General features: G+C 45.3%; 2 protein-coding genes and 3 long non-coding RNA genes across 12 annotated transcripts; 1 reads left to right on the top strand and 4 right to left on the bottom strand.

The window, feature by feature from the left end:
- Positions 1–18,637: 18,637 nt before the first annotated feature.
- On the bottom strand, positions 18,638–318,028 carry ASTN1 (astrotactin 1). Of its 5 annotated transcripts, none has more exons than XM_053909243.1 (23): positions 317,365–318,028; positions 202,930–203,117; positions 172,785–173,178; positions 171,156–171,302; positions 170,043–170,150; positions 165,591–165,740; positions 164,372–164,563; positions 156,242–156,326; positions 114,611–114,685; positions 107,827–107,964; positions 107,167–107,317; positions 98,602–98,768; positions 95,458–95,652; positions 93,954–94,081; positions 86,725–86,829; positions 84,298–84,486; positions 48,476–48,744; positions 41,575–41,708; positions 37,641–37,792; positions 36,452–36,587; positions 32,535–32,635; positions 22,849–23,032; positions 18,638–18,991 (listed from the first exon to the last, which is right to left on the bottom strand). In XM_053909243.1, exons 1-23 carry the CDS (start codon positions 317,645–317,647, stop codon positions 18,754–18,756), a joined length of 3,909 nt encoding a protein of 1,302 aa, XP_053765218.1. In that variant the 5' UTR covers positions 317,648–318,028; the 3' UTR covers positions 18,638–18,753. The 5 variants fall into 5 exon arrangements, with proteins under 5 accessions (XP_053765218.1, XP_019281231.2, XP_053765219.1 ...); XM_019425686.2 differs by having other exon boundaries at positions 164,396–164,563; positions 317,365–318,027; XM_053909244.1 differs by lacking the exon at positions 114,611–114,685.
- On the bottom strand, positions 82,471–84,270 carry LOC128778852 (uncharacterized). The gene is made up of 2 exons (XR_008424659.1): positions 83,814–84,270; positions 82,471–82,668 (listed from the first exon to the last, which is right to left on the bottom strand). It is a non-coding gene; the product is annotated as an uncharacterized LOC128778852 (long non-coding RNA).
- Positions 316,995–445,012, top strand: BRINP2 (BMP/retinoic acid inducible neural specific 2). Of its 3 annotated transcripts, XM_053909248.1 has the most exons (9): positions 323,215–324,014; positions 380,701–381,050; positions 422,408–422,598; positions 423,672–423,880; positions 435,588–435,693; positions 438,416–438,652; positions 441,111–441,333; positions 442,983–444,012; positions 444,575–445,012. In XM_053909248.1, exons 2-9 carry the CDS (start codon positions 380,779–380,781, stop codon positions 444,581–444,583), a joined length of 2,277 nt encoding a protein of 758 aa, XP_053765223.1. In that variant the 5' UTR covers positions 323,215–324,014; positions 380,701–380,778; the 3' UTR covers positions 444,584–445,012. The 3 variants fall into 3 exon arrangements, with proteins under 3 accessions (XP_019281247.2, XP_053765223.1, XP_053765222.1); XM_019425702.2 differs by lacking the exon at positions 323,215–324,014 and adding an exon at positions 316,995–317,209 and having other exon boundaries at positions 442,983–445,012; XM_053909247.1 differs by having other exon boundaries at positions 323,216–324,014; positions 442,983–445,012.
- Positions 421,529–429,907, bottom strand: LOC109253104 (uncharacterized). Its single transcript, XR_002074236.2, has 2 exons — positions 429,795–429,907; positions 421,529–426,544 (listed from the first exon to the last, which is right to left on the bottom strand). It is a non-coding gene; the product is annotated as an uncharacterized LOC109253104 (long non-coding RNA).
- LOC109253094 (uncharacterized) lies at positions 433,347–443,410 on the bottom strand. Of its 2 annotated transcripts, none has more exons than XR_002074230.2 (6): positions 443,296–443,410; positions 442,228–442,317; positions 442,002–442,122; positions 441,260–441,487; positions 439,256–439,513; positions 433,347–434,404 (listed from the first exon to the last, which is right to left on the bottom strand). It is a non-coding gene; the product is annotated as an uncharacterized LOC109253094 (long non-coding RNA). The 2 variants fall into 2 exon arrangements; XR_008424658.1 differs by lacking the exon at positions 433,347–434,404 and adding an exon at positions 434,661–434,722 and having other exon boundaries at positions 440,974–441,487.
- Positions 445,013–493,921: the final 48,909 nt, after the last annotated feature.

Raw genomic sequence — 493,921 nt, 5'->3', positions numbered from 1 at the left:
AGGAGGCATACAAGCTTGGTAGACATAAATGGGAAAGAGGAAGAGGATAGTACAAGCAAAGTGAAGAACAGGGCTGAAGAGAGGAGGTAGGTTTGGGGAGAGGCTGGGTGATATTGGACATCACTGAGGCAGCCAGGTTAGCTAGAAGGCAGAACTTGGCCAACATGTGCCATGCATTTGGCAAACTTAATCGCAGCAAGTCTGCAACCTCCACATTCTCATTACATCGATAAGGATAGCAAGTGTCAGCCTGGTGAGGGAAGTTCCTTAAGTTCGTATGACTGGTCTCTGTTTTACGCCTGGTTCTGTGAGACATGGAGATGTGAGAAGGAAAAGAAAAATGGTGTTGAAGAGGACATGAAAGGGAAGGGGGAGAAGTGGAGAGAAATGTCAAAGGTGAGGGCTTTGCGTTAAGCCTTGAACATTAAGCATGGACCCTTGAACATTACCGTCACTGACAGAAGGGGGAAGCCAGGAGGAGCGGTCTTTGGAAGAAAGCACATATATTTGCGATTTGATAAAATCAGTTGGAGGGCCAGGTAGATAATTACTTGGAAATTTCCTGTGAAGTCGTGTTTAGCACCCAGGAAGAGGCCTCTGCAGCTGGGGGCAGCCTGCCAGGGTTTCTGGTCATGCCAGGCATCATTCCAGTGGCCTGAAGGGCTGAGTGGTTGTCTTCACATGCCTGTTAGCCATTTGGTAAGACCCATGGAATAGATAGGTGGGAATGTGTGCTTGGAACTTGGGGGAAAGGTTTGTGACTAGAAATAAACACTTGAGAGCAAAAAGAAATAGTTACCTGACATTTTCTTTATCTCACAAATTGCTTTCTTCTGCTTTATTGCTACCCGTGGGTAAGTCAGAGCAAAATCAGCTTTGTCTGTTTCCATTTTACAGATGAAGAAACTGTCAAATTATTGAAAACTTCAAGTTCATATAACTAAGTTCAGCTTGGGATGGGAATCCAAGTTTTCTGTCTCCAAATGCCATATGCATTCTACTCTAGGATGTGGCCCACTAGGTCCAGAGCAAACCCATACCTGTTTTAGGTGGGAAAGTTAAGGGTCTTTTTACCTGTTTATGTTTCCAGATGCTCATTGGTTTCCTTGTGGCTTTGTTAGTAGCTGATGGTGGGAAAACTGAGAGTTTTCTAGAGTGCTCTTCCAGGGCCCTCTCCTCATGCCAGGCCCTGAGTATAAGCAGATGCCCCTGCACATGCCAGTTAGGCCACAGCTGGCCTGAGACTTCTGGCAAGGCTGCCTTCTCCCTAATAGCTTCCCCAGGGATAGTCCTGGAGAGAGACTTTGGAGCTCTGGTTTCCATTGACTGACAAACTTAAATGACATGATGAGTCACCCGTTAGCTGGGAGACTCACTACTCTTAGATTCAGGCCAACCAGATGATGAGGAGCTTAGCATGGGGAGGATGGGAACGAGAAGGTTTTCCACTTACAAATAGCCCCATGGCATCTCCAGAGCTGGCTTTGGGTCTCTTTTGAAGTCACCCCAGAAAGTCCACTGATTCTGGATCCATAACATTTCAGGTGGCCCGATGATTAGCTCAGACACAAAAGAGTGTGGTGGTGAACATCCGGTATCTCATAATAGTCCACGCCCATAAAATCTACCTACGTCTTGTGCATTGGGGTCTGGAATGAGGTAAGACTAGTTTAGAGAACAGATGGCTATTTTCAAGTCTGCCATGGTCTGAGTCTACATGGGTCGAATGCACATTTTTCTGGTCAGAATCCAGTCTGGTGGTCAACTCATTGGGAAGTATATGTGATTGGCTACATTCAGCAACCTAATGATCCCTTGGGTACATTCTTTTTTTTTTTTTTTTTTTTTTCAATTTTTATGTTAGAAAGAGAGCATGAGTCTGGGAGAGGGGCAGAGGGGGAGAGAGTGAGAGAATCTTAAGCAGGTTCCATGCTCAGCACAGAGCCCAATGTGGGGCTCGATCCCACAACCCTGGGAGCATGACCTGAGCTGAAATTATGAGTTGGACACTTAACCAACTGAGCCACCAAGGCGCCCCTGGCAGGGTATATTCTTAAAAGAATCTACAAGTCTGGTTAAAATCCCAAGTCAGTATAATAAAAACATTTCTAAACCCTGAAAGTTAGTCCAGAGTAACTGCAATTTACTAATATTCTTTGAATCAAATTTCCTTCTGAAGATAATTTAATATAGACAGCTTCCTTTTCTTTGTCTTTGTCCACATGAAAGTCATTTATTCAAATGTAAAAAAAGTTATAATAAATAAAGGGAGAGTGTTGACTTTTTAATGACCACCAATCATGTATCAATTTGCCTTTCCTCCCCATAACTGCTATCAGAAGGCAGTTGCCTTTTCAAAAATGTTTACACACGTACAAGTCATATATTTAAATCTCACAAAAGGCTATAAAAGTTACAGAATTTCCCCGTACCACAACTCCATATGCACAGGTCAGAGGGCTTTCTGAATAGTAAGTCACATTGTGTTAGGACACAAATGACTTCGAGGAATGATTTTGTTGGTGGTGAATCAATCACCTTAAGAATGACCTGTGAGAGGGGCGCCTGGGTGGCTCAGTTGGTTAAGCATCCAACTTCAGCTCAGGTCATGAACTCATGGTTCATGAGTTTGAGGCCCGCGTCGGGCTTTGTGTTGACAGCTCAGAGCCTGGAGCCTGCTTCGGATTCTGTGTCTCCCTCTCTTTCTGCCCCTCCCCCACTCATGCTCTGTCTCTGTCTCAAAAATAAACATAAAAAAAAATTAAAAAAAAAAATGACCTGTGAGAGGGATCCCAGAGCTTCTTAAAGTGTCCAAGTAGCCTCCACTCTGGGAAACATTGCGTATTAACTCAACGCTGCTAATGCCTTTTCCACTTTGGTGGATGATCTGCTGGAGGGAGGCTAGGGGCAGGGATGACTGAGTCTGGACCTTGAAGGTTAGTACCTATGGTGCATTAATGGCTCATAATCTGTGGGCAGCAGCATGGTGATCTGCAAGAGGCTCAAGCTTTTGTGCCCAACAAATCTGAATTTGAATTCAGACTATACCACTAACTAGATCTGTCATCTAGTTACTTAACCTCTCTGAGCCTCAGTTCCCTAAATATCTACCTTTGCAGCCCTATGCCTAGCACATTGCCTGAGCAGTGCAGACAGGAAGAAAGGAAGGAGGGAATGCCAGAAGCAATGTGTATAGACTAAGCTGTCAAGAAGTTTGCCAGTGGAGAAGATGAGGGAAGTGCCTCTAAAAAACTAGTTTTTAATGTTTATTTTTGATATAGGCAGAGCATGCGTGCGGGAGGGTGCAGAGAGGGAGACGCAGAATCCAACGGAAGCTCCAGGCTCTGAGTTGTTTGCCCAGAGCCCGACGCGGGGCCCAAACCCACGAACCATGAGATCGTGACCTGAGCCGAAGTCAGGCGCTCAACCTACTGAGCCACCCAGACACCCCGAGGGAAGTGTCTTTGAATGGCTTTTAAAGACGCTTCAAATCCTCAAACACTCTGATACTTGGACATCAGAGGGTCTCCGAGATGTGTGCCATGATTATATTCTCAGGACAGGGCAGCTAAGAGAATCCCGTGTGGTTTGGCTGTCAGATATCCTAACCTACTGATTCAGAGAGAAGCAACGTGGATTGTAGGGAGATGGTGGTAAAAGTGGCACTGAGCAAAATGAAGTGGGCTAAGGGGAAATCTTCGGAGTTGGCAAAACTACTGGGAAGCTCCAGATACTTGGACTATGTCTGGAAAGTTGCACTAGCTATGTGGGATGCTGGTTATTGTCTTAAAAAAACAAAAAAAACACAAAAAAACATTAAATTGCTGAATGCATCAAGTTTGTAAAAGAGTACTTTTAAATGCAACTTTCTACAAGGATGGAAATGTTCTCTATCTGCATTGTCCAGTGTAATGATAGCTATTAGTCCTGTGTTGCCATTGAACCCCTGAAGGGTGACCAGGACGACTGAAGAATTAAATTTTAGATTTTACTCCGTTCCAATAATTTAAATGTAAATAGTCGCATGTGGCTAAGTGAACACCATATTGGACAGCACAGTTCTAGATTGTCACACAGATGAATCATTCACATTTGCTTTTAAAATATGCTTTGGACATCATTTTTTTTTTTAATCATGACACTTATGTCCCATGGTTAAAGTAAGGGTACATCACGCCTAGCGAAGTATTTGATTATATTATTCTACTTTAGGAGAATTTCAATTTAATAAATCGTATACAAATTTATACATCCAGAAATCTCAAACCAGCAATAAGAAAAAGCAAATAAAAGGTCTCTTACTGGCATATAATTTCCATAAAGCCTATGCAGTTTTTTTAACAGATCAGGTAACAGAGTCACCACTGGGACCCACACTTCGGGAATTCAGACAGTAACTGAGGAGTGGAATACTTAACAAAAATGGGACATGAGAAGTTTTCAGAGAGATACACAGAGGCCCAGAGCAGCCCGGCTAACAAATGGCAGGGTCGGGATTTGCACCCTGAGAGTCTGACCCTAAGGTCTGTGCGTTAACCCACTAAGCTCTGATGGAACACCACCGTCTGGGGAAACCACACACATAAAACCCATAAACATAAGTACCACAGTACTTAGTTTTGTAGGTTCTTGGGCATGAAGGGGTCTCCAAAAGACTGCTAATGCACTCTAGCATTTTCCTCCATGAGTTATCCTGCTTTGTCACGAATCAATCTAATTATGAAACAGCTCACCATCGCCTAGGGCCATATATTTTACATCCGGACTGCTGTGACCTTCGTGAAACAAAAAAATAAAGAGCTGGTGATCCTGTTTTATTCAGTAAATATTTACTGAGCACCTGTTCTGTGCCAGGCACTAGGGATACAGTGGTGAACAAAACAATGTCTCTGTCCTCATGGAGCTTGGAAAGATGTGGGAGACAGACGAGCCAGCTGGAAACATATATGCCCTTGGTGAGGAGTTCCACAAAGGAAACTCAGGTGCCATAAGGTGGCAAGTAGTGGCTGGGGGCAGGGAGGTGCCAGTTCATGTGGGGAAGGTGAGAGCATGCTTCTTGGAGACACGTGGAGGTGAGAGAGGGAGCCCGGGTGAATACCTGGAGAAGACCAGTCTGCACAGGGAACGGCAGATGTGAGCTGGGACAGAACTCAGCATGTCTGCAGAAGAGCACTGAGGTCAATGTGGCCGGGGCAGAATGAGGGAAGGGATGGGGGGATCGGGAGGGGTCCTGGAGGGTCTCCTTGGCCACGACGATGGCCCTGGCTAGTCCTCAGAGGGAAAGTGTTTCCCACAGCGGCTCGTCTGTGCTTGCACCTAAGCCATCCCCTTTCCTGTGGAACTCTCACTTGTCCTCCTCCTTCCCACTGGCCTTGCTCTCCCCCTGGCTGCCATCGCCTCCTCAACAGACCACAGTGATGTTCCCAGGCAAGTTCCCCTCTCCTGCCTCTTACCCCCAACCCACTGGCACGTGGGGTCCACGTCATTCCTCAGCTCCCATCAGGTCACCGATGCCTCAGTGCAGTTATGTCATAGACGCCGCATGTCCTTCCTGGTCAAACTGGTGTCAAGATGGCCGGCACACTGCACTGACTTCTCACTGTTTCTGATCCAGGGCTCCCTCCCTCCCATTGAAGAGTAATGTCTCTGTGGCCCCAGAACCTCATGCTTGTGCTTGTCCTGTTCCCTACCCTGGACTGCCTTCCCTCTGCCTCCTCGTGCCTCAAACTTCATTTCCTCAGTCCTTTCTGCCATTCTCCAACTTCACGAAGCTTTTCTTCATTCCCCTCTTTGATGAGATGTATTGAATCCATGAACCCTTCCTGTCCTCTCTTACAAGAGTCAATCTAGTTGACTGGTGTCCTGTTAGCTGTGTTCTTGTCCTTTCCCCCCAGATCAAACTCTTTGAAGGCAAGTGAACTCAGCGGCACTAGGTCATTTGATGACTCCTGTAAGAAGGAGAAAACAGCACGCTTTCATCTGAGTGAAAGCCAACCAGCATCAGAGACCATGGCTTGAAAAAGGTAGGCCAGGCCTGATTTCTGGCCCTGGGATCAAGCAACCATGAGCAGGACACAAGGTCACATCTCTCCACGGTGGTCCTGGAAGCACTATCTTACTCAGGTTGGAATCTCTGGCACTGCCTTGCACAGTGCCCCGCCTGAATAAAGCCTTGGAATTTGCTAGACTAAGTTCAACCCTGATTTTTATGGATGTGAGGCTCGAAAGAAGGATGCTGTGTTTGGGGTTGGTGGTGGGTGGGTGGGTGGGCCCGTGGCCCCTTGAAATTTATGCTTTGATTGGTTCTTTAACAATAGCCCAAAAAGTGATGGTGAGAGCAGGGCAACACAGAAGATTGTGGATTGTGAGAGCAGAGTACCAAAACGACTCATTTTCAAGTTGACTGTTGAACTCAGGGTTCGTCAGTCAGTTTTCTGTTGAGGCCTGCTTTAGCCCAGCTAACAGATATGCACATTTCAGTCTTAGATGTGTAGTCCACAAGGATTGGGAAGAAGCAGTAACTGCTGATCAAGCAAGAGAGAGAATCTAAGAGGCTACCAGGCAGATGAAATTTAATGATCTTGATCAAGTTACTTAATGGATGGAGACTCAATTTTCCCATCTTTAAAATGGAATGATAATTTTCAACTTAAAGAATTTTCATGCAGAATTTACTATAATGAACATAAAGTACATGCCATGGAATTAGCATTTTATATCATATATGTTTGTTGTAAGTATTGTTACTCAAGGTAAACAGAAGTGTCCCTGATACAGAAGAGACCAGAAGAAGCAGAATATTGAGGATGATGATTGGTGATTGGCTGGCTTTTGAGTTTCCACGCACTTTCTGGCCCAGGATGTGAGTTATTCTAAAGGGCTGCTTGATATTGTGCGCCCTCTCTCTCTCTCTCTCTCACACACACACACACACACACACACACGTGTGTGCATGCGTGCAATTAAGTGTTCTATGAACCTTTGGCTAGGTTTTAAATTTAATTTCATTTAAAGCTATGCTGTGCACCAGTTTGAGGCCTCAGATTAAATAGTTAGAATGTGACCCCAATTCCAAGTATTAAAGGAAGGAAAATTTTTTTTTTAAAAAACGATGTCAGCAAGACAATGTAATTTATCCATGATTTCAGAGGGTAATGCTAATGCCAGAGCATGTCCCAGAGCTCTGCTTGGGAAGCATGCTCATTAAATGAGCAATCTGTCTCCACCCATAATAATTTTAGAGTTAGACAATTTACCTTCATGCAATAAAGAGGGCCCCAGGCAATGCTCATGGCTTGGGGAGAGTAGCAAGTTTCCCTCTAGATATAAATGAAGCTCCCAGAGGTACGAAGGCATCGTGTATTTCAACCCCTTGACTCTCTCAAAGTACATTCCAGGTACTTACATATTCATGCTAGCTCTTTCAAAGAGTATAGACTTCCGAATCAAGGCTTAGAATGGGCTCTCAGCTCATGGAGAACTTAGATAGAAGACTGAACCGTTCAAGGCTCATTTGCAAAGTGGGGGATGAGTTTATATTGCAGAGTTGTTGTGCACATTCAATTGGGTAACATTTGTAACCCTTGAGAGCGCTTGGCACGCAAAGTGTGCTCCATGTGAATTCCTTTCTCAAAGCATAAAATCTTGACCTGAGATGAAGTGGAGTGATGTTGAGCAAGTTAGTGGCTTGAGACTCAGTTTTCCCATCTGTAAAATGGAACCATAGTTCCCAACTTAAAGAAGTTTTATGCAGACTAACTATAGTGAACGTAAAGTATGTACCACAGAGCCAGTTTACCTGGAGTGCAGTAAATAATTATTAATAATCAACATTTGCTAATGAATGAATTTCCTTCTTTACCAATGAAGTGTCAAATATCACCCTATTAACATTTCAGATACACTTAAAATATCACCATTTATTTCCAGTCTCCACTCCTGCTATATTTTGCGTGGGAAAAGACTTGAATTTGGAGAAGGGAAGAGTTGAGTCTTGCAAGACCTGGGGGTGAAAGCAAGGGCACAATTACCAACTGCCAATTCTGGCAATATTCATTTTCCAGGCTTTAGCGGGCCTTCCAGGCCTTCTTTCCCATAGACAACTTGGCCGGCCAGCCATTGAGCCCACGGTCACATTCTTACCAGGTTTGTTTGTTTCTTTGTTTTCACGAATCTCTTTGCTAGCAAAAGCCTCATCTAACCCCTGGGCCTTGGACACAAGACCCTGCCTTGACCTCAAGCTTTCACATATTCTGAATCCACTCCTCGTGTCCTGCTGGCCTCACCCCGTCACTGTCTTTGTGGTCTCGTCTCTTCTGCTTCCGCATCTCTCCAGACTTGCCCCTTCATCCCACTGTCACCCACATTCCCGTTGCCCACCCATGCCAAGACCCCGTCTTCTGTTTGATCAGACCGAGGGTTTCGAGATCCCAGGTCCATGTCCCCGGTGAGAACACCACTTTGGAAGAGGAGGGCAGGCGGCAACAGGAGTGAACGTTTGCAGGGAAGAACTCTCAGAGTGCCTGCTCATACCCTGAAGAATGTCAGCCTCAGAGTTTTGGGGGAAAGAAAACAATTTGTCGATCAAGTCGCTTTTGGCTCTCTGTGGAGTTTTCCAAATTTCTTCTGGAAGGTCCCCATTCTGTGGCTGGGGGTAGGAAAACCCACACCTGGGAGGCCTGCTTGTCTTTTCCATGCCTGTCTTCATCCTGAGCATTCCTGAGAGGTACCGGCCGTCCGTGCTGGTGGCCTGGCCCCGGGCTCTGTGGGGAGGAACGCGGCCACACTCAGACATTCCAGCGGCTGCTCCAGGTCGGTGGCACTTCATGAAGTCCTGGACCACACCCTCTCTTTGGAGTGTTTGCTGGTGTTGCCATGGCAACCAAACACCCTTCCTTTATGTCACCCCCCTCCCATTCCAGTCAGCTCCGTCACCAACACCTCCGTCACGGGCCTCCTCACATCCCTCCCCAGTTGCCCAGGGACACAGAGCCTAGAGGGTGAGGATCAAGACCTCTTCCCCTGGCTGATACCCTGGAGTGAGACGGCTTGGAGGGTCCAGGGGGCTGACTGGCCTTTTCAGTCAGACCTTGGTGTAGACACAGCAGATGACATGGTGGAGCCAGAGTGCCGTGGAACGCTTCCATTCTGTAACTGTATAGACACCGAGTAGCTGAATGGTCTGAGAACACCACCAGGCTAGAGAGTGGGGATGAGACCTACGCCTTATACCAGTTAGATCAAAACCCCGTGGGCTCAGAGGGGAGTTCAGGGAGGAGTCCCACTTCCATGAATGCCAACAAACTTGTGTCACAAGGAGCCTTGAAAGCGCACAGGTCCTGTGCCACCGTCATGCCTTCTCCGCGGCAGGCACTGACTCCGTGCCAGTGACCCCGGGGGAAGAGGCACGATCGGACGTGTAAAGGTTGCCGTGTCTGCTGTGCTGGACGCAAGAAACACCGCAACCCCCTCATCGGCAAACCAAAACAAGACAATAGATCAAAGAATGGTCAAATTTTGCTGCTAGTTCAGTTCGCTCACCGTGGTGACCTAAGACAGATTCCAGGTTCCAGGGGAGACGGAAAGTGGCTCAAGCAAGCCACACGGCAGCATGTGGTTAAAAAAAAAAAAAGACACACTGTGAGGGGCGCGTGGGCGGCAGCCTGCTTGGGATTCTTTCTCCCTTTCTGTGTCTCTCTCTCTCAAAATAAATAAATAGACATTAAAAAAAAACAAAAACAAAAAAACAACAACCCAAAGATGCATTATGGCTCGCATACTTAGCTGCTGTGTGGCCTTGGGCAAATTACTTACGACCTCTGAGTTTCCTCTGAGTTCAATGTAGACAGTCACAGCATCTGTGCATAGGGTTCTCATTGGGGTGATTACACAAGAGAAGCCATGCCAAGGTGCTCAGACAGTGCTTGGGACATAATAAGCAATAAACACACGTTACTTACTGTTAAAAACAAGAGCCTCTTGGGGCACCTGGGTGGCTCAGTTAAGCATCCAACTCCTGGTTTTGGCTCAGGTCATGATCTCACGGTTTGTGGGCTTGAACCCCGCACTGGGCTCTGCATTGACAGAATGGAGCCTGCTTGGGATTCTCCCTCTCTTCCTCTCTCTCTGCCCCTTCCCCGCTCACTGTCTCTGTCTCTCAAAATTAAGTAAACCTAAAAAAACAACAACAGCCTCTTTAGCAACAAAAGAAATCTCACTAAACAGGATAAACCCTCTTAGAGGATTTCGAAGATACGAAAGGATCTTTTGTCACATAAAAAAGAATGCATAAATATGAACTTAGAACATGTTTTCTTGCTACCCTATGTTGTCGATGTTATCAAGAGAAAGCTACTGATAACATCAGGAACAAATCTGGCTCTATTTTAGTGTCCAAGGGGCACAGAAGAGGGCCAGGGAGTACCCCTGTTGATGCTTACGAGGTGTGTTCCAGGCATTGTGCTAAGTGCTTTCAAAAGCATCCTCTCCTGCAAGCCTCAGGCTGCCTGTGTGGTTATTTAGCTACTGTGTCTCAGCTCAAACCCACCCTTTTGTATCCTGCTTTGCAATGCTGCTTTTGGAAAACTGCAAACATGGCTTCCTTTTTGTCTGTCAGTTCCATGTTAGGTTTTGTCCACAGGGGGCAGGAGAGGAGACTGGAAGGAAGGTGGAGGGAGACGGGATTGGTTCCTTCCTGTCTGCTTGCTGTTTGTGTCTATGCCATCCTACCAGTGGCTTTTCACCGTGGTAACAGCCCCGCGTTATGGTCTCCATTATCTACATGTGCTCGAGGAACCTGCCTCATTATGTTCTCACAAGAACCTTCCAGCACTGGGCAAAGAACCTCTCCTCCTCGGGGGCATCCAGCTTCTGTTAAACCAACTTCCCCTCTTTTTCTTCTAGCCCAAGGGTAGGGGCTGCTTCCTACAGTCATTATTAGTACCTCTGTGCTATTTTGGGGTTTCAAATATTTTCGCTTTTCTGATCCTCCAGTATCTTTTAAACAAATCCCTATATTAAATTCTCCCTGTTGAAATCTTAACTGAATCCTAACTGATACACTGCTCAAGTGGCAGAAACAGATGAAGACTTTGAAATCCTTCGTTTTATGCCACCTAACATACCAAATTAACACCATTAAGACTATCTTAAAATACAGATTTAGAAATGAAAATGGCCGTTCAGAAAACATAAGTAAAATGCTGTGAAATTGATTATGTAGTAATGGGGCCAGAAGGCCTCAGAAATGTGGTTTTTGTTCTCACTCTATTTCCATTATCAGTGCACAATGAACCTGTATTCACTTTTGGACGTATCATAATTTATATACGATATATGATGCATACATCATAGATTTTCCTAAATAGTCCCGATTTCAGATAGTCTGTGCCAATTCTGCTTCGGCTAATTAGGGTGAACAAAAGAATGGCACACATCTTACTATTCACCATTTCCATACCTACGTGAGGCACTGATCATGGATCTCATCACTCTCTCTGGCTAGATACAGATGCATCCTCAGAATTCTTTTCAAATCACAGGCAGCCACTACCACTTGGCCAAATTTAGCACTCAAGTAGAAACCTATTCTCCAGCCCTGTAATCAATCTTAGGGTTCATAGAAATTTTACTTTTAGCATCAAAATTTCATCTTCCAGATCATCACCCTGAAGAGCTACAACATTCCTGTGCCAAATGATATATATGTAATAATTTTTAGTTTGAAGTATATATCAAGACCCAGTCAGGAAACGGCACACATTTTAGGTAATGCAACAGAGGAAGTTCCAATTAGAAAGGTTTTGGAATAAAAGAAAGGGCATATAGAGAATTGTGGGGAAACCCAAAGATGAGCAGCAGGAAGCAGCTCGTACTTTGAGAAGATGAGATAGTGCTGCCGAAGCCCAGGAGGTGGCGCCACCAGAAGGGAGTTGTAATCATGGCAGAGCCGGAGGAGTTCCGAGACCAGATAGGCAGCTGGAATCATGAGGGAGATGCTAGAGACACTATCCAAGTCAGAGAGGGAGAGGTACCCTGGCTTGCTCCCTCCTCCTGTCCTTCAGTCTTCCCCCAAGCGCCTCCATTGTCCTGGACCCCCTCCAAGTGCCTCTATTATCCCACTGGACTGGAAGCCTATTGACATGAGAGTCTGGGAAATGTAGTTTATAATAGAGTCATCTCTATGTGACACGGAGCAGAGCAGCAGAAGGTTGGAAAAGGGATCTGAGGACAGACAGTTGGCTTTTGAGGACTGTAGGCATTACCATGTTATACTCAATAGTCACCAGGACAAATGCAGTGAGGGCATGTCCAATCTAGCCTTACTCTTGGGCACATCCTGCGCACATCCTGCGACATCACCAGGGCATTGTGTGAGGTGGTTTCGTCTCTAAGCCGGTAGGTCTCAGAGCACTGTCTGACCCATGGGGCAGCAATAGCCTCAGGGTCACTTGACATCTGAATCCTTCTAAACAAAGGAAGTTGTTCCCAACTGTTAAGCACAGAACATAGCTGAGGTTCTCCTACCCGGAAAGGTTGTAAGGGATCAGTTACACCCGATTCACAGCGCTGTGTCAACAGGCATATTCATAAACTCTAACAAAGGGCACTTTTGGTGAAACATGATGTCAAAACCTGCCCATTCTTACAGGAATCAATCCGATTATAGCCTACACTGCAAAGTCCCAGAACAAGGAGGAATTTTTTTTTTTTCCCTCACTTTGGAAAAGTGCAGACATGAGCCAAATCCTGGAGTCCCACATATATCCAGAGAAATTGTCAGCCATCCTACAGAACGCTGAGGTTTCATTTGACGCTAAACTGCTCGTTAATTGGCACAATAAATTAGGCACTGTTGACGGGAGGAGGGTTGGAGGCTGCGAGTTATCAAAATCAGAGCTGGGCCTGAATCAACAAGCCAAAGGATGCTGCCCTGAAGGGCAGAAGGTTTTTGTTCCCCAAGTTCTCTCTCAGATATCGGGTGTCACCATGCACGTATGTGCAACACAGAGACCAGGCCAAAGAACCACTAAAGCCCAATACAGGGCTATGCCGAACAGACAGAGCAGGAGTCACAATTTTTTAGCTCTGCATTACAGTCATATGACAGACAACACACCAAGCCGAGACCAAATAAACAAAAAGAGACAATGTGCTTCGTTTGCACTCTGAGCTGTTTTCTTAACGGTAGTGCTTAAGTTTGCACTGATCCAGCCACTTTCTCTCCTACTGCCTGAGATAGGGTAACAGGCCAGTGACCTGGAAAAATCTCAACGGGAGGAGTTTTTCCCTTTCTAGGAAACACAGTGAGAAACAAACTCCTAGGAGGCAGTGGCAGTATGGTTTCACGGTGAGAGTCAGACACCTGTGGTTGAAATGCCTGTACTTGCCCTTGGCTGTGACCTTGGGCATGTCGTATCAAGTCTCTGACACTCTGCTTTCCGCTTAAGAGTAGTCATTTCACAAGACTCCCGTGAAGACTGAAGACTATTTTGCAGTGAAGCGTTTAGCACAAGTGCCTCGCACGCATTAGGTGTGGGATATGCACATCACATCCGGGAAGTTCCAAATGCAAAGGGACAGAGAAATACTGTCGTTGGAAGAAACCCTTCCCTTCCAATAGTTCTTTTAGATTCCAAATTGCCTTCTCCTTTCTCTTTCTTTCTTTTGCTGGCCCTGGAGCACTCATCCCCGCCCCTCAACCCAGGGTTTCCATGTAAGTTTCTGAGGTTCACCTGCTCAGATGTATTGGGATGAAGTGGCCATCTTTCTTTTTGCTCTCCTCTGTCGGAGCAAAGACTCAGCATGTTATGCATACATAGCCCAACCCGCACTTTCTACACTTTCTACTACACTTTCCTCTCCTTTTTGTGGTGAGTTCATGCCTAGGGGAGGGCGACCTCGATGCTCCGTCACTGGCTGGCTGGAATAGGTTGTTTTTGGCCACTGATCCGATCCCCTTTATTTAACAGACCCCCTTCGTGGCTTAAAACAATAACTGTTTTATTATGTTGCATAATTCTGGGGTCAGGAATTCAGGCAAGGCTTGGCAGGGTGATTCTTCTCTTCCTTGTGACATTGATAGAAGTTGCTGGGTGGTATGCAGCTGGCAGAGAGACTCATCTTGAGGGTCTAAGACAGCTTCAGTCACATGTCTGTGCCTCAGCAGGAATGTCTAGAAGGCTGGCTCAGCTGGAGCCCTGGATCACAGTGCTTACACGTGACTCTCCAGCATGGTGGCCTCAAATTTCTTATGCGGTGGCTCAGAGCTCCAAAGGCAAGAGTTCCAGAGAAGGAGGCAGAAGCCCCAGGGCCTTTTATGACTCAGGCTAGGAAGTTACAGCATTATTTCCATTGTAATCTATTGGTTAAAACAGTCAACCTGCCCAGCTTCAACGGGAGAGTCCGTAGAACACACGTCTAGGGGGAGGGTTTCGAACAATTTGTGGCCATGTGTGAAAACTGCCACAGTCTTCACCTCCAGGTAGTTCCTGCTTGTATGGGGGAAACTGCTCTCATCACTACTTTGTGAGAGGGCCTACTAAGTGTGCAGACACTTAACGTCTGTTTTTTGGGGATAATGGGTGGCAGGAGAGAGAACATCTATTTAAAGTTACGTGGTAGAGAGGGAAAAAAAGTGGTTGAGTGCTTGGGCTGAGCACCACGAAGCATTTCATCCCGCTACCCTACCCCAAATGCCTCTATAGAGTCACAAGACAGGCAAGTATCAGGGAGGGCCTTTTGCAACATTGGCCTTAAACACCCAAAGGTAAGTTTAGTGACTCCCACCATCCTGCACTTCTCTCTCATGGTTCTCTTCACCCCGGTAACGATGGACTCAATGTCTGGCTTTCCCCATAAGCTGCCAGGTTCTGCGATGAAGAAGCAGCTTGTCTAACTCAGCAGCACACGCTGGGCACCGGGCATCATGTGTGAGATAGGGTAGATACTCAGTAAATACGTTTCATTGGCTAATTATCTGGATGATGCTAGAAAAGATGAGAATCACTACTGCCTAACGACACGTTTATAATTGGCTGTGAGGTGTTTAACTTTTTGTTTTGGTTAGGATGGCGGGCTGTAAGGCACCTGAGGTGTAACGTCCGAAACTGGAGCGGTTCCCCGGTGGGTCCCCCCAGATCACTCTGACTGTTGACGGACACAAGGTAACATCCACACACCTGACACTTACTAACAGCTTTGTTTATTATTTAGTTGATTATTCCATTTTTTATAACCGTACAATAATTCTCTTTGAAACAATACTGTTATACCTGAAGTTGGTCACATGATATCCATTCTTCCTTCTATCGTAGTCAAGTGGGTTTTTTCCACACTCAGTGTTTTAATAGAACATCTGAATCTCAAGAAGTGTGCTTAACCAAAAATAATGAATGGACTGAACTCCATGGAAGATGACTGCATACTCAGTTAAAGGTCTAATGCTATTATGGTGGGTCATGTATGTTTAAGGGGAAACGCCAGGGTCTCAGGGGGAGCCCAGAGCCGGGGGAGGGTTGGCGGGTATAAGTGACTCCTTAAGACCTGTTTGTCAGCTTGGAAATTTGAGGTTTAATACTGGTCTGGTACCATCACCCTTTTTAGTCAGGATGGGTTCCTCCAGGCACGCTTTGGGAAAGGTCACCAGGGCATGATCAACAGTGTTTTCCCAGGAGCCAAGATCCTGCAGTTAAATCCTCAGAGGAAGTTAGAATCCTGCCCCACTCATGTTGGCCTTCCTTGTAACTTGAAAGTGGGTGATGGGACCCAGCCATAGCATCTGTGTGTCTAGTGTGTGTTTAATGTATGTGGATAGTGCATGTGTGTGCGTGTGTGTGTAATGTAGGTGTGTATAGTGTATGTGCATATAGTATGTGTGTGTAGTATACATAGTGTGTGTATATATGATGTGTGTGTTATGTATGTGTAGCCTATTGTGTGTGCATAATGCACGTGTGTGCAACATATATGTGTTGAGTGTGTGTGCATATATATGTGTGTGTTATGTATATGTGTGTGTATTGTGTGTGCATAATGCATGTGTGTGATGTATATGTGTTGAGTGCATGTGTATAGTGTATGTGTATATGCGTGTATGATGTATGGGTATGTATAACTTTTGCACGTAGTGCATGTGTATAGTGTGTTGTGTGTGTAACGCGTGTGTGTGTGCTCTATGTACGTCTCGTGTGTGTGTGTAAATGTATGTGTGATGAGTGTGGTACGTGTGTGTGATGTACGGGTGTGCAGGGCGTGTGGTGTGTGTGTGTGGAGGTGTGTGTGCGAGCACACGTACCGCGAGGAGGGCAAAAGGGGACACGGAAGGAGGAAGAGAGTCATGGAGAAGGAAGGGATGAAGGAGGCAGGGTGGGGCCCGAGAGGAAGACGAGAAATCAGATCCAAAGCTGGAGGGACCTGGGGGAGGAGGAGGGGAGACTGGGAGAGAATGAGCCTCCTTATTTTAATACACAGAAGAGGGGGGTCAAAGAAGTGTGACCCTGACGCCACTCGCCGTCCTCCCTCCTCAGCCCGTTGGCTCACGGGGCCAGGAAGTCAGCGCAGCCCTGGCGGCCCCCACCACGCTGCACAGACCCCGTGTTCCGGGCGGACTTGAACAGAGGGGGTAAGATGGCCTGTCTCTCAGCCTCGCCCACCGGTTGGGGACCAGCTGCCTGTGGCACTGTCCTCCCTGGCGGAGGTCAGTGATGTCCCTTTAGGCATCCCACCTGCAGCCCTGCACTGCCCATGAGTGGGAGGGCCGACTTTTCTGCTGGCCTCGGCTCCGGAAGTGGAGGAATTTCTGAGGCAGGTACCTTCCAGAATTCGAGACAAATCTTTCAGTCTTTTTTCGGGAAGACGCAGGGCGGGCTGTGAGCCCTCCCGAACCCGCAGCCTCACCCCAGGCCCCACCGCCAGACCCCGGGGGAAGCTCGCTCCGCAGACCCCTCGGTCCCCAGGGGTGCTCCGGTGGCTGAGTTCAGGGTGCACCGTGGGCACATCTGTCCCAGGCAGGTGTGGCAAAGGGAAAGCTCTCTGGGCGGGTCCCTGTGGAGCTTAGAGAAGGGACAGCTGCATGCCACAGGCAAACTGGCCTGTTCCTGTCGGGGCCCAGGCAGCGGTAAAGGAGGCATCTGGGGCAAACCGCCTAATGGGGTTCCTCTCTTTGCCTGGGGTTCCTCATCACTGAAACAGAGGCGAGAACAGCACCTCCTTGGTGGTGGGGGCGGGAGGCTGTCCTGAGGATTCAGGGATGTACGAAGTGCTCAGAGCAGCTCTGACACACGGTAAGCACGAACGGGATCTGTCATCACTATTTGGAAAAAATCCAGGAGAGTTCCATATCGTCCTGCATCTCTTTCCTGACCTTTCTCTTGTGTTTCCAAATGAGGAGCCCCGGTCAAAGGCAGGGTGACTGGAAGTGTGTGTCGAGGCCTCTGAGGTGTGTGGGCCACATGGCCCTCAAAGCTCTTACGGAAAGGCTGGCTCTCCTTTTAACTGGGCCACCACTTATATCTGTGGCTATCACACTAGGGTCATGGGACGGAGCCAAGGGCCCGGCCTCTACTTGCCTACACAGAACCTCGGCTACTCCTGGCAGCTGGATGGGAGGTGAAAACAGTGGTATTCTCCTGTGGATGGCCATCCAGAGAAAGGATGTGCAAAACTAGCGACATAATTAGGCAAATTTAGCAAGGGAGAAATGGACATTAGTTGCGTGTGTGTGTGTGTGTGTGTGTGTGTGTGATCAGTAAGAGCTTTAGTTCACCGAAACACTGACATGGAGGTATCAGCCCTTCCTGGACCAGAGTGGGTGTCGGTCAGGCCTTCTCTGCCCAGGGTTAAGTGACTCTGACACTAAAGAGAATCCAGGCGTGCGACGTACATATGTGGTCTGGAGAAGTTCATCCTGGAGACACAGTTTTTTAGAATAATCAACTCTACTTCTTTTCTAGAATATGACTGCTAACTAGTCTCCCAGGCAGAATGTTTCGAAGGTGCATTTGACAGGTAGCATTTTGTCGCCTCTTAAAGATCGTATTGTCTTAAGGAGAGGCAGAGATCCACCAGAAGGAGATTTCATTCTAATCCTGTCTTAGAACGGGTGAGGATCTAAAAAATCCCGAAGGCCTGCTGGGACCCATGTTGGAGGCTCAGTTCACCTGAGAGGTGTGAAACAAGCAATAGGAAGGCGTGGGGGAAACCATGAGACCCGCACAGAGGCCACCCTCCCAATTTCCTGTGGTCTTTGTGAGCAGAGCTTAGGCTCCCAGAGTGAGATGCTTCCTGAGGAACGCTTGAGGCCAGGGCCCGAGGCCAGTCTAGCAACTCTCTGACCTCATCTCTGTCCCCAGCTAACGGACTCAGGGACTCAGTGAGCACAGGGTGCCTCGACCTGATAGACCTTTCATGGGAAGCATGGCAGAACTCTTGAGCATTTTGATGAACCTCACGGGAAAAAAAAAATTAAATGAAACAAATCAACTGTAAAACAAGCCCCAAAGTAATCCCCTGCAGAGAAATACTGCACGAAGCTGCCGGATGGCAGCTGTACCGACCATGCAGATGGAGAATGTCATACCAAAGAAGTTCCACCGGGAGCAAGGATCAGTTTCTCCCTGGTTTAGCTATTGCCTCTCCCTGGTTTAGAGGTTTTAATGTTCCATTAAAAAATATTAAAAATCCACAAACCAACCCAGATGTTCCTCTCCTCTCTCCTGCTTCGTTTCGGCAGCCACACCATCTGGCTTCATGGCGCTAGATGTCTTTGCTGTCCCCATAGTCGTTGTAAGGGACGCTCAGGGTCTGCTCCTCGCACGTCTTCCTGAGGTCCCGGCTGAGCTCTGACCAGTCAAGTCCGTAGGGCTTGATCTCACTGTAGCGGCAGCCCAGGTACTTCAGGGAGCCACGTCGCAAGCTTATCTTGGGTTCCTGAAGGAGGCCATTGCACCAACTGCTGAGATCGCCTAGCTGGGAAAGGATGAGGCCAGCTTTCCTATGGATCAAGCGTGGAGGATACTACTATTAGTGTGAGACTTCGTTATTTCTTTTAAAGCCTTATTTGCTTTTGAGAGAGTGTGAGCAGGGGAGGGACAGAGAAAGAGGGGGGCAGAGGATCTGAAGTGGGATCCACGCCGACAGCAGCGAGAAAGACACGGGGCTCGAACTCACGAACCTCGAGATCTTGACCTGAGCTGAAGTCGGACGCTCAATCGGCTGAGCCACCCAGGCAGCCCTAGAGTGAGACTTTTCAACTCCAAGAGGGCACAGCCTAGTATGTTCTACCTGCTGGTCTAGCATGGGCACTTAGAACAGGGGTCTTCCATAAATATCTGTCAAGCAACTGGTTGGATGGACGGATGGGCGGATCGAAGAACAGTCTGGCCGTGCCAAGTGGGACAGGCACCAAAACAAAAGAGAGAAACAAAATGCCATGAGGGAAAATAAAGAAGAGAAAATAACTGATATTTTAGTGGGAATTTATGCCCTTTGAAAATCATAGAGTTGGCAGTTTTGAAAGACAAATCAAATCCGTTTTCTTTACAGCCAGCAATTTACCGTCATCAAATGACAAATAATGCATGTGAGTGAGTATTTGCCTTTTCCAGGCTATTTCAGAACTAAGCAGAAACAGCTGATATACTGAACTTTGGAGGATATCAGTGTAATGAATTATGCCCGTATGGAGGTAGTGGCAGTGAACTAAGGGCCAAGACAGCAATGCCCTCAGGGCACACTGATGCAGGGCCATTCTTGGGGGAAATGCAGACTCACGGTGGCACACGTGACCTAATTAGCCTTCAGGTGAGCTCATGCTCCATTCCGCCTTCTATCTGGGAAGGCCAGGAGGCCATGGCCATTGCGCCCCAATCAAGAGAGAGAGGAACAGGAGGGGACGAGAGGGCACCTGAGCTGCTGCAGATCGCCAGTAGAGAGAGAAAGGAACAGAGGAGAGTGAGGCTGCCCCAAGTTCACGCACACTGGAGTGCAGTGATCCCTCTGGGCCAACACCAGAGCCTGGGGGCCTCCATGAGCAGCCTCGGGGAAGCAGCCCCACAGTCCATCTCACTGGAGTACAGCCTTCTTCCCTGGGCCCATTTACAGTGTCAGAGAGAGGGGCTGCCTGACAGCCAGCTGTCAGACTCACCGCCTCTCTGGGCCCTTAGAAGCAGCGACAGAGCAACGTTTCCCTCACTCAGCTGTGTTCCTCTCATTCTACAAAGGCCTGAGTGCTCAGAGACCCACGGCATTTCTCATTTGAAAGAGCTCGTGGGAGGCTGTAAAATGCCGTCGTGAAAAGCTCAGTGAACAGCACCCCTTGCAGGATTTATCAGCGGCTAAGCTAACTTCTCATGTGAAGAACCACTCTTTTCTAATCCAATCAACAATTCTTTCCAGAAGATGGAAGTTTCTGCATTCCGTTCAGGATGACCTTTCAGAGAACAATAGCCACATTCATTTCATTTCTCCCCTCCTGTCTGGCTATGACTACCACCGGGGGCGATCTCATTGCGTTCCCGGGAGGCCATGCTGAGAGGCACAGAGATGATGCTGGAAGAAAGGTGTGGAGATTCAGCAGCACGGTCAAGGGGCTGAGAGAGGGTGAGGTCATCGGAGGGCAGTGGTATTTTCTCCGATGTCAGTGGTGGGTCAGAGGAAGTCAGACACTCCTCCTGCCGCAGAAATAGCATCTGATGCAGACCGTCTCTCCTCTGCCTCTCAGCCTCTGCAGTTTAGCCACACAGGCTTCCAGAAGTCGTCATCAACAGGGACTTTGGTGGCCCTTCCTCTTAATCTACCCCACTACATGTCATTAGTTGTTGACAAATTCTTGGAAGGTGAGAACAACCAATGTCGTTCTCAAAGTATTTCAACCCGCAAGTCAATCTGGAGGCCTCCGTGAAAGTTAAGGGAACAGACTTATCTGCTCACAGGAAGTATGTAGCCCACAGACCCTCTTCTGTTCACTCTCAAGACGAGCTCCAAAGTGGGCCGATGCATCTCAAGGCACAGCGCTCTTCCCTTCCTGTGGTTCTCCCTGAGATCCGTGACACTGGAAAGTAAAACTTGATTTCCACAAGCTAATGAAATTACACAGTGTTTTCTAATATATAGCCTTGAGAAACCAGCATCACACATGGAAGGGTCTCCAGGGAGGAGAGTCTGCGAAGAGAGTGTCAGGTCAGCAGCACGCCCTGCTTTACAGGGGGATCCACGATTCTTCCCCTGCTCCCTTTCTTTATTAACCAATTTTCCTCCCGACTCTTGAGGTACAAGAGAGAAATTTTAAGAGAAATCCTAATGCCCTTGGAAATCAAGATGATATATGCAATGTTAGTGCTATTCAAATTGTGACATTTATGTTCCCTAACCAAGAACTGTATATATACACTCAATAAATGTCAGGAGGGAGGAAAGGGAGAAGGAAGGAGGGGGGAGCAGAAAGAAGGGAGGGAGCAGAGCGAGAGGGGGAAGGGAGGTGGGGGGAGAGAGGTGAAGAGAGGGGATAATATTAGGTATACGTAATAATAAGGGCAGGAGTAATAATGTATAGACCGGAGGGGACATATCTTAATGTGTATCTTCTCTCTAACCCAGGGTTTGCTTTTTACCGAAACTGAGACAAAACAAATGAAAAGCCCCTTATGTATTTCCCTCTGTGACATAGCTCTGGCATCTGTTTGCCCAAGAACCACCAGTCTCTATAAACTGCAGGAAATAATTTATGAAATGCAGAAAAGACTCTTCCTAAACTTACACTTCAAATCACTGTATTTTGGAAGATACTCCTAAACTTCCTCCTTCTTTCAAAAGTAAGAATGCAGGAGGGAATGTCCTGAACAATGGTCTTCTACGAGAGTTTATAATTTCAGGTCACAAGAAGCACTCTGACACTGGGCCTCCCTCCAGTTCGCTCAGAGGTCAGATGGGTGGGACAACTTCTGGGTGATACTTTCGTGCAGCCTATTGGCAGGAGTGCAAGGATTCTTCAAGTGCTAGAGGATTCCATTGTGTTGATTGTCTTCATTTTCTTTCCTTCTTTTTTTTTTTTCTTAGTCCTTGGCTCTCCCCTTTTTTCTTTATGAACTCCTAACTAATTCAAGGACATACAGGTGCCAACATTCCATGTGAAAAGCCTCTTACACCGTCTATCTGAACATTCCAGTGCTTCTGCTGAAATCTGTTTTTCTTGGAATATATAGCCATGATGTAGAAACAAAATGAAGTTAGTATCTGCACACATCGTCCCCATTTGTCTCTTTCTAAGAATGTTATCTGAGTTGTATAACCTATAAGCAGTAGGGACTGAGTATTGAAAAGTTGCAGCTTCAGGGCCAGGGAAACACTATATTGTCCTAACTTTGGCCAAGATAGCTGTCAAGGTGGGTACTGACCACCACGCTGTCTTTCAAAAGAATGTGCAGTTGAGCTGAAAATACGCCTATGCAATGCATATTGCATAAGCAAAGTTCATATGCAATAAATATGTTTGGATAACCCCTTCAATAAAATTCCTAATTTTCTTTCACAAGACTAGGCTTCTGGCTCCTACTGTGTTTTAGCATTTGGAATGCCATGTCAGCGTGAAAAAGAGGTGGGTAAAACAGGTCAAGGGCAAAGATTTTTTTTAGAGTTCAAGAAATGTATTCATGACTCGGCTGCTTAAATACAGCTTATCCAAAACTAATCTATATGAACTGGGCTGTGTAAAAGCACAGAACTTCCTTCTACAAGCAACTAAGCTCACCCAGGAAATCTCTGTGAATTCGTGGATTCAGTATTATGGTGTAGGAGGTACCAAATTTCAAAGAGCTGAGGTCTTTATGAGAGGCAATGAAGTTTATTAGTTACCTGGGGCCCAGTTCATCCTCACACCGCCAGGTGAATTCTCCAAAACTCTCATAGTGCTGGTTGTAGTGGTAGAGGACTCGGTGTAGGGTTGGAGAACCCAGATCCAGGAGGGTGTTATAGGCCGTCTGTTGCTCCTTCCCACTGGTGTAGCCATTGAAGAGATTGTAGATCTTATCTGCTATCTCTGAGGAGGACAACAAAGGTAAATAAATAAGATTTTTAACGTTTGTGTATACACGTGCAACATATGAGTGTGCACGTGTATGTAGATGTGTGTAATACATATCCGTGTGTGTGTGTGTGTGAGAGAGAGAGAGAGAAAGAGAGAGAGAGAGATGTTGCTTAAATACCAAACCTGGAGGCTGGAGACAGGGGTTTGAGTAACTCACTTTATCTCTGCCCCATTGTTTGTAGCTCTCTTTTCTATAAAATGAAAACCTTCAAATGGAATATTGCTGAGGTCAATTTCAGTTAGAACAGTCTCTGTCTTTGCCCATGTTTCCTGAAAATACAGTGCCTGAGGCAAAAGACTTCAGATTAATACTTTATTGGCAAGTGCAATCCCAGGGAAGCTGGAAGGAGGGAGGAAGGAAATGAAGCGAGAAAGGGGGCTGAGTGACTCTAAGGGAAGTGTGCTAAGGGAGCAGGTGGTAGGTTTTGCAGGACAGGATATATGAAGCTACCAGAGCCCCACCAGTCTGTCCCAGGAGAATGGAAGCCTTTACCCCCAGCTCCCATCTGTGAATGGTCTGCAGGGACTTCTCACATTTGCCTTCATGAGCCATTAGCTCTCCCGCGCTTCTGGCTTGCATATGCTTGGGTACCAAGTGGGTCCTGCAAAAGCTACTGGGAATCCCTGGGTGGCAGGGGGTACAGATTTGGCTCAGGGATGAAGTGAGGTAGTCAGGCGATGCCAGGGCAGCGTGAAGAACCCGGAGCGGTGAATGGTCGCAATTTCTAAGGCAACCTTGGCCCCACGATTAGGATTTCAGGAACACCAAGCCTTTGCAAGCCCACCCCCCCGACCAGATATGAAAACACGTTTGCAGATCTGTGATGACACAGAAATTGAATCCAATACATCCTGCAGCTCCAAATGAGTAATCCTTCGGTTTAATTTAGAACTCTTATATTTCTCCTCCAAGGCATACATTGCTAAGACTGAACTTGGTGATGTGGCAAAGTGGCAATGAATTTGTATAGCCTTGGCATTTTTCCTATGGAGCTCCAAGCACTTTATCATTAAATGTTTTCGTATTAAACCTGTCAGAAGGGAGATTTGTTCACATTTCCTTCCTAAACAGCTGGGAACTGAGATCTGGAGAGCAGGACTGTGTCTCAGATCCAATGTTAAATCTGAGGATGAAGAAACTAAGTCTACAGGTTTCTGAGACAGAACTTTGCCCACTCGACCTCCTGTTAGCCAAAAGGCATAGCAACCTGATTCGCTGTCACAACTCCAAGTGAACTCAGGGACTGTTGGTAATGACAGTCATTGTTGTAGGAGTTTTATGGGTTGGAAGGAAGAAAATTTCTACTCCTACTCTGTCCAGACATTGCAATGATTTCCTTACTTTTCTATCTTGCCCATCGCCTATGAGGACGGGGGCCAGAGCTTCTTCCATGTCCTGAGTGCCCAGCACAGGGCCAAACAACATAGTAGTTAAAGAACATCTTAGCTAAAAGAATAGAACTCATGATCTATCCAGTGATATTTCTCTATCCCACGCTCTACCAATCCTTTAGCAATCAAACTCTGATGGCCAGCACCTTAACTGCATTAAAAATAACTTCAGTCCAGAAATCCACTGAGATATTCAGGATTTTTAAATTCTCAGGTTGTTAAAATAGGATCAAGAGGTAAAGTGGACAGTGACTTAGAATATAACGAGTACCTCTAGTTACTTATTAACGGTCTCTCGATTGTCAAGAAATTTACGTATATAAAGTCTCATCCTCACACCATCACTGCAAGATGGACACGAATGTCTGTATCCTACACACGAGGACATTCGGAGAGAGGCCAGGTCACCCACCCAAGGTCACATAGCCAGTGTGGGCTGGAGTCAAGATTTAAAACCATGTCTGTCCTCCGTTACTCTTCGGCACTAATGCTCAGGGGATTGGAGTGTTTCACCAATTTGAGACACAGGAGGCAGAATCCTGGTGGATGCACATCTGAGGTGACTGTTTCTAGTAGACCCATAGGTGGCCCCTAGGTGTCAAGAAAGAGGGACTCCCAGTAAGCATGCAGGGAGCCTGTCATTTCTGGAGCCGAGAGAGACAGGAGCAGAGAGACCAGTCTAAGAGCCGTATTGTTTGCAGTGAGAGGAGGGGAATGTGTACTGAGAGAAGAAAGACCAGGGGAGGAAGAATGTGGGCAATCAGACCAGAGCCCAGATAGGGAGGGCTGGGGTTCTGTTTATTGATGCCTCTCTGTTCTTATTTCTGGTGATGGGAAATAGCATCCCTGGCCCCAGGCCCTGGTTATGACTGTCTCCGCAGAGGAACGGAGATGGCTGAGAAGGTGTTTTCGGGTGTATTTACTATTCTCATAACACAACAGTAATATCCAACTAGAGAAGGCTGATGCTTTCCATTAGCAGCAGCACATATGCCCGAGGCCAGGTGGGAGACGCCCGGATGCCACCATAAATCTCCTAAAACCAAGATAATCTAACTCCAGGGTGTGCTTACAAGCCTACATCAGTAAGCGCGATGCTATATTCAGAGGGATCTATATGCTAGGTTCCTGGCGCGTGAGTATTTCTGGTTCCTCCTATTTCCACGGACGAAATTTAGAGATGTTATTTCATTAACTTTCATAGCATCTCAAGAAGTCATTAACTCAAAGAATGGAAAAGAATACAAGGTATTTTTAGTTATCATTTTACCCAGCTTTCAGCTTCACAGAAGTCTTGGGCTATCCAAAACAGGGATATGTCCTTCCTCTCTTTAAAATGCATGGTGTTCAGGAATACTTAAAATGCAGGTGGAGGGATGGCAGGGAGTCTACAGACATAACTCATCACAAAAAATCAGGCTGAGTTACTAGTTCTTAAAAGGGAAACGATACCTCTTAGGGAGCAGAATAAACCAACAGGGCTGGGACTTAAGCCCTCAGACACAGAGGATGGTTAAGAACAGGCACCGTGGCATATAGCATCATATGAAGGTGAGTTCCACCACACTAGCTGTGTGTTCTTGGACAAATTACTTAACCTCTCTGGGTCCTAGTTGACTTTTCTGTTCTGTGACGGTGAATAATATACACCTTCCGAGATTATTGCGGGACTAAGTGGTGTTAAACATAAAGCCTTTCTTCAGCACAATGTCTGGACACAGTAAGCATACATGTATTCATCCATTCAATACAATCACCATGTACTTGGTATTTTTCTAGGCACTCAGGCTACATCAGGGAGAAACTGACAGAAGTCCTCACCCTTGAGGCGCTACGGTCCAGTGGTAGGAGGCATTTAGGGGAGCAACAACCATAGCAAGTACAATAGAGTCTGTAAAAAAGTGGGAGAGAGTCAAGAGGAAGAAGGAAGAATGGGGGAGCTGTGTGGGGCCCTGAGATTTTTCAACACGTGGCCATGATAGGTCTTATTTTTTTAAATTTTTTTTAACGTTTATTTATTTTTGAGAAACACAGAGAGACAGAGAACGAGCAGGGGAGGAACAGAAAGAGAGGGAGACACAGAATCTGAAGCAGGCTCCAGGCTCTGAGCTGTCAGCACAGAGCCTGACACAGGGCTCAAACCCACGAACCACGAGATCATGACCTGAGCCAAAGTCAGTTGCTCAACTGACTGAGCCACCCAGGCGCCTCCCCCACCATGATAGGTCTTATTGAAAAGATGACCCTGGAGCCAGGACCTGGAGGTCTTGGGAGGGGATGAGCTGCAGGGAGACGTGGGGAAGAGCATGCCAGGGAGAGGCAAGCCAGCACAGAGCTCCTAGGCTATGGCGGGCAGCATATCTGAAAACAGCAAATAAGCCACCATGTTTGGAGTAAGATGAGTGAGAGTCGAATGATGGTGGATGTTATTTTATTATTATTATTTACTATTATGATTATTACTGGTTCATCACTAGATCAAGCTTTTCCCAATGCCATGAGAGAGATACTGAAACACAGGAGTCCAAGAGACTGTGGGAAATAGTCTTATTTGAATGAGGGGGGGATTCCTGGGGCAGAAGTGAACTTTCTTTTACCCCAGCAGTGGCTGCTCTTTTTTTTTTTGTTTATTTACTTTTGAGAAAGAGAGAGAGAGAGAGAGAGACAGAGAGAGACAGAGAGAGACAGAGATTGAGCACTAGGGCGTGAGAGCAGGGGAGGGGCAGAGTGGGACAGAGGATCCAAAGCAGGCTCCACGCTGACAGCAGAGAACCTGATGTGGGGCTCGAACTCACCAACTGCAAGATCATGACCTGGGCTAAAGTCGGACGTTTGACCCACTGAGCCACTCAGGCATCCCAGTGGCTGCTCTTTTTACTATGAAATAAATAAGAATCTTGGAAGCATCTATACCTCCTAATGGCTTCCTTGCTGCTATAACGAAAGTTCCTTGAATGGAGGTCCTAAGGCACCATTGTCATGAGTCCCTGGGTCTGTCTGGCCCCACAATGAAGTAACTGATCACAGAATTCTATATGAAAACATGAGGGCAAGGAACCCCACCTGGCTTCTATCTTTGTCCTTCTTGGCACTGTCCACACCGCCCGCCCCCACCCTCCAGCCTCTGTACCCTTCCCCTGCAGCCTCTCACCTCCCCCGGCTGCTCTGTGCTGCCTTCACACCCGTGATTCTCAGCCCTGGGAATAAAATTTGATTCTCCACCTGGAAGTCCTGTGAAAAACACAGATTAATGGTTTCTTTGGAGTTCCTGATTCGGTAGGTCTCAGATGGAACCTGAGAATTTGCCTTTCTAGCAGGTTCCAAGGTGAGGCTGCTGCTATTGGTCTGATCACACTTTGAGAACCACTACTATAGACAAATTAATTCTCTCAAGGGTTTCCTTGCTTCCTCTGGGACCGTCAATATGGCAAATAGCTCTCCCTTTCCCCTTGACCTTGGCAAACGCTCCTAATGTCCCTGTGTTGGCAGAAACCTGCCTGAAGCATTCTCCCACACAGAGGAATACTCCCATACCCCCAGAGAAGGGCAGCCTCTCAGCCTCTCATGAGTACTTGCAAACAATTTACTGCTCTCTCTGTACATACATAAATGTCCCTCCACCTTAAAAACTCACCTGCCTCTTCCTATTTCCCCCTGCTTATTTCCTGACCATTCTTCCACGAAAGAATCTGGCATCTAATTCATCTTTTCCACCTCATTTCTCATCACCATTTAGGGCAACTTCACTGTCGACATGAAAGTCCTCTTTAAGACTAGATCCCCCAGCCATCAGGAGTCAATTATCCTGTCTGAGACCTTCTCCAGCGTTGTCCCAGTAAATCCCAGGATCACATACTGTCAACACAACCTCCTTTCAAACTTCCTGTACTTCTTCCTGCCGTCAAATCTGTCCTTCAGTGATGGAAACCACCGCTCACTTCAGGCATCGGCTCTGACTGCCTCCTTCTCTACCTGGCACCATCCACATGGCCCATGGCCTGTGCCCTCAGCCGGCTTGCTCCATCCTTTGTCTCTTCTCTGTCTTCACACAGGCTCCTGGGATCTGCTGGGGGGACAGTCACAAGCCACTGAGCTAGGTGGTTCTGCTCGTGCTCCGTTGGCATTCTCAACACACCCCTGCCCAGCCCTTCTCACAACATATGACGCCTAGCATGACCTCTTTCTCTCCTGTCCCACATCCAAGCCATCGGCAGATCCTCTTGGTCCTACCATCAAAATAACTTAGGACCGGCCCACTCGGCACCACGGCCCTCGCAAGCGTCCCCTCTCCTCTGTCACTGCCACAGCCTTGGCTCCCCACTTCTATCTCGGACCTGCTCTCTGGAGTCCACTCTCAGCACAGCAGATGAATGCTCCCGGACAATGTGAAGTCCAATCACGTCCCTCTTCCGCTTGAAGGGCTCCATTGCTTCCCTTCCGAATCCCAGGTTGAATGCTCAGCCTTGCACTGGGGCCCCACGGGATCCGCCCCACCGTCCCTCTGAACTCCTCTTTGCCCTCTCTCCTCCCCATCCCTCTCCACCATGGGGGCCTCCTTCCACATCTTTAAACACACCAAGCATCTCTCTCGTGCTGCTCCTCCTTCTGCAATGATTTTCCCCCAGTATCAGCGTGTATTCTTCTCCACCCTCTTCCCAAACCATGCCAGTTAAGATTCTGCCCTCAGCTTGGAGACCAGGCTGGTCTTATCATGGACACTAGCTCGTTCCTCCCGGGAAGGGTGCTTTCAGGAGAACATGACGAGAAACTCACTGGCTCAGTGGCTTTAGTGTCATGATGTGATAAAATTCTTCATAGGAAAAGTGTGCGTACAAGGAATAGAGAGAGTCTAGCTTCCTGCTGGGTAATTAGGAGCCGAGGTCATGCTCCGGGTCACTTAAAAGGTAATTCCCATTTGTTACTAGATTTAAACTCAGACCCAAGTGAGTTATATTTATGACCACCATCTGGGTTTGAAGGAGGCAAAGCATATGGTTTTTCGGTACAGCTGCTAGAACTGTATTAATTTGTGAGGATCCCCTCAATTAGTCCAGGCCATTAATCTGCACGTTTGCCCCCTACAGGACCCCCTTTTGGCTGAAGAGTAAAAGCACCTGGTGACGCTGTGTCATTCTCTCAGCAATAAATTGACTCTCCTGCTCCCAGCTGGTCTGCTGGGCTTCCAGACACTCTGCTCTGTCAGGGAGCCCAAGGGGGCAGCCGCACGTCTTGATTCACTTTGGGGGCTGAATTAACCCAAAGGAGCCCCACAGAGAAGCGGAAGAGTGGTCTCTCCCAGGCCAGCTCTCTACGTTGGCCATTCTTTGGTCCAGTGTCCGTGGTCTGTCCATCTGTTCCCGCAGGTAGCACTGTGCTACAAATCTCCTACCTGCTGATCCCGCCCCTGATGCCCCACCAGCCTGCGGCCTCTTCCGCAGGCAAGTCCGAGGGGCCTACTTCTGCCGGCAGAGACATCAGCAAATTTTCCAAAACAGAAATAACTGGGGCACCTTCCCACAACCTGCTCCCCTCTGGCTTGGAGTAAGAAATCAACAGATGATGACATAAGGGGGCCACCGGTCCTGTCCAGATAGCCTCTCATTGCAACCCCAGACTCTGGTTTCATCATTTAGGGATTTCGAGACCTTCCAAAGTCATTTGGTCCATACCCTATCAGCCAGGCAGCGCTCACTCTGGAGAGAAGCGTCCCAGTGGATTCTCATAGTTCTAAAAAGGGGGATCCCCCCCCCCCCCCGCCACCTAACTTGAACACTCTGCTTAAAATGTAGGTCTTTTATTCATTCAAAGACAGGTTTTCACTCTTTTACACAATGACCTTCTAAATATCTAATTTAACATTATAGGCAAAGTGGGAACTGATGTCAAATAATGGGTCTGAGTGCCGAGGCTGTTAGCTGCTCACTTTGTGACCCTGGTCAGCTGTTCACTCGGCTCCGAATCTCAATTTCTGCACCCATAAAATGGGGGCAATCCATTCAGTAAATGCTTACCGGGGTCCCTATCGGAAAGCAGACTCCGCATGGTTAGCGGCGGCATTTCTGTAGTCACGGAGACTTTGAGGCTGGAATTCTAAGCTGAGCCAGTTTCATCCAGAGAAATGTTGTGGCCAAGCAATTTGCTCATACCCTTTACATCACCTCATTTGGGCTCCTGACTCCAGTTGTATCAGGTTGGCCATGAGGGGCGCCATCTTAGAATGTATGTTCCCTAACATTTACTGCACCGTTCCTACGGGATGGGCACGAGAAAAAGACTTAAAGTAAATTCACTCATTTGATTCTTATTAGACTCTTATCAGGTAGGGTAGTCTTATCCCTTCCCCCATTTTATAGATCAGTAAACGGAGACATGAGGTGAGGTCAGCTGCTCAAGGTCAAGTAGCCAGCAGATCAGGAATCTGAACCTGGATGGTCTGACTCCAGAGCCTAAATTTTCCTGTCACCAGTCGGTCACCATGCTGCCTTCCTTCGAAGCGTTAGGGACGTGACAGCGAGCCAACAAACCAGATTCCACTCTAGCAGAACTCACTGTCCAGTGAGAGATACTGGGCCCATGAGGATACTAACAAACGGAGATGAATGTTCCGAAGGAAAGTAACGCGGTGCTGCAGAACCTCCAGCAGTGCCTGTCCTGAGGAAGGGACACCGGATCCCAAATCTGCAGGTGGAAGGGAATTAATCAGTTCGCTCAGGGCTGGGGGTGGAGAGCACTGGAGGCAACGAGACTGGCGGCGGGAGCGGAAATGGCGTGGGGGACCTGAGAAAGGTGGTGAGGCAGAGACGCAGAGATTGATGGGGAGAGGGGACAGGAAGAGGCTGGCAAAGTGGGCCAGGGTCGCCTCAATCAGGTCCCGTGTGTCTGGTGAGTATTTTGATCTCTGTCACGAGAGGCATGGCAATCCTTGAAGAGTTTTAAGAAGGGGCCCGAGCAGGGGCAGATCGCTGTGTGGAAAATAACCGCGCTCTTCACAGGCCACACGTGTTCAGTGAGGTGGTAACTGCGAGGATCCTTCCAGGAGCTGTGAGGGCTACCGCGCCAGTGGTTCCAGTTAACGTAGGTCTGGGGCGCTCCTCCCCGTGTGTTTTCACATCACTGTGCGCGCCCCTGGAACGCTGCGGGGCCGTGTCCCTCACGGGCAACCCGATACACCTGGAGCCAGGAGCCACCCAGAAGGCCACCGGCGGGGGCCAGCAATCAGCCTGGCCACCCCACTTCCCTTCCTGAAACTTGCACGGCCGGAGCTCCCACAGTCGGCCCGTGTCTCCGCTCACGTGCAAATCAAATCGGCCCTAGGCCACCGGAGAGACGGCGGTGGCTGGACAGGGCACTGTGCTTGGCGTCAGAGCTCTGCAGAAGGGGTGCCCGGGACGGCCAAATCCTGGCTCTGGGGGCCACGTGATAAGCCTCAGAGCAGGGGATGCTCTCGAGACACGCCAGGGGGCAACATGAGGAAGGGGATCTCTAGCAAGTGGGCTGTTTGTGCCACGGATGTTGACAGAGGCAAACCCCTTAAGTGACAAGGGCCTATTCCGGTGCACTGAAGAGGGACAATTCTCTACCAAGGGACTGGCCCACGGATACTCTGAAATACAGAATTAAGGATTTGGAAACATCTTTGGCGGGGGGGGGGGGGGGAGAGATACGGTAATTAATTCCCCACCTGCAGACTCTCTTATGCTTTAATTCAAAATAACCCTTCAGATGTGCACAAACACATGAAGCCAGCAAGTGCCCAGATCAGGGTCCTGAGGGCCGAGGTCACGGGCACTTCGGTGCACACCCAAGCGTTTGGTGTTGTCGCCTGTGCGTGCCCAGGGCTTTCGTCAGCGTGTCGTGCCAGCTGCCTGACTCTCAGACCGTGTGAAATAGCAGCAGACCGTGAGGCTTTCCACCAGAGGCAGAGGCGGAGGCGATCAGACAGGTGCCGCCCCTGGGCTGGGCCTCGAATCCTCCCCCTTCTCCGCGGAACCCACGTTCTGTCTGACTCCCTTGCTCCCGCTTTCGGCCCCCCGCAGGCTCTGCCGGCCCCAGCATCACTCACCTTGGGCTTTGACATCATCCACCACGGGGCAAGGGGTCTTTACGATCACGTCGCTGGGCCTGGAACGCCGTCCGGTGTTGTCCACGCCCCACAGGGTGAACCTGGCAGAAGGGGGAGGAAACTGTCAACAGACAGAAGCTGAGGGCCTGGCTGACAGTCAAGCTGTGCTTGGGCGGGTTTGGCCCCGACCGTTCTCGCAGCCTTGTGTCAACGTGCTGCTACCACTCACGTCATGAGGTGCGTAGCCCAGAGCCTCTCATGGCTTCCCGGCGGGTCCTGGGTTGTAACGGGGTGCCTCGGGTATACTACTTGGCAGAAGGCATCAGGGCACCGAGCAGTGGTTCTCAAAGGGGGGCCCTCAGCCCAGCGGCATCGGCCTCACCTGGGTACTCGGCAGCCATAAAAGTTCTCCCGTCCGGCCCAGACCTACTGAATCGGAAACTCCAGAGGGGTGCTCTAACAAGCCTTCCACTTCTACTCTGACAGCCACTGAGCCGAGCGAAGACGTATGTGTCCAAGGAACCTGGGGTCAGAACTCGGGTCCGAGGCCCCACTCCCCACCGTGGGGAGTTACAGCTAAATCCTCTGAGCTCTACTTTCTCTCACCTGTGAAACGGGATGATGATGAACCCGCCTGCAGGTCCCTGTGAGGCCGAAATGAGATCATTACGTCCCGAAAGACCGAGGACAATACCCGGAAACCGGCGACACTGAGTAAATCACGTTCATTCTGTTCTGTCCTGTCTTGTGCTCAGATGGCACGGTGACGCAGAGGGCCGAGGACAGTTTCTCCCTTTTGAAGTCAGAAGCGGAACAGCCAGCGTTGAGGGGTCCTGACTTGCCTGTGGCTGGGGGCCTGCTTCCCATGTACGGCTAGTTCCACCCCACCACGGACCAGAAGCCCCAAGTGGAAACGCGGGCTGCTGGGACTGAGAATGTGACGAGCTGCCTGGGGGCAGGGCCCAGACCACACCTGTGGGCCCCGCAGGACTGCCTGGGCTCCTGGCTGTCAGTCAGGCTGGGGCCGGTGCTAGGCTTTCCCTCCTATGTCCACAAGGCAGCTCAGTCTGTTCCACTGGCCTCTGCTCCTTGGTTCAGATCCACCATCTTGCCTGGTCCTAAACCTCATCTGACCCTGGTCCAAATTCCGGCACCCTGCTACCCTTCTCTCCCTGCCAGCCCTCTCCTCCTAGGTCTGAGTGGTCCCTCTGTGCCACACCGGCCCCACACAGCTTCCCAGTGGCTGCTTGGATCCTCAGCAATGGCGGTCACTGGAGTTTCTCATCCTCTGGGCCTCCCAAGCAGGCTCCACAATGTCAGTGCAGAGCCCGACGCGTGGCTCGATCTCACAAACTGTGGGATCTCAACCGGGGATTCTTAAACATTTTTGTACTGTGGACCGAGAATCCTCAGAAGAATGTTTTTTTAATGCATTAAATAAAATGCACAGATAGGATGGCAAAATAAGCCAGCTGGGTTGAAATGCACATCTCCTTCCGTGGAGCCCAGGAGAAGAACCAGCCCTAAGCCTTCGTGTGAGGTAATGAGGTCATGGCAGCAGCCTGGAGTGGCTGGGGAGCGAGAAGCTGTGAGTGAAGAAAATGCAAACCCCGATTCAATTCTGAACCACCGCCACACCCCAGACAACCAGCCTGCAATTCTGCGGAAGTTACTCCGTGTTGCTGAACCTCTGTTTTCCTCAACTATAAAATGGGAGCAAAACCCCGACCTCACAGGGTCCCCGAGGCTCCCACGCATAGTAAGCACTCCATAAACGAAGGCTGACCTCTCCATTTTAATGATCAGAAAACTTAGTTGCAATCTTGCTTAGAATTACTTAGTGCTTAAAAACAAAACCAGGCTAGGGGCCAAGTGTTTCCAACAACTAATCCAGGGCTCCCTCCTTGCACAGGGACTGAAGGTCTGGCTCCTCCTGATCCTCTGCGGAACGACTCTCCCGGGCCCTCCACGGCCCTCTTCGCGTGATCTGCAGCGCCACCTAGTGGAGTGCCACAGAGCTGGCTGCTCCTTCTCTCGCCACCCCCCCACCCCCCCCCCCCCCACCGCCCCCGGGGCGGGGTCTCTGACTTCCCCGGTAATGGACACTGACAGAAAGTTCGTGTTTTACGAGACAGCAATACTGGAAGCTCCCCAAAGATAGCAGAGTGGGAGAAGGTATCGGTCTCCGGTCTTTGATCAGGAAATATGGCCCAGTCAGGCCAACATGAGGAGGGTCCCAAGATGGGTAAGGGCTGGCTCATAGGAATTTCAAAATTCCTAATTAACAGTTGTGACTTAGTGGCAGGAATTATTGAGCCTTTGTTAGAAATGAGAATTCCAGTTTCACCGAATTGGAGGCATTTGACAGCAGGAGAGGTGGTCCACCCTCCCTAATCTTTGCTCCTAAAGCTAAGAAGCTTTGCTCATACAGGGTTCGTGCTGCCCAACAGCGCGAGAGCCGCTAAGAATCACAAGTAGGCTCTCTGTATTTCCCAGCTCCTCTAGAATATCCCTTGTCTTTATGTACTTTACTCGTATGGCCCCCTGGTTACTCTTTTTCCTAGATTGAAGATATGCAGGCTGAGCATCTAAGTTCATTTTGCAATCAATGCCACTCACACTTCTAGGGCTTTTCACCTCTGAATTCTTTAACTGTGGAAATGGAGATGATTTATTCTGGCTACTCTGACTCTATTCTTGTGACCTCATCTGTAAACTGTTACATGTTTTTCATACCGATGGGGTCAAAAGGTCCCAGAATGACGTCACTAGGAATTCTGCCTCTCCCCCTCCCCGCCAATTTTCCCATCATGACTTACACTCCTTCCATGTCTCCCTCTTTTGGAGTCTTTTACGTCTCTGCTTCACCAAATATTTTACAATTGTTCCAGGAGCTCAGGGCAAAATGAGGAAGAGCTCCCTGAGAGCACAGGGCTGTTCCAAGTGCCATGATACAGAAGTCCACTGTATTTCCATTGAAGAAAAGTGCTGACCATCTCTAACCTCTAGAAACTCTCTCAAAGTCACTAGAGCTAGCTTTCTAAAAAAGCAGAGTTCTTGGGGCGCCTGGGTGGCTCAGTCGGTTGAGCCTCCGACTTCAGCTCAGGTCAGTTGAGCATCTGACTTCGGCTCAGGCCATGATCTCGCTGTCCATGGGTTCAAGCCCCATGTCAGGCTCTGTGCTGACAGCTCGGAGCCTGGAGCCTGTTTCGGATTCTGTGTCTGCCTCGCTCTCTGCCCCTCGCCCACTTGGGTCTTTCTCTCTCTCTCTCTCTCTCTCAAAAATAAACAAACATTAAAAAAAAAAATTTAAAGAAAAAAAGCAGAGTTCTTGGCATTCTACACCTTTCATCTAACAAAATGAATAATCTCCCCTGACTTACAGCATTCACTCTATTTTTCCGGACTCACTTTCTTCCATTCCCTTTTACTCACCATCTGCTTCTGCTCTACGGGACTACTCGCTACTCACCTTCATGCCTCTTTGCTTTTGCCCTTGCTGGCTCCCTAGGCTGCTGTGCCTTTTCCAACATCACTCTACCTATGGAAATCATACACAACCCAAGTCAGACGATGTCCACTCTAGTCAGAATTCACCATTCCTTCCTTTTGCCTTCTACCACACGTTCCTTGTTCTCCCATCTAGCATTTCTTTCTTCCTACCCGATATGAAAGTGACTTGTTTGTATCTGTCCTCTCTGCGTGGCAGAGTCTCTGAAGGATGGGGCTATCCGGTCTTTCTTCATCCTCCCTTTCCAGGCCCTAGAAAGCTCTTCATAACGCCGATGGGGAGAGGACTTGAGAAACTCAAAATATTTCCCCAAGTTTCTCAAGGAACTCAAGCAACAAAACAGAAGGAGCTTAGAGCCTCAGGACGTTCAGGGTAAAGAATCGCTAGGCGGATGTGTGTCACTCACATGTAGATGGTGTCCGGTTCCAGGCACCGAATGATCAGAGAGATGGTGGTAAGCTGCTTGTCTGGCACCTGAGAGGGCATGGCACAAGGAGACTTGGCTCCAGAGATGATGTCGTCCACAAAGCTCAGCACCGTTTCTGCCCAGGGGGAAGGAACGGAAAAGGCCATGAGAAACAACAACGGCCAAGCGGTGAGGGCATGGCGTCAGTTCAATGAGAACTTAACATTAACACTGCTTGGTCCCCAGTCTTCTCGAATTGCTGCAGAGAAAAAAGACCTAGAAGGAATTGGCTCTTCTGTTTCGTGTTTCGTCAATTTAGAGCCGTTTGTCCAGAGTGAATGCAGATACAACTCCGGATGCAAGACATGCATACCCCATCTGTGAGCTCTTTTATGAAATGTTCTTGGCGAGGGCAGAGAACAGCTGCTGTGGTCAGTGGTCACTGCCAGACCTTTGCAGTACCTGTACACATCAGGAAAAGAGCCTTCGGGGAAGCAAGAGACATTCTCCACACCCGAAGGCACGGCATAGGTCTCTCAGCCCGAGTGATGGTTTCAAAAGAAGCCATGTACCCTGAGTCGGACTGTGGATGCCACTCTCCCATTGGCAACCACACTCACGCGTAAGTCTTAGGCACGATTTATGTTGACCTTTCCCTACGTGTAGGCAGCAAAATCCTAAGGCATGGAACATTTCTCATGGGGCGTTTCCCATTCTTTAAGACTTCCCTCTTCTAGCTGGACCTGGGAAAGCAGAGTTTGCTTTAGGACAAGACACGGGGTAAGCACATCTGTTTGCACATGCTTGTGCCTGGAGGGGGGTTATTAGCAAAGGAATTTTTTTTTTCTGTAATCATGGCAGTGGTTAGCACAGAATTGTTTCCTAATTGTGGGCTAGGATAACCAGTGTACTGTATTGTTGTTTCTTTGTGAGTGTGCCTAGAGGCAGTGAAATGGACACCTCTGTAATAAACAAAAAGAAAAACAAAATCAAAACAAGACTTTGTCAGATAGCTCGCCATGCAAAAACTCTTATGTGGGCAAGATGGCTGTTCTAGCTTGTCCCCGCTCCTCCTGCACTGCCCTGGGACACAGGGGACCGGGAGCAAAGGCCAGGAGGCAGGGCGTTTTTCTTCTCTCTTCTTTTCACCAATGGATCAAGATGAGCCCACGAAGTCAGAGATGCTCACCTGTCTCCACTTTGGAGTGGTCCATCCTGTCAGTGACCTTTTCTTGACGGATGAGGTAATCTACAATCTGCACCCCGATCGGAGGCTCTGAGTGTTCCCACTCCAGGACCACAAGGGTGCTGCTGGGCTCGTGAACCGTGGAGAGTCTCAGCCTGAGTGCATACAGAAAGAAACAACACATGGGGTCCCTGTTGATACCTTCAATTTTTTTCTGATACTGGCCATCTTCTCAACTGTTACACCCTGAAGTCTTCCTTCTAACCTTTCTTAACCAACTGCTACAATGATCTCTCTGAGCGCCTGTCTCCTTCACTAGAGACCAATGGTTCTTGAAGATCCCGGAAATCTACATTTTATTACTCTAAGTGCCTGTTACAGGTTAGGAACTCAACCTATATTTGTAAGTAAGTGACTCAAAAATGAATGAACCCCTGCATCTTACAGGGTCAATGGATAGGGCTTATAGGGTCAATGGATAGGGCTTTCAGGGTGGCCCTTTATATGGCTTGGAAATACAGTTTCTGGATTTGCTCTTGAAAATAGGAAAATGTGCTTAAAAAAGCTCATACGAAGGCTCAGTGAAGGTGGTGTCTTGGAGAGCCCTGCATTAACAAGGCCATGATCAGCTCAGTTTCCATAGTGTTACCAGGATCTGCCCTGTTGGGGGGAACGCTGGCTTCCATCCTTGCTATGGATCTGCTGGCCAGGCTTTGCAACAGGCTCGGTGTGGAGGCAACACACATGGGGGCTTTACTGGACAAGAGAGATGTGACAACATGTTAATAAGTTCTCTTCGGGGTGATGTCCTGTGTCTGCAAACTCTGATTTCAGTTTCTTTCTTTGCTCTCGGGTTTCTTTGAATATCCTGATTCCCAACTCCAGTATTTCTTTGCTTTTTCCAGTTCATAGTCTCCTCCTTCCATGCAAATTGTCTATTTTGGCCACTCTTTTGCCTTCCCATCTCATACCTCTTTGTACTCAAGACACATTATTGACATTTGGTGGTATGGATCTCCTAATGGTCCCCGTGGTTTCAATTTGCTGCCTTGTTCTGACTTTGTATGTGTGTCTCACGTTTCTCACTAGCTTCCAATTCCCTGTTTCTTCCTAGACCACGGGTTTCTGGGGATGTTCCCAGTTCCTGTTCACTCCAGTCTCCCTCCTTCACATGCATCCCTGCCATTCACCCTTGGCCTCGGGTCCCATATCTCACAACCTCCCACAATCATCGTCCTCTGGTCTCTACTCAGGTCACAGATGCCTGTCACTGGTCTCAGGGATCACTGCGCAAGGTGCTGTGGATGGAGCACACTAAAGCAAAAGTCAATTTCAATTCAGCAAATATTTGTTAAACACCTATTGTAAGAATGACTTTGGGGCTAAAGATGCAGGGGAGTGGTCAATAGACAACTATACATGTGCTTATAATAATGTGTGATAAGAACTTTAAGAAGAAATCATGGGAAGCTATGGGAGCAATAGCAAGGAATTTAACCAGTGGGAAAATAATGCAAAACACATGCTCTTTAGTGGCTTACTATGAAGGAGCTCATAGTTTGCATATGACATTAAAGATGGAATAGACCCAAAACAGTGCAGATATTGACAAATTCATTAATTAGAGTCATATGCAGAGTGCTATTTTGAAGAAAAAGCATTAGGAAGCTTAAGTGAGTAACTAAGCCTTTCTGAGAACTCAGATTCTTTGAAAATATGGACTGAAGCCCCCCTCTCCTGAAAAATAGCGTGCGTGATTACAGAGACTCGTGTAAAACCAGAGTGCATTTCTATTTCCAATGACCAGTCAACATCAAAGAAACTAACGTCTGCCACTAAAGAAGTGATTAAAGTTGACACAAGAAGTGAAGTCCTTAATAGAGGTTCCTGCTTATGGAACCTCTGCTTATGGAAAGTTAGCCCAATTTGATCTTTAGCGATGACATATAGTAAACACAGGTTTGGAGAAAAAAATCAGCCCTAAGACACCAATGGTTGGCTCTTGTGTCCACCTAGTGATAGCTATTTGGCGGCTTCAGTGTTGTGTCAAAGGTAATTTTCTTAGTTGGTGAATCCATCCAGAAGCATCATCTGCTTCCAGTGGCCCCCTTTATACCAAAAGAAAGGACTTCTACTGACAATGAGCTTGATTCTCTTTTGACTCAAGAGGTCCAAGTCACGGCCGTAAAGAGCAAGAAACGAAGGGCCGGTGTATCTAAAACTACCCTTAGAGAGAGGTCGTGTAGACAACATTGGTCTGTACTGACCGTCTACTGTTGTGTCCTCCTCCTTCTCGGTTCTCTTCTTGCTCATCCTGGCCCGTTGGTAATGCCCACCTGTGCTCCCATGCAACAGGCCAGAGGGCAGCGTCCAACAGAACCAGCCCCCCACTTGCTGGTTTCCTCCTGCCGGCTCGCTCTTGCTGACTCGGCCCTCCTGTTCCCGCTGGTCCTGATCCTCCCTTTGGGCTTTCTCTGCCTCACCAACCCACGGGGCCACGCAGGTCCGGCTGTTCCTGCCAGCACTCTTTATTAGACACCATATGTCTGTGCTTCACTTCCAGGGCAGATGCCACAGTAGAGGCTAAGGCGGTTCCTGCCTCAGGCCCTTTACTGGAATTTCACCAGTTCTGTTCAGCCTTCCCCTGAGGGCAAGGAAATTGGACATGTTCACCGTGAACCACCCTAGCAGCCCTCTGTACTCTGTTCACTCCTCAAAGGCACATACCCCCTGATGCTCATCCCCAACTCTCCTCTTCCCAGTTTATACTTACTCTGGAGCAGCCCTTCTCATAGCTGTGGTTGCATCTCTCATTTCTTTGGGGTTGATTTAAATCTTATCTTTAGTGCCTATCTTTTTTTAAAAGTGTTTATTTATTTTGAGAGAGAGAGAGAGAGCACACTAGTCGGGGAGGGGCAGAGAGAGAATGGGAGGCGCAGAATCCGAAGCAGGCTCCAGGCTCTGAACTGTCACCGCAGAGCCCGACGTGCGGCTTGAACCCACACACCGTGGGATCATGACCTGAGCCGAAGAAGTCGGGTGCTTAAACGACTGAGCCACCCAGGCGCCTCCTAGTGTCTATATTTTCTACAGAGCTCCAGACTGTCTTTCCCTCTGACCACTGAACATCTATCTCCATTAGGACTGCCCTGACAGAACCCCAAGACGGGTCCACACGAACACAGCCTCCTCCTCAAGCCTGCTTCTTTTTTCAGCTGTGGCCTATTCATCTTCCCAGCCACAGGGCCAGGAGTCTTAACATCCATTCTCAACTCATCCCTCTTTCCCCCTCCCACCAACAAGTCACCCACTGCCCCCTGCTGGTTCTACCTAAAGTCATCTTTCTATCCTATCCTCCCCACACTATCGCAGCTGAGATCCCAGCTTCTTAGGTGGTGGTTCTGCTTCCTGCTCAGTGACCTTGGAAAAATTCAGTCCATCTGAATGCATTTCCTTATCTCTTAAATGAAAGTGATAACAGTACCTAATGGCTCCACACGGTGCCGCCACCCAGGGCATCCTTGGCCTCGTTAGCGGCTCGCTACAGGCCTCTCACTTCCTCCTTTTCGATACCACTTTATCCTCTGATCTGCACGTGCTGTCCTACCCCCTCCACCTTCAGGGAGAGATTCAAGGGCCACCTCCTTCATGAAGGCTTCACCATTCCCCAAATTCAGACTTGACCGTTCCCTTTCACACTTGGCTGAAACGTCTCATAGAACTCATAGAACTCTTATTGTCTGTCTTCTACCTACAGCTTCTCTGTGTGCCTGCCTCCCCCGGAAGACGGAAAGCTCGCCGAGGGCAGGTACTGCCTCGCGGTTTTCTTACCCAGCACCCAGCCTACTGCTTTGCACACAGTGGACCCTCTGTAATCTACGTGTGCAGAAGCGTGCGGAGGCGTGCATGCAACAGAGGCAGAGAAGGGGAATCGTACACAGGCTGTGGGAGAGGCGCACAGGTGGGGAGTCCATCAGCTCCAAAAGCGGTGGAGTCACATCGACACCAGTCCTCGATGACGTCTCCAGTCCCTGAGCACCACAGGGAGCTCATGGTGGCCTCCTGCAAGAGCTGCAAGAGAGGGCAGGGGAGAGAGTGAGCGTCCAGGAGTCGGGGCTGGGCCACCACAGTCGAGAGACAGAATCGAGGCTCCGTCTGCTTCTTTGGTTTTTGCATTTTTAAAAACGTTCATTTATTTATATTTGAGAGTGAGGGAGAGAGAGAGAGAGCACACGAGTAGGGGAGGGGCAGAGAGAGAGACAGACAGACAGACAGAGAGCCAAAAGCAGGCTCCGAGCTGTCAGCATAGAGCCCAACGCCGAGAGATCATGACCCGAGCCAGAGTCGGACACTTAACCAACTGAGCCACCCAGGCGCGCCAGGGCTCTGCTTGGTTCTAAATAATATCCAGGCAGTAGGCTGTGGCACCGCCTCACCATTTTTTGAGCTAAAATTCCTAATCCCTGGACACCGTTTCTGGGAAGCCAGACCTCGCAGGACCTGTAGGGTGCCTCTCTCTCATTAATGTGACAGGTGAAGGGCTGTCACTTTGGAAGCAAGTCTTACTTCTCCCTCCTACTCCAGCCGTCATTCCACATCCGGGGCCCTAGCGACAGTAACCTCTGTCCCATACACTGCCCTTACCTCCCTTTCCTCTGCCCTGAGGTCCTTGGCCCTTTCTCAAATGCCTCTCTGTGCCTCCTTGTGTGGCCTCTGCACCCTGCCCAGCATGGCTTCCTCATTCCTTCAGCACACCTTGTACCCCACGTACAATAATTACACAGTTCTGCCTTGGGTTGTGATTGTGTGTGAGGCCTCTCTCTCCTGGTAGAGGGCAGAAAGTGTGGCCGACACGCTAAGAACCGGGCTCCAGAGCTATCTGCTCTGGGTGCGGACTTCGGCTCTGCCAATCACTGCCGTGGGACCTTGGGCCAACTGCATAAATGTTTCCTCACTGGAAAGACGGGAGACAAACAGCACTTTCCTTACAGGGTTGTGATGATCACATGAAATAATATACGCCAAAGGGCATAGCATAGTACTTGTGCTATGCACGCACTAGTCACATATAAATAGTACACAGCAGTCATCAATAAATGTCAGCAATTATTATTGTGTTTGAATGACAGAGTGGGGTCTTATGGGGAAGCTTATAAATGCCGCAGAGCCTAGAACAATTCTTTATATACAGTGTTTTCATAGCAGATATTCACTATTAAATGAAAGCACAAAAGGATAAAATTAGACCAGTCAAGGAGCAGAACTTGAGATGGGGCAATTCTCTGGCGAGGAAGCAGATCCTGACGGGCACTGACCCCTCAGCGGGGTGCTGCTGCCTCAACCCCAGGCCAGGGATGGGCAGAGGGGGAGGCTGGCCGCATGGCACATGGCTGGCCAAGCTGGCCAAGGTCAGCTTTCTCTCTGGGTCAGCCCATCTATTGCAGCCGCCGCTTTTCCTGTGAGTCTCTTCTCTCTGACCCAAACCCACATGGGTTTGGCTCTTACCAAACCCACATGGAAAATTTGGGGCCAAGAAACTGAAAGAAAGAGACGGGGGGGGGGGCGGTGGGAGGGAGAAAGGAAAGAAAGAAGGAAGGAAAAGGAGAAAAAAAAAGAGGAGAAGAAGAAGAAAAAAAAGAGAGAGAGAGAAAGCCCTACAAAAATCAAAACGCCCACGCTGAAAGCCAGTATCCCAAGTTACGTTGCTTCAGAACTTGACATAGTTGAAAATAAGGGTCAATATTGATCTTCCTCATCCCAATCCCTCAGGTTGGGAGCGTCTAGGGAGGAGGGGCCGATTCCTGAGTATCACTATAATATGTGTGCAGTTTTAGAATCTCAAGGCCCTTGTAGGGCTAACACTTTAGTTTGAGCTCCTTGGAAAATGGTTATGATTGACAGTGGAGGACACTTAGAGTCAAAGAGGTGAGGTGAGCTGCTCAGGGTCACGGGCTAGTGAATGGGGGCAGTGACAGAACCTGAGCTCAAGGTGACCCATGCTACATCTCAGGCTCTTTCTAGCAAAGCTCTCTTCATAAACGCTGGATCTGCCAGTTCCCAGCATGAAGCCGGGCGCACGGTAGGTGCTCACTTTCTGCTCTGCCTGCCTGAACCAAATTCAAATCAAAAGTATACTTTTCTAAACTAAGAAAACAGACTTTCATTGAGATTGGTAGAATAGAGAGGAAATTGTGGCTGCCCGTTTACAGTCTTCCATCAACAATTACTAGCTAAGCACCTGTGGGGGTGTTTCCTGTGCTTGGCGTTAAGGATACAGTGATGCGTAAGACCTATACAGTCTCTGCCCACATAAATCTTGCAGCAAAAGAATAAACAAGCACAAGTTACATAAGTAGCCAAATAACTACAACTGGGTGGTGGGGACTCCAACGGAAAAGGGTGAAATGTGGCAGGAGGGACAAGGAGGGAGGCCGGTCTCACAGAGGAGTTTGGGAAAGCCTCCCTGAGGATGTGTTTTTATTGAACTTGGAGGGACAGATCAGGAGTCTGGTTACAAAAGATGGGGAAGTGTTCCAGGTGGAAAAACCAATATTAAGAAGACTTCAGCCTGGATGAAACTTGACCTCTAAAATCAACGGAGAAAATGTTGCTCTGGCTCTAAGAGACAGAGTGAAGGGGGAAGAGGTTCTCAGCAAATAGGAAGGGGTGGGGCATGTTACAGAGGTCGTGTGGGCCATGGTGAGGGGCAGTGTCACAGTCTGAGGGCAGCCGCAAGCCATTAAAGTGGTTATTTTTTATGGTTATTTATTTTTGAGAGAGAAAGAGTGGGTGAGGGGCAGAGAGAGAGGGAGAGACAGACAGTCCCAAGAACGCTCCATACTGTAAGCACAAAGCCAGACTTGGGGCTCGATCTCATGAACTGTGAGATCATGACCTGAGCCGAGATCAAGAGTCAGACAATTAACTGACTGAGCCACCAAGGCACCACCCCCCGCTTTTTTTTAAGTTTACTTTATTAATTTTTGAGAGTGAGAGAGGGAGGGGAGAGAGAGAGAGACAGACAGAGACAGAGAGAGAGAGAGAATCCTAAGCAGGCTCCACACTGACAGTGCAGAGCTTGATGCGGGGCTCATGAACCATGAGATCATGATCTGAGCTGAAATCAAGAGTCACACACTCACTGGCTGAGCCACTGAGGTGCCCCATTAAAGTGTTTTAAATAGGGGAACAACATTATCAGATTTCCAACCCAAAGGAGTAAGGACCAACACTTATGACAACAAACATTTCTTCAAAAGCTTTAACTTTCCACTTTTGACTTGCACAATTCCACGAGTTCTGACTCCCTCCATCCTGGGCCATAGCTAGCTGAGAAGGCAGGACAGGGTAGAAGAGAGGAATCAAGAAGAAGGCCTTTTGGAAAGGAAGGGGAAAAAAATTAACGTTTTTCTTAGTATCTGCAGTGTGTCAGGCATCGCCTGGGGAGTCCTCATTTGTTATGAGATTTAATCCTGATTCCAGAAAAGAAATGGGATTTTCCCATTTTTGTTATTATTTTGTTCTAAGGAAAGCAGCTGAACTTTCGAGCCAAGTTCACCGGTCCCTTCATTCCTCCATTTATTCATTTCATTCATTGATTCAGCAAAGTGCTTACTATGTGTCCACTACAACTCGCCACAGAAGAACGAGTGCTTCTCAGGGTCTCCAGGAGAGTGAACCATGTGAACACTTGTGATAGGAGGTGATACGCGTTCCAGAAGATGTATGGATACAGACAATGTGCCGTGAAGGCACATGGGTTGGCCTCGGAGAACAAGGGAAGGCTTGTCACAGCAGGTGATGCTTGAGCTGAAACCTGGAAACACTTCACAGCAGGAGTTTGCCAGTGACAGAAATGTATGACAAGCCATTCCTGGGAGGGAGAGTGACAAGTGTGAAGGGCTAGATGCACAACAGAAAATGTGTTTAAGGAGGTACAAAGAGTTAAAATTTGGAAGATAGAACATAAAGTATAGAGTGGGTACACCCTAGCCATGTAAGTGAAGACACCGTTGGGACAATGAAGGGCCCTTATAATGACATGCTAAGGATTTTAGATTGTATGTAACAGATTCTGCAAAACCACTGAATTATCTTGCTGCAGTAGGACCAGATATCCACATCAGAGAGAAAACTCTGACTGGTCTCACAGGAAAACCAGCAAGAGGTTACTGTAACAAGATGGCGGCCTGATGTTACAGTGCATGACTGAAATAGTTAGGCTGTGATGGGGGTACAGTAACAAGAGAATGGATTCAAGGTATTTGTCTCTTTTTTTAAACTTTTAAAAATGTTTTTATTTATTTATTTATTTAAAAAAATTTTTTTAACATTTATTTATTTTTGAGACAGAGAGAGACAGAGCATGAACGGGGGAGGGGCAGAGAGAGAGGGAGACACATAATTGGAAGCAGGCTCCAGGCTCTGAGCCATCAGCCCAGAGCCTGACACGGGGCTCGAACTCACAGACCGTGAGATCGTGACCTGAGCTAAAGTCGGACACTCAACCGACCGAGCCACCCAGGCACCCCGAAAAAAAATGTTTTTATTTATTTTTGAGACAGAGGTTGACAGAGCATGAGCAGGGGAGGGGCAGAGAGAAAGAGGGAGAGACAGAATCGGAAGCAGGCTCCAGGCTCTGAGCTGTCAGCACAGAGCCGGACGCGGGGCTCGAACTCACAGACTGCGAGGTCATGACCCCAGCCGAAGTCTGGACGCTCAAGCGACTGAGCCACCCAGACACCCCTGGATTCAAGATATCTGTGATCCCTGGTGATACACAGATGTCAGGGAGTGACAAGAAAAGGAAGCAAACTTGGTCTCCATTTGGGGCAACTTGGTAGAAGAGAATCCCATTCACTGAGATTGAAGCACAATGTTTGTGCTGTTCAAGTTCGTTGGGTCTGGGACACCTGGTGGGTTATACGGCTCCACCTCCTGGTTTCTGGGCTGTTTCTAATCACAGACTGAAATATGGCATCATAGATTGGTCCCAGAGAAGGAGGCCAAGGAGACCAAGAGAGGTTAGAAAATTGGTTCCAGACATGCCAGAGAGGTAGGGATAAGAACACACGCTAACTTACAGGTTTTGTGACTTAGCACCCCCACCCCCTCCTTTGCTTCTACACCCCACATCCTCATTCTTTGGGAGAAAGAGAAAATTGGAAGGAAAAGCAGAGGAGTAGAGAGAATGAGCAGAAAAGAAAGAGTGCGTCTGAGGAATGAGAAAGAACAAATACGTGATGGTGACTGAACTTATTCGGCCACCTTGTCTGTGCGTTTAGAAATTAAAATATTCAAAATACGGCCAGATGCCTGGTATCTCCCAACCACTCTCGTGAAACCAGTGCAGGGAGACAGGGAGGGGCCAAGATGTGGCAAGTAGGAGATCCAGAGAGGGGGATGATGAAGACAGATTCCTCTAGCTTCCCCATCATGCTCATGACGCCCCTGCAGGAAGCCATGAATCTCTGTCCTCCTCTCCCACCAGGCTCTTCCTTATTCTGCAGCTTTGCACGCCTTGCCCCACAGCACAGGGCTGGGAGTGTGCTCTCTGCCTCTGCTGTTCCCAGGCAAGTGCACAGGTGATCCTGGGGCACCAGCAGCCTTGGGTGCTCACAAAAGACAGGTAAGGGCGCTGGGTTAAAGCCACCGCAGCTTTGGGTCTCCACAGTGACACCAACCCCTCCTCTTCATCATGTAAACCCCCCTCTCGTGGGCCTTTCTCTCCAACTCCTCCTCCCCAGTCACTTCTACCAGACTGAAGAGGAATTCATAGGCCAAAGGAACCATTTATTCTTTTGAGAAACCTTGTCTTCAAACACTCAGTGAAATGTCTGTGGCAGAGGCGGAAAGGTGAGGGAAGCCCACGTGTGCAAAATCTGTCCTTGTTGGTCTGAGCATCACCTATGAAACAACACGATACACCAGGTGTCCCTTAAAGGAGGACAGAGGAAGCAATTATGGCCCCACCTCGATGGACACACCTCTCAGGCAGGCAAGCAGCTCTCTGCTCTGACTCTACTAAGTCTTGTCCCCAAGGCCACCTTTGCCTGTAGTCTCAAAAGTCCCACACCCTGAGCTTTCGTGTTTTTATTCTTGTCATTGTCATCACCGTTGCTGTTGTGTGTTTGACCCACTCTGTTCTGTCTGTCCTTGAGGAGATCAGAGAGCTAGGAGATGAGCTAAGCCACATGTCTCCAGCTTATCCCTTTGGGTCCATTCGTTTTCTCGCAGCACCTTTGGAAAGGGAGCCGCAGAGGGAAAGGGGGTGCTGCTGGGAAATGTCATGATCTAGTAGCATTATTTGAGGTGGAAGATTTGCATGGATGTGGTGTTTTATAGTCTTTGTTCTGAGAGTCAAAGTGACGGGCAGAAAACCATCCCCTCCAGGCTAAGACCAGACCCTTCCCTTCGGGACCTGGGCCTGATGCACTCCTCCTAACCTCGCAGCTGGTCCAGGCTCAGGATCTGTTAGGGGAGCTGAGCCTCCTCTCATGACTGTCCCCTGAGGCTTTCTGAACAAGGCCTTTAGTGACTACGAATGCCGTGCCTCCCTCTCCACCTTTTTCTTTCCAGCCCTTGTTGCTCAAGGACCTACCCTAATGCTGAGTTGTGACTCCTGACTCATTACCATGGGTGTTGTGGATGCACTGATTTGATTTCATATGCAAACATGCAAATCTAAACAAATAATGTGCCTGGATTAGCTCAACAAAAAGTCTCACTATCCATATTCTAGCAGGGAGCTCAACTACACCCTGTCACCCCCCAGGCCATCTGGAAAGCCCTCTGTTGTTGCTCAGGCCTCCCAGAGTCAAGGGTCCCAGGCCTCTTACCCTCTGGGTCTGGTTGTTGGTCACCAGTTCATAGATGGGGGCTGCTCTGGTCACCTCCAGCAGAACTGGCTCAGCAGGAGTGTCAGGGCTGGATGTCACATGACACAGGGGGCAGGATGAGGGGCATCGTCCCTTGCTCTGGCACTCCATGCGGACCCCAGCTGCCATGCGCTTGGTGCCAGACTCTGACAGGCTGGCGATGTATTCTGGGAACGTCAGCACCTTGGGGTCTCTTTCCCGCTCCTCCGACTCATCGGATGGAGAGTTGCCTGCCGGACACAAAACGAAAAGGAACAGTGAGCAAGGATCATGAAAGAGCAAGGTCTTGCATGTTCTTGTGGCCCGAGTGCCGGAGTCAAGTCGTAGGGAGGTCATGAAATGTCACTGGCAGGTTACGGATGTGATTCTGACCTCCCATTGAATATGGGGAACCCATCCTCCCAGTAACCAACAGAGTTGGAAACAGCCTTCTAAATGTGAGATCAGGTTGTTTCCTTTCGGAGAATCATCAGCTCCACTGATCCCCTCAGAGGGAGGCATCTTCAATGCATGTGCAGGATCTAGGACTGTCATCAGGAATACAAACAGTAGCAACAGTGATTATTCCGGGACTCAGCTCCCTCATCCATTAAATGAAGATATTCCTAGTACTACCTCTAGCATTGTGTGATGAATAAGTGACAACATGTTTTTAAAGCACACACCCCAGTGGCTAGTGCATGGCCAACCACCATCATAACAGTCTTCATTATAACCACAGGTAAGATTTACCTAAACTATGAAGTGAGATCCAGTCCAGGCCTCCTTCAACCCTTACAAGAACTCTCTGCATGGACTTCCATCATTGCATCCATTTTATGGGTGAGGAAAGTGTGGTCAAGAGTCTTAAGATCACACAAGGGTAGTAGGTGGTCAGAGCTGGGATTTGAATCCAGTTTTGCCAGATTCCAAAGCCTTTGAGTCATTGGGGGAAGAAGAGGTCTTCTCTGCTTCATTACCCATCAATGTATTGAATATGGGGAGGGAGTTCTGGCTTTTTCAAAAAGATCTGCGCTCCAAAGCACTCCAAAGAGACAGATTCACATTGCCCTTGATTGATGAGTAAAAAAGGTAGTTAGAGAAACTCTTGGTTTATTTTTGGTGTCAAAGATGAGAAATGCTTACCCGAACATAATACTTTGTTCCCTATGGAAGAAAGCATGGCTTGATATTTGTCCTCCAAGCCTTCATGATTTCCCATTTAACCTCTTCATTCCAGAGGAAGATGGAAGTAGGGTCCGTTGACCCAAGTCTACCTTTGCCTTGGGTTCCTTTCTACACCCCTGGCCTTTTGTGACACCACTGCAGTCTCGAACATGAGACAATTTCATGCAGGCCACAGAGCTTTTAGAAACAAGGGGCAGATCTAGAACATTCATCCTGGTAGTCTTGGCCTGATCTGGGGGAAATGCAGTACTTGATGGGCCAGATCTCTGGGGGAAATGGTTGGAAAGTTCCAGAAGGTGACCGGGATACAACTCATTGACTTGATAACAAGGTTCTCTCTTGTGGGGTCCAGGGAGTGCTCTGCTCACCTGTCTCGTTTGTTATGTAATATGAGCCCGTTTGGAAATGTCATGAGACATTTCAGCACTGTTGTCTCCCAGATGAACACCCTCATTATGTGGATGAGGCATCTTTATCCAGAGACTCCACTGACATGGCTTTCCTCCTGCTCACTAACACAAAGGATTCTCTCAGTGACTGCAAACACGGGATACAATTCATTTCACATTTGCTTTTTGTTTAATAACAAACCCAGAGTGGAACTGAAGCCTTTCCTAGTTTATAAAAACTGCATAACTACATGTACCAAAACCAAGAATGATGTTATCAAATAGGGAGGCCCAGGAGCCCACACCAGCGAGCCCCAAGGTCCCTTGAGCCACATGTAAATCCTGATTGACATTCAGGCTTATGCAACTCAGTCCCATGGCTGAGAGTATTTGTAAAATGACCACAATCTGGAAGGACTCTCCTCACCCAGCCCCTGGCCAGGCCTCAGTCTTCTTCAACAGGCTATATGGACTGGGCAGGGATAAGAAGTGAATGAGGTCTTGGATTCTTGATACGATTTCTAGAAAAAAAGGCCTTCATTCATTGGGGAAATGAATGAAACTCCAAAAAAAAAAAAAAAAGAAAAAAATCAGTGAAAACACAGTGCGTCTTTTCAAGACAAAATTTAAAAATTTTTGCTGCACAAACCTTGCCACAGAGCTTGAGTGTCTCCTGGAGGGCCCTCGTGACCCTTCCGATCAGATTCATCTCATCAACCCACAGCCCTCCTTGTGGAGTGTATTCAACAGAGGTGGGGAAAAGAGGTCCCATGAAATGACCACTAGATGGCGATATCAAGTGTAAAATGACTTCTGTGAGAGGGAAAATCTTGCAATGAATTCTGTGTGGCCACTCTGGTACTACAGAAAATAAACTTGGAAAAGTAACACCTGGCAACTTAAAAAAGTGTGTGACAGTACCATTTTTTTTACAGTGGAATAAGAAAAAAATTTAATGAGTAGCCTAATTCCAGAAAATGTATCCTAAGGAGAAACAATAGAGAGCAAGACAGGTAATTCTGAGAGACTGAGAATGAAAATCCTCCCTCAATATCCTTCACATGGAGTGACACTTCTAAGTGGAGATAATATGCCACCAAATTCCTTTCCTCTCGCCTTGAATCCCCAAATATCCAGGAACTCTGCCCCCCACTTGCCCACCACACACTCCACACGCATTCAGGTGTAGGACGCCTGCCCATTTATCACTTAGGGTGCACCGCTGTGACAGCCAGATGTGGCCACTAGAGGGCACCGAATCCCCAAACACAGTGGAGCTGAGTGACCACCTCCCAGCCCTCCAGCACTCCATCCTTAAGACTTGTAATTGCTGTAAACAGCTGAGAGGCTATTCCCTGGTGGCTGTCTGCTGACTGTCCCAAGCAAAATCAAGATACCACGAATCCCCTTCGATATCCGGGCAGGAGCACGGTTAGGGAGAAGAGAGGCGTGGGAAGGAGGATGCAAAAGAAGATGGTGGCAGACCACCAAACTCTTGTTTTGATCCAGAATCCTATTTTCTTTCTCCTGAAAATATTCAGGTTCATAGAAAGCAGGCCTTGTGAAGGACCCTCTAGCCCCCTGGTCATGCAGTACGGAGCTGTCTAGAGAGGAGCTGGATTTATACAGAAGTGATGAGCAGCGAACTCCCAAAGCCATCCATTCAGGCTCCAGCAAAGAATAGAGATGTGTGTGTGAGAGAGATTTTTCAAAGAGGAAATGCATTTTCCATGCGCAGTTAAAGGCACAATTGGGAAATACTCCTTAAAATGATGGAGTCCGGTGGTGAAAGCCCAGATAAATCTCCCTTTGCCCAAAGAGAGCACCTATAACATCATGTCTGTGGCAAGCGAGAGAGTAGTTCAAATCCTAAAAGCTTTAGGGGAGTCTGATCTTTGACATTTGCTTTTAACTCCCCCTCAGTGTTGGAGCGGGAGGCAGAGAGAGTGCATGGAGAGTCACAGAGAGGAGACCCCCCTATTTCCTTATTGTTCAATGGCTCCCCCCTCCACCTCCTACTCTGGTTACATTCCTTAGGTACTTCTTGCCTCTTCTGCCCTCTAGATCCCTGGTGGAAATTCTCTAGTACTTTAAGTCACTACGTTGTCTCTTAATAAAATGAATATGCGATTTCAACAAGTTACAGAGACTCTGGACATAAGAAAGGAGCTACAATTAAGGGCATAAAAGATTATAATTGGCAAAAGTGCCTTCTGATCAAGGGCATCCAGGTGCCCAGAAGGGGCGTGGCCCCCTCTTATCCCTGTTTGCAGAATTCATCGAATTGCTCTCAGGGAGGCTTTGGAGTCCAGCCATGACACTTAGCTTTCATATAAGTAGAAGAACAGCCAACCTGGAATGTAGTTAACAACCCCAAAACTGCAAAGCATTTTGCAAATACAGTTTGCTATAAATAAATGCCATTTGCTTTAGGCTAAATCTGTATCCTACAGCACCCAGTGGATGAATTTCCTCAATAGAATATTGTGGAATGAGAATGTTGGCATCCTCAATGTTCCGAATCTCATTGTGGATGTGCCCATGGCCTTAGGCGTGTACATACTGACCCACCTAGACTCAGGAGCCTACGAGGATGATAAAAGCGAGGGACCCATCCTCATACAGGGTCTGCTCTGCTGGTAGGAACTGACAGGTCATGGAGGTGGATTAGTTGTTATGAAGTAAATTGGTACAATTCCTGTAGGATTCGGGGACTGCTTAAGACTCTCTCTCCTGAGTTGGTGCCCAAGGCAATGAGATGCTAATGACATCACAGCCAGAACTACAGAGGTAGTTCATTAGGCAGCAAAGAAATCAAATGCAAACTAATTAGATCCTAGCCCTTGGAGACGGCACAGGATCTACAGGAAAGAAAGCTTGACGTGGGGCAGATGAAGCACAGCCGTGGCAAACCGCACCCTGGAGCCCCCCAACACCCTGCATTCCACCACCCTCCCCGCCGCCAGCCTGCTCCTGGTCACAAAGGGTGTCCTGGAGGTATCTGAATTCACATTTCCATCCACGCCCTCCGGCTCAGATCAGTCTCTCGGGATGTTTGGTCACGTCTTTGGACAGAGAGGTTTAGGTCACTTGGGATGACTTAAAATGAACTCCTAGACTTGCCGTAAGACAGTCTCTGAGACTTGAATAAAGTACAATGTGATGGGTTAATAATCAAGGAGAAGGGGACAGGGCATAAACTGGCCACTTCTCTCTACTTCTCTGTAGGAGACAGCGAGTGTTTGGGGTCAGTAATTGTGTTTCAATTGGGTTTCATCTTTGAAACTCCTCTACCCATTTCAAGCGTATCCATATCCCTCCTCTCTCTCTCTCTCTCTCTCTCTCTCTGTCTCTCTCTCTCTCCATGGATATATGTTTTGGGGGGCAGGGTAAAGGGGGTGAATATAACAACCACGACCATAGACTTAAAAGTTAAAAACAAGTCAAACATAAAGAATAAAACCGAAGCATTTGTAAACAGTTGCTAGCCTCGTACTAAAGCTTCGAAGGATCCAGTGGCAAGAACAAAGCGTTATCCTAACCACAGCCAACTCCCCGTCTCTAGCCGGGACCTCTCCCACCGGTGTTAACAGAGCCTTGTCAATAGCTTGCTTGGAAATCCATCTGAATGTCCGACGGGCACCTCAAAGCCAACATGTCCCAAACTGCTGTGGTCATTCATCCACACTCTCTCCATCAGCCTGCCTCTTCTCTCCAAGGTGCTCGTCCAGCGAATGGCACCAGCTTCCTCACTGCTCAGCATGCGAGGCTGGGCTTCGTTGTTGGTTCTTCCCTGCCCTCCCAACCAATCACCCAGTCTCCACATTCTCTACCTCCCCAAACCATCCACTCCTCTGCTCGCCCACGGCTGCCCCAGCGGTACAGCAGTTTAAAGTGTGAGGTCAGAGTCAGACTGCCCAGGATTGACTTCTGACCTTAGCACTTGCTAGCTGTACAATTTGGGGTGAGTTTCTGAACCTTTCTGGGCCTGGGCTTTCTCGTCCATAAAAAAGAGACAGCAACTGAACTGCTTTCATAAAGCTGTGGTGGAGGTGAACTGATATAATCCATGAAGAGAGCTTTGCCGTACCTGGGACACAGTGAGGCCTCTCCGAAGTTAATTACTCTCATGATGCCTGTCTACTTGCCTGCTCTGCCTGCCACCAAACGGGCTCCTTGAGGGGCAAAACTGTGTCTAGTTCTTCCACGGTAATGTCCCACAGTGTTGTTATTGCCTAACAAGTAGTTAATGCATTCGACAATTCATTAAGCAAATATGTATTGAATGTCTACCGACGTCTGTCGAATTAATAAATCATTTATAATGACTTGTATAGGACGTGACTAGGTACTAACCAGACAGGCAGGGTTTCAATTCGTTTCTCGCCTTGCCGTCCTGGGTTCTTTTGAGATTTTCTGGTTTTCTCCTATAAAAAAGACGGACGTCCATCCAGAGCAAGTTCCACCCCTCTCAGGGACAAATGTGAACTGGCCCGAGATAATCTGATTGCAAAAATTTGAGGAAATACCGCAAAAGTACACCTTGCAAAACTGTACTTTTGCAAAATCTCAAAGGCTATGGCTGTACATGGAGTGTTTACCTTGGGATAGAAGGAGTTAAGCTTAAAAAAAGGAGCAGCCAATTGTGGCACCGACGAGCAGGCAGTGGTTTTCCCGTGACTAGTAAATGTGGGAGCGTTACAGCCACTAATGTCACAAAGTGGCAAACGGATATGATTGGTGTCCTGGGCCATGAGGCCGCGGGTATCCGACAGCGGCTGAGGTGGAAGGCACATCGCTGTGGGGGGCGTGAGTGACAGCATTTGTACTGGGATTCAGCATCGTGCATTCTACTTCACCAATAAAAAAAGACAGTGGTTGTAACAGCAAGAGCGGGGGGGATACTCTAGCCCCCAAGAATGGCCCTAAGGAGGAAACATGGAAACCTGTATCTTCTGCAGTTTTCCTACCTTGCCCCATCTCAGCCTGTACACAGGAGCCCACCCACGTTTCCAGGCACACATTCATCATTACCCATGAGCTTAGAGGAAGCACATCTTTGGGGATGTGCTTTTGGGATTAAATACTAGAAAACCATTGGTTCACAACTGTCCAACATGTTGGACATAGAGTTTATATTCCTGCCCTTCCCTACACATGAATTCACAATTAAAAAATATCCTATGTCAGGATGTATTCTTTTGGCCCTCAAATTAAAGTTTCTGAAACTTCAGATCTAGTTCTTTGGTACTTCTTCAGGAAGCTTCTGGAAATAGCAAATGGTCTTTGTTATAGGCATGAGCAGCATCTCTGGGTGTGGTGAGGTCCAGTTAAATAATTAGCAGTCGTCAAACATCCACTGGGCACCTTGGCAAAGCACAATTAACTGTGGGGTTGAAGAAAAGGTGTCTTCTAGAAAATTGAATTTTTTGTTTAATTGATACTTAGCCAGAAAATGCTTACTTTTCCTCCAATTCCTGTTGACATTTTTCTTCTCTAAAAATGCAGTTTTCCAATTTTCTGCCTGCCTCGTGAAGCATTGCCTACCAAACAGAATTAAGCCTTTCCTCAAGGCACCTCAGGTGATCGTTTTGTTTATCAATTATGACTGTGCAGATTTAGAAGCTGTAGGAGACAGAAATAAAACGGTACATATACCCCAAAGGGCTTTTGAAAAGTTGATCGATAACCTAAGGTTACAGTTTCTTACGATTCCCTCTCCCCTTGATGGGCACGTTGTCAAACAAACGATTGCCTGGTTGAGGTTCCTGGCTAGTTGGGTTCACGTTAGACTGAAGTTTTGGTGCAGGTGCAGTGCTCTGTCTTTGCCAAAAGTTGTTAGTCCTCTTTGGCATGGGAACAGTTAATCGAGTAACGAACTGACCAAACCTCTGACCAAAACTCACCAAAGCTTCTGTCAGCCTCTTTATTGGTCAGTAATAGTGATGGTCCACTTAGGAGGAGAGGTTGAGTCCAAAAAATGGAATAGCAGCACCTGCTGAGGGATTAATAAAAACACAAAGATGGTCTTTGCCTGGCTGTGACTCCATCTGCACCCCCTTTAATCTTGAACTTAGTGAAAAGGGGAAAAATGAAGAAAGCTCCATGAACCGCCGCTTTGAGGATGCCTAGAGACCCATCTTTACGCAGCCCCATGTGTCTCAAGAGGATCGATAATAAAATCCAAGAATTCCTAGGAAGCCCCAAAGCTTTGTCAAACATGAACCCTTCTCGTCAGCTAGACTGCCAGTCCCCAGTGGGCCAGAAACTGTCTGGTTCTCACCCAATGCCTGGCACTTGGTGAGCATTCAACAAATACAAAGGGGTGGCAAGAAGCAAAGGGATTGTAGCTCTTTCTGGTCTCTCACCGCCTGTAACTCCTCGAGTCCGTAACACAAAGCCTCATTAGGATTCACCATAAAGTTGAGGCCAGGAAACCTGATGTGGCTCAGGGGGTTATCTGGAAACAGTTACTAAGTGCATATGGGAGATGGGGCTGGTATCACTGTCCTCACACACCAAAAATTCTCTCTTCCCTCCACCTTTCTCTATACATTTATTCATTTATCTATTTTAAAGTTTATGTATTTTGAGAGAGAGAGAAAGAGAGAGAGAGAGAGAGAGAGAGAGAGAGAGAGAATGAGTGGGGGAGGGGCAGAGAGAAAGGAGGACAGAGAATCCCAAGCAGGCTCCGCACTGTCAGCACAGAGCCTGACGTGGGGTTCAACCTCACGAACGTGAGATTGTTACCTGAGCCAAGGTTACCTGAGCTTAATGGACTGCACCACCCAGGTGCCCCCTTCCTTCCCTATATATTTATTAAGATCCTCTCTGCTCCCATCGTCCCTAATAGAAGTAATTCCACTGGTACCTGGAGCCCGTGTCCAGAAGAGCACCCACCACTGCATCAGACTGAGTTTGGTTCCATGTCTTGTCTGTCCCACTCTTCTCCAGGATGGGGCCTTACTCACCCATATGTCCCCAGAGCCCAGCACTGGGTCCTCCGCAGGTACTTGCTCAGCCTTGGCTGAAGTGTAATGAATATACGTGCACACTGTCGAACACCCTTTTGTAATGTTGACTTGATTCCATTTTTTCATTTGCCTCTTACAGCCCGACACGTTATTCACCAGATGCCTTTCATGCGACTCTGAGCGGTTCTCCAAGGTTTTTGTTCTTATCAAGTCTCTCCCCCTTCATTTCCTAGGGCTGCCAAAACAAATCAGCACCAACAGAGTGGCTTCAAACAATTTATTCCTCCAGTTCTGGAGGCACAAAGTCCAAAATCAAAGTGTCCACAGGGCCACGTTTCCTCTGCAAGCTCTCGGGAAGAATCCTTCCTCGCCTCTGCCAGCTTCTAGTGGCTCACCTCATGGCATTTCTTGGAGTTTCTCGGCTTGAAGCTGCACCGCTCCGATCCTGGTCTCAGCTGTTATGCGGTCGCCTTCTCTGTGCCCAAATTTTCCAAGTTTCCCTCTTCCTTCTAAGGACACCAGTCATTGGATTTGGGACCCACTCTGTGAATTATATAGGCAGAGAACCCGTTTCCAAGTAAGGTCACATGAGGTGGGCATGAGTTTTAGGGAGACACCACTCAGGATGTAAGAGCTGCAGTCCCTCCACTGCAGTGTCCATAGCCTGTAGCATTGTGACATCAACCACTGAGCTCTCCCCTGATCGACGGCCAGTGATGCCTGGGGGCTGGCCGTGCACCTGCTGGACTTCCTCCCAGGGCCCCAGGCAATGGGAAGAGAGAAGAAGTTTTCGGCTCCCTCAGCATCCCAAGGCCCCACTGCAGCTCTGTGCAGCTTCTCGTCAACATCAAAATAAACCTGACATCGAGATTCAGAGTCACAGCCTTGTGGATGTACAGAGCTGCACGGGATTATCCCTGCTGACAGAGCGGCATGGGGAGGGAGGCGGAGGACGGGGCTCAGAGAGAGGGGAAAATGAGGAGCACCCGTGGGATGGCTCTTTGCGACCCTCCACTAGTGGAGAGACCACGCGAGTGAGTGGGCACGCTCAGCGGGCTCCCAGCAGAGCCTCCCGTGCTCTTGTCCGCAGGTTAGCTCTTTTCCCCAGTCTTGTGTGTCCTGTCTGGGAAGCTGTGCTGGGAAGCCAAGCGCACCCTCAGACCACTCGGGGGCAGAAGGAGCCAGGATCACTCTGGGGAGTAGCCCAGGCACAAGTGGAGGGAGAAGCCTGGACCAGAGAGACACGGCTCCCAGGACCAGCGTGGGCCTCTCTGAGCTTCCGGTCCTTTCCGGAGTGGAATTAACGATGCTTCCTCCTATTTCCCAGGCAGTATCATTTCCCAGTCAGGGGTGCCCAGGAGTCCCCTTCGCTTTGCCAGAGCCATCCCCTCAGGGACATTCTGTGTGTGACTCCTTCCACCTCCTCCTCCATGTATTCAGTCTCCTGCCCTTTATGTGCTCCACCTGGGGCTTGTCCTCTCTTTTCCTTCAGACTTCAAATCTGGACAAGACAAGCATAATGGAGAGAAACTCCTTGACATTCTGAAATGGGTGGAACTGGCATGTGACCAGTACTTGCCTTCGCTCCACGTGACAAGAGCCTGGCTTACACAGTGTGTGTGTGTGTGTGTGTGTGTGTGTGTGAGAGAGAGAGAGAGAGAGAGAGAGAGAGAGACAGAGAGAGACAGAGAGAGACAAAAAGAGACAGAGAGAGTGGCTGGGATGCTGACATGACTTACACTCAGGTGGGAGCCTCTGGGGGTTATGTGGCTCCGCAGAGGGAGATTCAATGCCTTGCTGAGACACTGTGAAGGCTGGTGTATAAATATCTTTAACTACCAAATGGTCTAGAAATTTTTAATAAAAATATTATTTAATAATAATACTATTCCAACCAGCAAGGGAATGTCGTAACGGTCTCCATTTTCCTCTTGATACTCATCTAGCTTCTGTTTTTCAAATGAATGTGGATGTTAAGTCCTTTTGCTGCCCTGACCAATTTATTCTGCAAATTAACTATATATGACAGAAGTTAAAGTCCGTTACCACTTAGCTTTGCCTCACTGAAATTTATGCTGCTGTCCTGCCCGTTGGAGCCACGGGCTCCAATAGATTGTGGCTCCTGGTGGTGATTTGGATTCTGCTTAAGTCCTTTACCTCTTGGTCCTCCTCTCTTGAGTTTCAAATGTGCTGAGTGGACCAGGATCTTTTCACCTCTCGGTGACCTGTGCTCTGTTCTCAGACATATGGTCCCTGCAGCCACCCATCCAACCTTAATCAAACTCTCCTTATGAGACATAGATTCACCCAGAGCTGTAACCCACACTGGTCTGTGAGGGAGGGCTCACTGGCTCAGCCTGGCTGCAAGTGGTGGAAACAACCAGATGCACGGGAAAGCAAGGGTTGCAAGATGAACAGGCCAGCAACGAGCGGCAGGCGGATGTAATCTCAGGCTGTATTTAAGAGAGTGCACTGCCCATGCAGTGATGGGCAGAAGTGGTGTCACGTCAAGCCACCCTCCAAGAGCTGGTTCACTTCTGGGTGAGTCAGGGAGAGACATACTCTGACAACAGGGAGGGCAGTCAGGGTTCTGGGGCACATGGACCCGGTATCCTATCAACAATGGTTGAAGCAGATGGTGGGCGGAGTCTGGAATGGATACCAGGAGACCTGGAAGCGGACTTGGGAGCTCTCTCTCTCCAAGGATCTGAAGGGCTATCACATGGACGTGGGATCACATGAATTCTGTATGTTTCAGAGGTAGAATAAAGATCCAAGGAAGGAAATGGGAGAGAATGAGTTTACTGAGCCACAGGTTTTCACTGAGTGCCTACTCTCTGTCAGTACAGTACTCAGTGCTCATGTGCACAGACACATTTTTGCCAAAAGCTCATTTTTCCAGTGTGTGAGGTGGGAGAGTAGATAGAAAAGCAGACACTGATATGATGGGGAGTGATATCAGAGGCTTCAGAGACAGGCTTAGGGCATGCCCATGAGGAAATTTGGAAATCCACTTTGCTGGGTATGGGGGAGACTGAAGGAGGACTCTAGATTCCTTCAGGGACACATCTTGTAATAACTTACAACTGATACGAAGTAAGATGGGCCGCCTAGGAGATGGTGGGCAGAAGCATTCGTATGGAAGCCAGACAGCCACTGCTAGGGATGTCATGGCAGGGCAGGCAGGCGGGGGGGAGGGCTCTTCAGAAGAAGAGCTTTGTGTCCCTTTTAACAGCCAGATGTTAAACTGCTACTTTCTGTGACTTCATCTTCTTGGTCTTTCTCTAAATCAGTGCAGCAGGGCCAGGGATGTGCATCTTATCAGACATACCAAAGGATTCTGACTTCGGATAACGCGGCCATCCTCACATGACATGTTGGGATTCGACACCTTACACAAGAGTGATTTATTTTATAAATATTGCCAGAACACTTCTTAAAAATTCTCCACGTTATCCCAATATGTAAAAGAAATTAAAGTGGGGAATAGATTCCTAGGCGTTTGGCATCTTGACTGTTTGGTAAAAAATAAACAACTCTATTGTTTATGGAGCCATTCAAGCATCTACTCAGAGCCCCAGGCACAAGCAGCCTAATTTGAAAACTACTGATTCAGACTCTGATGACATTGGCCTGAACTATTCCAGAAGTAACCAAGCGTGCTCCCCAGCCAAGAGGACCGCATGCTGACCCTGAGAAGGATATTGCCACCAGCAGCAGATTCTATTGTTGGCTATCCAATTCTATTGTTGGTGCTTCCTGGATTTTGCCAGACAAAAACCACACTGTGTGGTCAGTCCTACTTAGGTGATAATAATCAATGTCAGAAAACTTTATACTCTTGACCAAGCATAGATCTAGTCAATCATGCACATTCATCTCATAAAGAACTTCATGGAGACGTGAGAAGGCCACATCCATGCAGACAGTTCTGTTCAGGGGGACAATAAAATGAGGGGCAGATGCAGAAGCCAGATCTAATGCTCTCCTGCAGACAGTGAGTATAAAGGTGTGTATTTATTAATACATTTCATTATTAACTCATCTCGTTCAAATGCCTTCAAGAGAAATTTATCATTATGTCCGACCAAGGTGACACTGTGATGTTACTCTACTTCCCTGCATGCTTATAGCAAGAGTAGAGATCAAGATGATTACAAATGTTAGAATGACCTGTGAGGTTTCTTCCAGCCAAGGAAGAAAGAGGCTGTTACTCATGTAGCAGGGCCCAGCTGTCATCACCCATAAAGAAGGCCATCTTGTCACTTTGGCCATTAAAAGCCCTGACACCACAGTCTCCATTAAAGTCTACCTCACTCTTGTGCATACATACAATTTTTCTTATTTCAATAAGGAAATTAATGGTTGATGGGGAGAACAGCCAGCCAGCCAGCCAGCCAGCCAACAGCCAGGCAGAAATGGCCCTGCCTAGCCCCTGAGCCAGCAGAAGCTCCCAGACCCAATGATGTGTGAGGACATGGTCAGTGAGGAGGGCCGTCTCTGAGACCTTTGATACTGGACCACCAATGAAAGCAGATGTCTGGTGTTGAAAATGAAGGGAAGGCCAGAAAGGGGTGAAGCCCCATCTGTCTCAGCATAAACCGTTGAGACAGACACTGTAAGCATATCATATCCCAGGCCACCACCTCAGCTGGCAAAGACCTTCTTCACCCAGAATTCCTCATCTCCTGAGAGGAGGCAGTTAGGCCTGGGTTCAAATTCAGAGGTCTGGGATATATTATAAGACGCTTAAACTCTTTGGGCTACAGTTCCCTTATGAGTTAAATTGATGAATAACACAACTTGTCTCACTGGGTTGTTCTGAGAGTTAAATGGGATAAGACATGTCAAACCCTTAGCCTGGCCTCCAATAACTTAGCTCTCAATGGTAGCCATTGTTCACCATTACATCTCCAAAACCTAGCCCAGTCTTGTAGCACAGTCTGAGAACCCAGTAGGTACTCAATACATACAAAATGAGTGAAAAGTGAACAAACATTGACGATCAAAAACAGAACAAGGATCTTCATGAGCTAGAGACAGAACAAGAATACTCAGTAGTAAGTGAGGACTAAACTTGCAGGCTTTGGATCTGTAGGAACCTAACACACCAAGGTTGCCAGGAAGTCCGTTCCTACATAGTTAAGGGATCAGAAATCCCCCACATTGTGGGGAAACAGACTATGATTGGGGAAGGGCTCCACTACTTGCCCCCCAAAAGTGAGGCCAAGGAAGCCATGCCTAAGTCCAGGCTTCTGTGAGTACTGAGCTGCCTGCCTGAGATGGCAGGAGGGAGGAGAGCCAGAATGTGGCTGACCCACTGGCTTTAGTACTGGAGTCATGACAGCCCCATGGGATGGGAGAGGGGAAGGAAAAGATGATGCTAAATTCATAATTCGTTTGTGACCACGTGCTTCCATGTACACCTTTGATGCATGACAATCAATCAAAAGATGTGGCTGGTTTGCCTAATGGTGGCCTCTCAAGCATCACTGTTAGTAGTATGCTTGTTCAAAGTGACATGGTCCCTATGGTCCCAAGGTGACCCTCAAGGCTGGCAACCCATCCCTTCAGCAGTTGGGTGATCTTTTCATTAATCCTGGGGGGAAAGAGGGGACACCTGGGTGACTCACTTGGTTAAGTGTCCGATTTCGGCTCAGGTCATGATCTCACAGTTCGTGAGTTCGAGCCCCACCTTGGGCTCTGTGTCTCCCTCTCTCTCTCTGCCCTTCCCCTGCTCATGCCCTCTCTCTCTCTCTCTCTCTCTTTCTCTTTCTCTCTCAAAAATAAATAAACATTAAAAAAAATTTTTTTAAATGGGGGCAAATGGATAGAAAAGATGCTGGTGACCATGTTGAGCTTTACCTATTTCAAATAAAAATGCTACGTAAGATTAAATTTTGATCCCCCAAGCCAACCTTTCTAGTTACAAAATATTTCTCCCTGAAATTCAATACTACTTGGATGGTTCCTGCACAGGTGGGTAGTATATAAATGGCAGTATTTAAGGACCTTGAGTAATGATCTATAATACTTAGGGGTTAGTACTAAGAGAGTGCTAGGACTTCTAGATTCTTTTTTATTTTCACAGAAGAGAGAAAAAGCAAATCCCTCCTAGGTTTCAGGAAGACCTCAGGGGTATCTTTCCCTTATATCAATCTGGAATCAAAAACCCACAGAGAAATACAGAAGATAAGCCACTTCAGATATATCGAGTCATGAATCCTATCTTTTTCTAAACCTTGTAGCTATAGGATCTTGGATTTAATTTTCATTCCTATGGTAACAAGTCTACTGGAGGACAATTCGGATATTGTCTTCATTCTAGTCTAATGTCAAACAAATAAAGCCACACAATGTAATAGATGTCTGCCCCTGTGTGCATGTGTATGTGTAAGTGCACATACTCCTAACAAAATACAGTCTCACCCCAGTGCCAGGAACTTAAGTGATATCAAGGAAGCTGGGACAAAAGGACTCCTTTAAGATGGTTGATAAGAAAATTAATCATTGATATTTCCAAATCCCTGAGGCACATCTAACTGTACTTTCAGAAACAGAAGAAAGTGAATGTTGTCAACAAGCAACCAAGGCTGAAATTTTGTGTGTATAGTGGGAAGTACTCATCTCAAGGTTGTTACCAGTATTTATTTTTTTTTTTTGAGAGCAAATCTTTTTAGATCCTTCTTGTGCTTCTGTTTTCAGCCCTCCTAGGACTTTCTTTCCATCAAAAAGTTGGTTGACATCAAGCAAAAGTCAAAAGACCCAAACTGGAACTCAATTCAATTTAATAGAGCAAATACCAAGTTATTGAATGTCTATTTACAAGGTACTGTGCAAGTCTTTTGAATATACCAAAATGAATTATGTGTAATCCCTACATTCAAAGGCTGTATTACCTTGTAGAAGAGATAAGACAGATATATGGAATTTCAGTGCCTTTTTTTTTAAACCAAATCATCAGATAAGGACCAGACAGTATCAGGATGATTAGACCATTCTAATCATTGAGGAAAGCTTCATTGAGGAGAGGGAGCTGTTGGGCTAGGCCTTGAGGGATGAAAGCATCCTTAATAACAAGAGCTACCATTCATGGTAGGAGTTGGCAACTCTTTCTCTGTAAAGAGCCAGAGAGTATATATTTTAGGCCTTGTGGCTCACCAGTCTCTGAAGCAACTATTCAATTATGCCTTTGTAGTGCACAAGCAGCCACAGACTATATGTAAGCGAATGGCATTGCCCTGTTCCAATAAAGTGTTATTTATGGATACTGAAATTTAAATTTTATATAATTTACACATCGCAACATGTTATTTCCTCTTTTATCTTTATTTTTCAAATATTTAAGGAGGCAGAAATCATCCCTAGCTTGTGGACCATACAAACACAGATTTGCCTGTGGGTCATATAGTTTGCGGACTCCTCATCTCCTGAGTTCTCACTATACACGCGATGCTTTACAACACATGCTCTCATAGAACCCTAACCTGTTCTGTGAGGTAGATGCTATATCATTTCCATTTTCTAGATATCCAAAGTAAAGCTTAGAGGACTTAGGTCATATAGATTTCAAAAACCCTGCTCTGAACCACTAGGCCACCCTACCTCCTGGTAATGGTAAGCAGCTCAGGGGAATGGTGGAATTAATAGGTTTTCTTTAGCCAGAGGCATTCAAAGACCTAAAAAAACTCTTTACAAGGAGTATGAGGTTTGCCATCATGGCTTGCTCACAGTGAACTCATCTTAGATCTCTGTTACCATCATGTTCTCTCTTTTCACAGGTCATGCAGGGGGTGGATATAGTGTTTGATAGCTTCTACTTTCCAGAATGTAATATTCTCCCATATCTGAAGGAAAAAGGACAGCCTTCAAGCATTCGTTCCAACCTCTAGAGCCCGCTGCCCCCATGACCGCCCAGAGCCCACGCGTGGACCTTGCTAGCCCGTGCAGGAAGCGGGCATGCTCACATTCATCATTCTCTTCACATTGCTAACTTCTCTGCTCACCACTCTGAGCGGCAGTTCTCTCTTGCGCGACCTCCTGTCTCTTGTTTAAAAGCAATTTAATGTGCTAGAGAAGACGGAAGGAAAACAGGAGTTTCCATGTCCTTCCATCACCTCTTAGGATATCAGGTGGTGGTCTCCATCCTTCCTTGATCACCTTCCTTCTCTGAAAGAGCCGAATGCCCTTCACACCGTCTGTAGGTCACAGCGGATCACTGGCTTCCAGATATGATCCCGACAGCTTCATCAGTCAGTAAATATGCAACTGTTAAAGATCTGTGATGTGCCCAGCATCATGGTATGTACTGCGGAGAGTGCTCAAGTATAAGATACTGACCTCCAGGAATGTGCAACCTATTTGAGATAGCAAGACTAACAAACATGTGGTAACAGTAGTAATAACAACAGCTGATCTTTAGACATCTTGCCACTCTACCGAACACTTTGTATATACTCTGCCCACGAAACAGCAAATCCGGACTTAGTAAGGAGGGTATTATCCAAAAGGATTATTGCGTGGTACACGGGTGGAGTGGGGATACCATTGCAATAGGAAGAAGGGATTATTACAATAGGGAGAACGCTCTGGTAAGGTCTGCAAGCATCTCAAGAGTTAGGCAAAAAGAGGTTTTTTTTTTTCTTTTACAGAAGGCAATTAACAAAGCTAGAAAGAAACAGGTGTGGTGAAGAGGTGTGAGGCCAGCCTATTCTCCGAAGAGGCAGTATGTTCCGTCAGGTTGACTGTGGGCCAAAGGCCAGGGGTATAATAAAGTTTGATAAGCAAGCATTTTGTTTTGATAGATCCGTGGGGACAAGCAGTTTGGGTAATCCTTTATAAAGAAAAGAACGGGGATTTGAGGGTCTGTATCTGGCCTTCTCATAAATAAAGGGGACAACCATGACTCTTATCACAGTCTCATAGGGAAGCGTAGTTCTTTGTGGTAAGCCATTTTCCAGAACACAAATGACTGGATTTCTTACCGTCCAGGCCAGATTCAACACTGTCAGTTCTTCATACGGACCGTAGTGATTGATGCTGAAACTGTCCCTACCTTCTGGATGACAGGACTGAGCAACAGAGAGGTAAGTCACTTTACTCAAGGTCACAGAGGTCTAAATGGAAGTGCAACGTGCACCTGGGCCTGATCCTAGGGTGCACAATCAATCCCGCATAGTATGGTTAAGATTGTCAGCGTTACTGGAGTCTGGAGGGACAGAGAAGTCTCAGAAGGCTTCCTGGAAGGCCACATTCTAAGAATGGACAGGGGCTGATGAGGTTGTCAGGGACAATGTGGATGATCAGGTCAAAAAACAGAGGCGAAGGTGGCCAAGGAGGTCTTTAAAGAGTGTTAAGTCTATGCCACAGACGTTTTACATAGATAAGGTGACACAAGATGGGGTAGGGCCGCACTGAATGGGCCCCTGAAAAACCACACTGGGACTTTTAGGCTTGGGGCAACAGCTAGGGACAAGCCTCTGCCAGAGCTTGACGGTAAGTGGCATGGGGCACAGAAGTGGGTGAGGAAGATGGAGTGGGTAGTGAAACGTAGACCGACTTTGAATGACTGAATGTTTGAACAAATGGGAGACTGGAAGCCAAAGCGATCAGCCACGAGGCTGTAGTAACAAGGCGGGCCTGTCAGTCTGGGGCGACTCTCACGTGTAAGAACAAGGGGCAAACCGAGGTGGGGGGAACTACAGAAGAAATACGAGGATTTGGCGCCCTATCTGGATAGAGGAGGTTAAAGCTTTCACCTTATCAGAAGGTCTGTAACAAAAGCTTTTTTTCTAAGTAGACTTCATAGAACTTTTGTTTTTCAGATCTGCTAATAACATTATTACAAGTAACAAATAGAGTGACAAATAAAAAGATGTTCGAGCTTTAATGGGAATGAACAACCGAAGTGAAAGTTAAGCAGGGTTTTGGGCTTTTTTTTATATCTTCAGAAAGCCTTTAGAATCCTAATATGTTTTACAAATCTCCAAAAAAGAAATACCGCATCCAACGTTGTTAGAAAATAATGCGAACGTGGAATTCATTTCTTGCAGAATCTCTTGTTGGACGGGTGTGCTACTGGAAAACAGCTTAACAGTGAACATTCTTGAGGACCTACTATGGGCTAGATGCTCTAACAGCCTCAAGACTCTTAGTCCTCACAATGTTCTGCCATATTCTCCTTATCCCATTTTGCAGATGAGGACACCGAGGTCAGAGGCTGTGAGTCACCTGTTCTAAAACTGCTCAGCCAAATCCTTTTCCTCTCCACTCTGCACCATGTTTCCTTCCACATCATAGATACACGAGATCTTCGAAGTCAGACTTCCCTGGCTTTCTCCAGAACACCCCCAATGACTGCATTTTGCTGGGTGGTTGTCAACGACTTCTGAAGGCCTTTCCTGGGATGCAGGATTTCCCACATCATGGGCCTGCGGATATCACCTTCCGATCTATTGGCTTTCACCTGCCGTTACCCAGGGCTTCTGGCAGTATCATTCCGATTTTAGATGACTCTTCTTTTGTTCCCCCCAACCTGACATCTATAAACGTGACAACACGGGCAGGAAAGGGCACGATGAGCAATCTGCAGCTCCTTCATGCAGGCTGGTGTGACGTGGGGAGGAGAGGGAGGGCACAGATAAGGCCTGACGTATCACATGTCCTTGGAATTAACATGCACCACACCAGTTCTCACAGCCGCTACCATCACAAACTGTTTAGTGTTAAATTTAGAATAAAAACCAATTAAAAGATAACAAGGAGACATATGCTCAGAATGGCAAGAATCAGAGTATTTACAGAAATATGACCTCTAGCTACTGCAGGGAGGCAGCAGTAGGTTTCACGAGCCTGAATCTCCCCGCCTTGCCCTGTCCGTTCTCTGTCTTCACCAACACCCGAGGTTCATCTCCACCCAGATTGCTTTCGCAGGAAAAACTACGGTCATGTTTAATATGGTGGATGGACTCGCTTGTACCTGAACACCTGAGACCACACACGTCACCGCTAACCTCGTTCCCCCTGCGCTAGGCCAAACGACTGATCTGGGTTCAAGGTACCTCTCCTTGGCGTCCTGCCATAGCACAGGCTGCTTGTGAGATAAGAATACAGGTGAAAATGCAGGTTCCCCATTCCTCCCGTATATCTCCATAAGGTGTGACTGCAGTTCAGGAGCCCCCCACAAGTGAGATCTTGCTAGGATGAACATTCCAGAAAGGTGAGTTTGCGCTCTCTGGATCCCCAGCCTTGTCAGCATCAAGAAGCAAATTGTACTATCACAAAAAGCAAAAATTCTGCTACTCAAAAATCCGTATCAGCCTGGTATAATGTCTGAGCCGAAGAGCTTTATTTATTTATTATTTTTTTAGTTTAATTTTTTAAGTTTATTTATTTTGAGAGAGAGAGAGAGTGAGCAGGGCAGGGGCAGAGAAAGAGGGAGTGGGAGAGAACTGCCAAGCAGGCTCTGCACTGTCGGTGTGCAGCCTGAGGTGGGGCTTGAACCCACAAACTGTGAGATTATGACCTGAGCTGAAACCAAGAGTCGAATGCTTAACTGACTGAGCCACCCAGGCGCCCTGAGCCAAAGAGCTTTAAATTCTTGCTGTTGCACGATGAGGGAAATCACTGCAGGGCCCCAGGGCTTTCTACTTCCATCCATTTACCCCCTCCTTACCCTCTTCATCCCTAGAGTCACTTCTGGGGGACATTTCCCAAATTACTGTCACATCCACCATATGCTTGTTCTTCCCCTTAGTCCAGACCCTCCACACTTCGGACTGGTCTACTCCAAAATTTTCCTGATGGCCATCCTATCTATAGGCTTTATATCTCTCACTTATCCTCCAAGATGTTAACGGGTGTGTGCTTCTAAAGCATCCTGGGAACATACCTTTTCTCTGCTGAAATCCTTCAATAACTCTCAAATGCCTTTAAGGTAAAACTAAGGCAACTGGGATGGCCAGCAGGCCCTTTACACCAGTCCCTTGGCCTCTCTCTAGCCTCATTTCCCCTGAATTCCATCCCCCCGACCCCCGCCCCGGCCCCGGGTCTCCTGTGCCTTGCTTTGTTCCTACTGAGAATGTCCTTGACCCAGAGCCTGCCTGCTAACATCCACTCACCCTCAGTTCTTCATCCAGGCAACATCTCCTTCAGCAGGGTTTTCTCAGTCCTGCCCCAGTCTGGAGCGGGAGGCCCTCTTCGGTGCTTTCTGTTCTCAGGTCTCTTACAGCTCTTATCACAGTATTACAACTTCAGGTTTGCTGGACACCTTCCCACGTATTTTATGAATGACTTGAGGGCAGGGCCTGGCTCTTATTCACCAGCATACTTTCAACCCTTGGCTTAGGGCCTGGCACTCAGTACACTTTTAGCAGCAGGTGCTGAGTGTTTGCTAACTTGTAGACTGGAACCCTCTCTCCAGGGGTGGGACGGCCAGCTAAGAGCTGGGCTGAGCAAGGATTTTATCTTGTTTGCTAGTATGCGAATAACACCCAGCCATAAGGAAACTGTTAGGAGTAGATCATGTCATGGCAGATCTGACATCCTTACGGGATGGGGCGCTCATCTTGGGTCAGCATTATGGCGGATCGAAAATTCAAAGAGAAACACCGGGACAGTGGAACCGGCGTCCAGAGCCCTCCTGGGCTTCAGCACATGGAGAAGCAGATGCCATAGCTCTGTTGAGACTGGGACAATGAGTGACCAAGCCTGGGTTCTGCCACTCTCTGTGTGACCACAGCCTAGTGTCTTCACATCATGGGCCTCAGGTCCTCCCCTCTGGAATTAGGGGTGCTAGACGGCCAGTGGGGGGCGGCAGAGTCCTACTGCAAGGGTACATGTCAGCAGGCAGATGTCCCTGGGGGAGGAAGGCTTCCAGTGTTCAGCACCCAGGGCGGGGCGATCTGGGACAACACATTCACCTTGCAGATACCCCAAGGGATGCAACTCTGGTCTGCAAGGGGCCTTTCGTGGTTTCACAATTCAGAGGGACTGAAAACAACTCACAAGAGACCCTTCACCAAAAAGGGTCATAATATATAACCTACCCCTTCCCTTCATAAAATGATGAGAAATATGGTATATGTGAAGTACTAACAATTGTAAGTTACCATTATAATGATTTCTCAGGGCCTTGGTGGTTTTAATATTTTACGATTTTCTAGATGAACCAGGCAATGTTCCCAGGGAGACACAGAATCTGAAGCGGACTCCAGGCTCTGAGTGTCAGCACAGAGCCCGATGCAGGGCTTGAACCCATGAACCGCGAGATCATGGTCTGAGCTGAAGTTGGATGCTCAAACGACTGAGCCATCCAGGCACCCCCCCCCCCCCAGTTTGCTTTTATCTCTAGATTATTAATGCCCTTTGGCTGCCTGAAGAATGCAGGATACGTGATGTACCCAGCTTCCAACATATTAATGACCCTTGACGAGACAGACTGTGCAAAGTTTGAAGGGATAACATCTTTTCTTTATATTCAGCCCTGTAAAAGAAGGCAGGGACCAGTAAAGCTTGGAGGCTGGCGTCTCCGGATATCCTCGTCCACATTACTGTGATCAATACTGAAGATGAACCCACGGTGAGCAGAAGCTAAGGCAACATCTACGGGGAGTCACAAAGAAGCGGGCCGAGTCCCTGCTCTCTAAGGGAGGAGTCAAAGCAGACCAAATAAAAATGCATAAAGCCATAAATGCCCCCAACACATCAATATATATAGAACCAATTACCACAGTAATCGACTGGATTTGTAACAAATTGACGGGAGGGGCCCTGGCAGTCAGCACGGGCAGCCAAGGCACGCACAAAGAGAGACTTTATAAGCTGCCCCTGTGGAATCAACCTGACTAAAGAAAAACCCCAAGGAAACAGAAAAGTGTCAAGGGAGTCCAGGCTGTTGGTCTACCCGATTAGGTTGTTTTTCCCTGTCACGGGCACTCACATTTCACCTACAAAGCACGTATTTTACCTGGCAGATTTACTAAGAAACTGAGCGAAAGAAATGCTTCTTTCTACTTGCCTTTTTCTTTCTTACTTTGTTACCATTTTTTTTTTTAATCATCAAAGCCAAAAATGTTTTTGAACCTGCTTGGTTTTGCAATTGCCTTAAACTGAGGGCTCTTTGCTGACATCACGTTCCAACTAAGTGGACTGGCCACTGTCCCTTGCCGGACGTCATCAAGTCTATGGGCCTCGTGTGGTTATGATTTAGCCGCGCTGTCTAATTACACTGGTTTTTAGGGGAAGACCGGTGTGACGCAGGCACGAACCCTGTGTAGGCAGGCGCCACCCCTTCTCCGCCTCAGCGAACAGACAGCCTTCCCAAAGCTGCAAGGTCTGGGCATCCCACATGTCCCAGGCACAGCCCAGTCCAGCCCAGCAGCATCTCTCCCCAGAAACGCTTGATGTTGTGAAGGGTCTTGCACGTAAAGCTCTGCACACGGGTCCCTTTGCTTCCCTCCTTCCGTGTGTCCCAGATTCCTCCTGTGGGCAGCCACCATGAGCCCAGACTCTTTGGAAGTTGACAGAATGTGCATAAGCCTGCCCCCGAGAAACCTTCCAAGGAACAGGATAAACTCCCAAGGTGGAAAGTGTGTTTTGGACCTTGCGATGGCTTCCTTTGCCTCGTCTGTGGGTCCCCCTGAGGGCTCAAGCATGCTGTCCCACAGATACTGACTAGCCAGTTGCAGGAAGAGAAAGAGGTAAGGTAAGGCTGGCAGAGAAAATAGGCCTTCCTTCAGCATCTAGAATTCCACAGTGGGTCAGGAGCCCTCTCTTATTAACCACTGATGCCTACCACTGTGCCTGATCTACAGTAAACACTCAATGCACATTTCTGCATGAATGGGTAAACATCCGTACCTTGCAAAGGAACTCAGCCTTCCCTCAACGTGCGGCTAACCGGGGTCTACACGTCACGGACTCTGCTGACGGCAACATATCGGCAGGAAAGTCAAAGTGCATGTGGGAATTTTTAAAAGAGGGACGTTGATCTGATCAGAGAACTATCTTCCTCTCATCAGTAATGGAGATAGAGATGATATATTCTGGAGCCTTTGACTGATGCAGCATTAATCATCTAGGTTTTGTAGTGTAGCTAGCTGGCAGCCGGGGCCAGGTTTCAACGTGATGTCGACTACTCCCACTTTTTTTGCAATTACTTACTTACCTGATCCCTTTCTTGATGATTTCTTTGACATCAGTTTTTCTTATGTACTTTTTAATTTTCTCTTTAATTTATACCTTCTACTAATTGACCCAACTTCCCAAGAGTTCCGTGAGATTCAGAAAGAATCCTCTAACAACAGAGGAATGGCGATTAGGAACGAACCAGAAATGGCTAGTGGCCACACAGAGAAGCTCCGATGGACACGGCTTGTTGATTTGTTGGTTTAGGTCGAAATGGTTTTACGTCTTGTGTTTCATTTTAAATACAAGCTGTGTGCTGCACCTAATACCTATCCCGCCCTTTTCCCAAGAAAACTTTCCTACTTGCTTTATAAAAGAAATGTCAGGAAACGTGGTAAAAGAAAGGCTGCTATTGGCTCCTAGAACATTAACTGGTAGACAGAAATTGGGGATAATAAATCACAAACTGAAGGTCCACACACGGATTGACTCCACTTTCTAGTATTTAATCCTAGTCCTACCTTGTGCTGATCACCTGATTTTAATGTCCAGCCTATTCTTCTAATGCCAAACCCCAGGACATGACATTATCCCCACCCCACCCCACACTCAAAACAATCAAACCTGGAGATAGGGGGAAGGGACAATGAAAGGGTGGACTAGTGCCGGGGGCTTCGGGGCAAGGTGTTCAAGGAGATGTTATCTTAGCCATTCTGCTGTCATTTCCCTTGGAAAGGGAAGAGGAAGAGAAAAAGTATGGCATTCACTCCTATATTCATTCCACCAATACTGACCGACTGGATGCTAGGTGCTGTGCGTGGCGTTACACATTGCTGGAGATGGGGTAGTCATGCGGGGTGAACCCAGAGATCCGTAGATGTTCCTCTAAAGCGTCCGTTAATGGAAACCAGGCCAAGATAGGGGTCTAACAAAACACCGAACTGCTAACAAGTTCTCTCTCAGCCCCAACATCACTTACGTTGGAACTCTGGCTGTAAATAAGGCCAGGGACCCATCTCTGGGGCACGAGAGGAATCAGTGTCTGCATCTGTATGCAGGCAGTGGAACTAGACGGCAGAGGCTTTGAATCACAGGTAAAAGGAAAGGCTGGTACAGCTGGACACATTCATGAATTTTTCTCCCTTTGTGGAATGCACCTGGCAGCTCCTTTGCACTTAAAAGGCAGAAACACCCAGGCTGCTTATCAAAAAGGGCTCCCCAGGGATCCTTTTCCACAGAGAGCACATTCTCACAGCCCCCACCCCTTACTCCCACCAAAAAAAGAGTTGTGCTTATTTCCTGATCTTTTCCCAGCAGGGGAGTGCTACAACTGGAACTGAAAATAGTTGCCAAAGGATGTGATGCTGATCCTGATGTTTGGAAGGAAGGTTTGGGCCCCCTGTTCCATGAGCCTGATGAGTAGGTGACTTGTAAAATATACATCAGCGTTTCTGTGAAGCACAGAATTTACCCAGGGCAAGTTTTACTGATATCCCTTTGAAATTCTTATCAGTTACTATTTTGTTCAAAAAGAAAAAAAAAAGCTGAGCTGCAAATTTATTAAAATAATTCTAATAATAGTAATAATAAAAAGCCTTATACTGAATTGAACACTTACAGAATACTAGACATTGTGCTGCATATATAACTATTATGTTCAATCTTTACACAATCCTCACTTGTAACGTAAGTATTAATAGCCCTATTTTATAGACATGGAAACTGAGGCTCACAGCCATTAAAGAAACTTCTCAAGAGTCACAGCTAATAAAAATTAAAAAAAAAAATTTTAATGTTTATTCATTTTTGAGAGAGAGAGAGCAAGAGAGAGCAGGGGAGGGGCAGACAGAGAGGGAGACACAGAATGTAAAGCAGGCTCCATTCTCCAGGCCCTGAACTGTCAGCACAGAGCCCGACACAGGGCTCGAATCCATGAGCTTTGAGACCATGACCTGAGCCAAAGTCAGATGCTTACCTGACTGAGCCACCCAGGCGCCCCAGCTAATAAAAATTTTGATTGAAATCAGTCTGACTTTAGAACTTACTACAAAAGCAACTACACTAAAACTCCTTTTATTGTAACAGCAGTTGCATTAACCTATTTAGCCATGAGCCAGGCATTATTAAATGTTCCATTCTGTTATCAGAAGTAGAAAACACTGGCTGAGTATACAGAGTCACAGAACCTTAGAAGTAGGAGAAATTCTAAGAAGTATCACCTGATTCAAGGTAGTTATTATACAGGTGAGATTATTTTGAGGAGGGTTAAGTAATTTACCCAAGGCCAAGGCTGGCTAATGGTTCAGCTGAGACCAAGAATGTAGGTCTTCACTCCCTACCCAGTGCTTTTTCCCTCAACACACTGCCTTAGAGTCGGATGGGCGATAGAGACCTATTACTACTTAAGAAACAGGCACTCATCCCCAAAAACATGAAAACCCCAAGTGAGGTCAAGCATAGATTTTCACATTTGATGTGGAATATCCCTTTGCATCATCATCTATCTTGTACATTTATTTCTGACATTTTTTTCAGAGATTAAACTATTAGTTGTGGAATGGAGCACATAACTTAAGATCGAAATCAAAATACTGGTAGATATATGTATTGTGCTTTATGCTTATTTCTCTTGGTCTATACTACCACAGCCAGCCCACATGAGCACTGATCTACATGCTGGATAACACGGGATGGGCTAATATAACACTGTATGTTAACTATACTGGAATTAAAATTTCAAAATAAGGAGGATGGGCTAAACATACCGGTCCCATCTCAGCTTGCTGAATCTAGGAAACAGAACAAGTTGGGCTCGAAGTGGAGCTTCTTCTCTTCATATTCCATCAGAGAATCCAGGCTCCTCTGTTTTCCACAGTCATATTGATCATCAGTCTGATATTTACCAAGTAACTTCATATGCCCTCCTAGAAGCATTATGCTAGAAGCTATGAGAATTTAAAAACAAATTATGAAGCCTTTGCATTTGCTATTTCTTCTGCCTGGATGGTTCTGTCCCAGGTCTTTGCATGGCCAGCTCCTTCTTGTCTTTTCCAGGTCTCAGCTCAACTTCACGCCCTTATCATCATCACTGAGGCCTTTCTGTGGCCGCCATCTTCATCAGCCCCCAGTCCTCCAGCCAATCTCTATCACATCACCTGGTTTCAGTTTCCTTATAATATCTCTCTCTCACTATCTAGAATTATTGCTCTCATTTATTTGTCACCTGCCACTCTCTGTCTCTCTTCAGTAGGATATAAGCTCCACAAAAGCAGGAAAGTTTTCTGTGTCATTCATCATTATATGCCCAGTGCCTAGACCAATGTTTAGATAAATCAGGTGTTGACTAAGTGAATGAATAAGCCCTCTTCCAAGAAGCAATCAATCAAGTTGTGAGGGCAAAGCTTACATGCTTGGAGTAGAAAATAATCCAGAATACTATATAATTAACTACTAAATTGTAGGTATGCACAATATGTCACTATTGTCAGGCCCATAATTATATGAAAGGAATTTGATATCACTACCAGAATTGTCCCATTAACGAAAATGTTAAATGTTAAACTATGAAATGTTAAACTATGAAATTCTGTAACCATTTGTGGATTCTAGAAGAAAAAAACCGGGGCCTCATAAATACTAAATTTAAAAATACCTAGAAAACGCTTGAGATATTAAGATGAGAACAGTGTTGCCTATAGTACAAAATTTAGAAAAATCAGCTTATCACCTTTAGTCCTGATTACTGGCATGTTTCCAATTCCTTTTAGCACCTGAGGGCTTAGGACTGTTCAGTTCGGCACACAAGCCTATCGATCAATGGCTTAATCAGAGAAAAGTCCTGGACCAAAGTGAAAACCATTCAGTCGAGTCCTCTTATCTGTGACACTCCTCTGTGGGGATGACACCAGGATAGGCCCCTGGAGGCCACTGTGCCATGGCTCCATCATTAAAGCCCCTGCACCGGACAGGCCGAACAAGGACAGTGGGGGAGCCCATTCCTTGTTGGGTCTTTGAGACAAGTCTATCACCTTGCTCTTCAAAACGGGTCCTTGGCCAGGCAGCATTGGCATCAAGTGAGAGTTGTCAGGACATGCAGAATATCAGGCTCCACCCCGACCTACCGGATCAGAATTCCCATTTTAACAAGATCCCAGGTGATACATATTGCGCAATAAATTTTGAGAAACGCCGCCATATAGGAAAACAAAAAACTGCTGCGGCCACTGTGCCATTGCTCATGGCCCCCCGAACCCACAACAATCAAAAACTCCAGAAAACTCAAGGTGAAAGGCAGCGGATCCACTATGCAGTCTAACGAGGGTTGACATCTGGCCTTGTCGAGCTCATCTTAGACCAGTGACCTGGCTTCAATGACGTCCTGGCCCCACCTCCATCTTGTCCACTACACTTCCCACCTTAATCTCTTCTTGTACCATTGGCAGGCAACATGGCATGCAGCTGCCCACAGTCTGTGTCAGGAGGTGAAGGTGTCCTGACTCTGCCACTTACTAGCTATGTGACTGCATGCAAGTTATTTATTTAAGCTTTCGGAGACTTGGTTTCCTTATCTATAAAATGGGGAGGGTAAGACCTAGGGATTAAATGAGAAAAGTTATATAACATGTTATTTGGTAATATTATTCACAGTGGTGTCTTTCTGCAGCCTAAAGATCCAGTTTACTCTGGACTCTGCATCAGAGCCTAGGGGACTTGAAGATTCAAATTAAACCTCACCCATATGTTTAGGAAAGCTTAGCTCCTTTTCAAAGCCTCTGTTTATGACACCACCAGGCTCAGCTTCAGCAGCACCTTCACCAGGCCGTCTGCCTGGGAAAGCCATAGAACAGCTGTCTCCTCTAAACCTAAATCCCCTCTCTGCTCACTACAGGGCTTTGCGTGGAGCAGGCCCTCAGCAAATGTTTGAGGAACGAATTAATTAATCATTTAAAGAAAATAGCTATATGCCATAATTGCCTTGCCACTTGAGCGCTAACTTCATCGTTGTAAACGTGCAGAAAAAGAGCCTTTGGAACTGGCTTGCAACCTAGGGTTGTAAAGCATAAAGCATTATAGAAACGTGTTTTATTGCTCTTTGTTGGATTTCTATGTCGCGTCCTGAACTTAATCAGGTTTTCATGCCATTTACCACGATTATGTACGTTAGCCTGCAAAGTGCACCAGCGTCACGTGTCCCACCCTGGGTCTCTGCTGACCAGCACTCACAGACCAGGATCAGAAGGCTGGCGGCCGATCCAGCTATTGTTTCTGCTTCAGCCATGGCAGACATCTGTTCATTATTCTGGGGAAAGGGACCAGCTGAGTCTGTCTCGGGCTCTATCCACCCAAAAACAAATCGATGGGAAGTGGAAAACGTGGCATCCTGTGTGGTAAAAACACAATGCCATGTAGGTGGTTTACTTTTCTTCCTTTGACTCTAATCTGACTTAAGACTTGGAGCTAGAGAGTCACCTTACTCTCCACCACACCCCCACCCCCAATACAACCCTCAGCTCCGTATCATGGAAGAAGAAGAAGCTATTCTTCTTAGCTTTCCCCACGGAGAGGAGGCAACTGGCTAGAAACAAATAAACAACAAAAATTCAGTGGATTATGGACTAGAAAGTGCAGCAGACAGGAAGAGTTTCCTAACTCCCACCTGTCAACCCAGATAACCCCACTGATGTGCATGCACCAAAGGCAATGGCAAGAAAAGATAATGACAAAGGTCAGATCTTAAGTAACAATGGAAGTGGTATTGGAAAAGGAAAGGAAGAAAGCCCTGAGGAAATCCGCTCCTGAATGGAGTATTAAAAAGAAAAAAAAGAAAAGAGAAAGAAAGAAAGAAAGAAAGAAAGAAAGAAAGAAAGAAAGAAAATGTACTGGGTGTGTCAGTTTGAGGATGAAAATTAAGCCCTTGGAAGTTCTTATTTGAAGAAGATTCTATGTTTTCTTTTTCCTCTCTTTTCTTTCTTTCCTTTTTTTTTTCCTTTGGTCATTTCTCCGGAATCTACATATCTGTAACTCTTTACTGGTTTCTTTTGAAGTATGAACAAAGTAAAGGATTCATTCCTTCAAAAACAGTGAATGCTAATTATATGCCAGGCACTGCGTCAGGGATGCAGAGTCAAATACCAAAAGGAAATGATGACATTGTTTTGCACTTCCTCCCAGATTTCTATCCCAAGTTCAGCTCTCTGTAGATACAATTGTACGTTTTGTTTTGTTTTGTTTTTTAAGTTACCTTTGTAAGTCTCCGCTCCACGGTAACACAAACTTTTCAGAATGTATTTTTTCCCATGTGTTAAAAGAGTTTTATTGTAAAAGTGGCACATGCTTGTGGCACCTGGGTGGCTCAGTCAGTTAAGCGTCTGACTTCGGCTCATGGGTTCAAGCACTGTATCGAGCTCTGTGCTGACAGCTCAGAGTCTGGAGCCTGCTTCGGATTCTGGGTCTCCCTCTCTCTCTCTGCCCCTTCCCTGTCCATGCTCTGTCTCTCTCAAAAATAAATAAACATTAAAAAAAAGTGGCACGTGCTTATTGTGGGAAAAGCAATACAGAATTTTTTAGTACAAAAAATAAAAGTCTCTACCCCATAGCCCTAATCTTGGAGCAAACAGATAATGTGTGTATACACACACACACACACACACACACACACACACACAAAGCTATTTTGAGATTATAATATACATATGTTTCTCTCTATGTAGGTATATATATACATAGACATACTGTATACACATATACATATTTAGTGACAGATTAGAAGATTATACATATATATTTATATAGTGCGTATTGGCATATATTTATATGTATAATTTTTAAAACGGATGAGACCCTAATATATCTACTCTTCTGCAATTTGCTTTGTTCACTTGCAAATGGCTACGGTTGGAACCTCTCTGGATGGATAGACAGTAAACTAGCAACAGTTGCCTGGCTGCCTCTGGGGTGTGGAACTGGAACACTGGGAACTAAGAGTGGGAGGGAGATTTATTTTTCACTTTATTCTGTTTTATACGTTCTGGATTTTTTAAATAAATAATCTTTTTAAACCAAAAAAAAAAAAAGAGAAAGAGAGAGAGAGAAACAGGGTAAGTGCTGTGCCATCCATTATCGCGGGAGACAGTCCTACAGGGAAATGGCCACACAGAGAAATGAGAAGAGTGCTGCCGGGGGATAGGATAGGATACAAGAGGCTTTAAGAGGCAGCAAAGAACTCCACCCAGAGGATCTGGGAAGAGGTGGTGGGAGGGGTGGCACGTGAGCTTCCGTCAGCTGGGAGAGCAGGAAGGAGGGGACTGTGGAATGGAGGTGGAACAGAGGACAAGGTGAGACAGGCAGCACACGCCCACAGGCTCAGACGTGTGGAAAAGGCTCCAAGCCCTCTTCCAAACCCTGACCCTGGACCCAGAGTTGGGGCCTGAGCCTGGGACTGGGTATCGTTTAATTGCAAATGGCAATTTATAGAGCTGGAGAGGGCAATTAAAAAACAAAAGCAAGAAACAGAATTCAGAGCCGGAAAGACTCATTTGCTGATCCTAAGGGGCTAAGGAGAGAGGGAGATCCTTCCAGAAATTAGACAACTGAACGGACACCTGGGAAAGGAGAAAAACAGGGAGCCCCAAGAGGAGACAAGACAGGGACCCAAGAAAAAATTTCTGAGTGAGACAGAAACATATCTAGGGCCTTGGACTGGGGCAGGGAGGGAGCCTCTAAAGCCTTTCACTGTCTGGAAGCAAATGCAAGGGTTTGGGATTGAGAGCGAGCAGCCTTGTTATCATCAGAGTGGAGGATACTTGGGGCATGGAATGGTCAGTGATGCAGCAGCTGCAGAGGGCAGAGATGTAGCAGGTTGGAAAGGGCTCCCAAAGATGCCCAGGGCCTGATCCCCGGAACTTGTGACTGTCACCTGTGAATGGCAAGAGGGACTTTGCTGATATGCTTAAATTAAGACTCTTGAGATAGGGAGATTATCCTGGATTATCTGCATGGGCCCAATGTAATCCAAAGGGTCCTTACAAGAAAGAAGAAGCAGGGGGCGCCTGGGTGGCTCAGTCGGTTGAGCGCCAATGATCTCACGGTTTGTGGGTTCGAGCCCCGCGTTGGGCTCTGTGCTGACAGCTCAGAGCCTGGAGCCTGCTTCATATTCTATGTCTCCCTCTCTCTCTGCCCCTCTCCTGCTTGTGCTCTGTCTCTCTCTTTCTCAAAAATAAAAAATAAACATAAAAAATTAAAAAAAAAAAAAAAAAGAAAGAAGAAGCAGGTAGGAGTCCTGGCAGACAGCCAGGTGACTCAGAGATTGGAGTGACACATCTTAAAGATGGAGACGGCCAGAAACCAGGGAATACAGTGGTCTTGAGGAGCTGGAAGGGGCAAGGAAGGAATTCTCCCCTGGAGCCTCCGGAAGGAGCCACCTTACTGATACCTTTAGTTTGGCCTATTGACACTGTGTTTGAACCTCTGGCCCCCAGAATAGTCAGGGAATAAATTTATGTTGTTTTAAGCCACTTAGTTTGTGATTTGTTATCGCAGCCCAAGGGAACTAATACCAGGAGTGAGGTCATGCTCATGTTGAGAAGGCAGCAAGGGGTGAGTGAACAGCTTCAAGCTGAAGAGTCTCATGATTAAGTGGCATTTTAAGAAGATAACAGTATGATGTTGAGTGGACTAGAGTGGAAGGAAACTGAAGAAAAGGAGACACGTGAGGACGCAATTTCAGTTTTTCTTATGAGAGCTGATACCATAAGCTCATACGGCTTCGAGACATGGACAGGAGAACCTACACCTGTTGAAGAAGTATTTGGGTGGTAAGAAGAACAGAACTTTGTAAATGAGTGAGTGTGGAGGACGGAGGAGAGCATCTAGACGTACTCCCCACTTTGAATTTTGACCCATCGTTGCAGTGCACAAATCTACTAGTGGGTACAGAGAAAAGAGATGGTGACCGCTGAGGTCCCTAGAGCATATCCAGGTAGAAATGCTCAACACTCAAGGGCAAGGTTTCAAAATCTCAGAGATGTAGGCTAAGGTAGACACAGAAGAGAATCACCCAGCAACGGGGAAGAAGAGATGAACATTAAAGATGAAATTCTGGAAAACAAGCAAGGTGTAAATAATTTCTTCAGAGGAGGAAGGGGAAAAAGGCTGAGAAACAAAGGCCAAAGATTTATGAAGAGAATCTAGAGGGAATAGAATCAGGGACTTGAACGGAAGAGAGAATTTTCAAGATGACAGACCTGGTCAAGAGGGACAAATTCTTCAGTTGACATAGATACAATGGTCACCGAATGGAAAAGTAAACCTCTGACTGAGAAGCCCTTGATTTCCTTCTCCACTATTTCTGTAGGGTGACAGGGATTGAAAGCAAATAATAATAATCTGAAGAGTCAAAAAAGAATCTGAGGAAGAAGAGAAGAGATATACAAACTACTCACTCAACATCTGGTAGTCCTTATTTGCTCTGTAAAAAAAAAAAATTAGGATACGCTAATCCTGAACAATAAGTGGGAGTTTATTTTTCACAGGTTTCAGTCAGACTTATTGAAAGACAGATACTCCTCAATATTGGTGTGGCCACACCATGTAGCGGTAGTGTGACAAATAGGTGTGTGATGAATGAAAGGCTGGCTTCTGAGGATCTGGCCAAAAATATCCATCTGTGAGTTTCCGTCAGCCAGGCAGAACTAGAGCACTTTGCATGTCTATAATAAAACCCACTTGGAAAGCTGCCGCATGAGAAGGGCTTTTCCTACCATTCTCACAGCCGCAGCCACCGCCATCACCACCCGCTGTCACCATAACTGCCTCCATCACCACTAACAACAACCACAGTAAACAACTGTTGGAGACTTACCATGTGCCCGGCTCTGTGTCAGACCCTGGGGATTTAAAGTTGAATAAGGCATGACACCTACCTTTGAGAAACTGTGCAGTGATTTGTACAGAGAAGAGGGCAGTCTTTATTCTAATGTCTGACCTGAGAAAGCTGTTCACATAAAGAGGAACGTGTAAGGATCCATACACTCTCGGAGCTGGGAGGAACCACAGAGGGCATTACAGGGGAGGTCCGGGCCGTTAACTGACGAAGCAAAAGTCACCTGACGAATTCTAGAGACCCAACCCTTAAGTCCTATGCATTTTCCATTTCGTTTCACTCCTAATAAATCTCCTTTCCTATTCAATCTGTGAGCAATTTTAGGCATCTGATCACAGGCGCAAAAGTGAGCAATAGAGAATCCCTTTCCACTAGAAGGTTTTGAAAGTTAGAGTGGACAAGAACATATAATCAAGGGACTCGAGTCCAAGAAGATGGCACTTTTATGTCATGGTAGGTCCAGCCCTCTCAGAACACTCGTCACCCCTAGCGTATAAATCCCATCCTGGAGCAACCCTCTCAGAGTGCAGAAAAGTGGAAGAAAATCTTCCTTCGTTTTACGTATTTATAAGTCTTCATCAGGAGCATCCTTCTTTTGGAAGAAAAGGAAATTAGTCCCTACAGAGGAGAAAAATATTTAAGAGTAGTAAGCAGACCAAACAATAAAAGAGATAAACTCTATGATGCAGAGGTAAGACTTGGGAGGGGGGTGGTACCCATGGATAACTGAGAGATATCAAAGTAGACATACAAAAATGTTTGAATATCTTCTGAGATCAATAACAGGCAAGGTATTGTATACATAATACTTATGAGAACTAGAGTCACCAGTTGGACTGTGACAAAATGAACTTGAGAATGGCTTGAGATCAAGATGGGAAGGTGTAGTGCCAAGGTCATGGATACACCTCCCTCCTGGGCTCAGGGTTTAACTTCAAGGACATTGCAGTGCTCGGTATAGAAGCAAAGAACAGAACCAGGAATACAGGGGAAGGTCAGGATCATTTCCCTGTAGTCATAGAACCTGGCCATCCCTGAACCACTGGCAAACAGAAGCAGGGAAGGAATTAGCCTTTTGGTTCAATCATTAGGCTCTGGCATAGAAATGTAAGAAAGCTTTGCCAGCTGGAACTGGTCTTATCTACATTTGCTTACATGACACTCCTTTCTTGGCAAATTGGAATAGAACAGTATTAGGAGACTGAAGTTTGAAAGGATACTAGAAGCCTGTGATTATGTCCTTGGGTTTAGAGGAATCAGGGCTTGGAGGGAAATGGCTGCAACAACTGGGAGCCCAGACACAAGCCTCTTACTGCTTCTGGAAGAAAAGGATAAGCCGGAAGAGAGGCCCTCATGCCTCTGCTACCCATCAAGTGAGACAAAATAGAAGTTTCTATGGAGCTCAGAGAGTGAAGAGCATCTCAGCCATGGGGGCACATTTTCCCAGTCCAGCACTGCTGACATAGGGGTCCCCTCATTTCAGAGAGACTCTTGATCATTAAATCTTAGGATGACTTACTTCTTGAGTTTCCATTGCACTAATTTCATGGCTTGCCCTTTAGCAACTCACACATCTATAACTCGGCCTCATCAGAATGCCATGAGACTAAGCTCGGAAGAAATTCCACGAATGGCGATTCTACATCAGTCTTGGTTGATCAGAATACATTATTTGCCAGCCAGTACTCCTCCCATACCAGAAGGTGAATTCAAAAGGTTTGAATAACTCCAATTTCTTATACTTACTTGGACAGAATACTAACCGGCTATCCAAGAGTAGACAAGGATTTATTTGTAAGGCTGTTATTCAGAGATTTATAAACACTTGAGCCAATGGAGATTTCCTCTTAGCACAAATCAGTGGGGAAAAAATGGGCCTAAAGATAGGGCAGGATGGGGTGAGAAGCAGAAAGTGGTGGAGACTGCGACACTCTCTTGCTCCTCCCACATTCCATGAGAACAGTCGAATACTTTGCCCTTGCCATGAATGCACAGGGCCTGGTAAATACCCTTAGTGGACTCTTTTCATGGTAACTCACAAAGTGACCATACAGTTTTGACCCCATCCTGTATCTAAAGTTTCCCCAAACATCCCAACCCTGGCAATTTTAAGGATGGGCGCAAAGCATCAAGACAGTATCTGAATTAGTCCTTTGCCAACAGACTCCTTTATTTTGGTCCCATGATTTGCACCTAGACAGCCGTACCTGCAAGGGTGTAGAATATGCTGGTGAGCACATCACTCACCTTTGCTGATGTCTTCATATTCCAGCCAGAGTCGCCGCTGCACCTGCTTGTTTGGGTACCATATGGAACAGGACTCCTCAAAGCCGTAGATAGCTTCCTGGATGTAGTGGTTGCCAAACTGGTCCAACAGGGCCACAAAATCCCCACGAGACGTAGCTCCATCCAGGGAGTGGAGCGCATTGCTGAGGGCTACAGAGAAACATCACCCAAAAGTAAGAGTGAGGTCTCACAGGGTGGGGAGCATCTGGATTCCCAGGCCATTCAGCCTCAAAAGCAGAAGTACCTCTGTGGCCCAAAGTGATGCTGGAGAGCTGGCTGAAGTATCAGGTGAACTTCTCCAGTTAGCTACATCAGACACTTTAGTCCCTAAATGAGTATCTTTTCAAGGCAGTTGGTTATGCTGTTAGCTTCATGCAGGCATTACATTGCCAAATCTAACGCCCTGCTTCAGTCAATCTTGGGTTTTCTTTTTCAAATCACAAGTCATGACATCAAATTAATTTAGTGAGCTCAAATAATAGCATTTAAAAAAAAAGAATAGCATAGTCTAAAATAGAAACACAAACACCAGCGAAGAACATTTCACATCGTAAGATGATGTACTGTTTCATGAAACTTCTTTTGTGCGTATGTGGGGGTGTGCATATGTACAAGGTCGCAGTGTAAAAAAATGTATTCTAACTGTGGGTAATGACCAAAAGAGTTTTTGGAGACAGAATATTGCCTTCAGACACAGACATTGGTAATGGGAAGATAATGGAAGAAGAGGAGTAAGGAAAGTCCCTAATACACTATTCATATTTATTTCAGAAAATCCAAAGTGTACAAACAGGGAAATACCAAATGGAGGAAAGGATCTGTCCCCCCCCCCCCCACCCTCCTCCCCAGCACATCTCCACAGATTCATTTTCCCTGTTTAGGAGAATTGCACCTGTCAGAAAGAGAGCCCACAACAAATTTTCCAAACCCAATGCCTTCTGAACTTGGACAGCTTTAGTCTGACTTCCTCTGTACACACCTGTGTCCTAACAGGACAAGGCCGAGCCCGGCCCAGGCTCAAGACCCTTAGTGCAGAAGTCCACATCACCTGTGATGCCACCTGTGGCTTTGAAAGGCATGTGGCAACAGAGATGTCCCCCTGTTAACCCTTGATGTGCATAGCACCTGTGCTGGGTGCAAACTCAGCACGTGAACAGCCCAAATTCTCTACTGCTACATTTCCCGAGAAGGAAAAGTAGCTTAGTTCTTTCAAGGATTTTCTGTACCAGTAGAGTTTACTTCAGGAAGATTCCCCAACCCAATCCCTTCCTGCCAAGAACTCTTTCACGTTAAAATAAAGTTCTGGGCCCCCTTGCGTCCTATGGACATGTTCTGCATCCTTAATGCAGTTTCTTTCCCTAGACGTAAAGCTTTACTTCCGTGAGGATATGGCTCATTTCCTCTTTATGCTTCTCTACCTGTCTCCTACCTTTTACGTCTCTCCTGTTGGCGCTAAGACTCTGCCTTTCTGTTGTTGACCCAAAGGTCTCTCCTTGTCTTGTCCTCCTGTGCCAACAATGTCATCTGGCTCTAGTTACCTTTCCACCCAACACAGAGAAACAAGACCCTATGGCATAAAGTTCACATCTGGCACGTTCTTTAGGTAGCTTCGGAGAAAGAATGCGAGTAACGTTCTCCTGGTCCCAGGGGATGACGTGGAATGGAGGTGCGCACCTGTATTAAGGCCTTGTCTGTAGCAGTTTTCCCATCTGCAAATCACACATTCAAATAGCTTAAGTGCTAGGAAAAACTTGATTCAAGGCATTGACCACTAAAGTGTAAAGACACTTGTACGAGCACCTCACTGTTGTGTTTTGGCTCAATTTGTCCTGAGTTTTGGAATTCACTACTCCTTAACTTATTAGCTAGCTCTCTCTGTTATCTATCATCTGTCTGTCTTTTGCTCACCTGCTAGTATTTCGTGACCATAAAAGCTGTTTTCTATCCCCTCTCCCACATCCTCCTCTTTCTTGCTCCTTTGCCCTTATTTCTTTCATTGTCTGAAAACTCTAAGTCATGCTCTTTGCATGTGGACGGTTTTATTCTGTCAATTTCTACAAAGTCTGCTTTTGCACATCCTCTCTCTACACTGTGTGACCCCAGGAAGAATGATAAAGTAGGTGTTTATCTTCAGCGGTTCCCGCCTTGCCCTTCCCATCTCTTCTTCGGTCCATGATAAAATGTGCAATAATTTAATCTATACTTAGACAAGGATCTGATTCCAGGGGCTTGTCCTTAAGGGTGAATCTGAGTGAATAGGTTATGTATCTCGCTGAAGTGGCTACATTTTAGACTGCTTCTTCAACAATGGGATAAAAGGCTTGTGCCCTTGGAAAGAATTCTAAGCCCCAGGAGCCAGTGGGACGGACGGCTTGCTGCGGTGCTCACCCTGAGAGACGGCCACTTGGTTGAGTTTGATGTGGTACATCACAGACCGGACCTTCCAGTGCTGCAGCACAGGGTATCCAGACACCTCACTGAAGTTCACCATCCCTAGGGGTAGAGGAGACGCGGGCTCAGTGTGTGCAATTGATTCACAGGTCCCAAGTCTACTAGGTTAGCAGGTGTCATTGTGAGAGAATGAGAAAGCATTCTTTGATGGAGAGAATTTCTGGAATCACAGTGACAACAGCTATCATTTTCTGAACCCTTACTCTGTGGCAGACATTTTGCTAAGCACTCTGCATGTATAAAGTCACTTGATTGTCACCAGACAGGTGTTATTATCTGCGTTTTATAAATGCAGAAACTGAAGCTCAGAGAGGGTGTCTGCATAAGGGCCCTAAGCCACCAGCTAGAGCCAGGGTGGAGATCCAGATGTCTCTGAGGCAGGGTGGTGCTCTTAACCGTTCTTTTTTTTTTTTTTTAATGTTTATTTTTGAGAGAGAATGAGAAACGCAGAGTATGAGTGGGGGAGGGTCAGAGAGAGAAGGGGAGACACAGGATCCGAAGCAGGCTCCAGGGTCCAAGGTGTCAGCACAGAGCCCGACGCAGGGCTCGAACTCATGAACTGTGAGATCATGACCTGAGCCGACGTCCGATGCCCAACCGACTGAGCCACCCAGGTGCCCCTGTTCTTAACCATTCTACTACAATATTCCCTGAGTAAATTTATATGAAATGCTAGGCTTACTGTAACACACCAGATTTTCACTCTCTTTAATAGCTGCAGTAATTGACTCAGCTCACGTACCTGATAACATTGATTTTTCTGTCCCATTTAACTGATTTGTGTTCAGTATTTAAGTTTTAATTACTCTGAAGCTGATAATGCTTATTTCTTCTTCACCAGGAGGGACAGGGTCAGCGTGACTAAGTCATTAAGGGGCAGGGTGGCCCTGTATTGAGTGCCATCTATGTGCCAGACAGTATGACAGACACTTTATTTGTGGTCTCCCTTTTTACCAATGGGAGAACTGAGGCTCTGAGAAGCCAAGGCACTTGTCCAAAGTCATTCTCAATAAGCACATCCTTGTAGGTGCTTAGAGAAGATAAAACAGGCTATTCTTGCTTGAGCACCTTGGAGAAGGAGGGGCACCCTATTTGAATTCCAGTCATTATGATAAATATAAAACTCTACAGAAACAAAATAATTATGCTGTAAGAAATTAAAAAAAAAACACCTTGCTAAGTTTAGAAAACCAATTTTAGCTTCATTTCTATGCCTAATATTTGCTGTGTGTGTAAGTTATAGGAATAAATATATATGTATATGCGTATGTGATATGTGCATATACATATATGTACATATACATTTATGTACATATATGTACATATTTACATATATGTACATATATGTATATGCATATACATATGTACATAATGTACATATACATTTATGTACATATATGTATATGCGTATACGCATATTACATGATGTACACATACATATGTGTACATATACATATGGTATATGCGTACCACATATGCGTATACATATATGTACATAAATATAATGGCAATATGTATAGAAAATTTAGATAGTGTGTTTTAATATAATGTGTATAAATGTAATGGCGATAACACATACGCAGTGATTCCGTGAGGCGAAATCAACTAATTTAATACATAAACTGGATGAAGAGGGGGTGGGATTAATTAGCTGCTTGTCAACTCTGGTCAAATTAGCTGAGTGACTACCAAATTTCCATTTCTGTGTGACTCATACAAGAATAATTATTGGTGAGACAAAAAGAAAAAAAGGTCAGAAGGGGCACTTAATGAATCAATCGCTTAAATTTCATGTCAGGCCATCAAAGATAAGTTACTTGAAACTAAAAGAAGGTCTTCCGTACTTTTTTTTTCTTTCAAATGTTCTTCTTTCAGGGCATTAAGCTTGGTGACAACAGTCATACTTTGGCTTTTAACCTTTATGTTAATTTTATTTTTAGTTTTTAAAGTTTATTTATTTATTTTGAGAGAGTTAGAGACAGCATGAGCAGGGGAGGGGCAGAGAACGAAGGAGAGAGAGAATCTCAAGCAGGCCCCATTGCTGTCTCGAGCAGGCTCCATTGCGGGGCTCGAACCCACGAAGCCGTGAGATCATGACCTGAACTGAAACCAAGAGCTGGACGCTTAACCGACAGAGTCACTCGAGCACCACCCCCTTATGTTAATTTTAAAGGCATATAAATGAAATTGTAACTTTACAGGATTAACATCCCGGTCACATACCTCAAAGGCACATTTCGGTAGAGCACAAAACGTGCCCTCTTTGTAGAACTATTGTACGTAACGCACGTTCTCTAGTCACGTCAGCTCACTAGCTTGTGGTTATTTCAAAAAGACTATTAATAAAAAAGTGAGCAAGTCCAATCAATGAGGCCTTTTCAGTATATTGGAAAACATTCTCTTTAATGGAGCTGCTTCCTGATGGGAAAAGGAACAGGCAGGAAAAGCAGTTCTAACACTGGCCATGTTGCTAGAGGGGCCCCTGGCTGAGTTCCTCTCTGGCGACCTAGCTGGGGGATCTTTTGGTTGCTGGAGGTTTCATCTGTAAAGGCAGAGGCTTAGCAGAGGCGATCTATTGCTTCCTTTTCAATCCTGAGATTCCAACCAGCTGTGTGACTTTGGGCTGGGCAAATCCTAGGTTTCCACTCTCCTATCTGAAAAGTGGCGATAATGGTATTCACCTCACCTGCTTTACAGGTGAGCTGCCAGAACCCAGTAAAGTTACGGGTATAAAGGTATGTTGGGATAAGATAAAGTATTATACCACACACGGCTTCTATAATGTTGTCTTCTGCCTCATCACCCCTAATTGTATAAGCTTGACATTTCTTTATAGATGCTTTTATTATAAATTCCTAGGCTTTAGTTCAGAACAACAGAGGAAAGAAAATTACAGCAGGGATGTCAGGGGTTAGGAAGGGGTAACAGTGTCCCGTATTCACTCAGGATGAGCCAAGTTCACTGTCACTTAGCTGTCACTTAGCTGCTGAACAACAATCCTACTGAGTGCATTTCGGCTCCACCATGATCAGGAGACAGTTACGGAACTGTCAGTGCTTGGGAGGTGTTATTTTGTGCCTGCATGTGGATAATATGTCCATTAGTTAGGAAGAAAGGGGTATTTTAAAGTATATGCTTTCTAGCCGGGTCATAGGATTCTTTCTCAGTGTGCCCTTGACATGCAGTCAGTTCTAGTTTTTTATTTTATTTTATTTTATTTTATTTTATTTTATTTTATTTTATTTTATGTTATGTTATGTTATGTTATGTTATGTTATTTTATTTTATTTTTATTTTTATTATTTGGGACACATCTCTCAATGACTCTTTTTTTCAAACAAAATATCTGACTATGTTTTCTTTAGAAAGAACATACTTTCCCCTATCTATGCTTGAAAAAAGGAATGACTGAATTGATTTATGCACAATCAAGAAAGAAATAAAGAAATGAAGAAAAGATGGAAGGAAGAAACAAGGAAGGAAGGAAGGGAGGGAGGGAGGAAGGAAGGAAGGGAGGGAGGAAGGAAGGAAGGGAGGGAGGAAAGAAGGAAGGAAGGAAGGGAAGGAGGAAGGGAGGGAGGGAGGGAAGAAACAAGGAAGGAAGGAAGATTGGTTTCTCCTGTTATTTTATTTGAAATGTCAGGGAAATGTATTCTGCCCAGAAGTTTTAAAAGTCTGTTTCCTTCAGATGAACCCGAAGAAGTTCCAAAAAGATCAGAGCTCTAAATCTTTACGCAGGTTTAATAATTATGGCACCCACTGGCCCATAAATGTAACCAGCAGCCTCCTCTCCCTCCTTGGTCTGCCTCTGGTTTCTTCTTTTTCTCAACTGAGAGACTCAAAATACAGACAGGCATTGGCCAGACCATATATAAAAATAGAACTCCGACCCCTAATCTGCAGCAAAAAGCTCAGGAAACCAAACTATTATCTACAGTAAGCACCCCAAGAAGCTAGTCTACTGTCTATAAATCAGACTTCTAGAAGTCAGACCACTATCTCTGTCAACCAGTCCAGGAAGCCAAACAATAAGCCCTGTAAAAAGTGGCCCAACATGACCAGGACTTGACTGATACCTGACAGCATTCCTATCTTTGCTGTTGCTCCCAATTTAGGTCTGACCTACGTGCCCCTAAACATCTACCTGGAATGCCTCACTCCCAGGTAGTTGGCCCACCCTCATGCCAAAAGCGTCTAACCTGGGCACATCCGAGGCCCTCCCTTCTTTCCTCTGCAGCTTTCCTACTCCTCTGTCAGCCCTTTAGTCTTGGCCAAAATGCAAGTGACAGTGGCTAAGTCTCTTGCTATAGCAAGCTCTGAATAAACAGCCTTCACCTGTTTTAATTTGGCTGCTCTTCATTTATTTCCACACAACTTACAACACAAAAAAGGCTGGCAAAGCTCAGGGTTCTCAACTCTTATTTTTTTTACTTTTTTAAATGTTTGCTTTATTTATTTTTGAAAGAGAGAGAGAGAGAGAAACAGAGCATGAGCAGGGGAGGGGCAGAGAGAGAGAAGGAGACACAGAACCTGAAGCAGGTTCCAGGCTCTGAGCTATCAGCACAGAGCCCGATGCAGAGCTCAAACTCATGAGCCGTCAGATCATGACCTGAGCTGAAGCTGGATGCTGAACTGACTGAGCCACCCATGTGTTCCGTGATGAAGAGGGAAGCATTCAGCAAGATAAAGCACAAAAATCAATTATTTTCCAGTATGTTCTTCCAACCAATATTCTGAAAGATGGAAATGGCTATTAGGTGTAAAACGTTCTCTAGTTAAACAGGTTTGGGAATTGCTGGGTTAAGTGAGGCAGAAGGGATTTCATTGCTACAGGGCTTCTTGGGACTTGCTCTCTCTATGCTAAGGAGTTGCAAATTGCTGAGAGGTAGATACTATATAGTCTTTCTAAACAATATTTCAAGGAAGAACCTATTTATAGTAGAGCACTGGTTTTTCATGAAAAAACACCACCATGCTTGTAAATGCTGATATTGAAGCTTCTGAAGATCACTTTAGCTCTAAAATCTTCTAAGCTTGTAGGTTTATGGGCATTATAACCTATAATAGCACCTAGGGCAACATGATATGATATTCTCTATGTGACTCTCAGGAAAGATACGATTAAAATGTTACCAGAACTAGAAAGTTAATATAGGAGACATTTGGTCAAACGTCTCTTGAATTCTTCTAGTCATTCTGGGCTTTTAAAAAAGCAAGATTGAACCTTTGTGCAACAAATGTTAGACTTCACTCTCTCAAGGCCATGACAAGTGTAAATGATCTATATAGACATCCTTCTACTCCTTTTATGTCCACTATGCCAGACTAGGAGAGGCCCAAGGGTACAGAAGGGAAAGAAGTTTCTGTTGTGGATGAGGACTGGGCTTGGATTTGTTCCTCATTTCCACAGACGTAGAGTCGAACGTGCTCTTCTGATATTTTTCAGATCTCTCCTCACTCCTCCAAAAATGCCTCAGGTGGTATCCAGGACTCCTCTCTGTCCTCCCAGCCTAGCGACTGAAGCAAAGTCCCCTCACCTCCACAATAAACTACTACGCATGAAGTCTCGGTGGACCTTTAAACAGGAGACAGGTTTCTTTGGTGTGGAACCTGTCCTGTTTCTGTGTGTCATTGTACCCCTCTCTTTCCGGGCATTTTACACACACACATGGGAAGTATTGCTCAGCAAGTGACACGGAAATGAGAAAACCGGACTGCCTACCACTAGACACGGAGCACCAGGAATATTCTACCCACTTTACAAATATGAATTTATTTACTCCTTGTATCCATTCCATAGGGAAGACATTTTTCTATTCATTTTCACAGGTAAAAATATCGAGGCACAGAGAAGGTAGGTAACTTGTCCGAGATCACACAGCCAGGGAAGGGTTGAGCCCAGCTGTCAGGCTCCAGAGCCTACGTTATTAATTGCTACGCAATGCTCCCTCAGACAGACCTACTTCTAATCTGGTTCAGGTCTAAAATAAAGTTTGGACCATAAGGTCATGAACTTGATATCTTGAAAAGGTTTGCCCTCAGCACAATCCATTCTTCAGAAGAGGGAAGAAAAAGGAGAGAAAGGTATTGGATGGGGGAGACACAGAACGAGGAAGCGAGAAGAATAATGGAGACTTGAGCACAGCAGCAGTGTAACTGAGCTCACATCCAGCTTTATAGCAAGTGATGCTGAGTTCCTGGTCGGCCATCCCTTAGGGGTCCACTGGACTTTTGAAGTGTCTTCTTCAGTCCAGGATGTGTTAACAGGGTAGGTCTCCAGAGGCCCAAAATGGAGGAGCATTCCCTGAGGTTCCTGCCTCTTCCAATCAACCCATACTTTAGTTCCATAACGAGCCCAGGGGAAGAATGCCAGCGGGCTCAAAACAGCATTGAGGGCCATCATCCCCAACTTAGGATGAGGCCCGTGAGCCCCCCAGAGACTGCACTGCCTCAAATCACACAGCTAGAAAGAAAGAGCTGTGACTCAAAGCCAGGGTCATTCGACAACAAAACTCTACCATTTTCTCCTCCCTCGTGCTGGTCCATAAGTACCTGCCAGGGAACCCAGAGGCCCCAGTGACAGATATCCTAGGCTATGGTAGCCAGCCACCTTCTCTCTGACTTCACTTTCTCGAATCCACCGAGACCTCTAAACCATTACATATGTGCTATGCCATTTGTTTTCAAAGCAACCCAATGAGACTCGCAGGGAAAAGTACTAACACTACCATTTTGCAGATGATTATGTAAAAACATTGGCAATTTTACTGACAAATAATCCTACCAGTGTTTCAGGATTAAGTTCTTATTGTTTATTATGGAAATTACTCACTAGTTTCTCTTTTTTTAATTTTTTTTAAACATTTTTTTTTTTATTTCTGAGAGACAGAGACAGAGTGCAAGCAGGGGAGGGGCAGAGAGAGGGAGACAAAGAATCCGAAGCAGGGTCCAGGCTTTGAGCCACCAGCACAGAGCCCGATGCGGGGCTCGAGCTCACAGGACACGAGATCATGACCTGAGCTGAAGTCAGACGCTCAACCAACTGGGCCACCCAGGTGCCCTGGCTGGTTTCAAAACCAAAATAAGTGAGGTCAAGAGTCTTGATTTTATGAAACCATCAGGAGCTGCCTGCTTTTTGCCAGTTGAGTGGGGCAGGACATACTCACCAGTCAGGAAGTCGGGGTCAGGGGTGGGCTCCGAGATTTCCTCCAGGCACTGATTCTCTAGGGGAACAGTGGCCACCACAAGACCATCTGGCAGTTGCTGGTCTAAACCCCGAGCAAAGTTGTTTTGCCTGGAAATAGAATAGATGGTCATTTCTGAGTGTTAAGGTGAATCCCACTTCTTGGTGGGCAATCTAGATCTCAACCTACAAAAAAAAATTCTTCCTAGACCAAAAGGCTTCCCTCCTCCTGAACCCCACTTGCTGGACATGCCTGGAATAAGACAGGGTGTGAGAGGTAGGGTGAGGGCCAGAACAGATGAGACATAAATCAGCTGAAAAGGTTATTCAGAAGATAGAGAACATTCTTCCCTTCCTCCCATCCCAGACCCTACCTCCTGATCCACACTCCCCACGATCTGGGCATACACAGTCTTATTTCCAGACTACAGAGAAGATTCCAGCCACCGCAAGATTAGTTATGACATCTCACTGCTTGCCATTGGCAAATGAAGTCCCAGCCTAAAAGGGGAAAAGTCTACTGTCTGTAACAGAAAAAGCAACTGATTCCAAGAACTGGCTTGGGTATTTACTCTTGGTTTGCTCATAAGGGTCCAGGCCTAGGATGTTACCGATTACTGGTCCATATTATAACATTCTCCTCCTCCACCTCCCCTTCATCATCATCATTGTCTCCTGGGAAGCATGGGCTCTGAGGAAGATGTATTCTAACAGCCTAAGACAGACTAGGAACAGGGGTCAAATGGAGAATCTCCAAGAAGTATTCTAAATCAATGTCTTCAAATATTTTGCTCTCAGGACCCCTTTGTAGTTTTAAAAGTAAATGAAGGCCCCACATAGCTTTTGTTTATTTGGATTTTATCTGTCAATATTTACCATATTAGAAATTGAAAGAGAAATTTTTGTAATATGTATTAATCCATCTAAAAATGAACATATTGTGAAAAATGATGAGGGGAGTGGCATTAGTTTATATTTTTTGCAAATTTCTTTTGCAGCTGGCTTCTCTCCTCCGCATGCAACTTACTGTAATGTACTGTTAGGGTTGAAGTGAATGAGGAAAATCCATTCTCTCTCTCTCTGTAGTTCGGAGAGGCAGGACCTTGTATAGCTCCTGAAAGGATCTCAGGGACCCTCAGGATCCTTGGGCCATACTTGAGGACTACTATTCTAGACTGACTCACACACTGATTCTTCCACTCAGAGCCAATCAGAACATGAGGATTCCCTGGTGGCTCCCATGGGAAATCTGCAGTCCCTGCCTGGGCAAGACAGAAATTTATTTAACACTTTTTTTTCACCCTGAGGAAGCACGGTTCCCAGATTCTGGAAAGAGGAGAAGACCATGGGAGAGAACACAACCTGTCCTTTTAGGATGCCGTTCCCCTTGCTCTAAGATACAAAGCTTTATGCTGACTTTAAAGCTCTTCAAGGAAGAAGACCCACCAATGGCGCCGAATAATCAGTTCTATAGACATGAGAATCACCTGAATGTTCCTTTCAGCACTTGCCCAGCAGCAACTTCCTTGGAATGGTTGTTGTAACCAAAGAACATTTCCCCAAAGAGGGTCTGGTTCATGGGAAGCTCCCTGCTTTCCCCACAGTCACCGCCCTCTGGGCAGGTCTCCGTGATGAGCTGGCAAGAGCGTCCATCCACACCAAGCTTGTAATCCTCGATGCACCTACCGTGGTGGAAAACTCAAGATAAAAACTGTTCCATCAATGAGATACGCAGTCAACTCAACCCAACAGATTGGGAAGAAACACCTCTGGGAGAGTGCTGGGTGGTAAAGATTATGAGTCTCCCAGGTTCATTTTGGCCCCGTTAGAACTCAGGTTCTTAAGCCTACAAACCGAGTCTCCTTCCATTATGTGATCATACAGAAACTCTCACCTTTCCTCTGCAGACAAGTGCTTTCAGAGCTTCGGAATGCTTCCTTCTCTAAGTATATCCTCTCCCAAACAGATCAGGGGAAGAGTCACTGGCCATAAGCTTGTAAGCGGGTTACCACATTGAAATCTGAGATATTCTAGAACCTTTCTCCAGAACCATCAGTGTGGCCAGACCCTGCATTTGTTTGGAGGGTAATTAGGCAGCAAAAGGAATGACACTAGGCTTAAGAAATTAATAACCTTCTCATCTGGTCCTGTGACAAGTCAACTAGGAAATTAGAAAGATCGATCATCTTCCGACTGTGTTCTGGGTGAATGTATCCAAACACAAGATCGTCCCATGTTAAACCCCCCCTCCATTCCGAGTAGCCTTCCTGAACTAAATAGACGCTAGGGCACGCTGTGTGAACACCTCCTTGGCGTCCCTCCCCATTAAGCATGTACAGTTACTCTAACGGAAGAGCAGTACTGATGTTGGTAAATATGGCTCAGTGACCCAGCAGTCATTAATGGGACCTTATTTGTAGTTATACTGAGAAAAATGTAATTTGTTAGTTCAAGGACTACTTTGATAAACCCGTCATTTAAAAAGCAGATTAATTTAATGTGGGTTTCTCCTTAAAATATACCAGATTTAGAATTTATAGATGTTCGTGACATGAAAACACATCATTTATCACTATCTATGGTAATTTTCGTAACAAGATAAAGACCTCTCTTCTATATGGAGGAACAAATAATCACAGTGTTAAGTGGTGAGAAGCGATGACGGTGCCCTTTACTGGGTGACCTTGGGTGAGTCGATTAAACTCTCTGAGCTTCAGTTTCTACATCTGTAAAAGGAGGGGGAAAGGCTGCTTTGCAGAGCTGTTGAGAAGATCAAGTGAGACAACGAACTTAAAGAACTTACAGTGTCCCAGCAAACAGCAAATACTCATCAAATCCTGCTATCGCTATCATCAGCAGAGGGACGAATGAGGTCCGTGTTACCGCAACTTTAATGGTTCATATTCCGCATTTGTCATTTACAGATTTGTGTTAACCGGTATGAACTATAGCTCTTTAAGTGCCTGTGATTTAGTCTTTACACAAAAGTGTGAAGCCTTGGAACTCTTTTGGCAGGCCATATACAGGGGCTTGGAGAGTGCTAAATTCACACACGTACCAAATTCTGACTGAGATCAGAAAGAGATTCTACGGCTCCAGCCTACGTCTGGGACAAGACACTGAAGTGGCTCCTTCCTGGAACCATAACTCACTGTTTCTGGAAAGAACCGTGAAGCCAGCCGATCCCCTCTCAGTCCCTCCTAAGTGTCCTGACAGCTCCCCCTTCCGCACTGCCCCACTCGCCCCTCCTTCTTGGTGTTCATACATGTGTCCCACTGTAAACTCCTTTGAGGGCAGAGGCCAGTCACCTATCCTGCGGTCTCTCCTGTATCTAACACTTAACTAGGTTCTCTGCACAGACCAGATGCCCATATGTATGTTTACTAAATAATTTATGAAAGTATCTCTATTAATTGAAGCGGGCCAGCCGTACCCCACGACATTATAGAGACGTTGCAATTTAGAACAAGTTGCCACTTACAGAAGGGAATTTTACAAGAAACTGAAGGTAAAAACTATCAATTCAAAAGAAACAAAATACAATGAAATACAATAAAATAACATTAGCACTCCACCCAATAATCCTGTCATGATTATTCAGCAGGCACTGGCTTTTAGCGACAAGCTAGCATAGCTTTATTATTATAAACATTGATTTTCATTGCAAGACTCTTAGATTATGAGATCCTTGAGGGCAAGAACCATATGTCATTCATCTGTGCTGCCTGGGAGCTGGCATGGTGTGTGGCATAAAGCATGCACCCTCCCTGACAGCGGGGGAGACAGGGGTGGGGAGGGGGAGAGGAGGGAGGGAAGGGAAGGAGTGGGGAGAGAGAGAAGGGAAGGAGGAAGGAAAGCGGAGGAAAGGACAGACAAGCAAACCATGAGTGTACAAGAATGGGCCAAATGGTTATTTACTTTATAAATATAACATGCAATGGTCTTTAAATATAATTCTAGTCAGTGGTATAAATGTAAATTTTGAGGGAACCACAGAATTAGAGAGAGAGAGAGAGAGAGCCTGGATTCTAATCCTGATCTTCCCGCTTACCAACTCCCAGTCTTGAGGAGCATCTTAACCTCACGGTGCATTGGTTTTCTCCTCTGTAAAATGGGGTGGCGCTGCCTGCCCTGTTCCCTCACACATTTATCCTGGGAACAAATGAAATGAGGGCTCTTTGACTGCACCGAGGAACGACCAGGTCAGGGGGAGGGTGGCTGCATAAAACGCTGGGGCTTTGGGGGCAGTTTAATCATGTTTCCACTCCTCCAACGACTTCCCCCTCCCCTTCTCTGAGAATTAATTCGTTTTACACAATCTTTCCCAAGCTTTTGGGCCATGAAACCCTTGTGTCACAAAACACAGTTAACATAGTTGCGCAGAACAGTTTGGAAAATTCTGGGGTATGCTGGCAATGACTGCGGTCAGCTTCCTCTCCCACGGGGATGGGACTAGACTTTCCCTGAGGGTCCTTTCAACTCTTGACTTTTAAAGTGTTGCTCTTCCGGTCCTGCAGGCTCTTTCTTCAGAGCCTAAGGGCTGGCCTAGGGTGACCGGTTCATTTAGATTTACTTTCCTGGCTTTAACACTGACCATCCCGCATCCCAGCCTCACGGGCGGCTCGACTCACCCACAGAACATGAGGATGTTGTACAAGGTGGGGTCATCTGGGAAGGGCGCCATCTGCTGGAGACACAGCTGCTCACAGCCACCATTGAAGCCATCTGAGCAGTCCACCCCAATGTGGCGGTCGTAGCAGCCAGAGCTGTCCTTCATGGGGCTCAGTCCGGACGGGCACTGGAACAGTCAAAAAAACATCCACGCAGGGAGGTGAATCAGGGGACTGAGTTCTCGGGGAACCAGAGTGTAACCACTCATGCCTATTCTTAGCACTCAGCCTTGAAACCATTAACATTGGCAAGTAATGCACAAATTTCCCACCGTGCTGGACTCCCATTAAAAGCAAGCGACCTTTTTGACATCTTGCTTCTTTTCTCTGGGCACAGATCACACACATTTGCATTAAAGCCAGTTCCTCTACACGGGCTAGAAGGGGACGTCACAGCAAGACAAGAGTGAGGTGTGCTGGCCTCCCAACTGGGTGGCAGCGGTGGGGCAGAACTGAACAGCAACAGCAGAGACTTCTTTGGACTAGTTGGACTAAGGGGAGGGAGTGCTACTGTCTGCACTTAGTATTAATAGGACTTTTTTTTTTTTAACATGCAAACATGTTGCCAACCAGATAGACGACGGTGTTGGAGAGAACGGGCAAAGCCAGGACTTCCAGCTGGAAGGAGGAAGTGGACTTTCTCCGTGACCCTGGAGGGAGATTTGACTGCTCTCCTGGAGGGAGTGGCCGGACCCACAACCCTCCTGCCTCAAGGACGCCTGCGGAGGATGCGACACAAGGGCTTCTGCTACATGAACACCCACAGGTGCTGCGCTTGGGTCTGGGCTTTGTCCCAGTGTCCTGGATGCTCTTATTGTGCAACGATTAGGTTCTCTGCACGGCTACGTCCTCAGTAAATTCCCCAGGAGTGCCAGCAAAGATAATCCAGGCAGAGATGTCAGCCAGAATCTGGGCAAGACAAAGGGGCTTGGTGAGCAGGGGGAGCCCTCTCACACACCAGGCCGGGTCTAACTCATCGGTCTTACTCATTCAGCTCTCGACACATCCCCTTGAAGTACGGAGCATGATCGGTCCCATGGGACAGGCGAAGAAGCCGCAGCACAGAAAACTTAACTTTCCTAAAGTCCCGCTGCCGATCAGGCAGGACCACACCTAAAACCTGGCAGGCTGAGTATGGGGGTCCGCGACTCGGCCGCCCCATCATTAGCTTCCACAGCGATCCGTCTCTCGCACCGTAGTCACTGTTTACTGAGCACTTACTAGGAGCTGGGCATTACGGTGGTGCTCTGGGTATTTCGTCTCACAGCACCCTATAGGAGGGTCCTCATTTAATCCATGCGGAAACCATTAACATTGCCAATTAACGGCACTGGGGCCCATCAAAAAAAGTCAATGAATGTGTTTCACCTTCCTGCTTCTTCTGTCTGTTCAATAGATTCGGCACATTTGCGCTATGGCCGGAAGAGGGGTTAGTAACCTGCTCAGGGCCAAGCCACTAGTGTGGGGCCGAGCTGGGGGTCTGTCTAGAGATGATCTGCTTTTAATGACCGTGCTACACACACTATCAACTAACGAACACGCTCCTCCAAGACCAAACTGGGAAACGTTCAAAACCTGGTGGAACAGCGTCAACCCTCCTACCCTCCTCCTGCCCTGCTTGCCTGGCTGCTTCTTTCTCTCGACTGCCAAGCACTCTGGCCTAGGAGCCTGGGGCTGCCGCAGGTGGGCCTGGGAAAACCCGCCTCCCCTCCCTGCAAGATCACAGCAGGATGCACACTGTTTGCTGACATTAATTCTGCAATTTCCCAAACAAATGGCCCCTCGGCCGGCCCACCGGGCTACCAGGCTGGCCCATCCCCTTCCTCCCCACGAAGCCAGCTGGAGTGCTGGAAGGTGAGGGCATTCAAAGCCACTTCCAAGGGCTGCCCCATGCGGTGCAGACCCAGATGTTCCAGATGATGGTAAACAAGCAAATGAGGCAGCTGAGGATGGCACCCCATGTTTTGTTAGCACCCCCACCCATCCACCTCCTTGGCCATCCAGCTGTTAGGGCAGATGTGCCACCAGAAGGGAGCTGGCTTCACCACTGTGAGGCTGCCCCGCATGGATGTGGAAGTTCGACTGGAATTAAATGGGCTGCCCTGGTTGCTAGGAGTCCTTTTTCTTTTCTCCCTTCTGTGAAGCTTAAGAAAAGCCATCAAAGTAGAGACAAAGCCAGTCGTTCCCACGTGTGGTTTCCACCCTTGTATCGGCGAGCTCACCAGCTAGGACTCCCACCTTCCCAACCACCCGCTTTTTTTTCCACCTGCTTTTTTCCATTAAGCGTGATTTCTGACGAAGACTTCACCAAAGGAAACCCAAGCAGGCTTTGTTCCAGAATTCCAAAGCCTGGCATATCCACAACTTGCCTGGCCCTGATGTCTGGATGCCCACTGCTGTGCCAAGTTGGACCACCTGATATTTACAGTCTCTCGGGAGATCTGGAGAGAAGATGGTTAGCTGCCTTGTCCCAGTTGCATTGCGTTTGTTGTTCTTATAAGCAAAGCGAAAATAACAATAACAGCCATTGGGAGTTAAGCAATTCCGTGTGCAGGACAATCAATATATATTATCTTCAATCACAACAACACAGACTTTTTCTCACCTCACTTTACAGATGAGCAAACTTAAGACTCAGAAAGATTAAGTAGTACCTTGTTTCAGGTCACAGAGGTGGAAAATGGCAGAATCAGATTTTGGAACTAGATCTATTTGACCTCAAAGCTCAAGTCTGTCTCTTCTACTCTGCTGTGCTGCTTCTCAGGTGTGAGAAAACGTGGACTCATTGGAATCCCTAATGAAATAAAGTCAATTCAATACATCAACAGGTAAAGCAATCTGGTAGACTTGTTGTTTGTTTGATTGTTTTGAGCAACTCCCAGAGTACATTCTGGGATCAATTATGGATTTGTAGGTTTAGCCTAATATTCTTTTTATTTCTATTTCTCTCTGTGTCTCTCACTCACCCTTCTCCTTTACACACACACACACACACACACACACACACACACACACATTATGGGTACAAATATTTATAAGGCAAAAACACTCAAAACGTCCAGAGGGATGACCCTGAAGGCAAGACAAGCTCCTCAATCACTGAAAAAGATGCAATTATCTTCACTGCACTGTAACTCACTTGGTCTGCAGTTCAGGGAAAAATATTCTTGAAAGATTTCCAGGAAAAAGAAGGCCGAAACCGAAAATACAGTTTTCTTCTCAACCCTGGTGGAACCAGAACACCCATTCTCCAACAGGCCCGATCAATCAAGTTTCCCACGGTTGACGTTTGTTTTTGTTTTTGCCCACATGTTCCTTGTACTGTTGTGGTCACATTCTAGACTCCTCAAAATCTGAATCTCAATACAAAAAAAAAACTACTGGCTCCAAACCATGCCTTCTTCTTAGAAGTATTTGCAGCCACAGCCCAGTTGTCAGGAGAGAAATCTTGCCTCCAGGAGGAGCTGGTATTTTCTCTTGGCAAGTGTTGGCCATTCTCACCTCCTGGCTTGTGCACAAACTCTCCACTTACTCCTTAAAAGAGCACTGTTTGCTCAGGATGGAGCCCCAAAGTCATGTATTAACTCCTCTCATATTAGTTTACATTTAGCAGTCCCAGAGCCTTTAGAAACGAGGGGCTTAAAAAGAAAACTCCGTTTATTATGGCAACAACCCTCCCCCATCAAGAAGGTCTAATAAATGAGCTCATATTTTAGCGACCCCTAAACTACACAAGGTTAATCATCTTTCATGAGATGCTCATGGCTTCTTGACTTATTACTGGTCTAAGGCATCATTTGCTAATGAGATTAAAATGATCCCCCCCCCCCATTCAACTTCTTTTCTTCACTGTCTCTTCCCTCTTTTTCTCCCAATGATTTTTGGTTGATTAATTACTTATGAGTCTAGTCAAATCTCACTAGGCCCAAGACATACACCCTTCTGTTCCAGATTATGAGGCAGATGCTGTTAGCCGATGAATAGGAGTCATGGACACGTGAGCATGTTCGGGGCCCCTGGGAGAAGAGGAACACTTTCCCGCAGGTGAACCTGCCTTGCCTTACCTGGATGATTCATAAGATATCCAACCATAATGTCTACTCCAAACAAGCTCCCCTTTACTACATGCTGATCTTCCTTTTACAAATAATGATTTCCCTGACTTTTCGATGGGCTCTGACATGCCAACCCAAGCCATGCAGGACTTCTCCCAAGGGGAAAGTTTGGTGGAATTAAATTTATGTTTCAGCTTCCTGCCCCCATTTCTCTGAAAGCCTCTGAGGCATAGGCTTCTGCTTACTGTCCTACGGAGAGAAAGAGATATGGTCATCTGTAATGGTCTCTGCACATCTGTGCTCCAGCAGAGGTGAAATGACACATTTGGTGGGAAACCACTGTGGGCAGCATGTGGACAGAAGGGCGGCAGGGTCACTGGGTAATTCAAAGCTCATTAGAGCATAATGCTCTGGCAGGCAAGGTCATGTGTTCATTACACGGGAATGCGGGACAGCTGACCCCTTGCCTTCCAAGGCCACGGTCTGCTTACCTAAGTGCACACGGATAGTGTACAAAGCAGAGGCATTTTTTGGCCACTTTCAGGAAGAGTGTGGAGATGAGGAAGGGGCAGTAGAGCATGGGCTTTCTGTTATTTTAGAGCACTGGAAATAATTTTCAAACCTTCTAAGTGTTTTAACTTAAAACTCAACAGGTAGGCTGGATGAGAAGAAGGATGGCCTGGCTCAAGCTGGGAATGGGGACCAGCATCCTGCCCACCACGTCTGCCCCAATCCCACTGCCATCTCCCTCCTGTGGCCCCCAAGAGTGTCAGCAATATAACCTCCGGAGCCTGTGAACGCGTCCCCTTACATGACAGAAGGCGCTTTGCAGGTCAAGTTGAGAGGGGGAGATTATCCTGGATTATCCAGGTAGACCCAACGTCATCACAGGAGCCCTTAAAAGCGGATGAGAGAAGCCGAAGATCAGAGAGCAGGTGCTACAGAAGAATGGCCAGAAAAAATGCAACGTAGCTGGCTTTAAAGATACAAGAAGGGGACCAGGAACCAAAACCGGAGGGCAGACTCTAGAAGCTAGAAAAGCCAAGGCAATGGATTCTCCCCTGGAGCCTCCAGAAAAGAATGCAGCCCTGCAGATAACTGATTTTAGCCCCATGAGACTCCTGTTGGATTCTCACCTAGAGAGCTGTAAGATAATAGATGAGGACTGTTTTAAGCCACTAAACCTGTGGTCCTTTGTTACAGCAACAATAGGACACCAATAGAGTCACTTCGCAGGACCTTAGGGAACTTCACAGGACACAGAGCCCCCGCTCTGGTGCTTTCCAGGGAGGCACTACAGCTCCCACCTCGGCACAGTAAGGACAACGGGTAGAAGTAAGACCCAAGTTATCAGCAGCGGGTGGCTGACCTCTGCTCCGGGAACCTTCCCAAAGGTTCAACAATCCCCGCTTTGGGAGAGTGTTCTGGTTGGGGACTGAGAGACCGTGGCTTCCACAGGTCTGTGCCTTTCACGGGCATTTGTTTCCTGTCCTCAGAGACAACATAAACAATAGGGCAATTAACTGGGTAGCAATTAACCCTGTGGGAGTCCATGCGTAACCGAGAAACGTGTCCTGCCTTCCTAGAAAGAATGAAGATTGAGCAGCCCATGTGCACCAGCCCCACCTGTCTGGCTTGCATCCAATCGGGAAAATACACAGGTGCCTCCTCTTGTCCCACATCCCTGCCCCTTTCCCAGGTTCCTTCAGGGCCAGTGTGTTCGGAGTTCCTCACCTCTTTCTCCTTCCACAAAAACATGCCTCTCCTGAGAAGGCTTTCGGTTGGGCACCCAGAGTACTGAATGTCAGGGTTGACGTGGAGAGGAGAACGGCACCCCAGTTCACCCAAACGGCACTCTGGTGCCGCCCAAAGGCCCCTGGCCCTGGCCCACACCTCCAGACGACTCTGGAAGGCTCTGCTATCAACATCAGAGCTCTCGCACAGTGCTGACGTCTGGCTCAGCTCACTGTAAGTCTCAGCCGGATCACAAGGGTCGAGACGCGGCACATCGGCCCTCACCCTCCAGTCCTCCTGTCTCAGGGATCACGCGCGTGATGGCCAAGGAAAAACAGTCCGTTGGATGGCCTGCCAGTCACCCAGCCCCAACAGCCACGTGGACCAGTGACTTCAAAGTATTATGCTAATCCCAAGCACTGGTATAATTGCGTGACTTTCTGCCGCGGCTCCAACTCTAAAACGCAGCGCGGCCTTATTGCAAATGCATATTCATCAGAACTATTCCTGCTAGCTTCGTCTCACAGATTACAGTGTTAAAAGTACAAAAATACACCAGCAAGGCTACGTGCCAAGTAAAAGGGGCTAGGATCACCAACAGAAGGCACTTGACAGGCAACCGTTCGGGGCTCAGGAAAGGGGCAGAGAGGTGGAGAGCATATCATGTGTAAGTGTACGAAGGTGTGAGCGCGCTCCGATTCAGCTGGGACTGCCAGGGGTCGGGGGGAAGGTATTCGTGCACGTGCACACAGTGTTTGAGGACTCAGAGGGACCTGAGAGAGTGGCAAGGAACGAAAGGTTGAAATCTGAATGAAGAAATGCAGGTTGAACGGTAGGGAAAAATGTGGCTCGGCTGGGAGCTCCATCAGACAGTGAAATTGTCTCCCAAGGGACCCAGTTGGGAAGCTCATTGCTTAAGACGTCTGAAAGCGGACCAGCCAAAGGGAGGGGAGCCCTGTGGGACACCAACTTACCCCCCCCCCTCCCCACAGCTGCCTCTGGAAGACAGAACCCGCAGAGCGCTTCTCTTTGTCCTTGCCCGGTGGTCCTGTTTTGCTTTCCCTTCCTTTGATGGACCGGCCAGGTCTCCGCCTATCTGCCCCTCAGCTCTCTCCCTTTTCTTTTCTTCCCTTTCTTTCCCTCCTCAGATGAATTGGGCTCCTGTCAGCTGCTGCCTGATCTGTGAAAGTCCTGGGAGGCCTTAGGGCTGAGAGAGTCCCACCCTGGATCCCAGGCACATATCCGTCTTTGATGGAGCACAGTTCCCGGGACCAAGCAGGTGCTCAGAGACAGGGAAGGGGTGTGTGAAAGAGGGATTCGGCCCAGCTTCCTCACAGCTTGCCCCTGCTCTGGGTCCCTTTCCTGAAACACAGCTGTCAGATTGGGAAGCAAGACGAGGCACCGTATTCTCCCTCAGCTGAAGGCTCCTGGCCCTGCCCCAGAAACACAACAGAACTATGTGTCTCAACAAACCATCTCTCCCTCTCCTTTATGCCCACTTTACATCTGGCTTTCCTGTCTGTCTTCCTTCTTTGTCCTCTCCTCTCTGTGAGGATTGCATCATTCTGCCCTTAAAAGAAAGGAGGGCTGGTAACAGAAAACAGTGCTGCTGAGCATGAAAATGCCAATATAAAGGCTCGGGCAGCTGATGGCTTCATCCGCTCCTGCCTCCATTTACCTGCATGGTTCAGTCACTCTTTATCCACAGTGCAAGAGCTATCTTAGTCCGCTCTCGACCAAATGGCCTATTTAGGTCCTGGCATCGCATATTTACATGTAGCCAAAGTCTCCATAGCCGATAACAAAGCAGAAAACCACCTTCGGTGAAGTAGAGTTCATTGCTATGGTGGCAAAGGGGACATATTTTTACTTTTCCTACCGTACCTGGCGCAACTTACTTCTTTCATCATTCTGGTCCTAGGTAGGTTTCTCCTAAAATCTCCTATTACAGCCAATGTGATCTGACCCTAGACAAAGGTAGAATTTCCTATTATGGTCAATACAGTCTATTTGCTATTAGAGTCAATGTCATAGTGTTAAGCAGCTAATTAATTCTCAAATTGTTTGGGGGTAGCCCTCACCAGTTAGATTGTAAGAATAGAAACAAAGAATCCTGCTATGTGATCCATGAAATTTCACTAGGATAGTTATAGTGCACACAGTAGGTGCTCTATAAATTCTTGATTGACTAGTGATTAGCTTCTCATCTCTGTCAAGAGAAAATTCGCAATTTAGACTAGACAGTGGTTGACAACTAGGGAGGGATCATTTTGACCTTCTCTCTTTTTTAAAAGTACTTTTAAAAGTTTATTTATGTATTTTGAGATAGAGAGACAGAGAGCGAGTGAGCAGGGGAGGGGCAGAGGGAGATGGAGAGAGAATCCCCGACAGGCTCCGCGCTGTCAGCCTGGAGCCCGACGCACGTCTCGAACTCACGAACCGTGAGATCATGCCCCGAGCTGAAATTAAGAGTCAAATGCTTAAACGACTGAGTCGCCCGGGTCCCCCAACCTTCTCTTTCTTCTTTTTTAAAGATTTTATTTTTAAGTAATCTCTACACCCAACGTGGAACTCAAACTCAAGAGCCCGAGATTAAGAGTCACACATTCCACCTACTGGGCCAGCCAGGCACCTGGTCTTTCATTCACAGTGTATTTGCGTCCGCATATCTGCATTATGTGTTATCCTGGGCGCCCCCCAACCCACTGGAATCACAAGCCTGATGGGGCAGACGTACCACACAACCAGTGGAGTCCAGCTTGCGGTCTGAGATGCAGCGGAAGTTCTTGCTGCAGCCCCCGTTATCCTTGCTGCAGTCGCGCACTGGCCCAAAGGAATCTAAGAGAACCTCCAGGCTGTCAAAGGAGGACGAGGTCATCAGCTCCTCTCTGTGGGGAGACACAGGGGGAGGGCGAGGAGTCAAGGCAACTCCAGGTACATCAAGTAGCATCACCTTCCAAGTTCCTCTCTAGTCACCCGCAGCACGTCTCACTCTCACGAAAATTAAAGATCAGCCACATTCTGAGCCTTGAACTAACAAATTATGGACATTCTCCATATCTGGGAAATGAGCCAAGGCTGTAATGCCTGGTCAAAGAAGGAGGTCTAAACTTGGGCAAGGAAATTAACATTTTATTGCCTGTCAGTCCTTAGGGGATGTGGGAAGTGCTTACAAACTCTAATTTTATGTCCTCTCCCAGAGCATGAGCCTTGGGGTGTGCAATATTGACCCAGATAGAGTAGATCCTGGCACTGCGTACAGGGAATCTGAAGGCAGCCTGCCAACTTCTCCTTTCGGCTCGTTGTGACTCCTTTCCTAGCTCCTGGCACTGGCAGGTAGTTCCTCACTCAGCGCCCCAAGCCAAATGTGGCCCCAGCACCCTGGGCCCGGACTCACCTGACCTCCACAGCGTCCTCCATCACTGTCATGTCCGTCTTACACTTTGCCGAAGGGTTGATGGCCAGTTCAGCCGGTGGGATCACAAAACTCTTGCTGAGGGGCAACCACATGCCCTCCCCAAGGGTGTAGGTGAATCTGCAGGGACACCCAACACCAGGGGGTTACAGCTGGGGAGTAACCACCCCGCCAGGGGACCTGGCCTTTTGCTGTCAGGGGCTTCCTTCTCGGCCCTCGCCGCCTCTTCAGGAAAGGGAGCTGGCCGCCATGCCATGGATAAGATGACGGAGTCCCAGAGAGGCAGAGAGGCCTACGCCTGTGCACATGTCCAGCCAGTTGGGGGAACGGATTATGGCGTCCACTCACCAGCTGTTTGAAGTGGTTTTTATCAAGCCCTAAGAAATCGAATTCCAGTTTCCTTCAGATGTAAAGCTGGGCTTCCTCAACCCTATGTCAGATATAATTGGAAGCATTTTAATTGAAGAGACAGGCTGGCCTCCCACCGTCCCCAGCCCTCAGATTGCACACCCACAGTGGTAGCGACGGCTTCTCTTCTTGTGCCTCAAGGAAGCCTCCAAGGGAAAGGAAGACGGAAGCTCCCTCTTTTCAGGTTGTGTGGTGCACACAGAAATGAGGGAAGGCAGCAGCCCAAGGGAGAAGAGAAGAAGGAGAACGGGGCAAGCCTGGATGTGTTCGCCACACTCCTACCCACATCCTCAGCTAATGGCAGTAACCCTCAGGAGACAGAGGAGTTTTTTGTTTTTTGTTTTTTGTTTTTTTAATTCTTATAACAAGGGCTGAAAGGAATAGAAGAATCAATCAGCATTTCAAGGGAGAGCTTAAGAAAACCGTGAAAGATTATTTGTTTATTTATTCATTCATTTTATTTCAAAGGCATTCAAATACCCTGTGTTCACAGTCAAAAATAGTCTATGGGATAAAAGCCAGTGTGGGTGGGATATCACAAGGCTGTGGCAGTCTGGCGGCCCCTTCCAACTTAATGTGGAGGAAGGAGCAATTGAAGAATGCATACAATTAAACAGAACCCAGCCCTGGCTTGATCAGCACACTGGTCACAGAGCACCGCTTCAGAATCCTGCTCATCCGTCTCCCTTAACCCACATGCTCCCTTCTCCACTCCCTGGGGTTGCTTGAGATGATGCTAGGAAACGAGACGGATGGCTTGCGATCTTTTATGAGAAATGCAGTCCTCTGGAATGCTGGCCGCGGAGAATGCCCACTGACCCAGGCTCGCGTGATTTTCACCCACTCCCTAACGGACAGGCAGCCCTGGGTGTTGGAACAGCTGACAGAAGAGAAGGCGGGTGCCCAGGGGAAAGGCAAAACCACTGAGCAAGTGGGATGGGCCTGGGTCTGTGCAGGGATGCAGGGAGGGGTCTGCACCAGATGAGGGAGGCCAGTTAGTAGGGGACAGAAGAAGACACTTGCCACTTCATTCTTCTGTGAAGCAGCTGGCAAAATGGAAGGCATGCCAGCCCCTTCTCTCTCTCTCTCTCTCTCTCTCTCTCTCTCTCTCTGTCTCTCTCTCTCTCTCTCTCTCTCTCTCTCTCATCTGGCAAGATTAAGGAGCCGATTAGGGCAAATGATTGCCCCTAAGTGCCCGGAATTTGAGATTCAGAGGTGGAGTGGGTTCGAAGGCAACAACATGCAAGGTGTTGCACTGACATGGCATTTCAGAATGGACATTCTTGAGGGTAATATTACAACAGGCAGGCGGGGGTGAGGACACCACTAATATTATAAGTAAGCTATTGTTTCAGTGAGAACATACACCAGTGTGAATGGTACCAGGGAGGAAGCAGTTTATTTGTTGATTTGGACACAGAGGTGAATTTTTGTTTTCTATTTTGGTTATAAAATTACAAGTTTGCACTGATGCAGAGCAACAAATCTGGGACCTGTAGCTTATAATTTATGAAACAGATTTTCGGAAACAGTTGGCAGTTCTAGCATATTTCTGACGGTTAATTTTTCTTTTGGAAGAGAGAGTTCCACGTCCCTCTGTCTCAGTGTTCCCCTCCTCCTCTGCATTCAGCAACAATTCAGAGGGAAAAGCAAGCCACCTCTTTCCCCAACTGAAACTGTTCAACAGCACCCTGGACCCACAGAGCAAAGTTTACATCTGCAACAGTGTCATCCTCACCCCCTTCTTCAGCCGCTTCTTTCCCCAACCCCCGCCTCACATTTTGTGCTTCTACCCTGCAATCGGACTGTCGTCTCTAAAGTCGCCTTAATTTCCTCACCCTTTGCTTTGCTCTTAAGAATCCTTTCGGAATTTGCTTCCCTCTCTTTGCTGCATTCCAGCCATGTTAAGACTAAGTTAAAATCCCCACCCCTTCCAGAAGGCCCTCCAGGATCTTCATGCTCAACCTCAGGCTGAAACAAAGGACACTCCTCTGTGCACACACACATGGTCCCTGGCTGCCCCCAGAGATGGTGACTCATGGCCACCTTCTCATGTCTATCACCACTCAGAAGAACGTGCTCTCTTGCGTGGCAGGGGAGGTTTCTTTGCCATCTTTGTATCTGCACTGTCCACCACCAAGTTTTGGCCCAAGGAGGTCACTCCATAAATATTTACTGACTGTTCAATAATGAGATTCAGTTATGTTCCCTAGTTTGCATAGGCTCCGGGATAGATATAATCTCCATTGTCAAACTTAAGGGAGAAGTGATGGCGAAGATCATCCTTTACTTAGAGCAGGATGTGGGTCAACCTCTGGGTCTGAATGGATTTAGTGGTCAAGATGGATCTGGGTTTCATATTGTGAGGAACCTCCAAAGGGCACAGTAGTTTCTGAGACATAACACTGTACCACATTAACAAGAAAAACAGTGTAATCTTCGATGTCTGGTAGGGCCGAGGTGAAACCCTGTAAGAGGAAGCAAAGTCAGATGTGGCTGAGACTAACCTCAGTTGAGAACTCTCAACACAGCAGGTGCTCTGTATGCTGCTCCATTTACCCTCAATACAGTCTTCTCAGATTGGCCATTTGGCTACACTTTACTAATTTGTCAACTAACATTTTAAGGAGTTTAGCAACCTCCCCAAGGTCACCTCTCCATAAGTGGGAAAGACAGGGGTTGGTCTGATACTCAAGTATGGCTCACAGCAGCTTTCCAGCCCATACTGGCTCATGCCTATGAAATTCTAAAGTTTTCTTTTCTCTGCAAAATTTACTGAGTAACTCCAAAAACCAAATATAGAACAAACTGTCAGAGAAAAAGCTGTGTCCTGAAATCTCATCTGTCCCTCATTCATGTAGATTTGGCAGGAATGACTTCAGAAAGCCACCAAAGAGAAATTGGGAGAGCATCTGGAATGCTTTCCCAAGTTGGGCCTTCTCTTGCGACAGCTGGTGGTGACCACCACAGTTGATGGCTCAGCTGTAGGCTGAGTCCTGCACACGACACTGTTGAACTAGCACTTGAAACTTCTGTTCAGAAGCGAACCCTTGCCAGAGAGCACTGGGCATAATAAGCCTGTACTTTCACTGTGGCTTGGCATGAAACAGAATGTGGGGAAACTGACGGTTAGCTCTTGGCATCTTCACTCTTCCCCAGGTCCGGCCATTCCGGGATGAGATGTTGTTCCCAGGGACACAGGTACACATTTGGAAGGAGGGTGTCTGAGAGAGAAATCTGGTCTGCGCCAATCCCTGCCACCAGAGGGTCTAGTGAAATGGCATGATCCTCACCATAATGGAAAGAATGTCTCTGGGTTTGCAGAGGAGACTCGGTTCAGCTTCCTTGGACCCTTTGAGTCTAGCTTGGGCCCTTCCCAGATTCTTTGGGATGGCAGATTACCAAGGTTAGGTTGGGTAACAAGGTCTTTATTGGAGATTTACTGTGTTCAAAATCATATATTAGATAGTAAATATTTAAAGCCATGTAGGGTATTACCCCTTCCCTCAAGAAGACAATCATTTCATTGGAATAAACAGGCAACTAAAAAGAAACATGAGATGAAATAATTGACAAATAAATATTACAGTCAGTATGTTATAGATGTTTGGAGGTGGGGAAAGTCTTTGTGGATTTGGAGAAGCTTGAGAGCAATGTTTCTCAATCCTGGGTAGAGATCAGAAGAACCATGGTGATTTTAAAAAACTCGTGGCCTGATCCCATGCCTCTGAACTTTTCAATTAATGGGTTTGTGCCGGGGAAGATCACTGGCCATTTTTGAAGCATGCTGGGATTCTCCTGGAAGATCGGGGTTGGAGAACAATTCTTGGATGACATTGTAAATTTCTTGAAGCCATGGGCTATGTCAATCATATTTGTTTGGTCATATCTACAGCATCTAAACTGGTGCCTTGCAGTGGTAGGTGCTCAGTAGATAGTGGGCTTAACTAAGATTTGACCCAGACCATGAAAACGGATAATGTTTATATTAGAAGAAGAATATATATTCTTGCTAGAGGAAAGAGGATGAGCAGAAGTGTAGAGCGGGAAGTGTTCAAGTTGCCGGGGACGGTGGATCAGGTAGGGAATAGATTTGACTAAGAACAGAAGGTTCCGGGGAGCCTGGGGGGCTCAGTCGCTTAAGTGTCTGACTCTTGGTTTCGGCTCTGGTCATGATCTCACGGTTCGTGAGCTCGGGCCCCACAATGAGCTCTGCTCTGACAGTGCAGAGCCTGCTTGGAATTCTCTCTCTCTCCTTCTCTCTGTGCCCCTCCTGCTCTCTCTCTACTAAAAAAAAAAGAAAAAAGAATGGAAGTTTTCATAGGAGAAGGGCAACTTATAAAACAGCCTTGTACATTGGCATTCAAATGTGGAACGATTCAAATGTCAGAAATGTGCAGTGGCTTGGAATTCATTGGGATACTAAATCATGGGTGAACAGAATGGCAAGCAAACAGTCCTTAGCTTCTTGAAGAGATTACAGTCACTGACCAGGTCATAGAATTTTCCACAGTAGCCATTGGCGGGTGGTTTACTCCGATCCCAGGGTGGTTTTGATGAAAGTTCTTAATACCTAAAATAGGTAAATCATGACCCATTGCTTTTACCAGACAGGCAAGTTATTGTCATGTTAGGGCCAACATGAACAATTACCCCACTGGCTCCTGAAATAACTGCAAGGGTCAAACCATTCAGCTGACCCCTCTGCAGTGCGTGGGTATCACACGCAGTTGGCAGCTAACATATCTGAAAAGAATAAATACTTGTGGGGATGGAAGCACAGTTTTTGTACAGGTTCTGCTCTAATAGCAATTTCATTAAGGCCCCGGTTTTTCAAAGTGTTGGTTTCTGACTTTTAGGGGAGAGGAAACTTATGCACATCAATCCGCTGAACTCCACCAGGCTCTCCATCTGCCTTAGCTTTATCACCCTTGGAAGGTCTTAGCAGACCAGTGGTAGAAAAAGAGAGAGAAAAAAAAGTCAGCCAAACGATAAATCCTTGTTGGAAAGTTTAAATGCCCAAGTCATAGTCTAAGGAATATAGCTGACATCTTGTGCAGCACGAATCCTCAAAAGCAGCCTGCGGCCAATGCCATTAATGTGACCCAGCCTCCCCTGAGAGAGACATTCAGGAGGGAAAAAGGCAAGGGGAGGCCCTGTGAAGAAGCAGCTCTATAAATATGCGCTCTTGCTAAGAGCATGCCTTAAGAGAACACTGCAGGGGCCAAACCCAGGCCATCTGGGGCCAACACAGAGGAGGAACCAGAGAAGCTGGGGTAGAGGAGTCGGCTCTAGGGGGCAAATGCAGGAGCAAAATTAACACCTAGGCCAGGCCAGGCTGACAGGAAGGGTCCAGGGAAGGGACCGGAAAGGAAGCGGAGAATATGGAGACTCAGCACTCTGTACAAGTGCAAGAAAAAGGAAACAAGCTTTCCATTTGCCCCACACGGCTCGCCTTTTCTCCAGTAGAGCCCTGCACTAACTTAATGCATCCTTGGCAGGACTATTTACTTCCTCCATCAGAGGGCATGCACGTAGAGGGACATGTATTCACATCCATACTGCCTGGCCACAAGCAATCTCAGGTACTCTGCCGGTAGTCAGCAAATACTCATTAAATGAAGGACACGCTGACAAAATAAACGCATGCTAAGATCTTAGTTTGGAAATAAAGTTGTGTTCCAGCTAAAGCCTCGCGTGAATTAAACTTCATGAACATCCAATGGTTCACGGCGGCACCCAAATTCTTCCTCTGCTGGTTGACTTTTCTAGCATGTGCTATTCCCAGGTATGTAGGTAGAAATTTGGGAGGGACTAGAAATATCCAATTTGATTAGGAGGGTGGTAGATAAAAGAAAAATAATAATGAAGTAGAGCTGAGAAAAGGAGGAGGCAGGGGCAGGACAGATTCTGAATAAGACTTGATGAAAAAGGTGCAAATTAGATGCAAAAGGGAGAGGCAGAAACTGACATTAATTGCCTGCTCTGTGCCAGTTTCTGTGCCAAGGGCTTTCCCTGCATTATCTCATACATTCCTCACCACAATACAACCAGGCAAATAACGCGGCCCCATTTAGCAAACACAGAAACTGGAGGCTCCAAGAGTTTAAGTAAATTACTGGGGCTCACAGAGCAGGCGAGCAAGGAAGCCAGGACCCAAACAAGGGCTGTCTGCCCTCAAGAGTGCTCCATGCTGTCACTGGGCGTGAGTCCGGGGCCAGCACTTTTGTAATGAGAGGGGCAGAACAGCTAGATGTGCTTCCCATTTTCTACTTTATCTCTAGGGAAGAAAGTTCAGTGCCAAGTGAGACATGGGGCTTGTAGACATACATAAGCGAGTCCCTAGACAGCCACTTACCTGAATATTTTATCAGAAGGCTGTTCTCCCAAAACCAGGTCAAAGCCCCGCTGAAATATTGTGTAAGGCCAAGGCCTAAAAGGAGAAACATCATTCAATTAAAGTCAACTCCACAAACACTCTCTGAACATCTACTTCGTGCCAGGCACCATGCTGGGTACTGGAGACCCAAAGACACGGAGGCCTCATCCCTGCCCTCAAGGATCCCACTGACGGGAGCTCACGTAAGACCCTGAATGCTGGAGCCAGACCAAGAACAGGATCAACATAAAAATCACCGAACCACTAGGAAAGTGGAATGTAACAGACATGACAACCACAACTACAGAAACAATAAACTTATATTAAGGTGGACCTCACGTAGCTGTAATTCACGGTCCTTCTGATGTAGATTTAACTGACACTTAGCTTTGCCTCACTTAAAAAAAGAGGGTCAGCATGACTTCTTGGGAAAGACGAAGCCTCTGGAGTCAGACAGTTCTGAGTTCAAACTCTGTTCTGCTGTTGGCTTACTGTGGGCAAGTTAGTTGCCTTGTTGAGTCTAATTTCCTCTTTGGTAAAAATAGAGTCTGTAATAGCTGCCTCCAGACCACTATGAAGATTAAGCAGACCTCGTAGGCCAAAGGCACAGCTCATACAGGGTCCTCGACATGTTCCCCTTCCCTCCTCAAAATGACAAGAAGGTTAACAGGTTCCAGATGTTTTCAAACATTTTAATGCCATTCCTCCAAACAGAAACAATTGAAATGGTATTTTTTAAATGATTCTTAACTACAAGTCTCCCTTATGAGCTTCTAGGTTCTGTCACTTATAATTGAAAGTAACAAAACTATTTTATTTAAATAGTACATATATCTTTTGACTAACCCAAATGTCTAATCCAAAAAGTATTTACTCATTTGAGGCAGACTTAGGAAAGCCCGCGATTGTGCTGGGTACTAAATATTGTACACTCTGGATGAACTGAGCCCTTGTTCCCACGGAACCCAATGATTGAGGATTTTACTGGAGACTAGAAAAAGTCAGCAGAATAAATTGACATAATTATGATTTGGGGCTAAATCTAATGCTAGGAACCAACCCAGTGGTTGTCAGTGTGGGTGCCATCACCCAAGAGAGTGCATTTGGGGACATTTATGGTTGCTCTCCCACATAACCATTGGACACAACGATTGGAGGACACTGCTGGCATTTAGAGGGCAGGGCTAGAAAGGCTAGAATCGGACAGCGCTCAAGATAGCTCTGTGCAACAAAGCATTTCCGTATGTCCTACAAACTACAGAATGTCTCACTACACATTTACATAGGTTAAAACTTGCCTGTCGTGACCTGAGCCAAGATGCTAACTCCATTTACACATAAGCACAGAGCAGCTTGTACTGCTTTAACCTATGACAAATTTTCTGGGTGCATAACTATCATGTAAATCGAGGGAAGATTATACGTTGTTACTTAGAAATTTTACCAAGAGGTGTTCATAAGTTTGGAAAATCATATCATTGTCTGCAATGCTGCTCACGATCTTTGAATCACCAATACAGCACATCTGGATCAGTGGGTACTGCTCTTGGACATATCGTACATCATATGTTACTTTACTTATTACATTATGGTGAATCTACATTCGGGGCAAGTGTCTGTCAACTTTATTAAATTCTCCTGTTGCAATAGTACCACAGCATTTACACATTAGAAGCTACTCTATCATTATAAATTATTGCCTTTTTATTTCTCTTTTAAACACTGTTAAGGCATTACATTTATTTTTGAAATCTTGCGTATATAGATTTTACTACTTGTGAATTTCATGTAAGGGGTTAAAATATTTGTTCTATTTCATGTAAAGGGGTTAAAAATATTTGTCATAAAACAGAGTGTTGGGTCTGACAGGGTTGAACACCACCAACGTAACTCAACTAGTTAGCCAATTAACTAGCCAAAGGAGTCAGTATTTGCAAGGGGAGCTCCTGGGACTATAAACCGAAGTGGCTGGGATGAATGCATTCTTTTTTATGCTTACTATTTATAAACACTTTGTTCTTGGAATTCAATTTAGAAATACCCTGAAGCAACTAGAGTTGGCTCCAAAAAGGACCCCACATTGTATTATGAATAACCCCTGCATCAAATCAACAGCTCTCCCCCATGTGTCTTTCATGTTTGTTCTGTTCATTGGAGGTGAACCCACAGAGAGGGGTTTGAATATGATTCTTTTTTGCTGAACAGCGAGTGGTGGCTTATGAGTTGCTAAAAATTATGCATTAATTGAAGAAACAGTCTAGAATTCATGAGGGGAAAAAGTCCCATGTGATCCTTGACACCTAGAAAGGGGAAATACAAAGAGAGAGAGAGAGAGAGAGAGAGAGAGAGAGAGAGACGTAACTTTATCTCTCTGTTGGGCAAAATAGCATTTTATTTACTATCAGTTTAATAATTTTAAATAACACACATTTTGCCTTCTAGTCATCTCTAGTGCTCGAAACTGGTACGATGTGTAATTAGAGTTAATTCTTGGCATGGGTCCTAGGTTGTTTGAAAATATATGTTGAGGAGCCAAATTTTAGGACTGGCATTGATTACAATGTGAACAATTAACTGCGTAGAAGAACATAAATAAACCTGTATTCAAGCCATAGGTAATAAATCAATGAGCCCACTGATTAAGCACACATCAGCATGTTGCTAGGTAGGTCAGGTCAAAGAGCCTTCCTGCTCTCGAGGGGCCTGGAGATCGAGAAAGACAACTCAGAATCCAAGGGCGCAGATGTGCAGGGTAGAGCTTGCCCAGATCACAATGAGAGGCAGCAGGGTACATCAATTAGGATGTGGGTTCTGGAGCCAGTCTGCCTACTTCACATTCCAGCTTAGCCACGAATCACTGTGCGATCTTGAGCAAGTCCTTTAATCATTCTGTGTCCCCATTTCCTCACCTATAAAGTAAGGCGGATGGTAACAATTATATCCACTTGGCGAGGTTGTTACGAGGCAGAACTATTTAATATAGCTAAAGGGTTCAGAACAGTGTTCTGGCATTTAGTGAGTGTCCTACAAGCATTGGCTAAATTAGTTAAATTTAGCAGTTACCCGAATCAAATACAAATATTCTAATAAGAAGGTTCTCAAATTTCTATACAGGAACGAGTGTCTTGCCCTAGGGTGCGAATGCCGTGGCAATACCAGGCTTGAACTCGGGTTGTACATGTATGCGTGCAGCCTGGAGAGGAGGCAATGATGAATATGGGAACACCAAGGCCCCACCCCCACCTCCCACCCAGCGGTCACTTCACAGGACCGTGACTATACCGTGTTGACATTAAGTATAGGGAGAGGGGGAAGAGCATGTGTGAAACAGCGAGAGAAATCAGAGAGGTGGGATTGCCTATTTGATTTATTTAGCAGATATTTATGGAGGGCCTATTGGGTGTGAACTGTGATACTAGGCAACAGGAGTTGGGAGAGATTCTTGCCCTCAAAGGAATCTACGGTCTTTCTGAAGAAACACGTCTGGCCAGACAGAAGAGAGTGGAGTAAACGGGAGGAGGGACGGAGTTACAGGAGACCAGCTAAGTGGTACTGCAGTGGTCCAGCAGTCCTCCCGGCCGCTGGGAAGGCTGGGGGTTGGCAGGGCATGGGATGACAGCAGCGGGGAGCTTGGTGCCCATGAGCAGAGAGGCTATGGCGGGGGTGGGGGCGGCATACAGGAAAAGGCAGGGGGTAACACCAGCTTTCAGAGCTGGACCTGAAAGCCCCAAAACCGCTTTGGGGCCGAGTCATCCCTGACCAACTGAAAGAGGGAAGGCCTCTGTGTCAGGGCTGTCTGGGTACAAGTCCAAGTAAGACAATGGAACTGGCCTCACCAGAAAGAGGCCCATCACGGAGACTCTCCTATCCAGGTTTAAATGGAAGTTGCCGTTGGAGGGGGGTGCCTGGAAACCGGGCCCCAAGGCCCTCAAATTGTCCCTCTCCTCTCTTTGTTTGGTTTTTCACCTTTCAGGCTTTATTCTCTCAAAAGGCCAACACCCATGCTGGAGACTTGGTCTCCAGCAGCTGCCACTCCTGTCTTTCCAGGGTCAGGCCATAGAGGAGATGTCTCCCCTCCTCATTAGGAAAATATAATCCATGGAGGAACTGCTTGACAGGTCCCGAATCACGTGAGCAAAGCAGACCAATCTCTGGGGCCAGGGAAGGAGAGGCATCTAAGCAGAGGCAACCCCTGTTGGGTTTTCAGGGCTGGAGCTGGGAGGAGGGTGAATGTCAAACACATTTCCACCCCAGCTTCTACCTGCTTGTGGGGCAAGAGTGCTGCCTCCCTCAGAAGTGGGTGGTATTACTGAGCAGACTGAGCCAATACGAGTTTTGTGGAAAGAGCACAGGGCTGGGGAGTTGCCCATGGACAGCATCAGGATGGATGTGGGGCAGAAGGTGGAAACCTGCAGTTGGAAAGAAGCTTTACTCTCTTGACTTCAACTCAGAGGTGTGGGCTCCAACATTCTCTGTCCTGCATTGGATAACCCAGTCCCCTCTTGTTAGTTTGGGAAAATTAGCAGAATCAGAAGTCAGGAAATTTGATTTGTTAATTTCTTCATTCTGACAAATCAAGACCCTGAAGACTGTCCTCCTGTGTGGCAGCCATAGACGGCCTAGATTCAGGGTCACAGGCCAGCAGGGGAACCATCCGGAACCATTGCCTCAAGCAGAAACACAGTCTGTGCCGCAGACAAGTCCCACAGTAATGCAAACTGGTATGCTAGAACTATTCGCAATCTTTTATTTGCCTCTTCCTCTCTCCCTGGCTCACACAATACCCAGTTTATGCAGAACCTTTCCTAAACCCGGGCAACTCCCAAACTTTCAGCTACTCTCCTCACCCCTTCCTCTTCTTCTCCAAGACACATCAGTACTCATGGGGTTCTCCCTTTGGTCCTGGTGTTGGGTTGGGCCAGAAGTTGGCTGTGGCCTTGTCTTAACTTGACTGGGTGGGCATTTCTTCCATGACACCACCTAGACCTAAGTGAGTCAGTGAACACTCTGCATGGTCTGCTCCACTGGATGAGCCCTCACACTAGCACTCCCAGTGCAGAAAGAGACCATTTCTGTTGCAAACGATTTCAAATTCTGCTTTTCGATCATGTGCAGCCTTCCACTTAACAGTGGCACCTAGAAATGGAGCTTGAAAGCTTTTGGTCGGCATGTCTGGTAATGGGCTTCCTTGTGGAGAGCTCAAAACTCATTGCCTGGGAGGGAGAGGGGGAATAGAGATAGATAGATAGATAGATAGATAGATAGATAGATAGGAGGGAGGGAGGGAGGGAGGAAGGAAGGAAGGAAGGAAGGAAGGAAGGAAGGAAGGAAGGAAATAAGCAGAGGGGATAGAGAAAGCAGAGAGAATACATACATGTATGTATGTACATATGCGTGTATGTGGGGTGTGTGTGTGTGTGTGTGTGTGTGTGTACACAGTTCAGTGTGGAGAGAGGATGCTTCAGCTGTAGGCATTGATAAATAAGGCATATCATGGAGCTTCTTTTGAACTTATATTTTCCTCCACCTGTCACTAAAGAGAGTATTTTACAAATGAAAATTATGTGTCCATAGTTACATAAAAGCACATCCTTTTAAGCTTGCCTCTGGCCCACATTCAGCTAAGTTTAGGGTGGAAGCATAGTCTCTGAAATTCCAGCCCAGCTAGAGCTACACTACGGGGCTCTGGTTTAGAAGATCATACCCATATGTAATATGACAGGCTTTTGAGCAAACGTTCCTTTCCCTGGCTAGGTAAATGCATTTGCAAGCAGGGAACGGTGAAACAAAGAAAGAACAGAGGTTCATTAAAAAATGCTTCTGGAAAGAAGGTAGTTTGCAAGATATACAGGAGAAAAGGTGAAGAGAAAAATGGTAAAAATGACTTTTCCAGCTATGCCGTTGGCTGAAACATTCCATGCCTCAATTTATCCTAATGATAAGAAGGGGAGATTATTATGTGCCACTGTCTTCACAATCAGTACCAGTTCTGGAAGAAGTAAGTACTGGAACGACTGATGTCTCAATTATTTGCTAAACCCATGGCTTTGTCACAAGTTAAATAATAAGGATAATGATGCTTGATGTATCCATAGGATGCTTTAGGGCCTGGGGGCCCTTGCAGATTTCTTTCTTTACCTGGAATTTCTCCCCCTCTCATTTCTGTGGGTAACTTATACTATTCTTTTAAGTCTGGCTTAAAAATTACTTCCCAGGGGGCGCCTGAGTGGCTCAGTCAGTCGAGCGTCCTACTCTTGATTTAGGATCAGGTCAAGAACTCACAGGTTCATGGGATCGAGCCCCAAGTCGGGCTCTGAGCTGACAGCGCAGAGCCTGCTTGGGATTCTCTCTCTCTCTCTCTCTCTCTCTCTCTCTGCACCCCTAGAAATAAATTAATTAATTAAAAAATAATTACTTCCCCAAATAGATCTTCCCTGGTGCTCCAAGACTAGGTCATGCCCCTTATTATATAAAACACCCTGCACTTTTCTTCAGAAAACCTATAAATCTAATTAATGTATTATGTATTCGGTTACTCTTTGCCCTCATCAGATACAAAGAGCCCTGCCATCATTTTTGCTCTCCCTTCACTGTCTAACATCACGCCATCACAGAACAGGCACTCGGTGAAGAGCCAGATGACATGACAAATGAGGCCAGACCCGGTCTGAGTCTGGGAGGACGCAGTCCCACTGTGCCACACGGCCTCGGGCAAGGCACTTAATTTCTCTCAGCCTCAGTATCTTCATCTATAAAATGTGGAGAAAACAGTAGCTGGAGTCATATATAAATGAGGGTGTATATATTAGCACAGCACCTGCCACACGGAACAAATTCAATGGCTAGTAGCTACGGTCATTATAACCAACACCACCATGTGATGAATAAAATGCATTTCTAACATTACGCTCTACTTAATTTTTTTCTAACGTTACATTTCCAAAAACACAAAACAAAACAAAACAAAAACCACCGTGATAACCGTGGTATATTTTACAAACTCATGTTACCTTTAAGCATGTAAATCTCATGTAAAAACAAATTAAATATTGATACGACTTTATTCATTATTTAATGTCTGTTATTTAGAAGTTTTTATGTAGCAGAATACCATATTTGTAGGTTTACAAATACCAAATTCGTAGGTTTAAAACCCGGCTCTACCACTGACTAGCCCTCTGCCCTTGGTTAAGGTCATGAAATCCTGCCACCAGAACATTCCATGCACTTGCTCCCGTCATGCCCAATCCCATCCTGCCCCCATCTTTCCCCGACATTTCAGTGTCTGGCTCACTGTCCTCTCTGACACTTCGCCATAATTTTTGGTGACTTCAGTAGCCACTAAGATGATGCTTCCAATTCTTAAGCCACTCAGCACCTTGACTTTTCTTCCTAAAGGAGCCTGTCCTCCACCCCTACTCCCATGGTAACGCCTAGACTACCAATGTCTGCAACCCTTCCTTGGTCATAATTTCAGGAGTCCCAATATTTGATCATCACCTCCCACCTTCCTAGATCATTCCTCCTAACACCAGAATTATCTACGCTCCCGAGACTTAAAATCCATTCATCCAACCACCATTTTATTGACCCTCACCAACCTCACGTATTCTCCCCCTCTTCACTTAGATTAAATTCTGTGGCCCGTTATTGGAATCACATGTAACCCCTACTCTCGCCCCTCCACCGCTTTATCATACTTGTCTAAAACACTCCAACTCTGGTTCAGCTCAACGACCCTGTGGCTCCAGTCCCGTCTGCGCAAATGAATGCAGTTGGCAACCGGTATGATCGGTCTCATTTTAAATCCCACACCAGTGACCTCAAGTGGGTTCTGAATACTGCCTACATCACACTACATTTTCCTTGTCTGTTCACTCTCCCACTCTCTAGATCATATTTCAAACCTTCTTCTTTCTCCTCAAAACCTCCAACCCCTCCTCCCCCATCCTTACCCTCGGCTAATGATCTGCTTCCTACGTAACTGAGAAAGCAGAGGCAATCAGATTAAAAGCTTGTACCTCCACATCCACCCACCTACCTGCCTCTTGCCTCTTGCTTGGCCCCTCTTCCAGTAATTAGGCACGAACACTTTGTGTTCCATCCAGAATGCTACTATTGCAACTAACCCTCTGACATCTTATAGGCAGTGCGACAGAAGGGAAGGAGTCCTAGGTGGAGGTTACAAATCCCAACTCCCTTCTGCTACTATGACTTCAAGTGAACACGTGTGCCCCACGGTCTCAATTTCTTTACGTGAAAAATGAAAACCATGAGGTATATAGCATATTCCATAAAACAAAGTATGTAAAATGATCATTGATAATCTTTGATCATTCGCGTGAATCGGGTTTCTGCAGTTTTATTCTATACTTTGTGTGTATGTGCATGTGTGTGCTTTACAGAAATTAAATTAATTTCCACAGGTAAAACAGTGGAAGCCGGCAGAATTCCTGCCTCCCCGTGGCTCAGTTTTCTTGTCTATAAAATGGGACATTAACAGTACCCACCTGACCAACTGCACAGGATTAAATGATCTAAAATATGTGCCAATTACTCATAATGACCTTGGATATATGGAAGTTCCAAATAAATGCTGGATTTTATATTTCACACATTATCGGGAATGCTGGTTCTAAATGTCGAAAAGGGTTTTTCTTGAAGAAATTTTAGATATAAAATGATTTTGAAAATGGCAATAATGAACAAAATGTTGAGACTTCCTGCCCCCCCACCCCCCGCAATTTTAGAAGATAAGAATACAGCCTTGAAAAAAAGGGGCAATAGGCAAAGACAAAGGCACAGTATGATGGTGAATTTTATGTGTCACCTTGATTGGGCCGCAGGGTGCTCAGATATTTGGTTAATCCTTATTCTGGATGTTTCTGTGAAGGTGTTTCAGATGAGATCAACATTACAATCAGTAGACAGAGTAAAGCAAGTTGCCCTCCCTAGTGTGGGTGGGCCTCATCTGATCAGTTGAAGGCCTGAATAAAACAAAAAAGCTAAACCTTCCTTTGAGTTAGTGAGATCGCCTCTTGCCTGATCAACTTTGAACTGAGACATTAGTTTTCTCCTGCCTTTTGACTCGAACTGAAACATTGCCTTTTCTTGGGTTTTAAGCCTGCTGGCCTTCAAACTGGAACTACATCATCAATTATCCTGGATCTCAGGACTTCGGATTCGGACAAAAATTATACCATCGGCTCTCGTGGGTCTCCAGCTTGCTGACTACAGATCTTGGGACTTGTCAGCCTCCATAATCACATGAGCCAGTTCCTCACAATAAATCTTTTTTTCTATATTTGTGTCTGCAGCTTCTAGGTTCTGTTTCTCTGTAGAATACTGACCGATGCATACATATAAACACACACACACACATACACAACTCTAGAATCCACGCTTAACCTTTTTGTCAACACAAAGCATTTCAGGGGGACACAAGCATGGACCCCAAGTAAGGCAGGAGACATCATTGCCTTGACCCTGAACACCTGCCTTATGGAGAGAGAGATACATGCCTGCCTCTATAACTCAGGGGCCATCACAGAAGGCAGACGCAGAGTCTATCTGCCCTCAGATGGAGAAAGTTGGCACAGAGACTTGGAGTTCCCCTGTATGTTCTGGGATCGAGGCTGGTATAAAGTAGAGGAAGAAATCTTGAATAGGTCAGAAAAAAGCTCGTAATAATAGCTGCCATTTGTTGAACATTTGTCACATGCCAGGCAGGCACAGCCACCCGGAGAGCTATCCAGCCTACGGTTACTATCCCCATGTTGTAAAGGTAAACAAAGGTTCAGCAGGGTTAAGTAAGTTGTTCAAGGCCACACAGCTAGTAAGGGGCACAGGTGAGTGTTATCACGGACAGCACCGCCCACACTTTCTCCCACACCTTGCTCCCCCTCCTCTCCATCAGAGGCACAAGGATGCTGGAGAGAACGTACAAAGACAGCATTGCGTCTGCAGGCAGGGATGCTACTGGGTGCTGGTCTGGCCTGCCCACCACTGGCTTCCAGGTGCAGTGACAGGTGGTGCAGGTGCTATCTATAGCTCACAGGAGGGATCCCCTGCTTTCTTTCCCGTGTTTGTGTGGGGCAATTCTGACATACACCAAGTGGTAAAGTCACTTGTTTATCTGTCTTCCTCTTTTTTTTTTATTTACTTTTGAGAGAGAGACAGAGAGAGCAAGAAGGGGAGGGGCAGAGAGAGAGGGACACAGAGAATCCGAAGCAGGCTCCAGGCTGCGAGCTGTCAGCACAGAGCCTGACGTGGGGCTCGAACCCACGAACCACGGGATCATGACCTGAGCCGAAGTCAGATGCTTAACCAACTGATCCACCCAGGCGCCCCAATCTGTCTTCCTCTTAAATGTTCTCTCATTGACCCAACTACTGACTTTCCTTTCTCCTTGCATCTTTTAGAAATGACACTTAGTAGAACGGCTCTCACACTTTGGGGTACATCAGATTCATCCCACATATGGGATAATAGTTGTCAAACTTTAGTTGCTCTCATTTCACATATCTAAGGTGAAGCCAAGCGTCAGTATTTTTAAAAAGTTAGGTGGGTGATTGGAAAGCACACAATAGGTTGAGAATCTCTGACCTGATATGTGCCCGCTCACACCCCAGCCAACCTTTACGAATCAGTCCGGCATTCTGTAAAATACAACTGCCATAAAAACAGAAATTGCAACCTAGCCCAAGAATTCCCTGGAACCTGCTTTTAAATTTCTGAATAATAATGAGAGATGAAGCATATTGAGTTCTTTCCTGTCCCTTTTCCTGATGAATTAAGATATCCCAAATCTCATTACAAGTACACGAGATGTACATTTGTTTTGTTTTGTTTTTTAACTGTCAAGTCATTTTGACTTCAGTGAATCAACATTTCCATTAAAAGAGTATGCAGCATTGAGATTTTCATGCATTCATAAATGCATTCACAGGGACAGATGTCCCCCCCCCCCATAATACACACACACACACACACACGCACACACACACACACACACACACACGAGCCCATGCTCCACATGCACACACATTCACAAACCCTCACGCTTGGCCACAGCCAGCTGCAAAAATTGCTTTGGGGGAAGGGGAGTCAGATGCCTGGCAGGGCTCACAATGGCTCTCCTCCTCCTCCTCCTTCTCTCTTTACCTCCTGGCAGCTGCTCTGGACACTGAAAGCCGACGTGCAGGACGGGGCCGTGGAAAGCAGGGTCCCTTGGAGAGGAAATCAGCACTGGGTCTCCCATCACTCACACAAGTCACCCCACGGTCCAGTTTCTGAGGGTGGCTCGAGTCAGGCAGACCACGGTGTGAGTCCAAGGCCTAGATTTGAGGTCCCTGCCAGCCCTGTGAAACTGACCAGATATTTAACCTTTCCACATCCCTCTTTCTTTTACTGTGAAATCGTGGTAATAATAGCTGCCTGTTACTTACAGGGCTATAAGCAGATTAAATGAATGAATAAATACCGTTTCAGTACAATGACTGAAGTACAGTTGTCCTTTCCAAATGGAAGCTCTCTCCCTCCATTTCTCCCTGGCCTCTGAATCCGAAGGCTTGGTTGATTTTTACCCTGGGCTAATGCAGCCGTGGTTTCAAGTTCAATCCTCCTGAAAGCTTGTTAGTCTCGCTTACCACTGTCCATGGGCACAGCCTGGGCCGCGTGTCCCCGGACACCCATCTTGGCTCACAGATGAATTGGACCCGAGCTTGGTAATGGATCCGTCCAAATCCATCTCTGTGTGAGAGAAGCAGTGCGGCACCTATTCACCGTGGAGGGTGACCTCCCTGTAAAAGAGGAGGGTGCAAACCTGGGGTTCCCTCCTCCTCCAGAGATACCTGCATTCAATTCCCGTGAGAAGGTAGGGGGGAGCCAACAGCATTAACACAAAAGAGAAGAGAAGAGGCAGAGGAGGCCTAGGTGAAAAGGTAGCTTCCTATCTGCCTATGATTTTGCGTCAAGAGAAACTGACAGTGTAAATGAACCAGAGAAGAATCACAACAATATCCATCGAGGACCTGTATTTAGTATGGAGCTTTTACCCCTTCCCCAACGTCCTTTCCTATCTCCTAGTTTCTTTCAGTTCTACTAATTTGTTTCACGATAAATTCAATTTCTCCTTCACATATTCATTTATTTATTTACTTGAAACATATTAATTATCCAAGTGTCATGTAAAAAACAGTTTGCTAAACACCGTCAAGGGACACAGAAATGATTAATACACGTTCCCTGCCATCAAGGACTTCATTAATGTAGTGAGTCATTCCTTGAGCAGTTATTACACACCTCTGAGGAGCCAGGCATAATGGGGTGTGCTGGGACACACAGATCAAAGGCTGGGTCCCTGTTCCAAATCATGGTCTGAGAAGAATGACAAGTAGACAATCCATAGTGTTTGGTTTGTCAATTTTTATGGCAGAGCAAATAAAAGCCGTTGTTTATTGTGCATTTACTAGTAGTCAATGAACCAAGTGCTTGCTGCTTACTACTTCGTGTAATTCTCATACAAATGCATAGGCATTCTATTAAACCCATTTCACAGATGGGGAAAGCAAGGCTTAGGAGGGTTCAATAACGTTAGCCAAACTCTCACAGCTAACACATGGCAGAGCCAGGGCTCAGGTGTGGCGTTCTCAGATGTCCCGGCTCTTGCTAGGACCTCAGTGGATCACCTCCACCCTGCTGCTTCCAGAGAAGGCGGGGGGCACTGAGCGGCACTGGCTGCAAGGGCGAACCCACACAAGTGTCCACATCCCCAGGCAGACGTGAGAAGGCAAGACTGAAAAGGCTGAGCTTCAACCATGAGCTTGGGCAAGATGTGCAGCAGGCAGCTAGACAAGCAGGGCTGACCTTGCCCAGAGAGGGGAGCACAGAGATAGAGAGTGGGAGCGAAAATAGAGACCGCAGGAGCAGAATAGAGGTAACACCGGCCCCTGATCAATCATTCACTAGACCCATTCATCCCTGCTTCAGTGATAAGATCACCGAGGCTCAGAGAGGTTACATGGCCAAAAAACCATACGGAAGACAAGCGAGGTAAGATCATTCATTCATTCGTCCACCTACTTATTCAGCAAATATGTATTCATTGGCTGGCATGGGCCAAGCTCTGTGTTCCGGGGATACAGATGTGAACAAAAGCAAAGATGGTGAGGTTCTGCTTCATGGAGTTTATACTCATGAATAAATATAATCACAGTTGAGGAGAAAGCTCTGAAGGAAGGAATGCGGTCTTGAGTGTGTGTGGTCAAGGACAGCCTGTCTGAGAAGGGGAAGGTTAAGCCCTGCACTAAGAGGAATTTTACATACAAATTGCATCATGCCACTCCCCTCTGTTAAATTCCTGTCCTGGCCCTCAAGGCCTTCCTGCACGACCTGGCCCCCTGCTTAGCTCTGGCTGGCCAACTTCATCAGTAGCCTCCACCTCCCTGCTTGTTACTCTACAGTCAGGTTTCTGGAATGGGCCAGGATCATCCAGGGCGAGTGAGGCCTGGAGCCTCTGCCCCTCCCCACTGCTCTGGCCGGTACCTTCTCATCTCTCAGCCTCCAAGGCTCCAGATTTCAAGTGACCCTGCCCTTCCCTCCCGTTAGCCATCCTTGATGAGCCGTCTGTTTCCCTCACTCTACTTCTCACGGCCTGTAAGTATTCTGGGACATGTTTGTTTTATTGTTTGTCCTAGTGCCTTCCCCACCAGAGTACACATGCCTTGAGGGCAGGAGTCCCCAAGGTTTCTGCGGCCAGTGGCAGAGCCTAACATACGGCACGAATGTCATTCCATGGGGAAAGAATGAGTGAATGAATTGGGTGATTACAGATCAGCAGAAATGTGTGACATTAGAAACAGCAAGGTCTATGTGTGTGGTGTCTGTGTGTGTAAGAGGGAGGGGGGGAGAGAGTGATTGCCAGACTGAGTTTGACGTTTCAAGGTAATAATTATAATAGCATCATCAACTGACAATAAGAGCAGAGACAAAATACATAGATACTTCCCTTAAGGCAGAAAAGGAAATGAGAAAAATGATATGGAAAGATAACAGGGTCAAGGGACCACCTAACATTTGAATAAGGGATAGAAGGTGGCCAGGCGTAATAGTAGATGCAAGAGAGAGTCGGCGGAGGGGCAAGACTCTACGGAAAGCGAGCTGAGTCGAAAGGACAAATCGAGGCAGAGTTCAGCTGTGGCACTGAGGACACAGCCACTTTCCAAAAGGGCAAAGATGAGGAGAAACCGCACGCAGACACAAGGAGGGCAAGGACCCTGAGCCACAGAGCTCTGACTTTGCTAAGTGAGATCTGAAGTTATGGGCTGAGCATCAGAGCCAGGATAGGACTGGATGATTGAGGACGGGGAAGAGGGTTCTGGCCCATGACGAGAGATGAGTAAGAAGACTATGACGTGGCTCTGAGTCCCTGGCTAGAATTCCAGAAGGACTACCCATCAGCAAGTTTCTTCAGGATTCTCCCCAGCTCGAGGAAGCCCCAGAACAGCACAGAAACAAACAGAAACAGCCATTATAAAGCTTGGAGCAAGCTAGGCAGGTGGGGCAGTGGGAAAAAAGGGTAGGGATTTGGGGGTGATTGTGAATGTACTTTCATAAATGGCTCATGTGAGGTCTAGGCTAGCTCAGGATGCATATAGAGCCAGGAGAGAGACAGGGGAGGATACTGAAAAAACGAAGTCCAAGAGTAGACCATTTGGGAGGATGGAATGGGACAAGGAGAGGCTAGGGAGGCTGTGAAGAACTTGAGTTCGACAGCCTAATCGTGAGATGCTTTTAAAATATACTGCCATCAAGCAGTGGCTCTGCCGGCCATCACCTAAAATCGAGAAGAACCAGAAGATACTGGTGACCTGAGACATCAGTTAGAAGGACAATTAACATGTATGGTTCTTCATTTGTGCATTCATTCAGCAAAGAGCTACTGAGGGCTTACTATGTGTCAAACACCATACTCATCATTGGGGAAGTGGAGTCAAGTAAGACATAGCCCCCTCCTCAAGGACCTATATAGTCTAATGAAGGAACCAGGTAAATCAGTGGGTTAATTGGCTTCTATGGGGAAGCAGCAGGAGGAAGGCAGAGAGCAAGGTTCCAAAACCAAGGCTTTATCAACTGCATGTATTCCAGGAAGTAATCACAGCCGTGCGAACTGAGGGCAGATGAATCACGGTGACTACTTCTCCAATCCCATTCAGTGACTGCTGAATGCATCTAGTACAACAGCTGTTCTCGGCCACGGCGGCATCAGAATCCCCTGGAGAGCTTGCTGAAATTCGAATGGCTGGGCCCCACCTCAGAGTTTCTGATTCAGGAGGTCTGGGATGAACTGGAGAATGTGCATTTTAGCAAGTTCTTAGGAGAAGCTGATGCTGCTGGACTGGGAATCACACTCCGAGAACCTGTACTAAGGGCGTTAAGCTTCACTGGGCATCAGAATCACCTTGGGAGCTTTCAACCCCACGACTGCCCCAGAGATGTCTGATTTAATAGGTCTGATATGGGGTGTGGCCATGGACATGTTTCAGTACACCCAAGGAGATTCTAATTTGCAGCCCGGCTAGAGAACAATAGCATTGCTTTGTGACCGGCACTGCGAAAGATGCCCAGAACACAGAACACAAAGACCTGGCCTAGGTCATAAGGAGTTCAAGGTCTAGAGGGAGAATTACACATATGCATATATTTACATAACGAAAGGGAGGTGAGCAGTGGACGTTTGGAAAAGTGCAGGGCGAGGCTGAGGGCAAGCGGGAAAAGCTAGAGTTGAGGAGGAGGAGGTGGGATTTGGAAAGGAGACTGGAAGAGAGGAAAGGTTGGACTCTTCCGGGGTGGTAAAGCGGAAAAGGAGCAGTGGTGATGTCAGGACAGGTGAAGTTTGATGATGTCCGGGTGGGGGTGGCTGCAGTCCAGGAACAGGAGAGAGACTGAGAAGGCGCTTTGCTGGATAAATGCAGGTGGCCCGATGTGGCTGATGTGCCAAGGACATGGAAGGTGAAGCCTTCGCAAGGCGAGGCAGGTCAGGAGGCAGGACGTGGGCCAGGCCGAGGCTCTGGGCCCCCCAGTGGGTCTCGGGAAGCCCCTGAAGAGCTCCCCACGGTGGCCCTGGTACCCTCCCTGGGCTCTCTCCCTCACCTCACAGTCACAGCCTCCCCCTGAAAATCATCACAGCCCCCTGCTTTTTCTTGCTATTTTTCATGTAAAAGACAGATAGGAAAAAAGCAATTCGGTGCCTCAGTCTTGTTAGACTCGCAGTAGATTTCAATCCCCTTTACTTATTTATGGACCTATTTTTCCCAAGTGCTTCTTTTCCCTGGTATATTTGTAAACACCATTTTTATTCCTCTTAATCCGTTTGGCAGCATTAACTCATTCTGCACTTACGGCCCTTATCTTTCCCATGAAAAATGTTCACAGACGTGGTTAAAATTCACAGATTTTTCGTCTTTCCCAAAACTTTTTCTGATTTGGGGCTTGGGAATGTTTCCTTGCCTAGGCCAGGTTTTGCTGAAGGCAACTCACTCATCAACGCAAGATACGTTTCCTACATTTTGCATCTCAGTGCCCCCGCGCTGCGCACACGAGCTTTTCTCACACGCGCACTTAAAGCCTGGAAAGTATTCGCTCTGACCTTGGACTTGGGCACAGTGGTTGGGCAGCCTCGGGCCTCTGGACTAAACAAAAGGTTTCAGATCCCCGTGGCTATCCCTCCTGCATCTCCTACCAGCCTGAGATCCACTCACACAAATGACAGCTGCTGGGCCTGCCCCTGTCGGATTGTGCCACTGTAGAATGTTCCAGCCAGAGCGTAATCCATTCTGACTGCCAGTGGAGACTTGAGGAAGTCCAGTGATTGTAACGGCCCAGCCAGAGGCAAGATAGAGAAAGACACAACAGCGGACGGGGGCTGTCCTCCGTGCCTCATTGATACCGTGAAAGCTCTGTGATTTCTGGGGTCTTTTAGCATTCTCCAAGATGGGGCCTTTATTCTCCCTCCACACTGCTGGTGCAGCGGCCAGGAACAAAGGCCGAGGCTCGGTAATTGTTCAGCACAGACAGCAAGGAGAACGGAGTGTTTGAAAGTGCCATTCTGCAGCATTTGGCTTTTGATTTCCTCTCTCTCCAATTTAAGTGATGGGGGATGGTAAGCATCGCTCTGGGGAAAAGGAAATGGAAGGCCTTTACCTCCATTAGAACCATCCAGAAATGAGACTCATTGCCCGGCAGTGAGGTTGCCATCATTGCTGAAAGCTGACAGGCTGGAGCCTTACTGGGGATGTGGAGATGATCACAGACTTCTGGGAAAAAAACTGGATTTTAGGAGACCATAAAACCCAGTACTGAGAGGCCACATCCCTTACCCACCTCCACCACCACGTGTCCACTGAACCACTGCGAGCCTCAGCTCCCAAACTGCAGAGATTTCAGAAGACAGGACGCTTGCTGCCTCCTCGAGCAGAACGTTCTATTTTGAAACGGTGTTAAGCATTCAACGCTTTTCTTATCTGAATTAAAATCTGCTTCCTTCTCATTTGTACCTATTAGTCCTGGGCCTGGCTCTCTGGGGCAAAACCGAGCAAGGCTCACTTTCTTGCTACAGTTATTACCATGTGCTCCCTTCACTTCTCCTCCTTCTGCACTGAGCACCTCCAGGAACTTTACCTGACCGATCTCCAGTCACTCTCATCTGGGCGCTGTCCAGCTTGTCACTGAATGGCCCTGTTCTAAACCTTGAAGGCTGTGACTGACCAGACCAACACACCACAGAGCAAAACTCACAAAGCCTCCTGACGACCCTCTCGCCCCACTCGGCCCTTTTCTGCACACTCTGATCCCACCAACCTGGTGCAAGGCCACCTTAGGCACAGCGTAGATAAGAGCTGTCACACTCCCCACGAGTTTGGCACCTGTGTCAGAGGCGGACGGGAACGTCCACGTTCTTCCCACTCTGCCCGCTGTTGTGCACGTTCTGGGCCACCAGCCGGATACCCACGTCAGGACCCAGGCACTGGGAGTGTGGCTGCTGATGGAGCACACCTGGGCCCCCCCCCCCACCCCGGGCCCTGTCCTCAGCTGAGGGAGCTGCTTTGCCTTACGTAGGCCCCTGTCTCAGGGCAGCTCACATCTAGGGACGGGCCCGTGTGGGGACCAAAAGTCCAGGCCCCTGGCCTCTCCATTTGGGACATCTCTAAAGGGCTGTCTCAGCTCCTGGAGGGCTGGCAGGGCCTCTGTTGTCACTGCCTGACAGGGGAGCATCTCCCCCTGCCTAATCTGCTTCTCTCAGTCCGTCACGGTTGTTGCCCCTGAGGAGAATCTCCCCAGAATCCGGCCTGCACGCAAACCCTGCCTTGGCCAGTTTCCTGGGGAGCCCTCCTCTCCCACACAGGCTTCGAGTCCAGCTTTCATGCAGTGGTGGGAAAGTAACAGTGTGCCCGCAACTTCCCTAAGTTCTCACCTTCTGCTTCGCACCTGGGGACTTCTGCCCTCAGGACACCTGTCTGGCCTGGAGAAATCGTTCTGTGCACACCAAAGGCCCTCTCTCACTTTCCCCTCCTAGGGGCAAAACAAAGCCTGGATAACATGAAATGCCTTTTCCTGGGGCAAGTAAATCTCAGTGAGGAGAACCCAGAGCCCCCCCTCCCCGCTCCCCCCACCCGGCTCCCGACTCCCACCTCCATTAACCTGCAGAGAGTCCTGTCCCTGTTCTGCACTGTTCTGTCCTGGGCTGCCCCGCCCACCCTGCTTTGTCATGCTTCTCTTCCCACCCCCGATCCTTGGTCCCACTCTTCCTGGGTCTCAAGACCACCGCAGGTCTTGCTTCTGCCGTATGATCCCTGCCCTCGGCAGCCACCACACCCTCACACGCTCTGGCAGTTACAAAAGAGTAAGGAGTCTGCGCTGGGCTGAGTGGCCCAGAAGACCCGAAGCATGAGCTCCTGCAGTCGCCATTCCCCTCTGCCGCTCCCTGGGGCCTGCCCCAAGCTGGGTCCTCCCGTGTACCTCGGTCCTCTGCCCAACGCTCTGGGTGCCAAAAGTCCCCCTACTTGGATGGGTATCAGCTGCTCCATCCTGTCCCTTGGGGTACAGCTACCTGGCCCCTGTTCTCCATCAGCTGGGCTCGTTTACTTCCAAATTGTAATCTTGAGCTCTTTCGTTGCTTCCCTCTCTCCAACACGTTCTCTTTTTTCTTTCTATCCATTCCATCTGAATAAAGAGGGCCTAACACGCCTGACGAAGACAGGGCATTTTCTCCTCTCGCTGCAGACATGGCCAACCCCAACCTTCACCTTGAAGCAAGCCCGGATAAGCTCAGCAGGCCTGTGAGCCGGGGGGACTGGTTGACAGGGATGGCAGCCGAGATCCGGCTCCCAGCACCGCCTCTGAAGCTGATGCTCAAACCTGCTCTTTTGTCCCTTAGAAGGACTGTCTCCCTGTATGAACACCTTCCAGCTTCTTTCATGTTCCCGGGCTTATCTCCCGCCCATTTGTCCTCACAACATCTGCACTCTCTACGGACGGCACAGTCAGGAAGATGACAGAACCGTTGCCAGGTCCAGGCAGGAAACAAAGCTGAAGACGGTGCCAAACCACAGGAAAGGGGTTGTTATCTCTTCATAAGAACCGATACGAAATCACTAGTTAGAAAGCAAGGTAGAGCGACGGAGAACACGAATACCGAGAAAGGGGACCATGACGATGCGGACAGTCCCAGTGAGTGTGTATTATGCCTGACGTATACAGCTCTGTGGGGGGGTGGGGAGGGGGGTGCATGGGGGTGAGGAATAGGAGGGGGCGGTACCTTCACCGTGCAGAGACACCTGAAGACCTTCTCTAGCTCTTTGGGGTCAGAGCGAAGTAAATGCTTTGGAAGTGGACAGAAAGGGATAGCTCAAAATAATTTATTTACTTATTTTCTGACCATGCCTGTATTCTCGAGGCTACCAGGACGCATCAGGTCTTTTGGTTCATGTCACTCAGGGCAATCTCATGGTTAAGGAGTTCAGAAGCCAGATGACGTGAGTTCAAAAGTTCAAAACATGGCTCTGCCCCTTATCACCTGGATGCCCTTAGGGAAGTCGCTTTACCTTTGGGTCTCCTTCCCTTCCCTGTAAAACAATGATAATAACCATAGTCACCTTATGGGATACTAATGGTAAAACAGTACCCACCTCACAGGACTGCTGAGAGATTAAAGAATTGATAAATGTAAAGGCCTTCTAGTGGCAGACACGTGCGAGGCACGCTGAAAATGTTTACTGGCATCACCCTTACCTGCTGGACTGGCCTAAATTGCCTCCTACATTGCTGGCTGTACCACCATCTAGCGGGGGGCCGTGCGCACCTTCTCTCTTGCCTGGGCAATGTCTGCAGGTCAGGGACATCATTAAACATCCTACAACACACAGGACAGCTCCCAGCCCCACAAGGAATTGCCAACCTAAAATGTCAGGAAGTGCTAAGTTTGAGAAGCCCCGATCGTCTGCAGGAGTCATCAAACTTTTTCTGTGAAGGGCCAGATAATAAATATTTTCGGCTTTGCAGCCATATGGTCCCTGTTGCATTTGTACTCAACTCTGCCTTCGTAGCAGGAAAGCAGCCATGGACAATATACAACCAAATGAGCACAGCTGGGTTCCAATAAAACTTTATTTACAAAAACAGGTGGCAGGCCAGCTTTGGCTTGAGGATGACAGTTCGCAGATCCCTGCATTAATGCCTCTTACGCCTTCCCGAAATACCATTTCCATCATCCCATGCCCTGCTCAAAATATATTCTGTGGCTTCCCATTTTCTACTGTGGGAAATCCAGACTCCTTGTTTGAAATTCAAAGCCTTCTGGTCACTGCCCGCCCACCTTTCACACTTTTCCTCTATGCCTGTCCTATCAGATCCACTGCCTATCACTCTATTTCCCGAACAGGCCATGGGCATTTCTGCCCCCTGTCCTCACAATCTGCCCATATGAACTTGCCTATCATGAAATTCCTCTTATTTGCAGGTTCTTTCCTTCTCATCCGCCCTCCTTCTCAACAGGTGCCTAATGGCAATGGCAGTGGTTGGAAAGATGTTGGCAATTGTCAAAGGTAATGGATTGTCCTAGAGGAAGGCTGTAGCTTTGGGAGTAGAGAGGAACCGCTGGGTTTGAGAGAGATTTCTGAGAAGAACAAAGAGGATCTGGGGGCTAACAGGGTGTGTGTGAAAGAGAGAAAGCAGAAGGTAATTGTGGGAGGTGGGTCATGGAGAATGACCCCCAAGTTTCTCATATGGGAGACCAAGTGATTGTTGATGCTATTTCTACAATTCTTCACACGAGAATTGTAGGAGTTAGAGCAGGGATCAGGGCAGGTGTGGGCTTCATGTTCCATTCTGGACAAGTTAATTTGAGATACTTGTAGGAAATCCATGAGCAAATATCCAGAAGGCAGTTGGAAATGGAGTCTGAAACCAAGGAAAGAGATTCGTGCTAGAGATACAGATTTAGAAAACACAAGTGTACAGATCACGTTTGATTCTCTGGGAGAGGGGCAGATCACCCCGGGAAAACAGGCAGTCTAGTAACAGAAGGGAATCAAGGACCCTGCCAAAACCTCCACGAAGGGGTAGGGATTGCCGAGGGTGCTATTGGGAAAAAAACACAACTTTCTTTTCAGATGCTTAAAGGTTTGACCTTTGTCCAGGACACTTTTAATGTGGGGAAAGCTAAAGACCAAGGTCTCACTTGAGGTTATTTGCAAAGTAAGAGACATTAAAAAAAAAACAACCCTCTTTTCCCTAGGTATAATAACAAAGCAATTTCCAAATTAATTCCTGACTCCTTCAAGAAAACTTGGCTCTGGGTATAAACCTACATTCTATCCAAATCTAAATGTTTTTGAGAGTCTCCAACTGATATTAATTCTACCCTTGGATCTGAAGATCGGAAGCAGCATTTATTCCTTGAAGGGATCTAAGAAATATAATTTTATTCGCCTCTCTGCACTCTTCAAAGATATTCTGGTATGAAGATCTTGGAAAGTTTTCAGAGTTGCAGTTAATAATTACATGTACCTTCATATGTCTGGTACGAATACACCGTCATGGCTAAACATAGGGGGCGAGAGGAGTAACTCACTGATGAAGGAAAACAAGCTGCAGCATCATGAGGCAGGGCCCAGATGCGACTTGCTGTTTACACAAACACACACATTCTTTTGTCTGTTCAGAGGAGGCTACAGTGATTGATTTTATGTATAAGGAACATTGGCTGTGATAGTCACTCTTTTGTTAAAACCGCAAGGCTTCGAACAATGGGATGTATGCAATGTCTACAATTATCAAGGTTGACATTTCACCAACCGAGAAGTCTTAAGCACTTTCTAGGCTGAAACCCAGGAGTACAAAGAGGTACTCCCCAATTTTGGCTTTGTCCTGGCCTTCTACGGAATCGGATTTGGGAAAATACATGGGCCGCTGCTGTCCTCACATAGGGTTGTAAGCGTGACAGGGAAGAACACTGGAGTAAGACCATTCATTTTTGGTGTTTGGGATTTGTATTACCTTCTGATTGACTCCAGGTTTATGCATTCAATCTACTCTTACTTAGCAACTTTTTATCCAGCTGTCAAAAGCATTAGATCTAATCACTGGCACTTTCTTTACAGAACAGTAAACTCTGCAAGGAGAAATTTTTTCTCCTTTTCAGTGGTGGCAAAAGAGCCAATTAAGCTTCATCCTGCAGAGGTACAATGGCCTCACAGACAAAACATAAACCTAGCAACTCCATTAAACTTTTGCATTCGTATCCCTGGAAAAATGAAATAGGCAAAGATGATGTCAGCCACTCCGGGTCTCCAAGGTTCACTCGCTGTTTCTAAAGCAAGAATAGGTGTGGCCCCTTCCCTCCTGTTTATTTCTTCTCCCTTCCTACAGAGCACAGGGGGAGGAGGAAGAAGAGAAAAGAAGAGAAGGGGTTAGCCAGGACCATGATTTTCACCAGTAATGGACGAATAATGGCTCATTCCAGGAAGACAGGGAAAATGAGCTAAATTAGAAAACATTTCACAATGCCAGGCCTCAGCATCAAGTTGAGCCAAACTCAGTCCGGCACAGCGATTTCCCACCTCCCAACTGTGACTGCTCGTGCTCAAAGCTCCAATTATATCAGCCTGAATGCTTCTCCTAAGACGGCCCCTTCTCTTGTCCGCCTCCCCCTGCCCCCATCCACAGCGCCCTGGCTCCAAAAGGCAGTTTTGACTGTCAGTGCCTTTGGGCTTCGTCCCCTCCCTCAGCTTCCTTGAGCCGCCTCTCTCTTCTTCCAGCTTCCTTTATTAAAAATGCTAATGCTACCATTCTCTGCCTGGATTTCCGAAAAATGCAGCATAAAGGAGCTGAGGCTGGAAGGAAACACGAGAGCAGAGATGATCAGAACCAAGGAGTAGCTTTTTATCGGGCTGTCCCTCAGCTGACGCTCCCAGCCCAGAAGGCAGTGAACGCACAGCAGGAGGAGGGAGAAGAAGCTGCAATTTTTTTTTTCCTTTTAAAATTAAAAACTCTAAAAAGAGAAAATGCTGTCCTTGTAACTTGGGCAGGGACTCGCAGCTTTTGTTCTCTTTGTCGGAGTGGCAAATTTCGTCTTCTACTTTGGAAGAAGAGAGAGGAAGAGCAAAGGCCCAGAAACCTGGACTACGCCAGGTATCAGAGAAAGACGAGGAGGGGGATGGGCGGGCGAGAATAACCAGAGAGGAAAGCAGGCAAATCAAAAGTGACTGTGAGGATGAGGGGACAAAAAGCAGCAAAAGGGAAAAAGCAAAAAAAAAAAAAAAAAGGGAAGAAGAGCCTCGAATGGATATAAATGAACAGGAAGGAACCCAAGGAAGGGCAGAGGACACAGTCGAGGACCAATGCAGAACTGCAGTCGTTAAGGAACCGTGAAAATCCCAAATAGAGAAAACTATCTAGATAATTCCTCGGGGGTCAGTGTCATGAGGTACCTCTCCAGAAAGCTCCACCCGATCCAAATTTACAGAAAGCTGACCCTCCCTGCACCGGCCAATACATAAATATCAACATTGCATTTTCAGCCTCGCTTCTTTCTCCTTATCACGTTTCCTACCTATGTCCCCTAAATAACTTCCCTGCCCTTTCCTCTGACATTTATACCACTTAGATATTAACAGATGACGCCACATCCCATTTGCACTTGCTTTAGCCAAATTACACACTGCATGATTGTTCTTTTCATCTCTCCCTGTAAACTACACCCTTCACTGCCATAATTAGTTGTGGTGCTGTTCCCCAGAGCACCTCACTTCTCTGTGCTTCAGGTAATAAAACACCTTCATCATTTCAATCACGGAAAGTGGAGTGCAATAATGGGTGGCTGCCCAAGGCTGGGAAGAGACAGAAGTGTATGTAGTGGAGAGGAAATAATACAGAACTGAGACTCAGGAGACAAGATCTCTAAGCTAACTCCTCCCGCTCATCAGGGGTGTGGCTTGGGCAGGTTGTAAGTTGGGCTGAATTCCTGCCAAAGCCCATATTAACTCGGACAGTCTAAGATCGGGTCTTCATTAACTCTGCAGTAGAGAGACCGTGGAGGCACCTGGACTTCGGGGGCTGGTGGACTTGGGTTCAAACCTCGGCTGTACCACTGACACGCCTTTCAGATTCCTCTGATTGTTAGTCTCCTCAGAGATAAACTTGAGAAAATAATGCCCACCTTACTGGGGTCACCGCATGAAGTAAGGAGAGGTTCCTGGACTTGCCGCACTCCCCGTGCCCCAAATGACAAAATAATTTTCACAGCTCTTCCAGGTCCAAAGAAGTATCTACTAGTTTCATTTATTAAGTAGTTAGGTCCAAACAATTTAAGTATTAGTATTATTGACCTCCTAACAATTCAGCGGTTACTTGAAAAAAAATGAATACTAAATTCTAAATTCTAAATTTCTAAATTGAAGGTAGAAAGTAGGGTATCTGACAGCTATCCCTGTTTCTGCTCACGGAGCCCCTGTAAGATTGCTGTGGCATACCACATCCCTCCGTGTGTCCTCAGGGAACCAAGGAAGTAAAGTGTAGGTAAAGCCCTCGACAGGCAGAGAGAAGTGACAATCAGATCACTACCTCAGCGTCTAAGCTGCACCCACAGGAGTGAACTGAAACAGATCCCCACCAGAATCGTTTGCTTCTCCACACTGTTAAATACCGGTTCTGGGGAGCTGAAAGATAACCGGAGAAGTAACCTCCTGGGTTGAACCCCGCATTCAAGGAAAAACATACACTCTGAACACCGTGAATGAGAGCCACAAAGACAAGCTTAGAGAATGAGAATTCTGCATCCAAACTCATTAAGGACCTGTGGCTGGACCCCTGAGGCCCCTGCCAAGAAAAGGCAGACTAGATGAGGATCAGAAAGGATCCTTCTCAACTGTCTAGAATGAAATGGCAAAAGAAAACCTTGTCTCTCTTCCTCTTTCCAATAAGATTTAGTATCTCTCCTAAGATGACCTTTCTTGCAATCTCTATCATCAGGTATTACTTTGGGCGGCGGATACAGAAAAAGAGAGAGGCGAGAAAAAATTGCTACTTTTGCTTTTTGAAAAAGGCCTTACGGTAGATCTCTCAGCCACCTGGTACTATTTGTTCATTAATTCAGCCATTGATTTAATGTTTACTGAACACCTACTGTATGACTGAGAGGCCTAGGCGTCGCAAACACAACAAGGCAGAAACAGCCAATAAACAGTCTGTGTCTTCAAGGAGTTTTCCACCACTGTCCAGTCCAGCGGGGAAAGAGACAAGAATGCCAGTATAGCACCGAATTATTCTCCCATTTGCCTACACCCAGGTGCGAGGAAACCCCAGGGAAGAGCCTTTTAAATCTGCTGTGGCAGGAACTAGGAGCAGAGCAAAAGCAGGAGCGTTCTGAGATGGGTTTTCAGACCAGTTCTTAGGGGTACGTGGGAACAGCGTATTTATCCTTGGACACTACCCATCCCCACTGCCAAAAGCGTCTCGGAGCTCTCCCAGAAAGACTCTCCTTCCGGAGAACCAACTGCTGTAAAGTCTGGTTGCATCTGTCTCACAAGTACACTCTAGGTGGCCTAGCCTAGGTCAGTGGGGACTCTGTCAGCTTGTCACCTTGCTGTGGAGACTCACATTAGCACTCGGGTTATCAGTGGAGCCACTGCCGCACCTATGTACCTCAGTCTGTGCTTCCTTCTCATTCTTCGATTCATCTCAACTTGCTCATTCATTCATTCGTTTATTCATTCATTCATTCATTCATTCATTCATTCATTCATTCATTCCTCTGACTACTTACAGCCTCCAACTTTCCTATATTTCAATCTCTTAATCCTGTACTTCCTGCACTTTGTATATTACCTTAGGCCAAGTGTGAAGTTTTGTAATTCTAACGAGATCCCTCACTTCCTCACTTGAGGCTGACCCTCTTCCAAGCCTCAGCTGGGCGGTAACGTGTGTGTGGCGGGGGTGGGCGTGAGAAGGAAGTGAACAGAATGGGCTCCATTCACTCCAACGCTGTGTTATGTCCACAGAAGTTAGCATCCCCCAGAAGAACTAGGAGACTGGAAAGAATCAGCAGATAAATTGCACCCTCTTCCTGTCTACCCTCCACCCTCACAGACTGATCAGAGGTACACATTTCCACAAGGCCTGCCTATACTACTGTCCTATGTGTCCAAAAACTGACCTCTTGTAAAGCTGACGCCAGCTTACCAATGTAGCCCCATCCTGTCTCAGTCATCTCTTCCCCTCACTCGGCTCCCATGGGATTGTTCCTTCCTAGAAAGCCTTAACATTTAGGTTTTGTTTCTAGACTACTCGGGCTAGGACAGTCTACGTTCTTCAATGTCATCGATTGCAAAATGAGGGGAGATGGTGACAGTACCTTCTTCATAAAGTTGTTGTGAAGACGGAGTTAATGCGAAGTGCTTTGGACAGTGCCCAGCATATAATAAACCCTACATGACTGTTGGCTAATATCATTCATCTTTTCTTTTCAGGAACACCTAACACAATCCCTGAGACATGGAAGGTCATCGCTAAATGTTTTTCAAGTGAATGAATCATGAAAGTGCACTGCTTTAGTGGCCCTTGGAAGACAAACGAGTTGACTCGGAAAGGAACACCATGCCAAATACTAAATAAAAATAAGCTGAGTTCTCTTTTGTGGCTAAGGAGACCTAAGCACCAGGAAATGCAGTGGGAAAACCATGGAAAGGTTTACACAGAACTTGCACGCGTACCCTTACAGGCAACCAATCACTTATTCATTCAACAAACGTGCACTCAGTGCTTAATACCGAATGCGACAGGAAATGCCATAGAGTTGCAAAGGTGAGTAAGACACGGTCCTGAACTTGAGGAACTTGCAAGGTGGAATAGCAGAGGCAGATTAGTGAACAGATGATGAGAATTATCAGATCGTTATTTTATGGTGTGAAAAAAGTGGCCGAGATAGGTATGGGGAGTCACAGGACCAGAGAAGAACACTGGGTAGCATCAGTTAGGTGTCTCGGAGGGGGTTATCCGGATGCAGACTTCTACGCTAAGTTGGGAATAGCAAGAAAAGTTTGGCAGTGGGCTAGGGAAGGGTTTAGGAAAAGCCACTGCGGGCACAGAACACCCCACAACCAGGTGCCCACATGGTAAGCACAGACACACAGGCTGGACAACAGATTCAGTGTCACTGGAACATAACAGTGCAGGCAAGGAGTGACTGCAGTGATAGGGCTGACCTGGCAGCAACCAGGTCGCAAAGAGGCTGGAGGCTACCGCGGGAAACCGCACATTTATTCTGTAGGGCCGTGGGCTCCCCTGGTGAATTTGGGGGCAGGGCATAAAATGAACAGCTCCTCTGGGTAGATCTTTCGGTGGCCGAAGAGGATGGATTTGAGGACAAGTCATGAGGCAGGGAGCCAGGTGAGAAGCCTAGCGTGGCGACCCAGGTGAGGGATAAAGTGCTGGCCTGGGACACGGGTGGGACAGGTGAGACCGTGTGTGTGTGAGGAGATGCTCGCTGCTGGAGGCCACTGGGGCGTCCCTCGGCCTCAGCACATCCCCCAGAGAGCTGGACTCAGACGTCCCCCCACCACTTAAGAACCCATGATGGAGCTCCACCAGCCGATCTTCCGAAGACAGGGCAGGTTAGCCTCGGCAGAGGCCTCAGACATCAGGGCTGAAATAAGGCCCAGGTTCCTGCTGAAAGCGAAGACCTAGGCCTAAGTAAATGTTTCCGTTAAACATCTCATTCACAGTAGCCACTGAACTCTGAAGGGATCAAGAAACTGAAAGTCAGAAATGAAGAGGCAAGTAAGAGGTAAGGCCAGGATAAAAATCCAGGTCTGGGCGGGTAGGGCGCTCAGTCGGTTGAACGTCCAACTTCGGCTCAGGTCACGATCTCATGGCTCGTGGGTTCGAGGCCCGTGTCGAGCTCCGCGCTGACAGCTCAGTGCCTGGAGCCTGCTTCGGATTCTGTGTCTCCCTCTCTCTCTGTCCCTCCCCTGCTTGCATTCTGTTTCTCTCTATCTCAAATAAACATTAAAATTTTTTTTTAAAAAATCCAGGTTTGTCTGGTTGAAGTGTAGGGACCCCCCCCTCCCCACCCCCGCCACACACACACACACAGAATTTTAACTTCACTGCAGATTCCTCATAGTCATTACCAACTACATTTTCAGTATCTGGAGCCTCAGAACCACTGCCTCCCTTCCCAGCTCCCAACTCTTCAGCGTCTTAGATTACCAACTGGAACCTTAACCATGCCCCACATCCCCCATCCCTGGCCCTAGCAAGTTTAATCGCTAAATTGGCTGAAACTGAAAGAATGGGGAGAGGTTTTGCGATAGCATCACTGGCCCTGTCCCTGGGCTTCAGTTCAAAGGAATCGCAGTTCAGGGCCAGAGGAGAGAAGAACAGACTTAATGCACTTGTAGGCTGTGCTCTCTCCCTCTGCAATCCTCTGGTGCACAAGGGCACAGCAGGGGTTGCTGGGAAACGGGAGTCTTCCTCTGGTGCACAAGGGCACAGCAGGGGTTGCTGGGAAACGGAGCCTTTGATGATGTGTTCTCCCTGCTGTGGAGACTAATGACTTCAAAGAGGGCATCCTGCCACGCTAGGGGCTTGCGTGGAAAATCTGACTGCGGTGTAATTAGGAAGAAGGCTTGAGTTTAGGCTTGTACGTCCAACAGCACCCTCCTCTGCCTGTTAGGAAACAATTTGGCAAAGGGAGAGACGAAGCTTTGACGAGCAGGGGTGTTTCTTCAGGATGACTGCTTTGATGCTGACAGAGAGGAAAGAAAGTTAAAACCAAACCAACCAACCAAACAACAACAACAACAACCCCAGCCTGGGCAGGAACTGCTGGTCAATGGTCAAAATTGAGAGATTTTAAATAACGGAAGCAAGTCCTCCCTCCTGAAAACCATCTGCCTGGCAGGTATTATGATGCCTGATGCTAACTCCCATGCATTAGATACTCTCACTTTCCATGATTCTCATTTACCTACCTTATGAGGTGGGTATTATTATTATTATCCTCATTCACAGGAGAGGAAGTTACGGCACGGAGAGCTTAAGTAATCTGCTCAAGGGAAGTGGGTAGAGCCAGTAAGTGGTAGAACCAGGATTTGGACTCAAGGGGTATGCTTGTACAGTCCTAACCAATATGCTGTATGAACTCAGTTCTTCACTTAAGTTCCTAGTGGACTGGACCTTACAGGACTACCGTGAAGATTGAATAGGGTGTTTGGCACAGAAGAAGTCCTCCGTGGAAGTGATGTGCTGTGAGTGGTATCACGACCTTCCATCCTTCCTGCCCCTGACATAAATGTCCTCCCTGATAGTCTATTTCTCATAATGCTTGAAATCTCACCAATTATTCGATTTTTATTGAGCACATATTCTATGTCTGACAGTATGTGCTTGAGAATGAGACTCAAAATTACACTCTTGCTCCAAAGGTCTTATGGTCTACAAGGAGTCAAGACCAGTAGAGGAATAGAAATACCAAGGCATAATGTAGCAACTGCCACAAGGTCTGAGGCAGTCCAAAGGAGGAAGAGATGAATTCCAACTGGTGAAGGAGGGAAGACTTTATGGAGGAGCAGGTATTTGGGCAGGACCTTGGCAAATGGATAGAATTAACTGAGAGGATAAGGGGGGAGTACTTGGAAGGGAAGACATGTCCTGAGGAAAAGTGGGGAGGGGGTGAAGTAAAAAGTAAGTATGGTCAGGAAGCAAGCAGTTCAATCAGGCTGGAAACAAGTGCTGAGGCCTTGGGTGCTGGGAGGGCCTTACCCTGAGAGGCCACATGGTGGCCATACTTGTCCTCATCCATCACACTGAGAGCCTAGACACAGGGTCAGACTGCTGGGGACATTCCATCTCCTGCCATTGGTACAGTGTGCCCTTGAGCACATTATTGGACCCTCTATGTCATGGCTTCCTCATCTGCACAATGTGAAGAGGGAACGATATGAACATTCTCAGAGCATTTACAAATAATGCCTTCATGTAGAAAGCACCCTGTGAGTATTACCCATTATTATTTACAGGAGGTAAGAGATAATACTGTGTTAGGATGTGACAATGCAGTGAAATTCGAGGCATTGTTCATGCCCTGGTGAAGTTTAAATTCCAGCGGTAGGTTATTCTAAACCCAACTTGCCGAACTGATGTTAAGATCACATCATTTGGTGGTAGGTCAAAGAACATAAATGAGGCCATGCCAGTGCAAAACTCAATGCCATCACTTATTGAGAGCTTCCATATTTTATTTAGCATTATTGAGTACAACATATTTATTTATGTTTTCCTCATAAACCTTATAACAACTCTATGAAGTCGATACTTACTATCCTTATTTTTACTGATGAAGTTGAGACTCAAAACTGTTACGAATTCAGCCCCAAATGCAGTGCTTTTAAATAAAAGAAATGAGATTTGAGCCCAAATGTGTCTGAGTCCAACTCTATGCTCTTCCCATTATGCTCTGCTGCCTCCCTTACAGTTGAAAATGTAAGCGGGTGAACACTAATCCTCTTGGAAGTGAGGAACCCACAGCCTCCCTGCACGGATGAAATGGTTTTATCAAGGCTATTAAGTGAAGTTTAGTTAACGATACCCAATCCTATCCCTGGAAGGAAAAACCTCTGAGCATATTCCAGACAACCTTTCTGCTAGGCCAAGTAGCTTGGGGAAGATGGATGGATGGCTCAAACATGAAGATACCACTCCTGACCTATTGGGCAAGAGCTCTGAAATCTTTGTGAAAAACAAGGACCTGAGTAGGTGTTTTATTTTCCCTCGATTGTGCTGGTAAATGAGTAAATGTGATCCATACAGGCTCTGCCATGTCCCCTGCTATAGTAATGGGCCATCTTGACTTGAACACATGGCCGTGGTTCCACACTGGCCACAGCACAGAGCTAGTCAGTAGCAGATGCCTGCCCCTGACAGACAGTTACCAGCCTGGGGCCCCCAGGATGTGTCTGAGTGCTTTTTCAAACCTGGATTGGGCAAGAAGCCAATGACATTTACTGTGTTTATTAGGTCTCCAGTAAGGTCCCTCTAGTGACTTGTGGCTTTCCCTGGGACTCTACATCATTTTGAAAGAGATGCTTAACTACAGACCACACACTTGCCGTTGTTTTAATCCAGACGTCAACTCATGGATCCCCTGCCCCTAGAGCCCCAAGGCTGAACTGTGGCTTCTCTCTGGCTTTCATTTCATTTCGAGACTCTAGCTCTTGAGGGATTAGACGCAAGAAAATTCTCTCTAGGGACCAAGATTCTTTTTCTTTTCTTTTTATTTTTTTGGCTTATGAGACTCTCAATATTGCTGCAATATTCAAGAGGTTCACCTATAGAATGGTGACAATAGTAGTTACTTCATAGCATTGAGATGAGAATCACATGTGTTGGTACAAGAAAAATATGGAGAAGAGTGGCTGGTGCATCGCAAGGACTATGGAAGTGTCAGCTATTATTATTACTAATATTAATATCAATTCTATTACTATAGCACTTGAAGGGCAGAGTGTGGGGAGTACTATAACACCAGGCATGCAAAGTATTATGGCTCCCTGGCACTGATGTTAATTCTACTCCACATGGGCTGCTTTCAGTGTAGACTGTGTTCCCATTTATGACCATCCCACAATGGCAAGACCTCACTCCATTTAAAGTCACCCTTCTCCTGTGGCTACAAATGAAGGAGTCCCTGTTGTACGTCAGGATGGGAGGAAGTCCATGCTGAGAACTGTGATCTGGGCAGCTGATGGGATCATCCACCTCCCAGGCTAACTAGGCTAGTGCGGCACTGGGGCTCTGAGCAGCTGTCCAAGGTCCTGCACAACTGAAATTTGGGGCCCTCTACATCTGAGGGTCTTGGATCCAAAGGGCAACCTTGACTGGAAAGCTTGATTTTGGCTGTATCTCCTCAAGCAAATAATGCTACTCTTGGTGTGGAAAACCTTGTGGAATGGTTAATAAGCTTGATGGAAAGGAGCCTCTAAGGTTGGAAAAAGATTATCCCAATTGTTAAGCTACATCATGGTTTAATAAGAGCCTAGATGTTGGCATCAGACAGTTCTGTTTACCACTCTGTGATTCTGGTCATCATACTATTGAGTCTCAAATAATACTAGGCACCGTTTTCATTATACATACGTGTGTGTGTATGTGTGTGTGTGTGTGTGTGTGTGTGTGTGTAAAACAAAGCAAGACCTATAACAATATGATGCAATTTTTGTTAAAAAAAATATACCTAAACAAACAAAAGGTCACAATGAGTTCCCTCCAGGGAATGGTACTTCATGTGGTTTGGATTTTCTTCTTTTTACTGGTGTGTGTGTGTGTGTGTGTGTGTGTGTGTGTGTGTGTGTGTTTTCCCTAATTTTTCTACCAGTTACATGCATCCCTTTTATAAAAAGAAAAGGCAAAAAACAAATATGTAGAGACAAAATGTTTGCTCTCCAGTTTCTGAAATTACATGAAGTTAAAACTTCAAAAAGATCATTACAGGATGAACGTCTGAATAAGAATCCAAAAATACTTCTCTAGGAAGAATAAACCTTACGATTATTTTTACTAAAATTGTTTTCACAGAAATTGTAGGTGGAATAACCACTGCTAACTACTCACCTCTTAACCAGTTTGTAGGATTTTTATCAAGATTAGTGATATTAAAAAACAAACACTGAGTCCAGCATTATCACAGCTACTAATCAGCATTATGCGAGGGCTCAACGTCTTCAGTGACATTGAAGTTGTACTGCATTAAACACTGTGCTGAATGTGAGGCTCACTGCTTGGGGTTCATCCAGCCCTTTGCTATCCAGACCTACAGAAATGTTTTATTAGAGTTTGACCAGAATGCTAGACCCTGAACCACTTTCTCCTTTCCTCTAAAATCAGGTTAAAATGGAAGGTTTAGCCATTAAGAGTAACTTCCTCATGGGGGCGCCTGGGTGGCTCGGTTGAGCATCTGACTCTTGATTTCAGCTCAGGTCATGAGTCCAGGGTCATGGGATCAAGCCCTGTGTCGGGCTGCATGATGCGCACGGAGCCTGCCTGAAACTCTCACTCTCTCCCTCTGCCCCTCTCCCCTATGCTGCGCTCTCTGATTAAAAAAAATAATAATAATAACTTTCTCGTGGAAAAAGTCCTGACAATAGTAATGTACCACAAAGATACTTTTAAAGCTTCCTTCCTTATCTTTTTCCTCCAAATTCTGTGATTATAAGAGTAATACATGCTTATTGTTAAATTATGAAAGAGAACAAAAATATATACAGAATCGAGGGGGGCAGTGGGAAGCAAAACTTTTGATGCATAGCAAAAGAAATTGGGAGGAAATGTGCCAAAATGGTAATGGTAGTTTTCTCTGAGCATGGGATAATGAGTGGATTTTTTTTTCTATTTATTTTAGAGGGGAAAAAAAAAGATATATAGCCAAGACCTCCAAAGCCAGGGAAAATGACAGCACTCTCAAACCTAGTATTCTTAGACCAAAACCCAAGGAAGCTGAAGGTCCAGCGAGCATTCCTAGTGGAAAATAGCCATGCATTCAGTAGAATATATAAATTCAGGACACTATCTGGAAAGCATGGGCAAGACATAAAACATTCATTTCTATAAAATTGAAACAATTTATCTTCCATTCTTGAGCAGATGGGAGGGTAAATTGAGGTTGATTTTTTTTTCACCCTGGTGGTCATGTTGGAGGAAATATGAGTGTTCCCGCCTCCGGCACTGTTTAAAATAAGTCTCTTGGTGCCGTGACTGGACTAGTCAGAGAGAACACTGTGATAGCTACACCCTCCTCCAGGGGGTTGGCAGTATAGCAGGGGGCGACTGCAGACGCTCGTCACTCAGGGAAGGGTGGCACAGTGAGGCCCCTCTGTCCCAGGGGGAGGAGGGTTCGGAGAAGCTGGTGGAGAGCACAGAACGTCCACCTCTCATCTACAGCTGGTAACTGACCTTCAGGGTGTTCTATGCGATTCACATTGTACTCCCTTTGAAACCTATATTTACCTGACTGACTTAGCTCCGATACCCACCCATCACTGTCAAGTGTGGCCACCGGCTCTGTAACCTTAAGCAAGTTTCTTCACCTCTCTGGCTCTCTATTTCCCAATCAGTAAAATTCAAGGATCCTTTAGGATGCACTCAGCCACAGTCTACAAATCCGTTACTTGCATTGCAGGGGGTGCGTACAGTGACAAGAGGGTGCCCTCCCAAGGGGTCTGGAGACTCCACTTCCAGCTCAGGAAGGGTTCTTAAGTCTTAAGACTTAAGCATTAAGAAATGCTTCTGCTGTGCTTCAGAAGCATTTGGGGAAACTTTTTGTAGGTACAGATTGTGGACCCTCTCCCAGACCTGTGAAATGAAAATCTCTAGGGGCAGAAATCAGAAATCCGTATTTTAAATAAGCTGCCCAGATGCACTGGGGAGTCAATTACTAATGACGTATTTTGCTTCTGTATCATCCTAAGTAACCAAGAAGGTTACCGTTGCCTCTAAGAGGGGAGCAAAGGGCACCACCTAAAACGACCACAGCCAGGCTCAGCGCAGCTCATTAAGCGCCTCTGTGCAAATTAGAAAAAGGGGCCCATCTGGACAAACATCGCCTTTGTCTCAGGGTTTGCTTGCCTTGGTGAACACGGGCTAGGTTTCAGGCTTCAGTTGCTCTTCTAGCCAGATGTCTATCTGCAACATACAAGGTCTAGCACTGTACTCAGCGGACTGACCGCACGCTTTTTGTGAAAATGGGTCAAGTCAAACATGTTTTCACTTGAGAAAATCCCCGAGAACGAGGTGCAGTTTCCCAAGCCGAGTGGGGGAACCAATCCCATTACACCTGACTGAGGGGGTCCTGGCGGGTGGAGATCTGTGTTCAATTGCTCAGTTCCTGCCTGCTTGTCCAGGGGAGGGGTTGGTTCTCCTTCCATGGACAATATTTCAGCTGGAATCAGGTTACAGCGAGGCTTCTAAAGAGAGAGGAAACTAGGAGCTTTAGATTGAATTCTACGAGCTAAGATGAAGATCTGTTTGACATTGAAATGGGTGGGAGAAAGGACAGCCACGTTTCCATCGACTCCTGGGGGAAGTAGGGGAGACAGAAGCAAAGAAAAAAGGAGGGAAGAAAAGAAGAATGAGAAATAAGGGTCCAAACACTGGGAACCCTTGTCAGGAATATGTGAATAAGTTAGGTATAATTAGAAAGAGTCACATACAACACACACACAGAGAAACAGAGAAAAGGAGAACAAAAAGAGAGCTAATGGGGAGATAATCCCATTTGTGCATGGCATGGCAGTGACAGGAGCTGGCACAGACAGTGCGGTCGGGAGGGCGGGGGCGGGGGGGAGCGCACCCAGAGATACAAAGAGCAGTACCAGGCTGGCTTGGAAATCTTGTCTGAGGGGGTGGGGGAAGGTGAATGGGGCATCGGTGACACAGAAATCAGTGACACGTGGGAGGGGAAATAAAAGCCAGACAGTGAGCTAGAAATGGACAAAGGGAAGTCAGGAAATGTTGTATGTCACCCAGGACTGTCTGACTCTGTCTGAGTCACTTCTGAAGAGACTTTGGGCAGGTCAACGTAGGCCAAACACCGCCCAAGACCGGGACTTGGGATCAGAGATGCACGTCGGCATCCCAGATGCTGCCGTCCAATGGGCGAGCAGTGGCCCTCTGTCAGACAGCTGTGAAGAGGTCTTTGCTCAGTTCTAGGTGGTCAGGAGGTGAGAGTGGGTTTGGGATCATTTTGAGTAATCGGGGGAGCCTGGTCTCTGCTCGATACCTAGAACCCAGAGGCAGAGGCATCCTCTCCACTGAGCTCTGGTCATTGTACTGAGAGTTGTCTCCAGACAAATGTTACCAATGGCATCATTTGGGCAGCCCCCCTCCCATTTACTGCCATTAAGGATGTATTTTGAGCCAGAAAGAGGGACTGAAGCTAACCATGACCGACACCGTCCTCATTCTTGGCTTGAAAAGGAAACTGGATTCTACAGGGTGGGACATTTGCTCCTTATATGGATTTAGAATCCCCAGGCAGTCACTCTTGGGAGGGTGCAGCAGGCAGACGTGGTAGAAATAGAAGGAGAGAACAGTAAGCACCTGGCACAATGGAAAGGCCAGATTAAGGCAGCGTGGGCTGTTTGAGAGAGAGCGAGCGTGTGTGTGCATGTGCACGCACACATGTGTTCTTATCTGGGGATGCCATGGTGAACGTGTTGCCTCTTGAGCAGCCAGTGAAAGAAGGTTCTGATGAGCAGGGCCATTCCTGACAATGGCTTCTACAGCCTTAGAGAAACACCTGTTCGTTTCCTACTGCCGGCTCTTCCCCTCTCATGAATTATCACCCGATCACAACCCTTCCGCATTGAAATCTAGTGATATGTGATGGTTCTTTAGTGGGAAATCTCCTTGGTGTTGCCCTCTGTATCTGAGATGCCAGAATAAGAAGTCAGGCTATTATTTACAGGGAATCTTCAAATGCATGAATTTTATCTAATGTGGTGTCCTGAAAAATGTATCTAGAAGCCCTTGGGCACACTTTTGATTTAACAACAACAAAAAACTATTGATAGCCTTTCTTAATAATCTCCAAAGTAGCTAAATAAATTTGTTTTTTTTTCCCTCCTCTAATGTGTTCATGTAAATCAATCTCTCTTGCCTCCTCCAGCCTCATTTATTGGTTTCATTTCTTGTCTGTGAAAATTTTCCATTTGTCCTTGTTGTCCTAGCAAACAAATACTAAATACATACTCTAATAGTCTCTGGCTGTATCTATAAAGCCACAGGGATAGGAGGCTGAGGGTTTTTTAGTGAATTCATACAGGTTAGACAGAAGGCATGGTAAAGCCTCATGCTGGGGGTAAGACCCTTTTATCCTGGGTCCTCTGCTGGACAACCCTGTCACCGGGATGCTGTGGCAGGAAATGATTGATTTTTGTTGCCAACCTCGAAGACCAAAAATGTAACCTCAAACATCCCATGTTCTTTTAGTAACTCATTAGAAATCTGTCATTCATGACTTCGTTTAAATCTTTTTGAAGCTATTTTTACTTCTATTGAACAGGAGCCTCTTGTGTAATGAGTTCAACAATTTTACAACTTGTGACCTGATCCTGTCACCTGGGTGCACTACGGTGACTAGATTCACCACCCGGATCCACTCACACATTTCTCAACCTGCCTCACTTTTCCTTGGGCATTTTCGGTAGAACCAGAGTCACCAAAAAATGGTTGTTGGCAACCCCTTTGACTCACGTGCCTTATATATATGGTGCCCTATTCTGTCCTTCTTTGCTGTTTGATCTTGACAACTTTATCTACAGAATAATTTTAGGACTATGTTCTACGTGCAGAATCCAGATAAATAAATACACATTTAGATAGTCTCAAGAGGATATGTGCGGGTTTGTTCCATTTTGTGTGTGCATGCGTGTGCGTGTGTGTGTTGTTTTGTTTTCTTTTTAGGGTTATTTTAATTTATTTTGAAGGACCCAGAATGATAATGTATAATGAGGGAATATCCCACCAAATATACAGACACCTTGGAATTTCTCCCTCCTGCTAACAATTTTAAGGGCACGTATATGGAACTTTCGTGGCCCAAACCTTAGAAAGCAAGAGCTCTTCAAGAGCGAGTCTTTCCTTACTGTATCATCCTCTTCTCCTGTCTCTGTTAACTGCATTCTTAAGCTACTCTGGGCTATTTATTTGCTACTCCTGGAAAAGCCATGCTTCTTGTATCTCCACGCCTTGGCATGTGCTGTTTCCTTTGCTCGGAATTACCTATGTTAGCTGCTACATTGAACAGTTCACAATCTAACTTCTCCACGAAATCCTATTCTCGGTTCTCAGGTGTCACATAAGTCACCCCTTAAACTGTAATCACATGGACCTTTGCTCACACCTTTATTTTAATAGGTCTTAGAATTGAATGTAATTTTTTCATTATGTGCCCATTATCTATCTAGACTATTAGTTCTTCCAGAGCAGAGACCACATCTTCTTATAATTAGCAATCTAGCTCATCCTGGTACAATAGGTAATGGAGGAGATATTTGTTGAAACCATGAATGACGCTGCACAGTAGTGAGAGGATTTCTACATACTAATCCGCTCACTCACCCACATGCACATGCGCATGCCACACATTCGCACACCATGCACGCACATTCACCACACACATGTGCACGTAGGTGCACGCGCAGCCACACATGGGTCTAGGTAAACCAAAGCACAAGGCAGAGGCTGGGTGAAGTTACAGGTGTTAACTTCTCTGCCTCACCAAATCATCCATTTGTAATTTTCTGCATTTGTGTCCTTAATCCATTTTGTTCCTTGCCTGAAATAACGGATGCTTATTGCTACTTTTTCCCTTATACATTAGCCTAGATTCTTCACAAGGGAATTCACTTTAAAGATTACCGGCCTGGGATTTGCTTGTTCTACTTCAAAAGAATGTTCAGCCATTTTTATATACGCAATACAAGGATCCCAGGTGAAAAACATAAATACCCACACACGCTGCTTATCTCCACCTTCCGGAACATTAAATATTCAGGAAAATGAGGCCCACCATCGATTTTTCCATAATACCCCAATACGTATCATTAGTTGGCAATCTGTCAGGCAGGTTTCAACTCAAGTGACAGACTTCACGTTCAAATCAATTTCGATTAATTTTGCAAGAATCATTCGGAGAAACGTGGCATCAGAGCCCTGATTTAAATCAAGATGTATGGCATCCTCCACTTTTCATTCATCTTGTCATTTTATGGGGAAAATGCAGTCATTTGTCTGGCACTTTTTTATATACATATAAACGCATGCTGCTTATCACTCCTGGCTCCATTATCCCCAAGACAGTCACTTTTTTCCCTCCTAACAGTTGCTCCATTATTTTATTAGTGTCCAAAACGAGACCTCGCAGACAGTGATGATCAGAGAATAATGGAAATTAGAGATGGAAATGACAGATTAGGTCTCCTTGTCTGTTTCCTGGGGCTAATGTTCCTGTCAGTCTGCGACTCGCTGCTTTAGCCTGTCTTATTTTAAATGACACCAACGTGGGGCCTCCACCAAGTCCCTGGAGGCTCTCGTCTACATCCTAAGACTGCCTCTACACGCAGCCAGAGGGAACGACAAACCCTGTGCAATTACCAAGTGAGGCCAGGCCCGTCCTCGCATGATCTGTCTGCAAGGCGAGGGATGTGGAGGCTTGAGCGATTAGCCACCAAATCCAATCACTGCAGAGGGCCAGCCTGGATCATTCAGGGCAAAAAGCGAAATGATATTTTGTCGTTGTTTTCTTCAGCAGCAAGTTTGCAGGCTAAGAGATAGAGAGCTGGTTATCCATCACCCTTTACAACATTTTACTCAGTAAGAATCCTAGCCAACCAAGATGCTCAGCCACCACAGAAGCTAATATCCTGGCTCCCCATCCACTATGCAAACGTATCAGGGGTCAGAAGAGTGAGGGGACTAAGGGGACTTTAAACAGCGAGTGGCACTCTTTTATTCATACGCCACTTGACATCTATCAGCCAAGCCTTCTGCCCTCCCCACCCATCTTTCAACAAGACGCTACCTCATGTGCATTTACCCTTCTACTAACACCTTCCTCCAAATCGTGGGGGGCAGCCTCTCCGATGCGATCTCAGGTTCAGTGGAAACAGAGCAATCCTTCATTTTCACTAACAGAAAAATTTCATGGCATTTTGACTTCCTCAAGTTTTCTGACCTGTGACTCAGATTTCCTTTCCCTAACTTCATTCCCTCTTGTCCTTATTCCTCAACCTCAACCCGTTCCAGAACATTTGCCCTCTTCTAACGTCGATGGGCATCTATCACGCCTTGACTTAGTCATCAGCTGGCCAGTTCTCTGAGTTGAGTTCTTCTACCCTTTGTCATAAATCACTCCCTTGGGCTCTTCAATCATTTTTATTGCTCTTCTCCAAACTCTCACCCATTTGTCTCCATATTTATTGCTTTGAGAGACCAGAACTACATTCAATATTCTAGGCTTGGTCTCTTCAGAATCACACAGAGGGGGCTGATCATCAACCCTGGGAATATGAGTCCTCCATGGCAATGTGCGAAATGATGGTGGTTCCTTTTTCCACCTTGTCAGGCTGCAAACACATTTCTAATCAGCAGAAAAGCAATCACTCTCAGATGGCTTTTGCCTTGATCTCTTTCTAGTTTTCCCTGTTCCATCGACTGCTATTATTAGTTAGTGTTTATCGACCCCTTTCTCTATCCACTCTGCTCCATGGGGGAGCCAACGCAGAAAGCAAGCTCTCAGCACCCAAGACAAAGTAGAAAGTTGCTTCTAAAAAGCAAGAGAAGATGCACAGTGGTGACAGTTGCACAACAATGCGAATGTCCTGAATGCCGCTGAATGGTACACTTAAAGATGATGAAAATGGTAAGTTTTATGAGGTGTGTATTTCATCACAATAATTTTTTTAATGTAAAAAAAAATAAAAGAAAAATCCAAGACAAGATAACTTCTATCCCAGTCATGTGTGCTTGGGGGAAAGCAAAGGTCTCTGAAAGAAATGGTTACTGGGGATCCGGGCAAAATACCCTTACTTGGTACCGAGCATTCCCACAATTCCCCCTTGCTGACAGTGGTGGGGGAAACGAGTGTGTCCTCACGTCAGTCTCACAAAGCCCCTTGAGCTCTGGGAGAGCTCCACGGGAGTCTGTGTGGCTTCGTGTGTCTCCAACAAAATCAACAGCTAAGTTCTGCCTGTGGAATCCTGGTGGCTGGCGGTAGAATGCAAAGGAGGAGAGGGACAGCTTGATTTTCAGATCCCAGCTGGAGGCTGTGGGGCTGCGAGTCAGAGGCATCATCTCTGAACTCGTAAATGGAGAAAAAGATGACACGGACGTCACTGGAATGGTATAAATATGGAAACGCATGGTGACATTTTTACCCATTCGCTATTCAGAATATAACCACCCTTAGCTCCGTTCCTCTACACGCAATTGTTCCGCGTCCTGTCTGCATGAAGAAGGGTGACATCTGGGAACCGGCTCATCTGCCATCCCCTCACTTACCCCTGGTTTGTGCCCCATTCATTCCGAATGCAAAGATGCTTGTGTACTGGATCCTTCATGTAACCTTCGTAGCAAAGGCATTCCCCTTAGAAGCAGGGTAGGAAGAAGGAAAAGAAACATGAAGGAATTGATTAACATGTCTGTTTGAGAAAATGAACGTGAAATGATCAGATTAAACTCAGACTCTAATAATGGTGTGGAAGAAACCATAAATCCCATTATGTCACACATCCCCATCTCTACTGCCCACGGAATGAACACACCCCCAATCTCCCCATTTTCCACTATGTGCTAATTTTCTCTAGTGGAGGAATCTAACATTTGCAAAGAGCCTACTATATGTGCTCGGTAAACACAAAGAACAAGAACTCTGAGCAAAAGAACTTTTTCAACCGTGTTTTCTCAGCGCCAAGTCTACTGCAAGGTGCATATTAGGTGATCAGTAAGTATTTAAAGAGCACATAAGCGATGTATTTCATCAAATATTTCTAAGAAACTTGAAAAGTAGGTATTATTAGCTCTGCTATGCTGATAGGGGAAACTGAAGCTCAGAAAAATTGAGGGATCTGGAGACAGCTTATAAATGGCAGAGTTCATATTTGAGCTTATGACGGTCCATCTCTGGACCTTTATTCACACCATGCCAGGCCATTAGCCCATAGAACAATGACATACTTAGAAGAGGTCACTTATACTTCTTATGGTTTTCTAGGAACTCTGGGTTTTCATTTTTAAATGAAAATGGCTAATTATTTTGGAGCTTTTAAACAGAAGAACCATCCACAATTCTATATTTGTTTAGAACATTACTATGCTTCCTTACCATTAGTTACTCCGTTAATATACCAAGCGGTCCACAACCCCTTTGGAACTGTATGCAACACCGTGTGTGTGTGTGTGTGTGTGTGTGTGTGTGTGTGTGTGTGCGCGCGCGCGCGCACATCTCCTCACGGCAGGATTCCACAACATTCTTCTGATTTACAAGCAAAATCAAGACCCCCAAGGATTAAGAATCATTGCTCCACTTAGTACTGATCATGGAAACATTTGCTGCTGTGCCCTTATATTAGTAATCCTTAAGCAATGCTGTGTATCCCTAAACTGCTGAGACCGGAGCCAGTGCAGCACTCGTGTGAACTCTGTCACTGGCTGGTTAGTTCATAGGTAGTAGAAGGACAGGGTATGACTTCCCACCATTTGTAAATAGTAAAAGTGGCATGCCTTGAAAAGACAAGGGACATAAGGTTTCTTCATCTTTCTAGGAAGAGACTCTAAAAAGGGATATACATAGCTTGGAGTATGATTTTCTGCTTTCCAAGATAAAAAACAATAAAAATGAAGCGAGGGGTCCCCACCGTCCTAGAGCGAAGGGACTGGGTAGGTTCTAAAGGAAGGAGTTTTTTGTTGTTGTTGTTCGGATCTAAGGTTAATCTTTCTTTTCCAGATGGGCCTATAAGCTACTGACCATCAGGGCCCCACTACCAGGCAACACCCATTCTCTTCCCCCACACCTGTTTAGCTCAAGGTGCTGAGGAGTGGAGTGACAATTAGTTCACTTCTTAGTTTAGGGGGTGTCCACACAGAGTATGAGGTTAGTACTTTGTCTCCTGTATGGGAAACTCAGGCTTCCACGTGGGCTAGATTCACAATAGGCTCACAGTTACTGGCTTCAGTGGTGCTGAGCTGTGTCCAAGAATGGTCAGGGAGCTAGGAGTGGAACATAGGAAAACAAAGCTAGAAATCAGGGAAATGATAATAAAGCTTTCAGATGAATGACGTTTCTCCAGGAGAGAGGAAGATAAAGAAGGCAAGTACCAGAGGATCATAAAAGAAGAAAATTACTAAGGGGTCAGCCTTCCTATCTTACCAATTCCAAAGAAAGCATGGACTTTAGACTATAAGCCACACAAGGGCAGGAACAAAGTTAGGTTTTTTGTTGTTGCTGTTGTTTTGTGTTGTTTATTTGCATAAGCAGGGATTTTATAAACAGTGCAAAATGGAAAACTGATTATATCATTTCAAATTTTGCCCTGAATTTACAGACAACACGACCACCACCAACTCTCAAGATGCAGAGATAAAAGGCAACTAGTGGGTCTAGTTCACAGACAGGCTTCTCCCTTCAGGAGATCATTTCCCAGCTGTCCCTATGGACATCAGGCATGGGTAGGACGTTGAAAAACAGGAAGTAACCTCATGAGGCTGCTGAGCCCATCACTCCGACTCTTAGAAGGGTCTTGGCTAGAGGCCATGCCCTAGACTTAAGGATTGACCAAAAAGGGAGTCCTTCCACGTTCGAGATCTAGTTACTGCAAAACATGTAAAAATAAATGCAGTAACAACTGAGAGTTCAAGCAAAGCCTGATTTTCCTAATGATGGCAATACCTACCATTTGTAGAGTACATTCACCTTTCTCAAATTGCCTTCACAGTCATTGTCTCCTTGTGAGGTTCCATCACTCATTACCACGTGGGGACCCGCTGCCGACAACAGATAGAGCTTCCCTCCATCTAATGTCATATGCGGCCCAAAGCCGGATCAACAGAGACATTTTCAAACATACCAGGCTAGAGTCTGAGGATATCCAAAATCTGCCTCTCAAACGATCCTCATTTCCGGAACCCACCAAACTCCCCCCTTCTGTATTCCTCCTCAAAACCAGTTGGTCCATCTACACGGAAAAGGAGTTCAGACTTGATGAGGGAAGTTGCTATGGCAACCAAATGCTAAATCTTGACTTTAAGAGGGGTTTCATGCGAGCACAAGCTCCGACTGTTAGCTGTGAATTTTAAAGACCCCACAAGGGTGTTGGATGCCCTCCTAAGCTCGAAGTGTTACAGTCTCTGCATCTGCTGTGACAGATGGCGGGGAACACATGACGTGCCGGCTCTGTGGTGGTGTTCACAGGAATCCAATGGAGAGACGTGTCACGGCCACGGAGAGGTGCCCAACCAGGATGGATTGTGTCCTGCAGAAGGCACGCACAGGCCACCACACTGCCAGAGAGTAGAAACCCACCAAGAGGTGATCCAGGCAAGGCCTGGAAATGGCTACACTTGATTTGTGTTTGCTACCCTTGAGGTCAAATGCCTTGAGGTAACTTGCATGGTGCCCCTGCCTTCCCTCATTCCCCATTCTGTAGGTGAAGGGGTGAGGTGCAAATCTCATCAAAGGATCAACCTTGACTTAAGGGCTCCTCCGACATGACTGGGCTGGACTTGATGTGGCCAAAAGCCCTGACTTACCTATCCTCCAGGTGGCTGTTGGCTTTTATTAAATGCAACTGGCTGGTGTGCTCCATCTAAAAAGGGCAATCTCTGTAAGACATCTGGACTACGGTAACATCTAACCTCCTGGTCTCCTCCCCTGTGGAGACATCAGGCAAGAGGCGGGCCCAGAGTCAAACGGTCCCATGTGACCCTGGGAGGGCAGACAGGGAAGTACGCCAGTTGCACATCCTGAAGGAAGGGGTTTTAATGGAGTTTGGAATGAATGGGTGATCCAGGTGGCAAGAACAAAATTGAAAGCCATGCTACTCTGCCAAACTGAGTTCAAGAGAGAGAAGCAGTGGTTCAGATCAAGGAAAGGGGAGGAGGGCTCCACTGAGTCTGGGAAACTGGACCAATGGCCCTAGCCAGGTTTTACACATTTCTCTATGGTTAGCACTGGCCTCTAGAAAGATCTGGGGTAGAAAGAATTTTGGTGAATGGCAATCTTGGATAGCCAGTAAAATCTGATTTAGCTTGGATGCCCGTGCTGCTTGTAGACACATAAAAGCTACATATCTTGCAAAGGGCAGTCAGCGTCTGTGGCCAGGATTGACGGGGGCTGTGAAATCAAGCAAGTGTGTGTGATGCCTCCACAGCTGCCCAACTGGCAGAACAAAGTCCGGGGATGGAGTAGTGAGAGAAGTTGCTAAATCCAGCTAGTCTGTGTTTCCATCAGAAAACAAGCAATCGGGCAAACATACAACTGTAAACAAAAACCCTTAGAAAGTACAGCAAAAGTCAACCTCTGGCTGGATCCAACCAGAGCACTAAGCCATTCAACCTCAGTGGTTTGCCGTTAGCCCACCCAGACCTGAGACACACCTACGGTTCCAAACCTGGGCAGATCTGGGGGAGAATGTCAGCGTGCACTTGGCCGAGGGCTTCCAGGCACTGGGCTAAGAGCTCCAGGTACGCTACATCTCTCCCAAAGAGTGTGTTGCTACAACGTAGGAGGGAGGCTGACATGGAAAACAGATCAGCAGGCTTCCTCCAGCTCATTCTTCTGGAGACCCCTGATGCATGTTTAGAAGATCCATGTAGCCACCTCTATGAACTGGGCTGGGAGCTACAAAGGGTAACGTTAACGATGCTCGTTCTTTCTCTGCCCTTTCCCACCTTCTGTTTCTACAGGTGCCATAAAAATGACCACAAACTTCACGGCTTAAACAACACTGTTTTATTATCTTACAGTTCTGTAGATCAGAAGCCTGACATAAGTCTCAGGGGGCTACAAACAAGGTGTCTGCAGGCCCACATTCTTTTTTGGAGCCTGGAGAGGAGAAATCTGTTTCCTTGCCTTTTCCACCTTCTGGAGGTTGACCACATTCCTTGCCTCGTGCCCCTTTCCTCCAGCTACAAAGCCAGCAGTGGCTGGTGGGGTCCTTCTCGTGTCGTATCATCCTGGCCTCCTCTTCTGTCTCCCTCTTCCACTTTTTAAGGACCCTAGTGATTTTACTAGGCCCACCTGGTTGACCCAGAATATTCTCATTCTAAAGCCTGTTGTTTAGCCACCCGGATTCATCTTTGCCACGTAACGTAACTCACTCACAGGTTCTGGGGAAGAGGGGGACAATATCCTTGGGGGATATTCTGCCTACCACAGCTGCTATTCTGGACCACTGTGCAGGTGATGCGTAAACGCATGCTTAACTTTGGAACGTTCTGGAAGGTTGCCTAAGGAGAGCTCCAGGCCCCAGAGGATGCTCCTTTGCAGTGACTGAGCGTGCGGGTTTGTGTGTTCGTGCGTGTGCGTGTGTGAACAAGTACACACGTGCACTTGCACTGTTCCACATCTCCATATGGGCAGACCTCTCGGCATGGCTGGGAAAGCACACGTCCCAACACGGTGACATTTCCAAGTGAGTTAGCTGGAGGATTGCAAAAATAACGTCGGCTTGACTTGCAGCCAATTCCCACACTCAGCTCTTTGGAGAAAGGCTCTAGGACGGAGTGTGGGAGGCGATAAAGTTTCTTACTGATGAGCGTGTGGGATGACCACATCATCCCACGTGCGGGAAGAAGCAGGGCAGGAAGGGGGAGGGTTTCCAATTCCAGCATTAATGAAAACAAAAGTCTCCACAGCAGCACTTCTCAGCTGCTACCCCAAATGAAGACGATGCACCTTAGCTCTGCTGTGGGGTTTGGGTTCCTCTCTGCAGTCTCCCGCATGGCTTTCCAGTTGGATATTCATTAATTGTCACAGATACGGGGAAGCCACAGGCAGAGGAGGGCTTCCCAAAGTCATTTTCAGCAAGGATTAGCAATGAGACGTCTAGGAAGACTGAAGAGGGAGGTGATAGGAACTTCGCTGTGGACAAGCAGGCACCCGGTTCCTGGCTTGGGGAGCATGCTCAGTATAATGATGGTTGTTTGCATAGTTTTCAGTGACAGATATGCTGGATCTGACATGTCTGGGGAAATCAAGCAACCCTTGATAATCCCACCTCTGCTCTGACTTCATGATGGATAGAACACAGACTTATGGCTTAGGAAGCCGTGGGGGCTTTGAGTGAGTTATGCACCTTCTCGGGGAATTCACACATCGATCTAAAGTAAGAAGGTCGTTTCTCTCTAAGACCCCTCCATGCATAAAACACCAATCCCTTCTCCCCACATGTAATTAAAAGTGCTTTCTGCTCTTTAAAACCTCAGTAGAGAAGAACAGACATCATGTTTTCACTCATATGTGGATCTTGAGAAACTTAACAGAAGACCATGGGGGAAGGGAGGGGAAAAAATAGATACAAACAGAGGGAGGGAGGCAAACCGTAAGAGACTCTTAAATACAGAGAACAAACTGAGAGTGGATGGGAAGGTGGGGGAGAAGGGAAAATGGGTGATGGGTGTTGAGGAGGGCACTTGGGATGAGCACTGGGTGTTGCATGTGAGCCAATTTGACAATAAATTATATTCATGAAAAAATAAATAAATAACACCTCAGTGGCGCCTTCCAAGGCCCTCTGGGGATCATGGTTCTCTCAGAAGTGAATTTAACAGCTCAGCTTGTCCCAGGATCTCCCAATCCAAGTCAGTGGTGGGGACCAGAGACCTGCTGCACAGAGAGGCCCCGTCTTGGACATGAGCCGCTTTTCCGTTCTCCCGAGCACACTGGCTTTCGGGCAGGGTGCACAGCCCATCTGTTTGATTTGGTGTTTGCCTGACAGCGTGGGAGGAGCAGTAAGTAGGCACAGTCTTAGACATCAGATGTTTAAAATGCTGTACTTTCTCTTCCACACGCGGGCCTGGAAGACCTGTGATGGGCCCAGGTGAAAACTCTTAGACCTAAGAAGGTGAACTTTAGCCATTGTCGCCACCTGTTACTCTCCCAAAGACATCTAGCAATGGTTGTGACAGAAGTAAGGCTATATCTCCTGGACTCAACCTCTACTAATATCCCTCCACCCCAGCACCTGAAGAAGATACACCCGTGGGGGGGTGTGTGTATGTGAGCACGTGTATGTATGTATTTATGTGTGCCTGTGTATGTATATGCATGTGTGTACGTTTGTATATGTGTGTGCCTGTGTATGTATGTGTGTACTTGTATGTGCATGTGCATGTGCATGTATATATGTAACTATGTGCGCACACATGTGTGTAAGTGTACGTGTGTGCACATGCATGCATGCATATGTGCGTGTGTGTGCGTGTATGTGTGCACATGTACGTGTACACGTTGTGTGTATGCACGTGCATGCATATGTACGTGTGTGTGAATGTGTGATGCGTATGTATATGTGTATGTGTGTGCACATACACAGGCATATGTGTGTGGTATGTAGTGGAGGTGAGGGGCTGTACGTGAGGTACGGAGAGTGGGAGCAGTTGGCCCCTAACTCCCCACATTTCCCTTGGGGGTCTTAACTATCATTATACCCCTTCCTTTGTTCTAAGGCATCATACTATTTCTCTGGGAAGGATCTATCTGTAGAACCGAATCTACTGGAACCAGGTCTTTATAACGACTACTGGAGATGAACCCTTTCTGCAAGAAAAGCGCACAGCAACCTGGAAGGAGAGGCCCACACTCCTCAGTTTCCTGGAGCTCACAAAGCTCTCAGAGCCGTGCATGAATATGGACCCTCTCAGGGAAGCCCCACCCCATCTGGTAACATGACAGCCTGGAAGATGTCTCTCTCCTTTGCCCCAGTAACCCTCTCCTAAGATTCATCTGAAGACTATAACTTCAGATGTGCCCTGCGTTTATGTGGAAAGATATTCATTTTGGTAGTATTTGTAAAAATTAAAAATTTAAAGCATCCTAAATGTCAAATAATAGGGAACTATTTAAGTGAGCTATGATATAGACGTACAATGGAATACCAAATAGCCATTAAAATTATGTTATTGACGATTATTTAATGGTTCTGGAAAATTTTCATGATAAAATGTTAAAGTGAAAAAAATCAGGGAAATGCTATTGGACTTCGTGTGCTTATGAGTCTCTGAAAATCATGCACAGATAAAGATCAGAAGGGACATTACGATTTTAAAATGATTTCTCCAGAAGATAGAATTATAGATAATTATCATTTTCTTCAATGAGCTTTCCTAACTTTTCCAAATTTTCTGCGATAAACATGCATAAAGAGTCTGGCCCCAGTAGCTGACATCCAATGGATGGATGGCAAATGGGTGTGGAGGTCATCTTAAACGGGTCCATACAGAGTGGGAGTCCCAGAAAAGATACTTCCAAGGCTTCTGCCAGAAGATGACACATTTTAAGCCCACATGCTCGGGGGCCCAACACTACACCGGCAGCTTGCACAGTCTAGACTCCCAAAGGCAATGGAAAAATTGGGAGAGACGGTCTGGGTTTCTAGGGGAATGATTGCAAGAGGCATGAACTCTGACAGTTACCCGCTGCCCGGTGCTCCCGCCTACCAGTTTCGGGGTCGCACTGGTGTTCACAGGGGTCCAGGAGCCGCCGGGCACAGAGGTCCATGGCCCAGGGCCCACTGGAGTTCTGCTGAGAGAAGAGCACCACTTGGGCTGGGTTCAGCCAGTCACTGGCATCCAGCTGGCTCCCCTCCAGCAAGATGAAGCGGCTCCCTGCAGGAGAGAGAGAGGAGGTGTGCCTGTGTGTGCATACAATGCGCACACGTGTACACACACACACACGTCACTGAAGGCAGAGTAAGGGACGCTCTGCAGAATACCCCAAGCCGAGATCACTACTCCTACCAGCCCCGGCCTGTCATGAGCCCCCGAGCAAGGGATCAGCAGATGGAGGCTCGGCCACCACCTGGACCTCCTGCCACACCGCCCCCTGGTGCCTTGCCCCGTCCCGTCTCTATCAGGGTGGACCGAGGGAATCCTGGGACACAGCAGCTCTGTGATGGCCATGGCATGGCTCCATCAGACCCAGCCACAGGCACTGGCGCTCGCCCAAGGAACAGGGACCCGCTGCCTTGTCTCCTCCACACGCCACGAAATAGCAGGCCCTCTCACACCAGGGACAGTCCCCACCTGTCTTCAGCCTTAGAGCAGCAGAGAGAACAGACATTATACAAGTCAATTCGGTGCTCTGGGCTTAACAAATTCAGGGCCTCTCAGAACCTGTTTCAATCCCTCATTATATTGGGGTCCCCCTGGATGAAAGTAAATTATCGCTTCAGTGTTCTAGGCTTTAGCAAGTTACTGCAATTAGGAGTTTCTCACCCGGGCATACCCAGACCAAAGCATGGCTGATTTGTAATCACCTCCTCTCCTCCGCTTAGCCTCTCCCTTCCCAAAAGCCAGGAATCTCAGTGTCGATCTACCTGTATCCAGCATGCTCTGTATTTCTCTACAAAGACAGGGGCTTATTTTAAAACAAAGAGAAATGAGAAACTGGAGTGGGTACAGAGAAGAGGAGGTAATCTGTTCAGTTTTATGGTTGTTGTTGTTTTTTTTTTAACCTGCTTTCTGTCCTCATCTGTGGACAATCCAAATTTGTCCTAAGCCTCACTTATCTGGGTTTATTTTTCCCTCGCTTACAGTAACAAGTAACAGTGACCCCCCAGCTTCCCTATCTTCCCTGTCCAACTCGAAAACTTCCCCTTTGGGGAGGAAGCCACATCCTCGGAAGTGAGCTCACCATCGGCGATCAGGTGCTCGGGGACGTGCAGGGTGATTTTGACAACGAGGGGGCAGCTGACGTGGGACGAGCACACGAGACCGATTACACAGCTGGTGATGCTGATCAGCGTCAAGGTGGTCTTATTCACAGGACTTCGGGGGGAGCCCACTGGAAGCAAGATACAAGCAAGACACGTGGCGGTAAGAATCTTGGCAGCGGGAGGACAATTTGGCCTGTTGCTGCCCAGCCCAGCAAATGGGGGAGGCAGTGGGCAAACCTAGCCCAGGCGGGAAATGTTTCAGCTCACAACCCCAGTGAGCTTCATCCTCAAGGAACACCATGTCGTCAGCTGGAGTCACAGGGCCTAGCCTACTGGTGGCCCTCAGGGTGAACAATGGCCAGTCATGTGCACGTTCTCTGCACTCATCCTGGGGCAGGTTCACAAAGAAATCATAGATAGAAAGGAGGGCATTCTCCCCTTCCACTCCCTCCGCTGAGCTCCAACCTCTTGGGTGACTCTTCCTCTCTAGGGCCTGGAAAGAGGAAAGTCTCTCTGTATGAGCAGAGGATGTTGCCATGCCAGAAGGGTCTCCCCAGTCCTGCAGTCACTGGGGTAAGGTTATAAATGGCAGCCTAGTGAGAACATAATAATGCTGAGAAGAAGACACCTTCCCAGGCAGGTGTGGACAGGAACGGGAAGGAAGGTTTTCTTGGTGTGTTTTTGTTGGTTTCGTTTTGGGTTTTGTGGAGACGATAAACGGTAGTTAACAAGAGGGACCTTTCACCTGGAAGCAGAACAGATGTGGAAAGAAAGCAAGTTGCCAACAAATATGTGTCCTTTGTAATTTTCTCATCATCTGATCCGCGTTGGCATTCATTAGTGCTAGAAATAAAATGCATCTATTATGTCAGACAGTGTGCTAAGTGCGTTGCATACTTTGTTTTGTTTTTATTATTTGCTTCCTTAGGATGAATCTGTGAGTCTGTATAGCAACTACCCACTTCACAGGTAAGGAGAATAAGTCTCAAAGAGATTAACCTCACAGCAATAGTTAAAACTCATGAAGCGTAATTATGTCAGGCGCCAGTGCCCAGGCTTTATGTGGCTCGTATCATTTAAAGTGACCACAATGTGAGGAGGCAGCCCCCACAGAGGGACAATCAGAGAGGCGACGGGGCACGTCCAGGGTCGAGCAGCTACTAAGGAACAGGTCCTCGCCCCCAGACGAGGCACTGCTCAGTCTCTGGGGGCCAGGGGAGTCTTTGGAACTGCTGTTCTCAGGACCACAGGGAAGGTTTGGGTCCACGGCTGCACCCACCCTTTACCGCAGCACGTTCCCTGAGCGGGCGAGCCGGCAGTAGCTGGGATGACAGACTCCAGGGTGGCAGGCAGACTCTGGGTCCTCGGTCCCTTGCTACCTGCAGACATTCTATTCATGTTAGCGGCCTTTCAACGAGGGGTCTGTTTTCCCACACCTACAAATCTCCCTGGGCCACTCAGGCCCAGACCGGACCTGAGCACATCTACCTCCAGCATATCCCCCAGGCGCTCGAATGCGAGACCGGACTCTCCCTCTTCCTCCGATTTCCATCACCTGAAGAACGGCACCCTCGGCTACTTGGGTTTCTCAAGTGGGAAAACTCCATCCTCTGTTCCAGAAGCCACACCCTCCACCACCTCCAGTGCCATTAAATCTTTTCTCCACTGGTGTCCAAAGTTCCTCTTGCCTACATTCTCTCCATCCCTACCCACGCCCAGCATCGCACACCCGGACTGCGGCAACAGCCATCTGCCCAGTCTCCCTGCCTCAACCTCCCCCACCCTCGCCTACCCTCCACCCCGGCCCAGAGGCACACTTCACGAAGCAGAGCAGACCAGGGCCGTGCTCTTTAAAAGCCTTCTGTGATGCCACCTGCAGTGCTAGGTTCAAGTCCTCCAGTCGACGCGTGTGATCTTCCAGCCTTAGTTCCTAGCAAACCGCAAGCCTGCACGATAAGCTTCATTCTAGTAAACTCTTTACCACTCTCTGACTAGACCATTATCGTTTATGTCTCTGTGACTTTGCACATATCATCTCCTCCTCCGCAGAATGCCACTTTGTCACCTTGTCAGCCTGGCATACACCTACTCTTCAAGTCTCAGCTCAAACAACATCTCCTTGTAAACACTTCCCTGAAACCTTTAAGAGCAGATTCTCACTCATTCTGGGCTGTTCCTTTAGCCCTGGGTGCACCCTGCTGTTATAGCTTTTATCACACAGCGTTGTCACTGTTTACTCATGGGACTGCAATAATTTGCTACTCCTCTTCCCGTCTCTCTGGTCCTTCTGCATCGTCAACCCATCATCCAGCGTCTCTACCTGGCTTCAAAATTTCCAGTCGTTCTCTGTGACCTACAGAACCAAGTGCAAACTCATGGCACACATATAATCCTTTGGTAGCTGGCCTGTTATCCTGCCCCATCCCTACTGTCCCGTGTGCCCATATACTGACACCCGGATTATAGCTGCCATATTGAACTACTCTTCCTTGCTTTAAAATACCAGGTTCTTTTGTGCCTTCAAGGCTTCACATACGCTATTTTCCTTACTAGAACGCCCTTACCCCAGAGCCTCCTTTTTCAAGACATTCTATACATTGCATATAACCCAGGTCTCCTTATTTTCTCCTTCTTTGCCTCCTATTGCTGCCAGGTAGAATGACCTGTTCTGTCTTCTGAGAACTCACTTTACCTTATTTATAATACTAAATTAAGCCTTATCACTGTGCCATGTTTTCACGTTTCTACCTCCTATCACAAAGCCTGACCTATGGCAGGTGCATTATAAAATTTCTTGCTGGCCTGATTGATGTATTCTGTTCAATTCAACAAACACTTACAAGCATCTATTATAGGCAAAATCCTTCACAAGGCACTTTGGAAAAATAAATTAGACATGCCCATCCCTAAGAAGCTTACAGTCTAGTTAATAGCAATAAACAGTTGATGTACTCGGAGAGCTCGGTATTTTAAAGGAACAGTTTTATGCTGCAAAGAAACTCATTCGAATTCATTACTACGGATTTTCCTAAAACGGGATTTTCTTAAAGAAGAACACACCCTGCTCTGGGTTGGATGGGCCTAGGTTGACTATCTGCTGTGTATAAATATGTAAAGAGGATCAAGGGATCCACATTCTCACCCTCAGGGATACTGGGGCATCAGACGTTAGGCCCAGAGCCCCACTCATCTCTTGTGAAAAATGGTGGGAAGGATTTTTGTCCCGATATTAGCAAAGCTTACAGAAACTGGAAATGAGGAATTAAAAGGGCTGCTTCCAATCCCTGGGGAGAAGGCCCTCAGCATGGAGGAAACTCAAGTGGAGGTAGGAGAGAGCCAAATGAGAATGTCTTTTGGGGGGCATTGGTCGATCATTGGTTGGGGGAAATGCTATGGAGCGTAACAGGAGGGACGCCACTCAAATATCCTCCACTGTATCCCAAGGGGCCCCTGTCCAAGATTCTTTAAGATGGGGTGCTGTACAAGCCCGAGGCCACACCGTGGAGAGGTCTAGGAGCCACAACAATGGGACTGCATAGCGCTCTGGCGGTCACCAAAAAGGGCACATTTTAATATAATTTAATCCCGACGGTAGCCCTGTGCATGATGCATTGTTAAACACGCTTAATATGTGGGGAAACGGGAGGCTCAGAGAAGTTGTTGTCCTTATCCAACATCCCACAACAAGTCAATGGTGAAGCCTGTGGAACCCAGACCTCCCTCGGTGACAACAGTGGTACCAGCAAGGGCATATAGGCGGTGGCGATATCTACAACGTATCTACAACAGCCATACTTGAACATCAGGTGGCCTGGAACAGATACCGGCTGTGCGGAATAACAACTCTGTCAGTGGTGAGGGGAGTGAAGGAAATAACCGGGGCCCTGTCGGGAGAGAGGAGGAGACTTGGGAGGCTTGGGGTCCTGCGGTTCTTCCAGATAGAGGATAAAAGGTCAAATCCCACAACACACGTATGTCAGGCCACAGATCATTCCTCAAGCACACCATCCCACAGCCGCCGCCTCGCCCAGTCCCCAGGCTGGTGTGGCTGGGTAAGCACGAGCACAGGCACTGTCCGCTTTTTCATATATAATGCACTTTATCAACTTTATTTCCTGTGTCTAAACACCAAAAGAGGACTCCTGAGGCTTCCAGAAGGAATTGAGAGTCTTCTGACCAAGAAATAGCCTTTCAAACAACTTCAAAACTTGTTTGAGAGTGCCATTATCTGGGAGAGATGATTCTCCGAAATTTTCCACTCTAGGCTCTTCTTTCTTCCTTAGGAGGAAACACCGGTCGGGATCCAAGAACGCTTCCTGCAGAAACTGGCCTTGGTCCACACGGGCCCCAACCCGACCCAGAACCTCTGCAGCAACCTGCCTCCTCTCCCCAGAGCCCCGTCACCCGCTGTGCCCCTCCATCCTTCCCACCTCTGCTGCGCCTCCGGCTCCTGGAGGGGTCGGTGTAGAAAGTCAGCTGGGGGTCGTTTTCTGTCTCTGTGCCAGAGTCTCCTTCGGGGTTCAGGAAGGCAGAACCAGCTGTAATGAAAAGCAGCACAGCAAAATCGACATCTTCAGTTTTTCCTTCATGACACCCAATCACTGGGCAAGCTCGAGAGAAAAATCGATAGAAACAAGAGCGGGTTGACTGACAATCTGGGAGGGGTAGCCACGGACACTGGAGCATCCTGATATACCGATTTATTGGAGAAGTGGACCTTTTCGCGACGGCACTCACTGGCACCTTCTCCCCGCCCTGCCCGTGCTCCCCGCAAGGAGGGACAGAGAGCCGCACTGCCAGAGAGGACCTTCATGGATGGAGGCTGGGAAAGGAAGGAAGGGAAACTGCCCTCCTCAAAAGCGAAGACATTCTGTTTTTGCTTTTTTTTCTAGGGTTAATATACATTCCACGTGAAAAAGAGGAAGTAATAAAATACATAGACCTGTGTAAAGGGAACAAACCAGTGTCCTCTAAACCCTGGCAATCAGAGAAAATCTGTTAACATTCGACGTGTATGCTCTCTTTTTCTGATACAGAAACAGATAAAGGTTTCTTAATGTCCCCTTAAAAATGGCATTTTGCTGTACCTTCAATTTTATAGCCTCGGGTTTTTTTTCCATTTAATAAATGGGAGGGCAACTTTCCATATTAACAAATATGGATCTATATTATCATCTTAAATGGCTGCATGGTAAGCCGCTGGACAGCAGACAGATGTGCAGGTAGTTAACGGATTCCCTATTGATGGACACTTAAGCTATTTCCAATTTTTCGCTCTTTTAAACAATGTGGTGATGAACAGCCTTTTACACACATCTTTGCGCACTTGTCCAATTATTTCCTGAGGATAAATTCTTGTTTATGAAATCGCTTGGTCAAAGGGTTGATATATTTTTTGGGTAAGTAACACTTAACAAGCCTCCAGAAAGACTGGGCCAAAAACACCCCCCCCCAGCCGTGCCTGAGAGTGGGGGGTCCAGGATATTAATGGTTCTGCCTCTACGCATAATCCACCTCCAAGCCCTAACATCAGACACTGGTACCTCTTGCCTTGTTGTTGATCCGCTTTCTCTGGCTACTGGAGGTGTGCGAGAGCAGGGTGGCCTGCTGGTGATTGGAATCCACGGGGCTGGTGGCGATGATGTTATCTTTGTACTTATTCATCAGCGACAGCTTGGCATTGTCGCTTCCTGCGTAAGGGAGAGTCAAGGCAAAATCTTTCAGAGAAAAGGCCAAAAGGAAGCGAGAGCCACGAAATCTGCATGAACCAAGTAAACGGAGTTTCACAGAATTGAAATAAGGAACCTTTAAAGTGAGAGATTGTCAGAGACTGAAACACTCCTCTCTGATTTCTGGAGGCCAACAAAACTGAGAGAGGGGAGAAAAAGAATGATTACAACTGAAAATCCAAGTCAACTGACTCTGCTATCGATTACGGTCACCACCTGTGGCCCTCTGGCTAGATACAGGCTGCGGATTCCTTTCTTTTGGTCGACACAGAGTTTTAAAAGAAGCCAAATTTGAGGGCAATCAGGCAGAACACACCCCTCGCCCCTCCACTCCAGTCTACACCCTTCCCTATTGTCTGCCACCTAACTACTGCACACGTTTGGGCTCCCTGCCGCTTCCTGAACGCACTGGGGTTTGTAACCCCTGAGTCACACATGACTACCTGGTGGGCTCAGCATCATGCCAGGTGCTATGGGGTACGTGAGACATTGACGACATGTCTCCTATCCTCAAGGAGTCCCCTGACTTTAAATCTTATTCAGAAGTGGCTATTCATACAGGAGGATCTCTTCTAGATACCAAGCAGAATGGAAACTTTTATGATGTGATTTCCCTCTCTTCAAGCCCCACTGAAAGTCCATGCATCTTAAGCAATTTTCAGGACCAAAAATGTCTTCTTTAAAGATAACTGAGCCAAGTTTTGAGGGATCACGGTCTTGGGGTTTTATCTATGAGGCGTGGCTTACTTATGGAAGTTTTAGAGATGGAAGAGCTACCGTAAAGGAAAAGTACAATCGTTTCCTCTCTGCACCTTGTTGACCCCGATTTGGTTCAGCCTGATCAGGTCCAAGTCCTTTCCACCCAGCGTCTCGTAGAAACCCGAGGCACCTAAGGTCGGACAGCTTGACTGCATCTTATCTGAAGACCCTTGTAAAGACCACAGAGCCATGGGCAAGACAACACATCTCACCACCCCCACCCCAGGCAAAGTCTCGAAAGTCACAGAAAAGTACAGAGACCCCTGTCCCTTCCACCTCTGTGGCAAAATAAATTGCCGAAGCAAACGTGCCACATACAAAACTGTCACACACACACATTGATCTTTCTTCGCTAGCTTCTTCCTCCCCTGGGGGCTGCTCTATCAGATATGAAAAGGGCTCTATCTAGACCCACTCTTCTGTTGGATGTAAAGGCAGCTGTGCTCCCAATGCCAAGCGGAAGTGGAGGGGGATTCAGTTTATACTTGTTCTTCTGATTCCCCACATTAGAAAACAGCTCCCATCGTCTCACAGAAAAGCTGGCTCTTCTTGCCCCCCCCCCACCCCGCCTGGGGGAAAGGGGCACACGTCTGCCATTATGGACGACAACCAGCCACCAAGATTGGAAAACTGCTGTTCCCGGTTCACTCGCGAGCTCCCCGGGACGAGGACCCACTGGCCCACCTGGTGTGAGGTCCATCCCCGCCTTCTCGTTGCAGCCCTGCAGGGAGTCCAGGGTGCGGGTGACCTGGCTGGCAAAGTCCTCCCCTCCGTTCATGCACTCCCTCTGCAGGTGGTGGCGCAAGTCCGTGATGTCGTACTCATAACCGTCCAGGATGGGTGTCTCCCGGATGCTCAGGGTACCGCTGGAGTTGTGGCCCTGCACGCGGGCGTTGCGCAGGCTCTCCCGCCCGTGCCCGCCGATCAGCACGGAGGGAATGTAGTGAATCTCGTTGGCTGCCTCAGCGCTGGCACTCTTCTGGGGCTGGGGCACCCGGCGGCGTTTACACCAGCGTCGACGCGTGTACAGGATCATCACCAGGCACAAGATGGACAGCAGGAGAGCGATCATGCCACCCTGGGAAGAGACAGCAGACAGACGTGGGAAGATGGGCGAGCTCGTCCCGCGGAGAGGCACCGGCCCTCCCCCTACCACCGTCCATCACTCACTCACTCATTCACTCCTTCATTCATTCAGATGCAGGAGGCACTTAGAGTTGAGCCTCGCTCAGCGGCACAGGGACAGTCTGCCGTGATGGGTACTTAAGGAAAATGGAGAAAAATGGGATTGCGATGACCGGTGCTTCATTTAAGTGATCCACAGTTGCTTCTGGCTTAGCAAACAATTTGAAAGAGAAGTCTTTCGATGTGTGTGTGTGTGTGTGTGTGTGTGTGTGCGCGTGTGCATGTGTGTATCACTTCAGCTGTAGAAACAGGGGAGGGGGTTGGTTTGTTAAGGCAAATCTGTTACACATAAAGCTGGTTTCCAGCCAACTTAGCAGCAACTTAGCAGGATGCTTAAGCAGCAACTTAGCAGCAGGATGGCATCTCATTTCTTCCTGTCTCTCACCTTAAAATCAGCCATGTATAGGTCCTAACCCCGGCGACATCAATGACCAGCAAGTCCCCTCAGATTCCTTGTCTGGAAGGGGGTGCTGAGGACTGAGTTAGGGAACTGTGCGCAGTGCCTAACAGACTGTGTCACACGGAATCTGGGCTATCCTCAGCCTAACCTGAAATGTTTCCATTGGAGTAGGGGAAGGCCATCGACCAATCCAAAGCTATGTTTATATCCCTTAGGCATGCACAAGCAAGCATGCGGAGGACCCTCACCATTTGCACGTGACTTTTTGGATCCCTACGGCTTTAGGGGACAGCTTGCTCCCACACACACGGCCTTGAGTGATCTCTCATTCTTTTACAATTCAAGGGAGGGACCGAGACCCGTGTCCTAGGGCCAGGCTCGCAAAGGCATTTCCTTCGCAACCTTCTTATGCTCCCAGGCCATCCTCTGAGGCCTCTCCTTAAACACCAGGACTCCACTTGGTTGTCTAGCAGTGGGCAACATGCCATGCTCGGCGACAAAGAACACCTGACCTCGACATCCACGGGGGCTCGGCGGGCATAAACCTTCCCGTGCACGATCTGTATTCAGTCCCTTGATTTTGGTCAATATCCCTCCAAACCTATTTCACTAGGTGGGGGGCGTGCCAGATGGCTCTGCCCTCGACTCAGGCTTCGGTCACTGCCACCCCGTCACGTAGGCTAGAGATGAAAACCCCCTATTAATTCCCAGTGCCCCACCCACCCCAGGCTGGGTCAAGATCATTCCTTCAAACGCACCAACAGGAGCCTTTTCCAGTCTCGTGATAACTGTATCTTGAATTTACAAAGTTCCTCTCCCCATACATCTTCCCATTTACCCTCCCTCCCTGACCATCACCTGGAGCAAAGGAGCACACGTCCCCGTGCGTACACACACCGTGTGCTCAGGCACAGAGAAGCTGACACAGGAAGCAACAGAGTCAACTGCCAGGTGACAGACAAGTCACGTCAGGCGGCTTGTTGGGGACAGACACTGGCCGCCAGGTTCTTCAGACTTTTCTTTTCTCTGTTGGAACCCTTTCTCCTGGTGAAATCTCTCAGGCAAGTACACAGAAAGCGTAAATATGAAGCTGCCTGGGCTGCTGCGTGGGTGGGGGTCCCGACACAAGTATTCTGGGTCCTGGCTGACTGCCACCTCCCTGCAGCCCGCCAGCCCTGCAGACACATCCAGGGGGCGGCACGCCCAGGGGGCCGCAAACAATCCAGAGCCCGCCCCCCGTTTGCCGGAGTCCCACCCGCTAGTGTTTTCAGCAGGCCCTTTATCTGGGAGTCAGACCTGCCATCGTTTCCTTCACCCCAAATTGAAACCGCAACAATGGGCAATTAAGCCACACAGAAAGAATAACTTCCCGAGTGAGAGGAGTTGTCAGACATTGAATTAGGCTAGTGAAAACGAGAGGTAATTTTATTCCCTAAAGAGCCGTGAGAGCAATATAAACATCAGTCTCCCAGGAAGGGCTGAAACACCATCTTTCCCGCTCACATTGAGGTATTCGGGGGGCCCCTCCGTGCTTCCCCTCAGTTTCTCCCGGTTTTGATCGGAGGCAGGCCGAAGGTTCATCCCCATATTATGCAGTAATCAAGCAAGAACAGTTGTCCATTCTGGGGCTGTTCCCGTGTATCAGACGTTGGTTCTAAATGCTCTGACTTCTAACTGCTGCTGGAGGCAGGGTCAACTATTTCTCCATTTTACATCTGAAAAGCCTAAGGCACAGAGGTTAAGTAACTTGTCCAAGGGCACACAGCAAAGAAACAGTTCTGGAATGGGAACCAAAGGCCTCCCCTCCCATGGCAGAGCCTCTGTTCTTAACCACCAGGCTCCAGTGATGCTCAGGCTTCCGGGGTTGCTCACTGGAAACACACACACCCTGGCTTCTGTCTCACAAATCGTAAGCGGGTGGGGTGGGGGGAGTGTGGATAATCCAACTTAGATCTACCCTCCCTTCTCGAACAAAAAACAGAAACTATTCAAAGTGCACATGTAGCTGACAGCGGGTCCAAAGAGGCATCGTCATAAACAAAGGACATTTCACGGGGCGCCCACTAAGCGTCCAAACCCAAGATTAATTAATTAATTAACCCAACCCTCACATTTCAAGAATTCTGTGCGAAAATAAGACAGCACGCCTCACACATCACCACAAGCCTGGAGGACATCATTAGGTCTCAATTTAGTTAAATTTCCACGAAGAATTTGTTTTCTCTTTCAACTGTGAGACCCACTGAAAACCTCTAGGTTCAGCCCCTCCTTTTCTGATGAAGAAACTAATGCCCAGAGAAACTATAAAACTAGACAGCTCCAAAGTGGTTCTAGACCTGATCCTTTTTCATGGCACCGCTCTGTTAGGTTCATCTAAAATTCCCCAGGGGCACCCGGGTGGCTCAGTTGGTTGAGCTTCTGACTCCTGACTATGGCTCAGGTTATGATCCCAGGGTCGTGAGATCGAGCCCCATGTCGGGGCTGTGCATGGAGCCTGCTTCCAATTCTCTCTTTCTCTCTCTCTCTCTCTCTCCCTCTGCCCCTCTCCCCCGCTCACGTTTTGTCTCTAAAATAAAAATAAATAAATAAATAACATTCCTTTTACCATGTGTGGCTCTAGACGCTCCATTTGGAATATTTTATATTTACTTATTTACTTAATTAAATATAATGCATACACTTTTTTTATTTTTTAAGTATTTTTTATTTATTTTTATTTTTTAAATACAATTTACTGTCAAGTTAGCTAACATACAATGTATACAGTGTGCTCTTGGTTTTGGGGGTAGATTCCCGTGATTCATCGCTTACATACAACACCCAGTGCTCAAGTGCCCTCCTCAAGGCCCATCACCCATTTTCCCCTCTCCCCCCACCCCATCAACCTTCCCCCCATCAACCTTCAGTTTGTTCTCTGTATCTAAGAGTCTCTTATGGTTTGCCTTCCTCCCTCTCTGTTTGTAACTTTTTTTCCCTTCCTTTCCCCCATGGTCTTCTGGTAAGTTTCTCAAGTTCCACATACGAGGCAAGCATGCATGATATCTGCCTTTCTCTGACTTACTTCGTTTAGCATAATACCCTCCAGTTCCATGCACGTTGCTGCACATGGCAGGATTTCATTCTTTCTCACTGCCAAGTAGTATTTATTTATTTTAAATAATAACTTATAGGGAGCTAGAACACAAGTTTCTGATTGGCTAAGCCAGTGTATTTAGCATATCTAACCTTGCTTTATTGAAATGTTTCCCCTGCTTAGAGTCAGTGACCCTAACAACCTTGGGTTTTTCTTAATCGGTTATTAGTAATGGGCGCCAGCCACTAGGTGAGGCTCGGCATAGACATGAAAAGGGACTGTCGATGTAGGTATTCAAGTTGTGGTAAGGTTTCTCTGCTTCTACAACCCAAATTGGTGGCAGATGTCACGACCCTTAGCAAGGATTTACTAATCGTGGATTCATACATAAATAATCACAAAAATAATGTTACATGCTATGAATATATAATAAAAACATTTTGTCATAATAATAATTTGTAAAATCACTATACACAAATTCCTCTGAACTGCTTATCTGCTCTATCCAGTAAGAAGGTCCTGGGTAGGGAAAAATGTAGAGACCCTCCACTATACTAGGAGAAGCCATGGATATAGCCACCTTGATAACTTTCCTTCTACAGTGATGACATGGAAATCCAGTGCTCACATTCGATCGTTTTTGCATTCCTGTGATAAACCATAGTTTTTGCTTTTAGCATTATTTTCAACCAAATTCCACAGAGAATTTTAAGCATTTTCAATTTAAGTCAGAGCTGCTCTAAAATTTTTCTTTCAAGGGATCTAACAGAACAAAGAGGTGGCAGATGAAATGGAAAGAGTGCCTGAACCAGGAGCTACAGCGAGGAGCTTCCTGGTAACCAAGTCAAAAAGGGAAAGGCAAGCTGCACACATCCTGTCTGATGATAAAATTCAGTGGGAGGAACAAACTTCCTCCATGCATTTGATCCCAGACAAGACGTCATAATGGTGACATCATCACACGAGGCTTTACAGAAAGCATGCAGGAATTCACACATGAGCTCCTGGCTTTGCATTTCTGTATCACCTTAGCTGTGCTTAGAGGGTATTCCTCATTTATGTGTGTTAGCTTCAATTTTTATGGTATGCAAAACGAAGCAAAACAAGGCAAACGCATTAAGGTACATCTGGACCCAATGACAGGTAACAAGTTGCAAACTCTGAACATTTGAGAAAAAATAACAATTACTGCAAGATATGAAATTGTTTTGCTCTTTATTCATCTTTTCATGAATTTTCTGATTATTCTATCGATTTTTCTCAAAACTATTAACATTTTATAACTAGAAGCACGTTTGGGGTAGATGAGAACTCCACATCCGTTAACAAGTTGCATGCAAAAAAAGTGGCATTTAAAAATATGTTTTCTTTAGAAATCAATAAATCATTTCTACTGGCTTTAATAGAGATCAAAAAAATGAAACCAGCTTTTACTTTATTATGACACTGACATTTTTCAGCACTTACCTGAGAGAATAGTATGATGTTGGTCAGATCACTTACAGATTTTGAAACCTTTGTGTAACAACGTTGTACATAACACTGATGTTGTACATAACACTGATGATGATCGCCCAGAGACAGAACGTTCTAGGCAGATCTCCGTTTATGCTCATCCCAATCATGCAGGCTAACCCCAGACTGTCTCATTATCTGACCTGTGTGTTCATCCTGGGTCTACGTCGCACCTCCCACCCTGAGCTCACTCCTACTTGCCCTTCCGAGTCATTTCAGTGACACAGCCTCAGCCGATTCTTCCCTAGTCTCACTAAACTGCCCACGGAAGCCTCCACATAACTCTGACCACAAGCATCTTTTCTTTGGTTTTCCTGTCCAGCTCATCTACTAGAGTACAGACTTCATGAGCAGGAGCCACTAAGTTCTGGGGCCAAGCACAGTGCATGGCACAAAGGTGTACAATAACTAAAGGAAGGAAGGGAGGGAGGGAGGAGAGGTCAACTGTGCATGTATTTCAATATAGACATCTTCTATGTGCTTGCAAGCAAAGCTTTATACAATTGCTATGTAACTCATCCATTCATTTCATTACTCAATCATTCAACAAGTTTTTACTTACTTCAGCAAGGCATTTGTCTACTGGTCACAGGGATGGAGATACTGCAGTGAAAAATATAGGTATAGTTCCTGAGCTCGTGGGCTTCACATTCAAGTTAGAGGAAACAGTCCCTATAATTTGGCTTTTAAAGGTAAACTCAGGCACAAAAGGAAGATGAGAACAGCTCACCAGGGCTTGGAAATGTCACTGCTCCTCATAACAGAAGAAACTGGGGTAGGTAAAGATATCTCGGACTGGAGGTAGTACCCTAGGGAACACGTCGGGGCCAGTGGAGTCCTTCCCTTATCTGGTATCAATGTCATATGATCAGTAAATCCCAGAATAAAGAATCTCCATCTATCAAATGTCACTAAAGTTTAGGAGTCACTTGGGTTTTGTGAACCCTTGGCAGAGAAATGGAAAAGCTGAGATTATGTGTCCAGCTACCATCTGTCAAGGGACTGCAGCCAATCAATCAACTCACATTTCAAAGCTCCGTTTCACCCTAGGAGTAACCAGAAGAGTGAGTCTGAGACATAATTAATTGTCCCTCAAGGCAACTGGACACACGGAATTCAAATTATATTCCTAAAGGAATTAAATGGTGTTAGAAAATCAGAATGAAATAGACAAGTTTGGTGGTCCATGTCTCTTATTTTCTCCCACTAACAATGCCCAAGGGTTGTTGGGGCAAAGGGCCTCTCTCATATATGACAGTGATCACTTACATCTATCTCTGGCTTTCAAAGGAGACAGACCAACAGGAGAAAACTGTGCAAGTCTGCATGGCATCGCCGGCCATACTCAAATCTAGATCCAAATGTTCCAGGAGCAGTAAACAGATGAGGAACAGAGATGACTTTTCAAGGTCTTGTCTGACCCTGTGCTTCTGAGCAAAACAGGACCTCATTTACTAAGAACATGGAGGTCACCAGTAAAACTGCAGGGCCAACCAGCAGAAGGGCTCTGGGCAAGCTGTATTAACTCCTCTGCGCCCTCCCCAGGCTTTCATCTAGCAAATGAAGCGACTGACAGAAATGAATGGACTCTTCCAACTTGAAAACTTCCTGATTGTTAACACTGATCCCTGTCAAACTGGAAATAGCTCTAAACTGGTGGAGAAAATGTCTTTGAGCTCTTCCTGCGCAGGAAAGCCAGTAACTACAGACCACAGCAATAATGGAACTGATCCTTCAGAGGTGGGCTATCAACCCTACCTAGCCCAATGGAACCCGTGATAGGAAGCCTCAAAGGCACAATAAGGCCTTTGAAAATTAGATGATGTCATCAAAATTGTGGTAAAATGTTGTTGACCTCGAGGATCCCTTTACTGCCAGAAGGAGTCACCTAAACTAGAAGAGAAAGCCTCTTGGTTTGTTCTTCTTGAAGATTCTCTTTCCTGTGGTGGCTGGCAAACAGAAATCCATTATCCCCTGCCCATCTCTTTCCCAAATGGAAGACGAGAGAAACATGTTAAGCATATTAAGTAGTGAGTTCAATTTATAAATTATTAGGAACATTACCTCCCCTTGGGGGTTTTCCGAAGTCTTTAATCGTGTGGAAATGCTTTCCAGTTGCCACGGGCCACCACGTTAATTAAGAGGCCTCAATATGTCCTCTGGGGCTTCTGACGTGAATTGCACATCCCACGTGGGGGACAGAGCTGCCCTGCCTGGTTAGCCTCTCACTGGGGCAGGATACTATGTTAGCTGGCTGCCATCAAATGCTTTAGGACCCCTTCCCCATGCTTCCAGGCGCAAGAACCCAAAGCTAAGGGAAGAAATAGAAGGCCTTCCAAGACCTTCCCTCATTAAAACGCCATTTGGGGAGGTAGAGACGGGGACCAAACAGACAGCCTTCCATAAGCAAGAGACAATCCCTAAGACTAAGAGTCTTCCAGATTGGGCAGGTTGACATCTGAAGACTCTTCCAATCTGAAGACACTGTGAATAAAGTTCTTCTCCGGAGGAGACTCAGCTTGCTAGCCTTTTATTTTTTATTTGTTGGCTTTTCCCAGGTCCAAAGATTTAATTCGGTTAGATTTGCTCACTATTCTTCTTCTTTAATCCAGGAAGTTGGTCATCCATTTCTTTATGAGCCTTCAGGAGGTTCATTAATGAGAGCCTGAAGCCCTCTAGGGAAAGTGGCTGGAGGCTAGCATGCTGGAGTCAGCCCGGGCTATTTCAAGTTGTCCTCTTTCAGGTTCTTTTTATAGAGCTGCTTTTTTGGTTCTTGGGATTTTTTCTTGCCTCAGAACCTTAACTTTGCTGTCCCAAAGCAAACGAAGGAGTGCATTTGTTCATAAGGAGCTCAGAGCTCTCGGATCTTCAGTGGCACCAGGCGCCTGTTGTTTGCCTTAATGAGAATGCCAAAGCCAGGTGCAGCCGGGTGAGGCAGCGGCGGGGGGGGGGCAGAAGCAGCTTGCTGTATGCAGGGTGTTCCCGGTCCAAGGCTAGCCTAACGGGTCCCCTAACTCCAAAGACCTGCCTAGATCTCAGCAGAGTGGGAGAGCATGGAGGAATCAGGACACTGGGCAAAGCTGAGGTCCTCCCGTCCCTCTAGATATAGACGGGGCAATATTCTAAGAGGTGCCTTGTCAGACACTGTGGATGGGACCCCCCAATCAGTGTTGTGTTAAGAGGCTGGCCCCACATGTAATGTGGGGTATGTGCGTGTGTGCACGTGCACAAATGCATGTACTGTGCACGAGAGGCAGGCTGGGAGATAAAAGGGTCCAGAGAGAAGCAAAAGCACTCCAGGTCGCTGTCTCAGCAACCCATGGGCAGAGCTGCGTGAGACAGGCTCCCTCCATGGGCTATGTGCACCAGCCCTTCAAAACTTCACAAGCCAAGCATGAAGCCAATAAATAAATATCTCCAGCTGGATAATGCTCAATGCTTATTCTTGGCCACGTTCCTTTCCTCCTTTCCTCTTTGTTTTTATGCAGTAGGTGATCTTGATGAAATAAAATAATAACAATAATCTGCTCCATTAGGACCAAACATTAAGGGAATTATTGAACAAGTAACAGAAGAGGCAGCTGGCACAGGATATGCTAATGACCATTAGACTTTAACCCTCCTTCTCTCTAAACATAATGGAGTTGTTAAACCCCTCTTCCTCTCATCTCCCAAAAGTCAGGCAGCCCAGCCCAAGGGGAGGTGAGAGGTCTCAAAGACCTAATAGCTCTGTGGGCAGCAGCTGGGGGCGAGCAAATGAACAACATTAATGACTAGTCACTGAGAGCAGACCGTATGCAAGGTACCTGTCAAGACTCCAATGACTTCAGCTGAAAAAAAAAAGTGGGGTATAGCAGGGTGGAGAGATTCGAGATGGCAAGATTTCCCTGAATTTGGTACATATCACTTTCTGAACCAGTGAAGACTTAAAAGCTCTGTTTCCTCTCCGGAAAACAAACAAACAAACAAAAAACAAAAAACAAGCTGAGACGGATCATTAAAAGCTGTGCTCTTCAGAGATACCTGCTAGTCACGGGCTAGGTAGAAGACCCAACACATAGGGTGTGGGTCTTGATCATATTCCTGTCCCACGCAGGAAGGTACAACTTGGTCATAATAATTGCCGTGAGGTCTGGTGTGCTAGGGTCTAGTCAGATACTCAGGAGCTCTGCCCAGGAGATTCCTCTCAGTGGAATCTCCAATGGTGCAGTGTCCGTACTAGGAGAGGTGACAAACCTACCAAGCTGAGGGTTAGTTTTGTGAAGATCTCAAAGGCTACAAATCACTATGAAAGCATTCTCGGCATCTACAGCAATCCCATTACACATGCTTAATCCATGCCCCCCTACTAAATTCCTGTCTTATTTTGTAATTCTATGGACACACTGCCTTATTCCTTCAGTATCGAAGCAATGAAGAAGGAATAATAACTACCATGTGTAAAGTATTTACCATGTGCCAAACACAGCACACGGTGAATTACATTCATTATTTTATTTAATCCTACCAATAAATATAAGTAGCAGAAATTACTGTTTCCATTCTTAGATGAGAAAACAGATTAGAGGGGTTAAGTCACTTGCTCAGGTTCGTGTGGTAGTTAGTACAAAGCCAAATCAAGACTCAACCACTGGTCTTAATGATGTTCTATGACCTGGCTGAGTAGAAAGGGGCCCACCATCTGGGCCTGGGCCAGGGCCCCAATTCCCTAACCTCCATCTTTTCTAAATTAAGCCCTGAATGGCCTTGCACCTACACATAACTCTTAGGATTATACAAGTAAGGATTCCCAAATGTCTGCATTGTGGACAGTCTACACGGTAGATGTCCTGGACGCCCCCAAACTTCTTCAGTTAAGCTTGATCACAGGGTTAACCAAATGCATCATTTCAAGCAGTAATTTAATTGTGCCAACGGTGGCCATATTTACCAGGCAAGGGAAATCTATTGTGATCATCTATTGTGTCATTCTGACACAGGCAAGGGAAATCTATTGGAGATACCTATTCTTGGGTGGATGTTTTCTTTTTTTTTTAATTTTTTTAACATTTATTTATTTTTGAGAGACAGAGAGAGAGCATGAGCAGGGGAGGGGCAGAGAGAGAGAGGGAGACACAGAATCCGAATCAGGTTCCAGGCTCTGAGCTGTCAGCACAGAGCCCGACGCGGGGCTCGAACTCACGAATTGCGAGATTGTGACCTAGGCCGAGGTCAGACACTTAACCGACTGAACCACCCAGGCGCCCCTTGGGTGGATATTTTCTAAGTGAAATCAGCCGTCTTAAGGGTTGCAAGGTACAGATGTTCAAGCATTTCCTTGAGAACAGTCTGCCATACGTGCACACAGACTTAGGTCCCTCTGCCACCTGAAGCCCTTAGTCTGGGATCAGAGACCTAAGAGGAGCAGTGGATGTTTTCCATAATATAACAGCACATGTAGAAAACAGACTTGGAAGAAAGTGTCAGACTTGAACACTTTCAAGGAAGCCAGGAACTGCATTGCAGTCGGGTCACCTACAAGTTGGCTGGCCAACAGACCTGAAGAAGGTAAGAGAAAGCCCTGCAGGTCATGTCTTGCATTAAAACTCAAAGGATGATGACGGTCACTCCCAATGCAAGTCATTCAAAGCTAGTCAAATACAGAAGTCAGCAAAACTCTCACACACAGCTTTCTGCTCATAAAGGATCTCTCACTTGTAACGTACTTCACCCACAAGGCTGATGAGAACAACGGGCACTCGTGGCCACAGCTCTTGTAACACTCCAGCTGTGACTCAATCTTGGCATCCAAGTAAGATGCATATTAAAGCTGAAGAACTGTAGCAAAGGGAGCAGGCGAAGGAATTAAGGACAGCAGAGATGCTGACGTACAAACGCAATTAGCGTATCCTATGCCAAGATATCTTCCAAGCCCTTCACTCTTGCCAACAAGCTTTGTCTGATATCAAAGAGGGGAGGGAGAGGGAAGACTGACAGTCAAAAGAGTCTCCTCTTGGGCCATGCGCTAAGTGCTGTGGCTCTTATTTCTGCCTCTTAAAAAATTATTATAATTCAATTTTTCTCTGGAACTAATCAAGCACAGAATCTGGAGAAGAGGACTGGTTTGGGAAGACAATCTCTGAGTGAGGCACTGACGTCCTCATTAGGGCAGGCTTCCTTCAACTACCACCTCCAACATCAGCAGCACATGGTCTTTGGCTAATTATATTTTTGCAGGCAAAGCCATTGTCAAGTCTTCAAATCCTCCCCATCGTTAATTAAAAAAAAAAATTGCCCTGCTCTGCCTCCTCCCTCCCTGGCATCCCACCCACCCATCGCCGCGTGATGTCAGCTTTGTTCCTCTGGTTTTCCAGGATTTCTCTCTTATATTTGGCTTCTGACGGGGAGGTGATGAGGCTGAGTACAGAACTGGACACCTGTAACTCGATTTCTTCACTAGCTTGTCCGTGGCTCACTTTGTTCCTGGGTGGAAACTAGTCACCTCTACCAGGTCGTTGGGCACAGGCCCAGTGTTCACCAGCCAAAGATGGGCCCAAGCAGAGGGAAGCTGGAAGCTGAGCCCCAGCTCACCCCTCTGCCCGCCCCCCCCCCACCCCAACCCCGTGGAAAGTGACAAAAGGCCCAACTCTGCTATAGTTTTGATTTACTGATCAGTGGCTGGATCATGTAGTGTGAATCCACAGGTCAGCCTGCTCTGGCCAGAGACACTCTCATGATACAAAGATAGTCAGGGGTTCTTGCTTCCAAGGCAACTGACGAGACAGACATCATCTTTCCAGACAAGACATTATTCTGTACCTGGGGCGGGCATGTGCTGCTGACCCCAGGAGGGCCATTCCCAGCCAACCAGCGGCACCATTATGATTTAATTCAGATCACCGCGTTCATGGGATTTTATTTTTCTACTTTTTAATAGAGGTGATTTATTTTTTCTATTTTTAAGATTCAGTGTTATTGTAAGGGAGGGGGAGGGAGGGAGGGAGGGAGAGAGAGAGAAAGGTGGGTTGAAAGGAGTAAGTGGGAGAGGGAGGGAGAGAGAGGACACACGCCCATGCCTATTGCCTATCCCAGAGCCTTTGCCCTCTCCCTCCCCTGACCTGCCCTCCCTCACCATCCCTTTGCCTAAGCCCCTTACCCCCGCCACGGCCCCCACCAGAAGTTCCTCTCCTTCCCAAAAATGAGTTTGATTTCTACGATCCTAGGACATGTTTTGTCCCCACTCTGAAAGCATATGTGGGCATTTCTGAATTAATCTTTAATCCCTAATTCTGCTATGTCCCATTATCATAGCTCTGACTACACATGCAGGCAGAGACCCCACTTTAAAAACTTTCCACAGCCCCATTCTCAGCATGGACAGTGCACTGCTTGATTAATTAAAGTGAGGTTGGCTTGGCCAGGTTGATACAGCACACAGAACATGACTTTCCTGCTGTCTGTCAACTCAGACTTAAGGCCTCCATCGGGGAGCCCATCTTCACTCCTCTCTGCTGGCTCCCTGGCCAGTGCTGAGAGGTCCCCTCGGCACAGAGCCACCCAGGAAGAAGTCAGCTCCGGTAGGACGTCAGCATCCTCACCCACGAGGGTGGGTGGTTCAGATGGGAGGTCCATGCTACAGACCCGTCATCCAGAGGACGTTAGCTGTGCTTCCAGAAAGCACGATGGCTTCCATTTATCCAACCTCGTTCTGACTTGTACCTTTTTGTGCCATCAGCAAAGCTGCTGTGAGATGGCAGGGGCCTCACTTAAACCGACAGCCATTTTTCCTCTAGAAAAACTAACTGGCCTGTACTTGCTTACTCCACAAAACTCCGCGTGAATCGCGTCTCGTCACCAGAGAGGTTAAAGAAATTTGTCACCACATTTTTTCCTTATGATTGACATATAACTGACATATGACATTACGTTAGTTCCAGGTGTACAACATGATGATCTGATATTTGTATATACTGCAAAATGATCAGCACATTAAGTGCAGTTATAAGACATCTATGAGCACCTAATTATAGGAAAACCTCTGCTACGTGCTTTACAAAGGGAAGGGTGTGAAGAAAGTCCTCTCTCCTGGAAACCAAAGCTTTACTTTTTGTTTTCATTAATATATGCATTATCTGTATTTATGTATGCACATATATTTGCATTTATCTTTCCGCTTCTAGAGAGTGACTGCAGGTAGGATGTAGGAGTTCTCGCTAACTCCGTTCTGTAGTGCAGAAACTGCATCTGCCTTAGCAGAGGGCCACACACTGTCAGGACCAGCCGTTCTCAACGGTCTTCCCCGCCACCACACCATGACGAATGCAGGCTACAAACTGGGTAGACCCCACAGGCACACCCAGTGCCGGCTGTAACCCCAGCGAAGTTTCCTCTGGGTCAAGAAACCAGACCAGAATGCAAGCTGAGTGAGAACGACTTTTTTTTATCGGGCACTTATAATGTAGACTCTATTCTAATGGAGAAAAGGAAACCAGTTACAAATCCTGACACTGTGACTATTATCAGTGTCAGATTCAGCTGCCACAGTTCACAACTGATGGGGACCCGGCACCGTGGCCGAGAACTGCAGAGGTGTGAACGCAGCCACCGAGGATATGAAAGGCGAGCCGTTTGCTTTGTCCAGAGGCTGGGTCAGGGACTGTCCTGTCTTCAGGTCCTGGGAGGGGCCCTCTAAATTTATAACACTAGTGGGTACTACCCCAGTCCTTCACCCATGCCCTGGAACACTCAAAACCGAAGTCTTCACTCTGAAAATATCTCACAGTGATTTTGCTCAGTATCAATTAAAAAACGATTTTAAAACATTCCATAGACGATGACGGATGAATAGATGGATAGAGATGGCCTTGTGACTAGCCAGCTCTGGTGGGTAGGGTAGTCTTCCCTGGGCTTCCTGTTCCATGATCACGTGAAGGGAAGAGGGGAGGTGACGGTTTAGTGGAAGAGTAGGGAGCCACAACCATCAGAGAGGAGACCAGAGTAGAACATTCCACCAAAGGTCTTGCAAGACGAGGGAAGGCGAGCTGACCAGCAACCAGCTTCTGTTCCCAATGGCGCCACTTACCAGTCATTCAGCCCTCGGACCTTTGAGCCTCAGCGGTCTGTCGGATTTGCTCAGCCTTCTTCATGGGGTTGGCCGTTCATTCCCAAAGTCCCTCTTGGCCTCCTAGCAAAGACCAGAGGCTCCGCTAGGACGCAGAGATGCGGAACTCCTCACCTTCACCCCCTCCCCGCCCCCAAGCAAGGAGTTCATGCTCAGGGAGACAGCCGCATGCACAGATGACGATGAGGTCCGTGGCAGGAAGGCGTGTCAGGGACTGCAGAGCATGACTCAACCCTGCCTAGAGGGAAAGGGGTCAGGGCATTTTCCAGGGAACTCACGGGCGAATTTTAAAGCCAGTAGTTAGAAGCAACTCCACTCAGAAGAGAGGAAAGACATTGTAAGCCAAAAGTAAAACACGCGTGAAATCACAGAAGTATGACACAGCAAGGGACTTCCAGGCACCATGACCGAGTTGGTCAGTGTGGCTAGGACAGAGTGGAAACCGAGGAGACGAGATGAGGGTCAGGCCATGAAAAGGTTAGCTGGGAAGTGACCTTTCAGAGTGAAGGGAATTACTTCAGGTGTTTTGTGAGCAAGATGATACCGTGCAAGCCGCACTTTGCTAAGAACAGCCTGGTGGCAATGGGAGGGGAGTTTTTTGTTTACGTTTATTTATTTATTTTGAGGGACAGTGGGGGAGGGGCAGAGAGAGAGAGAGAGAGAGAGAGAGAGAGAGAGAGAATTCCAAGCAGTCTCTGCACTGTGAGCACAGAGCCCAATGTGGGGCTCTAACTTATGAACCATGAGATCATGACCTGAGCCGAAACCAAGAATTGGATGCTTAACTGACTGAGCCAACCAGGAGCCCCGAAAGAGGGAAGTTTTTGAGGGGAGCAAGTCAGAAGGCAGCGTGAACAGGTGGAAATCGCCTGTAGCAATCTGGTGAGAGGAGGGGGCGGGGCGGGGGGGGGTTTGGGGAGGGAGGCTGTCCTACCAGCGGCAGCAGAGGGGACAAGTACAGAAGGATTCCAGTGGCATCTGGAAACTAAAATGAGGAGAATTTGGTGCTGGAGTGAATGAATGAGGAGGGGGAGGAAAGGGGGTCTAGCCTGGGTGACGGTGTTGGTGGCCCTGTCACCACAGGAGGCACAAGGGGAGGACAGGGTGGGTGGGGAAACACTGTTCACAATGCATGTGGGACACCCAAGCAGATATGTAAGTCAGAAGCTGGTAGGAGAGGCCAAGGCTGGAGACAGAGGCAGTTATAAGGACCAAGTGAAAAAAAAAAAAAACATGATACAAACAAATTCTACTCATTTCACAAACACCAACTGGGGACATTCCTTGTGTGAAGCGTCGTGTTGGTAGCTGTAAGAAATATAAAGATGAATCAGACTTAAAACCAGATCCTGCCATTTAGGATCCTGGAGTCTGGTAGGGAAGACAAGATTCATCAAAATTGCCTTTGGATGGAAACAGACACCAGCCATAAGAAAGGCTCAAAGAAGCCTTTCCTGTTCGCCCGGCCATAGGAGACCAAGGGGGAGGAATGGTCTCCAGCTGAATGATGCAGAGAGGTGGCCAGGTGGACACATTTGAAACGGGACCCGAAAGAGAGGTAGGATTTGAACGCATACACATGGAGGGGAAGGAGGGGCCCAGGAAGACACGGCCACGGCAGGTGCAGCAGCAGTGAGTAAGAGGGTACAGAAAAGGGCATCCTGGGCAATAAGAATGAGTAGGAGGACAGATCCCTCTCTCCCCAAATAATAAAATGCACTATTTGTGTAGATGATTCTCAAGCGAAAGAACTACTTTTCTCCTTTTCACTCTTCTTTCTCTGCGACCCTAGTGACATGGAAGGATATTAACTGGATAAGGCAGCCTTTGACATAGACGCTGGTATAAAATTCTGGAGGCAAACGCAGCCCTTTGAACACACTCACAGTCCCACACAGGAATGGTTACACGGCCCACTTCCCACTCCAATTTTTTTCATTAGATGAAATCAGGTGAAAATGAACATCAGATGCAAGTTTGATCAAAGAGGCAAAGGAACTCACAAAGGGCATGTGGAAGAGGAAGCAGGGAAGAGAAAGACAGCAGGGTCTCCAGTGCCTTAGAGACCGAAGACGGCCTCTCATTACTGAGAGAGGTGGCACTGACTTGTCCTTGACCTTGTCCAGATGCCGTCCTGAGAACCAGGAGAGCTCTCCCGGAAGGGAAGTCTGGGAGGTGTCCTGTTATTTGGCAAGGCAGAACCCACTATCTTATCAGGAATTTTCCTTCCAAAGCAGACCTACAAGTGCTGTCCTGAGAAGAGAGCACAAAGGGACACTGAGGCCGTCAGGGGAGGAAGAAATATAAAACCACCGGCTCGGTTGTGCTTGCCAGAATCACTCCGCCTCTGGTTTCATCGCAGTCATTCTGGGTAGAAGGAGAAATGTCCTCTTTGAGGACTCCAAGTGCTCCAGAGGTGACTCCCAGATGCACCAAATCCCCCAAGCAGAAGGTTGTGGTCTTTTATTTCCCATGATGTGCTCCCTCCCGTGGTCCAGGAGCCACTCCACTCTGAGGCCGACCCCAGGAGGCTCCCAGTGTCCTCCCTGAGGCAAAGGTGGGGGCGTGTCCAGGCAGACTCCGTGGGAGACTGTGAGGACGGCTGGCTGAGCACAAGAGGCCCTGGGCTAGCGGCTCAGCAAATCCTGAGGACAGGCCCCACTGGGCCACGGGAAAAGGCTCCCAGCCACCAAACTCCTTTCGACAGGTCAGCACAGCGGGAAGTGACAGCTCTCTCCCTGGGCAGAACCACTTCCATTCAACCCAACCTACAGGCAGACAAGCCCGCCATTTTCCCCGCGGACCATCATCCCACGTTCGTAAATGGGAAAAAGAAAAACAGAGTTGCTGCAGGGAGCAGAATACAGTTTCTCTGTATATTACTCTGAAGTCTGTTTTAACTGGGGTTGCTAGTGTCCCATATGTCCTTCACTTTCATACTCCTGGAATACCAGAGCTGGAAGCAACTTACAAGGTCATCCAGTTTGGGATTCCCAAGGCAGAGTGCCCACAGCCCATCCATGTGCTCCTAGTTGGCGCCATGCCAATGGCTGGCAAAAGTAGGGGATGTTTTCATTTCATTCTTTTATACAATAATATTTTTCCTAACCTGTACCGATATCATTAACGATAACATCAAACCCCTGGTTTTGTTGGCCTTTTCATCTAAGGCAAAAATAAGGTCAAACCGGAAAAGCCAGTCAATGTAAATAAAAATATTCAGAAAATACCAAGGCAGATTAAAAACAAAACAAAACAAAACAAAAAACCGTGGCACAATCCGAATGCCTAAAGTTTTAAGAACACTCATGTGCAGATGAGAACAGGCTTCTGGCAGGTGAAGACATATGCCTGCAGTTTCACAGACTTTTGTGGGGAAAAGGCCCATAAGCAAAGCCTCCTGATTTCTAATTCAATGCTCCCCTGGTCTCCCTGGCCCAGCATGTATCACTGTTGAGGGAAGAAGAGAAAATGCCGTCTACGGGAGCACAGCCTGGTGGCGCCACTCTGTTCTGGGAGTTCCGGGCAGAGCCCCAGCGGGGACACGTTGGTGCTGCCCGTTCCAACCGCAGGCGGGGTCCAAGGATGGTGGCTATGTTCTGACAGGCTGGAACTCTCAGGTGCCGAGGCCGCCTGCTCTGTTCAGCAGAGCCCCCAAGGCGGCCAGCTGAAAGCCCAGGGACGGTGACCTGCGTGTGTACATGCCACATCATTTAGGGAATAAAAAGAATCAAACTGGGATGCTTCAACATCACCGTTGGGAGGCAGAGCCCTCCTGCGTTTGTTTGTAGGGTGGCTTACCTTCCTTCGTAAGAATGTGTCTGAGGCCCAGACAGGTCAAGTTCTGACACACTCACTCCTCTACGTCCCAAATGCTTATGCGTCTCAGTCCCAAATTCTTCCACCTTCTTGCTCAGACAGAATATAGGAAGGGAGGAAACAAAAGGCTGAGCCCTTTAACAAACACCTGCTGTCTGATCTCTTAGGGATCTCATATGGCCATGGTGCTTTAGGGGGCTGCAGAAATCCCCTTAAGTTCACCTTAAGCAAATTTCGGGACTGGGAGCCAAGCCCAGAAGGCCCAGATACTTCTCCATGAGGCACTCACTGCTGTCAGCCACAGTTCAATATATCAATTAACTGAGCATCTGATTCGCCCAAGTTAGAAGGCTATTTGACTCATCTCTTGCTATTCGTGGATGTCAGCAGCAGTGACAGAGGTATCAGGAGAATCATAAATAGCAAGGCAGCAGCAGGAAGCTCCCGACCTCCTCGGATGTACCACGGAGACTCCTGTGCAATCTGGAGGAGAGCTACTGACATCAGCCTCTCATGCAGGCAAGACTTCCAATGAACCTGGGCTCATACTTGACAGGGTATGCGATAAGGCGATTTTATGAGGTGAGGTCTCTCAAAATGCCTCGTCCACCTTCAGCCTTATTTATAAGCAAGGCAGACAGCCGCCACTAACTCTTAAAGTCCTTAAGTATTGGGGCACCTGGGTGGCTCAGTTGGTTGAGCGTCCGACTTCGGCTCAGGTCATGATCTCACAGTTTGTGGGTTCGAGCCCCGCATCAGGCTCCGTGCTGACCGCTTGCTCAGAGCCTGGAGCCTGCTTCAGATTCTGTGTCTCCTGTCTCTGCCCCTCCACCACTCACGCTTTGTCTCACTCCATTTCTCAAAAATAAATAAATGTAAAGTCCTTACATATCACAGACCAAATGTATCATGACCTGTCTGGAAGCGTAATAAACTTCTCTGCGTGCATGTCCACCAACATTAGGTGTTTCTGTATAAGGGGCTGTTGTAACCTATCTAAACATTTCACAAAAGTCTACTGTGTATGTCAAAATCGAAACCAAGCAGGAGCCATCAGCCTCATAGGGAAGGAAAAAAAACTGCATATTTCCTAACCCATACCTTGTTTATAATTCCCTTGTCAAGTCTAAGCATATTTTGTTTTCATCAACTTTGTCTTCGCTAAACCCATCAATACCTCTCAGGAGAGGCTAATATGCTTGTATCTCACCTGAATTTGTGCCTTGAATTTGTAGCAAGAACGATCTCTGTCAATGTCTGCCTTAAGTGACAATTATAATCAATCTATAGGAGTCTGACTAAAATGAGCAAACTATTATCTTTCACTCTGCAAATGGTACCCTAACACTTCCACTAAGTTGTTAAGATTTCAGTCTCTGTTTACGCGCTGTAGACAAAAGAGAATGTACTAGATGGGGATCAGCCGACTACGGCCTCTAGGCCAAATGGTGCCCGCTGCCTATTTGGTAAATAAAGCTTTATTAGAACACAGCCACATTTATCCATTTACTTATTGCATATGGCTACTTCGGCACTATAAAATGGCAAGAGTTGGGTAGTTGTACCAGAGTTCAAACAGACTGCAAAGCTGCAAGTGTTTATCATCTGGCACTTTACAGACCCGTGGCCTGATTTCCTGCCATTGCCCACGCAGGCTTCTGTCTCTGGGCACATGGCTGCCTACATCCACTATACCCAAAGCTACTCTGTCCCCACCAACCACCCATTGAGTGTAGGCTTGAGGTCAGATTTAAAGGCAAATTTCGGGTCAGTGAAAGAATCACGAAGCTTCAGACATGGGCAGAAGGTAAGAAGAAGGCAGCATGAGCTGGAGGAAAGATAACAGCCTTCAGATTAAGAACCCTGAGTCTTGGGGAGCCTGGGTGGCTCAGTCGGTTAAGCGTCCGACTTCAACTCACGTCATGAACTCGCGGTTTGCGAGTTCGAGCCCCGCATCAGGCTCTGTGCTGACAGCTCAGAGCCTGCTTCGGATTCTGTGTCTCCCTCTCTCTCTGCCCCTCCCCTGCTCATGCTCTGTCTCTCTCTGTCTCTCAAAAATAAATAAATGTTTAAAAAAATTTAAAAACAACAAAGAACCCTGAGCCTTTTCACCAGTGCTGGCCACAAACGTCTCCCATCAGTCCATGCCTTCTCTTCCCCATCGTGAACGTGAGTAACAACACTCTTAGATACCTCAGCAGAACAGAAATTCCCATAATGACATCATTTGGTTTGATAAAATAAATAAATAAATTAGTGAAGTTCTTCCAGGGAATTTGGAGCTGGGATCGTCCTCCCAAACCATAGGATAGCTGCTAGGAAACCCTGTAAACAGTGAAACAGAAGTGGCTTAACAATGCCCTAGATGTACACGGCCACATCCCGGCTTCACAAGGGGCCCGTTCTGTTGCCCTGATGACCTTAATTGCCTCAGTCTTGCCCCTGAGCACAACTCCTCCAGGACTCCTGCAAGGGGCTGCCATGATCCCAGCTGCTTTTCTGGCTCCGTAAGGTAGTGGGCCCTGGAGTAACACACTGCGCACGGAATGGTTACAGGCAGCTTGCCCGGCACCCCAAGGGTTTACCTGGTTCGTATTTACTGGGCACCTCCCACGGGCTAGGCACTGTAGGAAGTGCTTAGTAAGAATCATCTCATTTAATCCTCAAAACAGCTTTAAGAAGCAGAATCTATTATCATTCCCATTTCATAAATGAGGAAAGTGAGTTCAGAGAGTTTTAAGCAACTGACCCAAGGACACTAGAAAACGTAGTAAGGGGTAGAACAGGGATTTAAACTAGTCTCTCTGATAACAAAGCCTTGCTATAAACTCCCGCCCTGAAGTTCAATACACGGACTGTATAGTCTTCTCTGGAGTCTTGGCTTCTCGATGACCTCTGTCCAGAGTCAACCCCAGGCTTCTCTGCGATGCTTTATCCGTTTGCTCAGTGCAGATCTTCACCCTTTGATGTAGCTCAGAGACTCCATCATGACAGCACCTTCCTTGCCCAGTTCTCTATGAGCTTTCCCAATGTTCATCAAGTGAAGGGTCTCTACTGTGCTAGCCAGAGGAAGCAAAATTATCCCACAGCCTGGAAAACTGAACAAACCGGCTGACCCTGAAGCCAGCAAGCGGCACGGTCACGGCAGAATGAAGTCTGGAGTCGGATGCGTTTGCCTTGAATCCTGGCTCCACCTGTAAGACCTCGGATCTGTGATGTACTTTCTCGAAGTCTCAGTGTTCGTATCTGAAAAGTGGGAGAATTACCATCTATTTCACTAGATTTTTAGAGAGTGGACTGATATTATGCATGAAAGTGATCCCATACGTCGCCTGGGACCCAGCGAGTAAAAATGTTAGCTTCATTACTATGAGTATCACCAGTTCTTGTTATCGATTTAAACCCCACAGAGATTATGACTCCCGCTTTCAAAAGGATCTTCAGAGATTTTTGGAACTAAGTACTTAAAATTTGTTGGCTTCTATATCAAGTGAGTTAAATTGCTGAACAGAGTATTACATCATGTTGTTAAAAAATAGTACCATGAAAATGTGGCCTCTTAGCTCTTCTCCTTGCTGTCTGGAGAAATGGGGGCAGCTTAAGGTCTCCATGAGCTTCAGGAAAGAGAAGAACAAAACTGTAAAAAGGATGTAAAAAATATAAAGAAATGGAAAAGAAGGTAGACACTCTACCTGCCTCCCAGTTCTGCCAAAGGCCATCCTCCAATATTAAGTGTTAATAATATCATTAAATGTTCCTTGAAAGCAAAAGGTTGTCTTATTAATTTTCTACCTCCTTAGCCTGACAGATACTGGTAAAGAATCCATATCTAAATGAATGAATGAGTCAATGATTTCTTTTAAATCAATGACAGGTCAATAATGCTTTTAAAATGTTTTTTTGTTTTTAAAAACTGCAAAGATGTGAAAGTATGTACCTGAAAAAGCCTACATTTATTGTTATATGACTTTCACAATTTAGAGTGAAAAGTCCCTAACTGCCCTCTTCCCTTCCCTGCCAATAAGCCCGCAGCCAGCTGTGAGGCGGTGTGGCTGAAGCCAAGGTTAGCAGGTGGGTGTAGCCAAGCTGAACGGAATCTGAGCTTTTGGGGTTAGCTGTCTGGTGTAGCCACAGGAAGAAAGATCTATATTCCAACTTGCTTGTGGGTCCTAGTGCTCACAGAGTTACTGGTTTTGAAGCAACAATGGGGGAAAAGCATCAGATGAGGCTCAGCAGTCAAAAGTGGACAAAAAACCAAAAACCGACGAAAGGACATGTAAGAAATACTTACTGGGCACCCACGACTGGCCAGAATATGAGCTGGTGCTTCTTAGAGAACAGAGTCTGGACTCTGCCAACTGCTTCGACTTAAATCCTGGCTGTGTAACCTAACAGCTGTTTGAGTTTAGGTATGTTACTCCACTTCTCTGGCCCTTGGTCCCTTCATTTGTAAAATGGGATGATAATTATCCCTACCTCATGGTGTTGTGATGAGAATAAAACATACGGTAATATATACCGTAAGTACTTTAGAGTAGTGTTTTTTCGGGGGATTTTTGGTGGGGGTGGGGCAGAGGGAGAAAGAGAGAATCCTAAGCAGGCTCCACACCCAGCATGAAGCCCGATGCAGGGCTTGATCCCATGACCCTGGTATCATGAACTGAGCCAAAAATAGTGTGGGGCGCTTAACCGACTGAGCCACCCAGGCTCCCCTGCAGCACACCCGTCACATTGAACAAGCAAATCATGGGATCATGGCTTCTCTCCTCTGCTAAAGAAAGGGGTTCCGAGCTGGGCCTGGAACAGGACTAGTCGTGTTCTGTGCCACCTAAGCCAACCTTCCTGTAACCACAGCCAACGGGAGAAGGTTAAGGTTATAGCCTCCCACGGGGTGATTTGAAAGGAAAAAAGCTGTCAACAAACAAGAACTATGGTAACTAGCTTCCCTCTGCTTGTCTCCCTAAGGAGTCAGGGGAGATGGGGAAAAGCAGGGAATCTGGCAGCCACAGGGACAGGGATGGACACGTAAAGGTGCAAGAAGTCCCGAGGGGTCACAAGTGAAGTGACTTGGTGAATAAATGGATAGTACAAACATTGAAAAGCATCAAAATGGGGATGAGATTTACAGAGTACGCTGGACAAAGGAGCTAATTTATGGCAATGGGAACAATAAAGAGGGACGCGTCAAAGAGCCAAACCACAAACCAGCCGTGGATGCTGGGGGCTGACAGGATGACTCCCAGATCCTGCACAACCTTTCAGCTCCAGAGTTCATGAAATTCTACTTTGAGGATTTTTTTTTTAATTACAAGATTCCTGTAGGGGCGCCTGGGTGGCTCAGTCGGTTAAGCATCCGATTTCGACTCAGGTCATGATCTTATGATTCGTGGGTTCAAGCCCTGTGTGGGGCTCTGCGCTGACAGCTCGGAGCCTGGAGCCTGCTTCCGATTCTGTTGTCTCCTTCTCTCTCTGCCCCTCCCCCGCTCGTGCTCTGTCTCTCAAAAATAAATAAACATTAAAAAAAAAAAAGAGAAGATTCCTGTCTACCTTACCTCCATGTGAGTTACTATAGTCAAACACCCTTACAGAGAAGGCCTGAGTGGATCTCCATTTTTTGGAAACTAAAAAGCCTCAGCAGTGAATGTATCCATTTCACAGTTGAGGTGAGAAGCTTCTCAAAAGGTCAGCAGATTACCTGACGTCGTATAAAGCCAGGCTCTGAAGCTTACCTTCCAACCCTAAACCCAGTGTTTCTTTCCCACACATTCTAGCCCCCCCACACACACACTCGTGTGAATATGGGAGCACAGCCAGCACTGGGAATAGCCCAACACCTGAAATGGCTAATGGACTCCCATGTACCTGCACCTAATGCGCCTTGGCAAGACAGGCATAGCCAAACCATGGTGCCAAGTGGGGAGGTTTAAAAACCAACCTTCCCTTGGCACTTGGGAGAGCCCCCAAATGGGCCCTGGCATGTCCTCTTTTGCACATCAGTCTGCCAGTAACAACCCAAGCGCGAGGAGGTTTTGTCTGTAGGGATCTTGCTATTATTTTACGAACTGCCCACCATTTTCTTAGTAGGAGGCCAAGTACAAGACAATGGCTTTGGCAAGGGGACAGTATGGCCAGTAAGTCAGTCCTGCCCCATAATGGATGGCTTGAATTGCTAGAAAAGTTCTTTGGACTGAATCTGTTATCACTCTAGTTCTATCTTTTGTGGTAACACAAGACATGTCTAAACTCCTCCATTTCTTTCTAAAAAAATTTTTTTTAATATTTATTTTTGAGAGAGAGCGAGAGAGCGCGTGCACGCACATGAGTGGGGGAGGGGCAGAGAGAGAGAGGGAGACACAGAATCTGAAGCAGGCTCCAGGCTCTGAGTTGTCAACACAGGGCTTGAACCCACAAACTGTGTGATCATGGCCTGAGCCGAAGTCGGACGCTCTACTGACTGACCCACCCAGGTGCCCTTCCATTTCTTTCTAAAGATCAAAAAGAAGGATAGGGCATCCTCAGTTGAACTAAGCAAACAATATAAATTGACAATGAAGATGTAAAAGTGACCCTGATTAACGAATTTGCTAATGAATTTTTGTAACCGATTAGCTGAAGGCAAAAGGGACTGACAGAAAAATCATCTAGCTCTCCTATGCCCACAAACACTTAATAATAAACTGATGGGCTTGACGGCACATAGCAATGACCATACTTAGAAATGCTCTTCCCTGCCCTTAGACGTGGCTGAGCTTTACGAGTGCAGTGAAGACAGCTTCAACCAAAGTAACACACGATGCATAGGCAGCTGAACTGAACTTGAGCGAGGATGCACAAGTGAGAGCAAGGATGGGTTCTCTGGCACAAAGTTGGCGACGGTCGTGGAAACACAGTCCTGGAAGCTCCCATAGGTATGTTCCGTAGGCTTTGTACTAACCCGGCCCAGCCGTTACTTCCCCATGATACAACTTCTCTAAAGTGTCCATTCTATTTCCTGGATGCTGGGACTCCACAGTAACACCTGTGGCCTCCTTTGTCCCTGAACCTGGTTCTTTATGCTGTTTCTCCCAAAAGAAAACCACGTGTCTAGGGCTCACCTGGAGCTCCCAGAGACAAGGTGCTTGGAGACACCTGAGGAGCCAGCAGTTGAGGGCCACACGGACCTGCAGACACTGGCCGGTGGGCCCCACAGAGGTGGGACTAGTGGTCTTGAGCAGACCCAGGCTTCACTGATGGGCTCCAGTCCCCAAATCTCCAAGGAGATAGACAAACGCTCAAACATTATTTTTTTCCACACAACTGTGAATTGCACCTACGAGGGCTGAACTACGAAAGCTTACCTACCAGCAGGAGTTATGACTGCAAAATATATATACCAAACTGAAGGATTTTTGAAAGGTTACTTGCTGTGAACACTGTATTTAACCAACCTATATGCATATAGGAAGTCTATTACCACTTCCATCTTTAATTACAAAGATGAAATATATAGATGATACATTAAAGTGCTATTATGCACCATTCAATTCTTTTGCATACCGTAAGAAGAAAAATGTAGATCATATGGCAAATTAGCAAAAGTACAACATGGAAATTTAAACCCACAGAGTCTGAATATCTAAAGTCAAGTCATGTTAGGGGTGCCTGGGTGGCTCAGCTGGTTGAGCCCCTGACTTCAGCTCAGGTGGTGATCTCATGGTTTGTGGGTTCGAGCCCCAAGTCGGGCTCTATGCTGACCGCTCGGAGCCTGGAGCTGTTTTGGAGTCTGCGTCTCCCTCGCTCTCTGCCCCTCCCCCACTCGCAGCGCTCTCTCTCTCTCTCTCTCTCTCTCTCTCTCTCTCTTAAATATAAGTAAACATTAAAAAAACCAAAGTCATATTAAAACCTGACCTTCTATGCTGTGGAGTAAAGGATGTGCTTATAACTGAACAATTCTCTGATTTATGGATTTAAATTCACACAACTGATTTCCATTCGATGGTTTGGCTTTCACTTGTTCAAGAGTTTGCAAAAGAGTATCAAGAGTATCCCTGTGTGCTTCAGTAGTTTTAAATGTCAATTACCTTGCAAGATTCACAATAAATCTCTTCCGCCCAGTTTGAATCATGCTGGAGGTTACAACACATTGTTTGACCCTCAACGCGGTAATCTGAGATGTCAGGAGGGAAAGAGTACCTCTTTGGAAAAAATAATTCAAAAATTTTAGGATGTGATTGAAAAATAAGTAAAGCAAAAGGGTTTTCAAAGTTTTCAACTGCCAAGTCCCCAGCTGAGGTACTGGTTTCCCTCAAGCCCACCATTTTGCCGATGGTATACTTACACTGGGCGCAGTGGAAACAAGCACTCGCCAATTCTCATTCACAGAGTGTCATAAGGATACAAAAAAGGTATTCCTTTGCCTTTCAGTCTCTCATTACTTATACTTTGTGCTTAAAACTAAACACAGTAAATGCAAAATATAAAAATAAACAGTGGTCCCTGCATTGAGGCAATATGGATGGGAAAAGGGTAAACACAAAATCAGAGAAATGTAAACTTGAAGGTTGTCACAGAACCATTAATTCCCTCTGCACATATTGGAAATATTTAGAATTACCAGTTAAGCTTTTAAATATACATTTTCTTAACAAGAGAGAAAAGGTTGGGTGTATTCATATTTTGATAATCACCTTAACTTTTCTCTTTTTCAAATTATGCTATTTGGATCCGAACTGAAAACCACATCAGTATCGATCGTTACAGTTAATGAAAAATAGCTCTGCTATTGTTATTTCATAACCAACAGGGCTTGGGTAATAAAATTTCATGTAAGTGCATTTTGCTGTCCAACAGTGTTACTAGTCAAAGGCCTGCAAAATCTTCTGACATTTATAATGCTCTCTTTCCAGATGCCTCAAATGGCTGCCTACTTCACCTCCGAAGGATGTGGTATAAAGCATATCAGATGAAGTCTACCAGTCCCCGAGTCTCTTAAGAAGAAGCCATCAGAGATTCTAGGAACGGTATCTTCAAACAGGATACCCTCAGGCTTGATTTCTAAGCTGAGGGCAGATACACAACTTTAGACTTTGAAACTGTGTCTAGAATGGAATGTTAAGGACAGGAGAGGCAGTGCGCGAGAGCGTATGGCATGGAATGGGAGTAGGGCAAGGTAAGATAGCAAGCTGGACTCGGAGAGACTCCGCTGACCACCGCGTCTTTGCCAAGGACGGGAGGGAGTCCTTACATCTTCACCTCACCTTGGGCTCCCTGTTTGCTTACACAGGTCAAAGCCTTTCCTGAATTTTTCATGGAGACAGGGGCCTATCCACAGGCAAGAGGTCAAACACAAGACTTGCCTGCCCTCACCCCCTGCCCATGCTCTTTTAACCTTTGCCCCCTCCAGCAAGGTTAATGAATAATAACATAGTGAAGAGTAACGTAGAATAAACTAAAGTAAAGCTGAAGGAAGAATCTCTTCCATTTTATTTGGAAGACAGAATGTCATCGTTGGTCTATGGGTGACCAGTAGCATATGAAGGAAAAATTTCAGACACAGGTTGAAGGCTGACTTTTGTTCTCTTTCCATTTCAGCGCCCACGGTCCATTAATCCCCACTCGGTGGGGGGAGGCCTCAAAAAACAAAGCATTAGTAACAGAGGGCTTCTCATAGGGACTGTTATATTTTAAGGGCACAAACTATTTCCTCAAATCCTTTGGCATCCTTGATCTGCACATTTCTGTCTCCACGGTCACCCACCCCCCACAAACATGCATCTATGTGTGCACATACACATGCATGTGCACACACACAATACCCATGTGTATACTTCTCTAGAGAACTTATTGGAGCACATCATTCTGAGGATAGAAAGGACAGGATACTTGAAGACAGGATCCTTGCTACACTAAGATTCGTGATGCAGCAACGAGGACCAGCATTAGACCGTCTTTCCATGGATCCTCCACTACTCCCTCAAGCCCCACACCAAACACACCTTCTGATACGTTGCCTGTCTTGACCATCTATATTCAGGGCCTTTCAGATACAATCATACCCAGTATTAGTCCTTAAGAATCTCCATACACTTCCTTTCACCCTAAACATTTCCTTGGCGTGATGACTAGTTCTTTGAAATGGTCTCAGACCAAAAGAAACAAAACAAAACAAAACAAAACAAAAACCATCCAGAACAATGACGACTGCTTGTCACATTGATGGGAAGATGTGAATGGCTGGGGGAAATCCACCATTGTGCCCTTCTTTTCAGTGAGACCATATCATAAATGTGAAGGCAACGTGGCCTCTACATCTGTCACTCCAGTCAATGCCAGGGTTGATTCGGCTGATCTGCCCGATCTTACTGCTCTCTGGGAACTACAAGCTACATGACAGAAGACAATCTTCCCTGAGAGAGGAAATGCTAGTCTTTAATTAGGGATGTACAAGTACCATAACTGCCATATTAGAAACCTCAATAAATTTGTAAATGTGAGGCATGGCAATCTCATTTACCTGCCTGCCTTCCAGAACATCTAAACATTGAGGTTTACCATTTGCTCTTAAGGACTCTTTTCTTGACCATATAGTTTAAATAAAGTAGCTTGTGTATATGCAGGCAATCTATCAAGCTAGTTATTCGTGCAGAGATCAGTGGAAGACTTACATTCTGAGATTTCATCAGAGATTTTATGGAAAGAGTTTCAATGTCAAATATTTGGATAATGGGAATTTTTATGTATCTGAAGTGTGCTCAATTTCTCCCAATTTGATAAACAAAACCAAACAGCACGTAGTGTTGGTATCAGAGTAACAGATAAAGTTTAGATCAAGACCTAGATTGGTTTTATGTAGTTTCGTAAACATGAAAGAGCCCATGCCTTCTGTATATATGGCTCATGAATAATCAGTCCGGCCTCAACCTGCTCTCAGGCTTCCCTAGAAGCAGACAATATGTTGGTTTTACCAATACCATACTAATATATAAGATGCCAAGGGAAGCAGACATTGTCTATGCCCACTGGGAAATTCATTCATTTCTTCCACAAATATTTATTAAGCATTAACTATGTGAATGCATTGTTCTGAGTGCTAAGAACACAACAGTGCACAAAACACCACCAGACAAAACCCCTGCCTGTCACTGTACCATCTACTTTTGAGTGAGATTCTAGAACACAAGTTCCTAGAATTTTAGGAAGAATCTTCTCATTTTTTTTTGAGGCCTCAAATTTCTGAAGAGGAGAAGGGAGGCTGATGGTGACAGTTCTGAGCTAGGCTACAGGGAGGGGCAAATATCTATTGATATGCCCTTTGTTGTAAGAGGACAGAAAGCCAAATGTTGACTTTCTCCTGGCTGGAAGAGGAGAGAGAGGGCTTGGTAGCAGCAAGCAGCTTGGCAATTCAGTCATTCAGCAAACATTTATGGAGCAACTATTACAAGATATTCTGATCTACTAGTTGAAGAACGCCTTTATAAGACAATCCACTGCCACCATCTGATATTCTCGTTTGTAAAAGTTACTCCATGTCTAGGCATGTCCCCAAAGAGAACAGGTGGGTAACGGTGGTATAGAAATAACTACCACTTATATTTCACCCCAGGTGGAGACACTTCCCACAAATGGGAAATTTACTTATTAACGTGATCAATGATCGTTGTGGAGTGAGTTTCGTAGAGCTACGTTCACGGCGCCAAGGCTCTTAAAGTCAAGATAACATAAGCTACGGCCTGAGAGGTTAAAGCCACGCTGCTCCTACCATGACTGAGATGTGCAGGATCCTCAATTCCTCTTCTGCTGATTCATGCTGGGGTTCTTCAGTTGGGTCTTGTCCAGGGAGGCTGGGAGCACCATCTTGGTGATGAATGTGAAAGAGCAGAGTGCCATTCTCCAGCCACTGCTGCCTCCAGCGCACCAGAGGGATGTCCTCTGTGTTTCCTGAGATCTCTAGAGGACAAACACCAAAGCACAGGTCAGAATTCGGACTGGCCCAATCTGGATCTTCTTATTCATCTTCTTCCTAGGCAATGGTACCAATCAGCCGGTGTCAGCTAAAGACGACAAAGGGTTCCAGCTATGGTTAGGTCAGGTTTCAAATCTCCAGGAAGGGAAGAGGCCCCGAGAAGAAGAGACTTATCCACCCCCTAGATCTTTGCTCCATAATCGAGTGAGCCAGACTCTCACCCATTGAGAAAAACACCAAGGTGAAAATTTGAGCTCTTCCCCATATTTCTACGATCAATAGCATCCTTTACCCAGCACTGTTTGAATACCCTGATAACCCCGGAGGTAAATAGAAGGTTGTTTGCCTCTTGTAAATTTGAAAATGTGAGTTCCCTAGCAATTACTCCTAGACACCAGTGAATCTACCAAGGAAAGAGCTGGTAATTACTGTGCAGAGAACTGGCACGTCTGGAACAGTCCTGGGAGGTTACTGCAGAGCAACTGGGGCTGACAGAATATTTCTAAAACCACAATCATTTGCTGCATAGCCCACTGGAGATGTGTAATACTCGCCGTGGCAGGGATGTTTTTTTAATTCCCTTTAATTTTTCTCTTCAGTTTTGCAGAGCAGAGCTGGTACACACAGAGGGGGTGGTGAAAACCTGGGCCTTTAGCACAGACACAAGCACTCACCTGCTCTCAAGGCTCGAGATGGAGGCACCGGACTATCATCAACAATTAACAACAAAATACCAAAAACCTACTATGCATTTCACACTGCAGGTACTAAGCTACTGGTACAGAAGTATGCTATTATGGGTCTCTCCTGCTAATATTCCTAAGCAAGATCACATCGAAGCTATGAGATAATTCACAACAGAGAGACCTGATTAGCCCAGCCTTTCCTAAACTTCATTTGGCCTCAAAATCATTTCTTCCTTAACAACTATTACCACCCTAGAGAACTAATATTCCGCTGAGCACACTTTGGCAATGCATTGCTTTATAAAAGTTCATTTTTTAAAAGGCATGGCTTCTTCTCCCAAAATTTATCACCTTTGACCAAAAAAAATAATAATTCCACGGACATAAAAAAGATTTAATAAGACACATTTAGAATAGTATTCTCATCAAGTACCGCACCATAAAGAGGGAAGCAATTTTGAATATTTATGGAGTTTATAAATATCTTTCACTATTTGTAGGAGGGCACAAATGATGTTCTGCTTTATTTATTTACTTATGTATTTATTCATTAATTGACTTAACATATACATTGGGCATTCACTGTGCACCAGGCACTGTTCTAGGCACTGTGATACTAATCTAAATGAGGCCCTCAACAAGTTCTCCAAAGCAATCCACCCTTGGGTGAATGTGAATGTGGGAGGTGTTACACCATGTATATAATGACACCATGTGAAAACGTACAATTTAAGAGTAGGCTTGCCTGGGTTGAGGTGGAAGAAGGGGAGGAAATCTGGAAGAAGATGGTAGTGGCCTTGGGTCCTAAAGGGTGGTGGATATCCTTTTAACAGGTACAGATGTGGAAAGGGGACATGCAGACACTGATAGGAGAATTAGAAGGAGGACGAGGAAGAAGAATACTGGCTGGTCCGCTCAGGGTAGGTTGATGAAAAGAATTCACAGGAGCCACAGGTCATTAGCCTATCCCTAAAAGACACAGATAGTATTCCCTACCTCTTCCTAATACCCTCCAGACCGGGGAGAAGAGTAAATGGGTGTGTGACGGGAGATGAGGGGACAGCAAAGACAGGATTATCAGAGACCCCCTTCATCCTCAGCCCCTCGCCCACTCGCCTGGCGCCCAAACATCCCACCAGGATGGCGAGCTGTCCGTGCTCTGGAAGTGACCAGCACAAGCAGCCAAGAAGCTGCACAGGGTGTAAGAATGGAAGATCCCCCGCATCCGGGTCTTGGTTTTCCACAGGCACAGCCCCATTTGTTAAGTGAGGCAGTGAGTGACACAGGACTCCCGAGTTCACTTTTCCTGTAACGTGGCCTTCCAGACTTCCAGGTGAAGAGAAACCCTTGGGCGTGCCTCCCAGCAGCAGCCACACGACATGTCACTACAAGTGCCCCAATCACAAGCTACTTCCCAACCATGGGTCAAGCCCCAGGAAGATTCCTCCTGGGAAGCACATCTCTCCCCCAAGTGCCTTCCCTGCCGCTGCAGGAAGAGACCAGTCTCCTCAGCATGGACAAAACTCACAAGCACTAACAGCTTATAATAGAACACCCAACACCATAATTCAATCACTCAGAGCAACACGCTTTCAGCCTCCTACCCACACCGGCTCTAAGCCAGCCTGGGATTAATTCCATACATGTTGGGTGCCACTTCAGGCCTTCCTGTAACTCTTTAGAAGGAATCTAGCACCTCATACCTCCAAAGCGCTTAAAATGGATTTTTCTTTCCCAGGAGACTCTCATCAACTAGGCCAGGCTCATTACCTCCATTTTTACTGTGGAAGCAAGGACAAGTAAACACCCAGATCAAGGTCATGCCAGCCTGACACAGAACAGGAGCTAAAACAGAAGTAGTCCTATCAGATCCCCTCCATTGCCAACACACACCAGACAACATGACTTTTGCAGAAGCACGGAGAGAGAGAGAGAGAGAGAGAGCACATTTGAGTATGTAGTGCGTGTGGTCTTCTAGCAGGTTCTGAGCGGCAGTATTTTTATTTGTTGTGCAAGGTCTTAGTATTCCAGGACTTCCTTATTTAAAAAAAATTGAAAACATTATTTTATCAATAACATTTTATTAAAAAACATTTTTTAATGTTGATTTATTTTTGAGAGACAGGGAGACAGAGCGTGAGCAGAGGAGGGGCAGAGAAAGAGAGAGAAAGAGGAGACACAGAACCTGAAGCAGGTTCCAGGCTCCAAGCTGTCAGCACAGAGCCTGACGCGGGGCTCAAACTCACGAGCCATGAGATCATGACCCAAGCCGAAGTCAGATGCTTAACTGGCTGAGCCACCCAGGCTCCCCAAGTATTCCATGACTTCTTTCAAAATTGAGATAGAATTCTCATACCATAAAACCTGTCCTTTCAAAGTATGCAATTCCACGGTGGTTCGTACATTCACAAAGTTGTGAGACCATCACCACTGTAATTCCAGAACATCTTCATCAGCCCAAAAAGAAACCTATATGTATTGGCGGTCCAAGACAATTTCTGAGGATGAAGGCGTTCTGCTCCAGGGTCCCAGGAGTGGTGGTATCAGGGAACGAACAGGTTATTGACAAAGTGCTCCCACAGGGAGGTGAGCTGAGAGCACAGAATCTCTGAACCTGGCTTCCAGGCCAGCCCTCTGAACCTCTTTGTGAGATATTCATGCCCATCTCCACAGACAGTGATATCCTGATCCTGCCCAGACCAGACTCATGGTAGAGGGCAAAAAAAAAAAAAAGGGTAAAGCAAGGAGAGCACCATGCCTGCCCATGAGGGTGCCTGTCGTTTTTAAGATTCAAGATAATTACAGAATGATAGCTTCTCCTTTGGCCTTTTTCCCTGTCCTGGCAGGATCTGACATGGGAGGGCCAAAATGCTAAACCAGGAACTTATTTACTTATGCTGAATCTGCCCTAGGCCAGCCGATGAAAAACCACAGGGCACAGTAAACGTCTTGTGAATTTCGTCACCAATGGAGCTGAGATCAGAGCTTGGAACATCAATGTAATCACGTTGGCCTGGATGTTAGCAAAGGGTCTCCAGAAGAAGAAATGCTCAGAAATTGCTTTAGCAATGCAAGCCTTCCCTGAAACTCCCAAGAGGTACATACGGGAGGCGACAGTTACTCTGGTCCAAAGCCTCCTGAGGGCTGTGGATAAGGCTCACACTGAGCCTCTGCTCTGTGCATGCTCCGCACAGCCCAGTCCTCCATAGTGGACTGATTAAAACAAGTGCCTACAGAAGCCTCCACAGCCATTTCAAGATACCACGGGTGGGCTGGGCACCATTGCCAACAGCACGCTGTGGGATGGAGATCTCCAGAAAGGGAAGGGTGCCCTTACTCTTAACGTGTCCATTCTTCCCCTATACGAGACTCACGTCTCCCAGCACCTCCCAAAATTCTGGAACTGCCTAGAATACACAGAAACCAGGATGCCATTTGTTCCTGTATACAATGAAGATTTTTGGAGCACACTCCGTTGGCCACATTCAGCAAACTGCTATATGATCCCTACCCTGAAAGAGGCTTTGACCTAGGAAGAAACTGAAGACATGGCCAAGACTAAGTACTCCAAGCGGTAACAGCCATGCTGAGTTGGGGGAGGGTGGGATCTGGCTGGACATGGGATATAATGGGAAGAGACGCTGGAGGCAACTCCATATGAAGAGAATGTGTACTAAGAAACGGTGGCCTGATGCCTGTTTGCAGAAGGGTAGCGTTAGTGCAGAGGAGTCATGGAGGACGAGGGAAGGAATGCAGATTGATGTCAGGTGTGAAAGGTGTGAATGCCAGTTTAAGCAGTTCCGAGCTCATGGAAAGTCACCCCCGGTCTCATTAAGCAGAGAAGGGAATAAGGCCAGGATTTAGAAAGATCAAGAAGACCCAGAAAGAGAGCGGCAGACAGACTAGACTCTACCCCAATCTCATGGTAACTCTGATCCCGTATTCTGCAGTGACCAAAATACTGAGCTGGAACTCAAGAGATCTGGGTCTGGAGTAGCCTTGAATGTACTGCCTAGCTTTGAGTTTCCTTATCTACGTAAGAAGGAGCTGTACACATGAATTTCAAGACCGTTTTGTAACTTGACATTCCACGATTCTAAGTCCAGAACAGGGTGTTTCACATGACCGCCTAGAAAGATGGTAATTTCCACGTGCCAAGAAATGTCCACTCTTCTCTCAGGCCTTCCCTGCATTCCACCTCCCCTTTCCCTCTGAGCACAGGGTGGACAGGTTTGGGATGATTTCATCAGAGCCTTTAAGAGCCAGGCCCCTTCTTGGACTGGACCTCAGGCTGGGGAGAAAGGTTCTCATTCCTGCTGACGCAGATACGCGGTTTCTAAGGAAGAAATCCTGGAGCTTCTGCATATGCAATAGAGAAGCAGGAAGATGGGTAAGCAGAGGCAGTCATGCTAGAGAATGAGCTGGGGTGGGGAAAGGCACAGTGGAGAGTGAGATAAAATCACTTTTATTATCATATTTTTTTATTTTAGAGAAAGAGAGAAAGGGCAAGCAGGGGAGGGGGGAGGGGGAAGGGAGGGAGGGAGCGAGGATAGAGAGAGAGAGAGAGAGAGAGAGAGAGAGAATACCAAGCAGTCTCCACCACACTCAGCACAGAGGCTGACGCAGAGCTCGACCCCACAAATGGTAAGACCATGACCCAGGCCGAACTCAAGAGTTGGACGCTCAACCGACTGAACCACCCAGGCACCCCCAAAATCACTTTTCAGTTAGTCATTGTTGTAATGTTAGCATGTGCCCTGTGAACTTGTAGCACTGTGTTTTTGTAGGGTTAGCTTAGGATACCCAAAGCTTGCTACAAAAATTCCTTTTCCAAACATAACAACTTCCTCCTACCATCCAAGTGCCGTGCCCCTTCCGTAGGTGTCCCCTCACGCTGAGCATCCCTGAACTGAGCCACTAGAACAACATAGCATGTCAGCATCAGAATTTCCCCCGAAAGACAACTTCACTGAACACCAGATCTATGATGCCCTCTTCCAAAGAATTTGGCAATTTAAAGTCAAATGTGGATTTGAACTGGGAAAATTCTCAAAGACCCTTTAATGCACTGAATAACTTAGAGTGGCTTAGAGCACTCTAAGCCTTTCTGGGCCCTTTTTTCACTCCTGAGAAGGCTGAGTTTCCAGCTAAACCCAGCTAAGTAGTAATGAGGTTGCTCAGGTGGTGAGGTCAAGCCAGGAGGAGGCATGAACTTGTCAATTCCAAGCCTCTCGTTGAGGCATCTGCTGAACTGACCCTGCAGTCTTTCAAGGTTGAGAGCGACACCCCCTGATGACCATTACTGACTATTAGAAGACCTTGTTTAGATCAGGATTTCCAAACTTGCTGATAATCTTAGAAACTCTTCCTCTAACCAAATATAATACAGCTTCTGAGGGGGCTCCCCAGTGCAGAGTCAGAAAAGATCTGGATCAATTGGAAGACAAATAAAATGCACTACCACGAAACTCCCTGCTGTTAGAGCAGACTGGAGGGGGTAATCTATGCATTATCAGTTTTGCCTGGCTGTTTTTCAATTCTGTTAACTATGATATTGTGAATAGCCTCATGTTCTTGATGAAAAAATTGCAGGGGAAAGGGTCATCTCTAAAAGTGGAATCTAGCCTTCTCTCCACCCTGTGCTACCACGGTGGCCATTTTGAGTTTCCCTATGTGACGGAGACTGAGCTCAGGACTTCAGCAGGGATAAGCCAACTGTTCAAAACGAATGATAACAAATGGGTTTTGTCCATCAGTGACTATCACTAAGGTAACCAAAGGTAAGCCTGTGATATAATTACCCCCCTTTCTTCCACTCTTTTTTGATGTTTCTTCCCACCCCACCCCCACCTGCCTGATTTCAGAGTTTGAAAGATTATTGATGGTAGGTGCCAGTTCCCACATGGTTTCATTATGGTCTTCCAACTGAAACTATAACAGTGGCATTAACTTTCAACACCTTTGTAAGAAAATAACCTGCTTGAGTCAGGGGTTAATAACAGCAGAGGATCGCTAATTATCCTGCAAATCTTTACCCTGGTATCAAACGTGACCCAAGTCTTTAATGTCTCTGGAACGGCAGCCTCTGAAGACCCCAACTTGTTCCATAACATAATGACAGCAGCACATTAGTGTCCTGGCCATCTGTGAAGAAAGATAAGGGACAGATGAAGAGCAGACAAAGGAGAAGGATGCAGAGAGAAAGGACAAAGTCAAGAGAAGTAAGAAAAGGAGGCTAGCCAGAGAAACGATGTCCCTCGGGCTGAGTTGGCTGGGCCTCTACACCTCTCGCTACAGGGACCATCTGGTAGGGAGTTCTGAAGTGATACAATCCCACAGCCCAGAGTAAGAAACACATAAGATAAGGTGCCCTGCTGGGCCTGAATTCAACCAGCACAGATGCCAGAAACACCGATGGTTTGCCTGAAGTCTGCACCTATGGAGGCCTGGCTCAGTGAACAACAAAATGGGAGACAGCATAGCCAGGAAATTCTTTTGTAAAGATGTTCAAAGTCCTACTGCGAATGGAACTCTCAATGTGCTTCCTCTATTCAATTCACTATCTGCCATGGGGCTGTTTCTTATCATCTCATGGCTTGAGCCATGGACACAGAATCACACAAGCAAACCTTCCACAGCAAAATGGATTAAAATTTCAAGAATCTCTTTTTCAAGTAACTAGAACCTTCTTGACTTGCAGATCTGGGATAGAAATTTCCACTTGTGACAAGGAGAAGGATAACTGAATTTCTATTTCCTTTCCTTGGTGACACGTGCCCTCAAAAAACAAGAGTGCCTCAAAGCATTAATGATCCAGTGATGAGAAACGGAATGGCGGGTTGAACGGAGCACTGGATGGGGAGCTGGAAGAATAAAGCTGTAGTAATCTCTCTGGAGCTCCTTTTTATCATCTTCAAATCATGGGACCAGGAGGTCTCTAAGGACTCCCAAGCTGTGACCATGGTATTCCATGACACAAAGCCACACGTGACACTTGGTTCTAGTCATACCCCAAATCAGGTGAAAGCTAAGTGTATTTCTGCACGCCAACTGGATAAGTCTCTGTGGGAGTTTTTCAAATCAGCCTTTCCTCTTGAGAGTATGGAATGCTTCTAGCTCACTCCAGCCTGTCAACTTCTAGAGTAAGGACTGGCTGTACAGAAACTCATGAGAGTGACCTCTGGAAACTCCAGTCGGTGGTCCCCAATAAGAAAGCATCCACATATAGATGCTTCCAAAAGGCTGATGTGGAGAAGGGTAGTCTCAGTAAGAAAACCTCACCTGATCTCTCTCGGCAGTCCTATCTTACAGAACTATATTCTGAATAGGTCAGAAAAGCTCACTGCCTTTAAGGCTAGCCACCCACCCGCATCTCCTTTTCCAACAGAGGTTTATGATAGACTAAAATGAACCAACACAGAAAGCAAGAGTGATTAGAGAAAGAAATAAAGACTTGACAGTCCATGGTATGGTGTCTCTGGGGCCGAGTCGGGGCAGAAGATGCAAAAAAACAAAAACACACACACAAAAAAAACAAAAAACAAAAACAAAAACAAAAACAAAAAAACAGAAGGTAGATTTTAAAATCAGACGTGACGGAAAGCAGCAAAGCTTTCTATGGATGCTGCTGGAAGTAGGTCACTCTCTGCTACTCTGTGCCGGCATGAATAGCAATCGAGCAACTACACGAACATTCTATTTACCTAGCCATGGAGATGAAAACATTCCTGTGGCAGAAAAACGCAGCCAAAAGGTTCTGACACAACCAGAGAGATGAGGAGGCATTCAAATGGCTTATGATTTCATCCAAAATGGTTTGCTTGTTCCTACTACAGTGTTTCTCTGGATCTTTTCAAACCTCCGCAAAGAGTTTATCCACATGATACTCATTAAAGTCTCATTTGAAAGGGGGGAAAAAAGCCCAAAGCTCTTTGAAAAAGCCAGGGTTATCTGAGCTGCAGATGTACTGGTAAGAAAATTTTTAAATATATCCAGCTCTATTCTCCACTGCCACCCGACTGACCTTTGTAAATTGAGATAACGACACGCATTTAACAAAATCTGACATCAAGTAAGATGTGTAATAATATTTAAACTCTGTAATGTTAAAATATGTATTTACGGATCATTTCATACATTGTAATGAGAATAAGTCATTTTGAAGCCTGCAGGTTCATGATTGGAATTCTGATTTGAGCTTTGTAAGTCCTTGGGGGCCACTTCCCTGCAGTGTGGCATTGGAAGCAATATGGCGGCCTGTGTTTTAGAAAGCCAGGGCACTAGATGGATACAGGGTGATTGCAAGGAGAGTTCTTCTCAGACAAGTGAGAGCTCTGCTCCTTCGGAATCCTGTCTCGCATCCTTTAAGTCCTTCATTATTAACAAAGAGTTTAGCATTTGTGATAGTTCTCACCCTGAATTATTTCAATGAGGTCCCCTGTATGGTTCTCACCTTATAAAAGGGATGGGTAGAGAAAACGTTAATGACAAAAGATCACCCGTAATGACATAAAAAGGAGAAAAACCCACTGCTTGTCCTAAACTGTCTTGATTGAGCTCCATTTCTTATTAGTTCTCATCCATTTGTATTTCTGTTCTTATCATCTGTGTTTCAACTCAACAAGTAATATGTCTATTACGTGTTGGCTCTGCTAAGAAGCCCTTTCAACATTCACGAGTTAACTTAAGCCTCAATGACGCTTTAGTGTGGGTATTTATATTCCCATTTTACAGACGAGGGGTTCCAGAAAAGTCAATCTACTTGACCAAGGTCACCCAGTTAGTAAATACTAATTAGGGGGAAAGATGCCCAGGCCCCCTGACTGCAAGGCTACTGTTCTTCTCCGCTATTTCAATTCCCATTCTCTCACTTTGTAAATCTCAACCCCAGGATAATATAAGTGCTCAGCAGTATCTGACATATGATGAGCACCGATCAACATCAGTGCCTTCACTGTCATTGTTAATATGGTTTGTTGTTGTCATTATTAGAGCCACTCACATAAATTCTAAAAGTGACTAATAATCCTTGACAGAGTTAAGCAAATGGTCCCTTTAAATGACCCCAACTGGGAGGCACCTGGGTGGCTCAGTCAGTTGAGCATCCGCCTCTTGATTTCGGCTCAGGTCATGATCCCAGGGTCGTGGGATAGAGCCTATTGGGATTCTCCCTCTCCCTCTCTCCTTGCCCCTCCCTTGAGCTCTCTCTCTCTCAACCTCTCTCTCAAAATAAATTAATTAATTTAAAAAAATAGATGACTCCAGCTGCTTAAGAATCTTCAGAAGCCTGGGAACCCTAAGTCCAGAAATGAGCTCAGGTCCAGTGAGGAATGGGGCCAAGTCACTTGTGTATATTTCTCTAATGCTTGTTAGCACACTGAACACTCTTTAGATCTCTCTCATAAAACCCCCCTTTATATACATACCTCTGCTTTAAGACCCAGCCACAGAGATTCTCACCGAGGGAGGCTATGCCATCCATGCCCATTCAAGGCCGGCGCGCAAATGAGTTTGCCGTCGGGCACTTACCAAGAGACTCATGAATTCACACAGGCAGGTCCCCCTGGAGGGCCGAGGGTGTGGTGACTGCGGTCAAGGAAGAAGCAAGGACCAAATGGAGGTTGTGAGCAAACTGAGTCCTCTTCTGCAGACGAAATCTGTTTAAGTGCTTGTTATCATAAATGCCAGAGGTATTGCAACTTAATTTTTTTTTTAAGAGGTATTGCAACTTAAGCAGAACTTGCCTTTCTCATCTCAATCCTGGGGAGCAAAGCTTTCTGGCCCATTCCTACAGACCTGTGAGCCCACCTTGCTGACCATGAGCACTGCCTTCTTGCACATACAAAGGTGGGCAAGACAAGCATTTCTCTAGGCTCTTCTCTCTGAACCATTTCCTCTTACAGAAAAGGGGGAGGGGGTGTCAAGTGACCTCTAAAGCCTCTTCTCCCTCTAAAATTCTCTGATTTTAGTTGGCATCTTCCTACGATCTGCACTTGCCATACTGGAAACTAAACCTTTGGTTCCTCCAGACTGAAGATGAAAAATGCTACGAATCTTTGGTATCTCTGCTGTGTTGTCCAGCCTAAGAAAGGAGAGTGGGAGGGAATTCTACAAAGACTCAAGCACAGGAAAAATTCCTTATTATCATCACTGCGTTACAACTTGCAAAGCCCACCCTTATAAGGCCCCCTCCCTTTTCGTTCATCAATCCTATGCAGTAGGCTCTACAAAGGTAGAGTCAGAAGGCCAAACAGTGATGATCACAAGGGTTAGTGCTAATGAGATGGAGATAACAGGGCTCAACTCCAGTCTTCTGACTCCGAGCTCAATGCTCTTTCTACCAAACTGTGCTGTCTACCAGAGCGATGTTTATTTATACTGAGAAATCATGAACCACTGTGCTTGTATTTGAGCTTAATGAATTAGATATACAGAAGATATACATCAGGAGTAAACACTGTCAGGAGTTTGAAGAGTTTGGACACACAGGCCCAGGAATGAAACTGAGTTATTAACCAATTCGCACTAGTCTACAAATCACATGGCAATCTGATGTGATTTCCCCATGACAGACTCCCTTGGAAGATCAGATCTGCTTCTTCCTCTCTTCCAGTTATGGGTCTGAAGACTCTCTCGACACTGCCTTGGGCTCATTTCTGCAGGCTTATTTGGGTAAATGCTCATTATAATAGGGGTCAAGATGACCTCTAAATGACCTGACAGACAGACCTCCCCAGGGAATCGTGGATCTGGCCATCTAGTCCCAACAAGAGTGGGTTAAAGGAATACAAGGTCCCTTGATTTCAATAAGATGTTGCTGCTTAAACAGGAAGGACAGACACTGACAAGACCAGTTGCTAACATCTTTGTGCTTTTCTTCTCTTTCTTCATTATAGCCCGCTCTATATTCTTTCTTAATTCTAAAGCCCTCCCCTCCTCTCCAGGCCCTCTACACAAAACACACATTAAGAGGCTGTCAGCGAGAAATATGAGTAAGGTATTCTTCATGAAGGACTCATTTTCAGAAAACAGGTGAAGTCTGTCTGCCATTTTGCATTCATCAATGGCACCAATCCTCACACCTGCTCTGGCCTTCTACCCTTTTATTGTGCGGATGACTGCTCTGTGGGGCATGTCCGAATCTGTGGGCTTATATTATCATATATACTTTATGGCACCAGGAGGTTTTTCCCTTTTTTCTCGACTCCATCTACAAGACTTGTAATGTTCATGCTCCACAAGTGCCTAGTGTCCACACAATGCTGGGTGATGTAAAGACCAGGCTGAATCTGCCAGAAATGAAGTAGGACAATTGAGAATTATTATTCTTTTTCACAACAGCTATCACATTGAGCTAAACACATACATGCTCCTTAAGCTACTGAATAGCCTATAAGGTAGGTACTATTATTACCCCAGGATTAGGGAGGTGAGGCACAAAGAGACTAGGTAACATGACTCTAGAAAAGGAACACATTCTTCCTGAAGCCTTACATGGTCCACTCACCAATTCTAAGTGAAAGATCTAGGGAGGGATCATTAGCACCCAAGCCAGCACACTGACTCCATCGGTGACCAAGGAAGAGGCTGCAGACACACCGTGGTGAGATCAGTCGGGCAGAATCCTTGGTATCATCTGCCATGGCCATAAGAATGGGGAATGGTGAGGCACAAACTGGACCTGAAAATCTATCCATATATTCTCTTTTGTGACTTGATCAAGTCAAGAATAGGAAGTATGGGTACATGTATAAACATCAGCCCCCAAACACATATGGTCTTTGAACCTAATTCAGAACGATGGCTAACGCTTATGACACATTTGCAATATGACAGGCACTATCTAAGGGCTGTTGAATACACTGATTCATCTCACCTTCACAGCCACTGCATGAGGTGAACAACTACAGGTTAGAGGGCGAAGGTTCAGAAAGGTTAAGCATTTTGCCTAGCATCATATGCTTAGCAAGTAGAGGAGACTGGATTCAAACAGGATGTCTAGATCCAGAGTCTGGATTCTAAACCACTATACTTCCCTGCCTCTTCCCCGGGGTGTGGGGGGGGGGTCCAGTATATACCCCCTGTTATAAGACTAATTCCTAATTAACCTATTTGCTCCCTATGTATTCCTTGCCCCTTTTCTCCTGATTTTCTGCCACAGCCTTGCTACCATTCTTATATTTTAACTGGAGTTACATTTCTTCTGGAATTTCATTTTTAATTTTCAGCAATGTTCCACACATATTTCCACTGCAAGATAACCTCCCATGGTTAGTTTTCCTTCTTAGCTGATCCTGGCACACCATATCGGTACCAAAGATCAGGAAATTAACCTGGAGGTGGCCCTGACATTTTCATTCCCTACTTAGTAGCACTGACCCATTAGTTAGAGGCTGATTCTATGGCCAAAAAGGCACAGAGCTGGAAGGCAATTGTGTGTCAGGAGGCTCATATCCTCTAGGACATTGGTCTTAAAGCTAGGATCACCCTGGGGGTGGGTGCCTTGCTGGCTTAGCCAGTAGAACATATAATTCTTGATTTCGGGGTTGTAAATTCAAGCCCCATATTGGGCGTAGTGATTATTTTAAAATAAAATCTTAAAAAGAAGCTAAGGTCGATCTCAGCTTCTTAGCAACTATGTCTTTTTCATTCATGAAATTTCCAGTGTCTTTGTTTACTACACTTATATTTTCTGGTTGTACCACACCTGGGAAATAAGTTCTGTATGAATAATACCTTCTGGGCGAAGGAGTACTTCCTTTCATTTGCCCTAAGCTCACCTTCCTTGGGTTTCAAATAGAGCTTTGAATCCTAGCAGTTGAGTGTTTGGTGAACAAGGTCACACATACTTTAAGTGACGAAAATTCCTCTAAGAGTCCACCTTTGTATCAGTAGACTCATTCATATTTCTTTGGTACATTTTTGGCTGTTGTGTCCAGTATGGGCCAGGCTTTTTATTCTGCCTTCATAGAACCGTACCCACCTCCTCCTGACAACTGCACCTGCCGTTCTCATACTTCTGCTGCAGTCAATAAATGTGTTCCCCAGAGTGGAGCACACAACATAGCAGAGACAAGAAGGATCCCAGTATCAGAAAACCCTAAGTTTGAGAGAAGGTTCCTGCACCTATTAACTCTGCAATCTTTATGCCTCAGTTTCTCTACCTTTCAAAAAATGGAAATCATACCAACATCTACCTTACAGGGTGATTCAAGTGAAAATGCAAATGGAAGTGGTTCAAAGCATGAGAAATAGGAGTTGTAGTTATTAATCTTAATAGGATCCTTAAAGATCAGTGACAAGAATAACTTATTTTATGCCTGGTAGAAAGTCAACTGGTTCTACATAAGTGTAGAGAACTGTTGGGCTTCCCAGGCACTTCATGATGACATTTCGTTCCTCCTTTTTAGCCAGGATAGCATACTGGCTCCGTGTTTTCAGCAAATGATTTTAATGAATTCTAGACTATTTTTCTGAATCATTAATAATGTGACAGACAGCCTTTTATTTTATAACTGTAACCAGACCCTGTATGCGGGAGGACACTGCCTTGATGTTGATGGCATGAAAATCACCTCCCTCTGCTCCGTCCTTTGACATGGATTCTAATGATCTCCTTGCAGTCTGTCTCCATCAGCTTGACTTTTTAGTATATAAAGTTTAGTATCATCTAAATCATGTGTAAAGACTGTCAGTTATACCACTTTCACAACTGAGGCTCTATCACCAACAAATATGGTGGTTACTTACCATTAAAAATAGATTTTAAAAGCCATATATGAACGACCCAACGCTAACATCATCCTCAATGGGGAAAAACTAAGAACCTTCCCCCTAAGGTCAGGAACAAGACCAGGATGTCCACTCTTGCCACTGTTATTCAATATAGTATTGGAATTCTTAGCCACGGCAATCAGACAACACAAAGAAATAAAAGGCATCGAAATCGGCCAGGAGGAGGTCAAACTTTCACTCTTCGCAGATGACATGATACTCTATATGGAAAACCCAAAAAATTCCACCAAAAGCTGCTAGAACTGATCCATGAATTCAGCAAAGTAGCAGGATATAAAATCAATGCACAGAAATCGGTTGCATTCCCATACACCAACAATGAAGCAACAGAAAGAGAAATCAAGCTATCGGTCTCATTTACAATTGCACCAAAAACCATAAAATACCTAGGAATAAATCTGACCAAAAAGGTGAAAAATCTATGCACTGAAAACTATAGAAATCTTATAAAAGAAACTGAAGAAGACACAAAAAATGGAAAAATATCCCATGCTCCCGGATAAGAAGAACAAATATAGTTAAAATGTCGATACTACCCAAAACAATCTATATATTCAATGCAATCCCTATCAAAACAACACCATCATTCTTCACAGAGCTAGAACAAATAATCCTAAAATTTGTACGGAACCAGAAAAGACCCCAAATAGCCAAAGCAATCTTGAAAAAGAAAACAAAGCAGGAGTTATCACAATCCCAGACTTCAAGCTATACTACAAAGCTGTAATCATCAAGACAGTATGGTACCGGCACAAGAACAGACACTCAGATCAATGGAACAGAATAGAGAACCCAGAAATGGACCCACAAACATATGGCCAACTAATCTCTAACAAAGCAGGGAAGAATATCCAATGGAATAAAGACAGTCTCTTCAGAAAGTGGTGCTGGGAAAACAGCAACATGCAGAAGAATGAACCTGGAACACTTTCTTACACCACACACAAAAATAAACTCAAAGTGGATGAAAGACCTAAAGGTAAGACAGGAAGCCATCAAAATCCCTGAGGAGAAAGCAGGCAAAAACCTCTTTGATCTTGGCTGCAGCAACTTCTTACTCAACATGTCTCTGGAGGCAAGGGAAACAAAAGCAAAAATGAACTACTGGGACCTCATCAAAATAAAAAGCTTCTGCACAGTGAAGGAAACAATCAGCAAAACTAAAAGGCAACTGACAGAATGGGAGAAGATATTTGCAAACGACATATTTGATAAAGGGTTAGTATCCAAAATCTATAGATCTTGGACTTCTCAAGCTCAACACCCAAAAAACAAATAATCCAGTGAAGAAATGGGCAAAGACATGAACAGATACTTCTCCAAAGAAGACATCCAGATGGCCAACCGACACATGAAAAAATGCTCCACATCACTCATCATCTGGGAAATACAAACCAAAACCACAATGAGATACCACCTCACATCTGTCAGATGGCTAACACTAACAACTCAGGCAACAATAGATGTTGGTGAGGATACGGAGAAAGAGGTTCTCTTTTGCACTGTTGGTGGGAATGCAAACTGGTGTAGCCACTCTGGAAAACAGTATGGAGGTTCCTCAAAAAAATAAAAATAGAACTATCCTACGACTTAGCAATTGCACTACTAGGTATTTATCCAAGGGATATAGGTATGCTGTTTTGAAGGGGCACAAGCACCCCAATGTTTGTAGCAGCCCTATCAACAATAGCCAAAGTATGGAAAGAGCCCAAATGTCCATTGACAGATGAATGGATAAAGAAGATGTGGTATATATATACAATGGAGTATTACCCGGCAATCGAAAAGAATGGAATCTTGCCATTTGCAACTACGTGGATGGAACTGGAGGGTAGTATGCTAAGTGAAATTAGTCAGAGAAAGACAAATATCATATGACTTCACTCATATGAGGACTTTAAGAGACAAAACAGATGATCATAAGGGAATGGAAACAAAAATAATATAAAAACAGGAAGGGGGACAAAACATAAGAGACTCTTAAATATGGAGAACAAACAGAGAGTTACTGGAGGGGTTGTGGGAGGGGGGGATGGGCTAAATAGGTAAGGGGCATTAAGGAATCTACTCCTGAAATCACTGTTGCACTAGATGCTAATTTGGATGTAAATTTTAAAAATTAATAAAATTAATAAAAAAATAAAAAATAAATAAGTAGATTATTTATGTATTTATGGATATTTCAGAGAAAGCACCAGCGGTGGAGGGAGGGAGGGGGGAGGGAGAGAGAGAGAGAGAGAGAGAGAGAGAGAGAGAGAGAGAGAGAGAGAGAATCTTAAGCAGGCTCCACACTCAGCATGGAGCCCAACACGGGGCTCGATCCCATGACCCTGGGATCATGACCTGAGCTGAAATCAAGAGTCAGACACCCAACCAACTGAGTTGAGAGCCACCCAGGTGCCCCTAAAAAATAAAATTTAAAGATAGAACCTAGTAAAGCTCTTTGCAAATCTAAGCAGATCCCCTTGATGCATATGTATGGTACACCCCTATGACAGAGACACTAAGACTTGATTCCCTTTATAGACATCCAGTGTTGCCATGTCCCCCACTGCTTCTGCCCACCCACTCCTTACACTCCTGCCTACCCACCCCTTACACTCACGCTAAGTTCAATTCACACTGAAGTATTTAGAGATCTCATCCATCATTTTCAACTTTGGTGACTGGCCCCCAATAAGGGCTGAATTCCTACAAACAGGAAGGGTCTGTCAGATGACGCTGAGTCAGATACTTTCACACCGTTTTCCCCAACTTCATCTCTGAAATTCTTCAGGATTCATGGCTATATCTTTTGCCACATCCATAACTTACCTATTTCTGGTTCCCTGGCTTGGGGTATACTTAGTACAGGTGACCCTCAAACAACATGGGTTAGAACTACACAGATCCACTCACAAGCGAATTTTTTTCCGGTAAATGCAGTACTGTAAATGTATGTTTTCTTCCTTATGATTTCCTTAATACCATTTTCTTTCCTCTAGCTTACTTTATAATAGAGTCTCTTAATACATACAACAAACAGGATACATGTCAACCAACTGTTTATGTGATTGGTATGGCTTCCAGTCAACAATAGGATATTAGTGAACTTTTTGGGGAGTCAAAAGTTATTCACAGATTTTTGACTGTACAGGGAATCAGTGCCCCAACCTCCATGTTATTCTAGGTCACCAGTACTCACTGTTACTTGGTTTACTACTTAAATCTTCAGAAAGTAAGATGTCTGTTGAGATTTCACAAATTCTTCAATAACAACTGAGAAAAGTCATTTCATCAGTTACTTTTCTCGGTCCCCCCCCCTTCCACAATCATGAAAGGATTTGAGGGTTTTCTGACCGGCACCATTTTGTTACACCTTGTGGGGATCTCTTATACCCCTGATGGTAACCAAAAATAAACATTTTGGTCAATTAATTTCTATTTAACACACATTATTTCACATTTGGTCACTTAAAAATCTATTAATGATTCCCAAATCCCTGTGGGTTTTTCTTTTTCCTATTTTCCATATTTATAATGGTCCCTTGGGACAAAATATACACTAGGTAGCTTTGCTTTCTTTGCTAGAGGTTTCCTCAATAACGTAAGGAATCCATAATATCCCCCTTTGTGTTTTCTTTGGTTTTGCGTGAAAAGCTGAACCTGGATTTGGTGGGGAAAAAAAACTTCCGGTATAAAGATGGCTTTTCTTTTTGTGGGCAAACCTTTCGATCTTAAGTGATGGATCTCCCAACTACAACAGAAACCCCTCAGCACATCCACGATCCCCTCAGGAACAAACCAGAAAGCCTACACTGAGTGGCCTCAGCAGTAAGACAGATGGAGAGGGCATACAGCCTTTGCCAAGAGGGAGGGCCAGTCATCTGGGGAAGGGACGGGAGAAGGAAAGACGTTTCCCGTCTAGAGTTTCTAAGATTGTATTATAGATGATAAAACTAAGATGAAGGGACTTTAAAAAGTAGCTGGCTCTGCCTCTTTAATTACCCTGTCTAGAAAGAAAGTCTGTCATCAGGGCTGGAGTCTGGGTCTGTTCAAGAGATTGATTGGAGTAAGACACTTTTTTCATCCAATCTAGATTGCTTCAGTTTTACTGGAATTGAGGCGGGCCATAAACCTATCAGTGACTCAAGAAAATTGAAGCAATTAAGTCTGCAGGTGCGCACATTTGTAATATTAATGATGGATCTGTGTTAATACCAGTCACAGGAGGCTGCCACGTGGCATCCCCAGCGTCTGCTGGGGATGAGATGACCTCGCCAGGCACCGGTATCCACAGTCCCGACACCAGCGAGTTTTGCTTGGTGAGGAGGGACCTTTGTCACCTGCCCATGCTGCTCCCCTCCATCCCAGCCCTGACTTAGGATGCTTCCTCATCATGGCTCCAATTCCAATCAGATGATTTCATAGACGCTTCATGTGACTCGGGCGAAGAAAATGCCAGTTAAAGGTACCTAGTTAGATATGGAGGGAGTAGAATTTGCCAGCGTAATTTCGGAGTCTGACAGACTGCGTTTGCATATGAACCATCCTCCTTAATACTGGTTTGCCCTGAACAGGTTATTTAAGCCTAAAAAGGATTATATCTACTTTATAAAGTTGTTGTGAGCAGGAAATGAAGTAATAAATGTAAAGCTCTTAATACAGTGTCTCGTAGCTATGGTCACTTTAGTGATTTCTCCTTTTCTGACCTTGAAAATATTTTAGCTCCTAGAAATCATTCCTCACAGGCTGGCAGACTACTTGAGGTTGAGGGACAGGTTTATGAAGAGAAGAGCAGGCAAGTGCCTGAAGGGCCCCTTCCGTAGGCATTTCTTTCCACCTGACCCTCTCGGGGCGGGGGAGGGGGGGGCGTGTCACCAAGGGCAGCCTGTCTATAGACCGGGCAGCGACCCATGACATAGATCAGCACAAGACGAACTCATCAGATTCTGATTCTTAGGAATCTGAACTGGGGAATATGGACGAGTCAGGCACAAATCAGCAGAAGCAGAGCTCAGAGAGAGGCACAGTAAAACACACAGATGGGGAGTCTGCACCATAAGGGCCACTTCAAGCTGGAGAAATGAGGAAATACAAAAAACATGAGTAAGCAAAGCTCTGAGGTAGAGAAAAGACATGGGGCGAAGAGGGAAGACGCTAGGCAAGACCGCAGAGGGACGCGGAAAAGCAGGTGTGGGGCAGGATGACACAGGGAACACCCCGAGGCCCTCTGCGGAGCCCCGAGAGCTATCCCGGATCCAGGGCCACCTGCCTCGAGGCCCGGCAGGGGCATGCGTCCTGCTCCCTCATTCCTGCGAGGCCACTGCCTCCTGCTGACATGTGCGAGTCCTAACAAGGACTCCCCCCTCACTGAGGAACTGAGTCCCTGCGCCTTGTAATCAACCACAGGAGCCTCCCCACTGAGAGTGAACACCCTTCAGAAAATCTGAACTGCTCAGTGCATTCTGAACTCTGGCCCCTCCCCAGATGACCTTGATCACGGCACACAGCACAAGCCTCCTCTGGTCCTTCTGTTTCAGCTTACAGCGGACTCTTCCTGCGCCCCCCGGAACGACAGGTAAATAAGTACATATCGCTCTTTGCGAGAGAAGTCATGAACAATGTTTGTTTAGTCAAAGAGTAAACTAGACCCAGAATTGTATCTTTTCAAGTCAAAGTACGGTCCTGAAAGTCTCTTCCTAATTTTTTCCCATCTGTAAAATGGGAGTCACGATAGCACAAACGTCAAACCACAACATACTACATCTGCAAGATCATGAAACACGCAGGTAGATAATGATGCATTCTTCTTTATTATAAAAGAAAAGATTTTCCTTTTCCAACCCACATAACTTAACAGTCAGCAACAAGGAGAAAGGAAACAAAAAAAAAGCACTGTACATGACAGCTAAAATCAGAATTTGATAAGATATTCTACTTCTAAAGGGATACCGTCAAGTAAAAAAAAAAAAAAATCAATTTGAGGAGGGGAAAAAAATCTGGTTTGTTTATTAGTTTTGCTCCTAATGCCACCAAATGGACCTCAATCTGAAATGGCTTTTGAAATCAAATTTGCTGTTCTCCGATTCTGCAACTTACTCTTTATGCTAATCTGTCTGCACCTGCAGGGACAAAGAAACTGGCAACCCTGAACATGAGAGCCAGGAAGAAAAAGCAGCACAAAGATTCAGGAAATTAAACCAGGACTAAATCATATTAGGTGTATAAAGGTTGGACTTTTTATAAAACAAGGAAAGAGTGGATTGAATCTCTGAGGGCGTATTCCAACTGGCAAAATGACAGACCCTCGGTGAAGGAGCTGGTGTCTTTCCCGGGTCCCAGAAGAACGGTGGCACGTGGGGGTTGGGGGCAATCTGTAAGGCTCAGTGTCGGGGCCACGCTAGGTTTCTCCCAGCCTCGTGCCCCTGAATCTAAACAGGAGTTGCTATAGGAATGTCTCAAGGAGTTTCATCCTTTAGGAATTTAGCCTCTAGAAGCTGGGGTTAATTCTTCCTTGCAATCTAAAAATCTATTTACTTAGGTCTTATTTTGAAAGAGGGACCATGATTTTAAGGAAAATCTCAGCCACCATTTATTTTCCCGTTGTTTCCCATTATCTGCAGCCTCAAACATTTCCTTTCTGCTGACCTGCTGCTACTTCATCAGGCATGCTCTAAAGGTGGCTGGAGGCCAAGTTCAGTATCACAGCCACTACAAAACCAAAGGATAGAGGCGTTATGAAGGAAGTTAAAAATACTGTCCTTTCCTGGGTGGCTCAGTTGGTCGAGGGTTCACGACTCTTGATTTTGGCTCAGGTCATGATCCCAGGGTCGTGGGATCCAGCCGCAGATCAGGCTCCTAGCTGAGTGTGGAGCCTACCTGAGATTCTCTCTGTCTCCCTGCCTCTGCCCCTCTCCCCCACTCATGCTCTCTTTCAAAAAAAAAAAAAAAAGACAAAGACAAAAAAAAAAGAAAAAGATACTGTCCTCATCTTACTGGTGTCCAACCCTTCAACAGCAGAAACTCCACACCCCCTATTTAAAATATAACAAAAGCTCAGAGTTAAATATTTTGCCCAAGGTCACACGGAGCATTAGCTCATAAGAAATCCAGAGAAAGCATCTCAGACTGAGGCTCCTTCTGTTATACTGCTTCTCAGAATCCAGAAAAAAATTGAAAATATAATTTTTATATTCTAAAATGCTTCTACTTTGAATATTTTCTCTATTGCTCTGTCCAGTATATTTAATCTTAGACTCCGCACTGTCAACGTTCAAGTTCTGTCAACAGCCGGTGGCTGTTGAGGTCCAATGAATGCTCTGAATGTTATGTGTTTAATGCTCAAGGAAAAATATCCATTTCCACCATGGAGTTATTAGGCCTAGGGAAAAAAATCAATTTGGCAGCTAAAATGCTCAACAGCCATACTTCCTCTTCGTCCTCCTAAGCATCTCTTTATTCCTCCTTTTTTGCCCTATCACCAGGCATAAAAGAAGACAGGGATCACACACCTCAAAAAAGAGGTCATGGGGGCACCTGGCTCAGTGGGTAGAGCATCCGACTCCATCTCAGGGTCATGAGTTCAAGCCCCACCTTGGGTGTGGAGCCTACTTTAAAAAAGAAAAAAAAATTAATTTCAAAGGGAAAAAGATGTTATATAAGATGAAATAAAAAGGGAATCAATTTTGGATCCACATCCTGACGTTTCACTAGACCAGCTGTCTTATTTCCTTCAGACCAACGCTAATTTCTTATAGAAATAAGGTCACTTTTATGGTTAGTAATTCAGCAGAAGCATTTCTGTAGCAAACGGCACAAACTAATTTATGAAGTAACTCTTTTTCATTAATTGATTAATTGAGGAAAGTCTGCACATCCCATATTTGTGAGTTAAGGAGACGGAAAACAAGAGGTTAATTGACTTTCTCAAAATCATGTCATGAAACAGGGTTAGAGTTAGGGTTCAGAGCACCTGCCTCTTTAGTCCAATTTGTTATTGGAGGCACAGAGGAATGTCTTTTAGTGAAACTTCTTGAGATTTTTATGTCCCTAATTCTGTTCTGTTTCCCTAGGGAGGAAGTGTAGTGAAGGGGAAAGAGAATGGACTTTAGAATCAGACAGACGTGGTTAGACTCTCAACTCTGACATTTGCTTGTCGTAGGATCCCAGGCAAGTTACATAACCTCAGAGCCTCTGTGTCTTCATTTGTAAAATGTACGTAACAATAATCACTTCGAAGGATGTGTGTAGATTAAATGAGACCGTGTGTGAAGTGTGTAGCAGGCACTCAATATATGTATGTATCCTTCTTCCTCGGACAATTAAAATATAACTGAGCCACAAGAGAGATAACAAACCAGAAACTGGAGACCTGTCTTCATTTACTTCCAATTAGCCGATGAGTTCTAACGCTTCAATCTGAAAATAAGATAAATTGTGTGGAGAAAGCACATTGAGAGTACCATTTTATTTATTTATTTTATTTTTTTAAGTTTACTTATTTAATCCCTACACCCAACAGGGGGCTTGAGCTCGCTACCCCAAGGTCAAGAGTCGCATGCTCTTCTGACTGAGCCAGCCAGGAGCACCTGATGGTACCATTTTAAGTGCCAGGGTCTTCTCATTGGACAACATGAAGTAGGAAAAACATGAACCAGAAGAAGGAAGAACCGAGCCACAAGTGGACTGTGTAAATTTCACTCATCCATTCAAAGTATTCTCTTGAGTCTTATCTTCACGCCAAACCCTAAAGGTCACAAACACGAGTGAGCTGGTCCGTGAGTTTACGTTCTGGAATGGGCAGGGCGAAAGAAGGAAAACAACAGTTAGGAATGCCATGAGGGAGCTGCGGGAGCGATAGCCACAGGACAGAGTGAGGGTATACTCCATTCTTTTAAAAACTTTTTGACCATTTTCACATCTTTACTTCGACCACCCAGCAACATCTAACATCATGGTTTATTCCTCCCTGAACTTCTTTTTTCTGTTTTAACTGGAGTATGGTCAACACGTTACATTAGCTTCAGGTGTACAACACAGTGACTGGACGAGGGCACGCTCTGTGAGCCACCCGTCACCATGCAACCCTATTACAATTCCATGGATCATTCTGCCCCAAATCTGATGTTTTCCTTAAGTTTTTCATTGAAGTAGAGCCGACATGTAATATTAAATTAGTTAAAATTACTAAACACGAAATTAGTTATAAATTCGTTTCAGGTGTGCAACATAGCGATTGAACAATTACATCCATTACAAAATGCTCACCGTGGTAAGCGTATTACAGTATTATTGACGGTATTCCAGATGCTGTACTTTCCATCCCCATGATTTATTTATTTGATCACTGGAAGTTTGTACCTCTTAATCCCCTTCATCCATTTCGCCCATTCCCCCACTTCTCCTCCGCTTTGGCAACCACCAGTGTGTTCTCTGAGTCTGAAGGGGAGAGAATCAAGAAGGTTTCAAGGAAGAGGCGATATCTGCACTAGGGTTAAAGATAAGTGTGGTTGTCTGAGCAGAGTGTATGTGGCAAAGGGAGACACCGGCCATGCTGTTGGCTAGAAAATGGAACCACGGAATAATGATAGCAGAGCACTCTCCGAGAACATCAAGAAGGCACTTGGCAGGCCGTAGCCGGAGCGCTCACTGGAGGCCGAGTCACAGGGGACACCGTGTGACACGCTGAAGGGTTTGAGCTTTATCTTCTGGCGAAAGGGAGTAAGACACAAGGCTGATTTGGGCCTTTAAGCAGGTAGCTGTGGCATATAAAGACCAGAAGAGCTGAGATCAGAAACAGGGAGAACCAGCTATGAAAAAGTGGAGCAAAGAGGGGTTAGGGGCCTGTACTATGGACAGGAGAAGAGAGAAAAGGCAGAAGTAACAGAAGGGGGTGGAAATTAAGACCGAGTCACTGCTCGGGTCTGGGGATGACAGGAAGGGAACGCATGTGGATAACCCTGAAAGGCTAGTGTGAGGCCCACCCCCAGAAGACACACAAGATGGGGAGCAGGTGTGGGGGAGGGAGCGGAACTTCCCACGTGCTGAGTCTGAATTGCACACTGCACCTCCAGGCAGGGGCACCCATGGGTACGTGAATGCACATGTCGGAAGCACGTGGGAACATCCTCCTCCCTGGTTGGGCAGGCGAAATGGTACCTTGGAGCCACAGGAACGGATGATTCATCTAGAAGTGTGCAGCTTGTAAAGGTCTGGGCCCAAGGATGACCACGGGACAACACTTTCCTGTAAGGAAAAGGCTTCTCTATGCCTCAGTTTTCCTCTTCTGTTAAGTGAGAGGGACGGGCTTCTGTGCCCTCTTCGGTTATTTTCTCCTCTACAATGTCTCATTTCATGCTTTTTTTATCGGGCTCCGGCTTTCCCTCACAACCGGCTCCCTTTTCTTCCTTCCACCTTTGTTATTTTTGGAAAAGGCTGTTTGAAGCTTAAGCCCCTCTGAAGTGGCCCCTTGATCCCTCTGTCGTGAGGGCGTGTGTGCAAAGAGTACGGCAGGGAGACTTCACAGAAGAAGAAAAGGCAGGCGAGAACAGAGGCAGGTCTCTGTGCCGGGACATGGCCCTTCTCATGCCTTCAAAGACGCCACAATAGGATGGATTTCCCTCCCACTCCTCTGGTGTCCGGGGGAGGTGTTTTTGAGGCACACCAGAAAATAACACCGGCACCCGGCATGAAATACTCCTGGCTCCCTCGATGCTCTCTCTCCTCAGGCTGGAGGGAGCTCCACCACTACAAATTGTGCCTAAGATCCTGGCACCTCATTACCTACCAGTAGACGGAAGAATTATTAGCACCATAAAATTCTCGTTGGCCATATCCCCATTTATGATTTTACCCACTCTTCGTCTTAGCAACGCACCATGTTTCCCACTTTTCTACCTCCCACCTGCACGAGGCCCATGTAGACACTCTCTGTGGAAAATACACCCAAATTCCTATTAAACCCAAGATAGAGAGGAGGAAATTCAATTTATTTTTTGTATACTGCCCGTTTCTCATTAGCCTTGACTTCTTAAGCCCTTGGGTTATGGGCCAGTGCTTATTTTCATGGCTGCATCACTAGATTTTATTACATTTGTACCGAGAGGCAAGATAGTCTCATTTTATATCTGGGGAAATAGGTTTAGTGACCTGATGACAACAATTGGCCACGGATCAGTATATTTTCCCTATTATGGGAGTCCAGGGCCATATGTTTTTGGTTGTCTGGACGGAGTATAAAATGTATCGCTCATCACATACAAATTCAACATTAGTGATCGACTGCCCTCTGTGTGGCCCCACCCAGTATCAGGAGATGACAGCCCTTAGGATTTTCTACGATTCTCGTAGGAAATCTGCAGGTCCAAAGGCATCATCCTTGGCTCTGCGCCAAATCTGGTCAGGTGTCATTGAGGGGCAAAAAATGCTTCCTTCCTCTCATCCTTCACAATAGAAATTGTTTTTAGGTATTGGAAATGAGGAATTCAGAGTACAAAAGCCAGAAATGAATGAAAATGCAGTAAGTGGGGCTTTTCATGTAGAAAACTGGGACTAAGGATTAGATTTCTGCCCCTGGAATAAAAGACTTGCCTCTTGCCGAGGCCCACTGCATATCAGGAAAGCAACAGAAGAGTTCTCCTAACCTCCCTCCCCTTTGTGTGTGTGTATTGTGTGTGGGTGGGTGGGTGTGCACACGTGCACGCACATGCGCATATGTAACTTCCCCAAATCCTCAAGTGTCAACACAGTCTCCTAAGTGGACCACTTCCAGCCATAAGCACCTGGGGTCTGGATACCAGGATTATAAAATAAATATCGCTCCATAAGGGAGTCTTAACCACCTGGACCAAACCCCTGTAGGAAGTTCTTGTGCATCTCAGGTGTCCAGACAAATAAGGTCCTCCAAATCCTCATCCACGGCATATGTGTCTTTTGTCAGAGTCAATTCTCCCTTGCTGTCATTTAAGCCTGCTCCTTTTAGCTTAGTCATCTGTGGAGACAGGAAGTAACTACCCTGAAGCCTCCTTACAATAACTGCAAAAATGTGACCACTGCCCCCTGGACGCCAGGTGCCTCTGACTGCAAAGCTCCGTGCTGCTCTAGTTCCCCATCACAGGTGGGAAGTAAGTTCTCACAGTCATACTTCAGAAACCATCAGGGGGTGAATGCTTGGCAGGATCACGATTTCCACTCAGGAGGAAAGAAAGGTAAATGAGTGCACAGACCAAAGACAGGAGAACCATCTAGTCGTGCTTTACCACAATCCCAGGCCCTACCTGCGTCCCACTGAAGGCAGAGGCTGCTGGGTGAGCGCCCCAGGGTTAGTGTAACTAACGTCCCAGTCGCAGAGGTGCCAAAGAATGTGTCCCTCCCCAGATGGAAATCTCCAGAGTGCGTACATTCTTTAAGTGTGCTTTATTTTTAATGTTTATTCAGTTTTGAGAAACAGAGTGAGAGCAGGGGAGGGTCAGAGAGAGAGGGAGACACAGAATCTGAAGTAGGCTCTGAGCTGTCAGCACACAGCCCGACATGGGGCCTGAACTCACAAACCGTGAGATCATGACCTGAGCTAAAGTCAACCGCTTAACCAACTGAGCCACCGAGGCGCCCCCAGAGTGGGTACATTGTGATCCTAATTCCTGTTTTCATAACTCGAACCTACTGCCCCAGTCCCAATCTACCTACAGGAAAACTGAACTCTGTTAATGCTCTTGACTTTCACTTCAAGATTTTCCATATCTTCCCTTTTCCTTTCATATCCTATCCATCTTAGAGGGAAAGCTATTCTATTTCTTCCCAAAGTTCAACCCCGCGACTCGGGCTCTTCACCCTCTCTGTCTCTGGACAGGACTCTGAAGATAGGCTTTACTATCTTGTCTCTTGTACCTTCACTCTGTCTTTCCAGTATCTCTTCCTCTTTGGTCTAAAATAATGCTCACAGTCATTCTCACCTCCGTATCTTCCAAAACAAAAAATAAAAAACAAAAAACTTTGATCTTGGTTTTGATTTTTCTCATGGCCTTTTTTACTCTCATTCATTCCCCAACCCTTCAAAAAATTGAGCTTATGAATTCATTTCCTCTACTTACTCTCCCATTTATTGCTAAACCCACTCTTTACCAAATGACACAGAGCATGAGTGGATGAGCACAGGCGTAAGATATGATGAAATTCTAACTGGACCAAGAGCTTCTTGAAAACATGGCGTGGGCACAGCAAGTGAATGCTGAAGGAATGAAGGAATGAATACAAGAGAGGGATAGAATCGTAGATGGTAAGCCTAAGATATGCCCCGGACTGCTACTAACCCGTGCTAGGCATTGTGTCAGGTATTGCTAATACTTGTCCATTTGACCACAGATGACTTTGGTTCCTACCTCATTTCTGCTCCTAACCATCTAAATGATACTGAACAAGTCAGTTAACCTTGTTCTGAACCCTAGTTTTTTATCTATAAGACAAAATGATTGGATGAGTGGACTAAAGAATTTCTCACACTCCTTGACACCTAAAAGGTATGAAGGAAAAGCATTTGGTTGTATATGCTGGAGTAGAACTTGGAGATGAAATAGTCCCAGATTTATAAGGCATCTTTTTTTTTTTTTAATTTTATCTGACTGGGAACCTTGTTCATTTTTCTTCCTGTTTACCAAATGTATTTATTCAGTAATAATTTATTTTTTCTCTTTTTCTTCAAAGATACGTTTGACTGGGACCATGTGGCCCAGTGCCAAGATCATGGGTTTTAAAGCCAGGAAGTAGGAGTTTAAATCCCACTTTGACACTTACTAGCCATATGACCCTGGACAGGCTACTCAACTGATTTGAGCCTCAGATTCCTCACCTGTAAAGTGCAGCAAAGGCAGTAAAGTGCACCTGCAAAATCCCTGCCTCCCAGGACTGTTGTGAGAGGTGGCTGAGGTTAAGAGCCTGGATCACATAATGGTTGGCGCAGAGAAGGCACTGGATAAATCTGAGCTTCCCTGGTTTTCTCCTTCTCTCTTTCTTCAACAGCAAGGGTAGAGTTTCTATCAGGTTCCTAATAAACACTGCAAGTACCACGCAGACACCATTTAGTCTCTCAATGGCTCCCAGGCAGGCTGGTGTCCCTCAGGGGAAATGACTGACCTAGAGGAACCCCCTCATTATTTGATGAGATAACAGTTTTGCCACGAGTTCGTGGGGTCAGTTAGTGGCAATGTCAAAGTTGGTAATCAGGTTGTTTTACTGTTCACTTGGTACTTCAAGAACCCCTCACAACACTCCTTGAGGGGATCTACACGGCCAATTTTATGTTCCTCTGACAGGGGATATCTTCTTAAACTCAATAATGATGGTCTGACACAAGGACTCCTGTGTGTGACTGGGGCTGTCAGATGCCCTGGTGTTTGAGGATAGCAGAGAAACCATTCCCACCCGCTTGGCCAGCACACACCTTCCCCTAGTGTTTTTCCTTCCTCCTTCTTGTATCTCTAGTGGCACCTTCTCTGTAGCCTCATGGATCCGTTCAAACAATTCTTTTCTCCCCATTCAGCTCTCTTACGTCAACTAGTTTCAGACATACACACACATTTTCAAGAAGGGAAAAAACAGCCATAGCCCTGACGCTAAACAGACAAATAAGCCAAACAACGACACCAACAATTAAACCTTAAATGTACTGTACACATGTGGTTGAAAAAAACTGTTCCACAAATGTTCCCCTTGGAATTGAGCTCGCAGACACCGGGATCCATCTAGATGCTCAGCACTTGAAGAAGGGATGGATAAATGGTGGTATGGACCCAGGATGGAATACTAGGTAACGCTAAATGCCATGGACCACCATGTTTCAAAGAACATTTAATGACATGGCAAGCCACTTATAACATAAGGTCAAATAAATGTCTTTGGACTTTTTGAAAACCGTGTAAAATATGAATTCCATTTTCTACAAAAAAGCATCACATGAACAGAAAATTGACAAAAGACGCAACTCATGGTTACAGTTCATCTCTGGGGAGTAGGGTTACGATTTCAAATTTCTTCTTTACTTTTTTGTGTTTCTCCTAATTTTTCTAGGACCGAGGGATAGCTTTTAATGAAAAGAAAATAATAGTTTTTATTCTGATACCATGGATTGTTGAGTATCTTTGAGGGTAACTAATATGCATACTCTGGTGTTTTGTTTGTAAAAACTGCCAAAGCTATTTGCAGGGCATAGACTATTACAGGCCAGAGGGAACCAGAAAACAGCATCTATTATCAAACTTTTGTTTTTTTTTTTACCAGCAAAACTCTTTCTTCAAAAGAAACCTTAAGGAGATGCTTACTATGTCAACAAAGATAAAAGAAGAATGCTTCTCATCCCAGCAGGGATAATGGGCCCAGAGCCCCATCATCCCCGCCCTCCTGTTGGCAGTGGAGGCATGTTAATGAAATCTCTGGGACGCTGTGAAACGTAATTTGTAAAGATCCTGATCTGGCACAACCTCTCCAAGCCACAGATGAAGAATCAGGCTGGAAGATGGGCAGTGGCTCGCATAGTCACCACGTCTCCTGACCGGGGCAAACAGAAAACCAGATTTCCAGCCTCCCAAACCTTTAGCTTCACCTAAAAGAGGAGAGCATTCTTTCAGTGATGTTCTTGGGGCCCAAGACAGAGCACAGGACCCACGATGCCACCCTCAACAGTGTGCTCAGCAAGCCACGTGCAGAATTCTGTCCCTTCAGCAGGAGCCGGACGTTATTTATTATTTGCAGGTGACCATGGCCACTTTTACAACCTTCATACTCTGTGTACCTCCTCCAATCCCCTCTCCACCTTCAGGCTGCCTGGGTTTCACAAGTAATACTAGTAAATCCCTTCCCCTGCTTGCGATGAATCAATGTCCCTGTCGTCTGCTAGTCCTCAACCGTGTGTCACACAGAGCCAGCTTTCAGGTGGAGGCATAAAACCCCAAATCTTGCTGAAGACGCTCAGAGAGCCCAAGGTGCCCGTAGGAGCTGGGGAGTGTTAATCCCCACTTGCCAGGCCAGCTCCTCCTCTGGTAATTACATTTTGCCTCAGAAAAGCATTCCCGCTGCCACTGTTAGATGCAGGCTTCATTTGCACCTCACCAAGTGAAGTCTGGAGTTAAGGTCTCTCCGAGGGTGGCTCGCTGACCCTGGAGGTGGCTTCATTCAGGGCCTGGCTGCATTTCAGCACCTGCTGAGCCGGGCTCTTGGTCCTGGGGTTTGCCCAGTTCCTTGCAAAGAGCTTTGGCTTAAAGAAGTTGTATACCTGTGAGGTATTATTATCACCTAATCTTTCTCTATCTTCACCTCCTGTAATAGTGATGGGGAGCCAAGCTCACGTGCCTCAGAGTTGCAGTTTAGTACAAGCCTGGAGGCTTGGATGTTGAAAATGTATCTGAAGCCCCCAGATGTGACAGAATTGGACTGGAAATCTACTTAAGTACCTAAGGAGAATGGAAGGCTTCCTACTGCTACACACGGAGGCACCTGCCTGCCTGCCCGCCCGCCGGCCCGCCCGCCGGCCCGCCAACCACAAGAAGACAGACCAAGTTCCAGTGCCGGAGATGAACAATATTCACTAAGTGTCCAGCCACGCTTTCTGGGTGCTCACCGTTTCATAAGGGGCGGGGGCATGGAGGCAGCTCCCTCGAGCTTGAGAATCAGGCCAGGAAGCCAAAGACACAGAGAGGCCTGAAGAGTTGCAACATTCACCATGTGCCCGACTGGCTCCCTTGCCAACTGTGGCTGGTGTCACCATCAGTAAAATCAAGAAGGTGGGCAGGACAGTCACAAGGGAAAAAGCCACGTTTCTTGGAGCTATCAACAAACCAAAAGATGCGATTTCTTTTTTAAAAAATCCTATACTCTGTTGATATTACACTAGTTGAACACTTATTGTAAGCGTTTCTATTTTAAAACATGCTCTTTCTAAGAAGTCAAAGAATTCAGAAGTTTCTGAAGCGAAACTTCCGCCTCGCTTGCCTTGCGATCTCACTCCCGGAAATAACTAACGTTAAATGACAAAACAGACCTCTGCATGCCCTTCTCCAAGCTCACATAAATATATGCAAACGTGTGGAATTTTTCTTCCCTCTCTCCTCTTTTCTTGCCTTCCTTCTTTTCTTCCTTCCTTCTTTAATCAAAAGGGTATTAAAAACATCAAAAGGCTTCCAATGAGGTTTAGAAAACAGTAATGCACATGCCCTAGGAACCATTTCACCTGACCCAGAGTCAGAACTGCTGCCTGTGTTGCTTCTCCCTTTTCTGCTACCACACTCGCCTGCCCTTCGTGGGAAGGGCGAGGGGCAGACACACGGGCAGCGAGCAAGAAAGGAGCACAGGTTGGTGATTTTCTTGGTTTATGTAACTAGCCACAGCCAGTCCCTTTCCTCAAAAGCAGAAGAGGCGGGGCGCCTGGGTGGCGCAGTCAGTTAAGCGTCCGACTTCAGCCAGGTCACGATCTCGCGGTCCGTGAGTTCGAGCCCCGCGTCGGGCTCTGGGTTGATGGCTCCGAGCCTGGAGCCTGTTTCCGATTCTGTGTCTCCCTCTCTCTCTGCCCCTCCCCCGTTCATGCTCTGTCTCTCTCTGTCCCAAAAATAAATAAAAAAAAAAAACGTTGAAAAAAAAAAAAAAAAAAAAAGCAGAAGAGGCGACCCAGGAGCCCATGCCCTCACCTCACCAATATGGAGGCACAGAGCTCCCCCACCTCTGTGATTTGTCTGATGCCAAAAGCCTTCCTGCTCAGTGGAAAACTCAGACCACCGTTGGTCCTTGAAGGTGCCGTGAGAGTTTCTAGACTGTTCTAAGTGCGACCAGGTGTGACCCTTCCAGTCACAAAAGCTCCTATGGAGGAAAGTTAAAGCCACCTATTATCCTTTGGTGAATGTGTTCATCTTGGATCCATAGCTATGATGGGAAGGAGAGGGAGAGAGAATGAGAGAGAGATGCACCATACCCTGAAAATACCTGAGACAAATAACATCAACCGTTAGGAGTGCTCCTCAAGTCTCAGGTCCAGTTCACAAAACACTGGAACCTAATCTGATGCCCTCAGGATACATATACCTAAACACTTGTACCAACCTCTCCCACATGCACTCACTACTCACTCATAGCATAGGCAGAAAGGCTTGCTCTGCCTTCGCTCTCACTCACCCTCTGGCCTTCTCCCAGTACCATCCGTACACTGGGCCCTCGGGGGTTCTTCTACAACCCTACAACACCCCATCAAAATTGACCGTCAGAAAAGGGCTTGAAATCAGACACTAAAATAAAAATTAGATGTCACTGAAAATGGTCACCTTTCCTAGGGTGTTATCAGTCAGTGGTTGAGTGAAGCTTTTACTTTGTTTAATACAAATAGGGCATCCTCATTTGTAACTACGTGGATGGAACTGGAGGGTATTATGCTGAGTGTAATTAGTCAGAGAAAGACATATCATATGACTTTACTCATATGTGGAATTGAAGACACAAAACAGATGAACATGAGGAAAGGGAAGCAAAAATAATATAAAAACAGGGAGGGGGACAAAACATGAGACTCTTTTTTAAAAAATTTTTTTAATGTTTATTTTATTTTTGAGACAGAGAGAGACACAGCATGAGTGAGGGAGGGCAGAGAGAGGGAAACACAGAATCCAAAGCAGGCTCCAGGCTCTGGGCTGTCAGCACAGAGCCTGACGTGGGGCACAAACCCGTCAACTGCGAGATCGTGACCTGAGCCGAAGTTGGACATTCAACCGACTGAGCCACTCAGGCTCCCCAAAACATGAGAGACTCTTAAATACAGAGAACAAATTGAGAATTTCTGGAGGGGTTGTGGGTCGGGGGATGGGCTAAACGGGCAGGGGGCATTAAAGAGGATACTTATTGGGCTGAGCACTGGGTGTTGTATATGTAGGAGATGAACCACTGGATTCCACTCCTGAAATCATTATTGCACTAAATGCTAACTAACTTGGATGCAAACTAAAAAAGTAAGGGAAAAAAAAACACCAACATGCAACAAACAAACAAACAAAAAACAAATAGGGCATCCTCTTCACTTCCGACACCAAAAGCATTAGCTGCCCATATATTAGTTTAGCCTTGTTTACATGAGCATAAAAGTACACATTTGTGAAAAAACATACACATACCACACCCCTCAATCACCACCACTATCATCAGTGCAATTCATCACACCACAAAGGCCCCGGGACTTATGACTTATACACAGTTAAACTGACCGTTTTCATTTTTATCATAGAAGCTAACCATTACCATGTGACAATGTCCTAGATGGAGGGACTTCACAGCCCCAACAACCAGTAACCCACATAACAGCACTCTGTTCATGTGCTATACATATATATCACACTTAGTATATTTACTTAGCTTTTCTGTCCTTCTAACTTGAAAGCTCACTAACATTAACTGAATATACACTAAACGTGAGACACAGACATTACTTTACAAGCATTATGTCACTTAATCCTCAAAATAACTCCATGGTGTTGGTATTCTTCTTATGCTTTTTAGGCTGTGAGCTTCTGAAAGGACAAGATCCATACGCTAGTCTTCTGTTTCCAGTCCCTGCTGGAGAGTCTAATAGATAAACTGGCAGGGGTTGCTGGGCAGACAATTAGCATCGTGATGAAATCCTAAAACTAGAAGACCTTACCAAGCTCATCTACACTGTATATACATCTGATCATAAATTCCATCTAAAAGGTCATTAGCTTGTGCCAATGAAACTCAACCCACACTCCACCTTTGAATAGAAACCACCCACCCACGGGAAGCTCATCTGAAACGCTCTCTACATTGAATCAAAGCATCTCCTCTGAAGCCTCAACTCATCCATCCCTGACTGTATTCATTTGTCTTTCCCCACATCTACATGAAAGACCTTCAAATATTTGAGGTCCGTTCCCACAGTCTTTTTCTGATCAAACATAACTAGTTCTTTTAACATGTCTTGGGACCCCTTCGCCATTCTTTTTACATGTCTTTGTTTTTGAGATTGGGGAGAGAGGGAGGCTAAACTCAAACATTAGTAATAAGCAGGTGGGTAGCATACATGTGCGAGCCTGGCCCTGCTTAAGGCAATGAAGGAGGGATGGGGCTGGGAGTGAAGGCGGGGAGCCCTTTCTCACCAAAACACCTTCAAAGGAGAAAACAGACTTTGTGAGAGCCAAGTACAATGTGTATGTGCACTAGATTCACCCACTGAGCTAGACGCTTCCTGAAACACGACAACCAGAACTGACCTCAAAAGTCTGGGTGCCATTTGACTGGCTCTCAAAAAAATGACGTTAATTCCTCATTGGAGTAACGATACTTCTATTAATGCTGCAAACGTTACATTAACCTTTTAGGAATGTGACATTCTGTTGACTCGCATCAGGCTCCCTGTGAACTAAAGCCTGGAATTATTTTTATAGGGCTGTTATTAGTTGTTTTTCTTGAATGCAGTTTTAGGATTCTCTGTTTATTCCTACTAAATTTCACCTTGTCAGATTTAGCCCAGCTGTCCAATCTGTCAAGGTTCGTCTGAGTACTGACTTTGTTGCCTTTGCCCAATGCAAATATTCCCTTTGCTGGTTTCATGTAACCTATAATTATGATAAGCATGTCTTTTTTATTGATATGTGAGTCACGTACTAATTCACTCTTTTAAATCGTACAATCAGTAATTTCTAATATACTCACAGGTCTCTACGGATTTGTCTATTATGGACATCCTGTAGAGATGGACTCACCCAGTACGTGGCCTTTCGCGTCTGCTTTCCTTCACTTAGCATATATAATGTCTTTAAGATTCAGACATGTTGTAGCACACATCAGTACCTCATTCATTTTAGGGCCAAATAATAGTATAGCGCATGGATAGAGCACATTTTGTTTATTCATTCATCAGTTGATGTACACTTGGGTGTTTCCATTTTTTCACTATTATGAATCATGCTGCTACAAACATAAGTAAGTTTTTGTGCAGACCGATGTTTTCAATTCTCTTGAGTATATACCTCAAAGTGGAATGTCTGAGTCATATAGAAAGTGTAGGCTTAACTTTCTGAAGAAATGCCAAGTTGCTTTTCACATCAGTGGAACCATGTTACATTCCCACCAGCAATGTATGAGGGTTCCGATTTCCCTACATCCTTCTTAGCATATATTCTTGTTTGTCTTTCTGATCATAGCCATCCTAGTGGCTATGAAAGGGTATTTCATTGTGATTTTTATTTGTAGCTACCTAATGACTAATGATGTTGAGCATCTTTTCATGGTCTTATTGACCATTGTCTATCTTCTTAGGAGAAATGTCTACTTAAGTCTTTCCTAATTTTTTAGTTGGATCGTCTTTTTTATTGGGCTGAGTTATAAGAGCTTTTTAAATGTATTCTGGATGCAAATCCTTTATCAGATATATGATTTGTAAATATTTACTATTTTACTTTGGGTTACTCTATAACCCACAGAAACAGGGGTCTGTTTTCACTTTCCTAATGGTATTCTTTGAAACACAAAAGTTTCAAATTCTGATGAAGTCCACTGTATCTATGTTTCCCTTTGTTGCGTGTGCCTTTGCTATCATGTTTAACTAAGACCCATTGCCTAATCTAAGAACACAAAGACTTATGTCTATGTTTTCTTCTAAGGTTTTATAGTTTTAGCCCTTACATTGAGATGTTAGACCCGCTTTAGTCAATTTTTGTATATGGTAGGAGGGAAAGGTCCAACTTCATTCTTTTGCATGTGTTATAAAGGAAACCACAGGTTCCAAATGGATTCCCTTATGTTAAGGGCCCCACCCCAACAAACCAACACTGAATGGGTTTTAACTACCCCAACCCCAGCCCCAGGAATGTAACTTTTAACCAGCAGAGATGGAATCTTCTGGTCAACACTATGAGGTAATCTACTGATAGACCCTTTCTGTTCTCCTTAGGAGGTTGACCTTTCCTAAAACAATGCATTCCTGGCAAACAATTTCCTTTTTTCTCCACCCCCTCTCCGCCTTTAAAAAGCCTTTCCTTTTCTGCAGCTCCATGGGGCTCCTTTCTACTTGCTAGATGCAATGCTGCTCAATTCATGAGTCATTTAATAATTAGATCTTCAAATTTATTACGTTGAATTTCGGTTTTTAACACACGGGCTATGGTGTTTTGCACTGCCCCAGAACCATTTCAACCCATTCAACCCCACTGAATTGTCTTGGCATGCTTGTCAAAAATGAATTGTCTGTAAGTGTAAGGGCTTATTTCTGGACTCTTAATTCTATTCCATTTCTATATGCCTATCCTTCCACCAGCGCTACGCTGTCTTTGTGATGGTGGCTTTGTAGGACAAACATGCCTTTGAATGTTACAGAAGTTGATTATGGAAATGCTGAGCAAGGTAGAACTGAAGAGCCCTGTGGCATGATACTAGAATATAAGCCCTGCGAAGGCAGGAGCCTTGTCTCCTTTGGTCTCTGATGTATCCCAGGTGCCTAGAAAAAAATCGGACACATTGTAAGGCTCTGAATAAATATTTGTTGCCATGAATGAATCACTGAGTAAAAAATATGATTAGAACTCACTCCCAAATTTCAACCACGGACACATCTACTTTGCTGGACCAGCGTTCTGCCTTCTCTTTCCATGGTATCTGGAAAGCTAGTGTGGAAGACCTTGCCAAATGCCTTGCTGATGTTTAAAGAACATTTATTTGAACCCTTAGCGCAGGATACCGTATGTGATACCCATCACCTTAGGACCTCCAAAAGAACAATGACTTTGACCATCCCTGGCACAGGAGGTCGCCGCTTGGTAATCTAAGACAGAAACCTTCTATGACATGCCCCCCTAAAACCATTATCACCAATTCTGAAGAACTGCAAAATCCTAGGGCCACCACAGTCATATCATTTGGCAGCTCAAGAGAAAAAGGAGAACTTCCATCCGGTGAGCTAATACTCCAGCTGTCACATTTGACCTCTGGGGAAGAGCAGGCCCAGGAAACAGAAATGGAAAGCAAGCCAAAGATGACCCTACACACACCCTCCAGATTGGCTCTTTGAGGGCTCTTCCTGCCTCAGAACGGGACCTGAGTGGCTGCAAAATGACACATGGGTAGATCTCATCAAAAGATGAAGGAAAAGTCAACAGAGAAGGAAAGATTTCAATCACTTCCCGCAGATGAATGACTAACAGAGTTTTGTTTTTTGCACAGTTCGGTTTTTTTCTTAATGGTATGTGACAGCTGACTTTTCAGCTGTGTGTTTTGTACATCCGATTGTTAGGTCTCTGAATTCAATTAAAAATTTATATATTGGGGTTTACGTTTGGAGTGCAGTTCTATATAAAAATACTGGTACGGACACTGGCTCCCAAGAGAGCCTGCCTCATAGAAATATCCTGGCCTGAAATTTTAGGAACTTTCAAGCAACTCCTATAATCCAATCCCTCCAGCCTCGTGTACCAGCCCTGCGTCTACATTAATAAACAGCCATCACCATTTTCATTTCAGATTGCTACACAAATGATCTCATTTAATCTTCTCGATTGATATAGATATTGTCTTCTGCTGTACAGAGAACAGCAAGGCTCAGAGAAGTTAAAAAAAAAATTTCAATTCAAATACAACACTGTACGTTAACTATACTGGAATAAAAATGAAAATTAAAGTGAGACTGGGTGGCTCACTTTGTTGAGCGTCCAGCTCTTGATTTCAGCTCAGGTCGGGATCTCAGGGTTGTGGGATCGAGCCCCATGTCAGGCTCCACACTGAGCATGGAGCCTACTTAAGATTCTCTCTCCCTCCCTCTGCCCCTCGCCCTTCTAAAATAAATTTTAAAAAAAGTAAATAATTTAAAAAAAAAAAGAAAAGAATTTTCAATTCATAATTAGAGGAGCCAAGACTCGAACCAGGTCTGTCTGATACCAAACCACATGCCCTCAGCCACGGTACACCCTGCCTCTCAAGACGATGTAATGCACCATAAATGTGCATGAAGAGAGATTGCCTGTGCACGTGATTGTTTCCTGAGTCTAATTCGAGTGCTCCCTTTCCTCCAGGTCACCGCCTTGGACTTCGCCAGCTCAAATGTACATAATCATCTCAAGCCCACTGCCTCACTTTCTTTTTATCATTCTCACATCCTCAGTGTGTACTTTTATTTTCAGTGTGTGTGTGTGTGTGTGTGTGTGTGTGTGTGTGTGTGTGGTAAAAGAATACCTGATGTGAAATCTACCTTCTTGACAAATATTTAAGGGTACAATATAGTAAACTATATACACATGGGTGCACAGCACTCGAGAACTTTTTCATCTTATGTGACTGAAACTCTCTACCCTTTGAACAGCAACTTCCCATTTTCCTCTCCCCCCGCTTAAAGCCCCTGGCAACACCATTCTACTTTCTGCTTCAAGGAGTTTTACTTTGGATATCTCATATAAATAGAATCGGGCACTATTTGTCTTTCTGTGGAGATTTATGGCATTTAACATAATGTCTTCAAGGTTCATCCTTGTTGCAGCACTTAACTGGATTTTCTTCTTTTTTAAGGCTGAATTAGATAGACAGATATATAGATATAGATATAGATACATATAGACATATAGATGTATTTTTTTCTTTATCCATTCATTTGTCAGTGGGTATCTAGATTGTTCCCATATCTTTACTATTGTTAATAATGCCACAATGAACACGGAAATGCAAATATCTCTTTGAGATCCTGTTCTGTAATTTTTTTGGGGGGGTACGGGATAAATACCCAGAGGTGGGATTGCTGGACCATACAGTGGTTATACTTAGAAACTTTTGAGAAAACTTCATGATTTCCCTAACGGCTTCACCTGTTTTTTACATCCCTGCCAACAATGTACAAAGGTTCTAACTGCTCCAAGCCTTGCCAACACTATTTATTTATTTATTTATTTATTTATTTATTTATTTATTTAAAATGTCCATCCTAACAGTTATGAGGTGGTATCTCACTGTGATTTGCACTTCCCTGATGATTAGTTAGATCAACCATCTTTCATATACCTGTTGACCATTTGTATATCTTCTTTGGAGAGGTGTCAATTCAAGTCCTAAGCTCATTTAAAAAAATTTTTTTAAATGGTTGTTTATTCTTTGAGAGAGAAAGAGAGAGAGAGAGAGAGAGACAGAGAGAGAATGAGAATGAGCAGGGGAGGGGCAGAGAGAGGGAGACACCGAATCTGAAGCAGGCTCCAGGCTTGAGCTGTCAGTGCAGAAGAGCCTGATGCGGGGCTCAAACTCAGGGACCACGAGATCATGACCTGAGCTGAAGCTGGATGCTTAACTGACTGAGCCACCCAGGTGCCCCTAAGCTCATTTTTAAAAATAAGTTATTTGCTTTTCACTGTTGAGTTACTAGAGTTCCTTATATATTTTGCATATTATCCCCTTATCAGATGGTTTACAAATATTTTTTTCCTATTCTGTACCTTGCCTTTTCACTACTGATTGCTTCCTTTACCATGCAAAAGCTTTTTAGTTTGATGGAGTCCTACTTAGGTATTTTTCATTTTGTTACCTGTGCTCTTTATGTCATATCTAAGAAATAATTGCCAAGACCAGTGTTATGAAACATTTTTCCTATGTTTTCTTCCAGAAAGAAGTCTTTAACCCATTTTGAGTTGATTTTTGTGTATGGTGTAAGACAAGGATCCAACTTCATTCTTTCCCAGGACCGTTTATTGAAGAAACTCTTCCTTCCCCATTGTGTAGTCTTGACAGCATTGGACCATGTATGCTCGAGGTTGTTTGTTTGTTTGTTTGTTTGTTTGTTTCTTTCTTTCTTTCTTTCTTTCTTTCTTTCTTTCTTTTTCTTTCTTTTTATTTTAGAGAGAGAGAGAGAGAGAGCACATGTGAGCAGGGGAGAGGGGCAGAGGGAGAGAGAGAGAGAATCTCAAGCAGACTCCATGCTGATTATGGAGCCTGACATGGAGCTCGATCCCACGACCCTGGGCTCATGACCTGAGCTGAAATTAAGAGTCAGATGCTCAACCGACTGAGCCACCCAGGCACCCCTGCTTGAGTCTATTTCTGAGCTCCATTTGCTTCCATTGGTCTGTGTGTCTGACCACGCCATACCATTTTGATTACCATGGCTTTGATGTATCATAGCTTTGCAGTATGTTTTGAAGTTAAAATGGAAACATGTCCCCTGTGCATAGACTGAAAGACTTAATAGTATTAACATGGTCACACTACCTAACGTGATCTACAGATTCAATGAATTTTCTGTGAGAATCCCAACGGCACATTTGGCAGAAACAGACAAACAATCCTGAAACTCACAGGGAATCACCAAGGAGTCTGGATTGGTACAACAATCTTGAGAAAGAAGATGTGGCTCAGTGACTGCTCTTACTCCTGTTGCTTCTTACAGATCAGCCCGTTAACAAGATCACAGCAGGCATTTCTGCAGACCTATGACCCCCCCCCCCTCTCTTTGGACATTAGCTCCGAGAGGAAACTTGGAGGTCAATCAGAGGCAGGAACCTCAGACAACCAAAGTCTGTTTGAACACCTCAGAGCCAATACAGCTAACTTCCAAGAGTAAATCCAGTTTTGAACCACCCATACCGAGATCATAAATGGTTTCCTCAGTTCCTTAGTTCTTCCCCAGTCTTAACAAAACTCCCATCATTTTTACTCATCACTATCATTTTTCCAGTGATTGCTGCCACTAGGAAAATGCTGCAGCATTTTCAGAGAAAAGTCCCATTATTATTTTTCTCCCAGCTGCCAAATACCTTCATCTCACTTCATATAGAAATCTCTCGATATAGGTTCAGTCTGACAAGTGCAACACTCACAGCACAGTCTTTGGGGTTAGAGCCTGCTTCACACCCTAGCCCCATTATCTGCCAGCTGGATGTCTTTTCACAACTCCTTAATGAATCTAAGCCTCAGTTTCCTCATCTGAACGTGGCTATAATACCTCTATGGAAGGTTTGTCATAAAGATGAAATTTTAAAAATACAGTGCCCAACATTTAGCAAAGCCCACATGGTAGCTATTCTTGCTTATTACTGCTCTGGACTGCCTGGATCAGTCACTTTGCTCTGTCTCAATCTCTCTCTGTACAGCAATAATAGGACTTTTCCTTACGTGGCGTTAAGTGCCGTGGTAGTCAATGTCAAAGAAGCAAATGACTGAAAAGAAGGGAGCAAGGAGAAACATTAGAAATGCAGAAGAGAAGGCAGCGGGGAGGAAACAGGACACAGTAGGGGAGTGGTTTCTAAAAATCATTGTTTATAATCTCTCGTGATAAACTGATCTCCATTCTCCCTCTCCATCAGCCCCAGGATAAAGAAGTGAATATAGTCGACTCATCCCCAATCTCTTAAATGACCCAGGCTATAATTTAGGTTCCAAGGGGTCATGAAGGAACCCAGATCACCTTCTATTAATGTGAAATGAGCCTGTAAGTGCACTTCGGGCAGCAAATCAAAACCACTCTTAGCGGCTACTCCAACTCAGGAGGTTCCTGTCTCTTAAAGGACCAGCTGCCCTTTCATGAAAGACCATTTTTTCTATGAATAATACATATACTACTAGGGAAGAATATACATTCCCATTAAGCAACATCAATTCTCAACACACTGGATATAATCTCTTGTACTGCTATAATTAAAAATTAAACACGAAGTATTATGTTGAAGAAACTCCAAAGCTGTTTTTTATGTACTCCCTTTTTTCCTCCAAAAACATTGCTCTTACCAGCTTCTCAATATAATTATATTCCAGGGAAAACAGGCAGGCATAAAAGAATAAATCAACATATAATCTTTCTTTAAAGTCCTAGCTTGTATTTTACGATCGGTACAGACTATTAAAAAAAATTAGGTCTGAAGTTTCCTCCGATGAGCATATACTATCTTCCATTTCTTTTTATTTTAAAAAGGAAAATCACATAAAATACAGTTATGTTTTTTAGACACAGGAGACTTTCACTGACTATGTGGGTTTCTGTGAACCAGTTTTGAAACTCTAAGTCCCTAACATATAGTTAGCCCTTAATGGATATTCTCTGAAATAAATTTTAATATTTAATAAATACATATTAATATCAATATTTAACATTTCATGAATATTAATATTAAAAATAAAAGCTAAGAAGAGATTTGAGATTGGGACGATTCAAGGTTTTGCCAATATGGTTGTCTCCTGGATTTTCTCCTTCTCTGCTCCACTTCTCCCTTTACTAAATAAAGAGCAATCTCAAGTCTGGAAAGTACCACAAGGAGGTAGGAGGGTCCTCATTACTGGCCTTAGTACATTCAGGAGAAGCATTCGCATCTTGTTGATTTTTAAAAAGTCTGTTAGAAAGGTCCCTGATCTCAGAGAAGTGTGGGCATTTATCTTCTTAAGCTATGAAGATTTTTTTTAAAGCATATACTTCATTAAAAGGAAAATTTGGTTATACGCATTTGATCAATGTTTCCAAATTGCTTAAAGTTCAAACTGTAGCTTTATAAAGCTAAAAAGATTCTTACAGATCATGGAATCTAAACACTCCTTTTTACAATAGTGGAAGTGAGGTGAAAAAGAAGCAAAGGGATTAATCCCAAAGATACCTGCCCCCCACCCCCCAACTAGTAAATGGCAGACAGACTTGCTCCCAGGCACCTGATTCCAGTCCCAACACGTGTTTCATTTCACCGCACTCTACTATAAACCCCTTAGTACTTTATGGACAGATAATAAAAATTAGTTAATGCAGATGATGACGATAATGAAATTTCACTGTGCTGGAAACAGGGAAATGAGGTCAGTTAGTTGGCATTTAGTAATGCTTTTGTTAAAGCAGAACATCTCTTATTTTCTATCTCTCTCTGTATTTAAAAAAAAAAAAACCTCTATGTATTTTGCTAAGAAAAAAAAAGCCACAGGCAACTAAATATCATTTATTAAAACATTTAAGGCAGGTGACAGCTCCTGGTAATACATTTCCAGAACAGAGCAAGGCGGATAAGGACAGCTGAGAAACTGCATACACATAGAATTTTTCTACTGATACCCTAATCCCCTGCTGGCCAATTTTAAAAAGTGGGCTTTTATTGTACCATAAAAATGAACAAGCTGAGGTTTTCACATCCACAGAAAGGTTTGTATCTCCATGGAAAATGTTTTGCCTTCTGGAGTTCAGGATGAGAGGAAACCATTACCACTGGGTAAAGACAGCTAACTACTAACTACTGTGACAGAACCTAGGTATCGAAACTCCCTTTGTGAGCAGCACATAATCTACAACTTGAAGAAGATGATTCCATTTCTGAGCATAAGGTCAGTTGATTACTGAGGCGAACCTGGTTTGGGGGTCTTTTCCCAATCTTTCCAAAAATATGACCTTGTGTTTTAAAAACCAAAGATCTAGCTTTGGAGGACCGTCTGTCAACAGCTATGAAAGCTAAGCACTAGCATCCACTGTAAGCCAGAAATTTCACTCATAGATTTATACCTAACTAAAACACATTTATACATCAGTCAAAAGACATGCACAGCAGCCCTATTATTTAAACTAGCCCGAAACAGGAAACTACCCAAATGGCCATCAGTAGTAGGTTGGACAAATACGTTGTGATAGATTTGCACAACAGAATACTATTTTGCGGTGATAATGAGTGGACTATAGCTACTCTAATAACATGAAGAAACTTTCACCAAAAAATCATGCAGGGCCAAAGGAACCACATAGGCAAAAAGTTTGCACCGTATGGTTTTGTATAGAAAATTTGGAAGTGATCAGATTAATGCATGCCATTGCAAATCAAGTTTGTGTTTCCCCAAGGGTGGCGGGGGTGAATGGAAGGGGCACAAGGAGGATGGTTTGGGGTACGGAGAAGCAGAGGGATCCTACTGTGTCTTGATCAGGGCCCTGGGTATACAGGTTGCTACCTTTGTTGAAATGCATTGACCTATCTGCTTATATGTCATTTAAAAAAATCTGAAGTCCTAAAACTTTTCTATGAAAACATGATAAGGCAAGAATGACAAATTAGTAGAAGAGATGTCCTGTCAATAAGATAGGGAATGACTGTACCCACAGGCAGCCTTCCTCCCTTGCCCTGCTCTTCCTTCATCACCGCTTATGAAACTGGTCACCAGCCCACAAATGAGGAACCCAAATGTAGAAATGTCACACTCTTATGCAGGAACCAAGGTACTCACTTCTTCCTGCCCCAAGGCAAGACGGGGGTCTCAGTTTTCATATACTAAAAATGGACCTATTAGGATAATGAGTGAGTTCACGCCTGTCATTTCTAGTTGGTTGCTGGCAGTCTGTGGCACCTGAGATGTGTCCCACTGATTACAAAGAGGAGTCAGGTACATTTGGGGAACATACATCATTTGGGGACATGGACTGATTGGACGTTTGTCCTTTGTGCTCCATCTGTAAGGTCTGTTGAGGGAGCACAGAGGTCTTTCCTCTGACTGTAATAAAGGAAGGATGGGGATCGATTGTTAAGTACCCATCACGAGTCAGCGCAGTGTTACACATTTATGTAACCCTCACAGCAGCTTTCAAAGCTAGACACTACTGCACTCATTTTACAGAGGAGGAAACAAAGTCAGAGACGACGAAGCTTATGCTAGTTGTACTGCCACTAAAGGAGGGAAGAAAGATTCAGATGCGGGACCGTTGATTCATCAGGCTCCTTCTAGATCACCTAGCTTCCACGGAGGTCAATGGCCCTTTGTCAAAATGTCTGCATTCCCTAAAGAGAAGAACCAAAAGGGTTCTTTTCAACTCTGTCAGTTCTATCCTAACATCATGGATTATTCCAAGTGCGACGAAAAACACAACCACTCTTCTGCCTGAAAAAAAAAATAGCCGGGGTAGTGAGGGTACAAGATTATAATAACTGCCATCACTGGTCTGACCACTTTCTCAATCCAGCCTAATATTCTTTAATAAACAATGGTATCTAAGGGGTGGTCTGTGAGAGACTTCCCAAAGGGCGGGCCTCAAAAGAATGAATGTCCACATTCTATGCATCTAACTTCTCTTAGACTCCAGAAGGAATCGTTCCTAGTGCTACAGTACTGGCCAATGCCCAAAGAGGAAAATCCCAATGATGCCAACCCAAAAGCCTTCAGGGAAACCGTATACCTGTTTCAGGGTATCATAACTCAGACTGGAGATGGCCTCGCGTGAAAACTATTTCCTGACCACCATAGCTGCTGCAATGTCCTAGAAGAAGCATCTGACCCTTCATGCCTAAGTTTCCCCACCAATGCAAACAGACTGTAACAATTCCTACCAGTCCTTGAAGGTATTAAAAGAACTAGCTAATGTGTGCATAAAGAAGCACCATCTAAGTGCCAAGAATCACGTGACCATCAGTACAGGGAGCCTTGGGCAATGCAGCCTGGTGTTGGTCCTGCACAGGGCACATATTCTCAGCTCCCAGCAGAGGTCTGAGAGCGACTTCCTAACTCATAATGAGATGCTAAGGCAAACAGATGATGTGAAATTATATTGGGGGACTGAATGGATCAAAAAGCCAGAAAAAAAAATCAGAGTGAAATTTGCCAGGCTAGAGTTCTACGGTTAAGCCCTACCCTTTGCATACAAAATCACAGGCTGGACATTTGTTCTCTGTACTCTCTCCAGCAGAATCAGCAGGACGGCACTGGAGGGGTGGTCAGGAGAGAGCAGCCACAGACACTAGGAAGTACGACTGAATGACTGTGAGAACAGAGAGGAAGATGCACTGAGCTACAGTGACAGGGCAGCAGATACTCAGTGGTCATGCAAAAATAGCAAAACAATAGATAAATCGAACTTAACAGCCAGCTCATGATCAGGTGACTCTCCTCTAAGGCTTCCTTCCATCTGCTGGCAAGCAGAGTGACTAATAACAGCCTCCCAGGTCCTGAGTTAGGTCGTTTTACATGTTTATCACAGAGTACTCACACCAGCCCCCGAAAAGTGGGTACTGTCATTTTTTAAGAAATGAGGGTCAACGTGGCAAAGTAACTTGCCTAAGACAGTGAAGCCATCACTAAAATATAGTTCTGGCTGACACAAGAGCCCTTGCTCATTAAATGGGGACCTCTTGTCTCTGATGGCAGTTATTCACAGTGTATACGAGCTCTGAGCAGATCCCTAAGCCACCTCAGTAAGAAATGCAAACCACAGTATGGCTTTGGAGGTAAAGGGCACGGCTCGGAGTGCAGTAACTCATCCAACAAGCATTCCACGACGGTCTACCCTGGGCCGGGCTCAGGCTAGACGTGGACAATGCACTCCCTGGCCTTGGCAATGCCCACTGGCATCCAACAAGCCATTGTGGGCAAGTTCTCCACAGCACAAACCTCAGCCACAGCTGGCGAGACACGTGCACCAGCAGAGGTCACGGCCCCCTTGAACGCCATTCTCAAGGAGCCCCTCAGCACACAGAGCATTTTTTTTCATCTGGGCTTTGACAGTTCTTTATTAATCTCCTGAGGATTATGGCTAAAAAGTGCTGCACATTCCTTTACTTTTAATTACAGTCCTATGGAAGGTTTGTTTAAAAAAAAAAAGTAGTAAAATTACTGCAGAAGAAAAAAAAAGAGCCCTTAATAATTTATTCATAATGCTATTAAGACAAAGTCATGTTTTATTGGGCTACGCATGTTTACATTGTGACGCAGAAGTCAATAAGGGGGAGCTTTAGTAATATATAATATCCATTAATATTCTCCACATATGTTCACCAAACAAACAGTGTCTCAGCATCAATAAATGATTTCAATAATTAAAAAGTGTGATTTTCCCAGTCTAACTAGTTCCTATTGAAAGAATGCCACAGACGCTTATACTCACAGCCATTCATTCGCAGCTAAAGCAACTGTCCTTTGTGGAGAAAGCGAGAGCACAGAATGAATGTTAGTCCAGGAAGGAGTTCTTGTCTCCGCGCTGACACGAGCCCCAAGTGACCTTGAGGTCTAGACCCTTTCTTCTTCATCTGTCAGATGAAGAGACTGAGATGGGATGATGCCCACGTCTCCTCGGCTTTACAACTGTGAAACAGCACTCCTCTGGGCCTTATCTTTATCCCTTCATGATCACCACTACCTTTCGTCAAGTATCATTTTGAAATGAGTTTCCTTTTTTCCCATCTGGGCATTCCCCTTCGACCGCTTCGCCTGGCTCACAGAGTTAACAGGCAGAATGGGGACCCACGCGCTCTGGAGTCAAGCCACGGTTCTCTCTCTGACTTGTCGTGCGCCCTTGAATAGGAAGTCACTTGGGAATTCTAGGCCCATCATTGCCTCACTGATGAGGGATTATGTGACGGTACTTAGCTTCCACCCAAGAGAGAGAGGGGATTAAATAATATGCTCGTATGGGACTTAGCCAATACTTGATGTTACACTGGGTACTCGGTAGTAATTACATTTTGAGTCTCACAGAACTCACCTGAAATTCCTTACAAATTGAAGGGCTAAATGCTTCCTTAAGAGAGTTTAGTTCCTTATTATCCGCCCCCCCCCCGCCAAAAAAACTGTGCCAAAAACTGAGACCTCTGATAGACCGCTGCAAGCATGATTTCCTTCACCTTAGCTCCTACGAATCACTAAGGAATCATGACCACTGTGTTTCACAATCTCAAATCATTTCCCCCATATTCCTTCCTAGATAGATGCTTATTGTGCTGTACCCAAAAAAGGAAAATGTCTTGTGGGTATTTCAACACTCTTAAGACTTCCCTTCCACCATGACTAACTTGCCCATCCCACTATAAACTGCATTTTCACCAAGCTGGAAGAGACAACATGGCTTCGTGGAAAGAACTCCCATTTAGGCAGGAACTCGAACTTGATTACATGATAATAATAATTATTGTCAGCACTGATTGAGAAATCAGTCTATGCCGGCATTGTTCTCGGTAATTTTCATTTATCAAGTCCTTTATTTTTCAAGACAACCCTATGAGATTGTTACTATTTTCATGTCCATTTCACCGCGAAAAGAACACACAGCACAGGGAGGTTAAAAGCTTCACAATGCCACATTTCCAGGAACTGGTGCACACCAGATTTAAACCCGGGCAATTTAGAGTCTGGGCCCTTAATTAATGCTGCTCTTCAGAATTGGCATGATGACCTGAAAGAAAATGTGTAGCCATATTGTTTTGTTTTTATTTTTCTGTTTATTTTGAGAGCGAGAGCAAGACCAAGAGAGAGGACGCAGGTGCATGCGTGCACGCGCACACACACGCACACACACACACGCACATACGACTGGGGGAGGAGGGGCAGGGAGAGAGGAAAGAAGAGAATCCTAAGCAGGCTCCCAGCCATCAGCACAGAGCCCAATGCAGAGATAGATCCCACAAACCATGAAATCATGACCTGAGCCGAAAATTAAGAGTGGGTTGCCTAACCAACTAAGCCACCCAGGAGCCCTGTGTGTAGCCATATTGTAAGCACGCAGTATTTTTATTTAATTTAGGTCAAAATCGTTTTCTTAAATGTTGTTGGTTTTCCCAATTATGACATAATCCATCCTTCACACTTCTCTACCTTAACTTCCCACATTTTTTACTCCACTGGCCCCACTACTGTCTCAGCCCATGGACACAACAGCCAGTGGCATCCACAGTCATCCCAGAGTGAACCTCCGTTGTATTCCAGCTTGAACCTTCCCTAGGTCCTGGCTTTCAGAATTCTGCTTGCTGATATAGCAGCTTCCTGTCTGAAATAAAATTCAGAGGAACAAGTCCCTCCCTGCTCCTGTATTTGTAGAGCCTCAGCCTCTGATGAGGTGGGCACTTACTTTAGAAGAGCTATTTATGAGTTCTGCTGAAATTCCTTTGAACAGTAGGGCCAGCAAGATGTTAGGGTACCCTCAAATTTTAGCCTGTGATACCTTGTCCTGTTAAAGGGAAGCTCCAAGGATTACAGGCTCCTTATTTCCTGCAACTCACTGATCCAATCGCCAAAAACATCATCAGCGTATTTGGCCAGGTAAACACCATGCTGAATGGTGTTCAAATAAACAGCAGCAACATGAGGCAGATAACAGGACTTCTAAGACACCGTTCCCAGAAGATAAACACAGTCATTTGCTGTTATCCTCTCACAAGCCCAGGAAGAAGAGCAGCCCTCTATTCCATAAAGGCAGAAATGCTGAGGCTTGGGGAAGTACGTGGGACCCCTGAACCCTGGGAACGAGTGGAAAAGCCAGGAAATAATGAAGTAGCAGATGGCAGGCCATCAGCAGGAAGGTGGACCTCCCACTGCCTCACCTAGCTAATTCGGGGCAGCTGGCAGTTTATCTAGAGATCATTGTCAAATCGTGCAGTGCCTTGCTTTTCCAAATGTGGCCCGTGCACCAGCTGCATGGGCGTCACTTGGGAACATGTTAGAAATGAAGACTCTCCGGCCCTTCCCCAGACCTCCTGAATCACAACCTGTGTTCGGAGCTGACTGTTCCCAAGTGTACTATATAGTGGGAGGTTCTGGTAGAGGGTTCCTAGCTCGGGTGAAGACCGGCCTGCCTGACCTAGCTGTAAGTACATGTGACCATACAAAAGCAAAATCAGGGTCGGCTTTAGCTCAAGCGGTTACTTCGCGTGTGGTTATTAAAAGCAAAATCAGTTAAGGGAAACATTTAAAAAAAAAACTGTACTCAGGATAAACAGTGACACCACAGCAGAGTCGGCAAAAGATCTCTACATGGAAATCCAATAGGGATGTTCCATTCACTGCTCTGATCCGCCCTCCACTTTCTTTCACCTTGTTCTGTGCCCAGGGAGGCCGACCTGAATGAAAGCAGAGAGATAAAGAGTGAGACTCCCCCTGGACTGGCCTCAGGCTGGCTGCATCCCTCTGTGGGGGTCACAGTTCTCTCCAAAAGCCCTCACTGTCTCTGGGTTCCAGGAACGGCCCCTTCTCCTCCCCCTCAGGCCTAAGGCTGGTGACCACACTTTGCTGTCATTAACCTCTGCATACTGCACTATTTCTTTCTGTACCGTTTTAGTAATCCCTCGGTAATTTCTAGAAAACTCGGCTGGAATATATAACCTGTTTTCTACTGGGACATTGGTTGATGGATATAGATAAAAACTGTAGCTATAGCTCAAAGAAAGAAAGGAGGATATAAGGCAATAACCTATCATGGGGAGGAGATTTCAGACAAAGAATGATCTGGGGAAGGAAAGAGGTTGCAACCAATTTAACCAAGGGCTGATGCCCCATCACACTTGCACCTGAAACACAAGAACCTGATCTGAACATGTTTAAGAAGCTTACCCTTCACCTGTTAAGAAATCCTAATTCTCAGAATGGGATTTGCTGCATTTCAATAGAGAGTCCCTACTTATCCAGTGTGTAGTGGCCATGTGTTGTGACAGCAATGTCCCTTAGGTGTTCCTCTGGCTTGCATCCATGAAACAGCCTGAGAAGATAAGTCGCCTGCTGCAAATGTCCCCTCCCCTTCCCTTCTTCTCCTTAAAGTTCCAAGTTGATCAGATACATCGCTGGCTTCCCTCTAAGGCCTACCCTTTCACAAGCATCCTAGCCAGAGTCCACTTCGATCCCGCATTCCTTTGCAGAGCATCACCCCTTTTCCAGAAGCTTCCGGAGTTACATCTGATCACATTTCTTTCTGACCTCCCTGCATCACAGAATGTCAAGTGTGTACACTCATCAGCCCACCCTCAAAACAAATGTGACTCCCAACTGGGCGTAACAGGGCACGTGCCACGCCAGCAGGCCCACTTCTACAAGAAGTTGGCACCAACAGACTGGTCCCATAAAAAGCCTTCCCGGCAGCTCCCCATCCATCATCGCCACTCATACGCGAAGCCTCTTTCCGCCACATCCTCACTCTGTCCCTCTATCTAGAATCTTAGATAGAATCTAGAAGGAACTCCCCATCACCACCCAGCCTTCAAGGCCACTCCTTACAGGCCCACCTTTTTTGTAAAGTCTTCCTTGCAACTTTAAAATTTTTTTAACGTTTATTTATTTTTGAGAAGAGAGAGACAGAGCATGAGTGGGGTAGGAGAGAGAAAGAGGGAGACACAGAGTCTGAAACAGGCTCCAGGCTCTGAGCTGTCAGCACAGAGCCCGACGCGGGGCCCGAACTCACGGACTGCAAGATCGTGACCTGAGCTGAAGTCGGACACTTAACCACTGAGACACCCAGGGGCCCCTTTCCTCGCAACTTTAAAACATAAAAATTTCTCCCTTATCCAACTCTGTTGGGGCTTTTTGCTTCTAAGTCAGAGCCAGGGGATTTCCCATGAGCAGAATACATGTGCAAACACATATGGGTGGATATATGGGGCAAAAGGATTCAAGCATGACTTCCAGGTTCCTGACTTTTTAAAAAATTTTTTTTTATTATATTTATTTATTTCTGAGACAGAGACAGAGCATGAGCAGGGGAGGGACAGAGAGAGAGGGAGACACAGAATCTGAAGCAGGCTCCAGGCTCCAGGCTCCAAGCTGTCAGCACAGAGCCCGACGCAGGGCTCGAACTCACAAACTGTGAGATCATGACCTGAGCCAAAGTCGGTCGCTCAACCGACTAAGCCACCCAGGCACCCCTCCAGGTCCCTGACTTAAGAGCCTAGGTGGAGGATGGTGTTATTTACTCGTTAAAAAAAAAAAAAGTTTATTTATTTACTTCAAGAGAGACAGAGACAGTGAGAGTCGGAGAGAGACAGAGAAAGAGAGAGACAGAGAATCCCACACAGACTCCCCACTGTCAGCACGAAGTCCAATGCGGGGCCCGAACTCAGGAAACTGTGAGATCATGACCTGAGCCAAAATCAAGAGTTGGACGCTTAACTGACTGAGCTACCCAGGCACTCCTATTTACTCATTTTTTAAATTAATTAGTTAATTTTTGTCTCTCAGGCCTCCTCTATTCCGTAATGGTCCCTCCCTCTTCCCCCCAAGAGAAACGTGGCCTACAGCATGAACCTAAAGTATGTTTCACATTCAGGACTCGGCTGATTGGTCTCTGTGGTGTCCTTTCACATGTTCCCTTACTTTTTTTGTCTTTTAAAAATCGTGGCTAAGACACATACCATGAAATTTACCATGGTAACTATTTTGAAGTGGACAGTTCAATGGCATTAAGTACATTCACAACAGTACATGATCATCCCCGCCGTTCATCTCTAGAACCTTTTTCGTCCTCCCCAAATGAACCTCTGTACCCATTCAATAGTAACTCCCCATACCTGTTCCCCTCTTCCCCTTAACCCCTGGCAGCCATCACTTTACTTTCTGCCTTTATGTTCTGACTGTTCTAGCCACCGCGCAGAAGTGGAATATCACACAGCATTTGTCCTTTTGTGTCTGGTTTCTTTCACTTGGCATAATGTTCTCAAGGTTCATCCAGGTTGTGTCGAATTTCCTTCCCTTTTAAGGAGGAATACCATTCCGCTGGATGCAGATAGCATATTTTGTTTACCCACTCATCTACTGATGGACGCCTGGGCTATTGTGAACAATGGGTGGTGTCATTTATTGTGGCTGGGGAAGCAGAAGGAAGCAGCATGAAAGGTAAAGGAAGAAATGCAGATCCAGTTTGGGTCGCGTGAACTTTCAGCATCTGGGAGCTATACAAATGATCATTTTCAGTAGACGGATAATACATACGGCTCTCGAGCTCAGAAAACTATCTGGGCTGGAGGTATAGCCTTACCATTTGTAGGCACTGAGGTTGCAATGGAAATCAAGAGAGTGGATAAGATGACCGGTGGAGATAAAAGCAGAGTGTTCAGCAATAGGCAAGGGCTGAGTCCTAAAGAACTCCAATTTTGCGTTGAGGTAGGGAAGGATGAGCTAGAAAATGAGACAGAATGGCATGCAGAAAAAAATAGAAGGAAATCCAACAGAGCATGTGGCTATTTGATTCTGAAGAACTTCTGGAATAGATGGAGAAAGTCAGGCCTCATCAGTTTGGTAAAAACTAAGACTGAGAATAGATAAAATTGAAATTCATTAAATTATGAATATTGATTTTTCAAATATGGTATGGTACATTTAAAACTATCTACTTGAAGCTTGCAGAAAATGAGTCGTAAATCTAAGAAAGTCATTTGTTCAAGAAATAGTAGAGGAAAATAAATACTAGGAAGGTGTGTATAAAATCACTGAGTTACATTTATGACAAACTGTTAGGTGCTTGCAATACACCTTACAGAGCTTTTAAAGTGGTTGTAACAAAAAGAAATCCTGTCCCTCTCTCTCTCCCTCTCTCTCTCTCTTTCACACACACAAACACACACACACACACACACTATCCCAAAAGACTGCCAACTTTACTGCATCAGAAGTGCAAATGCTCTAGAATGGCATTTTTAAAACCCCAGCCCTTAGCAGTCCATGATCTATAAAAATCATTGTTAAGCAAGAAACAGATTTAAGTTAGATTTCAGGACAAGCTCTCTGTGACTGGAAATTGTTACAAACATTCAAAATTGTTTGATGTTGATTGCAATTGAGGGACCACAGAATATCTTTTCCTAGCATTGTTTAAAAGCAAAAATGGGTTCTCATCTGTCTGGAACTAAGTGTGAACATGTCTCAAGATAAAGAAGAAAGACTGGAAGATCCCTCATGGGTCCTCCTTTTCATAATATTATATGATTCTGCTGTTTCACTGCTTTGGGTAGAAGAGCTTTCTTTCATCTTTCAATTTCCAATCTACTAGAATAGATAGCCCAGCCAAGTTTCTCAGACTCATTGACTTTTCCACTTCCTTAAAAAGCTCAGATGAAGGCATCTTTCATCTTTAATTACACTTCTGAATATTTTCCCCTTATTCTACTTATTACCATTCACTTATTTGCCCTCCCTTCTCTATCTTTTCCCTCCCTTATTTATCTACCTATAAAACACATTAATATTCAATTCTGCCTCACCGAAATACAGTATTTTGAGAACTCAAAGTTGGTGGGTACAGATGAACCATACATGACATGAGCGAAAGTGATTAATAGAGATTTTCCAAGGTCAGAATTTTATAGCTTTTGGCCAAAGGCCATCACAAGGCTTACAGAGGAAAGATAACTTACAAAGAGACCTTTTGAATAAGTTAGAAAGATCAAACAATGACTAAGTTGGAACGAGTTTGTAAATGTAAAAGTAGGTAACATTTCAAAGTTACTTTATTAAAACGAGTCGTAAGACCAATGCATCACTATGCCGTTTGGGCTGCAGTGTCTAACGTAACATTAGCCGTGATGTTAAAGTGGCAGTGAGTAAAAGAGGAGAAAAAATTATGCATGTGTCCCAGACATTCAAACTTCCCTTTTCCAGTGATGTTCTAGAATAAATGTTAGTTTAATCATCCCCCAAAATGCGTAGAGTTATTTCTAGATACAAAAGAGGAGGAAATAGGTGCATATGGGAACACCTACTAGGTGCTATGTATGACTTTTCACTTATTCTTCACAATGATCCTATGAGATACAGACTCATCAGCTCCATGTTCCACACAAAAAAGGTTCACAGGGATGTGACAGCCCCTGTAGGTCATACTGTGGTAAATGGCAGGGCTAGAGTCTGGACCCAAGACTGTTGAAGCCCAAAGCCCGAGCAGTTGCACCACAGTCCACTTTAGGGAAAAGGAAATATGAAAGGTTCTGGATTCCCGGTTCTAATACAGGCTCAACAGACCAGGAAATAAGCCGGTATCTGCCTTTAATTATGAAGTAGACATGATTTAGAAAAAGACTGCTGTGAAAGCCTGGCTGAGTTTAAGAGAGGTAAGATCGATCAACCAAAGTGAAATTCTTTGTAACCCTCTCATAACACTTGAGAACACCAGTTTCTATAACAGCTAGCCTTTTAGGGACAGGGGATAAGGTATTTTGTATAAAATCCCTTTAATGAGAAGACAGGTAGCGGGGAGAGTGCTAGTTAAACCATTCACACTGTCAGGCACTTGATATGCATTAGCTCACTGAACTGTCACAACCGTCTCTTGAGATATTATACAGGAGAAACTGAGTCTCAGAGAAGTTCAGTATTTTTTAATGTTTATTTATTTATTGGGGGGAGGGGCAGAGAGAGACTCTCAAGCAGGCTCTGCACTGTCAGCACAGAGCCCTATGTGGGGCTTGATCTCATGAACTGTGAGATCATGACCTGGGCACCCCAACAGTTTCTTGATCAACATCATTAGGTAATGGAGCTTGGGTCTGGATCGAAGGCTGATTCCAAGACAAAGTTGCTCCACGGTTATGCCTTTGTGAGAAGCGGCACTGAAGACATCTAAGGCAGTACCTCTCAGACTTCAATGTGCACCTGAATCACCTGGGATCTTGTTAAAACACATGTCTGATTCACTGGGTCTGGGGGAGAGCCTTAGATTCTGCATTTCGAACAAGCTCCCAGGTGATGCTGACAGCTGCTGGTCTGCAGACCACTATTAAGAATAGAATGATCTAAGTATTTATACCGCAACCCCCTCCAGCATGTGCCTACACATGGTATGCTTCTGCTAGATGGCTTCAGTGGAAGCTCCGCTTTCTAAAGTATTTAGCGATTGTTCTACCTGATGGGATGGTAATTTGCTACAGCTGCTAAGCTAGGGAGTGAGGGCATGTAAGAGACTGGGACCGGGGTAGGTGAGTGGGGGTGTTAGGTTAGTTACCATGTGTGCGTTACCCCAAGCCCTCAGCGCAGTTCTGCAAACATGTGGACAACTGCTCGGCAAACGAAGGATTCTACAGCAGCAGTAAGCAGTCCCCATTTGGGAGGGAAAATTCTGTCACGTCTCCTATGACCGTGGAGGCTACCGCAGTTCTCAAATGGTCACGATGCCCTCCGACAGACCCACATCCCTAGGGGTGACAGTGCTCGGCCCGGGGAGGAGCCAAACACCTCCCAGCAACTTGGAGGTCTTTGGCACAAAGTTGTTTTGCAACCTTTTGCCACGTTCCACTGCTCTGCTTTGCACTCCACCCCCTCCACCCCAACTCCCGGCCCCCTGTCTCCTTCCAAGGGTTCAGCTCTCCTTATAGAGCTGAAGGGCAAGGGACCCTCCTCCGTGTCTGCAATCTGGAGTCAAGGCTGACTTCCACGGAATGTTTTGCTATTTCAGTGGAAGCCAACTTCACAGCAAATTGCTCTGGTTACCACTGGGGTCACTTAGGTGTTTGCACAGTCTATAGTAATTGCTTTACTTCGGCAGGGGGAAAAAAACCAACTTATTACCACGTTCTTGCAGCTGACAGTGGCTTTTGTGTAGGGAATCTTTCACATCAAAGGAAGAAGAAATATGTTGTAGCACTGTTGGGGAGGAAATTTTCCTTTACCCTTCAAGATCTTCTAACTCGCGGGGTGTTGTAGGTAAGCGATGAACCCGGGAATCTACCCCAAAAACCAAGAGTACACTTTACACGCTGTATGTTAGCCAATTTGACAATAAATTATATTAAAAAAGAAAAACTAAAAAAAATGATAAAACAATTTTTAAATGAGTAAATGTTAAAAAAAATTTTTTTTCAATAAATAAAAAATAAAAAGGGAAAAAGTCTGACACCAGACAGAGTAACAGGAGAAAAGCAAACAAAATTTAATAACATGTATACCTCCTATACACATGGGACACCCAGGAAAACTGAGTAATTCCTGAAATGGCTGAAGCCATCATCTTGAAAACCATCTTTCACTAAAGACAAAGGAGGATATTGGGGTGGGGAGTCAGTCAGGGGAAGTTACCAGGGAAAGCACAGGAAACACAGGTAATGCTTTATGCAGATTTAAGTTCACTGCCTTCCCCACTGATAAGAAATTCTAGAGATGACTCAAGCCCCTCTTCCTGGTACAGGGAGGGAGACACCCTTACAGATGGGAGATTTCCCTTATACAAGTCAATGTCTCCTACAAAAGAGTAATTTCTACTCAGTTTTAAGACTTTCTCTTGTGTCTGTTTTTCCTTAAAAATAACCAGCTTAAAACAATCAATATACCAAAGAGGCTTATCTTGGGTTGACAAAATTTGCTTCCCTACAGAACTCACACTAGCTGTTTCCGGAACTGTTCACTCCTACCCGCCACACCTCTTCTATGGGCCAGCTGAGGCCCTGCTCACCAGGGACAAGTTCCTAACGGACACTCTGCATTCGGCCCATGTCCAACAGGGGTGGGTGCCATGCCAGTGGCAACCAGATTGGGACACTGACTCCAAGAATGATGTGGGTAATGAGGTCCCATGGGGAAAATGGCTCCCAACTGCATTTGATCAATATCGCCATAATGAGTGGAGTTCACTCCCTCCCAAACAGGCATCTCTATTCTCTTCATCTCACATCCCTAAGGCTCTTGGGTTTCCAGGCTAAACCTGGAAAGGGGGGTGGAGGAGAAAAGCAGGAGGTGCAGATATATCCCGATTCTAAGAGGATGACTGTGTTAACTTTTATCTTTACATTTCACACAACTTAGCCAATCCCAGGGTGGAATCCTTTTCTCTCTTCTCTTTTTCGAGTCAGTCTGTTATCGTGCCCAGTGCTCTTTCTCATTAATTTTTTCCCCACATCATCTCCTGCTCCTCCCTCTGCCGTGACCTCTCTCCCCTGTGACTAGTTGTGAAGCTTCTCTTTCATTTTCCCTGTAAGGCAATCTTTGTAGAGCTAACTTTAACTAGCCAACCAATTCTTTCTCAAGCCTGTACAAAGCATCTCGTGGAAGCAGGCAGGCAGGCACAGACAGAGCTGGCGTGCATGAGGCCAGCAGCCCTCCCCACTCGCCAGCCTTCTCTCTGCACATGTTCCCAGCGATCATAGGAGACAATGACTCATAAACCCTGCACTTGCTCCAAACCAGGCCATAAACACCTAAGGTCCTTTCCAGCTTCTACGTGGCAGAAAAGAGGCCATTTCCCCCACAGAACTAACAAAAGTCACATATCGTGTTAGGACATTCGAGGGCCGGTGATTAAAGTCTTAAGAGCAACTCAGAGCCAGAGACAGCTGGTGGCGCCTGTTGCCATCAGTGTCCTGGAGCTGGCCGTTCCTTGCGGGAAGCATACGTGACAATTCCAGCTGGGGAAAAAGACTCCTCAACACTGTCATCCTCTTGACCTTAGATGTGTTCTCTTCCTTTCCTTCTCCTACTACTACCTTGCTTCCTTTGGATGTGCTGGTCCCAGAGTTAGCCTTGTTTAGGTCTTGACTTTTTCTGTCTCTTGCCTTCCCGCGCTCCTACTTGGTTAAATTCTCTTCTTTGCTCTCAGCTACAGGGGCTTAACCACAGCCCTCGATCCAGAAGGCTCTGCCCTGGCACCAGTTTCCAGGCCCTCCCAACCTTGCCACCTTCTCCCAGTTCTGGGCTAGGAGAATTCTGGGCTGGGAATTCATCCGTATTCGATCACATGCCTTGCACTAACAGATGACGGAGACAAACCCCATCCAATCTTGGTAAATAAATTAGCGGGTGGAAAGGGAGTAAGGAGTTTCCCATGGAAACCTCAGAGAAAGAGATCAATTCAAAAAGACATACCTATAAGCAGTGCATAAACCTGACTGACAGTAAAACTGAGATAGTAAACTAGAGATAGTAAAACTGGTCATATAAATAACCGCAGTAAGAATTTAGATAAACCCACAGGGGAATAGGCCCTGAAGGATCAATGCAAAGAAATGACGGCTGGGAGGAGACAAGGCACCCCTACCGGCTCTGAGTTAAATATCATTCTTGGCCAACATGCTCCTGGACAGAACACGGAGGGAGTGTTGCTTAGTGATGAAGTGTGCATACTCTGGAATCACACTGCCTGTGCTCGCTCCTTACTTTGCAAGTACTAGCTGGCATTTGAACTTTTTGAGCCTCAGTTTCCTTATAGGCCACATGAGGACAGCAATACCTATCATAAGGTTGATGGACTGAATGAAAGGGAATAATGCACGTCAAGTGCCTAGTTAGCGTAGTGCCTAACACATAATGATTTCTTAATCGATACGTGCTTGGAATCCTTTGTGTTTACTATCAGAGCAGAATCCTGAGCTACATGGGCAATGGATCTTCACGACATGAATGGCTCACCCATAATTTTTATTTTTTAATCAAATGTTTATTTTGAGATAATTGTAGATTCACGTGCAGTTGTAAAAAAAAAATAATAATAACACAGAGAGATAGCATTTGTTCTCTATGCAGATTCCCCAACAGCAACATTTTGCAAAACTATAGCACGGTGTCCAATATCACAGTCAGGATATTGACACTGATACAATCGCGAATCTTATTCAGAATTCTTGTTTTACTTCTACTCATTCGAGTATATGTAGGCATGTCTTTATCTTTATGCAATGTTACGCATGTGCAGGCTCGTGTATCCACCCCCACAGTCAACAGACACAACACGTCCGTCACCACAAACATTCCTGGGTTCTCAATCAATTTTTTAAACAGCCTCATTTGGGTGCCAAAGTCAAAATGCTCATTTCTGCCTTTCTTCTGGTTCCTGGTGCCTCTTATCAATAACGCCCATGAACTCCTCCTGAGCCATGATGGAATTCTTCATCCTCCAGCGCATTGGTTCAAGCACGGAAACGGAGCACCTGGCCATTAAGGAAGCGGAGAGGATGAAAAGGAAGAGAAGTAGAGAGAGCAAGAGAAGAAAAAGCAGGAGGAGGAGGGAGGGGAGGAGTAAGAAGAGCAGAGGACAAGAAGGGTGAGCAGGAGGAGAAGGAAGGGGAGGAGGAGGAGGAGGAGGAGGAGGAGGAGGAGGAGGAGGAGGAGAGGAGAAGGAGGAGTAAGGGGAAGGGTAGAGAAGGAAGGGAAAGAAAGTGAGATCAGAAGGAGAAGCAGGGAGAGGAGCAGGAGGGCAGCAGTTACGGCAGCCCCTTCCAAGTCCAAAAGACCATGAGCAGCACCACCATCTCCCCGATCTCGGTGCCCACCCATTTCACCCACGAGGAAACTTCTGGTCAGCAGGCCAGTTCTGAACTGCTATAGTCCAGAGTCCAAACAGAACCTGTTCTGATTCATAGTGAGATTTGGTTGTAAATGGAAGCCCACAGGAGTTATTAAATTAGGCCCCCAAACCCAGACCCCATTCAGACGAAAATTAAACAAAAAGACACATATGAGGAAGTACATGTGCAATTACACTTTCGTGATATCTAAGCTTAGGCTCAAATAACTTTTATGATGATAAAAATAAAGTATACTCGTTACATAAAAGTTGGCAAGTGCATAAAAACGGAACAAAGAAAATAATAATCACTCGTAATCCCATCACCAAAGATGATGACCATTATAGTTTCTGGGGTAAAATATGCTCTCGGGTCTTTTTTCATGCAAACGTATCTTTATGTGCGACACTTAATTTTACAAAATTTGTAGCGCACTACATAGAGATTTGCATCCTGGATTTTCCCTTGAACATGTTATTGGGTTTCCTCCGTGCTTTTGAATCTGCTAAATCACAGTACATGATGAATTCAGAGACACAGCATGGTTTATTCACCCACCTCCCTACCATTAGATATTTTGTCAACTTCTGTTTCTCAGCGTAACACGGTGGTCTCTGGATTCTGGACTGAGAAGGGTCTTGAAATGTACAGAATTCTCTGCTCACATTTCAGTCAACTCCGTGTTTATTTAACACTGATTTTACGCCAGCACTCTGATGATACGTGACAAGATCTTCAACTTTCAAGAAAGGGATAAAAAAAAAAATTACTTGTTTCTACTTGGCCATATTATTCGGTTAAAGAAGAAAAAAGAAAAAAACGTTTTCCCATTTGTTTCTATGCCAACTCTACTCTCTAGGGAGTCTAAACACAGGAAGAACAATCACATAAAATTCTATGAGATCCTCTCCCATATGAACTGTTACCGCTACCACGGTAGATTCCAGGCACATAAGCACTGGGCAGGATATTTTAGTTCTGGAATACTTCTCACGAGAATCATCTAAAGGACAAGGTGAAAGATCCAGTAACCTTCCAAAGTACCTCAACATCTAGGATTCCCAACATTTTCTAGGCCTCTCAGGTGCTCGCTCCATGTGACCTGATTTTCATCCTTTTTGGATTACACAGCCATCACCAGGCCACGGTGAGACAGGCACAGACACGGTGACATCACTGCCTCTTCAACCTCACAGCATTTACAGAAAGCAGCCCTCTCTCTGTAGAAAAAGATCGGAGACTGCCAAAATGATCATTCTTAGTAAGACTACACATGCATCGTGTTTGACATTATCCCATTAAAATTGTGCTCAGATGTGTTATTTTACGTGTAGATGAATGCACGTCTTCGCTTTTCTCAGAATCACAATCCGTTTCCTGTATTACAGAAACAACCAAGGGTTGATTAAGTCTTTACCTAACAGCTTCCTTCCCACTGCCTCACAAACATACTTCTCTTCATAAAAAATACAGTGTCTTTCAGCAACTGATTTCCCCTGGAACTAAACCCCCTTCTTTCTTTTCCTTCACTGCCAAACTTCTTTAAAAAGCTGTCTACATTTGAACTCTACTTTCTCATCCAACATTTTCAACGTCCTGTGATGTTTTCTGCCTCTACCATTCCACTGAAATTACTAATACCGTCTTTGTTTGTCTTTCGTTTTAATTATAAGTACTCTTGGCTGTCCAATCCAATGGGCTCCTACCAGGCTTCACCCTGCCTGGTTTTCCACCAAACTGAGTTCTTTGCTCCCATCCTCAATCAGAAAACACTGTTGTGACTTCCTTGACCCTTTGCTCTCCTAATTTTCATCCTAACTTCCCCACCAATTCTCAGGCTTTTGACTTTGCTGCCCATTAAATGCAAACTTCCTTCAGTCTCCCATCCTTCAGCTCCCTCCTCATGAAACTTAGGCCATCACTCCCTTACTTCACTTGTTACCTGGATCCCAATGACTCCCATACCTTTCATTCCAGTCCTCCTGTCCCATAGTGAGGTCTATAACCCAAGTGTCCCTTTAAGCCAGTGTCCACATGAACTTCCCAAGGGCGCCTCAAACTTAACCTTTCCAAGCCAGCGTCCACATGAACTTCCCAAAGACACGTCACACTCAACCTTTCCAAAAACAAAGCCATTATCTCTCTCTTCTCGGCCTCGCCCCAGCCCAACACCCCTTCCCCCAGCAGGAGGCAAGTTCTACCCGCAGATGTCTGGGCCTCAGTTCAATTCGTAGCAGTCCCAGCAGGTCACTGATTTAACATACAGAGGATGCATCTGACCCTTAGCCCCCCTACGTCCAGTTTTCCTTTCTGAGTGTCTCCCAAGTTCAGCCTCACAGGTATCCACTCAAGCTTCTGGAAAAACTTTCTACCTTGACTCTCCTGCCTGAAATCCTCGCATTCCCTTAATTTCATATCATTCCCAGAAACATATCCCTAAAGCCCCGGGAGGATCCCGTTCAACAATCATCTGGTGAGGATCTACAGTGTGCCGGGCACCGGGTTAGGCCCTTGGGCTATGTAAGTGAACAAAGCAGACAAGAAGTCTCACCTCTGGGGTGAGCTCTGGGGAGCACTCAGAAGCAATAAACATAATAAACAATAAATGTAATAGCATCAGGTCGCTACTCAAATCTTCACTGGCTACTCCTTTCTTACCCTCCCCACCATAAAAATAAAAAATCCAAACATTTAAGCACGATGACATCAAAGACCCATAATCAAGTGCCCGATTTCCAGGTGTCCCACAGTGTCCCCTTCCTCACTGGACCACTCACATTGGCCCAGCACGGGGCATGCCATCACACCTCCCAGGCTTGCTCAGGCTGGTTCCTCAACCTACACTGCCCTTCTCCTCTTTATCTACAAAACACCACTCACGCTTTGAAATTTCTATGTAAATGTTACTTCCTCTATAAAGCTTTTCCGTCCTGAAAACCCTGGACAGGCATCAAAATGAATCATTTCTTCTATGCATCTTTACAGCAGGTTTATTTATCCTATCAATCATTTTACACTTACAAAACATGTTATGTGTGAGGCACAGTGCTAGGGTGTGTGTGTGTGTCTGTGTGTGTGTACAGCAATTGCTTCATTCTGCCGTGTATCGTGTTTATTTATATACATCTCCACCCTCCCACAAACACAGTAAATTGTAAGATTCTTGAGAATAGGGCTCATTTTTTTTTCATATTTACATCCCCACCATATTGCCTTGAACATGGCTGTTGAATGAATGAATAAAACGCCATATATTAGGGGCGCCTGGGTGGCTCAGTTGGTTAAGTGTCTCAACTCTTGGTCTCGGCTCAGGTCATGATCTCATGGTTTGTGAGTTCAAGCCCCACATCGGGCTCTGCACGGACAGCGTGGAGTCTGCTTGGGATTCTGTCTCCTTCTCTTTCTGTCCCTCCCCCCCTTGAGCTCCGTATCTTTCTCAAAAGAAATAAAAATAAGCTTTAATAAAATAAAGTAAAATAAAATAAAAAAGACTATATATTAGTGGTAGTACTGAGTGTGATAATGACAATCTGATTATTTAGTGACTCTAGGTAATAAGAACAACCTATGTATAAAAGTGCAATCAGCTGAGGCGATATCCTTCTCTAAGGATGATGGGTGTTATTTTTCAATTATCACCAATTAATATGCACGGAGTGCTCACAGGATGACTGATGCTGATCGGGGGGGGGGGGTGGCTCTGTGGAACATTACTGAGGTGGGCCTTGCTCTCCAGTGCTCTGAAAGAAGTGATTTATCTTTATATTCTTGGCATCGATATGCAAATTAATATATTCCTAGGAGCATAAAGTAAAGACCAGTTATGTAGTTCAGAACAGGTATATCCCTCTTTAAAAAAAAATCATTACAAAGAGAGTCAAACTAATGGTGGGGATGTCTTAGGAAGAAAGTATGCTAATCCCCAAACAAAATATTTTTCAAATATTTAATCACAAGCTTTAAAAATCAGCCCTGACCAACCTCTGAGCCCCCCATGGCGTTTGATTTGCCAGTATCGTATTTCCACATGATGTTGGAAATGCGTTTGTCTCTTAAAGCAAGTGTATAGGTGAAAGCCCCATGAGGTCTTGGGTAATACTGTCAGTCCACAGACTTTATGTTTTTAAGTTGATTTATTCTGAGAGAGAGAGAGTGTGGGGAGGAGCAGAGAGAGAGAGAGGGAGAGAGAGAATCCCAAGCAGGCTCCGCATTGTCAGCGCAGAGCCCGATGCGGGGCTTGAACTCACAAACTGAGAGATCCCGACCTGACTCAAAAGTAAGAGTCTGACACTTGGCGCCCCAGTCCACAGACTTTAAATCACTCAGAAGGTCAGAGCCTTCAACAGCTGGTGGGCAGAAGCTCCAGAAAGAGAAAAATCTACTTCAGGAACCGGTCAAGAAACAAAAGTCATAATTTGCTTTATTTTCCGCTTAATAGACATTATTCCCACGTGGATTCCCTGCTCCTCACGGTCTGCACCTGGAAAACTCCCACTCACTCCCTTTTTTCAATTCTTGAACGTCATCTGCACTGGGAAGCCTTCCCAACCTCTACCAAAGTTAGCTAGCTAGGCCTTCCTCTGCACCCGTGAATACCCAGCACATAGATTCTCTGTGGCATCGATCTCCTGGTGCAGTAACTCCCACCCCCACAGCCAGGAGCCTCATCAATGTCAAAGATTATGTCTCAATCACCTCTTGTATCCCTAGAACCTACCCAGTGCTGGTGCACAGTAAACGCTAAACAAAGGCACAGAATTCATGTTTAAGGCCAAAGGAGAAAAGCAGCATTGGCTGCTGAATACACGGGTTCCTACACACCTCTACGTGTACCTAGCTAATGCTAATAATCCAGGGAACAAAACTTCTCTCCTATTCCATTTTCTGGTTCAGCAACACTAGCTCCAGAATGGGCCGTCACAGCTTTGCAGGCTGCAAGGGGTTGCCATGGAAACAAGGTTCTGGATGGAGGCTCTGGCTAAAGAGTCCTTTCTCAACTCAAAAGAAGCTACAAAGATGTAAAGGGTATTTTAGTTCCCCCTCCTCTCCTTTTCCCCCAAACCTTTCACTCCTCGGGAGCGCTGTGAAAGCTGACACCAAGCTGAGTTCTGGGAGCCAGTTCTCCTGCAATTCCGTACAGTCCTGGAATGGCCTTGCCCATACAGAACAATGCAGATTTAGCTCCGGACTATTTTTACTGCCTTCTGTGCCTCCTTCGCCTTTCCTTTTGCCTTTTGTTATTATGGCTCTTCCTTCACTTTGCCTCATTCCCATATCACACCGAACTGCCCCAAGCAGGTCCGTTCACAACCGGCCTCCTCTCGATGAGCCGTCCCTCTGTCCTAAAATGGCAGGGAAAGAAATAGAGCGGATCCGGGGGAAGGTGTTGAAGGAGCCGCTCCCGCCTCCCCCGCCCCACCCAGACACAGCCAGGTGCCATGGTGCGTGGCCCGCCGGAGAGTCACGGTCAAACACCCCATAAATAATGCAGAGGGCAGCCTCTTCCTCCCCGTTCCGTGTGGCACCCGAAAGCAGGAACATTTCGCTGAGGGTTAGTTGCCGCACTCCACATAAAAAGGGCAGGAAAGTGGCCTCGGAGCAGGAACACAGGGCAGCAGAGGGGCCCCCAGCTGATCGCGGGCTGCAAAACCCCCTAGAAGCACGTTTGCGTGATTACTTGGTATTTAATTGAAGTATTGAAACGCAGAGCTGCGACAATGAGACTGAACCTAAAACGTCCCCAGCCACGCTGAAGAGCTTTAAACACTGGGAAATTTTACACAAAAGGAGTAGAGAAACCGAGCACAGGGAAACCTGATGGGTGCCGTGAGGCCCACCGGTTCCGGACTCCCCCGCCTGCCATCTTTTCACAAAGGGCTCTCTCCTCACCTCAGGCCTCCCAGAGGGTTTTTCTTGATCTTGGGATTCGCACAAAGCCAAAAATCCAAGGCGAAAACCCCGACAGAAACTTACTTTCACAATCAAATTGAAAAGACCTTCCTAAGGCTAGTTCCCAGGAGTTATTTAATTCTCTCAGCTTCTAGGTTTCTTTCTCCTTTTTCTAAATAAGCTCAGTCTTTTGATGCAATATGCATGACTCCCAGACACAGGGAGGGTCCTCCATTGCAAAGAGACAGCACTTTCTTCCATAATGAGTTTCGCCCTTCCCAGCTCACATACACAGGCTCTATCTCTCGGGTTTTCTGACCAGGGTGGTGTTTGCCTCAGCTCTCCTGCAAGTCTGGCCGCTGGCAAGAGGGCTTCAGCCGGCCGGACCGTGTGCTCCATGCGGGTGCATGCGGTGGAGATGACTCCCTGGGACAGGGTCCTGCTTGTGCCTATGGGACCCTGAGCCAAGCCTCCCTCTCTGCCGAGTGGAGCTCGGGACATCTACCACCAAGATGTCCTCTGGTCGTCCCACTGCTCATCACCAGGCTGCTGTCAGACCGAGGGGCACAAGTGGAGGTGGCTTGCAAGTGTGGAGCATTTTCATCCCCGAGGAATCTAAAGATTTGGGATTTAGAAACGCCATTTCTGCCCTTGTTCATCATTGAGGCTGCTGTGTTCTTCATGGAAGGAGCAGCCTTGCCGGGGCCAGAACATCCAAGGTGACCTTATGGACCACGTAAACTACGTGCGATCTTTAGGAGGATAAAAGGTTTCCAAGTTTTTGAAAAGATTTGTTTATCTGGGGGAGAGTGCAGGCGGGGGAGGGGCAGAGAGAGGGAGACAGAGGATCCAAAGCAGGCTCTGTGCTGACAGGCTGAGAGCAGCGAGCCCAACGTGGGGCTCGAACTCACGGACTGCGAGACCATGACCTGAGCCGACGTCAGATGCTCCACCGACCGAGCCACCCAGGTGCCCCAAGGTTTCCGGTTTTGACTGGGACTCAGAGATAGGGCCGCGAGACAGCATCGCACTCTTGCAGAGGTGAATAGAGCACTGGTGTCTTACAAGGAGGACCGTGAGTAAAAGACTGAGAAATCTATGGCCCTAGAAAAAAAGCCGGTGACGTTGAACCATGACACATGCCGTATGCTCAGCAGGGAAACGGAGGGATGGCCCAAATGGATATCAAGGCAGGAAAAGGGCCTTCGTGGTGGCCCACGGGCCCGGAGAGCAGACGGAGCGGGCGTGAGTTAGCAGCCCTGCCCCTTGATGGAGCGCGACGGTGGTGGGCAAGGCTATTTTCCCTGAGCCTCAAGTTTCTCCTCTCCCCACTCGCACATTCTGTGGGGCTTGGGCTGAAAATGAAGGGAGATAAGCAGTTGACTACTCTCTGCACAGAAAACGTGACCTGTAAAAGTTAGCTGTCCTACCTCCACCTCCTTCCCTTCTGCCAACGAGGCTTTTATGAGCTCTCACATCACACATGACTCCCTGATCTAAGAGGCCCTGAGATCAGGAAAAAGACAGGCTGACGGAGTGTCTCCCTGTGCCCCCCTGTCAAGAGCTGGGGCTTGTGGGAAGACCTAGACCGGACCCTGGAGGTAGGCTGGACACGTCACGAGTTCCGGCGAGAGGCACAGTGGTGGTAGAACCAGACCGGTGAGCACTCACTCAGGACTGCTGTCAACAGGAGCAAAGCAGATGCCAGCCAAAGAGAAGCCCACTTAGCACAGGGCTGGCGGCTTCGCTTCTTGGCCTCAGCAGAGGCGGAGACGCTGAGGGAGGGAGGCTACCTGGAACACTTTGGGGTCACCGGGTTAAGAAAGAGATCGATGGGGACACTACTGTTACCTGCCAAATCCCATTCTCCTTTTGCCAAATTGGTTTTAAAAGGAGTTGCACCGAGGAGGTCATGAGGGTCAGCCCCACGCTACTGAGGGACAGAGACAAAGCCGGGGGCGTTAACGTGGGCGGCCAGAGGCTGGGGGTGCCGGGGAGACAGGACCAGAAGTGACAGGAGCCACGCCTCCCCTGCTCTTCCATAGGCAGAGCACAGTGCCACTAAAGCAGAATTCGGAGTGGAACTGTCTTTGCTTCCCGTCAACCAGATTAGTTGTAGTATCTGGGGACATGTAAGCAGAGCAATGACAGCTCACGAGTACGTGACTGACTCGTTCTGGAATCCAGCGGCAGGCCAGGCCCTGAACCTGGAAGGCCAAGGAGGCCAGAGAGGAGACTTTCAAGGAGCAAAATGGGGATGCTCTCATTTCTCTCTTTCCTGTCCCCCGTCCTCACCACCCCACGGCCCACATTCAGCTCAGATCCTTGCTGGCAAGGTTAGGCCCGGGCTTGCCATCTGCTGATCTGACCACCCATGTCACTGCCCGGAGACTTGCATTTGGCCACCCTACTCTTCCTACTTCACAGTGGCCAGAGTCCTGTCCAGACATTACCTAACTCATCAGACTCACTGCATTCCCGCCAGGGAGGTGACGGGAACTATCCTCCTTATTTCAAAGAACTGGGGGCAGAAATGCCCGGGATCTAAAAGGTCTTCTGAGCCACTTGCAGTAAATTATGGGAAAGGCCGAGAGAGAAGATCCCCTGAGATACTGAGCCAGACCCAAAACACTAAACAGCACAACCTCTTCTGGACCCTTCTTCCCTCTGGGGATTGTCACAGCTTGAAGCAATTCCTTGGAGCACCAGCTTCAAGGCCAGGGAACCTCTCAACACTCAGGGAACATAAGCCTCCTTGCAGCTGGACTTGACCGCAGTTGGTTACCGGTCGGGAATGAAGAAGTACAATCTTCTGCGAGGTTTCAGACAAGAACAAGCCCGCACAGTACAGGGTCTGGCTTCATTCCAACAGTCAACAGAAAACACGGAAGGTTAGCACAAATAATGTACAACCATTTCCAAAGCACTCATGGTAAAGAGGAAAAATTAACCAATTAATAATCATTATTGGACTTTTATTTCTAATCATGGCAACTAATACCCCGCAACGGTGCAACAGCGTTTGTGGTTTATAGAGTTCTTGCAAAATACTCCGGAGCGTCTGCTTCTCATCAGAAGCCCATGGGCGAAGCAGGGTATGTGCACTTTTTCCCTTTTTACAGATGAGGGGACCACAGAGGCCCCAAAAATGTATAACCACAAGCGAACACCCCCAAAATGGTAATCACAGATCACACGACGCGGACCCTCGTTCCTGCTGCACTTTCCACCCTCATCCCACCCCCGTGGCCCACGGGCTCCTTCTTCCTTTGTGCTAGGAGTTCAGGGTCCTCAACGGCCGACTTTCTCGACAGACAGCAGCTATTCATTTCAAGCCGCATCCTACCCATCCTGGCTCCGTGAGCTGATCACATCTTGGCCGGTGGTGCAGCGAGAACTGGCACAGCCAAGCCTTCAGGAGGCTTGGGGATCGACTTGCGAGCTAACCCCAGGCAGGGAGCCGAGTTCAGTGGCTGATCGGTGAGGGGAAGTAAAAGAATTAAGCCCCAGAGTTGCAAGTCTATTTCCATCTTGCCCAGGAAAGGCCAGGTCCATTGTGTAAAAGGTTTGATGTAAGGGCATTTAATTTTGTTCTCTCCGACGGAGATGTTTTCGAGGAAGCCTTTCAGCTGTGCATCTGATTATGGCAGGGCTTGGGAGCCGCTTCCTGCGGAGGGCTGGACTCTCCGTCCCACGCACACCACAGTCCTCTTTCTAAGAAGCACAGGGCACGGGTTGGGCATCTTTTCCCTGTTCCGAGGAACGCGTTAGCTTAAAGCAGGTAGCAATGGAGCCCCGGCTCCCCTCCCGTGCCCGTGCATTCATGTGCCTTCAGCGCACTTCATCCTCCCGAGAAGCATCTGGACAGAAGTTCGGGAGCATGTTCCAGGCCAAACTGTTCAAGTCATTCTTGTCCCCAGTCTTTTTTCTGCCTCCTACTGCTGGCCAATGCCTCCCCTCTAAATTCTCTCCAGGAGAGAGAAGACAAAGACCCTTGAGACCCCACCACAGGTTTGATGAAGGTGTGAGTGGGAGGTGGATGTTGTTTTAGCTAAACTCTGCTGCATCGTCTCAGACCTGAGCTTGGAAAGTAGCAATGACGGATTTCCCAATCTGATGTATATAGCCCGAAGCATTCTGCTAACAGCTACCACAGAAGCCACTGCCCAGAGGAACAGGAGGACAAAGACAGGGAAGGCGAATCCTTTTTAATATCAAATAGGAGATGAAGTTTTCTTTATCACTAATTAGGAGGTCTTCAGGATTCACCGGCATGTTTTGATAGAGGAGGAGGAGTGGGAGAGAGTTAGCACCACTAAAAGGGGCAGTAACTTTTATTACGCTCAGTGAAAATTAAGGACTGCTTTCCTTATCCACAAGCAATGAGGAAGCATTTTCACAGGGGGCTATGGAGAGCTGCCCGCCATCCCTAGTCTGGATGGCAGGACATACCTACGTGCCTCTCTCACCTGACAACCTGTCACTCAGTAAGTGTTGGTCCAGCATCAGCCAGGTGCCTGGCATTCTGCTACATGCCAGGGAGCCTGTAAGCACTAGGAGATCGCACCCCAGGGCTTACAAGGGTTTAAAATCTAGTTAGAGCAACATGATCTATGTACAAACAAAGTGATTAGCAACCAATTCAAGACAGCATAAAGCTGAGTATTTATGATAAAGACAATAAATGTCAAATGACTTAAAGCAAGGAAAGGCCGCGAGGAATGAAGTGGTCAGAGAAGGTTTTATAGAGAAATGGGGAGTGGCCTGAGCCTTTCAATGCATGGATTTGGATAAACAGAGAGAGAGAAGGAAACCTACATATACAGATTAACTTAGGCAAAGGACCAGAGTTCTGAATGAAGATGAAGAAACCAATGTATCTCATTGTATTTGCGTTTCAAATAACTACGCAAAGATCAGTGGACTGATTGCCCATTTAATTCCCCACCAGTTTGGAGAGGAGAATTTAATACTAACAGACTGGGTGCTGGCGACATCAGAGAAATCCTTACTGTGAACATAACCCCCTCAGCAGGAAGGCAGGATGTTCACCTACGTCTGGAGACAACAGTGCCTGTGTACCCTCCATAACCTCCCCACGCTTGCCTCATGAAAAGGAAAAAAGTGCCTGAAATTACCAGGGATATTAATGATAAAAATAGGCATGTAAAACACTCTGTATTGGCTCAGACCAATGATCCATTCAGAGCAGGATTCGGACACTGAAAATGACACCAAGTATATTAAAGGAAGGACATTACCGTCTTTTGTGATCTCAATCTCCAAAGGTTAGGGTTAGTACCCTAAACACCCTAATTTCCTCCTAGTAGCCGATTACGGCTCCATAAAATATAAACTTGCCTAAATTATTCTTCAACCAATTTGTATTTTCTGACAGTGTCACCTCGGAGGGTAATGCATTCTGTGTGTTTACCACCCGCTCACTGTATTAAGTAATAATAATACCCCTTTTCGTTCCTCCCAAATTAAGTCTCTCCTTCAAGCTTCAAAGGATGCCCCTCATTTCTAATATGTTTCCAAGATGTTGCGAACAAATCTATGTTCATTTAATTAGAACGTCTCTTGGCCTTCACCTCTTTAAAGAGGGCTGAACCTACCGTTACATTAAAAACTGCCTCTATTTGTTGTTGATGCTTGATGACCTCTTCAGGTGCTTTCTTGGCTCTGTTTCTTGCTGGCAGTGCTCCTTTAACACCAACCTTCTTCCTCCTCCTCTTCCTCCTCCTCCCCTTCCTCCTCCACTTCTTCCCCCTTCTCCTATCAGATACAGCTTTTGAGTGTCTGATTGCCTTGGTCTCATCTGCCTCTAAGACCCTCAGCTGCTTGCTTCCACCTCAACAGCCTCTGTGACTGATGAATTGATCCAATCCAGCATGGCCATAACCAACGACTACCTGGGAGGGACAGACTTTCCCCCTTGGCTGGGGACATACAACCAGGACAATCAGCCATACCCCTTGAGTCTTGGCATCACCTGCAACTTCAGGATCAGATGTAGCACCACGCTTTAGGGTTGCAGACCTGACTTGCTGAGTCGCCACTGCAGGAGCCAGTTCATGCAATCCAGAAGCACAGGGGAGTAAGCTTCGACACAGACCTTGACCAAGAGGAGAAAGGAGAAGGGAAGGAGCCAGGCAGATAGATGATCTGTCCTTCCCCATTCCACAAACTATTCCAAGGTGTGGTAGAGCCCTATCCACAGATATATGCCCACATTTAGCAGGTACCAAGTCACCTGCTATGTCTTCTTGCTGGTGTCATGAAGCAAAGGCCATCATCCTAACGCATCACCACGTAACTCTTCTTGTCCTTCCTGCTCACTGCCCTGCCTCTTTTGTGCTCCATGCCTTGCCAACAATCATCAAAACTTACCCCTTAGGTCCCAATTTCTAGGGAATCTGGGCTAAGGTAAGCATCAAGAATACCATTAGGGGCGCCTGGGTGGCTCAGTCAGTTAAGCGTCGACTTCGGCTCAGATCATGATCTCACAGCTTGTGAGTTCGAGCCCCCGCGTTGGGCTCTGTGCTGACAGCTCAGAGCATGGAGGCTGCTTCAGATTCTGTGTCTCCCTTTCTCTCTGCCCCTCCCCTACTCGTTCTCTGTCTCTGTGTGTGTGTGTGTGTGTGTCTCAAAAATAAATGACATTTTTTAAAAAATTTAAAAGAAGAATACCATTAAAGGTTTATTAAGGATCTAATGATACCAGAAAGAAAAAGACAATATGACTGGAGATTCAAGGTATAAATGGAAAAAGGTAAATAACATTTTGAAGCTAACATATGCTCCATGCCAAATAAATAACATAAATAACAAGCAACAAAGGCATGAAGAGGGGTAAACAATCATGGGAACCATCAGACAAATTTTGTGCAGGCAGGCCATAATCATCTGAGTGGCAAAGAATGAAACTTTAGTTTTTTACAAAAGTTATCTTTCAACTCCCTCATCTAATCTTCTGCAATATTTCTGAAATTTATTTCTATTGGCTTGACATTCCTGTATGTGGAAGACTTTAATGTCGATTGCACACTAAAGAAATTTCATTATGGCCTCTCTCTTCTATAAAAATATTAAAATGTTAAATGGAAAATTTTGAAGTAGTGGTTTCTAGAAGACCCCTCGGTTAATGCTCTTTATTCCGAGAAGCACCCATTTATCGCTTTCCTTGACATCTAGGCCAGTTCTTCACCCATGTCACCGTATTTTCTCCTGTTCTTCACACACCCAGTACCTTCTCCACAACTGAACAGCTTCAGCACGTCTGACCCGCCGTGTCTGGGTCTGAAACCCAATATCCTAACCACTAGGCTATTCTTCCACTTTGGCTGTGGTTTTGTAGCCTTTCAATGACTCTCTGTCAATAAGTGCTCCGCCCATTTCTTGCAATAGAAGGGTGATATGCCGGCCCGGGGTCCCTTCTGCATTTCCTTAGGCGTTTCTGACAGCTACACAGGCCTTCCCGTGAATCAGGTTATTTCTACAGGCGCCATCGGACACATCTGGCCCATGGTTTTACAATTTCACTCTCAAGTTCTTTCAAAACTGTTGGATGGATGGCATCCCATTTTGATGATTTATTTAAACGGTTTGTCAGGTCAACCACATTCTGTACGCATATGATTCAAAACATAAATGCCTGCTGTCGATGTAATTTTTCATGTCAACTTATGCACCAACAGAAAATGACCTTTATTCCAGAAAGATGCAATTTCTTTACAAATAGTGACTCGCAATGCCCCGGTGAAGCAATCATCAGGTTCTGATAAAAAAAAAATGATAATAATACAAATGTTAAGTTTCAAATGAAGAGCAAAAACGTACGGAGGCCTTCATCATTTCTTAGTTACGATCCTACCTGGGATTTAAGATTATTCACATAAGCTCTTGTCATTAGATGAATTCGAGCAAAAAATACATTTCTGAAGAGGAGTCATAACTTGGAAGTACCGTATGAAAAAAGAAAATAAGCAAGCTTCCATTTCACTCTTTGCACAACTACTGGAGAGATTCTTTCTTACCTGTGTAGGCTATACTCACCCCGAATCTTACTATGCACAAGAAGGATTCTATGCCCGGAACTGGCCTTTCTATGGTGAATTCAGAGACAGCGAACCACATTTAAGGTCTGCTTAATTTGATCAAAATTCCCAAAGTCTAACATTATTAGAAAGTTAAAATGTTTACCTTCAGATTCTCCACACGTTGTTTTCAAAAGTCAAACAAGTAACTTTTGAAAAAGCCCATAATTAAAAAAATATTCTTCCCCTTAGTTTGGGGGGCTCATGGTACCATTGCTATTTTTGAAGTTGTACATGCCTGTCTGTGCACATATGCACCAAATACAAGATCTATAAGCAACTCCCAAACTGAAGTCTAGAAGAAACATCTGTGATAAAATGACTATTCCCTTCTGTGATTTCAACTGTGTGTTTATACTCCTTGGGTATTAGACAAGACTCTAAAGGACTAATTCCCCGTGGGAGCACCTGAGGGAAAGAGTTGGTTTATTTCATAGACTGGATTAAAGAGAAAAAGTAGGTTCAACTAGCAACCCGACCCAGCAAAGTCTGGATCAGCCACTGGCCTTAGGACATGGCAATCACTTATCTCCACTCTATGATATGAGGTTTGGAATTTCTTATCAACATGAAATAGGAATATGATAACGAGTCAAAAAAAGAAGTATGCTTTTAAGATTAGAGAATCGGCCTCTGATTGTCAAAGGTGCAGATGTGCTCCAAGAAAGATGGTGCCATTACTAGGATCACTCAGGCTTTAAGCCCAGGTCAATGTGCTCAACTAGACCAGTAGATGAAGACGCCAGGTTTCATCAAATGGTGAGATTAGATTCATCTTACTGGGGAAGCACAGTGACGAATCAGCTTCAGACAATGTAAAAAATGCTGAAGGTGTAAGAGCTGTGCAATCACTGAGTTCCTAGAACAAGGTGATGTGAATTCCAAGAAATTCATATCCTGGGTGTTAAGGACCAGACATGAATGGCCGAGATAATGATAGCGTCAAGGTCAAAGTAAAATCAGTTTAAGGATAGGAGAATGGTTTAGGGAGGTGGGGCATGCAGAAAAGAGGCTCCAGAACAGCCGTTGTAGGACCGGAGGAACCCAGTGACAAGGAAGCAGGATGTAAGATCTATGCCACTGTCAGATCTAGAAGCACTGCCAACCCAAATCTTCTGCAGCCTGGGAGTCAGAATGTCTCTGCAAAGTGTGCACCTGAGGAAAAAGCGAAGTAAAGAAAAGAACAGGAAAATTATGAGAACCTAACAACACCAACAAAGCACCTCCCGTTTCTGGAACCCTAAGAAGGTGCTAGAGGCCATGCTCTATTCTCTTCTTTGTGTATTCTGTCTTTTTTAAAAAATGTTCATTTATTTATTTTGAGACAGAACGAGCTTGTGCAAGTGCACAGGGAAGGGCAGAAAGAGAGAGAGAGAGAGAGAGAGAGAGAGAGAGAGAGAGAGAGGCCCAAGCAGGCTCTGCCCTGACATCAATCTCACAAACAATGAGATCACGACCCGAGCCAAAACCAAGAGCCGGACACACTCAACCAACTTAGCCACCCAGGCACCCAGGCGCATTCTGTCTTTTAACGTTAACAAGAGTCCTACAATGTGAGTACTATTCTCTGCATTTCACAAATGAGGAAACAGACTTCGCAAAGGTTAATGAACAAGGTCACAGAGTTTGTGACTAGACAACCTTATTCATGGCTAAATCCTACTCTGTAACTTGATCTACTTTTTCAAATTCACTCGATCTTTCTTTTCTGTTGTTTATTCCTGTTGAAGTTCCTTTTTCAAAGCAGTGATCTTACCTCGTTTAACAGAGAGGATGAGGAATAAACCTTGCCCAGTGTTGGACAGGGTGGTTTATGTAACCCTGGTTATAAGGCTAGGGACATCCCTCCAGAGTACTTGGCGGGCACACCCTCCCGTCCCAGCCCTACGGCATGCCAATAAGGAGACTTGTAATGAACAGCTTAAAAGCAAAAATAGTGCTTGTCCCCAGGAAGATGACTGAGTGGCAGAGAAAGTGGCAAGGCACCCACATAATGCTGACACTCCTGAAATCGTCCCTGCAGTTCTTACTTTCTAATGATTTAGGACCAGGGAAATATCGTGTGTCATCTCCCCACTTAGATGCATACTCTGCAGGTCACCGGATACTGCTCTGTCACTAGCACTGAGATCCCTGAGCTGGGAGCTGGTTTTCTGCTTCCGCCAGAGTCAGCCTGGGTGAGGGCCACGCCCTTCAGGTAAGGCTCCAAAACCCCAAGATGTAGCTCATTAGGGACTCTAGCTCGTTAAGGCCCATCACACACTGTCAAGGGTAATTAAATCAGGGATTAGTGTCACCCAGAGAGTTTGGCGTGAGCCTCGTCCACGTTAAAGTGTTTGACACTGAGTGGTGAAGGCAGACAAGGTTACTGTTAGCTCCTAGCATGGAGGCTCCTCTCCAAGGCTCTTGGGGGCTGGCTGGTCCGTCCCCTGAGCAGGCGAAAGCTTTATATTTTAGTTTCCCTAAAAGGTTTTTTTCTTTACTCTCGGCCCCAGTTTGTACTAACTAGATTTTTAAATTAAAGTACATGGCACTTTTCATTCTTCAGATCCCATTAAAAACCACCTTCCCCTCGACTCACCCGAAGCTGCTCTCATCCACCCTCCAGATGGATGGAGCGGCCCAAGTGGCCCTCGATGTCTGTGTTCCCTCACGATCTGCCTGGGGTACAGTGACATGTGCCCCTTCGCGTACTTCTTGTGGAAGTATAAATTAACCCAACCTTTCTGGAAAGCAGTTTGGTCCTAAGTTCCAAGAACTTTAAAAATGCTCATACCTCTTTGACCGAGTGTGTAATTATACTTCTGGGAATCTACCAGAAGAAAATAATAAGTACAAGAGAATTTTGTGATAGGTGATTGCTGACATATTACGTATAAAAGCAAACAAACTGGAAATGTCAATATTATCAGTAGAATACTGAACATCCATATGTCAGAATACTCCTATTCATTTTAGTCACCAAATACTTATTTGCTAGGCCCTGAGAATTTAATAGTAAACTGTCTACACCCATGCACTGCCTTCTCAGAGCTTATAAAACTGTTTTTAGGTTCTGATAACATGGGTGTTTGTTTATACTAAAAATTTAAGTGGAAGCCCAAGATTTTAAGTTATATATGCAACGGTATTTCAAGTAGGTAAAAACTATGCTTAAAAAGAAGAAAATACACCTACGTGTCAACAGGGTCACCTCTCACTGGTGGAAGTTGAGTGATTTTTTTCCTTCCTTATGCTTTCCTACTTCTTCTGACACAAATGCCGTGAACATGTATTATCCTTGTAATCGAAGGAGGGGAGGGAAGGACTGCGCTTCTGAAAACATGTGAACAAATGAACAGAAACACAACCTATCCCATGCCTTTCTCCCGGAATAGGAGATGAGATTCTTACCTCGGCCAAGACGAGCACTTCTTTCGGGTTACCAGTCACTACCTTCCATTTGGACTTAGTAGTCACCAAGTAGAGAAGGGGAGAGAGCAAATACAGTCTCCAAAAAGGAGTGGGGAAGGTCTGCCTTCCTCCATCCTGTGCCTCCAACCAGATGGCGTGATCCTGGGGCTAAATCCCAGTACGCCCCCTCCTGACACCAACACTCCTAAACCCAACACCAGGAGGGCAGTGCAGGTTCCTCTCAGCAGTAGGGGGCTCAGGTCCTCGCTGAGATGGTCCTTTAACAGAGCATCCAGAACAGTAGTCGGGAAGCGATAATCCAGAATCCTGCCAAGGTGTGAGTACAAACCGGGTGACAGCTGGTCCCCAGACTCCAAGGGCCCCAGTGGAAAAAACCAAGCTAATGTAGTTCCTCTCTGCCTATGACCCTGCCTCGGTACATGTTCTAGAACTTGCTGAACAAACTGCCTGTGTTTAACAGGTGTAATGTGGCACACACCAGCAGAACTGTCTGTTGAAGACCTGGAATCACACGTTTGTTTACGCGGATCCCCAGCAGGATCGTGGCATTGGTGGGTATTCGTGCCCAGAATGAGAAAGGGGTTAACGATGAAGGAGGGGGTCCAGCGATGCTGTTCTACCTTTCTGTGTCACCTGGCTTGGGTCAGATTCTCCAGGAAAAGAATCCTTTTAGGTTAGTCCATAAAGCACAACTGATCCCACCATATACTTTTAAAGATAGCTTCTAAAGAGGCCCTGATGTCCTAGAGTTATGAACATATGTTGGATCTCGTTCTTATCACACACACAACCTTAGCTGCCAACCGAGGCATGTGCAAAGATACCTCGAAGCATTGACCTAAATAATAATCAGAACAGGCGAAGCACTTTGCTGGATCTAGACTTCCCCGTGGTCAGAGGAAAACCTATGCTCAGAGAAGTTAAGTAACTGGATTGCAATCACACATAGACCGAATTCAAAACAGGGTCTGCCTGGATACCAAGCCCAGCCTCTTTTCTTTTCACAACATTCTGTTACCTCAAAAATATATTAGGATTTTTTCGGACACTGAATTAATTCTCCTCTACCTAACAAAACACATGGTACAAAATCCCATGTGCCATGTAAGCATAAATGCCTTATAGTCCCAAATTCCTCATCCTTGTCTTTCTTTTCCCTCTAACTGGTGAGGAGTAAGGCAAGAATAGAGACAATCAAAACACAATGATGGCAAAGGAATGGGGCCGTATGTTGTAGTTATTATCGCTTTCCCACTGAATATCAACAGAACAAAGATAAAGACCACCATCCTACCCACAGCCCAGCTAATGCAACGACTGAGACGTTCCTTAGTAATCGGTAGGCAAGTGTTTCTACTTATCTGAAAGGGCGAGGATGAATGAGTTCGCAGGTTAACCCTGTAAAGGTCTAGTTTGTTTCTATTATGTTTGAGACGGAGAAAGTGAGGCACAAGAACATGACTGATTTGCTCCAGACTACAGTCTTCTGAAAGCTGATGAGGACAAGGAACAGGCCTCATTTGCCTTAGGGTACTCATTCACTCATTCAGACACTGACCCCTTCAACAAACTTCGGTAGCTATCACGCATCAGATGCTAGCGAGACAAAATCATCTGTGCCCAGGACCATGCCGTGCCCACCGTAGTCACCCAGGGCGTGTATGCTGAAAGCACATATTGATTGCAGATGACGGTGGCAGAAACGATGGCACCGATCTCTGGATCCACAAAATCCCAGTCTCCTGCACGAACATCTACAAAATTCATCATTCCACGAACGTCGCTGGCCTCTGTGCTTCCAAGGAGCACTGAGATCCACAGATTAGTAATGGATTGCAAACACAAGAATGTCATTTCATCAACACTAAATGGGTTACGTTTTCATTTCACTGAGTGCCTTCTTGCTTCCGAAATGCAGGCCCAGGAAAGCAGTAGCACCGAACTGACCTCTCCACCACTCATTATCCACTCCTGCCCCATCTCACGGGTCTAATCAGCTCTTACAGTTCTGATCTTGTTAGAGAACACTGGTCTCCCACCCCTGGCGTCCTGCCTAATACACTACTGGGAACAACCTCACTCGCGTGGAGAATCACAAGGTGTCTGGATTTCAACCAGATAACCTGATTCTATTCTAGAAGTGGGTCCACTTCCCACCAGCCCGCAGGACTGAATTTAGGCCAACGCTGAAGTGCTGTGTTTCAGTCTTGCTATTATTCGAAACTGAATGAAAAGAGCCACCTTTCCTTAATAATTTAAAAGGGATCCAAAGGAGATTTATTGTCTGATGTCTGCAAAAATCCTCAAATGAAAATCCTGTGAGAAACAATGGATTTTTATTGCTTAAAATATTGATTTTTTTTTCCTCAAGTTTTAAAAATGTCTTCACTGGATGCTGCTATGGAACACAGAGAGGAAGTGTTAAGAATGGCTACGGGAGGGAAAGGAAACTTTAGCAATAATAACCATCCACGAGAAGAGGTATCGTCATTATTTTTGAATGAGTTGTAAGAAATGCCTTAGGAATTCCCAGAGGGATGTCCAAAGCTAACCACGGTGGTTAGTTATAACAACGACTTGAAAAGCAGCAAGATACTAGGGCAGACATTACAGCAGATGAATAATGAAGGGGTTCAAGTGAACGAAGGCAAAGGTCTGTGTGTGCTCTCCTCTCTCCCTCTCCTTGCTGCCTTCCGGTGCAATATTAATCGAAGGACCATCCCTGGGATTCGAAGAGAACTTCCGGTACCTGCAGAGGGGCGGGGGGATGTGCTCACTGCCACGGGGCGCTGATTTTGCTTTGTTGCTTGTGTCACGGCAGCAAGGGATGCCAGTTCACATTAAGCTCTGTGCATCTCATCACATCAGCGGGGGCTCTGAGCCAGCTTGATGGGTGCCCGGATTCATTTGTGACCAAGGTGAAAGCCCACCTCAAGGCGGTGTGCTCATCAAATGAGGACGGCACCTGCGCCCCCTGCCGGCACCCCGTCACCATCCCCAGCAATCTTCGATCTGTCCGGTGTGCCTCCTGCATTCCCCACATTCACCACCACCCCCCCCCCCCGACCCCCGCCAGAGGCAACAGGAAAGGAGCTATGAGCAGTGGTGACTGTCAGCATCCAAATGACAGAGGCACGGAGGAAATCACAGCGCAATTCATAGGGACCACAGCCCACTTGTTTCTAAAAGGAGAAATCTGAGACCCGGCAACAGCCTGTGATTTGCCAAAGGTTGTGCAGTGAGGCCAGAGTGAGAAAGGGAGTGGGGACTAGGCTGGGCACAGACATCTGGTCACCATACTGTGTCTAGGACTGCCCTTGAGTCCCCAGGTCTCACTTCCATCATTTGTGAAATACAGGCTTGGGCTAAATGACCTTTAAACATACTCTCCAGCTTTTAACACTCTAAAACTGTGTCAGTTCAAGTATGCCCACGGCCCAGCAGCACCTGTATCTATATACGGCATCACCTACAGCTTGTTAGAAATGTGGCCTCTTGGGGCACCTGGGTGGCTCAGTCGGTTAAGCGTCTGACTCATGATTTTGGCTCAGGTCATGATCTCACGGTCATGAGATAAGAGCCCTGAGTTGGACTCCACGATGGGTGTTGAGCCTGCTTCTCCCTCTGCCCGGCTCAGGCTTTTTCTCTCTCTCAAAACAAGAAAAGAAAAGACAAGAAAAGACAAAAAAAAGACAAGAAAAGACAAGGAAAGGAAAGGAAAGGAAAGGAAAGGAAAGGAAAGGAAAGGAAAGGAAAGGAAAGGAGAGAGAAGGGAAGGGAAGGGAAGGGAAGGGAAGGGAAGGGAAGGGAAGGGAAGGGAAGGGAAGGGAAGGGAAGGGAAGGAAAAAGAAAACAAAAGAGAAAAGAGAAAAGAGAAAAGAAAAAGAAATGTGGCATCTTGGTCCCCACCCCAGAAGTACTTATAGATACTCTGAACTTTAATGATATCCCCAGGTGATTCATATGCACATTAAAGTTTACAAGCATTGTTCTAGAACAGTTTATCACAGGCTTGGAGAGAATCATCAATTCTAACTTGAGGATTACAAAATAAAGCAAAATGAATGCCAGTCTAGCCAACCTCTCCTCTTGAAGCAAGCATCACTGTTGCCCATTAAGAGGGCCTGACACTGTGCTAAAATTTGTCATCAAGTTAAATCTCACCCTACTCAAGGCTCTTGCTCACGGTTTTGGCTCACAGCAGGTGCCCAGTGCCTCAGAAGCCATCGCTGCAGTCCTGGTGGCTGTCTTCTCCCCAAGCATCCGCTTTTGAACACAGCTCAATTGGACTGCCTGAGGGCCTTTAGTCTTACTGCATTTGGTTAAGAATCCCAGCAGAACAGTCTGTAGATGTTTCGAAGTATTTTAGGAAGTATCACACTGTGGTTTTAGGCAGACCTCCCTTCCTGGATGTGCTTGTACGATTGTAACACCGAGAAATGTGTCCTCACTGTGGATCCGTTTACCTCCCCAGGGGGGGTTGTTAGTCAAACAAAAATGAATAACGCCTCTCTGTCTTGTCAGGCAGCACCGTACTGCTTGCTTCTCACATGGAAACGGACATATTTGGTTTCTTCACCTAAGGCATTCAAAATGATTATACAAGGTTTTTTAAACATCAGCACTACAGACATGCTGGGCTTGGCGATTTGCTGTTGTGGGGGCTTCCCTATGCATTGTAAGATGTTCCACTGCACCCCTGGCCTGCACTCACTAGATGCCCGTCTCAGGGATCCCTCAGTGGTGGCCAAAGGAATGTCTCCAGACAGTACCAAGTGTTCCTTGGGGAGGAGGGATAAAATCGCTGCTGGTTGCAAACCACTGGGTGAGAAAACACGAGTGTGGACAATCAGGAAGCGTAAGGAAGAAGTCTATGGAAATGTGATTCGAAAGAGCCACAACACAAACGCCCAGCACTTATATTCTTGGGTAAGATAAACAAAGAGGTATTAATAACACATGCAAGTCAACGCGCTGGTGAAGACAGAAGGAAGACTCAAGAGAGACACATGATTCAGAAAGGAGAAACCAAGGGGACTAGGCTACCTCTAATTCCAGCAAGTGTCTCTTACTGAAGAGCAGAGATCTGCTTCTCAGCTACACGCATCATCAACTAAGATGGAAACCATAGAAGAAACACAGAAAAGGGTTCAAGGATGTCAGACAAACAGGGGTGCTACAGTAGGAAATATCACTTTGAAGTATTAATTCTCTGAGGCAGGTCTGCTGCATACAGATTCATAAAATCTACAGCTGGAATGAGTATTAGATTCACTTACTCCAATGCCGTTATTCTATACACAATGTAGAGAAGTAAATGCACTAATCCAAGGTCATAGTTACCAAGAGGCAGAGTTAGAACAGAAACCTTCAATGTCTGTGAAGGCTGAGGCTCAGTGTTCATGGTCTTTGGTTGCCCGACGCCCAGAGCAGGGCCTGGAGAACAGAGGATCAAAGATAAAATTGAACCTGGGTCTCCTATCTCTTGGCCTGATAACCATTCTACCATGCCACTCTGCCCATTGTGATTTATGAGGATTTGCAGAGTGTGGAAAATCTGTTAATGAAATGCTGATTAAAATCACACCTAGGGGCACCTGGGTGGCTCAGTCTGTTAAGCATCCGACTTCGGCTCAGGTCATGATCTCACGGTCCGTGGGTTCGAGCCCCGTGTCGGGCTCTGTGCTGACAACTCAGCCTGGAGCCTGCTTCGGATTCTGTGTCTCCCTTTCTCCCTGCTCCTCCCCTCTTCATGCTCCGTCTCTCTCTCAAAAATAAATAAACGTTAAAACATTTTTAAAAAATAAAATATCTAGCTTATTGAAAAATGTACAATGTGCATCCCTGGGTCTCAAAATAGAAAATAAAGTGGACAGGGTTTAGAATGAGGTTCAGATGCCATCACTCAAGCAAGAGGGGAGCTACCTTCCAGGGTACCAATGACAAGGAACAGAACCCTTCAGAGGCTGGATCCCACTCCCTGCCAGCCACTAGAACAAGCCCCAGAACCTAGCCCAGTCAACTCCCCGCCAGAGAGGAGGAGACCAAGCCATCGAGGAAGAAGGAAGATGTTACTACCTCTGAGTCAATATACCCGATCACCTTAAAAATGCTAAATTTGGGATATGTCAAAGGTTGACCTTAGAGCCAGCCGACTGGGACTGCAGAATTTTCCTGCTCCAGGAAATCTCTCTGCTTGCTGATGCTGGAGCTCTCTTATCATGGGACAAAGTCTCTCACACCACCAGTGTGCTGGGGTAACGTACTGGTTGAAACTCATTCTCATTCAACTACAATCAGTTAATCAAAGAGTATTAATTATGTCAGATCACAGTTTCTGTGGCAGAGTGGAGGCAAAGCTATTGAGGAATTGGGTTGTTGAGGAGGGGAAGGAAGAGGGAGAGCACAGAAAGAAAACAGTGTGAATCCAAATATATTTAAAGCACTGGGTCATTTTGCTGAGCCAACATGGCTCCCTCTTCAACTGGACGGGGACAAATAGCTCTGTCCTGGGGTGGTTTTGTCATGCTAATGCAGCCAGACAGCTCTGCTTCACAAGATTTAGAGGAGGTTTTTGTGAGTTTGTTTGCACCAAGCTGAGCTTCCTTAGGAAGCTTTCATTAATCAGGACTCCACTGAACAGAATGGGCACTCGGGAGCTACTGATTAAAGGCAGTGAAGAAGGTGCAGCCTGAGTGGAGTCCAAGGGGGCAGCGAGAAGAGGTACCTCCTCAGTGCCAAACACCGTGCCAGCTTCTCCTCGAAAGTGACTTCCTACACTCTTAGGAGAAAAGTATTATCTCTCCCATGCAGATGAGACAGCCGAGGTTTCAGGGCTTTGAATAAAAACTTGGCTGTAGTCATTTAACACGTCAGTGGTGGATTCTCTGACACCAAAGTTCAAGCTTTCCACTCCAGCACACAGAAGGGCTAGGAAGAAAAGAACGATCCACTGAAAAGCCCTTCCAGGTGTGAGTCAACAAGGGAGCTCAGGATTTAGTGAATCTCAGCACAAGAGGACTCGTGGGTTTATTCTGTAACTACGTATTTGTGGAGCATCTGTGATGAGCACAGCATTGTTCTAGCCTCTAACAAAAGACAAGGGCTCTAATGAAAGACATCTAAGAAATAGTGCTTCCCGGGGCGCCTGGGTGGCTCAGTCAGTTAAACGTCCCAACTTTGGCTCAGGTCATGATCTCGTGGTTCACGAGTTTGAGCCCCGCGTCGGGCTCTCTGCTGACAGCTGGGAGCCTGCAGCCTGCTTCAGATTCTGTGTCTCCCTCTCTCTCTGCCCCTCCCCTGCTCACACTCTCTCTCTTTCTCAAAAATAAATAAACATTTAAAATAATAAGAAATTGGGCTTCCCATATATGAGCTTACCATCTAGCTGGGAGGAAACATAAACACAGAGCGAACAGTTAAGTAATATAAAGAATACAGTTAGATACCAGGAGCTCTGGGACTCTCGAGATGGGGAATATCTACATGAGAAACTGCAATTATGGGAAGCCTTTATCAAAGAGAGGGACCCATGCTATTCTTTGCAGAATGACTAGTATTTCAGGAAGTAGAGAAAGGGAAAAGAACATCCTGAAAGGAAAGACATGATATGAACCAACCAGGACTGATGTCTCTCCCCTAAACAGAAGCTTATAGCTCAGGTCAAGAGGGCACTCTGGATGCAGTAATGAGGACAGGTGTGCAGAGATATTGGGGAAATGACCGAGAATCTTGACTGTCAGGAAATCTATTAGAATTGAGACAAAAACCTAGTGAATTCCTAGGACTTATCTGATAGTAATTATTATTCCAATTTTACAAGTAGAAGACTCAAAGTGGACAGTGTCTACAGAAAGCAGCAAGAGGGTGGGACACGGTCAGAACAATCTCCACTTGTCCTCCTTGTTTCTCTTCCAGGGGCCCCTCTGAGAAAATGTTCCCAACAGGATGAATCACAGACCTTGGTTCCATCTAGGTATCCCAAGCACTCTCACTTTTTCTTTTTTTTTTTTCTTTTCAGTTTTAATTATTTATTTTGAGAGAGAGAGACAGACAGAGACAGAGAGAGAGAGAGAGAAAGCAAGGGAGGGAAAGAGAAAAGGAGAGACAGCAGGCTCCACACTGTCCAGCACAGAGCCCAAGGAGGGGTTCGAACTCACAAACCCTTGAGATCATGACCTGAGTCAAAATCAAGAGTCAGATGCTTAGCCAACTGAGCCACCCAGGCGCCCTACTGCTTTCTTTATCATGGTATTTTTACCACCTATAAAATAAGTCAGTTTAGGAAAGTTTGCCATATATGGTTGAAAGATGCTTGCCTTGGCACAAAAAGAAGACAAGATACTCATAAATAAGTCAAATCTCCCTAACCATCAAATGAGAGCTTCCATAAAACACTGCCATTTTGGGCTCAAAAAAAATTTTTTTTCCCAATTGGCTTTAATCAGAGAGAGTCTTGAAAAGTAAATATATGGCTTTACAACCACCCTGAGGCACTACACTGAGTGAATGAATGAGTGAATGAATGAAGTCTATCATTGTGGTGATGCTATAGGCAGCTGTGACATAGAAAGGAATATGTATTTGGGCCTCTGCCCCTGGCTGCTGACAAAGAGCTCCTAAAAGCCTTGTAATTTCCTGAGGGATGAAGATAACGCGAGTGCCTTACACGGAGCTCTTAAATACCTTGGATTTTCCTGGGAGGTGGAGTATCTTTTGTTCCAATGAGGTGACTCCTGCTAGGCTCGTGAATGGGAACTGGTGACCAGGAAGACCACACCATGATTAGAGGCTTGGAACTTTCAGCCTCACCCCCATCATCTGGGCAAGGGAGAGGGGTGGGACAATGAGTCCGAAATCGACCACCCCTACGTGTTGAAGCCTCCATAAAACATCCCTGAACTACAAGGTTCGGAGAGCTTCTGGGCTGGCAAACACAATCACGTGCTAGGAGGGTGGCGCACCTCATCTATGCTTGGGACCCTTCCACATATGTCCCTTTTCATCTGGCTATTCATGTCCTTTATCATATCCTATACTATCAACAGGTGAACGTGTTTCCATGAGTTCTGTGAGCTGTTACAGCAAATTATCAAATCTGAGGAGGGGCTTGTGGGAACCCCAATTTATAGTTGGTTGGTCAGAATTACAAGTGACAACCTGGGTTGTGACTGGCATCTAAAGTGGCGGTAGGGAGGGAGTCTTGTGGAACCAAGTCCTTAACCTGTGGAGTCTGCACTAACTCCGGGTAGGTGGTGTCGTAAACTATGAAGACACCCAGTTAAGTGTGCAGAGAGGTGGAGAATTGGTTGGTGTGAGAAAAATCCCCAGACGTCTGGTGTCCAAAGGGTTGTGAGCAGAGGAAAAGAAACAGTGTTTTACTTTTGGCAGTCAAATCAGTGAAAGTGTGTTTGAGAAGCATGAAAGTCACGTCGGCAGAAAACGTCCCTCAAGAATCCACCATGGCTGAGCAGACATTACACCTTTCCTCTGATGGGGATCATGTGAGCATTATCTGTCCCCCTCCGAGCATCCCCTGATTCAGCCCCAAATCTCCTGGTACGGAGAGGACACCATACATGCATTTTATGGACAAATGAATGAAAGAATCTCTCAAGCACCATGTGACCCAATTGACCACTTCCTGGGAAGCAAGGCTAACCTCTATCACCCAGCATGGATCAGCACACAAGATAAAGAACATTTTGAGGGGCGTGTGCGTGGCTCAGTTGGTTAAGCATCCAACTCCTGATTTCAGCTCAGATCATGATCTCACGGTTCATGAGTTCAAGCCCCGTATCAGGCTCTGGGCTGACAGCATGGAGCCTGCCTGGGATTGGGATTCTCTCTCTCCCCGTCTCTGTGTCCCTCCCCACCCCCCCCTCCCTCTTCCTCTCTCTCAAAATAAATAAACATTTTTAAAGATTTTGTTTTAAAGAACATTTTGAAAAGCACCAGGGCACACTGTTCTCCCCATTTAAAGTGTATATCCTTCATCCATATGTGGATTCACTGGGAATCCATGTGTGTGTCGGCTAAATGTAATTTACAAACATTCTTTATGTTATTTATGATCTATTCTTTGTAAGAGTTCTCTCCTCTAAATCAGGATAACTTGGTAGCTCTCTCCATTGAGCAGATAGTGAAACCAAGAAAATCGAGTGATGTGGCATTCTGTCCAGGTACACACCAAGGTAAGAAGTACTATGAATGTAAAACATCTGAGACTTCACAGAACTCTGGTTAAGAGCATAGGCTTTGGCGTCTGACTTTGGCTCAGCCCTGTGTCAGGCTCCGGCTGACAGCTCGGAGCCTGAAGCCTGCTTCAGATTCTGTGTGTGTGTGTGTGTGTGTGTGTGTGTGTGTGTGTGTCTGTTCCTCCCCCACTCGCTCTCTCTCTCAAAAACAAAGATTAAAATAATTAAAAAAAAAAAGAGCATAGGCTTTGGGGTAAGGTAGACTAAACAATGCATTTTGTTCACTCACTTTCTAGCTGTGTGATCCTGAGGACACGTCTTGCCTTATGACACCTTAGCTTCCATGTTAATACAAAGCACTTCACAGGATAGCTGTGGTGTAGGAGATTGTGCAGGTAGAGTTCTTAGCAGGGGACCTGGCACACAGTGTATTGGGGGTGGTTGGGAACCGCCTTTCCCCTGGAGTCATGCTTCCCTATGTCAGAAGTCCCTATTAGGACAGCAGTGCTGGTCTTTCTGCCCTTGGATTCCTTGCGAGGAGAAGGGGAATGGATCTGAGTGGTGAGTGGAGGAAAAGATCTGAGCAGGCAGAGCTCAGCCCCTCCCCTCCTGTCTGGGGATTTTTGATGTCTGCGTGCCTGGAGAAAGCATACCTTCTGCTCTGCTCTCTCTACTCAGTGGGGGCTTACCAGGGCCAGCTCCGTCTCACAGGAGGCATGGCATTTGGGACACGAGTCTGTTTAGTCAAAAAGAATGGTATGCAAGCCTTTGACCATAACTAAGCCATGTCTCCCAGCATAGTGTTATCAGTAACAAAAGTGGTAATTCTCATTTCCAACTGTCTAACTCTTGTCCCTCTGTCTCTCAATTGGTCCTGAACTTGGGTGACATTCATTGAGTTCACTCAACCCCAACAGTTAGTATCTCACAAATAGCACCTGCGGGCAAGACCAAAGCATAGTGGGCTTTACTGCCTCACTCGTCTATAGGAAGTCAAGTTAGTCTGCATCAGTATCAGTGGTTAGCAGGACACGAGTATAGCGGCTCCCGCCTGCCACATAAGCATAAACGTTTCAGCCAATTTGCTGAATGTCCTTCATGTGTCTATGGGGCGGTATTAGGGTCTGTGGTATAACAAGGGCCACAGGGGACTGAGTGTGCATCATGATACCATGAGCCCTAGCTCTAGTGGTTATGCAGACATACTCTGGTGACAGCTCCCTTTGGTCATATTTATTCAGTAGTTATTGTCATTTGAAGCAATAAAAATAATAACGGCACACTGCCAGCAAATTTACAAATTCCAGGCAAGGTGGTCAGCATGTGGCTCCGTGGCCACATTGCTGTCGTAGTTTTTAAAATTAGGCTTGTAGCCAACAATTGTTATATGATAAACAACCACAGGAAATGAAATAAAATAAAGAAGCAAATTAGTAAACAAAAGCCATGAAAAAATGAAGGAGTGAGTTAACTACAGTTCATGTGCTTGACATTTAGAAATCAGAATCCTCTCCTGTTATTCCAGAACACCCCCAGGACTTGGTATTACTTTGCAATACCAGTTGATGTGGAATGGTCTGGAAAGCCAGGCAAATACGAAGCAAAACACAGAAGAAGACTGTCAGGTAGCACCTACCAATCAAATAGTCCTTGATACATCATTGTTACTCTTCACGTCCACGATTTTATATTTTAAATTTTTTTAAATGTTTATTTTTGAGAGAGAAACACACACACACAGAGTGTGAATGGGGAAGGGGCAGAGAGAGAGGGAGACACAGAATCCAAAGCAACCTCCAGGCTCTGAGCTGTCAGCACAGAGCCCCATGCAGGGCTCGAACCCACGATCCGTGAGATTATGACCTGAGCCATAGTCAGATGCTTAACCGACTGAGCCACTCAGGCACCCCTGTATTTAAAAAAAATAGGGATAATAAGCAACAGCATCTGAGAATCACTGGGACTGAGTTTCCTTTCCTTGAGAAAGACTGAGGTTAAAAAATTTTAAGTATATCTTGTAACAAAAGCACTTTTGCTCTATCCGATGGTCACTATTTAATCTCGCAAATTACTGACTTCTGTGAAGACAATGAAATTGGGGGACCTTAGTTTAAGCCCTATGTCTCACCAGGCGTTCACTCACTAACAATGAAAACATACATAGGAAATCAGGATTCTTTGGGGTGGGGGGAGGGAGAAGAGAAGAAACACAGAAAGGAAGGCTGAGTTAGAAGAGTCACAAATTGGGGCGCCTGGGTGGCTCAGTCGGTTAAGCGTCCGACTTCAGCTCAGGTCACGATCTCACGGTCCATGAGTTCGAGCCCCGCGTCGGGCTCTGGGCTGATGGCTCAGAGCCTGGAGCCTGCTTCTGATTCTGTGTCTCCCTCTCTCTCTCTGCCCCTCCCCTGTTCATGCTCTGTCTCTCTCTGTCTCAAAAATGAATAAAACGTTAAAAAAAAAAAATTAAAAAAAAAAAAAAAAAAAAGAAGAGTCACAAATTATTTACAGTGAGTTTGACTCCCGAGGCAGGAAGAAAAACTGAACTTCAGAAGACAGATGTGGTCAGCAAATTCCCTTCCAGACTAAACACAGGTCTTCCTAGCCTTCTGCACACCCCTCATGGCTATCTAAACTCAAATAGCCACCCTGCTCCAGAGTTCTTGGTAATCACCTCCGCACAGAACCCGGCAGAATGTAAAACTGCCAAGCAGCCATGTGATTTACATGGTGACCTGAAGACGAAAGCGGTTTTTGCATTTATATTGGGGAAAACCCATTAACTGGGTAATTTACATTTCCCTCTCAAGTCTCCCTTTAGTACGCACATTTCCAAGTTTTTGTCAATGTCCAGGCTGAGGAAGAACATTAACTTCCATCATCACCACCATAACCATCAATCTACATTGTAACGTGAGGATTACTGGGAAGTCAACTTTGCTATGGACAGGTGCAGGGACGTCATTCTAGGCTCGACCGTCATCACTGTGCTGGATGGAGATCACAAATCATTCAGCAGTGGCATTCTGGAGCAATAACGCCTGCCCTGGGAAACCAGCATCCAAGGAGCACCGAGCCAAGCAGGAAGGAGAAGGAGGTAAATTCTTAAAATTTCCAAATTAGGCATTTACTCTCACAGACATTCCCCAAATCTCACTCATTCAAGGGATACCTTCATAATTTAATTCTTCCATGTTGAAACACCACCTGAAATTTTACTTTACTTCAAATCAATTTCTGGTTAATCTGAAGCTTAGTGACAAAAATCAATGAAATTAATTTCGTACACCTATTATTTCGTAGTACACATATTTTCTAATATATGTTTAATATATTAGAAATATATATTTTCTAATATATATATTTTTCTTATATATCATATATATCATACATATATCATATATATATCATATATATCATATATATATCATATATATTTTCTAATATATGTTTGAATCTCATATATTTTTTAAAATAACAGCCCATGTCCTACCTAGAAATATTCTCATACCAATGCTAATTTCTTAGTTTTGGTCATTCATTACATTTGGGCAAAATGTGAATGAGGAGAAGCTGGGGAAGGGTAGAAGCTGGGGGAAGGGTACAAGAGCATTACCTGCCCTATTTCTGCAATGCGTCCATAAGCCTAACATTATTTCAAATAATAAGTCACCACTTATCGGGCAATAATATCATTGAACCAGGTCCCACAAGTAAACAAAATGTCAAGTTTCTTCGCCTTCAGGTTTAGCTAGAACTTTACCAAGTCTCCGTGGAAATTATGGCTATAACATGTTTCCACAGACCATAACCTATTGTTGATGATGCCATCAGAAATTCTGGAAGATACTCTCTATGCGAGATTACTGGACTACATACGTACTAAATAAGTACTCTTGGGGCTGAAACCAAAACAGGTCAGGAGCAGGGAGTGGAGCCTAATGGGGTGGCATCATCCCTGAGCTGGTTTAGCCTACTGGATAACAGCCCCAATGGTGTAGGGGCAATCTGGTCCAATTCGGAGGTGCCACAATGTTCAGATGCTTGGGAAGGTTGTTTCTGATCTCTCGCTGCACACAAGGGCTCCACACAGGCTACGATGAGACTCCACCTCCTTCCCACAAAGACACTTTAAATTAGAAAAGAATTTCCCAGTTGGTATACCACAGCATACTGACATGCTACACACGAATTGAAATATGCCACAACGTTCACCTCCAACCGTGGGGGTAGCCGATGGGGTCTGGCGTAAGCCACAGTCACTAACCCCATCACCTCCAACCTCAAGAAAACATGTAAGGTACTCCAGGGAGACCCACAAATACTGTCTCCTTAGAGGTCTCCTGCGATGAAAAGGTTTGGGAAGCACTGGCCTTGATGCTTTCAGAGCACGCTACGTCCTCAAATCCCCAAGTGTCTAATCCCCAGGATCGCAAAGCCCAGAACCAAGATTCGAGAAACACGGATGATTCATTGGATTCCTTTAACCTGTGACTTTGGAGAAGTCAACTTTCAGCCCTGATCCTCTGGTGATGCATGAAGGTGAAAATGCCTCAGATTTAGAGTCTCTGTCTTAGGGTAGTGCAAACTCTTCCAAGTGGGTCTAGAACAACAGCCATTCCCCTCACCTTTAATCTCAAACCCCCTAGGAAATGAGCCGAAATTGCTTAAAATGTCATAGTTGCTCAATGGGCCTCCCCCATGACCTTTAAGTAATGATAACAGTGTGCCTTCCAGGCTCACTGTAAAATATATCCAAAGTCTTACAGAACATGACTTTAAAAAAAAAAAATAACCACCTCTGTAAGCCAGCACCTTTAAACACCATGATTCTGAGATTCTTAATCAACCACTTTTTCTTGCTGACTGGTAAAAATCCCCCACACATGAAGGTCATGGGGGCTAAATACGGCACACCTACTTGGTACAGGTTATGATCCTATAAAGCACTGTCCTCCAGAGGAACCACAGAACACACACTAAAATTTGGTAACAAAAAAGAGCTAGAGTAGAACGAGGAGACCAGGAACCTCTATTCATTCATTCGTTCATTCGTTCTTCTGTTCATTCACCAAAAACCAGGTACCAGAGATACGCCAGCACTAGGACCACAGGCTAGGAACAACAGGCGTACAAACTACTGTTGCTCCCTGCAAAGTGTTGTAACAGACGTAAACCAAGTGCCCACAATTCATGTGGAAGATAATTAACTCTCCCTGGGACATCAGGGGCAGCTCTTGGCTGAGGCACCACATGAGCTAGGTGAGCCATTTTCCAGCTTCTCGGTCTCAGAAATTCTGGAAGATACTCTCTAAGCGAGATTACTGGACTACATATGTACTAAATAAGTACTCTTGGGGCTGAAACCAAAACAGGTCAGGAGCAGGGAGTGGAGCCTAATGGGGTGGTGTTATCCCTGAGCTGATGGCAAGAAATTTTCCTTCTTAAAAACTATGGGAACCACAACGAGCTTTTGTTGTTCTATGTGGGCTACGTCTATCAGAGTTTGCGGTATTTATCTGAAGCCAGAACTGAGAAATGTTATAAATAATTATTTGTTTAGTGTTTGTTTATTTTGAGGGAGAGAGCATGAGCATGCTTGTGTGCGCATGAGCAAATGAGGGAGAGGCAAAGAGAGAGAGAGAGAGAGAGAGAGAGAGAATCCCAAGCAGGCTCCACATTCCATGCAGACAGAGCCTGACATGGGGCTGGATCTCATGACTGTGAGATCACGACCTGAGCCAATATCAAGAGTAAAGACGCTTGGGGCACCTGGGTGACTCAGTTGGTCAGACGTCAGACTTTGGCACAGGTCATGAGTTCAAACCCCGCATTGGGCTCTGTGCTGACAGCTCAGAGCCTGGAGCCTGCTTCAGATTCCGTGTCTCCCTCTCTTTGCTCCTGCCTCTCTCTCTCTCTAAAATGAATGAACATTAAAAAATATATTTAAAAAAAAAAAGTAAGACGCTTAACTGACTGAGCCATCCGGGAACCCCTAATTATTAATTCATTTAAAAACAATAATAAGAAACCCACCACATGTTAACAAAAACCATGTATTGTATGGAAAAATATTTTTATGATAAAAGAAATAGTGAGAGGAATGACAATATCTTTCCAAAATTCTCCAAAATTCTTTTAAATATCCAGCTATTTAAATACAAGACAGTTAGGGGGTGCCTGGGTGATTCAGTCAATTAAGCATCTGACTTCTGCTCAGGTCATGATCTCATGATTCGTGAGTTCAAGCCCCGCATCGGGCTCTGTGCTAACAGTTCAGAGCCTGGGAGCCGGATTCTGTGTCTCCCTCTCTCTCTGCCCCTCCCCCACCCACGCTCTGTCTCTCTCTCAAAAATAAATAAACATTAAACAAAATTAGAATAAGAGACTCTTAAGGACTGAGAACAAACTAAGGGCAGATGGGGGGGGTGGGGAAGAGGGGAAAGTGGGTGACGGGCAGGGAGGAGGGCACTTGTTGGGATGAGCCCTGGGTGTTGTATGGAAACCAATTTGACAATAAATTACATTTTTTTTAAATCAGAAAAAGAAAGACAGTTGGATTTTCATCCCTGCTTCTGCATTAAATATACTACAAAATACTATGGCTGAAGTATATGAAGAAAATCCTGCCTCACAGAGAGATGAATTTAGAAAAGGGAGGAGTCTTTTAATAGCGATTTCAGAAAACTGTGGATATTCTTTTCTGATACTATACCAAAGCTCAGGAAGTATTAACTTCTTAAAGGCAAATGGCCATGTGGAAACAGAAACCATACATGGAACATATTGTATACTCTTTGTTAAAGTCCATTATCCATGTTGAAATTTGAATGTACTTTTTTACTCATGCACAGCTTTGTGGTTTTTGGAAGTTTTGTGGGGTTTTTTTTGTTTGTTTTCTGGGTGTTTTTAGAGAGAGAGGGAAAGGAGGGACAGAGGGAGAGGGAGAGAATCTTGACCAGGCTCTATGCTCAGCCTGGAGCCCCACACAGGGCTCGATCGCATAACCCTGGGATCATGGCCTGAGCCAAAATCAAGAGTCAGATGCTCAACCCACTGAGCCACCCAGGGGCCCCTCGTGCACAGTTTTAAAACGTCACGCACTGGTCACTTCAAAAATATTGGCTCATGGATTTCCACAGATCTTCCATGGTTCATTATACAACTGCAAAATCTCCCATTCATGAATAGCATTACCAGTCTCATGAGTCAAGTCTATAAGTACTGAAAAGCTGTCACGCTTGCTGTGACATTCACAAGTTGTTATGATATTCCTTTTTTTTTTTTTTTCCTCTTGAAAGCTTGGATTTTATCATTCGCTACAAATATTGTCAGTTATTTTCCAAGCTCACTTTGTTCATTTTCAAGAAAATGTCGGCCAAGTTCCCAAGTCTGAATAAACACAGCTCATTTGTTCTGTCAGGCACAAATCACGGTATGTGACAAAAGCAGATAGTTGAGCTTGCAACTGAAACACCTGCACTTGAGTTTACAGGCAGAAGTCGTATGTGTGCTTCTTCCCACTCGGTAGGTGAGAACAGAAGAGGACACATGCTCGAGGGCCAAAATTTCATAAATTAATCACTTACATTGTTTCATTCTAGGACATCCACAAGTGAAAGTGGATTCGTGGAACAAGCGAGAGTGTGGTGAAATACTCAGTGAACACTTGTACGGTTTGCCATCCCTGCGACCATTCCTGCTAAAACACCTGCAGTTTTTCCCAACACTGCTTTTGCAAACATCAACCCCGTGAAAAAGATAAAGATCATCTTGATATCATGAAGAAAACAGTTTTCACTTCAAAGAGCCTGTGGAAGGGGTCCCGTCGATCTATGGAAAGGTCGGTGGGACACTTTAAGAACCACTGAGCTCTAGGCACTTAGGTGGCTCAGTCAGTTAAGCATCCAACTTCAGCTCAGGTCATGATCTCATGGTTCATGAGTTCAAGCCCCGCGTTGGGCTCTGACAGCTCAGAGCCTGGAGCCTGCTTTGGATTCTGTGTCTCCCTCTCTCTGTGCCCCTCCCCCTCTCGCACTCTGTCTCTGCCTTAAAAATAAACAAAACATCAAAAAAAATTTTAAATGGCTTGAATATGAAGGCCATTTCAAAAAATAATAATAAATAAACAAAAAATAAAATAAAATAAAACACTGAGCTAAACGCCAACGCTCCTCAGGAGTTGGCCTGGTGAAAGTCAATGGAACCAAGCTCAAGGTGTTTTCACAACAAACGTGCTCTGTGCCAAACAAGTGAGCACTGTGCTGGAAGCTGAGGATACAGAGATGATTAAGACACTGCCTGGGAGGAGCCTATTCTTTCATGGGATAGGCAAATGGGGAAGAAAATAATTTCAGATTGAGGGAGTATTACTAGGGAGGTATGCGTGGAGACAACACAGCAGGCAAACAACCCTCAGAAGAGGACATTGTATCTACGATGTATATGGAAGAACGAAAGGAACTGGAAAGGGAGGTAGAGGTACAAGAAAAATAACAGGTCAGCATTCATCAAGCATGAAGTGGAAGGGACTGAAGTGACTCCCTCTCCCCATGCAGCCCGGGAGTACAACCTCGGCTCCAAGAATGAGCCCTGACTAGTCCAAGCTGAGCCATTATTGCATCACTCTTGGCACAGAGATTGGTCCAGGGATGGGCAGGCCTAAGTCAATTCACCCCAGTGAACTGCAAGGAGGGGCTTGCAGGGGGCCGCGGGGAGGCTTGTGCCAGCTCTCAAAGCGATCTTGACTCTTCCTCTGGACATACTCCATATGGAGGTGGTGCCTGCAACCATAGCCGCCATTTTACTACCAGTCTAAGGATGCAGACCATGCACACGGAAGGCCAAAGCCATGAGAACTGCAGAGACACAAAGTTGAAGCCCGGATAACAGTACACCTGATTACCACTTTCACAGGCCTGAGCCTATGGATCCCCTGTATCAATTACTTCAGTTCAAGTTCAGTTTTCTCTTACTCATAATGGAAAAATTCCAAACTAATGTGAGCTTGATCTGACATGGTCCTGACAGGTATGAACCAAATCATGGAGTGCCTTCCATACCTTGCTAAGAATCGTGAGCATTCTTCAGCAGGTCCAGGAAGTCAATATATTATAAATGGGAAAATAATAAAGCTTCTGAAAATGCCACCAGCTGATTTGGGGAGGACTCTTTCATTTTTATGCTCTGGCCACACTGGCTTTCTTTCAGTTTTACAAGGTACCTTCCCACCTATAAAGAGGTTTTGTGTTATCCAGAAAAGGAGGAGACAATTTCAAGGAAGATCAGTAGGAGCAATCAGCAGTGGGTCACTAAGATGGGGCCAGAGAGCGTTCCCTGGATTTCACATGGCATCTCAGTGCAATGAAGCAGTCAGGAAGCTAAAAGCCATTCTGAACAGGGAGAGAGACTGATCAGGTGGCTTGCTAAGAGGGTATACTAGGGAGCAGACAATTTTTTTTTTTAAACCAGGATAGACTGAAGAGAGAGATCCAAGAAAAGGAATGGGCAAGACAAAGTAAAGATCTAGAAGAGAGGAATGACAGATACGTGAGGCCCCAGAAGAGGCAAAATTCTTTGTTCTGTGAACACAGAACTATCTTTTCTATTTTGCATCCTGAGAGCCTAGTATCATCACCAATACTTAGCAGCTACTTGAAAAAATATTGGCAGATGGAAATGAGAAGCTAAGAATGAATGTGGAAGCATATCTACAAGTTTGAGGGTAGGGGGTGTACAGAAACTATGCCTGATCATCAGACTCAATTTGTTTATTAGGTAAAGTATGAGGCAAAGCTGTATGCTAAGTGTAAAGATATAGAAATTAGGTTGTGAGCTTAACTATCTACTAAAGATTTTAAAATAGTCACTTAAGGCAATGAGAAGAGAGGTTGATCAAGGACAATAAAAAATTAATAAGCAATGTTAAGGACCACATCAAAATTGGAATCCAGATATTTATGGAACCATCAATCCAGACAAATGGGAGAATTTACATACAAATCTTGGCATTCAGTCTAGGGCTTAAAGTAAAGCATGTCGTATGGGGAAATGGATCCAAATTTAGACATTTACTAGTAGATGCTATACAATAACAAGAAGCAATGAAATTGAGGATTCTAATAAAAAAGGTACTTCAGGAAAAGGAAGAGTTGCCAGAAGCATTCTAATAGACATGGGGAAAATAAAAGGATCAGTGAAATGGTGAATTTCAAGGGTCAAATACCAGTCAGAGTGAAAGGGACAGCAGGAAAGCGCTGGAAAGAGGAATCTGTGGTATGAGCTGACCAGTTTCAGAACTGGAGGACTTTTAGGCGTAAGGGGTTAGTGGCCACAGTTACAAGTGAATACAATGGGGTTCTGAAGGTCAATGAAGTGCCAGAAGGCAAGAAATTTACAAAGTAGGAAATGGGATATGTTGTCCACGTCAGCGGTTGGCAGCCTATGACATATGGGCCACTTGCCTATTTTTGAAAATGAAGCTTCGATGGAACAACCACACGCATTCATTTTTGCATTGTCTACAGCTGGTTTTCTGCTACAAAGATACAGTTAGGTAGTTGCACCAGAGACCATATGGGCCGAAAAGCCTAAAGTATTTGCTATCTTGCCCTTTAAGAATAGGTTTGTTGATGGGGTCTATATAGTTAAGGAAATGTTCTTGGGTAAAGGCAGGAGGCGAGAGAGAGAGAGAGAGAAAGAAAACAGAGTGGCAGTACGAAGAATAAGGACAAGGAGGGGCAGGAGGTGATGAAGCTGCTGATGCGTACTTCCAAAAAGGAGGCATCTTCCGGAAGGACAGCAGAATTGTATGGGTCTAGAAGGATGGGTCTTAACTTTTTTGACGTCCCTGTGACAGAGACTGCTATTTTTCCAAAACACCTATTCTGTATCCCTGCTTAGAATTTAAGTTGACCTCTTGCACTGTTGGTAGGAATGCAAACTGGTGCAGGTTATCTGGAAAACAGTCTGGAGGTTCCTCAAAAAATTAAAAATAGAGCTACCCTATGACCCAGCAATAGCACTAGTAGGAATTTACCCAAAGGATACAGGAGTGCTGATGCACCGGGGCACGTGTACCCCAGTGTTCATAGCAGCACTCTCAACAATAGCCAAATTATGGAAAGAGCCTAAATGCCCACCAACTGATGAATGGATAAAGAAGATGTGGTTTATATATTCAATGGAATACCATTTGTCAATGAGATAGAATGAAATCATGCCATTTGCAGCAACGTGGGTGGAACTGGAAGGTATTATGCTGAGTGAAATAAGTCAGTCAGAGAAGGACAGATATCATATGTTTTCTCTCATATGAGGATACTGAGAAACTGAACAGAAGACCATGGGGGAAGGGAAGGGAAAAAAATAGATACAAACAGAGAGGGAGGGAGGCAAACCACAAGAGACTATTAAATACAGAAAACAAACTAAGGGTGGATGGGGGAGTGGGGGAGAGGGGAAAATGGGTGACGGGCATTGAGGATGAGCACTGGGTGTTGTATGTAACCCAATTTGACAACAAATTATATTCATAATAAAAAAATAAAAATAAATAAATAAAATAAAAATGTCAAACATATTGCAACAACAACAACAAAGAATTGAAGCTGAGCACATGGCCACCTAGCTAAGACTGCATTTCCCAGCACCACCTGCCTGGACTTAGGGCAGGTGACAAAGTTCTCACAAGGGCACAGGAGTAGATGTATATATATGTACAATGTGTGTCTCACTTGTTGAAACAAAAAGAATATCGTCATCCTGTACTTCTGCCTTCTAACCTGCTTGTCCATGCACAAGAGGATGATGACCTGGCAGGGAGGCAGAACAGCAAGACGGAAGGACCCCGGAGTGCTGAAAAAGTGCGTGGAATGGAGCTGCCCTTCCAAACTGCACCACGTCTCTTGGGACGGTCATCTGAGAGAGAATAAACTCTTCCTCTTTAAGTTATTTTTAGAGGGCTCGTTGTCCCAGAAGATTAACCTCTTTCCAACTTAGAGGACCCCTTTAAAAATCCGATTAAGCTATGGACTCTCTTTCCAGGAAACTGCACTTAACACACAAATCTTCTACTTAATGGACTCAGGAGCCCATTCATGATGCTGAGGCTAAGAACACCTGGTACGGAAGCATCAGTGAAGAAAGCAGGGCACGGCCATCCCTCCTACGTGCTTAGACAACATTCTGAGAAGGTGTTCAGAGGACACTTCTCAATCAAGTAGCCACTCTTTACCTCTGCACCCTTCCAGGTTGCATTCTGATTAGTGCTAGACTGAAAAGAGCCATCCAGAGGACAGTGGGAAACACAGGAGGGGGAACATGAGAAAGAGAGTAAGTCCAAGGCACAGGGTGAGACTATAAGAGGGAAAAATGAGCAGGAGAATTTTAATCCCCAACATTTGGGAGAAAAGTAGACATACAGGGGAGAACAGGACAATCTGAAGCCATCAGTGCAGGCCATTAGATGTGCCCAGACTTGCACTGCACGTCTCCAGAGGACACTGTATGTACACAGGTTTTACTGGAAATGCTGCCTCATGAAGTTACATGGTGTGGTATAGTCACTAAAAGTATTCTCTCACTATTTAGAATTACAAAAGCCACCTAGAAGCTGGCAGCAATGAAAGAGTCTCTCTGGGCACTTCTCCGGTTTCTATCCTTAGCTTCACGCCCACTCAACCAAAGGCTGTCAACTTCTCACACAGATCCCAAAGAGGGCACTTAAATATTTCTAAACTGCACTTCTTTTCACTCATTTTGGTTTCTACACTTTCTACTTCCTGTTCCCTTAGGCTACAGCTCGTAACTTCTCCTGAAAACTTAGAATCCTCATAGTTGCCAGATTAAATCCCACTATCCTTTAACTTCAATTTAGAACATTTTCTCTGGAAAGAATTTCCTACTATCCTGTCTGATTTAGTTTTTCATTACTGACTAACAAAGCAATCAGTTCTTAACTCAAGTCATTGCATTTACCACACTGTGTAGGACAGTGGCTAAGAATATAGGCTTTACAGATCATTTGAATGTTATATAAATTGCTCTAGAGCAAATAAAGAAGGAAAAGTTAAAAATTATTTTATACAGTAAATGTAAAATTGATACCAAATCTTGGCAAAGAATACACAAAGAAAATGTGAGGCTAACTTCACTTAGGAATACTGGTGCAGAAAAACCCTTAATTCATATTAGCAAACAGACTCCAACAACATATTAAAGGAAAACAACCACTCACTATTTACCAAGTGAAGATTATTTCAGGAATGCAAGGATAGTTCAATATTAGAAAATCCACTTATATAATTCATCCTTTTAATTAGTCTAAGGAGAAAAATCACATGATTATAAATACGAAAGAAATTGTAGTATTTTTAAAAAATCATTCTCAACAAAGAAAGAAACACTCGATTCCTCTCTAACATGATAACGTTTATCTATCTTAACAGAAAAGCAATTACCATAATGGCAAGACAGTACAGTTGCTACCATTAAAGTCAGGAAAAGACAAGAAATTATATTATCATGTTTTTATTTGACATTGTATTGTAGTTACTACTAGTGTAATCAGGCAAGAAAATGAAACCAAAGAAATAAAAATTTGAGGGGACAATATACAACGATCAACATTTGCCTATATGTCTGCCTAACTAAAATACGCAAGAGAACCAACTGAAACACAAGAATAGCTAAAGAATTTAGTAAGGTAGTGGCAGTTGAAAATTAACACATGAATATCGGTATCTTTGATATACACAAACTGTAATCATTTAGGAGATTATATATATATATATATATATATATATATATATATATATATACACACACAATTCATAATACATCTACTACATAGGTATATACAAAATACCTCTTTTACAGGAGTACAGAAAGACAAAATACCTAGAAGTAAATCCAACAAGAAATGTACAAGAACTTTATGACAAGAAAGAAAAACCTTGAAAACCCTACTAGAGGGCAGACCAGAAGTCCCGACCAAATGCAAATATACCAAGTTCTTAAACAGAAAAACTCAACATCGTAAGGATTTAATCTCCCTAAATAAGTTAGTTAAAAATTTTAACAAGATCTCAAACAAAAATACCCAGCTTTTATTTTTCCTGTTCTTTTTTTTTTCAGGAACCGAACAAGCTTCTTTGAAAGTGTCTGTTTATTTCAGATACACTTCACACCCAGCATGGAGCCCAATGCAGGGCTCAAACTCACAACCCTGAAATCAAGACCTGAGCTGAGATCAAGAGTCGGACGTTCAACCAACTGAGCCACCCCAGCACCCATGAAAGTTTACATGAAAAAAAAGTGGCTAGGAAAACTCTGAAAAAGAATACTAGCAGAGGGTGACTAATCCTACAGAACATTAAAACATACTACAATATACTGTAAAGCTTCAATAATTAAAACATGGATAGGCACGTATACACACACACACACACACACACACACACACACACAGTAATAGAACAGAAGTTCAGATAGACCTAAATGTATTAAGGAATTCAGCATGTTATAAAGATGACACCTCTAATCAAAGGGGAAATCACAAACTATTTAATAAATGGTACTGAGACATCTGAGTAACCATCTGGAGAGCTAAATTTGGTACTTCCCACAGTACATCTGGATAAGGTTATGTCTCACAGAGTATGTTAGAATGTTCAAAATATATGAAATATTTAAATGCAAAGAATGAAACCAGTAGAATATAAGGAGAAAAAATGATGAATCATTTTATTATCTTAAAGTGAGGAAGAACTTCCCGACTGAGACTTAAGGTGTGAAAGCCAAAAATAAATAGTAACTTACAAAAAATTCAAAAGCTGTTGGAAAACCAGCCAACTAAACAAAAACACGGGCAAAATCAAGAGACATTAATCTCTTGATCTGAGGAAAAAGTTTATTTGTAACTTCTATTACAGTCAAAGGGATAATCTCCTTAGTGTTTAAAGTGCTTCCAAAAATATGAAGTAACAACGACAGATCACTTAACACTTAGCAAACTGACAAATTTGAGAACACTGGATAAAGACAAGTGTTGGTGGGGGTATGGGGGTATAGTGGCCCTCAAATACTACTGATGAGTGCGCAGACTGGTACAGCCATTCTGAGCACAATCTGACAGTATTTAGTCAAATTAAATATACATGATCTTTAGGAGTCAGTGATTCCACTCCCGCTTAAACATCCCAGAGAAATTTTAACAACAGTCCTTGAGGGAAGATGCACAAAGATGACACATGCAGCGTTATTTATGGGGATGAAGAGCTGGAGGTGACCCAGTGTCCATCACTGAGGGGACTGGTAAAATGTGATGGATACCTGTCATGGAGTCCTCTGCAGCAATGAGAACCATTGGGCTACACCTGTACTGTCCGATAAACCTTTCTGCGATGATGATGGAAGGGTTCTATATACATATTGTATGTAGAATTACACACATATACACTGTATATACTATATAGTTATATCTACTACATACGTATATTGTATAGTATGTACAAAATAGATAATACTGCGTATATCACATGTACTATATGTGTTACACGTACCATAATGTATACGCACTATAATGTACTATAAATGTACTATTCGATATGGTAGTCATGAGCCACGTGAGGTTCTTCAAATGCAAATTAATGAAAATTTTTAAAAAGTAAAACATTCAGCTGCTCAGTCGCACCAGCTGCATTTCAGGTGCTGAAGAGCCACGTGCGGCTCAGGATTACCATATTGCATAAGGCATATGTACAACATTCTCATTATTATGGAAAGAAAGCTCAGTTAGACAGTGTTGGGCTCTATCTGCACCTAGTGACATGAGGACATCTTAAAAAAAAGCGCTGAGCGCAAAGAGTAAGAATCAGAATGGCATTATATTACATCACCATTTAGTTAAGTCACAAATGCAGGAACACAAAACAACTACTCACATTTTGCAAGAAGACATAGCCCTCCCCCCCACCAAAAGATAAACATTAGGAAAATTAGAGTGCTTGCCTGTGAGGAAAGGTAGGTGGGAATTGGGAGCAGTGATAAAGAGAAACAAAGAGCCAAATATATGAACCACTGGAAGAAGGAGGGTTTTCATAGGCCTATGACAAAATGTATTGTAAACTGAGGAGTATGATTAACTCAAACCTCTGCACTGAAATTACAAAAACAAAAAGAGAACACACAAAACCGCATATGCGAATATTTACAGCATTTGTATTCCTAATTGCCCAAGACTAGAAGCAACAAAATATTCTTCAACAGGTAAATGGATACAAACTGTGGTATATTCATACAATGGAGTATTATTCAACAATAACAATGAATGAGCTATCAAGCCAAAAAAAAAAAAAATCGATGTGGATGAATCTTAAATGCATAATGCTAAATGAAAAGAGGCAAGTCTGCAAAGGGTACACACTGTATGATTATAATTCTATAACATTCTGAAAAAGGCAGAACTATAGTGACAGCAAAGATCTGTGGTTGCCAGAGTTTGGACGTAATGAAGGGAAGGTTGAATAGGTGAAGGGCAGGGGATTGTGTAGGGCATTAAAACTATTATGTGGGATCCTAGAATTGCAGATATTTGATAGTATGCATTTCATTTGTTAAAAACCCATAGAATTTTAGAGCACAAAGAGCCCCTCTCAATGCATGCAAATTAAAAGAAAAATCATTTAGGAGGCTGGGTGATCCTGGGATGGAATGTAGAACGAGGCAGAACTCTAATTCTATCAAAAATATATGAAACAACCTCACAAAGCGGGGGGGGGGGGGGGGGGGGGGGCATCCTGACTTACATACCTTCGGCTGGTCTTTTAAGACTAAAGACAAAAGATGCTGTATGTAAGAATTATACTCTAATTGATCAAGTTTGTCCCCACTGGGGTATGGGTAAACAATTCTGATACTGCCACAGATGCACAGTGGAAGTGAACAATTAAAAAAATGGATGGAAGACAGAACCAGATTTCTCAATGCTGGGCTGGGCTAAAGAAAGGCAAGAGACTAGAATGATCCATGGATTAGATAATGCGTTAGAGCCAGACACATCAGCATGAACTCATGCTTAGCTTAATAAGATACAGATGGTTACTTATAGAAATATTTATAAATATGTGTGTACATAGGAGTTAGTATATACACATGTTATTTCCTTGCTCTGTCAGCTGAGATCCTACAAGCTACAATACCCCAGAATAAATAAATACAGTGCCTAGATCTTGTTTAATACTAATCTCTAATTTAAAGAATCAGGGCTAATTAGAGAAAGAGCTGATTCTAGAACTCTGGGGGCAGGGGCTAGGGGGCATAGTAGGCATATACAAAATGAGCTGGAGCAGAAAGAGATAAAAAGTAACAAAGTGCTCAAAAAACAAAAACAAAGCAAATGCCCACATTGATGAGGTTACCTCAAAGGCACACAGAAGCCAACTGAAAGAGCTCCCATTAGCCAAAGCTGGAACAATTTCAGCAATAAAATCAATAAAGCAGTATTGGATTATAACCCAAAGTATAAAATAAGTATTTGTGAGTCCATATGATATAAATAAATGATTAAATAAATACATTAATGAGGGATAAGAGACAATTCTCTCATGTACAATAATTCAAAATAATTTATGTAGCTACTCAGCTCTCAAAATGGTAGACCACAACTCCCCAGCTTCTTAGTATATACTATACACAGTGAATTCCTTCAAAGAGTACAGCATGGAAAGGGGAGGAAAGAGAATAACTTCCAGTAGAGAAATCTGACAAATTCTACTTCAGTCAGGTGATGGAGGGCAACAGCAACAATGCTAAGTCATATTGACAGAATGTGCCCTTGACATGATGTGAAAAATGGCTTCCTCCCCAAAACACATAGTTCCGGTCTCATTGTGAACAAACAAATCCCAGTTAAGGGACACCCTGCAAAATACCTGACCAATACTCCTCAAAACTGTTAAGGTCATCAAAAACTGGTAAGATCATCAAAAACAAGTCTGAGAAACAGCCACAGCCAAGAAGAGTATATGGAGACTTGATGACTCCATGTAATGTGGCGTCCTGGTTAAGATCTTGGGAAAGAAAAAAAGGGATATTAGGTAAAAACTAAGGAAATCTACACAAAGGATGGACTTTAATAGTAATGTATCAACATTGGTTCTTTAACTGCAATAAATACATCATACCAACATAAGATGTTATTTAACAGGAGAAAATGGATGTGGGGTATGAGAACTCTGTACTATCTTTGCAATTTTTCTGTAAATCTAGAACTACTACAAAAAATTAACTTTAGGTGTGTCTGGGGGGCTCAGTCTGTTACGTGTCAACTCTTCATTTCAGCTCAGGTCACGATTTCATGGTTTGTGAGATCAAGCCCCATGTCTGCACTATCAGTGCAGGGCCGGCTTGTGATTCTCTCTCTCGGTCTCTCTTTTTCTGCCCCTCCCTTATCCACTCATGCTCTCTCTCTCAAAAATAAACACTAAAAAAATGTAAGTTTATTTTTAAACAAGGAACAAAAACAAAAATGAAACACTGCCAGAATGTCTGAAGCCCCTCTTCTTTCCCTCCGCCTTCACATTATCTTCCCTTTCCACCAGACATAACACCCAACTTTTATTTTGTGGGTTTTGTTTCTTTGCTTTTCATAAAAAATGTATATCTTTATGTCCTCAAATAATGTGTTGCTATTTTGAATTTTATATAAATGAGACCGTGCTGTATTTGTTTTTAATGTTTATTTGAGAGAGAGAGCAGAGGAGGGGCAGAGACAGTGAGCGAGTGAATCTTCTGTGCTGACAGCACAGAGCCTGATATAGGGCTCGAACCCATGAACCATGAGATCATGACCTGAGCTGAAACCAAGAGTCAGATGCTTAACCAACTGAGCCACCCAGGTGCCCCAATATGATGTATGAATGTTTCAGCTAGTTGCTTATTTTTTACTTAACATTACAGTTGTAAGATGCATCCATGTTGGTGTATGTGGCTGCAATTCATTTATTTTCATGGCTGGATAGCATTCCATTGGATGACTGTTACACCTCCATACTTCTAGCTTCCTATTAATGGACACTGGTTGCTTCCAGATTTTGTTACGACTAAAAAGGCTACTACAACATTCCTGTGTATTGTGAAAATTACTAAAGACAAACCTCATTGAAGTGACCGGGGGAGGCTAGAAGGGGGAGCCCTACCACTCAATGTCAATCACAGGAAGAACTATCAATCACAAACCCCAACAGAAGAATCATTCATAGGAAAGAACGATCAGTTCACAGGCCCCAACAGGAAAAGATGTACACTGAATCTTCTACAAGAAGTCCACTAGCCCTGCAACTCAGACAATGAGAAATCATCATCACCCTGAATCCTTGCATTTCACCAACGGACTGTCATTCAAAACAACCCCTCTCAACTTCCTCTGTCTTCTCCATAAAATAATGTTCCTCTCCTTTGTTAGACTTGCCTATGGTTCTGCCATAGCTTCTATGTCCTCATTTGGAATTCTCTGCCATTCCCAAATGAACCCATTGCTGCTGGTAAAAGAACTTTATTTTTAATGCTTATTTATTTTTGAGAGAGGCACAGAGTGCAAGCAGGGTAGGGGCAGAGAGAGAGAGAGGGAGACACAGAATCCAAAGCAGGCTCCAGGCTCTGAGCTGTCAGCACAGAGCCCAACATGGGGCTCGAACCCACGAACTGCGAGATCATGACCTGAGCCGAAGCCGGATACTTAACCGACTGCACCACCCAGGCACCACAAGAACTTTTATTTTAAGGTTAACAATATACATATAAAAATTCCTGTGTAGTAAATACCTGGAAGTAGAAATGCTGGATTGTGAGACATGCATGTTCTCAACTTTACCATGTGATACCAAACTGTTCTATAAAAGTTGTCATATATCAATTTAGACAACTATCACCAACAGTTTAATTTGTACAAATTTTGTTCCTTGGAAACCCAGGAATCAACAGAGGCACCTCATCGTGTTGTCTCAAAATTTTAAATTGTATGCAATTTAAAAAATAAGTTAATAACTATTACATACTTATAATAAAAAGAATGATGATAGATGACAAGTTGTGGTACATTAGAAATTACCAGAGGCCTTAACTTGTCCTGAGAGATTAACTTGCTTAAATAAAAGAGCTTTTTTCTGCCATTTGTGTGCATATATTTCAACTCAGTGTGAAAGTGGAGAAATAAAGACGGGACGTGTCCCCGCGGAAAGGAAGTCAAGTTCTGTGCCCATAAACTGACGTTAATCTGAGAAACTTCGAGCCTTTTGGGTTTAATTGCATTTCCGCCCTCAAAAAAAAACTCCCTCCAAATACATACATATATATATGCTCTATAAAACAAGACCTCAATCTTCACTCCAAAAAACTGCAAAGAAATTAAACTTGTATTTCCTTTTTTCCTTCAAAAACTCCAATGACTTGAATTCAAACCTATCAGTATATCTACAAGAGCATCTGAAGTGTTGTAAAATTCATCACCCTGGCATTCAAAATGCCTTTGATGTAAAAATCTACATTTCTGTAGACAAACTATAAATAATAATCCTCTCAATACTGTAAATTAGTGCATTCTTCTGCTTTGAGTTATGTAAGTATAGGAGACCCTACTTTCAGATTGCTACCATTCATCCTCCTGGTGTCTTAGATGGGCTGTCACTGTATATAAATTTATTTACTGTTAACCTAAGCAGCTGACTGTAACAGAGAGTAAAAGGAAGGACAAGAAATTTTAAAGTTTCTTCTCAAATGGAGAATTGGACGGACGAGTGAAAAAAAAAAAAAAAGTAGGGTTGTTTCCTAACAAGCAAAGCTCAACTTTTGCAGAAAGGTAGAAAATTATGCCCACTATCACACTGGAAGCCAATTAAAAAGCTCAGTAAAGGGCGCCTGGATGGCTCAGTTGGTAAGCATCCAACTTCAGCTCGGGTCATGATCTCCCGGTTCGTGAGTTCAAGCCCCGCCATTGGACTCCGTGCTGACAGCTCGGAGCCTGGAGCCTGCTTGGGATTCTGTGTCTCCCTCTCTCTCTGCCCCTCCCCCACTCACACTCTCTCTCTCAAAAATAAGAAAACATTTTTAAAAAATTAAAAAAAAAAAAGCTCAGTAACTGCTAATCGAGCAGCTCCACGGGGCCCTGACAGTGGATTCAAAGCACAAGGCTACTTGATACAAAGGGCAGTGGCCTGGGACAAGGAGCTAAAACCTTCTGGATGGCTCCATTTATCTGTGGAGCCGTCTCTCTGGGATTCCCAGTTTGCATTTCTGCGGGGTCTTTGTAAGAAGAGCACTGGACAGGTTATCTTCATCCCCACGGATCCTACATCATTCATCACCACAGAGGGTGCCGTCTGTACACATCATGGAACATGGCTCCCCAAACCTGGACACTATAAATGAAACAAGAATCCCCATCTCTGCTTCGATGAGTAAGTATATCTGCTAAGGCAAATATTTGTTGATGAAGTTCACTCTCTTCCGCATTAAGGCTTGGGTGAGAAATCACTCAATGGGCAAGGATATTCAAAAGGTATTTACGTAGACGTCATGAAGGATTCTTCCGTACAAAGTAGGTTAGCGTACTTTCCCTATCCTACACCATTGCCGAGCCTTCTTTTATCCAATCATGAAAAAGAACAGATTTTGAAAAATTTTAAGGCATAAAATCGCCACTAAGAGAAAGGTTTAAATGTCATATCGACCTGAGTTCAAGTAATGGATCCATCAATTGTGAGCTTTGCGACCCTGAGTGAGTTATTTAACCTCTCTGATCCTTACTTTTCTCCACTGTTGGAAGAAGTGAAAAGCCAGGAGTTGACACCAGATCTGTCTTCAAAGCTTGTTCTTTTAACCACCACACTGGACTGTTCCAGACAGTTTAAACTGCACCTTGCATGTGGGAACGTACTACATCTCTGCGGGCTGATTGATTTATCTTCGGGAGTACCTTCTTCTATCAAAAGCCATGGCAGCTAAAACTAAACACCAAGGCTCAGGAGAAACAGCCTTCTTCGCTAAGTTTCACACATGCACGAGCTCAATCTTTGGGTCTGAAACACAGGAGCACCCCTCAACAGTAGTGAGACTGATAAATCTGTTCTGTTCACAGCACAGAAGACCACACTTCAATGCAGGTTAAGCAACTGTGTCAAAATCAGACATACCTCCAAAGCAAGAAGGTCTACGGTCTTAAGAGCTTGGATACAAAATTTTAGTTGAGATAGGAAATTTTCATGATTTTATCTTCTCCTGAGAGAGTAATAAGGCCTTTTAAAGAAACTTCCAACGTGAAATACACATTGCTAACAAAGTCTGTCCAAAATAGGGTGGGGAGGATACTGACGAAGCAGGGCCCACTCACTTCTCCTGTTTCAATTCTCTAGAACACCATGAACTTTTGAGATCATCAATTGCAACCTGTCCATTACAACTGGACCACCTCCTGGAACATATCTTTCTACTTTGGACTGAAATCCAATGTAACACCTGTTAGCTTAATAGCCAACGGGTTAACTCTGTCAGCACCAATCATAATTCTTTCAAAACAAGTTTCCTCACCATGTGGGTTTTGCCTTTACAAACCTGTACTCTCTGCTTGCAATTTGAGCATACTTTCTTTTTCCATGGACTCTATCTCCTGGATTGCAATACCTAAGACCCATGCCCCTCCAAAAACCAATCAAACAAAGAAGCCTATGGTTATTTTATAGCCTCTTTTTAGTCCACAGGTCTATGCATATAAAGATCTTAAATTGGAAACTGTCTTTCCTTTGGAACATTATAGAGTTTCCCCAACATTTCTGAAAGCAGGTTTAGACTGCCTGACTTAGAGTTGCTAGATAAATACCATAAAGAAAAGGTTAGCATGACAATCTAGAGATGGCAGGCCTTGACTAAAAACATTCCAATTCAAAGCATTTTAAAATTACAGGTAGCGAAACAAAGCACAACTGAAAAGTTACACGTGGCCCTTGCACACTTTGGACAATAAGAGCTCCCACTACCCCACCCCACCCCCAACACTGCCCCACAGGATGACCCATCCTACAAGCAAAACCCACAGCATTGCTGGCTGAAGTAGCTGCTGGGAGTCAGGCTTCACGACCTTCTATGTCAAATCAGCCCTGCACTGCCTGGCTTCTAAGTGGAGAACTATGCTCCACTCTCTCGAGCCGCACACCGTCCCGACGACTCTCCTCCCACAAGGGCGATCCCAGTACTGCACCACACTCGGGCCATCCCGTATTCCTGTTCATCACCACCCACTGCTGAGATGGCTTCACCTTCCCCTTGGCCAAGCCAAATTGAATCCATCTTTAATCTTGTTCGTGTTTTGACTTTTTAAATCCGCACAAAGAGGACGGAAGTGGGATACACGCATGTGCCTTGGGGGACGGGTAAAGCTTCCTAGAGAGGTGAACAAGTGTGCATGGTTTAAAAGGAAGAACAGATGGGTGCCAAGTAGAGAAGGGGGAAAGCGCATTCCAGGTAGAAGGAACAGCATATGCAAAGTCTTGCAGGGACATGAGGCTGGGGACGTTGGCTGGAGTCAGAACATAGTCTTGTTTGCCTCACTGAAAAAAACAGGACTTGATCCTGGAGACAAAAGGAAATCAAAGGAGCTGATTTGGGTCAAGGTCGCTAATGAAGCCCATGTCATCCATGGAGTCTGCTCTTACCATACAAGTAGTTCCTTCCCCAGCATTCCCACACCCCTTAACACCCATACCACACGATCAAGTGTTATTTCTTCCAATTCTTACAGGTATTTCAGTCTGTTTTCCCTGACTAGAGAGAATCCGAGGGCAGGGGCCTTTTATTTTTTTTTTCACTTGTCTATCTTAATAATGCCTACGAGTGCTGAGCAAGTGAATGATCAGTAATTTCCCAGGACTAGTGAATTTGTATTCCTCTAGAGGATGGCTTAAGCACACTTCAGTTCCAGAGATAAGAGTAGGGAAGCTCAAAACCAAAGTCACTACAGCCCTTACTATTGGCCACGAGCAACAGAATCCAGGACCACAAAACTTAACTTCAAGAGCAATTATATACTTGAATCTTTCCTCCATGAACCTGGACTAGCTCTGCTCCCTTACACAAGCTGACAGTCACTCCTATTCCCCCTGGGAATACTGGGCCAGAAGGGATAGGCATCAGCACATCTCTGGTTCTGAACATGCCCCCACTGACAGGGGGTAGGGGGAGACACAATCAAAGCATTTAGGAAATGCATCTGGCCATGAAGTGAGAGTGTGTCTGTTCCTGTATGTAAATGCCAAGTTGCAGGAGGTTACCATAGCAACTCCAGCAGGGTGCTGCAGTGGGCAGCTTTGCATAGAGGTGCAGAAACCCTATTCTTTAACATCTGGTCTTTCACTGTGCACACTGGATCCCAGCAGGCTTTAGGCCCTGGCTTTGGGATTCTGCAAAAAAGGACATGAAAATTTTGAAGAACTGCTAGTCCAGTTTCCCATTTTTTATGCACCACACACATCCCTCCTCATGCACAGTAAACACTGATTGTAGAGCCCAAAACAGGGCTCTTTAGAAACACAGAATTCCCTACACTCATTCTTGTATATTATGATGAACAGATTGTACTTGCACATCAGCATGACTTCCACACAAAATCTACAACCACTGAATAACCCGGCAATTTTTGTACACTTTAATGAGTAGCATATGCCCAGTGTCCCCATTCCCAGCCAGCCCCCAGCTTTTATTATGTTATTGGTATGTCTTTAACGCAAAAATAAATAATGCCATCCAGAGTGTAGGCTGGACTTAATGGGGTCAACTAAGCTGCACTCTAGGAAACGCAAACCAACTTTTCAAAGGATCCGGCAATTTCTGAAATTGCTTTTCTGTGGGGGTTGGAGAGTGGGAGGTTTACTCACCCACTTCTTAACGCTTTCACTATGAAGAGCTCTCTGGCGAATAAAGAGCATGAGGGAGATGTTAGATGACATTCCACATGTGGCTGTCACCTACATATGGCCATCAGGAAGCCATGTTCCTACAAAGTGAACTCCAGCTGGTAGTACATTAAGTAGATGGAACAGCCTCCTGGACGGTTTTGTTGTTTTTCAGTTTTTGGATCTAAAGACGAACTTTGAATTGGGTTATCTCTGAATTCTCGCCTGGGCAAAAGAAGGATGATTTAGAGCATCACTAAAGAAATGGACTGCATGGTGGGCCTGCACAGCAGGGGAGACATACATCTGCACAGGGAGTAGGAAAAGAAATTTTGGTTAATGAAGTCACATGAACCTGTGGTGCTTTGCAAGATGCTGGAGCAGGACCACAATATCTTTGCAGCCTGGTAGTGAAAAAGAGGTGAGTCAGAAATGACGTAGAGGTTCCAGGATCTGAAGGAGTTTTGTGGCCTAAGAAAATTAAAATAGGGGTACTGGGAGAGAGATGTAAACAAAGGAAGGAACGGAGAGCTCTTACCCAGGGAGATCATTCTAGGTGCAGGAACGTCTATGCCTACCTAACGTAGCAACTGGGAACAAAGAAGATGCCAACATTAAGAGACTACAGTCGGATGATTTCTTTATGCGAGGAATTGGGATGTGACATGGACATGTGGAGGTGGCTGGATGAGGACACTGTTGCACGTAGGCACCGAGGGAGGACTTGCCAGGATGGACATCAGGGGTAGAGGAAACTTGAGTGTTCTGAAGGAAGGCCAGAAAGAGTGTCAGTAATCTGGTGAAAGAGAAAGAACCCTCTCAGAGGGTGCAGCCTAGAGATCCAGCCGGTGCAATCCGGCCTGCACACGCCTGCCAAGGTGGGGGCCAGATACCTGTTTCTAACTCCCCCCAGGAAATGCCGTAGGTGTCCAGGGGGTGTGAAGCCAAGAACTGAGCATGTGGCCAGAGAGTGGGGAGAAGGGCTTATGGGAGTGGAGCTGGTAGCCTCCAAGAAGTGCTCTGTCAGTCTGCTCCTGAAGGAAAGCGGGGAGGTCAAGGCCGGGAAAGGTTTCAGAGAGACCCCTGCAACCCGCTTCCGTGGGGCAGGGCGGCCGCGGAGAGGTCGAGGGCCCGGCGTCCAGGTCGGAAGCGGGGAGAAGCCGGGGGCACGGAGGCGCCGGCCGGCAGGTGGGTGTGGAGGGCGGGCCGGGCGCGGGGCGGATCCAGGAGGTAGCTGTGGGGGAGGGGAGGTCGGCGGCTAGTGGGTGTGTGGAGCTAGGGGAGGTGGGGGGTGGGGGCGCCGGGCCGCGCCTCGGGCCGCCTCGACCTCCCCCGGGACTCACCCAGCACGAAGTAGGGCAGCTCCGTGTTTTCCAGGTCGTCCACCACGACCATTTCTCCCGGGAAGTCGTTGCGCACCGAGAAGAGGAGCTTGGGCTCGGAGGCCGAGGGGCTGTGCATGATGCTCAGGTCGTTCTCGCGCAGGAAGGGCAGCGCCGACACCGTGATGCTCTTGAGCTTGCACTCCAGCTCCTTGGATGGGTCCACGTCGCCGGCGGCCGTGGCCAGCACCGCCGCCGGCCCCCAGCAGCAGGCTAGCAGGGCGCAGAGCCCGGCTAAAGCCATCTTGAGCCCCGGCCGCCTTCCTCCGGCGCCGCGAAGGTGGGGGAGGCGGCGAGCGGGCGGGAGCGAGCGAGCGCGGGAGGCGGGGGAGGCTGCGGAGGGACGTGGAGCCGGGAGAGCCCAGCTCCGCGGAGCCAGACGCCGCGCGCCGTGCGCGGGGCTTGCGCGCTGCTGCCCGGAGCGCCCGCGTTCTTTGTTCCTCGCAGCTGCTTCGCTGGGGAAGGGAAGGGGGGGAAGGAGGAGAGAAGGGAAGGAAGGACGTCGGAGGAGAGAGGAAGGGAGCTGAGGATTCTAGGGAATCAGGTCAGCCCCCAGCAGGCTGCCGGTGCTGCCGCCTTTCTCCTCCTTCGCCTCCCCCGGCACGAGCACGCTCTTGGCTAGGAAATACCTGCACAGCGTTTTTTAAAAATCGGTCTTTGCAATGCAAAATCTTCCCTCTCGCATCATCATCCGGATGGCTCGGGAAGGGCACTCAGGCACACACCTTAAAAGGCGTTTCCTGAGAGCAGGTGGGGGGGGGGTCTTTCTAGATGCAAATGAGCCCCCCGTTATCTTGTCGGTGTAGGTGGCCCCATTCTTTTTTACCCACTGTTTGTGCAAATATATGTTGGATAAACGGGTGCTGAGAAATATGGACGTATATATTTTTACTCAGCACTACTTTGCAGAAATATTTAGAGGAAATACGTGGGTTGTAGATATCTCAAGAGGTAGATGTGAACAGCAAAACAAAGCCAATGCACTGTATACAGTGAAGCTGAAGACCAGAAGTTTTATTGGCGATTTTTCTCTCCTTTGTTCCATTTCTGTTACAAATGTTATCTCTGGTAACCAGTATAAAAATGATGTGGGGAGTGCTATAACTTACAGAAAAAGTAGAACTAGCTGGAAGAAATTGTTGAGCCTTTAATTTTAGAGAATCCAATAAATAGATCAGAGCTGGAAGGACATGTGGAAACAAAGTGTCTTAAGTACCCCTAACGAATTGGAACGGAATAAAGGAATGTCCCTCCGGTATGGACCAAGTCAGTCCCAGCCCCATCAGAAGTAGAAGAGTGTAGATAACGGCGATAACCCATATAAGGTGTGTTTCCATTAGTGCTGGGCAGTGTTGCCTTAACAAAACAATGACTATATGCAATAAACCGTGATAGAAGAGTGAAGTTTGTGTGTGCTGGAATCTGATGTTTTACTGAACTTTCTCTCACGTGATAACCAATAATTTCTTTTAAAAGTTTGCCCCTCCATCATTTATTCAATGCTGCTTAAATAGTGTTGTAAGTCTCCTATAGGTAGTTCCTGCTCTCCAGGAATTTAATGCACCACACTCTCCAAAGAGGATCCCCATTTTAGAAACAATTTCATTCTCACTGTACCTGGTGTTAATGTATTGGCATATATGAATGTATGTCCTTTAAAAGAAAAAAACAACAACTTTTGCCACATATTTCCCGTGGCTACTCTAGTTGATGGATGAGAATAGAGAAAAATGAGCCATGTTCAAGGGGTGAAAGACCTGTTTAGTATGAGAAAAAGAACAAAAATACTTTATTACAAGTTGTCTTTTGAATCTGATAAGCTGAGAACCATACTCTGAGAACTAACCACTGCAAAAAAGATTATCAGCTAATGATCTTCCCAAAACGCATCCTTCTCTTCATTACTTCCCTAGGAGGTACTGAGGAAGAGAAAGACCCTGTGATACCTTTTTTCCTACTCTCCCTAGCATAAAAAACACTATTGAACTTAGTTATGCGAAGTTTACCATTGAAAAACTAGAGTAGATGCCAGGAAAACATACTTAGTCATAAAATGTGAGAAATGGCATAAAACTACCAAATCATCTGTTAGTTCAGTCTCTCATTTAACACAGGAGGCACTTGAGGCCAGCGAAATAGGTGATTTGCCCAAGATCAATCTAAGAAGGGGTGGAGCTAAGACCGCAAAGGAGACTTCTTTGCCTAATGCTCTTTCCACAACAGTTACATTACACTTAGGTGCACCCATGGATTATCATATCACAGTAATTCATTCAGTAAACATTTAGGTACCTACCATATGCTGGGCATTAGGCTAGGCACAGACAGTTTCTAGAGGAAAAATACTCCTGCTTTTAAGTAGCATATAGTCTATTACTTTGAAATCCTTTTTTTTCTAATTTTCTAAAGTGTCGAGTCACTTTAGAAACCCTATGTGAACCGTTTTGGGTTGATTTTCTAATAAGTCAATATCTAGTATTCTTTGCCTATCTACAGTCATTTTTACACGGTTTCCTACTCACATTTACAAGAAAAAGTGTGTAGAGTAAATGGTCATTGAAAAAAATGAGTATTGAATTGGAAATAGTTGGAAGTTGTTGACTCAAGCCTTTATAGACCTCTTGTCTTTATGGAAAGATCAGACAAAAGAACTGTACAAATAAATTGAGGTCAGATTTTTTCAGGGCACAGGATTCCTGTAAACATAGATACAATGTCACATGGCCTCCTCTTAGAGAATTAAATACCTAGAGATAGGGGAAAGGTTGAAGTTCACAAAAGCTAGACCATCTGTATCCTGTGATGTTTTCCATTTAAATGGAACTGGGAGAAACTTGTAAGCATCTCAATCATTACCTTTGTGTACAGGCAACATGATGTAGTGAAACAACAGGTTGGGATTCAAGTCTAGAGTCTGTAATTTGCTTATTTGGAAGTGAGATTGGGCCATTCTTTTTTTTTAATGTTTATTTATTTTTGAGAGGACGGGGGGTGGGGGGGAGGACCAGACAGAGAGGGGGAGACACAGAATCTGAAATAGGCTCCAGGCTTTGAGCTGTCAGCACAGAGCCCTATGTGGGATTCAGACTCTAGAAGGGCAAGATCATGACCCAAGCCAAAGTCCATGCTTAACCACCTGAGCCACCCAGGCACCCTGAGATTGGACCATTCTTACCTTCTGTGTCCCCATCAGTGAAGTGGAGTCCGTGATCTCTGCCCACACCACAAGCCACAGATCAGTGCAAATACTTATATTCACCAAGTTGTATTCAATAGCAGGTTCTGTTAATGTCTAATCTATCCCCTCTCCCCTGACAATACACATATGCATTCCATTCCAATCAAATTAAAGCCTGTTTTCCATTTCCAGTCCTCCCATGCCATTTGGTCCAACTGGGATGCACTGCTCTGTGTTCTCCAGGTCGTGTCTCATCTCCACAGACCAATCTCCAGCCTCATCTACGTAGTGGGTCCTTCTACCACATTCTTGTCTCACATAGCTCCTCATAGAGAGCATTTATATGCATGTACTCTCCACCTTACAAGGCCCAGGGCCACTGCCTAACATAATGTCTTGCATTGGATATTCCTGTTTGCAAAATAGAAACATACATACTTTTTAGAGTAGTGAGAAGAAAATGAGGCTATGTATCGAAAGGATCTGACACATTTTAGGCATTTTAGTTAGTGTTCAGTAGTGTGATAGCCTTTGACCTTATTTCTTTATTCAATTATTGCAGATAGAAAGTAAGCTTCAGAATCTCCTTCATGAAATGGTCTCCCTTGTAGTAGCCAAAAGCAAAAGAAGTGATTTACACTCTTGGTGTATGCCAAGGGTAAATGACTGCATGTGTTCACCAAAAGAAATGTACGTGAACATTCATAGCAGGTTTACTTTTAATAATCAAAAAAAAGGGAATCAAAAAATGTGTCATTAGGAAAATAGATACATGGCTTATAGTCACACAATGGAATACTATACAATAATAGAAAATACACAAGCAGACACACGGATGAGTCTCACAGACATAATGATAAGCAAAAGAAATCAGACACAAAAGTAGGCATACATGCAGATTCTATATTTATGAAATTCAAGAAAACGTAGCCATCAGTCTTTGATGATGGAAGTTAAAATAGTGATTATCTCTAGGGTGAGGAGGATTTTGACTGAGAAGTGCAGACAAGCTTCCGGGGTGCTAGAAATGATGTAGATAGTCATTGTGGATGCATATATAGGCAAAAATTCATCAAACTCTACACTTGTGGAGTTTTTAATGTATATTATACCTCATTAATTTTTTTAACATGGCTTAGAACTCCATACCTACAGTAAGAAGAAGGAAGGTCAAACCTGTATAATAAGATACAGAGGAGGTGAAAGTGATGGATGGGTGGGGCTAAGGGGGGGACCATAGGAGAAATAGTTCTAATTTTTCCCCATTCATTCAGAACATCTGGCTCCTTGATGCTTTTTAGCTAATCCTGATGTGTACTACTTGGGCATTCATTAAACCTCTGCTTTCTTTTACTTTTTTTCTAGTTTTTTACAAAATAATCTTTGATGTCGCTCTTCATTCAAGGAAGCTAAATAAAAACACTTATCTCCCTTTCTATGTGTTTTTTTTTTCTTTCTCCCTATTTTCCCCACCACAAGACTTGGTGTGAACTCCCCAAATTCCTTTGCCAGCTCCAGCCCCTAGCTCTTCTGTTGAATTGGATTTTTCTTTAACAATTACTCTCCCATGCTCTTGCCAAAATTTAGTGGAGTATGTTAGTTAGCTGGACATAAATCAGCTGTGCATCCCCATTAGGACGTCAAGAATCTATTTCACACTCTTTGATCCAAAGTTAATAATTTTTTTTTCCTTAGTCTTGCCTTTTCTCCCTCCCCCCACCAACCCCTCAATTCACAGGCTCAGCAACAGCACCTGCTTCACAGAAACAAGGCTGGTCCTGTTCTGATTTCTTTAGTCTTCCTTTAAAAACCAAATGGAGATCAACAGTCCCTCTTCCTGACACACACTGAAGCAAAAAGAGACACACAGAAGGAGAGCACCAAAGGCAAAACAATTCTCTTTTTTTGGAAGCAGGACATTTTTCCCCTTTAATCTCTTCCCAGAAACCTGAAGTTCTCCTCTTTGCCTTTGTCTTCACAATCCTGGTTTTGGGGACAGAACGTTTCTTGATTTAGCTGTTCAGAGTCTCTCTCTACTCTTCTTACTGAGTTCCTGCTCTTTTTCCCTCCCTCTCTCTCTCACATCTCTGGGTGTGTGTGTGTGTGTGTGTGTGTGTGTGTGTGCGCGCGCGCACTGTAAGATAAGTATTTCTCACTTGGGGGCTCATTTCTAATTAAGCAATTCAGGACCAAGAGGCTAAAATGCACAAAACAACTGAATAAAACCTCAAATTAGAAGGAAAATGGCTCAAATGGGTCCCTATCTCTAGGAGTTCTAGTTAAGCGAGCAAACAAAATGGTCTGGGACAAATGATTATTGTAACTCAGGAAGATTAGAAGAAAATGTAATTAGCTCCCAGCTTCTTCCTGTTCGGCGGCCTTCTTACACCCTCCAACTCCCCAGCCAGCCGAGAATTTATCCAAGGCTTCGTAACCCACACCAAAAAGTCCCTGCTGCAAAGCCGGGAGGGTTAACAGAGCTGGTACCCCAGCCTGCCAGCTAACCAAAGGAGACAGCCGGTGAGACTCCGAGCCCGCCCCCTGCCCAGCCGCCCAGCCAATGGGCACCTGTGGGGAGTGTGGCGCTGTGTCTCATTGGCCGCCAACCTACGTGCATAAGAAAGAAAGAGAGGGGCTGGCAGGGCAGCATTGTTATCTTAAGACACTCATCTGGTGTCTGAGTCTGCAGGTGACACTGCTTAGGTACGGAGCGCGGAGTCGGAGCAGGGACGCGCCTGGGCTGCAGCCCTGGGATGGAATCCACCTGCCTCGGAAGCTGCTCGCGGCTGCTCCGGCAGCGCCTCCGCTGAGCTCGGAGGCTCCCGTTAACACTTGCCCAGGGACGTGCACCTGCCTTACCGCGCGAGCGCAGGGGCAGGTCTGCAGGCGGCCGGCAGAGCAGTGGAGCCGGAGGAACTGTCTTCGCGCAGGTGCAAGGCAGTGATTTCGGGAGAAGGAGCGGGCGGGTGAGTCTCTTTAGAGTTGGAAGGAAAGCAAGATCTTGGGTTTCTCTTCCGTGGAGGGACAGGGGACTCCCCCAGCTGGGTTTTGCACTTTCCTTCCCTCTTCCACCCGCGTGCGCCCCGGCCTGGCGCTGAAGCCCCACTTCAGACATGCTTTGGGCGACAGGGACCCTCGCTGCTCAGCAGGAAGGCAGCAGGCAAGTGGTCTAACGGCGGCGGCGGCAGCAGCAAAGCGGGGAGCAAAAGAATTATTTGAAAAGAGACATCCGCTCCCTCTCAAACGCTGAGGGGGAGGCATTCGCGTTTCCCCAAATGAGAAAGAGCCACAAGAAATCATGAAGTAAAAACTTTGGAAAGCTGCCACTGGAGATGTTGCACAAAACCCTGGAATCTTTTAGGAGTCTCCTCCCAGTCGGTGGAGGTTTGGGGAGCAGCTGATACAGCAAGGAGGGCTCTTGCAAGGATTCAAGGTAACAGTGCAGGGTTTTGGTAATATTTCTCTCTTCCCTTTTCGTTGTCCTTCCGTGTGTCCCTTGGTAAATGGATCATTTCGCCCTCCTACCACCCTCTTGCCCAGGTGCCTGGCAGTTAGAGGGAATGATCCCACCTCTTAGTTTCTGCCTTGTGGAGCTGAGCAGTGGACTTTGGGGTTTAGCAGGAGATCGCCCTGTTACTGCCTCCCTGGTGTTGCATGGCTGTCACAGGGCTTGGGCACTCTGCCTGACCTATATTGCTTTTGCCTGGTTTAAGTCCTCAAAGTTAGTGCAACTCCCATTAGCGTCAGAAAATCCAATCGGGCTGGATAATTGCAGAAGATGACGGGGACTTTCGCCTGCTCAGCGGCTGCTGGGCTGAACTGTATAGGCTGTTCGCTGTGTTTGGGAAGGGCCCCCAATTGCTGAGGGTGTGATACATGGTACATCTATATTCACATGCTCCTAGAGCTGGAAGGATTCACATGCTCCTAGAGCCCGTGGCATGTCGGTTAGCAGCTTCTTTCTCCCAGGCACATGCAGCCAAGAAAAAATTTCTGAAGAGTGCAACCCTGTGGGTTGCAAATAGTCTCCCCAGGGTGGTGGCAGAGCCCCATCGATTGAGTGGAGCCTGGCAGCACGCTGGAGATACGGGGAGAGAGCGGTGCTGTGCTGGGAAGGAGGGGTAGGCTGAGATTATAGAGCGATCCCTGTCCCTGATTCTGTGATCATCTGGGTCCACGGTCTGGTGCTGCCTATGGTATGTGCGTGTGTTTATGTGTGTGCCTGTGCTCACAGCCGTATGCAGGAGGCAAGCTGCTGCCCAAAGAACCACGCGTGCACAGCTCTGCCTAGGAGAGATGCCTGGAGTGTTCCTTGCTAGTAAGAGCGTGAACTTGGGAGCCGTGGTTCCAGCCCGGAGGACTTTTCTCCTCACCAAGCAGTCCCTCTGCATGGTACATATTTATCCAGGGTATATAGACCTAAGCCAAATATTAACTAATAATCAAGCTAATGCACTGTAACATGATTGAACAGACCCCTCTGTAAAGACCTGTGTGTGTGTGCTCTTCTTAGCCCTGGGAGCTGGGTGCCCGGAGCAGGAACAAATATTTTGTTAAAAGGGTAGCAATTGTAACAGGCTATGTGTATGGCTGGATAATCTGGGCCTTATTCAGCAGGAATAATGATATGTCCGCGTAGACCAATCAAGGAGGATAAAAGCTTTATCATAAGTCAAGCATTTCTGCTTCTGTCCTTCTCCAGACATGTGCGTGTGGAGGGGACACTCTTTCTGACCATGTTCTCTAGGATGCATATAATGCCAGTATTAACCGAGCAGCTAAAGTATTTTACAGAATCCCCTGGGGGGCAGTCTGCTGACATCAGGCAACAGCAGAGTGATGCTGGAGTTGGTGTGTTTTCCCTCTTGATTTCACACAGTTGTGTGTATGTTATTCGTTTGAAGCAGGACCCTCCGGAGTTCCCTCTCACTCCCAATAAGTTGCTTTGCAGCACTGGAGACATGACCAAGCAAGGCTGCCACAGTGATCCTGAAATCTTAGCAATATCATAGCTGCTGCTCACTCTGGGGAAGGATGCATGCTTTGCTTCTTTCAGGAGGGATGAGATCTGGTAGGCGCAGAACATAGATGCTATGAAATGTTTGAGGGAAAGGAAGCAAATGTCAGACCCCGGTCTTCCCTGCTGGGGGCGGGGGGCGGTGGGGACTGGGTCCAAAGGGCTTCACAGCTGGGCAGCAGCCATGGAGAAGACAGAATCATCCTTGACTCTTTCTTCTCCCTCCTCTCCAAAAATGGGGCTGGCTTTGTCTCCCAGAATGGAGTGATGTACACTGCAGTGTGGGCACCAGGAAGGAGGAAAGGAAGGAAGGACTGGGGAGGGTGCTCTACCAGCACTGGGCCAGGCTCAAGGATGGGGGCAGATCATCCTCTGGGCGTTCCCTTCTGGCCCTACTGACAGGTTGTTTACTGAGCAAGGCCAGAGGGCACAGAACATCCCTGCGTCATCAACTCCTTCTGATCGCCTTTCCCAAGGCACAGGCTGGCCACCGGGGAGCACCACATAAGAGATCCCTTCTGAGACGGTGCTCCAGAATCCCTCCCTAGCTCACAAACAAGAGGTAATCTGGAGGGACTTGAGACAGCTGCGTGGGCACTTTCTGCTGACGGGGATGCTTAGTGTCGAGGTTTCCTGGTTAGTGTTTTGTTTTCCCCACTGTGCAGTGTATTTTTGGCGATTCAACTCTTTCTCTTAAATAAGAAGAGCTTGTATCCGTTTTACAGTGGCATCCTTTTCCAATGGGCCGAGAGCATTTCAGGGAGCTCATCTAATTAAGCCTCGCACAGCTGATTGTCTCACTTATCTTTGATGACCCTAAGAAGTGGAGCTTTCCTTCTTGTAAAAGCAAGGGCCGAGAACCTTGGAAGGATGAACTGCTTTACTTGGGGTCCCATGGAATGGGGTCTGGGGCTCAGCCCTCCTGGACCAACCCCAGACTCCCCCGACTTCTCCTAAGGAATGGTTTCATCTCGGTAACTGAGATTTCATTCGATTGCTCTGTGCTTCACAGGAATAGGAAGTGGCAGTGACGTAGGGCTTTGCCTCCAGCCCTGACCTAAGCGCTGCGAGGGATAAAAGTCTTAGAAGACCTTGCCTTGGCCCTCAGTGATCTTACAGTCTAGTTAGGAAAAGAGGCTACATCTGGGAAAAAGATTAACGACAATATACATTCTCAACAGCAGTTCAATACAAGAGATTCATGAGGCTGACCTAATTAATCCATGATTGATTTGTACAGATAACGAGAGCTATCAGTATTCCGAGGAAGGAGAATCTGAGTTGTGCCATGGGGGACGGGGTGGGATTTGCTTGGAGAGGAAGAAATGGAGAAAGGATTCCAGCTGACAGAGATGCCAACTGAGGCATAGTTAGAATGCTGGAAATTTCGAGGCTTGCACGTTTCCTTGGGGTTTGCCCTGGGTCATTTCTCCCTTGGATCCTGGAAATACCATACACCTGAGTTAATTACTTAAAGCATCTATTGGCCTAGAGGAAGCTACTCTCAGACATTGGATACCTCATTAGGCGTTGAAAATTACCTAGCCTTCCAACCACCCTCAAGTCTAATCATACATGATGAGAAAAATAATGCTCAAGGTCAGGGACCTTATCAACATTGTATCAAAATTTTCGGTTGAAGATATTGGGGAAGAATCAGGCAAATTTCAAGAAAACATGAGAGAAATCTCCTCGTGGTTTAGAAACAGAATCTCCTAAGAGAGAGTCTCGATTTTCCTCCATTTCCGATTTCCCCACCCAGATGTCCCTATTGGGGTTTAGTTGAAACTGGCAAAATGCCAAAGCCCTTAGGCATTTAGCATTGAGCAGAAGATTTTCAATCTTAAGATTCTTGAGCACACCCATGTGCATAACCTCTTGCCTTCCCTCCTCTTTCCCTTTTAATAAAACATATGCTGTAGCTGTCACAAAGGAGGAGGCCACAGAAAGCAGGAGGGTGGGGCACAGAACCGCCCGCAGCTGTACCGGGTGCTGTGCTGCTCAGCCGAGCAGGAGAGGGAACCAGGCAGGCTGCCAGCCTGGGCAGCTTCAAGGAAGGGCCATGGGCTGCAGACTGCCAGGAGATGGCTGTGACCAGTCAGCCACACAGTTTGCTCCAGCAGCGAGCCTTGTCTCCTAGAGTAAAGGTCAAGGCAAACCATAGGTTCTGTGAGAGAACAACCACACTATTCATTGGTCTGCACTTGGCTTGAGACATCTATTCACCCTGCATGTCACTTGTTGCTTGGGTGGCCCCATTCCAAGATGGAGGCAGTTCCTAACAGGCACTGAGAGTAGAATGACCTACCTAAAGTCACACCATAATTGCCCTCAGGTCAAGAGGAAAATCCCCAGAACTTAGTTTGTGGGATCCCTTAGCCCCAAAGGGGCTGTCTGAGGACAGTCCTAAAGGATGTTTACTTTCTGTTTAAAATCTTCCCTTAGGCCTCCCTGTCGCCTTTGTTTTCTGTGTTCAGTGATCAGGCAGCCGGACAGTGGGTCTGATGCCTTTTTCTTTTCTGTTCAAGAAGTATCCATGCCATGTCGGGGGCCAAGGCAGAGGTCCAGGCCCATGGGTGTGTGGGGAATGGTTGTGGGGTTAAAGGCTTTTCTCTTTGGAAGTGAAGAGAAGCCACTCACCTATGCTTCGGACTGGGGGCTGCGGTGGGTAGGGGTCATCTGGCCAATGAGAATGCTGGTTGATCTCTTTTGAGATCTTTACTCTGCCACGCAGACGGAGATAAACTTGAGTAACGTCATTACAGCATGGAGTCTTCAACACCCAGTTCTATCATCCCTTTTCCTGGAACCCATGTGGAATGCAGATATGTCTGGAATGCAGGGTTGAGCAAGGGAATGGGCAATTTCACACCTCACAAGACTGAGTTCTAATCTGCACTGTGCTCCTCATACAGTAGCCACGGGCCACATGTGGCTCTCGAGCACCTGAAATGCGTGCTGTGAGTATAAAGTGCATACTGAATTTTGAAAACACGGTTTAAAAGAAAGAATGCAAAGTGTCTCATCACTAATTTTTAATATTGATTACCTGCTAAGATGATAATCTTCTAGATAGCTGGGGTTAAGTAAAATTTATTGAGATTAGGTTCACCCCCATTCTTTGTGCTTCTTCATGTGGCTACGAGAAGAGTTGAGATTGTGTACGTGGCTCACATCGCATTTCTTTTGGACGGTGCTGGGCCAGGGGCTGTAGAGTAGTGTCAGGTAATGTAGACAAAGGACAGAGGCGTGAGATAAGAGGAGCCAGAGACATGAAGAGAAAGAACGTGGAGGGAGCGATGCCAAGCAGCCCAGAGGGCCTCAGGGTGTGTATTTCTGAAATCGAGAGTCGAGGAGGACACACGCGGCTTCCTTTGATTTACATTTGAGGGGCACCTCATCGACTATGATTCAGCCCACCCAAAGCATTTACAGAGCACTGCAGCCCTCATTTGACATTCAAACAACTCACAGATGACAGACCTGGTCATTTTATCCTAATGTTTTTGAGTTTCAGCCTGACAGTGGAAATAACCACGGAGATTATCTTGAGGGTTTCACCCCAAAGTGTGAGGACACAGCAGCTGGGACCAGCTAGGCGTGTTTGCTTTTCATATCTCCGTCTTTCTTCTCATCTCTACCACGTTATCATCTTTCCTTGGGAGAATTTTCCTTCAAACCAGATATGTTGCTCGTGTGGTAGGGAGAGAGAAGGGTCACTGCTATGTGTTCAGTATTCTTTTGTGGACCTATCAGTAAGAAGACTGAGGGGGAAGGCATCATGATTGAATTTTGTTTAATAATTACAGATTTAAACGTTATAATTCACTCATTGTTATCATTGTTCTTTTTTAACATTTTTTTTTTTTTTATTTTTGAGAGACAGCACGAGTGGGAGAGGGACAGAGAGAGAGGGAGACACAGAATCCCAAGCAGGCTCCAGGCTCCAAGCTGTCAGCACAGAGCCCGACACGGGGCTTGAACCCACGAACTGTGAGATCATGACCCGAGCTGAAGTCGGATTCTCAACCGACTGAGCCACCCGGGCGCCCTTCGTTGTTATTGTTTTATTATTTTTAATTGCAGTGTGGTTTGGCGACAACTCGAACTCCACAAATTGCTCAGCATTTTATAGTTTACAAAGTGTTTTCCAAGCTTTCTCTCACCCGATTCTCTGATTTTCCTTTCAAAGTTTTCCACGATCTGTCCCCAAACTACCTTTATTAATTTATTTTCTAATCCTTCTCTTGTATGCGTTCATTCAGTCTTGCTTAGTCAAACTGGTCTACTAACTGTTCTTCATGGTTAACCATGTAAAGTAGGGCTTATTACCTCTCCGAGCCTCCGTTTCATCATCTAGAAAATAAAAAGGAATAATGCTGCATCTCTCAAAGTGTTGTTCTAAATGTTAGACAGGACAAATTACATAAGGTTCCAAACACAGTTCCAGGAACATGGTTGATGCTCAACACATGTCAACCTCCTTTCCTACCAAAGGTCTTCGCTTTGATATTGCCAAGATTAAAATGTCCAAAGATGAACTCACTATGTACAAATTTCACACATAAAATGAGTCCCCTCTCTGAATTCCCTGCTTTGGCTAAAGGCTCACCCAAACCCCCAGAGGCACAATTAAGAAATACAGGTTGTCCTGGGTTCCACTTCCTCTCACAAAGCCACCCACATCCAATCAATCCCATAGGCCTGACAAGGTCTACCTCCTACTGGTTTCTCAAAGCCACCCTTCCCTCCACCCTCACCCCCCCCCCCCCCCACTCTTTTGTCAGGCTCTCATTCCTTCTCATTTGGAGTTTCCCAATGCTCTGTCTCCCTGTTTCGTCTCTTAAAGCCTAGCCAGTCCAGTCTCCTCCCTGCAGCTAGGGCAAACTTTCAAGATGGTAAACTTGAGTACGCTTCTCCCTAATTGTAATCCTCCACTGCAGTCAGGGTAAGACCCTAATGTCTTCACATGACAAACAGGAGATACTTCACAAGCCGGCCTAGCAGTCTCCCCATGCCTCTGTCCACGCCCCGCTTAGCACTCCAGCTGCCGGAAACGACCGACAGGACCGTTAGGTGTACCTGTGGTTCTCCTGCAGGGCCATCCCCTGACCTGTCCTGCTTCTCCAGGGTTTCAGACCTTCAAGACTCTGTCAAGATGATCTCTTCTGTGAACACCTCCATGAGATTCTGAGAAAGAATGAATTCCCTCCTCTTCTGTACTTGTACACATTTCACTCAGACTGTCTTTTTGTGCTGTACCCACCGCACTATCATGAGTTGTTTATGTGGCCATCTCCTGCACTTAAAGGTACGGTTGGGATTGGCTTTCAAAGACGTATTTCTCAGAAAATATTTATTTAGTATATTATTAGGTATATGTGCCACGTATTCTTCTTAGGCACTGGGGATTCCACAGAGAACAACAGACAAAATCTCTGCCAGCAAGTTGCTCACCTTCCAGGGGGAAGACAGGGTAAGAATCGTAATAATGATTATTATTAAGATTGCTGATAATAGCTAACAGTTGAATAGCACTTATGTGTCAGGCATTGCTGAAAGCTTGACATACATTAACTCGTTTACTTCACCTAAGGATCCTATAATTCTCATTTTGATAAGTCCTACATTCCCATTTCATAGATGATGACTTGGAGGCCCAGCGAGGTTAAACAATTCGTCCAAGGTCACACAGTTAGTAAAGGGGTATTTCGTGTCCTAACCCAGTTTCGATTCTGAACCTATATTGTTTCTTACCGTGGTATCCAGAAAAAATAGACATATAAACAAATAAATGAGATCATTTCATGTGTTGGTAATGAAGATTATTAAAATGGAGTATTATAAGAGAGTGAGGTGGTGGTCAGGGAGGGTCTCTTCAAGGAGGGAACATTTTTTATTATTTTTTTAATGTTTATTTTTGAGAGAGAGAGAGAGGGAGACAGAGCATGAGTGGGGGAGGGGCATACAGAGAGGGGGACACAGAATCCCAAGCAGGCTCCGAGCTGTCAGCACAGAGCCTGACATGGGGCTCGAACTCACAAACCACGAGATTATGAACTGAGCCGAAGTCGGATGTTCAACCAACTGAGCCACCCAGAGCCCCAAGGAGGGAACACATTTAAATTGAAACCTGATTGTCAATTGAGGAAGGTAGAAATCCCAGGGTAGGGAAGGATCAGGAGAAAAGAAGTTGTATGCTGTTTGTAATCCAGGCTCTAGCTGCTGTGATGTCCACTGCTGGTGGTAGGCACTCAGTTCTGAGTGGTCTTGGGGAGTGACAAATTGTCCAACTGTTCCCCAAACCTCTGCCATCAGTCCACCTGTCCCTTCTGTTCTTTTGGTTTAAAACATATCTCACAAGGCGTCTGGTTTGCTGCTCCCCAGAAAGGTAGAAGGTGCAGGGACACACACACACACACGCATCCCCGCTCTGCTGAACCACTTTATTTCACTTCTCTCCTGTGAATGACGTATCACTCAGAACCTTAGTGAAGTGACAGGCACAGGCACAGCGAAAAGGCTGGAGACAACCCAGAGGCATGAGCAAAAGGGGAAAAGAAAATTATTTTTTAACAAGACGAGAAGTGACTTGGACTGGTGGGAGAAAAGGGAATTGGATCAGGGAGGGGCGTGCAGGGTGGGGGGTGCTCTGTTTCCTCACCTGGGTGGTAGTTTGTGTTACAGTTTTTCATATGTGTTTTATGTATATCCACATGTATATGTATACACACATATATACACAAACACACATATATATTTATATACAACACACTACATATATATACATATATGTCTTCTCTATGAATATTTCTCATAATAAGGCTAAAAAAAATTGGTGGGACAAGTTCATACCTATTTAATGTACATCCAAAGCCTACTTTATGACAAACATTGTACCAGGCTTGTTTTTACTTATATTGTTGTATTTAATTTTTTAAATTTATTTATTTTGAGAGAGCGAGTGGGGGAAGGGCAGAGAGAGAGGGAGAGAGAGAGAATCCCAAGCAGGCTCCTCACTGACAGTGCAGAGCCTGATGCGGGGCTTGAACTCACAAACCTGAGCAGAAACCAAGAGACGCTTAGCTGACCGAGCCACCCAGGTGTCCCTAATTTTTATTACCGCCTTTATGAAGTAAATATCATTCCTGTTTACAGACTGAAAAATAAGGAGGACAAAGAACAGAGGAGTTGCCATTGAGACCCAGGGCTCTCGCCCCCTGCACCATGCCCTCTACCTTTTGCACAGGAAAACTCCAAGGGTCAGCAAGGTGGGGAGGAAAGGCCCCTGATTTCTGGGTCAGGCAAACTTGGGCTTCAGTGTAATCTTGGCCACTCACTAGCTGTTTGAGCTCAGATACATTTCATAACCCCTCTGAGCTTCAGTATCCCCATCTAGTGCAGTGGAGACAGTAACCCCTTATCTGCACAAGTATCGTGATGATTGAAGAGGATTGAAAAATATCAGCAAAGTGTCTGCTACACAATGGGCACTCAAAAAATGGCAGCTACTGTGTTCGTGTCCTGAAGTATTAAAGCTCATCAGACATTGACTTTCGTGGAGAGCAATGATGGCATTTAGCTGCGGTCAGCGGGAGTCAGGTAGTATATGCTGTTAGATGCCAGTGAGTCAGGAACTTCCGGGCAATAGTACTGTATGCCAGGCAGCATGCTAAGTGCTTTCCAGGCATTGTCTCATTTAATCATCCTACACCCCTCTGAGAAGAGTTGTTCTCTTCTGTTTGTAGATGAGGACATTAAAGTTCAGAGAGATTAAAGAGCTAATCCAAGGTCACACCACTTGGAAGTGGCAGAGCCTAGTTTTGAACCCAGGTCTGTCAGGTCCCAGAGCTCATGCTCTTCCACATTGGGCTTTGCAAAGTGATCACGGTCTTAGGTCATGTCCAGGGGAAAGGGCACATTTGTGGTCAAGGTAAGGGTATCTGTTCCAAGGTCTGGGCTAAATCAGTCAGGAGTGGACTGGAAGCACTGTTAAACCCTTAGGGGATTTGTGGGGCAAGCCAAGAGAGTTACTACACGTTCAAAAATGCTGTCAAGTTTCAAGTGCAATGCCTTACACATCGGGGGTATTTTGTATGTGCGGGCTGAATATTTCAAGTACCTGTGTTTCTGAATACAGGTGTCGTTCCATTTTCAAAAGAGCAGGCAATTTTAAAACAAATAAAATGAATCGAGTCCCTAGGCTTGGAGGAAAAGTTTTCCTGAATTATGCAAGGACATATTAGCAGTGGTTTTTAACCTTTAAAGAAGGAGACGAGTCTAATCAAATAAACCCTTACCCAGAACCCCAATAGATGAAGCAGATAAGAGTAGACTTCCCTGATTGGAGCTGGTCTGGGGACCTGGAGCTCCCCCACCTGTCACCTGTCACTTGTCTTTTCTCATCTGCATGTGGTCCTTGAGGAACATCCTTGGGACCTAAAGTCTGTTCATGGTACGCTGCAAACCACTGCACTACAGAATTCCTTTAAAAAGCAAGACTTGGCGATTCATGTAAAATAATGGGTGACATATTGAAATTGATTTTAAAATAGGAAACTCTCACCATCCCCCAAACACCTGTGAATTGACTAATGACTGTTGTTCATTCTTGTTCTGGACTGAAGGTGCATGAAATTCGACGCGTAGAAATAAAATGTCTGCTTTGAGTCAGGCACGGTGCTAGTCACGGTATCACTGGCCGTAAGTTCAGTTTAACAAATCCCTACAAAGTAGATATTATTCCCATTTGGCAGATGAGAAAAAAATAAGTACAGAGAGGTTAAGTCAATTATCCAAGATCTCACAGCTAGTGAGTTGTGGAGTGGGGCTTCAAACTCAAGTCATAGGATGGATTAGAAAGCCAGAGTATAGCCACGAACCTGAAGCCTCTGCAAGAATGGATCAGGAGTGATACTGCCTCTCTCTGTCAACGTTTTTTTGGTTTTGTTTTGTTTTGTTTTGTCGTCGTTGTTGTTTGGTTTTTTGGTCTTTTGTTTGTGTTTTACTTTTCCCAATACTCCTCAGTGGTGAGATTTTACAGAAAAACTCTCTCTGGACCCTCTGACCTCCAATGACTCTGCTTTCTAGTGCACTGAGGTCTCCTGGGACCCAGGCCGAGGTCCTCCCTCACAGCCCCTTGCCCTCCTCATCCCTAACCTCAGGGAGGGACGGGCCATCAGGGTCCATCCAGCCTCAGTGGCAAGACCTTGGTGATCAGGAGGCAGAGAGTGTCCTGGGCACCAGGCTGCTGGGCTGAGGAAGCGTGGGGGATTCCTGCTCAGCTGAGGTCTGGTAACCTGGAGATGGGGCTTACTGGGAGAGTGTGGGGTGGGGTTGTGGAAGGAAGTCCTTGGAATACCCTTAGAGGTATGGAAATGCTTAGGCACTCAGTGAGGAATGCGGGGGCGGTTAATTTCTGCCTCCCCCTCACTGGTGTTCAGCCATTTAGCATGTGCTATAAATAAGCCATCAAGCAGGAGCAGGGGAGATGCGTGAGCAGCCTTCCGGCGGGGAATGGGGTCCTGGGGGCTCCCTGCACGCGCCTCTTTCCCTTTCCGCGATCTTTGTCCTTTGGGATTTGAGCCCTGCGGGATAACGGAGCAAGGGCAACATCCTCCCGAAGCCTCGGGGCACTGGAGACCCCTAGAGGCAAAAGACTGCATTACAAGCCCCCCCGGTTGCAGAGGTGCAGGCAGGGAGACTTGCCGGGAGCCTGCCACGGCTAGTACCTTTCCCAAGACCCGTGCCTGGAAGAGCAAGCCCGTAATCTCCCAAGGGACAACGGCGGGTCCGAGGGCGGTTGTGTGTGGGGTGGGGTGGCGGTGGTAGCAGCAGTACTGGCGACCCTCCCCCTCCCTGCCCCCACCCATTGTCCCTTCCAATGCCAGTGGCTGCTGCTGCCAGCTTCTTAGCCCCTGCAGCAGCCCCGTCAGCCCTCCGGGCAACTCCCCACCGCCTCCATCCAAATGATGTCTTTCCCTGAGGGCCTCCACGCCTCTCAGTAACCTGATCAACTAATTTGTCCTGAAGTATTAATGACTAATAATGATGCAATGTGCTGCCCTCTCAATTAACACTCGAGCACTTCTGAAGACAAATTCACATATTTTAACCCAAGTAGGAGACTTGTGTCTTTTCCCTTTTGAGAGGAATTTGTAGGCCCCTCAGAGGGAGCCATACAGACAGCTGCCTGTTCAGGACCTATGCTGCATTACTCCTAATCTTCGCGATGTTGGGGGCGTTATGCCCAAAGAAGGCCTGCTCTCACCCACAGTCCTTAAAAGCAGGGCTTAGTGCTGGTGATGGGCACACACAGGAGACCCTGTCTCTCCTGCCTCCTCTCCCACAGCTAAGTGGGGACTGAGAGAAACCCGAGGCGGCAGAATCCACAATGACGCCCATGTAGCCTTCATTAGGAGAAGTCTGGAATGCAGGAGTTGCCATAGACGGCCTCCCGATGTCAGTATTACCTCTCTGGGAGTCTGATGGGCTTTCACTCACATGTGAGATGATCTAGGCGTCTAGAGATTCTGGCCCCGGGATGATTCACTTGGGTTCACATGTCTGGCAGGCTCTGCTATGTGTTAGCTATGCACTGTGCCAAGGTAACCACACAAGCCTCAGTTCCCACATCTGTAAAATGGATGCAGTAAAACTCGTGTCACAGGATTATTTTGAGTCTGAAATGAAATGATGGAGAATTAGCACTTCCTGTAATGTTCGGTGCATGCAGAGTACTCAGTAAATGACAGCTCTTTTTCCTAACCATCTTGGTTTTGTTTTTACCATTTTTGCCCTATCCCAAACTTTCAGTGCAGGGCAGCATACAAAGGTCCTATTTATTAGGTAAAAGCAGGTGAAGCAGTGCAGCCTCCTAGGTGTGGTCAGTTTGGTAATGAACTAGATTTCTTTCCAGGTGACAGCACTGCATGGAGTTTTTGGGTTTGTCTTGGTCTTTTTTTTTTTTTTTTTTTTGCCTCTGCTTGGTTTCTTTAAATGTATCTCACAAATGCAGTGAGCAAAATGGATTTGGCAGTGACTTAAAAAGACTTAATGCATTTTGAAAAGAAAAAAAAAGGCACAACAAAAACTGGTTTGTTTCTGTGATATATGGTTCATGTGATATGACAAAAATCCATTTTTATGCTTAGGAAAATTGGCTAATTTTAAAACAGTTGACACATGCCGTATGCATATAGAGTAATGATAGATTTTGCTCAGGCAAACAACCAAAGAACACAGGGCCGGTGATATCTCTGTTAGGGCTTTAGTCGGTTAAATCCCTATTTGGTGGCAGACCCGTTCCACACAGGAGAGGAGAGTGAAATGACAAATGGACTCCTTGTGGCCTCAGGTGCTAGAGTCAGATATTTTATCATAAAGCTACCAACCACCAAGCTTGGAACACACACTGTGTTTTCATGAAGCGAGCAAGAGCAGACAGACTTAGGAACCTACCTGAAGAGCAAGCTGTATGTGCAAGAAGGTGAACAGTTTTTAAAGATATTGTCTGGACAAAACAGGGAGAATAGTGCAAGGGACACTGAATTGTTCAGCCACCCTGATCTGGTGAAATTTGCCTGGTCATTTCTCCTGCTGGACCCACGGATGCTTTTCGGACTCCTGATAGCAGCCTTTAGCATCCTCTGGTCACACTAAAAGGGGACGCCCACATATTCCCCGTTACTACCATTTAGGACAACAAGATTACATATGAAAATACGATACTACAGAAGTTGCGTGTGAAAACTAGAAAGTGATCATGAAAAGTTTAAGATGGAGACAAGCTCTCTATTAGCTTGATGTCCCTCCCGTAGATTCCTCCACTTTTGGCTCCTAGTGTAGGTCAGCCAGGGACCCATCTCCATCACAGGCTAATGACATGCTTTCTATTTGACTCAAAAAAAGCCTTTGGCTTTTTGTTTTTATTTTATTTTATTTTATTTTATTTTATTTTATTTTATTTTATTTTATTTTATTTCATTTTATTATTTATTTCAAGGCAATATTTAATTAGTGACTGCAGAGGAAAAAAGCTGAACAGCTTAGAGAAGGTTTATGGTTCAGGTCTGCAACTCTCAGCAATTTGACATTCTAATCCTGTTATTTCTCACCTTAAACTGAACAGAGTCAGCAGGGTTGGGTTTTTTTTTTTTTTTCCTCTTCCCATAATTCATCTAGCTATTAGGTTCCCCTCCCCTACTTCCTACGCTCCTCCTTTGCTTTATCTGACTTCTTTGTCCTGTTTTTTACTGCATTTCTTTCTGGATATCAAAACCAAAACAAACAAAAAACCCAAAACAGTATCTTGGTGGTTGATTGGTGACTGAATCACTTAGAAGAGAAATTAATTCTTCTACTCCCTACTTTGATTCCCAGAATGAGCCCCCTGTATCCCACGTGAACTTGACCACTCAGGTGACTGCAGCTGAGAAACTGAGCAGTGTCCCTGGTTCTCTTCTTAGGTGTAGACTGTAAACATTTTGTAGCCAGGATCTGAGCCTTCTATCTAGCACAGGGAAAAATTTTTAATGTTTATTCAATTAAACAACCTCACCATCTACCCCCACAGCATCCACTTTTCATTAAATAAAATACAGGCTTCTGGGAGGTTAACAAGTATCCTTCCTGTTGCGAAAAATTTCGTATTCAGGATTTCAAATGTATAGAATTCCAAAATCAGGAAAGGGTTTTCTTTAATGCGGTGGTTCTCAAAATTTAATGTGCACCTGGGGAGCTTGTTAAAATGCAGAATCTTCAGTTCCTCCTTTAGAGAGTCTGATTCTATAGGTCTTGTATAAAATTCAGAAGACTGTGTTTTAATAAGCAGATGATCTAAAGACCACCCTTTGAGAAACACCATTTTAAGGCAAACCGAATAAAATGTCACCCAGTTCAGTTTGGCCGAACATTAGTGTCCCTTAAGCAGTTAATGGGTGTCATGAAGGAAATAAGGTCTGTGCTTGGAAGAGGTGGGGTCATGGTTCTCTTCTTCCCACCTGCCCTCTCCTATACCATTGGAGGTTTATAATTCACTTAGCAGGCTAGAGGTTCTGAAATGTTTTGCGATAAAGAAACATACACTTTCACTTTATTTAGACAAATATTTCCAATATGTCTTGACCTTGACATTTTTAATCATTTAACTTTATGGCGAAAAACCTATGCAGTTTGGGCGAATTCCATACGGAAACCATTGTCATGGGGGGATGGGCAGCATCTACTGGACAAGGGAGATACAGCCGCCCGGCTCCACTATTATCAGATTTCCCAAGGAGAGAATGCGTAACATTCGTGTGGCACCATGTTAGTGGGGGAACCATTGACCGTGGGAAGATCTTATCGTCCGGAGAAGTGTTGGTTATAATAGCCATCATTGGTTAAGCATTTAATATTCACCAGGTACTGTGCTGCATTTTTGAATATGTATTACCTTATTTACTTCTCAAAATAACCCTATGAGTCAGACACTTTATCCCCATTTCACTGAGGATGAAACTGAGACACTGAGAGGCTACTATTTGCTTAAGATCACAGAGTTTGAAAATAGTTGACTAGGATCTGAACCCAGGCAGTGAGCCTCAAGAGCCTGTCCTGTTATCTGCTCTATCAGACAGCCTCTCCTGCAGTATCGAAGGTTCTGGGAATTTCTGCCAGGGAGGAATGACAGCTCCAGCTACCTCTCAGTGCCTCAGGATTCTCTTCCTGCGTGAGGGCCTGGGATCATTGCCCCTTATTCATCAGAGAATTTATTATAATGACCGCTTGAACCTCTGAAAGATTTTGCTGTACTTAAACACAAAATATGCTTAGCAAAACAACCTGACAAGGATGATTCATGGAGAGCAATTAGGTGCAGAATCCTGTGCCTACCAAATAACGGACTGGGCTGAAGATCTGGCCATCCTGCTGACACCTTCATACGAAATGCAATCGCCTGGTCCTTGTCAGGCTAACCTGGTCTCAACCCCTTCATGTACCTGACCATTGAAGGAGTCCCTGAAGGGGCAAGCTGGGCTGGGTGACACAGTTCCAATTTACTTCACCTCTTTGGCCCTCGGCTTCCTAGTCTTAATTCAAAAAGAGGGGGGAGACTAATGAGACCTGCATTGTGGCAAGGCATAAATCGGTATGTAAGTACATATATGTGTACGTATGTAGGACGAGTAGAGCTTTCCTGTCAGTTCCTTCAAAGGTGTTAATGAGGAGATAACAGGAGGTCAAAGTCATGGTCCTGGGGAGTGAGAGGGAATTGAGAAAGAAACATCTTGGCTCCCAGATCCTGGATCTCTTCCAAAATGCAGGTGGGATGTGGGTCACTGGAACTTACAATCCAGCCAGGAGTTTTTGGTTACTTTAATTTCCTTCTTTGTAAAAATGTGAATAATACTAGTTATAGACATATCCCACTGGGGAACTTGGATTCTCCTTTATTAATGAAAGCTGGAGAAGTGTCACAGGATAACGGCGGAGAATTTCCCAACCCGATTTCCAAAGAACTAACACTTGCCAAGCATCCTTTTAGACATTCTACAAATTGTAGACTATTCAGTTGCCCCCTTTAAGATCAGGAAGCTGAAATTTAGGCAGGTTTGTTATCAAGAGTCACATACTCAACCAACTGAGCCACCCAGGCTTTTTGTGCATCCAGGCTGCTGACCTGCCATCAGGCACCAGCCCCAGGAGCCCATCAAAAGAGCTGGTCTTCCAAGGTCTCTCCTTCTGAACTTATTCCTATGGATCCTGAAGCCCCTTGGCAGTTAATGAGCTTAGTGGAAAATCCCTCCCTCCCAAACTGAGCACATACACTCACCAAAATAAGTCTTCGCAAAATAATTTTCCTTTGGATCAGGTCTCAGACATGCCGAGCACAGGATCAGGACCAGAGCAGGGACTGAGCATTTCAATCCTGCGGGCTTCACGTGAAGCCTGGATAATCAACCGTGAGGAGCAGGAGGAGGAGGAGGACGAGGAGTGTGGGGGTTAGTTTAACTAAAGCAGACCTTGTGAGGGCTTTTCTAAGCACTCCCATGTGGAGAGCCCCACTCTTCTCAGAGGAATACAAATTCTATTCCTTTTATTTGATCATATAGCAAGTGCTTAAGATCACAAACTCTGGGAAGGCTGGCTGCAGATTTATCATTATTGGTTGAAGCTGAGTGGCTGTGGGGGTACAGAGGGGTTCATAACATGATTCTTTCCACTTTCGTATACGTTTGGGAAAGTTCCATAATTAAAAGAATAAGATAAATCATGAATTTGGAGAGAGAGAGAGGGAGGGAGGGAGAGGGAGAGACTTGAACAGAAATTCCACACAAACACTTTCTTGCTGCGTTATCTGGGACCAATGATTTACATTTTCTGAGCCTTTGTTTTCTTACCAATACAATGGAGATAATATCTGTCTAGAAGGATTATTGTTGAAAAATAAATGAAATAGTGGAATAATGAACTTAGCACAGCGACAGGCCCATAAAAATTGCTCGATGAATAACTATCTTTGTGGCTGTATTATTTTTTATCTTTGTTGTTAGTATCATTTTGTGAGTTCCTTACAGCAGCTACTGTACCTTCTTGAGGTTTGTATTCATCCTATCTAGTTCAATTCCAAGCTCATATAACAAGAGCAACGAATATTTATTGAGCTTCTCCAAGGCGCCAGGCATTTTCTAGGAGCCAGAGATAGAGCAGAGAACAAAATAGACAGAAAATAATATCCCAGCCCTTATGGAGCTTATATTTTTGTGGGAGGAGACGAAATAAGCAAGAGTCATTATGAATAAGTGAGTGGTATTTTTTGCTAGAAGATAGTAAGTGCTATGAGAAAAAAAAAATAGAGCAGGGGAGATTGGAACAGTCGAGGAGGGTTGCACAATTACATGGGATAGTTAGGGCAAGACCCAATGACAAGGTAACATTTGCACAAAGTCCACAAGAAGGTGGGAAAGTGGTTATGTGGTTATCGGGAGAATTTTCCCCACAGTGGGAAATTAATATATTTTGTTTAATAGCTCCTTGAGACCTATTTAACTCTTTTTTGAAAATATTTATTTATTTATGTTTGAGAGAGATTGAGAGAGCACGAATGGGGCAGGAACAGAGAGAGGGGGAGAGAATCCCAAGCAGGCTCTGTGCTATGTCAGCACAGAGCCCAACAGGGGGCTCGAACTCATGAACCATGAGATCATGACCTGAGCCGAAATCAAGAGTCAGATGCTCAACTGACGGAGCCACCCAGGTGCACTGAAACCTATTTAACTGTTATATCACCTCTTAACTTCCACGCTATGCATGCTTTATCCCATGGTAGGCTCCCTAAGAGCTTAGAGAATGTACCATAGTTTACATTTATGCTTAATCCCAGAGCTCTATAGGTTAAGAACTCAGTAATTGTTTATGGAAAATAAACTCACACCTATCTTTGCTGAGAGTTCTTTTTTGTAAAAGCAGAAACTGCAGTGTATACGTTTGCAATAAAACTCACCCTCTTTACACGTACCTTTATAAGACGTTCTCTTCTAAGTTTTATTAATGTGATGCTTTCAATTAAGCTAACTCAGGACACAGCACCAATTAATTATAGGGAAATCTGTAGCTCGGAAGAATTTGGGGGAGGTGAAAAAGGCGGACACAGGACACAGGACAGACACAAGTGATGTCTTTAGTGCAGTCCTAGCTGGGACAAAACGTTTTAAGAGTCTTAATACAAATTAAGAATTGCAGTTATACATTATGTGACCTTAATTGAAAGCAATAGGCCCCAGTTAGATTTGATTCCACAAATCCAAACAAATGACCAAAGGCTGCTATTAAGGAAGCTGAAACAAAGGTACCTGAAAAAAGTAATTTTCTTATGATGTAGTCAGCAAGATTTTCTGCCATGGAGTTCTCTCACAAGGTCCATTTGGTAATCATGTTCTTTAGTAACCACACCTCCCAGAACAGGATCCAAGACTGCTCCGCCTCTGGTCAAGCACCTGTCCACAGTGAATGGTATTGAGAGATGGCAGAATGATTCATTTGGTTGCTCCTGATGTCTTCCAGAGAAGAACCACAGCCAACAATGGTAAATTACCTTCTAGATGGTAAATTACCTGCAGGCTTGTTGAAGATCCAACAGACAAAGACACTGATCTCTCCTCCTTAACACAGACCTGCCCTGTCTGGTGCTGAAGAATCTGGACTTTTTTTCTTCAAGTAACTTTATCAATATAAATGCTTCTCAAATTGGGACCTACACAGCACAGATCATTATTTTCAACAGAGGCCTCTACATTGTGATGTTTTGTCCTCATAGAGCCTGACGGAGTAACAATACATTGTGTAACTGCCAATCTCCAGAGAGACCCTCACAAAAGCAGGTTGTCTGTCTCCTGTCTCCTAAGGCAATCTCATGAATAAACCATCTTAATGTTAAGTCATGTGCATAAATAACTTAAGCCAGGCTTGTGAGAGAAAACAAAAAGAGAGTATGTGGGACACTGATCACTCACCATCAGTGTTCCCTCAGCCAAGATTCGGGAGGGTTCCTTGAAGCTTGGTAACAGGTGGTTTACCCATAAGTTTCAACTGAACAGAAATTCCATTCCATTTTAATGTCCCCTTTCTGGAACTCAGCTGACAATGAATAGGACTGATACAATTCTAAGCTTCCTCAGAATGTTCCCATCTTCTCCTCTGTGAGGCTGGCTCCAAGCTAGAATGACTAGGGAAAGTTTCCTTTGGACATGAATATGGATCTTTAACTGCTTGGCAGGTGGGGGAACAAGTCACAGGTCTTTTGAATCCATCCATTGAAAGACTACAGAAACACCATGGAGAGGAGTTTACTTCTCTCATTTCTGATTGTATCTCCTCACTCACTTTTTCTCACTAGACTGGAGTTATGTGGCATTTAAAATAATGTCCTTTTAAGTCTATTTACCCATCTGTCTCCTAGATCAGTCTCTATCCCTCAATCTTCTCTACCACATGTATTTCAAATTCAAGTTTAGCTCTTTCTGCTTATGTCACACTTCTCTCCAATCTTTTTCCCTTGTTCTTTGTCAGCCAGCAAAAATCTCTCTCTTCCCATCTCCAGAACAGCCTACACACCATCTGTCGAGGTTGGCAGGCTCCTGTTCTCTCCTCTTTCTTCCCCTAGTGGGAGTCAGTCAGGAAAAGCATGTGGATCCCCTTTGAAGCAGCTATAGGCAGACCAGACCATCTGATGGTTCCTCCTTCACTAATGAACTACAGTTTCATGGGATAGGAAGTGAGCTTTGGGGGACCAGTCTGTCTGCTTGGATCCAGGGTGTGGTTAGAACAGACTCTAGGGTCAGATGGCTTGGTTTCAGTTCTGGGCTCTACTAGTGATGTGATCATGAGTGAGTCACTTAACAGAGCCAAGCTTCTTCATATAGAAAATGTTGTCGACCACTGTGTCTCTCACAGGGCTGTGGTGAAGATTAAGTGAGGTGATTCAGAGTTTAACACAGTTGCTTGGCCCATGAATGTTATGATATGATATCATCCCAAGCCAATGAGCAAAAGCCCAACGTTTCACTCAGTCCAGAGAAGATCCAACATCTTAATATGGCAGAGGGTCCCGGTGGTGTTGTTATGTGTCCAGAGAGCATTATCCCTTTAGGAGAGTATAATATTTCCATTTGCTTGTTTGCCACAGAGCACTAGTTTACTAATCCAGAGTCTTATCGCTAAAGAGTCCTATCAGAACTTGTGTCCTAATTGAATGAGTAGTAATTTGCACATAGAGCATTTCTGGGCTGAATTTCTTTTTTTTAATTTAAAAAAAAATTTTTTTTAACGTTTGTTTATTTTTGAGACAGAGAGAGACAGAGCATGAACAGGGGAAGGTCAGAGAGAGGGAGACACAGAATCTGAAACAGACTCCAGGCTCCGAGCCGTCAGCACAGAGCCCGATGCGGGGCTCGAACTCACGGACTGCGAGATCATGACCTGAGCCGAAGTCGGCCGCCCAACCGACTGAGCCACCCAGGCGCCCCTGGGCTGAATTTCAAAGAGCAGCCAAGGCTTATGTCAGGAAGGCTTTCTAACAGCAACCACTATTACCCCGACCTTTTTCTCCAGGAAATGCATTGCTTAAGACATTTGAAGTGAAAGTGGATAAAACTCTGGAGAGTATGAGGATGGGAACAAAGTACAGTAGCCCTTGGGGATGTAGGACTTAATGGTCTGGCAGGTCCCTTTCCAAAGCTGGTTCACTTGATTCATGTGTCTTTCACCTATAATGTATACAGAAGAAACCTAGATTAGAAACACAAAACATTTTCAGTTGTCCAGCTGCATATTTTGTAACTAGAAATTTATAGTGAATAGCCCTTGTGAAGATCAGATCTATTTTCTATGTTACATAAAATATGCATTTCTTCTTATATGTTCTTTGATACATAGCTTGCTTTAATCTTACATTAAAAAATAAAAAATGATAATGAAAGACCATATTTCTTTGAAATAGGTTTTAAAGTGTCATCGATCAATTGGAATAATGAAAATAATGGAGAAACAAGTTTAAGTGTGGGATTCGTGATCACTAGTGGAACAATTATTCCAATAATTGCTCTGCTATGAGCAGAGATAATAGGGGTCTCATTTCCTGTCATTACTTCCCATCTTTGATGGAGGTTTCTCACCAATCTCATAAAGTTAAGAGTGTTTTGATTTGAACCTCCTTTAACATGGGAAGGATAAACCTTTAGCACTAAGATCAGAGACCTGAAGTCCTTCATTGACAGCCAACTGTACATGTTATCATGCCTCTGTACGTACTTGTGCATGCCCACTTGGGCTGTGGGTGGATGGGTCTGGTAATTAGCAAAGGATTAGTCTAAGAGGGAAATGAGTTGCAGAAATATAAGTGAGATTACAGAGACCCACTGTGAAAGCCGTCTCGTTCCAAACTCAGTCTTAACTTATTTTTTTCCCCTTGCTACACTGCCTCTGTGTGTGTGTGTGTGTGTGTGTGTGTGTGTGTGTGTGTGTGTGTGGATTTGTGGAGAGGAAATGAGCCCACCCAAGCTCTATTCTTATTAAGGACATCAGTCATCTCCCTGGTACAACTGATTTCCAAGTTTTATACTACACTGACCATGGGCTGACCCTATGTTCAACTTTGGATTATTTATAGTGGTGGGCTAGTGGAACATGAATAAATGTAATTCAGAGAACACTAAAACTTATTTTACCCAAGCCTTCCTATAAATATCTCATTGGAGCAATGAGCAAGGGCAAAAGAAATCAGGTTTTGCCCTGCGGAGCCAGCATGTAGAAATGAATGAGTAATCAGGTAGTCAAAAACAAGGTACAAAAGCAAAGACCCCGAATAACTTAAAAAAAGACCAGATTTAGGAATATTCAAGATCGAGGAGCCCAAGAATAACAGACTTGACGGTAAGAGACAGCCTACAGGGGCAGCCGGATGGGCCTGTTCCAGTGGAGGTAACTGCCCAGCAAATAGCAAACCACGGCCGATGTGGGCTAGAAGAACCTTGGAAGAGGAAACCCACTTGGGTTGTGAGGCATCAGCTCCTCATGAGACCAGGCCTGTGTTCCCAGGTGGTGTAGCGAGGTCTAGGACAGGCTCTGTGCACTTTTCTCCTTCCTCTCTATGGTTCCAGTGTAGGGATGTCAGTACAAATGTTCATTTCATCCTTTTGGAAGACAAGAGCATGTGGTGGGTGAAGGGAAGGAGCCACATCTCCTCAGTAACACTGTCATGTTTCCAAAGCTGTTTTGATCAGCAATAACAAATGCCTGGATTTGAGCAACTGCAAGTGATTTCCCAGGCTGTGAGGGGGAGGGATTAGGGAGACAATTAGACAAAATCATCTGTGTTATCGTATTGAAAGCAAATATCTGCCTTATGTTAATGGCCTTTATAGGATCCACAGAGGTAATACTAATGGAATTATAGGGGACATGGTCAGGAATGCCCAACAAGAGCCTATGGTAATTCAATTAGCAGAACCTTCAGGAACCATATAATTGCATGAAATTCTTAGTTTTCCCCTTGTTGGGAAACTTTACAAAATCTTTATTTCTGTCTCTCTTCATGGAGAAGGATTAAAAGTGTGTCCTTCTTGAACTTGAGCCTTGCCACTCAAGCATCCCTCAAGTAGGATTTAACTGTGAGAACCTTGCCATGTCCAGCATGTGCCCTCAACAGAGGCAAGGTCTTTTCAGCAGACATTGTTGGGTCCATTTATAGAATTGTGTTGTTCTAGGCTTGTCTTTCCCATCACATGGTGAAACTGTATTTAAAAAGTATTAGCCTGCCAGTGATGGAAGGAGACCCAGTCACCTCACCTGTGGTCATTCCAGTCACCCCATTTTATTCAGGAGGTAACCAAAGCTCAGGGCTAACTTGTTCAAGGTCACAGAGCTAGTTATTGGCGAAAGCCACACCTGTAACTGGGGTCCCATTCTTCCCAGTCCATTCTTCCCGTGGTCCTGGACTTTGGCATGCTCTTGTCACAATAGAAATGCTGGTGTTAGGACCAGACTGAGACCGGCAAGTGAAGAAGAAGCTAATGACACTTAGGAAATGTTTCGCTGTGGATCTTATTGTTTGTATCATGTTAAAAGGGGTAACACTGGTGTTATTTATGTCCTGGCAGTATTCAATAGGAGAGGCATGGGCAGTTTTTTTATTTTGTTTTCTCCAATAACATTTTTTAATGTTTATTTATTTTTGAGAAAGAGAGAGACAGAGTGTGAGCAGGGGAGGGGCAGAGAGGGAAACAGAATCTGAAAAAGCACAGAGCCTGACACAGGGCTTGAATTCACAAATCATGAGGTTATATCCTGAGCCGAAATCGGCCACTTAACCCAACTGAGCCACTCAGGTGCCCCTCCTCAATAACATTTTTAAGGTAACTTACAGGAAAACAAATTTTCTGGTCCTCCCAATACCCTAAAAATCTTCCTCTGTAATATGATCTCAGTCTTACCTCTTTTCATTAACAGAATAGCTTGCTTCCCATTATTTTGACACCCACGACTTGAGGAGGATACGTAGTGGGGTTCTTTCCACCAATAATATGCTTCTGAGAAGCCAGGTCTGGACAGAGGTCCTGGACTCCACCTGGACTCCACCTGCCCACGATACCCAATGTGTGAATGGACAGGATCACAAAGATGAGAAATGCCCATTTTCCTGGTATCAGCAACTAGGGATGAGATACGTTCTTTTTTTTTCTTTTTTCTTTCTTTTTTTGGGGGAATGAGACACATTCTTAATTTGCAGGCAAAACCTTGTGTCTAACCATTTAGTGTATCAAATCTCTTTCTATCCCCTTTTGATTTTAATAAGCCTTCATTTCTCCCTCTCTCCTGAACAGCTACCCATGACTAAGAAGATTTAACTTTCTTTCCATACATATAGGGATGCCTTGCACATATTTGCATATGAATAGAAAAGGTAGGACTATAAAGCGGTGTGTGTGTGTGTGTGTGTGTGTGTGTGTGCGCGCGCGCGCGCGCGCACGCACAAGTGCGCTCACGCCTACACCTGCGAGGGTGTGAAGCATGTACGTCAAGGCCCGCATTACCCAATAAGAGTTGACCCAGAATTGGCCTATAGTCTCCTTGACAGGCTTAACGCTCTCTCCAATGATGCCCTACTAATCAGAGTATTTTTGGATATTCTTCTTAAAATATTACTTTCTGGGTCTCATAGCAAAATATTTTCCACTCATCAAACGCCTGCTGGTTACTTATCCTACATCAAGCAGTATGGCAGGACCCGAATGTATAAAATAAAAGAAATGCTCCCCATTCTCGAGGAGGCTTACAGCCCAAGGTTTTCCCAACTCATCTTTACAGTCTTTGTTATTCATCATATTTGGTTCTGACTTTTAATCTAAACATAAATTATTCCCTCCAAGGACAAATATTTGCCACTGTTAATTATATTTACAAGAATGTGCTTCGGGTTTTGGAGGTACTTCCAAAAATATTTTTGGGTCGCCGCCACATCCCTGAAATAAAACAATGTACCGGAGGGACATCTTTGATGAGCAAACTACTTTTTTTGGAGATTTAAATTCCAGCCTATTTAGCAGACTATTGTGACTGTTTTATTTTTCTACACCCTTTTTCATGTCTTTAAATATCCCTTTACATCATTAGTTCTCATGCTTTTTTGTGTTGCCACCATATGGAATGAAATTCACTTGCTGACGGCACCCTCACACGCATGCGAGACTGACTCCAACAGGTTGTAAGGAATAGCACTCACCCTTACAAAGAACGCTGGGCCTCTAATATTCCCCCCGCCCCCCTTTTTTTCACCCTAACAAAACGCAGTAACTCAGTTCATGGCCCGTGAAGGCCCTCTACATGACACTGTCATTTTATTATTTTTCAAATTATGTGTGTTTGAACACTTCCCGAAACACGATGTAGGAGAACTATGGCATCCATCCCCCAAAGGAGCAATGTTCTGGAACCTCCTGCGGGTACCACGTTCCACAACAGCTTTATCATGTGGTTTTATTTATTTTTATGTTTATGTTTTTGCTACTTACTCTGTTTTTACCTGTTCTTGATTTTGTAGTGGAAAAGGTGTTGCCAGTACACCTTAACGGTTTTTTTCTTTCTGCTTTTCACCCGTCTCTGGACTATATTTACTTCTAGGCTGATAGTATTTTCTTATTTAAGGACTTACCAGCTCTATGAAAATAAGCATTCAGTAAAGTTAGCCTTATTGTGTAATTGTGATTCTTTTATTATGATGGGCATCAGACTAACTTGACTTTTTATTTTTTTACCCTTGGACTCCTTTCACCCATTTTGTTTATTTTTTTTAATTTTTTTTAACGTTTTTATTTGAGACAGAGAGAGACAGAGCATGAACAGTGGAGGGGCAGAGAGAGAGGGAGACACAGAATCGGAAGCAGGCTCCAGGCTCTGAGCCATCAGCCCAGAGCCCGACGTGGGGCTCGAACTCACGGACCGTGAGATCGTGACGTGAGCTGAAGTCGGACGCTTAACTGACTGAGCCACCCAGGCGCCCCTCCTTTCACCCATTTTAAAACAGTAGTGGTACTATTCTGTAGTCTAAGCTTCTGCTCACAAGCTCAGAAGTGGCCCTGGGCAGACTTGTGTTGGGCATAGCACATGCTCAGTGCCTTCTCTTTCCTCGTCGCGCCCTTCTCCCTCTTCCCTGTCCATTCTTACCTTAAAGCATTTAGCCCTCCTAAGTTGTTTCTTACTTCATCTGGGTTTGAATCCCAGCTCTGCCATTCTCTGACTGTGTGCATCTAGGCAAGCCACTGAGTTCCTCCGGACTGAAGTTTCCTTAACTATGGTTAAGATTGGGGAAATTGTGGGATGCTCTCAGTGGGCATAGTGGAGTCAAACCAACACCAGTGCCTGCAAGCAAGAGGGAGTCAGTTCTTGGAAAGCAGCTGGCAAAGAGCCAAGCCTACCTAGGGATGCCAAGGGGCAAAGCAGAAGTCATCGACCAGCCATAGAACCCGATATGCCGAAAGCCAAGTGGAGAAAAATGCTTGGAATCCAAGTCCTGGACGATGGCCTGTAGGTAGCATTGTAACAGATAGGCCAAGAGCAAAAAACCAGGCAGATGGCATTTTGCTGATTTGTTGCTTCTTTTAAGAGGGTTTGGTGTATATCCCCCTCCCTGGGCTGTTGCCTCAAAGCATTTGTAAAGAATAATGATACCTTCCTCACTGGGTTATTTTAAGATTTTGATGACGCGCTGAGTACGAAAGTGCTTTGAACACTGTAAAGTGCTCTACAAATGCTAATTTCTCTATTTACCCCTTTTCAAAACTGTTCAAAGCTGGCAATTTATATTGGGATAAGAGAAACAAATGTATGGTCCAGAGCAGAAGACTGCTAATGTTGCAGGAGGTGCACATTTTAACAGATTGCATTCTCCTAGCCCAGTTGTTTTCCGCCCTAGATATGCATTAGAATCACCTGATGAACTTGGAAAACTTAGTGCCCAGGCCCTAGACTGGAGACGCTGCACTGACTGGTCTGGGGAGGGGCCCAGGTTCTTGGTGTAGAAGGTGATCTAATTGAGAACCACTGCCAGAGGAGGAGACCGCATATGTTAGAGTTTAGGTGAGCATCTAGAGGACAATCCGAGTCCGTCCCACCCTGTGTGCACACTCACAGATGCGGGGCACTCTGCACTGGTTTCTTCAATTGGAGCATAGTCATTGGGCAGCTGCTCTCTGTCCCGCAAATCCTGGGAAATCAAAGGGAAATAATACAGAGTTCCCAACCTCAAGCAGTTCAGTCCATGGAAGACATGGGCTTTCGTGTAGGGCACAAGTAGTTACAATTTCATGTGGTAAGTTCTGTAATGGGGTAGGGAAAATAGAGGTGTGAGACTACAGATTCGACCAGGAAATATCAAGGAAGCTAAGCTTTTCAGCAAATGTGAAATTTAATATGAGTGATGACAAACGTACCTTTTGCCAGGCAAAGGATAATAGTGACCGCAAACATTCATTGGACAATTAGCATAAAGAGGCGCTGCTCTGAACTCTTGGTAACCCATCTAGTCATCCCAATGACAAACTTAGGAAGTAGGTGTTAATATTAGCACAAATTCCCTACCAGCTTGTGGTAGGGAAGTGGTTCTCCAAATGCGGTGCCTCCCAGGCAGTGGCGTCATCACTAGGGACCTTGTTAAAAATGCAGGTTCTTCAGGGCGCTTGTGTGGCTCGGTTGGTTTGACTTCAGCTCAGGTTGTGATCTCACAATTCTTGAGTTCGAGCCTCCCGTCGGGCTACGCGTTGATGGAAGCTTGCATGGGATTCTGTCTCCTTCTCACTGCCCCTCCCTTGCTTGTTCTCTCTCTCTCTCTCTCAAACTAAATAAACTTAAAAAAAAAAAAAAAGAAATGCAGGTTCTCAGTCCCCACCCCAGACCTACTGACTGAGAAACAGTTGGGTGGGCTTTGTAGCCTGTGTTTTAATAATCCCTTCAGTTGATTCTGATTCTGCTCTGTCTAAAACACCAATAGGTTAAGTATCCTGCTCAGTGTCACTCAGAGACTAAATGGTAGGAGGAGGATTCAGACCCAGGCAGTCTAGATCAAAGCACCCACTCTTAACTTCTGTGCTGAGAAGAAGGAAAATCTGGGGCATCTGGGTGGCTCAGTCAGTTAAGTGGCCGACTTCAGCTCAGGTCATGATCTCACAGTCCGTGAGTTCGAGCCCCGTGTCGGGCTCTGTGCTGACAGCTCAGAGCCTGGAGCCTGCTTCAGCTTCTGTGTCTCCCTCTCTCTCTGCCCCTCCCCTGCTTGCTCTCTCTCTCAAAAATAATAAATATTTTTTTAAAAAATTAAAAAGGAGGAAAATCTTTTCCCAATTCATATGTTGAAGCCCTAAACACAATGTGACTACATCTGAAGATAGGATCCTTAGCAGGTAACTAAGATGAAATGAAGTCATAGGGTGGAGCCCCAATACCATAGAGCTGTGTCCTAAGAAAAGGAAGAGAGAAAAGATCTCCTTCTCCCTCTCCCTCTCCCTCTCCCTCGCCCTCGCCCTCGCCCTCGCCCTCGCCCTCGCCCTCGCACCATGGTCTCGGATTCCCAGCCTCCAGAACTGGGAGAAAATAAGTTTCTGTTGTTTAAGCCACCCAGTCTGTGATATTTTGTTATAACAGGCTTATCTGGCTAATGCATACCCCCACCCAGGAAGAGGGCCTGGCATATGCAAAGGAGCAGAGACAGGAGAAAGCATGGGCTTTGCCCGGGGCAGAGCTGAATAGGATGGGGAATAAGCTGTTGGATGAGGGGCAGTGATGGAGTGTAAGGTGTGACCAAAACAAGAGAGATTGAAGCCAGATCCTAAAGGCCCTTGCATACAAGGGAAAGGCACTCAGACCTTCTCATGTGAGCAATGAGAAGCCAATGGAAGATGTTAAGCAGACCAGATTGGCATTTAGAACAGTCACTATTAGGGGAGAAAAGGATGGAAAGGAGTATGGTGATTTGGTGCGGGGCGGGGGGGGGGGGAGCGTTGATTGATGAGTTGGGAAACTTGCTTGTTTTCAGTTCAAAGCAAACATGAAGTAAGGTCATAGAAAATTGGGTCTAACGTCTAAATCTAAGATGCACTGAAATTAAGATGTCTGTGGAAAATGTATATAGAGATATAGAAATGTGTACATATAGAAACAGACTTACATATAGATTTAGATGAGCATGGATTGGAGGACGTTAAGACCTGCACTAAGCTGTTAACGCTTCTTACTCCGAGCAGTGAAACTGGAGGGGGAAGCAGAATGAATGTTCCTCAGACTCTGTATTGTTTTCCTTGTTGCCGACAGCACGAGGTGCCGATTTCATCTTTTAATGAGCACAGTAATGACCACATCTGTGTGTGTCGTGTGTGCGCGCACACACGTGCAGGTCTGGAGCTCAGGTTTATAAATGGGGGCCGCGTTGCTGGATGGGCAACAGGGAAAATGTGGGAGCTCGGGAAGCTTGGGAATGAGGAGGAAAGTCTTCCAAGAATGGCAGGGTGGGGCCTACTCGGTTCAAAGGATGGACAAGAAGGGGCTCTTGGGTGGCTCATCCCGTTGAGCATGGGACTCTTGGCTTCTGCTCAGGTCATCTCACGGTTCATGGGTTCGAGCCCCTGGTAGGGCTCTGTGCTGCCAGCGAGGAACCTGCTTGGGATTCTCTCTCTCCTTCTCTCTCTGCCCCTCCCCTACTTGCACCCCCCCTCTCAAAATAAATAGAATAAACTTAAATAAATAAAGGGCGGTCAAGGAAAGTGTAGGAGCATAGACCAGTCCCAGAATGCCGGAAGAGAGTCCGTGATCCTGGGGAAGCTGTTTCTTCATCCCTCACTGTACCCCCAGTCCCTCCTGACACATACTAGGTGCTCGTGGTCCAACAATTGTGAAACGAAACTATACCTTTTAGCAAGGGGAGTGACCTCGGTGTCATGGGCTCAGGCTAGTCCTGCAAAATGGCAGTTGGGCAATTGGAGATTCTAAGAGTCAAAAGAAAGACGAATTGTATTTTCTTCTCTCTGTCCTCCCTCCTGTTGACATCTCCTGTGCTAATCCTGGAGAAATGCACTCTTGTAGATACGGAGTCACATGCCATATGTACAAGCTTCACACAGACATGGATGTTGTATTCTGTTTTCATCCCTGAGGTAATACTTTAGGGAAAAAAAAACAAACCACCCGTAGATATTTTGCTCATTGCAAGATGGGAGTGGAGGTGGGGTAAGCAAATGTAAAGGTCCCCCACCCTTATACCTTATTGCCCTTGTAGGGTCAAAGTAATAAACTTTTAAACTTGGCAGCATGATAATTCTCTGACAGACAGCAGTTGTAGGCCAAACTTGAGGAAGATCAATGAATGATCTATTTGCAGCCGGGTGGTGGTTTGCATTTCCAACTCTGGCCACATGTACTGGAGCAGCTTTTGTTTGACTTTTTAAGGGCAACTTTGCACAGCATGAGCCCAGCTTGCTCTGGAGAAGAAGGAGGATTAGCTGATAATTTTGATCACCAGCTCCTTCTGAGGCCCACATCACAGAGAGGAGAGGACACTGGGGAACCGCCCAGCCCTCCCCCAGATGTCCCAGGCAGATCAGAATTGAGGGCTCTTTTAAGGACTCCTTCTCATTTTTCCTTACTGCTAGCTTCTGATCTGGATTTCCCTTGTCTCCATGTGGCCTCCGTCATGTTCCAGCTGAAGTGCTTTCTCTCATCTTTCCTCAGTGGAGATGCAAAAAAAAAAAAAAAAAAAAAAAAAAGACAGCATTTTCAGGGTAAAAAGGGCCTCTTAGCATTCTAACTCTGAAAATTGTATTTAGGCTGAGCAATTTGGGATTCAGGCATATCCCAAGATGACTCTGTTGATGATGACGTATGAAAGAAGGGCAGGAAAGAGATCGAAGGGTGTCTTCTTTAAAAATAAAATGTGCTGGGGCTCCTGGGTGGCTCAGTGGGTTAAGTGTCCGACTTCGGCTCAGGTCATGATTTTGCAGATCATGAGTTCAAGCCCCGTGTCGGGCTCTGTGCTGACAGCTCAGAGCCTGGAGCCTGCTTTGGATTCTGTGTCTCACTCTCTCTCTGCCCCTCCCCTGCTCGTGCTCTCTCTGTCTCTCTCAAAAACAAATAAACATTAAAAAAAGTACCGAATCTAGAGCATGGCCAACTCCTTTTTCCCTTATGCTCCCAGCCAAGGCCTCGGTAGACATTGACAGCTCCACCTGTGATCTATGGTGAGATTTTGACGCTCGTTCACCATCTCCACAGTGACCTCCCTAGTCCAAGGCGGTGTCATCTTTTACTCAGTCCACTTTCTGACCTCTGACCTCATCTTTCCTCCACCCTTGGCATTCTAGATAGATTCTCTTCTCAACAGAGCAGCCTCAGCAAACCTACTCCAGCATAACGTTGTACTCAGGTCAAGCTCACGCCTTGTGGTTCTTACAGAATCTGGTTGTCCTCTATCTATCTGACCTCATGCTCTCCTGCACCCTCACTCCCTTGTGGCCGTGCTGCCACACCAGCCTCTATGCTGTTTCTCTCACTGGCAAAGCAGGCTCATGCCTGCCCGCTCTTCTCCCTCAGCCTGATGTGCTTTATTCCTCCAAATGCCCTCTTGATCTCACTTGCATCGAGTCTTTGCTCAAATATACCTATTACTTGAGTACTTGATATAAAATAACAACCCCCCCCCACACACACACTGTTGCTCTCTATCCTCTTGCCTTGCTGCACTCTTCTTCATGGAACTATTCCCACCTGATATGTTATATATTTAATTATTGATATGTTTGCCATCTGTACTCTATCCCACTAGAATGTAAATGTAAGAAGTAGTTGACTAGTGCTCAGCGTGTAGAAATTCGTCAATATTTTGTGGAATAAGTCTAAGATATAAAAATAGTATTTATCGTGACTCGTAGTTTATAAAACAGGTGCTGAATAGAACCTGGACATTCAAGAGTTCTAGAAGCTTAAACTTAGGAGGGCACATCTGTGCAGATCATCCGTTTTCTCCTACCTTGCCTCTCGTTTGATTAGGATGAGCTTGAACGGGAGTCTTCTGGCAATTTTAACTTCACCAACTGTATCATAAAGGACTGTTTCTTGAATAAAAGAGAAGGTTTCTTAAGTTTTCTCTCGAGACCCTAAAATGGGTCCTTGCTTATTATAAGAAGCCAGAGATTTTGCCTTGTACTTCTTGGAAGCCCACATACACTTAACACATAGCCTTACATATAGTTGCTTGCCAACTTTTGTTGAAGAATTAACAATTGTTGGGTATTTTTCTGGTTGTAGTTTTTTTCCTCCTGAATCCTAGGCTTATAAACTTTCATCTAACCTGGATCCATTGAGGTGAGGTGAGATCCAGTGCTCTAATATGAATGCACGGGGATGAAGTGGGGTACAAAAGCCATATCCAATTCACTTTTCCTCCATCCATCCATCCATCCATCCATCCATCCATCCATCCATCTATCCAAGGAACACTTTAAATGTTAGGTAATGTGTTAGATACTGGGGTTAAAATGACAAGCCAAAGCAAGTGATAATGCAGCCTTCATGGAACTCACAGACTAGCGAGGGAGACACGCTTTGATCAAATAATGATCCAAACAAATATGTAAAATTATATTGACAAGTTTTATGAGTAAAAGAGAGACAATGTTAACAGGTGCTTGTAGTCAGGAATTTGACCCTGACAGGGACATTCAAAGAAGGCTTCCTTAAAGAAGTGGGTTGAGTGAGAAATAGATGAACAGAGCCCTCAAGAGCATTTGCTCATGCAGAGGCAATGTGAGGAGCAAATGCCCTGTGGTTGAAGGCTATTAGACTCATCCCAGGCCTTTAAAGAAGGTCTACATGGCTAGTGCACAGAGCAAGGTAGAACATATGGGTTTGGAGAGGTGGGAGGAGCCAGATCATTCATATTAAGAGTGATGGGAAGCTGTTGAATGATTGCTGTGTTTTGGGGTTGAGAATGAGCAGGTCTATTAGTTTTCTTTTCCCTTTATTTCTTTTGTTTGTTTGTTTTTAGAGACAGAACAGGCAGGGGAGAGGGGCCGAGGGAGAGAGAGAATCTTAAGCAGGCTCCACACTCATCACAGAGCCCAACGCAGGGCTCAATCCCACAACCCTGGGATCATGACCTGAGCTGAAATCAAGAGTTGGTAGCTCAACCCACTGAGCCACTCAGACACCCCAAAGGTCTATTTTCTATAGCTGCATAGCAGTTTAGCACAAATCTAGTGCTTTAAACCAACTCACATTAGTGATCTCCCAGTTCCCATGAGTCAGGAACGTGTGCATGGCTTAGCTAGATCCTTTCCTCATGTGCTTCATGTGGGCTTCATGTGGCAACACGTGTTGGCCAGGCTATATTGTCCCTGGAAGCTCAGCTAAGGAAAATCCACTTTTACGACCTTGCCGCTTGTTGGCAGAATTTACTTCCTTACAGTTTTAGGTCCGAGGGCCTCAGCTTCATACTGGCTGTCAGCTGGAGACTAACCTCAGGTCCTAGAGGCTATCCACAGGCCACTGCCACATGGCCGTCTGCATAGGCAGTTCACAGCCTGGCTGTTTGCTTCTTCAAGGCCAGCAGTAGAATCTCTGTCTCCAGTCTGCTAAAATGGGGTCTTCCCTAATATAATGTAATAGTGAGAGTGACATCCCATCACTGTTGCTGCATTCTGTTGATTAGAAGCAAGCTACAGGCCCTTCCTGTACTCAAGAGGAGGGAATTATACAAGGATCTGACTCACTGGGGGCCACGACAGGAAGTAAAAAGAGATGATTTGTTCAGATCTGATGCATTATGCAAAAAGCATTGGAAGTCCAGATGAGAGAAGATCGTTTAGATTAAGGTGGTGGCAGTGAGAACAAAGACTTAGGGTTAACTTTGAGCAACATTTTAGAAGTCAAATTGGTAGGATTTAGGGATAGGTTATACTTAAGGGACAAGAAAGAGGAAGATACCAAAATTACTGTGAGGTTTCTATTGAATAAGTATATCAATGGCACTCAACACTGTCCATTCATTAAAATCCTTTGAGGGGGCTTTAAAAAATACTCGCTGCAGGGCGTGACCCCACACTTTTTTTTTAAATTTTTTTTTTTTTTCAACGTTTTTTATTTATTTTTGGGACAGAGAGAGACAGAGCATGAACGGGGGAGGGGCAGAGAGAGAGGGAGACACAGAATCGGAAACAGGCTCCAGGCTCCGAGCCATCAGCCCAGAGCCTGACGCGGGGCTCGAACTCACGGACCGCGAGATCGTGACCTGGCTGAAGTCGGACGCCCAACCGACTGCGCCACCCAGGCGCCCCAACCCCACACTTTTTAATCAGACCGTTAGGGGTTCAGGCATTGGTATTTTTAAAAAGGCTTTCCTGGTGATTCCAGTGTGCAACCAGGATTGAGAACCCCAAGAACATATTATTCTGCCCTTCACTTTGCTAAGATCATGGGCCACTTAAGATCATGAGGCTGATTTTGCACTTACTGACTTGAGAAAGTTTTGAGATGTCAGTTAAAGTACTCAGGTTGTACACAAATCCTATGAGCTCAGGAGGGAGGCCTGGGCTTGAGGCATGAATTTCTTATAATCTATGGGTAACTGCTTTCTGTGGCCACAAATGTGGGTTGACGCCTCCCAGGGTAGAGCATATAGGGAGAAGAGGGAAAGGCCTGGAACTGTACTTTGAGAAACTCCAATGTTTAATGACTTGGTCTAGGAGTATGGGCCTGTTAGCAGAAAGAAAACAAAGTATGGGGTTAAGGAAACCAAGAGGAGGGTGTGTTCATGAAAGAGGCATTAGTTAGTGGTGTCAAATGAACTTATGGAGGTGATGTGGGAGTCACTCTAATGCCTGACTCTCTCTCCAGTAAAGGATGTCAGAAACCTCTAGTTACTTTTTTTTTTATTAAAAAAAAATTTTTTTTTAACGTTTTATTTATTTTTGAGACAGAGAGAGACAGAGCATGAACGGGGGAGGGGCAGAGAGAGAGGGAGACACAGAATCGGAAGCAGGCTCCAGGCTCTGAGCCATCAGCCCAGAGCCTGACACGGGGCTCGAACTCACGGACCGCGAGATCGTGACCTGAGCTGAAGTTGGCCGCCCAACCGACTGAGCCACCCAGGTGCCCCATAGTTACTTTTAATTGAACCCCTGAACTATAGCATCTGCAAACTTTCTCTCTTTTTTTCCTCACTACAGAGGTAATGAATGTAAAATGTAGGCAATTTAGGAAAAACAAAAGGAAGGAAATTTTAACTACCCATAAGCCTACCAACCAATGATAACTACAGTTGGTATTTGGTATATATACACATATACATACATACATACATACCATGGCTCCAAAATGGTATCTGTGTGGTGTTCTTTTTTAAGCATATGTACATTATTTTTAATAGAGCAATAACTTGCATACCTGTATTCTTCACTTAATATATCTTAAGCAATTTTCTGTGTCATTAAATCTTCTTATATAGCATACTTTTAAATGATTGTATTATACTGAATTATATGGATATGCCATAATTTGCTCAATCTATTGTACAACATTTAGGTGTCTTGAATTTTCCACTATCATAAGGCCCACATTTTAAAATATAAAACATAATCAGGAGTGTGAAGGGTCAATAAAAAGCACTTGGAACTTGGGAATCCATGGAAGAATAAGACACAGGTAGAGACGAGCTTCATTGCTGGAAGAGAGAAGTACAGAATGTGACCTAGATCTGAAACTAAATCAGGCTTAGATACACAAGCCCTCCCATCGCCACCCCTCCGAGCTGACTGCCGTGCCACAGAAGCAGAGCTCCTGCGCTTTTGTTGGATGGCAGGGAGCAGGCAGCATGCACATCCACTGCATGCAGACAGCTGGCAAAGACAAAGAAGTCTAGAACTAACGGGCCCAGACCAGCTTCAATGTTCTCTCAAACTCACAGAATGAAGAATTCTTGGTGAGGAGAGAGACTGGGGCTGCTGCTCCTGGTGAAGTAGTCCCCATATGTGGTAGCCAGCCTTCAAGATGGCCTTCAACGAGTCTCCGTTCCTGGTATCTACACCCTTGGGTAGTCCCCTCCCCCAGAGTACCCGGTTAGATCTACATGAGCGGTACCTGCAGCAGACATTGTGGTGCGCAACTTGCATGGCTAGGTTGTAAACATCGTGGTGGCTTCTGCCTTGCTCTCTTGTGGAGCACCCACTCCGGAGAAAGCCAGCTTCCGTGTTGCGAGGATACTTGAGTTGTCCTTCGGAGAGGTCTGTGTGAATGAAGAGTAATGGAGAGCTCCTACCGAGAGCCAGCGCCAACCCGCTGGCCTTGAGAATGAACCAACTTAGACTTGGGTCTTCTACCCCCAAATATTCAGATGCCCGTAGCCCTAGGCAACGTCATGAATGCAACCTGGTAAGAGACCCAGAGCCAGCCCAACTTCCTGACCCACAGAAATCGTGTGAGATAGTAAACATTTTTTTTTTTAATTTTCAGCTGCTAAGTTTTGTGTTCATGGCTACACAGTAATAGGTAAATAATATACTTCAGAAACATAAGTAGCTCAGTTTCTCTCTCTCCGCTGTTGTCAAGCAATAAACCATCCTTGTAGCTGAATCTCCGTGTGCATCTTCAGAACAATCGTCCAGAGATAGACTTGCTAGATCAAAGGAAATGCAGAATTGCAGTGTTATGGGGTCAAATCTTTTTTTTTTTAATTTTTTTAACATTTTTTTATTTTTTATTTTTGAGACAGAGAGAGACAGAGCATGAATGGGGGAGGGGCAGAGAGAGAGGGAGACACAGAATCGGAAGCAGGCTCCAGGCTCTGAGCAGTCAGCAGAGCCCGACGCAGGGCTCGAACTCACGGAGTGCGAGATCGTGACCTGAGCTGAAGTCGGACGCTTAACCGACTGAGCCACCCGGGCGCCCCATAGGGTCAAATCTTAAGTGTGTTGTTTCAGACACCATGACATTGGCCTTCACGTGTGTGCCCGTGCCATCACTTCTCTTGTCCCATTCATACCCATACAGATCCATGACTGTTTTCTGCCCGTAGGCAGTGAGGCTGGAACAGGAGTAGGGGCAGAACAATGACAGGAGTCCTCAAAGATTGGTCCCATGGCACGTGCTGACCTTTGGAGGGTCATCTTTGTGAACATAGAGAGGTTGGTGCTTAAGATGCTTGACGTGGCTTCATTGACGAGACTGCCCTGGTGGAAGTGTTTGCTGCTTTGGACAGGAACACACTGATATGTGGAAATGCAAAGATTCCTAGAAAGAAGAAAAAGGACACGTGTGGAGACCAGGAGAGAGATGAATGGAGAGAAGGGGAAGGAGGCAGGAGTAAAACAAAGAGGTCTAAAGCAATAGACTGCACATATGGCATTAGAGTTAGAGGAAGCCGTACCCGCCACAGGAGAGGGAGGTTTCGGCTAATGATCCCACCCATGGCAAGCTGCTCCTGTTTATGGGCAGGAAGCTATCAAGTTCCAACAGCTGCAGCATCATGCTTTTCAAAGGCCTAATTTTAGAATGCTCCTGATAATGCCCCAGGAGTTGCTAGGTCTGAATTAAAAACTCTAGGTCCTTTCCTCCCCCCCCCCTTTTCTAAATAAAACGTTATTGATTTACTAATGGCCTTTGCATCCTGCTGAAAACAACCCTATAGAAGAAGAAAGATGTTAGTAGAGCCAGAGGGCTAACAGCTTGGAAAAACCCAGATCGCAGGTGGGCAGGTAGACAGAAGAGAAAGGGAGGGTGGAAATTCAGGGTACAAAGAGGCTTTGAAGGGGAAGAGTGGGCTGCGGAAAATAAATGTTGCCCTGGGATCGGGATCTGGATCCGTAAGCGTGGAAGTCCTGTGTGGATAATAGGCCCCTCGGGTCTTTGTTAAGACCATAGTTTTGTTGGAAGAGTGGGCTCCGGTGAAAGGTCTCTGGGTGGCAAACACCTACCTAGATTCTAATGCCCGCCCATTATTAACTGGCCACATAGACCTAAACCTTGTAATCACAGTCTGGACTCTGGTTCTTCCTCTATGAAACATGGGGCCCTTCTACAAGTCTAGAATTCCAGACGTCAATTGCCAATGTGGTCGCCATCTTGCTGGGAGTTTTCTCTATCATTATTACAGTTTTTTTCCTGGTTGCTTCCTTTCCCCGACCTGCAGGGCAGGAGAGGACAGAGCTGTGCTAATGGATAGAGGATGATATGAGTGAGCAGGAACCTGCTTTCGGAGCGGGGGGAGGCAGGCAAAGCAAGAGAAGTCGGAGATCAACAGAAGCAAAGGGAGAGAGAAGCCAGGTGGGAGAGGCCGGCAGTGCCTAAAGCTGCAAAGAAGCCAGGGTGATGAGGGAGAATTGGACTGAGGAGGGTAGAACCCAGTGGTTACAAGCCGGCTCTGGACCAGACAACCTGTCCCGGCCATAAAACGCCGGCACCTTGACAAATTACTCAATCTCTTTAGCTCTTCATTTCCTCGTCCATAAAGGTAAAATAACAGTAGAACGCAAGGCTGTTTATTGTTCTGCAGATCTAGTGAGACAGTGTATGTAAAGCAGAGAGAATATCGCCTAGCACCCAGTTACTACTCAGTGAGTAGGAGCTACAGGTACTACAAGTACTAAAAGGTCCTGGTTTGGAGAGTGGAAAGTTGCTGTGGGTTTTGCCGAAGTCAAGCTCAGTGGTGTTTGTGGAACGAGGGGCGGCCGTGTGTGGGTCGGTTCAAGAACAATGTTGAGAGGCATTTTGTAGTTGGGGGCGGGGATAGCTTTGTGTCTGTGAATACACCAAAAACGAAAATGGGAATTTAAGTGTTTGAAGAAGTACGCTTACCATTCCCTCCATGCCCATGGTGGTGGCAGTTGTGACCCCCTAACTGCTGATAACTGCCCTTGAGAGAAATAGCTCCCAGCTGCTACATCTGTAAACCGTGCACATTACTCCCCAGCGTCTCCTCCCCCGCATTCCCTGTTTGTGTCACTGCCTCGAATGTTTGAACCCTTTCAAGCCACGTCAGGGGACTCTACTCTGGGGGCGTGTGGATGGTACCCAGAGGTGTCCTACGTGGTCCGACAACTCTGCCTTTGTTGTCCTTTGCCTTTTGGGTCTTTGCTTGCACGCGCTGTCTCTATCCCTTTACAGTCGTGGTGCATCAGCAATGTGGTGACTTAACTATCATTCTGGAGGTGAAGAGAAAATGCAGGATGCGGCAGGCCCTCGGATACGGCTGCACGGGATACAACTGTGTTTTGCTCAACAACACAGGGAGCCATTTGCTTAGACTATGGAGTGAATGGTGTCTCTTGGCGTTTGCAACGACAGTCTGAACGCGGGTATTCAGTGGCCCTATAGGGGAGGGGAGGGTTCTAAGTCAGGATGAGAAAAACAAGACAGAAGAACTGAGAGCATCTTTAATTGAAACTTCAGGGGACAGCGAGCCCAGAAAGCATATGGGTAATTGCTCCCCGGGTCCTCCACACCAGCTGCGATGTCAGGAGGGCACTTTCAGCCTTTGGGCCTCTCATTAGGGCACAGAGCGAGGATGGATGGAGTGAGACAGAAAGCCCCATCCTGCTGAATCACCAGTGCCAGTTCCAGGATCTGCCCGGGCCATCCCCATGGGCAGCCTGGCCAAGGACTGAATAAGCACAAGGCTGTATGTAGATCTGGCAGGATATCAAGGATGGTGGGGCGGCAGGAGGGCTGAAGGAGCCGGAAGCAGCGACATTTGTGAATGAGTGTGATGAATTGTTTCTGTTTGTTTCCACTAAACCCCAGCTCCGCCTCGCACGAGGCGAACAACCAAGTGTGAGCGGCTGAGATGGTTGAAAATGGCAGGATTAGCTGACCGGCTGTTCGCATCGGTAGCTGAAGCTCTCTAGCCAGGACAGCTGGCTCAGGTCTTGCTCAGTCATACAGATGATGGGACAAATAGAGCAGCACTCCTAATATCTTACATTACTTTTTTTTTTTAATTTTTTAATGTTTATTTTATTTTTGAGACAGAGAGAGAGTGAGAGTGGGGGAGCGTCAGAGAGAGAGGGAGACACAGAATCTGAAGCAGGCTCCAGGCTCTGAGCTGTCAGCACAGAGCCCGATGTGGGGCTCGAACTCACAGACCGTGAGATCATGACCTGAGCCGAAGTCAGAAGCTCAATTGACTGAGCCACCCAGGCGCCCCTACATTACTTTTTTAATTAGAAAGAGTTTTTTTTTTCTGATTACAAAAATAACGCATTGTTTTGTAGAAAATTTGGACGTACCTAAAATCTAACAAAGGGAGTGGATGGTATCCATGATTGCAGCACTTGGCAACAACTACCAGTATAAATTGACTTGTAACACTTTTCTCTGGGGAGAGCACAGCTTTGCAATATTTGCTCCTTTCATTCGGTACTGGAGGTGTGTGACGGTTGGTCTGAAGAGGGTAGAGCGTCTTCTTTATTGTTACCATGGAGAAGCCAAAATAGCAAATGTAGGGACTTGCTCAAAATCTTTGTGATGGCAACGTCCGCCGCTTTTGGCCTCTAATAATAAAAATAAACTGAACTATCAATGTCTGTCTAGTGGTTTTCATCGTAAAGAACTTGCCTCTGTGGTACCATTCTGCCATGGATTTCCCCTATTTATTTACCCAAGTGCTAGTCCGGAGGCGGCCATGATTTAAGGGCAATTAATTTAGTAGGCGGAGGCAGAAAACGAGGAGCCAGGACCTCTGGTCCCTTCACGTCTATGGAACCGTGCTTCACTCAAAGTCTTTATGCTTAATGGCAACAGGATGGAAAGAGTATCCTGCTCCGGATGGTATAAAGTTACAGAGTCTCTGTGTAGGGGAATGGTGTGAGCAATGTATCCCTAATGTACAGGGATACATAGGAGCAGATGAATTGTGGACCTATCCCACCCCGTGTTGTCCGATATGGTACCTATGAGCCATATGGGGCTGTTGAGCACTTGATGTATGGCTCGTGTGACGAAGAAACTAAGTTTTGAAATTTTACCTCATTTTCATTAATTTAAATTTCAAAACTTCTGCTCAATTCAGTTATCAGAAAAAATTTAAGTGTGCTTGGAATACGTTGGGTATGTGATTTCTTTTTTCAACTGTAAATTATTTCAAATCTAAACAAAGAATCAAGTATTCTTTTTTAAAAAATTAAAAAAAATGTTTTTAATGTTTGTTTATTTTTGAGAGAGAGAGGCACAGAGTGCGGGCAGGGGAGGGGCAGAGAGAGAGAGGGAGAGGGAGACACAGAATCTGAAGCAGGCTCCAGGCTCTGAGCTGACAGCATAGAACCCGACATGGGGCTTGACCTTACGAACCGTGAGATCATGACCTGAGCTGAAGTCGGACGCTTAACCAACTGAACCACCAGGCACCCCTTAAAATGTTTTTTTGATGTTTATTATTTATTTTTGAGAGAGAGAGACAGACAGACAGAGTGCAAGCAGGGGAGGGGCAGAGGGAGAGGCAGACACAGAATCTGAAACAGGCTTCAGGCTCTGAGCTATCAGCACAGAACCCGATGCAGGCCTCGAACTCACAAACCGCAAGATCGTGACCTGAGCCGAAGTTGGCCGCTTAACTAACTGAGCCACCCAGGCGCCCCAAGAATTAAGTATTTCTGATGAAAACTTAGCATCTCCACTGACATGAGCTGTAAGTGTAAAATACACCCTAGATTTCAGACTCAGTGTGAAAAAATACAAAATATATTGGTAATAATTTTCTCATATTACATATTCAAATGACAAAAATTTGTGTTTTTATTTTTCTAATTGAGATATAGGTGACATACAACATTAAATTAGTTTCAGGTGTATCATGTAATGATTTGACAATTACACTCATTATGAAAAGCTCACCATGATAAGATTAGTTACTATCTGTCACCATACAGAGTTATTTCAAATGACAATATATTGGATTCACTGGGTTAAATAAAATATATCACTAAAATTGATTGCATCTGCTTTTTAATGTAGCTGATAATAAATTTAAAATATCTGTGTAGTTTGCATTATATTTTTATTGGACAATGCTGGATACAGCCACGTGTATCAAGTCTCTAGCTGTATCTCCTAAGATGTAAATAATGAGGGTCTGTCTGTCCTAAATAAGAAAGATCCGTCTGTATCTTAGATATCCCTCTACAATTCAATAGACAAACATATTTTTGAATTATGGATCGGTAATTCGCCCACGTGTCAGAGTTAGAACAACTATGGTTTCAGTGTTGGTTGCATGAGCTCTGTAATCATGTATGAATTTCTTTTTTTTTCCTTTTTCCTTTGTACAAGGAAATAATTTCAATCTCATAAAAAAAGTCATACAGGAGTACAAAGAACTCGCCAGATGCCCTTTATCCAGAGACCCTATTGAAGTTTTGCAACTGACCCAATAATGTCTTTTATAACAAAGGAGCCAACCCAGGACTGTACATTTCTTGTAGTTGGCCTGTCTTTTTTAAAGTGCCCTTCAATCTGGAACAATTAGTTCCTCGGTCATTCTCTGATCTTCGTGACCTTAACATTTTTGAAGATTATGGGCTTGCTATTTTATAGGATATCTCTCAATTTAGGTTGTGTAATGTTTCTTCATGCTGAATTCAAGTTGGGATTTTTTGCCTGGACTGTGCTAGAAGTGATGTGATCTCACTGGATCCTGTCAGGTGGCACATGATTTCTCTTTGTCTAAATTCTAGTGATGTTAGGGGCACCCGGGTGGCTCAGTCAGTTAAGCATCAGACTCCGTTTTGGTTCAGGTCATGATCTCATGGTTCATGAGTTCAAGCCCCACATTGGCTCTGCACAAGACAGTACGGAGTCTGCTTGGGATTCTCTCCTTGCTCTCTGCCCCTCTCCCATTCTCTCTCTCTCTCTCTCTCTCTCTCTCTCTCTCTCTCTCTAAATGAATAAATAAACTTTAAAAAGAATTTTAAAAGGTTATAAATCCTGGTGATGTTAACTTGGATCACTAGAGTAAGATGGCAGCTAGCAGTTTGTCCACTGTAAAGTTTTTTTTCTTTGTATAACTAGTAAGTATTTTGAGGAAGATCTTCTGAGACTGTGAAATATTCTTCTTTGATGAAGAATGGGGGTATTTCACAGTTTAGCACTGATTTATGTTTCTTTTCTGAATGGATTATCACCGTGAGAATTCCTAAATGATGGTTTTCTAATTCTATCCTTTTTTTTTAAATTTATTAGTTGGCATTCTATTATAAGAATTATAAGAAAGCTCCCCCCTTCCCGGGTATTGCTGTATGTGTGTGTAAATAATGTGGCCTCATAGATTCTTATTTTACTCAAGGGAATATAATCCATTACTATCAATATTTATTTTGATGTTCAGATTGTCCCAGAATTCATGACGGGAACCTTTTCAAGCTGGCTCTGTGTCCTTTTGACATGTATCCATCCTTCTTTGGAGATACATATACACATACGAACCCAGTAGTTTGCTAGAGCTTACAATGGCTTATGGGAGCCCACTGCAAAATTTTCAGGAAACGTGTGAGTCATTAACATTAAGTGGGTAGCTTAGAATCAGGCATGTTGGGAAGTATTTGCACCACGGAAACTGGCAAATGCTACGATCAGAACTTTTTCCTCCAGAGAGCTGGATGTTAAAAATTTGCCAGGACACCGATGTTTCTGTCATAAAAAGATGTTCCAAGTTCATGTTACACCTTAACTGCCACAGGCCTGTAATCATTCATTTCTCCAACAATCCCTGATTCCTTTTGGTGGAAAGAATAGGACTTAGAAACCAAGATCTTAAAGTGAGGTGAGTCCTACTGGACATACTTGGGGTGGACAGAATTGGGAGAGATAGCTTGTATGTGTGTGTATGTGTATGTATCGCATATAAATATGTATACATTATTGTGTAGACATATATACACATATGTACTTTATTGCATATACATACATATGTACATTTAATACATATATAATTTAATACAATAATATGTTATTGTATATATATGCATATATACACTTTAATTTTAAATAAACATTTTACTTTGGAATAATTTTATATTTACAGAAGAGTTTGAAAGAGCACAGAGGTCTTGTGTGTCCTTCATCCAGCTTCTCCTTTCATATCTTGTAACCGTGGTCCATTTGTCAAAAATAAGAAATTAACATAGGTGCAATACTATTAAGTAAACTATAAAATTTATTTAGATTACATCCATTTTCTACTAATATCCTTTTTTCTATTCCAGAATCAACCCAGAATATCATATTATATTTAATGTGCAAACACACGCACACACACGCACACATTTCTGTCTATCTATCTGACATCTATTTATCTCCCCATCTGTTCATCTGTCAACCTCTCTCTCTCTCTATCCTTCTATTTCTCTATCTAGATTTAGAAATATGAATTCATACTTCTAATCAGGCCAAACCAGAGTGTTTATTCTAGCTTTTTTTCTTTCCATATTTCCAACTCCTCTCTTTGACCATAAGAAATTTAGCTGCTGTTATCCTTAATATACTTACTTATTGGCTAACCACCCCCCCGCCCCGTATGAAACCAATTTCCTGACTTCACTGGGCTACTGCTCCACTCAACTACCTGCCTTACATGGATCCAGATCCTTGCTAGTTGCCCCCCCCCCCCCGCCCTGCTGCACAGGCCTGCCTATTGGCTTTCTGACTGAACCAGAAGGAAGGAAGGAAGGAAGGAAGGAAGGAAGGAAGGAAGGAAGGAAGGAAAAAAGGAAGGAAAAAAGGAAGGAAGGGAAGGAGGTGCACAAGTTTCTAAGCCTCTTAGAATCTCATTTTCCTTATATTAACTGCTTGTGGATTAGTACTATCTACTTTGTTGATAGTAAAGTGCTTAGCACAGTGCCCAGTAGAAAATAATAACTCAATAAATAGGTCTTTTAACTGTTGTTGTTATCAAGGACCAATTAAACAGGAAACAGGAAGCCTAGAAGGAGGGATTGTGGGGATGAGAAGTTTTGGTCTTCACCGCCATGACGTATGTTGGCAAACTAGGTGTGCATGAAAAACTTTTCTAAAAACTTGGCCTTCCAGTATTCAGAAATACTGTATGAGTCTGAGATCATTAGAATTTGTTGGCCTAAGCCAGAGCTGAGCACTACTGACATTTGGAGTCAGGGAATTATTAGAACTGTCCTGTGGATTATAGGATGCTTAACAGCTACCTGGCCTTACCCACGAGAAATAGCACCCCTCTCCAAGTTGTTGCAACCAAATAACCAAATATTTCTCTGGAAATTGATAAAGGTCTCATGGGGCAAATCTCTCTCTCTCTCTCTCTCTCTCTCTCTCTCTCTCTCTCTCACACACACACACACACACACACACACACACACACACACTGGAGACCCATCAGAATAAATACTTGGCTGTGTTTTAACTGTATTCTCTGTTACCAAGTTTGAGGAATGGGATATTTGATTTAATTTTCCAAGTTCTTAGGAGTTACTCTCTACTGTTTTTCCAAAGATTTGGACTGAAAATCAATGATACAATTCAAAATTAGGTGAGAATGATCTTCGCTTTGAATCAGAAGCTGCAGAGTCAAGCCTCAGTTGTCACTCAGTTGTGGACATCTGTAAATCCCGGTCAGCACAGTCATTCTAGTGTGGCTTTGGCTAATCAGGCTTGCCGCGAGAGAATTATTGTAAGGATTTGCCCTCACCTTTCTTTGAAAGAAATCCCAGCATTACCTTCCAGCCTCCCTTCCACTGTCCCCTTCGTGCATTTTACATTCTAGCTAAATGTTTGTTGTCCGATAAACATTAGTCGGATGAACGAATAGCTATTTATTAGCTTTCCTAAAAGGAAGGAAGTGGGGAAACTTATCGCCACATCTTCCAAAGGGTTTAATTGATCAGAAGCAGTCTGGGTAGTCCATGGCAGGGTGAGCCAGAAGGAAGCCTGCATTAAGGTTTGTAGAGAATTACTCTAGCTCTTCTACCGGAAACTTGGAAACCTTTTTGCACAAGGACCCAGACGGTGCTGGAGCTGCCGCGGTCTACCTAGGTCTGCGGCTCCCCTTTGTAGCGGAGAGAGAACTTGGTGCTAAAGAGCCAGAGAGGAACACGCACGGACAAATGCATTCAATGGGCAACAGCGTGGCAGTTGCATACGTTCAAAATGATCCACACAAGTCAAACCTGAACTCCTCGGGGCCACACTGCCGTCGCCCCGAATTCAGAGCGCCTTTCACTTTGCACCACCTCCTGGAGTGAGGTTTTGGCAGTCCGGGCAGAGCAGCATGGGCTCTGCGTAACGCCCAGGATCGCAGGGCAACAAGGCTTCTCGGCCGAAGGCTGAACGAGAGCGCTCAGAAACCTCCTTCGGGATGCTGATTTTAGTGTGTGAACGCCAGCTTCGGGTAACCTGCCGTTATTCACTTAAGAGGCTGCTAATATACAAGCAGCCAGTAGAAATCAGTGCGAGGGAAGGGGAGGCATTCGGGTCAAGAACGGGAGAGAGGACTGGCCGTGATGGATCAGCTTGCTTTCCATCATGTCTCTCGAACCCGCCAGTGCGCTTCAGACCGTACTTCTAAAAATGGTTTCTCAAAGCCAGCAATCCCGAAAGGTTGACTGTGATTGCCTGGTCCATCCGGGAACCTCAGATGGGCTGGCTCTGGCCACCACCCCATACACACCACACCCAGCGCAGCAACCTTCCCGATCGTGCCCACTCGGTCACTGCATGCCACCCTCCCCCGGCTGCCCACCGGGACCAGTCAAAAGCCTGTGTGGGGGGGAAACGTTGCCTTCCTCAAAAAGCAAGCAAACAAACAGAAAAACCCACTTAGGGATGGGTTCCTTGGACTGTGCTGCAGAAAAGGGATAATGATTCTTTCTCCGTGTACTTATTGACATTCATTGAGCAGCATATAGTTTATTTTAGCTAGACTTTGTGATGTAGCATCTATATTTAATTCCACAAGCTGTCGGGCAGCTCATATATTTACAAACACCATCCCGGAAACAATGTGTTTGCTGGTCACAGCTGCATCTGTAACATCTCGGGAGCTCTGTGCTGTTTGGCACAGCTCAGGGAATTATCATTTTACATTCTGGTCTGTGCCAAGGCCCAAATAGGGCAGAGCTTGGGCTAAAAGTTCAGATTCAGTGACAGGCATGGCAGGAAGCCAAGAGCAAGAGTAGCATTGAGGGCCGAGGGTCAGGATGGAGAGTTGCTCGTCAGCCCCACCTCGGTGGGGCTGCCCGCAAGGTGGTGAGCAATTTCTACGTGATTGGCTTAGGTTTATTTTGGCTTCTCAGGCCTGAAAGAAATACTTAAATTGTCCTGTGTGTATATAGAAGCTGGCTCTGCTGGGAAGCGAGCTGGGGCTTGAGCAGCGGAAGCCGGGCTGGTGGGAAGGAGGCAGGGATGGAGAAGGTTTCCTCTCTGGAGGATGGAACCAGCAGTCTGCTAGGGGTTGGAGCGAATGACTCAGTAGCTGGACCCAGGGAGGGGCACATCCAGAGGCAGGCGGCAATTGGCATGATCTTGGTCGCAGGAGGACCAGCTTTGGCCAGCACGCGTCAAGAGGAACACAAAAAGAGCTTGGGGGGAAGTTCAGAATTAGGCAAAAGGGTAGGCAATTCTTGGAGGTCTGTCTCCTACAACAGCAAGTAGGGGAGCTGAGGGCAGCGGGTTCAGGAGTCAAGAAGGATGCGAACCCCTTACCTGAGATGCACATGCTAAGATTGGGTAGAAAGGAGGGGATGGGGACCTTGGGCACAGGCCCAGTTGGTTGGAGGGTCTGAGGAAAGAGCGCAGTAACTCAGGGGTTGTGCAGGAAACCAGCACCTATGGGTCGTCCACCCGGGCCCAGGTTGGGGGAACATGCCTGACCTTATGAATTTTAAGATAGTGCAGGTGATATGTAACTGCCTTCTCCTAAGGCCATGCTGACAGGCCATCTAAACAGGAGCCACACAGCTTCCCCAAAAGCAGAAGGCTTAAATGTCTTTATCCACATCAGGAAAATGATTTTGGGCGAGACCTACTTTTAAACTCTAAGATTTTAGACTTTTCATCACTCCGTAGCAATTTCTTAAATGAGAGTGAGTGACCTAGAGGCATCCAGGATAACCTCTGTGACTACAGCTTCCTTAACAGAATAAAGTCTGTGGATCTTAGGTTTTAGGTCATTTTGACCATACTAAGGACTCTCTTGGAAGAACATTACTGGCTTCTCTGTTCTTGAGCATTCCCCAGTGTAACACAGGCATAACAACAACATCCACCTCCTAAGGTTCTGTGAAAATTAAATGAGTCAATGAATGGAAAGTTTTAAAGACCAGTGTTTGGCACATAGTAATTGATGCCTGTGCAATAATTGGTGATGATGACGATGGGGGCTCTGGAACTCATGGGTTCCCACTTCTGGAAATGTCAATTTCTCACGGACACGTGTGCAATAGACAGAATAAGCTCTAGGCATAGCATTGGAGGCCAGGTTCACGTCCTGATTTGCCCCCAAGTCAGCGACGTGACTGTGAATAACTCACTGCACCTCTGTGGCCCTACGTTTTCTCATCTCTTGTCCATTGTGAAGGGGATTCCATCACTGGCTCGCACTGGACAGTTGCATCAAAAGTTCCTTGAGGGATTTGCAAAATATTTCAAAACATAGAAATATACCCCAACCTAGGACATCAGTTATTTCTCCCTTTCCCTCCCTCTCTGTCTCTATACCAACCCCCACCCCCATCATCACTCTCACCAACACACATATACCGCACACACTCCAGGCTGCTGAGAACCACTGGATGATTTCCAGCTAATTTCCAGGATCTCACCCTGTTCCCCCCAGTTCTATGACATGATCAGGTGGAAATTAATCAGGGACCCAAAGAAGGCAAAGTTACCAAGCAATGAACACAGAGCCAAGCTTTGAGAAGTTTGTTGGAGAAAATGGGTCTAAAAGATGTCACAGGCAGACACAGACTCACGGAGAGGAGGGGGAGGCAGAAATGAACACAGTGTTAGGGCCCACAGGCAGATAACAAAGGGTCAGGTGACAGAGGCCACAGAGAAAGGCAGATGGACTGCCCACTTCTGAGTCATTAACTATGGAGGGCCTGGGGAGGAAGACCGGTGAGGCCACTCAGAGTGACCTGTAGAGATCCCCAAAGGCTAACGGGGACATATCTCTTTAACAGAGATTTTACCTTCTTAGGCTCCAGTGTTCTTACCTGTAAACAGCAACAAGCAAACAAAACCCCATAGTGGATGAGGCGGTGCCTGTGGACTCTTTCTGGCTCTGATACTTATGTTGAAGCATTGGAAGAAATAACAGTGAACACATACACAGCACTCACCACAGGCCAGGCACTTTTTAGAGGCTTTGTAAATGTTAGCTCGCTTAATCCCCACAACCCTATGAGGAGGCATGAGTATTGTTACCCTTTTTTAATATACATCACAGAAGAGGAAACTGAGGCCAGGGAGCTGGAGCCAGCGTGAGAAGCCGGGCAGCTCGACTTGCTGGCCTATGCTTGTGGTGCTTCTCCATGGACCCGCTGGCGGGGCTCTCGGTGTGTGGCAGAGGAGGGCAGATGTAGCTCAGGGCCACAAGGAACTGCTGTTCTTTCCTAAAGGAGTATAATGGAAGTGGTTTCGAGGAAGGTTGATCTGCATGGAGACCAGGTTTTAAAGGCTTTGAAATAGACAACCTTTCGCTTAGAGGTTCTGTTTGATCAGCACTGCCTTCTTTCCCTTTTCTGGAGGCCTCCGTGACCTCAAGAGAAGCTCTGGGGCATAGGGGCCTCCCTGGTCAGACACCGTGACCCGGGCTTTACTGTGTGAGGCAAAGCCTGTCAGGTTGCTCGTCTCTCCAAGGAAAGTGCCAAGGACATCCCCCAGGCACGTACGAAGCCTCTACGACTGACAGATGAGTCCGCCCTTGACAAGTGAAGGGCTGGTTATCACACAGCAGAAACCTATAAATTTGGAGCCCTGAGGGGGTGGAGCCTACAAAGTCTAATTGTCACTAAAGCTGTGTGTGTGCGCGCATGGGCATATGCGTGTGTGTCGTTCTTTTAAACTCCTAGGACCTCCAAGTCCTATACTTTCTTCCTGTTCCGTGAGGGCAAGTTCTGGGTCTGTGCATCAGATTTAGTGCCATCACCTAGGACATTCCTTGTGCATAGGAATTGCTTAACAACTGGCTGTTTGAAGGACAGAAGTGGGTGAGGATGAGGACAGCTGCGGTATAGGTCTTGGAGTCCGAATGTGTGAGTGTCCCTTCTGCTTCTCTGTGGAGTGACCTCGGCGAGGCCCTTCCCCTCTTCCACCCTCTCCTCTCAGAGGTCTCAGATGAATGTAAGAACATTTAGGAAACAGTCATTATAATTAGCTCCTACCTTTGCACACATAATCATTAATCTTGCTCCCCTGATCTTACGCAGGGAGGATATCCATATGCCTCACCTATTTTAAGTTGTTTCCTGACCAGCGGTCGGGAAATGCAGCAAATGTAAATGTAGCTTGATGGTTCCGGGCCGGTTCTGGGGGAGAAACCGAAGGTTGTGTCACGGAGCCTAGAGCAGACATGGCCGTCGGGGTGTGACATCTGCCTGGGCTCACGCGGGGAACGACGGCCAGGACGGAAGCTCTCGGAAGGGCAACTAGGAGCCTATGACCAGGGCAAACGCGCCGTGGTTAGTCTCTGTGGAGGCTGGAGCTCATCCCGACGAGAGGGGAGACTGAAAGTCACTGAGGTGAACTAACAGCCCTCCACATCTACCTGCCCTTTAGGAATCTCCACCCCAGAACGCCCTGTCATTTCTCTTGTCTGTCCGCCCTTTCTAGACAAAGGGGAGGCCGAATTCACACCAACGTGTGGTGGAGGACAAGAACAAATCACGCTTTCTGTGCGTGTCTACCAAAGACACCCTCAGATTTATTCAAGAAAACATCTCCTCAATAGAGTTGGCCAATTAACCACTCAAATGGCTTGAAAACCTATTTAATGTCACTGCCTAATCATTTTATGAAATGTCACTGCTCCAACGGGCAAGGATTTTGGCTTTATACCTCACTTTTTATATGCTTCACTCCCTTCCTGAAACAGAGTTTCCTCCCAAATAGGACTGAAATCTTAATGCCTTTCCCCATATATTTGCGCCCCTTGTGTTTGCATAGAATAATGGAATTTCGGCACCGGGCAGGATCCTAGGGATCATCTTACCTCTGAAATCAATTCACTGATGACCAGAGGACGCTCCCAGAGGGAAGTGACTTGCTCCCAAGGGAACCTGTAAGTGGCAAAGCCTACGTAGTTTTATCGATGTGAATCACGTTAAGTGATACCAGAGGATCTGAAGAGGGTAGACCTGGGGGCGGCCGGGTGGCTCAGTTGGTTGAGCGTCCAACTTCAGCTCAGGTCATAATCTCATGGTTTGTGGGTTTGAGCCCCACGTTGGGCTCCGTGCTGACAGTGCAGAGCCTGGAGCTGGCTTCAGATCCTGTGTCTCCCAGTCTCTCCACCCCTCCCCCGCTTATTCTCTCTCTCTCTCTCAAAAATAAATCACCATTAAAAAATGTTTTAAAGCAGGTAGATATTGATCTACCGCTGAAACACCTGATTCCCTCTTGCAGCTCACATCCATTCCTGGCCTCAGCATTTTCATCTGTTAAAAGGGGAAAAAAATCTGGAAGATGAAGTTCAAGTGTAATTTTATCACCTGTGCTTCGTAAGCAGTAACTACCACACAAATATTAAGTGATTTATGCTGGCATTTATTAATGACAATTGTTGACAGAATGAATGATTTTGTTAATTATAATGACACTTTCTATTTCTCCTTCTCTTCTGGACTCTAACAGCAGCTTAGCTTGGCCGTGCCCTCAACTCCTCTGATAAGTGACCTTCCCTCTAGAATAGTTTTCAGAGAGGAAACTCTACTTCTTTAAAAATTTTTCTTTTAATTAGGCTTCACGCCCAGGGTGGAGTGCATTACGGGGCTTGAACTCACAACCCTGAGATCGAGACTAGAGCTGAGATCAAGAGTAGGACGCTTAACCAACCGAGCCACCCAGGAGTCCTGAGGAGACTCTATTCCTATGTCATTTGCCAAGATTTAGCACGTGAGCAGCGGACGCCCCAGATCCTAACTGCTCTGCATATCGACAGGTCCGGGCATAAATGGAGATTGAGATCACCAGGAGAACATGACACTGTCCCCCCCCAGGTCCTCAGCTGGTTGACAGAGTGGTGGAGATACGATTCTCTCCATTTCAAAGGCCGCTCTGCCTGCTTCTCACGTGACTTGGTCTGTACTTGATTTTCTCTATTGGCAAAACCGTAATCCCTTTTATTCACGGCTCGATGAACTTATTTCACTTGTGCCTTTGGTCCAAGGCTAATTTATTATTTGTGTAGGTGTAAAACTCTGTCGTAGGTGTAGTGTAAGTAAATGGAATTATTTGGCTCTCACAAGTACATTTGTATTTTGTTCCTCAAGGAGCTAGCTCAGCCATGACTTTAACAATACTCACGCGGAACATGGAGGTTTACTTACACAGTCAGCTTTAGCATAAAACGACCCTTGGAAGCATTGTGGGGAAGGTGCTAATTGTTTCAACCTGCTGAATATTAGCAATCCCACCAGAAGTCAGGAGAATTGAGATGGTTATAATTTGCTGGACGTTTGCTGTTACAAAATCCCTAGTGATATTATTTGTGGAGCGTAAACAGGAAATGGCCCCAGAGCCCTTCCCCTGAAAGAGCCTAATTCTCGCACAACTGTCAGTGCAGCCGTTACTTTGTCTTTTTTTTTTTTAAAGGTGAGGGAACACAGTCTAGAGATGTTTTAAGAGAAAGTTTTGAAACCGGTTTAAAACTTCTCCCTCTTGAAAAGAGATCTTTTCGTCGGGATGTCTTCAGATGCCGAGGAAAAGCGACGAAGCGGAAGCCGTAGGATTCCAAGGCCAAATGTTTCCCGGGAGCAGTCAGCGCTGCATTCAGGCGATCCTGCTGCACTCAGCAGACTTGGCCCGGCAATCAAAACCATTTGATTCCAAAGCTGATACTCCTAGAAGCAGGCAGGTTCCAGCACATTGTGAGCTCTGAAAAAGCCTAATTACAAAGAATGGCAAGAAGCACACATTGACGGAACGTATCTCCTTTCTTTCAAAGAGCACACGGCCTTTCACACCTGTCCTCAGAAAACTCTTGATTGGCAGGCGAGGTGGCGGCCGCCACTGCCCCCCCCCCCCGGCCCCCCCCCCTCCCCGTGTTAGAGCACAGGGCCCAAGAAGTTCAGGAGCTGAGCCAATGCCACGTGTTGTCCCTGGCTCACCGTGATCCTTCTATAAAACGCACGGAATTGAGTCATCACATAAATTTGAGGACGAACTATGTGTGAGGGCTGGAATTATAAAAGCAAAGACCTGAACTCTGACCTTGAGGGGTGTGTAATCTAGACAGCGGGGGGGATGGAGGTGAGCAGCATCACTCTGCTCAGGAAACTGCCATGCTAGCTTTCTCGCGTGCAGAGAACAACAGATGGTTCTTCCTCAGGGAGCACGGAAACCCCTCACCAGACCAGGCTTTTGCACAGGACGGGAGAGGAGTATTGCCATCTTTTATGTTGTCTGTATTATTTTTTCTATTGCTGTGGAATGAATTGCCACCAACTTTGTGGCATCGAGCAGTACAAATTTACGGTCTCGCAGTTTCTGGGGGTCAGGAATCCGGGTATGGGTCAGCCGGGTCCTCTCGCTCCAGGTCTCACCTGACTGAAATCAAGGTGTCAGTCACGGAAGCGGTGCTTCCCTGGGGCTCCGGGTTTTCTTCCAGGCTCACGTGGCTGTTGGCAGAATTTGTTTTCTTGGGCTATGACTGTCATTCTCATTTTTTTTTTTTTTACTAGCTGTTGACAGGGAATTGCTCTCAGTTCCTAGAGGCGACCCACAGTCCCTTGCTGCATGCCCCCCAATAGGCCATTCACAGTATGGCTGTTTGCCTTCTTCACATCACCAGGAGCTTGTCTCTCTGACACTTCACTTTCTTTTAAGGGTTCTCATTCTCCTGATTAGGTCAGGCCCACCAAGGATACTTTCCCCTTTGAACAACTCAAAATTAAGTGATTAGTAACTGATTAGTAGTATCTGACCATATTCATAGGTCCTGCCTGCACTCAAAGGGAGCAGATTATGCAAGGCGTGCACAGAAGGACATGGAGATTATGTGGGGGAGTGCACAGAAGGACACGGGACCATTTTAGAATCCTGTCTTCCACAGTGTTCTCCCACTGGTCAGTGTGTTTCCACTTCATAGTGTTTGCTGCCTTGGCCTGCAGAGTCAAGTAGCCCCAGTCTCCAAAATGACCCTTCTCCCTTCCCCTCTGTCAACATGCCTTTAAAAACAGAACAGTATTTTATAAGAGGAATTAATCACCAATAGAGTTTCAGATAATGGAGCGAGCCCTTGCTTTTGTATAATCAATGCTTAGCATAGTGTCTTAGGAGTTCCCAATTTATGCTTCTCAAGAAATGAATGTGTGAATGATCAAATGAGAAATATTTTGGGCATCCTCATCGGATTACATCCTGTAAAAACAGGTCCTACCCACCCCCCCCCCCCCATGTGCAAGGCGGACTCCTTTCAGTTTATATCACTTTTCCCCTGATTCAAGAGTAATGCATGCTTATTATAAAACACTCAGGGATTTTTCTTCCTTCTATGATTTTATTTTTTATATTTAACTTTTTAATCCATCTGGAACTAAGTTCCCAATGCGATGTTTAAAATATTCCATCCCCTACCCAATTAGTCTGTAATGTTTTCATATGTATATGTGTATGCTTAGCTCTTGTTGATAATGAGCTCTATTTTTGAGCTGTCTGTTCTATATCATTGATCTGCCCATCCAGTTTGTGTGCCAGCATCACCTATTTTAATGATCAGAATTCTGTGCTATGTTCTGAGACCCAGTAAGGCCAGTGTCACTTCCGTATTCTTCTTTTGGCCTCTGTCTCGACCAGTGCATGAAATGAGGATCTGTCTTGTGGTGGCACCAGCTCTTTAGGTAGGCACAGCCTTCTTGGCAAGGTCTGGACATGGAGCCAGATCTAAGCTCATATTCTGTCTCTGCATCTTCCTAGCGCAACTCCACCGAGTCCTGGTGAGAGGCAAACCTGTAATAATAACACCATTGTAACAAACTTACTGTGAGAATCAACTGGGGCAGCTTCTAAGAATCACCCAGCACAGGGGTGCCTGGGTGGCTCAGTTGTTAAGCGTCTGACTTTGGCTCAGTTGTTAAGCGTCTGACTTGGCTAAGACTTTGGCTGATCTTGCAGTTTGTGGGTTCGAGCCCCATGTCGGGCTCTGTGCTGACAGCTCAGAGCCAGCCTGGAGCCTGCTTCAGATTCTGTCTCCCTCTCTCTGCCCCTCCCCTGCTTGCGCTTTGTCTGTCTGTCTGTCTGTCTCTCTCTCTCTCTCTCTCTCAAAAATAAACATTAAAAAAAATTTTTTTTAAAGAATCACCCAGGAGCACATAGTAGGTGGTCAGTACCTCCTAGCTGGGGTGGAGGAGTGAGTCTGAAGGTGCATATTCTCATGCATCTTTCCAAGAGGAGGCCACAACCCTCCTGAAAGCATCCTGTACAAATGCTGAGGCTCGGGTCTCTCACACTCAGGCCAGCCTTTAGGCTCTGTGTATCCAGGATTCATGCTTGGCCCCGCCTCCCGGAAGCCTCTTCAGGGCTCACACCGGTCCAAGGGAAGTCTGGTGGTTTTGTTGAACTGGAGCCATTGCAGACAACACTGGGGACTCTGGAAGGGGGCGTGAATCAGATGCTGAAGGCTACTTTGTCTGCCCTTACAGGGCTCTGGAAGCACCAGAGAATTAACATCCTTGTTTCATCCCCAAGGAAGGAGCCTGTCTCCTTGGTTTTGGCAGCCAGAGAAAGTCCTCAAGGCCACAGATTACAGGTCCTGGGGGGTGGGGTTAGAAGGCATCCTAGCACATTCTAGCACTGAAGTGCTCTTGGCGAGGGGAGACGGCATGTGCTGTTCAAGATCTGAGGGACAAATGCAATTGTAAGGACCTCCATAGGATCGAATCAGTCCTCTGTGTCTGCCCAAAGGTTTGTAAAGATGACTGTTTATTCTTAGACAAGGTGCAGGCGCTGGAGATCGAAGGCCATATGAAATATGAGGAGTCACAGGCAGTCAGGAGTTTTGAAGGCCAGAATCTTCTTGCCTGGCCCCTTCCCTTCTACTCAGAGAAGGCCGGGCATATGCTCATTCACTCCTTCAAGGAGGGTCTCTAAACACCAGCTGTCTGCTCTCGGGACCTGGGACAGAAGAATACACAGCCCTGCCATCAGGGAGCTCCCATGCCCTGTGGAGACAGAACTACAGGCCTCGTGTGTACTCAGATCTGCTCTCTGATGGTAGGCGATCCGATTTCCTGCTCTAACGCCATTCCTGCGCGGCCTTCAGTAAGAGGGATCGGATCCTGAAGGCTGGAAGGAGTCTTAGATATTATCTCATCAAGCCCCTTTATTTTCTGTAGGAGAAAACTACAGCCAGAGAAGGGGAGTGATTTGTTCAAGTTCACCCAGCTTCCCAGCAACGACGGGACCTCCCTACCTCTGTGCCGCACGCTTGGCTGCCCGAGAAGTGGGGTCTCCGTTCACCTGGCCTCAAGCTTTTCGAGGCAGTGGGGACGCTGTGGGCCTGCGACGGACCCCCAGCGAACATTCTGAGGGAGGGAGACAGAAGCAGAGGGCGTTGAGTCAACACAGGAAGGGAAGCAACTTCCTGGAACGGCTGGGCAGACCTCCAGGGTTCACAAATGTTTCTTCCTTCCCTCTTTATCTCCCTAACCCTCACCCTCACATGTGTGAAAATGAGGACGGCGGTCTTCCCCCTAGGATTGTTTTAAGGATCCAAGGGAACACGTGCCTCGAGCACTTTGCCCAGTGCCTGCGATGAAGAGGTGTCGTTAGCATAAGGGGGTTCCTGACGTGCGAGGCGCACAGGCCCGTGCGGGCTGAGACCAGGGTGTCCAACTGACATCGCCGTGTCGGACTTTTCTAGTTCCAGGAGCCCTGGAGGAGCGGCACAGAGCGGGGGAGCGTGGCGAGAGAATGAAGAAACCAACCGCCCGGGAGAAGCATGAGGCGGCAGTGCGGCACTCGGCTTAGAGGGCTCGGGCGGGCGGCGGCCCCATGGGCAACCCTGCTGGCGCTGGGCCTCCCAGGCTGGGTGCTGGCGGTCTCGGCCACGGCCGCCGCCGCCGCGCTCCCCGAGCAGCATGCCCCCTCCGCCGGCCAGCCGCCCCTGGACTGGCTCCTCACCGACCGCGGCCCCTTCCACCGCGCCCAGGAGTATGCCGACTTCATGGAGCGCTACCGCCAGGGTTTCACCACCAGGTACAGGATCTACAGGTGAGTGGGGCCCGGCGGGTCAGGACCCGAGCCAGGCAGCACCCCCGCGCCCCCCCCCCCCCCCCCCCCCCCGCCCACCGTCCGGAGCTGCAGGTGCTGTGCCAGCTCCCCGTGCCCCCAGACTGAACTGGGGGAGAGGGCGGGGGAGCAGCCGGCAGGGAAAATAAGCCTCCCATGTTGGTTTTTAAAAAAAGAAAGAAGAAAACACATACAAGCTGGAAAACCTGCTGATGCCTCCTGGGGAACTGAGCAAAAGGGTTTCTATTTATAGGCTGTGCTGCTTATAAATTGAGGACAAACCAGGCAGCATGGAGTCAGCGTGTGGCCCGTGCTGCCGCAGGAGGTCAGAGTCAAACGCTGGGGCCGGGTTTTAACTAATGGGTTAGATACTTTCATGAGTTGTAATTACCTAGACATGCAAATGAAGGAAGGGCAGCTCCAGCTCCTGCCTTCGAGGTCGGGGGAGATCTTCCAGGTCAGGGGGCAAGTCTGCCCTCATCCTTGTCCCCACCACAGCCGCGGCTGGCCTTGTGCGTGGACAAGGGCTATGTCTTCTTGGCCCTTTAGGCCCATCCTGGGGAGCGTCGGAGCTGAAAGTCAGCCATGAGGCTGGCCGGGCTCATCTGATGAGGGATGAGCCTGGCTACTGGACCAAGCACGTCAAAAATAGAAGGGTTCTCAAAATCCTCACCTTGGGTGACCCAGCCAGCCTCAGGGCTCCCACGAGTGCATCTCTGAATAAAAACTTCCCCTTCATCCCTCTGCCCACTCACCCTGTTGTCACCGCTCTTTTGTCCTCTTCACCTTGCCCGTGGCCTTCAGACAGCCCTGGGAGCTTTGCTGAAAGTTTTTTCTTTTATCAAAGACATCTATTTTTCCAATTACAAATTAGTTTCTAATGCAACAGAAAGAGAGAAAATAGGAAAAAGCACAAAAAGAAATAAAACCAGAACGTCCCTTGTTCCTTTAGCAACTAGAGGTTGCTATTGTTAACCGTTTGGCACATGCATTTCTAGTCATATGAACATACTGAAATTTTTGGCCCCCTTGCTAGATCTTGCACTTTTCATGGCTTATGCACACGAGTTCATTCAATCCTTACAACAGTCCTATATTGGAAGGACAGTTATTATCCGCTTTTTACAAATGAGCTCATTGAGGTCCAGAGAAGTTAAGGAACTTGAGGAAGGGCACACAGCTAGTAAGGGTGGAGCCAGGATTAGCTTCCTTGTAGCCAGACTCCAGAATCTGGGTTCTTACAATATATTTAGAGACATTTTTCTGTTTCTGGGAGTTTTTTAAAGTTTCTGCGATAACTATGCAGTCTGTGGAGGCTAGTATAAGGTCTCAGAAATAAGGTTTCAGGGTATTCATCCCTGGAAGGTTCCCAAATGGTAAGAGCAGCCATTTATAGAAGCTGTTCTCCTGGGTTCCCACACGTGGATGCAGAGGAAGGGACAAGATCAGGCATTTGAGGGGCTGGTACAGACAGAGAAAGTCCGCTCTCAGGAGCAACCCACCCAGCTCTCCTTTCAGACCCTTTCTCTTTCTTCCATTGTGCTTGGATCCGGTCTGGTCTTGGACGGGATTTCAGTTCACACTCTGCTTCAGTGGCTCTGGTCCGCGCCATCCTCTAAAGACTACGGAAAAAATTTGCTGGGGCCACTGAGGCAGAATGCCGCCAACTCAGGCTGGGAGAGGCAGAGTTAACGCCGGCTCAGGTGAAGGTAAATGGGCAGAAGAGTTTGACTTGATGTTCAGCAAATGTACAAGAAACTGAACATATGCATCCCCCCACAAATTTTCTATAAAGTAAATTCAGAATAATGATTCTCTTTATTAAAGAATTTTTTTTTCCCATCCTCAGAGACTGGGAGAGAGAGAGAGAGAGAGAGAGAGAGAGAGAGAGAAAATTCACCCTAGAATGTATTTAAGCAGCAAATCCCTCCAGTCCAGGAAAACAAGATTTAATTTACCTTAGACTTTTCAGTTCATCCCAATCTTTTAGAAGCACTTTTTTTTTTTTTAAGTATATTGGAACTGAAATGTTAGGCTGGGAATCCCAACACCACCATCCACTTCAAAGGGCTATAGAAACTGGAGTGAATAAACTATCACTTCTCCCTGAGTAGGTTTTTCTTCTCATTGAGTCCCAGCCCCAAGCCTGGCAGTCGCTGGATGCTTGGGCGGGAGCTCCGAGCTGGCCCGTGGGGAGTGTCTGTAATCACTTCTGCACCATCAACCGTTCTATCAGCTGGCAATGGTTTTCTGATCACTTAATGTGACAAGCTCTTACACTGTGCCATTCTGTTTCTCTGGGGTCAGTTATTGCACATGAACCTGTACTTGGGGAAACAGTAACCAGTCATTCTGACAGGAATGCGGCATTCTGATGGGTGACCCTTTGGTGGGGCGAAGAGAGAATGGTCACACACGGCTGCTCCAGGAGCATTCTGGGAGTTTTGCCTTTAGTTATTAAGCAAAATGGTGGATCCATGGATACTGTTGTAGGGATCTACATTACTCCTGTGGGAATTCATTTTGAGCCCTTCCTCTTTTGTCTCCAGTGGCAATTCTCTCTGGCAAATTCAAGATGTTGCTTACTTTGACTAAAGTGGTCGCAGAAAACTGGTAAAATATACATTGAGGGTCGTCCCCAGTGACCTGAAGGGCATTTTGTCTAGAAGGGCAGAGAGAGAAGATGCTTACAGAAAACATCAGTTCTGTGGTGAAATCCTGGGTTTCAAATGGCATTAGTGTTTTATTTGTTTCTTGAAGAAAGTTTTCAGGAGGTAGAAATCAGATGGTATCCACATGTGCCTTCCGTAGAAGAAAGGAGATGAACTGTGGTGTGGGAAGAAGAAGATCTCCCAATGTGGCTAGAATGTTTGGTGCAGAGGCCATGAAGCTCTCTCACACAATGAGAGAGAGGCCCTCCTTCTCTTGTGTGTAAACAGATCATAACTGGCAAAAAGCAAGTTTCTAATATTAAGCTCTGAATCCCATCTATTCTTACGTGGATATCAGAGTGTGCTCTCCCTTTGAGAAGATGCCTGGTTGTTCTAGAATAGCTTTGGCCTCTAACCGTGGGCCCCTGGAGATTGTTGCCCTGTCTGTTTCAAGTTTGTATTCATGTAGGCATAGATGCTTCAGAGTGAAAGTTCTGGAGCCAGATGACCCGGGTTCTAATCCTGGAGCTGCAGCTTACTAGCTGTCTATTGTTGGGGAAACTGTATAATTGCTTTGTTTCCCAATGTCCTTATTTATAAAACCAGGACAATAATAGTTGTCTACCTAAAAGATTGATGTGAAAATTAAGTTAGTTAATTCATGTTAAGCACCTAGAACAGTATTTAATGAATATTCCCTATTATTAGATTGTCCTCAACAAATATTAGCCAATGAAAGAATGGTAATGAGGTAAGAGCCATGGGTGCTTTGTGATAATGTCTGCTGAAGTCTGTCCACATTCAACAGACTATATGACGAGGAGGGGGGAAAAAGCATATTAACCTTTATCCTTCAATCTCTCTCTCTTTGGGAGAGGAAACCAACCAAAGGATGAATGAATCATCTCTGGGGCACACGCTCACTGGTCCCCACAGGTAAAAATCTTTCTCCTACAGTCAGGGCTTGTTAACTGAGCAGGCCTTCCTCAGGACATCCTACAGAAGCCAGTCACTGCCAACTTCTTGTCCCCAGGGACAAAACGAGCAATCTCGGCATGGCACGGTTATGAGAAGAAAGACAATGGGCTTGGCCATGATACCGAACTTGGGGCAAGCTTTTAAATGCCATTAATCAACCTCTCCCCATGTCTTCCAGCCCTGTTAGATCAAGATCTGAGCAATCAGCCCATTTCTCAGACTCTGTCCCTTAACAGGCTAGTCGTAAGAGCTAGAGGAGCAGAGCTCTTGTCTCCAATTCCATCTGTGACCTCCGTGCCCCCTCCCTTGCTTGACTCCATAGCCCCCACTAGAAATACACATAAGTGCCCCACCTCTCACAGCAGCCCTGTGAGGCAGATGGGGGCTGTTAGGGTCCAAAGCAGTGAGATGGACTTGTTCAAGGTCACAGCCAGAAATAGCACCCAGGGCTCCTGACTTCAGGTCTCCTGCCCATTACTCTAGCCCATGCCACTTCCCTCTGACTGGTAAGTGCATCTTCATTATACCACGCAACCTAATCAGGCACCTAAATTGAGCTGATGCAAATGTAAATATGGTTTCTCGAAACACTCTAGCGGTAATGTTCCATTCTCCCCTTGCTACAAATCAAAGTAATGAGCAGTCTGGTTTTTTTTTTTTTTTCTTTTTGTATTAAAGCTTTAATAGAGAGATAATCATGGGATTGGAAAAAATCCAAGCCACTATGATGAAACGCTTGAAACTCGGAAAGAATAAATTAAAATTAAGAGAGAAAAGTTAGAAATCATACAGAACAATGAGCATAATATGGTGGTTGGGAGGAAAGCAAAACTAGGTATAATTCCAAATTATTGATCTTAGTTAGTCATTATTGCCTCCATTTCTATCTGCTGCTTGTTTAGGAAGGAAGGGTCTGGGGCTACATTAGAAGCCTTTGGGGAGAAAAATGAACAAACAAAAAAGAAAGAAATTAAATAGGTGTCATCATTGACAAAAAGGATATTATACTTTCATCATATTCTGGGCAAATTTTGCAGATTTTGAGAACCAAAGTAGAACAAAGCTGGAAAACGAGAGAGGGGAGTGGTACCCAAAGGTAGGTAGCATTGAGGCAGGAATGCATTTTTAGCAGGTGCATCTGGAAATATCCAACCGGGCAAGCAGGGACAGAACCGGATGATGTGGTGAGTTAGGGCAGTGAAGGCAAAGAACTTTTCAGTAGACACCAGAGCAACAACCCTAAGAAAAGACAATCTTTGTGCAATTCATCAGGATGAAAAATAAGATTTGGCAATAGCTCACATGTGAAGGAAGTGAGAAACAGGAACAATCAAATGTTTGATCCGTGCTGCTCCAAGCGTGCCTGGTGCACCTGCAGCATCTGTGATAACGTGAGAGCTTGTAAACAGTACGGGATCCCGGGCCTCACCCCAGACCTACAGAGTCAGAATATGCATTTTAACAAGAGCCCCAGACGAACAGTATGACATGAAAGCTTAAGAAGTACCATATCTGATTGCGCTAAGAGCTTGGGAGGTAGAGAGAAGAGCAGGATTGAGCAGGGTGGAGAAGGACAGAAGCCTCCGTGGTGAGGCAGCATCCCCCACGATGCGTTAATATTTACTGGAGATGTTACAAATGAAACAGAATAGTAGTCGAGGGAGGTTAAGTTCAGGAATTATTAGTGCCAAGGCCCATGAATGTGTAAGAATAGATCCAGCAGCTGGGAGAAAAGTTTAAAAGCAGAAAAGGCTGGAGGGCCTAGAAGCAGCCTGTGGGTGCCTCCCGGGAGATGGAGAGGTGAGGAATCGGAAAGCAGCTGTGGAAGCAATCACACAGGAGGAGCTCCAGAGCTGATTTATCATCCGGACCACGTCTCACGGACTAACAAATACTGATTTGGATAAACAGCGAACCCTGGGAGAGGCACCATCTCCAATTAAGAGATCACAATCCACATAAATAAACGGCAACCAAAGGCAACCTCAGGCTGCCTGGGTAAATCCCAGTGATTTCCGAGGCGTTCATTACAGCAACTGAGGTAGAGACGGGCTGTGTTATCATGCAGCTTCAGGGCACCACGAGGGAGGCCGTGCTTCTCAGGTGGATGGGACAGGCAGGAAGAAGGGGAGCTCTTCTGGAGAGAGGACCTCACCCAAGTGAACTGGTTGATCTCTCAACTTCTCACTGGATCTATATTTTGACAAGGGAGCTGGGTTGGAAGGAGAGAAATGAATGGTCTACAAACTAGAAAAAGACACACAAATCAGAGCAAAATTAGAGGCAAGGTGGCAACGATGAGCCTCTAGATCTGGTAACAGGTGCTATTTTTCTGTTCACAGGTGAGGCGTCAGGAAAGGGACAGAACAAAACAGAGTTTACTTTAACCAAGAGTTTGGTGCTAGCTAAAGGTACAGCACCTCTGACATATAGGATCTAATCTGGGCTGTGGACCCAGATTAAGGAATGAGCCTTTTCCTCACCCAAGGAATTTCCTTCCCGAAATGTCTGGAAGGCCCCCGAATCGGGTGTTGCATAGCCTCATCCTCAGACGGCAGGGTCCTGTCTCCGACTGTGACGTGGAAACATACTACACAATGCCACAGACATATACGAAGCTTCCACTGTGTAGAAATAACTGAATGAGAAAGTGTTCTGCTCTCTTGGAGCAAGAAGAAACAGCACATAAATAATTGCAATTTAAGAGCATTACACAGAGCAAAATTCGTTCAATCAGTATTTTAAAGGGATGACTCTGTGCTTGTGCTTCTACAAGATTGCGATCGTACACCATGACAAGGAAGGACACCGTTCTTGATCTGATGGAACTTACAGATAAGTATGTTTGGAGAACTCTGCACAGAAAGGTCAAGGAAAGCTGGAATCAAAGGGAAAGTATAGACCAAACTCTGATGAATGAGAGGAAACTGTCCAGGTGGAGAGCTGGGGGAATGGTGTGGTGGGCACGGGAGCAGTGTAGCCAACGTCCTGGGAGCACAAATTGTGGTTTAGAAACTAGGCAGCCAGGCGCAGGTATTTAATGTAGATGTCAAGAAGCATGTGACTGTGTCTCTCCTTCACCTGCTCTGTGACACTATGTTATTTCTGCCGTGACTTGTCCCTCCGAAATGCCAAAAGGGCCTCTTAGGCACTGGCTTCTTCCAGGGTTCAATTTCAAAACACTCGCACCTGGAGGGGCACGGATTACTCATGTATTAGAGACGAGTAAAAATGAAGTAGAGTAATTGTATATCCAGAGAAGGTAGAGCCAAATGCAATTCCTTCCATTTCTACCTTAGAAAAAAGGGATGTGAATGCTCCCCTGGTGAAAAAATGGTAAGCAGTGCTTTAAGGCCCAGTAAAGCTACTAGTTCATCTGAAAATCCTGCATCATTTATGCTTAAAAAAATCAAATTCAGGTTAAGTTTACCACACTGCGTATTTGCTCACTCGGTCCTCTTACAAGTATTTATGGAGAGTCTCCTTTGGGCAAAACATGATTCTGGGTATGATGGCAGGCTACAAAAGAGAGAAACCAGGGTTCTGCTGATTTCTAGGAGTTCATCGGTCCAGTTTGAATGACAGTCCACACACTGGAGAACATGTTGGAAGGTTGCATCTCATGCTGGGGAGAAGACGACATTTAGTACATTCTCGATGATTGATGGACAGATTTGGCCCACGGATGCTGTGTCAGAGTGAATTCTCGGGATGCCAGTTCCAGTTTCCCCAAGGGCAAAACGACTCTCGTCCCAAATGTTTTTATGTCTTTGAGGGCTATACCCAGGTTGTCCACCCTGGCTTGAAACAAGATTACAAAGATGGTCTGTGAAGAGAAAATGTAAAAATAAATATGTGCAAGAAATGAAGGGAAAAAATCCAGGATGGCCAAGGGGAGAAAAGCAAGATCAGTTTTGTTTTCAGAGGAGATTTAGTAGTGAGATCTTGAGTCAGTCGGGCAGAGAAAAAGAGGATTAATTTTTGCTTCGAGAAATAATTAATTTTATTCATGAATGAATTGCTGCTTAGAGCCGTGTGTGTGAGTGAGGTAGGCTTCATCTAGAAACCATCACGACACAGATGCTGGCAGACAGGGACACTGGCTCATCATGTGGTCTTTTCCTTTTCTTTTTCTTTTTTTATTTTTTCTCCTCAAGAGAAGAGCTTTTTCTGGGTCAGGGATTCTCATTTTTTTTTCTTTATTCCGCTTCTGCCACATTTATCCTACCTCAGGGCTTCCCACATCTCCCACAAGAAAATTATTTCAGTCCCGTGTTGCTTAGAACAGTGAATGGCACGTGGCAGGGCATTTATTCATTCAGCACATATTTCCTGAGCATGTGAGTATTCTGGCCACTCCACAAGTGCTGGGGACACAGCGATGAAAGAGACGTGGCCCAGGCCTCAGGGGGCTCTGCCCTCAAGGAAGATTCACCGGAGCAGGTGGCTGGAGGTGGGGAGGTCTCTGAAGCGGCACAGGGTGCTGCGTGTGGGGAGTGTGGTTCCCACACCAATCCTCCACCTCTTCCAGGATTAGAAGCAGGTGAGTGTACTCACAAGGTGCTGAGGGCAAGTAGAACACATTTATTACCACCAAGCTGGGTGAGAGATGGTCTGGACCTGAGTCAGAGGCAGGGTTCCTATCCCCACCATCCATCCCTGACTCAAAGTAGAGCCAACTGGAGCCCGCTGGTGACCTTGGCTGGACTGATCTGCCCAATCCTAGGCAAAGCCACTGGAGGAGGCATCGCTGGATACTGTGGATGGGCCAGCTCTGGTGGAGCTCCGCAAGAGCTGACGGTGAGAAGGGGGAAGCTCTCAGAGGGACTGTCGATTGGAGGGCATAGGTGACGGAGGGACAAGAACTGTTTGTGAGCAGAGATCTCAGGGCATCGACCACACCGTGATGAGTGTGAGCCATAGGATAGCTGGCTCGTACCAACCTCCCCGATTTCCCCATGGGATTAGGTGGGTAGGGGGCAAAGAAAAGAGATTGTTCTGAGAGTGCAGACATTGGGCAAAATTTCTATTTAATTTTGGAAAGAAAGCAAGATATTCTATTATTAAATATTAATGTTAATAAATAATAACTGTAGAATTATATATATAACTATATATATAGTACAATTATCCTAATGAGAAACCTACAAGGGAGATGCTATCTGTATACATATATTACAGATGAAGACACTACGTTTTACAGGATGTCATGCATCTGGTAAGAGGAAGAGCCAGAACTCAAGCCACACAATAGAAGATCTAACTGTTAAATATTATTGAATCAAATGCATAATTTTAGCCTGGGATTCTTTTTTTTAAACAGTTATTTATTTATTATTTTTTAATATTTATTTTAGATAGAGAATCAGAGCATGAGCAGGGGAGGGGCAGAGAGAGAAGGAGACAGGCTCCGAAGCAGGCTCCAGGCTCTCAGCTGTCAGCACAGAGCCCAACGCAGGGCTTGAACTCACGAACCATGAGATCATGACCTTATCTGAAGCCAGATGCTTAACCAACTGAGCCACTCAGCGGCGCCTATTATTATTACTTTTTAATATAATTTATTGTCAAATTAGCTAACATACAGTGTATACAGTATGCTCTTGGCTTTAGGAGTAGATTCCCATGATTCATTGCTTACATACAACACCCAGTGCTCATCCCAACAAGTGCCCTCCTCAGTGCCCATCACCCATTTTCCCCTTTCTCCTACCCTCACCCCCCCCACCATCAACCCTTAGTTTGTTCTCTGTATTTAAGAATCTATTATGGTTTGCCTCCCTCTCTGTTTAAAACTGTTTTCCTCTTCCCTTACCCCATGGTATTCTGTTAACTTTCTCAAATTCCACATATGAGTGAAAACACAGGATATCTCTTTCTCTGACTGATTTATTTCACTTAGCATAATACCCTCCATTTCCATCCACATTGTTGCAAATGGCAAGGTTTCATTCTTTCTCACCTCCAATTAGTATTCCATTGTGTATATACACCACATCTTCTTTATCAATTCATCAGTTGGTAGACATTTGGCTCTTTCCATAATTTGGCTATTGTTGATAGTGGTGCTATAAACACTGGGGTGCATGTGCCCTTCTGAATCAGCTCTCCTTTATCCTTTGGATAAATTCCTACTAGTGCTATTGTTGGGTCATAGGGTAGTTCTATTTTAAATTTTTTGTAGAACCTCAACACTGTTCCAGAGTGGCTGCACCAGTTTGCATTTTCACCAACAGTGCAAGAGGGTTTCCATTTCTCCACATCCTCACCAACATCTGTTGTTTCCTGAGTTGTTAATGTTAGCCATTCTGACTGGTGTGATGTGGTATCTCAGTGTGGTTTTGAATTGTGTTTCCATGATGATAAATAATGTTGAGCATCTTTTCATGTGTCTGTTGGCCATCTGGATGTCTTCTTTGGGAAAGTGTCTATTCATGTCTTTTGCCCATGTCTTCACTGGGTTATTTGTTTTTCGGGTGTTGAGTTTGGTAAGTTTATTATAGATTTTGGACATTAACCTTTATACCATATGTCATTTGCAAATATCTTCTCCCATTCCATCAGTAGCCTTTTAGTTTTGTTGATTGTTTCCTTTGCAGTGCAGAAGCTTTTTATCTTGATGAGGTCCCAATAGTTCATTTTTGCTTTTATTTCCCTTGCCTTCAGAGATGTATCAAGTAAGAAGTTGCTGCAGCTGAGTCAAAGAGGTTGTTGCCTGTTTTCTCCTCTAGGGTTGTGATGTTTTTCTGTCTCACATTTAGGTCTTTTATCTATTTTGAGTTTTTTTTGTGTGTGTATGGTATAAGAAAGTGGTCCAGTTTCATTCTTCTGCATGTTGCTGTCCAGTTCTCCCAGCACCATTTGCTGAAAAGACTGTATTCCATTGCATACTCTTTCCTGCTTTGTCAAAGAGTAGTTGGTCATACATTTGTGGGTCCAATTCTGGGTTCTCTATTCTTTTCCTTTGGTCTTTGTGTCTGTTTTTGTGACAATACCATACTGTCTTCATGATTACAGCTTTGTCGTAGAGGATGAAGTCTGCGATTGTGATGCCTCCTGCTTTGATTTTCTTTTTCTACATTACTTTGACTATTTGGGATATTTTGTGGTTCCATACAAATTTTAGGTTTGTTTGTTCTAGCTCTGCGAAGAATGCTGGTGCAATTTTGATTGGGATTGCATTGAATGTGTAGAATGCTTTGGGTGGTATTGACATTTTAACAGTATTTGTTCTTCTAATCCATGAGCATGGAATGTTTTTCCATTTCTTTGTGTCTTCTTCAATTTCTTTCATAAGTTTTCCATACTTTTCAGCATACAGATCTTTTCCATCTTCGGTTAGGTTTATTCCTAGGTATTTTATGGTTCTTGGTGCAATTGTAAATGGGATCGATTTCTTGATTTCTCTTCCTGTTGCTTCATTGTTGGTGTATAGAAATGCAACTGATTTCCGTAATTGATTTTGTATCCTGCAACTTTGCTAAATGCATGTGTCCATTCTAGCAGCTTTTTGGTGGAGTCTTTCAGGTTTTCCATATAGAGTGTCATGTCATCTGTGAAAAGTGAATGTTTGACTTCTTCTTTGCCCCACTTTGGATGTCTTTTATTTCATTTTGTTGTCTGATTGCTGAGGCTAGGACTTCCAACGCTATGTTAAACAACAGTGGTGAGAGTGGATATCCCTGTCATGTTCCTGATCTCAGGGGGAAAGTTCTGTTTTTCCCCATTGAAGATGATATTAACTGGGCTTTTCATATATGGCCTTTTTGATGTTAAGGTATGTTCCTTCTATCCCGACATCTTGAGGTATTTTATTAAGAAAGGATGCTGCATTTTGTCAAATGCTTTTTCTGCATCTATTAACAGGATCATATGGTTCTTATCCTTTCTTTTATTAATGTGATGAATCACATTGATTGATTTATGAATATTGAACCAGCCCTGTAGCCCAGGAATGAATCCCACCTGATCATGGTGAGTAACTCTTTTAATATACTGCTGAGTTTGATTTGCTAGTATCTTGTTGAGAATTTTTTTTTATTTTTTTAAATTTACATCCAAATTAGTTAGCATATAGTGCAACAATGATTTCAGGAGTAGATTCCTTAATTCCCCTTACCCATTTAGTCCATCCCCTCTCCCACCCTCTCCAGTAACCCTCTGTTTGTTCTCCATATTTAAGAGTCTCTTATGTTTTGTCCCCCTCCCTGTTTTTATATTATTTTTGCTTCCCTTCCCTTATGTTCATGTTTTTTGTATCTTAAAGTCCTCATATGAGTGAAGTCATATGATATTTGTCTTTCTCTGACTGAGTGATTTCGCTTAGCATAATACCCTCTAGTTCCATCCACATAGGTGCAAATGGCAAGATTTCATTCTTTTCAATTGCCGAAAAAGATTTCATTCTTTTCAATTTCATACATACAATCCATTGTATGTATGTATGTGTGTAGTATACATTTCCATACTTTTCAGTATGGAATACTGAATATACACACATACATACATACACACACCACATCTTCTTTATCCATTCATACATCAATGGACATTTGGGCTCTTTCCATACTTTGGCTATTGTTGATAGCGCTGCTATAAACATTGGGGTGCATGTGCCCCTTAAAAACAGCATACCTGTATCCTTTGGATAAATACCTAGCAGTGAAGTTGCTGGGTTGTAGGATAGTTCTAATTTTAATTTTTTGAGGAACCTCCATACTGTTTTCCAGAGTGGCTGCACCAGTTTGCATTCCCACCAGCAGCGCAAAAGAGATCCTCTTTCTCCACATCCTCTCCAACATCTGTTGTTGCCTGACTTGTTAATGTTAGCCATTCTGACAGATGTGAGGTGGTATCTCATTGTGGTTTTGATTTGTATTTCCCGGATGATGAGTGAAGTTGAGCATTTTTTCATGTGTCAGTTGGCCATCTGGATGTCTTCTTTGGAGAAGTGTCTATTCATGTCTTTTGCCCTTTTCTTCACTGGATTATTTGTTTTTTGGGTGTTGAGTTTGATCAGTTCTTTATAAATTTTGGATAATAACCCTTTATCTGATATGTCGTTTGTAAATATCTTCTTCCATTCCATCAGCTGACTTTTAGTTTTGCTGATTGTTTCCTTCACTGTGCAGGATGAGGTCCCAATAATTCATTTTTGCTTTTGTTTTCCTTGCCTCCGGAGACATGTTGAGTAAGAAGTTGTTGTGGCCACGATCAAAGAGGTTTTTGCCTGCTTTCTCCTTGAGGATTTTGATGGCTTCCTGTCTTACCTTTAGGTCTTTCATCCACTTTGAGTTTATTTTTGTGTATGGTGTAAGAAAGTGGTCCAGGTTCATTCTTCTGCATGTCACTGTCCAATTTTCCCAGCACCACTTGCCGAAGAGACTCTTTATTCCATTGGATATTCTTTCCTGTTTTGTCAGAGATTAGTTGGCCATACGTTTGTGGGTCTATTTATGGGTTCTCTATTCTGTTTCATTGATCTGAGCATCTGTTTTTGTGCCAGTACCATACTGTCTTGATGATTACAGCTTTGTAGTATAGCTTGAAGTCCAGGATTGTGATGCCTCCTGCTTTGGTTTTCTTTTTCAAGATTGCTTTGGCTATTTGGGGTCTTTTCTGGTTCCATACAAATTTTAGGATTATTTGTTCTAGCTCTGTGAAGAATGTTGGTGTTGTTTTGATAGGGATTGCATTGAATATGTAGATTGATTTGGGTAGTATTGACATTTTAACAATATTTGTTCTTCCTATCCAGGAGCATGGGATATTTTTCCTTTTTTTTGTGTCTTCTTCAATTTCTTTCATAAGCTTTCTATAGTTTACAGTGTATAGATTTTTCACATCTTTGGTTAGATTTATTCCTAGGTATTTTATGGTTTTTGGTTCAATTGTAAATGGGATTGATTCCTTGATTTCTCTTTTTGTTGCTTCATTGTTGGTGTATAAGAATGCAGCTGATTTCTGTGCATTGATTTTATATCCTGCAACTTTGCTGAAATCATGAATCAGTTCTAGCATGTTTTTGGTGGAATCTTTTGGGTTTTCCATATAGAGTATCATGTCATCTGCGAAGAGTGAAAGTTTGACCTCCTCCTGGCCAATTTGGATGCCTTTTATTTCTTTGTGTTGTCTGATTGCAAAGGCAATCCAATACTATGTTGAATAACAGAGGCAAAAGTGGATATCCCTCTCATTTTCCTGACCTTAGGGGGAAAGCTCTTAGTTTTTCCCAATGAGGATGATATTAGTGTTGGGTCTTTCATATATGGCTTTTATGATCTTGGAGTATGATCCTTCTATCCCTACTTTCTTGAGGGTTTTTATCAAGAAAGGATGCTGTATTTTGTCAAATGCTTTTTCTGCATCTATTGAGAGGATTGTATGGTTCTTGTCCTCTCTTTTATTGATATGATGAATCACATTGATTGTTTTGTGGATATTAAAGCAGCCCTGCATCCCAGGTGCAAATCCCACTTGGTTGTGGTGAATCATTTTTTTAATGTATTGTTGGATCCGGTTGGCTAATATCTTGTTGAGGATTTTTGCATCCATGTTCAGCAGGGAAATTGGTCTATAGTTCTCCTTTTAGTGGGATCTCTGTCTGGTTTTGGAATGAAGGTAATGCTGGCTTCATAAAAAGAGACTGGAAGTTTTCCTTCCATTTCTATTTTTTGAAACAGCTTCAAGAGAATAGGTTTAACTCTTCCTTAAATGTTTGGTAGAATTCCCCTGGAAAGCCATCTGGCCCTGGACTCTTGTTCCTGGGACATTTTTGATTACTAATTCAATTTCTTTACTGGTTATGGGTCTATTCACATTTTCTGTTTCTTCCTGTTTCAGTTTTGGTAGTTTATGTGTCCAGGAATTTGTCCATTTCTTCCAGATTGCCCATCTTATTGGTGTATAATTGCTCATAATATTCTCTTATTATTGTTTTTATTTCTGTTGTGTTGATTGTGATCTCTCTTCTTTCATTCTTGATTTTATTTATTTGGGTCCTTTCCTTTTTCTTTTTGATCAAAGTGGCTAGTGGTTTATCAATTTTGTTAATTCTTTCAAAGAACCAGCTTCTGGTTTCATTGGTCTGTTCTACTGGTTTTTTGTTTGTTTGTTTGTTTCAGTAGCATTAATATCTGCTCTGATCTTTATTATTTCCTGTCTTCTACTGGTTTTGGGTTGCATTTGCTGTTCTTTTTCCAGCTCTTTAAGGTGTAAGGTTAGGTTGTGTATCTGAGATCTTTCTTCCTTCTTTAGGAAGTCCTGGATTTCTATATACTTTCCTCTTAAGACTGCCTTTCCTGCATCCCAGAAGTTTTGGGTTGTGGTGTTATCATTTTCATTGGCTTCCATGAACTTTTTAATTTCCTTTTTAACTTCTTGGTTAGCCCATTACTTCTTTAATAGGATGTTCTTTAGTCTCCAAGTATTTGTTACCTTTCCAAATTTTTTTCTTGTGGTGGATTTCAAATTGTATAGCGTTGTGGTCTGAAAATATGCGTGGTATGATCTTGATCTTTTTGTACTTGTTGAGAGCTTATTTGTGCCCCAGTAGGTGGTCTATTCTGGAGAAAGTTCCATGTGCACTGAAGAATGTATATTCCACTGCTTTAGGATAAAATGTTCTGAATATATCTGTTAAGTCCATCTGGTCCAGTGGGTCATTCAAAGCCATTGGTTCCTTGTTGATTTTTTTATTAGATGATCTGTCCATTGTTGTAAGTAGGGTATTGAAGTCCCCTACTATTATGATATTATTATCAGTGGGTTTCTTTATGTTTGTGATTAATTGATTTATATATTTGGGTTCTTCCACATTTGGCGCATAAATGTTTACAATTGTTAGGTCTTCTTGATGGATAGACCCCTTATTTATGATATAATGTCCTTCTTCATCTATTTATACAGTCTTTATTTTATAGTCTAGATTGTCTGATATAAGAATGGCTACTCCAGGGGTGCCTGGGTGGCTCAGTTGGTTAAGCGCCACCTTCAGCTCAGGTCATGATCTCACAGTTCGTGAGTTTGAGCCCCACTTTGGGCTCTGTGCTGACAGCTCAGACCCTGAAGCCTGCTTCAGATTCTTTGTCTTCCTTTCTCTTTGCTCCTTCCCCACTCATGCTCAATCTCTCTCTGTCTCTCAAAAATAAACATTAAAAAAATAATAATAATAAAAAAAAAGAATGGCTACTCCAGCTTTCTTTTGTTGACCATTAGCATGATAGATGGTTCTCCATCCCCTTACGTTCAATCTGAAGGTGTCTTTAGGTCTAAAATGGGTCTCTTATAAACAGCATATAGATGGGTCTTGTTTTCTTATCCATTCTGTTACCCTATGTCTTTTGATTGGAGCATTGAGTCCATTGACATTTAGAGTGAGTACTGAAAGATATGAATTTACTGCCATTATGTTGCTTGTAGAGTTGGGAGTTTCTGGTCCTTTATAGTCTTTGTTGCTTTTGGTCTTTATTTATTTTTTGTTTTTGTTTTTTCATCTTTTCTCCCCTCAGAGAGTTCCCCTTAAAATTTCTTGCAGGGCTGGTTTAGTGGTCACTATCTCCTTTAATTTTTGTTTGTCTGGGAAACTTTTTCTCTCTCCTTCTATTTTGAATGACAGCCTTGCTGGATAAAGAATTCTTGGATGCATATTTTTCTGATTCAGCACATTGAATATATCCTGCCACTCCTTTCTGCTCTCCCAAGTTTCTGTGGATAGGTCTGCTGCAAACCTGATCTGTCTTCTCTTGTAGGTTAAGGACTTTTTTTCCCCTTGCTGCTTTCATGATTCTTTTCTTTCCTGAGTATTTTGTGAATTTGACTACGATATGCCTTGTTGATGGTCTGTTTTTGTTGAATCTAATGGGAGTCCTCTGTGCTTCCTGGATTTTGATGTCTGTGTGTTTTCCCAGGTTAGGAAAATTTTCCACTATGATTTGCTCACTTAACCCTTCTACCCCTATTTCTCTCTCTTCCTCTTCTGGGACCCCTATGATTCTGATGTTGTTCCTTTTTAATGAGTCACTGATTTCTCTAATTCTTAAATCGTGATCTTTTGCCTTAGTCTCTCTCTTTTTTTCTGCTTCATTGTTCTCTATAAGTTTGTCCTCTATATCGCTGATTCTCTGTTCTGCCTCATCCTTCCTTGCTGCCGTGGCATCCATTTGAGATTAAGGCTCAGTTATAATGTTTTTTATTTCATCCTGACTAGCTTTTACTTCTTTTATCTCCACAGAAAGGGATTCTAATCTATTTTCAACTCCAGCTAGTATTATTATCTATGTTGGTTATCTATCTATTATTATCTATTATCTATGTTGGTTAAATCCCTGGCTGTCGTTACTTCCTGCTCTTTCTTTTGGGGCATCATTTTGAAGGAAGTAAAGGAATTAATGAGGTAAAAAAATTAAAATTAAAGAAAAATATTAAAATCAAAAAATTAAAAGCAAACACACACATAAAAAAATCGAATCAATTATGCTAGATCCTAGGTGTGTTTTGGTCTGGGTGTTGAAAGAGGCTTGATAGATTAGAGAAAAAAGGGAAAAGAAAAAAAGGGAATTGTTTGAAAATTTGAAAAAATGAATACACTGAAGTAGAATAAAATGAACTGATGGAAGTAAAAGAGAATTTGAAAAAAAAATTTACACAGAAGTAAAAAAATTAAAGAAAAATATTTTTAATAAAAATTGAAAATAAAACATGATTTTTTTCTCGTTCTGTATTTAAGAAAAAGAAAAGAAACGAAAAAAGAAAAAAAAAAAACAAAATTGAACAGATGCACCGGCAAATAGACTGAAATATGACAGAAATTCTTTCGTTTTCCCCTAGAAGTCAAACTATGAAGTGCTTTATAGTCCATATACTAAGCAGGTGGAGAGACTTGTGTTCCTGAAGAGCGAGGTTGACTCAGTTGGGCAGGACTTACTGTAATGGCTCCATTCTCCACTACATGGCGCTGCTTAGCTTACTGGTGGGTTGTTGTGGCGCTTGTAGGTGTGTATGCGCATGTGTGGGAGCTGTGAAAATGGTGTCCCCCAGCTACCCAGTCTCTAATATTGGAACTCTGTTCTCCCCGATCAGCAATCGTGCACCTTGTCCCTTGTCTTCAGCTTCCATCCACTGTTTGCTTTTACCATGTCCATGACCAAGCCCCAGGCAGCACCTCCCTCCTGAGTTTTATCTCAGATGTGGCTGTGTTTCCCAACCCCTTATTTCTGAGGGACTGCGGCTTTGACCCATTCTGCTCCTCTGCAGGAGGGTCTCACTGATTGATGGCCGGGTGCCGGCCGCATCCAGGAACGTTCGTGGGACCGTGCTGCTGCCGAGGCCCAGAGTCTGAGGCCGGGTGCCAGCCCGCCCCAAGGGAAGTTCACGAGATAGTGTAGCAGCAGCATTTCAGGGATTATGGCAAATCACAACACACATCTGTCACCAGGCTTCACCCCCAGCGACCTTGTTCCAGCACCAGTGAATGTGGTTGTTCTCCTGGGTCCACTGGCGCCTTTGTCTTTGGGGCAGTCACACAGCCTCTACCAGATGTCCTCTCGGCAGGGGAACCGGCTCTTCCCTTGTGGCCTGAAGACCCTGGACTCCACTCTGCTCCTAGGGATTCACCCTTCTCACCAGAGCTCCGCCAGGTATGGAGCTGCAGAGTTTCAACCTCTGTGCTACCCTGTTTATAGTCTTAATGGAATTTAAACCCTCTCCTTCTTCCTTTCTCGCTTTTTAGTTCAGTCCCTGTGACTATTACCACTTTCACTTTCTCTCCAGATGCTTTTTTGGGGGGAGTGCTTTTCCCGTATTCTCCGTCCCTCCACCCCCACCCCCCATCTCTGTCCTCTGTCTGCACACAGAAGTGGCTCCCTGCCCTCCGCAGTTCTCTCTCCCCCAGTTCATCTCTGTGCCATGTACCTGCTGAATTCTGTGGTTCAGGTTGTGCAGATTGTTATGTTAATCCTGAGATCTGTTTCCTAAGTGTGCAGGATGGTTTAGTGTTGGTCTGGCTGTATTTCATGGACCTCAGACACAAAAAAATTTCCATGCTGTTCTGCCATCTTGGCTCCTCCCCTTGTTGAGAATTTTTGCATTAGTGTTCATCAGGGGTATTGGCCTGTAATTCTCCTTTTTAGTAGGGTCTCTGGTTTTGGAATAAAGGTAATGGTGTCTTTATAGAATGAGTCTGGAAGCTTTCTTTCTGTGTCTATTTTTTTGGAACAGCTTGAGAAGGATAGGTATTAACTCTGCTTTAAATGTTTGGTAGAATTCCCCAGGGAAGCCATCTGGCACAGGACTGTTATTTGTTGTGAGATTTTTGATAACTGATTCAATTTCTTCACTGGTTATGGGTTTGTTCAAATTTTCTATTCTCGTTTGAGTTTTGGTAGTGTGTGGTGTCTAGGAATTTTCCCATTTCTTCCAGGTTGTCCAGTTGGTTGGCATAGAATTTTTCATAGTATTCTCTAATAATTGTTTGTATTTCTGTGGTGTTGGTTGGGATCTTTTCATTCATGATTTTATCTATTTGGGTTATCTCTCTTTTCTTTTTAAGAATTCTGGCTTGGGGTTTATCAATTTTGTTTATTTTTTCAAAAAACCAGCTCTTAGATTCATTGATCTGTTCTGGTGTTTCTTTTTTTTAATTCCAATTGTTTATTTCTGATTTAATATTTATTATTTCTCTTCTTCTGCTGGCTTTGGGGTTTCTTTGCTGTTCTGCTTCCAGTTCCTTTAGGTGTATGGTTAGGTTTTGTATAGGGGATTTTTCTTGTTTCTTGAGATAGGCCTGGATTGCAATGTATTTTCCCCTTAGGACTGCCTTTGCTGCATCCCAAAGGGTTTGGAATGTCATGTTTTCATTTTAATTTGCTTCCATATATTTTTTAATTTCTTCTTTAATTGCCTGGTTGGTGCATTCATTCTTTGGTAGGATGTTCTTTAACCTCCATGCATTTGGAGGCTTTCCAGATTTTTCCTTCTGATTTATGTCATTGTGATCTGAAAATATGCATGGTATGATCTCAATTATTTTATATTTATTGAGGACTGTTTTGTGACCCAGTATGTGATCTATCTTGGAGAATGTTCCATGTGCACTCAAGAAGAATGTGTATTCTGCTGCTTTTGGATGAAAAGTTCCAAATATATCTGTCAAGTCCATCTGGTCCAGTTTCTTTATTGATTTTCTGCCATTGTTGTAAGGGGAGTATTAAAGTCCCCTGCAATTACCATATTCTTATTAATATGAGACTGCTTATATTAACAAGACTGCTTATATTTGTGTCTTATTAACAAGACTGCTTATATTTGTGTCTTATTAACAAGACTGCTTATATTTGTGATTGATTTATATATTTTGTTCCTCAAGTTGGGGGCATAGGGGGCATAAACATTCACAATTGTTAGCTGTTCTTGATAGATAGACCCCATGATTATGATATAATGCCCTTCTTCATCTCTTGTTAAAGCCTTTAGTTTAAAATCTCATTTGTCTTATATAAGTATGGCTACTCCAGCTTTCTTTTGACTCGTAGTAGCATGATAGCTGGTTCTCCATCCCCTTACTTTCAATGTGAAGGTGTCCTCAGATGTAGGATGAGAATCTTGTAGACAGCATATAGATGGATCTTGCTTTTTTATCCATTCTGTTACCCTGTGTCTTTTAATTGGGGTATTTAGTCCATTTACTTTCAGAGTTATTACTGAAATATATGTATTTAATGTCATTGTGTATCTGCAGGTTTCATGCTTCTGGTGATGTCTCTGGTCCTTTGTAGTCTTTGCAGCATTCCACTCACAGAGTCCTCCTTAGGATCTCTTGCAGGTCTGGTTTAGTGGTGATGGACTTCTTCAGTTTTTGTTTTTCTGGGAAAGTCTTTATCTCTCCTTCTATTCTAAATGACAGCCTTGCTGGATAAAGGATTCTTGGCTGCATATTTTTAATATTCAGCACATTGAATATTTCCTGCCACTCCCTTTTAGCCTGCCAAGTTTCAGTGGACAGGCCTGCTACTAGATGCTTTCAGAATTCTCTCTTTATCTTTGTATTTTGCTAATTTCACTATGATATGTTGTAGAGAAGACATATTCTTATTGAATCTGAAGGTAGTTGTCTGTGTCTCTTGGATTGGATGTCTTCTTCCTTCCCCATATTAGGAAATTCTCAGCTATAATTTGTTCAAGTAAACCTTCTGCCTTTTTTTCCCCCCTTATTCTGGAACTCCTGTGATACAGATATTATTACGTTTCATTGAATCAGTTCTCTAATTTTCCCCTTATGGCCCAGTATTTTCTTATCTCTTTTTTTCTTGGCTTCACCATTTTCCATAATTTTATCTTCTATTTCACTTATTCTCCACTCTGCTTCCTCCATCCTTGCTGTCACTGCATCTAGTTTATTTTGCACCTCATTTACAACATTTCTTAATTCATTGTGGCTATTTCTTAGTTCCTTGATCTCTTGTAGCAGTAGATTCTCTGCTGTCTTCTATGCTTTTTTCAAGCCCAGCTATTAATCTTATGACTATTACTCTCAATTCTTTATCACATATATTGTTTATATCTGTTTTGAGCAATTTTCTAGCTATCATTTCTTCCTGGAATTTCTTTTGAGAATTCTTCTATTTCATCATTTTGGCTAGTTTTCTGTCCTTTATGTGTTTTAATAGCTTGTTATATATCCTGCATGTTTAGCACTACTATCCTAAAAAGGGGTCATACCCTATCCAGGGTCTGGCCCTTCAGGAGGTGTTTTTGGAGTGTGTTGCATGCTCTCTGTTGTTGTGACTCTGGTTGTTTTATCTCCCTACTCATAGTGGTGGTTTGGACTTTCCACCAGGTGTGCTTTCAAAGTTTTTTTTTTTTTTTTTTTTTTTTTTTTAATTTATTTTTGGGACAGAGAGAGACAGAGCATGAACGGGGGAGGGGCAGAGAGAGAGGGAGACACAGAATCGGAAACAGGCTCCAGGCTCCGAGCCATCAGCCCAGAGCCCGACGCGGGGCTCGAACTCACAGACCGCGAGATCGTGACCTGGCTGAAGTCGGACGCTTAACCGACTGCGCCACCCAGGCGCCCCATGGTGTGCTTTGATTTGTTCATTAAAGTAACCCTGGAAAAAATTATAAAAGGGAGGTGGTGGAAGAAGCCTTATTACATACAAAGACAGAAATGACAGGGGTGGGGAAAAAGAAAAGAGAGAAAAAAATTGACCAGGCAGAGAATCAGAGAAATTATATGGATTAATCGAGAGAGAGAGAGAGAGAGAGAGAGAGAGAGGAAAATAAAGAAGGAGGTACAAAAGACGTGTAGAAAGAATAGATTAAAAATGTCTGCTTAAACAAACCAACAACTAGAAAAGAGTAGGGAAAAATAAGAGTTAGCAAAGGAAGGAAAAAAAAAATGTGTGTGTGTGTGTGTATACACGTGTGTGTGTATATATATGTATGTATATGTATACATATATATACATCATATATATATATATATATATACATATATATATATATATGTATATATATATATAATAAGAATTGAGCAAGAATCAAATCAGAAAATGCAAAACCGCTGGATGGGTATCTGATGGTCCCTTGGAACCAGTGGCTATGCTGGTCTGGAGGAGGGACTGTCTGGTTGGTCAGTGTCAATCTTGCTCCAGTAGATATGCAGTTACCAGGCATGGAGGAGGGGCGTGGTTTGGTGTAGGCAGATCCTGCTTCCACTATGGGCCTGTTGTTGGTTCCCTGAAGCACCACCTTGTTGGTGATGGGGAGAAAAATGGCAACACCCCAGTCTCTCCTCCCCAGACTGAGTGTCCCAGATCACTCTGTTCAGGCCATCCTCACAGTGCTATGCAGGCACAAGCAGGCTGGTTTTTCCAGCTCCACAGTCTCCAGTGCTTCCCAGGCACTAGGCTGGGATTCAAACCCCGCCACTCCTGCTCTGCACCCCCTCCCCCCCTCCCCGTTTCCAGTGAAGTGCCACTCTGCCCAGCAAGCTGACAAAGGGCCTCTGGCTGGCAGACTCCTGCACGGTCTTTTGTCCTTGAAGGCTATCTATCTTCTTCCCACGGCACTCAAGGGAGGAGATTGCTCTTTCTCACTGCATTTCTGAGCTTGCTGCTGAGCCTGGGGTTGGCTCCCCTCCTTCCCAGGCATGGAAACAGGGTGGCCCCAGTACAGAGAAAGCCTTGCAACCCTGGAACAGGTTAGAAATTGGTTCTTTGTTTTTTTCCATTCCCTGGTCCAAATACAATCCCTACACTTGTCCAAATACAATCCCTACACTTCCACAGCCTCTCTTTCTTTTCTTTTTGTCTCCCCACAGAAGAGGATCCCTCCCTTCCATGCCTTCACCACCTGTTTTATCTCTCCCAGTTCTCAATCATGCACCTATGGCCCGCCAAATTGTTCCTGTGGATGCCTGGAGATGTTTCTGTCACTCTGTAGTCCAGATTCCTGGACTTCCAAGTCTTCTGGCCTCAACACTGCTGTGTTTGGGGGACGAGGGAACTTCGGGTACCCTACTTCTCCACCATGTTGACTCCTCCCCTGAGCCTGGGATTCTTAACGCTCCCAGAGAAATGGTACCCCCAGTTGTAGCCACCTGTGCTCTCTGCCCCTCCTGCCATTTCATGTGGCATTCTGGCAGATCTTTGGGACTCAGAAGATGGGCCTCAGGGGACTCAGTGGGGCCATCTCACTCAGAGATCCTGTAGTCCTGTTTCCACCAGAGTTCTCCATCTGTGCCTGGGCTCTGGGGAACCCTCAGTGAGAGGAAGCTACAGATGAATCTTCCTGAAACAGTTCACCCACAGCAAATTCTGTATGTATAGCCTCTACACTGCTGGCATATTTCTATAAGGTTGCAGTGTAAGTTAAATTTCTGTAAATCTAATCCTCTACTGGAGGGACACTTAATGCCATTCCAAAATGCAGTATCTTATGTTTTTTTTTGCCTGGCAATGGCTTATAAAAATCCAGTGTTAAGTAAATCTATAGCTCCTGACTTGAGGACCAGGTGGCTACTGATTTGTAAACACACGTATCCACTAGGAAATGTCTTACGTTTCAAGGAATATTTTCATAAAGCCAGAAAAAAACTCTGGTGATGCAAATAACCTCTGCTTATTAGGATGCTTTGTAAATTTGGAGTTCCTTACAATGACACTAGTGGCATATCCTTTGGTGTGCATCCACAGTACACCAAAGATGGAAAAGAAAGAGACCTGGAGGCTGGGGCTCCCAAGGCAGTTTTGGGATTTACAGGGGTAGCTGTGGGCAGATGAGGGCTGTTCCACATGGGACCTGGTTCAAGGAAGATGGAAGGGTCTGGCACAGCTCCCTCTGCCTGCTGTTTTTCCACCTCTGCACCTGTTTAATGCTCCCTGGTTCTGCCACTGTAACAGGATCCTCCCTGAGCCTAGAAATGCGCCTCTTTCTCCCTCTTGCTGCAAAGAATGAACAAGCTCTGGATGTCACAGTGAGCCAGAGTGAACAAAAAGTCTCAGTGGCCAGGCAGGAGGCCCTGGTAGGAGAAAAATGAGGTAGCCAGGACCAGCGGTGTACCACCCTTCATTATCAGCCCCTGTGCCTGGGAGAATTCTCATTGTCCTGGTGTGCCAGGAGAGACTCTGCTTTACCTGGGGACCTGCTAGTGACGGAGGAGGGACAGGAAGGAAGACTCTTTGGGGAGTGAGTTCTGGATCCACAGAAGCATGTAAACACCCTCAGTTATGATCCCTCAACATGGGCTGCATAGTTGGTTTACTAGTAACGGGGTAAACTGTAGCACAGTAAGCCAGCCTTTGCCCGGCTGGTTCTGTATATGTTCTAAGCTGTGCGTCTGGTAAAGATGGAGAGGAGGGGGGACTGTGCTAGTCCATGAATGTCAGCCTCTGTCATCTGGAAAGTCATGCTCAAATCAATAGAAGAAACGTGGCTATCGAGGCTGATAGTACATGTTTTGCCTTCTGTTACCACTAAGTAGGGCAGTGTCCATGTTGATGTCTGTGGGTCAGGAGACTAAATTTAGGAACCACAGATTTAGTGGCTGGTCTGGGACACAAGGCCCAAGCTGAAAAGGCAGTGTCTGAAAGAGGCCTGAGGGCATGGGGTGGCAGACTGGTACCCAGTGATGTTTGAATATGTGACTTAGAAGGAAATGTTAAGATCACCTGTTTCCTGGGGTTCCTGAGGGGCTTTGTCAGTTAAGTGTCTGACTTTGGCTCTGGTCATGATCTCACGGTCCGTGAGTTCAAGCCCTGCATCGGGCTCTGTGCTGACAGCTCAGAGCCTAGAGCCTGCTTTGGATTCTGTGTCTCCCTCTCTCTCTGCCCCTCCCCAACTTGTGCTCTCTGTCTCTCTCTCTCAAAAATAAATAGATATTAAAAAATGAAAAAAAAAGAGACCACATGTTTCCTGACCAGTGCAGACAACCACTCTACAAATCCCCATGAAGGTTGTCGGCCAGCCTTGGCTTGAGCACACCCAGTCCTGCGTGTTCACTGAAGCCAATTTCCATTCATTATCCCTAAATTCTAGAAAGACCTTTCTGGAACTGAATCAGTCTTTCTCTGCACAATTCCACATATCAGTCCTGACTCTGCTTTCTTATTTCTTGACAATAAGTCTAAATGCCTCTTCTTCACAACAGGTCTCTAGATATTTGGAGATGATTATTCTCCTGATTCTTAGACTTGTCGGCACCGTGTAACTTCCCTCCAGAAGTTCTCTTTCTCCTTCCCCTTCTCGATGTTATTTCTCTCAAACCATCCTTGTTTCTTTTGCCCAAGTCCACCTTTCCATCTTTCTGCATAAGGAAAAGATCAGAAATTTACTTTGACATAAGATTTTCTTCCACTTCTGGCTCCCAGAGAGCTTGCTTGCTTGCTCATCTTTCAAAGCACTCAAGGCTTTTGTCATGGACCACTATGAGTTCACCATGCTGGAATTTCTCAGATCAGGCATTTCTTCCCTACAGACTTCTTTAACTTCTTGCTTTCTAGGCAGTTTTCGAAGGTTACTGATGGGGGTTCTAGGGCGCAGGCACGCCTCAGAAGATGTGGTGACTTTTCTCTGGAACTGAAGCATCATTACTTCAAGAAAAGTTGGAAATATGTGCTGGGCTTATGGTCGGAGAATACAGATTTTTTCATCCAAGTTACATGTAGAGGGAAAAAAATCCTAACTTTTTCCTCAGCTTTTCAAGGAACTGCAGCTACCTCCCATTTGATCTGATTTTGTGCACCTAGATTTGGTTTGTGGTAAAATTGTAGCCAGAACTGCACTCATCATGTTTCCTATGACACTTATGTCTCCTGTATTCCTTGCTGTGCTTCCTGGTATGGCAGCTGGAATGTCACAGCCACCGGGCACTGTAACTCCCACCTCTTCCTCATCCCCTCCCCACGTTTGAGTTGTGTGCCTTCCATCTCAGAGCTGTCTTTCAAAGCCAGCTTCCTCTTTCTTCTCCTGGCTTCACTGTTTCCCGCTTGTAGTTTTCTGTCTTCTCTAGTCCAATCTGCCTGAGGTCCTCTGCTGGTCTTTCTGTGCCCAAAGGATAAAACCCAAATACATTTTCTTGGCATGAGAGTCCCTTCCAAATCCACACATTCCCTCTGGTGACAAATATCCAATGAACACTGACCCTGGGCTGCTGACTGTGCTGCACAACTTTCTTCCCGCTGTCCTTTGTTCCAGTCTCACTGAACAGGTCCAGATTTTCCCAGATACAGAAGACTCCTTCAGATGCCATGTGTCTTTCCATGTCTCATTCCCACTTCCCGCAAAGCTCCTTCCATCTTTCTCTTCCTACTCACCTCTCAAGCCCACTTAAATGTCAACTCCCTATGAAGTCTTCTTTGGTTCCTGCAAGAGACTTAGTTGGTCATTCCTACTTACGATTCCCCATTGATGTGTTCATATTTCTGCTGTATAACTTATCTTGTGTATTTATTTACTTATATGTCTTTACTTGCTCTTCTCTTGGCTCTGCCCTCCTTCAGGCAAAGAATATGTTTTATTTCATCCTTTTATCTCTGGTTCCTGGTACCATGTCTGCCACATGTTAAGGATATAATAAGAGAATGAAACCCCTCAGTATGAGTAGCATGTTCTGAGACTGAATTAGATGGAAGGAGAAAACAAGTGGTTGAGGCTCCCAGCTCTAGAATCATACTGTATAGGTTTAAATTGTAGTCCTGCTACTTCTAGTGTGAACTTGTACAAGTCGTCTTTAATCGAGCTTAATTTTTTCTCATCAGTAGAATGGGTAGAATAATAGGATTTTCTTTATCAGGACTATTTGGTGATAACTAAAAGCACAGTCTGGTTTATTTCAAGGTAAGTGCATTATTCTTTGTGAGGGGTCTCCTGAGAGTAAATATAGAAAACAATAGAATGGGGAATCTTGAGAAGAGGGAAAAAGAGAAAATGCAGAGAGTTTAATTGAGAAAGAGGAAAGAAAGGAGGGGCAGTCTTTATCAAATTCTGTTTACTGGAGTTTCCATACATTAATCAAATTTATCACTTAAAACCCACATTTTTTTTCTCCCTAACTATAGCCTGAATTAATCTATTCATTGATTTTATAGTTATAGATAGTTCAAAGTAAATCTTTCACAGTGACAGGTACTTTTCCCTTAGAGCAGGACTCACACACTATGATCCTACAGCATAAAAGTCAAGGGCTCAGAACTAACACCATTTCCATATAGACTTAGAAAACAAGAAAAAGAGAGATCCATATGGGAATGTTACTGAGCTGAGGAGAAATGGAAGCATGGATGGTTGACCACATAGACAATAAAATCAGGTAATTGAAAGAGACCCTTATCAAGATTGGCAATAAAATCAAGAGTGAAGATTCTTTTGCCAGGCTGGAATAGGGGATCAGCATGATCAAGGTATTAGAGTGGGTTAACTGCTGGAATAAACAGTCCCCAAATCTCAGTGAGTTAGTACAGATTTATTTAATTATTTATTCATTGCTCAAGTCCAGTGCAATTTATGAGATGGTTAAAAGGAGAGTGCTTCATGAAATCATTCAAGATTAAGACTCTGTCCATGTAGTCACTCTGTCATCATCTAGGGTCTCAGTGTCCTCCTTTGGGTCCTGGTAAACAAGGAAAGAGAGAAAGGTCTAATGAGTTGGGCCTGGGTTCACATTCCACTGGCCCGAACCCATTCACATGACTACATTTAAATGCAGAGGAAGCTGGGGAAATTTGTGTATCTGTGAACCCAAGGAGAAAGTAGAAATAGCTTAGAGAACACTTTCCAGTCTGCCATGAGGGATGGAATGCAATAAGGTGGTGAAGTGCAAAGCCCAAGATTTAAGTTCAAAATGTCAAGTTCACAAATGGAAGATAATAGGTGGCTTGGCTCAGCAGTTACAGAAACAAAAACAAATTGGGTTGGAAAAAACGTGGGGTTCTGGTTGACCATAAGATTACTGTTTAGCCAAGAATACTTTCTTCTTCAAAAAAAAGGAATGCGGGACACCTGATTGGCTCAGTCAGTCAAGCGTCCGACTTTGGCTCAGGTCATGATCTCATGGTTTGTGAGTTCAAGCCCTGTGTCAGGCTCTGTGCTGACAGCTCAGAGCCTGGAGCCTTCTTTGGATTCTGTGTCTCCCTCTCTTTCTGCCCCTCCCATGCTCATGCTGTCTCTCAAAAATAAATAAATATTTAAAAAAAATTTTTAAAGGAATGCAAATGTGCCAACTATATTTCAATAAAAAAATAACAAAAATTTAAATGAATTTAGTATACAACTACTAAAACAAAAAAGGAATGAAATATTCAGGTGTGTTAACAAAGGAAATATATTTCCTTTACATACACACACACACACACACACACACACACACACACACACATATGAAAGATCATAGACTATCTTCACTCTTTTGGTTAGCTCTGTGTCCTTGACTAGGATACTTAAATTATCTAAGCCTCAGCTAGCTCAGCTATAAAATAGGACTAAAGTTGTGGTGTAAATCAGTGTATCAGTTAACTACTGCCATAATTATGGACTTAAACATAACCCCCATATTCAGCTTCAAACAATATCACTTTTCTCGCTCATGTATCTGGAGGTTGACTGAATTAGTATGCTTCAGGCTACAGGTCTGCAAGGGGGCCATGTGGTGTTTTCTCCAATGATGTTTATCATGGGTCTCAGGCTGAAAGAGAAGCACCTGCCACTAAGTGGGGGAAGCAGTGCTCATGGCCAGGGCAGGCAGGCCAGAAAAAAATATGCAATGCCTTTTTAGGTCTTGGCCCAGTGTTGGCGCCTGGTCACTTCTGTCCATATCTGTTTGTCCAGAGTGAAGCCACATAGCCAAGTCCAATGTCAATGGGGAAGGGAAATGAGGTCCATCTGTATGAGTGATGGGTACTGTGAAGTCACCTATCAAAGGGCATTCTACTATAGGTGAGAATGAAGATTCAATCTGCCACACTGATATTTATAAAGTTGTGGTGATGATTTTAAAAGTATGTAAAGCATCCACTACCATGACTGGTAACATAAGAGTTCAGTAGATAGACACAATGATGATGGTTATAATGATGATAATGATGTATTCAGAAATTGTATCCTATACTCTCCATGGCTCAGAACACAGCTACTGAATTGTGTTTAATTTTGGTTTCCATCTTTAAAAAGAAACACATTAACAAGCTAGATTGCATGCAGAGAAGTTTTAGCATAAGAGCCTAGGAATCTAGAAGCTATTGAAGGAACAAAAAATACTTAGTCCAAAGATCAGTTCACATAAAAAGTAAATACACCCAAATTCCAGAAGGGCTATCTCATTGCGAAAGGAATAAACTTGTAGAACAGTGGAAGGAGCTGCCAGTCTGGGGGAATTCTCTTAGAGTTAAGTAGATAATGGGAAGCCCATGGACCTTTGCTGGGGAGAAGCATGGCACGGGCTGTTAGCTTGCTGAGCAAAGACACGCACGACGGGAGGCAAAGAGTGGTGAGCAGAGCCATTTTATCCACAGTCGAACAGATGAGCTGTGGGGAGCAGGTTGGGAGGTCAGAACAGAGCTGAGGTTTCTGAGTGGGAAAACACAGATCTTAGCTCCCCTTTCAGTTCATTCTGGTCTCACAGATTCACTGGCCCTTCATTCCAATGAGTGTGTTGTATTTCACATTGATTCTACAAACACACTGCCCTCAGTGCCCTCTTCAATCCCCCAAGTCCCAAATGGACAGTGTGAGATTCTCCAAGCAGTGACCCAGTCCTCCTCCTCTAAGCTTGAGTCTCCCCTCCCCATTTTTCCCAATCAGCCTTAATTAAACTGTTTGAAAGCTACAGCTTGATTTTAATTAGAGCAAAATTGGGAAGATTAGAATGAAATTGGCCAATCATTGTTTACGGGCCGTTGTTTGAGAACACAGCAGGCTGCTAAATTACCTACATGCTAGGCTTCTTGAATTCTACTAGATAGTGGGAAGGACAGGGGCATTGGGGGAGGGCTGGCCCCATCTCTGCTCTGGTGCCTCCTAGGGTTGCATGGACTGAGGTATTATTTAACCAGCGGGCTCCTGGACTGAAGCCTTCCTGTCTTGGAATTTCTCCCTGGTTAACAAGGCCAAAGGATTTCCTGGGAAGTATGATAGAGGCGTACCGGGATCCCTGAACTTGAGCACAGGTCATAGCCAAAGGCAGAAAATCACTCATGAGGTGGTCTGGGTTCTTGTCAAACTCTACCACTGATAAAAGGAGACTTGGGTCACTTTTTTTCAGTTTCTTTGTCTCTTCATTTTTAACCTATAAAAGGTTAATAGTTGAGTAATGATATTTCTGCTTCCTTTTCCCCGAGGTTCTTGTATAGATAAAATAGTTGAGCTTGTGTGAAAATTGTGTACAAACATTTTTAAAAATGAAAGGAAAGCTTACACCAATGTAAGAGATTATGGTTTTTATTATAATTTCTTTTTATAGCTCAGATTAATCATGTCTTATTCATTATAGCAGTAAAGGCTCTAATAGCTAAGTACATTACAGTAATCTGTTGTTGAGATAGAAATCTCCTGATGATGTGATGTGTCTAGAAATACTGCCTCTGTACAGGAGCCAAAACATGATATATCCCTCAGTCCCTAAAATTGTCCAGCTAAAGAATGTGAAACCATCTAGGTATCTCACTGAGGTAAATAACTCAATGGTGGCCCGAGTCCTGTGGTGGGAGCAGTAGCCCTGGATGTGAGGTATATTGGCAGAAGGATGAAAAAAAAAAAAAAGGCTTCTTTGTGATCTGGGACTCTTCAGGAAAATAAGCAGTGCAATCCTCTCTGGTGTTTATTGAAATTCCTGTGTCAAATTGGCAAGTCTCAAGCTAGCTGGGGAAAGGCAACTCTCCAAGAGAAAGGTGAGCTCTGAGAACAAAGACGTTTGCATTTATCCAGAACTGGTTGGTATGTGAGAAATTTTCCCATGGCCATTGGTTGACAGTTCACATAGACAAAGTAAAGTCACAAGAAAAATGGCAAGAAAACTATTTGTGTCTTTAGCTAAGGCCAATTCATCTTTTTTTTTTGCTCCAAAGTTCTTAAATATTTAATTCAATGACCTGTCCTGTGTCTCCCTTCATTTTTCAAGGAAAACCAGTCATATTTGTTTTTCTTCCAAGTATGGTTCCTACCAAAAACAACCTTTTGGAGAATGATAACTCAGTCCCTTCAGCATTTGACAGTCCCTTTGAACACTGAAGGTTGGAGGAGGGTGGCCCCCCAAAAGAGGTTATTGGAAATAGATCAGGAAGGCCAAAGAAGAGAGAAGGACAGTATTTCCTATCATGACAGCCTACTCTTTCTGCCATTGTTTTAAAAGTGGTGCTTGGAGGTGGGCATCCTGGGCTCCACAGCTGCCATAAGACTTCTCCCCAACCTCTCTGGGAGTCCCAGCGCCTATTCTGAGAACTGCCGCCTAAGTGAGCAGGTGACGATTGGTTAGCTCTGCTGGAAACGGCATTGATTGTCTCCCCAGTAAACACAACCTGGGGTCTAACTCAGGAGGAACAAATGGGCCCCTAATACTCAAGGACATACTGATGCTGGGACGGGGTTGTGCCAAGCCTGCAAGGGGGCCACCCCAGAGGGGGTGGGTAGAGCTGCATATTCAGGGTACAGGAAATGAGACTTTCCAAATGACAGCCATAGTGGTGGCCTTGGAAAGGTGCCTGAACATGCTTTCCACACAGAAATGGAAAGATAGGTCTATTGGAAAACTGCTAACTATTAATTCACTATTAGCCCAAGGTCTCGGCACAAGTACCCGTGTGGTAGGTTGCAGTGTTCATGATTACTAGATTTCAGCCTCATTGAGGTATAGTTGTGTTTTTATTTTTAGACTGTGGATTTCCTTGTAAAATACTCTCTCCTTGAAGGCTTCATAAGGAAGGGAGGTTTCTTAGGTAATGTCTCTTCACGGGGGCTGGATCAGTATTCTCAGTTTACAAGCCAGAAAGGTGGTGCTTCCGCACCGAGCTGCTGGAAACAGCACCGGGATGGAAGATCCCCAGCTGTGCTCTTTCCAAGTCTTTCAGAGCCAGGAGCCTGGGGCCCTGCAGGGGGGCACACGTGCAGCCAGAGTTCTCGTTGACCTTGTATTACTTGGAGGAACGCAGTGCCATGGCGTGGTGGGTGACATTAGACTTAGAGGCTGTGACTTGGAGACATTCTTTACTTACAACTTTCAAATTAGGAACACCTTGTAGCCAGTTAGTATTCTCATCAGAGCCCCTTTTGCTTCAAACCCAGAGCTGGTCCAGTCCCAAAGTCCTGCAGAAGCTCCTGTTGCCCGAGCTTGGCATGGCTGAGATTCTGCTTTCTTATTACAGGCCCTTTAGGTTCTGGGAAAATCCCTAAGTTCATGGACAACTAGAAACGTCATTTGTGGGCGATCTGGACCATTAGGGTTGAGCAGTGTGGGACACAGAAAGCTACAATCATTTCAGAATATATAGAGAGATTTTGGATTTTGCCTACCATATTCTCTGTGTTGGTGTGTACAAATGCTGTAACACACTGGGTTTTAGCCTCCGGTCTGGATTATACCTTTCCTAAATTCTGTTTTGGTTGTTATTAATAACTTTATGGGCATGTTAACCCTTTGACAAAAATGTATGTTGTTCACTCTGGGCTAATCTAAAATATGGTGGAAAATGGAATCAACTTCTTACTTATAGCAGCCTATCGGGGCACCCTTTCCATGTACCACTTGAACAGCTTTGCAGGTGGAGTCCACGTTGGAGCGTTCTGGTCACCCTTTGCTTTAACCTGGGAGCCCTTTAGTGGTCTCTGCTGTTCTAAAGGCACTTTCCACAGGGGCTTCACCACTGTTGGAGACGTTTGCTCTCTCAGACTGTTTACTGCCTGACAAACACAGTGGGGGAAGATTTTAAGAGAAATGGCTAAATTGAAATGGAGATTTACTTGATGTCTTAATTGAAACAAAGATGATGGCTTAATTGAAGTAGTGTGTTAATATAATTGATATATAGAAAACATCCTTTTCCTAGGGAAAAAAAAGAGCCTTGATTATTTTATTACTGGGAAAAAAACTGCTAAACGAGAAATCGGAAATGAACATTTATTCTCTGAATAGCTCAGGCTGCCTTCCAGTATTGCCTTCTGAGGTTTTCAGATGCTGGAAAGAACCAGGTTAATAAGTTCTGTAAGTACATTTTTACCACTTTCTGGCTCAAACTTCTTTCACAAATGTTTCCCCCATTATTTTGATTCAATGAAGGGCCCCCAAAGGGCAGGGAAGAAACTTAGCGAAGTAGAAGAGAAAACCACCAGGCACCCTCCGAGCCTGAACTTTCTTGCCAGCAGCTGAGGCCTATGCCTAATTCTGGGCTGATACCCGCACAAAATCGTGGTTGTTCTTTTGGGTCTCAGAGGGTCGGTAGACTAGCATGGTGCTAAAAACTGTGGACTACAAAGCCAGACATCTTCTATTTAAACCCTGACTCTGCCACCTACTGGGTGTTCCCCAGTGGGCAAATTAACTTATTTGTGCCTCAATTTCCTCACCCATAAAATGAGGATAATGATATTTTCCCCCTTGTAGGGGTGTTTTGAATATTGTATTGGTTAATGCTTGTAAGATGCTTGGAATGCTTGGCACATACTAAGAATTCATTAAATGTTAACCATTATTTTTTATTATTTGCTCATAAAATGCTTCCTAAGACAGTATCATTCACTTTTTCTAAGTCATTTGTTATTCTGTGTTATGATTTCCTGAGAAGCCATAGGAGTTGGAATCAGGCCTTTATCTTTGATTTCTCCCATGGTACTCTGTATATGGACTTGATTTTAACTAGGTCTCAATTTCTCCTTCTGCAAATGGGTGTGCTGAAGCCACCTTCATCCAAAAAGGTTTTGCTTTGCTGTATGTATTTTGGATGTACAGTCAATTCATGTTTACATAGAGAACCAAAGGAATGAAATGTTCCAGGTGATGAAATATTTTCATTGAAAGGTAATAAACATTTAAAAGTAATTAGAATACCATAAAATACACTTAGTCTACACAGGGAAAATAGCGTTACAGAAACAGCAGTGAGGTATTGACCTGGGTTTTAATCTCAGCCACTTTCTAATTCTGTAACTTCATGCAAATGATTTTCTCAACCTCTCCGGGTCTCGCTGTTGCTGTTGTCACTACCATCATGGTTGTTAAAAGCACTGTGGTGGGGTCAGGACACTAGCTTTTTGTTCTGGTTCTGGTACAAATTGGTTATATTGCTTTAAGCAAACTGCTTCCCTCTCTTGTTTTGTGGTTTTCAATCATAACGTAAGAGGAGAGGAATAGACCTTCTCAACGGCTATGCTTGCTGGCACCTGGTGGTACTGCAAATGGATATGGATAGGTATGGGCATGGCCATAGGTTGACCCTTCTGCTCTTGGGGCAACTGGGAAAAATCTGGCCAGCATATGTTGCTTATCTCCTCTTGTCTGATCCCAGTGCATCCCATGGAGAATTTTCAATGTACACAATAATATGAAAAAGATTGGCAAATAGGACTAAAATATTCCTTTTAATTCTAATAGCCCAAGTTTCCCTCTTGATAGTTGTGTGACATCAGGCAAATTAGCTTTCTGAGCTTCCACAGCTTGGTTCATTTAAGTAAGATGTGCTCAAAACTCTTTCTGGTTTGGGTAAAATATATATTGTCCCAAGTCTGATGTTGGACAAAAGAAGATGAAGACTAAGGAAAAGTGCCTAACTCCAAGATTGTTGCTTCTTTTGGTGACCTTGAACCTTAGGAGTGTGGCAGAAATTGTTATACCCATTGTAGAGGGGTGGGGCTGCTGATCATTAACATTAGATGTAAACCACAGCCAGAGTCTGGATGGGGGCTCCATACTCACTGGACTTCAGAGTGTTGACCACGGGTTCAGAATGTACCTCAGGGTTTGGAAGTTGTCCATGTCCACTGGAAGAGGGCCCAGACTCAGTTTACCAAAGCATAAGAAAATACCATCAGTGCCTTGACTTACATATTAAAAATGCACAAAATCATCCCTGCAAATTATATTTCTCTAAATCAAATCTAATTTTCCCATTGATATGCATACGCATTTAGGATGCTTTACTTTCATTTCAGATCAATCATGAATTGGTAGTTGCTCCTATGTATCTCATCTTGTAGCTTTTTTTTAATCTAGTTGTCAATAATTTGCAAACAATTAAAGGATTAGTAGAGCTATGACAGTAAATAATTGACTATTTTGAATAAGTAAAATAAATGAGAGAATCTCCCAATCATTCAACAAAGATGTACTGAACATCCATTATTGTGTTGTTAGAAGTACTAGCATTGTTCTATTGCTGTTGAATAAGACCAAAAGAATCAATATGAAGAATCTTGCCTTCATAGAGTTTGTTTTACTGCAAGAGAAAGAAAATTTAAAAATATATTATGACAGTGATGAGTGCTAAAAAAGATACATAAAGCAGAGCATGGGACAGAGTCTGGGAGAGAGAGGGTGCTCTTTGAGATGGGATGGTCAGGGGAGGCTATTTCTAGGAGGTACTCTTTGGCAGTCTTGAATAAAGAGACTAAGCAAGCAATGTGACCACCAATTTTTATTTATTAAATTTAATTAAAGTGGGAGCTACCTCTATGGTAAGGTGATCTTTCCTTTTGGTGAAGGTTTAGACCATTGTAAAAAATTATGAAAAATGGAAGAATGCCTGCTTTTTATTTCTCCTAGTAATTTAATTGATAGGATAGAAATTCTTTATTAGTTGATGAAGCCTATGTGTGGCCTACCACAAAGCAGGGAAGCTGGGTTTGGTATCAGATTAAAAATACCATCACCATGATCCAAGTCAAGGAGCTTACTGCCTGTGCTTTCTTCTGAGTTTTATGGTTTCAGGGCTTAAGTTCAAGTCTTTAATTCATTTTGAGTTCATCTTTGTGTATGGTGGAAGATAGGGGTCAAGTTTAATTCTTTTGTATGTGGTTACTCAGTTTTCCCATTACCATTTACTGAAGAGACTGTCCTTTCCCCATTGTATATTTTTGGCTCTTTAGATACAAATTAATTGGCCATATATGTGTGAGTTTTGTTTCTGGGTTTCCTGTTCTGTTCCACTATCAATGCGTCTGTTTTTAGGCTAGGCCCATAGTATTTTGATACTATAGCTTTGTAATGTAGTTTGAAATTAGGAAGTGCGATGCCTCCAGCTTTGTTCTTTTTCTCAAGATTCTTTGGCTATTTGGGGTCTTTTGTGATTCCATACAAATTTTAGGATTGCTTTTTTTCTATTTTATGGAAAATGCCATTGGAAATTTTACAAGGATTGCAATGACTCTGTAGATTGCTTTGAATAGAATGGACATTTTAACAATATGGATTCTTCCAATCCATGAACTATCTTTCCATTTATTTGTGTTGTCTTCAATTTCTTTCATCAATGTATTATACAACTTTCAGTGTATAGACAGACCTCTTGCACTCTTCATTAAATTTATTCCTAGGTATTTCATTCTTTTTGGTACAACTGTAAATGGGATTATTTCCGTAATTTCTCTTTCTGATATTTTGTCATTAGTTTGTAGAAATGTAACTTATTTTTATATATTGATTTTGTGTCTTGCAACTTTGCTAAATTTGTTTATTCTAAGTTTTTTTGGTGGAGTCTTTAGGGTTTTCTATATATGATATGTCATCTGTAAACAGACAGTTTTACTTCTACCTTTCCGATTTGGAGGCTTTTTAATTCTTTTTCTTGCCTAATTGCACTGGCTAGGACTGCCAGTATTATGTTGAATAAAAGTGACAGAAGTGGGCAACTTTGTCTTGTTCTGATCTTAGAGAAAAAGCTTTCAGCTTGTCACCATTGAGTCTAGTGTTAGCCGTGGGTTTGTCATATATGGTCTTTATTATGTTGAAGTATGTTCCCTCTACACATTTTTTGTTCAGGGTTTTTTTCGTAAATGGATGTTGAATTTTCTCAAATGCTTTTTTTTTGCATCTACTGAGATAATCATATGATTTTTATACTTAGTTTTACTAGTGTGATGTATCATATTGATTGACTTGCGAATGTTGAACCATCCTTTCATTCCTGGAATAAATCCCTCTTGATTATGGTGTATGATTGTTTCCATGTACTGTTGAATTCAGTTTGTTAATAGTTTTTTTGGAGATTTTTGCATATATGTGTATCAGGGATACTGGCCTATAACTTTCTTTTCTTGTAGTGTCCTTGTCTGTTTTTGGTATCAGGGTGATGCTGGCCTCATAAATTGAGTTTGGAAGTTTTCCCTCCTCTTCCATTTTTGGAAGAGTTTAGGAAACACTGGTAGGAATTTTTCTTTAAATGTTTGGTAGAATTCACCAGGGAAGCCATCTGATCCTGGACTTTTGTTTGTTGGGAGTTTTTTTATTACTGATTCAATCTTCTTTCTAGTAGTTGGTCTGTTCAGATTTTTCTATTTATTCATGATTCAGTCTTGGTAGGTTATATGTTTCTAGGAATTAATCTATTTCTCATAGATTGTCCAATTTATTAGTATATAATTGTTCATTATAGTCTCTTGTGATCCTTTGTATTTGGGTGGTATCATTTGTAATGTCTCCTCTTTCAATTCCAATTTTATTTATTTGAGTCTTCTTTTTTTTCTTGGTTAGTCTAGCTAATGATTTGTCTATTTTTCAAAATCTTTTCTGAAAAGCAGATTTTATTTTCATTGATCTCTGCTATTGTCTTTTTAGTCTCTATGCCATTCCTTTCCAGTCTAATCTTTGTTATTCTTTCTACTAACTTTGGGTTTAATATGTTCTTCTTTTCTAGTTCCTTGGAGTGTGAATTTGGTTATTATTTAAGATCTTTATTTTTTCTTAGTGTAGGCATTTATCACTATAAACATCCCACTTAGAACTACTTTTGCTGCATCACATACATTTTGGTATTTGTGTTTCCATTTTCATTTGCCTCAAGATACTTTTTTTATTTCTCCTTTGACATGTTGGTTATTCAAAAGCATGTTGTTTAATCTCCATGTATTTGTGAATTTTACACCTCTTGTGCTTTCTAGTTTCATTCAATTGTGGTTGAAAATGATGCATGATATAATTTCAGTCTTCTTAAATCCATTAAAATTTGTTTTGTGACCTAACACATGATCTACTCTGAAGAATGTTCCATGTGCACTTGAGAATAATGTGTTTTATCCTGCTATTGAATGGAATGTTCTGCATATATCTGTTATGTCCATCTGTTCTAATATGTAGTTTTAAGGCTGATGTTCCCTTGTTGATGTTCTATCTGGATGGTCTATCCATGGTTGAAAGTGAGGTATTGAAGTCCCCTCCTATCGTTGGAACTGCTATTTCTCCTTTCAGATCTGTTAGTGTTTGCTTGATATGTGTAGTTGTTCCCATGGTGGGTGCATAACTATTTACAAATGTTGTATTTTGATGAGTTGATCCCTTTGTCATTATATAATGCCCTTCTGTGTCTCTTGTTACAATCTGGCTTAAGGTCTACTCTATCTGATATAAATATAACTACCCCAGGCTTCTTTTGGGTTTCCATTTGCATGGAGTATCTTTTTCCATCCCTTCACTTTCAGTATAGGTGTCCTTAATGCTGAAGTGAGTCTCTTGTAGGCAGCATATAGTTGTTGCTGTTGTTTTTTTAACCTATTAAGTCACTCTGTCTTGATTGGCCATTTGGCCAGTTAGACATGAGATCAAGTGATTGCTCATCATGCTGCAGTGGGTTTTGGTATAGAAAACACTTTGACAAATATCCCGTACTTTAATTAAAGTTTAGCATTTCCTGTACAAAGGAAATAAATGATAATGTATTATTATGAACTTGCCTTCTTAGATAAATAAAGCCACACAATGGGAATTTTAAAAGACTTTGCTGGAACCTTGAATTATTAGTTGTCTCTTTTCTTTTGTTTCCCTGGTAATATTTGGCACATGCCCCTCCTCTCTGTCTCAGTCTCTATAGTTAGGTGGGAGAATTCTATAGGTTTAAATTGGGCATGGATTTTTATTATTTTGGAGCTCTTTTTATTTTTCTGCAGCCCTGTCATTTGTAGTCCATGGATTTGGGGAGAAGGTTAGACCAAACTTCAGCACTGTCATAAAGAGCAGAGTAGGGATAGGTGAGAAGGTTGAGAAGACCTTGAATTTTGTTGTTCCCTAAGGCAATGGAGCTGGTCCTTATGAGTATAATTTGAAAGGCTATGGAAAAGTACTTTCTCACTAATGGATGTGATCCTTTCAATTTCATCCCAGGACAGATTCCCCTTGGAAATGTGTCCCTTTCAGTGAGGATCAAAATATGAAGATTAAAGATCTAGATGGGACTAGAAAGGAATTTGGAATTTTGCCATCTTATAGAATAGGGCTTCTCAAAAGATGGGTTCTCTTAGGTCTTTTCAGGATGTCCATATTGACATCTGCACTGATGGCACAAAAAACAGTGGTGAATAAAACTACTGGCATCTGTGTTTGAATAAAGGCAGTCTCACCAAATCACACCAGTCATCTCCATCATTACATACTTGCACCTAAGCACACACACACACACACACACACATATGCTTGTTTTTATGCTAGATTCACATAAGAACGTCCTTGAAGCAGTTAAACTTATTAATTTTATTAGATATTGACCCTTAAGTATACACCTTTTTTAAAAATAGGCTCCATGCCCAATGTGAGCCTTGAATTCATGACCTAGAGATCAAGAGTTGCATACTCTACCAACTGAGCCAGCCAGGCACCCCTACACATCTTTTTAGTATTTTGTATGATGAAATGTAAAATAAACATAAAACGAGTCTAAGGCTACTGAAGAATGATGATTGTCTCAGGGAAAGATGCTTTTGTGATTGAATTGTAAGCTGAACTAGTCGCGTTTTCATTGGAACTGAATTTTTCTTCAAAGAACAGCCAACAGATAAACTGTGGTTATTTAGACACTTTAGTGTCTGGCAAACATTTTCTCAAAAAATAAAGGGGCGGGGGATAAAGTAAGCCTACCTCTCCAAGGAAAACAGCTAACAGTATCTGTTGCCAATGATAAAATTTAAGCTTTCAAATGAAAATTAGAATTTTGGAAAACTTATATTTGTCATTATGAGCTTAGTAGCAGTTCCAGTACTTAGCAACTTTATGCATGGGATTTGTGATATTAACAAATACGGTGTTTGACATTATATAATGAAGTATCACAATGTGGAAGACCTGAATAATTCAGTGATCCCATACTTTTTGGATGACCAATGCGTGATGTTTCAAAAGCACGAAGGGTAAAAAGATCCATTCAAAATACAATATAGAACACTGGATTTTAATGTAATAGAGTATAAAAAGTGCGTTGATGTGGTTTCAGATTCCACTCTGTAACCTTTAAGGAACGACATTTGTTGCATTTAGTGAATATCCACAAAGACTACGTAAGAATACATGCAGAAGCAAATATGAGAAAGTAGCCTTCTTCTGGTAAGCCAAATATTAAAGAGACTTGCAAAAATGCAAAGTAATACCACTCTTCTTGCTAAATTGGCTTTGTTTCAGAACATATGGTTATGGTAATAAAAATAAGTCATTTATGTTATATGTAATAGATTTACTGCTGTTATCTTTAAGTGAACTAATAAATTAAAATTTTCTGTTTTAATTTTTAAAGTGGTAATTATCAATAGAGATAAGCCGCATAAATATGGGGGACTCCGTCATGTGTTAAGAGTGTGAATGGGTCAAAAGTTTGAGAACCACTGTTGTAGACCACACTCCTTACTTTCAAATGGGTAACTGAGGCCATGATAGGTGATGTGACTCATCCATTGAGTGGCAACTGTGACTAAATCATATCTCTGCAATCCATTGTTCTCATGTTTTCACTGTTTGCATAATTGTTTTCCCGTACTACACTACTACATGACTACCTGCATATGAGTAAGCAAATCAGAGACTCCAGTGAGAAAGCAGATGGGAATAGGTTCTGATGGAAGTCAGTTGACAGCCTGGGAATGGGAAGCTGGGTGGAAGGCCAAACAGCCTCTTGCAGGCAGTGGGTGCCTCCATGTGGAGGGATGTGTGCTGAGGGGAGTGAGGAGGGTACAAGTGGAGGAAGAACATGACCTCTTTCAGATTTTATGTTTCTTGTTCTTAAATACATTGAGCTTTTCTTCATCCCTTGACTCTTCCTCCAGGGAGTTTGCCCGTTGGAAAGTAAACAACTTGGCTCTGGAAAGGAGGGACTTCTTCAGTTTGCCATTGCCTCTTGCCCCAGAATTTATCCGGAACATCCGCCTCCTCGGAAGGAGACCCAACTTACAACAGGTTACTGAAAACCTGATAAAAAAGTACGGCACTCATTTCTTACTTTCTGCCACCCTTGGAGGTAAGCAACATCATGATCTTACACTAATTGGCTGTCAGATCATTGAAAATAGCTTTAAGACCCAAGGAGTATAGCTCGAGTCTTCCTGGGTCTTTGTTCTTCCTTGCCTGGTATTGCCTGAGAAATATTTTTCTTTCTGGTGCCTTTGAGAGTGGTATAATCTCTTGACATCCAAATTTACCTAGAACATTGCTATTTGCTTATAAGCATCCTCCTGAGGAGGGGGTGCGGGGTAAGGAGGTTGGGGGACTGACAGGCTCCTACTAAGCACTTGCCAGCAGGGGGCGCTCCTAGTTTTCTTTTGACAGAGGCTTCTCACCTAGAGGCTTTTCCACATCCTAATATTTGCTGTGGCTCTAGTTGTCAGACCCATGGGCAAAAAAGCAAATGTCCATTGAGTCCCTGACCCCTGCTTACCTCCCTAAAGATTGGTAACTGGACAAACCAATTCTAGTGATTCTGGGCTGGATAGGGACAAGGTTGGGAGTGGGGATGGTGTACCTGTGGCCAAATCAAAAGCTCTGAAGAGGCAGGGTTCTCTCTGCCCTGGGAAGAAGAAAGCAAGATTTATTATAACATTTAGCTCACTGTCTGATGGACAAAAAGGATCTCTCCAAGGGTTCAGGCCAGCTGCCGGCATGTGGTAGGTGTTGAGTGTTTGATGGGGAAGAGGGTGGGTGAGCTTCAAGGCTTTTGCCCTTTCTGAGGGAGCAGAAATATCCATGGTGACTTCTCATAAACAACTTGAGAGAGAAAATTTTATCTCCCCCATGGAGGTAGATTGCCTGAGACTGAGATCAATAAAGGATGTTAAATGGATAAGCTGGAGGGGAGGGGATGAGCTATGGGATAGTTAAAGAATGAAGGAAAAGGAGGAGGGCCTCTCAGGCAGTGATGCCGGTCACCTTGGGCACTGTGTGATGAGACTGTTCTGAAGACAGTGATGAGGAAGAGGTCGTCAGCAGGGGCAATGGGCTCCCTCTGAGCTCTGACTGTTCTGGCCAAGGGTTTCATGTTCTAATTGGCAGGGGATTCAGAAGGCCTCACCAATGGACCCATGTTGTTTGCTTTAGGAGAAGAGTCCCTAACCATTTTTGTGGACAAGCGGAAACTGAGCCGCAAGACAGAGACAGCAGGAAGTGCACCTGTAGTTGGGGGCAGTGGGAACAGCTCTGCCGTGTCCCTGGAGACCCTGCACCAGCTCGCAGCCTCCTACTTCATCGACAGAGAGAGCACACTGAGGCGGCTGCACCATATCCAGATAGCCACGGGGGCCATCAAGGTAACAGCCTGTGGCGTACTGGGAGAGGGAGGGCAGACAGCAGAGAGAAAGCAAGGGGGAGGCTAGGGTCTTAGCCAGCTCCAAATCAGTCAGACCCGACTGATGGACGTGGGGAAGAAGCTTTCTGAGACGAGGCACAACCGTCCCTAAAAGGTGGCCCAGGTCTTCACTTGCACAGCAGATAGTCATGTAGCTTCTACTGGGAGGCAGTCTCCAGCCAACGGACTGTTGGTAGAAAGGCAGACAAGGTCCTTATTCTGCACCTCTTACGTTCTAGTGAGGGATGGGAATTTTACACAGGTAAAAGCAAAGTAATTTTAGATAAAGATAGAAAAGCAGAGTCATAAGGTACGGATTTCCTGGGGTGGGAAAGGAGCAGCTAATATTAGCCAGATTGGTCTGGGGAGGGAACTTTGGGTTTACACTTTGAGGCTGAGTCTGAATGACCCGAGGGAAGAGTATTCAGACAGCAAGAACAGTAAGTGCTAAGGCCCTGAGGCAGCAACCGGCTTGGTGCCTTGGAACACAGAGAAGACTGTTGTGACTATAGTAAGGTGAACAAGAAGACACTGGTACAATATGACGGTCAGAAGTAGACTGGAATCAGATTACGTGGCCATGAAAAGGAATTTTAATATGTCAAAGTGCAATGGAAAACATCCAGAGAGTTTTAAGCAGAGGAGTGATATGATGCCATGCATGTTGGAAAATGATCCAGCAGTTACTATAACATTAATTATCATAACCTCCATCCTATCTTCTCTACTTATATCTAGGAGAATTCTAGGAAAACTCATATTGTAATAGGGAAGAGAAGACCAATGACGATACTTGAGAATGCTGGATTATTTTATTCTAAATGTAAAATTAAGGTGGCAAGGAATGGTCAGTCTTATCTTATATTCTGCTTTTATCACACCCAAAATTTAGATGGTTTTGTTCATTTGTTTATTGGTTCAGTAGATATTTACTGAACACCTATTACGTGTCAGGTACTGCTCTAGGTACTGAGAATCCCAGAGTGAAGAATACATATAAAGTCCCTGCCCTCATGAAGCTTAAATTCTAGTGATGGAGATGTAATATAATGTCAGGTGGGATTAATGGTATGAAGAAGTGGAGCCAGGCAAGAGGAGGACAGGGACAGGGACACCACACTTTAGGGAAGACCTGTGTGAAAAAATGCCATTTAAGCAGACATCTGAATGAAGGGAGGGAGCAAGCCACATGGGAGTGAGAGCAGGTGCAATTGCCCTGAAGCAGGAGTGTGCATGTTACGATCCAGAAACACTGCATAATGTAGCAGGAGTGCAGTTACAAGAGGGGTGAAGTAGGAGATGAGGCTGCAGAGAAAATTTTATCTCCCCCTGACGGTAGACTGCCTGAGACGGAGATCAATAAAGGATGTGAAGATCATGAGGGCATTACTGATCAGGGAAGAGAGGAGAAAGAGGGATCCTGGAGACTGATGCAGTGACTACTGCAATGGTCAAGGGAAGAAATAATGGTGGCTCGCTCAGACAAAGCTGGCTGTATAGAGGTAGTGAAAATTTGGCAGATGCCAAGATATATTTTGATGGTAGAGCCCTACAGGTTTAGCTAATAAATTAGAAGAAAGGACTCAAGATTAACTGCAAGATTTTTGGCATGAGCAGCAAGATGAACAGTGATTGCATTTACTGAGAAGGACAACAGTGGGGAGACGCCAATCTGAAAGAAGCAAATCAAGAGCTTGGTTTTAGACACAGTGAATTTGACATTCCTATTAGACATCCAAGTAGAGGTATCTAACAGGAAGGTGAATATAAACACTAGGCTTCAGAGAGAAAGGTCATGACTGAAGATGTGATTTTGGCATACAAATATATACACACATGTAGGTGGTATTTAATATCATGAGAAAGGATGAGATGAGATCACTTGAGGAGTGAATGTAGCTGGTAGAGCAGCCCTAAGGCTGCCCAGCCCTAAGGCTGAGTTGTGCAGCACATCAATATTCAGAAATGGGGACTGGGAGAAGGACCCAACAGAGAAGGCTGACACCAGGCAGAAAGGTATGAAGAGAATCAAAGCCATATCACAAGACGATATGAAGCAAGTGTTTCATAGAAGAAGGAGCAGACAACTGCGTTAGATGCTGTTAAACAGTCAGATAGAGAACGGACCTTCAATTTGGCAACATGGAGGTAACTAGCAACCTAGATAAGAGTGATTTCAGTGTCATGACAGGTACAAAAGGCTGAGTGCAGAAGGTTCAAGAGAGAAAACAAAGTGAGGAACCAGAGGAGTAGAGACAATTCTTTAAGGGTTTTGCTGTAAAGGCAAACAGAAAAAATGGGCGATAGCTGGAGAGTGGTATAAGGTCAAGAGAGGTGGAATTTTTGTTTTTAAGATGAGAGATACTCAAGAATGTTGGCATGTTGATTGAAATGATTCAGGAGAGGGGGAGAAAATAATTCAGAAGTGATAGGAGACAACTGCAAGAGCAACTGGGCAGGCGGGAGGGGTGGTTCTTACATAGCATAAACGTCTCATCCTTTGTAGCAGGAGGCATTCAAACGCGCAGGACACATGCAGTAGGATGTAGCCGTTGGGGGTCGGGATGTGGATGTCCCCTTCTGATTGATCCTATTTCCTTGATTACACAAGAAGCAGAGTCCTTGCCTAAAAGGAAGGAGAAGGGATTACTGAGAGAAGAATGCAGGGGATGGTTTCAGAAGAATAGGAGTTAGGTATTTTAATGGACTAGATAAATGTTGTGGGTTGTTGGGCAGCACTGAGAGCCCATTTGAGACCCATGGTCGTAATTACATGGGAACAGTCAGCATAGCTGTGAGCTTTATCAGCTACATTTGGCACTTCAAGTACAGGCAGGCATGGAGGAGGTGGAGAGTTGATTGAACAGAAATGTGTGTGTGTGTGTGTACGTGAAGATGAAACAAACAAAACGGGAGTTGAGAATATACACAAAGCAGTGATTATAGTGATGGACCAAGGGATTTGGGACTATTAAGGGACGGCAGGAAGTGAAAAGTTGGTTAGGTCAAAAGATTGGAAGTCTAAGTAGGTTTGATACTTGTTAGAGGGAAGTGACCAGGGGAAGTGCAAGTGTGTGATGATTTATGTTGAGATTGGAGAGAAAGTGCAATTAGCAAAACAAATCAGGTTCTGAACATGGCCATGAGTGTGGGTGGCTAAGACGGGGCTGGAGGACAAGATGAACGGAGAGGGGAGAAGGCTAGGGACCTGGGAGGCCAGGGTATTAAAGGGTTTTCTACATGGATGCTGAGGTCAACAGGAAAGATACAAACCTTTTGGTGATAACAGACAGTGGTAAGCAAGCTTAATACTGGACATCCTTAACAACTGAATGGGACTAACAAGAGAAATAGACAGCAACAAGGAGGGGTCATGGGTGATAAAGTCCTGATGGTTCTGGCTTCAGAGGAGCCAGAGATGGCTAGAGAGGAGGGGGAACAGTGTCCAGGACAGTGGCAACGCACCTCACTCCTCTGCCCAGCAATGTGAGGTGTGGGAACACAGCCAGCCACTGCTAGGCAAGACTGAAAGGGAACCCCTGTTTTCAGCATCTTCTGGACTGTGCTTAATGCAAAAAGATGAAGCAGACTCTTGAGAGGAGATCAAGGTTATGGAGGACCTTGCTGAAGACTGATGATGAGACCGAGAGAGCACGATGGAAGTTACCTGAAGAGGTCAGATTAAGAGAGGTGCAGTGTCTGGAGTGAGAGCCTGAGACAGGGCAGTGGCTGAAGTTAACAGGGATTTAGGGTGCCTTTGGGATTCTGGTCTCTGAGCAGCTTAAAATGATGAAAGAAGACTATTAGTAACATGGAGTGGGTTTTACCAAGAAGACAGAACTCTGGGGAAGCCCCTTTCCCCCTTCAGTCCTGTAGTGAGTCGGCTGTGTCAAAGTGGGAGAAGAATTGGTCTTATCTGGAAATAAAAGGTAGGTCTGGGTCAACAACTCAAAGGTCCCATTAATGTGCCTTCCTGTCCTTTTACCTGACCAGCTTTTTCACTTTCTTCCCCCCTTCATGGCCTCGTTTGCCTCACTATTTGCCTAACTTAGACTCCATGGTCCACCACTATAATCACGGCATTGGATATATCTTCAACTTGCCCCTCACTGCCTTCTCACGTCCATGCCATCCCCTTAATTCAGGACCTCATCAACTCTTGCCCAGTTTTCTTGCATTATCTTTTTAACTAGTCTTCCCGTCTCCATTCTCAGCTCCTCTCTCTTATCCGCCCTCTCTGCTGCCTGCATGAGTGCAAAGCCTCATGTACCATCCCCCCTGGCCCCGTTTAAACCACTGCGCCCCAGCCATGGTGGCACTGTGACAATGCAGAGAACATAGGGTTGAACCCAAAAGTCTTTGCTGTGCCACTGCTCATGTGGGCTGCGAGCAAGTTACCAAACTACTCTGAACCTCACTTTCTTATCCTTAAAACTGTTCAATAATTAAAATATTTTTTACCTTGAAGGATTTCCGTAAGGATCAAATAAAAAACAGAGAGAGTGCATGAGCCACAGCACAAATGGAGCTTGAAAAAGAATAATTCCTCATCTTAACAAAACCATAAAGCCATTGAAGATTATCCCTAATGGTCTCTTTTGTCTCTTCTCAACCCGTTTCCCCCATCAACCCTTCACTTACAATTTCTATCATGTAGGCCCGTTCTGTTAGTCTGTTTAAAAAAATTTTATTATTTTGAGCGAGAGAAGGCTGGGGGGCAGGGGGAGAGAATGAATGGGGGATGGGCAGAGAAAGAGAGAGAGAGAGAAAAGAACCCAAGCAGGTTCCACACTGTCAGTGCAGAGCCAGATGTGGGGCTTGACCCCAGGAACTGTGAGATCACAGTTCAAAATCAAGAGTTGGACTCTCAACCAACTGAGCAGCCCAGGCATCCCACTAACTATTAGTCTTTATCCAAAGCCCCTGCTGTTTGCTTTGCTTGTCTGTTTACATAAGTGTCTCTCCCTCACTCTTCTTTGCTCAAGTCAAAAAGGTAACTCTTTGGGGAAGCCTTTTCTGACTCCCAAGGTAGTTAAATGCTCTCTTTGGTGTATCAAGCAGATGCCTCTTTTATAGGGCTTATCATTTGAACTGTATTTGCTAGCTAACATGAAGTCCTTGAGGGAGGGACTGGCTCTTATTCATCTTTGGTTCCCAGAAGTACAGAGCATATTCCATTATGGGTAATGAATGAGTAAAGGTTTGTTGACTGACAGAATAAATGAATGAATGAATGAGTCACTGTTTTCCACATAGGTTATGCTCTTTTCAGTGTATGTACAAGGGCATATAAACATGTTTAGTTGAAAGAAACAAAGCTACTCCAAGTCACTTGAGCATAAACATGGTTTATAAAGAGGACTACGGTGAAGACTATCACATATCTCCAAGGACAAGGTCCAGACACATGGGTCTTATAAAAGGGCAGTAAGGCTCCCAGGTTACCCCATTTCTTGTTGGAACACATGTCATCTGTTTTTTTTCATCTGCTTCACCTTCTAGCTTCTTTTCCAAGTTCTTTCCTTTGTTTTTTTTTCTAGACCTTTCTGTACGCCAGTGACTTCAGCTTACATTTAGCTCTGCCTTGCTCTGGAGCTGACGCTGACTCTGGCCCGGACTGAATACTATTTTTCTGTTTTATCTCTCAGCTGGTGCCATTGGGGCAGGAACCACTCTTGTTCACTGCTGTATTCTCAGTTCCTGGCACTTGGTAATGCTTGACGATTATTTATTCTGAATTTTAAGGGTGTCCACCATCACCCTTTAAATTGTTTCTCTCAGTGTCACAGTTCTGACTTCTCTGGAGGGAAGTTTTGTTCAGAGTTCACTTTAGTCCACTATAAAGAGTTCAATACATAGTCTGAAATATGGCTTACCGGACTCATCTCTTTGGCAAAGTCTGCAGGTGGCACAGTGAGAGGCAGGAAGGTACCCAAAGCCACATCTATCGTAGTGCCTGGGGATGCACTTTCCAGAACTGGAGCCACTGCCCATCTCCCCAGAAGTGGGGCCGCCATCCTTGGAAGGTTCTTTTTGGAACTCCTCCAATCACACATGGAATGTGGGATGATAATTCATCTTCCACTGAGCTGATTAACCTGGAGTTTTCTCTGTTGAGGGGTGCAATGTACTCCTTCCATGGGATGCAATTCAGAAAAACAGGAGAAAACAGGATTATTTTCTCCTACCTCCACTCCTCCTCGTCCTCATGCTCACATAACTTAGCTCTAGAGAACCACGTGACCTGTCCAAGAACACCCTGCTAGACTGAGGAGCAACGGGAGGTCTCGGCTCCCTATCCCACCACCGTGCTCACCTGATAGGGTTGACCTGCCCATTTTATCCTACTGTCAAATGTTCGACCAGAGACCATTCCTTTGCTTGATCATGCTTTTACAGATCCGCATAGCAAGGGCCAGTAGGCTGGATGCATCCCGCAGCGTATCCCTGCTAGCTGATACTCCTTTACTGGGGCTGTAGCCCCTGCCACCTGCTTCCCTCTACTGAACATGCCTTTGCAGGAGTAGAGCTGGCTTCCACCGAGGCCATTACTCTGCATCGAGGTGGGTGGCATGAAGGGTTCTGCTCACCTGCTCAGCCTTGGGGAAGGGAAAACCCTCCAGCCTCTCTGCCTGTCTCTTATGTCTGTAAGCAGGTGTACTCTTACTTTTCCCCCCTTGTTAGCCACCTCTAGTTTACTAACATGCCCCTTTTGTTTATCTGACACATTCCTCTGAGACCCTACTGAACATCTCACTCTGTTGCAAGGTTTACCCTGCTCAGTGCACACCTCTCTTACAGGATTTGTCATATTATATTCCAGCTGTGTGCATCCCCACTGCCACGTCCCCACACCCACAGGCATGGTAGGAGGGCTTGGAGCAGTTGGGACTCCGTAGCTTGCACACCATTTCTTCGCCGTGGCTGGCACGCAGTGAGGCACTAAATAGAATCCTTGGTAGGTGAAGGCTGGCTGCCTGGTTTAGTGGGAAACAAACTTGCTCAAGGGAGAAAGCTTGGGATCAAGTTTCAGTCTTGATGCTCACCACTTCTATGACCTTGAGAAGTCAGTGAGTTACCAGCTATTTGACTCACCTGTACCCAGGGCTTAGCTTCAGCTGACAGGGCTACACCAGCTATTAGAATATTAAACCACTTCCATATCAGCTGGTAAACAGTCTGCACCCAATCACCTGGGTGCCATCGTAACCACTGTTCTCTCTCCCTTGGAGCCCCCAGGTCTCCCGTTGAATGGACCTTGGGAGGTCTCCAGAATGCTGCTGGTACCACCCCTGGCACCTCTTCTGATTAGCCCACCCACTCCTGTCTTACCTGCTGATTAATATTGTGAATCCCACCCCTGTCTCTGCCATGGGGTTGGGGTGACACCCAATGACACAGTTCACATGGAAACACTTGGAAAACTATAAAGGGCTGAATATATACACTGTACCTCCTGTCCGTGATGCCTGGGAAGGGATCAGAGCCATTAAGCAGAGGACCCTGTTCTCATTCGCAGCTCACCCTCTACTTAATCGAAGTGTGGGGAAGGACTTGGTTTGATATGCTCCAGGGCTTACTGAAAAGAGCCCACACAAAAGTTCAGATGGGTCCCAGGATGGCAAAATGGAGTGGTTCTCACAAAGCATCCTTAAAAAGACTTGTCTGAATTCCTCAGCGCACAGCCTGGGATTCAATTTGCAGTTCTCTTAAGCACACACACCATCAGCTGTGCTCACCCTGCCCGGCCCTATCGCTCACAATTAGAAGCCCATTTCTGTCCCTTTTAGCTTTGCAGGTGTCCCCCTAGGTAGGACAAGAGCAGCGGGGGAGGCAAAGGGCAGGGGGAGGAGAGCAGACTCACTGGAGTGAGTGTTCGCACAACCTAGTATTTATGGAAAATTGGATGTGCTAATGAACCTGAGATCCATCAGGGCTTTCTGAAGGCAGGACAGTCTCTGTCAACAGACCAATTAGCACACAATTATTTTCCCTTTCTGAAAGCGTATCTGAGATGCTCTTTGAATGTGTGTGCCTGAGTGAACTGCACTTTCCATTACCTCTATGGGCCTCTTCTATAATCTGCCAAAGCTGTCTGCCTCCGCTACAGAGAAAGCCCAGGGTTCTCTGGACTAACCCTCCAGAGACTCTGGTATTTTCATCGCTTGGGGGAAGGGGCCTTCGGGCATTCTGTTACCAAGTCAGTGCCCAGGCAATATCTGCAAGAGGACCCTCTCCAGCTCCCTTTCTTCTTCCCATCTCCTTATATCTCTAGGGAGGACAGAGGTGGTTCAAAGCAGAATAGCAGTGGAAGGAGCAAGGACGTTGGGATCTAATGTAATCTGAGTGCCTTCCTCACTCTTGGAGATCTGGTGTGCCTCCTTATAAGGAAATGAGCTTGAGGATCACAGCCTTTGTCTCTTCTTCATGCCAGTCCTCGTGGCGCAATTAACAAAGGGAAGCTACCCACATCCTTTCAATGCCTTTATCGATTTGATTGTCCGCTTGTGGAACTAACCTTTGGGAGTAGCCAAGTAAAGGTCAAAAAACCACATCAGAGCCAGGCCCAGAATACTGCACAAGATGGCGGTGGTGGTGGTGGGGAAGCAGATGGGTTGGCAGTACGTAGGTAGGGATTGTGCTGAGATAAAGGAGAGGAGAGTGGCTGTTCTCTGTTATCCTCCTTGAGGGGTCATCCTACTCCTATGTAAGGCATGTAGCTCCCTCCCTACCTGGACTTGATGCTGGTGAGCGACCAGCTCAGGGGTGGGTGGATGGAAAAGCCAGTGCAAAACTCAATGACAGTGTGAACAGCTTAGATGGAGGCGGGGACAGGCAAGTGTCCTAAAGACCAGACCCACCCGCCATCTCACCCATCATCCTACCCTGCCGTTCAGTCCACCACATTCCAGAAGACCCGGGCTAGTCCTCGGCCAGGGCTCCTCTTACAGGGACTTTAACACCATAGAGATAAAGACGACCTTACCTTGAAAGAAGCCTGGCTCTGCCTCCCCGCTGTAGTTTGACAGCTAGCCAATCACCCACTCACTCTATACAGAGACATTATTCAGCACCTGGTGCCCACCTGTGGAGGGAGGCAAGTGCATGTGTAACAGCCCGAACACTGGGATTAGAGAAACACGTTTCTACTTGTCTGGAAACTCCTTATGGAAGTGACTGTGCCTCACTCACTCAGTGTGAGTTCTGGATGCTCCTTGCATATTTCTTAAATGAATAAATGAATGAATGAGTGTATGAATGAGCTGAATGAATCCTAGCCCTGTAGGCAACTAGCCATATGACCTTGAATAAATCATTTAACTCATCTGGCCAAGGTCTTCCCATCTGTAATATTAGGATACTGTGATCTCAAGTCTATACCATTTGTTTTGCCCTGTGTTCACATTCTCAACAGAGGGCAGATCACTAAGCTATTTTGGATGAACTGCGCCGTTTACACTTGTTTTTAAAAGTGATGTCATCCAAAGGGCTTTAACTCCCTTTATTTTCCTGAAGTCCTCTGATGTGCCCTCAGAGGAGACAGGAGGGACACTGACTGGGTGCTAGGATTCAAACGATAAGATCCCGTTCCAGCTGCGCATAGCTCTGTGGCCTGGACACCGTAACTCTTGGAACCTTGCTTTCCTTCTTTGGAGAGTGCTAGTAGTGCGACTTGTTTCAGAGTTTCTGTAAGGGTTAAATGGGATGATCCTGGAGGATGAACTTGGCAGTTGTAGAGAGGTCGTTCCTGCCCATGTCATGGGCTCGGTCCCATTCTTTATTCAGGCTGGGTTTTTCTGCTCTTCATGCACCGTGTCTAAGGCTGCCCCTTCTTCTTGGTCTGTAATTACCCCCCTTTTCTCCTAAATCTCTCTGCCTTCCCCATTCATCCTTCATGGCTCACCTCTTCCATGAAGCCTAGTCAGACTACTTTACATCACAAGGATTTCTCCCGTCTCTCTCCCTACTGTATTTCCAGTCAGTATCAAATCATCTCTCATTGAATTACTCTGTTCCATGAGTATTTTTTAAAACTAAATATACTAAACTCTCTTTGAAAAGTTCATTTACACTCTGCTCTTCACCTGCTTACTTCACCTTGTAGCTTGTAGGGCGCTAGTCACGTACACTATACTTTTGAGCCCCCGCGGTGCCCCTTCCCCTTTCTCTCAGAGTGCCTGCCTTCCCTTCTTTCGCTGTCCACTTGTACTTATCTTTATTACTATTAATTTTATTTTATATTAATTCCAGTATAGCTAACATACAGTATCATGTTAGTTCCAGGTGTACGATATAGTGATTCAACAAGACTTCTACTTATCTTTAAGGACCAGCTCAGTTGAGTCTCCTCTGCCCTTCTTCCCTCGTGTTCCCTTTGTTTAGAGCTGTGTTTTCCTCAGCGCTCACTGACACATAGCTTCCGCTCCACTTGGATGCATCTCGGCCCGTTGCATATGCACCTGCCTTCCCCACAGGTTGTAATTCCCTAGAGGACACAGCATATAACTTGTGCATTTCTGTGCTCATTTCTCACCCCCCAAAGCCTGGAACGTATTACACATTCTCTAATGTATTAAATACCCGGTGTGCCAGGCACTGTGTTAATCGCGGCTGACAACATGGTGAACAAAATAAACATGGGCTTACCCCTGTGGAGCGTTTGGTGTGTGGAGGACCCAGACTTTCACCCCACGTTCTCAGTAAAGGATGGGAAACTGCAACGCGTGTGCCTGCTGCAGGGCAGCCAGGACAGAAGGTCAGGGGTATCAGGGCTGACTCCTTGAAGAACTCCAGGAAAGGCGTTCTGTGAATGTTTGATGAATTGTATAGAATTCAACAGTGGCTGCTCAATAAATACTCGTTGATTGGTTGATTGATTGTTGGCAGAGCTTTCGCAGATCCTGAGAAGAAAGGGCCGCAGGTCCCCATCATTCTTATTATGGAATTATTTCAGTGCATTTAAAGCTCCCCATTTTTCATCTTATACTTTAAAAACATCAGGGAAAAACTGATAGGCCAACTTTATAATATTTTAAAATGATTCTGTGGTGTTTTGGAATATTACATGGCTATAAGAGTTTATGTATATTTAATATACTTATTAAAATATGCAGTAAGCCCATGGCTGATTTTCTCTAAGGACGTCTCAGCACCGAGGTGGGACTTAAATGTTTAATACTAATAATAATACTCATAACTCATATTTCTCTAGTGCTTTTCATCTTCGGGATCCCTAAAGCCTGTGAGCACCACGCCGAGTGGATGCAGCTGGGCTCGCCAGCCGGCTGACAGCCTCCACATCTGGCCTCCTGTCTCCCTCTGGGGGAGGGAGAGGGGGGGACTCCAGCTCAGAGGTCCAGCTTCCTCAGCCTACATTGAATCTTCTCTTCCCGGATGCAAATTCCCTTCGGCCCCCTCTGAAAGCCTCCCACTGTGTGCACCTGCCGCTGCCAGCCCTCTGCCGCTGAGAGTGTGTTAGAACAGGGAAGAAAAGTGGCTTTCTGCTCCCGGGGTAGGGAAACACATGCTGTCCTCCGGCTGGTCAAGGACAGGACACAGAGCCTGAGATCGGATGGCCGGAGAGGGAAGCGCATAGGGATGGTCTGCGCATAGGGATGGTCTCCCCGTAGGGATGGTCTCTAAATCCACACTGTGCCCTCCTTCTCTAGGTCACGGAGACCAGGACGGGCCCTCTGGGCTGCAGCAACTACGACAATCTGGACTCAGTCAGCTCTGTCCTGGTACAGAGTCCGGAGAACAAAGTGCAGTTACTGGGTAAGCTGTACCGTGATGGGTGTCACACTGGGTGAAAAACTCAGACCACCAAGGAGCAGGAAAAAGCCCTCTGTGCCTCATTTGGCTAAACCCTTCTCTCACTCTCTTTTTTTTAGTGTTTATTTGAGAGAGACACAGAGAGAGAGGTGCAGTGTGAGCAAGCAGGGGAGGGGCAGAGAGAGAGAGGGAGACACAGAATCTGAAGCAGGCTCCAGGCTCCGAGCTGTCAGCACAGAGCCTGGCACGGGGCTCAAACTCATGAACCATGAGATCATGACCTGAGCTGAAGTCGGACGCTTAACCAACTGAGCCACCCAGGCACCCCTGGCTAAACCGTATTTAAGACAAGAGCTACCAGGACTTCTGGGACGTGTATTTAACAACTTTCCCTCATTCTTTTGAGAAAACTTCTGAAATGGTTTACCCTGCATCCAAGACCATTGTTAGCACCACTCAACACCCAAACCCTCAGAATTCATAGTCCTCCCCAACCCCCAGTCACTATCCTGCAGGAGTATCACATTCACCCTTATATGCTTTGGTCTAGTTTGATGATCTCCTTTGTTGCCCAAAGAACCCTCGGCTTTGTCCTAAGGACATATTGGGGTACGGTTAGTCTTTGCAGATGGTTATGGGGCCACCGTAGAGCTTTACAAACCGTGGGACTATTGGCTACCCTGAGAGTGGTCCCTACTTTCTGTGATTGGTCTGTAATCCTCCATGGGGGATCAAGGCCAGGAGAACAGTCTGAGACGAATGGGAGCCTCCGCTGGAGACAGAACTAGCTAAAACACACTTGCCAACAGGAAGGCGATGGGACAGGTAAGGGGAGGTAGGGGAGGTGCTTAGTTCCTGCTGTCTGCCCCGCAGGCATCCTGGGGGCAGGGCGATGCAAACGGATTCAGACAGGGCTGTTTGGCAGTCGGAAAAGTTCCTTTTTCTTGAGGCCTAACTGAGTTGGACTCTGTTTAAGATATTATTGTCTTGGTATTATAAAATCAATAGCCCTCACCCAGGATCTACGATTACAAATTCCAGGCAACCTGAGCCAGATGCAACCCATCAGTTCTTTTGGAATCAAGGAATATATAATAAAAAGGAGTAAAAGACTGCTTTATTTAGAGCCACCTAATGCAATTAGCATCCCTCTTCTCCTCTGTCCTTAGATGGGCTGGGTTTGTGTCTGGAAATTAGCGATGAGTGAAGTTCGGAATGTCTGGTGGTTCATTTGGAATAGTTTATGCCATTTAATTTTATAGCCCATCACTCATGCAGACACTGCTCGGGGCACTTATTTTATAGCAATGGGAAGTGTTATAGTGAGGAGGAGGGAGGTAGTGGGGGAGGTGAAGAGAAAGGACTTGGATGGGTGTGTGTGGAAAGGCAGCATGTGGACCAGATATGTGGGGAGGGCCGCTCCAGTGCCACTGCAGGCACAGCATCGAGAGAGGAAACTTGAGGAGCAGTTCAGATAGGAGGTGGATCTCAAACAGGACTTCTGCTGGTGCTGCTGTGCTAAGTTATGTTTTCAGGTCCACGGAGACCAGGATGCATACTCTGATTTCCTGCCAAGGACACGGTCAAGGGTGTGATGATAAAGAGCTGGCAGATATTTGAGGAAAGGGGAGCTCAGCGTATCCGAAGTTCTCACGTCCCCCACTCTCCTGGCACTGTCTCTCGCGATGTCCCTACTGGGGCAGCCTCTTGCAGGTCTGCCCTCGAACCTGGCCCAGGCGGCATCCAAAGGCACGCGTGTCCTTCACTCATCCCTTGATGTGCTTCCGACAGCCACTGTGTGTGGCTTGAAGCCAAAGAGGGGTGTATTCTGCTCCTGGTAAACTAAAACCCACCACCACGGATGGATAGGAAGACTGAAACCTAGAGAAATTTAGTGGATTATATCCCAAGATCAGAGGAGCTAATTAGCAGAGAGAGCGGAGAGCCATTCCTACCTACCCAGGCTTGACTGAACTTCCAAATCTCGGTGCAAGTTAAGCACACTGAGGCAGGGCAGCCAGTCCCAGATGTGCAGTACAAGCCGATGGTACCACGGCAGAGTGCGACACCAAGCCAACTTTACTAGCCCTGCGACGTGGGCAGGTCACCGTGGCCATCGGCCCTGGATTCTCAGTGTGCCCAGGGAGTCACTTGCGATCATATCTGGGAAGCACCTGGTGTGGTGCCTGGCCACTGCGTACCAACAACGCCTGTCCCTGCCTCCTGACCAGAGCAGTCTCCTTGGTCGTCAAGGGTGGGGTGGGACATCCCAGAACGTCTGTGACTTAGCAAAGCCAGAAACAGGATGGCTAGCTGAAGCAGAGCAAAAAGCCCATCAAGCCTTGATTCCTCCTTCATGAGATTGTAAGGTCTTCTTTTATCTGAAATATCTTCCCATTTCCATTCTAGAGATGCTGATGTGCAGCCAATAAAGCCATTCAAATGATATGCACGCTCTCAATTTGGCTGATGTGAGGGGTTCTCCGAAGCCTTGGGCTTCGATGCTCCTCATCTGCATTTTCTGACCCTCTCCCACCCGTCACTGGGGCAGCGGTAAGCCCCTCACCCCATCAGCTCCATAGAGTTAGGCCCTGGGGTGACCGTTCTTGGGCCCAGAATGCCCAAGTCAGCAGAACCCCAGCTGGCGATCCTGCAGCCTTAAGTGTGGGAAACCAGGTCCCCACTGGTCCTTGCCCCACAATTCCCTGATGCGTCCTTTCCCTAGGCCTACAGGTGCTGCTGCCCGAGTACCTGCGTGAGCGCTTTGTGGCGGCGGCACTCAGCTATATCACATGCAGCTCTGAGGGGGAGCTCGTCTGCAAGGAGAATGACTGTTGGTGCAAGTGCAGCCCCACCTTCCCAGAATGCAACTGTCCGGATGCTGACATCCAGGCCATGGAGGACAGCCTGCTGCAGATCCAGGACTCTTGGGTGACTCACAACCGGCAGTTTGAGGAGTCAGGTGAGCAGTTGGCGGGCCCACACTTCCCTGTCAATGGGACATGCTCTGAGGTGCGGGACTAGAAGGTGGGGAACTCACCTTGGATCCCGCCTCATCCGCTTACCTGTGTCCTTGGCCCCTACCAGGTTATCTCACAACCTCAAGTCTCAGGTGGTTGTCTTCTTGTTATCTGTGCAAACGGACGTGATCCCCACCAAAGACATGCGTCACGAGGACTTAATGAGCTAATGTGGATATATCTGAGGGCATTAGGACTTGCCTGGTTTGTTTGATACACGTTTGCTACAGATTGCCTGTGCACAGGTGCACAAGGAATGTTTGCTGGATGAATGAAGTACGTAGAGTAGTTCTAGGAGGCACCCAGCACATACTAGTCCTTGCTTGTTACACGTATAGCTAATAGCAAGGTTACCTTGAGATGCAGATTTAGGGCTTGGTTTTGAATCCTTGTTCTGGGTTCTGGTTTGAGTGTTTGCGTCCCGCCCCCCCCCCCCCAAATTCATATATATATGAAATATATAATGCCCAGGGAGATGGGGGCCTTTGGGAGGTGATTAGGGATTAGTGCTCTTATAACAGAGGCCCCAGAGAGATCCTTCTCACCTTCCACCATGTGAAGACACAGTGAGAAGTGAGCCACACGTGACCCAGAGAGGGCCTTCCCCAGAACCTGACCGTGGTGGCATTCTGATCTTGGACTTCCAGCTTCTTGAACCGTGAGCAATAAACTTCTGTTGTTTATAAGCCACTCGGTCTGTGGTATTTTCTGAGAGCAGCCCCCAAAGACTGAGACACTCTGTTACTGACCAGCTTTGTGACCTTATGTGAGCCATGCAGCTTCAGAATACCGCCATTCCTCATCTGTAAGAGAGGGAAAGTGATAATAATAGGTGGATGGAAGGCTCATATGGGATAATGTAGATAAAATTAATGTATAACTATCTCTACCTGATACACTCATACATTTCAACACTAAATGAGTGATAGTTATGTGGATAGATATATCTCAGAAATATGTTGGGTTAAACAAAGTGAAAATGAAAAATGTTTTATATACATATTATGTGAATAATACTATGATACAATATTATTAAATATAACACATATTTAATACTATTTATATGATGCTTAAAAACATACTGGCCAATACTTAATGTTTTTACAGATAAACATATGCAGAAAACATTAAGAAACATAATGATAAAGAAAACACCCAAGAGAGTGGTTACATCAAGATGGGAGATAGAAGGGAAGTTTAGGGCCTTTGACTGTATATTTTCTTTGCAGAATTTCTCTAAAACAAAACAAAAGACTGAAGTCAATGTGGCAAAGTGGCTGAATCTAGTTGGTGGGCACATGGGAGTTTATTCTGTTACTCCCTGTGCTCTTTTGTAAGCTTACGTGTTTTATAAAAAAACCTACGTACATGCTAGTTGTTAATGCCATCACTAGGTATGATTCTCCAACCACTGGGAAGGGGAAGAGGGGTATGAAGAACCAAGTGCTTGAGAAACCAGAATGAGCTGAGGCCCCAGGCATTGACATTTCAAGTCCTAGACAGGTAGTTAGTTGCTAAGGAGAACATTCCAGTCCCCCCAACACCAGCTGCACAGGAGTTGTGATGGTGGGATGTGTTCAATGATGCTTAATGTGGGGCATGACTTCGGGTGCTCACCACTGTGAGTCACTTACTGCTGAGTAAATGAGGGCTATCTGGGCCCCCATCAGGAGACAGTGGCTGCAGGTCCCAAGTAAAAGCAGATCTGGGCATAAATTCAGCCAATGTGTTGTGCCCAGGAAGCTCTGGGAAGAGCACAGACTTGGAGTAGGCAGCAAGGACCAGAAAGCATCTTGCTTCTGGATTAGCTACAGGAAAGAATGGGTGTCTGGCCCAGAGGTGAAGCTTGAAAGAGACAAAGGGTATTCCAGAGTCAGAGAGAAGGATGTGGACAGGAGCAGCTGGTCTCAGGGACTGGAAATTTTCTAAGAAGCTTTCTGAGCTGGGTGCTCAGTCTCCCTGGGTCCACATTTGCCGGCTGTGCCTGCCTTCCACCTTCCACAGGATGTTGTGGTGTCACTGAAGAATACCAGCCTGTGACAGTGTTGTGAATGACTTACAGGAAGTTATAAAGGGAGAAAGTGGTACATCCCAAGGTCATTGGCAAAAGCGTGACCTCTGGCCTGCTTGGGTTGTGATGGAAATCTGTTTTGAAATTCAGAAGCATATAAGGGACAGGAAAGATGGAAAAGAATCCTGAAGCTCTGTTTTATGGCATGTTATTTATTTTCCAAATAAAGCAGTTTAAAAAAGAAATCTATACAAGGGCCTGGGAGAATGGCTATGGAGCCTCTTTCCTCAGGCAATGAGTCCGGAGGGCCGGCGGGGTCTGGGGAGCGCCCTGCTGTCCCAGAGTCTGCGTGACTCCCCCTCAGCTCAGCTCTGCGTCCTTGCCCACAGAGGAATTCCAGGCCCTGCTGAAAAGGCTGCCCGGAGACAGGTTCCTGAACTCCACAGCCATCTCCCAGTTCTGGGCCATGGACAGCAGCCTTCAGCACCGCTACCAGCAGCTGGGAGCCAGCTTGAAATTGCTGTTCAAGAAGACCCACCGGATTGTCCGCAGGCTCTTCAACCTCTGCAAGCGCTGCCACCGGCAGCCTCGCTTCCGCCTGCCCAAGGAGAGGTGAGCACCCCAGCTACCCGGGCCCAAGCCTGGCACCTTCCCCTGAGGCTGCTGAGGCCGGGGGGCCCTCTGTCCAGCATGGCAGATCTGGCGGCGGTGACCCATATGAGGCCTTTTAGATCCTCTGCTCTCTTCACCTACTTGTGACTTGTGTCTGACATCAGAGAGAGCAAACAGAGGCTGATTTTACTTTTTATAAACTATAGTATATTCAAATGTTATTCTAGTCATGCTCTAATTCTCACTCATTTCTATTTTAAGAAGTTTTTTCAGGAAACAGAGGGGTGGAGTTGAAGCTCACACACCAATTACATACAGTGAGAATATACACACATTGGGTTGCTTCAAACAAGGGATTAGTTCTGAGTCACAAAAGGAAAGAAAGCTGAGCCCCACCCCAACCCCGCCCTCAGGAGCAGAGGCAGGCTGTATCATCATAGGCACTCACTGCACATCCACTCACACGCTCGTTTACTCAACAAGTGCACACTGCGTATCCTAATATTAGGCAGTGTGTGTGTGTGTGGGTCCTCGGGAAGACATAATAAATATATAGAAACACAAAAACTATAAAATGATACCTATGTGGCAGCCAGTTAAATCCACATTCGTGGAACATAAATCAGAGGCATGGTCTAGTAAAAGCAAAAGCCCGAGAGAAGAGCTACCTTCGAGAAGGAAGTCTCGGCCAGCTTGTGTGGGAGAAGATAGAAATGGTACACGGAGACGGGGCCTTGCAGGGCGTGGAGGCTGCCTCGCAACCCGGAGATGCGGCTCTGACAGAGGCACCTGTAAGAAGGGAAGCGTCAGTGGAGAACCTAGACTAGCAGAGGCTTTTGAGAGGGGTTCACTTTTTTTTTTTTTTTTTCCAAGAAATCACTATTAAATGCTTACCAAGCGCCAGGAACAATCCTGGTTTCTGAGAACATGTCGGTGAAGAATAATGCAGTGTTCCTGCTCTCGTGGCATTTTCAGAGAAGCCATCTGTGAACAGGGAAACAATAAACAATAATTTCCAATCCTGATCCTTGCTGTGGATTATATAAAAACAGGCTGATGTGATAGAGAGCGAGCGACTGGGTGGTTCTTTCAAAAAGGGTGTCACAGAAGACCTCTTTGAGGAGGTATCACAGGAGTGGAAATCTAAGTCTAAAGAGGGAGCCAGCCATAGAAAATTCCTCTTCGTGGTGAAAGAGTGACAGAAGCAGTGGGAACAGGAAGGACAGGGATGGTAAGTGGGAAAGCAATGGATGGGAGTTGGGAAGTTTGGAGAACTAGGGATCGGACGGTCTTATTTAAAAAGCTGAAAACTACGTTAGATGTTTTGGTACAGAGGGTGTGGGAGATCTTCTATAGGCTTTTGAATAAGCGAAGGAAGTGGTACTTGGGAGGAATGAGCCCGGCTGCTGCCAGTACAAGTCTGATGTCAAGTATTTCTGGTGCTGATCCATCAGACAGACGCTGAGCTCTAGGCCTTACTCGATCATTCCAGAGTGGTGCAGTAGGGTTTCCATCATTCAGAGAACTCGGGGCTTTTATCTTTCTCATTACCTTCCCTGCCTATTAGTCAGTCTCCTCCTACCCTCAGGAGAGACGCCAAAGTGTGTCTCTGTGTGATTCTTTATTCATTCTTACCTCCCTTCCCAAAGGTCCTTGCCCTATTGGTGGAATCGCATCCAGTCCCTCCTCTACTGTGGAGAAAGCACCTTCCCCGGCACCTTCCTGGAACAGAGCCACAGCTGCACCTGCCCCTATGACCAGTCTTCCTGCCAGGGCCCCATCCCCTGTGCCTTGGGCGAAGGGCCCGCATGTGCCCACTGTGCTCCGGACAACAGCACGCGCTGTGGGGGCTGTAACCCAGGCTACGTGCTGGCCCAGGGGTTGTGCCGGCCAGAGGTGGCTGAGTCCCTGGAGAACTTTCTGGGGCTGGAGACAGACCTGCAGGACCTGGAGCTGAAGTACCTGTTGCAGAAGCGGGACAGCCGCATCGAGGTGCACTCCATCTTCATCAGCAACGACATGCGTCTGGGCAGCTGGTTTGACCCTTCCTGGAGGAAGCGCATGCTGCTCACGCTGAAGAGTAACAAGTACAAGCCTGGGCTGGTGCACGTGATGCTGGCCTTGTCCCTGCAGATCTGCCTCACCAAGAACAGCACCCTGGAGCCTGTCATGGCCATCTACGTCAACCCGTTTGGGGGCAGCCACTCTGAGAGCTGGTTCATGCCCGTGAATGAGGGCAGCTTCCCCGACTGGGAAAGGACTAACGTGGACGCAGCTGCCCAGTGCCAAAACTGGACTATCACCTTGGGGAACAGGTGGAAGACCTTCTTTGAGACAGTCCATGTTTACCTACGGAGCCGAATCAAGTCCCTGGATGACAGCTCCAATGAGACAATCTACTACGAGCCCCTGGAGATGACCGATCCCTCCAAGAACTTGGGCTACATGAAAATCAACACCTTGCAGGTCTTTGGCTACAGCCTCCCCTTTGACCCGGATGCTATCCGGGACTTAATTCTCCAGTTAGACTACCCGTACACTCAAGGTTCCCAGGACTCTGCCCTCTTGCAGCTTATAGAGCTTAGGGACCGGGTAAACCAGCTCTCTCCCCCGGGCAAAGTCCGGCTTGACCTTTTCTCCTGCTTGCTCCGGCATCGGCTCAAGCTGGCCAACAACGAGGTGGGCAGGATCCAGTCCTCCCTGAGGGCTTTCAATTCCAAGCTGCCAAACCCTGTGGAGTATGAGACAGGCAAACTGTGTAGCTAATGGGGGCCCCACTCCAGTGCTGGGCAGGGAGGTGATCCATGAATCCAGGGTGCAAAGATCATCCAAGCCCTCACCTTAGTGCCAACAGGGTTCTCCCTTGAGACTTTCCGCACCCAGCCGATGGGACCTCAGGGCTTGGACTAAAGCAGGCAGGAGAGAAAGAGACCATCACCACACATGTGTACACGCTCACCATGTGCGTGCACACACGCGCGCGCATACACATACACTCTCTCACACAGGGAGGCTACGACTCAGCAGCCTCGAATCTGTGAAGTCGGTGCTTTCAAATGCATGCAGTTGAAGGAGAGGAGCCAAGGGAGAGATTAAGAAAAAGAACCAGCCAAACCATGAAAACAAAATCCTTAAAAAGTGATTCTTATCATTCAAGAAAGCAAGAGGGGGCATGGGGGTAGGAACAGGAGCAGTTCCCCCTCCCCCACCATCGAGTCACTTTTGTATTCTTTTTAACCAGGTTTCTTAAAATGGCGTTGTTTCGTGATCCCCCCAGCGTTGGTTCTTACTTTTTGTATGCTGCCTCCTCTGTGCCCTCCCAGACACTGACTGCTTCTCAAGCCGGCTCCCCTGAGACACTCAAGGTGACACCAACAGAGGACCGTAAGGGCAGACAGGCAGGCTTGCTCTGCTCTCCACTCCTCCCTCCCTCCAGCCCCCTTGCTTCCTCAGCCCCCCTACTTTGTTCCACATTCCCCTCGTGGTCCAGCCGGAACTCCTCTTCCAATGGCACCTGTCCTGTCCAAGAAAGCAGCTCTGTCAAGTTAGAAAGAGACAATGTATAGGGAAATGTTCTTTTTTAAAAACAAAACAAAAATATTTATTTTGTGATTGTTTTCTTTGTCAATCTGCTCCAGCCACATGAACGTATGAGTAAAAGTTTACCTGGTTTAATATATTTTCTTAAAAGGCCTTTTTTAGGGGAAAACAGAAAAGAGAAAACAAAAGAAGATTATGGTTCCCTGGGCTGCCTGGATTTTTTTTTTTAATTGCTCTGTGTGTGATACATGGACATCCATGGATGGTGGATAGGCCGTGGGGGAGGCTGGTTGATTAGTGTGTTTTCAAAAGAGAATGCATGTCTGGCTTGACTGGGGTGTGTGTGGCGGGGGTTGTTACATGAAGAATGGAGTGAGGCAGAACTCCGGGTCCCGGAGTTATCTGGCTACCCTGCCCCCTCTTCCTAGACAGGAGAACTAACACAAGTCCTACAGCCAGGACTCCTTGCTATCAGAGGAGTGATGTGAAGGTCCCTGCTCACAGGGGAGCTGCAGCCTCTGCGTTGGGCAAATGTGTACTGAGGCGGGCTGGGGGTAGGGGGGAGGGCTCCTCTTTGCCAACACTGCTGCAGGCATCAGGAGAGTTTCCCATACTCAGCATCTTCTAGTCTGTGATCGCCTTTTGAAGAAACTGGGAAGGACGCAGACATGGCATTGGTTTTCTCTATTCTGGTTACCACTTTCCCAGCCTAAAAAGCAGGCTGGATGTATGCCACACAGAATGAGGCATCATTCTCCCCAGAGTGCCTCCCCCAGGTGGTCCGAGAAGCATTTCACAGCAGATCTCTTGGAGAACCACTTCCTCTCTACTCTCCACAGGTTCCAATTTCTTCAGGCGAAAGTCACCACATAAATACTAAGTACTCCATTCCCTACGTGGGCTATATCTCAGTTGGTACAAAACGAACTGGGAGACAGAAAGGATGGTTGTGTCTATGCACCCAAGAGCCTTCGACGTTTATTGCTGCATAGAGAAGAATTCAGCATCATATTTAATCATTGTACCCTATCTCAATCCACAACGACCTGAAATCCTTGGTAGACAAGCAGCCTCCAGCATTTCTTTCTTCAAAGTTCCCCTGGAGGCTTCTAGGGCAGAAGATAACCTAGGGGGTAACGCACATATTGGCTATTTCTACTGGGCCACTGCTTGCTTTCACGAATTTGTACCAAGCCACTCATCTGTGGAAGATGGAACCAGCAGATGTCCTCTTCATCAATGGGGTACTGATGTGCCAGAGGAGTATGCTTTGGTTGGGAAGGGGGTTGCAAGCGGTAGGAAGGCATTGATACTTTCCACTGACAGGGTTTGAGAGGTGCAAGAGAGATCCCAGAGTCTGATTTTAGCACTGACTGTGCATGTCTCCACGCTGCAGGACTGGGTGGGCACATGCTTTCACCCATGAATTAATGGCAAACCATGTACAGCAATATTCAGAGTGAGGAGGAAAGCAGTTGAGAATGTGCCGTGCACAAAGTTAGCAGTGAGCACCTTCAGTACCATGAAGGTAATTGCTCCGGTGAGAAGAGAGTCAGTACGTGGGGGCTCACGTCTTACCTGGGCCGGTCCCACAGTTGAGGGGTAGGAAACCTTAGCTATCAGTCTCTGAATCAGACCAGACTGGGGGAAAAGCATACCTATAGAGTTATTAGAAGGATGTTGTGTCTCCTTATTTTAGGAAGGCTCTGGAAAGATGATGGTGTGACATACTCAGGTTTTAGAAACAGATGCACCCAATCACAAAGATTTCCACTTCTTGCCTGCTAGAAGGCTTAAACCATGAAGCTGAGTTTATCAACTCCACTTAAAAGTACTATTACACATTGGTAAATATTTAGGAGTGCCCTTATAAACCCAGATGTAAGTACCATATTGATAGAAGGCCTAAAATACATTATTAATCACAGTAGAAGGAATGTTTATATTTGACCTACTCATCTGTTCTCTGTGATGGATGCCTGACTCTTGTGAGACAGTGATGGGTGTCTGGTGTACCAGAGCTTGGATCAAAGCAACAGACCAAAGATTTTGCTTCTAGAAAGCAGGTGGAAGACAGTGGGGGTGGCGGGGGTGGTAAAGTATGGACAAGATTCCTTAAGAGATTTTTAAAGGCTTGAGACCACACATTCAGCACAGAGGTTCTCAGAAAGCTAGGCTAAGAATGCCATAATACAAAAAGGCTGTCCCAGTCAAAATTGTCACCTTGAAAGTCTACAATAATCAGAAGATGTGAACAACCTATTCTTATACACAGTTGAAAATAAAGAATTGTCATTAATTAATTAGTCCTGGGCTGTCTGTCAATGTTGGTGAACTGAATGGAGAAGTAAGAGACAAATGGATATAACAATCAGGAATCCAGGCCTTAATTGTAACCCCAAAGAATGAATACATCAAAAGCTAATCTGCCCTAATGCTCGAGACTAATACCTCTAATACTAAATAACATATTTAATCCCCCGTGCTAATAATAATAATGCTAAGCTCTGTAAGCATATTCATGCATTGACAGCCAAACATAAATGAAGATCTCTTCAAATACAGGGCATCACAAATAGTTCAGATTCCATTCTTGGCTTCTTTTCACAAATATGAAAATAGTGGTCATGATGGGGAGAGCTGCCGTATGAGTAGATGGAATATATTGCCTACAGAATGTCCTGCCCCCAAATATCACCTTCAAAGCCTGTAATTTCATCATGCAAGTCTGCTCTCTTGTATATAAGAGAGAGATTTCTTTGCCATTGTATTTTGTATGAAAATTAAAATGCCCTTAGGAAGAAATAAGTCTTAGAAGCTAACCCACTGGCAAAATAGAGGATTAGATTTTTGGAGCTAGAAGATTTTTTGAGGTCATCCAGTCCTACCCATTTCTGACATGAGGGGGAAGAGGTTACAGCACTTGCCTGAGGTTGTATCTATCAGAAGGGGAGAAGTTCAGTCTTTCATCTCTACCTCTCTCTTCCAGTAAATGACATTTGGGTCCTAGGGGGTGACAGAGACCCAGTTTCAGGGCTTGGGAGTATGAGGGTGGGGAAAGGAAGACACATTTCTGGGAAGGAGAGGAGAACTTCCGAGAGGTGGGAGAATCCTCACATCTTTTCCTGGGAGTGATTCTAACAAAAGTAATCAGCTGCTGTAGCAATTGAAAGGAAAAGACTTAAGTCTCTCCCCTGAGAAGATTTAAGCATGGGGTAGACATATTTCCATCCAAGGCTGGAGATGCAGGGATCAATTTGCTGGTTTCCTGATAACTCTATCAGCTCAGTGATTTTTAATTACAGCATCCTGCCTCCAATTTCTTGCTGTTTTCTCTACCATCAGTTTGAGTTTGAATACCATTACAAATCTGATAACTTCTGCAAAGCATCTTTATTGTGAAGGGTAGAGATGTCTGGGTAACAACAACATGCAAAGGCTCTAGGCTGTGCAGTCACTGTGGTAAACATATGACCTAGGTCTAGGGCCACGGCAGAGAACAGTAATGAGGCAATACACTCTGCTGTGCACTGAGAGTGCTTGTTCTGTCTAGCAGTAGAGCAAGAATACAGACCAAAGGAGCCACTGAGACACAACAGGCCTATGCTCCTGGCCTGGCAGGATAAGTTGAGAAATTCAGGTTCTGTGACTGGCTATAGACACATTCCCTTTTTAGATTCTTGTTCGGCTTCTGCCACCAGCCAGCTCTATAACTGTCAGCAGGTCACTTGACTTTCTTACACAGATACTAGGGGTCCTTCTGGTGCTATCCTTTCATGACGTTGAAGGCAGTATGGCCCAGGAGACAGTGCAGGCCATTAAGTCAGACCTGAATTGACATGTTGGCTCTGCACTTATATTTAAGTGATCTTAATTCTTGACTTATCCCCTTATGTGTAACCCAAACACTTCACCCCCTAAGATTTCCCTAAGGCTTTTCTTTCCGTTCTCTTTCTGGATGCTCACCTCTCTGCATACTTTTGCCGAGTCCTCTCCAGCTTGCAGAATACATATATACCTTCAATTCCCTAAAACTAAATCCCATTTCCTTCCTCTTTCCCTTCATCCTTCCCTCTTTCCTTCCCTCCCTTCCTTCCTCCCTCCCTATGGTAAGTGCTAGGCTCTAGGATAGGTGCAGAATAGTCAATACCTCTATGTGTTTCTGGGCCACGGAGAATTGTAAAATATAATGTAGGGGATGGAGATGCAGACACAATCCAGAGTGGCGCATTCTCTAGTAGAGATGTACAAAGTATTGATGATATACAGAGAGGGAGAAAATTACTCCCTGGGAGTCACTAATGACATTTGTTGCGAACCCTCTAATCACTATGGAAGCAATACCCCAGGTCTCCATATGTTTTACATGTCAGTGGAGGGAAAGACCTAACGTGCAATGTGTGTGCCCCCTCTCAGAGAGCAGAAAGGAGCAATGGCAGCAGCAGAGCCCCTCCCCCCGCCCCCGAAGGTACACACTACATCTGGTCGGTGCCGTTATTTGGGACTCCCGAGCACCACATCAGCACCTTATTATTCCGTCCAAGGCACACTCAAAGGACAGCCAGGTCTGTTTGGTAGAGCAGCTGCCTCCACGCCTTGAGGGTGCAGTGTTCTGAAACCACTGCTTCTGCAACTTGAACGTGCATATGATTCACTTGCAGATTCTGATTCAGCGGGCCTGAGTAAGGCCCCAGATTCTGCACATCTAACAGCTCCCAGGTGATGCTAATGCAGCTGGTCCAAAGACCACACTTAGAGGAGACAGTTCCTAGAGAGCATGCCTGTCGTCTTCCTCAGCCCTCGGGATTCTAAAATGGGGGTCTACCAGAAACCGTAGGGGCTAAGAAGCCAAAAGGTCAATAATGTCTGGCGAGGAGGTGAGGTCCTCACTTATAAGAATCTTGGTGCTCTACTGGCATCCAATTTCTCAACCACACAGGAGCCAGGTATCTGACCTGTATATACTAGTGAGGTAAGAAAAGAGAGGAGAGAGGAAAGAAGGGAAACTTAAGTAAATCAAAATTCTGCACGCTGAGAGCTCGCTTGCTTATGAATGTGTTTACAGATAAGCAGCCCCACAGACCAGCTGAATCATGCTGGCTGAGTAAAGGTCTTTCCCCCAAGCCTATCAGACAGAGTAAATCTGTTCAGAAGTGGGACAGGGAGTGCCTGTCACTCTGTGGAAACACACATCAGATAAGATGATTAAATCCCCACCAGCAATGTGCAAGCACCCAGAGGCCCAGACTTTAGACTGCCAAGGTGCCATGCAATTTCTAGGCACTTCATCTAAGAAATAAAATGAATTATTTCTGTTTTCAGTTCTGTCCTCCTCTCCTCCAGCCTGTGCGATTACTACCCTTGCATCATTAATAAAAACAGCCACCAGAATTTATAGGGGGTCATTCTTCCAAGGATCTCAGCACTTGGAGAAATAAATCAATCAATGTTATTTATTGAGCATATTCAGCTAGGAGATGTGGGGAATAAAGCAAACATGTATTTAGTATGTACACTCTCTTAATTCAAAACTTTTGGGATGGCTTAGAAAATATACCTTGTGGGGAGGCTATACAGCAAGGTGACAGCAGAAGCTGGATTTGGCGTGCTTTCTGGAGTCTGGCTACCTTGGTTCAAATCCCATCTCTGCCACTTCCCAGCTGTGAGGGGTCGGGAATGCCATTTACTCTCTTTTAGCATCAGTGTGCACATCTGTGAAAGAGGGGCAATATCAGGCTGCTCTGATGGTCAAAGATGGGAAAGGACGCAGGCTCGCAGTACATAATGCTCAAGTGTGGGTTGTTTTTATGGCATTAGATGGTTCCTATGTTTAAGGAAAGGGAAGAAAAGCAAAGCAAAGGAAAAGGAAATACCCACATGACTCACCTGCAGAAGCACACTCTTTCCTGGAAACAAGGAGAAACTTATCATCCAGGCCCTTGCATAAGGGTCATTGGGTAATATAGTGGAAAAGTCTTCAATTACAGTTTTACGGCAGACGTAGATAAGCCATTCAAGTGGGTATTTCTTATACAGACCCTGTATAAAAGCAGAGAATATAATAACATCACTCATTGCCAGAATGCCTGTGCCTGGCTGGATCACGTGGCCCAGGTACCTTGTTTCTAATGATGTAACTCATTACAGTGATAGAGCTTAGAGGTACCTAAGAGAATAGCTGGTTAACGTGCCCATTAGACTGTCTTTTTCAAATAGCACATCTTAAGTGCACTTTTAGCAAGTATGGTTTGCAGTCAATTCCTAGTTGAATTCTTTGATGGGGAACCAGGGTGTAGGACTGCCATAAGGTTTTTAGAGACAGATATGAGGAAGGCAGAGTTTATATTCCAGTTATATCCAAAGTATAAGATGTGGATGGGCAGAAAGAAAGGTAGAGAGAATGTTCTAAGAAGTGGGAGCAACACGTGTCTAGGCACATACTCATAGACACAATGATGAGCCAGCCTGATGTGCATGTTCCACATCCAGTCTCCTGGTCCAATGCCCTTTGTTTGTTTCTTCTTTTAAAAACAACAGCTCTATTGAGATACGATTCAGATATTGTAAGGTCATAAGATTCACCCCCTCTAAAGTGCACAATTCAGTAGTTTTTATTCAAAAAGCTCTGCATCGATCACCACTACCTAATTGCAGAATATTTACATCACCCAAGAAAGAATCCTGTACCTATTGGCAGTCCCTTTCCATTCTTCTCCAAGCCTCCACCCTTGGCAAACACTCATCTATTTCCTATCTCTGTGTATTTACCTATTCCCCCGATTTTTGTACAAATGAAATCATATAATATGTATGACATACAAACATCATATGATTTAAAAATACAATATTTTCTACCATTATGTGGATTTTCTTTTCACTTTCTTGATAGTGTCCTCGAAGTACAAAAGTTTAGAATTTTGATGAAGTTCAATTGATCTACTTTTTCTTTTGCCGCTTATGTCTTGGATGCCGTATTTAAAAAGCCATACACTTATACCTAAGTTTTCTTGTAATAATCTTAACAGTTTTAGCTCTTACCTTTAGGTTTCTGATCCATTTTGAGTTAATTTTTGGACATGGTATGACACAGGGGTCCAACTTCATTCTTTCACATATGAGTGTCCAGTTGTCTTAGGACCACTTATTCAAAGACTTTTCTTCCTCTAAGAAGTTGTATTGGCACAGGTGTCAAAAATTGATTGACCATAAAAATATGACTTGATCTGGACTCTTTATTCAATTGATCTGTATGTCTAACCCTATGTGAATACCACAGTGTATTTATTATTGTAGATTTGTAGTAAATTTTGAAATTAAGAAATGTGAGTCCTCTAAGTTCTTTTTCTTTGCCAAGATGTTATGGCTATTCTTAGTCTCTTTATTTTCCATATGATTTTTGAGGTTCAGCTTGCCATTTTCTGTGAAAGCACAAAAAAAAAAGAGACCTGGGATTTGATAGGAATTATGTTAACTATATGGATAAGTTTGGGGAGTATCATCATCTTAACAGTATTAGTTATTCTGATCCATATATAGGGAATGTCTCTCTATTTAAATCTTTCATTTCTTTTGATGATGTTTTGTGGGTTTTGGTCTTAAAAGTCTCACATTTATTTTGGTAAGTTTATTCCTAAGTATCTTATTCTTTTTTGATGCTATTATAAGTGGAATTGTTTTCTTAATTTCATTTTTGGATTGTTCATTATTTGTGTATAGAAATACAATCGATTTTCCTATATTGATCTTGCATCCTGCCACCTTGCTGAACTTGTTATTAGTTCTAGTGCTTTTTTTTCCTGTGTGTGGCTTCCTTAGAATTTTCTATATACTAGAGCATATCATCTTCAAATGTAGTTTTCTTATATTCTTTATTCTTAGTGACTCTTCTTCAACCAATGCATTCTTGTTCCTGCTGCCTCCTGTGGGAGGAGGAGAACTTCTTTATGCTCTTACTGGAAGTATCTGAGAAATTTATTGCAGAGACAGATTGGCCTTCGGAAATATGGATCACCCTTAGCACTGTCTGTGGGCAAACAAAGGCATTCAAAAAGTAACATGGTAAGAAGGTGAGAATAATCAATAATCTGTGGTGTTTGTTCAAAGTTCTTAGCCTATCTCCCAAGTTCTCGGCTGTCTCCATTCAATGGTAACAGTAATTGGATCGGCATTAATGAATGAGAACTCATGCATAGCCTCCATACTCGCCCCCATAGCTATTCAGTTCACGCTTCCATAGTGCCAGGACTAGGACTGCCAATGAAAGAGATTAGCTTTTAGCAGTTGACCAAGTCATTCTGTCTGGTTGTTTAGTCCCTCACCCATAGTAGATGTTCTCTGCTGGTTGTTCACATGTAGTTCGAAAACCTTTATGCTTCCTGTCCACTTCCAGAGATCCACCCACCTGCCTTTTTCACAGACATTCCTTGTCTCTGATAGTCTAATCTTTCTCCTTCCAGGCCCTTAACCAACTAACCAACCATGTCATTCCACATTGCCCACGAGTTCATCTATATTTTTACCTTAAGTCAGTTCTTCCTCTACACAAAGTTGATGACTAATTGCACTTAACATCAAAGCTCTGCCCATGGGGAGGATTTCCCCCTCATCACTGTCCATCACAGCTCACCTATGAATGAAGCTGGACCTTTCTACTTATCTGTTATCTCATCATAAAGGCCGTCTGTTAAGCCACAGATGTGAACTATAGGAGATACACGAGTGCAAACTGATTGATGGCATGGGGCTCTGGGCTACCTGCTTGATTAGCTTATAGTGTGCTCTCCAGCTCTGCTTGTTTCCAATCTTGGATGTACCATATCCATCTTAGAATGCACTGCCACAGAACTGGCCCCACCTTGCGACTTGTGGGCTTTGCATGAACCCAGTTCATGATGGATGGCTCTGGTCATAGGATCCCTTGTATCTCAGGGTCAGAAGCTCTGTATTTCCCAAGGGCAAGTAGCACATCAGTAAATGCTTATTGATGGTGATCATCCTCTGTTTTAGGTGGCAGGGACTTTCTCCAGAACCCCAGAAGTCTACATTGTGATTTATTAACTGGAGCTTCCCATCAACTCTGAACACTATTTTCTCCCACCATAGATGGCTCCGGTACCATAGGGTCTCCTAGGTTATATGGCTCATGTGTCAGACCATTTTCTCAAACCTGGTCCTTCTGCTGAGCTCTTTCTTGCTCTGGATACTACTCAAAGTTCACAGCCTTTTAATGTTATACAGCAAATGGGTGAAAGTGGTATTTCCAGGCATAGAATATGCTGCCTCCAGAACCTGAAGAGGCCATTAAGACTTATGCTACTTTCTCAGTAGTTGGAGGCGTAAAATACAATTCTTTGTTGTTCCATTTGGAAGGGATGTTCTGGCATTCTCCAGAACCTGTAGATCCCTAAGAAGTTCACTAATATGCTGGGGTCCTGAAGCTTTAATCTCCACTTTCTGAAGCACATGTATTTTGCCAAGGCTTCCACATAGTAGCCACTTCTTTTTCATCTGGTCTTATTATCATGGCATTGTCAATATAATGGGCCAGTGTGATGTTCTGTGGACTATCAGACATTTCATCTCCTTGATAGTCTTATTACAACAGAGGGCCAAATCATTAACAAAACCTAAGACAAGACCATAATTACATACTCTTGTCCATCTCACATGAATATGAACTGCTTTGGGTCCTCTTTTCTTGTAGGGATGGAAAAGAATGCATTCACCAGATCACGGTCATTTAATATGCATTGGAGGCTATATTCATCTGCTTTAGTAAAATCACATCTGGCTCTGCAGCTACAACTGGGGACAGTACTTGATTAAATTTACAGTAGTTATTCACTCAGTCATGATTCATTCCATTTTTATAGGGGCTATTCTGGTGAATTAAATGAGGATTTATCATAGATCATCACCCTTGTATTCTCTGAAGGTAGCACTAATGTCTACCATTCTCACCAGGTTGCAATATTATCTTTTTATTTACTATGTTGACTTGGGGTGAAGGCACAGTTGCACCAGTTTTCATTTGGCTTTCTCTACTAAATTTCCTACTGTACAGGTTAAGGAATCAATACCAACTCCAAGGGTTTATGCCAAACTCCAAAAAGTATGTCTATTCCAATTATACCAGCAAATGATCATCAGGTGGGCCTGTGATTCCAGGAATCTGTGAAGCCAGACCTAAGGATTCCAGGATTCAATTACTTCCCTGGCCCCATACAGCCCTTCTGTATGACAATACTCCCCCCACATTGATCTTTAAGATTCGACTGTAACAGGAGGGTTATTATGGCATATTGAGTCCCATATTGGATATCAATGCTAATTCTGACTCCATGTCCCACAGTCCTTGAAGAGTTTGGGTATTGCTTTTTCCCAAATGGGCTGTTGCTTGAGTAAATGGCTACAGTCCATTGGCAAAAGGACTAGAACATTTCCAACTGAATACAATTGCTATGGAGTTGCAGGATTCCTTTTCATAGAAATCCAGCATCTCTTTCTGCCCCTGGTGTTCTGGGTCTGAGAACTGACTGAAGTTTGGAAACTTGACAAAGTACCATGGATTTTAATTTGAGAGATCTCCCTCAGCCTTCTTATCATCCATTCTTGATATCCTTTGCCTGTGTAAATTAAGAAATATCCCCTTTGCTCATCTAACATGCCTCTGGAAATACCAAGTTCCATGAATATCACCATAGCTCTTTGAAGGTTAGATTCTCCCTCTAGCCAAAGCCAGATACCGCTTAAATATTGCCACATATTGTGATATCAGGGCCACCTTGCTTCATTACAATAGTTGCAATTGCCTTGTTTCTGAGGGTTGAGTGCCATCACCTGGACCTTTATTGTTGGAGGATCTAATCGGGCTACTAGAAAGCCTAGTTCTGTATTAGCCTGTCCTATCTTCAGCCTTGGCCTATACAGAACAGCTATCACTGAGCTGACCCACGTTCACCAGGTATTCCTTGGAGTGTCCTTTAGGCCCTCCCATGGAACATACTCCACTGGCACGTTTATGGCCTGATACAGTATATGCACTCTGTGTGCCAACTTCTTTGAGCTGTTTGATCTCTTGATTCACCATCCACCATGGCAGTTCTGGCATTTCTACTTCACATAGTGTGGGTCTTTGCTTTTTCCAGATCCTAACAGCCCTTCTAGTAACAATCATCTCCAGGGCCTCTGCTAACGCATCAAATCATATAAAATGGAGACTATTTCAATATTGATAAACTCTTGATTATCCAACCTTATGTTCCACACCTCCTGATCAGGTACTCCAGGATTCAGTCCCATGCATATGCTAGTAGCCTCTACAGGGACATGTTAGCTATGCCATAACAACTTTGGTGTATACACTCCTTCCATAAAATTCTCAGTGCATCTCTAGTCTGATTGTACCGGAATTTGATTTTCCTTATTGGATTGTTTGCCAGGGGAAGGGGTAGGGGATATTTCCTTAAGCAGGCAAGCAGTGTCTTGTAATGTGAATGTCTTAACCGAGGTCTCTGCATCATCTTCAAGGAAGGGGAGAGCTATGATCTATCAAGGCCGAGGGGAGGAAGGGACTTCTGAAGGTCCAGCAAGTCAAGGTACTAAGGTCTACTCAAATTGCCCTATTCCAAGTCTCAGCACCCTACTACTTTCCCATTAGGGACCTGCACTTGGCATAGGAGACTTACTGAATCTGAGAATTCAATCCTATCTGAAGCTCTACTACTTTAATGATTAAGTCCTGAGCCTAGTTTTCTATTCTCCTGGTACTCTGGCTGTAGGAGATTAGGGTTTCCCTAAATGCTACTAAGGCCTTCTAGCTTTCATATTTTGTCTGGAAATGATGATTAATCATCTGAGCCTGTCATTATTTATCTTTCAAAAATCAATGGTGCTCAGCAAATCACCCAGTTCCATGGTCCTTATAATTACCATCTCCCTTGTCCCTCTCAATCACAAGAAACACTGCGCCACACCATGTACCCCCTTCTATGGATATCCCACATCAGTCTACTGCTGATGAAAGTTAACAGTCACACAGAAATTACCCTTCTTTCAACAGCTGCACTGCTACAATACCTCACAGGCTAGTTCTACCCCAGCTACAACCAGTGATGGGGTTTGCACCGCCAGAGAGCCAATGACTGACCCATCTCTAAAGTCCCATTTTGAAAGTCAACTTCCTAAAACTGCTTTTTGTATCAAAGAATTCTTAGGCGAGAATTGGCTGCAGAAGGTTTACTGGGGAGAGTTCTTGAGGTATACATATGTGAGGAAGCGAAGAAGGCAAGTTTGGGCAGGAAGAGAAACGCACTCGTATTGAGGTTGTAACTGAGACCGAAGCAGATTCTATGGGGAATTCTAGAGCCTGAATGGCCCTTCAGAACTCTCCTAAAGTGAGGCAAGAGGGTTAGGCTTTTAAATCTCCAAGCAGGCAGTCACTGGCCATGGGCTACCCGGGAGATGTGCAAGAGGGAAGGCTTAATTTTGGGCAAGGCAGTTCCTACTGACAAACATAGCTGTAAACTGTGAGTGGTCAGTAGATATTCTAAGAAGCTAGGCCATTTGTGTATCAATCCTGAAGAGGGGACGCTGTTGCCTACCACAACATCTGTCACAATGACCATCGCTATTATCACCCCACCAGGACCACTGCCTGTCTTTGACATTTTTACCAGACTGGAATTTCCACACCTTTGCAGACAATATTGCTTATTCTAGATTTGGGATTGCTTTTTAGAGCAAAAAGAAAACACCCTCCTGCTACAGTTCCACCACACATGATCCACTAAGCTTGGCTGGCAAGTGGAGGCCACGGGTGACAACCTGATGCCAATTAGCAATGGGAAAGCTAGCCTAGCCCTCTGCTCTGTTGGCACTGCGGTTGCACAACGTTCCCTTTCTTTGGCTCACAATCTGACAAAATAGGTCTGGAATACGAGAGAGAAAAAATTTAGTTTGGCATTACAACTTCTTGACCATGACACTGTCCCGATTAATAATCACCTTGAAACTCCAGGTCATCACCCTCTAATTAATGTTGCCCCTCTCCTGTAGTATCCTGACTCTCAAGCCTCCGGGGTCAAGTGAGAACCCCAGTCTATCTTAGTCCCATCAGAGACAGAGAGTAAGAGAGAAAGTGACTGTGGCAAGGACTGACTACATGTTCAATAAGCCTTTTCCCTATTTCTCCTTGACACACTAGTCTGTATTTGCCGGCCTCTTGAAGTTCAGTAGAGCAATGTGCCTGAACTCTGGACAAAGGAAGCAGACAGAGATCATGTACCCACTCCCAGACCTGGCCCGTGGATGCTTCCACATGCAATTCTCCTCTTTCTTTCCTCTCTTGTGAGAAGCCAGGAAAGGTATGAGAAGTGAAGACTGGAGGCTTAAAGTGTAAAGCACAAGTATCCTCGGATGTCTGCTGGGAAGAAAAGCTGTCCAGAGGAGCTATTCCTCCAAATCAGACTGTTATACAAAGAATCATTTGTTGTTATCCCAGTGGCATTTGGGTTTGTTTGTTACAGCAGTTGGCTTACTCTAATACAGGGATAGCAAATGAATGTGAGCAGAGGGAACCCAAGGGAACCTGAGTTGTGTTTCTCACCAGCTCCAGGCACTGATTACTTGGTTACTTTTTTTAGATTCTCAGCACCCACCCAGTGACTTCAGCTAACCAAAATCATCATTTTGAAAATAAATGAATATTCATTTGAATATCACCTTGGTGGAAATAAGAAGAGTCAGAACCTCCCTATGATCAGAAGGGTCTTAATGAATCTAAGATGTGTAGCCTGTTACTCTTTGGACACCATGCATGGAGTTCTCATTAGGTAGAGAATGACCTATCTTTTCCCTGCCCTGCCCCAAGCTTCTCTCCACAGCATGAGCAACTCTGTCTAGAGGGCTGTATCCTGCATCTATTCAGAAATGCATTTCCTTTTTCTTCCAAGCAATACAGAAACTGATGGTCTGTGCACAGGGGTTTGGCCAGGGGCATTCCCCAAGACAGCATGGGCACATCAACCTAAGGCAAGAAATGTGGGCTCTGGGGAAACATTTTTGCACTTAACCATGCCAGCCTGGCACTCCACAATGTTCGCACTCCTCCAATTAAGCTGTTCAGTTCTCAATCATCTGGAGCTGCTGCCAACTGCTGGCTGCTGATAGTCAGAGTGGCTGCTGCCCGGAATGTCAGCAGTTCTGCTTTTCTGCCTCTCCTGGACTGGCTCTACTACACCCTTCTTCCCAGCCTCCCCATGACAGCAAGCCACTAACTTCCCTTCACCCGGGTACTATTAAGAGAGACACGTGGGAAGGTGCAGTGGGGCTACTAGGCTGTGATTTCTTTTGGTGCTTGTAGTCTACACCTGGTACTATACCATTCCAGCACTTTGAACACCACCTCATGCAAGTGAGGGGTCAATTCTTGTTCCTGGAGATATTGAACAGCTTGGGTCGTGGACAGAATGCCTGCTGAACATACATTCCCTGCTAGCCTGAGCTGGTGCTCTACATATATGAATCTTTACATCACCCAGGAAGATAAATACTATATATCGATTTTACAAACAAAGCTGTTAGGAAAAGCTAAGTCTCCTGACAATCTATCACTTTCTTTTTTCTCTCTTCTCATTACCAACACCCTGCATTAGAAATATGTCATCTTAAAAAAGAAAAGAAATGCATCATCTTCCCTTGACCTTGTAAAATCCAGCCTCTGGTTTTTGGCATCTAGATTCCTTCCTCTAGACATGTGTTGTTCAATATTATACCCATTAGCCACATGTGGCTACTGAGCACTTGAAATGTGGCTAGACAGAATCAAGATGTACTAGAAGTGCAAATTACACACCAGACGTTGAAGACTTAGTACAATAATAAAGAATATAAAATATCTTAATACTGTTTAATACTGATTACATGTTGAAATGATTATGCTTATATTTGGCTATAAGTCACATAAAATACACTATCCAAATCAGGTTTTCTTTTCCTTTTCAATTTTTTAAAATTTTATTTACTTATTTTAATATGATTTATTGTCAAGTTGGCTAACATACAGTATATACAGTGTGCTCTTGGTTTTGGGGGTAGATTCCCGTGATTCATCACTTACAGCTTTTTCCTTTTTTAATGTGGCTACTAGAAACTTCAGAGCTACACGTGCGGCTTGCCTTTGTACCTCACAATATCTATGACTTGGATAGTGAAGTGTCTAGAGATTGACCAGAATGTTCTGTTACAGGCACAAACTGACCATGACACCTGCTGCTTCCCATAACCAGTAGGACAAATCCCATGGTCCTTAATATGGCTGACAAGTCCTTCCATGTTACGTCCCTCATCTCCCCTTATTTCCTGAGCCTCCACATTTCATTTTACATTCCTGCTAACCTCTGCATGGGGGTGCTTCCTCACCACCACCACTATGTTTCTAGCACCTCTACTTTGTTCATGCTCTTCCCTCTGCCTGGAATGTCTTTCTCCCCAGGAGTCCCCTGGAAAACTCCTTCCTGTTGGTCTTCTCAGACTTGATGACTGCTTCCAGAAACCTTCTCTAACCCTGCCCCTTGGCCCAGGGCCAGGATAGGGTAAGACAGGCAGGGCCCCTATGGTACAAAGTTTAAGGAGGTGCTTCTATAAACCCTAGAGTAGCACCTCTTTACATTTGGGGTCCCAGGTGCCTCTTCCTGTGAAGTCCCTGTGGAAGTCTGTGGCTGTGCTTCAGCAATGTCTTAAAATTATCTTGTGTGCTTTATTCACTGGTGAAACTCTGGCAGCGTGTTTTCTACCAAAATATTGATCGTGACACTCAAGAAAGAAAACTTTGTCCTGAGGGAGCACTCTGTTTATCAGGCACTGTGCTATGTGTTGGGAATTCAACAGTGACATAGTCTATGATCTTAAAAATCATCACAAAACCTTGTTATGTGCCCTCTGCTTTCCTACTTCAAGTAGAAACTTCCAAGTTTTGAAATACTGACTACCTGTGCAGCCAGCTGAAGTACAGATTCTCAGGCCCCATCCCAGAGTGTCTGATTCTGTAGCTCTGCAATGGGGTCCAGATGTTCTATGATCAAATTTAGAGAAACATTCCTCTACTACATTCATTTAGCTTTCATTTGACTATTATTGAGTGCCTACTCTGTGTAAGTCTTTGTGCTAGGGGCTGTCAAGGAAACAAAGATAAATCAGGAAAGAATAATGTCTTATAGACTCCTAGAGTTTATGGAACGTCTCCATATGCGCAATTTTGTTTGATCAGTGGATTAAAGATTATCTCCCTTTTAGAGATAAGACCTATTTGCTCAAAATCACACATAAGTAGGTAGTGGGGACTAGGATCAAGGTCACAGTGAGAAAGCAGTGGGGAATGGAATCAAGGTCACATAGCTAAGAAGGTAGTGGGGATGACGGGAATTGAGGTCACATGGTAAGTAGTGGGGATTGGAATGGAGCCCAGCCATGCCTTCCCACTTGACACAGGAGTTTGTCCTGCAAAGGTGATCTTGAGATGCACTGGAATTTCATACCTAGGGACATGAGCCCACCAGAAAGAAAGGGAGGAGGAGAAAGGAAGAGGATTCTGGAAGCCAGCTCATGGAGAGAAGAGGGGAAGGCCAGCTAGTCTCTGGCTGCTACTCAATCCCAGTGTGATAGGGGCAAAGGTGGGTTCTCCTGCACCTGTGGGCCTGAAGTGAGTTCTGGAATCCTCTTAAATTCTCCTCCTTTCACCCTTCCCTAGCCCCAGGAACCCATCCTATCCCAGCAAAGGTAGGAGGTCCTGAGACAGCCTGACTTCTCTATAACACAGGTGTCTTTCTACCCCATTTCCCCTTCTTCCCCAGGATGGCTCGGAGAACAGAGAACATACTTCCCTAGTCCCTGCGCCCCTCCCCCAAGCTTGCTGAGTAGCCCAGGGCCCCACCCCTGACAGGCCTAGGCAGGGTGGGCATGGGGGTAGGTAGTGCAGGGCAGCGGGCAACAACCCCTCAGCACTCCACCCCAGGCCAGCCCTCCCCTCTCCTGAGGCTGGGCTCCCAGGGCTCTGGAGACCAGGTTGTCAGTTAAAGCAGACCTGACAGCTGACAGCTTTCCAGAACAGCAGGAGCACGGTTAGCTTTCCTTCAGGTTTTTTTTTTTTTCCCTCCTCTTTCTTTCCCCTGTTGTTGCAAGACTGGAAGCCTGACTGGAATTTAAAGCAAGGCGCTGGGATAAAAATGTATGATAGCACCAAGCCCTGCTCTCTTGGCTTCCTCCTCCGATTGGCAGCTGTCCGCTTTCTGGGGTCTGAGAACAGAACACCTGCAAATTGTCAGAGGAGGGGTCTGAGGCAGGAAGGGAGGTGACCCCGTACTCTGAGGCCTGAGCAAGCCTTCTTCGCTGGGGCGCTAATCATGTTTTCACTTGGGGCACAGAAGGAGCAGGCGGCCCTCCTGGGAAGCACCTGTTATCTGTCCCCAGGTCCCCAAGCCCTTCCCTCTCCCGAAGTCTGGAATGCCCAGGAGGCTCCTGTGCCTGCCGCTAATCCATCCCACTCATGGAATCTGTCTGTTCCCCTATCAGTTCCTGCTTATGGCAGATAGATAAATAGATGGATAGATAGGAAGGAGAGACTCTAAGCAGCTTAGATAAACTATCCTATTTACATCTCTGGGTCCAATCTATCAATCCATCGGTCTGCCCATTGTGTTTGTGTTCTCTCTCAATCTGCCACTTCAGCCTCCATTAACCATTCATCTGTCTTCCTTTTGCCCTACACTTTCCCCTTCCACCCCCCATTTCCCAGCATCAAAATAAATCCAAAGCTGAGACACAATGAGGCACGCCCTTCCATTCCACTCCAGTTATCCCGGAAGGTTGGCCATGGCAGCTGACACTGGGGGCTTCCTTCCACTCACCTCCTCAGGAAATATGCAAATAAACCGTTGGAACACTCAGGGGACAAGCACCAACAGTCAGGTCAGCTATGAGGCTGCTCCCAAATTCACAGTTCTGCAAACAGAGCCAATTGAGGCTCTCTTGGGATAAAGGGGGTGGTAGGGGATGGCAGTGGGCTGGGGCAAGGGGGAAGAGGAGGACATTGCATATCTGTACACAAAAGAGTTGGACCAACTATTAAATAAAGTGACAGAGTGGGAGGAGAAAAAAAGGTAGGAATTTCACAAATTTCAGAATTAGTACTATTTGTTGACATTTAAACAGTTCATTTCTGTAGATCCTCTCAACTTCATATTTCACTGCTAACAGCATAAGGGGCTATTTCAAATGACCAGATTCCCAGTAAATGCAGTGAAAATTCATGATATTAATTGTATATAAAAGTGTTTTAATGAAAGAAAGAAAGAAAGAAAGAAAGAAAGAAAGAAAAGAAAAGAAAAGAAAAGAGGCCACCAGCTTCAGCAAATCAAGTGTCAGAGGCACTTAAACAAATGCAAGGCACATAAACAAACAAACAAACAAACAAACAAACAAACAAACAAACAAAGATAGAGCCTCTTGCCCTTTCCTTGAGACCACCAGGCATCTAATTTTGTTTGGCCCAGAAATCCCGCAAGTCTCCAGCTTCCCATTGCCCTATGAAAACCACCGTAATCCTATTCCCATCATCTATCCCAGGACCCACGTCCCTAGCTGTTGGCCCTGGGGTCTCCTCTGGTGTCTACACATTCCTTCCATTAACCTCTGGATAGCTGTAAGCCAAGGAAGGCAGCACCTCTATCTCAAGACCCTTAAAAGGAGGAACTCAATAAGATATGGTAGGACTTAGTTTAAAATGAAAAATATAAATTCTGTGATTATCCCAATCCTCTGCCACACAGGTCAGAAACATGGGTCCACCGGGGGGTGGGGGGGCTGTTCCACCTGCCCCCGCCATAGGATGTGACTTGCCACGGGAGGGCAGCACCGTCCTGGACCCTGTGAAGTTTGAGGCAAGTACCAGAGGGGATAGAGGGGCTCCCAGCTGCCGCACCCCGTACGCCAGCAGATCTCATGACAGCTTTCAGAACTGCCTGGAGACCTGCGTGCCTATTGACACTAGAGGCTGCTGGTGATGAATGGAACAGAGAGACAGGAGAAGTAGGCTTGAGGAGGGTGGGACCCTTTCCACTCTCCAGGGCTAGAGAAACTCCCAGGAAAAAACCTCTAGGCCCCACTGCAGCCCAGGAAAATAAAGGACAGCTAACAACATTTTACTCGTCCACCATTTAATAGATATTGGCTGGCTCAGTTTAGGGGCATGTGATATTTATTTATAAGCATACACTAGTGAATATCAGAAGATGTCAATAACTAATTATGAGCCCGGCAGAAGAAGAAAAGGCCCATTCCTCAAACCAGCCAGATGCATGTTTGAAAGGTAGTATTTTTAAAATGGGAGAATACTGGTCTCACATACATTATTTTAGGATAAAAAAATTCTGAATAAACATTGTTTTAAGAAAAAAAAAGGGGGAGAGATAAGAGATCTAAGCCCTACATTTCCTGATTCTGATGCTGGGAAAATCACTTAATATTCCTGCCTTTTATTTGGTTTATTTGTAAATGGTAAAATGGGGATGATGCAAACTTACATTTTTGAGAACTGGGTCTCTTGAGGTCCCTCCAAACTATCTGATCAATGATTAGGAGGAATTCAAGGACTCATCATTTATGGGAAAAGCTTCCTTCTTACTTTAAAGATAATCCCTGGAAAAGAGAAAAGCAAACAGTAAAGCAGAAAGGAGAGTCTTTCTATATCTCTACTTATTCAAGGCCAAAAAGGGGAAATAAGAGGCTTTAAATCATGGGGTTTGCAATGACAAGAGATCTCCTGAGAAGGTATGCAGTGGAATAAATTAGCACAGTGTCAGGCACACAGTAGGTGCACAACGTTTGTTTGAATAGATAGACGAACGAATGAAAGAATGAATGAACCAAGATGCACTGAGTTGTGGCTCTCTCATATGACCACTTGGTACAAAGAGCATCTCTAGCAAAGGAAGTTCTAAAAATTCCATGGAGGTCTCTAAAAAGAAATAGATTATTTAGTGCAATGTTTTAGGAGTGGTTCTGTACAATGACAGTGGGAAAGGCTAGATCAGTGTGCCACATCTTTTGGGAGCTTGTTAAAAATACAGATTCCTGGGCACCACCTCAGATCTACTGAATCAGAATCTCCAGGGTGGTACATGGCAATGGCATTTGATGAGCTCCTAGCTGATTCTCATGTAGCCAGCCTTTGCTAGTCCTCAGATCAGTGCTGGGGCACTACTGCTCTAGATGATATCTCAAGGGCCCTTCCAGCCCAAGGATCCCATGATTCCGTGGAATGGACACTGGGGAGAAGTGATCGAGACAAGGAGAATTCGTTCATCCCACACTTATTGCACATGTAACAGAAATAGAACAGTCGTGTGGCTATGATCTCTCACTGAGCAAAAACCTGACCTCCAGGGAAGAGCTGTAGAAATCTACCCCCACCATTACCATCATCCTATAGGACAGGATGGTTTTTTTTTTTTTGGGCGGGGGGAGGTTCACAGAATAAAAGTACTTCCTTAGATTGTGTTAAGTTTTACATTTAATGAAGTGCTTTTGTACTTGGCATTCACATGATATAACACGGCAAGTATGGTTATTATCCCCATTTCATGAGTGAGAAAACCGAGGCTTAGAAAAGTTTAATTACTTCCTCAGCATCATTTAGCTTGTATGCAGTAGAGCCAGGAAGCCAACCAAATTTTGAAACTCCTAATACAATGCTATCTTAACTATTCCCTAGAGTTACATCATCTGTGGAGTGTGGCTTAAATGTCCCTGTGAAATTGCTGATATTTTTTCATATTTTATCTGTGTAATAATATTATCTCCTGAGGCAAAGAAAGTGCCATCTTCCCTGGTAAAATAAATCCCAGATCTATAGGGAGAAGGGGAGCTGGACTGTTTGACTTTGTTTTTTTCCCCCCAAGATTCATCTTCCCTTGGTGAAATTTCCCAAAGTGTGCTCCTCAGAACACCAATCCTACAGAAGTTTCCTGAAATGAGTGTTGCTTTGTCACTGAGGTTTGAGAAACACTGCACAACTCTTACTAATCCTAGAGATGCACAATGCTTGTGATGTATTAAAGACTGTGGTAGGTTAAATGGTGACCCTACAAAAATATATATTCCCCTTCTAATCCTTGGAGCCTGTGAATATTACCTAATATGGCAAAAGATGTGATTAACTTGAGGATCTTGAGAGGAGTTTATCCTGGATTAACTAGGTGGGCTCTAATTTCAGTCACACGTATCTTAATAAGAGAGAAACGGAGATTTCTCTCTCATTCTCTCTCTCTCCTACACACACACACACACACACACACACACACACACACACACACAAAGAGGTGATGTAAAGGTGGATCAGGGACAGATCTAAAGATGCTGTCTTTGGGGCACCTGGGTGGTGCGATTGGATAAGCTTCCAACTTCGGCTCAGGTAATGATCTTGCGGCTCATGAGTTTGAGCCCTACGTCAGGCTCCGTGCTGAGAGCTCAGAGCCTGGAGCCCGTTTCAGATTCTGTGTCTCCCTCTCTCTCTGCCCCTCCCCTACGCACACTCTGTTTCTCTCAAAAATAAATAAACATTAGAAAAAAAGATACTGTCTCTGAAGATTAGGGTGATGGACACAAGTGAAGAAATGTGGACAACCACCAGAAGCTGGAAGAACTGATTCTCTCCTAGAGCTTATGGAGGAACCATCAACCTGGGGATACTGACTTCAGACTTCTAGGCTCCAGAACTGTGAGAGAATTCAAGCCACCAAGTTGGTGGCAATTTGTTACAGCAGCCACAGGAAATTAGCAAAAAGGCCTTGAGGAGTCTTGCTAAGAGTCAACTCCTTTAAGATGTTTAACCCAACATTCCCCAAACTTGGTTGACCATGGCATCTTTTTCCCCATAAGTTTTATTAATATCCAAACAGAACTCATATTATATGCAACCCACTTTGGAAAATGCTGCCTGAGGGAAATCTTTTGTTAATTACTAGGGCTCCTACTGCACATCTGGGGACAGAGCTGCTCGTAGTTAATGTTCTGACCAAATATGAGCCAGGATCCTGTCCTGCCAACTCTGTAGTAGAGCTAAGATCAGGAGAATATTTAAATAAGACTTTCCTGAAGGCTGGGGATAGCAAAAGAGGAATGTCAACGGGATATGAATATAAAACTGGATGATCCTGCCAACAAAGGACTTTTTGGGTTGGACCCACTGGGGTACGCTGTAGGGATATGGTTTTGCCCAGCTCCTAACCACTACCATATCGCTCCAAACATCTATACAAACCCCAATACCCCAGAGCATACTGAAATGTCTCTACACTTCTCTCTAGAAAGCAAGGCCTGCCTGTGCAAGGAGTCTGTCTGAGATGGCTCTTCTGCAATGCCCAAGACTTGGATGACGGCCTGTGGGCTTCAGTAGAGTAATTGCGCCTGATTACAGGGTACCTTGGCATTACACAAACACGGGAGAAGGCAAGGAGACCCATACTTCCTTTCATCTGGCTCCAGAGGACAGCCTCATCTTCAATACGAAGCTCTGTATATTCAAGGACCACATCAAAACAGGAGGCACAAGATCAGTGCAGGTACCCCGACCCAGGAAGCAAATACGCGACTCTTGTTTTGTAGGAGTGACATAAAGAATCACAATAATGGGAAAGATGCGTTTTATTGCATCCCCCACTTCCAGCCTTCCTTCCCTAATATCTACTTGTTGTTATGACTATTATCATTATTTTACACACCTCTTTCACATGAATGCTTGGCTATAAAGCAGCACTTGTTTTGCTTTATTGCCATTTGCCTCATGTAGGCCATTAAGGCTTTACCGCTCAAGCAAGGAGGCTTAATTTTATTTTTAAATAAGAAGGTTCTATGACTTCAAGACATTTATAAACTCCAGCTGGAAGGTGATTCAACCTTTCTGTGGAAGGCAAAAGACCTGGTGTCCTGGTCACTGAGCAACGGGTCACCATGACATTTCAAGAGCCCCTGTCTAAATTAGCCTGGCTGTAAATTCATAGAAAACACACACACACACACACACACACACACCAAAAAAAGGAGCAAGAAAGAAAGATAGCTGTAAGATAGAAAGAATGTTTAGAGAAGACAGAACCTGTGAAGGCCACATGACAGACGGAAAAAAGTGGCTGCTGGCTCAAGAGGCCAGGTTTCAGAGCAATTACTTAAAGCTAGGCTGCACGCTCCTCACTGAGCTGATTCCTCTTGACAAGGAAGGGAGAGGGGCCGGGGAGGGAGGCAGACTTATTGTTTCTACCATGCAGGTGAATACTCTATGAACGCTCCTTTAAGTAGGGAGAATGGTGATGTGAACTCTATTGATATTCATAATGTACCAAAGCCAGCCTCCCATAATAGACTGAAAGCATTCACAAAAGCCCTAGCATGAGGCATAGATAGAGGTGTGTGTCTCTTCTTGGGATCTGAATGGAATCCGTTTTTCAAAGAGTGACCTCATGTTCATACCAGGTTATCCTCCCAACTCGTGCTGCCCTGGAAGCTACAGAATTGCTTTATTAATAAGCTAAACAGGTGAGCCGGAGGGGGTTATCTTTAAGGGAGTATGTATAATTCCCCTTCAGTGATGGAAGAGGGAGCCATTGCTTCCTGTCAGGGCAAAGGACGGCAAACCCTCCCCGGGCAGCCTCCACAAGGAAGGAGAATGCATTCCAGGGTTTGGCAGGGTGGTCAGAGGAGGGAGACGTCACTCTGAAGGCTGAGCGGCAGGCAGCACCCTCCCCTCTGGCTGAGCACCCGGCAGCTTTGTGGATCCTCCTCAGAACAGTGACAGCCAGAAACAGGTGAATTGGTACAGATAAAAGAACCCATCCCTACCTCTGGAAGCATGAAAACAGTGTCTGCTAACCTTTATATGAGGCATTTGCTCCCTTTCCACCATTGTCTCTGCTTTTCTGAAGCCCTGGACAGAGCCAGCTTTGTAAATACCCATGTGCCGATTAAAAATGTAAGGATGCAAGTCCAGCTGTGCCAAAGTCCATCGGTCTGCAACGGGACAGCGACGGGAAACAATTGAAATCTAATGGACCCCCTTGGGGATCACCTGTCTCTACACATTGTTCCCTGCCATCATCACTGACCCAAAATGGGACCATCTGACGGGGAATGGGCTGTGCAATCCATAGACAGAGTCAGCGCCATATGGAACAGGCATTCCAATTGCTCACTGCAATACATAAAAACGATTCAGGATTCTAACTCTATTTCCCTGGCGATCGAGTTTAGCTATCACTGGGCTCGCTATAATCAGATTCTGCCACTATATTTATTAAATATAAGTTGCTAAACATATGGCTCAAGGGATGGGTAACAGGACATCCAGCCAGGCATAGCAGGAGTATCATTTTCCAGGTCTGCCCCCAGGCACTCAAGGCTGACAGTGTCAAAGAGCCGATGGCTGTTCAGAGCCTAAGAAGAATGGGTCTTCTCAGTCACGGAACCCAATGGTGTATGTAGTTGCTTAGAAGTTACAACCAAAGAGGCCAAGATTATGGGCTCAATCCTAGTGCCAGATAGCTCTGCCTCCCTTTATTCATCCACTCTTTTAGTGAACATCTAGTGTGTACCATGCCAGTGTTATGACTTGATGATACCGAGCTGAGCAAATCATGGCCAATATACCTGTCTAGAAATCCACTCAGTCTAACATGGGAGAAAACCCAGAAAACAGAAATTTCACCCTAGCGTAGTTTGTGCTGTAAAATAAATGGGCACAGACTCATGTGTTTGGGAGCCCAGAAGTGGGGAACAACTAAAATTTAGTGTTTCCCATTATTTGTACAGAACTTTTCAGTTTATAATTTCTAAGCCTGACACAAAACTTAGAAGCAGAGGTACCTTCTCTTCCCAAGGGAAGGGGCTGAAATCAGAGACGCAATTAGCCAAGGTCATATGGCAGGCATGGGGAAAACACACTGCTCACCTGAGCCTTGCTGTCTGGTCTACGAACACAACTTACCCGTAGCACTGAGAGCCTGCTGGCAGATCAGGGAAGTCCCCTGTCAGGACCTGAAGTTCAGATCCCTCACTGACGACCTGCAGCAGCATCTTCACAGACTAAGAAAGTCTATGCATTAATTATCTGGATGGTGGCCCTCATTATTTATGGTTCACCCAGGTGCGCGGAACCCAGAATCACGGGAGATGCATTGAGAAGAAGAAGTACAGTTGCAAAGACTGGCAGATAACCACACCTGTGTATGTGTCTCCTCCTGCAACTCCACACACGGGGCAATAAAAGGATGTCTGTAAGGCTGCACACAGTCATAAGGGTCAAGAGAAAAATAAATGGGGAAATGGGCACAAAATTTTCATGCTGGAGAATAGTTGAATAAATGGTAGTAAACTCAGCATGTCAGAGGAGGCCAAACCCAAAGCCCACAGTGAGAAAAGCAGGCAGGTCTGTACCTGGGGAAGCCCAGCAAAGCCCAGGAATTGTGAGCCACGATACCTCTGGAAGTGAGAGTGAGGGCAGGGCTGAAAGTATTTGTTAAATGTCTACGTGGGAAGCAGGTTCCCAGATACCTCTATTAGTCTGCAAAGCTAGGTGGCTGTCAGATGCAGAGTTTCTGAAGAGGGACTTTGGGCTCCGGGACATGAGACCCAGCGCAGGCAGCTGCATGTACAGAAAACAGTGGACTGAATGGGAAGTTGGCACAGTGCACTGGAGAACCTGGGCCCCTGGACCCCCGAGACAAGACACTAAAGCAGCCCAAGACTTATACTCCTTGGAGGCTCTACAGTGAAATGTCCAGCAGATTACTTATCATGAATCCCCCTTGTGTGCAAGCCAGCTGCAAACACACAGAGCATCCAATCAGCATTTCGATTCCTCACTGTTAATATATCGCAAGACATTAGAGGAAAGCCTCACGAAAGAGACCACAGCAAACAGGAAAAAAAAAAATGTAGAGACAAAGCAGGAAGCAAAAAAAAGATTTTCAAGGAGAAATTTTGGGAGTGCGTGGGTGGCTCGGTTGGTTAAGCATCCCACTTTGGTTCAGGTCATGATCTCATGGTTTGTGAGTTTGAGTTCCGTGTTGGGCTCTGTGCTGGCAGCTTGGGGCCTGGAGCCTGCTTCGGATCCTTAGTCTCTCTCTCTCCCTTCCTCCCCTGCTTGTGCTTTCTCTCTCTCTCAAAAATAAATAAAAATACTTCAGAAGAAAAAAGAAAAACTTTTATAATTGCTTCAGAAAGATGAGAAAATACAGCACATACATATTAATAAGAGTTGACATGTGCTGAGCACGTTCAATGTGCTAGCCCTGCTCCAAGTGCTTTGTTAGTAACTTACTGAGTCCTTGCAATAGCCCTACAGGAAGCCTGTGTCATTATTATCCCCATTTTACAGCTGAGGAAACTGAGGGTTTCAGTCCACTGTTGAACGTCCCCCTGCTGGTTGAGCTGCTGAGCCGCATTTTGTACCCAGTCTGCCTCTTCTGCTTGTTAAGCTCAACTGCCCCACAAGGTGGGGGCAAAACTTGAACTTCTGTAATGGCAAAGAGACATTATGGATAGATATAAAAGCAGCCAACGAGGTTCACAAACTAGTGGAAGGGACAGGGAATCACAGGGTCCAGGCACATAAGTGCATGCGAATAACTACAACAGGCATGAGTTAAAAGGACGAAGGCTATGCTAAGACTTGAGCCTAGCTTACCTCCTGTGGGGCAGCATTTCCTCTTGTAAATCCGGCTTAGCCACAATTGTGATCAACACCAGAAGAACCTCTATTTCCCCAGTCTCTGCCACAATCTCTGCTGGGTGCTGTCAGTCGGCACCATCCAAAGAACAGAACTGTGAGGACTGGGAGGCATTTCTCCCACCAAAAGTCACAGTCCTTTCCCTTCCATTGTGGCTATCTTATTTCTAACTTTCTGCCTTCTCTAGTCTAAAAATACAGGTAGGCACAAACATCAGTAGCTGTTGTGGAGGAACCTCTTTCTCTGGCTTCAAGCCTCCAAAAGGAGGGACTGCCATTTGAATAAGCTTCCTGGCCTCTGCTCCTCTGGGAAGAAGAATAACTTCTTATTGATACGTTTGGGAGAAGGAACTGAGCCTGGACTTTTCTCTCTTTGTGCAGCCTGCTCGCCAGGAAGACTCCTACTCTCCGTTTTTCCATGGGGTAAACTGGGAAGGCTGTTATCTTCTGACTCGGCCTAGGTGGGCAGGTTTATTCTGAAGTGTGTCAATAAGCCATCTACCCAAAGATCTAAGACACACCCTCCGATCTAGCTCTTTCTGGCAATAAAACTGCCATTTATTTTAGTTTAGTTTAGTTTAGTTTAGTTTAGTTTAGTTTTTGTTTATTATTGAGAGATAGAGCATGAGCATGGATGGGAGGGGCAGAGAGAGGGAGACACAGAATCCGAAGCAGGCTCCGGGCTCCGAGCTGTCGGCACAGAGCCCGACGCGGGGCTCGAACTCACAAACTGCGAGATCATGACCTGAGCCAAAGTCGGATGCTCCCCCGAATGAACCACCCAGGCGCCCCTAAAACTGCCATTTTGAACTCCCCCTGCCTGCTGTTCCCTCATAGCTCAGCAGTATCACACGTCTCCCACTCGGCTATGTGCTGTTGGCTCCTAGAACACACCAAGCTGTTCCGGCCTCTGGGCCTCTGGGCCTGCTATCTCCTTCGCTTTCACTGGCTGGAACTCCCTTCTTACAATTCTTTCTCTGACTGATTCCTTACTTTTCAGTTCTCTCAGTGAGGTCTTCCCACATCGTTTTAACTACAGTAGGCCCATCTCTGCTCATTTTCCTCAGTCGTGGCTCCCTGTTTGTTGTCCTTATGGCACTAATCACAACTTTTATTCTTAAATATTTATGGATGTATTATATCTTCCCTATATGATGGAAACCTCCATGGGACAAGGGCTTTATTTTGTTCTAAATTGTACCTGCAGCACCAACCATCATGCCTTGCACATAGCAAGTCCTTAATAAACAGTTGTTGAATCAATTAATGAAGTTAGTGGTTTCCACAAAAGTTCATGCTTTCTACATGTTGAGGTGTTACAACGTGGAATAGCTCTGTTGTTAATATCACTAAATAGTTCAACAAGTAATACTTCTTCCTATTTCCTGTTTCCTTAGTTTACCTTATGCTGATGGCACTGGGGCTTCCCGGCCTACCATGTGTCCTTGGTTCTTGCCAGGGACATTCTGACTTAGCTACCTGCTTTCTTCAACCTGCAACATGAGTCCGTATGCAGACTGTATTAGCTTCTACACAATTCAGCCACAACGTTAGTTATTATTTACCACATCATTCCATTCAAATCTATGTGTTTTTTCCCCCTATTTTACTCCTTTCTTCCTGTGTCTCCTCTGTCTCTTTGTCCAAAGGGAATTAGTACTCCTTCTTTAATCAGGGATTTTTTTCCCTTAGGATTTCTCCTTCATGGATCCATAGCACTGGCATTTAAAAATTAATATCTGTACATCTTCAAAGATTTTAAAAAATCATGAAGACACCACACTTATGTTTTAACAGAAATAATCTTCAGCCACAGTCTATATGGCGTCCCTGGAATTTTGAACCACAGCTCTAGGAAGACTCTATGCTATCTCTTAAAGGGCTAAGTGAAACTCTGGAGTTGGAAGGAACTAGTGAGGTCAAAGGGCCCCCTCTGGAGCCAGAAATCTCTAGGACCATCTGTCTTAGATGGTCCTGCCAGGACAAGGGCAAGGGACAAAGCAAATCATGAGAGGTTTGGTTCTCATGAGATTTGAGTTTGGCCGAACTATATTTGACCTGTAAGGTCCTTAGGTAGTTCAAAGTCATTCTTAGGACTTTTCCAGAACTAGTATGAGATATAAAGTTTATACAGGTTTTACCCATAATGACTAATTCTCTTAAAAGCCTTCTGCTTATGAATCAGAGCCATATATGTGTGTGTGTGTGTGTGTGTGTGTGTGTGTGTTTGTGTATATATATATGAATATACTCATGAATATATATATATGAATATACTCATGAATACATATATATATGAATATACTCATGAATACATATATATGAATATACTCATGAATACATACATATATATACATATATATATATATGAAACCTATTTAAGGCAGAGCTGTAAATGGTTTTCGAAAATAGAAAATTATATATCTAATTGCAAGCAATGTTCCAAATTAGAATATACTTAATTTGGATATTTTCTTTGATCTTTCCTTCCTAAGAAGAGTGGTCTGGGAACAGGCTGTTTTCATAGACTTTTCTGGATTTCAGTTTCAATTCTTCTTATCCTGAGGTTCCTCGGACCTGGGAAACCCAGAGTCTTAAATAGGTGTATTTAGAAAGAGTACTCTATTTAATACATAAATGGGCCCATATGGTACATCTAGTGATGCCCAAGTAGCCCAAGGAAGTCCTCAATTACTGGCTGCATTCATGCTCTCTGCACTTGGAAGAATATGTAGCAACATAAATACATTCAATTATTTTTTCCCCTATTTTACCTTAATTTTTTATTTCTTCATCCTAATATCTTATGAACAGAACATATTTCTATTATGTCCAGTATTATAGACAGGCAAAGGCAATATTTACATTGTCTTATGTATTATTATATATGTGTACATATGCATATATATGTACATATCTGTGTGTGTGTGTGTGTGTGTGTGTGTGTGTAAAAAGAGAGAGAGAAAGAGAGAATCATATAATAATTGCATAGGTCCAATAAAACATCCTTGTTGTCACAGCTTGACCTAAAAAAATACTTTGTTTCCATTTATGAGGACTCATTCATTGTCTCCTGGTTATAAATGTGGTTGGAAAATGTTCTGTGATGAGAGATACATGCTTATAGAAATCAAATCTTGAATGGAGAAGGTATGTTGATGATATGCTTAAGCCAAAGCTGTTGCTAGAGACAACCTGAGTCTCCGTGAATAAAGTATTGATCAGAAACACAGAAATTGAAGGGTTTCTCAAGAAAAAAAAGGTGTGTGTGTGGGGGGGGGGGGGTAGAGAGCAGGGTGGGGGGAGAGAGAGAAAGAACTATTGCGCTCATGGGGGAAGCAGGCTTCAGGCTCTGTATGGCTTTTCTTACTCTTTCTGTGTCAGCCTAGCTAGAAGAGAGAAGACACAGGGGCATCAGAAAGAATAGAGCCAAGACCTGGAAATTTAAAGGCCAAGTGAAATCTGTCCCTCTAAATCAAAAGAAGTTGGGTAGCTGGTAATAAATAGCTAGAGACACAATCCAGACTCAGCAGTCTGCCCTTCCTCACCCACTCTGGTGAAACTCCCCAAGGAGTGAGATTCCATGTACCCCCCGTTCCTGGTATACGCCATATGCCCTAGGCCTTCTCAGAGCAGTGCCAGATTCTAAGTGGCATACTACGTAAAGCAGGACGTCAGAAGAAATATCATCCCCTAAGAGATAAAGAGAATGTCTCAGACCTTGGCTCAGTAGTAAATCTCTTCGACTGCGGTCCATTTATACCATCCCTTCTTCACTATGACATGGCAGTGTGGCAGGGTAGAAGAGGTAGGGAGGGCACACGGTTGCAACTGAGCCTAGCACCTGGCTCTAAACCCGCAACAGTATGAATAGACCAATAATAATGGGGACAAAGGCAAAATGTCCCGGGGTCTCTGGCAGCTGAGCACCCCTCAGAGAGGCTGCTGGGGCAAAAAGGGTCCAGAGGCATGAGCCAGTTCTGAACAGCAGCAGCACGAGGGGATCTGGAGTTCATAACAAAGGAAGAAGGTAATTTTAATCAAGGTATGAGGATAAGACGAGAATTAGATTACCATAATTTGCAAGAAATATTCTATAAGAGCTTGTTCTTTCTGATTAGGTACATCATCAATAAATTACAAGTTGATAGTATAAAGTTTCTATATAAATGTCGCAATAAATATATGTTTATTTTCTTCTAAGGAAAAATGGCCAGGATGTAAGTAGTTACGCCTTGCAATGTTCCTGGTGCATAGTAGGTCTACTAAATATGCGTTGAATTAATGAATTACTGAATGAATAAACTATAATCCATATTTTTTAACTTTGTGGTTTTATAGTACTCATTTGCTTCCAGTGGTTGCATCCCTATTTGTAAGCAAAGTGCCAATGAAAAGAAATTGAACAATTCTGAAGTATTAGTAAATACCTACTGGGAAGGGGTTTGTGAGCTTATTTGTTTTGTGTCTGTGTTTGTTTTAATAAGGAATTAACTACCCATAGAGTGTATAAATGTTTGTACTGTTACTCTAGATGATTCAGGAGAGTCAAAAAAAAACCCATTTCGGAAGTACTATCTTCTTTACTTGGAATTTATCTTGGTCTTTGGCACATTTTCTCAGATTGAGGACTCTGAAACAGTGAAACTCTCTTTATGATTCTAATGTCCCTTGACTCATAAGTCACAGGAGAACTAATGACTTAACACTTTCAACTTTTCTAAAGCATTTAAGGGAATATTCATCGTCCAACATCAGACGAATGGACAAGTCCAGTGGGTTTTGGGAACCACCTCCTCACTGACAGTGATGGACTTTGCTTCTAGCCAAGAAGAGAACATAGGGGGCTGACACAGACTTTCTATTTTTTACTCTAATGAATGCTATTTTCATTTGCTTTAGAGAGCAGTCCCTAAGAAGACTAGTGACAAGATGAAGGTTCACTGGTTTCCTTTCTCCCTGACAGGTTCAAAAGTGTGGTGCAGGTGGCAAATTAGACTTGGCTTCCCATTAATTGGTAGGAAGAAACTTTTCTCCTGCTGTTCAGATTGTCATTGGATCCTTTAGCACACATGGAGGTTTTGTGGAATTATTATTATATTTATCATTGCTGCTGCTAATGCTGTAGGCAATTTTTCTAAGAAAATCATGAAGGGCTGATGTCAATTAGAAGCCCCTGTGAGTAAATGTCTTAAAGTAACTAGAAAGTTGAGGTACCCATTTGCTGCTGTGTGAGCAGCAAACCAACTGATATAAACTCTCAGCTCTGGGTCTGGTAAAGAACTTATCCTGTGATTGTCTTTAAAGACTTTGAGAAAGTAACAACAACAAAATAATAATATTGAGATGACAATGATTATGATGTGTTTTTACTTATCAAACTTCTACCGTGTGCAGGCAACATACAGTGTTTTATCTTTATTTGGTAATTTAAGCTACACAGCTACTCTAAGAGATGATTATTTTTTGAGCCCTGGAGAAGTAAGGGATTGGCCCAGCTTCACACAGCTTGTAAGTGGTAAAGCCATTATTCAACCCCAGTTTATAACTGGAAGGACTACAAAAACGCAAACCACTAGGATGAGAAGCGTAAATCCTTCCTTCCTAGGACATTCCAGCAAACAGAGCCAAAGACTTCCATGGTGAAACTGGACAGGATTTAATACCAAAGAAGACAAGTAGAGGAAGAACAGAAGAGGAGAGCATGTCTTTCTAAAGCCTGGTGGTCTTTTCCATGGAATTCAGGGAAGATTCTTCTGACAGACCAGCCCTAGATATGTTATGGAATAAGAAGGACACATGTGTAAGCACTGAACACTGTGATGGCTTTGGGATGTGCTAACCTGGTAAGCTAACCTACACTCCTCCAAACTCCCTTTCTAGTATGTTCCTGATCAGGGTGGGCTACGTGGGAGATTCTTTCATGAGAACCAGAGTGTCAAAGCGAGAAGGTAGCCATTTTGTAATATGCACACATATTTCCCCAGTTTTTAAATTAAGCATTAGTCTAGATGCTACAGTGAAGGAGTTTTTGGCTGCAATTAAAGTCCCAAATCAGTTGATTTTGAGTTAATCAAAAGAGATGATCCTTGATGGGCCTGACTTAATCAGGTAGAAGCCCTTTAAAGAGGGACTAAGCCCTCCTGGAATAGAAAAGATTCCAAGCAATAGAAGAGAAGGTAAACTGTAAAATATTTCTACGTTCTGAGGTCTCTATGCTTTCCTTATTGTTGCAGATCTGCTGACTCACCTCATTGGCATGAAGCAGCAGCTCGGGCTGCTGCTGCTCTTTCCTTCCTGACTGCCTGCCCTGCGGACTGCAGGATTATGAAGCCTGCTCCTGCAACTGCATAAGTGTGCTCCTTGTAGCAAATCTTGCTCTCTCTCTCTCTCTCTCTCTCTCTCTCTCTCTCTCTCACACACACACACACACACACACACACACACACACACACCTCCTACCATCCCCTACTGGTTTTCTCCTCTGGTTACTGAGGGACAGAAGAACCAGAGCACATCTGGACACCAGCGCTATTCAACAGTAAATAAGCTTATATAAGAAATTGTCTCTCCAGGAGAAGAGGAGACACTGGTTGGCACAGCATTCTACGTAAAGGAAGAAGCAGGAAAAGTTAATATAAAGCCACATCCAACAGGTAGGAAGTGGGTGTACTTTTCATGGAACAACACACTGTATTAGTCTACTCGGGCTGTCAGAAAACAAACAAACAAAAAACACAGACTGGGTGACTTAAATAAGAAAAGCTCATTTTCTCACAGTTCTGGAGGCTGGAAGTCCCAAGATCAAGTTCCCAGCACGGCTGGTTTCAAGAAGGGGCCTCTCTTTCTGGTTTGCAGGTAGCTGTCTTCTGTGTCCTCACATGGCCTTTCCTGTGTGTGTGCAGAGACAGAGAACACCTAGGTAGCTCTTCCCCTTCTTATAAAGACACTAACCTTATTAAATTAGGGTCCCACAATTATAACCTCATTTATAAGAGGTTTGTGGAATTTGAGAAACTTAACAGATGAACATAGAGGAAGGGTAGGAAAAATAAGACAAAAACAGAGACAGAGGCAAAACCATAAGAGATTCTCACATACAGAAAGCAAACTGAGGGTTGATGGGGTGGGGGTGGGGAAATGGGTGACAGGCATGAAGGAGGGCATTGTTGGGATGAGCCCTGGGTGTCACATGTTAAGTGATGAATCACTGGATTCTACTCCGGAAGCCAAGACTACACAGTATATTAACTAACTTGAGAATTAAAAAAAGAGGTTAATTACCTCCCCAAGTCCCTATTTGCCCATATAGGAGCACTGGGAGTTAAGGCTTCAACCTATCCATTTTGGAAGGACATAATTCAGTCCGTAACATACATCTAGTGAACAAAAAGAAGAAAAATGTTTCCAAAACTAGGGAAATTGAAGGTTGGCCATTCCTCCTAAAGAATTCGCTAGTTATTGGTAGAAAGAAGAATTCTTCTATTGTTCAGGTTGTCACTGGGTACCTCAGCACATTTTTTAATCCAACTTTCCTTTTGCCCTCTGCCAGGTTCTATCACAATACTGACTCCTTCACTGTTTTCCAAAAAAAAAAAAAAAAAAAAAAAAAAAAAAAAAGAAAGAAAGAAAGAAAGAAAAAGAAAGAAAGAAAGAAAGAAAAAGAAAGAAAGAAAGAAAGAAAAAGAAAAGTCCAGTTCATCATTTGTTTATAGATTTTACTGAAGAATCATAAAAAAAACAGTAAAGGACAGTTTACACGACACACTCCAGAGCAAAATATTTCAAATCCTCTCACCAGATATAACTCTCCAATATTCTTACTATAGTTCTTACACCAAATTCCCACACACAAAGTCAGTCTTTTGTTCCTCTATCGTCTCAAGTAATTCTGCCCCTAACCTGCCCTAATCAGGCTATTGCTATTTCATATAAAGAAATTTGAGGTCTCAACCCACCAAACCAAGTGATTTATCAAGCAACACGCAGTGGTCTCCCTCAGAGAAGTTCTAGTAAAACATACTTTTCTCCATCTTGCTTCAAGAATAAAAAGCACTGTTAAAGGAATTTGATGTCTGTCCAAAAGACACTTCCAAGTAAAGGACTGTGGCGCATCAGTTGGTTGGTCATCGATGGAGTGGAGCCTGATTCGGGATGGACACACGTACAGAGGGAGGCAGGCCTCAAGTGACCAAAGATATTATTTCCCACAAGCCAGACGCGGCAAACCTACTATCATTATAGTCATCTGCTCCTGATCACTGGGGAGAAACAGGCACTGTCTTGACAGCCTGTTGGGACAGTTGGGCTCACGGAATATAGGGCAGCTCCCCCTGAAGGAATTCTCTCTGCTGCTCACAAAAATGGCTAATTTAACACAGCATCAAATTAATAATGGAACGTAACTTTGCCACGGCACTGAATGCCTCACATTTGTTTGCCGCACTGTTGAGACATGCCCTCCCTACACCCTTCCCTCATCTCATTACACAAGTGCCTCTTTCTGGAACTCACTGAGAATCGTTCCCTGTGGAACTCTTATACTTGGGTGCCTGACAAATGTTTCAGCAATTCAGTTTGGAGAGGCACATGGTATAACAGGAGGACTCCGGGGATAACGTTGTGTGAATGTGCTTTGTTAAGGTTAAGATAACACATACGTGTAACTTTTTCTCTAATGAGTCAGGGGCCCAAAGTACTTGTATCCATTCTAATGACCTTCAGCAAGTCCCTTTACCTTTCGAGAATTCAGTTTCCTTATTTTCAAAACTGTAGTATTTTACTAGATGCTGTCTAAGGTCCATTCTAGATCAATAATGCCCGTTGTCATCATGATGACTTGAACTTTATGGCACACCCAGGGCCCTCCTCTACTCCTCTTATATATACTACCTCATTTGGTCATCAAAACAATCCTATCAAAATAGTACATCATCCCCATTCTTCACATTAAAAACACCGAGGCACAATGACGTTAAGTAGCTTGTCCAAAGTCATGCAGCAGAAAGGGCTGAGCTACAATTTTAACCCAAATAAATGTGCCTCTAGTACCCATACTCAGCCACTGTATTATACCGCTACCAAGAGTATGTTTTAATGATACATTCTATAAAAACAAAACCAGATTAAAAAACCCACAAAACCTTTGAATGGGCCAACACAACAACATCAGTAGGCATAGCCAGTAATAAACTGGAATTTTTTTAAACGCTGGTGGCAGACTTATCATAATCCATTTATGTTCTCGCCCAGGCTTCTTAGGACTAACATGGGATGCTTGGACCAGGGTTAACAGCACAAACCCATGTAGTGCAACAGGCAAAGCTAACTGGCTTACCCAGGACTGAAATCTTGACACTTGATCATTTGGAAATGTTCCACTTGCCAAGGTTTTGACAGATATTTACTCCTGCTATGCCTATAGAACCAGGCTGTAAGATCGCCAGCACTGTCTGCTTGGATTGCCTGTGCATGGGCAAATGGGATCTTGCCACACCTTCACGTTGGGAACCTTCCCAAGGGGCAAAACAAAATTCCAAAGAGGCAGCCTTTCACTTAGTATGTAGAGATGGCTATGATGAAAGTAGGTTAGCTCTGACTGCTACACAGCTGAGCGTATTTTCCATACCTTGAATGGCCTTCCCCGTCTTCTCACTCACCCCAAACCTTCTCAACCCTCCAGAATGGCCATCCACATTGGTTTATCCTTCTTTGAACTCATGTTTTACTGTTAACTCTGCATCAGAGTTCGGTGCCCGATTATGAGCGTTATCCTGATGCTTTGTGATGGTTTCACGTGTAGCTGAGTCTCATTTGCCTCAATTGGTAGGTGCCTCAGAAAAAATGAGGCATACTTCTTTAATTCTTCCATGGCACCCAGGTCAGTGATACATGGAACACGTGGTTCTCTTACCACTAGGAAAACATTTGCTGAACTGGCCTGAATGGAGGATTTGCACACAGGAACTATCTTCTGGAAAAAAAAAATCTTTAGAATCCAGGAGTCATTGGAGAAATGAGAATGGCTGACCACAACGTGCATGGGGGCTCCTATCAGCCTGACCACTTACTTGGTGTGGCCACCACTGACATTTCTTCAGATTGTGAACATCAACTAAAGCTTTTTAAAAGACTAAGTGCCATCGCTAACTCAATTCCAATTAGGCTGGTAGAAAACCAAGAGGAAAGTTAGACCCCCATGGGAATCTCTTCAGCAAAGTACAAAGGTCATGGTTAAGGAGGGAGAGTCAGCTCCTGGACCACAACAACACAGAAGGTGAGGAAGATGGGAAAGCAGGAACACCAAAAACACGAAGTGAGGAAGCCAATGGAAACTATTGTTATTAGGCCAACCTTTGGGAATGCCTCTTGAGCACATTTCTGTGTAGATTCAAGACACTGCATTTCTTTAAGCAGGAGATACCACAAAATAATACCAATACCATATCAGTTTACAATCTAAAGGAGCAAAAGGCTCTCTTTATGTTATCTTGATCTGATTTGGCATTCTAGGCCCCAATGGAATAGTGATGTCTTATTTCAAAGAAACCACTCTCTGTAGAGATCTTAGAACCATGGTTCTCTAAGAAGACTTACTGGGTTGAAGGAATGTTTGCACATCTTCCCTTCATGAGGTTTCCTACGGTGGGTGGTAGAATATCTGATCTGCTCAGCTGATTGTGTGTGAGCAGAGTCCTCTAAGTGCGTATGTGCTCAGGTCAGGGTAGGGCAAGAGTGCATTTGATTATTTCCATTGGAGTATGTGTGAGGTTGACAGGGAAACAAATGTAGGCAGTTCTGAGCCAAATGGCCATCGCTGTCCAAGGCATCTGCAAACCACATTTGTTTTTTGGCTGTGATGGAAAGGGTTGGCTATCTCTGTCTTGTCTTCCTTTACTGCCCTGATCCCCTGAGCCAGAGGAAGGTGCTGCCAGTGATGTCTTTCCCAGGCATGGTTTGTTGTTTTTCTTTGTAGATTTTATGCATTGGTGGCCAAAAACCTTGAGTAAGGAAATGATCCTTTAGGAACAAAAAAGCTCTTTTGTATGTGACATTTAGGACATCAGGCAGAATGGGCTTTCCAGATAAAGTTGGCTGGCGATGGGAAGAGTGGCATCTACGGGTCATAAAGCACCATGTTTGTACATATTTCCTGCCGACAGGCACTTCCTCTGCATGCCAATCCCCTGTGTTAATGTCAGCACTTCCTTCTCCATGGGATGGCCTCTTGCTGAATAATTCCGCCTATGGAAGGTCCTTTGGTAGAGCTAGGAAGGAAGAATGCCCTGACCACAACACCTTTTCAAACAATTTTATTTATTAGTTGGCTATTTCTAAATGTTTACATTTTTCTAAGAAGCAAAACGAAAAGACCAAAAAGAAAGAAGCAGTAGCCACCTAGTCATTCTTTCTTTCTTTTTTTTTTTTTTTAAACTGGATTCAGAATTTAGAGTTTGTCTGGGTATTGAATCTAGCCATACTGTAAACTTTTTGGAATACAAAAATACAGCCAAGAAAGTCCAAAGTCTCTATGGTACCAGAAGTGTCACAGAATAAGTGGGCACAAACATTAGCCACGTGCTAGAACAGGAGCATCTTGTCAAAGTGACTTGACTGCATAGGAAGACCTCTGCTCTTTTCTGTTAACCTTGTCATATCTTCCAAACAGTTTTTTTCTCCCCCTAGGGCATTTCTGTGATCTTTCGTGTCATGAAAAAATATATACGTGAATTGTATTTTTAAGCTCAAACTGGAATTATCTCACAGTGATTTGGAAAAAAAAATCATTTTGGGTTTTGTGTTGGGAGAAAGAGGGTGTTTTTCCCACCTTTTACCGTTGCTCCTTCTTATAAGGAAAAAAAGAAAACCTACAGAAAGGTGGAGAAAATGTGAGCTTGTCTGACCAATCTTTCCCCAAGACAATGGGAAGCTATAAATCTTAACTGAGCAATGGATAAGAGAAGTTCGACCACTTTCATTGATTTGCATAAATAGTGTATCATTATGATCAATGATTTAAAAAATTATTGTTTCAATTTTTATATGCTTTATAACTTTAGGTGAGGGTTTTTTTTTAAAAATACAGATAAAATGTAGGGCAACAAGGGGAAATTGAAAATGTCCGTTTTCATTCTTAAGTGAAATCAGTTGGATTCTTAAATAATATTTATTCAAAATATGTCACATTGGAAAAAGCAGATCTTTGCAGCTTCTCTGTGATGCTGTCCTCAGGGTCCATGCCTCAGTCTAAAAATATTTCATAATTCTGATGCTAAAAGGACAGAGCATTCAGTCTGAGGTAGGAGGATTCTGAAGAGAGACATATGAATTGCTTTCAATTATAGGGACCATTATTGCACGAGGGATGGCCGTCAAATGTTCTCTATTCCTAATGATGAGAAAAAGGGGAAAACTGAATAAAGAAAAGCTATAGTTAGATCCATAGGAAGAACTAGCTAATGGCGAGGCTTATTAAAAATGGGAGAGAGAACACAGGGTATTTTCTTGTCTTCCTTTGAGAACTTTTTTTTTTTTTTTTTTTTTTTTTTTTTAGCTTAGAAGATACCAGTAGACTGGAAGGTCCTTAGGACCTTAGTGCAAGGGAGGGACTAGGTCTTCTGACTCACAAAGTCTAAGGAACCAAAAAATTTAGTACAAACTTTGGTGTCACAAAAAACCATCTGGGAGTTTAAAATATGGATCCTGTGGCCCATTTCCAGAAATGGTCATACAGTGGATTTGGGGTGGTAACTGAAGCATGTCAAGGTTTGAGATGCACAGATATAGTGGTAGGGCCTCTGACTTCGGTGCCAGCGGCCTGTGCTCCTCCTCTAGTCCACTGCTCATTCATCCAACGATCATGTCAAGCTGCAGCTTCCCTAGCTGAAAAATCCACACTTCACTTGGTCCTTCTGTGCTGAGAGAGAGGCTGCGGAAGGTTTTCTAAGGTAGATAGGCATTTTACGAATCTGATGGCATATTCTTTTTATCAAATTTTACATTCCTCGTTAATCACTCTCCGAAATTAATCAGAGAAGGCCCTCTCTCCTCCCAGCTAATTTTGCACATGGACTCTGAAATCCACAGATATTAATTAGGAGGCTGCCCTGTGTGCAGACCCATAGAAACCAGTTCTGCTACTTCCCACCTCTGTGATCTTGGGCAAATTATTCAAATGACCTGAGTTGCTATATCCTCATATGTGAAATGGGGACACTCTCTCCTGCCTCCCTGGTTGTCATGAACGTAAAGTCTATAAAGTCCCTGTTTCCTTACAGGTGCCTGGTTCTTGTTACCCACAGTCCTTCCCTTCCTCTTTTGCCATCTCTTTCTGCAATGGGAAATGGCTGTTTCCACTAACAGACAGACACTGACGTTTCCACTGTATTTGGCAAAAATCAGGTTTGTGGGAGATAACCCAGGATGAACAGAAATAAGCTTTTTACTTTCTCCAAAAGCTGGTCAGAGTTCTCATTAAAAAATCTATCTCTATCTCCATCCCTATCCCTATCCCGATCTCTACATCCAGAAATGAGACAGCAGTGCCTATACCTGGGTCTGTGGCAAGGGACACAAAATTCCCTTAGGGCTTCTGCAAACTAGCTTTATTGAGAACTCAAGGTCCTTCAGCAAACAGAACACATGGAATTTCCAGAAGGTCCTGTAATGATGCTAAAAAAAGCAAACAAAGGTTTATTCATGGGATCTTTTCTGGCCTCAGCTCTGGGATATTTTTTGCACTCATTCTGCTAAAAAGAGACTTGGGGAGGGGAGGAAATAGCTTGTGGAAGCTCCAGTGTCACATGGGAGATCCTGACCCATGGTTTGGGTGGAACTTGAAGAAATAAAGCTATGGAACATTTTGTTCATGAAAATCTCTGACATCAAGAGAGAGCAGGTGACTTTGGGTTTCCTTCCTTCCTTCCTTCCTTCCTTCCTTCCTTCCTTCCTTCCTTCCTCCCTCCCTCCCTCCCTCCCTTCCTCCCTCCCTCCCTCCCTCCCTCCCTCCCTTCCTGTCTCTCCCTCTCTCTCTGGAGGTTTAAAATATATTAGTGGACCTGTAGCCTGTTGTGGGCATAACCACAGTTCTCAAAGAGAATATAACACACAACTAGAAATTGCCTACCATTTTCTTTCATTGCAGACAAGCCCAACACAATTCGGGAGATGTGCTTGGAACTTCAATCTGACAGTGCCTGTAGAAGGTGGTGGTACTGGGAATCCACTGAGTGCCTGGGCAGTTGTTACTGAAGCCACCATCACATCCCAAATGCTTAGAGGCAGAGGAGATCCTGAGGTGCAGGCTGGTCAGTCACGTCCCCGAGCATGGGGATGTGGCGAGCAATCACACTGGAGCTCATGCTGCCATCTTACCCTTTCTTCCTGCCCCCTTCCTCCACAACTCTCTGTGGCTCCCACTCTTCAGATGGAGTTCTGTATGGGGGCCCTACCACCCTCCTGTGCCCACCTACTCGACCGATACTTTCTTTTCTTTTAAATATAACCTTTCACCTCACTTTCTCCCAGAAACCCTCCCTGACCACCACCCTCCCCACCACAAAACTGCATGGGAACCTCTCCTGAGCGTTCCACCATCATTTGTTTATATATGTGTCTTTCCCCCATTACATTGGGGGCTCCTTTAAAGACTAGTGTTTGCATATTCATCTCTGCTCCCAGAACTAACACTGTTCAAAAGGACTCAGTAAATGTTAACTTGACTGATTACTTGAATGAACAGATGAATCCTTCCCCCTCTCCATCTCTCAAAACTCCACGATGTTGGAAGCTGGAGCTATTGTACTTTACATCTTCCTAGACCTAAGAGACATTTGGGCGAGGAGCCCTGCTGACAGATGATCCTCTGAGTTCATCTGAGCGGAACACTCTAATCCCATCCCTGCCCCACAGACACAGTGCACCATGGGCTGAATGTTGGTGCCCTCTGCCATTCTGTGTGACAGTACGGGAGGTAAGATTTACTAGGGTTAGACCAGATCATCACAGGGGAGCCCTCATGAAGGGGTCGGTACCCTTACAGAAGAGGAAGAGACACAAGATCTTTCTCTGCCACGCGAGGGTACAGAGAGAAGGCAGCCATCTGCCAGCAAGTCCTCGCTGAACAGAATCAGCCAGCAGTTTGATCTCAGACTTTCAGGCCTCAGAACTGTGAGAACTAGATGTCTGTTGTTTCAGCCACTCAGGCTGGTGGCTTCAGTAACTGTTACAGCAGCCCGAGCAGATGAAGACAGAAATTGGCACTGATGATGGGGCGCTGTAACAAACACCTAAACGTGTGGAAGCACCTTTGGAAGCGGGTAATGAGGAGAGGCCTGAAGAGTTTTGAGGCGCTTGCTCCAAAGAGCCACCGCTGGCAGGAAAGGACGGGGAAAAGTCATTCTGGAGAGTGCTCGCTCACACCATGTGGGAGCAGCTGCCTCGGCCGCCTTCCTCTGAAGGCTCTGGGGTCTGCTCATAACGGTGCTTCTGCTCTGTGACATGGAAGCCTGTGTCGGCAGCGAGGGCCAAAGTGGAAGGACTGAAGGCCTGGGTCCTCCCCATGCCGGTGGCAAAGACTGGCTTCTCAGGTTCAGCTCTGGAAGGAGGAGAGGGTTCTGGAAGGCCAACTTGGCATCTGTTAGCAGTTTGGAAAATAGCAGATTTAAAAAAAAAATTTTTTTTATCTTTAATTTTGAGAGAGAGACAGACAGACAGAAAGACCGAACATGAGCAGGGGAGGGGCGGAGAGAGGGAGACAAGAACATGAAGCAGTCTCCAGGCTCCGAGCTGTCAGCACAGAGAATGATGCGGCGCTCGAGCCGAGAGACTATGACCTGAACCGAAGTTGGGCGCTTAACTGACTGAGCCACTCAGGCGCCCCAAGGAAAAGAGAACGTTTTAAACAGAGAGAGAAATCTCCTGGGGGAAGGAATCCCGTAAGAGGTAAAAGTGGGGAGAACTGAGAGAGAGGACAAGGAGCTTGTTTGAAGTTTGAAAGGGAGACATTTTGTTGTGTGGTGTTTTGGGAGTGTTGTTGCAGAAAATGGTTCAGGCCCACTCAGACCCTTTGCTGATCTTTCCTGCCACCGAACCCCACCCTCCAACTTGTTACAATGCGTGTAGTAATCCAACAAGTAGTTGCTGTCTCTTTATGGTGCGTTCAGCATTGTGCTAAGCCTGTGGGCCGCACAGAAAACACGGAAGACTCAGCTGAGTCCTCAAGTTGTTTGCAGCTTCGTGGAGGAAACAAGGCTGACTTGCGTGCAAACAAGCATGAAAACAACACCACACAACACTATGTGGTACAGTTTATAAAGTACCCTAGACAGTGATTCTTTGCTGTGTCTCAGAATCACGTGGGAGAACTTTTAAAAATCTCGAGTCCAGGCCCTACCCCATATAAATGATATCGGAATTTCTGAGAGTGGGACCCAGACGTCAGTGTATTTTAGTTTCCCGGGTGATTCCAACATACATCCAAGTTTGAGAAGCCATGCTGAAGAGCGTTAGCTGTAACTGAAAATAATCTGAGCTGTCCATTCATTAGCTCTGTATCCTGGGACTGGCCAATGAGTATCTACCGAGGGGGTCTGGCTACCCCAGAGATTTTTGTTAAGTCTCATGAAAGATACTTTAGATCCCAAAAGATCAGCTTAATGACTGATACACAGAAGGTACCCAAAAGAGATGTATTTACTTAAATGAATAATATAGAGGGAGCTATTCAAGCTTGCAAATACATTTCATCAATAGTACATTACTAAATATACATTAATAATAGTACTTTTGGGAAAGATCGTTTAATGATAAGATCAGCAATAACGGCTGTGGTATCAGGTTCCAAGGTATATGATAGAGACAGCCCCAGTGTTTAACATGATGGCTATACCTAATGGTGCTCTACACAGGTCTGTTAAACTGACAGGTGCCTTGGGTGGATTAGAAGAATCAAGAGCAAAGCTTTTTCGTTCACCTTGGGAAACTGCCTACCCCGTTGCTCTGGTCCCTGTTCATCTATCCAAGTACCAGTGAGACGTCAAGCCAATAAGCCATATGGCAGAGGTTCAGAAATGTATAGAGGATTAGAGAAGGAGAAGGAAAGAGAAAAGGCAGGAGGAGGAGGAGAGGGAGAAGGAGGTAAGGAGTCCCGGGAAGGATAGCAGAGCAAGAGTGTGACAACACTAATGGGGAGGGATGTGGGAGAGGTTGGAAATGTGGAGAGTGACCGAAGAGACACTGGATGGGCACAATGGATCAAGGAGAGGAGGTGACAAGAAAGGTTTTATTTTATGATGACTTGAAGGTCCCAGGAGATGGAGGCAGAGGAGAGAGGGGGTTGGACTTATAAAAGGTCGCTGATTAACCATAAGAATTCAGAGACCGGGGATATATAACCCACCAAGAGCATGTCAGGTTTTACTTTCCTGACACTTTGAAAGTCTGAAGGTTGTTAAATTGCCTCGCATTCCTGAAAAAGCCCAGGCAGGCGGCTCCCTCTGGGACTCGCATTAACCCTCGTGCTCCACTGCCAGAAACATGAGCTCATTCCACTCGTCCGTCTGCAGTCCTAGCAAGCACGATCAAACTTTATGAGGCTTGTTACAAGCAAATTACATGGGAAGCTGCAAAGGATCGGAGGGAGGGGGACAGCGGCGGGGGGCCAAGCACACTGCCGGGAAAGGGGAGCAGGGGTAGGGATGCTGGGCGCAGCCCAGACTTGGAAGGCACTGGAGCCCATCACTGAGCAGCTGGCAGCTCCTGCCTCCGGGGCCCAATTTTCCAAGTGAGGACTTGAGTGTTCACACCTGCACTGGCTGGGACCCATGCTCTCCCGCCGCAGAGTTAATGGAGCAAGCAGAACCCAGGAATGCTCTCAGCCACAACAACGATTTCTCTCCTCCTTGGCCCCACCTTCTCTGCTGGCACAGTGGGTTTCTCTCCAGCTCTATGTCAGCTAGCTTCTCCTTCCAGACGCCTCTGCTGCTGAGGTGTGCAGATGTCCCAGCAAGGTGGCATCAGAGGGGCCTGCTCCAAGGCACAAAGAATCCCGGCACTTTTTTCCCCTTAGTGGAGCAGCTGGGTCTCGCCTCCTTCCCAATTAGCTTCCTCCTCCGCTTCCCAATATACAGAGCCCAAACTATTTAACATGTGACTTTTTCTTTCTGCGTTATGTGAGCTTGGACAATTCCTTTTTTTTTTTTTTTTTTTTTTTTTTTGCTTCCCCTAGTGCATTCTTCTGGAAACAGCCTGGGTGTGGAATAACAGAATATCCCAGGAGCTGGGATTTCTGTGGCTCTGTGTGGCTCCTACAGAGAGAAGCACAAAATTTTGCTGCAGAAAATTTTGCTTAAACCCTTTGCCATAACAATGGCTGCTTGGAGGGTTTCCATCACCAGGGGTCCTTTCTCTTCAGTGCTGGATGCCTGTGCTCGCACGCACATACATGCTCACTCAGAATCTTGCTGAAACGGACCAACCTGGAGTGTGCAAACAGGCCCTATGCTGTTTGGACAATTCAGGAGGTGCGTGCAGGGTATGTTCAACCCCGGGCAGGGATCTGGATGGATGCCTTAGACCAACCTGAATGCAGGAAGCCAAGGAAGCAAAGGAAGGATGCTATGTGCATGTTGTTATATAAATTTCTCTCCCAGCACTGCCCGAGGTGGTTAGATGCTGTTTCCATCCAATGGGAGCTCCTTAAGCTCTCCCACTAATGCTGGAAAAACATTCACTTAACAGTCTTGTCCAAACAATTCTTTTTTTAATTCAGACATGATGAGCTGCAGGGGGGAGCGGAGCCCCAGGGCTGTCCGCCTCAATACCATCACTCCTGACAGGGCACAGAGCCACATGTTCACCTCAGCGGTCCATTAAAAAGCCTGATGGGGAAACTGCGTTTATGGTCAGGTTACAGAAACAGGCGGGAAGCAATTAATGCTTTCTGCATTGCCCCGTCCTTCTGTTTTCTCTCCTTCCCAACACCCACACAACACGTGCCCACAAGCCCGACTCCATCGCTTGCCTGCACTATAATGCTCTTTCAAAGGCTCCTTCTGACCCCCGCCCACCGTCTTGCACACTCTCCCTTGTGCAACGGCTCTCTCGGAGAGCAACGTGCAAGGAGAGACATCTAGTCACACACGGACCACGCATTCACACTGACGCTCAAATCACAGCTGCACCCACAGCCTCTTTCTGCTCTCAGCTGACATTCTTTCCAAACACCTTCACTTGCCATTTTGTCTCTCTGACCTTGAACCCGCTCCCATCTTCCTTTCTCACACAGTCTCTCAGCAGAACATCTCTGCTCTTCCCCCTTCCCCTGACCCAACCCTCCCCCATAGCTCTTCTCTCTGTCCACCTCCCAGTGGCCACATCAGCACCCCTTCCCCAGCACTCACAGGGGCTCCTGCACGAGGCAGTTTTAGAACTGTATTATTGTTCCCTCTCTCTTTCAATATACTCCTATCCTTCTAACTGAACTAGATTCCCCTGAGTTAAAAACCTAACTTTGGATTATGTAACAAGTTCCTTGGGGAAAACATGAGGATTCAGCCAGTCACTTAGAAGTAAAGCAAACTGCCAAAAAATAAATAAATAAATAAATAACTTTTTTAAAAAAAATGGCTAGTTTACCCAGGAACCTAATTAAAGAGAGATCTAGTTGGTGGAAAGTAGTGAAAATAAAGGCAATTCTAGGCTGGGTAACGTTAGTTTCTTGTCCACCAGCCATTCTGCAAGCATTAACTGGATAAAAAATGCCATTGGGGAAAACGTGCATCTGTGAATACCTAATATGTGCTCCATGAGGTGCAAACTGTGTCGAACACAGCAGTATTTGCTGCAGCAATATGAAATATATGCCACAAGTGTGATTTATTAGCCAAAGACAATCTATAACATATGATATGAAGCATTCACTATTATGATGAAGTTTAATAATACCACATGTCACAGTATGATTAATACACAGTTGATTATTCAAACATGGCCGTGCTGTGCTTATAGATTCTTTGTAAGAAATGGAAATCATTGTAACACGTTCCACACATATTGCCATATATAACTTTTTTTTTCTGTGATATTTCAGAAAGTTGGATGTAGTCCCCATGTGATTGCTCAAATGAAAATCGCGTGTACATTGAGTTTCACTGGCAGGTTGGCTTCCAAAAAGAGCAGCATGAGCCGAGCAAAGTGTTGTGCAGGCGGCTGAGGGGCAGAGCAGAATAGAAAGAGAACAGGGAATACTGTTCTGCACTTGTCTTTGCAGCAGTGGCCCCGACTGACCAGAAAAGACACACGATAACAAATAATTGCTAAGCGGCTTCTTGTTGGGGAAATTTAGACTACTAAATCGAATTGACAGGCCAGCGCTTAAGATACTCTCCAGTGCAGGGGTCAGCAGATAGTAAATCTGCCAGTAAAAGAGCAGAGAGTACATTTTTTTGGCTTTGGGGGCCATATGGTCTCTGTCACACCTGCTCAACCCTGCCATCGAAGCGCGAAAGCAGTGGTGGGCAATAACCAGCCGGCATAGCTATGTTCCAATAAAACTTTATTTATGGACACTGACATTTGAAATTCATATAATTTTCACATGGCACAAAATATTATTCTTTTGATTTTTTTTCAGCCATTTAAATATGCAGAAGCCATTCGTGGATCGTGGACTGTACAAAAACAGGCAACAGACTGGATCTGGCTCACAGGCGGTAGTTCACAGACCGTGATTTAGAGTGTTTTATGGCAGATATTTCCTGACTGTGCAAGTCCTTCCCTGCCCTGCCTTCTCCTCTGCTCCTGCCCACCTCTCTCCCTCTCCCTTTTTCTACACCTCCCACCTTCTGCCTGCCCTACCTCCCGTAGTTAGCAAGGGCTTACTGGTAGACCAGGTACTTTCTGCAGCTATGGAATCTGTGTTTTGTTTGTGGTTGGGCTGTTGTTCAGAGGGAAGCTTTCCGTTATTTCCTCTAGAAAATGCCACTAAGGAAATGCCTTCCTGGACACCCTCATCAAAGAAACTGCTTCTTCTCACTACAGAAGACAAGCACTTTTTGTTTCCGTTCAGGAGTAGGGAAGGAGTGTAAGAGGTGCCCTAGGACTGGCAATGTTTCTACGTGTTCCTACAATACAACCAGAGCCGACCCTTTGGCGAACGTGTGGAGGGTAAAGGGACGTGGTCAGTCATTCCAGCCACTGGCCAGGGTCTCACCAAGCACAGCTGCTGGCCTCCCCCATACCGGTTCCCTGCTGGAGGACCCAGAGTCCGCGTTAACACTCACTCTGCACTTCCAAGCTACAGGCAAAAGGGAGACACTCGGAGGCCGCCCGCATGTCCGTCTCTGAGGCTCCCACCCCCTCGCAGAGCACTGGAGCTGGAAGTGAGCCCCCAGGGGCGGTGCCTATTAATGTGGCCTCAGGCCAACCCTGACTTTTACAGGAGCCTCTGCCAGAACTAGACAATACGTGAGGGGCCCAGCGAAGTGTTACATTACCCCCACTGAGGTTCAGAGTCACAAGTAATATGTCCACAATGAGATCCAACTGCATTTGAAAATCAAAAAGACTTACATTATCGGACTTTCGCCTCTTTTGCAAAAGTCCTGTGTGACGTTGTGTTCTTTTATTTGTCCTCAGTGGGCATTCTGGGATTTCTACAGCCCTGAAGTTTGCCAAAATGCAACTGCACCAGCTAAATGAATGTCATAGTCTAAGCACCCCCCACTTACACCCCAGGTTCTAGAGGGTGAGGGGGGAGAAAGGAGACTAGATCTCAAACAAGCAAAACTACGGACAAATACACATTGTAAATAAAAATATGAAGTCTTAGTTCCTGCCCTGGCACTGTCCTCCCCCCCATGACCCATGCTCCCTGCCGAATGAGCCACGCCTGCACAAAAACAAATCAGCAAGGGGAGGTTTCTGAGAGCTGGTGAATGTCTGAACATGTCCACGGCATTTTAAATCTCTCTACATAGTCTGATGCCACTGCAAGCCCACATTCTCCCTCCAACTAGTTATTTTTAACCACAGCAGAACAACAGCAGCATAGCTGTAGGGATGGGCAGCCAGGAGGGGCTGTACCAATCACCAAACATCCCTTCCCCCTGCAAGCAGACAAGCAAAGCATTCTTTGTTGGCACGGAGAACGCATCCCTCCAGGGGCCTAGAATCCATATCGTATTAAACAATTGGTTGAGTCTCCTGGAACTGTTGGGGAAACAATAATGGCTTGTTACTCTGCATCGCAATTGCAAAGAGGTCAGGACAGATTTA

This window comes from Panthera pardus, unplaced genomic scaffold, assembly GCF_024362965.1.
Source record: "Panthera pardus isolate Hobbes unplaced genomic scaffold, ASM2436296v1 HiC_scaffold_21, whole genome shotgun sequence".
Lineage (NCBI taxonomy): Eukaryota > Metazoa > Chordata > Mammalia > Carnivora > Felidae > Panthera > Panthera pardus.
This window is presented reverse-complemented; position numbering and strand designations above follow the sequence as displayed.

Bases quoted from the DNA above. Each gene is read 5' to 3' on its own strand.
- ASTN1 (XM_053909243.1), bottom strand. From the start codon at position 317,647: ATGGCTTTAGCCGGGCTCTGCGCCCTGCTAGCCTGCTGCTGGGGGCCG. The intron at 114,686-156,241 runs GTAAGTGAGGGG...TTCTCCTTTTAG, and splicing joins GAATGGGGCACAAACCAGGG to GCCTTGGCCTTACACAATAT. The intron at 23,033-32,534 runs GTGAGTGATGCT...TGTCCTCCTCAG, and splicing joins GGATGATGTCAAAGCCCAAG to AGATAGCAGATAAGATCTAC.
- BRINP2 (XM_019425702.2), top strand. From the start codon at position 380,779: ATGAGGCGGCAGTGCGGCACTCGGCTTAGAGGGCTCGGGCGGGCGGCG. The intron at 381,051-422,407 runs GTGAGTGGGGCC...CTCTTCCTCCAG, and splicing joins ACCAGGTACAGGATCTACAG to GGAGTTTGCCCGTTGGAAAG. The intron at 438,653-441,110 runs GTGAGCAGTTGG...CCTTGCCCACAG, and splicing joins CCGGCAGTTTGAGGAGTCAG to AGGAATTCCAGGCCCTGCTG.